General features: G+C 37.6%; 5 protein-coding genes across 18 annotated transcripts; all 5 read left to right on the top strand.

Moving 5' to 3' along the window:
* Positions 1–4,445: 4,445 nt before the first annotated feature.
* On the top strand, positions 4,446–26,058 carry LOC148066050 (vascular endothelial zinc finger 1-like). 2 transcript variants are annotated; one of them, XM_087806748.1, is made up of 6 exons: positions 4,446–4,568; positions 12,908–13,689; positions 20,188–20,257; positions 20,345–20,507; positions 21,831–21,920; positions 23,364–26,058. In XM_087806748.1, the coding sequence occupies exons 1-6, from the start codon at positions 4,536–4,538 to the stop codon at positions 23,729–23,731; spliced, it is 1,506 nt and encodes a 501-aa protein (XP_087662874.1). In that variant the 5' UTR covers positions 4,446–4,535; the 3' UTR covers positions 23,732–26,058. The 2 variants fall into 2 exon arrangements, with proteins under 2 accessions (XP_087662874.1, XP_087662875.1); XM_087806749.1 differs by lacking the exon at positions 21,831–21,920.
* Positions 26,059–32,052: 5,994 nt separating this feature from the next.
* Positions 32,053–71,109, top strand: ksr1a (kinase suppressor of ras 1a). 4 transcript variants are annotated; one of them, XM_087806745.1, is made up of 21 exons: positions 32,053–32,634; positions 53,114–53,254; positions 55,377–55,524; positions 56,950–57,427; positions 59,822–60,012; positions 61,373–61,442; positions 61,504–61,587; positions 61,664–61,725; positions 61,805–61,914; positions 62,883–63,045; positions 63,198–63,239; positions 63,368–63,416; positions 63,485–63,542; positions 63,608–63,904; positions 63,994–64,190; positions 65,484–65,580; positions 66,768–66,901; positions 67,172–67,303; positions 68,786–68,921; positions 68,997–69,130; positions 70,507–71,109. In XM_087806745.1, the coding sequence occupies exons 1-21, from the start codon at positions 32,401–32,403 to the stop codon at positions 70,511–70,513; spliced, it is 2,964 nt and encodes a 987-aa protein (XP_087662871.1). In that variant the 5' UTR covers positions 32,053–32,400; the 3' UTR covers positions 70,514–71,109. The 4 variants fall into 4 exon arrangements, with proteins under 4 accessions (XP_087662871.1, XP_087662870.1, XP_087662873.1 ...); XM_087806744.1 differs by having other exon boundaries at positions 63,485–63,546; positions 63,612–63,904; XM_087806747.1 differs by lacking the exon at positions 63,198–63,239.
* Positions 71,110–72,145: 1,036 nt separating this feature from the next.
* Positions 72,146–74,840, top strand: LOC148066048 (uncharacterized). The gene is made up of 2 exons (XM_087806762.1): positions 72,146–72,243; positions 73,919–74,840. The coding sequence occupies exon 2, from the start codon at positions 73,927–73,929 to the stop codon at positions 74,674–74,676; it is 750 nt and encodes a 249-aa protein (XP_087662888.1). The 5' UTR covers positions 72,146–72,243; positions 73,919–73,926; the 3' UTR covers positions 74,677–74,840.
* Positions 74,841–78,999: 4,159 nt separating this feature from the next.
* LOC148066047 (oligodendrocyte-myelin glycoprotein-like) lies at positions 79,000–81,525 on the top strand. The gene is made up of 2 exons (XM_087808123.1): positions 79,000–79,010; positions 80,265–81,525. Exons 1-2 carry the CDS (start codon positions 79,000–79,002, stop codon positions 81,523–81,525), a joined length of 1,272 nt encoding a protein of 423 aa, XP_087664249.1.
* A 34,183-nt stretch (positions 81,526–115,708) lies between these two features.
* msi2b (musashi RNA-binding protein 2b) lies at positions 115,709–507,721 on the top strand. 10 transcript variants are annotated; one of them, XM_087806757.1, is made up of 15 exons: positions 115,711–115,941; positions 116,265–116,305; positions 116,686–116,767; positions 117,177–117,261; positions 132,912–132,953; positions 234,233–234,325; positions 333,508–333,556; positions 395,825–395,907; positions 417,362–417,476; positions 429,342–429,416; positions 466,879–466,941; positions 490,281–490,460; positions 498,005–498,159; positions 504,260–504,331; positions 506,839–507,721. In XM_087806757.1, exons 1-14 carry the CDS (start codon positions 115,880–115,882, stop codon positions 504,299–504,301), a joined length of 1,167 nt encoding a protein of 388 aa, XP_087662883.1. In that variant the 5' UTR covers positions 115,711–115,879; the 3' UTR covers positions 504,302–504,331; positions 506,839–507,721. The 10 variants fall into 10 exon arrangements, with proteins under 10 accessions (XP_087662881.1, XP_087662877.1, XP_087662886.1 ...); XM_087806753.1 differs by having other exon boundaries at positions 466,879–466,998; positions 506,842–507,721; XM_087806752.1 differs by having other exon boundaries at positions 466,879–466,998.
* Positions 507,722–560,598: the final 52,877 nt, after the last annotated feature.

The raw sequence follows: 560,598 nt of genomic DNA, 5'->3' as shown, positions 1-560,598 counted from the left end.
TATATACTTTAAAAGGTCAAGACAACATAGAGATAAAAACAGCAGCCCCAAGAAAGTCAAGACTATGAATAGATCTGAAAGTAAGAACCAGAATTTTAAAATTTATCCTGAAAGAAACTGGCAGTGAAGAGTTTTAATGATCAGGGAAATGTGAGTTCTTCTACTAGAGCAGCTCAGAATTCTCCCTGCAGAGTTTTGTGTTAACTGCAGGCGAGACAGCTCTCTCTTGTTTAGACAATAAAATAAACTGTTACAATATAATAAAAGAGAAGACACAAAAGCATGGATTAAAAGCTCCAGATTGTGTTGTGGCACCAGTTTAGAGATTTTCCTCAGTTAAGGGAAACAGTTTTTGGTCAGTTTTTCGCAGTGTTGTACAGTTGTTATACAGTATTTATCTTTATTTCAATTATGACTGTTTTTGATATTATTGTTTTAGAATAGGTGTACTGTATGTTACATCTTTTTCAAAACGTTCATCCTGTTGAGACGATTAAAATATCCCAAAATGAGGGAAGAATAAAAAAATATCAATCAACCAACCAATCAAAATATACTTTTATTTGATGTATTATTATAAACAACAAATAACAATAACTCCTTTTTTAATTATTTAGCATTTGGGACCAAGTAAAAAGATAGATTCACCTACTTTTTTTTGTTTAGTGTGTGTTTGTCTAACGCTGTTATAAGTAGAATGATTCTGTAAAACTTATATTCTTCATTGTAGTTACAGTGTATTTCTGAATTAGTTTTATGTGGGAAATAGTTTCTGGGTAATATCAGAAACGCAGCTTGTAAAAACAATTTACCCAAAAAAGATCACGTGGGAAATGTGGGACCAAATCCGACTTTTAAAAGTTTGCTTGTTTCTCAGAATATTAAAAGATCAGTTTTTCTTTAAATACCTGATGAAACTTGCGAACACAGTCGATCAAAACTACTTCTTTAATCTTGTCCAATGTCAGATAAATGTCAAGGTTAAAATTAAATAAATTGACCTACATTTAAAACTTGAAAAAACTATAAACATCTGAATAAGGTTTTCAATTTCTTTAGCATGAAGCTTCTTAGCTGCACATTGCACACTGTAGCTAGCATTGACATAATTTGAGTGTTTAAGTTTAAGTTAAAATTCACAAAGCTAAAAAAAAATGTATCAAATAAATTGTTTTATATCCACTGTTGGGGCTTTTTAATCCAATGTATTGAGTTATTCTAAAATAAAATCACACAAACTACTATCCACTCATGCTAGCACAGTCACCTAAAGCTAACTGACTTCACTCTCCCTCTTAGTTATTTGTTATAACAAATATTTAAATGTATAATGTGTCATTTGTTTTGTTTTTTATATTTGGTAAAAGCTTCTTTGTTTGTTGGCTCCAAAAAAAAATGTGTTCTTAATCCAAGCTTAATCACTTCTTTATTGGGTCAGAAAAGCTGTGGTTTGAGCACAAAAACAACACCCAATCCAAACATTTACTAAATAACAAATATATAAACAAACATTACAGAATGTGTTTCGTATTTAAATAAATGTTTATTTAGCTGATGGTTATTTTCTGTACAGCTTGGTTTGTATTACGACAAGTCCAGGATATAATACCCTCTTTAAGCTGCTTTGCCCTCATTCAAAGACCAGAGGGAATACCGCAGTTAAAATAGAAAAAAAATGTTGTTTTACACAATTCTTGCAAAAAAAGAGAACGAATGAATGACTTACCTGTGGATGACATCATGTTGCGTTACCTGGAGTTTGTAGTATTTTAGTTGCTTGGAGCAGGAGCAGGTGCGGCGGAACGCACTTGGTGGTGCGTTCACGAACTGGCTGTAAGCGCCCGAAAATAAATGCACGCGCTAGAAATGTCAGAAGCGGAATTGAGCTCACATTTAAATAAGACAGAAGAACGTGTAAATAACTATACGAATTGTATACAATAAACATATACACGTGTTATTTCAAAGTTGATACTAAATAACACTTATACTAGCGACTGATGAACCATTTGTTTCATCTGTTTGTCATAATTCCTACAGTCAGTGAAGGCAGCAGGTAGTGAATCAAGTTAACCGCAGAACAGCGACACTCTCTGGAATCTGAGGCATTTGTGGGTGAATCTCCAATGTGGGTGACTAATAAAATGTGTGGTGAAAAACTCTAATGTGGGTGATTAATAAAAGGTGGTTGACTAATAAAGGGTGGGTGGGTGCATGACGACACACACCCCCGCCCCCCCAAATATTGAATATGAATCATAGCCACAAGTTGACTTATATCTATTTAGAAATCTATCAACACTATTACACCCCATGATTGTGATATTTTATTTACTTTTTTTGGTCATTTTTATTATCTACTTAATGTTTTGCATTGTCTGAGAGGACTAACATTTCATCTATGCTGTATGTCTTGCATACATGTATATTTTTGTAGTTGTATTTAATAAAATAACTTGAACTTGAGGAAGATAAAAAATGTGATCATGCGTAATGTCTTATTAATATAATCATGAACTAAATGAGTTTTAGCAAAGTATATATAGTCTAAGTATTGCTATTGTTTTTACTTATTCATTTGGACCTCAAAAGGTGAAAGTAAATATGTTCATAAAGATCACTTATGAAATGAAGTATCACCATAAATCATAGCGAGGATCAAACACAGTTGTTTTCAAACTGTTGGGCTACACTTAGAAATGTTCTAATAAGAATTCATGATTTTTACAAATTGTTGATTTTCTAGCATGTTTTGAATGCAAACACCATTTCTTTTACTCATGTTTAGATGGTTTAAATAGAGGGATGGAAGGATGTTATAATATAGTAAATGGTGATATTCATCATAATCAATAAATCAATAAAGATCAATAAAGTCTTACCTTAACTTACCTTAATCATAATCAAGTAAGCCAATGAGGTTTGATATTTGTATGTGATATTTATCCTCTTCGGGGTCGTACAAACAATAACAACAATAACCATTTTCTTTATATTTTCTGTTACTTGTAAACAAAGCAGAAAAAGAAATATTACTGAGATTACATGGAGTAAGATAAGATGTATATAGGTATATTATTCACTAAATCTGAAATCCCTTAAACATTAAACTGTATTATGTCAATTATTAGTCATACTGAACATAAGAATTTGGGTCACATCTATTAAAAATTGATCAGAAGGAAAACATCATTATTATTCTACTTTACAAAGCCTGTAAATGTACTATATTATGAGGACTTCGTGAATTATGGGCTCATAAATTGCTTTGGGTTGTTTTGCTCACAAAATGAAACTGAATATGTAAATCCTTATCCATTAAAATTGTGGTACCCACATAATTCATAGCCAGGATTATACCCAGCACCTTTTTTGGGGGGAGGTTGTTATTGCAGATTCATTGGTCTTGATTGAAGTTAGAATTGTTTAATAATTACTCATGTAGATTTAAAGATTGTTTTTTTTATTATTTGTAGCTTCCGTTTATTACAAAGTACCATTTTTGTAATTCAGGTTTTGCTGGTTAAATCAGAGGGATGAAAGGACGTTATAATAAGGTAAACATAGATATTAAGTAAGACAATGATGTTTGATATTTGGGTCTTTTTCTTCTGCTTTACCCGGATAAATAATAACATTTTATTGAGATTTTTTTTTTGTAACTTGTAAATAAGGTGAAACGTACATTATAATTAAATGAAAATATAGTGTTACTCAATTTCTAAATCTGTATTACGTCAATTATTAGTCACGATAAATGACGTCATCGATTTGAATCATTTTTATGATCTGAAAAGACTGCTTACAAAAAAGGGATATATATTCCACATACGTACTGCGACTAAATCTATATATAACTGATCGGGGAATTATTTTCTTTATTACTATTGTTTTTATTTATCAAATCCAGACCGAACGAAAATCCATTATACGTCTGATCCACTAGAGGCGATATATGTGCTTTACAGTCTTTCCTTCTCCATTCATCTCCTTCCTATGAATGAAATTGAACTGCTGTGTACGCGGGTTTGTTCCCGCTAAAAAAAAAAAAAAAACTCCCCCCTGGAGTACATCGGAGACCCGGGTGAGAGAAACATCCCCTGCATGGTGACACAACACCCAGTGGAAAAAAAATATTGTAAAAGGAAACGTGTGATTAATATTCGAAATGAAACGCTATCTATAAAACAACCACATGCCTCGACAACAAGAAATGCGCTCGCAGAATGAGGGACGGAACCAACTGTCTGAGGGGGGGAGGTTATCGGATCCATGCATTTTCTGAAATACTTGTTTTAAAGCCAATCAATTCGCATTTAAAGTTGGATTAATAAGAAATATATTTATTGAATTTTAGTAAAGTAAATAAAGTTATTTGAGGGTTTTAAAAAAAAATGTACACGACAATTGTGGCGCCACCTCCCCCCTACATTTCGGCCTCGTTTGGTACGTCCCGGTGAGGTTATCGGAAGTTGTTTGAGCTGCCATGTTTGGTTGCTTTGTTGTAGGCTTCTACAGAATTAGTAAGTGTGGAAATGGAGCCGAGCTGGAGTACGTTTCTCTTTCAAGTAAGTTTGCCCTTTTATTTTTAATTTAAAAAAACACATAAAAAATCCCCGCGTAGACTCGTCACCAATGGGTAGCGAAAAAAAAACCACTCGTCGTAGATTATTTCTCGTTTTCCGGGACGGGGTTGAGAAAACAATGATGTATGAATGCAGACGTCCAGCTGTGAGACTGGAGAATGACGCCAGAACAAAAAAAAAAAATCACTACTGGTTTAAAAAAAAAAAAAACCTTGTTTATTCTGCTATGCACGTTTTTGTGTGGTTTAAATCGACGCTTCTTTTACGTTTTGCTTAAAGTTACTTCGGTAACTCGGGGAAAAAAAACATGCAGGACCGTTAGAATCGATGGTCCTTTTTTTCTTCTTCTTCGCCACTGGACTGAAGGAGGTTTGATCGGACCCCCTTGTAACCATGATGATGATGATGGGATGTATCGCTGTTTTTTTTTTTACATCTGCGATCGGTTGTTTTTTTTATTAAGAAGGAAAAGTTAAAAAAAAAATATGTGGTCAACTTTCCCCCCTCACCATGCACATGTTTATGCTATCTATCCCGACCACACTTGCTTTTAATCCACAGATTTTGGGGGTTTTTTTTCGTGCAAAAGTAAAAAAAAAAGCCGTGGTGTGTTTTTTAGTAACGAACCTTCTTCGGCTTTTATTTTTATTTTTATTTTGCAAGCCAAGGAACGCAAAGTATGCAACACAACATTTTGGCTAACACTTAGCATTACAAGTAGCAGGTTTTGGAATTAGCATCGACGATCTATTTGGCGACACTGAGAGAGAATCCTGTCGTTTGTGTGACTGACTCCTGCATGGATTTTTTCAAAATGGAGCTGTGTTGTTTTTTTTGTTGTTTTTTTTTTTTAATGGATAGCTTGCCCGCTTTGGCCTAACGAAGGCTACAACTCTGTGTTGCTGGTAAACAAAAATAACTAGCCACGATTTTTTTTAGCGTCGTAGCTAAGAGTGCAAATGCTCGACCACTCAAAGCACATATACAGGAGTTTGAAAACACGTATTTTCCCCCGTATAAATGCCATTTGTATAACTATATATTGCTCTATAACTGCTCCTTAATATTGCCCTTTTGTTGTGTTTCATCACTTCTATTTATAAGTCACTGGCTTCATTTTAAGTAGTTTCTTAAATCAGATCTTACCTGTCATGTCCTTTCCTTAAATCTCACAAAGCAAATCATTATTCGACTATGTGATAAGTTTAAAAATAAGACGACACTTTTAAATGATTTGAGTTTAAATAAAAAATGATAGGAACTTCTTTTAATGGAATTTAGCAGCTAAATGCATCCTTGTTGTTTTTGTCACTCGCATCCATTTAAATAAAGTTTTTTCTAAATGTAAGAGGTTGCATATCTCGACCTTTTAAAGTATATATTTTATTGAGTATTGTTTCTATTGTTTAAGTGCTTTGTGACCCTGGTCTGGAAAAGCGCTATATAAATACAAATTACTTACTTACTGGTTATATTTTGTAATTCAGTTTTCTGCTGTATCATCTGTAGTGACATATTTAACTTTCCATAACCACAAACCACTACAACATCTCCTCTTTTTATCGCATGCTTCCTCTTACTTTAAGAAAATAAAAACATTTTGTGGATATTACTACATTTTCTTGACTTAAAAACACTATTATATAGGACTTATTTCTGGGAATATGGTTTAAAAAAAATGGCCAGATGTGAGGGAGCTGATATTAATGTTGTTTCCAAGTAATGATCGTTGAATTAAGAATAACTTTTGCAGGACAAATACAATAGTAAAAAGTTTACATCAATCTACTTTTTAGGATTTGAAGTTGGTCTGTCATTGTCGTAAAAACACACTTACTTGTGCTGCCTAATCCCATGTGCCACATTATTTACTTAAATATGTTAATAAAGTAATTAGACATTTTGATGTATTGCATTTTGCAGCACCTGTGCCCATTAGAGGTGTCATGTACTGGGAATTTGTAAAGGTAAGACGGCTCCTTAATCAAAAAATATATTGTTTTTCCTTTTATTAGTTTGTTTTAAATCACTGACAAAACTGAACAAAGGACCAAATACAGCCATTCACTTGCTTTTAGATACAGGTATGACTGTTCAATTATGAATCACAAATCTAAACCATGTAAACGTTAAATGTACATACATTTTTTTAAAGTATCCAAATGTCATCCGCGGCCTTGTTTACCAGTACACAAAGTACTGATTTAACCGAAAACATTCGATCACATCTGTCGTCATCCATCGCGGGGTTGATGGTGCGTCTTTTCATTTCCCTCAGCTGTTAAACGGCTCGACTCTTTCTTGCATCACTATTCTTTCCTTGATGGAAACAGGCAGATGGACGGTGTGATTTGTTGTCGCGGTATCTGGCATTCGGCCAAAAAAACCCTGCATGTATTATGTACTTCACACAGTCTTATGTAAATCTGTGTGCAGTTATATTTAAAGCCCCTGCGTAAAGATGAGCAACCGCCAGCGTCAAAACCGTTTCACTTGTATGTCACTGTTTATTTCTGCCATGTTGGATTGGTCTTATTATCTTACACTTATTTCCTCCCCAGTTAAGATGTTAAGAAGCAGGAAAAAGTTGTTAATTATTACATTCGTACACACATTGCTTTTAAGATGCGCCCCGTTCCAAATACTACAAAAAATACAACATTTACAGGTCGTTTCTATGTATCTTACAGTTGTCGTATATTTAGTTCTGCATTTACCTGTCAAATAAATGTTTTCTCAGACTTTAACAAGATGTATTACATCAGGAGTACAGTAATACTTGGTAAGTAAGTAATAATTATTTGTAAGGCGCCTTTCTAGATCAGGGTCACAAAGCGCTTTAAATATCAAAAACTATACACAGTTAAAATAAATACTTCAAAAGGGCCAAGACGCATAAGATAAACACTATAAATATATTGAATATCAATCACAGATTTGTGTATTTCCTTCAGTAACCCAACGTGTTTAACTTTTTGTATACAAGTTAATCCAGGTATCAAAAGTGTATCCACTATATCATGAGGTATTAGTGTATGTTTATCGGTGCAATTCCCATTTACATGCAGAAACTAGTTGAGTACCACCTTATCAATATCCTCAAAGTTTTTTTTAGAGTGAAATAAATTTAATTGACTGGCAGTATATTATATTCTCATACATAGTTAGTGACCGTGAGACCAAAGGGAAATATTGTCTAAACGTGTTAATTCTCCACAAACCAAAAAACGAAAGATATAAAGTTCATATTGCTTGTATGCTTGATTCAAGGATATATAGTTTCTATCATCTATACTCCTGTGGCGTATTTGTGTTGCGTAACAGGCGCTGTCGTGTATTGTTGCATTTTCGAGAGACGTTGTCAACAGCTGGGAGCATGTTGGACTGAAAGGTGACTGAAAAGCCACAGATATGCTTTTAAAAACCGCGTCCACACATTCAAACTGAAAATACTCTCCATAAATAAGCGGTGAAAAAAAGAACGATGCAGAGATTTGTACTCTCCTCAAACTAAATTATGTTTTACAAGAAAAGGAAATCATCTCAATTCATGTCTTACAAATAAAAATGACTTGCTTACAAATGTCCACTCTAGGATCGAGTGATTCATCAATCTACAGGGGAATATCAGTAGTCTGGCCATCTGGCGAGGGTATTTCTTCGTGTAGAGATGCTTGTTTTGGTCATTCTGACCTTTTCTATAATGACCCCGGGTCATCTCCCTTCAGACATGTACGGGTAGTAGTAGACCACAATTTCTATTATAGCAACTTCATTAATTTCAAATAATTGCTCCTCTTTTGTTGATTTCACATGATTTTATTTGACCATTTTTAGTCAAAGATGCCTGTTATTAACACATAAGTAAGTTATTTATATTTATAGAGAGCTTTTTTCAGACCAGGGTCACAAAGCGCTTAAACCATCAAAACAATGCCCTATAAAATATATACTTAAAAAGATGAGAACGTCTTGGAATAGTCATCTAAATTCAGGTCTATTGAAAATTAGATCAGATGTTGCATAACTTAAGACGTTTTTATTCATGCAGGCTTTTCCTTGATTCTCTGGATCTCCTGTGTTGTTCTCAGTGTTATCTTGACCTTTAAAGTATATATTTTATTGAATATTGTTTTGATTGTTTAAGCGCTTTGACCCTGGTCTGGAAAAGCGCCATATAAATACAAATTACTTACTTACCTTTATACTCATTTTTAAACTAGGATAGTGGCAGGATTAGTACATTTGAGATTAGCCCAAAAATAGTAGTTTTCGGCCCCTGATCCATTTTTGAACACGCGCTACATAACGACTAATCTCGTGAAGCATCATTTGATTTCATAGCTTCTAATAAATCCATATTAACCCATTATTGATTTCATGTTTAGCTTGAATGTTATACTAGTTATAGTAAGACACTATGAAACAAACAGAGCTATCTTGAAACAAAGAGTGACTAGAACCATTAAATGACCACAATTCATGTGTTAAACTAATGCATTATTACGGTAATTAACGGCATGTGTATTGACAGGATTTAGTCGTCTTTGTTTCGTGTTGTTTTCCTCTTGGCATGAGAACAATTTTTTTTTTTACTACTACTATTCCCAATTCACTTTCTGAGCCTTTTTTTTTTTTTTAGCTGGTCTCACAACATTTCCCCGCAAGGCATCTACTCCACTTCAGTCTGTTGAAACTTTGCGGTGGTTTTTGGCATCAAAGCGCGGCTGAATTACCGCACGGAAGTTGCGCCCGACCACAATATAACGCTCTGTAAAAAAAAGTAATTGGGTTAAAGGGTCAAAGGTGACGCGCATGGGGAGACGTGCAGCGATGGATCATGATCTTGCATGTTTTCTTTCACTTTCAGCCAGTAAAGTTGGCTCCAAAAATACGACCAGAAAACGAGTTGTTTTTTTTTGTATGTCCCCCCCATTTGACTGCATCCCAAAGATATATATATATATTTTTTTAAACCTGCTAGAGGACAATGGTTTCACCGGTTGTGTCTCCACTCCCACAATCGGTTTCTTCTTGTTACCAATTATAGTTTTTGCATTGTGTACGGCGGGATTACAGCGGGCAGCTGCAGAGTGTGACACAAAAGATTGAGGAAAGACAGTGCATAATCTGACTCAGAGCGTGAGCCCTACAGTGGCCCGTGGAGCCACCGGGACACTCCCCTCCATTTTGATGTTATTTATGAGCAAGCAGCCTCAGTTGTCGGAGCGCATTTGTGTCAAAGTGGTCAGAGCTGCATGAAGGCACAGCAGCTTACCAGGCCCTAGCACCTCTGTATCGGGGCCGGGCTGTCTGCGGCGGGCCCTGTCTGCCCGTTCACAAGACTCACAAAGAACCCACCAACCCCCCCGCCTTCTTCGACCAAACATAAAGCCCCCCCTCGCTCCTCACCCCTGGTGTGCCAGCGGACGAGCTAGCGTTGGCATGATGATGATGACGACGGCGGCGACGAAGGCCCTAATCCTGGAAAGGTGGCGAGTGCGAGCAGGTGTTTAGACAAATGGGATCGGTCGGGTGGCATTCACTGCCGGGTTTTCCCAGGTCCGACCGCGTCGGGCGGAATGGCGGCTAGTTTAGCGGCGGCGCGGTGTGTGGATAAACAATGTCCCTGTCTCATGAATAGATGAACCAAATCAATGAAGATGAGCATACAAAGCACCCCTGCTGAGGCCCTAGTGCATCACTGCTCAGATTTGTGTTTTCACAATAGACTGGATGGCATAAGGAGCACATTGTGTGGCTCATTTTTCTTTTTCTTTTTTTTTTTTTTGTCCCCTGCCTCCTCTCTTGCAACTTCTTTTTTTCTTGGCTGGCCTTCTTGGATGGATGATTGAACCTCAAAGGGAAAGGTCAAGCATTTCACCGTGGCCTTTCTTGCTGGTGGCTGACAACACGGCTTAGTTTGTGAACGTCTGATCACTGCAAAAATAAATTGTTTACATCTTACTAGAGAATCCCCTTTTTCCGGATGTCTGCGGAAGGAGGCGCTAGAGTTTCTCACCTCGGGTTCGACCGCATTCCGGAGGAATTTCAGTTTTGAGTATTACGCGAGTAATCCTTTCTCTGAATATTTCGCCTAATGAGTATTTGGGGAATCGGTTGCTTCTGCTCTGATGAAAGTAAAAATATACACCATGTACATGCATGAACATCTTTAGAAGAGTAGAGTAGACACTATTTGTTATAGTTATTATGAGTTATTTTTATTTACAGTCAACATAGAAATATTACAGCGTTCATTTTTGTTGCAATGTTTGTCTTGCGTCTTGGCCTTTTTAACGTTTTTTAATTTGTAGGTATTTTGTGTATTGCCTTTGATTTTTCAAGGGCCTTGTGACCCTGGTCTAGAAAGGTGTTTATAAATAAATATTACTTACTAGTGGATGTTTATTTGAAAGTCTCGTTTACATGCTGAAAGCAGTTGAGTACTGCCTTATCTATACCATCAAAGTTGCTTAAAGTGTGGTTAAATTAATTGACTGGCAATATATTATCTTGAAATCCTAGAGAGGACTGAGGACGAGAGGATACAGTCGTCTCCAGCCACTTTCATAGGGGATGTTTGGACATATATTAAAACAATTTAAAGAAGTTACGACTGCGACTTCACCAAGAGTCAAGTACTTGTGCAATACTACAGTACACATAAATCGTTGTGCCTTCAATATCGCAATATATTGATTTCCCCGCCTTGTTTGCTAGATTTAAGCCATGAAATGGTCCTTAAATAAACTTGAGCAGAGTATTTGAGCAGTGAAACTACACAAGGCTCTACTTGAAATGGTATTGGACTTCAGTGAAGTTGCTTTAAAGAAATTTAACTTAAATCTATACTTGCTTAACTTGCTTAAATTCCCAGATATTAGTTTTGATTAGTCAGAGATGGAACCCTTGTGTTATGTAGAATAAGACTATCTATTTAACTAATAAAATAAAGTCTGTATTCTATACATTTTCATGAGCAACCACTTGCATCAATGCTTTTAATATTGTGTGATTTTTGCATTAAAAAAAAAACCTTTACAAGTGGATAAAAACGTAAAGTATCACCATTGCGAATCAGATATACTGTAAAAAAAAAAAAACTGGTTGAATGATTTCATTAAACAATTTCAATCAAACAAACAGGATAAACAATTTCTATCTATTTAACTAATAAAATAGTTGAGATGGTATTTCTCTGATAGAAGTAGGGGATGGTATGTGGTTAAAAACCAGGGAATTTACATTAATGCAATACTAAAAGTGTGGATGCAGCTCTGGTGATAATTGTACAGCTTGGTCTAATATGATATCAACAGCCTTATCATTCAATGAAATAAAACGTTTTAACAACTTAAAGAGCTACTCCAAGTTTGTACTTTCTAACATGTCACTTCATGTATCAAGGAAACATATTAATTGATGTACAGAAATGGGCGTCATTAATATCGTATTATTAAATGGCAAATATGCCAGATAAGATCTTCTTTTTTTTCCCCCGCTTTTAGAAGAACACTCGAAACATCTCAAGCTGTTTTTCAGGGCTTGGTAAGCCCTAAAGGTCGTGCCGGGTCAGGTCAGGTTGGGGAACACGTTCTATAGTCGAGTCATGTCGCATTTTACTTTGGGTCGTCAAGGTCCGTGAGTTCTGACCCTCTTTACAAGTTTCAGTGTGTGGTATAATTTAGAGACTCGACTAAACTGCATGCAGTAATAAATGAACTTCCTGAAGGGCTATGTTCTAGTTTGGTTCGTAGAAACTCGGACGCTCCAAACTTTTGCCTCATTTTATCATTAAATAACCCAAAAGTACCCTGCACGGTTGTTGCTGCTCTAAATTGCCGCCTGTCACGTCCCCTCACCCGTGTTGTGGCAGCAGTCGTAATCAATTTGCATCTGCCGTCTCAAGACTATAGTGTGGGTTGAGGCCAAATACCCAGGAGGTTGCTGTGTCACTTGAATCCTTGTTGTTTTGTCTTCTTTTGCTGACCCATATTCTTGTCTTTTGGAGCGACCCTACCATCGACCGAACTCCTGATTGGCACTTCACAAAAGAGTGATACAATTGGTTTAGACATCTGGATTATGTTGATAATCTGTAAACGTATGTGTGAAACCCGTTGACAAGTCTTTACCAAATTGTAATAGTAACTTGTTTTTCCCTTTGTACGATACAGATGTTTAGCATGATAAGGGTTACTTATGGTGGTTAAAACAACTTTGTTGACCAGGTTTATTTTCCGGGGGGGAATAGGGTATGGTATCCCTTTGGTATGCTTTGCCTCCATCGCTCATATGTTCTTGTTTGACTCCCCCAGCAGGCCAATGAAGCCCTCCACCACCAACACCAGGTGGCCCAGAACAGCCTGCTGCCTCTACTCAACGCAGGGAACGATCAGATCGACCAGAAGCCTATCTTGCCCATCCAAATAGACCAAAAGCCGCTTTTGCCCATCCAAATAGACCAGAAGAATCCTTCCAGCGCCGCCGAACTCCTCAAAGACAATGTGGCGAGCGGCGGGGGCTCCAGGCAGCCGGTGCCCGTCATTAAGAAGGAACACAAGGGCAAAACGCCGTTCGTTTGCGGTTATTGTAACAAGGCCTTCCGGGACAGCTACCACCTAAGACGCCATGAGTCCAGCCACACCGGCATCAAAATGGTGTCACGGCCAAAGAAGACCGCCCAGACCGCCCCCACTATGGTGCCCATGATCTCCACCATGCCACGCGAGAACAATGGCCAGCAGTCTTATATCTCCACGGTAGCTGGTATCCTCTCCACGGCGACGACTTCGGTCTCCTCAGGGACAAGTATCATGACGTCGTCCGCCATGGGGAACATGCAGCAGCAAAACATCCCCAAAAAGCCCCCCAAGCCCGTGAAGAAGAACCACGGGTGCGAGATGTGCGGGAAGGCCTTCCGGGACGTCTACCACCTGAACCGCCACAAGCTCTCCCATTCGGACGAAAAGCCGTTCGAGTGCCCGATCTGTCAGCAGCGCTTTAAAAGGAAGGACAGGATGACCTACCACGTTCGCTCTCATGACGGCGGCGTTCACAAGCCCTACGTATGTTCTGTTTGTGGGAAAGGCTTCTCCAGGTAAGACATTTTTAAGTGGATGTTTGCCCCAAGTAGTTGCTTAGAATAGTTGATAAAATGATAATGTTTATTACTTGTTTAAACCTTTTAAGGGAGAATTCAAACTCGATCACAGAAGTGGCCAAAATCTTAAAGACATCATATCGTTCTGACAACTCCGTTCACTCCCATGGTAACAGTGTTCAAATGATGTTCAAGGCTTCAAGCAGCAGCGTGTAAGACTGGTGTTGTGAGCAGACAAATGTTGAGTGCAAAGCAGAGAAGTTGAGCGCATGTATGACGGCTAGAGCGTATGACCTGTTGAACACGCATATATGACTGGTTGGGAGCGCAGCAGAGTGATTTTGAGTGTACAACAACCAAGACAGACTCGCTCAAACTGGTGGCAGTAATATTACTCCATAGACGTCCGCCATGATGTGATGTGCGTCGTTAATCCCACACCCGTGATGACGCAATGACGTTTTCCACGAGTCAAGAAACTGTTTGTAAACAAGTCACACACCAGGTAATGTTCATACAGTATATAAGGTGCTCCGGATTATAAGGCGTGGTGGTTTTTTGAGAAATTTAAAGGCTTTTAACTGCGCCTTATGATGCAGAAAGTACGGTACTTATTTTATCTTCAACATTAGCGTCTTTATAGGACACGATATCAACATCAACCTTGATCTACTTTGACATGAGCTAACCACCTGGCGGGCCACATTAATTGACTCGGAGGGCCATATTTGGCCCCCGGTACTTGAGTTTGAATCACGAGATTCAAGCGAGATGATCACACAAACTAGTAAAACATTTATAATGTGTTTTCAGACGAGGATACATGCCTAAAACTTTGCTTCAGTGACTGTAAATTTACAGAAATTAAACTTGTGTTGAACCTTATAAACATCAACTAAACATATTCTTAAGATTTGGGGAAATGCTTTATGTATCAAGGTTCTGTTGTTGTTATTACCGAAGTGCTTGTTCACTGTTGGCCCCGGATTTCAGGAGCAGATACTGTTACTGTATCGAATATCTTTGTAGATTCCTTGTATAGTTCAGGCGTGGGTGGAGTCAGCGTGAGGTTCTGCTAAACATGCATTTGCACACGGTGTTATTAGGATAATGGTCGTTCCTGTTGATTATGTAATGATTCTGATGTGAAACTATCCAGCCCGGCATGAGAACCCTGCCAGCAGACATCATCGACGTCGTGGGCGTGAGCGTGGTGCTGGTATTCTCAGCCTCGGTCAATACGAGCAACACTTTCTTCACATGCCTTCGGTCAACATCAAACAAGCTATTGTAAACAGGAAGTGTGCCACTGGGAACCACGTTTGACATGTCGGGAGCGGAGACCGAATCTCATTTTTACATTCCGCCGCCAGCATTCCAGGGTCAAAGTGACTAAATCACGGCTAAAAATAGCCCGAAGAGGCCAACAAACCTTTTTTTAATTTGACACTCTGGTCAAATGGTCGTGATGTAACCACTTGTATTCCTTGTTTACAGTTTGAAACCCAGCAAAAAACACTTTAATACTTGTGCCATTTTTAAAATACAGTTTCCTCTTGTAAGTAAGTAAGTAATATTTATTTATATAGCGCTTTTCGAGACCAGGGTCACAAAGCGCTTAAACAATCAAAACCATACTCAAAAAAGTACATACTTTAAAGATCAAGATAATACTGAGAACAACACAGGAGTTCGAGAAATTCAAGGAAAAGCCTGAACAAATAGAAACGTCTGAAGATGTTTCTTAAAGGAGTCAGTAGATCCATCAAGCGCAAAGAGAGAGGAAGATCGTTCCAAAGCTTAAGAGCAACAGCCTGAAAAGATTTCTCTCCTCTGGTCCTGAGCCGTGTGCGTGGAACCATAAGTAGATTCTGATCCACAGACCTCAGAGCCCGAGCTGGGGTGTAAGGCTTGATCAGATCAGTGATGTAAGGAGGAGCCTGACCATGAATAGATCTGAAAGTAAGAACCAGAATTTTAAAGTTGATCCTGAAAGAAACTGGAAGCCAGTGAAGAGTTTTAAGGACCGGAGAAATGTGAGTTCTTCTACTAGAGCGGGTCAGAATTCTCGCCGCAGAGTTGTCATACTAGATGTCATGGTGTTTGTAGTATGGTATTATTTTAACCCTATTGACAGCGTATTCCCTAAATATTTACACAATTTCATCTTCTTAGAGATTTGAGCTTCTTTTTGAAGTAGGCCTTAACATTTCCTTGTAAATTTTACATGAAAAATAACAACTCATAATGAGAACATAGTTTCCGCTTTTCTAACTAGATGCCACAGTATTTATTTTGTTGTATTATTTTTGCCCAAATAACGGGATTACTTAAATATTTAATCTCCTAATAATTATTAGATTTATATGTTTTTTTATACTTTTTGAAGTAGACCTGAACTGCACAACATTTTCTTTGAAATGTTATGTTCAAAATTACACCAGTTAATAAATACATTGGCAAATTATTATACTTGTGCCAATTAAGAATATAGTTACCGCTTTTCTAACTAGAATCCATGGTTTTGTTGTATTATTTTTACCCAAATAAGTGCGTCTTTCATCTCCTAATAATTATTCCATTTTTTTTGCTTGTTTTAAAACTTTTTGAAGTAGGCCTGAACTGCACAACATTTTTTATTTCTTTGAGATTTAACATTAAAAATTACACCAGTTTATAAATACTTTGGCAAAAACACCTTATTATACTCTATACTATACTTAATATAGTGTCCGCTTTACGAACTAGAATCCATCCATGGTTTTGTTGAATTACTTTTACCTAAATAACTTTAATATCGTGTCTGTAATACTTACACCAATTTATCCCCTCATTCATCATTAGATTTGAGTTTTTTCTTTTTTTAAACGGGCCTAAAATACACATTTTCTTTGAAAATATTTTTAAACTAGTGTAATTATTATTGTCCAAAAATAATCTGTTAATTTGTCATGACAATCTTTTCATTTTAATGTGGACATTTGAAATGGTTGCTCGCTTCTAAGCGCCCCATACTTTAAATTCAACATTTAAAAAAAAATATATATCTTATTTTTTTGAGCAATTAATTTAAACTTTGACATGCAACAAACACTAACTAGAATATTCTATGTTAAAATCGACTTTATATCGATTCGCAATTGCAATTTTTACGTTGCAACTTCCTTTCTCAATCGTTTCAATTTGAATCCTGAGGTCTGCGTACGCCGAGGGTCCAAACATAAATTACAGGTCGCTCTCAACCCTTTGACGGCTCGGGCCGACGGTGTCGCCATCAATCTCTTCCCCTATAAGAAATAATCCTCTATTCAGCAGCCCTTGCAACCGAGTGGTTTACATGCAATCGAACCCCCCCCCCCGCACCCCGTCACCCGCACACACGCCATCCCAAGCACATGTTAAAACAGTCACACATGGGGGAGCACCAGTGGCCGTGCACTATCAAAGAAGGGGGGGAGGGGTCACTTGTCACTTTGCGCTTCCCGCCACCTTGTCATGGCGTCCCCTCTCCCCTGGGAATCCACCCGACCATGCGGCCCACGCTCGGGTCACGTCGTCTACGACCCGGCCCGGTCGAGTGTTTTTTGAAAAAAAGATTTTTTAAAAGGTTGCATGAATCAGCATCGAGGGAGGGTTTCACACCAGCGGCAGGAAAAACATTAGCGCGCGATGAACGCTTGCCAAGCGGTAACATTATCCGTGTGCTGTGCAGGGCAGTTTTCGGGCGTTCCTCCAAAACGCGGTGACGCCGGGATGCATCAGCAATACCGGAAAGTGAGAACGGGGACTGAATAAGCGAGTCACCGCCACTGTCTGGAGTCTGCACTCCTTCCCTCCCCCCTTCTTTTCAGGATTAGAAAGAAGAAGAAGGAGGAGGAAGAAAAAAAAAAAAAAGATTCCGGGTCACGGCACCTCTGAGAAAAATCTCCTGGATTCCTCTCATTAGTATGTAAGCAGCTAAAAAAAAAAAGGCGATCCAGCAGCATGAGTCTTTCCTGTTAGGAGCAGCTGCCACTGACTCACTTGTAGCATGATTCAGCTTCTCTGGCGGAGGAGGATCGGAGCCAAAGTTTGACAGGAAGTTTGGTCGTGAACACAAGAGTTGTACCAAAAAAAACTAGCTTTAATTTTCATTAAACATGATTAAAAGACCCTTTTTTTAATTGACTGTATAAAGAAAACAATGGGTTTTTTTGGGGGTACTGAGTACAGAAAAATCTACATGATTTAAAAAAAGAAAATAAATTACTTATTAAATGACCCTACTGAGAATCTTGACCTTTTAAGTATAGATTTTATTGAGTATTGTTTTGATTGTTTAAGCGCTTTGTGACCCTGATCTGGAAAAACGCTCTATAAATATAAATTACTTACTTAACATACCGCCTTAAAACCTGTTAAAATGCTTATAATTTTAACTCCTTTGACTTTAATAATTATCGTATATTGTCCTTTAGTCTATGCAACACTAATAGACTCAGGGACTCATTCCTCGTGATATAAGGCTGTTTAATTCTGAGTTTTGGGGGCAGGATCCCTTATATTTGCACTTTGTCACGCCTTGCACTTTGTTCTTTTGTTTGCTCTTGGTTCTTGTTCTTGTTATAAAACTTGCTGTACCGAACTGAAAACCCAATTTTCCCTGAAATCTCCTATCCATCTATACCAAATTCCATTCCGTCAACGTTAGTTTTGACTCGTATCTTATACTGTATTCACTGGTTTCCTTCAATATATATATATCAATATAACCATTAATCTACTATGAGTCACATTACTTGATTCCATTATTGACGTGAATTTATTTAAACAACTAACTTGTAGCAAATATCAACAACTAGACTGAGAGTAGTTCTACTTTCTAAACATTACTTGCTTGAATGAATTCCAAATACATTTCAAATACTCCTACATAAGTCTTAGTATTTGACGAAAAAAGCAAGTTTGCGGCACTCAAACGGATAAAACAGACTTTACTTTGGAAATATAACATCTGTTAACTTTTTTGACATTTAACATGTTAAAAAAATGATTTATTATTATTAGATATAATAATGTTATATCTCCTGTTTGGAAAAATCTCTATTTGCTACATTACCACTGGAAATGGTAAAAAATAAGTAGAAAAAAAGGGTAAAAATGACGTGTTTATTTTATTTTCATGGGGGGGGGGGCGATGGCAATGGTTGATCAGAAAACAAGTGATTAAACACAATCTTCCCCCTCTCAGTGTGGTGCTTTTGAAAGTAGGCCAGAGCAAATCACGCACCATTGATCATGGAGAATTAACCGCCATTGGCTGAAATTTTAGCCGTGCGTGCGCGTCCGTGTGCGTTTGCAACCCTCATTATCAAAGCAAATGGACCACATCAGTATGTGTCCAGACGCCGCAGTCGTAGTTGAGCAATACACTGGGTTTTTTTTTCTCGAGGAGACGGAACCGTCTGGAAAGATGTTTTTTGAAATGAATACTTGAAGGCGACTCTGTTGCTAATCTTTTTTGTGTACAAGTTTTTTAATGGTTTCTATTTGACAATATTTTGCATGTAGCTCTATATTATCCCATGTTAAAAAAGCTTTTTTATTTTATAAGTTTTTATTTTGTTCTCTCACGTTTGTGACCCTGGTCTGGAAAAGCGCTATACAAATAAAAATGACTTACTTATGTTAAGGGTAACATTAAGGAGGTTTTATTAAATACTTTTGATGGATTTGTTTTGATAAACCCTCAAATTGTAGCTGTTTCAGCAGTACATTTATATATTATTACATGCAATACACATATTAAAAACAATTTAAACAATAATAACGAAATAAGTTTTGATAATAACAAACTAAATATTAATAAATTAAACATCATAAATAATTCTCAATATATCAACAGCAACAAACATTTATAAGAAAACCACTAGTACTATAGTTATGTTTTTAATGTATTTTAGAAGTACAGGAAACAGGAGAAACTTTGTGTACTATTTAATTTTACCTTTTAATTGAGTTTAGTGTGAACATTTGAAACCTTTTTTTATATGACATAGTATTATTTATGTAGTCTTTTGATTTTAAATACTAAAATGGCTTACAATTGTACATCATATTGACTTTTCATTGATTTATTTTTTATATATACATTTAACATGTACATTATTGCATTAGTTTAATCTTATATATTAGTTTATTTTTTTAATAGTTTTTTCTTCTGTGTTTTTTGTGGCCGGCTGTTAACCTTTTAGTAAATAGGTTGGATATACTAAAGTATAAGATTATGTAAGAAAAATAGAAACATGTTGTTTTATCTCTGGGTCAAGGTGACCTAGAGACCTGAAAACTAATGTGTTTGTGCTATCCCTTGGGTAGTCTCTGGGTCAAGGTAAAATGCTGTGGGGGAGGTCGTTCATCTTGACCCCGGAGACGACACGAGTGATACAAAATAATAAATATGTACATAAATATATCCAGTATATAATTGATCTCATGTTTGTTTCCGTCCCACAGACCGGACCACTTGAGCTGCCACGTCAAACACGTACATTCGTCAGAGAGACCTTTTAAATGTCAAGTAACGGTAAGAGTCATTATCTCGTTATAACGAATTCATTATTGTCGTCGGACAAAACCGCTCTGACCTCTGACCCCCCCGACGCGTCCCCAGGCCTGCACCTCTGCCTTTGCCACCAAAGACAGACTCCGCTCCCACATGATCCGACACGAGGGCAAGGTGACCTGCAGCATCTGTGGGAAGATGCTGAGCGCCGCCTACATCACCAGCCACCTAAAGACCCACGGACAGACCAACTTTAACGCCTGTAACAAAGGTACGACAAATACACGACTCGCTACACAATCAACCGCTACACAAGTAGTATTTAATCCATTCAACAAAACTTTAAACTGATTCAATATTTGGTGGTTAAATTAACTCTTATTATAAAGGATGTTTTTCTGTTCTTTAATCAATAATAATGCTGCATTACCATAAATCAACAGCAGATGGCGCCATTTATTTTTCAATAAATGCCGTTTGTGTCGGCGTAGATCTCCAAAGTCGGTTCTATACAGATGTAGGTTTAAATATTTATAAGTTAAAAGTATTTTAATTCATTAGTATTAGTTAGAATAAATATGAAAAGTGCTCACAGAAACTTGATTTAAGAGAAGTGGACTCGAAGTACAACACATTAAATGTAATGGGTGCAAAAGTATTCACTTTTTACAACTAGTTGCTACAAATGTGTAAATATAAAATACATTTAAACGTTACTAAATAAAACTGTATTATATGTTGGCGAAATTCTTCTTTTTTGTGGAGTTTTATGATGCAAAAATGTGCTTTAGGGCATACGGATTTTTATGGTCGAACTTATTCTGCCTTTAGTGAAGAAATATTTTACTTTAAAGAGAAAAGCGTGTAAAAATATCTTAGTAAAAACCTCTCGAAAGTCAGACTTGAAATGAGAACTTATTCTAAACGCGTTATAATGTATTTTGTTACCTGTTGATATCTAGTTCCAAGTCGTTCTAAGTGCTCTTCAAATAAGTTGTATACATTAATGTTAATTTTTTTCCACTCGTTATTGCTTTATCTTGGCAGTTTGTGTTTTTAGTACAAAATTTCATGAAGAACGAGAGTGTAAAATATTAGAGTATATACATATATATACTGTATATATAAATTTAAAGATTATTGGCTCAATGAATGGGTACTTTTATATTGTTTTTTTTATATATTTTGAGACAATACTTTCTGACATCTTAATGCATTAACCAAGTTGGAAAAATAAATTCTAAATATAGAGTAAACAAGTTGATAAGTCAACTTATTTACTCTTCCTTAAAATATTCATACTCGTTTCAACATCAATCGTCTTTTATATACATTCCATTATCACCCTTTTGTTTTTTTTTCCGCTCAATCTTTACACACTGGCTCACATCATGTGCACAAACACACACACAAACACAAACAAACCCCTCCTCTAGTTTGTTGTCGTAGATCCTTCACTGTTTGCACATTTCTGTTGATAGAATGAACGTCTAGTAGTGAGTAGGACCCCCCGACCCCCCCCCCCCCCCCCCCCCCCCATCAATTGTGTGTGCAGTCTAACAATTTGCGTGTTTGATTATCGCACTCTCTGCAGGTAGAAAGACTAGTTCCGTAAATGACAACATGAACAGCAGATTGGACACGTCAGGTTTAAGTTACCACTATGGAGGGTTTGGTGGACGAGGTAAATGAAACGTATTCCAGATGCTAACTAAATGAAATGACTATTAAAGAAAAATGCGTCGAATTTAAAAAAGGGCACTAAAGCAACAATATGTATAGTTTCAACATTATTTATATTGTTTTATGTAATGATTGGCTTAGACATGACCGTTAAAAATAAAAGTTTAGAAGTGTCCATGTGACAGTGGGTCAGAGACGGTGCTGAAGTACTTTTAGAAAAAAAAAAGCTGAAAACTAATGTTTACTAGTTGTGTGTATTAGCAAGAATCTGGTGATACGATGGTTATAGAGATACAGGGGCAACGATACAATATATGGTGAAAATGTTAGTAAGTTATATTGGTAAAGTGCTTTTCTATTCGGAAAAAGAATATATTTGTAGTATTGACCGAGTACTTGGTTTTAGAATTTACAGACCACATGACTTTTGACCAAGTTGTTACTGCTTTCATTTGTTTAAAATATGTCCAAACGTCAGCTTTAAAAGCTGCTGGAGTCGACTGTATCCTCTCGTCCTCAGTCGTCACTGGGGTATTGCGGGATTTTCTTTAAGCTGTGAAAGTAGTATCTACTGCGGATGTTTAATTTCGACAAAGAAATTAACAAATGTAATAATGTTTGCTTGTTAATTTATTTATTTATTTAAACTTGATAATAAACCATAAAAATAAAATATAAATATCAATAAGGTGCTTTTAAATATCTTTACCGTATCGGGTAAAAAAAAAAAAAAGGGAGAACAGTGAAATAAAACCTAAAATTCTGCAATTGCAGTTATTCTGCACTGAAACTAGAGGGAGCCAGAAACGCTAGTTTTAAAACTGCGGATAGGCCCTTTAACCCCTGTGGTATCTCCGGTCCTCCCAAAGGCCACCCCCGAAAAAACAAATGTGTTTGAGGTATCCCTTGTGTCGTCCCTGGGTCCATGTGATCATAAGCAACAGTGGAAGTCGTGACCCAGAGACGACACACGGGATACCACAAACATATTTATTTTTCCAGGGCCTTTCGGGTCACCTTGACCCCGTGATAACACGAGGGTTAATGATGAGACTGCACACTCGAATTGTACAAGCCAAGAGAAAAACCTCATCAGTGCCCTGGTCTCAGAATAGAATTTTGACTTAATAAATTTGCCCCAAAAACTGTGGTTATGAGACCCCGACTGTTCCAGATCCAGTTCTAATGATGGATGTGATTAAAATAACTACCGAGTAAATGTGTCCCAATATTTAGACGCACATTGACAAGGTCTATATAAGGTGGCATTTCCATTGCAGCGTCTTTTGTTAGTTTTCATTTAAAACAACTTTTATTTACACCCATTGTCACAGTTGTTTTTCCCGGTAAGCTGATTATTTTCGGTGAATTTTTTATTTTTTTCAAACGAATTCAAGCTTCTTTTTTTTTCCTCTCGTGCCCCCCCTTCCCACCCCTTTTCCAGACGGCAACGACGTGTGCAACTCCGCCTCCATCACGCCGGTGACCATCTCGGCGCCCATCACCACGGCGATGAACCGCATCAACATGAACAACAACAACGCCGTGACCATCGCGGCGCAGATGAACATTAGCACCAACACGGTCAACATCACGTCCCCGGTGAGCCTGCAGCACCCGGTCACCATCACGGGGCCCGTCAACATCGCCTCCGTCAACATCCCCTCCTCCGGCTCCATGAATATCGCCCACCCCGTCGCCATCACCAGCCCCATGCCAATGAATATCGCCGGTCCACTCAACATCGCCATGCGCTCCGTGGACAGCATGCCTTTTCTGTCCCAAGTCTTGCCTTCCTCTCCGCCCTGGTAATAGCGAGAGAAAAAACGGTAACCCGAAAAAAAAACCCAGAGAAGAAAAGAAAAGCAGGTCCAGCTCCTCGCTTTCTTTCCTTCGGACTTTTGTTTTACCGGAAAAAAAAACCTTGGAAGATACTGTATTTTCTCGCCGCCGCCGCCGCCACTACGGGGCTCCCCCTCCCCCCCCCCCCCAGCTATTGTCGAGTGACTGCCGGACACTTGAGTAGATTTATCCAAGTAGGACTTTTATCTTGAAAATCAGGAACAGAACCTAGCGTAGTCGTTAGAATATTGAAACTGTGATTTGTACCTTTTTTGACAACGGAGGCGACGCCAGGTTGGGGGGTGTTTGGAGGGGGGGGGGGGAAGACCAGAGACGGACTAAAGCAATAACTTGCTCTTTTTTTTTTGGTGATATTTTTTTATCGAGTTCTCTCCCAAAGCCTCTGGGTGTTGCTTTTTTGTTTTGTTTTGTTTTTTTAAAAACCATAGCCTGCTAATCACTATTTAATATTCTAGGATATGAGTATAGGAAAAGGGACAAAAGCAGCTTCCATTTGCATGGAAGAATATTTTTTCACCAATAGTTTTTTTTTTTTTTTTCTCTCTCTCTTCTCAAAATAGTAGATTTTTTTGCTCTGGAGGTACAGTAACTAACTTGTACAGTTGACATAGTAATGTATTTTCATGTTTTTAATCTTTTCTGTTGTGTCTCAAGCGGAAACCTCAAAAGTGTCCTCTTGTTTTTCGGAAAACTTTTCACTTTTTTTTCTTTTTTTTTTTTTAAGTAGTCATGTATTTTCTCATGAAGTCAGAATAAGTTTTGCACTGAAAGCGTGTCCACCATACAGCTGAGCAGCAGTATTATCAAAGATCAAAAACTTTTTTTTTCTTTTTTTTTTTTTGGTTTATTCTTTTTCTTTTTTTTTCTGACGGCGCTTTAGTGCCCGCAACTGGAAAGACAAGGGCCAGCTGTCGCCGCAGTGGCTTTTACTTTTTGTTTATCTGTATTTGTTTATTTTTTTATATAACATTGATTGTGAATAACGACCCTAAGATAACACTATGAACCTTCACTCAGGAACAAAATGCCTAGTTTGTCATTGGGTTCCTACCGTAGTCGGTTCCTTTTGCAGAAGCTGGACATGCACTGTGTCGTTTGGGAGAGACTCGGAGTAGAACCGCGTTTTTTTTTTTTAGGACCCAGGATAATACGTCGGAGAGACTCTCCCGCTTTACCTGGGAACACCTCAGAATTCTCCCAGAAGTCCCTTGGGGGAGGTGCGGGGGATGACGGGGGTAACAACTCTGGGCTTCTTTGCTTTGGCTGCTGCCCCTGCGACCCCCTTCATCTTCGATTGAAAATGGAATGGATGAACTAAAAAAAAAAAAAAAACAGTGTACGTCCAGCTTCGTCGAGTTCTCGCTATTTTATTCAATCGTTACTGAAACTTTAAGGATCGTGGTGCTCGAAGATTCGGCGACATATCGATAAAAAGGGACGTGACGTCCTGACGTTTTTAAAAGAAGAAAAAAAGCCGTCCAACTAACTCGAAAAACGACTGTACGATTGCATCAATACTGTATCTTCTCGATTTTTTTAAAAATCCAGTTCCAACTGGAAGGAGCGCGACAGGAATAAAAAAAGGTTGACGTTGTTACCACGGGGATCGAACGTGCATGACACTGTAGCCGGTGAGCAAAGAGCTATTTTTTTAAATCGAATGCCATGTTTCTCTCAACAGTGTTGCAGCTCTTTGCTGTTTCCTTTCAGTCGACGCTGGAAAGAAAACGCAATTATGCATGTTCCGTCTTTTTTTGCTCCCTGATTATTTTTTTTTGTTTTTTTAAAAAAAAGAAACTGTTAGTGTAGCTTTTATTTCGTCGTTCTTATGCATTTACGTAGATACACTATGCTAGCCTGTTTGCCAAATTGGATGAAAAATGTGATAAAACTGAAACATTTGTTGTGGAATTTAACATCTCTTTTTTTTTATTTTTACGGACAAAAAAAAAAAATTGGGTTTCAGTTGGATTCCAGGACCCTTGTGAAAGCAGTTGAATGTATATCTTTGTATAAACTATTTTAGTTGCAAGAATACGGTAGTTACGATAGATGTGAAAGGTAAAAAAAATAACCTTTTTTTTATAAATCTTTTGTATTAGAACATTAACAACGGTAATTTTGTATATACGAGAAGCTAGGCTTTCTGGGTAGCGGAAAGGTCAAACATTCCTACATTTTTTTTAAATGTATGTTTGTCAAAATTATTACATAAACATGCGCAATGTTATGTGCCTTTTATTTGGGTTGTCTAAATAAAAGAAAACTTATCAGAATGTGTTTATTGTTGTTGGGGGTTTTTTTTGTGTGTTCTTGCGAGAATGGAAAGCAGGAAATCGTCCGTACTTCTGATTTAACCATTCATTTATATGTTTAAATCGTTATGATCTGAAGCAATAATTATGACCTACATTGAAAAAGAAGAAAGAATTAATGTAAAGGTGACACATTTACACAAGGAAAATGTGTTGGAATACAAAAAAGCAGTTGTTTTTATACAATTATTTAACTTTTAAGTGTTTCTTTATGTCCCAAAAAAATATAGGTTAAGGGTATCCTTGTCTTTTTTGAAAAAAACAATTCTGTTAAACTAAAATACAAAAGTATTATCAGATTTTAATCAAATAATATTGTGCTACACTTCATTTTTAACTTAATTTTAGTCCAACAATTGTATGTGTGTGTATATTATTACTTAACAGTCTTGTATGACAAGCTTTGTGTTATCTTCCCCTCCATTTACCAAAGTGAAGTTCATTATTTGTACATGTATTTACCGTTTTTTGTCAAACAACTTGAAAGGTCAACATGAATATATTGACTCTTTAAAATGCACGTGGGTTGAGGTTGCGTTCAGTACAGAAGGTAATATCATTTTTCTTGTGTTTATTAAAAATAACTTGCACTGGAATGTTGCTTAAAAATCAAATACTTGACCACTTTAGCTTGCATTACATAATATGTCCAGCAGATAGCGGTGTCTGAGTACTTATCACAAAAAACATCCACTAAGAGAAGTGTTTTTCAACACTAAACTTTTTTATAAGTTCTTTCAGGTCTTTAAATAACGTTTTATCCGTTATTTTTAGGTCATTGGTTAAAATCTTAGACCTCATTAGTCAAATTTGTGTAATATATTCTATTTATTAATTATAGTAAACGTGCTGCGATCTGTTTAAAAAAACAAGCATTTGTGACGCGATTGTTTAGCTAACGTTAAGCTAATCTTACTAGCTACAAACGGTTATTGAGGCTAACAAGAGTTAACGGATTGTTTATTTAGGGCTTAAAAGAAACTTTGTGTAGAAATAAGTATAACATTATTGTATATTATTCCCGTAGTATTTGACAAACAAATGTCGACTTATTTAAGTCCATGACTAGCCGGGAAATCTTTAAAATGCTAATGTTAGCATGACGCTAACACCTAGCTCGTCCAGTATTTCACTGAATTTTCTTTCATCCTTCAAAAAAAAATGTGGATTTCCAGAATATTTTTTGGTTATGGTAAGATCTTTAAAGAGTTTTAAAAATCTTTGTCAATCTATTTCTATCGGACGATAAGATGTTTTGATGTCTTTGAATTTTTTTTTATTTTTTAAGATAACTATTTATTTGAATCTTAAAATTAGCTGCCGGGCTATATTTCACCCCAGTTCTTCTGGTTCCCCCCCATTGGGCCACAATTTATTTCAAAAATATCGAAACCAATTTCTTTCGGGAGGCCAACAGGCTACGTCTTAGGTCCATTTTTTTTTTTCATTATTTTTTCTCTATCTCGCACACTTAGGGTAAAAAACGACTCCCCCCCCCCCTTCAAATCCTCACCTCCACCCCTCCCCAATAAGCTTCCGAACCAGATTGTGGAATTTAATCTGTAGCCGTTAGCTTGATGCTAAGTGCCCGTCCACCGGCGTGAGCGTTTAAACGGCTTAAGGCAGCGTCGGGGCCGGCGGAGGATCACGTTATCCTCGGCTCAGCGAGTCGTGTCAGCGAAGCTGCCAAGTGCCAATTTGAACGTTTGCCGCTGATTTGCACAAGGGATTCTCCCGAGTTTGTTTGTTGACCGTGCGATGTTGACAGTGTGTCACTGAGCAAACGCCCTTGGAAGAAACTTTTGAAACAGGAAGTGAAGACGGAACGGAGGGTTTTCGGGAGAAAAGGTAAGACGTGGAACGAGATCTTTGCTGCTTTGTTGTAATTATTTATGACGTACAGTTCAATGTAAACAACATTGTACTGTAAGCGTTACGTTTTTTTGGGGGGGGGCCTGTGGTGGTGCTCGCCCTCGGGGGGGCCCTGACTGATTCACAGTAAGATTATGTAAGATATTTCTGGCTGCTATCCAGTAAAATAAAACTAAAAATTTGAACAGTTCATGGTCAAAACCCAATCATCAGAATGTATATATAATTATATAGTATTAAGATGTTTAATTTAGTTTAGGTGACCTGAAGCATTTTTGCACATTTTTGTTAGCATTGACTGACCTTTTGATTAAAAACTAAATAATATAGATTTTGACAAATTTTCACTAGTGTAAAGGTATTTTTTTTGGACTAAACTTGACCGAAACGAGTCACATGCTAATGCTAATGCTAATGCTAATACCTTCTTTTAATACAGTAGTAAGTGAAGGCTTGATGAGGCCTCATGAAACATCTGTGTAGTATCATGATACTTCACTTTGAATGGCCACTAGATGGCACTCTCTCTGCTTTATAATATTTGGCTCTCAATCTAATAGTTCCATGAATCATGGCATCATTTTTCATTAGAGCGCCAACTAGTGGCCTGACACTGTTTTAATGATCTGTCGTCCCATTAACCCATCACTGGTAAGAATCAATAGAACAGTCTTTCTTCGAGGCCCTAAAAAAATGCCTCAAGGACCAGTACTGGTCCATATACCAGGGGTTGGGAAACATTTGGATAGTTAAATTTACCTTGAAAAAGAAAAATGTGTTTAATTAAAATGTACTATGGTAAGCTTTTGCAAATATTTGCTCTAGGTTAAATGAGTGTCCAAATAATTATCAAATTATATCAATATTAATTTGATTAAACTCAGCTGAACTAATATCATTATTTGCAAGTACTTACCATTTTATTTTTAATTGTCTTAAATTGTGCTAGGACCTCAATTATACTCATAACTATGTTTCTTTTTGCACAAAACTCAAACTTTAATAAAGATATTTACATTAGAAAATACGCTTAAGCCCCGCCTACTTTAAATGCTCCGTTTCAGCTGAGCCCAAGCAACCACGCCCACTATGCTCTGATTGGTCACAAAAACACGAGTTGCATTCAAGGACTCACGTTAATTTCAAACTCACCCCTGAAACTCCCGTTTTGTAGATTAAATACGAATAATAAAAATAAGGTTTGTAGCTTAATGTACTATATGTATAAATACACCTATAGGCAGAAGTAACTCTCACAATGTTTGCATAAATATTTATTTTGTTTCACGATTAAAATGTAGGATCTTAAACGATTTAGGGCTTCTAGGGAAGGAGACCTCCACCAGTGTGATGTCAGAATGTATAATTTAAACCTTAATCTCGTTTGGCAAGATTTCAGACAGGAAAGAACTTTATTAAGTAATAACTTAAAAACAGAGCAAAGTACTGATGAATGAATTACTGAATTTTGAAGACATAAGTCAGGAGAGTTGGGTTTTCACATTAAATAATCAATAAATAGATACGATAAAAAGAAGCAGATCAATGTTAGAATGTGTCTTTTTTTTCCCGCAGAATCTGTCCATCTTTTTTTTAATCAAATATAAAAACATGAATCTAACCTTTTCATGACCCTTATTTCACTTCATACCTATTATGACTATTTATCTAAATGGAAAAGTGGTTTTCTGCATCGACAGATATCTGTTACATCTGACTTTTTTTTTTTTTTTTAGTTTTGGTTTAATTTCTTAAGAACAAACAAACAGTGTCCACTGTCCCCGATTTTTGTCGAGGTTCACACTTCATGGAGTGGATTCGTCTTCGGTTCTGGAGCGGGAATCGTCACGCTGAGCCGCTCAATCTGTGCTGATAACAAACCCGAAATCATCACATTTTTTTAACTCGCATGTCCTTTATCTCTTACCCGCATTGATCAATATAAATGAAAATATCCTTTTGTTCGTGAATGAACGACTAAAGTCCAGTTTTTGTCAAAGTGACCTTTTGGCAGTGTTTAAAAATCCCCCATCAGTGGGTTCAAAAGCCACAGAGATAAATATTAACTAGGATTGTAGGATTGTTTTTAAAAAAAAGTGGTTCCATTATTATGACTGACCTTAATCTTCCACCAGGGTTGTGTTTTCGGGCCCCAGAATTTATTCTTTCTCAGAGTCGTCGCTCGGTACTTGACACGTCGTTTTCCAGACATGAGCGAGAGACAGTCGAAGGCAGATGGCGAGGAGGGACGCAGTTTTTTTTTCTTCTATTGTATAATATATTCAAGCGAGGAACATCACACCCTCGTTGCAGGATTGCGACCATGTGTACTGTTGCTTCATGTTTGGGAAAAACCTGCTCCGAGCCTCTGAGTGTGAAACGACGACAATTTTGTGTAAAATATCTATTTATCTCGACACAATCTCAAGCAAATTACCTTTTATTTATCATTTTAAATCATTAATAACATGTGAAAAACATAGTTTATTGTTGATAATATACAAATAACAGTGTTTATCTTTTTATGTATTTCTAGCACTCCCATTAGGCGAACTAAAAATGCTGGAAAATGATCCTTAATTTTGTTTTATTATTTATTGATGAATTTGGCATGTTGCTTAATAACTTCCAGAGTAGGAAAACACATAGCAAAACTTGATAAAATATAAAAATTATCAGTGAATATTATACTACAAACGATTATATGTGATCAAAAATATAGGTCAGATTTTCGATGGCATGGTTACCCAAAAAAATCTTATATCTAAATATTGAATAATTGTATTTATTGTTGATGAAACATGTGCTCTAAATATTACTGGCCTTTATATGGATTTCAAGAATACATTTACTTCATAAAGTATTTAATATTTATTTGTTTAATCTTCTCCTTTTCACCAGTTCACTATATTTATTTATATTTTACAATCATACACGTTTTCTATTATACATCATATGTATTTCGTATACATCACATATACAGTTGTAGAATTTTCAACAACAACTAAACATTTTCAAATGCAATTTTTATCTGTAAAAATTATTCAACCCATTGTTAACTGTATGCAAAATAAATAATCTGTTCTTAAAACATTTTTAGCTGTAATTGTACAACGTAAATATATTTAAAAAAATGTTTCGCTGTAATCAAACATTTTTCATCAGTATTCAAACAATTTTGACTGCAATCAAACAATGTATGACTTGAATGAAACAATATTAAATTGTAATAAAACAATTAAATCCAAATTAAATGAAACATTTTTCAGCTTAAATGTAAATTTCAAACAATTTTTAACTAAAATCCAACAATATTCAACAGTAATCAAACAAATGTCAACTTAAATCTTACAATATTCAACTGTTATCAAAGATTTTCCAACTTAAATAAAATAAATAAACTTAAATCAAACAATTTTCAACTTAAATCAAACATTTTTTAATTGTATCCAAACTATTTTTTAAAACTTTAATCAAACAATTTTCAACTTTAATCAAACAATTTTTAATTGTATTCAAACAATTTTTTAAACTATAATCAAACATTTTTTAATTGTATTCAAACACTTTTTTAACTATAATCAAACAATTTCTAACTTAAATCAAAAAATATTTAACTAAAATCAAACAATATTGAAATATAATCAAACAATTTCTAACTTAAATCATACAATTTTCAACTGTACCAAACAAACTTTATACATTTATTTATAAATCGATATATATTTAATATTCATCTATAATCGTTGTTATTTGTACACAGTAAATGTTTGTTTGTTTGTTTGTTTTTTAACTGTACCACGATTTATATAGTTTAGGTTAGGTATAACTTTATTGATTAAATTGTTTTATTTTTATTTTTTATTATTATATATTTTTTTATATATATATTTTTTTCCAATTAGCCACAGCAATACAATATTTAGCGTAAATTCCGATTTACATATAGATATACACAACTGTAATCTAGTTTTTATTTCATTGTTTTTAAAAGCCTAGACGAAGGCGTGTAGTCCCCCCCCCTCCCCTCCTGCGTGTAAGACTTCCCTTCCCATGATGCACCGCGCTCCATGATGTTCCCAACAGCTGACAGACGGTGAAAGCCTCCACCAGAGCTGTCGGTGGAAGCGTCTCTTCTTCTTCTTCTTCTTCTTCTTCTTCTTCTTCTCCTCCTGCAACCGACATTCTCACCCACTCTCCTCTGCGCCCCTGAAGCCTCCAACTTTGATATTTTTATTTTATTTTTAACCTCCTTTTTTTTTTAAATTTATTTTAAAAGAATATTATTATTGTTATAACATCAGCGGCAGCGTCAGGACACTACACTTCCCATAATACGCTGCTTTTTTTTGGTCGCGTATGTTTTGAATTCGCACCGAAGCTTTTTTTTTTTTTTTTGTTTAACCTTTTGACGAGCACCGATGCCGAGGAATGGATAGAAGAGGGGCTTCCAAGGGTGGCGGGAGGAGGATGGTGGTGGAGGGCGAGCCGGAGAGAGGAGGCTCCAGCGTCGGTAGTGGCGTCGGTGGCGCAGCGATGGCCGCACTACACCAGTGCGAACTGATCCAGAACATGATAGATATCTCCATCTCCAGCTTACAGGGACTACGGACCAAGTGCGCGGCGTCCAACGACCTCACGCAGCAGGAGATCCGCACGTTAGAGGTAAAAACGTTTTTGTTTATTTTAGTGTAAATTGCGGAGTCATGGGTTTTTAAGCACATTCTGTGCATTCTGTTGTGCATTCTGTTTTTTTGGAGGGGGGGGGGGGTCGGTGTGAGTGGAGAATAACACAAAAATAAATAAAGCTGAGCTGAGCTATAAATACATGCATCTCTGTAAATAGATCACCTTTAAAAAAAATGGATCAGAAATACGACAATTCTATCATATTTTTTTTTTTTTTAGTGTGTGTTTATTCTAAGGCCTGCAACAAAAAAATCTAAATAAAAAACACTGTGTTCATCAGGTCGTAGAGAATGACTTGCTATATTCTCAAGAGGCCTCCCGGCTTTTGACTCTAGTCAACAATATTCTCTGCTTGCATATGCAAAGATATATTCAAAATGTTTCCCGAGTGTTAACAAAGGGGTTTAGTTTGAACACTGACCACCTTTTTTTTAGATGCTCCGATGTAGGGTTTGTTGTTTTGTGGTTCTGACAGAAATACTTTCTCCAGTACCCGAGTTTTGAAACATGCTTTATGTTGTGGTAACACAGTGGGATCAATACTTGATAGTTTTAGGAAGAAAGACGGTTACTTGATTGGTATAGAAATAAAAATACCGTTAATGAAACGTTATCAGTACAGGTGTCGATACGATGTCCAGCCCTAGTATCTTTGGGTTTTTTGTGGCACTGACTAAAAACCTTTCAGTAGTACCCAGTACTGAAACATACTGCATTTTTTGGTACTTGCGCATCCGTAGAAAAACATAGAAGTGATTGCTATAGAAATAAAAAATACCATTACAAAAACGTTATCAGTACAGGTATCGATACGATGTCCAGCCCTAGTATCTTTGGTTCTGTTGTGGCACTGACTGAATACCTTTAGTAGTACCCAGTACCGAAACATACTTCGTTACTTGCGCATCAACTGAACATTTGTGGATTTTTCTGAAGAAATACATATAGGTGATTGGTATAGGAATACAAATACCATTAATTAAACGTTATCAGTACAGATATCGATACAATGTCCAGCCCTTGTATCTTCGGTTCTTTTGTCGCACTCTTTTAAATCCTTCAGTAGTACCCAATACAGAACATACTTCAGTATACTTCATACTTTGGTACTCGCGCATCAACTGAAAACATGTGGATTATTCTGAAAAAAAAACATATTGGTATTGGAATAAAAATACTGTTAAAGAAACGTTATCAGTACAGGTGTCGATACCATGCCCAGCCCTAGTATCTTCAGTTCTTTTGTGGCACTGACTAAAATTCTTCAGTACTACCCAGTACTGAAACATACTTCATACTTTGGTGGCAAAATATTGGTACCTATGCATCAACTGAAAATGTGTTGAGTTTTCTGAAGAAAAAACAAATTTGTCATTTGTTAGCAGGTCTTGTTTTGCACTGTATTATTTTCCGAAAGCAAATGGCTTGCAGTGTAAATTTACCAAAGCTGAAAACTTGTATACATTTATAGGCATTTTCGTTTTGTTTCTATTGATTTTGTAAAAAATTGGTATAAAACCAAAAAAAAAGGTAATTTAGGAACCGGTATCAAAGTGAAGGTATCAGTACAGGTATTAAACATTACCGATCGACACCCACTGGCCTAATATCGTTGGTTCCTTTGCGACACCAACTGAGTCGCTTCGGTTTATACCGAGTGTCGAAACATGCGCCATCATTTCATGCCAAGTATTGGTACCAACATGTGATCGCAACTTGTTAACGTGTGGATTTTTCTGAAGAAAAACTGATAAGTAATTGGTAAAGAAATAAAAATACCTTTAATGAAACGTTATCAGTAAAGATATCGATAGGATGTCATTGTATCTTTGGTTCTTTTGTGGCACTGACTAAAATCCTTCAGTAGTACCCAGTACTGAAAAACACTTTATACTTTGGTGCCAAATTTTGGTACCAACATGTGATCACAACTTGATAATGTGTGGATTTTTCTGAAGAAAAACTGATAAGTGATTGGTAAAGAAATACAATCATCAATGGAACGTTATTGTTATCAGTAAAGATATCGATATGATGTCCTGCCCTTGTATCTTCGGTTCTTTTGTGGCACTGACTAAAATCCTTCAGTAGTACCCAGTACCGAAACATACTTCATACTTTGGTACCAAATTTTGGTACCAACATGTGATCACAACTTGGTAATGTGTGGATTTTTCTAAAGAAAAACTGATTGGTAAAGAAATAAAAATATCATTAATGAAACTGTATTGTTATCAGTACAAATATCGATACGATGTCCAGCCCTAGTGTCTTCGGGTCTTTTGTGGCTAAAACCCTTCAGTAGTACCCAGTATTGATTAGTGCGCAGTTTTTTGTACCAACATGTGATCACAACTTGATAATGTGTAGATTTATCTGAAGAAAAACCCAATAAGTGACAAAGGCAGTGAACTTGTGAACCGTCTTTTGCACTGAAATTTATATATTTTTTTGTTTTTCTTCAACAGCTTGAAGTGAAAAATTGACCAAAGCTGAAAAATGTAGCTCAAGAATTGTTTTATGTGCAACGTCATCTTTTTTGGGTTAGAATCGATCTCGTATGGAAAAAAAAGTCCGGTTCAGGAATGGGTATCGAAGCGAAGGTATCAGTAACAGAACCAAGAAAATGTTCCGTCGATACTCGGCCCTGCTGCACATGTGCTCTGGTGATATTCTGAAGTGGAACATGTCATGGAAACTTGGGAACAATGACACAAGTGGACAAAAGGCCTGCTTGTGCTGATGGTTTTTTCTCTTTAAAGAAACACAGCACTCTTATTTTAAAACATTTTTTTTTTCCTGCTCCATGCATGTTTAATTATAGCACTATTAAAAGGCCCGGAGCGCCCGGGGGTTTGCTTAACTCACAAAAACATCTTTGTTTCCACATCAACTGTTGTTAAGATAATCCCCATTTTTAGCCTTTATCTCGCGGCGACACACGAGAGGATTCTTGCCTTTTTATCGACTGTGGTTCATCACAAATTCATTCATCAGATCCACTATTGTTTGAGGCGTGAAGGTTTATAGAACCAATGTTACACTTCGCCACGAGAAAAATCTTGTTTTGTTTTTACTGGCAATAAACATGATTCTGATTCTGATACGACCTAATGATACAAACCTCATAATTGTGTTGTGTCAACATGCCTTAAATCTTAAATATTATAACCAAATTAAAGTAATTGTAGAGTTTTTTTTAATGTATTTGATCAATATATCTTTCTGTAATCTTTTTCTTGAGATGGTGAATTGAAATACTTTTTTGTTTTAACTGTGATCGACAAACTAAACGATCAAAAAATATAAAAAATTATTAACACAGACGGAGTCCCAGTCTAGCACAACTAAAAACCACTAAATATAATTTGAGTTTTATTGATTTATTTCTGTGTTTTTACTTAAAGAAAATCCAGATATTTTCCAAAGTAACATTGACTCTTGTCAAGATGCTTATTTTTGAGTCACGTTCACTCAAATATAAAAGCCTCTAAACCAGTAAAAAAAAGTATCTTTGGGACTTTAGTGGCACTGACTTAAATCCTTCAGTGTAGTACCCAGTACCGAAACATACTTCATACTTTTGGTACCCACGCATCAACTGAAAAAGTGTGGATTTTTCTTAAGGAAAAACATATAAGTGATTGGTATAGAAATAAAAATGCCATTAATGAAACGTTATCAGTACAGGTATCGAATCCATGCCCATTCCTATTATCTTCGGTTTGTTTGTGGCACTGACTAAAATCCTTTAGTAGTACTCAGTACAGAAACATACTTCATACTTTCATGCAAAGTTTTTGTACCTATGCATCAACAGAAAATGTGTTTATTTTTCAAACCGGTCCAGGGTATTCAAAAAAGTTCTGGAATGTTGGCCTAAAGCAATTGTTTGGTTATGGGTAACTGCTGACTCTGTATGTTGTGCATCAATATGCATTGAAGGTCATCAATATTGTCTTGGGCTTTAACATTGTATTGGATTTTTTTTCAAAATATACATCTCATTTCGGGCCACTTAAAATGACTTAATTCGCCGGATTATTGCTCATCGAGACTTGAGTTAGGGTTAGGATTACACCTATGGTAGAGCATAAAAAAAGTTCAACCAATATCACAAATAATTGATGAAAATTGAAAAAAAAGACTTGTATAGAGACCTCCTTAAAGCCCTGTCATATCAAAACAATGTCTTTTTCCCGCTAATGTTCAGCCAGCCGTTAAGCTAGGTGGTATGGGTTTTCCATCTTATACTTTATTTAGGTCGTATACCTTGTATAAAAGGAATACGCTGTCTTGATTGGCTGGAGGCCATCAATTATAAATGTCTTGTTTTATTTCCGAATAAGTGAGCACTCAACGAACAATCACGCTCTCGAAAAACTAATCTTCCAGAAAGCTGCGAGGGTTTACTTTACAGACGCAGAATAGAACTTGTTTTTTTTTTGTTTTTTTTCAAAGTCAAGAATAACTCGTTGAAGGAGAAGTCTTTTACGAGTGCTTTTATTCAGTCGTCGCAGTGCAATTGGATCTCATTCATAAACGTCGATGTAGGTGAGAGACCGTCATCATAATATCAAGTGTTTTTTCAATGAAAGCATTCACAAGCCATCAAGGTCCGGCTTCTTTATCTAGTCGAGAGAAAAATACATGTCTTTGGAAGCTGCCGGCGGGCTGGCGGTTCTTCGGCGAGGTTGAAAAGACGGCTGGTTTTTGATATGTTTTAAGTGGATTTTACTTTAAAATGTTGATGGATTCTGACTATGGTGCGTATTTGTTGGTTTTGTGATGAAAGGTTTACCAACCATATGATGGAATTTAATCAGATTTAAGGTTGGAATCATGTATTCAGTCTGTCAGTTATATTAAGGGCTGTCACTAGTAATGGTCTGATGAGGCTTCATGAAGCAGTGTCATTATTGTCAGAGTCCACTAGATGGCGGGCTCTTGACTATTTTCCTTTGTTTTTAATGAAACATAACATTACATAACATTTTTAAACTGATGGCGCCACCTACCAACCTCTAAACAACATGACACTGTTTCATGAAGCTCATCACTAGCCGTCACAATGCTCAAACTTTCTATGCGATACAGATACTCGGAAAAATATCAAAGAAATATTTTCACTAACAAGTTAAAATGTAACAATTAGTATAACTACACTTTTAATATATATAATATAAAGAAAAATGGGAAAGAAACTGCTACTATGATAACACATTTAAGGACTATGGTAATGCAAAAAAAAAGTGTTATTTATGCTTTTGAAAATGAGTATCTTAACCAGATACAACATTTTAGTAATTATACTTTTGATTATTTTGACAACCCTAGCTATAGTTGATATTACAGAATTGACAAAATGACTGGGTTTGTGTGCGTATTTAACACTACAGTACAGTAACAAAATGGAAATATTTAGTTTTTAAAGAGATTCCAAGATATAGAAACATGTGGACTAGATATAATGTTTTGAGTTTAGCATGACGATACAGTCTTAATTCCTTTTGTGTCCTATGATGTCAGTGAGTATCTCAGACTCTGTGGTTTCAAAATTTGATCGGCTACAAGTAGTTGGAATAACCTTTATTAATATAGCTATTAGCATGTTAAGATTGGACCAGAGGTTTTAGTGTAAAATATCTGGACAGTACATAAGTTGTAAGGTTCCTGCTAACTCAAGGAACTCAAGAACAAATGTATTAATCGTAGAAAAGTCGTTCTTTAGCCTTGTGTTTCGCAACTATCGTCCTTGGGCTCAGTACCAGTATCTAATATCTGTTCTACTGATTATTACTGCACGAAAGGCGATTTATTTAGAAAAAAGTCTGCATTTTCTGCAATAGCCTTATTAGCTTATGACTCCTGACGTCTAAAGACACTTGATTCGGTCAAGTTTACTAAAAGAATAAGCCTGTTAACCAGCTAATAACCTCCGCCTGTTCCAGATTAACTAGTCTAGGGTTTCTGCTGATTCAGCATTATGGGTGTATATTTCATCCACTGTAGATTTGTCTTTGTTGCCAGTCATGTTATTATAATTTATTTTTAGATATTCCTTATATTGGTCATAAAAAGTAATAAATAATGAGCAATTGTCAGAGTCTTCTGAGAATGGAAAAGAACCCAAATCTACTGGACATCGATAAGTGGCCCCCGAGGTGAAGAGCGAGGACCGTGAGTCAAAGACTTTGGCTCTACAAGCCGATCCATCGTAAACACATGCTGAGGTTAACCTGCGCTGTTGTCCTGAGAACGCCTGGATGTTGCCCTTAGAAGAGCTGGAGGAGTTTTCTTGGAAGAGAGAAGGACTTCTTTGCTTAGTCTGCCGCCCACTCGTCCAGACCTTTGATAAAAAGTAGAGTAGACAGCTAAGATATACAGCAAGGTTTATCTTGTTGTTTTTTTCTGGTTTAAGGGAAGATATAGACGTTTGTTCACGAAGACTTAATAAACCATTGGGTTTTAAGATTGAATTGCACAACCAAAAAACTCATATAATACATCAAGTAAATAATAATTATTATTATCATTTTTACAACTATGTAGGAGGGTATTGGAGGTCATACATTTCTCATATAGTAGTTTTTCTTATCATATACTGGTACTGGTACTAAAAAACATATGTGTATATACTTTATATATACATGCTGCTTAAAAACAATGTGTTTTAAAGTAGAAAAAACAGGAATTAACTATTTTCCATGAGTATATCGACACATAGACATAGGATAACACAAAAAACAAATTATAAGAACTATATTTGTATACAAAATATTATTATACATTTTAAATATTGCATTTTTGTTGTTGCGAAGGTTACCTTATTGATTGATTGATTGATACAAATATGTATAAACCATAATAAAACATTTTATATACATCAATGTACCTTTTTTTTGTGTGTGTAGGTAATTTCAGAAGATTTCGAAACATTTTTAAGTCGCATGCTTCCTGAAGGATGACAAAAAAAATAAAAATAAACTGGATGGAAACAAGACAAGACAACATTCAATTTCTTAATCTATCCAAAAACTTCTTGAATGGCTTAAGGTTTGGTCCACGATTTGCAGAGTGCAAGATTTAAAAATTCTAAGTCAGAATATAAATGATTTTCCTACTTAATGCTTTATGTTCTTCTAAGTGTTTGCAGTTCAGTTGAAGCGATTGCTAGATGCCCCCCCCCCTCACTCAAACCATCTTCTGCACTTTGTGGTACAGGATGTAGTTGAGTACTTGCTGGGCTTCATGTGGTTGGAAAGCCACGCTGCACAGTCATTGTTTGCAATTACTTGAGAGGCTCTCGAGACTCTGCGAAGATAAAGTGAAGGTATGTTTCTGAAAATAAAAGGATTTCATCGCATTATTACAACCATTTATCGGTAGTTTGCATCGCATGAAAAAACATTTTTAAATTTTCGGTATTAGCATCGTCATTTTGAAACCTCACTTTTTTTATTTATTTACTTGTTTCTTTGGTTATACAAGTCATATGTTGTTATACTGTACCTCCTTTAATCAGTTTCGATACCCAGCGAGGCACAGGCCCGTTAATTCTTTGGTAGTACCGAGTATTGTAACATGCTTCGTGTTTCGGAGCCCGTTTCGGTGCCCACGCAAGATCAAAACTTTATCATAATTTGTTGTTTTTTCTGAAGAAAAACTAGCAAATGACAAAGGTATAGACCTTCCGATTTATCTCTTGTTAGCAAGTGTTGTACTTGGATATAAAAGCATGTAACATTAAAGTAAATAAAGATATTTAACAATAATACACTTTTAATTTCAACCTTTAGCCAATTTAACTGAGAATTTGTTATTTATGTTGGAGTCGAAATCTACAAAAGCTGAACAATTTGTAGATAATTTTTACCATTAGTAATGTTATTTTCTTATAAATCTTCCTGTAAAGTCAGTATCTTTAAAAAAAGATATCGTATAGGAACCGGTAACAAAAATGAGGCTATGGGTACCAATACTATTATAGAAAAATAGTGAATATTACTAACATAAAACTTTAGAAGTTATGTTTTTAACGGGTTCACAAATGTACATTAAGACCTTTCTGAGAATACTGTTGAGTTAAGTCATAGGATTGTTATTTAATTTCGATGAAACGTCGAAGTCAAAACCTTTCCCCTGTTTTTTCGGTCGAATTCACAGAAGTTCTGTTATCGGGCACAGCTTGGTTCATTCTTCGTCAGCACTTGTACTTCCTCTTCCCCTTACAGGCAGTCACTTATGAAATCAACGGACAGATGTCTTTTTGATCGAGTCCGTTTTGAAAGAAGTTTGTTGTTCATTTCACAAGGTTTGCAATGAATTCAAAGGATAGAACGGAGTGACTTCAACGCTACTTTTTGTTGTCTTAAGTGGTTTTAAAGTTGTGTACTTGTATAATTAGACTTTTTTTCCAAGCGTTGATTTGGTATATTTTTGGTATTTGTTTTTCCTGTGTTTTTAAAATATATTTAATTTAATTTAGACCATGTCCAAAGTGACGTCCAGCCCTTAAGTGAACTGAACCACAGCCTCCATTTAAAAAAAACAACAAAAAACATATTATTAAAAAAGGGGACGTAAAAGACACAAAAGAAAAATATAAAAACTCACAACCTTTTTTTAGAAGATTAGTCAAAAGAAGTGTTGTTGCAAATTCATTAAGACTGCGACAGTTTTCCTCTCCGTCTTTTATGAGGTTTAAAATTTTGAATTTTTCCATTGATGGTAGAATCATGAGCTTTTATTTTGAATTCTAAATAAGAACGTGTTAATGTTATAAGTGTAAATGGTTACCTATCAACAGTTATATTCTTAAATTTAGTCAGTTTCTATGTGTTCATTTGGTGTGATTTAACTTTTTCGCCTACTATGTGTATCACAGGCATTACAAATTGAGGTTTGTGGGCCATCTGCAACACAAATACACACAATTTGTGTCAAAGTGTCAGACCAGCTTTTTTAATGGCCAAAATCAGAGTTAAAATTGTACTGAAAAATGTTTTGTGTTGTGCTTATAAGATAACTCTTGTTAAGTTAGTATCAACACTGATATACTTATATTATAAGATAACTCTTGTTAAGTTAGTATCAAAACTGATATACTTATATTATAAGATAACCCTTGTTAAGTTATTATCAACACTGATATACTTATATTATAAGATAACTCTTGTTAAGTTATTATCAACACTGATATACTTATATTATAAGATAACTCTTGTTAAGTTATTATCAACACTGATATACTTATATTAAAAGATAACTCTTGTTAAGTTATTATCAACACTGATATACTTATATTATAAGATAACTCTTGTTAAGTTATTATCAACACTGATATACTTATATTATAAGATAACTCTTAAGTTATTATCAACACTGATATACTTATATTATAAGATAACTCTTGTTAAGTTATTATCAACACTGATATACTTATATTATAAGATAACTCATAAGTTATTATCAACACTGATATACTTATATTATAAGATAACCCTTGTTAAGTTATTATCAACACTGATATACTTATATTATAAGATAACCCTTGTTAAGTTATTATCAACACTGATATACTTATATTATAAGATAACTCTTAAGTTATTATCAACACTGATATACTTATATTATAAGATAACCCTTGTTAAGTTATTATCAACACTGATATACTTATATTATAAGATAACTCTTGTTAAGTAATTATCAACACTGATATACTTATATTATAAGATAACCCTTGTAAAGTTATTATCAACACTGATATACTTATATTATAAGATAACCCTTGTTAAGTTATTATCAACACTGATATACTTATATTATAAGATAACCCTTGTTATGTTATTATCAACACTGATATACTTATATTATAAGATAACCCTTGTTAAGTTATTATCAACACTGATATACTTATATTATAAGATAACCCTTGTAAAGTTATTATCAACACTGATATACTTATATTATAAGATAACTCTTGTTATGTTATTATCAACACTGATATACTTATATTATAAGATAACCCTTGTTATGTTATTATCAACACTGATATACTTATATTATAAGATAACCCTTGTTAAGTTATTATCAACACTGATATACTTATATTATAAGATAACTCTTAAGTTATTATCAACACTGATATACTTATATTATAAGATAACCCTTGTTAAGTTATTATCAACACTGATATACTTATATTATAAGATAACTCTTAAGTTATTATCAACACTGATATACTTATATTATAAGATAACCCTTGTTAAGTTATTATCAACACTGATATACTTATATTATAAGATAACCCTTGTTATGTTATTATCAACACTGATATACTTATATTATAAGATAACTCTTAAGTTATTATCAACACTGATATACTTATATTATAAGATAACTCTTGTTAAGTTATTATCAACACTGATATACTTATATTATAAGATAACTCTTGTTAAGTTATTATCAACACTGATATACTTATATTATAAGATAACCCTTGTAAAGTTATTATCAACACTGATATACTTATATTATAAGATAACCCTTTTTAAGTTATTATCAACACTGATATACTTATATTATAAGATAACTCTTGTTAAGTTATTATCAACACTGATATACTTATATTATAAGATAACCCTTGTTAAGTTATTATCAACACTGATATACTTATATTATAAGATAACCCTTGTTAAGTTATTATCAACACTGATATACTTATATTATAAGATAACTCTTGTTAAGTTGTTATCAACACTGATATACTTATATTTATTTTGTTACAATGTAATTCTTAGGCAACTATATCATAGATATAGTTTGGGGGCCATTTTCCACTTCATGTGGCCAATGGTCTCCATTGTAATTTGTTTTATCCCCAAAATAAACCGTAAAATACACAACTTTACCGTCAACGAAAAGATCCTATTGGCGAAATAAAGTTTCGATTATAATTTTGAAATACTAAAAACAATTTATCGTTGACGATGGGTGCTTTTATTTTGAAATTCCAAATGAAATAAACGGGATGTTTCAATGAGACAAAAGAGTTTTTCTTCATGTTCAAATCTGTAAAAAAAAAAACAACAACAACCTGACCTGATGTGCTAGAGGTGCAACGGCCTTGAACTCCTGCCACGGTTTCAGAAACTCGACCTTCCCGCTCACGTATCAGTGTCCTGGTGATCCCGTGTAAACTATTCCGCGTTACAAGTAACTAGACATGATAGATGTCATTACTGCCGAAAAGCTTCCGAGGCCCCTCTTTTTTTTTTGTTGCTCTGGCGGTCAAAGTAGTCGATGCTTCTCCTGGTTCTTTTGGAGTGCGATCAAGAGAGGCTCCAGCTCACTCCACGTCCTCGTGGAGAGAGCTTTATTATTCCACTTGAACTGTGTGTTTTCCTGCATGTGCCCACAGAGAGGATAATGATGGCGCCCTCTTAGCCCGAGTGCTAACTGCTACTTCATTTTTCACATGTTAATCCCACTCAACCTGCTCTCGGTTCCACCTTTCCTCGACTCTTACGTGTTCGGCGTTAGATTTAGACGCCGTCGTGGCTCGTGTTGTAGTTGTGAGGGAACATGAAAATGCAGCAAAAGCATGTTTGTTGTTATAATAAAACACTATTTTGATCATAAAACAACAATTAATGAAGGAATACATTTTTGTAATTTAATTAAATATTGACTGAAAAGCTAATAAATGTAGCTTAAATGTTGGACACTTACATAATATATAATATAAATATAATATATATATATTTTTTGATGCAATAGCTTTTGTATCAAAAGTAACAGTTTTCCTTTTAAAAATGGAGGTTCCTTTTCAGATTTATTTTTGGGGAAATCTCATTTAATAATCAATTCTTTTTTAAATGATTTCTATTTTTTTTGTCATTTGAACTATTTTTTATTTTTATTTTTATAGTTGATAATCAAAGTATCTCAGCAGCTGTGGTCGTTTTTTAGTTTAATATCATACAAAATAAAAATGCAGTAAATTAAATGATAAGGAAGTAATATATATGATCATAGATATGTGTTGTGTTTATTTATTAAGTCATGTGGATGATATTGTCTTATATTTATAATTATATAAGATGCATTGAGTTAAGTTCTGGTTATGTTTTTGAAACTGTAACTTTATTTTAAAGTTAAACATTTTAAAGAACGTGTTTTTAATCATCATTTTTATAGCCCCATTTTTTCTAAATGATGTATTTAAATATATATATATATATATTTATTTATTTAGGTATCAAAATTACATGTGATGAATGATCCACAGTTAGTTTAAAAATGACTGAAATATTTTTAACTTTCTTAAGCTTTTCTTTTTTTTGTCACAATGTATTTATTTATACACATCACCATAAATAAAACATGTTTTTAAGTAATTTAACTCACTTCAATTCACTTAAATACTAAACATGGGAAAGCTGTCCTGCACATTGCTATTTATTTTTGATTAAATAACCATATTAAATACTTATCTATTCTCCTTAATCATTTTCCTTGTCAAACATGTTTCACATTCTCAGACACTAAGATGATAAAAGTGTATTATTATCGTTAAATCTCTTTAACTACTTTAATATAACATGATTTAAATAGAATTTAAGGTTTACGTTAATGGCTTTTTTTTTATTTTGTTTTACCTTTTTATTTAGCTGATGTTATTATATATATATATATATATATATTGTTACTTGATTTTCTGGAACTCCTGTTGTGTTATCAGTTTTATCTTGACCTTTAAAGTATTTACTTTATTGAATATTGTTTTGATTGTTTAAGCGCTTTGTGACCCTGGTCTGGAAAAGCACTATACAAATACAAATGACTTACTTACTTACTTTAATTTTGTCTATACTGTTCAAAACAATCATGACTAGAGATTTAATGTATTTTTAATACACATCTGTACGAAAATCAATGCAGTGGTGACTGTATTTGAACATATATCTGAGGTTTTTAGCAGCAGAAAACACCTTCACCTTCCTTACCATAAAGATCACTAACAGAGTAAAGATAAATGTCAATTTGAGGTTTTTAGTGATATGTTCATGTTTTACAAGCTTAATTTCGTGTTAAAATGTCCATTTTCAAACCTCTCTTTCTACGGCGGTGTGTGTGTGACGATGACGACGATGATCGGCTTCACACTGTTGTGTCTGCTGCTGATGTCGGAGAGTTTGCAGTGTGCTTTTGCGGCGCGAGCTGTTGTGGCTGCGGCTATATTTAGACTTTCTTTCTTCCTACGCATTTTTCAGCGTTGCTTGTTAAATAAGAAAATCAAATGACGCGCAAAGAAGCCCGAGTGTGAGAGTGGAGCAGGGGAGGGTGAAAGGGGGAGGAGAGAATCAAAAGCCAATGGGCTGGACGGCTCCTCATGACATGACCGCTGGTGTGTGTGTGTGTGTGTTCATGTGTGTGTGTGTGTGAAGACAATAGAGGATGTCGCTCTCATGCAAGTGCAGAGGAAGCACGACTCGAGTGATTGCAGCAACAGTGACCCCCGTCGCAGTTTCCGTTTTGCTCTTGCAGGGCTGCTGGTGAAAAGCAATGAGAGCGATGTGGAAACCAAGTGTGGGCCGGCCTTGATCTATTCTTAAACACCGTCAGGATGAGTTGCATTACATCCTGTAATTTTAAGGTCTACTGTCCTCTTTTTTCTGAAAATGAGCTCTTCCTCTCTCTTTCTCTGCACCAAACAGAAGAAAGAGGAAACTGTTCTCGTCTTTGCTAGAGAGAGGTGTCGTTATTAGTATTGTTTATATCTAAAATACTCCATGAAATGTGACCTCACATCCAGAACATCCGACTCATACAGAACCACTTAAAAAACCCACAAACTTTAAGGAAATAACAACAAAAAATTACAAGATGTATCCCCCCTTAGAATCATTAGACTTAACTTACGAAACTAAACAGATACGTAATATATATATATATATTAAATAATAATTTAAGCAGGCAAATAGGGGGTGAAGCTAATACTTCTTTATTTTTTACTTATACAGGTTTATTTTTGGAGGTTTTTTTTAACCTCAATGGGCCACTTGACGTGTTAACAGTCAAAGGATAATGTTACTTTAGAGAAAATACCATCTTAATATATTTAATATTATAAGTAAGTAAGTAAGTAATTTTTATTTGTATAGCACTTTTCCAGACCAGGGTCACAAAGTGCTTAAACAATCAAAACAATATTCAATAAAGTATATACTTTAAAGGTCAAGATAAAACTGATAACACAACAGGAGTTCCAGAAAATCAAGGAAAAGCCTGAACAAATAAAAACGTCTTAAGATGTTTCTTAAAGGAGTCAGTAGACTTATATTAATTCTTAACAGGAACTAGAACAGTCATTTTTTTTCAGCCTTTTTTTCTTAGTTTTCAGACTAAGCTCATTGAAAGATGGCAAAGGTATTATTTTATACACATTTTACTATATTTTTTAAAATACCCTTCAAGTAATTTACAGCTATGACAGAGAAGTAAAACACTGTTAAGTTAAAAGTAAAGTTTGATACCTGTCATGATACAGGGGGGAACGATGCAATATATTGTGATACTGTAGGAACAAGGATATATTTGTAGTATTGTTGATACTTGACTCTGGTGTTCCAGAATTTACAGACCACTTTAAAAGCTGCTGGAGTCGACTGTATCCTCTTGTCCTCAGTCATCACTGTGATCTCTCTCTCAGGATTTCACAGACTGGGAGTTTAGTTGCTCGGAAAATAAAAAGGAGGAGTGGACATTTCCATGTTAATTGTAAAGAAATAATCAGATTTTTTATTTATTTCATACACATCTTTATTGTAAAATAAAAGGACTATGATAAAAAATGTAATATAATCTGAAGGCCCAAACAAAAAGGTTTTAATCGATACAACAATAAGGGATTTGAATTGGAAAGAATCTGACGATACAATGCGTATCACGGTAAAGGTGCGACAATATGATACATTGCAATACTGTAGGAACAAGGATGTATTTGTAGTATTGTCGAGTACTTGACTCTGGTGTTGCAGAATTTACAGACCACATGACTCTTGACGAAGTTGTAACTGCTTTCATTTGTTTTGAAACCAAAATATGTCCAAATATCAGCTTTAAAAGCTGCTGGAGTCCAATGTATCCTCTTGTCCTCAGTCATCTCCAGGCTCTTGCAGTATTGTATTGTTGCTTCAGCTGCATTGGACATAGTGACTGCCGGACTCCATCTAGAGCCCTGAAGTTTAATTGCAAGGTTAAAATGAAAAAGCTCTGTGAATATTTCTACTTACTTGTGAATAAAAAATCTGATTATTTCATTATTTTACCAGATTTAGAATCTGATTTTATGATCTAAATAAGAAAAAATTTACTGTATCCCCTCGTCCTTAGTCATCGCTAGTGATACAGTGTCATGTTGTTTCGAGGTCATTAGGTGCCGCCATCAGTTTAAAGATGATGTGATGTTTTCATAAGAACAGTTGTTCAAAACAAACAAAAATAGTGCAGAGACTGCCATCTAGTGGACTCTGAAAATAATGACACTGCTTCATGAAGCTTCATCAGACCATCAATGGGACTTCATTGTTACTACTGCAGTGGCCAGAAGATAAAAAGTATTGCAGTATAAAAGTACAAATATGATTTGAATATGATTTTATAGTTGATAATCCAGTATCTCAGACGATGTTGTCGTTTTTTAGTTTAGTATAATACAAAATAAAAATACAGTAAATTAAATTATAAGGAAATAACCATATATGATCATAGATGTGTTTTTTTATTTTTATTTATTTAGACACATGGATGATATTGTCTCATATTTATAGTTGTATATAATAAGATAAAATATAAATTGAGTTAAATTCAGGTATGTTTTTGAAACTTTATTGTAAAGATACACATTTTAAACAATGTGTTTATAATCTTGTATAACATTTTGAAAGCCAAAATAACAACAACATTACATTAAATATTAACACGGTATTATGAAAGAAAATATCGCAATATTTAAGCGCATAATTTGCGTACACCCTTACAACTGAGCATATGCTACAACCAGTTTATCTCATGTAAACAAAACAAAACAGTTCAATTACATACACAATCCTGTACAAAGTATTTCTGTCCTTTTTTTTTTTAATCCAGCCTGAACCAAAACCAGTCCCTCCTCATCCTCCCCCCTCTTTGTTGCTCTGGGGGGTCAATTTGCAGCGAAGCTAACGATGGAGGAGGGGCTGCAGGCCATTGTTCCGGGACTCGTAACCCTTTGTTTTCTAAGAAAAAAAACACAGTTTTTAAAAAAAAAAAAGATTCTATCGTCTCGTAATGAATCTGTGCGTCTCACCGACCCAGAGGCGTTTTTAAAAAAAAAAATTTTAGCCGATGGCGTTTAGTTTTTGCTCCGAAAGAGCGTCTCCTCGGCAGGTGCATGCGATGTTCCTGCGTCAGCAGGAGTCGGAATGGTAGCTCTGGGATCTGCTCCCGGAGTCTGCTGTGTCAGGCGGTGTGTTCTTGCCGGGCCTCCTCTCTCTCTCGCTCTCTCGCTCTCTCTCTCTCTCTCTCTCTCTCTTTCTGTTCTGGCCGACACCCCTGGCTGTCACTCATCCCCTCCTCCTCCTCCCTCTCCTCCTCCTCCTCCCCCCTTTTTTCGCAGCATTAGGGCGGTTGCCATGGTGTTGTTTAGCCGGGGCTGACAGGTGGGCTCTGACGCCATCCCTCCCCTGTTCCCCCCTCCTTCCGAAGCCAACGCGTCAATGGCTGTTTTTGCTGCACTCTTGCACCAAAAATAATTCACACGGGGGCATCATCATCATCATCATCATCATCATCATCATCATCATCTTCGTCGGATCTCGACACGTTCGTCCGACCGCCGATCTCGAATCTCGTCTGATTTGAAGATTTAGTAAAAGATCGTTGGTATCGCGTCACGGTTTATATTCCGGTGAAACTGTGCCGACGACGACTTCAGGAGAAGGGGTTGCTAGGCAACCTGACGTCACGGGGGGGGTTAAACTAGTGTATGAGCAAAGTGGAGCTAGAGGCTAACTCATTAGCCACCTTCCTCGTCTCGAAGGGACTCGTTCGTGTCTCGTCTCGTGGTTTTTTTTTCTTATTTATGGTGAATGTGAGTTGAGAGATTCCACCGTGTTTATGAGATAAGTCAGGAGGGAGGGAGCTTCCTGTCCCTCCGACACCGTCTGACCTCGGACGTCACCGGCGTGAGTCAAAACAAAAGTCCAAACTTCACCTAAATAACTCTACATCGCTCCACGTAAACACGTCTGAGTGATTTTTTTGTCTCGAAATGGATGTTTGAGTTTTTACTATTGCCCTCAATCTCTGAGAAATAACTCAGATTTCGGTTTCATCTTGTCTTTATATCGTATTGTTTTATAAATTTGTGGACTTTGAATAATAAGGAATATTTGTTTTTGCTTTCAGTCTCAAATACAATCAGACGATTTCAAGTCTAATCAACAAAATATCAGCTGTAATTGTACACATTTAACCTCTAATCAAATTATTTTCAGCTAAAGTCAATCCATTTCAACTGAAATCAATACATTTTACACTGAAATCAAAACATTTTCATCTTGAATCAAACTATTTTTTACTGTAATCAAACCATTTTCTACTATAAGCTACCAATGTTCATCTGTATTCAAAAACATTTTTACTGTATTAAAATACATTTCCAGCTGAAATAAAAACATTTTAAACTTGAATGAAAGAATTTATAACGGGAATCAAACACATTTTCTATTGTAATCAAACAATTTTCATCCGGAATCAAACAATTTTCTACTATAATATAACAATTTTCATCTGTAATCAAACAATTTTCAACTGAAATAAAACCATTTTCAACCGGAATGAAACAATTTTCTACTGTATTCAAACAATCTTCTTCTTAAACCAACAATTTTAAAATGTACTCAAACAATTTTCACCTGTTATGAAACTATTTTCAGGTGATAAACCAATTTTTTATTTTGAATGATAATTCGTTCTTTTATTGCTTGTTACATAATGCTGTCTTTGTCTCTGTCCTTCTGAACATTTATGTACGTTTTCTTTTTTTATTTAAACAAATCTGTGGATGCATATTGACCATTTATGTATATTTATTTTCTTATGTCTTTGCAGACCTTTAGGTTTTTTATTTCAGTAGAGCAGGTGAGCATCCGCCTCATAGTAGTTTGTATTATTTCCAGGATCTGACACACATTTTCAAAGTTATTGAATATTTTTTATTAATTCCAGCACTTCCTTAATCATCACCAGTTTCTCGAACTGACGTTTGAAACCGACGACGACTCGACAACAATGACCGTCAGTTCGACCGCATTTTCGGTCTCGACGCTTAACCCAGAAAACCACAAAACACAAGTGCGCTCCTCTCCGGGGAAACCCGATCCAAACGTCTTCTCCAAAAAAAGCCACAAGGCCGTGGACTGTATCAGGAGAACGAGGTCACGACCGAAAATGAAGTTAACAAAGCGCCGCGATAAAAAATCTGATGATTAAATAAAATCCCTGGTTTTGAAAAAGAAATCTATTCATTCGCCTCAGCGGTGAAGATGAAAAGATTCTCTACTAGCAGACCCTTTTTTACAGCCCAAGGCCGAAGTTTTTTTTCCGACGTTGAAGTAGCCGAGTGCGTGCGAAAGAATAGTCGGAGGAAAAAAAAGACGAACGCTCTTCATTGTCGCCCGGGCGCCGGAGTGGCAGGCGGCGGGTCGAGAGGTAGCTGGTGTCGAGCTGCTCATCTGAAGGTGCCACCTGCTGTAATGGACTTGTCACTGATAGACGGCCAGATAACAGGGGGACACACTATACGGAGTCGCGACCCAAAAGGGCCGACGCAAAACCCAATACCGCCGAGTTCATTGTAATACTTGGTCACTGGACCACTACGCTTTACAGCGTCTTGGGTAGCACCAGGGGGGTAGAGTCTCTCGTCGTGGCTTCTTATCGGATCGCTTTTTATGGCTGGTTTTGGATCAGATTGGTGATCAATTATTTAGTCTATTGTGTGTAACTGTCTTGTGTTTATAATTGAAATGAGAGTGCGACTTGGAAGCCTTTTTTTTTCCATGGTTTTATGGGTGGATCTTCGCAGCTATAGAGAGGTTCTGTTCAGGTATGGTCTCGGTAAATGTGTCGCAGAAAGAAAATAATAATCCTAAAACTAGCCTCGCTCTAAAGGCTGTACATCCACCTTCAAATCTTAGGGTCCAAAACATCTAAAAGGTCGATTTCGTTGAGATTTTTGGGTTGTTTTAAGTGACTCTTGCTCTATGGTTGTAGTCATAAAGTTGGTACCAGCGACCATGACACATTTAAAGTCACTTAAATCCCAGTTCTGTTGCTCAATTTGTGCATTAGCAAGAGACAAATTTAGGTCTTTGTATTAGCAAAAAATCTGGCAATATTATACGTATCACGATACAGGTGCAACAACAATGTATTGTGATACTGTAGGATTGAGGATATATTCGTAGTATTGTCGAGTAACTATGACAAACATTAACATATGAACTGAAGGCCCAAACAAAAAAAGGTTTTAATCGATACAGTGCTGTTGGATTTTAATACTGGGGGTTTGGATTGGAAATAATCTGATAATCACGATAAAGGTGCAACGATATGATATAATTGCAAAACTGTAGTAACAAGGATATATTTTGTAGTTTTATCGAGTACTTGACTCTGGTGTTGTAGACTTTACAGACCACATGACTCTTGACGAATCGTTACTGATTTCATGTGTTTTGGAATCAAAATATGTCAAAACATCATCTTTACAAGCTGCTGGGGTCGACTGTATCCTCTCATTCTCAGTCACTGGGGTCTAGCAGGATTTTATTGTTCCTTTAGCTGCAGAGAACGAAATGACAGTTGCCTTTAAGAGGCTCCAAGTTTAGTTTAAGAAATGCTTTTAATACTTGCATGTCAATTCTAAATAAATAAAAAAAAACGTTTTATTATTTATTTTTTTCATCCATACAGTGCTGTTGAATATTTAAATGTATAGATTTATTTTCAACCCGATAAAAATGACCAGGAAATACTTACTTTGTATTTTTTTTGTTGGTCCTTTTCTATCCTGTTTCTACCAGAAAGATTGATGCTGTGCCTGCTAATGCACCTCAAGAGGTATTTTTAGCAACAAAAAAAATATTGACGTCACCTCTCCTAGTGATGCACGCGCTTCAGTTTTCAAGACGAGGTCAACGTCAGAACGAAAGGTTGACAAATTGGGGTCAATTTCTTCCCCGTTTTTTTTTGTGTGAAGCTTTCTATACTTGTGCTACTACTTACAGAGGGATGTTTGTTTGTCTAAATGTTTTGAATAAATCAAGCCGTTTATCAGTCGCGTCGGGACAACAACAACAACAACAACAACAACATAACGGGTGTTCTCTGTTGCTCCCTGCAGGTGAAGCTGATGAAATACATCTGTAAACAGCTGCAGTGCAAGCAGAAAGTGCCAGAGACGGAGCGGCCCGAGGCGCTAGACAGCTACCCACGCTTACGAGACTGGCTGCGCACCATCAACCTTCGACAGGAGCTCATCGAGGTAGGTGCTGTTTGTTTCCTCTGATGGGAAAATCTCTTTGTGTGGGGTTTTTTTTACTGATCGAAACGTGTCTTTTTAAAAAGTCGAAATATGAAAAAACATTTGGAGAAAGTGACCGGCCAGTTGTTGCTACTTCTGTCTTTTTCCACGTTACTGAGAGATTTTTATTTGTATGAGGAATTTCTCCGTGATATGTGTGCCCCCCCCCCCCCCCCCCGACCCTCCTCCACTGTACCCAAAAATGTTCCCTTCTTTGGAATCTTGGAATATTCACAGCAGAATTGTAGGCCCTTTAGAATTAGCTTCTGCCCTACTTTAGGATCTGATGACTTCATCTACATTTTAAATGTATGTTTTTTTAATTCAATTTTAATTTTGCATGCAAGTGTGAGTAACTATCATGTTTTGAGAACCTGGAGAACAAATTCAACTAGTGCCGCAACTGGTTAACACTTCCGTCTAATTCCCTTTTATTACTGTTTTTTTTGGGGGTTTGGCGACCCTGGATCTCTTTACTTCAGAAGTGATGAACTTCTCTGGAAAAGTATGCCTTTTTTTAGGGGGTTTCTTATCAAGGAATTTCCCTGTACTTTAAGTAGAGTACAGATTTATAAGGTGACCTATGAAGATGTTTAAGATGAGCTAAAGAACGGGTATTATTGATGTGAGTCGTAGTATGTTAACGTCTACAGACTGAATAAAGAAGACGTGAAGACGACCATCGAGACGGTTGTGCAAAGAATTAAAACATGGTTTCAAAATTCACTGTTTGAGGAAATTTGGTTTGGCCCAAAAAAAAACCCCGGTAATTTAGATTGTGGCCCCCTGAATCCTTGGGTTATCTCAGAGACCCGAACACAAATGCGTTTGTGGTATCCCTTGCGTTCTTCTGGGTCAAGGTGAACGACCTCCACCACGGTATATGTATTTCTGGAAGCCTGGGAGGTCATCAAAAAAGGGTTAAACACCCAAATGTTATAATTTCATAGCGATATAAACATGTATTCACGCGTGAATTGTTGAAGAAGGTGGTTCTTCTTGGACTACCTGGTGTAAGATAAGGGATTAAAAACTGTCTTAAAGTCCGGGTTAGTGGTAAACACAACTTTTGATGTAATTCAAAAATTGTTAAAGTATTTTCAATATGTCTTCAGTCTTTTGAACACGGATGCTGAAAAAAGCACTCTTGTTTGATAGTGGTGTGTATAAAATAACGTATGAAAATCAAACATGATTTTAAATTTTAAAGAATTTTAAGAATGTTTTATTATTATTTCTATACAGTACTGTTGAATATTTAAATGTACTACTTATTGTATCTACTTTTCTTGTCTTATTTAAAATCCTGTTTCTACCAGAAAGATTGATGCTGTGCCTGCTAATGCACCTCAAGAGGTATTTTTAGCAAAAAAAAATCTTGACGTCACCTCTCCTAGTGATGCACGCGCTTCAGTTTTCAAGACGAAGACAACATCAGAAAGAAAGGGCGACAAATTACTGTTAGTGTATAGACAAGAATCTATGCAATGCGATATGTATCACGATACAGGTGCAACGATACCATATATTAAGATACTGTAAGAACGAGTATGTATGCTGTATTGCGAGTACTCTGGTGTTGAAGTATTCACAGACCACATGACTCTGGACAAAGTCGTAACTGCTTTAAACCATTAAAAAATGATGTTTTTTTTATTATCCTTACAGTACTGTTGTATATCAATACTTCATCTTCGTAAAATAATGATATTTAAGTGAATCGATATTGTCTCAAACCCCTAGTGATTGACATCGATCAGTCAAAAGTGTGACTTTACAAAAGTTACATAATACGGCTTTAATGTGGAAGACATCCTGGAATGTCGAAATGTTTTTTTTGCTCACCGTGTACATAAGCGTTTGAGGCCGCCCTAGTTTTTCACGTCAGTGTTTGCCCTCTCGGAGCAACAGTTTAACTGGACTGATAAGCCATTTGCGCACTTCCCTCCGTCCAAAAAAAACAACACATCCTAACCTCCACTCACTATCTCCCGTTTCCTTGTGCGATGTGTAAATATGTGATCCTTGGCTGCTGGTCCGAAGGCTGTAGCTTCTGTCTCACCGACTCTCTCTCTCTCTGCAGGCGGTGGAGGCGAAACTATCCCTTGATGTGTTGCAGCAGATGACAGGCACTCAGGTGAGAGATACGATGAGAAGACTCGGGTTCGCCTCGGAGGAATGTTCCAGACTAAGTGCTGCCCTCTCCTGTCTGAAGAGCGCCACCGAGTCGGGTACGTCAACATCGCCGCTTGAAATGTGTACTAGATGAATTACACGGGTATTGAAAATACATTTAAAAAGTCCTGAATTTCTAAAATGTATCTTATGTATTATTTAATTCATATAGTTGAAATTTCATTGAGATTTAATGTATGTGTATTTTCATGGGGGTCTTCAGGCCCCCCATTGACACCCATACAATTATCAGAAGGAGCCACAATTTAATATAAATAATTTGACTCATTCGAATATTTATTTGAGTTCTGGGGGGGACACTTACACATAAAGACAATTTATATACTGTATATATATATTTATACAATTCTTAGGAATAAACATTATTATAAAAAGTAATACAAATTTTATAAATATATATATATTATATTCTATTGTAAATTAATATAAAAATCCTTCATGTTCTGATAGATCTCTGTGCGCTTTGTTCCTCTTCTACAGTATGCACTAAATTTAAAAAAAAATGTTTTCCAAATGGATCAATTAAGTTATCGCTAATCTCTCTATCTTATCAATCATTTAGCATTTATTGCTATCTTGTATCACTCTAAAAACATTCATATTTAAGTAGTTTGAAGTACAACAATGTATTATAAAACATCCCCCTTAAGAAAATCAGAATCAGCTGGCAGCACTAAAAAAACAACACAACCTAAGATGTATAATATTAATAATAAACTAATGTGAAAAAACATGAGGTTTTTGCAGTTGGTTTATAGCGTTGGCCTTTAAAAATAAAAGCAACAAAATTACAATAAATATGTTTCATGTATTCAACATTTATGTGTCCTTTTCAAAAACACACCAGGTATCCAAGATACATTGCCACATATCGCAATACTGTAGGGACAAGGATATATTTGTAGTATTGTCGAGTAGAATTTACAGACCACATGACTCTTGACGAAGTCGTAACTGCTTTCATTTGTATTGAAACCAAAATATGTCCAAGCATCAGCTTTAAAAGATGCTGGAGTCGAGTGTATCCTCTCGTACTCGGTCATCACGTGGATCTTGCTTGGATTTCCTTGTTCTTTGGAGGACGTAATAGCTACTGCCATCTAGCGACCGGGAGTTTAATTGCAACACAAAAATGGAGAAAAACGCCTTGAATATTTATTAATTGTAAATTTAAAAATTATTTTATTGAAAATAAAGTTAAAAGTAAAAACGGTATTAAATTATAAACTATAAAAATTGTTATTTGAAAGCCAAAAAAAACTTGTACAGTGCTGTCAAAGTATAAAGTATCTTGGGGAAAAAATAATCGGGGTATATTGATATTTTCTCACAATAATAAAATGTTTTTTTGTATAAACCATCCCATACATTTTGTGACTCTAGTTTCAAGCAATTTTTCATCATATTAGGTTTTAGTTTTCCCTTGCTGACCTCATCTGTGTTTGCTTCGTGTCGACCAGGCGGTGACCCCACAGAAGACGGGGGTCCCTGGCTCTCTGAATCCAGCAGAAGAGACAGCGGCTCCCTCCTGACCGCCGACCAGCTGACCTGCTTCGGCACGCCTCTGCGCTCCCACAGCCCGTCGCCTCTCAGCCGTCCCTCCGCCATCCACTCCACGCCCTCCACCCCGTGCGCCACCTTCCCTCACCCGAGGTCCGGTTCCGTGTCCGCGGTTCCGACGCCGGACGCTCACACGTCGTACGCCTACTGCGAGGATCCTTTCCCCATGTCGGCGGCCCGGTTGGCCCGGCTCCACGGACGCACCTCCACCCCGCCCATCACGCCCCCGTCCAAGAGGCGGCATCGGCTGAAGCCGCCCTGTACCCCCCCGCCGCCGTCCCGGAAGGTTCAGCATCTGCTCCCCAACATCACGCTCACTCGCAGCAAGAGTCACGAGTCCCAGCTGGGGAACCGCATCGATGACCCGCCTGCCAGCAAGTAAGTGTTTTTTTTTCTTTAAAAAAGTGCTCAAAATTTGGTGTTTTTGGGAATACCAGGCATACGGCATTACCTTCTATGAAATGTTTTTAGAAAATCCAGTACATATGTTTTGAAACTTATTTAGTTTTTATACATTTTCCCTCCAGCATTTCAATGCATGACTATTAATGACATATGAAGCCCTTCATGTTTAAGTCGTACGTATGTATCCTATTGATGAACATAATGTGCGTCCTGTGAACATTATGTGTGATATGTGAACATGATGTGTGTCATGTGATCATTTATTTATGTCATGTGGACGTTATGTGTGTCATGTGATCATTTATTTATGTCATGTGAACATGATGTGTGTCATGTGATAATTTATTTATGTCATATGGACATTGTCTCATGTGATCATTTATTTATGTCATGTGATCATTTATTTATGTCATGTTAATGTTATGTGTCATTTGATCATTTATTAATCTCATGTGAACATGTGTCATGTTATCATTCATGTCATGTGAATGTTATGTGTGTCATGGATCATGTATTCATAATAGTGAACATTGTGTCATGTGATCATTTGTTCATGTCATGTGAACATGTGTTTCATGTGATCATTTATTTATGTCATGTTAATGTTTTGTGTCATGTGATCATTCATGTCATGTGAACATTATGTTTGTCATGTGATCATTTATTCATCTCATGTGAACATGTGTCATTCATGTCATGTGAACATTATGTGTGTCATGGATCATTTATGTATATATTGTGAACATTGCGTCTCATGTGATCATTTATTTGTCTTTGAGCATTGTGTGTGTCGTGATCATTTATTTATGTCAGGTGAACATGATGTGTGTCATGTGATCTTTTATTCATGTCATGCGAACATTGTGCTATAGGATCATTTATTTATATAATGTGAACGTTATGTGTGTCATGTGATCATTTATTTATATCATGTGGACGTTATGTGCATCATGTGATAATTTATTTGTCATGTGAACATTATGTGCGTCATGTGATAATGTATTTATCTCATGTGAACATTGTGTCATGTGATCATTTATTTATGTCATGTTAATTCTAATGTTATGTGTCATGTGATCATTCATGTCATGTGATCATGTATTCATCTCATGTGAACATGTCATGTGATCATTCATGTCATATAAACATGGTGTCTCATGTGATCATTTATTTATGTCATGTGAACATTGAGTCTCATGTGATCATTTATTTATGTAACGTGGAAATTGTGCCATAGGATATTTATTTATATAATGTGAATGTTGTGTGTCATGTGATCATTTACTTATGTAACGTGGAAATTGTGCCATAGGATAATTTATTTATATAATGTGAACGTTATGTGTCATGTGATCATTTATTTGTCATGTGATCATTTATGTATTTCATGTGGCCATTGTGCCATAGGATCATTCATGTCATATGTGCCTTGGATCATTGCGTCTCATGTGATCATTTATTTATCATTTGAATATTATGTGCGTCATGTGATCACTTACTTATGTCACATGAACATTTTAGTATATATATATATATTTTTTCATTTTGCTGATGTCATGCTAGTATTTTCTTCTCTCTCTGCATCATACAAATGTTATATTTAAAGCCAACATACAAGTGTGTAGGACACGCAGACATTCAATCCAACCCACAAAGAGAATCCGTCCAGTTCGCCGACAGCTGGGCAGCCGTGCAGACGTCTGACGGCACCAAGGTCACTGTTACGGTCCTTCAAAAAATATCATCGTCCACAAATGTTAAGTCAGCGTTTCCTTCAATCCTATCTCCCTCACGGGCCGGAGCTAATCCGCGCAGATTCCCGCAGATTATGAGTCATGTCATAACAGGAAGTATTTCCTACGACTAATGCTTCGACGTGGCAAGACACACACACACTTTCTGCACATCTTCTATTGTGATGCAAACACACACAAAAAAAATAACCAGCCAGATGTTTATCCATAACATCCTGTCTGCGCATGAGAAGCTTTGGAAAGGAAAAAAAAAAAGTGTCCACTTGAGAAGTAAACAGGACTGACACAGATGCAGGATGATCTTGCTAGTTTGTGTCATCGCCGTGGCAGTCTGGGATTCTTCAAAGTAGGTCACGGGGTTTTAATATCTGGACAGAAAAACATCTAAAATAGACGCTGAAACACGGTCGCATGTATCGGCGAAAAAAAACAAAAAAACAAAACGCCTGCAGGGCTGCTCCTGACCCATGTGACTTTTGTCTGGGAGCCAGCAGTGTCACCCTGAGCCTCCCGTGCCAACGCTATTTAGCCGTCCTAATGCACCTCCTTACGTAACCCACAGTGTGTGTGTGTGTGTGAGTGACGGAGCTGCTGTTCTGTCTCCTGCCACTAGGTGCGTGAAGAAGTACAAGCTGCCGCTCAACACGCAGGTCAACGGGAACGGCTGCGAGGACTCGCCGTCCCGTTACCCCGTCATCCCCGCCCGGGCTTCCGCCGCCGCCGCCGCCACGCCGGTCGCGACCTCGGCGCCGTACAACCTCCCCGGCACGCCCACGCTCATGGAGGAGCACAGCGGCATCAAGAGTGAGTGGCGACCTACGTGTTGATTTATTTTTATTTAATTGTTTATTTATACCACAGTTATTTTTAATAAATAAACCATATTTATTTCATGCCCAAAATAAAACAATTCGATTTTTAATTAACATTCAAAAATTCACAGCGTTTGTTCATTTTTTTGTGAGGCAATTAAACTACCGGCCACTAGATGGCAGCAGTCGTTACGTCCTCTGCCGCTTAAGAAACCTGCGAGATCCCATGGATGACTGAGGACAAGATGATGCTTTTAAAGCTGATGTTTGGACACATTTAACAACAAATTAATTAGTTACGCTTTTGTCAAAAGTCACGTGGTCTGTAAATTCTACAACACCAGAGTCAAGTACTCGATAATACTACAGATATATTTTTCCTACAGTATCGCAATATATTGTGTTTTATCGTAGGTCTTTTATAGTTAATTTTTTGGTAAAGTGTGTATCAAATAAATATTTTCATTTTTCATATAAATACTATTATTTAATTTTTACAATTTAAATCCGAATATTCACAATATTCCGCAATCTGAGGACGAGAGGATACAGCAGCTTTAAAAGTGGATGATTAAAATATAGTTTGCTTTCAAAACAAATGAAAGCAAAGTCATGTGGTCTGTAAATTCTGCAACACCAGAGTCAAGTACTCTACAATACTACAAATATATCCTTGTTACTAAAGTATTGCAATGTATCACGTTGTTGCCCCTGTATCATGATATATATCGTATCGCCACATTTTTGCAAATAAACACTCATTATCATGATACATTGTTTCATTTTGAAAGGCCTCTAGATGATATATCATTTAAATCTGGCGCCATCTAGTGGCCAAAAATCATGATGTTTTATGATACTGTGTCTTCACTATGTTTCATGAGGCCTTTTCAACCCATTACTAATGTTTATTACCTTTTTTTTTATTCTTATTTTGATCAAATTTAAATGTTTTCATTAGCGCAAAGTTCAGAGTACAAAAAAACCCCAAAACAATCATAGACATAAAAAGAAAATCTTGCATGAATTTCTTTCTTATGAAAAGATGAAAGTAGTATTTCAAAATATAGATAAAATAAATAATCACTATATGTATTTAAATAAGAGATTAAGTTTTTTTCTTTACAGGTTTTCTTACTTGCCCTTATTTGACACATTATTATTATTATTGTAATTATTATAATATATATATATATATATTATATTATGGCTCTTAGATTTCGTGCTGAAACTCATTGTTATTCTTTTTCATTGCAGTAAATACACGTACAAAAGGATTAAACAGTAGCGAAGCTGTTAGCTCACATGTATCGAATGTAAGAGTTTAAAAAGATAATTTAATCTCCCCTCAGATAACGTATCCGTGCACCGCAGCTCTCCGCAGGCGGTCAGGAGGGACATCGGTCTGGCCGTGACGCACAGGTAGAAAAAAAAACTGATGATTCAGACGTGTGAACATGTTAATGAAGCCATGCTGTAACAGGTTTTCTACCAAGTCCTGGCTGTCGCAGACGTGTCAGGTCTGCCAGAAGAACATGATGTTTGGGGTCAAATGCAAACATTGCCGGTGAGTCATGAAGCTTAACCTGGTTTTTAAAACCTTCTCGTTGTTTTTTTTTACTGAGAAATGATGTCGTCTTCAGATTAAAGTGCCATAACAAGTGCACGAAAGAAGCTCCTTCCTGCAGGATCTCCTTTCTACCCAGTGAGTTCAAGATAATATATATATATATATATATTAAATCAGCCGCTTCGTGTACTTTAACCTGTTCTTTTTCGTCCAGTCGCCAAAATCAGGAGAACGGAGTCGGTTCCGTCTGATATCAACAACCCTGTGGACCGACCAGCAGAAGCTCCACAGTTTGGGACGTTACCAAAGGCAATAACCAAAAAGGTAGAAATCATCATCTTTAATGAATGAATTGTTTTTTTTCTTATCAGTTTCAGTTCATCAGTTATTTTTATATACATTCCAATCATACAGGATTTTTTTAGTTTTTAAATGGAATTAAACTATTTTCTGCTATAATCTACCAATTTTTAACTATAATCAAACAAAATTGTACTATAATAAAACGATTATCAACTGAAATTAAATAATTTTCACCTAAATTCAAACAATTTTCAACTGTAAACTTATAATTTTCAACTGTGATCTTATAATTTTCAACTGTGATCAAAAAATGTTAGATTATAATCAAACTATTTTCAACTATAATCAAACAAAATTGAACTATAATTAAACTATTATCAACTGAAATTAAATCATTTTCACCTAAATTCAAACTATTTTCAACTGTAATCAAACAGTTTTCAACTATAATCAAACAGTTTTCAACTGTAATCTTATAACTTTCAACTGTAATCTTATAACTTTCAACTGTGATCAAACTATTTTCTACTGTAATCTTAACAATTTTCAATTATAATCTAACAATTTTCAACTATAATTTTACAATTTTCAACTGTAATCTAACAATTTTCAATTATAATCTAACAATTTTCAACTATAATTTTACAATTTTCAACTGTAATCTAACAATTTTCAATTGTAATCTAACAATTTTCAACTATATTCTAACAATTTTCAACTATATTCTACAAATTGAAAACAATTAAAAAACTGTAAACTGTAATTTCCACTGAAATTAAACAATTTCGAACTAAAATTTAACAATTTTCAACTATAATTAAAACAGTTTCAACTTTAATCAAACAAATTTTCACCGGTTCAAAATATATTTGTTTGACTATTGAAAAGGAGCAGATTTAAGAAAGAATAAACATTTCTCTCCGTCATTATATAAACACATGAACATGTACATAAGTAACTCACTAACTATTAAAATATGACACCACCAGGACCACCCGCCGGTCCTGAACCAGCTGGACTCCAGCAGCAACCCCTCGTCCACCACCTCGTCCACGCCTTCCTCCCCGGCCCCCTTTCAGCAGAGCAACCCCCCCAGTGCCACCCCGCCGCCCAACCCGTCCCCGAAGGGCCACATGCGCTTCAACTTCCCAGGTACGTCTCTAAAAACACTCAAAAGTATTTTTTTTTTTTACTTTAAATAACTCCTAAATTCTCGCCTAATAACAAGCTTCACTAACCAAAAATAACTGTCTGTCGTGCTTCTTCTCTACCTCTGTGTCGTCTTAACACCCAAACAAAAAAAGCCGCCTGTTACTTTCAACACAGACAACAGTTTATCTTCCCAGGTGAGTTGAGAGTGTGTTGCTGTGTCATCCACTGACCCCTGCACTCTTTCTTAAATTGCACTCTGACGCCATCTGCCGGTTAAAGAGTGGAACTGCCTTTAAAACTGCCTTTTTATTTTCCCCAACAGACGTCTCGAGTTCGTCTTCGTTGCACTCCGACGTCCTTCAAGACACTGTGTAAGATCCTCCTCGATTATTTTTAAAATATTTCTAGTGTTTTTTAAAGTATATTTCCATCGTCGCAGCAGCGAGATAGAGCAGCTGGCGGACAACGTTCACGCCGAGCTCGATGAAGACGACGAGGCAAGTCCAGCTTTTTCATGATGATCTCGTCCAAGAAAGTTGATTAATTTGTGTTTTTTTTCCAGGAAGTGGACGAGGAAATCGTGGTGGAAGACGACGAGGTGGACGACGTGAACGACGAAGAGGAGGAGGAGGAAGAGGAGGACGAGGAGGACGAGGACGAGGACGAGGACGGAGACGACATGAGGATGCGCATGGGTTCCGACGGCGAGTGCGAAGGCGACGAGCTGGACGACCTGCCGAGCTCCCGAGGGAACCAGTGGAAGGGCCCCATCTCCCGCAAGGGCAGCCAGACCAGCGTCTACCTGCAGGAGTGGGACATCCCGTTCGAGCAGCTGGACCTGGGGGAGCTCATCGGGAAGGTGAGGATCACCGAGATCGTTTATTATTAAACCCCCTTCCCCGCCCCTGGACCCCTTTCCCTGACGTTGAAGGTCTTTCTTTTGTCCAGGGCCGCTGGGGGAAGGTGCACCGGGGCCGCTGGCACGGCGAGGTGGCGATCCGGCTCCTGGAGATCGACGGCAACAACCAGGACCACCTGAAGCTCTTCAAGAAGGAGGTGATGAACTACAGGCAGACCAGGCACGAGAACGTGGTCCTCTTCATGGGCGCCTGCATGGCCCCGCCGCATCTCGCCATCATCACCAGGTCAGAGGTCGACCAGAATCATACAAGGCTGTCAGTGTTTATTTTTTAATTCATGTAGTCGAGGCTTGTTACTGAACTGTAACTGGTTACACGCAGTTGCACTAGATGACCACTAGAGGGTTCTGTTTCAATTCAACCGCCTCCTAATTCCATTACAGCAAAGCCCTCCAGTAGTTATCAGACAAAAATAATATTCTTGTAAAACTATTTCAAATAGAAAAAGAAAGTCACCATAGTGTTACTCCACGACTCTCCTAGTGTTACTCCATGGTTCACCTTAGTATTACTATGCGATTCTCGGAGAGGTATTACTCTGCGAAACTCCGTAGTATTGCCCTGCGAAGATTCGTAGGTTTACTCCGCAAAGCTCCATAGTATAACTCCACAATTATTGTAGTATTTCTCCTCAAAGCTTTGTATTTTCACTCCGCAAAGCTCAATAATATTACTCCACAATAATTGTAGTATTACTCTGCGAAGCTCCTTAGTATTACTCCACAATAATTGTAGTATTACTCCTCGAAGCTCCATAGTATTACTCCACACGGCTCCATAGTATCGCTCTGCAGGACTCTAGTATTACTTTGCAGGGCCCCTTTACTATTACTCCTCAGGGTTATGTAGTATTACTCCTCAGGGCTCTGTAGTAGTACTCCACAGGGCTCTGTAGTATTACTCCGCAGGGCACAGTAGTATTAGTCTGCAAGGCTCTGTTGTATCACTTTCCCAGGGGTACGTAGTATTACTTCACAACTCCATAGAATAACTCTGCAAGGGTCCTTAGTATTACTCCGCAGTTCTCTGTAGTAATACTCCACAAGGGTAAAAGTATTTGCCGCGATTCTCGTAGTATCACTCCATGAGTCACTATAGTATTACTCAATATTGCCACGCAAAGCTCTGTGGTATTACTCCGCGAAGATCTATAGTAATATTACTTGGGGAGTAATACTACAAAGCCGTAATATATTAACTTTGCAATTTTGAACCCTTTATTATCCATAATTAAATGGTTGTACTCGTCGTATCTTTTAACAATCGTTCCTAAAAGATTTGTTAGTAGTGGCTGTCAAATTCAATAAACTTTATTGACATCACAGTCTCCCGTCACATGACGAAAACACACCCTCCTCATTGGTCGACAGCAGTTCTCTGTCACTTGCATGTATTAGTTGTTGAGAAATGAACAAGGAGAGAAAAGATGCATATTTTGGTTTGATATCCGTTTAACTGTTTACACAACATGCCGAACATAATCCAGTGAGGAATGTAAACGTCTTGCTTCTTCTGTAGCTTCTGTAAAGGGAGGACGCTTTACTCTGTGGTCAGAGACACCAAAAATGCTCTGGACATCAACAAGACCAGACAAATCGCTCAGGAGATCGTCAAGGTGAGTGGAAGATAGTTTTTCTTTCTGGTTTAATTTTTTAAAGATTTATCATAGATTTAACAAACATAAATCACCTGCTTTTTCTCTTAAACCTTCTTCACGTTGCTAATGTTAGAATGCTAACTTTTGTACGTGCATTTCTTTATCTATTAACACATTTATTTAGGGAATTCTTTCTTTTTTTTTAACACTTGCTTTAAGTTTATTTGTGTTTCCGATTGTAAGTATTTATTTTTCGTTATTTAAAAAAAAAAGGTAAATTAAAGAAAAAAACAAAAAAAACAAGCCTAAACATTGTCCTTCTAAAATAAACTGAACTAAAAAATAAAAATGTTTTTTTTTCATTATTAAAATCGTAGTTTATTTACCTTTATAACATGTCACAGCACAATGACATTTTCATTATTTTTTTCCTCATTTTGGGGGGTTTTAATTCCCGATATGTTTCTCTCTGCATCTTTTCATCATGAAGTTTGTAGATTAATCTTCTTCTTCTACAAACTTCTTCTCTGATGCATTAAAAGCGAATCTAACACTATAAAATCTTGTGTTATTATCATAAAGCATGTTTCAATTGCTCTTGTTTTCTATGAAGGACGATAAATGACTTATGTATAAAAGTATAAATAAATTCTTCTAATTGAATATTTGTCAAAGAATGGAGCTGTTTTACATATAAATACACATTTAGACATTTTGTCTTCTATTTATTTAGGTATTTATACATTTTGACATTTTTTCATTTTGACATTTTGTTGTCCGTATGTTAATTTAGGCGAACATCAGTCTAAGGCAGTGATTGGTTACAGCCTTGGATCAACTACCGCTGCCTTGAGAGCATCACATGTTCAGAATACATTTTGTTACGTATAAATACATTTATTTATTTATTTATACATTTATTTATACATGTCATTTATCATCCTTCATAATTTTCAACTTAATCGCGGAACGAAATGACTTTGCAACCTGCAGTAGCAATATCGAACCACTAGATGGCTGACTCGTCAAGTCCTTCTGAATATACTATTTATTGTCTTTATTTGGGCTAAAAAGGTGTGATTTCGTTCAAGTCAAAACGTTTTGTTTCTTTTAAAATGTACTGGGAAAAGTATGGAACATTTTTATCAATCAATTTCTTAATTTGTGTTGTTAATAAATGAATTAAACATTTCCTATCTGCTCAGGGCATGGGATACCTCCACGCGAAAGGCATCGTCCACAAGGACCTGAAGTCCAAGAACGTGTTCCACGACACCAATAAAGTGGTGATCACCGACTTCGGCTTGTTCGGGATCTCCGGGGTGGTCCAGGAGGGGAGGTGAGAGTGAGAGAGAGAGAAAAAAACCAAAAAAAAAAACCCGGGCTCAGCTGAAGTGCCGCTCGGCTGCTACAAGGTTGACTCCAGTGATTTGTAATAATTGCTGAGCTCCACAGCGACTGCAGTCGCACTCGCATCCATCTCCTCTGTCAGCCACCTCTTTTATTCCCTCCCCCGAACCCCCCAAGGACTCAGTCTGTTGTAAACTCTTGAGTATAACCCCCCCGGAAACATTTGAATCAGCTCAAAAGACTCCTTGTTTCCTTCCAGGCGGGAGAACAAGCTGAAGCTTCCTCACGGCTGGATCTGTTATCTGGCGCCGGAGATCGTGCGACGCATGAGTCCAGGTAACAACGAGGACCGACTCCCCTTCTCCACGGCCGCAGATGTTTACGCCTTCGGGTGAGTTTGTCGCTCTCGTCTTCCTCTCGCACGTGTGCGTGACGGTGACATTGTCGAGTGTTCTTTGTGTGTGTGTGTGTGTGCGACACTTTTCTGCAGGTACTTTAGTAACAAACTCAAAGACCTTTTTTTACCCAAACCCTAGTTTGTTAGTCGACTCTGGGTCAGTCGTGATGAATAAATGAATACAATTAATTTAAATAAAAACAAAAATTTAGTTAAACGTGGCTACACACTTGAATTTTTCACACAACATTTATTTAAAAAGCTTTATTTGATCTTGTAAACTCAACATTGCATATAAGGGGACATCCCTCTTGAAAAAACCTTCTCGGTGATGGTGACCTGAATGGCCACCATGATGCTTTGCCGCCCAGCCCGCCAACCAATCACAGCTTTCGATTGCTTTTGACACAGCAGCGCAGAAATAGAATTTAGATGCAGTATCGAAGCGGCCAATCAGCCGTCGGTGTGTAGAAAGGCATCATGGGAGTTCGCTGATTTGTCGGCACCGTAAGGAAGGTAAAATGCGGTTTAAATAAGTCGTTGATTTGTAACGGAGTGAACAATTTGCTTAAACGTGTAATTTGTGCAAAAAATTGAATTAATAAATACAAATTTATAAACGTACAGAAAGCAAGACTTGTTCGAAACGACCACTGTATTTCTTTAATATTAATCATTGTTATATAAATTATTAAAAGACTATAATTAAAGAAAGATAATTTATGTCGACTTTAATTTGACAATAAATAAACCAACACCAGGAAAAATGAATGCTAACACTGTTAAAGATTTTATCCGATTTTTTTCAAAATAGAAAACGTCAACAATAACGAAATCCACAATAAGGTCAAAGGTCCGCACATGCATTTTTCTTCAATTATTTGTTTTAGTTTTTTTCTTCCTGGAACCTTTAAAAAAAAAAGTCCTCAGTACTTTTTAGCCTTGATGGAAATAAGAGCAATCACCGTCTCAGCTCGGTTCTCCCGGGCAAAGTTGTAAAGGGCCACAAATAAAAATAATAACGGATATATTTCATATGTAAACATTTAATTGTATTTATGTATTTGTCTTTTGTTTGTCTGTGTAGTTCTTCTGTATTTATTACTGTTATTATAACTATAATCGCATGTAGGTTCGTGGGAACCAAAAAAACATTAATGAAATATATTTAATTAATACATTTAGTGAGCGACGAAACAAAATGATTCAAATTTTAACAGAATGAGTCGTCAATTCAATTAGCGACGGCTAACGTTAGCATAACTAGCGAAAATAAAAAAAAACTACTGTTGGTAACTATTTAAGTTTTAACCAATTTAAAGTTAAGTTTTTGAGGGAAATTACAGATTAGTTAACGACATTTATACCTGATTCAAAAAGGGGTCAAAGGGTGACAAAATTTTAACTCACTTCGGGAAACATTTTGGGGGGAAACTTGTGTCGTTGATTTAGTGGGTTCTGTTGGTTCTGTCTCAGCACCATTTGGTACGAGCTGCAGGCCCGGGACTGGCCCATCACCAACCAGCACGTGGAGGCCACCATCTGGCAGGTGGGCAGCGGCGAGGGCATCAAGAAGGTCCTGGCAGAGATCAGCCTGGGCAAGGAGGTCACCGTGAGTGAAAAAAAAACAACAACAAAAAAAAACGTCAGGGGCCCGGTGTGACCCCGAAACTCTTGCCCTCCTCAGGAGATCCTCTCGGCCTGCTGGTCCTACGACCTGCGCGACCGACCCACGTTCACGCAGCTCGCCGACATGCTGGAGAAGCTGCCCAAGCTCAACCGGCGCCTCTCGCACCCGGGTCACTTCTGGAAGTCTGCAGAGTAGGTATCCTCCGTGGAGAGGGGTCAAAGGTCACGGACACACAGCCAGATTCGGACGATTCTTCCTCGAGTCGTCGAGCACGAATAGAGGGAATTATTTATGGCGTAGTCATTAGCGCGACGGTGGAGTGAATATCTGTTTATGAGGTGATTTAAAATATAATGATAATAAAAATTAATCGCAAAATGAAAATAATGGTTAAAATATTTAGATGCAATAAAAAATGTGTAAATTAGAAAAAAAAAGAAGTTTTTATACATTTTATTTTTTACTGAAAATGAAAAATATATTTAACGTTTATTTTTTTATACCTGATTTTTCTGCTGCTGTGAAAAAAATAAAAAGCTCTTTTGTTTACGTGCGACGAACGGATGTTTTTCATACGTCGTTTAAAAAAAGTGAAAGAACTTGATTTGAAAAAAATCGTCGTTTGGTTTTAACAACATCTGCAACATTAACATGATTCATACTGTGAGTGTGTGTGAGAAAAAGTGTGTGTGTGTGTGTGTGTGTACGTTAGAAAAAATGTTTGTGCTTGTGTGTGAGAGAATGTGTGCGAGTGAGAAAATACATGCATGTGAGAGTGAGTTTTTGTGCGCGTGTGTGAGAGAAATTGTGTGTGTGTGTGTGTGTGTGCGCATTTGTCAGAGATAATTGTGTGTGTATGAAAGAGAAATTGTGTTTTTCTGTGCGTGTGTGTGTGAGAGAGATTGTGTTTGTAAGTGTGTGTGTGAGAGAAATTGTCTGTGTACATTTTTGTGTGTGTGAGAGAGAAATTGTCTGTGTACATTTGTGTGTGTGTGTGTGAGAGAAATCGTGAAAGTGTGAGAGAAATCGTGTGTGTGTTTTAAGAGAGAAATTGAGTGTGTGTGTATAATAGTGTGTGAGAAACTGTTTGTGTGTGTGAGAGAGAAACTGTTTGTGTGCGTGTGTGTGTGTGTGTGAGAGAATCGTTTGTGTGTGTTTGTGTGAGAGCAACTGTTTGTGTGTGTGTGTGAGAGAGAAACTGTTTGTGTGTGTGTGTAAGTTTGTGTGTGGACATGTCATTGAGAAAAAGTGTGTGTTAAAGAAAGTGTGTCTAGGAGCGCGAGAGACATAAGAGTGTGTTTGTGTGCGTCCTCCAGAGAAAGTGTGCTTGTGTATGAATCCTTCTGATCTCACGACTGATTCTTCATCGTCATCGACCCGAGTTCCACCGAAGCTTCGCTCGCTTCATAACATCTTCATAACACCTTCATAACATCTTCATAACACCTTCATAACACCTTCACGTTCTCGTGCGTCCGTTTCCTCCTGAACCTCCTGATTCTTAACACAAAACATTTGACAAAAAACTCCTTCACTAACAACTTTTCTTCTTTGCTGTTTAATCCAGGTTGTAGCCGCTGAAGCAACTCACCGCCTGCGTCTGCCTTGCATGACCCCTTGACCCTCTCACACACACACACATGCACACACACACACATGCACACACACACTCTCCTCTCTTAACCCTCCTCTTCCTGCCTCTCAATCCTCCTGCATCTGCACTCGTCCTCCAGACTCCTCGTGGATCTCCAGCAGCTCCTCGTTGCACCGCGGACGCCCACGACCTCCGTCGGGACGCGTTTGACCTTCACAGTGTCCTGGATTCTCTTTGTCTAAAGTGCACCTTAAGAGCGTGTGTGTGTGTGTGCGTTTGTGTGTCTCCTCGTGTGTCGAACAAACACTTTATTTAAGGTAAATCTAATATTTGTACAAACCTTTTTCTATTTTTTACACCTCCAGCTGTTACAGATGTGTATATATATATATATTTATATTTTTTTTCCATGTGTAAAAGACTGTATAAAGCTGTACATTTTTTTAAACGAACGGGCCAACACATGTTTTTTTATGTTGTAAAAATTCATATTTTTGTATTGCATGTGACGAACATTCTGTACACACTGTTCTGTTTTCATCCATGAAGAGAATTAAATGAGGCTTGTTGACATTACGGGAGTGTTTTTGTTGCTTTTTTCACTACAAACCTTAAAATATATATATTTTTTTACCTATAGGTGGCGCCATCTCGTAGAAGCAGATCGAGCGTTTTAATCATTACCGTTATTGGAGAAAATGTTTTTAAAAATGTAGCATCTTTATTATCTTTTGACCTCTTGAACATGTTTTTACTTTATTGAACTTAAACCATTTAAGACATATTTATCTTTATTAATGCACAGATATTGATTATATTATATACTTTTATAACGTTCTGCATAATATATTTCAATATATATATACATATCAGCTGTGTCATTTAAAAAAGACATTTTAAAGATGTATTTTAACGTATTTTATAACGCACGTATTTTTCAAATTCTAAAAATGTTGAAACATATTTAAAATAAAGACTTTAAGATTTTTATGTCATACCTTTTTAAAATGTATATCTTTTTTATCAGTGGATTTTCTTAACTTTTAGAAATACATTTTCCTTTATGGCTGTGTTTTTAAAAAAAAAGTATACATATATGTTTTTATGTTCTTTATGTTTTTAACTTTTTTAAACGTATTTTTATAACATCTCTCCTTTTTTTACTTTTAAATTATTATTTTTTTAATATATTAAAACATTATAGATGTTTTTAACTTGTTTGACAAACATTTATTTGCCTAAATTAAAAAAACAAAAACTTTTTTCCACACTATAATCGGGGGATTTTGACCATTTATGATATTTTGATACTGCAAAACATTCTGGGAAATGCAGTATGGAATTTTCTTATACATTTTACACATACAAATTTAAAATACATAAAATAATTATCCAAATAATTATTTATATTATTAATTGATCATAAAAATAACATAAAATGTTTTTTTTTCTCCATAAATACTTCTGTAACTGTTTATAATATTCCTTTTTTTTGTTTTAAACATCTGCTAAACTCTCTGGTGTTAATCAAGCGACGTGTCACGTGGCACAGATGCGTGTGTTTTTAAATAGAATTCAACGACACACTTCCTTTTTTTGTGTGTTGCGGTGAGTTCTGGGAGGTTAGAAGCGCGAGGCGTGTCCGTGAGTCCATGGTCTTGAACGCATGTAGATTTCAACTCCTGTCCACGACCCATTCCTGACGATAAAGTAAGTAACGCCACTTTATACTTTCTTAAACTTTTAATCTTGATTTATTTTCAGCAAAAAAACTAGAAAAAAAGTGTCTCAGAGAATTTCATCATGTACAGGATTTCCCTTTCGAGAACCTCAAACATCGATAGATACCGAAGACTTCGGTGTCGATGAATAAGTGAGTCCGATCTGGACGGATCTGGAGATTATTTCCTTTGGTAACAGCGTTAGCTATAGCTTGTCTAGTCCTGCCGCTGTTCCTCGATCCCCTGCTGGGATCGAAGGACAGTTGCCTCCACATCCTGAGTCTCCTTCAGCTCCTCTCCTGCGCCCCTTATAGGCCACGGACCAGATCCAGCTAACAGATCCATGTCTGGCAGTAAAGGCCCCCAAATTCTCCCTCCAAAGAGGTATCAACTACCCCCGTTTTTCGGGGTAGGGTTCGGTCTGGCGTGAGAGAAGGAGGCTAGAGCCCAAAAGGTCATAAACCCTCTAGTAATACCTGAACCATTACTTGTACTTGGGATTCTTGGATCGCATGAATTGGGAAGATATAGCTACAGGGGCAAAATATTCATGGGGCGACAAGAGGGTGGCAGGAACTTTTAAGGGGTGGCAATGTGCAAAGCAAATTGGGGTGGCAGCAGTGCTTTCTTTTAGGGTAGAATTTCCCACCCTATGCCACATCCATATGTCTTGCCAAACCTTGGGACATAGACAGGGTTCTTCTAATTATTTTGGGATGATCTTATCCCCAACTTCCACTTGTAATTCTCAGGCTAAGACGCGCCACTTTTGGAAGGACCAATAGGACACGAATTCATAGCTTCTTTGGTTAAAGAAAAAAACATTCAGACACTGACAGAGGGAACCAAATTCTAACAAACTCTCCTAATGCTAGGAATATTTGAGAGTATGTAGGGTGACCTGGGAGTTGGAGTTCGAAATTTTGAGGGTCGGGTCGACTGTTTATTTTGCTTTGTTAACCTAGTTGAATGCATGTTCTGCGTTGTGTACAATACACTTAATCAGGCCTCTTGGTGTTGACAGTCCGGTTTAAAGAAGATGCATGTTCACCCTGACTATAGGTAATGGAAGAGATCCATGTGTAGCCCCCAAGGATGCCCAGTGGAACCCCCAGAATTAACCAACTATACATCATATTAAGAGGCTAAAAAGTCATTCCTGGACCTTTGCTATGACTTGGGCTCCTGGGAACTAATAATAATGGTGGGTTAGGTTTGCATTGAACCAGGAAAAGTCTGCTCTAGTTGTCTTTCATCTGGGGACAAAGATTTTTCCTAATGGAAATGTGCATTAGATGTTCTTTGGGTGCTGACTGAACAAGGCAGGCAAGTGTTTGGTTAGGGTTAGGGTACGGTTGTGAAGATGCTTCATAGAGGATGGTGCTAACCTCTACTTCCACATGTTATTCTCAGGTGACTTAGGCCCCACTTTGAAGGGACCAGTAGAATACGACAGATTACTGTTTCTTTGGTCAATGGCCAATTAAAAAACAACATTTAGACCCTTATATCTACATAGACCCTGACAGAAGGAACCAAATTCTAAGAAAGTCGCCCAATGCTAGGAACTTACAGTACATCCTAGGTTTATCTTACTAAAAGAAAATGGAAATGTTTTTAAATATCTGTATATCTCACATCCTTCAAATGTCCTTTGTTCACAGCTGGTACCATGAAGGTTCTTGACCTCTACCGTCTGCTGTGGGTCACCACATGTCTGCTCCTATGTGACGCCCAGAACACCACCCTCGATCCACCAACTCCCTTCAACCAGACGACTCCAGAAAACAAGTCCACTTCCGGCTACGCTAACACCGTATCTGAGGCGTCGTCCGGCGTTACCCGTGAGCCCCTCCTGGCCACCTCGACCGCCAAGGTCAGCGCGTCGCCGACCGTTTATCCGAAAGTCACATCGGCGAAGCCCGCCTCGACCCGCACCACCAACAGCGTACCCGGCGGCGTTGTTTACAAGCATGAGTGCCTCCCGCTCCTGCTGATCAGCGGAGGGCTGATCCTCGTCGCCGTCGTCCTGCTCATGACCACCCTGGTGCTGTCGTGGAAGGTCTGCCGGCTCAGCAGTCGTGTCAAGACCCTGAGCATCGACGCCGACCTGATCAGCAACTGCGACTACTGGATGGGATCCGCCCAGAGGCCGAAAAACAGGGCGTCAGCCGCCAAAGCCGATAAGCACGTTCTGTTACTGGAACACATCAGACTGACGCAGGGGGAAGCGAGCAATGACGTCAGCGAGGAAGAACCCGCCACGGGGAAAAAAGAGGATACAGGAGATAAACGGAAGGAGAGCGAGGGAGCGACGGCGGCCACGGAGGAGAAGAAAAATATGGTAGCCCAGACTGAAAACACGGAGGTCGTAGCTGCTGATACCTCGTCTACTTCTGAGGCGGCAAAAGATGTCGTGTAGTTGCGAGCGTTCGTGCGTGTGTTTGCCCTTCGCTGGAGTTTCACAACCTCTTTTTTTTTATACTTTCCATCCAGCGATGACTTCGATTCTGCTCATGTGGGCGACAGATCAGTCCTGCGGGTGTAAATCATTGTTAACAATAAATGCAGCTTCTTTATGCTTTATTTTAAGTCAGTATTTGTACATTTGACGTTTCTTCTTTGACGCCTATTACCCTATGAGGGCTACAGGGGGGATCGGAGCCTATCCCAGTGTTTTCGGGCAACAGAAAGGGGACACCCTGGACAGGACGCCAGTCTGTTGCAAGGCACACAAAGACATACAACCATTCACACACACACTCATACCTATGGAAAATTTCCCCAAGTTCCCCAATCCAACCTCTATGTTTTTGGGCTGTGGGAGGAAACCGGAGTGCCCGCAGTAAACCCATGTAACACGGGGAGAACATACAAACTCCACACATAAAGGTCACAAGATAGTTATATGTTATATATTGTTGAGCTTTATAAGATCATTTTTTTTAACATACATATACGTACATATCCCACTTTTTTTCTCACACCTGATCAACTTTACACAACAATAATTGTATTTTTCCTTATTATATTTATAAAATTAAATGTTCAATAACAATCAATAAAATGTTATTTGTAAAGAAGAATTAAGGGAATTTAACAGGGGGGAAAATTAATAGTAAAGTAAAAGTAAAGTTCTTAAATATTAAGTAAACCATTTATCGTTTAAAGAAATTATTACGTTGTTTTTTTTCCGGATTAGGGAATAGCTCAGAGAAATTTCAATACTTCGGTACAACAAAGCATTTAGTACTGTATTTTCTTAAGAATTTAAACTTAAAATACGTTAAATATTTTTCATATCAATTGATAAAACTGTATTTGTTTTAGGTTGGAGGAGACAATGGGAAAATAAAAAATATATATATTTTTGAGATATGGAAAAAAAACACAGTACACAAGTTAAATATTATTACTAAAAACTAATCTAACAAGAGAACACTAAACACAAGTATTATTAGTAATAAATATTCTTTATTTTGACGTCTTTATTAAAGTCAGTATGAAGGGTTGAGTATTCTCAAGTGAGGCCCAGTGTTTGTATGCAGTGGAGCGAGTCCCTCTGACCAAACGTCACAAACCAACGTCTACATTTCCGCCGCTGCTTTCAAACCAGACAAAAAGCCCTTTTCGGTAAAACCCACATGAGGCCACTTCAGTTGTGTTTGTGAGGTAACGTCAGAGACAGAAAACTACACTAAAAAAAGAAGTTCCAAAGAAGCCAAAAAAGGACACACTTTTAATATTCGTGACATGATTCTACACAACACGTCATTAGAAAGAGAGAAAGAAATAAGTATTTTATTATTAAATGAATAAAATAAACTATTCTAAATTAAATGGTTATTTGGAGAAATAAAACATTTAATGTAGATAATTTACAGAGAATCAGGTAGAAGAAAATAAACATACAACTACAATATAAATAATATAATATATCAATAAATATAATGCAAATAAATGTGATACAGACATGAATAACCAATAAAACTATATATATATATATATATATATATATATATATATATATATATATATATATATATATATATATAAAAAAAAGTCTAAATATGTTGTTAATAATGTTAATAATATAATTATTTATTCAACTGTAGGATACATTTTAAATATTCTACATTTATTTCTGAATTATTGGCTGATGGTGATTAAATAACATAATTAAATTATGATCCTGTATTTACCTATTTAAAAAATATTAACCAGGTATGAATGTTTTTCTCAAAATAAACCGAACACAATTTTCTAATTAAATCCTCGTTAAATGGGCCAAACATCGTCGCCGTTTTGTGACGTCACACGCCAGTCAAGTGGCGACAGTTCGATGATATCAGTGACTTTTATCACACGTTTTTACTGTTTATTTTAAGAAAAAGAGAACAAAAGATCAATGCAGAAGCACTCAACGGTAAATGATGAATCTTAGCTGTAAAATATACATTATTATGTGATTTACATGTACGTTTAATATATATAAATGTTAAAATATATTGGTTTGTTTCGTGTTTTCAGCTCGTGAATAAAACGCTCCACAGTTGTTTTCGCACTGAGGTTTGGGAATCGAGCCATTTAATAAACGAGAGACAAACAAGATCCTCCACAGATCTCAGGAGGACGAGGTGAGTAATAACTTTATTAGCTGCTGGTTTCTGGAGGATCCGCTGGAGCTTATTTCTTACTAAAAACACACAAAAACACGATTTATTATATCAATATTGGATCAATATATGGATTTACTGGGCGGTCAGTATATCAGAGCGGCCTTAGAAGTTAAAACAAAAACTATTAATTATACATACAGTATATATATAATCTGAAAAATTAAATTATCACGTTATTTTCATACATATTTACCGTATTTTATGCAGTTGAGGTTAAGTTAAATTTAGTTATAAATGAAATATGGGATTATAATCATGGGTTACATTGTTCTCAGTACATTTATTGTAAAATTCAAGTTTTATTTTATTGTTCTTTATAAAAAGTGTGTGTAGTGGAAAGAATCTGGCAATACTTTACATATCACATATCAAGGGCGTCGATGCAATAAAGTGTGATATATTGTGATACTGTAGTAACGAGGATATATTTGTAGTATTGTCGAGTACTTGACTCTGGTGTTGCAGAAATTACAGACCACATGACTCTTGACAAAAAGTTGCTTTTTAATTTGTTTTGAAACCAAAATATGTCCAAACATCAGCTTTAAAAGCTGCTGGATTTGACTGTATCCTCTCGTCCTCAGTCATTGCTGGAATCTTGCGAGATTTCTTTATATAGCTGCAGAGGACGTAATCACTGGTGTCATCTAGTGACAGGAAGTTGAATTGCAAGAGGTTGTATATTTGCATGTTGACTGTCGCCGGGATCAAGCATGATTTAACTTTTATTTTGCCTGCGGAGTACGTAATGATTGCTTCCATCTTGTGGCTAGAAGTTTAAATGCAACACAGAAATGAACAAACGCTGCGATATTTATTTAAGTATGAATATTTTTCCCCTAACCCTACGAAGAGGTTTTTATTAACACAGAAAAAATAATACAGTGTTGCTGTAAGAACAAGATTTTTTTTCATTTCCTGTTTAGGTGTGATTGGCTGAATATATCTAGCGAACAGGAAGTAGAAACGATCTTATCTTTCTTAAGTTTATTTAAAAAAAATCTTGAATCGACTTTTTCTTATTTACTACTTTAATTCCAAGAACGAATATGTTTTTGACTAACACAGAAAATGAATACCCTATAGCCGTAAATACGATATTTTTGCCACTTCCTGAATAAGCGACGGTGCGGCGTGATTGGTTGAAAATAGCAAATGAACAGAAAGTTTAAAAAATCTTTATCTTTTATGGATACAATATTCAAACATTTTCTTTCATTTCCACTTTAACTCCAAGAACGAAGATGTTTTTAATGAATACCCTGTAGCTGTAAATACGATTTTTTTTAAACTTCCTGTATAAGCGACGGTGCGGCGTGATTGGTTGAAAATATCAAATTAACCGGAAGTATAAAAAATCGTATCTTTTATGGATACAATTGTCAAACATTTTCTTTCATTTCCACTTTAACACAAGAACGAAGATTTTTTTTTTTTTAATGAATACCCTGTAGCTGTAAGTTCAATATTTTTGCCACTTCCTGTTTAGGCGACGGTGCATCGTGATTGGTTGAAAATATCAAGTGAACAGGAAGTAGAAAAATCAATGTTTTATGGATACATTTTAATTTTTAATAACTTAAATTTAATGTTATAAATAAAAAAAAACTTCAAGTTTAATAATGATAAAAACCCTTTTAGGAAAAAAATCTTTCATTTTTACTTTTACTGCGTAAAAAAAAGAAAGAAAGTGTTTTCACACTTTGAATTGAAGAGTAGAATCGAGGAGCGTGACGCAGCAACTCACTTCCTCAGGAGGTGCTTGTGGAGCTCCGTCGTACGCAGGGATGCCTCTATTATACTCCACATATCTCCCTCCACCCTCCCCTTCGCTCCTCCACCCTCCTCGCTCCTCCCGAGTAAATCCAGGGGCTGCAGTGCCGTGGCAACAACAAAAAAAAGAAAGATCCATATAAGAGGCAATATCAGCTCAATGCTCCTTCAGAGAAGCAGACGAGCAAAACAGCTTTAAAAGTCGGCGGCGGATAAGTGAGCAAAAGGTCACGTTCCGGCGAAAGAGGAGGAAGAGGAGGACGGACTGATAGAAGCAGAGAAAAGTAACTGGGATGTTAAGAAGGTGAGTTTAAGTCTTTGGAATGACTCCGTTAAAAAAAAAAAAGAAAACCTCCAATAGAATGTATTTATTAAGTAGAACTCGTGAGCCTGGAGGCTCATTGGACACAGATGCAGGAAGTGTAATGGAACTCCATCTGTAATTTAAACATGTACCTGCGAGCGACGCAGATGTGTGTGTGTGAGGGAGTGTGTGTGTGGAATTAAGAGGCTCTGGCACGAGACACAGCAGCAGCAGCAGCAGCAGCATCTCTGCTGCAGATGGTTTCTCCTGCAGGAACCAGTGTATTCTGCAGCCGTCGCTCTCGCGCGCCCTCTGCAGGCCGAGGGTGGAATCTACACAACACACTCTTTGGAGCTGTAGCAACACTGCATCAAGAATAGATGAATGTTAAAGTGAGCTTCAGCAGAGGCTTTAGAAAATATACAAAGATGGTTCTGTGGAAAAGAAGAGTTAAAAAAGTGAACGCATGAAGTGAAAGAATCCTACTTATCTACTTACTCTGTTTCATTCTTTATTTTTATTTACATTTTGAGTCATTGTTTAGGTGAGAAAAGGTGCTTATTTTAACACAAAATACATTTAAACTTCTTGTAAATCCAGTCGTTTAGTGAGATGACACAATTCTACACACACGACATAACTTGAAAGGCACTTAGGGAGCGCAGACCTCTGTCAAGCATCTTATCTCTACATTTAAACGTAGTTTTGGCATTTTAATAGATGTCAATGACGGTTACTAGTGATGGGTTTACGAGGCCTCATGAAACATCTGTGTATCATGATACAGTGCCCTAGATTTTAATTTTTTTTTTTTTTTGTATAGTACTATAGACCCATTATATTTGGGACCTCTGGTTTGATATCAATGTAAACAGGTTATATTGTAGTATTGTATTTTATCGAGTACTTGACTATGGTGTTGCATAATTTACAGACAGCATGACTCTTGACGAAGTCATTAATACTTTCATTTGTTTTGAAACCAAAACGCGTCCAAACGTCAGCTTCAAAAGCTGCTGGAGTCGACTGTATCCTCTCGTCCTCAGTCACTGCTGGGATCTTGCGGGATTCCTTTGTTCCTTTAGCAGCAGATGACGTGATCACTGGCGTCATCTAGTGACAGGAAGTTGAATTGCAACAAAAAAATGCCTGTATATTTGCATGTTAATTGTGAATAAAGATTTAAAATATATAATGTATTGTTTTTCTTTCTCAAACTCTATCTCAGAGTGGCTCACAAGGTTTATTTTTCAGGAGTTTACAAAGACCTCCACCCCATCATGAGGTCCTCCTGGAACTCCTGCTGGTCTTGTTACTGGGCTCCGGCGTCGCAGCCGTGTGTCCGACCCTGTGCTCGTGCAGCCGCGGCCACAGGGAGGTGGACTGCGCCTGGAGGGGCCTCCGAGTCCTCCCCTCCGACCTCCAGCACAACCTGCGCTCCCTGAACCTGTCCCACAACCGCTTCCACCACCTGGACCACCAGCTGACCCCGTACACCCACCTGCGCGTCCTGGACCTGTCCCACAACCGGCTCGCCCGCCTGCCCGCCGGCCTGCCCCGCTCCCTCTGGCACCTCCGCGCCGCCTCCAACCGGATCCGGGCGCTGGCCAAGAACGACACCGCCTACCAGTGGAACCTGCGCACCCTGGACGTGTCCGACAACCGCCTGGAGCGGGCCACGTTCATCAACAACACCCTGATCAACCTGAGCGCGCTCAACATGAGCCACAATCACTTCTGGACGCTACCCACCAACATGCCGGCGCACCTGGAGACCGTGGATCTGTCCAACAATCTGCTGGTGCAGGTCCTGCCCGGATCGCTGGACCGGCTCCACAAGCTGACCCACTTCTACCTGCACGCCAACCGCTTCTCGGCGTTGCCCGCGGGCGTGTTGGACCGGCTCGCGTCTCTACGCGTGATCACTCTGGGCGACAACCCGTGGACCTGCCACGGGGCCGAGGATAAGACTTACCTGGTCAAGTGGACTCGGGAGACCCGTGCCCGCGTCCTGGGCTGCCCGTGCCACTCCCACCCGGTCTGCGGCGGGGCGCGCGCCGCCTGGCACTTCGCATCCCACGACCTCCCCCCCGTCGACGCGACCGGGTGGTGGCATTTGTCCGGACCCCCCGCCACCACGCCCTCCGACCTCCCGCCCGGATCGCCCGTCCCTCGCCAAACCATTAATCACTTTTCCGCTCCGGCGGTCGCAGCTGCCGCGGATAACGCACGCCACGCTGATTCCATCTCCGAGCCGGGTTCGCCCGGCACCGCCCTCACCGCCCTCACCGCCCTCGCCGCCGAGACGTCCTCAATTATCGACGCCGGCTTCATTATCGAGACGCCCGTTGGAGTCACAGACCAGTCGTTCACAACACAGACCACCAAGAAGAAGACCACGACGACTCTGAGGACCAGGAGCGTGAGGAGGAAGAATCCCGGCAGCTTCAGCAGCGGTCTGTCTCTCAGCACCTGTCTCACTCTCAACCTGCTGTCTCTCATCCTGGTCCTTTGAAACTAATATCCACTCTTTGGCGTACTGTGTGTCCCCGGGAATTGGACCGGCAACCTGTTGAGGAGGGGGTTGCATCGCCTCTCGAAAGCATGCAGAGACCCCTCTTGAGTTGAACCTAAACCCACTTCATGCATGCACGTGTCACATGGACGACCATGAGGCAAGATACGGTTTAAAAAAAAAAAAGTTTCATGTTGTAACGCCAACAAAAGTCGCCATTTTGACTGCATTAGCATCAAACCTAAAGCCTAACTAATTTTTTATAATGATAATTTCCAAAACCTCTTAACTTACGGAGATCAGTGTTGAAGTTTTGCCATTAAGAGCTCTTGAAATACTTTAATTTTAAACGTATCTGTTGCATTAAAAGTTAAAGGTGGACCAGTTATTCCTAAAAATACTTTAGTTTTAGGGATAATAAAATATAAGTTTTATTGGTGACGAGCACAAACTGTTGATATTAATCTAAATAGAAGTAATGAAATAATGAGTAGGTGATTCCAAAGATAGAAAATATACATGTGATTATAAAATTAGTTTTGTTTAAAATGACATTTACATTTAAAAGCATATTATATATACACGTACGTAAGAGGTTAAATTAATGTTTCAGAAGAAAATATTTGTGTATTATGAGGCTATAAAATCTGCGTAAACATAAATATTTAGGCAAAAAGGTCAATTATTGTAACATAAATGTGTTGCTAGATTATATATGTGTACATTGCAGTTTAACAATATATAATATGTTATTAAAACTTGCATGGGGAAAACACTACACATATTTTAATTCATAGTTTAATTAAAATAATAGAAATAAAGAGACCGGTTAAGATAGAAAAGAAAGTTTTAATGAGAAAATATAAACATAGTTACATCAATTTAGAATTTAAATAGGTCTAATATAGGTATTTATAAATATTGCGATAAATTATGCAATTAAATAGAAAAAGGCAGCTTCGATAAAACACAGGAATATTTAATTGTATATACTTTTGTATTTAAATACAAACATGAAGTTAAAATAATACAAAACAAACTGACACCATTTAACAAAAACATTAAGAGTTATAGTAATAAATGGTGCTAAAAAAAGTAAGACGTATTTACATTAAGATCTTCAAAACTATATGAATCATAATGTATATTTAATAGTACTAAGCATTAGATACTCGGTTGTTTTGTCAAGCATTTTTCTAGAAAAGTATTTGAAAAAACACGTTGACACTAAAAGCTGCAGTGACCACGAATCGACACAAGATGGCACTCTTCATTCAAATATGCAAACGAGACGCATGACATTTGTTGAAAATGTTTATTTTCTCATTTAAATCAAACTCTCGCCTTGATTCGTTCCACGATGGATCCAGAGTCTGGGTTGTTTCTCTGTGTATATATATTTCTCATCACACATTTGAGTAAACGAGTGAGAGAGGGAAGAAAAAAAAAAAGAAGAATATACAACAAGCGCTTGTACATTTCGATCACATCCTTCACTTAAGTGTCCTTCATGATTCAGTGGCTCATAAAAAATCATCTGCACCATGATCCGACGTCCCACGAATGCAAATGTTGTCGACGTTTTTTTTTAGTCAAATGTTCGAGATATTTCAGACCAGGATCGTTGTCTAGTGTGAACGCAAAGACTTGAGTTGTGTACTTGTGCGAACGGTTTATAGTGCATGTGGCCTTGTGTTAAAGGTTGTTTCAGTCTTGACTTGAATAAATGAAGAAGTTAATTTCAAAAGTGTGTTTGAACCTCATCTTGTGTGTATTTTTTTTTTAGTTTATCCCGTCTCTATAGTTTTTATCTGTCGATATATTTATCTGTAAAAGTAACTTGTTGCATTAAAATCAACAAAAGCGAAGAGAGCCCTCTAGTGGCCTTTTAAAATGATGATGCTGTTTCGTGAAACCTCGTCATTTCCATCACTAGTTATTCAACTATTAATACTAGCATTTTAACCACTAATACTCGTGTCACTCGTGTGAAAAACACAATCTTTAGATAATGGTTCAACACCTAGTACTACTATGATGAATACTACAGTAAATACTCCTGACGATTAATTCTCAGGCAACATCGTAGGGGCTGTCAAACCAAATGAAGGAAGGGAAATCATTCTACATGTTAGGAAAATGCTACATGACAAAATAAAATAAAATGAAATATTGTAGTATAATGAATTATTGTTTTTTTTTAAATACATTTTTTATTAATAATTAATCAAAATATGGTATACATTTTTTTTATATCCAAACATTTATTTGATACTTGCTACTTTGCTACATGAAGGGAGAACAAATGCTGTAAAAAATAAAAAATGAAAAGAAAACGAAAAATCCTAAAAAAATAAAGAACTAAGTCATGTTATAATTAAAACATAAGTACTACTACAGTTAGTACCTTTTTCTAGTTGGTTGGGCGAATCATTTTCCTAAGGGGCACATCTTAGGGGCCGTCAAACCAAAGAAAGAAGGTAGTAATTGTCTTTGTGTGAAGTATAATTGAATATTAAATACATTATATCAAATTAAAAATGGACAAAAACGGTTTTAAAAGATGATATAAAAGCATTTTTAAATCAAAACATGTTTTTATACTTTGAAATCAAGGGAGAATAAATTCTGTAAAAATGAAAACAGAACTCTGACAAGTTATAATTACAATAGCTAGTATTACAACAATGAATACTTTGGCTAACACATCTCAGGGGCTGTCAAACCAAACAAAAGGTGGGAGATAATCATCTCTATGGGTTGGGAAAAAGTTACAGGAAGAAAACACTTTTGTACTATAATGTATTATGATTTAAATAAAAATAGAAATTGGACCCCAAAAAAAAAAAATTGTTGTAAAATATGGTATGATTGAATTTTAAATACATGTCATTTAAAGTTTGTAACTCTAAATTGATACATAAAGCTTCTTTTTTTTTAATATATATATACAGTATAAAGTTTTATAATTGGGGAGAACAAATGCTATATAAAATGAAAAGAGAAACTGAAAGGCCCTAAAATGAAGTTAAAATTAAAACATTAAAACAAACAAGTAAAGGGCCACATCTTGGGGGCCGTCAAACCAGATGAGAAAAAAAAGTTAAATAATAATTATCTATGTATTTGGGAAAAAAAAAAAAAAAAAAAAGTAAATATGATTGTATTTTTAATATAAATAATTAAATTACAATTCAGATGTTATAAAATCAACAAGAAAAAAATCAAATATGATATAAATGACACCATTTTTATGTTAAAAACGCTTTTTCTACCTTTATATTGGGGTAATACTGTAATAAATAAATAAAGGTCCAAATAAACAACTAGTAGTTAATAATAAACTGAAAATACAACTTTGTAGTTTTAGTCCGACCTCACGAGGGGCCGTCAAAATGTGGCCCCTACCGGGGAAAATATCAACATATTGCCATTTTTAAACGCATAAACGAATCGCCGTGGCTTAATTTGTCGGAAAAATCAAATGAACGATACAGCGATCCGGTGTCCTGCGGCACCGTTGACAGATGACCTCCAAGGTCGAAGCGTAGATGCTATAGCTCCTCGTCCTGCTGCGAGCCAATTATATTCTCCCTCCAACACAACACAAGTCATGTCAGATTTGTCTCCTGGCTCCTCCTAATAACTGACAAGGTGTAGAGAGGCCGCTATCATTTGCCGTCTCCTCATCTCTCTCTTGCCCGGACTTGTTTGGAGTGATCTGCCTTCAGCCACAACACACCTCCAGGAAACAAAAAAAAAAAAAAAACCCTCGGACCACCGGCAAGACGACCGAGATAATTGCCTTCTCCTCGTTCTTTAATTCAGGACGAGTCGGGCGACGGGGATTCGTCACAGGTTTTTGAAAAGGTTGTTTATTACAGAGTCTATATGGTTATGTAGCAAAGAGAGAGAGAGAGAATCACACCTTCATCCCCACGAGAGGCATGTGTAGGTGTCGGACCTGATGAGCTATTTCAGACTCTGCAGCAGCAGCTCAACGTCATTTGGTCCAAAAATCCTCCTGAAACACAACAGCAGCAGCAGCAGCAGCTCCTCTGATTACAGCGGCACTTACGGCTCAGGGGTTGATGATGACCCGGCGCCAGAACATGTGTCCAGAAATAACACCAGGAAAAAAAAAAAAGAACAACAACAACAACACTGAAAGTCTCGTGCTGGTGGAGGAACGTGTCAAACACAAAGATGATCCTCAAGATTATTGTGTTTTGTAAATGTAACCTCCGACCTAAATGGGACGGCAGGTGGCAGTAGAGTTCCAGCCGATGCTCCCACGACAAAAGGAGAACGGTGGCCAGAAATGTGTGGCCTACAAGCCATTTGAGGACCTCAGGATTACATTCTGCGGCCCCTCATTTTGATGAATAAGATTAGTGTGAGATCATCAGAATATGAAATGTGAAGATTTTGTAGCTTTAGTTTCCGAGGGTCCAAGGGAATTGTAGTGCACCATAATGGCCAGAAATTTGTGGCCCGTGGGCCATTTGAGGACCTCAGGAATACATTCTGAGACCCTATATTCGATGTATGAGATCATCAGAATATGAAATGTGAACATTTTGTAACTTTAGTTTCCGAGGGTCCAAGGGAATTGTAGTGCACCATAATGGCCAGAAATGTGTGGCCCGTGGGCCATTTGAGGACCTCAGGAATACATTCTGAGACCCTATATTCGATGTATGAGATCATCAGAATATGAAATGTGAAGATTTTGTAGCTTTAGTTTCCGAGGGTCCAGGGGAATTGTAGAGCACCATAATGGCCAGAAATGTGTGGCCCGTGGCCCATTTGAGGACCTCAGGAATACATTCTGAGACCCTATATTCGATGTATGAGATCATCAGAATATGAAATGTGAAGATTTTGTAGCTTTAGTTTCCGAGGGTCCAGGGGAATTGTAGAGCACCATAATGGCCAGAAATGTGTGGCCCGTGGGCCATTTGAGGACCTCAGGAATACATTCTGAGACCCTATATTCGATGTATGAGATCATCGGAATATGAAATGTGAAGATTTTGTAGCTTTAGTTTCCGAGGGTCCAGGGAATCGTGGCTCACCATAATGGCCAGAAACTTGTGGCCCGCGGGCCATTTAAAGACCACGGTATTACATTCTGCAACCCTTTATTCAATATGTGACTTTAGTGTGAGATCATCAGCATATCAAATGTTCATATTTTGCAACTTTTTTTGGTTTTCTTGGGTCTATGGAATCGTGGCGCACCATATTGGCCGGAAACTTGCGGCGCGCGGGCCATTTGCGGGCCGTGGGACGACGTTCTCCGGTCATTTGTACAGTGTCTAGTTAAGCATGAGATCATGTTCATGCCATATTTTCTAATTTTATGACTACAGTTTTTGAGGGTTCCAGGAATCGCTCCAAAACTAAGGAGAACAGTGGCCAGAAACATGCGGACCGCAGGCCACTTGTGGACCTTAGAATTCAATTCTTAGACCCTTTATTCGATGTATAAGATTAGTATGAGATCATCAGAAAATGAAATGTTAACATTTTATAACTTCAGTTTTCGAGAGTTCAACAGTGGCCAGAAACGTGTGGACAGTGGAAATCCATGCTGAGGCTATTTATTCGGGGTCTAATTTTAGTGTAAAATCATCACTCATCAGATTTTCTCCGTGCATAACTTCAGTTTCTAATGGTTCTTGGTATCTAACATGAAAAAAATGCAGTTGCAATTGCTGCCAATGGGATTGATTTACGCGGCTTTCGGTGTCTAATTTTAGTAAGAGATCATCAGCATATCAAATGTTTTTGAAGGTTTAATTTAGTAATTAAATTAGAATTTAATATAATTTCTAAATATCTATTAATTAAAAGTGATGCAACACGAAAACAATACACCATAAAATATTAATTTATTAAATTCAGATTTGTTGAAAGAACTTTTTTTCCAAACCAGTAGCCTTTGCAAGATCTAAACGCAACAATGTGAGGTTTTATACCATAAAGGACAAACTTAAACTGTGACTGAAATATTCTCGTACGCAACTTTTGCTTCGCATTTATCGACCACTTAAGGCTGAGGTTGCTCTGGAATCCAGGCTGAATAAACGAACAGGTTATTTGATAATTTGAGCTTGAAAGGTTAGTCGCCTGCGAAGCTCGTGTGTTTCCGTAAGGATCGGCTTTAGAGGAGTGAGGATGAGGGAAGAAGATCAACCAGGAGGTTCAGGCAATGTTGCTGAAAATGACCTTGAACCTCATCGCTTCCTCCTTTGACCTCGTACCTCCCTTTCTTTTTAATTACTCAGCGTCACGAATAAAAGTTTAGTAATGACGAAGAAATAAATAATGAGACTCTTCTAATGTTAATGTGATATTTTAGATAAAATAGTTTACTTTTATTCTCTTTAAACACTTTTTTTCACTACAAAAAGCGATATGTAGTCGAAATTCTCTCGAAAACTCGAAAATCTCTGCCTGTTTCTGACCATTTTCTTGAAAAGCTCATTTGGCCAGGGAGAAAAAAAATATAAAGACAAAATGGGAGCGAAATTTTCTCAAGTACGACCCTAAAATATAACAAGGAAAATTACATTTTTGTGCATCATTTCAGGGACACATTTTTGAACATATTTTTGTGTATTGGTCGTATCGTAATTGTTCAGAAAAAGTTTGCTACAAAATAATTCTGCCAGACATGATGACAAAAAATAGCCATGAAATAATACCGACAAGAATGAAGAAACACCGAAAATATCAGAGATATCAGAAAGATGTAGTTTTCGTCCACAGTTTCGTAAACCCTAGTCAAGATCTATGACTCGCAATAGCAGGAAAAACATTTCCCACCTTTTGGGATCTATTTCCACGTCTGAAAAAACTCCTTATGCAACGTGTTTTATTTTGCATACCTAGCGGAGGAGTGTTTGGCTTTTTGTGTACTTGTCATTTATAAATACGAAGCTGTTACCTGAGTCCAGGTGAGTCATCTTTTTAAGACTTAATGGGTTTGCTCACCCATAATTCAAATGTCACTCATTTTCTACTCAACCTCATGTCGACTAAGGGTTGGGATTGGAATTATTAATAGTAATCTATTTGATTTTTAGATTCATAAGCAAAAATGTTTGTTCATTTTAATGTAGCGACTGGAGCTCAGATGTCTTCATCTTCGTCCAAAAAGACCCTTGAAAACATCCAAATACCTCCGTACTGCTCGTCTGTAACGTCCATGTTGGATTGAAGCCTCTACGTGAGGAATTGTTGAGAAAAAAATTGAGCAAATATGTATTTATTATGCTTTTATTAAGTAGAAAATCCAAAGCTCTCTGGTGCGAAGTTTATCCTCCATTGAAACACATTTCAAGAGTCAAGATTTACGCTGATAGCCTTTGATTCTTTGCCAAAAACAACACTTTTGGGGTTTTTTTCCAGAACAATTTCTCATGTCGAGACTTCAATACAAGCTGGACGTTATTTGGATGGTATTTGGATGGTTATAAACGTGTCTTTTTGGATGAAGATGAACGCGGGTTAGCATCAGTAGCTACATTAGCATGGACGTACACCTATTACTCTAAAAAGTAAAGTATTACTACGAAAATAATCCCAACCCTTAGTCGAGGGTGAGTAATTATGGTTGAACTATCACTTTAACTCATTTGGAATTCACCAAAAAGGATAAGTTTTTCCATCAATACATGTCATGTGGAGAAAAAAAATATACACCAATGCAAGAAACAACTGTGCGCTTTACGAAAAATCGCCGCCGCCGACGACGACTCCCAATTATCCCGCCACCTTGAACGTCCTTCGCTGTCACTTCCACGATAACGGAATAATGAGATGCAGAGAAAAGTAAAAGAGAGGAGGAAAAAAAAAAAAAAAAACAACATTCCTGACACAAGACAAGACCATTACCCGAGATAACCAGCAGCCCCTGGACACCGTGAAAGACACAAGCTCCGCGTTATGAAAGCGAAAAAAAAAAGCCCTCTCCTTTTTTCCAGCCGCCGTATCAATTGTAAACCAGATTTCGGGTCTCCGACCGAGGGGACGCTCAAATGTTGCAGATAAAAATTAATCTGATAAAACCTAATCTGTATTGACAGCTTGGTCCCCCCCACCCCAACCCCAAAAAAAACAAAACCTCCTCTCCTCCAGCCAAGAGCAATGTTTGCCCGTCTGAGCAGTGAGAAGAGCAGCCGTAAAGCAAATGTGTAGAATTCTGGAAGAAATAACAAGGCGTACCCTTTTCGCCGGCGGAAGACTGATGAGACAGGCAAAATTCAAGCCTTGCAGTGTAGTTGTGTGGTGGTGGTGGTGGGGGGGTGGCTGTATCTCGCTCTCATCTCACAGGCTCAGACAAGGCAAGGTCAGTGTTAAGGTCTCCGGTTGCAGAAGTGGACGGTGACTGAGAGAGAATAGCGCGGTGGCAGTAAGTTAAGGGGAGGAAAGAAAAAAAAAAATGGTGGAAAAAAAAAACGGAAAGAGAGGCTGTCGAAAAAACATCGAACCAAGCCAGAGGATAGAAAGCACCACTTAACTTGTGTTGCCCAGAGAGCCGTGGCGGCTTATTTTAGCCTCTGGAAGATTTTCTGAGTGTCTGAGGGATCGTGTGCACTCACATAAACAAAGTCGGAGGAAGCAGAGAAAATTGGCTATAATAGCTCTTCTGGCCAAGAATCCATATGCATTTCTTTTTTTTTTTTTCTTACGGCTTGGTTCACATAAAGAGCAAAAAGAATATGACATGCATGAGTATGCGATGACTTTCTTCTCTTTTGTTCCCATCGATCACTGTAAATACTTCTGGTCCGTGTGTTGCCGTGGTACTTGTAAAAGGGGCTTATATCGGAGTTAAACGACATAGCTTGAGTCGGGCTGTCAAACTGAGGGATGCAAAATAAACAGCCCCGAAAAATACGGATAAATAATCCCTAAGAATAATACGAGTTGTCCGAACCTTTAAACTAGAAAATGCGTTACCTAAATGTCTCCTGGTGTTGACATTAAACTCGCAATGAATACTATTTTTTTCTACTATTAGAAGCACTTAAAATCTTGGTTCTCAAAAATCTGTCAAAATGTTTTATTACGACTTGGTAAACGGAGAAGAAGAACTGCAGGACCACTTTATTATTACTCTGCAAGACTTTGCAGTATTACTCAGTCTGGCTCTATGGTATTACTTTGCTAGAGTGGTATTAATCAGCTAAGCTTTGTAGTATTACCCTGTGAGGCCCGTTGTATTACTTCAAAAGGTTTCACAGTATTACTTAATGAGGATCTGCATTATTACTCCACAAAGCTTTGCAGTATTACTCAGCAAGGCTTTTTAGTATTACTCTGTGAGGTTACGTTGTATTACTTCAAAAGGCTTTGCGGTATTACTTAATCAGGGTCTCTAGTATTACTCCACAAAGCTTTGCAGTATTACTCGGCAAGGCTTTTTAGTATTACTCTGTGAGGTTACGTTGCATTACTTCAAAAGGCTTTGCGGTATTACTTAATCAGGGTCTCTAGTATTACTCCACAAAGCTTTGCAGTATTACTCGGCAAGGCTTTTTAGTATTACTCTGTGAGGTTACGTTGTATTACTTCAAAAGGCTTTGCGGTATTACTTAATCAGGGTCTCTAGTATTACTCCACAAAGCTTTGCAGTATTACTCGGCAAGGCTTTTTAGTATTACTCTGTGAGGTTACGTTGTATTACTTCAAAAGGCTTTGCGGTATTACTTAATCAGGGTCTCTAGTATTACTCCACAAAGCGTTGCAGTATTACTCAGCAAGGCTCTGTAGTATTACTCTGCGAGGCTCTATGGTATTACTCTGCAAAGCTCTGCTGTATTACTCTGCTAGGCTCTGTGGTATTATTCTGCAAGACTCCATATTATATACTGTATATTATTCGACAAACTCGATCGTATTATTTTGTGAGGCTGTGTGGTATTACTTCTTGTGGCTCTGTGATAGTACTCTGTGGTATTACTCTGCAAGGCTCTATGGTATTACTCTGCAAAGCTCTGCTGTATTACTCTGCTAGGCTCTGTGGTATTATTCTGCAAGACTCCATATTATATACTGTATATTATTCGGCAAACTCCATAGTATTATTCTGTGAGGCTGTGTGGTATTACTTCTTGTGGCTCTGTGATAGTACTCTGTGGTATTACTCCGCGAAGCTTCGCAGTATTACTAAGCAAGGCTCAATGATATTTACCTACACGTCTGTGTGGTATTACTTCTTGTGTCTCTGTGGTATTACTCAGCAAGGCTTTGAGTATTACTCTGTGAGGCTCCATGGTACATTTAAAAAAGACTTAATTTATTGATGGAGATATTTGAGTTTTTCTTGCTACTAAATACAGTACAATAGATATTTTTATGGAATGTATATCTTCTTTTTTACTCACACCGTTTCATTCATCCTGTTTATTCTTATGTATTTTTTGATGTTAAACTCTGAAAAAAACTGCGACCTACATTTTTGTTTTGCCTTCTTCACACTTTAAGTTTGACACTGAAGGGAAAGAAAGAAACATTCAACGCCTAAGAACATCCAGTCACGAAGATAATTATGATCTATTCAACAGTACTTCCATTATATCCATTGATAACAAACTCCACAGTAAACCCAACCATCTACCTGATTTCAGTGTTTTTTTCCTTCAAAATGCGCTTCCAGATTTCACCAGTGATTCGAACTCTTGTTACAAAATGACGGGTGATTCATCACGGTCGTTGAAACGACAGGGTGATTGACGCTATGATTAATGATACAACGGCTACAATGATGAGAGAATTACGGCACCGTAGTTGTGCAGTAAATTGTATGACTTGAGAAAAGTCTTACACAATCTGACGTGTGTCGACCTGGAGAACATATACTGCTGGATACGAGTAGAAAATGTTTCATGGCCACGTTATGTTCCTTTTTTTTCAGACGTGTTTACGAGTGAATGCTGTACTTAGTTCTGCTATACAAATGGTAATGACTTGTTTTTATAACTAGAGTTATTGAAGTTTGGACTATCACTGAGCTTTATATTTTTTAAATATTATAATATATTAATTCTGTCAATCCATGTCAATGCAGTATTACTCAGTCTGGCTCTATTGTGTTACTTTGCTAGGCTCTGTGGTATTATTCATTATTCATAAAGCTTTGTAGTATTACCTCGTGAGGCTCCGTTGTATTACTTCAAGAGGCTTCGCAGTATTACTCAGCAAGGCTCTATGGTATTACTCTGCTATATTCATGTGGTATTACTCAACAAGGCTCCTTAGTACTACTCTGTGAGGCTACATTGTATCACTTCAAAAGGCTGTGCAGTATAATTATTACTATAAATATTATATATTAATGCTGTCAATCCATGTCAATGCAGTATTACTCAGTCTGGCTCTATGGTATTACTTTGCTAGGCTCTGTGGTATTTTTCAACAAAGCTTTGTAGTATTACCCCATGAGGCTCCGTTGTATTACTTCAAGAGGCTTTGCAGTATTACTTGATGAGGATCTGCAGTATTACTGTACAAAGCGTTGCAGTATTACTCAGCAAGGCTCTATGGTTTTACTCTGCTAGCTTCTGTGGTATTGCTTAACAAGGCTCTGTAGTATTACTCCGTGAGGCTACATTGTATTACTTCAAAAGGCTTTGCGGTATTATTATTACTATAAATATTATAATATATTAATGCTGTAAGTCTCTGTCAATGCAGCAGTACTCAGTCTGGCTCTATGGTATTACTTTGCTAGGGTCTGTGGTATTTTTCAGCGAAGCTTTTTGGTATTACCCTGTGAGGCTCTGTTGTATTACTTCAAGAGGCTTCGCAGTATTACTTAATGAGGATCCGCAGTATTACTCCACAAAGCGTTGCAGTATTGCTCAGCAAGGCTCTATGGTATTACTCTGCTAGCTTCTGTGGTATTGCTTAACAAGGCTCTGTAGTATTACTCCGTGAGGCTACATTGTATTACTTCAAAAGGCTTTGCGGTATTATTATTACTATAAATATTATAATATATTAATGCTGTCAGTCTCTGTCAATGCAGTAGTATTCAGTCTGGCTCTATGGTATTACTTTGCTAGGGTCTGTGGTATTTTTCAGCGAAGCTTTGTAGTATTACCCTGTGAGGCTCTGTTGTATTACTTCAAGAGGCTTCGCAGTATTACTTAATGAGGATCTGCAGTATTACTCCACAAAGCGTTGCAGTATTGCTCAGCAAGGCTCTATGGTATTACTCTGATAGCTTCTGTGGTATTGCTTAACAAGGCTCTGTAGTATTACTCCGTGAGGCTACATTGTATTACTTCAAAAGGCTTTGCGGTATTATTATTACTATAAATATTATAATATATTAATGCTGTCAGTCTCTGTCAATGCAGTAGTACTCAGTCTGGCTCTATGGTATTACTTTGCTAGGGTCTGTGGTATTTTTCAGCGAAGCTTTGTAGTATTACCCTGTGAGGCTCTGTTGTATTACTTCAAGAGGCTTTGCAGTATTACTTAATGAGGATCTGCAGTATTACTCCACAAAGCGTTGCAGTATTGCTCAGCAAGGCTCTATGGTATTACTCTGCTAGCTTCTGTGGTATTAATCAACAAGGCTCCGTAGGGTAGTATTACTCTGTGAGGCTACATTGTATTACTTCAAAAGGCTTTGCAATATTATTACTTTAAATATCTTATATTAATAGTGTCAATCCATGTCAGTGCAGTATTACTCAGTCTGGCTCTATGGTAATACTTTGCTAGGCTCTGTGGTATTTTTCAGCGAAGCTATATAGTATTACCCTGTGAAGCTTCGTTGTATTACTTCAGGAGGCTTCGCAGTATTACTTAATGAGGATCTGCAGTACTACTCCACAAAGCGTTTCAGTATTACTCAGCAAGGGTCTTTAGTATTACTCTACAAGGCTCTATGGTATTACTCTGCTAGCTTCTGTGGTATTAATCAACAAGGCTCCGTAGTATTACTCTGTGAGGCTACATTGTATTACTTCAAAAGGGTTTACAGTATTATTATTACTATAAATATTATAATATATTAATGCTGTCAATCCATTTAAAGAATAATATTAAAGTCATGTTCTGTGATTAATTTGCGATTAATCACAGATTTAAAAGAGATTTACTTGTGAACGACCAGCATTGAGATTGACGTGAGATCATAATGTCTAGATATCAGCTCTGAAACTTAAATCTTACGAGATATATATCTTGCTATTGCTATATTTGTCCGAGCAAATGTGACTTTAATACAGTAATCATTGAGAAAAAAGAAGAAAATAAAGAATCGTTTTCTGAAATGATGACAAGGTTTAATGCATCAAGATGTCCTTTTATCAAGAATCCATAGCTGCGTATGCACTCGCGACCGGCTGAGAATGACCTCCCGACTCTTAGCAAATGAGTCTGGGATTTGGCTCCTTCCACGTGCAACCCTGGGGAACTGGGAATGAGGAGGAGGGAAAATTGATCGACGGATGGAAACGGCGGCTAAGTCGTCGTCTTCCTGATGAATCAGTGGCATTGAGATTCATTCGTTTGAGCTTCAATATTAATTTATATAGTCCAGGTTGATTGATAATAATAAGTCAGGGGTCCCAAACTCAATTTGCATGGAGGGCCAATTGCTATTGAGACTGCGCCTCAGGCTTGGGTGGTCTTTAAGCTTTTTCTTTTTTCAGTCTTTGGACCAATTTTGATTTGTGATTTTATTTTTTAGAAGGTTTGCTTTTTTCTCTAGAAATATCTTCCATCTAATCTATATACATGTTATTTCCTTTGAACTATGTTCTTTATATTTGCACTTTTTCATCCCTTGCACTTTGTTCTTTTGTTTGCACTTTGTTCTCATTTTGATGAAACTATCGCCTGCTGTGAACTGAAAACCCAATTTTCCGCAAGAGATCTCCAAAGGGATGAATAATAATCTAGGCAAAAAACAAAAAAAGATGTGGGAAAGTATAAAATCAACTAAAACAATCAAGCTAAATATGCTGAAATATTTCGTTATTGTATTTTATATACATTTTAATCTTGTCACAACACCATCTGAAGCTTGTAATCCATGCGTTTAGACTATTGTAACAGTTTATTTTTGAGTCTTAACAAGAAGGATCTGTCTCGCCTGCAGTTAATACAAAAAACTCTCCAGCAACAATTCTGAGCTGCTCTAGTAGAAGAACTCACATTTCTCCGATCCTTAAATCTCTTCACTGGCTGCCAGTTTCTTTCAGGATCAACTTTAAAATTCTGGTTCTTACTTTCAGATCTATTCATGGTCAGACTTCCATCAGTGATCATTACTTACTTCCTTACTATATAAAATCCACTTTTATTCCCCAAATGTAATTTCAAATTAAATCTTTTTGAGGGCCAATGATTCACAAAATTAACAAATACGAAAGACAAAAATTCTAAAACAATAAACCTATAGTCAAATCAAAGACTAGTTATGAATAAAAGTTAATAATGTTTATTTCTAGAGCGCCTTTCTAGACCAGGGTCCCTAAAGAAACAAATACAACATTATTAGTTTCTACATTTAGCATTTTAGTTTCATTTAACCAAATGGGGGCCACAAAAACACTGTCAAAAGTCCCCCGGGGGCCCAACAGACCTCACCCCAGGTCTTATTCAAACTTTGAATAAAAAGTAACATTTGCTCTGATGATGTTTATTCCGTAAACATCTAACACTGTAAAAATATTCTTCCTCGGCCCCGCAGATCTTCAATGGAGCAACCACAAGTTCAAGACCCTTATTTTAAAGAGACGGGATTAAAAAAAACAATGTTTTCACAATAGTATGAAAACATCCTAATTCAGTTTGCTTGTCTTCTAAACTGGTGTAAAAACTTACTTTATTAAAACAGTTAATTTCTGTAGATTAGTTTAAAAAAAATTGATAATTTGATAGAACAATAGATCGACGATTGTTTACGACACGACCAGTTCTTCCCTCTCGCCCCCCGCGGCCTCCATCTTAATAGAGCACTCGAGGTTGAAAAAAAAAAGAAAGAAGGGACGACACTTGTATCTACGATCCCTTCGCCGCCTGCGCAGGTGATAGGACGGCTCCTCGCGGTGCTTTTAATGCCGTTCTTCATCATCTGAAACATGCTGCTCTCTCCCGAGTGCCGGGAACAGCAGCCGGAACATTCCGGGGGAGCAGCGGGGGCACGAGCTTATCTCCCAGCCCAGTGGAGCAGGTAAATGATGGCGTCATCATCCACCAGTGATGGAGGCCTAAAGAGCCCCCCCCCCCCCCTCACCCACCCTCTGGTGGAGGGGTCAGGAACAGATATAGACATCATCATCATCAGCATCGTAAAAAAAAAAACGAGGTTCTCGATTCTGGAAGTACAAAAAAGATTTTTTGATATCCCCGGAGTTAATATAACTGTTTCATTTCTTAATAACGAGAGTCTCACGTCTACCTGGGACGGCGCCGCCTAGCCTCTGGCTCGGTTTAATTAACTCATCTACGTAGTTAGAGAGGACATAATGGAGGCGAGGAAAAAAAGAAAAAAAAATCATTTATCACCAGAGCATTCCTTTTTTTTTGGTACTGATCCGACTTCAAACGTGTTCGCCCGTGTAGCTACAACTCGGATGGATTGAACAAAGCCACCCGTGGGAAAACATTCAAATCAATGATGAACATTTGGTTCATTTTATGTTGTTTTTTTCAGGGTGAAAGAGATTTTTTTTTAAAAGCGAGATGAAAAAAAAGGTTGCGAGTCGGCAGTTTGGTGGGTGGCTAATTCCTGAAATAGTCCCTGTCAATTATGCATGTTACTAGCCTCAGCTTTCCTTTCCCCCGCAGCCTTGACAGTTGCTCAGCAAAGTAGAAGCTGAGTCGAGAGGACACTAGAGGGAGACAATTTGTTCACATCTTCGCCGCCGCTTTTCATTCCTCTTTAATAAGCTCTCCGGAGAGAGAGCCCCCCCTCTACCCCCCCATTACTTAACGCACGCCCGTGATCAATACGAAAATAATTCACGAAAAAACTCGACATTAATAATATCCGCCGGATATTCGGGCGACGGGGAAGGAAATTCGTATTGAGCTCTTTATTTAGTTTAGGATTAATAAACGTTGATGATTTCACGCGGGGAAACGCCGGTGTTGTGATAGTTGTTATTTCCCTTTAGAGCTTACGCTTTAAACCACAATGTACAAGTGCTTGAGTAGTATTTAGTTTTCTCCTCTTTCACTTTCTTGCTCAGTTCATTTTTGTCCCCTGAACATCTCTAAAAACTCTTTTAATGGACCTGTTAAAAAATGGTCATTTAGATGCTATATTATAACAAAAGTAACTTTTCTCGAACAGCTGCGATGTAGACGCCAATAAAAAGAGATGGATTGAGATTATAGGCTTCGATTAATCACGATTAATCGCAAAATAAAATGGTGATTACCTTGTAAACGTGCAGTTTTGAGATGAAAACAATCATGGAAGGAACAACAAGACTATCATTGCTTCAACTCCTGGGTGTCATGGGAAATCGCGAGAGTGGTCTGTGCGCTTTGCCGTGTGAGGAAAAAACTATAAAAGCTACAATGGAGTCGAATCACACGTCGGTTATTTGGACTTTTATCTACATTTTAAAGTTTGAACGGTGTTTCTACGTGAACAAATGCCAGAGCAGGAGATGTTTAAATAACGTTGCAAATTTGACCTCGTGCCATTCATTCCTTAAGGGAAATGGAAGTAAGTAAGTCATTTTTATTTGTATAGCGCTTTTCCAGACCAGGGTCACAAAGCACTTAAACAATCAAAACAATATTCAATAAAGTATATATTTTAAAGGTCAAGATAAAACTGATAACACAACAGGAGTTCCAGAAAATCAAGGAAAAGCCTGAACAAATAAAACGTCTTAAGATAAATGTATCAGTATTTAACAGTCAGATGTATAAAGTGGCCCCTGACAACAGTCACATGTATCATGTGGCCCCTAACAATAAATGTATTCGGGGAAGATGGACGAACACAAAAGATAATTTGAGCCTCAAAGATTAAAAATGGTTTACAATTGTATATAAATATATATTTATCACCCTGTGATGACACTTTTTTGTTCTGTCATGCCAAATATCAATTTTTTAGACACGAGAAAAACTTGTTGAATTCCTAACACTCAAAGTATCCATGTTCATTTAATGTACGCTTACAGTTATGTTACATATTTTGTGTTGTTTTCTTTCATTTCATTTTGACTTAAATTGAACTTTAATGGTTAAAAATTGAAATGAATCCTTTGTCATTAAAAGCTCTGTTTCTCACATTTGAGTATATAGCCAACAGTTTTTCACTAAATACAAATAATACACAGGAAATACTCCTTTTTGCAATAGGTATGACTTCGTACTGACAAGAACCTGTGCTTTTAGGTATTTCATGTTTTATTTTCTAGCAGTTAGTCACATGACACACACATGTGTTGAAGCAATGATGGTCTTGTCATATTTTACATGATTGTATTAATCTCAAAATTGCATGTTCACAAGGAAATCAGTGTTTTAGTTTGCGATTAATCGCGATTAATCACAGCCCATAACTGTAAAGTAACTTTATGTTCCGTTGAATAATGATTGAAACTTTTCATTACAAGCTTTAATACATAAATATATAACTATTTATCTTACATGAAGACGAAACATGAAATCCAAGCTTCTTTTTCCGTCCGTTAGTCACATGATACACAGGAGTTGAGACAAAGAAAATCTTGCTAGTTTTTGAGTAATTTATCTGAAAAGCTGCACGTCTACAAGTAACTATCGGTATTTAAAATGTTCGATTAAATAATCACAGCTCATGACTGTGAAGTAACTTGATTATTCCTTTAAATTCTTCTATCACTTTGAATACTATTTATCTTGTAACTCAGTCATAGTCTAGAACACCTCGTCAACACATAATTCAATTTAAATTAGTGCAGACCGGTGTCTATATTACATTTATTAAAAGAGACGATCAGTGGCTTATTTGAAACGTCTTAAAAGGGAGTCTAAGAAGAATAAACTTGTAAATAATTAACTTAAAGCACTGAGTATTGATGACTTGAAGATGGTCTGAGCTTCATATTAAAATTGTGACTCAACACAAGAGTAATTCTTGTTACATTTATGACTTAAAAGCTTTTTGTTTACAAATCACAAATGAACAAATCATGTGATGGTGTATTTATACAAGTGTTTTTCAAGGAAATCCCTCGGATCACGTGATCACATGAGGGAATCCGGCTTCAGATGTTTTCATTCTTCAGCTTCACTTTGATCAATCTGACGTGATGTTGTTCCACAGGAACGTCTGTGACTCTCGTAGAGAAGAATTTTTTCTGAAATAGCGGATTAAAATAATTATAATTCAGATCATCTAGTGAATGAGAACATATTTATAATTTTTGTAATAATTTAATATCCACTCCTGTCACTACAAAAACTTGTGATCGGAAGTCTGACCTTTTTAACATTGATGCATATGAACTTTGAATAAGTGGATAAGTACGTCCGCGCGTTTTTTGTGCGTACGATACCTTAGTACATGAGACCCTGAGCTGTGTCTTAAGTACTTGCGTACTTAAACTTAGTATTTTTAGTGCATAAGTGCGTCTCAATTCTTCGTATGCGAAATGTATTGCTCCATGAACACTAAATTGGCGTACTAGAACCAAGTTACGTCATATATATAGATATATATGACGTATATATATATTTATATATACATATATATATATATACATATTTACATATATATGTATATATATATATGCAAGACAGGTGCATTTTCAGCCAGCAGTAGGAGGATGACACGTCTTCGATGATGATACCGGCGTAAATATCTCGCAAATTCGTTTCTCATATTTATTGTTTCAAAAAGTGCTTCCAGCAGGTGGTGATAGTGTTCCTACAACTGTTTGAAATCATCGTTAAATATTAGTAGAAGAAGAAGCTGTCGCGTCATTTCCTGTTAGTGCGTAGCGACAGTGTTTGTTTTGAGACGTACTATCTGTCGAGATTTTGCGTACTAGTTAGTACGTACACTATCCTGATGCATACTAACCTCCAGTGCACTTAGAGAAGTATGCGATCTGAGACACAGCACAGGTGTTTATTGCTAAAGTGGTGAAACAAAATGCCAGGAAATAATAGTTGTTTGATCCGCGTCGAAACCTTTTAAAGCCCGAACATCCTTAACTGATCTGCATTCTGGAGGGAGAACAAACGGCATGTCGCTCTCTTCAAAATGCTCAAAAAACAAGGTTATTTCTGACCCTGGTAGAAAGAACTTGAGGGAGGTCAAGTGAATACTCTTTGCAACAGAATCTCTGTGACAGGAAACAGGATGCTTCGCCTCCGAACAGCATCTCATAACACACTCAGTGCCTCTCTGACTTTCTTTCCCCTTCCTCACTTCTTTCACACACTATCAATTTTACTTCTCGCTCAATCTCCAAAATCCTCCAGTTTTCATGCAAAGGCTCGATTAGTTACAAGCGTTTTTTCGCCCGCTGAGTTCCTGCTTCTTTTGAGAAGGAGGTTCATCTCACAGCTCGGCGTAGAGGAAGAAGTCGTTCCTCCGCCTTTCAACCGTCCTCGCAACCTGCAGGAAGCGCGTACGCGACTCCAATTATACGTTGTGTATTCCCGCAGAGCGTTTGACATCTGACAATGTACACTCGAGAATGGCTGAAAGTATATTTGAAAAATGAATATTTGAGACATCTTTATTTTGGAATTACTAATAAGTTAATTTAAATATTGGAGTACTGTTTAATTTCTCTGACAAACACGAAATGATACCTTTAACGACATGAAATACATTTTATGATAGTTTTTTAAGTTTATATTAATGGGGGTCATGTGCCCTCTTTCCCTTGACCTGATCCGGTTTCCTTCCACCCTAAAACCTTCACTGAGAGCTCAGTGGTTTAGTAATTTTCAAGTCATTTTGTCGAGTCTATAAGGTTTTGAACACATCTGTGGGAATTTTAGGTTGGCTGTTATGGATCAAAAAGTGATTTAAATATTCATAAATTGCCTTCTTGAAGAATATTCTTTCTATGACATCACGTGGTATAGTTGGACAACATTTTGCTATGATACTACGAGGCCTGCTTACTAGTCCAGAGGACCTCTTTTCTGGATCCTGGAATGTCAACATTGTTTTAGATGCCCTCACAGCCAATCGCAGTCCACTGTATCGCCACCTGGATACAGGGCGGATACTATACATACTGTAGTAACTAGAATATTTTTAGTATTGTCCGAGTACTTGACTCTGGTGTTGCAGAATTTACAGACCATATGACTCTTGGCGAAGTCGTAACTGCTTTCATTTGTTTCTAAACCAAAATATTTCCAAACATCAGCTTTAAAAGCTGCTGGAATCGACTGTATCCTCTCGTCCTCAGTCGTCACCTGGACCTCGCAGGATTGTATTGTTCCTTTAAGCTAATGATTGCTAAAGTTTGATTGCAATATACAGACTTACAAACCGTGTGTACATTTACATATTAATTGTGAATAATAAAATGGATTATTTTACTTTACACACACTTTATTGAAAGATAAAATAACTTGAATAAAAATTAAATATAATAAAAGCTAAAAAATTGTTTATATTGGATATAGATACAGTATTGTGAAAAACATATTGTGATATATCAGTGTATTGATAGTTTCTCACAGTCCTAGGATAGCAGTTGTGCAAGAGTCAACACTACAACTCCCATAATGCACTGCAATGGTTGCAGCAGACTTATTTGTTTTCTTTATTTCACAATTATTATAGATTTATATAATGTCTACAAATTATTATTTTTTATAAGTAAATAAAAAACGAACTTATTTTGTGAAGTACACGATGAGATTGAATTAAACATAAATAATATACTGTATATATATTTTTTAAAAAGCTTTTTCCTTTCCAATTTTCAATATTAAAGAACATGACATTTGCTGAAGCAAGTACAAGAGTTCCGTGGTATTTATAGCAGAAACATGATCCGAAAACAAAGCTCAAAAAGAACAGAACCAGCAAATATCTCTCTCTCTCTCTCTCTCTCTCTCTCTCTCTCTCTGATTGCTTGGGTTGATATCATTATCACAGTATCTTCAAAATGAATTCCTCTTTTCCCCCCTCATTCATTCCTGGCCATCCAGCGGCTTCTGAAGCTGTCAGGGCATCTAAACCCGCTAAAAGCAGGATAAACAATTTAGGCACTTTCATCAGGCCGTGGTGGCTGCTCAGATTAAAGGAGAGCACCGCTCAATTTAAAAGGCTCTCCATGTTTCTCTCTCAATCAGTGTAAACAAAAGAAAAGAAGCATCAAACGACACAAACTTTGAACTGCTTTTTTTTTAACATCTCCGTTGCTAAAGTATGATTATGCTAATTAACCGTGTTTCTTTCTCTTTTTTTTGTTCTTCTTTGGAGTATTTCCAAAAATCAAATATTGCGAAGATGTCACACTTACCGGAGCATCGCCGTCATGTTTTTTTTTTCTTCCCCTCCTCCGTTTCTTCTTCAGTGAATTTGAAATGCCACGATAACAAAAGCAGGAAAAAAACAACAAAAACACGACAGAATAATTCGCAAACCCGCAGCGTGAAACCTGGGACTCCAGTGTTTTTATTTGAGCATGACACCAAAGATATACACCTCGTGCGATAAATCCACAGTGACTCTTGCATACCTCGTGACGGATTTTAAAGACTGCTGCTTCTCAGCGCGCAAATTCTCTATCACTTTTCCATCCCTTTTTCTCCGCTGCGACACAAATGGAAAACAGTTTTAACTTTGTTTAAGATGCGTGTCTGTCTCGGCACACGCCTGATGGAATACTGAAAATACTACTGCGTTCTAATGCAGTACCATTACCAGTATTATAGAATGTGGAAATGGATTGAATATCGGGGTCACTGGGTGACTGGAGCATGTCCCAGCTACTTCGGGTAAAAGGCGAAGGGACACCCTGAACAGAATTTCACAAACATAAATTGGTGTTTTACCATCACCCACATGTTTATTTACCAAGATAGTTTCTAATAAACCAACTGAAAAACCCATCAGTGCCCGTATTATTCAGGTAAAATGTTTGCTTTAGTAAGGGTTTTGAAGAAAAGTAAATAAATAAACCTAAACATTAATTCAAATGATTAAAGAGAAAAAAACAATGATTTAATAAAAACCAAGTACCCCAAAGAAAACTCACAAAGAGAGTAAGTTTAGGTGTTTTATAGGTGCAACAAGTGCGGAAAGGAGCTGAACTTAACCATCCTTATTTGATATGTATTAACTATGGAATAGATCTCATTGAAATTGGACCTATTTGAATTTTCATGAGGGGCCTTCCTGCCCCCCTTGCCGCCCCCTAACAATTTCCCAAAAGGAGCTACAATTCTGGGAAACTCTCTTATTTAAGTTTGTAATGCATATGGTTTGAAATGGCATCAACATTTTACATATTCAAATTGTCACGGGGGTCTTCTGCCCCCCTTGTGCCCCCTAACAATTTCCTACAAGGAGCTGCAATTCTGGGAATCTCTCTTATTTAGTTTGAATATGTTAAATGTTGATGGCATTTCAAACCATATGTATTACAAACTGTCATGGGGGTATTCTGCCCCCCTTGTGCCCCCTAACAATTTCCTACAAGGAGCTGCAATTCTGGGAATCACTCTTATTTAAGTTTGTAATACATATGGTTTGAAATGCCATCAACATTTTACATATTCAAACTGTCATGGGGGTCTTCCGCCCCCCTTGTGCCCCCTTTCCTTTGACCTGATCGAGTTGCCGCCCCCCTAAAACTTTCACAAGACTTTACTAGTCCACGTTTTAAAAATTGCCAGCGGTTCCGGAGTCAAAAGGACATAGATCTTAACAGATATGCTGTTTGTTATACGGTACTAGCTACAGTTTTTTTTTATTGGATACAAAACCACGAAAATTTGACATTTTGAATGGTCATGTTTTGTAGTTTGAAATATCGTATTGTCTATGGAACAAGATCACTTACAATTAAAAAGGGTGCTAGTGTCCCGTCTCTGTTTCAGGGGCTTTTATTTTGTATCGTTGTTCCCGCTCTCTCTCTCTCCATCTTGACAGTCGGCGAGGGCAGTGCTCTGCGAGAACCACAGCTTCCGACGATGAGCGATCTAAACCGTGAATTCTCTCTGACTCGGCGTCAGCACGTTGCCCTCGATACCCCCGTAAATCTCGCTACTGCCTCATTCTTGTCAATCCTTTTTGTTCTCTTTGGCGAGTTTGATTCAATTTTTGTTTCTCACTCTTAAGTAAGATGTAAGCTAGAGTTTAAAGTGCATGTATCCAACAATACAAGCAGCAAAGTCGCTCTCAGAATACTGTGAACACTGACATTGACGTTTAAAGTGTTTTTTTGGGTCATATTTCCTGTTAAGGAGGAACGTTGACAGACGTCCAAGCGAAAGAGACAGAACCTGCTTGAACACGACGAAATAATCAACTTCAACAAGAAGCGCACGACCGTAAGGTGGTTAAGTAGTGAAAGGAAGTCTTCGGAGGAAGACGAGCGTCTAAATAAAACATTCTCGTATTGACTCAGCTTATACATGTTGACTTTACAGATAAGAGGGGGGAGGACCCCCATTCCTGTACACCTGCCATGACCAGTGAGTCATAACTGACTTCCTTTTCTGTTGCTGTGATAGAGACAGTGATCACAAGGTTGGAGGGTGTGATTGTTGCCAGTCATATTTTAGGATACTTTTTAACCATTAATTTACACTTAATGTGTTGATTTGAGTGTGTTTTAAATAGATCTTTGATCTCTAGTGTACTCATCAGTATGTGTCAGTTTGTACAAAACTCTTTTTATTTAAGTATTTACATTAGACAATTATCTTAAGCCCCGCCCACTGAAAAACGCTTTTTTTCTAAAGATGAAATTCTTTACCATAACCACACCCACTCTGCTGTGATTGGTCAAACATCGAGGTTTGTCACCACTCGTCATGAATCCTGGAAGTCTCCACCTTCAAGGGACTCATTGTTTAAACAAAGCGGGCGTGATTACAACCAGCTACAGGAGACGTGAATCAATTATTATGTCATAATGGAATCCCCTCTCGTAACCTCTTGTTTGCCCAGATTTCAGACTGGGGTGAACTTTATAAAGTAATAACTTTGGTCATGATGAGGGACTCACTGCGTCTTGAAGCGGAAAACTTCAACATTTGAAACATGTGAGTGAGTCGGGAGAGTTGAGAGTTTGACATCCGTTGCCCTTTAAGTCAACACCTGCTGCTACTTAACTGACTTGAATTCCTAAAAAAAAACAGACGAGCCATGAAGTGGAGAGACGTCTTTGAAAAAGAACAAAGGCCATAGACGTATTTTCCTGCTAAAAAATACAAATAATATAAGTATAAGTAGAATCTCAGGGTAAGAATCTAGCAATTGTCCGGTATATTGGTGTAGCTTTGAGTTAAAAACCAGGAAATCAAAGATATGTCTTGGCGACACACATTTATTAGGATAAACGGGTATATAAATCTGTTTAAGTTGCGTTTAAATTAAGCTCATGAATACAATAAATGTTGCAGGATTTATTTTTAAATATTCCCTGTAGACCAGGGCTCCCAAAGTTTTCTTTACGGCGGACCAGTTAAATCTCTGGATTGTATATATGGGCTGACATTCAGATAGAAAACGGTAAAAAATATAGCATCACCTTCGAAAATAATACAATTAACTGCATGAAAATACATCTCACCAAGAGCTCTGGACTGATAACAACAAGATGTTTGTATTTCCATCTACAGTACGTACGTTTGATTGTATGCCGTCGATGGTGTCTTGTATGTGCCTCTTAGCTTTTAGAGACTTCTGCTCAATGTGTGAGCATGTTTTAGTTTAATAATTATTGATATGGAATGAGGACTCTGACACAAAAGTTTTTGTTTCTAGAGTTGGTGTTTTACTCATTTTCAAGAGTCACACGCTCTTGTTATTACAAGGGAAATCTGTTTTCTTTTTTCTAAAAGAAACACCTTTTTAGGCAGTAATGATAGTTTTTTTTCATTCTTTGCGGAATTTGTATTAAAAAGGGGTGTGGTTAACCTATTACCATTTAAGATAAATGGGAGTGGCCTATCTCAATTCATATTGAAAAAACTCCACCCCTTGACCAGCTAAAATCGGCCTTAACTTTAAGCCTGCATTTTCAAGTTGGCGGCCACCATGGATTGGCTTCAAAACCATAGTCCAGTGACGTCATAGATGCTGCCTCCGTATTATGCGCCATCTACAGATCATACCCATGTACGGGAACTTGCATAACGTCCTTCCTATAAGTCAAGTATGACTCACATCAGCACTGAGTCATCGGCATATAACAACAATTATTGTAATGGTTTGCATGGTGGCCTCACAACAAGAAGATCAAATGTATCCTTTCTGTTCGAAAGTTTGTATCTTCTTATGTCAAAATGTGTATCTAATTTCCTCCCACATTCTTAAAAAAACAAAACCATACCAGAATTAATTAGCAATGTTTTATTGATCATTATTTACACTTTTTTTTATTTTATTTCGAATGAAAGAGAATAGGAATTGGTGTCCCACCGATGATGGATTTCATTTGGATAGAGTTCTCACTAGTTTACCTACTTAAAGAAACATCACGGATGCTAACGGCTAAATTGATTTTTACCCATCGAGCTCGTAATGAAGAAGGATTGTCCCTTCAGATTGACTGTCCAGGCCTCGCAATAAAGAGTGGAAATAGGTATTTTAGATTGATGTCTTTTCGCAGGTGGACGTGGGAATAACAAAAATATTTTTTTTTTGGGGGGGGGGGGGGGGGGGGTTTTGTTTTTTTTTATCTTGCACAGTGGAGTGACTTTGTGTATTTTGGTAGAACTATCTTGGGGGATGCCAGCAGGAGAGCAGGTGAGAAGTGACACGTGGGTGGCCACTGCGAGTTTTGAGCAACTGACAATTCATCTGTTGTGGCGCCCCCTAGAGGCAGAAGTCGATGGCTGAAGAAGCTATCAAAATTCCCCCCCCCCCCCCACCCCACCCCTACTACTCCAAAAAAAAAATGTGTCATTTGGGTTTTTTATCTTGGTTATTGTTGCAAAACATGCTGCCTGGCAAGATAAGGAATTCCCCGTGGTCCTCTGAAGAAACAGCACGAACCGCCTATTCAAACAAACCTCACTGAACGTCTTTAATAACATTTTATGCAGATGCTCGGGAATCTGTGCTCATTATTTCACTCTTGAAAAAAAAAAAAAAAAAACCCGGGCGAAGTGAAATGCAGAAGAGCGATTATAGTTCATACCCTAGAGTTTAGACCTTAGAATGTGCAGTTTCATAAAGTCGGCGGAGGATGGATGGCAGATTATATTACGCTGTGTATTAGTCACTTCCCTTTCTTTTTTTTTCTGAGGGTTGTTTCATGTTCCCTGAGGGGTCAGACTGTGCAGTTGTTGAGGTCATGTAAGGTCAATCAATAATATCAATAAGCTAAGCTCATTGGCGTCGTTGACTAACGCTGATTTTTTTAAATAAATAATAATAATAATGCAGCGTCAGTCGACGGTCTCTCCAGCACTATAAATGTCTCTTTTTCTTACATTATCGTATCATAAACAAATCGATTAGTTGTCCGCAGAAGCCCATAATGGAGCATTAACTAATGCAAAATCGAATCATCTGCGAAATTGTAGCAAGTCAGCTTAAAAAAAGAAGAAGTCTTGGCAACTATATACGGCGCACTAAAAGCCAGCCGTGTAAAAATACATTCAAGGGTGTGTTTTTTTTCACCCGCTTCTATTGGGATAATAGGATACAAACTAATATATGAATGTCTTATTTTTTGGGGGTAATAAAGCTGCTGGGAAATTATAAATAGAATTATTTTTTCAACTCTGATTTTGTATTTCTATTTTTGGAGAACATCCTCTGTGTTTGAGAGTAATGTGTTTGGGTGATATTTGTGTTTCCTTAATTTTGTACAAGATCCTTTGAAGTTATTATGCCTTTGCAATTACTGCCACGGTACTACTAAAAACGGTAAAAGATCAATCGTGTGGAGTTTGTGTTTTACTCATTTTCATTATTTTATATTTTTAAACTTGACTCAAATTATAGTTTTGACGTGTCATGAGTCACACGCTAATGTTACTTTAGTAAAAAAAATACATCATTATTCAAAACACCTTTACGAAAATAATAATTAGGGGTGTAAGAAAATATTAAAAACACTAAAGTAGCAATATTTTTTATGACACTATATCGAACTTCAACAACTTTTAGCTTTGGCTTTAAAATACCAGTTGCCTTGTATTAAGTTTTTTTGTTTTGTTTTTCAATAAAGTGTGTATAAAATAAATCGTTTTTTATTTTATTTACATATTACATGAAAATATTCAAATCTTTTCTTTATTTTCGTTTGGAACTAAACTTCCAGCCAATAGATGGCAGCAGTCCTTCACAGTCAAAATAAACTCTACTATCCGGCAACGACTGAGGTTGAGAGGATACAGTCGACTCCTTTTAAAGCTAATGTTTGGACATAGTTTGGTTTTAAAATCAAATAAATGCAAGAGTCATGTGGTCTGTAAATTCTGCAACAGGGGAGTCGAGTACTTGTGCTATACTTTAAATACATACTTGTTCTTGCAGAATTGCAATATATCATATTGTTGCACCTGTATCATAATACATATTGTATCGCCAGAATCTTGCCTAATCACTCCCTAATAATAATCAATAGAACAAACTATTAATATTTACTTTAAAATATTTGCATCGTTTGTTGTTTTTGTGTTGCAATTACACTTTTGGCCGCTAGATGGCAGCAGTCTATACGTTAAACTATAATAATAATAATAATAATCTCTATTTATATAGCGCCTTTCTAGACCAGGGTCACAAAGCGCTTTGACAGCCATTCACACATACTGATGGGAGTAGGAACGAAATCCCATAGCAATGACTGAGGACGAGAGGATACAGTCGACTCCAGCAGCTTTTGGAGCTGATGTTTGCACATATATTGGTTTCAAAACAAATGAAAGGAATTATGACTTTGAGAGTCATGATTATTGTTTTATTATCATTGGTTTACATGTTAATTTTGGGAGTTAAACCTGACAGATATAAATAAATAAACAGTCACAACAAACGTATGTTACTTCAAATGTGTCCTTTATTCAAAACAAAACACCTTGTAAACAATTGGGGTGTAAGAAAATATCCATTCACTAAAAAAAATCCCAATGTTACTATTTTTTTTACAATACTGTACACCAAGATAACTATTTAACTGCACCTCTTGTTATTTATGTAAATATGATTGTGTATATATTATATAGCGCAGATTTATCTTTTATTCCATTTAGATTTTCTTTCTCGTTTTTATTTCTGGGTGTTTTTATTTCTCTTGCTGCTGTTAAACCGAATTTCCCCTCGCGGGACTAATAAAGGTTTTCTGATTTTCTGATATTTAACAGAACTCTAATGTTTTTTTATTATTTGTCTTTTAAAGCACATCATACTTATTTTATCATTTAGATTTCAATAAAGTGTCTAAATATAAATTATTTTTTTATATTTCTATCTATCTACTTTGCCATATTCAGGTTTGTGTTGTTATTCAATTCTAGGTGGCAGCAGTTTAAAGTCCTGCACAGTGGAAGGAGCAATGAAATCCCGGAAGATGACTGAGGACGAGAAGATACAGTCGACTCCAGCGGCTTTTAAAGCTGATGTTTGGACACATTTCGTTTTCAAAGCAAATGGAAACAGGTACGTCTTCATCAAGAGTCATATGGTCTGTAAATTCTGCAACACCAGAGTCAAGTACTCGACAATACTACAAATATATCCTTGTTATTGCAGTATCACAATACATTGTATTGTTGCATAACTTTTAAGCATATATTTTATTGGGTATTGTTTTGATTGTTTAATCGCTTTGTGACCCTGGTCTAGAAAAGAGCTCTACAAATATTACTTACTTACTATTATTATGATGGGTAATGTACCGCCAGATATTTGCCAATGCACACCCTTATTAAAAAATTCATTTAAAAAACGTTCACTATTTACTTGAAAATAATTGCAGTTGCATTGCAATTAAACATCCGGCCACTAGATGGCATCAGTCATTACAAAATCCGCAGCTAAAGCAACAATGAAATCCTGCGAGATCCTTGCCTTGACTGAGGACAAGAGGATACAGTCGACTCCAGCAGCTTTTAAAACTGATGTTTGGACATTGGTTTCAAAACAAATGAAAGCAGTTACGACTTTGTAAAGAGTCATGTGGTCTGTAAATTCTGCACCACCAGAGTCAATTACTCGACAATACTACAGATATATACTTCCTGCAGTATCACAATACATTGTATTGTTGCACTTTTATTAGGGATCAATAAAGTGCTATCTATCTATCTATTGATAGGTAACGTATCGCCAAATCCTTGCCAATGCAAACCCTATTAATAATACATTTACAAAACTTTCACTATTTACTTGAAAATAACTTTGTGTTTTGCAATTAAACGTCTCACCACTAGATGGCAACAGTCATCACATCATCCGCATCTAAAGTAACAATGAAATCCTGTGAGAGCCTTGACTGTGGACGAGAGGATACAGTCGACTCCAGCAACTTTTACCACTGATTTTTGGAGATATTTTGGTTCCAAAACAAATGAAAGCCGTTACGACTTCATCAAGAGTCATGTGGTCTGTAAATTCTGCAACACCATCATCAAGTACTCCACAATAATACAAATATATACTTGTTCCTGCAGTATCATAATACATTGTGTTGTTGCATTTGTATTGTGATGGGTAACGTATCGCCAGATCCTTGCCAATGCACACCGTTATTATTAATCAATTAAAAAACGATCACTGTTTACTTGAAAATATTTTCAGCATTTGTGTTGCAATTAAACTTCCGGCCACTAGATGGCAGCAGTCATTACATCATCTTAAAGCAACAATGAAATCCTGCGAGATCCCAGTGATGACTGAGGACGTGAGTATACAGTCGACTCCAGCAGCTTTTAAAACTGATGTTTGGAAATATTTTTGGTTTCAAAACAAATGAAAGCAGTTACGACTGAGGACGAGAGGATATAGCGAGTCCCGCAGCTTTTAAACTGATGTTTGGAAATATTTTGGTTTCAAAACAAATGAAAGCAGTTACGACTGAGGACAAGAGGATTCAGTCGACTCCAGCAGCTTTTAAAGAGGATGTTTGGAAATATTTTTGGTTTCAAAACAAATGAAAGCAGTTACGACTGAGGACGAGAGGATATAGCGTGTCCAGCAGGTTTTAAAACTGATGTTTGGAAATATTTTTTGATTCAAAACAAATGAAAGCAGTTACGACTGAGGACGAGAGGATACCGTCGACTCCAGCAGCCTTTAAAGAGTATGTTTGGAAATATTTTTGGTTTCAAAACAAATGAAAGCAGTTACGACTGAGGACGAGAGGATACAGTCGAGTCCAGCAGCTTTTAAAGAGGATGTTTAGACATATTCTGGTTTCAAAACAAATTAAAGCAGTTACGAGGTTTCTGCCTTCTAAAACGAAGTTTTTCCTTGCCATAGCTCACTGTACAATGTTTCGCTTCTTGCTCTTTGTTGAATTGCTGGGATCTATTTTTCCTTAATCAACTATAGTCTTATTTCAACTGTATAGTGTCTTGAGATAACTTTGTTATGATAAGACACTTTAAATTAAATCTAATTGAATTGAATTACGACTGAGGACGAGAGGATACAGTGAGTCCAGCAGCTTTTAAAGCTGATGTTTGGAAATATTTTTGGTTTCAAAACAAATTATTTATTCTAATTATTTAGCCGAATAATGTGGTCTGTAAATTCTGCAACACCAGAGTCGAGTACTCGAACAATACTACAAATGTATCCTTGATCCTGCAGTACCGCAATATATCTTATTGTGACACTTGATTTTCTGGAACTCCTGTGTTGTTCTCAGTATTATCTTGACCTTTAAAGTATATACTTTATTGAGTATTGTTTTGATTGTTTAAGCGCTTTGTGACCCTGGTCTGGAAAAGCGCTATATAAATATAAATTACTTACTTACTTACGTATCAGATTCTTGCCAATACGGAATCATTGTAATATATATATAATATATGCTATAGAACATAAATTATATGTCAGTGAGTCCAGCAGCTTTTAAAGCTGATGTTTGGACATATTCTGGTTTCAAAACAAATGAAAGCAGTTACGACTGAGGACGAGAGGATACATTGAGTCCAGCAGCTTTTAAAGCTGATGTTTGGAAATATTTTTGGTTTCAAAACAAATGAAAGCAGTAACGACTGAGGACGAGAGGATACAGTGCGTCCAGCAGCTTTTAAAGCTGATTTTTTGACATATTTGTGGTTTCAAAACAAATTATTTATTATAATTATTTAGCAGAATTATGTGGTCTCTAAAATCTGCAACGACATAGTCGTTTACTCGAACAATACTACAAATATATCGTTGTCCCTGCAGGACCGCAATATATCTTATTGTGACACGTATCAGATTCTTGCCAATACAGAATCATTGTAATATATATAATATAATCTATGGAACATAAATGATATGACAGTGAGTCCAGCAGCTTTTAAAGCTGATGTTTGGACATATTCTGGTTTCAAAACAAATGAAAGCAGTTACGACTGAGGACGAGAGGGTACAGTGAGTCCAGCAACTTTTGAACTGAAGTTCGGAAATATTTTTGGTTTCAAAACAAATGATTTATTATAATTATTTAGCAATGAAATCCTGCGAGATCCCAGTGATGACTGAGGATGAGAGGATACAGTCGATTCTAGCAGCATTTAACGCTGAATATAGACGTATAACATATTTTGTCTAGTCTCCTGAGGGATCAATAAAGTTCTACCTAACCTAACCTATCAGATTCTTGCCAATACAGAATCATTGTAATATATATATAATATATAATGTATAGAACATAAATTAAATGATTTCTATTTGTTTTCCCTGTATCAAATTCCTCTTTTACTGTATGTATTTAATCACAACTTAATTTGTCATAAATTAATAAATCAAACATGTAAAAAAAACAACAACAAAAAAACTTCACAACCCCGAGGTTTTGTAAACATAACATGTTTGTTTGTTTGTTATTTTGACCTCCTGAGGATCAATAAAGTTCTACCTAACCTAACCTATCAGATTCTTGCCAATACGGAATCATTGTAATAAATATATAATATAATCTCTATAGAACATAAATGATATAATTTCTGTTTGTTTTCCTGTATCAAATTCCTCTTTTACTGTATGTACATGTATTTAATCCCAACTTTATTTGTCATAAATTCATAAATGAAAACGTTTAAAAAAACAAAAAACAAACCAAAACAAAAAAACACTCATGACTTCATTACCCCGAGGTATTGTAAACATAAAAAAGCAACATTTTTTCCATCACTTTTTTTATTGAAAACAAATGAAAGCGGTTACGACTGAGGACGAGAGGATACAGTTGACTCCAGCAGCTTTGAAAGCTGACATTTGGACATATTTTTGGTTTCAAAACAAATGATTAATTATAATTAATTATGTGGTCTGTAAATTCTGCAACACCAGAGTCAAGTACTCGAACAATACTACAAACATATCCTTGTTCCTGCAGTATCGCAATATATCTTATTGTGACACGTATCAGCTTCTTTCCAATATGGAATCATTGTAATATATATATATATATATATATATATATATATATATATAATCTATAGAACATATATGATATAATTTCTGTTTGTTTTCCTGTATCAAATTCCTCTTTTTTTTACTGTATGTTTATGTATTTAATCCCAACTTAATTTGTCATAAATTAATAAATCAAACACAAAAAAAAACACTCATGACTTCATAACCCCGAGGTATTATAAACATAAAAAAGCAACATATTTCCCCATCTCTTTTTTTATTATTTCATTTGATTCAAATGCAATAAGCAGCCGCGGTCTAGTCTCCTGAGGATCAATAAAGTTCTACCTAACCTAACAGATTCTTGCCAATACGGAATCATTGTAATAAATATATAATGTAATCTCTATAGAACATAAATGATATAATTTCTGTTTGTTTTCCTGTATCAAGTTCCTCTTTTACTGTATGTACATGTATTTAATCCCAACTTCATTTGTCATAAATTCATAAATGAAAACAGGAAAAAAAAAAACACTCATGACTTCATTACCCCGAGGTATTGTAAACATAAAAAAGCAACATTTTTTCCATCACTTTTTTTATTGAAAACAAATGAAAGCGGTTACGACTGAGGACGAGAGGATACAGTTGACTCCAGCAGCTTTGAAAGCTGACATTTGGACATATTTTTGGTTTCAAAACAAATGATTAATTATAATTAATTATGTGGTCTGTAAATTCTGCAACACCAGAGTCAAGTACTCGAACAATACTACAAACATATCCTTGTTCCTGCAGTATCGCAATATATCTTATTGTGACACGTAAGTAAGTAAGTAAGTCATATTTATTTATATAGCGCTTTTCGAGACCAGGGTCACAAAGCGCTTATATATATATATATATATTACAATGATTCCATATTGGAAATATATATATATATATATATATATTACAATGATTCCATATTGGAAAGAAAATTATATCATATATATATATATATATATATATATATATGATATAATTTCTGTTTGTTTTCCTGTATCAAATTCCTCTTTTTTTTTACTGTATGTTTATGTATTTAATCACAACTTAATTTGTCATAAATTAATAAATCAAACGCACAAAAAAACACTCATAGCTTCATAACCCCGAGGTATTATAAACATAGAAAAAAAGCAACATATTTCCCCATCTCTTTTTTTTTTTTTTTATTTCATTTTAATTCAAACGCAATAAGCAGCCGCTCTTAAGCCACCGTCACCTCTCTAGCCTTCGCCTGCTTTAATTAAAGGACAAATGTTCGGCCTACTTTCAAAGCGTCGCCTCGCTCTGACGTCAATCGGATTGGTTTAGGTGACAGCCACAGGCCCCGCCCCCCTCCGGGACAAGGTAGCGGCGGAAAAGGGGGAGGAGAGAGAGGGAGAGAGAGAGAGAGAGAGGAGGAGAGGGGAGGGGTAGGGGGGAGAGAGCAAAGGGGGCTGAGCCGATCCCACGTGTGACGCTTTCATTCCCGGCTCAGGAATATTCTCAGCGCGCGAGGGGTCTTTGCATATCTGCTGTATCTGTCCGTCACTCGCACTGTAAGTCCCGCACGATTAGTTTTTTTCTGGATAATAGAACATGGACGGAGACGGGAGTCAAGCCACCTCCGGAAGCCTAAGCGACTCACAACATGACCCGGGGTAAGACAGGTTCTTTTTTTTATTCTAAATTTAAACCTTGAGGTGTTTCTTCTTCTTCTTCTTCCTCCGAGAGAGAGAGGGGAGCGAGAGGAGACTTTGGATCCGTGTTCGCCTCCGAGTCACTCGTTTTTTTTCCTTCCGATTTTTTCTCCTCTCTCCTCTGGCGATTTAATTCTCATTTAATGTGACATAGAAGTCACATTATTTTTTTTTTTTCCCCTTTTAAGGTCGCTTTTATTTTATTTTTTAAAAGAAAAGTAGTTAGTCGTCAAAATGGCCGAACTGACATCTGGACTCACTTCTGTTCTGTTTCCTTCTTACAGTAAAATGTTTATCGGTGGCCTCAGCTGGCAAACATCACCAGGTGAGACTCCTTCTTCTTCTTCTTCTTTTTTTTTTTTTTTTTTTAACCGCCTCCCCCTCCTTTTTTCATTTCTTCCTGTCTTTTCTTTTTAAAAATAAAAAAAACAAATGTTCGGTTCCGTCGCCGTGGCGGAGCAGCAGCAGCAGCAGCAGCTCTCGTTTCTGTGTACCGAGCGGCACCGTCACTGAGTGGGATGTCTCACTCGTGTAGCCTTATATATCCGTCAAGTCCTCTATTCGACCCCTATGCGCATCACATCTTTTTCCAAACCTATACACTGACATTCCGCGGCGTTTTCTTCTTCTTCTTCTTCTTTTATTTCCCCATCGCACTAACATAAAAAAAATAAACCTCCATCCCTCTCTTCTCTCCCTCCACAGACAGCCTTAGAGACTATTTTAGTAAATTCGGAGAAATACGAGAATGTATGGTGATGCGGGACCCCACGACGAAACGCTCAAGGTAAATAAACCACTTTTTTTCTCCTCCTCTCCTCCTCTCTCTCTTTCTCTATCCCTCTCTCTATCTCTATCCCACCTTATCGTCCACGTTACGTGTGTGCGATTCTACCTCCAGCTTGTTTTCCGATGGTTGTGTGCGGTGGCGTGCGTGCGCGTGCACGCGGCTCCACAGATAAGCCCCCCCTAAACGCTGCTGCGACCCCCAGTGCAAAAAAAAAAAAAAAAAAATTGACATTGACTTTAGTGACTGCACCAGCAATGTTGGTGTCAGTGTTGGAGCCAAATAAAGATCAGCTGCTTCACTTTCACTTTCACTAATGTGTGAGATGAAGATTCTTCTCACCTGTGCAAAGTCACCTTTTTTTTGGTTCATGTCTAACCCTTTTTTTTTGTGTTTTTTTTTCTTGCAGAGGATTTGGGTTTGTTACGTTTACAGACGCCGCCAGCGTAGATAAAGTCTTAGCTCAACAACACCACGAGTTAGACTCAAAGACGGTGAGTGCTGCTTCTTTATTTATTTATTTATTTTTTGTCGCATCTCGAATTAGCAACAACAAGGTCGTGGGTAAAAAAGTGCTATATATATATATATTTATAAAAACTCAGCTCCGGGGTAAATATGATGTGTTGACTTTCACTTCTCAGGCTGAATGGGTCAGTCACGCCCCCTTTTTTCTCTCTTCTTCTTCTTCTCTCTCCCTCCCTCTCTCTTTATCTTTCTCCCTTGCTACTGTTTGACCTGGCAGATGCCACAGTGTCGTGTCACACCTGACGCTGGAAAAAAACTTTCCTACGTCCAAAATTGCGATCACTTTTGTGTGTTGAGATGGATTAGCCCGAGAGGTTCTCGCTGAGAATCTCTCCGCAAGGTTGGATGGTTGGATTCCTGACATGTAGTTTTTAAGGAATATAATGGGGAAAAGTACCTGCTACTAGGGCTAACGGCGACTGGTTTTTCTGAAGGAAATATAGCAAATCTATCCCTCACAACAATGTGCTGTAGGTGGCGTTGTACGGTCGTGAGATCCTCATGTTCACGTTACTCTCTGTAGGACGTGGTCTTCAGTCTTCATACTTTCTTTTTTAAAATCCATCTTGACTGCTTCAAATCTGTCAAACGGTTTCACCGAATAGCTCGGCAATTGAATCTGAGGGATTTTTTTATTTACATTTTTGACAATAACAAAATGTCAATATCTCACCGTATTCTTCGATGATAATAACCTGCTTTCTTTAAATACAATGTATGATTTAATATGAACAATTTTACAGTGAAGGATTCAAAGCTGGCGATTGATTTGATTTGAAGAAATATTCTCGTGCTGCAACATATGTGCCGACAATTGCTAAAGTTCTCATCTTTGTTCAGTTTTCCACGGATATTCCTTCATTTTTTAATTTAAACCACTTTTATTTGTTATTTCAGACCCAAATTAAGCCATGTTTGTACCAAATACACATAAGTAAACAATATATAATATACATTTTTTTATACAGTTTAAGTGTAGTGTTATTGACTATAATTTTATGATTTTATTATTTATTAAAATGTATTTTTTCAACATTAATATTAGGATTTCAAATGAAGCATTCATACTATCTTTTATGTCTGTCCTTTTATCCTTTTATCATTAGTATAAAATGTTAAATTTTTTACATTTTTAATTATTATTTTAAAATTACAAAATATTGTTGAGTCTCTTTATTTGAAAGTAAATTCAATACTAGGCTTTTAATGTGTATAATGAATATCATCATGCGATTATGGACCACGACATATGTAAATACAAGTAATTAGTTTAAGATTATAGTATAGAATTATTTGTATTATCTACATCTGGTTTACTGGTTGTTTATCTATCAGTTTAAAAATATATATAATTTTCATTTGCATGGTTAATAAACTTAAAAGCTTTATTTCAATATACTTTAGATAAAAATCAAATACAAATATTATTTCTGTGTGAGGCAACTTCCCTTTTTTATAGTTTAATTTGCCTTATACATCACCATCTACAGTATACAATTAGTAAATATGTCATTAATAAAAACAAAAAACAGTAAATAAAATCAATAATGTTTATCACCTTATTTATAAAGCAGTATGATTAACATCAATGTAAACGATAAATATCCATGAAGGGTTTTGTTTAAAAGCGACCAGATGATCCTCAATATCTCACTTTTTTAAGCCCAATAATCTTTTTTTTTATGTGCTCACGATTCACATCTGTTCATGTCTAAACAGCAAATAACTTGAGGCTATTTGTTTTATTTTTTTAAATGTTAAAAACACTTCAATGTTTATCTGCCACATACTTATTTTATGATCTTGATTTTTTTTATACTAAGAACCGACAGATATTTCAGACACGTCTCGCTTCGGCACGAGAGCGTCATCAGGAAATGAGAAAGAGGGAAGAAGAAGAAGCGCAGCTGGAACCTGGATATAGGGACATATTTTTCTAACTGGTTTACAAAAGCATCATCCTCCAGTAAAACAGGCATTTTAATCGTGGACTATATGAAGTGATGACTCGATAATTAGACTCGAGACTGTTGATTGTAATTATTCGCTTTGTCTTCTCAGCCCGTCTTCTTCTTTCACGTACGGTAAAGATGCCTGATTAGGACGCCTGTTTTTCGCCATAATGAGATGACTCACGCTTTGATATTTTAGCGCCGAGCGTTCCAATCGCAGCCGATATACCACCAGCGCCGCCACCGCCGCCGCCATTAGTCACATCGCCTTCTATATCTGACGCTTCCACCCCATCGTGCTGCTTACAGAGTTCATCAGGGGGGAAATTAAATACTCGTGAATGCAGATGTTTTCGGTTTTGATTCCCCCCCACCCCGACTTGAAAGGACCCCTCAAACCCGGGGCCGCTTTGTCGTCCCCCATAACCTTGGGAAAAGGTGTGTCGGTGAGTGGCCGCAGGTGCTGCCACCGTGCACCAGGGTTGAGTCATGTCGAGACTATTTGTAGGGAAGTGGAAATCATACCTCATTTACATTTTTCTTGTTCGGCCTTTCTCATTTTGTCTTACTGATATAATTGGGTCCACGGATTAATTCGCCGCGTAAAAAAAAGAAGGCATTTCTCACTCTGATTGCGTTCTCACTGCAGAAAAGGGGTTTCACTTTGGATTATCATTGGAAATACTTCAGTCACCCAAAATAGGAGACTGGTTGAATATATAGCGCCACTTCGATTTCCTCCCCTCGTCTTATTTTTTCTTGTTCTTTATGGCTGGTTATGAAAACGCGAAGATGAATGTGTGCGAGACATATGGAGCGGCACAGCCTGGGCTTCAAAAAACACACATGCTGGTAATTCAGACCATATTTACCGTTTTCCACTATGCTTTGTTATTAAAATGAAACTCATAACGGTTGTTACTGAAGATGCTTTGGAAGCCAGGTGGTGGTGGCGGAGGGGAGGAAATGGAGATCGTAGAGCTGAAAGTAATATGCGGGAGCTTACCAGTCTGTTCATTCATTCAATTTCCACTGCTGTGTCTGTAATGGATTCATCAGGAAATACCAGGATGCTCTTTGCCTGGCTTCTTCTCCAGCATGTCCCGACTGAGGAATGGCAAGATTTCTCTTCCTAGGTAGTCGCTTCAGCCCTATAGTTTCTTCTAGGGTGTGCATCGGCAAGAATCTGGCGATAGGATACATTACACGATAGAGGGGAAAACGATAGGATGTATTGCGATACTGTAGGACCTAAGATGTATTTGTAGTATCGCCTGAATACTTTCCTCTGGTGTTGCAGAATTTACCGACTCTCGATGAAGTCGTAACTGCTTTGATTTGTTTTTAAAACCAAAATATGTCAAAACACCAGCTTTAAAAGCTATTTTGGTTCAACTGTATCCTCTTGTCCTCAGTCACCGCTGCCAAAAAATGAACACGGTGTGAATATTCGCATTAAAGAACACTTATTAACATATGATTTGCATGCCATAAATACATTTTTTTTACAGTACTGTCGAATATTGATACTGTATTGTGGAAAAGAATATTGTAAATAAGTAAGTAAGTAATATTTGTGGAGCGCTTTTCAGCCATACCGATATTTCTTAACCTCCCTTGCTCTAGACCACTACACTTGGTTCTGAATACTATACAGAAAGGAAGTTGTACTTTTTGATAGTTGCTTGTTATGTTAATTATTATAATACATTTTTTCATTTTGATGTGATTCAAAGTTCTGCACTTTGAATTTTAAGCTATTCACATTTTGCATTTATACACTTTCCCCCCCAAAAGCTCACAATACACACTGATAGGAGTAGGCTGCGACGCGGCGCGCCAGATCAACATCAGGGTTAATGTCTTGCTCAAGGACACAACGACACCATCTAATCCCTGGCTGTGATTGAACCACAAGACAACCACTTTATCTACTGAGCTGTGTCACATTATGTTAAAATATTTTTGTTGTTTTAGCATAAAAATACAGATTTCTTTACCTAATAATACTCACGATTACAGCATCAATGAAGAAGAATCCTGATGCTAATCACACAGCCCTGATTATATTATTACACATACTATGCATATTTTAGCATCAGAATGTTGCATGAATTAAAAAAAACAATGTACAGCCCTATTCATAAATCTTGAGTTCATGAAAGTTTCATGCATCAGGGAAGTGCAGATTTACATGTCTATATTTAGCTGTAAATAATGATTTCACTATGGGAATTTTCTCAACTGATCTGTTGTTTTTTCTCAAGTCGTGAACTTGTTTGCACTTTTAAAGGAAACACATTTTTTCACATGGAAGGATTAAATATCTGTGTTTTTGTTGTCTCGGATTGATCAATACGGGCTTTAATTGTCGTAAAAATGCTAACATCCGCGCGATAATATCCTACGTCATGATGCTTTAGTTTCTTTTTTTTTTTTGTGTGTGCATTTGGGGAAACGACTCGTAACGAAGAGCAAAAAGCATCCGCGGCAGCGAATAAATCGGGGAACCGTCTTCATCAGATTAAATTGGGAGGGAAAAAAAAAGAAAAGTCAAACGAACAAGCTAAACTCCCGACTTGGTGTTGCATCGAGCAGGTGCTCCGTCTTGTGCAGTTAATCATGGCTGAAGGCGTTATTAGCTCGCGCCGCTTCCGTTCCCCCGTCGCTACACGCGGAACATCGTTTCTCCCGGCAGTAATGTAATATCTGCAGGAATACTACTGAATCTAGATCACACCGGCATTGATGTCCCATAATTCTTGGAGAGCCAAAAAAGAAGGGGAGCAGCTCATTTGTTTGAGTCTGACATCGCCAACGTTTTCTCATTATTGATTTGAGGAGCATAACAAACTGCCTTTTTGATGTGTTATTCCTCTGGGAGTGAGTGACGGAATGGATACAAGTCGTTCATGTGTTATTTTTTTTATTTATTTTTTTGTTGCCTCGGCGGCTCCATCGCTGTCAGACACCTGTGGACTAGGCTGAGGGGATATATATATATATATATATTTTTCAAGGGGATGCAAGTTTAACCTACAGCCACGTTAATACATGAAAACCCCCCCTTATGTCGGATATGAACTGCAGATATATGCTCTTGCTCTCCCACAGTCGGAGATCCCTATGGTAAAAGCCAGGAAAGATAAAAGATGATAGGGGGTGGGGTGTTTTTTCTTCTCTTCATCTTCCTCCTCTTCTCATTTACAATAATGTAACATAATCGTAGCTCTAGTGATGATCTGAAGGTGCCCACTTTTTGTTCTTCGTCCCGACCTCCCGCTAGTTAAAATAATGGTTCACCTCAAATATCACACATTTTTTTACTCACCCTCATGTCGACTGAGAGTTGAGATTATTTTAAGGTTAATATTTGCCTTTTTGGAGTTATAGACGTACATTTTAATCCAAATTAGGGCGGCACGATATTGGAAATATGTGCGAAATTTATATTAATGCGATATCATTTTCACCTTAAAAAACGTTGTTTCTTGCACGCGGAGGTCTGGGGGTTTGGAGAAGGAAAACGAAGCGATATTTCCCTTTTGTTTATTTCCGTGTTTCGGTGCCGACATGATGAAGTTTTTGCGGGACTTGCAACGGTTTCCCGCGAAACTGAGCGACATCAGAGAGGAGCCGCCGGCGGGTCGCAATATCACCAAATCAATAAAAAATCCCAACCTCCTTGTACACGCACACATAACAGTTTATAATCAATAAAAACCTGACGCTAACAACTTAGCTTATGTGCAAACGCCAAAGACAGGTTTACAATTGTTTGGAATTTCCACAATCTTTTAAAAGAATACAACTGAGACGAAATAAATAAAGTACTTACAATATGTTGCTTTAGCAAAGGAGGTTGAAAGAAAAGAGTGACAGGATCACTAGCATTTGAGTAGCGCTCATAAGTTAGTCTTACTTCCCTGTATATACTGAGACGCGTCGCCATAGCAACCGAGCCTAGCAAGTTGCGCCGCACAGCTCACAGACAGACGTAAACGACAACGAGACATAGAAGTACAAATTGATAACTTTACAGAACGTGACACTGATTGGTCAAAGTGCGCATTTAAGAAATGCTTGTTTATACAATTAAAAAATATATAAATTATCACACATGTTTTTGATATGCATATCGCACGTGCCGATATCGCGATATCGATATTTTTCCGATATATCTTGCAGCCTTAATCCAAATAGCTCCATGTTGCTCGTCTGTAATGTCCCTTCTTCTATTGAAGCCTTGACATTGGGATTTGTCCAGAAAACGATTAAACAAGTCTATATACTTTTTTTGTTGGTGAAGATGCTCTTGTACTTAACCCCCCCAAAATGTAAGTAAGTAAGTCATTTATATTTGTAAAGCCCTTTTCCACATTAGGGTCACAAAACGCTTAAACAATCAAAACAATACCCAATAAAATATATACTTTAAAGGTCAAGATAATACTGAGACAAACACAGGAGTCTCAGAGAATAAAGGAAAAGCCTGCATGAATAAAAATGTCTTAAGATGTTTCTTGAGGAAGTCAGTAGATCCATCAAGCGCAGAGGGAGAGGAAGATCGTTCCAAAGCTATGGAGCAACAGTCTGGAAGGATTTCTCTCCTCTGGTCCGGAAGTGTGTTCAGAAACCATCAGCAGATTCTGATCCACAGACCTCAGAGCCCGAGCTGGGGTGTAAGGCTTGATCAGATCACTGATGTAAGGAGGAGCCTGACCATGAATAGATCTGAAAGTAAGAACCAGAATTTAAAAATTAATCCTGAAAGAAACTGGCAGCCAGTGAAGAGATTTAAGGATCGGAGAAATGTGAGTTCTTCTACTGGAGCAGGTCAGAATTCTGGCTGCAGAGTTCTGTGTCAACTGCAGGCGAGACATTTCCTTCTTGTTAAAATGTGACGCAGTAACAATGGTAGCCAAAACATAACTGTTCTTGAGGCACAATTTCCATGTGCTAATGTTGGATTACATCCAAGTGTAGATAGAAAAGTATAGAGCAAAAACACTAGGCTCAGGGGCCAAATCTGGCCAGCGGAGTCATTTTATGTGGGCTGCAGTATAGTTGGATCAAACAGATGGATGTTCATGGTAAAAGTCTGACCTATAAAGAGGCTTATGTACTAGATAAGGAACAGATATGACCAATTATACCAGGTCTGCCGATAAGGGTAAAACTCAAAGGATGGGGTTTTGATTGTAACGTTTAATGAAGATAATTAAGCTCGATTGAGTCTTAAAAAAAGAACAGATAATATTCCAATCAGATTCATACATGTAGTAAAAGATAGTTTGGTAAATCCCTTTTTTTTTTTTTTGGGTCCATGACTTAGACATAAAGTGTTTTCATATTTTTTCGTTTCTAGTTTGCTTTCTGTGTCGAGTTGTATTGTGTTTATATAAACCCAGAAAAAAGTTTTCAGGGTTACAACACTTTTATGTCATCATTTCTAAACTTGTTGCGACTGAAAATCTGAAAATATAATCATTTTGTGAGACAGTCTGCTGTGAAATTGGCTTTTATTTTTGATGAATGGCGAGCATAGCATCCTTTTTTCTATTTTTTCAAATAAAAAAAAAAGTTCTATGGATCAATTCTTTTTTTTTTTCAAATCTAAGCTGATAGTTTTATCATCAGTTTTTGGTTTAGTAACCAGAGCCACGCTTGCACGTGATGTTTGACCGTGAATAGATATATTATGAAATGGCTTTTTTAGCAGATGCTAGACGTAGATCAAGTTTTTTCTTTTCGCTACATGTGGAATCGAGCCTGCGGTCAGAACATCTGGCACCGATGATTTCCAACTTGTAAAAACACAAATGCTTCTTGGAGTTGCTTTGAAAGAAAATGGATTTCGCTAAAAATTTAGATCCAGGAGAAGGTGTCTGACTCGGAAAGATAAAACGTACCGTTGTGAAAACTGAAAGTGTTTTTTTCTTCTTTTTTCGTACGACGCTAATTCCCTCCATAGCACAGTGCTTTTTTTTTCTTCTTTTTTTCCAACAGAAGCTGCAATATCGGTTATTCTCGGCCACACTTGGGGCTGAGGATTTCCTCACAAAAAGAAAAATTCCCCCGTCGGCTGAAGTTACACATAAATATAGTAGAATCCCAGTCAAGTTTATTTCAACAGACCCTTATTGAAATTTACCGAGCGGGTGACCTTCACGCGTCCACGGTAGGAAAACAATTAACAAACGGTAAATGCCAGGTGTTAAGCTGCTTAATAGTGCTGCTTCCCCTCATTTCAGCAGCTAATCTGGCGGCCAATAAAACATAATGCCGAAAAGGTGCAGCGCATTCAAATTCCGAGCAGGGCTTTCATTGTGGCTCCAAGTCAGGTTTTTTTTTGTAAATATCCCTGTGCTGTTTAGTCTTAACGTGCTGCTTGAGATTTGTCCACGATAAGTGCATTTCCTGGAGGAAGATTAATAAAGCACTTTTTACTGCTTCGGGATGATAACCTAGCGATAGAGCTACAGCTGGATGAGGGGGTCCACCGTCCCACTTAACTGCTGTGGTATCTCAATTTGTCATATTTAATGTTTTCGGCAGAATCATGTAGGCTATTGATTTAAGATATTTTTACAGAATGGGTACATGTTTACGACCACCCCCCCCCCCTTTTTTGTTTTGTCAATTTATTAAACATTTGGTACTTTTAGTACCAATCAAAAATAAAAACTAAAAATCTAATTAAATTACATATTGGTCAGCAATTTGTTGTGGTGGTGTTTCCAATGTACATTTTGAAAACTATGGGTGATGTAGAGAAGATGGTTGGTGGTGGACGGTGCCTTAAATTGCTTTTTTATTTTTGTATCCTAATCCAAAAAGAAATGGCTTACAACCCAAAAATACATATTTTAAAATTATATTATTGGCGTACACTATAGATCAGTGGCTAAAATCCTTTTAATGTCCGGTTAGGGTTAGGGTTAGGGACTGACAAATTTACCAGGAAGTCTGATTGTGATATTGATTTTTCATTTTTAATAGTTTTGTATATCTTAATTATCTTAAAGTTTCTCAATCTTCACAAAAACAAGTTATATTTCCTTCAACATCCTTTTAGGGGACTAAGTGTTGACGTTCATAATCTATATTTTTTGAGCTGAACTTACATTCGAAGGTAACAGGATGAATTTTGCACATTTATCTAGATTGATTTGAGCCAAACCATCTAGTGGACCACGTAAAATGACTTGGCGTCCCAGATTTGGCCCCTAGGCCATGAGTTTGAGTGATGCTTTATTTGTTTATTTAGATGAATTTCATTTGTTACGGTTTGTTTTATATCAATTTTATTCCTCCTCATCTGTTAAGCTAAGCATTAACATTCCCACGTTATTGAAAGCACCTTTTGATGTGTTATTAAACTAAATTAAACTATTTCTCATCTGATTTTAGTCGATGTAAATGGTTTAAGCATTCATTTTATTTAGTAAACCACGTGAAGTCTGATTTTTATTCAAGATTTCCTCGCACCAATAAGGCTTTTCGACGCAAATATTCCACCGTAATTTTCGTTAAGTATGATTAATGTATGGGAAACACAGTGAGTGACGCGGTTGAACTCTTTCATTTGTTGTTAAGAAAGGAGCCGTTTAATCATGGAGTAGTTTTGCCGAAAACATACCGGTTTCAAATCCTCAGGATTAATACGTTTTATGAATAGTTGTGCATGAAAATCTGCTTCAACTTTCATCCACTGCAGACAGACACTTTTCTTCCTAAGGATAAATTAGCTTGCGCTTTGATAATCTGCTAAATCTGTCAGCCTATCATCATCATGCCTGCTTTAGCGAGCGTGCCACGAGAAGACGCCGCCTTTTCACGAGACAATATAATTCCATTATTCACTGGTTACGGGCGTATTTTTCATTTTTTCAATGATCTTGTTTTAGGGAAAAAAACGTTCCAATGTTTGATGCAGAAGCAGCAGCTTGTTTGGAGTTTTTACAATGTTGTAAAAATGTTGAAAAACCTTATGGGAGGAAGGATGAGTCTTGCTGTTTATTCAGACACCGAAGCTCAAACAAGGGATGAACATTTTTTTTTTGTCCTGTAACCATAAAGTTAGTCAACATCGAGTTCTCACGTCGTGGACCAGCGTCGCCTCCGCGTTAAATCATATTTTAACGCGACATTTATCCAGCTTCAGTTCAGGATGGGCTACTTTTGTAATGGTTTACAAGGTTATGATGCATTTTTAATTGTCTTTTAACAGCTTTATAATACAGTCCAACAGCTCGGGCCATTATTCTGTAGTTTGTTTCATGATAATGCATTAAGAAAAATCTCTTCTGGACAGGGAAAGTACTGGCAGTGTCCGTACAGATTGTTACGAAGCTCGAGTGCTTGACGACCGACCTCACTGATACGTTATTCCATATCATCATGTATCTTAAGTGTTAGTTTTAGACCAGAAGTATCGAGTGAATCCGTGGCCGCCTGTGCGGCATTCCAGCGCAGAAAGTGGGGGGGGAATGCAAATTTTTCATCTCTTTTGCCGCGAGGACAAAAGCACCTTTTTGAACTGCAGTTAAAAATCAGAGTACCTGCGAAAATACCTCAACAGAAAAGGGGAACAATTGCCACCTCTTCCCTGCCCTTGATTCGGGAATTTCTCAAAGGAGTCATTCATCATAAGTTGTGACCTAAAAAGGTGCCGCTACTGCATTTCTCTGAAGGATTGGTTTGTAAGTCCTCGTTGCCTAATTTGGATGCCTGGCACTGACATTACTGCATTAGCATATGCTTCTTTTAAATATATATATATAGAGAGATATTTCTCTGTTGAATTCCTTCTCCTGCCCGATGAATCCAAATAAAAGACCGATAATTTGTTCATAAGTAGACTGTCTTTCCAAATCACTAGTCGCCCATACAGTAGGAAAATAACCTTTGCAAAAAATGCTGACTTGTATAACCACTTAATGTGTTTAATAAATCACTCTATAGTTGGAGTAATTGTATGAGATGGTGACTAGTAGATGCCCTAAACTAGTTGAATGTAAACAGTATTTTTAGTTGCCCTCCTTATTCTCATATACATCTTTTCCTCGCTTTCCCTACCTTTTTACACGTTGAATACTTTCACCGTTTGCAATGGTGAACATCTAAGGCTTGGAATAAATATACTATTTTAGGCAAAAACAATTAAAAAAGCACTCAAATGTTATTAATGTAGTCGTCCTATTGAGATGGTCAAAGTATTCATTTCTGATATTGTCTATATTGTGAGATAATATGTTTTTTTTATTGGAGGTGGCATATACAGTATATATATCTTTGATATATATCTAAGTAGGAAGCAACAATACACTTGAGGACTTGTTTACCTTGGTGGTGAATCAGAGTTGAACCCAGAGAAAATACCTTCTGTTGTAAAAAGGTTGCACAATTGCAGCCGAAATTTTTAACAGAAAAGTGTTTCAGACACTTGTTATGTCTGGTAGGATTATTAAAATACGTTTGCTTTACTTCGCTTATATTTTATCTTATATTTTTTCAAGTTTAAAATAATGTTGTCAAGATTCTAACATTGTCTACTCGATACAGACACGCCGGGAAAATATACTTGATACTTGATGACATATTTCATACCACAAGGATATAAAAAGTAGCCCCCATATTTAAAATAAACATTTTTTCTGTTAAAATGTTATTTTTTTTCCATAACCACGACTTAAATATTTTGAATGAAAAGAAAACGGTTAAAACCTCAACTCTGTCTGAGGTATTGCTAAATATAGTTTGTGTTTTCGGTACTTTTTGAGTATTGTATCTGTACAATACATTTTAGTATCAATACTTTATTGAGTTTAGACACTTTTGACAAACCTAGTTTAAAGAAATATTTGATTTTCTGAATGTAAAGTATTGAAAAAGTATTTTTTGGAAAAAACTTCGGTCACACTAGCAAACATGGAAATTTGGAAAGGCATGTGAGATATATATATATATATATATATATACATATATATATATATATATATATATAATCTATCTCAAATTGAAATGTTGACTGATATTGGTTCATCGGTACAATGTGCTCGACAATAATAGATTTAGTTTTCCCAAGCATAACGTGTCGTCTTTGCTCAAGCCAGCCCATGGAATAATTGAGTTTAAATTGGCTATGCCTCCAGCTAAGTGCTAAAACAAATCTTTAAATGAAATTCATTACAAGCAAGAGGTTGCCACAGCCAGGTGTTATTGAATTCATTTCTCATTCTGACCCGATTTGGAACGATAATGGTAATAAGTGAGACTGACGGAGACGACTCGATGACACGGCGCATCATGGTTTCCCTTTTCAAGCGCATTAAAACACAGTTGCTCTCATTGGCTTAATTGATCTGTGCAGATGGTGTCTTTTCTCCATTTGTGTTCCCATGTTTCCCCTCTTTCCCTTTTCATTGTTCTCTCCTCAGCAGGACGGCATGCATTTTGCTCTTGTACATGCATCTGTTCTGAATCAGTTATTTTTACAACCGCACAAGAGGAATCCAATAATGCAAATCTCCGGCAACTTCTCATGAAATATGCCCCAGAAAGATGCGTTTAAGTTATCAGCGGGAAAATCCATCTGTACTTCCTTTATCTACAGTGTTTTCTACCTCGTGTTATTGCTTATTATGATTTAACCACTGAGGGAGGTGTCGCTATATTTATGACAAGTATAGTGAGAAGGAACTTCCAGTGTAACCAGACTCTCGTAAATACATCAGAAATCTAAATAAAAAAGAAAATATACAACTTGCATGAAACCACATTATTCTTTCTGTAACTTTGTTGATGAATAACTTGGTTACAATACATAAAGAATACAAGGAAATACTAATATTCCCAAATAATTATCTATTTAATCTGTATTTTAAATACCAATGAGTCAATTTTTTATTTTCTTAGGCATACTTTTCTACATACTACCATTTTCAAAACTGTTACCATACTCTTGTGTATTTTATTTTAAAAACCTACTATTGAAATCCATATTTGTTTAGTTTTTTTAAACACCTAAGGTGATCGTTTTGTGATGGCTGTTATTTAAATGGAATTTATTTCAAGTAAAACTCGTTTCAACAAGACAAATATGAATACAATTATGAAGAAAGTTTATTTCCTAATAGAACACCCCATTTATATGCTAGTATTTCACAATAAAGAAATACTAAAAAGACATTTTCCACTATGATGGTAAATGATTTCGTCATTCAGAAACTCACTTCAAATAATGGATATTAAAATAATAAATAAGATAAAATCTATACTATCCTGGAATCCATTTCCATTAGACGGTGTGTGTCACAGTATTACTTGTCCTACATGAGCCGGTCAAAAATATTCCTTCACTAGATATTACATCAACAAGCCTGAACCTCTGGAACTGTGGACTCTAATGAGGTTTTTATTACAGATTTAGTTTTCCTCCGCTTCTTGATATTGATGAACTCTCTGTTTTCCAGGGAGGAAAATTCAATGAGCCCTCGCCTCATAATTATTCAAATTAAAATCGTTATTAAAATGTGCTTTTTTGCCTGTTGACGATATTGCGATCAAATCATGACCTTTTTTTTTTTAACTTCCAATTCATTTTTTGACAGTACCTGAAATATGGTCTGGAATTTGTGTACAATCAACTCTGAATGGAATATGTAGGCCATGAATAATCTTGTTCATGCCTTTGTTGCAATAGTCCAGACGAGAAGACAGTTTGTTTTCATGTCATAACAAGAAGGATCTGTCTCGCCTGCAGTTGATACAAAAGTCTGCAGCGAGAATTCTGACCCGCTCTAGTAGAAGAACTTACATTTCCCCCGATCCTTAAATCTCTTTACTGGCTGCCAGTTTCTTTCAGGATCAACTTTAAAATTCTGGTTCTTACTTTCAGATCTATTCATGGTCAGACTCCTCCTTACATCAGTGATCTGATCCAGACTTACACCCCAGCTCGGGCTCTGAGGTCTGTGGATCAGAATCTACTGATGGTTCCTAGTACACGGTTCAGGACCAGAGGAGAGAAATCCTTCTAGGTTGTTTCCCCCTAAGCTTTGGAAAGATCTTCTTCTCCCTCTGTGTTTGATGGATCTACTGACTCCTTCAAGAAACATCTCAAGACATTTGTATTTGTGTTTTTCTCTGTGTTATCTTGACCTTTTAAGTATATATTTTAGTGAGTTTTGTTTTGATTGTTCAAGCCCTTTGTGACCCTGGTCTGGAAAAGCGCTCTACAAATATACTTTTCTTACTTACTTTCTTACTAAAATAGTCCAGTATAGCAGGATATGACTAACATATAGTTAATTTAATAATATTTGAGGTAATTTTCCTCTGTTTTTCCTGAAAATATGCATGACCCATCCGTCCCCACATCCCACTTCGATCATAACGTCCGTTTGTAACGATCCCGACCACAACCTACCCTGGACCGAACCAGGGAAAAAAAAACGTAGCTAATGACTTAACAAGCCAAAGATGGAGATTCGGGGCCGATCGGATGCATCCTTCTCGCTATTTGCTAATATCTGGAGGCGTCACGAGCCTCAGACTCTCATTTTCTCCCTGTCATATTCAATCAGCGATCACAGCCTAAACCAGAAGCGATGACTATGACCAGCAGAGCGATGGTGTGGCTGGCCTTCACAAAGTTATTTAATTATTCCCTTTTTTTCTCTCTCTTTCTCTCTCTCTGTCTCTCTCTCTCTCTCCCCCCTTTTTCCCACCACGGATCCTGGCAGAGCAGTCAAATCATTTGGCAGCATCTATATTTTTTTGGAATCTTCCTCAGCGATCCTCATCAAACTGTACTGTACGTTGTTTTGTAAAGTCCTTTTGGCGAGTCGGGCGGGTTTAGTGCCTAGAAAGTGTCACAAAGCGTCGTCAATTGAATGTCGCCACCCACAAAAAAAAGAGAAAAAAAAAGTAATGAGGTCGGTAAGATTTTTGGCCAACTTCTTCGAAAAGCATCATAATAAAACATTCTTTGCAGGCGTTAGTCAGAGCTGGGACTGTAAAAAAAAAAAAAAAAATCCTCGAGTGAATCCTTCATTGCGACCGCCATGATACACTCACTCGGCAGAAAATAAAACCGTATATTAAGTCGACTTTAATGCTTTTATCATTGGTTTGCCTGGGCCTTTTGACTGTATTTATGCGGTCGTTGTAATGTCAAAGTATGATCATGTATAAATGGTTCTGATGCATTATCAAATGTATTTTGTATTTATTATTCATTTACATTTTCACACTTATTTACTTTTTCCCTCCTTTTTTGTGTCATTTCTCAAGTTTATATTAATCCCTCAAAACATTTTTTTTTTAAGTTAGTTGAAGAAATGCTTTGAAAAAAACTTGTATATACAAGAATAAAATCGCAGCTTATAAATGTCACTGCCTAATGACGAATGTCCTTTTTTTTGGAGGGATTTTCTGGTCTTTCTTTTTGCTTGACGGCCCCTAACAACATTCACAGAATTGAATGTGGCCCCTTGAAGAATTATAATTGCCATTGACCTTCATATGTGCGGTTGAAAGTCTGTAGAAATTGATGGTCAGCTTAATGTTTTCTGAACCTTTTTTATTGTCAATTGAATATCCAAACACAAACTTTTATTCCTTCTATTAACTGTTGTTTTTTTTCTCCTCTTCAACAGATTGATCCTAAGGTTGCCTTTCCTCGTCGCGCCCAGCCTAAGGTAAGAATAAATTGGTCACCAACTCTGCTCAAAAGAAAATGATTGTGTCACATGTCGGTACCTTTTGCTAATTTTCTGCGCTGGCACAGCGGAGGAGAAGGAAGCGGCGGCTGATGTCTGTTTGTAATGCGTTTTTCCTTTTCTTTTTTTTTTTTTTTTTATAATAGAGAAATACAGTCTATTGTTCGCACCTTGTCTTTGCTGTTTCACCGAGCAATTAAAGCTGGATATATTAGACTTCAACGGAATTTTCAGTCTGAATGAGATTATTTTGTTTTTTCCTCCCAATCCTTTTTCTTTTTTTCTTTTATATATTTGTCACTGTTCACTGCTTTTTATTGGGTTATACTCATATTTGCATTCGGTCCCTCGTCATCCAGAAAATGTGCCTCAGATAAACCCACTGCAGCATTCACCAGTTGCTTTTTTTTTTTTTTGTTCTTTTGTTGGATGAGCTGATGACATTCCTTTTTTTTTCGAAATGTATTTGATTTCTTTGGCTGAATGGCGTTTCTTCCTGTACCCGACGGCTGTTGAATCGCGTTTGGAACGGCATTCATGAAATATCTATGGGCTGCATTGAATGTGAGACTTGTCACAATTAGCCATGAAACAACGGCTGATTAACGCCAGCGACTCTTCTTCGGAGAGCATTATCTTTTGCTCTGAGAGGCCCGTGATTACTAGTCTTGAGAAATTCTATCGGTAATTATATTATTCAACATGTGCAGATGGTACTGTGTGGCATATTCCAGGGCTTTTGTCAAACGTGCCCTCGTTGAGACAAAAAAGACGTACTTGCACGTGAAAGGCTGAAGAGATGTCGTGGTTATAAGGTTTAGTTTTTGATTTATCAGCCGGAACTGGACCTTGGAAATACAGAACTTAAAAAAACGTATATTAACCATTGACATACTTGATTTAATCTCTCACTTCTGTCATAACTGTACTGTTTAATTGCATTTAAGTGCGAGAAAATCATAAGGAAATGTATATATTGTTTCAAGGTTTCATTGAGTGTGTTGAGAGTTCTCTTATATACTCACAATTTCTTAAAAATAAATTGCATTTCTGAATCTAAATTGAAATGAATAGGCAATTAAAATGTCTTGAATCTAATTTTAAGTAAAAATAAATGCATAATAAGGAGCTTTTTTGTTGGTTATAAATCTCAAAAATGTTTGATAACATTAATGTATTTATTCACAATAGCAGAACTATCAAACAGCAGTTTTACTTTAGTGTGATTTATGAAATAAGTTTCCAAAAAGGTGTTTGCTTTGGGTAACGTGGGTAAATTCAGTCACGATTTTCTTCATGACTGAAAGCTGTACTACGCAACATGTACGAAGCAACGGTGTATTTTGTGCTCTTTTAGAAATCAAGCTTGCATCAATAATTGTTGGGGTGATTTGAAAATATACAGTATATTTTTCAATTTTCCTTGATTGTCGAGTTGGTATTGAATTTTTATTTCATATGGTATTTAAAAAAGTATAGAGTTGTACTTTCCTTGAAGCTGTAGGAACCCTGGTGTTAAGTAGGGGTGTATAAAAAAATATCAATATAACGATATATTGCAACATTTTTCCCCCCCAGATACTGTAATGTATCACAATATATCGTATCGCTACACATGTATCGTATCGCCAGATTCTTGCCAATACACATCCCTAGTGTTAAGACCTTATATCTTGGATATTTATAAATACATTATAGTAATAAGTATGAATGGTTGTTCGAGTCTATTGATTACAAGTGAGGCCTTTAACACATTATCGCCTAAAACAAGATGGTGAAATACACCTAGTTTAACTTTAGAAAACAAACAGTGAAAAGTGAGAATATTTGGGTTTGAGTAGGACAAAAGTTTCATTTATGGTAAAGCCTTCCTCAGCAATCGTAGTACCTGACATCATATCCGACACATCACCTGTGGTACCCCTTACTTTCAATTTGAGGGTTGAGAACGACGTATCGGGTGACAAGCGATCGTACAGGAAGCGTCTTCAGTTGTAGAAGCAACATCCTGTTCTTTCCATTTTTAACCTACACACTCTAGCAATCTGAAGTGAGTGTTCACTATTCTTTACTGCAAGATTGTGCCATAAAAAAACACAGAGAACAGAAAGATGGACAGAAAAGTGTCCTTTTTTTTGTTGCAAGTCCAGTTCACTTGAAGAAGCTTTCTTTGGTTTTGTGTTGCACATTTTTTCCGTTTGATAAATGAGATCTCGGTGTACCCAGTTCCCGTGTAAGTCTATCCGTGGACGATATATATACATATATAGTAGAAGCTTGTTGGAGAAGAAACATGGTGGCATTAAGAGTGAAAATACAAGTATTTTAGGAGCGACATTCTTAAGCCTGATGGGGGTACAAATGCATGCAATGTTAATCTGTTTGATTTAAGACCTTTTGAAAATGTCCCCCTTCTCCCTCTCTCTCTCTCTCCTACTCTTGTTTAGCAATCCCTCTCTTATGTCCTGGTTTCCTCTCCACACTCTGCTGCTTATGCAGCTGTTAAATATGCTGTGCTCTTGTCAAAAAAAAAAAAAAGGGGGCCGGGCTTGGCAGGTGCCCCCTCAACGTGATCGGTGTTAATGTTCTCATGACTAATGGCGACCTCCTGGGTGACCTCCTCATAGTGACCCATCACAACACTCCCCCCCCCCCCGACCACAGATTCAGGGTTAAGAAAGAAAGTGAAGGTGAAAGACGGAGGACGTTTCGTTGAATCAAGCGATGGATGTTTCCACCAAGATATCAGGCGGATAATGAGTCAAGCGAGAGCTTATCGGTTGTATATTGAATGTATCAAAGTCGGCAAAAAAATGTCATGAAGAAATATAATTGGGGAAAGAAAGTATTATATTTAGACCTATGAATAAATAATAAATGCATTTATTTACATGAGATTTTAATACAACAATGTATTAGAAAAATACCCATTTATTATTTTCTGAGTCTCACAATCATAATAAAGAGTATTTTAATTCATTTAAAATGTGAAAAAACAGGTTAGTAGTAGGAGTAGCCCATGTGCCTTTAAAAAACAAAACAAAAAAACATTAGTTTATTGGAGGAATATCATTTATCATTCATAATTGTATATATTAAGTTCTTTCAGTGGTGTGTTACCAACTGATGGTAGCCCTTCTGGCCTCTAGGTACCTTTGGAGTAGCTTACAGTTACAAAAAGGTTTGTGACCCCGAGCTAGAGTGACACATTTTACGAGGACCTACGGGTGGTTTGCTGAAAATCCAAGTAGACTTTTATATTCATAGTGATATATACGTGTAATATATACTAGCAAAACATAGGTTATGGATGTCAGGAATTATACAGTGGCTTCCAATAATGGTAAAACTAAGGTTGAAGAAAAAGGACTATTAGAGACTGTTTGGTAGTGCTTAAAGATTTTGACCCTTTCTATGATTGAGTTTGAAACACCTGTTATAATCTTCACTTTGACGGTATTACTAGTACATTAAACAATGTAGATATCAAGATTTCAAAAGTAACATTTTGTTATGTTGAAACAAAAAACGACTTTACTAGATTAAAAAAATGACAAATTAAAAATTCAATAGGATAAGTACTTTTGAGATATTGATACTTCCAGTTATAGTTATATATATATATATATATTATACAGTTAAACCCATATGAGAGTAATTTATATTTGTAGAGCCTTTTTTCCATACCAGGGTCACAAAGCTGACCATGAATAGTTCTAAATGTAAGAAGCAAAATGTTAAAGTTGATCCTGAAAGAAACTGGAAGCCAATAAAGAGATTTACAGATCGGGGGAAATGTGAGTTCTTCTACTAGAGCAGGCTAGTGAGTTTTGTATTAACTGCAGGTGAGACAGCTCCTTCTTGTTAAGACATGAAAACAAACAAGACATAAGACACAAACGCATGGATTATAAACTCAAATTAAAGCTGTGACAACATTTATTTATTCATTTATTTGTAGCTTTAGATGTCAACGATGACACGTCTTGTACACAGGAATACAAAAGTCATTTTTTAAAGGACCTGATGTCTGGCTCTGGGGCCCATCTGTGTCAGACTATATTAGCTTAAAGGTCAAAAAGGTTCAGTTGAGCACAGACTCCGTCGATCAAAGAAAACCATGCTAACGAAATGCAACCCAGACGTTGTTTATTCAGATAAACACGACGGAAGGTCGACCGCGAAAAAACCTCCAGATTCCGCAGCGTAAGACGGACGTCGGGGTCAAAAGGTATCGACGCAGACGAGCTTCGCAAACGTTCGGGGATTAAGTTATGATTGACGGGAAGCGCGAGGAAGGATTAAACAACGACGTGACGCGACGCAAAAAAAGTGTTCACACATTCATTTATGCCTTGTCATTGAGCGCCCGGGCTGGGGCGAGAGCCACTGCTTTTTTTTTATTCGATAGGCTGGCGAAGAGTAGCTCAAGAATGGCTTCTGAGATCAATGTTTTGCAGCAGCAGTCGCTCTCCATCCATGACACAGAATCACACGGCTTTTCAATCCATTGATTCGGACACGGCGGTTCGAGGGGGAAAAAAGTGACGGGGAGACTTTTTCGGTCACTCCCCTCCCTTGCAATTACAGCCAAATGTGTGCGTATAATTTTCAGAATGTATTCATTTTTTTTTTTTTGCTCTTTTGTATTATTAGATGACATGTCCTGGGAAATTGGATGGAAGATTAATAAATCACCTGCTGAGATGAATCACGCGGGTTCCGATGTACCTCGATGTTAAGGCATAATTCAGGGCTCTCTCTCCTCCTCCTCTCGTGTGCACGAGGAAGAAATGATGAGTAATATTGAGTAAATCCGTACGGAGATATGAACTTTTGATTTAATTTGTGCAAATCTGATGAAAGTTCAGAAATTCCTGTTTGATTTCGATGGTAATCGAAGAACCTGGAACGCTCGTAAACCACATCAAAGTCCAGGTTAAACCGCTAAAATTAACAAGAACGTTTGATCGTTTGAAGACGACCAAATTCGGAAGATGATACAAATAAATAATTCGGAGATCAAATTATGGATCTAAGTAGACGATGAATTTAAAAAAATGATTTAAAACCGTGTTAAAGACATGTATTACGGCTGAACAATGTGGACAACATTTCATATCTTGATATTTCTATGAGATATCGCGATTATGGATATGGTATGACTTGCATTAAGTAAGAATTTTAAAAAAAATGAAAACGTATTGCATGAGGATTTAGAAAGTGCTGAAAAAGCGAATACAAATTGACAATTTGTGACTTTTCAGTTTACATGGATGAGCGATATAGTTGTTTTTTTTACAATGTTATCTCGAGTTTTTAATGAATTTTTAATCAATGACTAATAATTATTGCACAACATGGAATTTTTTTTGGTTGGTGTCTGTACAGAATATCTTGATGGAGATACGGTATATTGTTAAGCTCTAACATATATTTTATATTATATTTACTAAACATGTCACAGGATGTACGAATCCATTGTGACATTGTCTTTTCGTTTGGAGGCTTGATTTATCTCTGTAGCAAAAATTCACATTATATTCCTTTTGTCCTTTGCTGTCATAGATGATCTATTTTCTACATTTTTTATCTTTAACACTGATATCATCATAGGTCAAAATAAACATTTTTCTACTTGGATCTCAAGCTCAACCATCCGACTGGGTCCAGATTTGAGCCTCCGGGTTTCAACAGAGCAACGTGAAAATGTTGAGAATGAGTAACCGTCGCTCAACTATAACTAACCTTTAAGCGTAAAGAAAAACATTTTTCTCTCACCGTTCTCTCTGCAGTTCAGTGACAGCGACATCACATCAATCTTTTTCCAGAGTGAGTACTTTAGGTGGTAAATCAGTCATAATGATGCGTTTATTATAATTTGCAGCACAATTTAACATAATGAGCAGCAAACAAAACGCCAAACAATCCATATAATCATCAGATTTATACCAAATAAAAAAGGGAAACTTTCCTAAACTTACAAGGTCAACGTTAGATAATGTAATACTAATTGACCCTCTGTGGCTGTAAAGTAGCTTGATGTGTATTCAGCAGTCGAGCGGCATCAAGGACACCGAGCCCAGTGTGGTGTTTATATCAAGACGTCTGATATTGAAAATCACAACAAAGAACGTTTGACTAATCCTCCTCCTCCTCTTTGGGGAAACAAAAACTGCTTTTTTGTTTAGAAGTGATACTTTAGCAAGTTCAGTTCTCTATTGTCGTGTTGTATCAACTCTGGGCCCTTTTTGTATTTCATATACTAAGACTTTTTTTCTATACTGTTTGTACTGTATGTTTCAAGAAACATTTTAAGATGTTTTTATTTGTTCAGGCTTTTCCTTGATTTTCTGGAACTCCTGTTGTGTTATCAGTTTTATCTTGACCTTTAAAGTATATACTTTATTGAATATTGTTTTGATTGTTTAAGCCCTTTGTGACCCTGTACTGGAAAAGCGCTTTATAATTAAAAATGACTTACTTACTTATTAGCAAGTTCAGGAAATGGTGGCTATCATATAGTTAACTGGACTCCCATCAAAGTTAAGTCTGTGAATCCATGTAGATTTAAAACTTTATTGACACAAGATGCTCACGGAAGCGATGTTACTGAAGGTCCAGTGGATTGGACGGAACTTCTACCAGTTAGAAACCATTGGCCGCTTCCTTGGTGATAAATCCCGCCCATTAAGTTTAAATTGTCATTGATTCAATCAGCTGTCAATTAAAACAGCTGACTTGGAGTTCCAAAAAATGGCTGGATTAACCTTTTTTTCATGAAATTTCGAGAATAAATGAAACTACATCGTCGGCACCGAAGGATTTGTTTGCGCCGTTTATGAAGTAATATTTTGAATTGAAATCAATTTGACATGTATTTTATTTTGTAAATTCCACAGAACTACTTTAGTTATTTCCGATGAAAACATGATGCGGATAAATTGGAAAAGAAACCGATTTTAGTCTGTTTTTATTATCCAGGTCCCAACATTTATTTGAATGTTTGTGGCTCGTAGCTTCAGTTTTCTTATTGCTATTGAAATTCTAATGTTTTAAAAACCGCTTTACTTTACCAACCATTTCACTTAAAGTAATTAGAGAAAATGACGGGGGTTTAATCCACTGAAGTCAATAACAAAAAGGGACACAAAACTTTTTCTAGTCGAGGTTGCCGGCTGAAAAACATGTACTTTTAGCAAACTGTGAATATCTTTTTAAGATCTAGAAGATTCAATCAATGTATCTGTGATTGTCCTAATACCTCAAATTCCCTTCCGATTTTATTTAAAGTTTCTTGTATTAAAAACTGGCTTTTGTGAGGAAAAAAGTCAACAATAATCGCTTGATTTGACATGTGGTAGAGCTGCACGATATATCGCAAAAAATATCAACATCGCGATATTGGCACGAAATGCATATCAAAAACATGTGCGATAAATTATAATTTTTCATCGATAAATCAATCTGTCAATCAAGCATTTCTTGAATCCGCACTTTGACCAATCGGTGTCAGGTTCTGTAAAGTTGTTTATACTTCTATGTCTCGTTGTCGTTCACGTCTCTGTGCGTCGGCTCGGTTGCTATGGCGACGCGTATATCGCAACCTTTTTTCCTTATTCAAACCATCGCAATTCAAGACACGAATATCGCACATATTACCAATATCGTGGTCTATTCATTATTACTAAACTTGCCACAAAACATGTTCCTTTAATGCAGTTTTTCACTGCAGTATTTGCTGATGGTACCACAGTCTGTTCCTGGCTTTAATAACATCAGGGATTATTCAAGGAAGTTAGTAGATTATGCAGTTGAGACACTGTGTCGTGTGATTTTGTCAAACCAATACAAGATTCTCTCCCCACACAAGCTTTAATAAGCCTGATATTATAATTCACCGAACTGCCACTTGTGCTTTTGAGCACGGAATCCTTATTTTGTAAAACGCCCACCTTCCGTGTCTCGTCTGCTTATAGAAAAATGGTTAAGCTGTCAGAGATGCTCTTTCTCGCTGTCTCCGAGCTTGATATTCTCCACTCGGGTTCAGAGGGAAACATGTAAACGAGGGAGAAATCAAAGCGATGGTTTCCACCGAGGATGCCGGAGATTTACCTCTCGACTGCAGGCGTCATTACCGCCGCCGCCGCTGCTTTTGTTTTCTCGCAGCGGAGTTAGACACAGCCGTGGCATGTCCCAGCATGCTTTTAATTGCCACTGGGACTGCGGCCACTTCAGTGGGAAATGAGTTCTGATGGCTTGTTATTGAAATTAAAGGATGAAGCAGCATCCACTCGCAGAGCGGCGGGCATCATGTTTTTTGTAGTTTTTTTTTCATCCCCTAGCACCTTTTAAAATGGATCTGTCTTCTGAGAATGTGTTCGCAGCCTTTACTTCTTTAAAAGAATCGGAATAACGAAGCTCATTTTTGCGTATGGAAGAGAAAATACTCACTATATTTCATGTTTTTTTTTAATCGTTGATCATCAATTCAAATAAACCTGGCGATTACATGTTCGTTTAGATAATGTATGATTTTATTTAGATAGATATAGACTTTATTGATCCCTCTGGAGATCTCTTTTGCAAAATTGTTTTTCCAGCGCACAGCAACATAGACGATAGATTCATAAAACATTCATGTGTCACCTTGCACTTATTTTTAATTCCACTATCCTAATCTAAAGATCAAAGAAAAATAACAAGATTAACAGGGAATAGAATCATCTTTTCGCTCCACTCCTGCCCCCAAACGAAGAGTTTTAAAGTCTAATAGAATGAGGAATGATTGAGTCCCTGAGTCTATTAGTGTTGCATCATGGGAGGAGAATTCGTGCTCTCCATCTTCTTTTCTGTTCACTGATAACCGTGTTCATTTATAAAGCACTCATGATGTCAGAGTAGGGCTGACCAATGTTTTTATTTTTATTATTGTAATTAAACTTACTTGAGTGAGGGTGAAGTGAATTTTCTTTTATCATTTATTCATTCAAAAGAATACATCTATAACTGAATTTTAGTTATTTTTTTTAGATCTCTTTTTCAGTTGCCCCCTCCAGTCTAACTGAAAATGTGCGTGGCTACATATGATGTCATCGGGTAAAGTTTCAACAGGGCATAAACAAAGCAAAAATCAGCGTTTTATAATTTGTTTTTCTCAAGATTGAGGTTGATTTCAATTATACAGGAAAATAAGAAGCACCAAACAAAACAATTTATGTTTGTTTGTTTCTTTTAGTGAATATCTCTTGCTTCTTAAAATGACGGAATAGTTACATATTATTTTTTCGTACTTTTATTTATCTTTTCATTATATTTTGGGTTGACGGCCCCTTTACAACAGTATATAATGTGGCTCTTAGGAAATGTATTGTTGACATATTTAACATGATTCAATATTGTCAACTCGAAACTAAACACAAATGATAAAATATCCCAATCTCGGACCTGAAACGTATCCAAAAACTCGCAAACCATTAACAGGATTTTTACGAGAAACGTTCACGGTGGATGAGTCTTCAGCGGACAGGACGTGGGATCCCCTACAAGAGCGAGGGTACAGTGTCTGACAGCTGTGTTTATTGTGGGTGCCACACATTCGCGAGGGTCCCTAAAAAGGAAAAAAAAAACCAAAGCCGAGTCCCCTCATCTTCCGCCCGCCGGTGACAGCTGTGACTACGACTTCCTTTCCAGTGTGGCCGACTGTCAGCTGGAGTTTTCTCTTTCTCTCTCTCTCTCTTTTTCTCTGCCTCCCTAATTGTCTCACTCTCCGTCCCCGCATGCCACTCTCCCTTCATCCCCTCTTTTGTTTCGCCTCCCTCCATCTCTTAAACACACCTCTTGTAGAGGTGACCAACAATTGGGGGACTGTTCGCAGGGGCTCTCAGGTGTATTGTGGTCGGAGTTTTTTTGTTTTTTTTCCAAGCGTTTTAATGGATTCTAATAACCACAAGTGACGGTAATGCATCCCTCGTGCTTTTCGGCGTCGTTTCACATACATGTCGCCGCTCGTGTCGCATGATAGCTTTAAACAACGCTTCAAAAAACAAACATGTCCTCGCTTGTTTGTACTTTCTCTTTTGTCTCCGGACTCTCCATCCTCACTAAAGCCATTTCCTCTTTTGTGTTTTTTTTTTTTCCCGTCTTTCTTTCAGGATTACAAGGCTGTGTCGGTGCCGTCTTGGTACACCCCGCACGGTTATTTGATCTAGATTTAGTGTTATGATATTCCCCTTCTCCAAAAAAAAAAGAAAAAAGAAAAAGATTCTTGTTTTAAATGACACAGCTCACTGCTGGGAAAATGAAACCTCCGTCGCTGCCAGCCCCCTTTGAATGTCCCTCCGAGTTTATTAAAAGCGCCATCCTTCCCCACTCGCCGGCACCGATCTGCTTCGGCGACACACAAGCCGGGGAAGAATATTCAAGGACAAAAATCTTTAATGTGGAACAGAGCGCTTTATCAAAATCTTTGTTCTGTTTCCACAGTGAACGCTCGGCAATATTTATCATGTGGAAGAAGAGGGTTTTTCATTAAAAATCAATAGTTGGAGAAACCTTTTTTTTTTTTGTCGCCACTTTTAACGGTTTAAAGGTCTGCATATCAGAGTCGGGGTGTTTGGCTCGTGATCACGGTGTTCTCGGAGGGTTGCTAAATTAATTGCGTTGAATAATCTACAATGAATATTTTGACTAGTGTTTGTGTTTATTTTTTTGTGGCAAAGACCAAAGAGTATTGAAACATGCTTTTGGTCTTTAAATGTTTCCCCACACTTGACCAGAACTATATAATGTGTGGATGTTTTGAAAAGAAAGGCAGATATTTGACAAAAGCGGTGAACATCAGATTGATTTGTTCCTTGTAAGAAAGTGTTGTTTTCAACTGAAAATGATGTGTTACTTTTATTACGTAAGAAAAACAGCTGGGAGTGGGAATTTACCAAAGCTAAAAAAAAAACTAAAAAAAACATCAAACTGAAGATTTGTACTATTATTAATGTCCTTTTCTTTTTGCTAGAATTGATCTTATGAAATTTGTATCCATTCAGGAACTGGTATCGAAGTGAAGAATCAGTATATAGAGTATTTTCAATCGATTTCTAGCCCTGGTTTTGACCAGAAAACAAAACAATCGAGCATACATAGTTCAAGATGTTCTGGATCGCTTCAATGAAAGAGAAGATTATTTAAACTATAGTATGTGTACTAGGAGGCTGTTTTCTCTGTAGACCGATATTTATTAATAGTATATTAATAGTAATAGTTGTTTATTTATTATTTTGCTTGCATTTTGTATTGTTATGCTACGATATTGGAACATCTATTAGTAGAATTAGTGTTGTACCTTTTTTTTTTTACAAAACAAAATACTGTTGCCTAGTTTAAAGTAGTTTCACTATCTCTTTTTTTGCAATTATTAAAATTATATATAGATATTTTTAATCACTCATGTTGTCCTGCATTGTGAATTTTTTTTGGTTAGTTTGCATGGCATTAAGTTTTAAATGGGTTGTGATTAAGTCTAGTAAGAATTGGGCGACACTTCCATCTGGATTCATGGAAGGTTTGAAGGGTTAACCGTGACCTGTATGGTTCCAATTGTCTGTGGGCTTTAGAAGTTTTCTAAACTTCCCAACCTTTTTTTTGCACCGCAAGCCGATTTAATGTGGTCATTATGTTCATGGACCTTCAGATAAAAACAGGATTAAAAAAAAATCATATTGAATCTGTTTCTCTCATTTTAAGTAGTTTACTTTTATGTTGTTAAATTGAAGGAGATAAGTCAAGAGGCACTTCAGAGAATCTTTTGGTACATTTTTACAAGTTATTATTTTCTATCTGTGCGGCCTGGACAGGGGTTTTGGGTCCACAGGTATAGAGGTCATACCTTGGTGTGGAAGCCTGTTTTTAGTTCATTTATTCAAATGTTTATTAACCAAGAGAGCAGCATAGATACATAAATATTACGAGTACCTTGTGAAAAGTGCATTATTTAAAGCGGAGATCACATTTGGGTCTAAATTGGCCGATATTTCCCCGAATGTTTGGACTAGAAACGACATCAAAGTGTGACAAGCAAGTTGATTTCAATTCTTCACTGTCAGCCTCCTCCCAGCCCTGGAATTAAGTTTGAAAAAAAAAGGAAAAAGGGAGAATGAAAAAAAGCCAGAATGAATGAACCCTCCTTCAGTCGAAGGCTGAGAAAAAAATGAGTTGTTTTCCCCCCCGGTGGTAATAGTGGCCACGTCAAAGCTGGAGATGGGTTTTAATCCCTGACCCGTGTGCTCCTCTTCGCTTTTCAGTGGCCTCAGTGGAACTGCTCCAGATGAAAATGGGGCCAGAGCGGCAACATATGAATGACTGTTTGTTCGGTGGTCCAACACAATCACCAACTGACTGACCCAGTTACCGGCTAGTCCGTCGGATTCATGCATGCTCCCATCTTTAACATGTCTTAAACGAAGTCTGCTAATTTATGTAACGAAGGGTTGTTAACTGTTGTAACAGTCATGAATAAAATATCTACTAATCACATCTAAATCTGGCATTTTCCACTCAGTACAGATGATTTATTATAAGTACCATGACTCTCAAAATCTTATGTACTGTACAAGTATGTAGATGCTTAAAATTGCTTTATTTATAGAGCCTTTTTCTGCCGGATAAATGTCAAGGTGGTTATGTTTCTATGGTTTATGAAATGACGTCAAGTTCGTGGAAAAAAAAAAAAAGCTTTGAAAAATGTCAGGAAATTTGGATTTTAAAGAATAGATTAGTGCATTTTTAAGTCATTTTTCCTGGGTTACTATCTGAAGTCAGGGATATTTTCAAAGGAATTCTATCAAGAGAGGTCCTACGTTTCAGGACAATTTCTATTTAAAATAAAAACGACCTGTGTAAAAACCTGTTTCAATGCAGTTTATAATAAAGTAAATAAAGCAGGTACTACACGGCTTTAATGCCTAAATGTTTATCCCTCATTGTTTGTTTTGCTTAAGATGACTGATACTATGGATTTCGGACAATAATGAGGGTTAACTCTAGGATGATAATCTTGGTTTAAAAAAAAAAAAACCCATACAAAAAAAACCCCTACCAAACATATTTTGGAGAGAATATTTTTCTTTCCAGTTTCTAAATGATGCCAAATTGAACCTTAATTGGCAACACGGTCTCAATGCTATATGTGTAGCATAGCATTAGCTTATGTATATCAGGGGCCGCCTACCTTTTTTTTGCACCAAGGACCGGTTTAATGTCGGACAAGATTTTGCGGACCGTTGCAAGTACCATTTCAGTCCGGGCACTTCCTACATGATGACAAAACCACGTCCCAAACGCTAAAGTCGCTTCAAAAGCTTTTCTATGGTCGCTATGGTAACGTGTAAACAGACCTTCAAAATAAAACAATACAGGTATAATACCGATTCACCATTAAACGACTATAACGTTTTTTTTTTTCACCATAACACCGCTAACATATCACGTGACCCAGATGCGCGAGAAAATAATCCGGTAACTTTTCAAAATAAAACATTGTGACTCGAATAATTTAAAAAAGCTATTTTTTTTATACTTTCTCTGCTGCCCGGTACCTAATGACCTATGGACCGGTGGTTGGGGTGTGTGACCCCTGGTGTATATCATATTCGTGTTTCATAATGTATCTACAAAAATCCAAGAATTTGAAACCCTTTTACATCACCAGCTTGTATCGTCTCTCCTAATAAATGTGCTCATTTATGTTTTCACTTCATAATCTTAAGGGTGAATTAAGTGTGAATCATCTTTCCGTGGCATTCGTCCTTTTATTTCCTGCTCCAATCTCCTTGGAAGAAATGGTAGAGTAATTATGTTTTTTCGAGAGGATCGCGGAGCTCTTCAAAAAAAAAAATGCTTACCAATGCTAGCAGGCGGGCAAGTGAATGCTGGCAGGGCAGTGAGGACAGAGGGCTGTGCAGGAGCCTGGCACCGCTAAACCTGATGCTGACTGACAGTAATGAGGACGGCCCTGCTAGCCAGGATAGAGAAGGAGAGCAGAGGAGGGCAGGGTCTCCTCCCATACCTCTCAGGACCTCTTATCAAAGCCGGCTCGGATTCTCCACGTCCGCGGCAACAACAAAAAAAAACGACCGATTGTGTTGGACGCGATCCCAATTTTTAACGGCAACATATTCTGTACATAAAAAAAATATCAATGGCGGCTTGACGATCGATATCTGTTTTTTGTTTTTTTTGTGTTTGTTTTTTTTTCCGGTGGTCCCTCATCGTCGGCGTCAGAGAATCGACTCTAAGTGGCTTTGTCAGCACAATCCACCGGCGACTGTCTGACCTTGAGCCCTCGGCTGCTGCAGCGATACTGATTTTCGGCGCTCCAGGCCTGGACGGCTGGATTAGCTACTCATCTTATTTGTTTTGTGATCAATAGATCCATCAAATTGTTTTTCTTGATTTCAGGTAGAAAAGCAAAGATCATGTAAGGTTTTTAGTCGAAGGATCATGAGTGCTAGGGGTGTGTATTTCCCACCATGAATCTGGCGATGAGGTGCGATATATTTGGATATTTGAAAGAATATATTTGTAGTATTGTCGAGTACTTGACTCTGGTGTTGCAGAATTTACACAACATGACTCTTGACAAAGTATTAACTGCTTTCATTTGTTTTGAAACCGAAATGTGTCCAAACATCAGTTTCGGAAGCAGGTGAAGTCGACTGTATCCTCTCGTCCTCAGTCATTGCCGGGATCTCGATGGGGTTTTGTTCTTGCCTTTTTCTGCGTTCCTTTGGTAGACAATGACTGGTTTAATTGCAACACAAAAATGAACACATTCTGGGAATATGTACGTGATATTTGTACATAAAAAAATAAATATATATATATATACATATATAACTGATATTTAAAACGTAATTAATAAAAGAAAATTGATAAGATACAAAACATTATGTGAAAGCAATACATATCAATCCAATTCTGTTGAATATCTATACAGTATGGTGGAAGTAAAATAACATATATAAGTTTATTTATATTTCATCACACCCCATATGTATTTACTCAAAACTTTGTAACTAATTTGTCATAACTTAATTTTAATTTTAAATCTTTTTGCTGGTCACGGGGTCGTCAGCAGGTGCAAAGTGTCCTCTCCCTGCCGAAGTCGACTGTATCCTCTTGTCCTCAGTCATCCAAGAAATCAATTGTTTGTTTAGCTGTACGTAAGCGGACGTGATGACTGCTGCCATCTAGCAGTTGGAGGTTTAATTGCGACTCAAATGAATAAATGCTCTGAATATTTGCATGTTAATTGTAAAAAAAAAAAACATATATATATATATTAATATTAATTGAAAACACTTTAATGAAATATAAACCATAAAAAGAACTTCAATAAAAAATATGATTTGAATGCCAGAAAAAATAAATTCATACAGTGCAGTTGAATATTAATACTGTATTGTGTTAGTTTAATCCAAGTCCATTATTACTGGGTTTCTAAAGTGTATTATAACACTGTTTTTTTTTTTTGTGGTAATAATTAGAGTTAAGGTGACATTCTGAGAAGTCAGCATGACAAGTTCTACCCTGTTATCTACCTGGAGCGCATTGAAAACATTTTGACACACAGAAAAAAAAAAAAAAAAGCCTGATGTGTCCTTCCTAATTTCCTTCTTTCTTCGGTGGTGCAGCTTAAGCAAAGTAAACAGTCAGATGATATCAGCCATCTGGAGTGCTTTTGTTTCCTCCGCGGGGTGGTGAGTCGGCTGCTGTGTCAGCAGATTTACTTTTGCGTGATAAGACAGCTGCTTTGTATGTTTTTTATCCGAGTTGATGCTGTAGCTTCCAATATATATCTCCCCGGAGATACAGCCGCGGCCAATTGAATAACCTGTAGCGAGTCGGGCTCGTGATCCGATACCATGTCATGGCTTCAGGTTCGGTCGTTGATTATTCAGCGAAAAATAAAGAACGTAAACTAGAACATTAAAAAAATTTAAAATCCATCCCCACTTTCTGATGCATGCGAATTTAAAAAAAGGAAAATACTGATAAGTCTTTCTTTTTTGTTGACATGATACAAAAAAACTTGAACAAACACAGTCAGACATGAGTCATGTATACAAGGTCAAAAGCAAATGATTGACAGAAGCAGGTCCTTTTTTTTTTTTAGATTTTGAAAAACCTCAAATAAAAAGAATGCACACTGGAAAATAATTAGAAAAAAATGCTTGTATATAATTATATAGACCTAAAATCATATAAAGAAAAGTAAAAAGTTTAAGAGTTTATTTCTTTTCAGTTTCCTTCCCTAGTCCAGAAGCATACAGAGGTATTTTAAAAACTAAATTAAGTGCAAGTATATATCAAAGGTTCTGTGTCTTTGTGTCCCCTGCCTCTCGCCCAAGGTAGCTGGGATAGGCCCTGGCATTCCTGTTGGGAAATCAGTGTCATAGATTTTATTTTTTTGATCCTCTTATCGTTTAACGGGAAAAATGTGACTCAAATAAACCTTCATGAAATTTGTTTGAAACTTGCTTTGATTTCTGTAATACATTTTTGGTTTAAAATATATATTTGAACTGGATGCATGACTTAAAACTACCATCATTTTTACAACCGAAGACGCCATCTACAACGTATTCGTGACCTCGGATCAATATGTCTAGCGACGTGACATTTAATTATGGAAAATGTATTGCAGAAAAACATTTGTTGCCCACGTTACAAGCGCCGACCTCTAAGAAAAAAAGGTTGTTTCCTAAAAGTAAAAAAAGTCCCAGAGGTAAATGTAGCGGTAGTTGAGTCATTGTTGTTGATGGGATTAGAAGTGATGCTTAAAAAGCTTGTTTTGTTTTATCTCTTTTACAAAAAAAGTGTTTAGCAAAGACTCGCCCCCCAGTCGACCGTGGCAAACGCCTATTGGTTATTTGACCCCGTTTGGTAAAACTTTCACGTGATTGTTTAATTATATATTGACATTTTTTAGGGGCAGGCGATGCTTTCGTTTTCCCAAACAATTGTGATGACTCATCAACACATGCTGAGGGAAGTGCTGGATTTGTTTGATGTGGCTGATATGTTGTATATACAGATCAGGAGCTGAGACAGAAGGGCTTCACTCATTTCTGGGTCATTAGCTTGCAGACACACAGCTTTCCCCTTCTGCCGCTCTGACATTTTGCAGATTAAGTCGGTTTTTATTTGCGTGACGTCTGATGTTTTTTCATAAAAAACCCTCACGAAAAGGTCACCGAGGAGTCGGATGAAAACGTATTGATACTTAAGTGTATGAGCTTGTTAGGATTAAAGTTGCCGTTTCATATTGCAATGTTTTGTTGTCGGTTGCGATAATTTCCGGGTTTGCAACGGAATATTACGTTGACCCTACATCATGGTATCTCTTTGTGTACCATGTGGCTTGTATTGAATAGGTATAGGTAGAACTTTCCATTTCCAATAACCATTTCTCCTTCGGGAAATTGTTTTTTTTTCAAATTAGCCACAGCAAATACAGCAATTTTTCATAAAAAATAAATAAAATTAAAATAAGAACAGAAGAAGTGGAGATGCGTGATTGGAACGTATTACTGTAAATAAATTAACACTACATCAAATAAATTCACAAAAAAACGACTTCAGTAATTTAATCAATTATTAGGTTTTGTTTTAAATTTTCGGGTTTATTTAGCTCGTAGTAGAGTTGAGCATATTCGCAACAGTGATAATAGAAAATACTAATAAATGTTAAAAACCTTTTAAAAATCCAGATGGAATAACGGAACACAACACCAAACCCAATTAATCTGTTCTTCGTCTTATTATCAACTAGCTCTGAGCCAAAATATGTATGTCAAAGTACAGATTGGAATCCTACTTGTACAGATTGGAATTCCAACGCTTGCTAAGGTCTATGACCTGGTCCAGACGGCTGTCCCCATGGTTACAATGTGTATTGACGGAAGTGTTATCTAAAATATGAAGTAATTCACCTAGAATAGTAACGGTGAATGTAGGTTTACCTACGCTGAAACTTTAGGTGTAAAATTATTCAGTCTAATTTTCCAAAACATTTAAATTTATCCTATTAGAATTAGAGATTGTCCTGGTAGAATTCCCATTTGTCCTAGGACGGATTGGAATTCCAATACTCAGATCCCAATACAGTAGTAGTATTCAAATCTCTACTAGTAGAGATCGGAATTCACTAGTAGAATCTAGAATCTTCCTAGGACAGACTGGAATTCCAATATTCAGATTCAAATTCAGTAGTAGAAATTCAAAGTAGTTCAAATTTGTACTATTACAGATCGGAATTCCAATCTGTACTAGTAGGATCTCCTACTAGTACAGATTGGAATTCCAATCTTTTATCTGTACTATTAGGATCTGGAATCCTACTGGATTCCAATCAGTACTATAACGTATGTATTCTATAATGTATGACGATACTTTGTCCTATATTATTGATACATATTCGATAATTCAATATTTAAACGAGAATAAAACGGTCTTAAAAAAGATTTTAATTTAATTCCGACTTTCAGTAGAGTCACTACTTCAATCAGTTTCATATCTTAAGTGACAGATATCGTTTCATATCGTGGATGAAATGTCCAGGAAATATATTGAGAATCGCTGTATCGTGATAAATATTTTGCTAGTATCATATCCCCGAGACGACTTGTTGTACCAAACCTTTTATCATAAACATGTGTACTCCTCCTTTGACTGGTACACGATTGTAGATTTAATTCAGGAAAAAGCCACCTGAACATCTCCAGATTGAGGCTCTGTCTTCTTAAACACGATGCCAGTTATTTTCTGAAAAACCCCCAATCATCTTCAGATGTATAGTTTGTTGTCACAGCGGCGGCGCAAGATAATGAAAGTGTTTGAAAATCACCGAGCATTTTTGTTTCACTTCATCTAATGAGTGCTGATTAAAGATTACCATTTGAGTTTGACTGGATATGTAAGTATTTCAACATCATCAAGCGAAAATAACTACAAACACAACACTCGGTGTTGCTTTTGATTATAATTGTGCGCTTGGCATTTGTGTGTGTCAGCTCTTTCTTTTCTACCCGGCGTGTCTTGATATTTCCACCTGGCGTGTTAAGCCACTTAAAGGCGACAGTAACAGTCGTGCTCTGCAATCCCTAATAGCTTCCAAGCGGTCCCACCGGTGGAGGAACAGTGCATTGTATTGTGGGTAATAAAGAAAAATACGAAGTGGAAGTGGAGCTGCAGTAATAACACAAGTTTGGGGGGGGGAAAAAAAGAAGGAAAAAGACCCTCATTGAATGAATGAATGTGAAAACCCCCTTAAAACACGAACAAAACCAAAAACTAAATAGGTGATAATGAATTTTTATTTTATTGGATTCACTAAAAAATGGAATGAAAACTTGTTCATTAGACGCGGTGACGACCACGATATCACGGCTCAATTAAAAGTCTAAAACATAAAAGTAAAAAAATGAACATGTTTTTACTCTTTAACTCTCTTGTTAAAGACAGTGATTATTGTTTAAACCTTTTCTTGCTGACTATTCCTTTTGTTTGCAGTTTAAGATTTTCAACAGAAAAAGAACTTTGACTATACAATTGCCTTTATACCACAAGCTACAATTAGTTTATGAATAAAGTAATATTTTTTAAAAACGTTTTCTTTTGATATTCAAACCATTACATACATAAGATTTTTTTTTTTACCAAAGTTTATTATGGTTTACAATTCAATATTGTGTGTTTATAATATATTTTTTTTATATACAATCAACTGCATATACTCACTTGTCCGCCACAGCTAACATGAAATCCTGCTAGATCCCTGCAAAGGACTGAGGACAAGAGGATACAGTTTACACAGCAGCTTTTTAAGTTGTCGTTTGGAAATATTTTAGTTTAAAAACAAATGAAAGCGTTTACGACTTCGTCAAGAGTCGTGTGGTCTGTAAATTCTCCAACACCAAAGTCAAGTTCTAAACAATACTACAATATATATCCTTGTTCCAACAATATCGCAATACTGTATATCATATTGATGCCCCTGTATCGTGATACGTATCGTATCGCCAGATACCAATACACACCCCTACAAATAATACATATATCAATAGGAAATAAGCAGAGGATGAATACATTTTTTTTTTTAAATAACAAAAAGTTCTTACAAGCATATTTATCCAAAGAAAACTGTGTAAAATACTAAAAGATTGGGGAGTAATATAGAGTTTTAAACAAGTCATTTTAATGAAACTTCATGAAACATTGTTCTCAATTTTTTATAAACCATTTGTTGAAACTGATGTATAGTCTATGCCCTTTGAGCAAATATTTTTTTAGGCCAACAGCGCCACCTACTGAGTCTGGAAGATAAGGGACAATGCTTCCTGAAGCTTCAATACTTTCATGAAATTCGACCATTATTTAATGACTTAAAATAAATCAAATGTATTATACTGCCTACTATCTGCCATCAACTCTCGCTATAAATGATACGTGGAGATCGTACAGAACGGTATCTGACTTCACCGTCTTGTATATCTTGATATTCCTGACGACACGTGCAATAAAAGTGAGTTATGAATCACTGTAGAATGCATTACTGTCGGAGGAGAGAAGGGCCCACTGTCTTTGCCAAGCAAAAAAAAATAAAACCCTAATAATTCAAAAATGATGACTATGGAAAAACAATTTTAGTACTCGAAATGTACATTTTACAGGAAGTCAACTTCCATTATCGGTTTAAATGCGAAAATGCAGTAAAATGCAATTTTCGTCTACCCTAAACGGTTTTGTCATCCCCGCCACAATTGTTAGCCGTGTGTCACGGAGGAGACAAATCTGCCCGAATGCATATGTGATGGACACGGAAGTCTTCCATACTGATTTAGTGGCCCTCAGTCGGGGAGCCGAGGAGCTTTAGCGGTTCCTCTACATAACGCCTCGGTCCTCAGCTGTGACCTTTTCCCTCTCGCACACATCATTCACCATTACACCGCTGACATGTTGGCTCATGCCAATAATTTTTCATTGGAGCCAATGTCAGCCGCGTCATATTTTATCATCTGTATAAATTTGTGTCATGTTTTTCATGTTGGCCCCCCTACGCCGTAATTTGTATTTGTCTGTGTTTATGTGGCTGTCCGGCCGGATGCGGTTTCGCATTTAATTCAACTCGGGCTGGGGAAAATAATTCAGACGTCGACACAATCTGGCAGCGGCACGAATACTCACTTCACCAGTGGCCGCGGCCCGATGACTGATGTGCTCGGAGAGTAAAAGATGAGATGTCGAGGGGGGGGGGGGGGCGCGTGATAACACACCATGCTCTGGGTGGGTTTGGTGGATTTAAAAATGAAGGGAATATTCTGATGTAATGAAGCCGTTAGTTGGCACCGAACCATTCTCACTTATTATAGTTTATATAGGGGCTTGTTTGAAGTCTTTTTTTTTCGTAAGTGTACGCTCTGGGAACTTACTTTGGTCTTTAACCATTTTAAGTTTTTTTCTGTTTAACTTCAGCCATTAAATGAAATTGACACGTTAACAAATAAAACTTTAAGTTAATGATACATTTTTTTAAGTTCCTTCTCTTCTATAATCTATTTGTTTAAAATCTTTCCATGGCGACACCATTTCTTGAATTGCACACTGTGAGGTAAAGGGGGGGTAGGTGTCCCTCATGTTAACACCGATACATTTGAACTATATACAAAAATAATACTCAAAGAAACATTTCCAGAATTTCAGCTTCTTTTGTTAATTTAAAGGGGGTGGATATAGGGGCAAAAGAGCCCCGTGAAAATTCAAATAGTTCCAACTATGAAATATTCCAAAGATTTATAAAAGTAAACCATAAAAAATATTTCCAAAATGTCACTTTCTTTTGTTAATTGTAAGGGGATGGATATGGGGGCAAAATACCCCCCTTAAAATTCAAATACGTCCAACTTCTGGTCTGGAAAAGCGCTCTACAAATATAAATTACTTATTTACTTAACTACAATACATTTTCTCTCTCTATACAAACTTAACACGTACATATAATTCAGCTCCCATTGTTAATTGTAAGGGGGCGTATAGGGGGGCAAAAGCCCGGCATGAAATTTGAATATAACTACGGTAGATTTAAACCGTATATAAAGAAAATACATAACATATTTCCAGAATTTTCAACTCTTTTCAATGTAAGGGGGCGGATTGGTGGGCAGAGGAACCCTATGAAAATACAAATATGTCCAATTTACTTCCAACTTAAACCATATGTATTAAATACTAAGTAAAAGATATTTCCAGAATTTCAGCTCCTTTTTTTCCAATCGTAAGGGGGGGACAAAGGGGGGAAAGACGACCTTTCCCCTTGATAAGTCAGATTTCAATGAATTCAACACCTTATTTTGAAGATTTTTGTAATCTCTACCTTAAATTGAATCTCTTCTCCCCCCAAAGCTTTACCCAGAGTTTATTTTTGTCAGATTTCCTTTTTCTAAATCCATGTTTTATCCAGAGTACAACAGCTAGTACTAGACACATCATCTATGTACGCTCTTCAAAAAAAAAAAAAAAAAAAAAGAAAGTCGACTTCCAGCCGGAGAGAAAGCTTGTCATATGTGTGTGTTTTTTGCTACGAAGCAACAAAATGGACCAAGTCATTCATGTGGCTTTTTTTGATTTTTATTTTAAGAGCCGTCCAGCAGATGTACTTTGTGCAGGTAAAAGGAGCGCACCAGGCACGCACCGAGCGCTTAATAATACAACAGCAGCATTTGTAATGGACGGACAACGTCTCTCTTTTTTCTGAACAAAAGAAGTCAAACCCTGGGTTTCAGACGCAAATCGCTGACGGCGGTAATTACCTCCACTGAATACAAAAACCAAGAGTGTAGTCGCTGACCTCCATACAGGTTTTCAAGTCAGTTGTCTTGGACGAAAAAAAGAAAAGAAAATGGCCAACTATTTAATTAAAGTCAACTCATAACAGCAGTTATTACGGCACATTAGCCGTTCTCGCGATGATCTGGACTTGATTTGTTGAGCCAAAGATTTCAATATTTCCACCGAATTTGACTTTAAATCGGATATCATACGTTTGGCGTCTCGGCGACTGTTTTCTTGCGTCCCGAGGATTTTCCTCGGGTTTTGGACGCTCATTCATAACAAAACTGTCTTGGCCGGTGCGCAGACAAAACTGGGTGCGTTTTTCCCCCCCCAAAAAAAGAAAAAGCGAGAGGATCTAATTGAATTGACTGTGATTGACACCAACCTCTTGCACATATTCTGGTAATTTATTCCTTCTAATCCAGCCACTTCTTCTATACTTGAGGTGCAGCAGCTGCTTCATGTTTACACCAAATCAACACATTCGTTACGGCGTTTACGGTCTCGGCTGAAAGATTAGGAACAACTTTTTACTTTTTTACAACTTTTTTTTCTTCCAATGTCGTGATCAAACTAGTATCTCTTGTCTTTTACAGTAGCTGCTGGTTATCCTTTGATCATTTGGATTTATTTAGTTTAACAGAATGTTTTTTTTTTTTTATAATTGTTTCAAATAATGTTGAAAAACCTACTACTACCGTATTTTCCGGACTATAAGTCGCTCCGGAGTATAAGTCGCACCAGCCATAAAATGCATAATAAAGAAGGAAAAAACATATATAAGTCGCACTGGAGTATAAGTCGCATTTTTGGGGGAAATTTATTTGATAAAATCCAACACCAAGAACAGACATGTCATCTTGAAAGGCAATTTAAAATAAAAATAGAATAGAGGCGACAACAGGCTGAATAATTGTAGGGTATGTTACGTTACATGACACAACTGAGAACATGCCTGGTATGTTAACATAACATATTAAGAGTTATTCAGATAACTATAGCATAAATAACATGCTAAGAAGTTTACCAAACCATGCGCAACTCCAAATACTTAAATAAAATCCAATGATATCTTCATCATCGTTATCACTTTTAAACAACTCCGCTAACTCTGGAGGTAGAAGATGCGGCGCTTCCTCTTCTACGTCGAAATTATCAACACAGGCCTAGAGCGCCCTCTTGCGGTTTAGTGTGAAAATAACATGTGAAATGATATACCGGTAATAATGTGTTAATAATTTCACACATGAATCGCTCCAGAGTATAAGTCGCACCCCCGGCCAAACTATGAAAAAAACTGAGATTTATAATCTGGAAAATACGGTACTACTACTACTACTACTTTGCATATTTATAAAATAACCTGTCAAACATCACTAAATATGTAATGGCCTCATTTGGCTTTTATTTTCAGCCATTATCCATCCAATTTATAAATAATATGTCGTGTCAATCACTCATATTGTTCACCTAAGAGGGGATTTTTTCAAGGCTCAACGACTGCAGGAAAAGGTGAACTATTACCAGTTTCTGCAATCTTTTCCCCAGACTCCATGTGGTGCCTTTTCAACCTTTTAACCAACAAATCATATGAGCTTAAGTACCCTTCAATTCTATAAGATAAAAAGCAGCTGAAAATATTCTGGATGTAAAACACAAACGTCCTGTCATTTAGTTTTAAATATATCCCATTGTCCCTTATTAAAAGGGAGATGGCGTCATGTTTTTTGGCCCATTCCGAAAATGACACTTGAACCTGCAAAGGGCTAATAGACAAAATGAAGGACTTAGGAATTTTAAAAGGCAATAACTTTAATAAATATTTGAGCTACAGAGCAATCACGTTTTCAAGTGTTTAAAAACCAATTAAAGACAGCTGCAGGATACCTTTTGTGAAAAATGAGCCTAAAAATAAGAAGGTAGTAGTTGGAGAGAGAAAGTTTTCGGCCTTATTCGTGCGAAAAGGCCAAACGAAAAATGAGACTTGGTCCAGACAGAGCAGTTCATGGTCGTCATTTTGAGACCAGATCTGTAGAGAGGCTAACCAAGCATTAAATATACAGTTTTATGGATTAGAACCATCCAAATATCTTGCAAATGTAAGTCGAGTATTTATGTTTGATTTAGTCAAGGCAGAAGTTTAGTGCATCTTAAGTAGTAAGAATAAATAATTTGAATTTATATTCAGAAAATTGTATTGCCGGTGTTGTAAACACAACTTAGAACTTTTTGTGTTAAATGATCAAATAATTAAATTAAATAAAACACAAAATCAAAATCAGTAGAAAAACAGAACTTACTTAATACTTTATCTCAAATTTTTCTCTCATTCTTTTGACAATCCCAGTTATTTTCCTAATGGTTAATAAACACGCCGGTCCACCCGAGTCACCCGATATATGTTAGTGCCCACCGGGGTCAGGTCTGGCATGTAGCAGCTATTTCCCCCGACATACCCGTCCCCCCCCCACCACCACCACCCACCACCGCCATATAATAATGAGGAATGTTGACAGATTTATTCACCTGCTGCCGGAGCCAAGAACCATTTTGAGATGTTTCTAATTGATAGTTACACGAAGCCCTTTTAATAGCACAATGCGATTTAATATCTCCTTTTAATTAGTCCGGCTCTGACCTTATGTCCCCTTTTGCATTTATATCGGTCCACATTATTTCCCACTTCTTTCCTGATTAACTTGAACTAAGACGGACATCACAACAGGTTTTTAGCGAAGGTGTAATGAATCCATCTTGAGATCTTTTTTTAATTTTTTTATTCTAATCCTACAGGTTCTAAAGTCAAACCCAGGGATCTATACACAAATCAAAGTGTGGAAAACAGCCCGGAATGAGGGGGTAACAGACACTTAGTTGACTAATTGAGTAAAAGGCGACGCTCCTACATACGTCATTAGGGAATACAGGTGCATGAAGCCTGTTCCTCGATAAACCCTTCGCTCGGAACTAGTTAATCTCCCATGTAATGTTGAGCAGATGTGCATTTTTTTTGGTAATGGATCAACCTGCGGTTTGATGAAAAAGGTCTAGGTTTTTTAATTTAGTTTTCTTCCCTGGAACGATTAAAAGATTTGTGCGATTATCATTTTTTATTTTTTTGCTGTGTTTTTGATAGTCTCGGGAAAATCAACCGTAATCCTTTTAAAATGATGATTTACCAAAACAACGTCTCGTTTAGTGGGAGAAAAAAAGATGTTGGATTCTCCCAGTAATGTCTCGCAAATCAAATGTCACGTCACGATAGAGTCGGAACCTAAAGAGTCTTTTCGAACGGCTTTTGCTAAATACCTTCGTACAGCTTTTTCCTTTTTTTTATACGCTCAAATGTTAATCTCTTGATTATTACTATTGTTTTCTTTGCTGTTACCACATCAACAGAACCATGTTTCTGTACTTGTCAATGTTCCTGGTTCAAGTGTTTAAACTGAGGTTTGTTTACACTATAAAATTGCTATTTTTTGAAATTGGGAATAAATCATTGTTTTACTGAGGCAATAGTCTGCAATAATCATAATTACATTACCAATAATAATTCTACTTCTACCCTTGAAAACGGTAATGATTATAATTACATTACCAATAATAATACTACTTCTACCCTTGAAAACAGTAATAATTATAATTACATAACCAATAATAAAACTACTTCTACCCTTGAAAACAATAATATTTATAATTACATTACCAATAATAATAATACTTCTTCTACCCTTGAAAACAGTAATAATTATAATTACATTACCAGTAATAAAACTACTTCTACCCTTGAAAACAATAATACTTATAATTACATTACCAATAATACTACTTCTACCATTGAAAACAGTAATGCTTATAATTACATTACCAATAATAATAATACTACTTCTACCCTTGAAAACAGTAATAATTATAATTACAATAACCAATAATAAAACTTATTTCTACCCTTGAAAACAGTAATAATTATACATACATTACCAATAATAATAATACTACTTCTACCCTTAAACACTCATAATTATAATTACATTACCAATACTACTTCTACCCTTGAAAACAGTAATAATTATAATTACATTACCAATAATAATAATAATACTTCTACCCTTAAAAACAGTAATAATCATAATTACATTACCAATAATAAAACTACTTCTACCCTTGAAAACACTAATAATTATAATATCCATTAAGTAGTCATAAAATAAATAAAAAAATGTATAGGAAATAAAGTCAACTTGAACCCAAACTAAATGGGTTATAAAAGTACAATAACTTAAGGTTGTTAAAAATGCATGTTGAAGTATTTCTAATCGATATACAGGTTATAGTGAGCAGTCATTTCCGTCTATGTATTACATACAAGCATCCAAAAAAGTTGATGTAATTTCTCTCCAGTCGCAGGATAAGACTTTGATAGCCGGCGAAAACCGCCAGAACAAACAAAGATAATCTCGCAGAAGCACCAGTTAAGAGGCCAGAGCTAATGGATTGAGGAACGCAGGAGTTTTTTAACAACCACAAATATAAAAAAAAAGATTGATGGAAATGCCTGCGCGTACGAGCCGACAATAAGAAGCAGGTTTTTCAGAGAGTATTTTAATACTGTTTTTTGAGTGTTTAGAAACCAATTAAAGACAGCTGCACCAGTTAATTTGCTTGTCTGTTTAAATTTGCCACAGTCGACAGAAGAGGCAGGCGTATAGATTTGTCAGAGTAATGAGACAAACTCCACATATGGGTGTTTGTCTAATCAACTTTCTTATTATTCCCTACGAAAACAGAGATGATGAAACGTACAGGAAGTGCTTATATTAATCCCCGATCAGTATACAAATGACTCCCATATGAACAAATAAAGAGAGGGGGAAATAAAAATTAAGTTTTTCAGACGTCCCAGTCTTGACTGTAAATACATTTCTTCTTTGAAGAGAGAAATTGCCATCCCTTCTTAGCGTCTCTTACCAGTGGCAACTCCTCACGGGTTCCTTAACCTTAAAGATCACTTCCGGGGTCAAAGGGTAAAGGCGTTCGGCGGCCATCCTGCAAAACCAAACCAAACGTGTCGACCGGAGGCTATTTATTTGATTTATTACTAATATTTGACCGTATTTATGCATTAAGAAATGTATTTTGTATTTATTATTCATTTACATTTTCACATAACACTTGCCTTCTTTTTTGTGTGTAATTTTTTGGTGTTTATATTAATACCTCAAAACATTTTTTTTTTAAAGTTAATTAAAGAAATGTTTGGAAAAAAACTCATCTATACAAGAATAAAATGGAAGCTTAGCTTAATAAATGTCACGGCCTAATGAAGCATGTCCTTTTTTTTGGGGGGGGGGGGGATTTTTTCCTCTTTCCTTTATGCTTGACGGCCCCTAACAACATTCACCCTCATGGCCCTTGACTCATTTAGTGGTTCCAACCCCAGGACCTGTTTGCAATGAGTCCTCCTACTAGAGCCATCACCTAGTCTCCAGCATATCCCTACCACATTTTTTGGGGTGTACCTTATAATCTCAAGAGCCATGTCTCTGAGCTGGCCTGGGAATAGTTGTCAGGGTGACTGGGACGGCGTCAAACTGGTCCAGAAAAGGGCCGAGAGACGGTGCAGGTTTTGGATCCAGCCAGTCGAGCACATATAGTTGAACCAATCAGGCGTCTGAAGACAGTAAGCAGTTGTTTAAGCTGACACCTGATTCGTTGACTTATTTGTGCTTGACTGGTTGGAACAAAAACATGCACCGGCTCGGCCCTTTTCTGGATTAGTTTGACGCCTGTGATTACTAGACAATGAAGCTTTGGATGGGAAAATCTATACAAAACCAAATTATAGCAATATTGTGGTTGTATTATCTTTAAATGTGTCTGTACCAGCAACCAATAATCCACCCAATATTTCCTGACGACCTGACAAAAAGTCCCCGGTTTCTGTCCTGAACTACTCCGCTTGAAATATGCTGTCAATGCCTTGATTTTTTGAGTCTTTCCTGTCAGCTTTTCTGCAATGTCCGAAGTCTGGACGTAAGCCTGTCCTTCACCGCTTGCATGAGGTCCACTGTCACATACCTTCTTCTTCTTCTTCTTCTTCTTCTTCTTCGGAGGCGAAACACATCTTCATACGGTGAAGTCGGAGAGAGAATCCAGACAGCGAAGCATTTATAATCAGAGACAATAACTCCGTCACAGTGACCATGGCTCCGAAAACTGCTTCATCATCTGACTGTAATAAAAACAGAGCTTGAAAAATCACCCCTGTCAAGCTCCGACGGTAACAAAATGTCTCAAGACGTTTTTTGTTGCGGGAAAAATATTACTCATCTTTTTCGCTCAGGGTTGTTCTGCACTCGAAGCTCCTGGATTACGACTGCGTGCGTCATTTCTATAGAGATTTTCCCTGAATGCGTCGCAGTCGGAGACTTCTCTGTCCGACGGCGTTTTTTTTTTTTGTTGTTGTTGTTGTCAAGACGTATCCAAAGTGTTTTAGGTCATTTTATTTTAAGACTGAATTGCTGTGGCACTTCCTGGTCGCCCTTCGACGTACGCTTGAGGACGTTATGGACGATGGATTGGTTTCCTAATCATGGCGAGATGATAATCCTCAGTAGCTCTTCGCTTGACTATAAAAATAATAACTGATAGAACATGGGTGGTATCGGACGGTAGAACCAGCCTGATCCGCGTGACCTTGTTTGCTATCAGCCGGTTTATTCACTTGAGAATATTTATGCATTCATTCCTCCTCTCGCCCTTTTATAACTAGATCACTAGTTTAATTTCCTTTACTTCTTAATTGAAATTCACATCTCTTTCGCTTTTCTTGCCGCCATGTGTGTCTCTTTTTTTTTTTTTCTCCGAGAGACGGATATTAGTAGAGATGTATTTTCATTCTGACAGTGGCAGGTGATGGACAGGGTCTTTTCAGACAAAGCCCCGTCCCTCCTTCTTTCAGCACCGCCAATCTTTTTGTCCGTCTCCACCACCACCTGTCTTCGAGATACCTTTCAACCCCTCCGACTCCTTTTCTTTTACCTTATTCCCCAAGTCCGGCTCTCGACCAATCGCCTCGGCCCCCCCGATGAATCTCGAGGCTAAATTTAGAGACATGTTTCTCCCGATGACCGGAGCGAGAGAGCCGAGAGAGAGAGAGAGAGAGACTGAAGACCAGACAGAATGGCCTCTATAATCCATGTTTATGATCTTTTATTTATCTCTGTGAAAACCGTGAGGTCATCTCTGAAATTCCCTTTTTCCCTCCTGTCTTTTTTTTTCTCTTCTTCCTGGCAAATCTGCTCTCAGTTCTATTATCAATTAAATGTCAGCGTCTAAAAGGACTTTCTTTAAAGTCACCTCATGCCCATTGAAAGCAGTTTGGCTAGAAGTTGAGCAAAGGTGTAAAATAATATGGTCTTGGAACTCTCATTTATTATCTTTGAAATTTGATCAGCAGATGGGCTGTGAAACTTTATGTAGGTTTGATGTCACCATGCAGTATCTTCTAGATAGGGGTCATTCAATTAAGTAGGTTCGGTCAATGTTATCCTATTTATGAGCAGCTGAGAAGTTCAAATATTAACACATCTTATAATAAAAAAGAATATTAGCTAATATTTTGGCCAAGTTTCTTTGATTTCAATATAGCACATGAATACACTGGATTTTTGTGTGATTGCAAGTTTTTGCGTCTTACACATGTCATTTGTGCGTTCTTGCGTGCATTATTGTGTGTGTTTTTGCGTACATCATTGCATTAGTCTTGCAATGTTCTTGCATGTTTTTTATGCGTGCGTTCTTGCATGCATTATTGCTTAAGTTTTTGCATATGTTCTTGTTGGCATTTTTTCATACGTTCCTGCAAGCTTTATCTTGCATGCTCTTTTGCATACATTCTTAGGTCCATTCTTGCGATGGTTTTTACTTACCTTCCTACCTTTTTTTTTCACTTGCATTATTGCGTACATTATTGTGTTGGTCTTGCAATGTTCTTGCATGTGTTTTTGTGTACGTTCCTGCGTGTGTTCTCACATGCATTATTGCGTATATTTTTTCCGTATTTCTTGTTGGCATTTTTGCACACATTCCTACCAGCTTTATCGTGCATGCTCTTTTGCATACATTCTTAGGTCCATTCTTGCAATGGGTTTTAAATACCTTCTTACCCGTGTTTTCTTACTTGCATTATTGCGTACATTATTGCGCTGGTCTTGCAATGTTCTTGCGTGTGTTTTTCTGTACCTTATTGCGTACGTTTTTGCTTACGTTCTTGTTGGCATTTTTGCACACGTTCCTGCATGCTTATCGTGCATGCTCTTTTGCATACTTTCTTCGGTCTATTTTTGCGATGGTTTTAACATTCCTTCTTACCTGCTTTTTTAACTTGCATTATTGCGTACATTATTGGGTTGGCGTTGTAATGATCTTGCGTGTGTTTTTATGTACGTTCCTGCGTGTGTTCTTGCATGCATTATTGTGTACATTTTCTTCGTATTTCTTGTTGGCATTTTTCATACGTTCCTGCCAGCTTTATCCTGCATGCTCTTTTGCATACATTCTTCGGTCCATTCTTGCGATGGTGTTACCTTCTTACCTGCTTTTTTAACTTGCATTATTGCGTACATTATTGCGTTGGTGTTGCAATGATCTTGTGTTTTTGTGTACGTTCCTGCGTGAGTTCTTGCATGCATTATTGCGTACATTTTTGCGTATGTTGTTGTTAGCATTTTTCCATATGTTCCTGCAAGCTTTATCTTATGCATTTTTGTATACATTCTTTGGTCCATTCTTGGCTTTGGATTTTGACATGCCTTCTTACATGCATTTTTAGGTATGTTTTTGCATGCATTATTGCATCAATCTTGCATATGTTTATATGCACGTTCTTTCACGCGTTTACACATACATTCTTACGTGTTCTTGCATGCGTACTACATAGTATACGATTTTCTGATGCTAATAGTGGTTGCCAGTTCAAGAATATGCTGTTTTCTATAGGCATCTAGGATGGTTTTTGGGTTAATGCGTCCCTGAGCAAGACACTTGCAACGTGTAGTTGTGCCCCTGTCTAGCTACTTTTATGTATAGGAGGGTTAACTAAAGGTATCTGTCCAACGTCTAAGAGTTGAATAGCCAAAATCCACGTCAAATTCACCGTTTTTAACTTGTTGATTCGCTGAAACTCTGCGGCTGATTAATCAAAAGGTGAATTTGAGCTGCCGTGAAACTCATTGGTTAAGACATAAAAAATCAGGTGCTTGTTGCATGAAATAAACGAATTAAAGCAATAAAGCACCGACTCGCACTCGCAAACACAAACACCAAAAAAAAAAAAAACACCCCTCCATTAGAGTGTGAGACATATTTATTTATTTGCTCACAAGTGCCCGAGCATATTGAGCCTCCCAGATGGTCTGTAGCTGAAGAGCACCAGGGCCAGAGAGAAAAAAAAAATGGATGCACTTGTTATTAAAATATATTACTGTAGTGTTGTTGAGAACATATTTTGCAGTTTAAATACTCTTATTTGTACGTTTAAATGAAGGAAATGTATAAAATAAAAAATAAATGACATGTATGTATGTTGGAACACCTTTATTTTGAAATCAAAATTAAATAAATATGAATTTATATGCATATTCACATATATAGTCAAGAAATAAAGGAAAAATATTTAAAAAAAGTAATGTTTAAAGTCCTCCTCATATATTTAAGTTAAAATTATATTAAATAAATATAAATGTATATGAAGTAAAAAAGGTAAAATACCTTTATCTAAAAATAACAACTACTATCTATTCATGTACTTTAAACAAGTTGTCGTGAATTGAATCCTTAGAGAAAAGAAACCAAAATTAGTATCGTTATGCCAATAATACTCATGAATACCTGAGTCAAATACTTGCACAAATATAATAAATGCAACATTTTTCCATCCATTTACTTCAACATGTATATTTTCTTTTTTTATATTGCACTAATGACTACATTAAACATATATTAAAAGGAGTGGTGCGGGTTGAACTGATGAAGGAATAAAGGGCAAAATTTCAGTGGAATCCTAAAGTATCAGGGGGGACGGGGGGGCTGGGTGTGTGGGGGGGGGCGGTGAACCGAAGAACAAGCGATGTCTTTGCGGCTCATTTATTCTTAATAGTGCAATTACAATAGCGAAAAGATAGACGAGGTGTGTTTATCAGCTATTAGGTGCTCCGTGCTCGTGTCAAAATCTTTTTGTAAAAAGTCACTAAAATAGTTTGGTAATTGAAGTGCCGTTTCTGCCGTTTGACAGATCGACTCGCGGAACAATACACACATTCTCCATTGTAGCGTCTCCTGCAGAATAACCGGCTCCTCCATGTGCGCCCCCCCTCCACACCCCACAACCTCCATTCTCTTTCGGCCCGTCTTCCCCCCGCTCCGGCTTGCTTTTATAGCTTCCTTATCTGCCCGTTGCCATTAATACGTCTCTTTTATACTCTTCTCTATATCCTGTCTTTGCCTCTTGTTTATATTCAATATGAAGGGTGGAATATTTCCTCGCCGGAGCGGCGAAGTGGCGTTCTGTGCCTGGCTCTCCATTGTTACTGTACATTTTCTCAGACAAGGAAAGAGTAATTAGTTTGCCTCTTTTTTTTTTTTTCCCCGGGATTTGCAATGCAATTATCTCTTGAATTGTGGACTGTTGCAGGTGCTTGGGCGAGTCCCCGAGTGCGACGCCGGGGCTGCCGTTTCACTTCCTGAAGCCTCTTTTGTGGACGCCGTGAACAAGCATATTTGCTTTCAAGTGTTGTGGATTTAAAAAAATAAATAACGCTCCATCACCGGCATGGAAACAGGAAAAAAAAAGCAATTTATGTGGATCTTCACTAGTTAAGAACGGGGTTCAGTTTTTCTTTTTTTAAGTCCCCCGTCGAAAAAAACCCTGGGATTGAATACGGTCACGGATCGCAACACAAGCCGCTCATAGGTGATTGTAGTCCTTTGTGTATTTCATTTAATTGTGTTGTGTTTACAGGTCGCCGCAGGCGGCGAATTAAAAAAAGTGTCATTATAACAGAATTAAATGGAATGTATGAGTTATTCAAAGGAGGCTCTTTAAAGGAAGACGCAATTTAGTTTTTCTTAAACGTTACATGCTCCGCTGTCGACGGAAATGTTGACGCAGAACATCGGACGAAGTCGTTTGATCTTATCAGTGTTGTTTCGCAACTACTTTCTGCGGGATTTTGTCCTTGTCGCTTTAAGTATTTGATAGATGTTTATGACAGGACTAGTGTTTGAAGTACCCACAAGTAAGACCTTTTTTGAATTTTCAGGTACTAGAAATTGTATTTTTCTTTGGAGGTTCGAGCTATCGTCTGTAACGGTTGAGATATTTGGTATTTGGGAATTTAAGATTCCGAAGGTATAATTATAGATATAGGATACAAATTCTACGACAAATACAGTCAATTAAATCTTTTATCAAATCACATTTTAGCGCATACTGATTTTCTCTGATGGCAAAATGTGTTTTTATTCCTTTGCTTGCTTTGCTAAGTACTACTACTATATGTTTATCACATGTCTTGCAACTTTACATGATCTAACTTCTAGAAACTTGATCAAGTCAGGGGAACGGAAGGTAAATGGGGGCATAAGACCCCCATGAAAATAAAAATAAATCCAATTTCTAAGAACTCTTATTGCCAAATGTAAGGGGGTGCAAAGTGAGGTAGAATACCCCGACCCCCAACCCTTTTGATAATTCACATAGATCCAATTTCTATCAAATATAGAGTATGATCTGCCTGAATTAACTCTCTTCTCTCCCTCTGCTCTCTTCAGTTGTATTGGGTTATTTGGTTTTGAAATGTATTATTATTTTATCGCCCTTTATTCATTTATATATTTGTTATTTATATTTAAGTAATATCTGTTTTTGGTTGTTATTAGTTGATGCTAGTGGCTAGGGCTGCACGATATATCGAAAAAAATCAGTGTCACGTTGTGTAAAGTTGTCAATTTGTACTTCTATGTCTCGTTGTTGTTTACGTCTCCGCAGCTTGCTGGACTCGGTTGCCATGGCGACGCTTCTTGGCGGCGCGCTGGCTTAGCTCGGCTCAGTATGTACACGGAAGTAAGACTAACTTATGACTCATCTCTTTCAATCCCGTTTGCTAAAGCAACATATCGTAAATACTTTTCATCTCGCCTCAGTTGTTTTCACCGTTTTATAAGATCGAGGAACTTACAAACAAGCGTAAACAAGTCCGTCTTCGCCGTATGCTAATGAGCTAAGTTGTTAGCGTCAGGTCATTTATAAACTGTTATGTGTGCGTGTACAAGGAGGTTGGATTTAGTATTGATTCAGTGATGTCGCGACACGCCGGCGGCTCCTCTCTGATCTCCTCTCCGACACCGAAGCACGGAAATAAACTAATGGAAAATATTGTTGTATTCCTCATCTAAACCTCGGGGGTTCAGATGAGGAATACCCTACAGTATTCAGGCGCAGCTACATTTTTAGGTGAAAGGAAAAAAAATACCGCATTAATATCGATATCGCAATTGAAGATTACCAATTTGGAATATCACACTTATTTCTAATATCGTGCAGCCCTACTAGTGGTAAATCGGGTGCTTTATGAAGGGACCTAACACGATACATATTCATAATTCAAACTGCTTTTTAATGCATTTAAAGATTTGTCGTATTCAAACGGAGGCTTTTTCATTCCAAAACCAAACATATAATTTTTGAGCTCAGAGCGAAGCTTGTGAAACGTATGCGAGGGAAAAACCGAGAATCCATGATCAAAGACGCCATCAAACTTGGAACGCCACTCTCAGCATGCGAAACAAGACGAGTAATCAAAAGGATTTACTGGGAAACGTTCCAGAAAAGCGTCGTCGGCGATGCCTTGTTAAATGTTTATCATGGCACTAATATCACACTAGTTGCAGGAAGATACTAATAAAAAATGTGGAATACCGTTATTAAAAAATGGCTGGAAGACAAATTTGCTGTCATGACGCATTAAGTCACTTGTTTCCGGGGAGAGACGCGCTCGCAGGTTTTCCTCCTGCGACGCCACGGCATTAGCAGACATGAAGGCTGCGACGTAAAACTCCAGCCTTGGACTTGATGTGTGACATTTCCTGCTCTTTGATCGATGAGCCGGCGCTTTGTGCTCCGAGCGAGTCCACTTCTCTCGCACTGCCACTAGGAAGTCCACATGAGAAGGTTTACTCGCGTCTTCTTTGATTGTAGACTCGCTCTTTTCACTCGACCTAACCATCGATGTTTTTTTTCATTTCCAATCAAGAAGATTCACATTTTAAACATTAAAATGAACATTTATTAAAGATGGATGAGAGAAAAAAAATGCTATTATAAAGAATAAAGAAAGATAACTTTTCATTTTTGGCTATTAGTTAATATTATTTTCTTTTGTTAATAGTGTATCAACATATATACAAGTATAAAAGTATCTAAAACATGTATAACATTTTTAAAAGCAATTTTTCGATTTAGTTTCAAGAAAGGAAAAACGAGCAATTACGGATGAAAACAGGTACCAATAAGGAAAAAGTGGCATTATTTAATAGGAAAGAATGTAATTAAAATGTATAAATTGGAAAATATAAAAAGAATATAGTTACTTTTCTTTTAGTCATGACAATATATATAGCAAAATTGTTTAATTATTATGTATATGTAAATAAATCATACACATAAGTATATTAAAACACAGTTTTTCGATTTAGTCTCAAGGAAATTAGTAAATAAAGGTGCAAAAAAAGATAAAAGATAAATTGAAAAGTATAAAAATGTATTTTAATATGAAGCAAGATTTTTTTTTCCATTATTTATTGTTATTAAGTTTTGTAAATAAAGCGTTCTTTATATATTATAAAAGGAGATAAATACTAGCATTTATGGACAGAAACAAGGAAATACGGGTGGAAAAAAGGGCATCGTGTAACTTAAGTAAGATGGATAAACTGGAAAAATATAAGGTATTGCAAAGTTGAATGTTGTCCTGACATTATGAAGTAAGATATAATTGTAATTACATTCTGTATCATTTAAGGTTAAATACATTTTTAAACGTATTATAAAAGTTTATTTTCTTCAAATGTAGGTTGAATGAAAAATGGAGGGAAAAAAAATAAAATAATAATTCTAGAAGATGCAGTTGAACCACTAATAAAAAACATCCCTTAATTTTTTTTATTAGTTTTATAGTTGTTTAATGCATCCATTGGCCGAAACCTGATCCACATTTTGTCTACATCTTCCTCTACTGAAATAATACACCTGAAAACCTCCTTAAACCTTGTGTTATCTCAGGGTAAAGGTGACCCGGAGTCCCGGAAACAAATGTCATTGTTTTATCCCTTGTGTTGCTTTTGGGTCAAGATGAACAACCTCCTCTGCTGCATTTGTATTTATGGAAGCAAGGGAAGTAATACAAGGGATAAAACACTTATTTTCAGGCCTTCAGGTCACCCTGACCCTGAGATAACACAAGGGTTACGCGGGCTAATAAATGTGATCGGTCATAGCCCCTCACGTCCTTATTAATGGGTTAAGGAGTATAAATAAAACAGAAAATTGAGTAAAATTCAAGTTCTAAAAGTTTTTGTTTAAACTCATTACCATCAGGAAATGGTGGAAAATGCAAAAAGAAGAGAAAACTATTTTGACATTTTTAGGTATTTTTAAATGTGTATTACTTTTGATATCACCTTGTGACCCTGGTCTAGAAAGGTGCTTTACAAATAACTATTACTTACTTACTTACTACCTTGTAATAACTGAAATATATAAAAACACATAAAAGAGAGGAAAACATGGATTCATTATTAAAGGAAGTTTAACATAAATTTGGATTTAAAAGATATATTAATGAGAGGTTAAAATGTAGTATCTTAAGAGAACACAAGAAGTAAATATAGATATTCTTTAGTTATGAGTATAATGTATCAGGGCTTATTTATAGACCTATGGATAACATTTAAAAATAAAAAGTAGATACCGAATCGTACTCCATACCAGTAGATGGCGGTAAATCATCTTGTTTACCAACCACCATAAAAGAAGGAGACAATATCAACCTGCTTATCGTTACCTTCTAGAAGCTTCAATTCCCGAAAGACATTTTCCACAGCGACCCTTTGACTTCTCCATTAAGCTTCAAAACCTTCCAAAACGTACAGAAGAAGAACAATTCCGAAATAACTACCGTCATTTCGACAAGTGATCCGTTTCCATTGTGGTCGCTCATCCCGTTAAACTCCGCACAATACGGCGCGAGCGTGTTTCCTGAGACGATAAGCGAAAAGTGTACACAAAAGACCATCAATCACCGTGATCCGTGTTTATTTCCACCTTATTTGCGTCGGATCCACGGAGTTAAACTGTGTTTTGTTCGTCGGCAGCTGCACGAGGACGCGCACCATTATCTGGCATCACAAGTGTCTTTGTGTCAAACTCCCAGCTTTTGTTTTAAGCATTCTAAGGAGTCAATGAGCTGTGGAAAATAATTATAATTTACACACTCTGTCATTCAGAAAAAATATCATTAGCGTTATTCTCAGATCCGAAAGGCCTTGTGTTCGGGCTCAGCGGCTCAAACAAAAAAGTCTTGATATATAGAGCATTCATGTGCAAAAATGTTCTTTTTTTGGGGGGGGGTTTTGTTTCCTCGATAATAAGATAAAATCATCATCGTGCGACAAACAATTCCCCGCCAACAAAGTAGTCATTTCTGCTGTAATTGTGTAACCATAACTCCCCACAGCTTTAGTCAGAATGTGACCTATTTAAAACCCTGGCGGAAATCTTGCCCGCGTGCTGTGAAGCAACAAGCAGCTGGTCCAAGAGGCAGACGAAAAAGAAAAAAAAACCGACACAAAGCGCTTTTCGGCAAAAAAAAATAAGCTCTTATGTAAATGCGGGCGAAATAATACACGGCATATGGAACAATGGCAAAAAAAAATCATCTCCACCAAGAAATTGTATTTTCTCTCTACTGTACTTTTGTCTTTTAACCAGGCATTTATTGTTTTCGGGGGTTGAAAATGCATTTTCGTGGGTTAATCTTCGCATCAAGACTGGAAGTGTTGTTTGAAGCCGGAGCCCGTGCGGCGTTCGCAATAACACTCTTTGGAGTGGACAATGCACAAAAGAGACGGGAAGTTCTCTCTCTTAAATGTTATTTATTTATTTTTGTGTAGGGGGGGGGGGGTTGGGGGAAAAAGACCTGACGGATAAAGGGGCTGTTGGTGGGAAGTAAATGCCAGAACCCCCTGCTGTGCAAAAAAAAAAGGCACACAAGCCCTTTGGCTCCCCGGTTGCCATGTTACTGGCCTTCGGTGGCAGGTATATATCCGCTTCCCTCGGGGCACAAAGAAGCACCGCTTGCGATTCCAAGAAGGAAGTTTCGGGGTTCCAACTGTCCATAGGCAACAGATGTTGGTTAATTCGTAAGGGGGGGTTGTGGGGGGGCGACGTCCTACCTGTGTCTGCAGCTGCTGCCCCCGAGGCGGTAACAAGATTGAAGCCGTCGACGCCGCATGCGGGCGACGTTTACCGCGTCAGGTTTCACATCTATCAGTGTCACATTTTTCCGATTAGCGGCAATTCGGTAATTTTGGGGGCCCGAGATCGCCTCGCTTCGGTGGCTCTTCGTCGGCGGTGACGCACTCCTGGAAACTATCGGTCCGAAACGACCGTCTTACATCTGGAAGTGGTGGACGGGAGGAGGTATTCATGGTGAAATTCCTGACCTGATACAGAAGCAAAAAAAGTAAACATAAGGTTGTTTATAATTCGAAAATATTCGATACCGCTACTGATACCGATAATGAACCGAATCCCGAACAAGACGACGCCTGCTTCAATACTACTATTATTTTGATTTATTTTTTATGAAAAATTGCTGTATTTTTCTGTGGCTACTGGAAAAAAACCATCAATAAAGTTTTACCTTACCTTACCTTTTTACCTTAGTTCAGTACCGAAAATCTACCGAAAATCCTGAGTGGTGGATCGGGCCATAGATGACTATAGTTGCTATAATAACTGTAGAATCTACAACAATATTATACATCAGTGTAAGACAGCGGGATGACAAGGACTCACGGAGAAGGTGAGAGATGAAGATGATTAATGTGTTTATTCACAAGGTACTATTAGGGTACTTTACCTATTTATAGCTGGATTTTTGTAAACAATATTGTTCGGTGGAATAACTAGGGCTGTGTATTGGCAAGAATCGATATGATATGTATCACGATACATGGGCAACGGTACTATATATTGCGATACTGTAGAAACAAAGAAAATATTTGCAGTATCGTCAAGTACTTGACTCTGGTGTTGGAAGATTAAAAGCCCACATGACTCTTGACAAATTCCTAACTGCTTTCTTTGTTTTTTTTAAACCAAATATGTCCAAACATGATACTGGGAGTAAGATCCAAAATGTATTTTCTTTCGATGATACTTTCCTTACTTTTCATTCATTGATATCTTCCCCCGGTACCTCTGATGTGATACAGTCGCATGAATGTGTTTCAAAAAACTTCCCCGAAGGTCACTTCTCTATTGTCAAATCTGTTGCCATCAGTCTGTCAAACTCACCCCCAAAAAAAGGCACTTTACTCAAGTCTTATCAGACGTTGGCTAAGAAACTTAAGACGCATCCGGATATTTGTTCGTCAATCAAACTGAACACAGATAAGTGCTGATAGTGAATTTAAAGGGAAGTGAATAGTTCAAGGGTTTCCTGAAATCTCTGGTTAACTCATGGAAATTTTACATTTAATCCTGAATTCTTTGACCCGTAGTCCCGAAAACTGGAGACTGGATCACAAAGCTACCAATTGGTGTTTTTGACTTATACCAGAAAAAAAGATGTGAGCAGATTGCGATTAACTTTTTCAGAAAATATTGATAATGGGATGGATAATTAGATTTTCATGGCATTCTAGATCACGGGAAAACATTGGGAGGATTCTTCACACAGCAAACTAAGGGGGAGGAAAGTGAGGCTGCAGCTATAAATATTGAGTAATTGGATAACACATGCTTTAAGACTATACATACGAGTAATACAATGTGATATTTAACTTTATAATCAACTGGTTTCCTTAAAAAAACCCACATTTTTTTTATGTAAAAAATAGAAAAAACTCAAAAATAAATGGTTGTTTTTTCTGCTGACAAACTTAATTATGTTTAAAGGTTATTTGTTGTGTCGTCAGAATTAAAAGTGTAATAAAAATAGTAAATATTGTTCCAGAAAAAATACTAAATACCTACCCTACCTTTAATAAGTTAACTTTGAAAACCAAATTAAAAACGGATATAAACAGTTTTATTCAGTAATATATGGAAAAACCTATAACAAATAAATTACTAAAACTCAATCATGTTTAAAGGTTTGTGTTTCGTGTAATAAGAAATGTTAAAAATTATATAATAAAAATACAAAATACCTATCCTACCTTAATGAGCTAAAAGCATATATAAACAGTTTTATAAAATAATATATGGAAAAACATAAACTAAATAAATGACTAAATGGCTGTCAAACTTAACCTTCAACTCAATCATGTTTTAAGGTTTGTATTTTGTGTCATAACATTTAAATACAGGAGATAAAAATGGTAAAAAATGGATAAAAAATTCCTATTGTTATCCAACGATAACTAAGAGCAGTAAATAATTATTCAGCCACTAGAAGAGGAACAACAAGCGTGTGGTCTTTGTGATCCATAGGTAGGTAGATGGTACTCCATTAATCCCATGTGGAAGGTTCCTCTGGGGAAATTAGAATTCCAAACGCCGCACGGAAGAAAAAAAAAGAAGAGCACACTATATACCGCACTTGAGTTCATCACGCTTGCATCGTTGGAAATAAATCACAGCACAGATCTAAAAAATAAATAAATAAATAAATGCCTCTTTTTTTTCTTAGAAATATTGAACTGCCACGTCACCAAATGTCAAGCAGCGTGGGAGCAGTTGCCATGTTGGAAAATGTTTAAGCTGTTTAACGCCCGTTATTCATCACCCCCGGACCCGGGCGGAAGCAGCCTGTGAACAAATGTTATAACTGAATATTAATGCCGCCAGTGTAAATACGTTATTTACCCTCGCAACCCCAGAAAAAAAAAGAAAAAAGATGTGCACTCTCTTCCCTGAAATATAGATTTCGGGGCCCCCGAGAGTCGAGGTCTGGCATTTACCGATCGGAAGAAACCTCCTCGTTTTTTTTTTTTTTTACACGGCCCGAGTTGGCCAGTCAGTGGAGTCAAAGAACAAAATATCTGTTTTTTTATTTTTTATTTTTACCTGACCAATGAAGAAAGTGTAGCCCCTCGAGGGTACACATCTGACTTCAATTCCCCTCCTGTCAGGCAGACATGAGGCTGAGGGGCACACACACACACACACACACACACACACATACACACACACACACACACACACACACACACAGCAGCTGCACCAAAGAACAATATAAGGAAAAAGTTGAAATGTATTGTTTTTCATCCCCCGGGGGGCGTGACCTGGTCCTGGTTGTCTCACGCCGTCTTAAGAGCGCACCCTCGGCGTATAACACTCGAAAATGAGCGCTCGGATCAATAGCTTAATTAACGTTATAAAATACGCTTAACATCGGGGCGGTAAAAAACCTTCAGTTTTTTTTTTGTTACTTTTTTTTTTTTTTCAGTCGATTCAATACGTCAGCACGTCAGCGCTCTAACAGCCAGATGTCCTTTTGCACTATTACTCTGGATGAATGTGTTTATAAATGACCCGGGATTGAGCAAAGCAGATGTATTAAAGCCCCAATCAGTCCCTTTTATAGTGATGACCGTGTTTTAAAGAATTCACTTGGAATAGTGCGGCGTTTGGAAGCTTCTGGCTGCTCCACCACTTCACATGATCTTTTTTTTTTTTTCAAAGTCATGTTATTATTAGTTTTTTTGTGGTTGAAAAAGGAAATAAAGGGTTATTAATGGATAGAATGCTTGTTTCTGCTGACTCACTTTAATGTGGAGGTCATTTGCGGGAGGAAAAAATCCATTTAAAATGTGCCTTTTTGGGGTAATATAAGAAAATCTTCTTTTTTTTTAATTCTCTATAGAAAGTTTTTGATTACAACATGTTCCTCTAAGAGGGATTGGTCAACATTTATGGAAGCAAAATCTTGAGTTCTGTGTTGAATAAAACAAAAAATATATCAATATTCTCTTGCTTCTACAGTTAGGATTGATAATAACTATCATTTCTCATCTCTTGTCATTGTGCTCCGACCTCTTCGCTATAAAACTTGTTCTAAAATCACATAAAATGGCAATTACTAGGCGTCCCTTGGCCACTAATTGGTGGGTATTTCGCCGTGTATTTGATCCATTTTTAATCTATAGTTCGTTGTGTAATATTTGGTATATTTTTGTGTGGTTTCACCGTGTATTTGGGCCATTTTCTTTACAATTATTGTGTTTTAAAAAAAAAAAAAATGGGTTCCATCTTAATTCTATAATCAAAGCTATAAAAATGTTTAATTTTAGTTTTTTGAGAATTACTTTACCATCTTAAAACATTAAAGACAAATGTATGATGTTGAGATATACATGTATATATAGATGGATAGATGGATACAAAGATGACAGTATTTAAAATAAGGAACAGAAGATTATGGAAGTCAAAAATTATACACCAATAAGGAGAAAACTATTTGCTTGCCGAGTGTTTGACGAAGGATTAAAATTTAAGTAAGTTATTTGTATTTATAGAGCGCTTTTCCAGCCCAGGGTCACAAAGCGCTTAAACAAACAAAACAAAATTCAATAAAATATATACTTTAAAGGTCAAGATAATACTGAGAACAACAATATATAATTTAAATATAAGATAAGTCCAGCCTCCAATAATGAAAAGAAAATATATCACAATCAAACTTCTGTACTTCCTGTTACGGACGGTTTGCCAATCACGTTCTTGTGCGATTGAGTTCGACACTTCCTGGTTCAAAGTGTGATGTTGTTAGCATGTAAAGATATATCAGCTAAACACACACTTTTGGCCATTTGCAAACTTCATAAATATTAAATACTAGCAGCACATGATAACTCTTGCAGACCGATGACACGGCAGCTCTAACTCCAACCACACGTGCAACAATCCAACTGCAGGTGTAGGAAAAGAAAGAAGACCTTCTTTGCTCTTTTTTTTTTTCTTCTCCTTCTCTCTCTCCGACAAATCTTTTAGTTTTCCAGCTGCAACCTTGACTGAGTGTCCAAGTCCTTCACTTTCACTCCGTCCCCCCATCCCCACCCCGGTGCTGCAAAATATGGCGCACGAGTGTAAATTCCGCTTACGCGTGAATATGAAAAAGGGGGGAAGATAATACAAATTCCACGGCCAGCCGAGGTTATGGAGTCATCCCTTCTCAAGTCTATTTGAGAGAATGAGCGTCGACTGCTGAGCGGCCGGGCTTTGATCCGTAACCTATTGTGAGTGTAAAATCAGAGGTGCCAGCCATTTCCCTTTTGATAATGCCGCGGTAAATACATTCCACATCTCACTTGCTTATCATATTACATGTAAGATGGATCTGAAGGTGCTGGCTAAGTGCGAGCGACTTTTCAACGCCACGGGGCCGAAATATTTCACAGCAGATTATTGTAATGTTGCTTCACTTCACATTGTGCAGGGTTTTTTTTCTTCTTTTTTGCACCTCACACTTTATTCTTTAAAGAAGATTATACACGGGGTTCCTGGCGATTTCTTCAACGATCTGTTATTGCTTTTGATCGACCTCCGTCATTATAAAAAGGCTGTTGAAGTTGAAGTTAAATGACCCGGGATCCATCGGCGCTCGGGTGTTTTTTTTACCTTATATTATCCGTGGGACCGCGGCGTCCGTGTGCCGGGACTATTAAGCTCAAGAGTGGAAAAGGAAGATGAGAAAAGAAAAATGGAGTCGGAGCCTTTCACTGACCCTATGACTGCTCTTAGCGTCGTTTTAAATAATGCAGCAAATCAGAAATTCCGTACAAACTACGCTTGAGTCAATGTTGTATGTTGACTATTAGATGCAGTATTTTTGTTTAAAAACCACTGTCGGCAAACAATAATAGTGCATGATAATGAAAAAAAGTAAATGAATAAATACATAAGAACTGATGGATAAATAAAGAAATATAATAATAATTGAAATTAATTACAACCAATACAACAATACTTATGGAATCAGTTCCATTATTATCATTTTTATTATCAGTTCCTGACTTTGTTTCCCAGTTTGGGTGGTAATGAGCTCAGTTTGAATCTCAACTAAAAACTCTTACATTTTCTCCACATTTTATGGCAATTTTTGACTTTTCCTTGCTGCTTTTTATGTCCTAATGTGTTTTATATTGTGTTTTAAATGTATCTATACAGTGACCTTGAGTGCCTAGAAAAGTCCCTTTTAATTAAATGTATTATTATTATAATAACCTTTTAATTTGAATGTAAATTAAATAAATGGCAACTTAAGTTTTCTACTCAACCTCAGGTCCACTGTTTTCTTAGAAATCCATCTTTTTTGGGGGTAAAAAATGTACGTCCATTTGAGACGCGAACACATGTTCTTCGTCCAAAAAGACACTTAAAAAACATCCAAATCCCTCCCAACTGCTCGTCTGTAACGTCCCTCTTGTTTTGAAGCCTCGACCCTTAGTAATTTACGATATTTTAATTTGTTTGTTTGTAGCAGAAGCTAAAATGCTAACAAGCTACACGGACAGGAAACGGCTTTAACTTCAAGTAGCACAAGCTATAGCTAGTGCAACAACAACCAAAATAATGTCATTATAAATGAGAATCTGAATGACTTGAATTTTAAGGGGGGTCTCCTGCCTCCCTTTTTCGCCCCCTTTACAAATGGCAAACATCTTAGTTACTCTGTAATAAATATGGTTTAAATTTAATTAAAATCGGATATATTAGACATTTCATGGGGGTCTTCTGTCCCCCTTTTACCCCCTTTATAAATGGCAAACATCTCACTCACTCAGTTTGTAATAAATATGGTTTAAATTGAATTAAATTCAGATATTAGACATTTCATGGGGGTCTTCTGTCCCCCTTTTGCCGCCTTTTACATGGACCTTATCGACCCTAGTTTGTTCACTGACAAGTCAATAGTCTACATTCAAGTTGTCAAGCAAAAGTGTCTGTGTTGTGAGTCCCTACAAGCAAAAATATTTTTGTGTGTACATCAAAGCCGAAGCGTGAGGACAAACGTTATTTTATCCTTTGAAAACCGTGCGAGACGCAGACGACTAATTTAATTGCGTAGCATTTATATATCGTCGTATATCTGTCACCACCTCACCACCCAATAGCATACGAGTTTTTCACCCGTTTTCCTAAACCAAAATATATTTTTTATGACATTATCAGACGTGTGGCACAGTTTAAGTGCTTCGCCAGAACATTACGCCACAGAGGACGTTCTCATCGAAGACCCATTATTCCTGCGACACAACGGCGTTACGTGGCTAATGCATCGTGACAAGAAACTCTTAAAAGGGTGTTTTTTTTTTTTTTTATGAGACGAAATCTTCTTTAACTAGTCCTGCCTCGGTTACCATCAGAGATCCGAGGCTTAAACAAACGGAGGTGATGCAAGAGGCACTCCAACAAACTCACTCTTAAAAAAATCTGTGACGGGGGAAAAAAAGGAGAGACGAGTTCAGAAAAATAATAGGGGTTGCATGAGCAGTTGGGGGGGAAAAAAAGAGTTCAAATCTGTCAGTTTTACATGTTATTTGCTTTAACGGTTAGCAAAAATATATACATCACTTCTTTTCCATTTGTCTCTCGCCTCCACTTAAAATATCTTGTTTTTACTCTAATGCTAGCAGTCGCTCACTTCTGCTGAATGTGTGTGTGTATGTGTGTGTGTGTGTGTGTGTGTGTGTCACTTGAATCAGAAGTCGAGTGGCGGCTAAGTGAAGGGGTACATGGCGTGTCTGCTCCAGACAGGCCTGAGTGCTGCTGCGCTGCTTTAGCTGCCTCTCCACACAGTTCTGATCCGGCCAATGCTGATTTGGGGAGGAGGGCTGGGGGGATGTGGGGTGGTGGGGGGTATTTGGACCTCCTACGAAATGTTCACATGATGAGCAAGTGTCCATGTTTTAGGCCAAACTTCTTTTTTTTCTGTATATATAATTGCCCGTTTTGAAACATAGAAACAAGTTGAAAAGTCTGTGTTTTAATTGGCTTGTTAGCTCTGTTGATGGGCTTTGGTTGACTCAATTTTACTTCATATTAGGGCTGCACGATATTGGAAATAATATTTCGATATTCGTGTCTTGAATTGCGATATCGATATTTATGCGATATTTTTTTTTTCTTTCACCTAAACATGTAGCCGCGTGCACGCCCAGCCACGAGCACTTTAGGGGAGGTTTTGATCAGAAAAATGATGCGATATTTCCTTTTCGTTTATTTCAAACGGCAAGACACGTCGCCATAGCAACCGGGCCTAGCAAGTTGCGCCGCACAGCTCACAGACGGACGGAGACATTGACGACAAAGAGACATAGAAGTACAAACTGACAACTTCACGTAACGTGACACTAATTAGTCAAAGTGCGCATTTAATGCTTGATTTATATATATAAATTATCGCACGTGTTTTCGATATGCATATCGCATGTGCCAATATGGCGAAATATCGATATTTTTTCGATATACTGTATATCGTGCAGACCTACTTCATATACGTTTTCACAATCGTGCAGGGGGTCAGTTGCTGTTTTTGAGAGCCAACATCCAGATTTTAACTTCATTCTTTGGCACTTCTTTATTATTTACACAATTGATTGTTTTGGCAAGAATCTTGGGATGTGATATGTATCACGGTACGGGAGTAACGATTCTATATATTGCAATACTATCGAGACAAAGATATATTTGTAGCATTGGTTGTAAGTTGGTTCCTCATTAAGTAGTGATTGATCTCACTTGTTTTTGGAACCAAAATATGCCCTAAAAATCATCAGTCTTAAAAGCCGCTGGAGTCGACTGTGTATCCTCTCATCCTCAGTTTTTCACTGACAATCAGCTGGAAGTTTTATTTCAACACAAAAATGAACAAAAGCTGTGTATATATTTGAAAATTTGTAAATCATTTTTAAAATCTTCGATTATTTTATACTTACTTTATTGATCTATAACACATCAATGAACTATGATAAAAAATAAAATCCATTCCGTGCTGTTGAATTATGATACAGTTATTATTAAAGCTAATAATAAATGTATCAAGATCTTCAGCTAATTCATTATTAAGGTCGACATCATGAACTTTAACATTCATTTATGTTGGGTTTTCATGTTATTAATAAGTACATATGGTGTAAGAGGGAGAGAAGTAAAAAACACAGGGTACAAGATCATCTTTAAGCTGGAAATACAAGAAGATACATTTCCATTTTGTTACGAAAAGATCCCGGCTGGTGAGGAAACCAATAGTTAACTTCTCTTTGATGATTACAAAAGTACAAGGATTCAGAAAGATCAATATCATATCTGGAGGGATTCTGTACAAAACTTAAAAGATTAAGTTTCCTCTCCAGCAAATCCTCATGCACTGGAAAGTAAAAAAAAAAAAGAAAATCGATACAAGAGCATCGTATGAATTTAACTTAAAGTGCAAGTGAAGGTATTTCTATTTCAACCTCCTTTTTGTTTCATTTATTGTTAAGTTGTGGTGAGTTTTTCATGTCCCCTCAGGTCTGACAGAAAAATTATGTTTACTGTGGAATCTCAAATACTTCTATAGTGAATATAAGTAAAAAATAAAGTCAAATAAGTTCTGAGCAGGTTTTTAAGTCGATGATAAAACAAAATGTCTGACGATGTGCAGCAAAACTACTTTGAATGTGAATATTGACGGACTGGCAGGATATATTTATGGTGTATAATGTTTTGAATCAAATATTTTTTCTTCAGTTTTGGATGCAAAACAAATCAATTTTGTCATATTGAACATTTCCTTAGCTTAAAAAAAAGTATCTTTCTGACAAACTTTCGAAAAAACACACTGTGGGTGTATTTTAAAGCTGCTATGCAAGTATTGATAGATGACCAATGATGTGTTCACACAATTTTAAAAGCCCTCAAGATTTATGAGCGTCTAAAATCATCTCAAATATTTATATAACTGTATAACTGTGTATTTATTATACGGACCAAGTTCACCGCCGTGAAGGCAACAATGCAATCTTTAATGTAGAGAGTTTAAAACTCACTTTAATAAACAGATAAATAGTTAAAGGTTAAGTGTAAATTCAACATGAGAGATAATTTTCAAGTCATTGATTAAGACCAAAACAAATCGATAGTGCCCGAGTAGTTGTATAAAGCTGCATTAAATTTAATTTAAACTTAGTATATTAACAAAGAATAAACTTCACTTACGAGGTAGAGACATAGTTTAGTCAGAATCTTTCCTATTGGTCTTCTTCATCTTGACCTCATTGTTATTAAATAACAATCAATTCAGCGAAATCTACCACAAATGCGATTAAAATATGTTGAATATTTCAATATCTAGATCCTGTTTTTTACTTTTATTACCTTTTTTTGTGCTTACGTTTCCCCTTAGAATACTAGGTATCTCTCAATGAAACTTGTATACAATGAAATTACATATAATAAAACACTATTTGTATTGGTTTTCTTAGATAGATATATGAATGGATGGATGGATGGATAGATAATGGCATTATTATACTTGTATAACAATATTTGTATTTATTGTATAACCTTTTTTAGATGTATATTATTACAGTATTTTTTTGATGTATCCTCTTGATGTGTGAGACTTTCATGTCTCACTGGTGACCAAACTTTTTCTAAAGAGCTTCAAAATAAAGACTCTTAAAAACCTTTTTTTTTTAACTCCGGTAAACGGGAGAAATGTTTTCAATATTTAGGAACCGCCTTTTTTTGTTTTTACACATTTTATTTTATTATTCTTAAGTTTCTTCTGTAAACAGGTTATATGTTTTCAGTTTTAAGGAATTGGCTTAATAAATGTCGCTTTGTTGTGTTTTTATCTTCTTCTAAACTTGCTAATTAAATATTTTTTTGGTGATTTCTGTATGAACAATACTAAATCCTAAAACTTGTTATTTTTACACGTTATATTAAATACTTTTTATAAGTTTCTTAGTGTGTAATCCGGACACAAAAACCTGGATACTGTGCAGAGGTAAAGTATTGACTGAGGTTAAATGGAAATACTGATGTTGTGCTTATGATGACACTTTAATTTCTACAATCTTCGAGGCTTTATTCATCCAGTTTCCTTCACACACAGTGTTTACAAACATGACCAGAGATGATAGTGTTCAGCCACAGTCGTGCGCGACACACCAGACCTACACACACCGAAAATACATTCTAAAGCTCCATGCAGGAGACGGTGTCAGGCTCAGCCCTTCAATTATCCTCATTATTATAGCATGTCCTCATTTCCTCATTTTTTTTTTTCCACACTCGCAGTGATGCATCTTAAGACACACCAGTGCCTTCTTCTTCCACCAACATTACTCACTCAGCCATGAGCTGAAGAAACGACAACTCTAGTTGAGAAGGAAATCCAGGTAGAATTTAGAGGGAAATCATCAACCATCTACTCCCCTCTTAACACATCCGAAGCCCTCTCAGCGGAGGGCGAGTTTTTATTTTTTTTTTTCGCGCAGGTATATGAGGTATAATGATACGTCGGCCGAGACCCGCTCGGACGAAGAGGAGCGGCTAGTGTAGTCGAGCAGAGAAAGGGCTGATTTATGGGCTGGATAAATGATGCGGTGGGTGTCTGCCTGTGTAATAGCACTATACTGTGCACAGTGCACTTTCACTCAGCTGCAGTTTATAGTGTGATGTGTGATGGGGATAAATGTCAGCTTGGCTTACCTTTCCGCGGATCGTTGGACCCTCTCTTCAAAGAGGCCCCCCCTTTGGTATTTCTGCAATGACAAAAAGCACATTAATTGCTGAGGAACGTCATCGACAAGTGATGGCGACCTTAAGCTGCGTGACTTTTCCAGGCAGGTACTTTTTTTTTGTTTTTTTTCTTCTTTTTTTTTTTTTGGTCATATTTTTAAGTCGCAAAGCAAGGAGAGCTTGTTGCCGTTTCTGATTTACGACCCTGTCACGGGAATCAGTGTCGTGAATGTAGATTAAGCCTTTTTCGAGGCTCTCGCTGATGACCGGGTTTAACCTTTGACGCCGTAAACTCAAACTCTCCCTTCTTAGACGTAGGAAAACTCTCTTTACTCCTGGGAAACTACATAAAAATGTTGATGGATTATTTAGCCAACATTCTGTTATCTGGAATACCTGATGCAGAAACAACAAAAAAGATTGATAATGTCAAAGATTTATCGTGTTGTGGATGTTGCGGTTTGATTATGTTGCACTAGTGCTGTAGCGATACCATATATTCGGCTCACAATACTACATTTTCGATTTTAGGCGACATTAGAGTGTTTATTTCACTCTATTTTGGTCGAATTTATAGAACTTAAAGCTCAAATATGACCAAACATCAGCTTTAAAAACTCCTGGAGTCGACCGTATCCTCTTGTCCTCAGTCATCGGTGGGGTCTTGCGGGATTTAGTTGTCACCTTTACTAAAGAGGACATGGTGCCATCTAGCGGTCGTAACACAAAAATGAACAAACGTTTTGAGTATTTTGATGAAAATCTTATCTTATAAACGGTTTATTAAAATATAAACCGTACAAGATGATGATGCATTTAAAACAAGAAGATACAAATTCAAAAGAAGAAGATATGATGCTGTACAAATGTAGATATATATCTGTGTATTAACTTTGACTAATACCCCTAAATATGACAATAAATACCTCTAATTACAAGATGATTTTGCATCTGAAATTAAGGTCATATAAGACTTTTCCAGACCTAGATCCCAAATAGAGACCAAAAAAAAGTTCACACATAGACGGTTGTAACTTTATTGATCCCTCGGGAGAATTAGAAGTAGAACAAAGGGCAAACAAAGTTCAATCAAAGGGCAAAGAACAAGAACAAAGTGCATACAGACGTAAACATAGATTTGGGTCGTCTTTCCCATCTCCCACCCTCTTATCATGACCCTAAATGTAGAGGTAGCACAAAGAATACACACAATATAATACACAACATTAGCGTCATAATGGAGACCAAGACCATAGAATATCGATACCAAGATGATACCAATAACTAAGAAGCAATCTCAAGTACCCGGTCAATAATAACTACAAATATTAAGTAGATTTCAAACAAATATTAGTCTTCTCTTCTGTTTTTTATGTAGAATAATTCACCACCATGTCTTTTACAAGAAGTGACCATTTACCGATGAAGATAAACGATGTTTTAAATGACATTATTGGTCATTAATCTAACATCGATGTATTATGTTTCAGGATTATTCTGTGCACTAGTCGAGGCTCGTTCAGCGTCTTGATCGTTTAATGCAAATACATGTACGATTGGTGTGTGTGTAGAAGGAGGCGAGTGTGTATTAGTGCTGCGTTAAGTGAAAATGGACCGTCGGGCCGAAAGCGAGTGGATGAGAGGGCAGGTCGGAGGGGAAGTCGCTAATCTCTCCACAACAAACCGGTTCAACGTGGAAGCCTCTCAAGTGTCACTAAAAAAAAAAAAATCGCTCGAAAGGGAAACATGCAAATGAAACCACCGTAATTGCAAAAAACGGTTGTTACAGATCTGGTATTTGGAACTGATCTAGTGTCAGCACCGTTTGTGGGTTTCCCTCAGGGAGGGGGGGAGGGTTGTGGTTCCATCGTTTCTCTTTTAAAGTACTTGTTTAGATTTACCAAAAAAAAAAAAAACAGGGGCCTGTCGTGTGCACACATTGTCTTTTGCAGGGGGAGGACGTACTCATGTATTTTGTGTAATCCACTCCTCCCTCGTTGTTTGTACGCCGGCATTGAAATTAAAACCATTGGCTGCCAAACACGGCAGATGACCTGGTTGGTTTGCTTTCCTTGCAGTTTTTGTTTTTTTTTCGCCGGCTAATTTCTGTGCCCGTGCCTCGCTCACGCGTCTTGGTAATGAGAAAATGTGCCGTTGTCTTTGTTTACCGAGCCAGTCTGTCTGGCTGCGGCTCTTCACATTGTTTGCATATAAACAGAAGCAAAAAAAATATTAGCTCACTTGGAGTGTTTCTGCTAAGTTGCATTAGCGAACAGCGTTTTTTTGTTTTGTTTTTTAGCCGCTCACAATATACGTTGATCACACACTCTTGAGGGTGTAATCATTGGGGAATGTATACACATGTTGATTGCTGCAATTACACTAAACAAAACAAATCATGTGGTGAAACACAAATCAATTTTATTTAGGAACCAAAGATTCCTAATGTCAACTTTCACAAGTGACTTTAATCAGGTTTGTTGTAATCTTAGTTTCATCACAAACATTCCATTTGAATCATAAACCCTTCCTTGTAAAATAAAAATAAAAAATCATGTCCTTAATCCAACAAAAAAAAAACCTCACATCGAAGAAATCACCCGGAAATATTCATAGGAAAAAAAAAAAGCCTTCTGGCTACATAATGTTTAATAAAAAGCCTCGCGAATTCCCCCTCGGGGGAGACAGGAAATCTGGCACGTCACATGGGCGCCGAAGAACGCTTCATTTTCCAGGCTTATTAAAACTAATAGACTAATAAATAATAAATAAATAAAACTGCAATTTCCTGGGAAAGCAGCTGTGGGGGTAAAATATTAGTAGAAAGCAGATAACATCTTGACAGGCAAATTTCCTCTCCAATGAGTCGAGTTTATTCCAAACGAGGCACGCGGAAAAAGAAAAAAAAAAAAACAAAGTTTCCATGGCGACGGTTTTACATATAGCCAAAATGTACAATGGATTTCGGAATGTTTAGTCACCCACTGCGTGGCACGGAGTTGAAGGGGCTGTCAATCAAAACAGACAAAGTGGATGTATTGAGGTTCTCGTTAAGAGATTGATTTTGATTTTCGGAGATTTTTTTTAATGAAAAATGGCGTATTGGAATCAAAATTTGTTCCAAAATCAACCACACAAGAGCAGAAAATCTTACATTTAGTTTTTTATTTGAGGGCTAGCTCTATCACCGTTCCATTATTTTTCCATTTAAGTACATGTTACCGTTATTGGAAGTCTCTATGTAATTGTTGACTTAAATAATCTTATGTTCCTTAACTTAACTTGAACAAAGGCATCTTTATAGGTCATCAATAAACTTATTTTTGACAGATCTTGCAAATCTTTCGGCGGACCCCTGTGTATTTATATATAAAAAGGAAAAAAACATTTTATTTTATTCCAAAAAGCATCTTACATTGGATAAAAACGTAGTTTTATGTATTTTTTTGGTAAATACTTATTGATCTAGAACACATAAAGGTTTTCCCATCCCCCCTGCTTTTAAAATAAATAAATAAACATGCGTTTTGAATACTTTCTCTTGCAACTCACTGCACTCCATATTGGAAATGGATCCTCATCATCATAATTTTATAGCTCGACATTAATCTTTCACGGACAGTTCTACACACACACACACACACACACACACACACACACACACACGTCCATTAACACTTGCGAAGCTCGGAGGATGAATCGCGCGCCGTCGAGAAATAATGCCGGGGTTAAAGTGAGAAAATCCATCTCACAGCAGCGATAGATAGAACAGATATTGATGAAATGTGTAAGAGTATCATAAGCTTGGACAAAGGGAGGCATTAGAAACAAAAACAAAAATCCATATTGTGTTGCGTTACGACTCTTCTTAAAGCTGTAACGTGAGAGCGGAACGAAGCAGAGTCGCCCCGGTAGTACTTAAAGAAGCCATCGCAGTCATTTTCAATGGCTATTTAAATCAGATTTCCCGAGGACGGAGACGGTATCCTGGGACTAACTCTGCAGTCATTAACTGTCATTTAAAAAACTTGAATCAGGAAGTGTCCATTTTTTTTTTTACCCCCGGCACAATAAAAGAATATCCTCGGCTTCCTGTGCAGCCATAACTTCTCCAGACAGGCCTGCAGCTATTACACCTCTTTATGGGAGTTATGAAAACATCCTTCATGTGCTGGAGCTGGTTTGCTGAGATCTTTTATTTTAGGATAATTACCAGGAGCTTCCTGCGAAAGAGAAATATTCAAACTCTTGCTTTCCCCATGTTTGACAAATCGTACGCTGCTGTTTTCATCCAGTAAAAAGTCACTTTTCTGGAAAACTAGTTAAAATACCAGGTGTCTCCCGGGGTGGTTTGATCGTCTCTGGGATCGGCTGCTTCTGTCTGACCCAGTGGTGCCTAGAGTTCGAGTTTCTGTCCAATAGGACGCATAGGGTTGAGCAGTAGTGCTGGGTATTGATGGAAAATGTCCGATACTGGTATTAATACCAATAACTTCACTTGAAACGCTTTTTTAACACCAATTTTTAAAGATCTATTCTAAAAGAAAGAAAATAAAGATACACTTGATACGATAAGTCTTGAGTTCAATTTTTCAGCCTTGTTAAATTTCCACTCCGATCTCTTTTCTTGCTGAAAATAACAAAAATAAATGTCCAGTGCAAAAGAACACTTGCTAACAAATGACCAATTAATCAGATGTTTCCTGCCTTTGTGGATTTTTCTGAAGAAAACGTGACACATTATAAAGTTTTGAAACTAAAACCAAAAGACGAGGCATGTTCAAATACTCTGTACTAGCGTACTCTATTAGTTGGTGCCACATAAGAACCGTAGTTCGATACCAACCCAGTTGTTTAGCTTGATCGTTCATACTGTATAATATATTCCATTCCATTTGAATGATGTAGTTACGATAGATTTCTACTTTTCTCTGGTTTCATGATCATATCAAGTTGTTTCTCCGGACTTTTGCGCACTTGACTAAACAAGCCTGTGCTTCTCAAAGTTCGTCCCCGTGTCCTTTTTTACCACTAAGACGTTGGGGAGGGTTCGGTTCAGCAGAAAAAACTGAACAGTATCTAGGTTTGCTTTAATACATACGGTTCAAACTTCAATAAATTGCAAATATGATCGATATTTGTATATCTTGTATCTATAAAGGGCACTTGGTGCTACAAGGTTCCTACAGAACTTTTCTTGGGCTCAAAATAACCGCCATGAACTGTGTCTGGACTAAGCTTGACGTTCAGTTTTTGGCTTCAAAAAGGCCAAAAAAGACAAAGACGGCGGTAGCAAACAATAGCGTGAATTGGCTTTTTCTTTGTCTAATTTCAAGGAAGGTTTTGAAGTAAATTCAAGTTCTTTTGCTCAAACATTAAGCAAGCTACAGCCTTTAAAAAGTTGTAAATACGCCAATGTTTTTGGACTTCCTTTAGCCCTCACTAGCTTCCGTGTAATTTTTCGGAATCCGAAGGGATCGGCCAAAAAACGTCTAAAGCACCCTTTATTTAGCATGTTTGCATGGACTTAAAGTATGTGATTTTTTCATATATTTACATTTTCATTTTGAATTATTTTTGTATCTTATAAAAATCCTTGGCTAACGCTGGGTACTTCAGCTGGTACATATATATATTAAAGAAAATATGTCCGTCTCCGATTGACTGCTCTGTTGTCGACCTTCCCATTCTCGCTAATTGCTCTCCATCCTGTTCCCCCTGAACCAACTTTGACCTCCACTTGCCCTTTAGCTCCACTCAAGACGACTTGACCGTCGACTCTCTTGTTCAAGCTTCACATGCAACATAACCCCTAACTTTCCCCCACACACCGCCATTTTGACTTCCCGGCCCAATTATTTGGGGGTTACAGTCCAACCAAGTCCAACCCTTTGCTCCCGGGCCTACGCTCGCCCTCCATTAGACCTCCCGCCCATAAACTACCCTCTTTTTTTAACCTTAGCAAGTTTCTTTCGGACGACGTACACTTCATTTCCGGGCGGTTGCCAACCCTCTATAGTCGCCCACTAGCAGACCCGGAGAAAGTGTGGCAACTTAAACGACGGTGAAACCATCACGGAGTTGTGCAATAACTCAAGTGTGCGTTAAGACCTCATCTTCGCTGACATTATCAACCTTTACCTAATATATTTCATAATCTTTTTTTTCCTTCTGCGTGTATAGCAAGCGTAATTGAAGATGGTGTGCTCGTCCGTAATGCATGTGTGCCGGGGGGCGTCGCTGTGATGAGTGTCAGGGTGACATTTGAGTTTGACTGAGGGTGAATGTAAATTGCTTTTTTTTTTTTTTATTGTATAATCTGCATCGTCCTGTTTCTCGCACAAGTCCCCTCAAGTGCTAAAGTTTTTATTTTTTATGACGCATATGTTCGGAGGGGAATCTATTAAAGGTTTTTTAGGGTAAGAGTTTAGTTCCTAATAAATGCCCTAAAGTGAGTCTTTTAGATGATTTTTTTTTTTTTACAGTATTTATAAATCTGGATTGTGACGTTACTCGGATTCCATTTTGTTGCCGTTGTGCGACTAGAAACCAACGACACCTCCTTTAATTCCGTTTAACAAATTGGTTTCCTTGTATGACACGTGTTAACTTACACGGGGATTCCTATATTGCATGTTTGGTCGCGACTTTAAATGCAAGTTTGTCGCATAATTGCCGTCTCGGGTTTAGTTAATTATATCCGTTGTGTCGTCGAGTCCCTGGAACTCATGCTAGTGTGTCCACCTCCAGAGGAAGTGTTTTAAAAAAGGATTTTCAAACCTTAAAAAAACCTGCACATGCGTTCTTTGGCTTTCGACCTTCTGGGAAGAGGCTGCGGAGTATTCATTTTTTTAAATTTAATTGTTAATTCCTGCAGGCGGTTTAATAGATAATAATATCTCAGTGTAAGTGCTGTTGATCATGTAAAAAGATAAATATTTAGTGATTCTATGAAGCATTTTAATTTTAAAACATGTTGAAAATGATAATAAATCAAATAAAGTGTTGCAGTTTGTTCACAAAAAATATATAGCAAATTAATATTATTTCTAAATATCACTTACCAACCAATAAACACGTCTATATTCGTCGAGTAGATATTTGAAGGTGAAGCCAGAACCAAATGCTATAATTATATCATGTTTACCTGACGCATACGAGCGATTTAATAACAGGGCCACAGATTCAAAACACGTTGCCTTTAAATCAGGGCCTTTGTTTAAAAAAAACCCAACATTTTCTGCTCCTCTCTCTGTGTGTGGTCAGTGGATTCATTCATATGACAGATGCCCTCATGCATGTGCAGCCGAGCCTCAGGCTTCTCTGCAGCTGAAACACCACCTGCGGTGTAATTTTGTTATTTGAACCCTGCGGTCTCCAGTTGCCTCGCTTGCCCTTCTCGTGAACACACAGCGCTGACCCCGTCCAGCGCCGTTCCTCGAGCCTGGACCGGTTTATTAATACAGAGTTTTACCCAATACTTTTGAACGACCGATTAAACAGATGTGTATTTGTTTATTATTTATTTACCTTGATGTTGTCACTTCCAATCCTGCTTCTTGAAGCCGCTTTTAAAGTTAAAGATTACGATTTTAAAGACTTTCAAGAAGCAATTCTTATCAAGCCAGGATGTTTTTTTTAACCTGTAAACTATTTTAAATGTATTCATAATATTCTGCATAGTTCAAATTCCAATTTAAGCAACAATTAAGTTTGTGGATTATCTGGTAATCTAAGTAAGTAAGTAAGTAATTTGTATTTATAAAGCGTTTTTCCAGACCAGGGTCACAAAGCGCTTAAACAGTCAAAACAATACTCAATAAAATATATACTTTAAAGGTCAAGATAATACTGAGAACAACACAGGAGTTTCCAGAAAATCAAGGAAAAGCCTGCATGAATAAAAATGTCTTGAGATGTTAAGGTTATATTCATTAAAGTATTTTGGTTTAAGTATTTTTTCTTGATATTATATTTGATACCAATATACAGTAAAATATTTGACATTCTCTACCATTTTTTTTGGTATGACAAGGAACCACCAAATTTAATAATATATATTCTTATTAACAAGAAAAATGCAAAAAATAACCTAGATTTTAACATGTAACAAATAACTGCACATTTAAATGATCAATTTTCTTTAATAAAAAAAAATCATAACAAGTTTCAGGCCTTTTGAAGTGCAAGAAATGAATAATCAATACTTTTGAAAATCAGTTTTGTTCCTGAAAAAAAATCATCTTTGTAGCTTAATACCAAATTTTGCACTTTTTATTGGAAACTTTTTTCCATCACACTTCTTTTAATATCTACTGAGGACTATATGACGACTAGAAGTATTTTATTTCAATAAATCATTCACTCATGTATGTAAAATGAGGCCGTTGTCAGAGGTATGTGCTCTATCGGTGCCTTTCTAGTTTATTATCAATTGATCTTTAGTGTTTTTATCGTGACTATCCACCCACAAATTGAATGTACACTAGATTAATTCACCGTGTGCTGCTGCTAATCTCTAGTATATACGATTAAACCGGGCTGACCTTTTTTTCTACATAAAGAAGCTTCAGGGCTAAAGGGTCCGATCGGGTTTGTTTTCAACGTATAGCGTCGGGTCGAAGCCGATCACGGGATCATAAGTTATGATATCGTTGATGCTCTAATCTCATTGTGCTGGTGTATAAATACAACCATTTCTTGAAATATTGTGGAGATGGAAAGAGAAATATCACGAATGTAAATGATCTAAATAATGTTTTTGAATGAATGCAAAGACTGTTTTGTTTTAACTCGAGCCTTTGATAAAAAGGTCGACATGAAAGAGACGATACAGATAAGATGCTGCAGCCGTTAGATTGTACTAAATATGCACATAAATGTGACTTCTTTTTTTTTTATCAAAGTGATGTATAATCAGCAACGGGGACTGGAGTGTTTTTTACTCTCATCACAATTCGCACTTTGTCATGTAGAGCCACCATCGTTACCATAGTAACATGCAAAAATCCGGCGTGAACGAGGGGGAAAAAAAACAAAACGCTTTGTTTACTTGCTTACACGCTGAAAAATCCATGTGACTTGTGCAACACAAACAAGTCCAGTCCTGACCCCCGTCACTGCTCACGTCTCATATCTGTTAGTCTTTCATTTCTTCATTTGTTTTTGCAATCCCCCTGACCTCTGACCCCGGCGGAGGGAGAGCGTTGCGTCAGTTTTTGTGCTGACGAGATTAACGGTATTTGTCCACTCCGATTACGTAACTGCGTGCGGCAGCGGCAGCAGGGGTGACGTATTCGGGGCGCTTGTAGAATTAGGATTACGATGCACCACTTCCAAGTGTAGTAATCCGAGCCCCCTCCAGGCTTTTTTCTGATGCTCACTAATAGCGAAACACGTCCATTATTTCCGTGGTTCGGAGGGACCTTGGTCACCCGGCCAGAAATACAGGGACAGACCTTGTGTTGTTTTGTTTTTTTTCTTCTTTTTAGGCAGCCATGTTTGACCCTGTTTTGTCACAGAGTGGAAACGGATGAGTCAGCGTTCCTTTTTTAAAAGGGCCAGACACCAAAAAAAAAAGAAAGAACATGTTCTTTTGCCACTTTTTTATGTCACATTCATTGCAGAGTTTCTTGCTAAGTGGTGATTTTTTTTTTCTTCTCCTGATTCTAACCTCCAAACATCCTCGTGTAGAAGTAAAAAAAAAGTTTAATTATATAGTCTGGATATAAAGGAAGTCGGTGGTGTGAGGGTGTTTGAATTGTCCCCGGGATGCGAAAAGACATGCGAGCCACTATGTAAATACTGGTTAAAAAACAACAAAAGTGATGGCTACTTTTCTCCAGGGTGTCGATGTAGCTTTTGCCCACGACATGTTCTTCCGGAAAAAAAAAGCGAGTGCAGAATCGGGTATACACTTTGTACCTCACCACCGGTGAAACACTGGGGCCCCCCTTGGGTCTACTCCATCGCCCCCCCCCTCCTCCCATGAAGCTCAGCCTTCCAAGTCTTTTATTGTCCTTCGCCACACACCGGCTCAAAGTCACTTATTTTCATGAGTCATCCCTCCCTGCCTCCTTGATGGAATTCCTCTTCTGTTATCTTTTCCCTTATTCCTCTGCTTTTTTTTTCTTCCGCTGTTTATTTACACACAACTGGAGCTGCTGTTTTTCTGAAGTGCTCCCGATGATAATGACTGCAGCAAGATAAGAGTTATTTTTAGGAAAATGTGTTTGCATTTTCCAGAGGACCGGGGAAAAAAAAAAAAAAAAAAGCTCTCGGAGCGTGTAGTCACTTTATTCTTAAAAAGACTACCATTCAGTCTGCCTGGACCGAAAATACCTGCACGCTGAAGAGTCAAAAGGGAATTCATATATATATATGAAGGTTGTTTATGATGCCTGCAGGGTGAGGGGGAAAGACCAGGTAGGCTACGGGGACACCAGAATCACAGGTCTCTCGGTGTGCACCGATATCTTAAAAAACACTTCAGGAAACATAAACCCTTAAGACACACGGCATTGGAATCTCTGCGCTTTTGACAGACTCAAAAGTAAATCAAAAGTGACTTATTACACTGTGTGACGCTGCATAGTTTCTGCGGCTACGACGTCTTCATGCGAGAACCAGTCCTGACTGTCTATGCCGTAGGTTTCCTGGATGTTTACGCGTAGCCATGAGCGATGGAATGCAGGTCTGAGGAGGGAGTGTTTGGAGAGACACTGGGGTATTAACACAGAATCACAAAGTTTATTTTGTAAATAGGAAAAGTTCATTTGAAGTGTCCGGTGTCAAGGATGTTCCTGCTTTTTAACCTTTAGATCCATTAAAGTGAAGTGTAAGTGGCTCATTTGCGCCCCCTGTTGGCCAGGTACAACAAGGATCCGCACTGTATTGCAGACGATTGTTTGAATCCGAATGTAATTGTTTGGTAAAGCACATTTTTCTGGTCGTATTTATGATCTGTTAAAAGAAAGGTTTCATGGTTTGTCTGTTATTTTTATTGAAAACATACCATTATTCAAAGCTTCCCTCGTCTTCTAGTCAAAAATCTGATGTATTATTTTTGAATAACCTACATTTCTATCCTTCCGATAAACAATGTTAATGAACCGCCATCTTGAAAAGGGAGCGAGAATCGTGTCAAGAGGACTAAAAATCAACAGTAGCACCAACAAATCTCTCCACGAGAGCCGCTCTTATCTCCTGCTGTCAGTCTTTTTCTTTAGTTTTTTTTTTTTGTTCCCCTTTTTGCAAAACGGATGCTTTAAATGGTCCCGTGAAAAGAGCAGACAGTAATTACATCTCGCTTAGAAAAACTTGAAAGACGCACGATTTATAGGTGGTCCCTAAAGCTCGACAGCCAATCAGAGCCCATGCGACGGGGAATAGCTTGCGAGGGGAGGCCGACGTGATGCAGTCGTCGCCAACTCTCGGCTTAATTGTTCCAATTCAACCGGGCTATTCCGGAACACAATAGAGGGGAAAGTGCAAAAGTGGGTTGTGTTAATTGAGAGTGTGGGCAGGATGATTTTTTAAATGGCCCCGTTAATTGTTCTTTAAGGAGTGGGTCCCCGAATGGTGCAGTCGGCTGTGGCTTGTTGTGCCTCCCAGGGCACGGCTGGCAGCGGTTATTAAGAGGGCCGGGAGAGCGGCACGCACATAAGTGTCATCATTAAGGTTCTCTACTTAGGTCTTTCGGATTAAATCAGATTGGCCGGCGCCTTTCCGGAGAGAGAGGGGGGTGGTGGGGGTACGCCGAAGAAATGCATGGCTGCGTCTTGAAAGACCAACACTCGAAATGATTAGTCGGGCATCCCTCAGGCGACCGGAAATAAATTGTCTTACACATATCTACTGGCGAGAGAAAGTGTTCTCGGAGTAGCATCCACGTTTCATGAGTTGTTTGGACACGTCTTTAACCGTATAATCCTGGATGCTTTTGGTTATTTTTCTACGCCGCTTAAGGGTGCAAACCTTGCCCTTTTTACGGTCAATCTTCTAGAAACCATGAGCCTCATGAACACGATTATCTGACTCTGCTCAGGGTCTGGAGGATACCATTCCTAGACCCCTAGCCTACAAGTCGGACTCGTGGCCCTGTTGGCTAAACGTGTAGTTTAAGGTATAATAATGATATGGCGACCTATAAAGATGATGGTGTTTAAGATAAGATAGGGGTCGGGATAATGGATGTACAAAAATACATGTTTAAATAGAAATTGTATGGTGAAGATGAGCGAATACAAAAGTAATCAAGATAGATGAATGCTATTTAAAGATAATATCAAAAAGTCTCCCACGTCCTGTTCGCTAAAAATACGTTTTGACTTGCTGAAAGATTTTAGCCCTTTTATTGTGATTGAGTTTGACACTAGAAATAGTATTTTCTGAAACGGACCTCAATCTACAGACTGTATTAAATATCCATGTAGGGTCTTTGACATCCCTTCTGTTACCGAACCGTGGTGTTGAAGGCAATCTACTATAATGATATGGCGGCCATTAAGTCAAAGCGGCTTTAGGGCAAGTAAACCACGCCCCTTTTTTATGCAAATTAACAATGATAAACGGGAATATACTCAAAAGAGTAAAGACATTGGTCAGTGAAATCGGTGTTTACGCCATAAAAGCCAGCCTCAAGTGGACACTTGATGAACTGCTTCCGCTTTATCTTTCCCTTTTTAAAACTATACCCTTTAGTTAAGTTGTAAACTAGCTAAAGGTCACCCAAAAAAAAACCCATAATGTATTTAGCATAATATGCAACATCACACAAATGTCAACGATGTAGCTAACAATAGCTAAAGTCATGGGACTCGCCATCCTAACACAAGTAATAATAATAAATTGTTTGGACTTTTTTTTTAATAACCAGGAAGATTGTTGCTCCAGTAAGTAATAATACCAGGAAAAAAAAAAGCACAATATTATTTCCTTTATATTGAGTTTCAGCGGCAGAGCAACTGGGAAGAGTTAAAATGTAATTACAAATAATTTCTCTCTTGAATCACATCCCGCCTTTATGAGTACACACACACACACACACACACACACACACACACACACACACACACACACACACACACTTGTTCTCGCTCAGACACTAGCGCTAGAAAACTGCGCTTTATCAGATGGTCAGAAAATAACAGGGACTCCAAATGAAGGCTGCGTAATTGCCGGATGTTTAAGTAGGCAATTATTTTCCATTCAGCCTAATGAACTCAATTGTTGAATATAATTCAGTCTTTTTGTTTAACTAATGGTCAAAAAATGTCCTCATTGAGTCTTCATTTCGTACCCAATCCAAATTATTGAATGGGGGAGAGAGGGGGGGGGGGGGGGGGGCGTGTTGACCGTCGTGTTTGCTTTTAGTCGCGCCGGGGCGTCACAAGTGGAAAGCTCTTCGGGCAAGTACCCTTGTGAACTCTGGCCCACAAATGGCCTCGCCATGGAAAAAAACGAGTTATATATAGAACGTGTGGGTGATGCTGGTGGCCCTGGTTGCCAGCGAGAGAGCTGCCTTTTATTTCTTCCAGCCACCTCCTAACAATGTTTAACTCCCACAGACCCAGAGCACCACCTTCGAAAAGAAGGAAAAAAAAAACAAACACCGAATAGTGGTTGTAAACAATGCTATTGCAGCTTCATCGCTCCATTTGTTTCTTAAGCTAACTGCTGCAGGGCACATCGGGGAAGATTCTTTTAGTCATAAAGGTGCTCAGAACAACTACCTAGCCAGAGCTCGGTGTGTCAGGAGGCCTAATTACACCGACCAAGACTCATCATCTTAGATTAATGAATCTATCCGGCCCAGCCAATGCGCTCTATGTTGCCAGGGAGTTCATAGTTTTCCTTTTGACCCTTTTTCTCTGTAGTTACAGGCTAATGGAGCTTTACTATCCTCGCTTAAAGTGTTGCCGGCGTTAGCACACCATTCATCACGGAACCAAGACCCAGGCGAAAAAAAAAATCCTTAACCACCTTTAAAGTCTAGTGGGCCCCTTGTGGGGAATCTTTACACTTTAGGAACTCTATTGTTGGGCACTTAGTCTACTTTGAGCAGGATGTTCTGTGAAAAGAGGCGGCGCAGACTTGACAGAGTCCGTTTTTTTTTTTTCGACGCTAGCCCAGACCAGCGGCTTCCACTTTAGGTGTAAATGACCCGTTCTCATCCTTCTTCCTACTTTGGACAACAGTTATCTGGCTATAAATAACCTGGCTCTAGTCAAGAGGGTTTGACCGGTGTCTTTTGCGGTGAAAGAAATAGCTCTATATAAGGGTGAAGGGGTGGTAGTGGGGGGGTGGGGGGGGGATTGTGTAAAGACTGAGATTGTCTTTTACCCTTTAAAGTGCCACCGCTGGGTTTGTGCTGCTGACGTCTCGCTGTAATAGTTCAGGCTGTTACTCTGTCATCGCCGCCCTGAAGTACAATTGGAGTCCCTTGACGTCAACACCATCCGAGTGAATCCAACGTAGGAATAGAGACACAAACAATTAATTCACTTCATCACACGATCTTACGGATGCGGGTCGGACTAGACGACGGGGTCAGTACGAGGGTGGACGTGGTAATATGCCGTGGCGGACAAAATAGACGGATTAAAAGGATAAATAATAGGGCTGTGTTTTGGAAAGAAACTGGTGGTATGATGCGTATCACGATGAAGGGCTAATGAAAATATATATTGCTATTTATTGTGATACTGTAGGAACAATCGATTGGGTTTCTTGAACTGCAGGAAAACAGTCGTATCATAGTAAACACACGATGGCATCTGAATTCAAACAGATGTATCTATATTTGTATTTCTTTCTGTATTCATTTAAGGAATGAAAGTGAAATCAAGTGGATATTTAAATGTTTATTTAAAAAAAAAATGTAAACAGTAATGTTGAATATCTGAATATAACATCGCAATATTTTAAGTGTATCTCTATTCTCTTTAAACCCCTACTAAATAAGCCTTCATAATGATAAGGGGAAACTGATATTTTCCACCTTATAATATCCATTATATGAATATATATATACACTTTATTTTATATAAATTTATTCAGAAATTCTTCATATTTATCTTAAAAACACAATCATTTACTAGGAAAGTGGTGAAGGACCAAATAACTATATATACTGCATATTCCTTTGAACCAAATCCAAACAAATATTTTTGAAACTATACAGAAAGTAAATTATATATATTCATATTTGACTGAGATTTACCAAGTTAAAAGGAAGGCAAATTCTATTCTAAATTCAGATTCTACTAAGAACATTTTTATTATAAAACCTACAATTTGTATTAATTCCACGAAAATAAAATACCTTTTGGTCGACTAATGCTCTTTTATATGGTGTCATTTTTGGGGTAAATATTTGTCACAGATTTTTTATTTATTATAATGTTCATTTAAAAACATGACATTATACTTCCTATTTAAGTTTATTACTGCTGAAACTCCAACTCAAAGTACAATAATTATAAAGTATCGCCATTATACATCATAGTATATACTAATGCTGAACACATTTGCTCACTATGACTGAGGAATGTCTCGTCCTTTGTCATTTTTTACAAGTTTGCATGCGCCAGTGCGATCAAGCGTTACCCGCCGCCGAAAACACCAGAGACAGACTAGACAATATTAAATTAAGGGGGTTTGTGTGTCTTGTGCTCCGTCTCCTCGCCTTCACCGGATAGATCTGATTAGTTTTAACAGTTATGAGAAATAGCGTCCAAACACTGTTTCTTAATTACTTAACAGGAGATCGTTTTGTTGTGCTTCCAATTTGTCAGGACGGCTCTGCTCTGCTACACAGAACGGCCAATAAAAGCCGCTGCACCTGAGGCCTTCAAACACAATAACACTCACCAACAGACAATTACCACATGTGGATTGTCCCAAAAGCCGCTTTGGAAAAAAAAAACGTAGCGAGAGCGACGCTTAAAATACATTTGGTGGTGTTTGTTTCAGAGTTGATCCCAAAACCAAGGGTTGGAATTGTAGAATGTGGCTCTTTTGTTGTTTTTTTTCCCGATCGGTTTTGTTTGGATGTAAAGTCGTAATCCCTCGCGATGAATAATGTGCCTCAGATTAGGAAATATTTAAGTGCATCTTCTGGTTTTTGGTGCCATTAAGGTTTTTTTTTTCCCTCTCAAATATTGTTCAATATTTGTTTGTTTACAGACCTTTCCATCTGTCTCATGAGGTGATGGAAAGAGTGGCATTTAAATGTGATTCTGTATAAACTTACTGAAGGGATTCACTTTTCTTACGCTTCAATGATCGCCATCTATAGTCGTATATGTGGTCACGTTGTCGAGCCAGCATTTAGGTTTTTTTTAGGTTAAAGTGAGCTTGTGGAGTAGAACTTCTTCTGAAATTCTGCTGTTTTTTCTGCTATTTTTTAACATTGTGGTATTTTTTTGTCTTGTTTTAATGCCTTTAATGCCATTAGTTTTTACTCCATAGTACTTTAATTTGGAGGCGAATGTTAAATGCAAGTACAATTAAAATCTATTATTGTTATTAGTTCAATATCCTAGTATGTACCTAACGGGTTCAAATACATTATATTATTTACAATTTAATTCATATATTTTCAGTTTACAAATACATTTGATTTAAATGGAATTATGTACATTTTAAGAGATTATTCCTGCCGCTGTTTAATTCCCTGTACTAAAAATTTTCTGTTGTTGTTTCTGTTTTTGTTTATTTGGTCATCAACCCTTTTGTCGTTTTTGTTGTCCTGTTGAAGTGGTTTTGTTAAGCCAGAGGTGTAGACCTAAATCACCAAAGGGGCCAAAATTAGTCGTCAAAGTGAAGAAAATGCACATTTAACAGGAAGTCTGATTGCGATTTCACTTTTTATTCTCGTCCTCAATCTATTTGCATTATCTCTGTATTTTTCCTCCTATTTATTCAACATACTTTTTACTGTTATCGTCCTATTTTAAATGGTTGGTTATTATGTTATACTCTAAGTTTATAGGTTAAGAATATGGTCTGTTAGCATTATTTATTACGATAATCTGCTTTGATTTGGACCCACTATCCTGAAGGGCGACACCAAATAAATTGGCGGGCCATATTTGGCCCATTGGCCATGAGTTTGACTTGGCTATTCTAGCCTATTTTCTAGGCAATTTTTTTTTTTAGTTTATTGTTATTATCTGTCATTTTGATTTGTTATTATTATTTATTTCAGTCACGTCTTGTCAGTTTAATATCATTATTCAGGATTTTCCATATTGACAATTTTGCTTTCATTCAAACTTTTCTACTGATGAAAATATTGAATTATAGTTAATTGATGATGTTGATTATTATATAGTGAGTTTTTGTTATTGTTTTGCTTTGTGCAGTTGTTCATGATGTCGTCCATGTTGTCATCATTATAGTTTCAGATTTCATTAAAATATTGAAGTAGATTCTTGAGCAAAGTGACCAGTTACTGGATTTCAAACCAATAAAAAGCCCTAAATCTCAAGACAGTAGCTAAGGGAAAAGTTAAAATGAAAAAGAATAACAAAAAAAAACCTCAGGAGTCTCCAAATCATCTCATTAAGGCTGCCACTAGATGGTGCCAGGAGCAATTACAGCCTTTGTGTCTTGCTCAAGGACACTTTGACAGTTTAAGATCCCCTTGAATTAATATTTGGCCGATTGCAAAAAAGAATGCTTTTATATTTAGCACAGCTAAGGTCTGCCCTCCCGAGGGATCGTCTGAACCCTCAACAGAAGAACGGCACCCTGGATCTCCACGATTCCTTCTTTCTTTTTTTTTTTTTTTACGGTTTCTCTTAATGCTTGGTAAAATACTGCAAAAGAAAAACTGATAAAAGAAAGAAAGGTGGGGGGGGGAGGTGGACGCCACAGGGATGAAGCTGAAAACACTCCAGTACCGTGATGATATTTATTAAGAGTTATTTATGCTTCACTGAAGAGGTGATGGATAACAGGGGAATTGCCAAGGCTTTTTTTTTTCTTTTGTTTGCTGCATGAGTGTGTGTTTATCAAAGCTCACTGGTCAGAGGGAAAAAAGGAAAAAAAAAAGAGTACACACACCATGTAAAAACCAGGAACCGGTTGTTCCCCACTCTTCTCTCGCCACCCTGTCATCCGCGGTACAGTCCTTTTCCTTCTGATATGCATGTTTGCGCTAAGCCCGACTGTCAATATCTCCGGGGACGAAAACTGAAAGTTTGACCTCAATACATATTTTGGCATATTAGCCGTGAGTGAGCGAGTCGCAGAAGAAACGTGACGCGTCCTGCTTTCCTGCTTCGTTTGGTATCCGTTACCAGTCGGCGCTCGAGGAAAACGGCGTGGAGTCGATGTAGGGGCGCAAACGGGCGAGAGTCGGGCGTACGTTCGGGTGCGTGTGACGCTGAAGCGTTTGTTATGCAGGAGCTCGAGTTCAGAAAAATGAAGGTTTGCGTCAATTAACGGGGTCTTAGCCAATCACAACCTCGAATCTACGGTAATATTTGAAATCAAGGATAAAACCTATTTTGCGGTTGCTAGTTTCCGATGACCCCAAAATAATGTCTTTCTACCAGGACAGAAGGATAATGATAAAAAAAGGCTAGTAATGGGGTTCATGGTTAGCTTTGACAATCTTTTTTTTTGTTCATGGTCTATTAGCTTTTACGTTAGCTATCAGAATTAGCATTTTTGTGTAAAACCCCTATGAGTACAATACTTACGACTCACGATAAAGTGGCATGTTTTTGTAGGGCTATATTCATATTGTGTTATTTTTTTCACATTCAACAGCACAAATTTACTATTACCGTTCAAAATTGTTCATTTTTCTTCTGGCCACTAGATGGCAGCAGTCATTGTGTCCTCCGTGGCCCCAAAAAAAAGTGATAACCTGGCGATGACAGAGGACGAGAGGATACAGTTGTTGGATATATTTTGTTTTTTTTAAAACAAATGAAAGTAGTTACGACTTCGTCAAGAGTCATGTGGTTGTAAATTCCGCGATCCAGTCCGGCAGTTTGCACGATACTACAAATATGTATCCTTGTTACCACAGTATCCGACATAACGTATCAGGGCGCCTGTATGGCAACGCCAGATTCTTGCCAAAACGCAGCCACTGTGTTTTCGTCATAAGCCCTAGAATGAGCTGTGTGTTCATATGCAATGTGTTCGTGGAAAACAACTGAGTTACATGTACTAGTACATTAGTATGTTATATCACGTGTGAGAAACAGGAAGTTTATCAGGGTTTGGTGTAGTAGGGTCTCAGCTTGAACGTGTTTCTGTACAGAGTAAACTAAATCTGAGCCTAGATTTTGGTTCAAATAAGAGGTAAAGTCTTCTACAAAATCGATTTTTCATGTTAAAATGGTCAAATTTTCCTCTCTTAGCCAGCAAAGTTTAAATAGCATGTAAGTTGTACCTAGATCTACAGTTTACTGACTATCCAGTGACCATACATATCAACAAGAGACTATCTCGAACTTCTTTTCCCTTTGTCTGAAACGAAAGGGGGCTGTCATCCCTCGTTTCCCCTCGCCCCTCCTCGCCGTGTTGTTAAGGACCAGGTGTGTTCCGTTGCGAGTCAGAAATTGGATATGAAGGCGTCTGCCAGCTCCAAGTATGACCTCATTAATTACATCTGTCAGCGGTTTCCCCACAGATCTGTCTCTTGCTCTTCACATGCTGCCAGTCAGCCGACCGACCAGTCAACCAGTCACTCAGGAAATTTTTCCTCTACTCCAGGTTAGACAACCTGCCCGGGTTTTCTCCTCAGAACTGTGGCAGGTGGAAGTGAAGGGTAGAAAAGGAGGGGGTGGTATTTACAGGTTCTAAACTACGCTGGATCGCATGGCTAGACATCCGCTTCTGCCGTACAAACCCCCCCCGAAGATTCTGATCTTTATTTAAATCCTTAAATTACAGCTGATTAAAAATGCATGCGGAGCCGTTTATTTTGAAAGCCAAGGGTGCTGCGCCGGCCGCCCTGTGATGTCTAATTGGTCTGAAGGTTGCCAACCCTTTGAACGAGTCGGGACGCCGAGTTCGTTCCTGCCGTGTGCTCGGAATGCGGATGCGAGTGTTTACCACCACCCACCAACACCCAGTCGTCTACCTTCCCCTTCCTTCCCCACCCCGTGAGTGTCCTGCTCCGGGTTGACTATCTAATGCTTGGCAAAGTTATCAGGGAAGACCAGAGCGACGTATGAAAACGCCGTATCCATCGTGTACTTTTTCCCAACAGAACTTTTTGCTTCACTCTCGGCGCCGCGGAGTGCTCGGTTTACCCCGGGCGGCAACGCTTCAAACGTTGTGGAAAATGATCTCGACCCCTGCTTATGGCAGAAGTCTCCCAGGTGTAGGGGACTGTCCTTGGCCCTCTATAGTTACCAAGCTTATTCGGCTTAGCCCGCCTTGATTCCGCTTCCTTATTGCCCGATGCGCCCCTACTTCATACATGTGCGGCGGGCGGGGGGGGCGTCCACATGCCAATGCCAGCGCCAGCCTTCCCGCTGCCCCAATGCATAGAATCCCACGTTTGTTTGTTTACGCCTCGTTTTCCTTTTCCCCTGAACTCTATTAACATTTATATTGCAGCTGAAGGTGTTGGAAGTCCCTCCTGCAGTAGGGGGGTGCGGGGGGGGGGGATTGGCAGAGATGAGAATGAGCTTCAGTCGAGGCTTCCCAAGCCCAACGACTTGTGTGTTTATACCGACATTATCGAGCTATTCCCCAACTGCCTCTTCCAGACTTTTTTTTCCAGTTCATATCGCCCACTTTTTTTTTTTTTTTCTCCCAACGCGTCTCTTATGTGACTCTTTAAGCGTTTATCTCTCTCCAAGGTAAATTGATTGCTTGGGAATGAAAATAGGTTTGGAAATACTTTTTTTTTTTGGATGGACTGATTGAGCATTAGCATATGAATGGATGACAGACTCGTCAGAGGACGACGTGCTACGGTAGAGACGTCTGTGTTTTCTCTCAATGATTTTTAACACTTTTTCTCCTGCTTGGTCTTGCGAGGGTTATATTCCGAGACGTTTTTTCCATCAATAAACGCACACAAAATAACACTTCAATTCCATGAACACTGTTTTTGCTTGATCAGGTTGTTTTTTTTTACTCGCCACTTGTTGCAATTATAGACCCTCGACGCTGAAAGTTATGGATCCGAGTCCGTATGGATCCGTCCCCTGGACTAGCGGCCGGGGCTCGCAACAGGGCGCCCGATCCTTTGATCGATAACTTCCTGTCAAACCCATTATTTAAGGTCAAACGGAAAGGCTGATGAAAACCTAAACAGACCATGCTGTCGAGACCTGTCAGCCTATCTATCTGTCTGTCCATCCATCCATCTATCTCTCTATCCTTCCCTGTTTATCAGAGGTATGGTCACACACGAAGTAGCCCAGACTTTCCTCTTCTGTAAAAACCTCTTCCAGAAGTAGAACTATGGCGTTCCCTGGCCTAGTGAGAGCCCTACGTAAATACGTCTCAAATTCAAAAAAAAAATCAATTTTATTTAAAGTGTCTTATCATAACAAAGTTATCCAGTTGAAGTAAGACTATAGTGGGGAAAGGAAAAACAGATCAGAGCAACTCGTGGAAGGCAGAAACCTCGAGCAGAACAAGACTTATTGTTGCCAGCCTCCTGCTGTGACTGTCTGGGGGGGGAAGGATGGGAATAACGGAGACACCCTAAAGAGGGTGTTTGTCCTAGGTCTTCTTCTTTTTTAGTTAGAAAAAAAAGTTAGTCATTTTAGAGAACACCATTTTCACGGGCGGTACCGTCACGACACGATGTTCTCCGACCTACTCCCAATTAGCCGTCTCTTTTCGGTGCCGAAAGACGTCGTCTGGAGTGGATCGGTCACTATGGATCTTTTTGACGAAGGTAACTTGTGTTAATGATGAGGGCCAACGAGAAGAATGAAACCCGCCCTCAAGTGGACTTGAGATGAGGGGTGATGCCCCAATTGACTGGAGGCCGGTGAGCGTGGATTGGAGCTGGTGTTGTCTGAAAGGGTTTATGGTAATTTACAACTATATCCAAGATAGTATAGCTTCCGTTTGGACGACAAGGGTGAGGGGTGTATTCTCCTCAAAAAAGTATGAGGTCACAGTTTAAAGTTCTTGAGTCTGGTACCGTCTCCCCGCGGCAGTCCCTATCCTCAAAGTTCATTTTGGGTTTGGGTCCTATGCTGTGAGGCAACTTCTAGTTGGTTCTGCTCTTTCGTTCCGTTGGGTTTTCAGCACACACACACACACACTCTCTCAGAGGGGAAGCAGGCTCATGCACCCCTGCACACACCACCACATACCGAGAGCCCTTTTGTGCATGTCTTGACTGCAGCGTGCGCCGCTGCAACATTTCACTGTTTACTCCCCGCAGCCAGCAGCAAAGTGTCACTTTCCTTTGGTTCGGCTAATTTGCATGAGTTCCCTTTTCCCAGCGTGATCCCCGGCATCGGTGCCCACGAGCTTGAATGTCAGCGCCTCATCCCGGAATACAAATATCTACTCCCCCGACGTGGGATGTCATGTGCACTTCTGGACATCTTTAACATTTGATAATGCCCTTGATATTTCCCTGTCAACTTTTTCTGCCGACGTATCCTTCTGTTAAATATCACATATCGCGGGGAAAGAGTTTCCTTTGACTTATTTTGACATGTTTCAGGTTATTATTATGAATCTGGTTCACAAATTCTTCGGAGCATATTGTGCTTTTAAGACCCGTTTCCTGTCATGGATATATATATATATATATAAATATATATATATTTTTTCATTCAACTGTCAAAAAGTTTGACACTGCTTTTTGATGGAGTTGCAGCTGGATTAGGAAGGTGTTAATGTTTTCATCAATAACTTGTATGATTGGTTACAACAATGTTCTGTTCGGATCAATCAAAAATAATAGTAAAAAAAACTTTATTTAAACTAAGCGAACGTTGCTTTTACAGGGTGAAATAATGCGTTTTTTTTATTCAAAATTGTTAATATATATTTCTTGATTTGCGACTTTGGAATTCAGTCGCGTTAATATCACTTGTGGCAAAATGGTAAAGATTTTTTTGTCAGTTGTCGGTAAATATCGTAAAACATGGATTTATTTGTATTGATTTGATGGCATAATTTTATTACAGCAAGAAGGTTGCTGGTTCGATTCCAGGCCGAGGCAACCTTTCTGTATGGAGTTTTTCGTATGTTCTCTCCGAGTTGCGTTGGTTTACTCCGGGCACTCCGGTTTCCTCCCACAGTCCAAAAACATACAGAGGTTAATTTGAAATTGTCCATAGGGTATGAGTGTGTGTGTGAATGGTTGTCTGTCTGGCTTCCTGTCCAGGGTGTCCCCTGCCTCTCGCCCTATGACTCTGGGACAGGCTCCAGTCTCCCGCGACCCCTGACCCCGGGATAAAGCGGTTATCAATGAATGAATGAATCTATAATATCAAATAATCAGCTTAGCTGAAAGTACATTATTTCTTTTAACTACCTAATTTTGGAGAACATGAAAAACATTGAGCTTGAGACAGTTTTTGCTCAAAGGTTTGAATTCATCAAAACAATGTATTCAGTAGGTAGCTAGCTAACTGGTTAGCATCAATGAGTTGTTGGTTTGAATCCGATACAAAAAAAGCTCTCTTGGGAAAACGTCATGTTCTTAAAGAGTTTCCTACAAATCCGTATCTTTTTAACCAAATAAAAACTTAAAGGAACTGATACTACCTCAAGAAAAAAAAAACCCTCCTGCGATCAGGCGAAATATCTTCAATAACACCGTCGGATCAGGTGTCCCACAAAATTCTCTGTTCTCCGGGATTTCGAAAAAAAAGCAGCGAAAAGACGGAGGTGATCTGCCGTGGCCTCATCTAATCTGATTTGCATGCCAGGGAGAATTATGTAATTGGCATTTATGCAGAACAAAGAAGGATCAGCTCATGGAAAAGAAGGGGTTTTTCATGTACAACTGTGTGTCTAAGCCTGTTTTCTGCAGCTTGGCGCTGCCTACGGTTGCGCTGAGTGACAGCGCAATGACTGTTGTGTGGGACTGTTTGCATTCAGTGTTTGTGGCGGTTCGGTGACACCATGGGTTGTATATTCACGCGACGATGATGATCTGGCGTCTGTCCAGTTCGTCTCCCTCGAAACTGAATGAATTCTCCAACCTTGGAGTTATTCTCCCGTCGCGCCGATTCACGAGACACTACATTTGTACTCGTTAGAATCTTTAGATACTTGCATGTTAATGATGGGATGTAAATTCAAAAATATCTCTCAGCGAAAAACTACTGAAGAGTTTAATCGCCATTTTGGCATCTGTGATTTTATAACAATACCACCTTAATATTAGAGGAATTCAAAATCTAATAATTTAATATTGAAGGTTATAACAATATTTATATACATTTTATTATCATTTATTAATGAATGATTTTTTCTTTCTTTCTATTATGCTATAAATGAAGATGTCAAATTTGTTCAACTTGTTACTTAAATTGTTTGTACCTTTTAGATGATTTAGTCTTTGGCTAAAGAAAATGGGTATCAAGTATAAATATAAATCCTAACTTGCATATAGGAATAGATTAGATTAGATAGTAGTATATGAATCCCTCCTTTTGGTAAATTGGTTTTCCACTTCACAGCAGATGATAGTTTCATGAGAATAAGAACAAAGAGCAAATAAAAGAACAAAGACCAATGGACGGCAAAGTGCAAATATATAGAATATACTGTAGATCAGAAGAAATAACACAAAGTATAGTATGAATAAATAATAGTTTGTACACAAAAATGTAGATATTGTAATTTATTTTGGAAGTGAATGATTTTAGCATTAATTCTAGTAAAAACATCAGAAAATTAAATCGTTTTTTTTATTGAAATGCATTTGATCTCAATTTAAAACGTGTTACTTTTAATACTGATCGTTAAAAACCAGTGAAGAAATAGTTAATTAAACGTTAATTGTCACACACTTCCTTCTTTCAATTTTTTACTACAATACTCGATTCACCAAATGATGTCACACGCAAACAGTTCTGTTGATCTTCCGTTCATCAATAATGTGACTCGGGGGGTCCAGGAAGTACATTTGTACCACACACATGTTTTTTTGTTTTTTTTCTTTCTCCTCCACACTTACCTCGGTCGCTAATGTAATAATCCATGATGAATTTCCCATTTGTGATCACATTCCGTATGCAGGAGAAAATTAAATGTATTAAATGGACCCATTCATCAATGAAGTCAGCAGCTTGACCCAGTTAGAAGACGGAACAGGTATTAACTTCTACAATAGTTTTGGTTGGGAATTCAGATACAATTCATATGTTAGTAAGTAAGTAATTTTTATTTGTATAGCGCTTTACAGACCAGGGTCAAAAAGCGCTTAAACAATCAAAACAATATTCAATAAAGTATATGCTTTAAAGATCAAGATAAAACTGAGAACACAACAGGAGTTCCAGAAAATCAAGGAAAAGCCTGAACAAATAAAAACGTCTTAAGATGTTTCGTAGTTGTTCTCAGCTTGTGAAAATGGATCTAATGATTATTAATGATAAAAAGATTAGTTTGCCTGTGCTGGAATATATATATATATATATATATATATATATATATATATATATATACTGTATATGTTTAAATATATATGTATATATATGACCAAGCCTTGATTACTTATATTTTTTGCATCAAATTCTAGGTGTATATTCCAAAATATTATGTTTCTAACCCTGAAACTCAGAGGTTTTAAACTCCAAATGGTTCAAAAACTCGGCCCAGATCTTGTTCAGGCAAAATTGAATACATATTTAACCGCCTAAAACACTTGAAAAACTTCAAACAGAATGTTTTTGTCAGTCTCTATGCTTATTATTAGAGGCTTATTTAGCTTCTCATAAATAGGAAATTCATCCCAAAAATTGTCTTCTATTAGCGGCGTTAAAAATTGTACTGTACAATAAGACACACTTTAAACCGTTAATTCTATTTATTCTGTTTCAAGCTCCTAATGGACACATAAAGGTGTAACTTGAGGTGTAACTAGTACTATAGATTAACCAATAATCGATGATACTAGTGAGTACTAACCATTTTCTACGGACTGCCACTTATAGGTTTCACTTTCACTTCTGGATATCAAACGATTGAGGGGGAAACTGGAACCCAGACTTTTTTTTTTTTTTTAGTCCAACACCTGGACCTTCCCCGAAAAAGTGGCACGAGTCCAGACCCCCCGCCGTGAAAACAAGACTCCTGCATTGAACCCTTAATCTGACACACTTCCACTATTTCTCATGCTCCAAATTGTTGGGGATGTTGTGGTGTGGGGGGGGGGGGGGCGAAGCATTGTCAGAAGCCCACCGGACTGTTATTAGTTTCCCCGGGTCCTTCACTTTGCAAGCGTTCTGTTCAGCCTCCAGCGTTTATGCAAATGAGGCTCGCCCGGGGGGGCGCCGAGACAGCTCCAATGAAGAGAAAGTAACAAAAGAAACGGCATATTCATAAATAAGAAGAGCTGATACTTGGGCGAGAATTTGCGGTCGCAATGGCTCCATTTTGTAAAGGTCAAAATATTTGCAGGACAAAAGGGCTAATTTTACACGCCGGAGTCGGTGCGAGAGGAAAAAGGTAGGAAAGAGCGAAAGATCAGAAGAGACGCGACGCTAAAGCTCTAATAAGCTTTCATAACCCTGGAAAATTGGACTTCATTCTCATTTGTTTTAATATCGGTGGATGTTGGCTCGCTCTCTGTCGCCGCTGACGTTTTAATGACTCCACTTTTAGCTTAACTTCATCAATTTAGATGCTCATTTCATACATGTATATATTCTGTTGATGTGATCACGTGTGGTGAGGAGGTTTCATGGAAGCATGTCTTTGTACTGAGTGTCGTGATGAGGTTTCATTAAAGCGTGTCTGATGCCATTATCTTCACAGCTGAGTAGGTGTTGCTGTCAAGAGGTGGATGTGAGGTTTCCTTGGAGGTTCAGAGCCAAAGATTAGAGAGAAGCGAGTGATGACTGGTAGCTTGAGATGATGAGGTTGATGAGGTTTCATGAAACAGTGCCTTTATATTCAGTTTCATGATGAGGTCTCATGAAACAGTGTCTTTGTATTCAGTTTCATAAAAATAGTGTCTTCGTATTCAGTTTGATGATGAGTTTTCATGAAAAAGTGTCTTCGTAATTTAGATGTACTTATTTTCAGTATCATGAAACAGTGTACTTTCAGTATCATAAAATGGCGTCCTTACTTTCCGTATCATGAAACAATGTACTTACTTTCACTATCTTGAAACGGTGTACTTACCTTCATTGTCATGAAACAGCGTACTTACTTACAGTATCATGAAACAGTGTACTTACTTTCAGTATCATGAAACAGTTTACTTACTTTCAGTATCATGAAACGATTTACTTACTTTCCGTATCATAAAACAGTGTACTCACTTTCAGTATCATCAAACAGTTTACCTACTTTCAGTATCATGAAACGATGTACTCACTTTCAGTATCATCAAACAGTGTACTCACTTTCAGTATCATCAAACAGTGTACTTACTTTCAGTATCATCAAACAGTGTACTTACTATCAGTATCATCAAACAGTGTACTCACTTTTAATATCATGAAACAGTGTACTTACTTTCGGTATCATGAAACGATGTACTCACTTTCAGTATCATCAAACAGTGTACTCACTTTCAATATTATCAAACAGTGTACTTACTTTCAGTATCATCAAACAGTGTACTTACTATCAGTATTATCAAACAGTGTACTTACTTTCAGTATCATAAAACAATTTACTTACTTTCAGTATCATAAAACAATTTATTTGCTTTCAGTATTATGAAAAGATTTACTTACTTTCAGTATTATGAAACGATTTACTTGCTTTCAGTATCATGAAACGGTGTACTTGCTTTCAGTATCATCAAACACTGTACATACTTTCAGTGTCATGAAACAATGTACTCACTTTTAATATCATGAAACAGTGTACTTACTTTCAGTATCATGAAACGATGTACTCACTTTCAATATCAAGAAACAATGTACTCACTTTCAATATCATGAAACGATGTACTCACTTTCAGTATCATGAAACGATGTACTCACTTTCAATATCATGAAACGATGTACTCACTTTCAGTATCATGAAACGATGTACTCACTTTCAATATCAAGAAACAATGTACTCACTTTCAATATCATGAAACGATGTACTCACTTTCAGTATCATGAAACGATGTACTCACTTTCAATATCAAGAAACAATGTACTCACTTTCAATATCATGAAACGATGTACTCACTTTCAATATCATGAAACGATGTACTCACTTTCAGTATCATGAAACGATGTACTCACTTTCAATATCAAGAAACAATGTACTCACTTTCAATATCATGAAACGATGTACTCACTTTCAGTATCATGAAACGATGTACTCACTTTCAATATCAAGAAACAATATACTCACTTTCAATATCATGAAACGATGTACTCACTTTCAATATCATGAAACGATGTACTCACTTTCAGTATCATGAAACGATGTACTCACTTTCAATATCAAGAAACAATGTACTCACTTTCAATATCATGAAACGATGTACTCACTTTCAGTATCATGAAACAATGTACTCACTTTCAATATCAAGAAACAATGTACTCACTTTCAATATCAAGAAACAATGTACTCACTTTCAATATCATGAAACGATGTACTCACTTTCAATATCAAGAAACAATGTACTCACTTTCAATATCATGAAACGATGTACTCACTTTCAGTATCATGAAACAATGTACTCACTTTCAATATCAAGAAACAATGTACTCACTTTCAATATCAAGAAACAATGTACTCACTTTCAATATCATGAAACGATGTACTCACTTTCAGTATCATGAAACAATGTACTCACTTTCAATATCAAGAAACAATGTACTCACTTTCAATATCAAGAAACAATGTACTCACTTTCAATATCATGAAACGATGTACTCACTTTCAGTATCATGAAACAGTGTGGTCGAACTCGGGTTATCCTGAGCCTGTGGTTCTAGTTGTCCATATACATGGGTTCGAGTTGAAATGAACTTGTGTAACGATCAATAACTGTCACTCAAAAAACGAAATCATCTGATATTAGCAGGATTATCAGTTCCTTTTTAAACTGCCAAACGCCTTTTAGTTCTTTTAATGAAATATTTATTTGATTAAATCTCATTTATTCAGATTTTTTTCCCCCTCAAGTCCTTTCATGGTGTCACATGGAGGGTGTGTCGCCTCATCAGAGATAATGGTCCGGTCAGTGTGACATCCCACTCTCAAGTCAGTAACAGGAGGAGGCGTCTGAGCCGAGAGCGCGAAGGATTTTTTCTTTTTTTTTGTGTTTGTTTCATCCTGCGCTCGCAGGCAGAAATGAGAGATTTGGAAAGAGATTGTTTGGGAGCAAAGCAGTTCAGGCCTATTCTCACCGCAGCTGAGGCCTCCATTAGCCACAAGCAGTTTATATAATTTTCGGAGAGGAGAGCACAAAATAGCTTCTACGCGACGTAAGATTTCATCGGCTGCCACTCGGTGCTTTTTTTTTCGCTTTACTTAAATCCTCGGCGCTGGGCTCTCCCGAGGTGCATCAAGGACGGGCGGCGTCGACGCACAAAGACGTCGTAAACAACTTCTTTTTTTTTTTTTACGCGACACGTCTTCAGCGGCTTTTGATGCATCGCCTGCTCTTTAAACGTTTGACGTTCAGGTCGCTGGCTGGAGCCACGAAGAGAGGCTTCTTGAGCGGGCTGAGCTGAACTTAGTGAAGATCTTGCAAGACCTCTTACTTTTTAGACTCCTATGGATCATCAGGTGGAAACAAATTTAACTGAAGAGCTTCATGGTCTTTCATTGAATCTCTAGAGAGACTCGATTGAATTCATTAATTAATGATTAATTAAGACGCAAAAAGACTATGAATTTTGTTGTTGTTGTGCCATCGATTAAATCAGGGATGTCAAACTCCTCACGTGTCAAATTCCCAACAACTTCAGTTTTACTTTAGTTTGGTTTTGATATCCATAAACTCTTAATCATACTTAAATATTACTCGTAAAATATTTCACGTTTTACGGGTTTTTCTCTGAAGAATTTTTTTGAACTCTGAATTTTTCATGTCGTAAAACAAGATTGTGATATTTCATCTTTATTTTTTACTTTATCTTACCTTTAAAATAGCATTATACTTTTTGTGAAACTTATCTTTATCCCTTTATTGTATTTGTTTGTTTTCTTTATTTGTGCTCAAATATGGTCAAATTTTACTTTTGAGAAATTGTTGACGTTTTTCTTTCTTGATAGATTTTCATGTAATTTGCGGTTGAAGTATCTTTTCATCTGAGTTTGATAGTTGATTAGCAGAAGAGCTAAAAAACAAAACAGAAAAAAATTGTTCAACATGTTTAAATGAAAATTTTTGGGAAATTTTGATTCCAAGAAAGAAATTGTATTTTAGTTTGTTTCAGTTTAACTTAATTTTTTTTTTAGTTGTGCGACCGAGTCCCACGACCACTTGCTAATTGATGTTATGGGCAATTTTTCAAAGGCTAAACTTAAGTTAAATACGGATAGACACAATTAATATAAGGTAATAAAATTAGGGACAAATTGCAGTCTGGTTGGGAATGAGCTGCTTGGCAGAGGTCTTTTTCTCGATTATTCTTTACTTCTAAAGACAGACAACAACAATGTTAAATCAAGGTTTTTAAGTACACAAAAACTACTAAAATATATTTTTTAAAAAGCTGATATTGGAAAATTACTATGGTTACCCTAGTGTGACAAATAGAGTGTATGAAAGGTTGATTCTGAACAAATGTGAAGTAGCGACGTAGATCAAACTGGGCTAAAGATCAGACGGAGCTCGAACGTGAACATTCATAAAAAGCGACAGATTCATCACAACTAGTGCCGAGTGTTTTTTTTGCTTCCAAGAGCTAAAAGACTCCAGACGTCTGAGATTCTGGTCACGCAGGTGAACAATAGAAGGCTGAACTGTAAAACACCCGAGACGCCACCGAAGGCAACTTAAATTCCCGTTAGCGTGGATCCTGAATGCTTGATGACCTTGGTTGCCGGGCATAATGATGCGCATTTACAGTTTATTTTTGGAACACAACCATCCGCATAATTAAGTTTGGAGTTCACAAAATAGTGTTTCCATCATCCTGACAGTTGCCTGGAGTTGGTTTTGCTGATTAATGATTAACAAGGTTGAATTTGGTTAGTCGGCGCCGGCGATGTACACTTAAGAGCTATGCGGTGCCAGAGAGCAGGGGTTTGTGCCGCTTTAACCACGTTATTCTACGCTTTTTTAAACTGACTTCACGCGGTTTACTGAGTAAAAGTTATTATTCTTTAACCCATGTTTGATCTTCAGAAGCTTCAGACTTTTTTTTATGTATAAACTACACAAATATTGAAGCGAAAAATAAAAGAAAACACATATCATGAAACATTTTACACACTTTCAATATCATGAAACGGTGTCTTCATATTCAGTTTCATGAAACAATATACTTACTTTCAGTTTCATGAAGCAATGTACTTACTTTTAGTATCATGAAGCAATGTACTTACTTTTAAAATCATGAAGCAATGTACTTACTTTTGGTATCATGAAGCAATGTACTCACTTTTAGTATCATGAAGCAATGTACTTACTTTTAAAATCATGAAGCAATGTACTTACTTTTAGTATTATGAAACAATGTACTTACTCTCAGTATCGTGAAACAGTGTACATACTTTCAGTATCATGAAACAATGTACTTACTTTCAGTATCATGAAACAATATAGTTACTTTCAGTATCATGAAACAATGTACACTCTTTCAGTATCAGTAAACGGTGTACATACTTTCAGTATCATGAAATGGTGGACATACTTTCAGGATCATGAAACAGTGTACATACTGTCAGTATCATGAGACAATGTTCAGTATCATAAAACAATGTACCTACTTTCAGTATCATGAACAGTGTACATACCTTCAGTATCGTGAAACAATGTACTTACTTTCAGTATCATTAAAAGGTGTACTCGTATTTTTTATGAAACGGTGTCTTCATATTCAGTTTCTTGATGTCAAATTTTAAACTTGTATTTAATCTTATGATTTATTATTATTAATTTTTTTTTAGTTAAACTTGAAATAAAAGTTTTCGGACCTTTTCCTCTTTTACTTATTTACTTTTACAAGGTGTTTGTAGTCCATGAACATCATTTAACAAGACTTTTGAAAAAGTAATCCATTGAAAAACAAAAAAATTAACATAAATAAGATGAAATAAAATAAATTGTAAAATGTAAATATACAAAAATAGAAATGAATCATTTATAATAAACCTATAACAAGCTCTGTAACATATTTTTGTAAATTAATGAAAAAAAAAACTATGCTATTGTTCATATTTTTCTATTTTATTTTTTGTTTTGGACCAATTATGACATTTCTTTTAGTATTGTTGACCCGATAAAGAGCATGTTGATGTAAAGTCTTAAATGGCTCCTTTTTAGAATCCTGTGATATTTGTGTTGTATTTGAAGGATCGCGTGAATAAGAGAAAGACCACTCGGCTGCTCCTCTCAGCACATATTCCTCTTTCTTATCTTTCATGTAGGAAAAAAAAAAAAAAACTTGTTAATTCTCTTGTTTTCTGTACAACATCGGTATCATGACGAAGAGCAGCTTTGTGCTTATTTTCATGTTTGTGCGGCTGTAGGTGCATTGTTGGAGGACCTGTCACAAAAATCCATTACTGTAATTGGAAGTTAAAATCCCATTTGTTTTCCCCTCCAGTGCTCACTGTCTGTACAGAGACAGTATGAAAAATTAACATTTGTTATCAACACAAGGGGTGTAGAAGGGGTTTTCATCCCAGTTGAAACGCTGCAGAAATAGGCAGGCGGGATTATTTTCTGCTGGAAAAAAAACTTTTTTAATAGTAATCTGTATTTATATCTGTATTTATATATATATATATATATATACATCTTGTTTATTGATGGAATGTCACATTTGCAAGTAAGTGTCAAACAATAATATCTTAAATAATGTCTTAAATAAGTCATCATCCATGATTTCATTAGTGTGCACCTATGCTCCTCCCATGATGCAACACTAATAGACTCAGGGACTAATGCATTCCTCTTGCTATTAGACTTTATAACTCTGAGTTTGTGGACAGGACGAGAGCGAAGGGATGATATATTTTATTCTTTGTTAACCTTTGTATCCTTTTAAGATTTTTGTGTTTTGCCCTTTGTTATCTTTTTTCACTTTGTTCTTTTTATTTGTACCTTCTATCGTCTGCTGTGAACTAAAAAACTTTTTTTTTTTCAAAGTAGATCTCCAGAGGGATTAATAAAGTCAATCTAAAATTCAACGTAATAATACTTTATACATTGAAAGTTTGAATCCCTATTTTTTTTTTAAATGATTTAATTAAAAATGTCCTATATTTATTCTTACACGTAGAGTTACAGATATTGTAATTCTTAAAAACAATTTTGAATTTATTTCAAAAATGCATAGCCTTTTTAATTGTATATAAAAATATTGGTAGAATGTTGCCACCAGAAGTTTTATTTACTCTACGTGTTAATCATTTAAATTTATTTTGAATCTTTTTGTTTAGTTATGACTAAAAGACTAATTCAACATTTCAATATATAGAAATGATTGAGTACAGTTATTTAAAAGAAATGCTTAAAAATATACATTTATTGTCTCTTTTTTCTAAGTTAATAGCAACACGTTATAAAATGTTATTCCATGTGTATCTCATGATGCTAGCGAACTAAAAATCTATAAAATAAATATGATTTTTAGATTCATAAAAGAAGGTAAATCCTCCCGCTGGACCCTGTAAGAGCCTGCGAGGTTTAAAAGTTCACAAGGATTAAGTCACGGAGGCCAACATGCTTGAGTCTGTGGCATTACATCCATGATAAAATGGATTTATGGACTGAAATAGACGGCTAGTCACCGCTGGATTCTTTCCAAGCTATTTTAGGGATGAAGAGGAGATATGGCGGAAGAAGAAGGAAAAAGAAAAGTGTCGAGCTAAGCAGGTTAATGCCTCTCTTGTTTCCAAGCAGATGGTTCGGCAGATGCAGACAATGTTGATGTCAATGTACAGTAGATTTACATATATATAAATATAGATGGATGGATGGATGGATGGATACTTTATCTCCGTAGAGAAACTCTTTGATTAAAACAATGAAGGAGAATTTCGTCTGACTTCAAAGTCTTATAGACTCCCAAGCCGTTCGACATCTTTTCTTGAAATGTAGCACGCTAGGTCAACTCTATCAGGTCAAGGAAAAGTAAGGGGGGGCAGAAGAACCCCCATGAAAATTTCAAATATTTCCAATTTAGATTCATATTTAATCCATATTTCTTTCATACTATGTAAGGTAGATTTCCAGAATTCCAGCTATATCAGTTAATTCTAAGGGGGGCAAAAAGACCCCTATGACATTTTAAACATCTTCAATTTTGATTTAATTTACTTTAGATTTCCATAATAATGGCTCATTTTTGTTAATTGTAAGGGGGCTCGAAAAGGGATTGAAGACCCCCCATGAAAATTGAAATATGTACAAATATTTGTGAAATTTAAACCACACGTATTAGATACTAAGTAAGGACAATTTCCAGAATTTAGACTCCTTTCGCACATCCTTAGGGGGCCAAAGCGGGACAAAAAACCCCCATGAAATTTCCAATATTTACGAATTTTAAAGAAATTTAAACCATGTGTTTTATATAATATATATGCACAGTACATGAAGGGAATTTCCAGAATTTCAGCTCCTTTTTGTTATTTGTTAGGGAGCTCAAAGGGGGACAGGAGGACCCCCATGACGATTCAAATAAGTCTTTATTTTTCATTCGATAAATAAGTAAGTAAGTAAGTAATTTTCATTTATATAGCGCTTTTCCAGGCCAGGGTCACAAAGTGCTTAAACAATCAAAACAATATTCAATAAAGTATATACTTTAAAGGTCAATTTCAGCTACTTGTCCCCTTCTCTCTTCAGTCTATTTTTGGATCATTTTGTCGTTCATTTTTGTTTAATTTGAACCTATTCTCTTGCACTTTTTTTCTGACCCTCAACACATTGCATTCCAGTGAAGTTTATAATTTCAATGATTTTTTTGATGATTTTAATGATTTCAAACATGGAATACACTTCATTATTGAAACATTTTCTTTCATTTATTTATTAAACTTTTGACCTCCTGCTAGTCCATCTTCTGGATAAAACATCTTGGTCGTTCCAGATGCGTCCACCAGCTAGCATCACATTAGCATCATATTTATATTTCTTCACTCCTGGTCAAAATCTCTCTCTTTCTCCTTGGTCTAATCTCGCCGTGAGGTTTTTTTTTTTTTTTTTTTTCCCGCTCCGGTGCCAGGGCCCGTGCCAAGGCGTTTTCAAAGCATTCTTCACTTGATGAGAATGTACTGTTTGGGTCCAGGGTCCCCCCTTTTTGCCTCTCTGGGGCCCAATAAGCTGCTTCCAATCAATCTTCATAACCGTGCCGGTGGTTGTGCTGAGAAGCTAATCAGCCCTAAGTGGCGCCGTGTTCCGCACGTGCGGCGCCGCTAACGCCGGGACGTACGCAAACAACGTTTTTTTCCGAAAACACTCCTGCTCGACCCTCTGCCGCCGGTGGGGACCCCGGGTCGCTTCCCGGGAGGGACCCATGACTTTCATGGAGCTACGAATGATGCATCGTTTCAGCCTGATGGCAAATAAAAAAAATGTTTGACGATGATGATGACAGTTTTATCCTTCTCACATTTGGAAAATGTCAACATAAATATTGAACATAAACACACACTATATTAAGACAGTAAGCATCTTCATTTTTGTTATTATTTAGTTAAAAACAATAACAATAATTCTAAAGGAACAGCATATTGATCATGTCAAAAATGAGCGGTAAAACCCCATTAAAAACTCCCATATGTACCTTTTTTTTGTGGGGAATCTAAACCATATTTCATCCAAGTGTCAACGCCGAGTCTGGTTCTGTTCGAGGTTTCTGCCTTTCTTAAAGGAAGATTTCCTTGCCACTGTGAGATGTTTTTTTTCCCTCCAGTAATAGTCTTACTTGTTAATTTTAACTACTTACTTTAACTTAACTAGAAGGATCTGTCTCGTCTGCAGTTGATACAGAACTCTGCAGCGAGAATTCTGAGCCGCTCTAGTAGAAGAACTCACATTTCAATGATCCTTAAATCTTTTCACTGGCTGCCAGTTTCTTTCAGGATCAACTTTAAAATTCTGGTTCTTACTTTCAGAGCTATTTACCAGTGATCTAATCTAGCCAAAACTTCAGCCTTTTTTTTTTTTTCTACAATTTTTTTCAATATTCAATTTTATGTCATATTATTACAGAGTTTCAGTTACTTTTGTTAATTGTAAGGGGACTCTAAGAGGGTCAGGGGACCCCGATGAAAATGAAAGGAAGTTACATTTCTATCATATTTAATACTTTTAATAAGGATGATTTCTGTCATTTCAGTTTATTTCTGCAATTGTAAGACACATAATCCTGAAATCAATGTATCCTCTCGTCCCCTTTCACTCTTGAGATCTTTTATCTTTACGTCAATAATTCGTCACAATGATAATAAAAACAATAGTAAAAGAAATACAATAATAATAAACGAAAAGCAACTTGATCGGATGAAGCAAAAGGGGGAACAAAACCCCCATAAATATCTACTTTTTTTTAGTGAAACAATAACAATAATAAGTAAGAATAGCAACAATAAAACACTAATAAAATAAATATAAAATATAATCATGTTTAAATAAGACATCATGAAGCAGTATCTTCATGTCGATAATCAATGTAAAATAATACATAATATGACAGTGAGCTGCTTGGTGGAGGTCTGCGCTCTCTGTTTACTTTTCTAGTCTGTGACTCACAAACCTCTCATGAAAACTGCTTGAAAATGATCAAGTAGACTTCTGACCTCTTGAGTGAAGGTTTGAGGGGAGAGGCGACTCCAAAGTAAAGGGGGCACTAAGGGGGGCAGAAGACCCTCCCCCCATGTGATTTAAAACTTGTTCAAATTTTGATGGAATTTAAACTATTTGTAATACAAACTTAAGAATTTCAGTCCTATGCAATAATATTGGAGGGGAAGTCACAATGTGAGCTGTTAGGGGGAGGTCTGCGCTCTCTCCGAGAACTTCTCTATTCACCGCTGGATGGAGTGAAGTGTTGTTGGTTCTGATCCTGTGGGTCACGGTCACGTTTATTATAGAACGGTCGCCATGACGGGGAAGTACGTCCTCGAAAACGGAATCAAAGACGTCCCCGACACGTGTCGCCGGGTCTCAGAGCCGGTTGGCCTCCGACTCGACCCATGAGCATCTGTTGAGTGGGTTAATTCCGGAAGTGCAGTGGTGTCGGGGCGGACCCCCGCCCTCTCGGATCGGGAGCTTCAAAGTCGTCTGCGACGGTCTTGTCATTAGCTTCTGCCCCGTGCTCCGCGGACGCCTTCCGACCCCCTGTCGTCTCCCGGAATTTCAGCCTTAATCCAGGTCCGGTGGACGCCTGTCACTCCACATTTTGCTCAAAGCATCTTCCGCTTTTCCCTCGTCTCCTTTGACCTTATTGTATCGTAATAAGCAATTACGGGTTTTGTTCCTGCATCCCGGAGCTGTGGAGGGGGATGCAGGAGGAAGGTTTGTTAGGTAAGGGGACCAGGACCATCGTCTCGTGGACCAGGAAACCCCGACGTCGCTTAATCACTCATCGATACGATGATCTGATCCCGCTTCGGTTTTTTCTCTCTCTGGAGCTGAAGTGATTTCGCTGTTGTTTCTTGTTTATTGCCTTCTTTTTTTTTTTATTTCTCTTTGTGAGTCAGCTCCAGTGATGCAAATGAGCAACGGCAGTGTTTACCTGGACCGTCCTCGTGTGTGTTTTAGTGTGTGTGTGTCCCAGCCTTTGATCATGCTACATTACATCGACAGATGCTCTCTGGTTGCTCCTGAATGAGGTTGTCGACGGAATCCCACTGCCAGTATTTATCTATTCCCTTGATTCACGGATCACAACAAAAAAAATATATTTCCTTTTCAATCCCATCCTGTGTTTTCTCCACCATTATTTTCCCCGGGAACAAGGGGAAGGACGGAACAGGCCAATCCTTTCGGTCTTCTCGACCCGGTGTGTGTGTTTATGTGTGTGTGTGTGTGTGTGTGTGAGGTGAGGTTCGTGGTTAAAGCTCACAGCTTGTAATCATGGCGGGATGTGCGGTGTCAGGTCGTGACGGAAAAGATCCACAAACCACATTCTCGCCGAGAGTTAATCATGGACAAAATAAAAAGGAAGCGCCGACATGAGAAAATACAGTGGGAGGTCAAAAATAAAAGACTTCTTCATCGTGTGTATCCAGTGGTGAAGGAAATACATGGAGTTTTTTATTACAAGAGAAGAATACTAGAGAGAGAGAGAGAGAGAAATAACCTCAGAGTGTTGCTGCCGTTTCACTTCTTATTATTGTTATTATTATTATTATTATTATTATTGTGTGAGTGCTGAAAGCTGCTTTCACATTTACAAAGTGATCAAAACCACATAATGTCTTTATTATGGTGATGCATAACTGTAATAATTGTCTATATATTTAAAAAATATATTTTTGATTGATATATATATCGATTTACTTTACTTTATTATGGAAAATTCTCAAGTCTCTTTTAGTTTATTGTTAACTTTGATGTTTTTGGGTGTAGGGAAGTATTAATGCAATTAAATATTGCAATATAAGGAGCTGTCTCAACTGCAGTTGATACAGAACTCTGCAGCGAGAATTCTGAGCTGCTCTAGTAGAAGAACTCACATTTCCTCTGATCCTTAAAACTCTTCACTGGCTGCCAGTTTTCTTTTGGGATCAACTATAAAATTCTGGTTCTTACTCATGGTCAGGCTTCTCCTTACATCAGTGATCTGATCCAGACTTACACCCCAGCTCGGGCTCTGAGGTCTGTGGATCAGAATCTACTGATGGTTCCTCGCACACGGTTCTGGACCAGAGGAGAGAAATCCTTTCAGAATGTTGCTTCTAAGATTTAAATTATCTTTTTTATCCACATGCAGACTTTTTCTTGATTTTCTGAGACTCTTGTGTGTGTGTCTGTGTTGTCTTGACCTTCTAAGTATATATTTTATTGGGTATTTTTTGCGCTTTGTGACCCTGGTCTTGAAAATCTCTCTATAAATACCATTTACTTACTGTACTTTACTCTTCTTTTACTAGCTTTCCATTCATTTTTACTGATCTACTACTGATCCAGAAGATACATTTCCTACTGTTAGACCATCAGATGTTACACAAAAAAGCATTTTCAAGAGTACATATATGAAGTTAAGAAGATTCTTTTTCATTTGTGATAAGAGCCTTGAACAGTATAATGAGTTTCTCATAAGAAATCTGTTCCTCGAAAAAAAAAAGTTTCCACCTTCTTCTAACACGACAGCTTCTCTAGAAGATAATTAGATTAAGGATAAAAGAAGAAAGTTAGCAGTTATTTGTAGCCCTTCGTTGAGTTGCTACAAAACTTTATAAATCTGGAGGGGAATAACGTCGATATAATACATTCATTAATATGACATGAGCACTTCAAATTAAGAGCCATACGTGTCACAATAAAAGCACCTATAAATAGTTCAGATGAGAACCCCAAAATAAAGTTTATTATTTATTCAAACTATGGACAATTGAGAGTTTTTCAACACCCATAGTAAACCTACGAGCCCAGGGAGAAAGTACAAACTCCACACAAATAAAATAAAAATAATAATAACAATTGAGTTTATTTTTGTTTTATTTTAAAGGAGAACAAAAAAATACCTAATGTCTGGAACTGTTAAGTGAGGGTCATAGGTCAGGGGTCTATCGTACCAGCTGTTGTGACTGGATCACATCTTTAGGGGTCTATAACCTGCAAATTGTTGAGGTTTGAAAATGTGTTTGAACTTTTTTCTTGATATTTCAAGCTCTAACATGATATACTAACTAAGTCATGCACATGGAGACAAATACGTTTTTGATAAGAGACACAATTTATCTCCCTGGTTTAGATCCTGTCGGGACTGTTGAGGTTTAAAAATATATTTAACAAAGCAAAACTATTGTAATTGTGACACAATCAATAGCTTCTTGTCAGTCTAGTGTGTACATTTGTTTCTAAATCAGTCAAAAACATTTATTTATTTTTAGCTCCTCAACATTTCCACGAAAACATCTAAAGACCTCAGTCCCCTACAACTTCGACATCACAATTCCGGGGGTCGACGACGTCCCCCTCATCAATCAAACGTCTACATGCAAATCCACATTTATTCCTCACAAAAACCTCTGAATGATTCTAAACATTTAATATTTACGCTCATGAGGCTCTATAGTCGTGACCTTTATGGGGATGTGTTACCACCTGGGGAATGATTTCAAATGTCACAGTATATATTAATGCGGCGTTCGCTCTCACGTTACCGCGGCACGTACCATCCAAGGATTCCGCTCCCCCCTTTCATAAGCACTAAATTTAATAAAGGACTACACCAAGGTTTTGTGGGGAAAATGGCGGATTAGCGCCGCGCGGAACATTGTGTGTTTAGTCTCATGCATTTTAAAGGGTACGGGAGGAGAAAATGGAAATGTATATAAATAGCCACTGTACCTGATTCATCTCTGCTGACTGACCATTGTGCCAGAGGAAATTGCATCTGAAAAAAAAAGAGAAAAAAAGAAGCGGCGTCTGGATGAAGCAGGTGTAAAATCCGTTTCATCAGCCGGGATGATGGAAGGAGCATGAATTAAAAGTTGCTCCTACAGAAGTTGTCAGACTCTAAAGGAACATGTTGGCCATTTAAAAAGAAAAGAAAATTAAAGACAAATTTGTCTTAAGATTTAAGATTTGTACCGAGGCAATCTTGGGTTATTAAGCACTAAATATCCTTTGGTTGATCTTGGTTTTTTTTACATACCGTTTTAATGATTGGTTTTGAGGTTGCACTATATTGTAAATATGTGCGATATTCGATATAGGTGTCTTGATGTGTCGATATTAATGCAATATTTTATTTCTTTCACCTAAAAATGTAGCCGCGTGAACGCACAGCTCACAGACAGACAGAGACGTAAACGACAACGAGACATAGAAGTACAAATTGACAACTTGACAGAACGTGACACTGATTGTATTTAAGAAATGCTTGATTTATACAATAAAAAATGAGAAATCATCGCATGTTTTCGATATCAATCGTGCCAATACTTTAAATTCTGACCCGCTCTAGTAGAAGAACTCACATTTCTCCCATCCTTAAATCTATGAAATCTCCAGTTACTTTCTGGATCAACTTTAAAATGATGTTTCTTACTTTCAGAGCTATTCATGGTCAGACTTTATCAGTAGTTTAATAATCTTGGTGAGAACGTTTACGAAGCTGTTTTTGTTAATCCAAAATACAGCCAAATTCAAGCAAATAAGGGGCAGATTTAGCTCAAATGTATGCTAGCATGCTATATATTTTAGCTGTTTCTTCATCCTTAACAGTTGTCAATAGTTGTGACTCTTTGTATATGCATTGCAATGGGCTGTCAAGCTGTCCAGGGTGTCCCATTCCCCCCCAATAACACTTAAAGTATTAAAAGAACTGACATTTTAATCAGTATATCTTTTAAGTAAGATAAACTGACACGTTTAATCCAGTCCAACACACACTATTTTGAAGGTGAAGGTGTATTTCAATCCTTGGAATTTGCTTCCAAAAACCAGTGGGGGGAAAAAAAAGTCCTTTTCGCCTCTTTTTTTTTCTTCAATAGTCAAGTAGCTTGTAGCTGTGAGTGGCGTGCTAATTCCAGGTTTGAGTGGAAGGTGTGGGCACAATCAGTCTTCCCTCCTTTCACCATAACTGACGGCGTGCTTATAGCTCTGCCACTAAAAACTCCTAAATATGTTCCTCAGCCATCTGTCCGTCACCGCGAGTCGCGTTTCCGAACTGCAGTGCGAAAAGGCCGACTTCTCCTCGGCGCTAACATCCGAATTAGCATACATATGTTCCACACTTTTTTCTTCTGTTTTTTTTTCCCGACCCTGCTTTTCGTGTTTGATATTGTTTCTAAAACACATTCATTCCATCTCTTCTTCACAACAATCCTCAGTGTCTGATGTGCGGAAAAAAAAAGCTAATAGCTTTATTTTGTAGGTGTGACACAGACACGTTGGATTTAGTTTGGAAAAGGCAAGAGTGGAGATGCTAAATTCTTCTTTTTTTTGTGTTCCCCCTCCACAAATAGTAATAATATTGTATGTTGCAATATCAGCTTCAGGCTTATCATTTTCATCTGGCTCGGCGCTCGCAGCAGCCCCCGCTGTTCTAGAACATTCCCCGCAACCGCCGGCTCAATATTCCGACGGATCTGTCGTTCACGATTTTGTGCGCTTCGCAAAAATCTAGCTTTTTATGTTGACGTTAAACTTGTGCAACGTCTAACAATCGGAATCAAGCAAATACTTTTTTTTTAAGTTTATCCGTGTCGGTGAAAACATACTCGTCAAATATAAGTCAGATGGCAGCGAGATATCGGTGTTTAAACAGTCCAGCAGGAAGCTTTAAAGCTTTGGCGCGTCCGAGACGTTTTGTTGGAGCCGAGTTAGCACTACTACGAAGATGAAAATGTAGCTTTCTTCTTTTCTACTGATCTTTTATCGGCTTCACTCGCACTTTAAACCACGATACTGTGTTTACCGCGGGGGTTCCAGGACCACCCGGGGATAGGTAGAAATCCACGAAGTCGCTATTAAATTTAAATGATTCACAAGCGGAAGCGTCAGTTATGTGATCAATCCGTCCGTTAGCCAATAGCATACATGGTATATTCCGCAATCCAAAAAATAGGTCATATTTGAAGACGTTCACAGCAAATAAACAAGGCAGAAAAGTGGTGAAGCAGCAAAATATGAACTGCAATATAGTGAGGAACATTTAATTGTTGAGGAACTTCATGGTCCTTGGAGACTCGTTCCTTACCTGGTCTTTAAGGGAGGAGAAAAAACAAGAGCGTGAAGCTTAAAGTTTGATTTGTAATTGTAGGTTGATTGATAATATTTAGGAACTTTTATTAGAAGATTTTTTCCCAATTTCAATTGGTTTTTGTGATACTTATTACAATGCAGGGGGAACAATATAATATCTTGCAATATATTAGTAAGTAAGTAAGTAATTTGTATTTATATAGCGCTTTTCCAGACTACTGTAGTAGGATAGTAGGATATATATATGTAGTATTGTTGAGTACTTGACTCTGGTTTTGCAGAATTTACAGAACACACGACTCTTGACGAAGTCTTAAGTGATTTATTTTATTTTGAAACCAACATATGTACTAATCAGCTTTGAAATCTGCTGGAATCGACTATATCCTCTCGTCCTCAGTCATTGCTGGGATCTCGTGGGATTTCATCGTGCCTCTCAATGACAGCTGCCGTCTAGAGGCCAGAAGTTTAATTGCATCAGAAAAATGCAAACAAACAGCGTGAATATTCATTATTTTGGAAATAAGCAAAATTGACACAGGGCTGTAGAAAACGGATGAAACAAAAATCGCGATATTTAGGCGTATCAATCTTTTCTTACAGCCCTATAAGTAGCTGTCTAGCTAAAGCAGCAGTGTGTGTTTCTTCTACTTCAAATGACACATGAAAACTCCTGATGAAGATATTAAATCTCACCTTCCGTCTCTGGCAGAGTCGCAGTGAAGTTATCTGACCCTTAATGATCCATAATTTGCTTCACAAAAACTCATGGAGTCCCGCACTTAAAAAAAAAAAAAAGAAGTTGCCGGTTTCTAACTTGAAGGGGCTAAATGCCAGTGAGCAGGTTTAAATTGAGGTTAACACCTGAGGTCTCGCATCTTAGTTTGTTGACCTTAAAATAATCAGCGTGGAAAGTTCTCGGGCTGTATTTTGAATATGCCAGCGAGTAAGAAAGTATGAATCATCCGTCTTCGCCGATGCGTTGATGATCCGAGCCGGTGATTGTGAGACGTTATTTATGTCGGATGTCAGCCGCCAGCTTTTGTTGGTCAGGTCGTCAAGGCCGTCGGAACTATGACATAAATAATTATGACGCTAGTGATGCGACTTTTACGGCAGGTTTTTTTTATAGTCTGGAGCGCGTTTAAGTCTTGTAAACGACAAAGCAGACTTTTATTTTTTCCTTCTCCTTTACTTGCCCTATGATTGTAGACTTTGTACAAAGACCAGTGTTTTTATTGATCACACGTAGACGTGTGTAAGTCCTTTACGACGGAAGGAAAAGGCTGCGTTTTCTTACTTGTTGGATTTCTTTTGTGATTTATTCCAACTACAGTATATTCACAATCAAATGCTTTAGACATATGTAGGGAATTAAATCAGGTGTGAGCCGTGGCCGTATTGCGAAGATTTAGCACATAGAAATAAGTACACTACATAGTACCATAAGAATTTGCCAAAAGTTAAATCCTTAATGGTAGTCGTCTACTTGGGTTAAGGGTTTCCTGTTTTGGTGTGTTAACCTCCTGTTTTGGAAATTGTGTAAAAATCGAGGTTGTGTCAATGTAATTTAGATATAAGCACATAGAAATAGGTACACTACATAGTACCTTAAGAATTTGTCAAAAAGTTATTTCTTAATGGTAGTGGTATACTTGGGTTTAGGGTTTCCTGTATCGGCGTGTTCACTTCCTGTGTTGGAAATTGTGTTAAAATTGAGGTTATGTCAATTGTCACCTAGATATAAGCACATATAAGTAAGTACACTACATAGTACCTTTATAATTTGCCAAAAAGTTAATTCTTAATGGTAGTCGCTAATGTGGTTAAGGGTTTCCTGTATCGGCGTGTTCACTTCCTGTGTGGGAAATTGTGTTAAAATTTAGGTTTTGTCAATGTCACCTAGATATAAGCACATAGAAATAAGTACACTACATAGTACCTTAAGAATTTGCCAGAAGTTAAAACTAAATGGTAGTTGTCTACTTGGGTTAAGGGTTTCCTGTATAGGCGTGTTCACTTCCTGTGTTGGAAATTGTGTTAAAATTTAGGTTTTGTCGATTTCAATTAGATATAAGCACATAGAAATAATTAAACTTAATAGTACCTTAAGAATTTGCCAAAAAGTTATTTCTTAATGGTAGTCGCCTACTTGGGTTTAGGGTTTCCTTTATCGGCGTGTTCACTTCCTGTTTTCGAAATTGTGTTAAAATTCAAGTTTTGTCAATTTCAACTAGAAATAGGCACATAGAAATAAGTACACTACGTCGTACCTTAAGAATTTGCCAGAAGTTAAAACTTAATGGTAGTCGTCTACTTGGGTTAAGGGTTTCCTGTTTTGGCGTGTTAACCTCCTGTTTTGGAAATTGTGTTAAAATCGAGGTTGTGTCAATGTAATTTAGATATAAGCACATAGAAATAGGTACACTACATAGTACCTTAAGAATTTGTCAAAAAGTTATTTCTTAATGGTAGTGGTATACTTGGGTTTAGGGTTTCCTGTATCGGCGTGTTCACTTCCTGTGTTGGAAATTGTGTTAAAATTGAGGTTATGTCAATTGTCACCTAGATATAAGCACATATAAGTAAGTACACTACATAGTACCTTTATAATTTGCCAAAAAGTTAATTCTTAATGGTAGTCGCTAATGTGATTAAGGGTTTCCTGTATCGGCGTGTTCACTTCCTGTGTGGGAAATTGTGTTAAAATTTAGGTTTTGTCAATGTCACCTAGATATAAGCACATATAAATAAGTACACTACATAGTACCTTAAGAATTTGCCAGAAGTTAAAACTTAATGGTAGTTGTCTACTTGGGTTAAGGGTTTCCTGTATTGTCGTGTTCACTTCCTGTTTTGGACTCTAGGTTGAGTTTGAGTCAAAATTGTTTGTTGAAATTGGAGTCAATTTCACTGCAATACAAGCACATAGTAATAAGGATAGTATGTAGTACCTTAAGAAGTTAATCCTCAACCCTTATGCTATCTCAGGGTCAAGGTGACCAAGAGGCCCTAGAACAAATATGTTTGTGGTATCCCTTGTGTTGTGTCTGGGTCAAGGTAATGTGTATTTCTGGAAACCAAGGAGGTCGTATAGATCAACAAAAAACATAACAAAATAAATATATGACTTAATTCTTCCATTTTTGGTAAATAAAAAACTTTTTTGACTAATGATAGATTGATATGGAAATTTGGATAATCTTGATAAGAGCAAACTTCCAAGTCCTGACAAGTATGAATATATTTCACGTTCCTGAGCACTTTTTTTTTTTCCCACATCATTTCCTTTGCTTGAAGGCAGGTTGTGTGATCTTGACAAGGCAACTTCATTTAAGGCTGATTTAGAATTGAAGGAAGAGCATTTGCTTTTCAATTTCGGAGTCTAAACCTGACACACTGGTAACAATTTTGAGTTCTTAAAAAGAAGAGGACGTTGTCAATCCAAGATGAGGGCATTTTGTTACCTCATAAAAACCTGATTAATACAATTAAATATGGAGGATCTTTAAGTTATTAATAGACACTTAGGAATGATTCAGGATTTGCGGGTTCAAAGGTTGCAATTATAAAAGTTTGCACTAAAATAGCAACGATTTAACTAGATTTTCCCATCAGGCTGTTCTTTCTATAATGCACTCGTATGTCAAAACCACACGTCAGTCTCTTAACCGTCCCCTTGAGGACGAGCAAAAAATTGGGTTAAAGGGAAAAACTGGGTTGAACGACTGGTTCTGTTTCTCAACTTCTATTTTAATAATATCCAACTACTTGTCCTTTAACTTGACACATGTCCCAGAACAAATAAGGGCATTTATTTAGACGAAAACATGGAATCCGAGGCACCCCTGAAGGGGGGGAAAGAAAAAAAAAACCTGGATGTTCGCGATGCTAAAAAAGATAGTTGTTTATATTTTCACCGAGATGAACAATGATAAGGGTTGAGCGATGTTGATAAATGCTTGCGCCACCGGTTTATCAGCAGCTGTCTGGCCCGGGGTTGCCGGCGGCGTCCAAAAAGCTGATAACCCTTAGGGGCCCCGAGGAGCGATGCTAGAGAGGCGAGCGCTGGCTGTCGGCCAGTCTATAACCTTTAAACCAGCCGGTCGCTTTTTCCCGCCGCCACCGTGTCAAACATGGAGAAATCAAAGGGAAAAGGGAATCCTCGATGATTCTAGAGCCAAAAACAATCTACTGGAGAAAAAAAAACCTCCACATCGTATATTTAACAACTCGACAATTATTCACTTCCTTGTTAGCATGTCGGCGTTGACACGCTGACATGCATTAGCCATTCCTAGCATGGCGGCTTGTTATTATTAGCGCTGGGCTATTTATTTTGTAGGAATGCCCCGCAGGTGGTAACACGGTGTTAAAGCAACGCTGAATGTGAGGGAATTTATTAAAATGTTATTCTTAGCTTTAAAGCTAAGACGCAGCAACTGTTAATGAATTTGTTTTGGAAATGCCACTTACAGTCAGTAGTTGTGCGTGAGAATTTGTGGTTTGTTTGGTTTACACGTGGGTTGAAATATCTCTTGTTAGAACTGGGATTATTTTTGCCAAGTATTTTTCACAATATCTTTCAGGAAATGAATGATGACACAAAATTGACAACAAACCATTGAAACAAATCGTTGTAGGTGCAATTGTACGATAGTCTTTTTTACACTTCTGAACGTTTTGGCCTGAATCTGTGGTAAAAAAAAAGATTCTTTGTTCGTTGGAGATGATCTGTTTATCAAGAAAACTCTTTTTAAGTTTTCATGTTTCTGTTTAAATCAAGTGTTTTGATATGGCAAACTGTGGCCAGGTCTCAAAATGGTTTTGGGTCAAACTAAATAAGTAAGTTTATGGTGTACTAAATCTAAAATTATTCTTAGAATTAAGAAACTTTTTTTTGCTACTGTTGTAAATGCAACAAGGGATTTTTTTTTAGTTGTGGCTGCACAGAATAAAACATTGATTGTTGGATTCTAGTCTCTCAATTGGAGTAAAACTACAATCAATAGTTGTTGAATTCGCTTGTGGGCCACATAAAATAACTTTGGCGTTCCGGATTTTTGGCCCACAGGCCTCAGTCCAAGACATGTTCTAGAGCCATCTTTTGCGACTAAATACAACCTCAAACTAGAGTCCATCTAACACAGGTTCCGAAAACAGGAAGTGAACACGCCAATACAGGAAACCCTGAACCCAAGTAGACGACTACAATTAAGGATTAACTTTTTGGCAAATTCTTAAGGTACTATGTAATGTACTTATTTCTATGTGCTTATATCTAGGTGACATTGACACAACCTCAATCTAACACAAGTTCCGAAACAGGAAGTGAAAACGCCGATACAGGAAACCCTTAACCCAAGTAGACGACTACCATTAAAGATTAACTTTTTGGCAAATTCTTAAGGTACTATGTAGTGTACTTATTTCTATGTGCTTATATCTAGGTAACATTGACACAACCTCAATCTAACACAAGTTCCGAAACAGGAAGTGAAAACGCCGATACAGGAAACCCTTAACCCAAGTAGACGACTACCATTAAAGATTAACTTTTCGGCAAATTCTTAAGGTACTATGTAGTCTGGATCTGTTCGATCCAAACTTCCTGAATAGAAAATGGGCTACTTTTTAATAACTGTAATAATAGTAATTTTACAATGTGTACTTGTGTTTTAAACTCCAAAATTTGAAAGTCAAGGATCGTACCTTCTATATATGTAGAGTAAATTATCCTGTTTTATTATTTTTTCTCATTAAAAACACATGTTTTAAGACAGAGCTCAATTGTAACCATTGCCACTAGAAAATACTGTGGTCTTTTCATTGGTTTTATGTGAACGATTTGAGACCGAATCTTTTCAAAACAGAGTGAACCATTGGCGAGTGAGACTGTATTTTGGTTTGATCCAAACTTAAAAAGTAGGAACTCGAGAACCCGTTGGGTGTTACAGCAAAGAACCTCCTAGGGTTAGCATGAATTGTCTAGTACGACGAATGCATCAATCTCGTGTCGGGAAGGACGAGTATTTTTAAAAGACCACTCCGTCAGAAGTTAAAGCAGACAAGCATAACTACTTCGACCCCAAAAAAAAAAGAATGCATCTCCAGAAAATTTACCATTTATCATCTTTTCACTTTGTGACGTTGAACGGGAAAAGCTCCGCCTGGTGTGCGAGTCCGTCCGCATGTGTGCGACTGTGTCGAGGCGTGCGTTGTGTGCACCTGGAAAGCTCTTGACAGATGGTTTCTTCAGCTCCAGCTGAATCTTGCATCTTTTTTTTTTCTTCCTCCTTTCCTCCCCCTCAGCATTAAGCCTCTTTCATAAAGTGTTTTGGTCAGCAGTTTGATCAAGGTACACACTCTCTCCAGCCCTCTCGTGATTGTTCACCGCTCGCCTCCAGAGTATGTTTATCATGCTCCAATCCAATTTATTATTTTTAGTACGACGGGCTAAGCAAGATCACAGCTGCCTCTTGTTTGTTTTTTTTTGGTTACACCTTGTTCGCCTGGAGGAGCAACATTTCTAAAAAACTTTAAAAGAGTTTGAAATGACAGTGAAAAACCCTGTTTTTTCAACTGATTATTCGAAAAAAAAAGTTGGATTATTCAAGTTTTTCCTCGGTGTAGCTCTCAAGGCTAAGAGGTTCTCGGGGAGAGTCGGACCTTGAAAGAAAATTCGACGCCTGTGAACTTTGGCTAAAACCGTTGTTTTCCCCTTCTCGATAAAAATCAAAAAGATCGGAGAGATGAAGGCCGAAATACTTGGAGTTCCCTGAAAAGACGGTCTCTAAATTAAGCGTCTTCTCCCTGCAGCAGATGTTAGTGGTCCTTTTTTTTTTTTTTTTGTTCACGCTGTGGGTAATAATCCTTAATATTGTCACTGTTCCAGACTAAATGAGGCTTTGATGCTCTCTGATTCCATCTCCCAGCTTTCATTAATTTATCTTTTCTTTTTTCATGAAAATCCAAAATGAATGATCGTGCCTGTCACAAGTTTTTTTTTTTTCTTTCTTTCTTTCAAAAAAAGAGAGAAACTTGAATCAAATAATAATAATAAAAGCTGTTCATTTTCAGAAATCTGGTTTGTTAATGATACGGTTTCGTAGTTTGGTGTAATTTATTGAATGTATTATTTCAGCTGCTAATCTCTTTTTTCTATTCCCTCTTTTTTTCCTCTCGTTTCAGATGGTCACAAGAACAAAGAAAATATTTGTCGGCGGTTTATCTGCCAATACAGTAGTTGAAGATGTCAAGCAGTATTTTGAACAGTTTGGGAAGGTAAGACTGCTTTTTTTGTTTGTTTTATGAAATGCTGGTTTAGAAGATTTGATGTCGTTTGGAGACGTTTTGGCTTCTGGAGATGAAATGTTGTCATGAAGAACTTTTCTTTCACAAACTTTTGTGTGAGAAGACAATGCTGTGGATGAAATTGTGAGATATAAAGGATTTTCTATTGATGAATTTATAGGAATTATTCTGGGATTAACTTTGAATATTGAGTTCAGATCTCTTTGGACTAGAGATATCTTTGTTGGTTATTATGGTTCAGGTATTTGTTCTTTCTGACAGGTTGTTTGAGTTTGAGTGTCGTTTTTGCGTCAATTTCAGTCCCATACATATATGTTTCTTAAGTCCAAGTTTCTCTTGACTATAAGTCTAAACATTTAAGTCTCATTTTTGTCAATGAAACTTGTATGTTAGTGTCTTTTTAACACAAGTAACCAAGCTTTTCTTTCTGATAAACCCATTTGACAAATCCAAAAATAAATCGATAAAAACAGAGAAGTACTGTCGATCCATTCCAGATATAAAAAGATGTTTACTTTACAGATGATGTCATTTCAAATGTACACATTATACGTGATTTAAGTAAGTATTTTTAGGTAATTTTCATAAACGTAATGGTGGAATTCCATAAGATGTCAATTAACATAAACAATTATATAATAATGACAAGTGTTATTTCGTTGTACGAGGTAACTGATAAATGTAAGGCAAGGTTTTTAAAATAACTTATTTTTGATACTTGATATATAAGTATATATATAAGTATACTTGATACTTTTTTGTAAATGAGTTGAACATTTTAGCGTCATTACTTTCTGGAACATTAATTTGAGTGTCAGTAAACATTTTTATTTTAGTTTAAATGTATTAGTCCCACATTTATGAATGCACCACAGATTAATCCTACGCCACTGAACGCACCTTACTGGCTGTTTTGCCAGAAATGTGGTGTATTTAAAAAAAAAAACACAATAACGATGTAAATAAAGAGGGATTTATTATAGTTTTGATTAATCATTAATTTGGATTATAAAGTGAATCAACGTCCTTGTCAACTGGGGCTGCATGAAAAATCGAAAAAAATATCGATATCGCGATATTGGCACGTGCGATATGCATACCGAAAACAATGTGCGATAATTTATAATCGTTTATTGTATAAATCAAGCATTTCCTTGACCAATCAGGCTCGACCTTAAACGCGCACTTCGACCAGTCAGTGTCACGTTCTGTTGTCAATTTATACTTCTTTGTCTCGTTGTCGTTAATGTCTCCGTCTGTCTGTGCGGCGCAGCTTGCTAGGCTCGGTTGCTATGGCGAGACGTCTTGCCAACGCGCTGGCTACCATGTAAAAGGAAGTTGGATTTATTATTGATTTGGTGATGTCGTGACGGGCCGGCGGCTCCTCTCTGATGTCGCTCAATTTCGCTAGAAACTGATGCAAGTCCCACGAAACCGAGTGTTATAAGTGATTAATAAACAAAAACGGGAAATTGCATCATTTTCCTTCTCTAGACCCCTGGAACCACCCCTAAAGTACTCACACCTGCGCGATATCTCATTAATACAGAGGCTGGCTCTGTGGTTGGAATGAAGCTGGACTCACTGGTGACAGTTGCTGAGAGGAGATCATTGATCAAACTACTGTCCATCATTGATGATGACAGTCATCCTCTGAACACTGTCATCAGTGAGCAGAGAAGCAGAATGAGTGCATGAATGCTCCTACCCAGGTGCAAAACAAATAGACTCAGGGACTCATTCATTCCTCGGGCTATTAAATTGTACAATTCTGAGTTCGGGGGCAGGAGTGGAGTGAGAGTATCTGGATGTTCTGTTCTATGTTAGTCTTTGTATCCTTTGTCTTTGTTGTTTTTCTTCGATCTATGTTTTTTATCCTTATCTTTAGACTTAGATTGTGTCATCTTTTTCTTCTCTTTATGTTCTTCTTCTTATTTTATTTTTTATGTATTATTTTTTATTGTTTATGAAAAATTGCTGGCTAGTGGTAAAAAAACTATTTAGTCAATAAAGTTTTACCTTACCTTACCATACCTTACCTTAATATTCATATTTATTTGACAAAAGCAGTGTCAAGTGATTGTGGTGATGCTCTTATTTTGAAACAATCTTTTTTCTATAAACACAATAATGAATCCGAGGAAAGTACAGGTACCTCAAAAACTGTACTTAGGTACACATATCTGTACCCAGACCACCATGTATTATACCCTATAAACCAGTAAAAAAAATCCCGTCAATGACAAACAGGTAGACGACGTCCAGCTGCCGCGAACCGCTGACGTTTTGACATCATCGAGCAAATTCCTGGTTCTGATGCGAGGACCGGCCTCAGTTCATTAGCCACAGACTTACATTCAGCCGTTTGTTGTTGTTGCTGCAGCACTTTCTGCTGCTCTCACGGCCAATACCCCCAGCTGAGCGAGGCATATTCGTGGACCTTTTTTTTTTTTTTTTTAAACACAAGGACGTACGGACCACACACACACACACACACACACACACACGTGCACGTGCACAAACAGGCTTTGATACAGTGGCAGCATTTCACAGATAATTTCCTCCCACTGAGTGGAGATCCATTTCCCTCATGTCATATTCCACATCAGTCAAGGTCACCTTGGAGGAGCTGATACAGTCGCCGTAACGCCGGAGCGCTTGACCTTGAGTTTAAACAATTTCGCGGCGGATGGATTTTTTTTTTTTTTTTTTTCACGGCCGCCCCGTTAATGCGGCGCCTCCTGAAGGAGACAAAAGAGCTGTCCTAAAATAATAGAAACAGTTATTTTAAGCTCAGACGGTATGCATCACCCACCACCAACACTTCATAAATGCCACTTAATTTTTTATTTTTTTCCTCGACCGCCGGCGAGCAAGGTGAAGCGCTTTGTTTGGTGCTTTCTCGTTTTTTTTTTGTTTTGTTTTGCATCCAAGATGTCGCTCCCAAAATGTCTTTTTTCTTATTTGCAAAATAACAAATGTTCGCCACAACTTTCGCAATCACCGCATCAGAGAAAAGGGCTCTAAATGATTTTTTTTGACGTGATTGAATGACATAATTGACTTGATTATACAACCCTCCCCTCCGACCCCCCCATCCACTCTCCCACCTCTACCTCCCCCCCCCCACGCCCGACTCCATCTCCTTCCCCTCCTCTTCGAGGAATCCTCGACCGCTTAGGAGGAAACAAACAAATCAGGACTGATTGAGGCAAAAATCTTGTGCGTTTTCATAGCCCACTCGTGTCACTCGGATGTGTTCGCGGTCTTGCCATTAAGTGTGTTTATGTGGGTGCGTGATTAGTGGCGTGGGGTGGGTGGGTGGGGGGGGGGGTCTGAGTGGAAAAGGAAGTGGGATGTAGTGGGCTGTGGCAGACGAGATAGAAGGGGGAAAGGAGCAGTAAAAAAAAAAGCATCATTTTCCGTTGTCTTTCTGCCGCACACGTCCAGGATTTATTAAATAACCTGCCTGTCAGTGCATCCTGCCATAATCGCTACATATATACCAGTGCTCTTCCACAAAACCAATTAATTCAGCATCCCGACTCCCCCCCCGCCACCACCCCCTCGCCCGCCCGCCACCCTTCTTCTTCCCGCGGAATATCAGTCGGCGTCGCTCGTGTCAATCACCGAGGCCGGGCGGCGCTGGAGAGGCGGCTTGTCATTTATATTTCTGGCAAGTGTGTTTTGAAGCACTTATCAATCATCACACAACTGCAGCTTAAGGCACAAGCAAATGTTCCTCCTCAGTGGGAACAAGCCAGTTCACTGATATTACTCTGTGTGTGTGTGTGTGTGTGTGTGTGGCGGTGGGTTTTTGTTGCGAGCGAAGCCCAATTAGCGGTATGCGGTCTACAGAGAATGACGGTGGTCGGGAGGCAGTGGAGGGGAAACAGCTGGTGTGGCCACAATTGGGTCACGGGTCCCCTTAACCCTCCCCACTCCCCTTCACCCCCTTTCCTTTTCTATCTCCGTTCTGTCGGGAGGAGAGAGGTGGCATTTGTTATGGCGTAAGGGTGACGGCTCTCGTGCACATCAGTCCCGTCGTTGGTTTTAAAACAAATGAAAGCAGTTATGACTTTGTCAAGAGTCACATGGTCTGTAAATTGTGCAACACCAGAGTCAAGTACTTGACAATACTACAAATATATCCTTGTTACTATATTATCCAGATGTATTGTATTGTTGCTCCGGTATCTTGTTACGTATCGTATCGCCAAATTCTTGCCAATAAACAGATACAAATATCGATATCAGGATATTTGCGCATGTGATATGTATATCGAAAACATGTGCGATAATTTATAATTTTTATTGTATAAATCAAACATTTCTTCAATGCACACTTCGACCAATCAGTGTCACGTTCTGTAAAGTTGTCAATTTGTACTTCTATGTCTCGTTTTTGTTTGCGTCTCGGTCCGTCTGTTGCTATGGTTGACGCATCTTGCTGGCACGGTGACTTAGCTCAGCTCAGTTTATACACAGAAGTAATACTAACTTATGATCTACTAAAACACAAGTGATCCACTCACTCATCTCTTTCAACCTCCTTTGCTAAAGCAACATATTGTAAATACTTTTCATCTCGTCTCAGTTGTATTCTTATAATATCGCGGAACTTCCAAACAAGTGTAAACCTGTCTTCGACGTATGCTATTGAGCTAAGTTGTTAGCGTCAGGTCATTTATAAACTGTTACGTGTGCGTGTACAAGGAGGTGGGATTTAATTTTGATTTGGTGAAATCGCGACGCGGCGGCGGCTCCTCTCTGATGCTGCTCAGTTTCGTGGCAAACCGATGCAAGTCCCGCGAAAACTGAGCGTTGTAAGTGATATATTTCTTCACAGAAGCGTGGAAATAAACAAAAGGGAAATATCGCACAGTACAACCAACACAATAGTTCTCAAGTCAACAGTTGTCCACTATTACCTACCTAATCCACCTCTCGCCCTCCTTATTCCTGAGCTTTAACCTCCTCGAGCCAGATGAGACAATCTTATCGGAATTGCCTCGCTTTCATTTTTTTTTTCTTCTATTGAAGGACTCTTAAATGGAGGCCGCTGCTATTTCAGTCGTGGCAATAAAGTCATATTAATCATGTTTGCGTCGCTGCGTGCAACACGGCGGAAGTGTAGCAAAAAGACAGTATTAATCGCCTCCAAATTTAGCATTAGGTCTCGACCCTGCTGGTGAACAGTTGGTCATTACAAATTGAAGGTTTTTTTTTTTTTAATGCCAGTCGTGCGGATGAGGGTTGTAAAATACTTTATGATCCGGGGACGCTGTCTGGGCCCTGAAATTAAAAAAAAACGCAAATGAAATTTTTGTTTTGGGTTTGTAATGAAGCTAGAACCTGTTGAAGTCCTCTGAGATTTAGAGCTGTCCTTGCATGTTTGATGAAGTCTCCAGAAACATCATGAAGGCTCTTTGTGATTTTCTTTTTTTTTTTCGGGGGTGGTGGTGTCTGTCTGTGTGAAATGATAAATCAAACACCTGTCGGCTAAACACTCGACAAGTCTCCAGTGAAGCTCACGCTTGATTAAAGGAGGAAGTTGGTGTGATGACACCTTATAAATCTGGAATAATCCAGAGCGCCCGTAGATCCTTCGCCCGGACAGGCCCTTGTTAAAAGCAGTATATTAGCTCCGGGGTAATGCGTCCTGATTGGTTTAATGTAATCTACTGGTGGCTAACTTATGGAGCTGAGCCTGAACCCGGTCACTGCTCCTGCTTCTTGACGCCCAACCTCTTATTCAACCGAACCCCCCCAAACCCCCATGTACGTCTATGCTCTCACGCTTCACTGGTCCGCGGCCAGATGCTGGAGGTGGAGCTGAATGAAAGGAGGTAGGGCTTAACCAGCGGACCCGCCATCAGGCTCAGGGAGGATAAAAGTAGAAGCGAAGAGGTCACCGCTCGGTCAGTGGGCCACGAATGACCGAGTCTCCGGTCTTAAGCAGGAGACAAGTGTACTTACAGCGTCGGGCGCATGTTGGTTGAGCTTCGGTCTTTTTTAGAAATCTCGAATGATGTGCAGTAGAATTGTACTTTCAAACCCTGGTTATCATATTGAAACAGTAGTCTTTGTCAGACAGGATGGACTATGTTACGTCCATTTGCACTTTCAGTGACTATAGAAAGTAGTTTTTTCTAAAAACAACATGTGCCGTTAAGACCTCTTTGTGAAAAGGCCTCCAGTTGCTTGGTTTTGCATTGTCCTCACCTAGAATACGACTCCTTTGTCATTAGAGTTTGTTCTCAAAGACAAACGATATCAAAATATACGGTATATTGGATGCGCGGTAGCGTCCAGTTTCCTAGAAAAATGCCTCTTTTTTTTGTCGCTGACCACTTTGCGACCTTGTGAAATGTCTTTGTCTTCATGGAATTGTCATTGTCCAGCTCTTCTCGAGGAACCCCCAGGCGTTCCATGTGACATGCCCTGGAGATCTCACCAACTGACTCCTCTTAACCAGGAGGAGCAGTGGTTCCCATGATCTTCTTCGATAGCCAACGCTTGTGACCATAGTCATGTTCATGAGACGAATTGGATCCAGTTAGTGTCAAAGTGATGACCAGCAACGTGATATAAACGATGACATTTGACAAAGACATGTCTCTTGTTCAAAACTGCAGAAAACTGACCAGAAACTGTTTGCTTCAACTGAGAAAAATCTTTAAACTTAGGAAAATGTTGTCACAACATGATCTGGAGCTTGTAATCCATGCATTTGTTTCTTCTCGCCTGGACTATTGCAACAGTTTGTTTTCGTGTTTAAACAAGAAGGATCTGTCTCGCCTGCAGTAGATACAAAAATCTGCGGCGAGAATTCTGAGCCCTAGTTCTCTGAGCTCTAGTAGAAGAACTCGCATTTTTTTCGATCCTTAAAACTCTTCACTGGCTTCCAGTTTCTTTCAGGATCAACTTTTAAATTCTGGTTCTAACTTTCATATCTATTCATGGTCAGACCTTCCATCAGTGATCTGATCCAGCCTTACACCCCAGCTCGGGGTCTGAGGTCTGTGGATCAGAATCTGCTGATGGTTTCTCGCACCCGGTTCAGGACCAGAGGAGAGAAATCCTTCCAGGCTGTTTCTCCTAAGCTTTGAAACGATCTTCCTCTCTCTCTGTGTTTGATGATCTACTGACTCCTTTAAGAAACATCTTAAGACTTTCTTATTCGTGCTGGCTTTCCCTGATTTTCTGGGACACCTGTGTTTTTCTCTGTGTTATCTTGATCTTTTTAGTATATATATATATTTTCTTTGATTGTTTAAGCGCTTTGTGACCCTGGTGTAGAAAAGCTCTCTATAAATATAAATGACTTACTTACATAAATAAGGAAAAGTTAGTAAGACATCCATGAAAGACATGGAACTTACCTTTCACATAACCATATGTTTATTGTCCCTTATATTTGGTGTTTCAAATATGGCCTTCATCACCTCGCCATCTGGTACAGCAATGACGCGCAACCCAGCAGCTACAGTACAGTCTTTGATTCCTTGGATTTCTTCTGCACGTGTAGCCTCGAAAAAAGGCGAAGCACACTCGGCAAAAGGAACGTTCCTTCATCTTCGTAAATGATTAATTCCCCTCATGAAAGGTGCAGCGCTGAGAAACAGTCAAGAAGCTAGATCAAAATGAGATTATGGGAGAGAACTATGCTATTTTTTTTTTTTTCTCAAGCTCTTTTCAGCGTCTACATTTTTCACCCGGGCAAGTTGGATGAGAGGAAGTATTGATGTTGTGAAAGCAGCAGAGGGAAGAGTCCCAGGCCGGAGCCAGAAATGTGTTCCCGGGGCTTTTGGTAATCCAACACCACAGCTGACATTTAGTTGCCCTTACGGTTTGTAAATGGCAGGAAAGAAAAAAAAAAAGAAAAAAAAGACAACCATGCGTCCGTCCGCGAGGAATGTCTGACTCACAGGTTCTTATCGACATCCCAGATTCTCAGGTATGAAAAGTAGCTTCTCGTGTGAAGACATTAACCCAATAGTTTTCTTAGGAAAAAAGATTTTTCTCACGTGTAAGAGGTTCTTTTTTTTTTTTTTCCTGGCCTTTCCTTGATGCATTTACGTGAAATGGTTAGTCAGGAATACTTGAGATTTTCCTCATGAATATTAGACGGATGCTCACGTGTGAAGGAGGTGTATTCATGTCTGGGAAGAGAGAGTTTGACAGGCACGTGTGAGAGGTTGTTTTTTTTTGCATCCTTGCAAGAGGTTTTTTTCTAATGAGTGAACCTTCCACTTTTCTTTTTTTCATCCTTAAATTAAAGGGCACTTTATGTGAAAACCCAACTCTCCTGTAGGTCGCTCCGTTTTGAAGTTATTACTTAATAAAGTTCTCTCCTGTTTAAAACTGCCAAACGAGATTACGGTTTAAATTATACATTCTGACATCACACTGGTGGAGGTCTCCTCCCCTAGAAGCCTTAAATCGTTTAAGTACCTACATGTTAATCGAAGTAAACATGGTGAAAGTTACTTCTGCCTTTAGTTTTGTACAAAATGGGAGTTTCTGAGGTGAGTTTGAAATTTACGTGAGTCCTTGAATGCAACTTTGTATTTGTGACCAATCAGAGCAGAGTGGGCGTGGTTGCTCGGACGAGACTTCTTCTCAGACGAAACGGCGCATTTTAAGTGGGCGGGGCTTCTTTTCTAATGTAAATATCTTCATTAAATGAGAGTTGTGTGCAAAAAGAAGCATACTGTGAGTGTAGTAGAGGTCATAGAACAATTTAAGAGACACTTAAATCAGAACATTAAAGTAGTCCGTAAACATCTTTCTTTCTTTTACGCTGGAAACATTTAATTTCTCTGATGGTTTGTCAAAAGTTTGAATTAAATCTGAATATTATTGGATATAAATTCCATTTCTGTCGATGCATATACAAAGGCAAGGCTCGACCGCTGGATATTAATGGAAAACTAATGACAGACTGTACGTTTTATTTCTTCTAAACAGGCTTTTCATCGTAAGATCTGCCTGTGTAGCTACAAAGCTTTCGCTTCGTCTTTTGTCAGACATTTAATTTGACACATAAATATCTGCATCACACGGTTAGCGGGAGAAACAAAAAAAAAAAAAAAGAACTGAAGAAACATATTCCAGGCTTTTTAAAAGCGGTACAATAGCGACACGTTTATACGCAAAATGCCGTCGGCTGCAACAACAAAAGTGTGCGATTAATGCAGGGGTGAAAAAAAAAAAAGCTCTTTGTGTGTGTGTGGGGGGGGGGGGGAAGGGAACCTAATCAAAAAGGCCACAGTCCTTCAAACCCTCCTTTCGCCTGCAGATGCAGGTGCACATTTGCATGATGCCCATTTACATGGCGGCGGGCAGTGGACGCCACTCCTCGGACGTGTCCATCACGGACTGACGTTCTCTGATTGTTTCCCCCCTCCCTGTTCCGTGGTGGTCCGGGGGCCAATCAGTGCAGGATATTGTGTGGTTCCAGTGATTAGAAGGAGTGATCAGGGCGCCGATGAAGGAAGCGTGAGGCTTTCGCCCGTACGGATTTTTTTTTTTTTTCCGCCACAGGCTTCAATCTCGTTGCAGTCACTTGTAGTTAGTGAGTGATACTGGCGGAGAGAGAAGGCCACGGCCATATAAATGAATTGGCTATGAATGAGGATACGGCCCCGTCATGCTGCAAGGGACTGACCACGGACAAAAGGGCCGCTTAGACAAACTATTTCATATCCTGCTTGACCTTTATCTGCCCACTGGCCCCAAGAACACTTTCCTCCAGATTGGCTTTTAAATGCCGACTGAAGAATGGACTTGAGTTTTTGCCGAGGACCATCGTTTTCTTTAGCTTTTTTTTCTTTTTTTTTTTCTCCTGGTGGCCTATGATGCAGAAGATTCCTCTTTGTGAGAAGATCTCTTAGAAAACTAACTAATGATTAAAAGGTTTGTTCACCCAAAATTAAGATTTCACTCATTTTCTACTCAACCTCATGTCGACTAAAGGTTGGGATTATTTCTTAGAGTAATCTGTTCCTTTTTGGAGTTATAAGCAAAAATGTTTGTTCATTTTAATGTAGCGACCGGAGCTCAGTTTTCGTCGTCTTTGTCTTCGTCCAAAAAGACAAACTTAAAAACATCAAAATACCTCCATACTACTCGCCTGTGACATCCATCTTGTATTTAGGCCTCGGCATTTGAAATGATTCCGTAAAAAGATTGAACAAGTCTATATTTTAAGAATTTTTAAACCTTTTTTAGCGGAAGTTGCTAAGCAGTCAGTGTACATCTTGCTCACTGACACTTAAAGACTTATTTAACTTTTTTTTTCGGAACAATTCCCAATTTCGAGACTTCAGGACAGCCTAGTGCCGAGTACAATAGCGTTGACATACAGTTTTGCCTATAACTCTAAAAAAATGACAGATTACTCCAAAAATAATCCCAAACTTTAGTCGATCTTAGGGTGAGTAGAAAATGAGTGAAGTTTACATTTTGAGTGAACTATTACTTTGAGTGTGTGAAGACCTTCATCCAGATAATATCTAGAGTTTATCAGGCAAGTCCTAAGTAAGCAAAAACTCCTTAGAAGTAGGAAGCCATTGTTTAAGATAAGATAAAGTACATAGATTAGCAATTTTGTTCTCCAGTTTTCCAGACTTTCAATAAGAGATAAACTGATGTTGAAGAAAAGGAATTTGAGGTATTTGATGTTAGCCGAAAACTGAGACGACATCGCGTTATATACTTTTGTACTGCCCTTTATCTGCTTAAATATATTGTTTTTTTTGTTCCTTATGGGTTTTCCATCAATCCTTGTGAAGTGCGCCTAATATTGGTTAAAAAACAAGTTATTCTACACCTTAAAAACTTTTTCAAATATCCTTAAAAAAAAAAAGTTGCAATGCCTACATGATTAGATTTCATATTGAAATATATATCCAACAAAATTTTCTTCAATTACACATGGCCACCATCTCTTGACGAACATAAACCTACAGACCAAAGGGTACAAAAAAAAAACTCATTATGAATTTCTGTGCAAAAAAGGTAACAAATACTGGATAGTTTTTATATATTTTTATTATCATTAGTATTTCTTCAATTGGCCTGTAATCCCACAAAGTCTGTTATTCATAGTAGTATTGAGTATTAATTTATATTTAATTTTTATAGTATTTTGTAGATTTTTCTTTACAACACACAATAAGAACAGTAATTCCTCTTTATATATTCTACATTCTATAATCTAATTTCATAGATTAATAATCAGAGTTTGTACCTTTTTTTTTTATAAATTCAAACCATATAACAACATCTCTTTGACTAAAACAAAAGTTAAAAAAAAAAAATGGATCCGTGTCAATCACCTCCGTCTCGCTCGAGCCAGACAGCGAAGCCGACTCTCGGCCCAAACCTGTAGAACAGAGGAGATTGACACTTTCTCTATAGCGCCCCCCCTCCCGCCCCCCAGCCTCCCCGGTCTCATCTCCCAGCTGTCCCTCCTGAAATGGCTCCCTCGGGGGGGGGAACCAGCCTGGATTGGCTTGATTGTGTTATCGGCGACTGATCGGGTCATTGAATGATGGAATTTTGAGCCCCCTGTTCTGCTTAAAGAAGGAAATGTTTAAAGAAGATTGACTGTGATTGGATGGGATCCAGCAGCTGCTCAAGGGGGGGCGGTGATGGGGGGGTCGATCAGGTGACGGCGGGCGGCGATGGCGAGCGAAGGCGGCGATCTCTGTGGCGGTGTTTGTCACACCGAGGAGGGTTGGTCGCCGGTGGGAGGTGTCGGTCGCTGGTGCTGGAGACGCCATTCAGCTGGAAAGTGGTTGAAAAATGTCATCAGAGGAAGTGTCATGAGTAATTTGCAGCAGTCTCACATCAGACGAGTGTGAAGGTGGAAGCTTCCACCTCCGCATCCTCAACTTCAACTGTGCAAACTGCAATCTGCTCCGCCGGGAGGTCCACGTCGAGGAGGAAGACTTTGATAGGGATCCTGTCAACTAGTTCTTCTTAAGGCTTATTTTTTATTTTTTTTAAAAACTTTAAGAGTGACACCAGGTATATTTATCACTCGCCTTTAAAAGCTCACTCATCCTGTTTTCCTCTTTATCGTCCATACTTGGCGTGGAGTGTTGTGCAGTTTGTGTGTGTTTTCTCGACAAGGATGCTTGAAAAAATGGCATTTTTATCAAATTTAAATGATATATTTTACATTCTGAGAATGGGAGATCCTAATTTCCGTCTTTTGTTAAGTGTAAGGGGTGAAAAGGGGGAGTTAAGACCCCCAAGAAAGATAAAATGTTCAAATTTATAAATGGGATAATACATAAGAAATAGTTAAATAACTTCAGTTCCTTTAGTAAATTGTAAAGGGGGGCAGAAGACCCCCATGACTACGTAACATTTTTAATTGTGATGACATTAAAACCGTACAAATAAATAGCACAATAATTTACAAAATGTCCACAATTTCAGTTTCTTTTGTTAATTGTAAGGGGGCGGAAGTGGGGGCAGAAGACCCCATGACAATGTATTGTTTTTATTTGTGATGAAATTAAAACCATATGAATAAATAGCATAATGCATAACAAAATGTTCAAAATTTCAGTTTCTTTTGTTAATTGTAAGGGGGCGGAAGGAGGGCAAAAGACCCCCATGACAATTTTTATGACATTTAAACCATATGAATACGTTTCTTGAATTTCATTTCCTTTTTTCTTATTTTGGGGGGGCAGAAATGGGTTCAGAGGACGATGAAATTTAAACGATACTGTAAGTATAAATAGCAGAATATATAAGAAATATTTTTAGAGTTTGAATTCCTTTGGTTAATGGTAAGAGGGCGGAAAGGGGGGCAAGGGACCCCCATGCAAATTAAAACATGTCAAATTTTGATTGAATTTAAACCAATTGTTTATTACATAATACGTAAGAAATATTTAGATAATTTCAGTTACTTTTCTCAATTGTAAGGGGGTGTAAAAGGGGCAGTAGACCCCCATGAAAACAAAAATGTATTCATTTAAAAGGTGCCATATTTTGTTTAAATCAAACCATATTTATATTAAATAATACATAGGAAATATTTGAAAAATTTCAGTTTTTTTTTGTAATGTAAGACGGCGAAAAAGAGGCAGAAAAATCCTGTGAAAATTGAATATATCTTTTAATATTTAATATTTAATATTTTCTTGTTAGACGTAAAGGGATGGAAAGGGGGATAGAAATCCATTTAAAAAGTACATGATATTTATTCCATATTTAGCATATATTGAAATAATAATGATTTCCTTAATTTCAGCTTCTTTCATCAGTTGCACAACCAATGAATCCACCTTAACTTACCCACTTTTCTCCCAATTTCTTTGGTTTCTTTGGTTTCAAGTTTCCTAAACATTGTTACATTTAAGCTAGTTTTATGTACATTTTAGTTTCGCCCTGTAAAGAAGAGCCTAATGTCTTTGTATAACAAAAACACATTCAAGTGTCAATCATAGTTGCAAAATATACCTCATTTTAAGATTTTGTATCAACACTTCAATAGGAAAAACTCTTTAGGTCGCAGCGAATCGATTCCCCACGTGAGCGTATACGCCGACGACACACTGCAAAAATCCTGACTTTGCACATCTGAGCCAATCGTGAGGTATTTGAGTCAACATCATGCTGGATTTACCTCTAAATGCCATGACAGCAGGGTGATGACAAAATAATAGTGAGATGAGGCAAACAGGGGGGGGAAGAGAAAAAAAAAAGAAGAAAGAGTCAATATTTGCTGCTCAATAGACGGAATAATGTTCTTTGCAAAACTGGAGCTGCACAAGGTGAGTAATAAAAGCGGTGAAAAAACAATCTAGCTGTCAGATCACAGTCTGGAGCAACACGTGGAAACTGTTTAACGTGCTGTCATGGATCCCTACTGAGAACCAGATATCACAGCTTTCAAAAATAGTTCTGCGAAAGTGTAGCAGTAGAGGTTGTGTACTGGTTACTCACCGTGTGCAATTATCTGTATTCAAACACAAACGAAACGACGGGAATGTAAGGGTAGAAACGACAAGAAATACTTATGCCGTCAATGCAACAATACATGCTTTTTTTCTTCATCTATTTTCCTTCGTTGTTTTTTCTGAAGTGAGTGGAAACAAGATTGAACAAGGCAGGACCAATTTGTAAAGCACAGTGAAATTCCTTTTGTGGTGGAATCAAAGTCGTGGAGGACGTCACTTAAAAAAGTTAAATCTGAGGGTTTTTTTTTTAAAGAACTTTCATTTCACATCCCATCACATTCTTGGGAGAGGAGAAGAGTCCAAACTTTTGAGTTCAGCTCCTCCTCCATCCCAGAATAAAAGTTTGCTTCCATCAGACTTGTCAAGCGAAGTGAGTTTGGCATCGTGAGCACGCGTGGAGTCCGAAGACGCGTCTGTCAAGAGGGCTAGAGATCACTTCTGACAGGCCTGTCCAAGGCCGGCTTCGACCAATGAGATGCTCGTGTGGATCCCGAACACAGGAAACTCCACGTATAAGAGAAGTTTGGATCTTAGATTTGAAGAACTAATAACTTTTATGTTTTAAAAAAAAAAAAATCCTATTTATGGTACCGGATTCCTTTGAATGGATTGGTTCAAATATTTTTTTGAATAATTATTTTCACTTTTACTGTTATATTTTTGTATTATTATATATATATTTTTTAAATTAAGTAGATTTATACTTTAATTTCTCAGGGTTGTGACCTAGTTTTAATCTTTTTACACACGTTTTTTTACACTTACTTAATAATAAATATAATAATAATTAACAAAGAGTAACATTTATTATTTATTTTATTTAATTTCATACATTTTCTTTAACGTTAACTATCAGGTTTTTTGTAACATTTTTTGCGTCTCAATACTTTTTGTGGAATCATAGACCAAAGTGTCTCTTTGGTTACAAGCATTAGCGTCTTTAGCTTTGTTAGCGTTAGCGATGCTACTTTTGTTAGCTTCAGGGACCAAGATCAACGTTTATTTAAACATATATATATTTCAAAGTATAGAAAAGTTCCTTTTAACATATAAGAGAAGTTTGTATCTTATATTTGATTAAACAATATTAACATTTATGTTTTGGTTTTTTTTATCCTACTTATAGTACCAGATTCCTTCAAATGGATTGGTTCACATTTGAACAATTATTTTGACTTTGACTGTTATATTTTTGTATATATATGTATATATGTTATATTATTATTTTTTAAATTAAGTACACTTATACTTTCAATTCTCAGGGTTGTGACCTGACCTAGTTTTTCCCATTTTGCACATCCTTTTATTTTGCTTTTTAAAGGAATGTTTTACTTAACAATAAATATAATAAAAATTAAACATTTATTTTAATTTTAATTTTTTATTTTCATTCATTTCATACATTTTCTTTAACTTTAACTATCAGTTGTTTTTTTTGTAAGGGGTTGTCTCAATTATTTTTGTGGAATCATAGACCAAGGTGCCTCTTTGGTTACAAGCATTAGCTTCTTTAGCTTTGTTAGCATTAGCGCTGCTACTTTTGTTACTTTTGTTGTTTGTAAACACGTCTATTTTTCAAACTATAGCAAAAGTTCCTTATTTCTTTCAAAATGGTTTTAAAAAGACCTGAATTGTATTTTTTCGCCTCATTTTTAAGGCGAAATTTGTCTTTTTTTGGGAAAAATAAAATGACAAAGGCAGTTTTTTTTTTACTAACAACCTGTTCCCTATGTTTTTGTTTGACCGTCACCGACCAAACATTAATTTCTGCATTGAAAAGTATTTTTGTTCCACATAAACAATACGATTACGACATTCATTTATCGTTTTCCTGTTCGTGAGTGACTTCATCGTAGCTTTAAAAAAAAAACGTGGGTTGTTGAAGTGTCCACCTAATAAGAGCGCCCTCTACAGCCACATGTTTGGCAGCCTCCACAGGGAGACGAGATAAGCCAAGAGACATTTTTTTTTTCTGGGAAACATTTCTCCTCGCGTCTAGACTGCAGCAGCAGCAGCAGCAGCAGATGGTTACATCATGAGTGTGATTGACTGGTATCCCACGTCGCTGTAAGTACAACCAGATCTCTGGTAAGTGCAGAGGAATGACTTGAAGTAGCCCTTCTCCTGCCACCTACTGCATTGTGACCGAGTTCACATGCGGCTTCGACTCTCACCACAAGTGCCTCCCACACATCTTTCTTTCTCTTTTCTCTCTCCGGAAAATCACCGGCTGAATGTTCCCGCATGGAAATGTACACAATGTGCCGAGGTGTGACGTGAAGGGCTAATGATCCTCCAAAAGGTTTCACTCGTCTCGAAACACTTAAGAGCACTGCGTCGTCCCCTTCGTCCACCTGAGGAGCCTCCGTCCGCCGCGAGCCGTCGTCCGAAAATTGCTTTTTATTTTCGAGTGCGACTTCAACTAGCAGGCCCCCTTTTTTATTTATTTATTTTTCTCTACATCCAGCGATAAAAATGGGGGCAAAGAATGCGATGATTGGGATGAAGAACGATGTAGATGTTTATCCCGCCCTCGCTCCAAACGACTCACTGCCTCATCAATCCTCATGGTGGCGCTTGTCGCAATAGGGAGAGTTAGCAAACAAAATACACATCATTATCGTGTGCTGTAGATGCTAACCTATATTAGCACACTGTTGGGGGGGAAAAGAACCTACTTCTGTGACCTGTACACAAGTTATACCCAAAAATCATCCTCATGTTTGTTGATTTTATATTAAAAATAAAAGGTAAAAAAGTAAAAAAAACTTGATAAAATGAATTCCAAATCCAAACTGTTTTTAAAATCCTACTTAAGATACATATTTTAACCGTTTATTCAACCATTATTTCAATACTTGCTTACTTACTATTTGTAGCTCTGGGTCATGACCTGATCTTGTTTTTCCATTTTCCCCTTTTTAAAAAAAAATAAATTTTAAAACAACTATTATAGAGCAACACTTTTTAATAAAAGCTTCTTATTTTTCAGGCTGATGTTTTATTTAATAATTCTTTTTTACGAAAAAGCACCAGGAAGTAAACATGCGACAGCTTCAGACATGTTGGTCTATAAAGTCACCAAACTTGTTTCAATCCAAGAATTAAAGGAATAAGACAAGCATCACATTTTTGTTTGATATTTATATATTAATGATTTATTAGTGTGTATTTTAATTTTGTGCATCTACATTTGACCATTTTTTTTCTCCTCTTTTTACAATTTTTATTATATACTAACATTTTAACGAAGGCTGCTTAATAACTTCTCACCAGTTTATTTTTAATTTTATTATTTTTCTAAAATATATGTGGAGTAGCAATTTTTGTCTAAAATATTTTTGCAATAAAAAGCTTCAAGAATACCATTTTTTTTTTTATTCTTAAACAGACAATATGATTTAAATTAATTTATAAATCTAATGTTAAGGAATTCTCAACATTTTAATGATTCATTTACATGTTTGTTTTTTTCAAAGATTACATTTCTGCTTAGGATATTTATTTTAATGAATACATTTTTTAAGCTTTGCATTATGTTTCTATTCTTTTCCTTTATTGCCTTTTTTTCTTCCATTATTATTAAAAACTATCGTGAAGAAAAATACGTCCGTACGTACAGTAGCGTTAAAACGACCTTTACCCTAAACTCGCATCAATTCCAACAAACCACGTGACGAACATTGATCTCTCTCACGATCAGGAGTTTCTTCATCACGATCCTGGCGCCTGTCGGGTTCCAAAAAGAGAGAAGGTTGAGAACCATAAATATTAATCAAACGTCTCCAACGCTTTGCTCGCGGGACAGACTCCGCGATACCATCGTCGCCGCTGAGTTATAAAGTGTCACATTCCAGGGTTATTTACATGAGCGTCGCGGTTGTTCTGCCGAGACCAGATGTTGCGAGAAATGTGTGCCGGGGACGGAATTGTCGGTGACACATTTATTACATCTCGTGAAAGTAGGCCAAACAAACCCCGGGCAATTAAAATGAAGAATTAAGTCCCGGCGTAAGATGTAGATGCTCCGACTGTGTTTTTTATATTTTTTTATTATCTCCCCCCCACTCCTATATATAGTCGTGTTCATAAACTTTAGCGCTATATTCCCCGGCGCTTCCCAGAAGTGATGGCAGGACCGCGAGGATGTTTTTCGGGGCATGGAAGTGCTGCGCTTTCTAAACATGCTAACGCGCTGTCGCCCTCAACTTGCTGATGTAGACAAACTGATTTATAAAGGGGGAAAAAAAAAAAGGTGATTTACATATTAAAGCTTGGGAGACATTTCGGACCCCGAAAAAAAAGTGCCAACCATCTGGTGGCTCTACAGTAAAAGTCAGCTGCCGCGGGAATTCTCCATGTCTGTGCAAAGTTTGGACGATCCATCGCGTCGATGTCGGGTATTTTTTTTTCGTGCTGAATAATGGAACTTGTGACCTTTTCGTGGCAACGGATACAAGAGCGGGCGATCATAAAAGTCTTTAGTTGTGCGGAGGAGAGATTTTCGGAAGCCAAAAGTGGTGGTTGGTCCTGCTTGACATATGGGTTGTGATGCTACGCCAAGATCTGGTTGGCGACGGCTGCTAATACGGTCCAGAGTCTGACTTGGAAGAAAAAAAAAAAGGTCTATAAACTCGGGAATGTTCGGTATGTTGAGCACTTTGCTTGGGTTTTATGAGTCCGTTGAAGCTCCATTAGTTATTTACAAGAAAATAAAGTGACATTAAAGCCACTTGTTGAGCATTAAAACGTGTTATTGAGACTCGTTAGCTTCTTAAGTTGCTACGTGGCTATCGCTAGGTCGTTTAGCTATCATTCCTAGATTTAGTTGTTTAGCGTTTTTACACACAACGAAAGTTACTGAATCACATCTAAATCTATGTGTGTGTGTAACAGCCTCTGGACAAAGTTGCTTCAAATTAGCGACTACTGACTTATCAGTGAAGATCGTAGGTGTAGGAAAGAGGGGGCGCAAGGGGGGCAGAAGAAAATAAAATCAAGTCCCATTCTTATTACAGTGTACCCCATGTATTATATACTAAGAAAGTGTTTTTTTTTCAGGATTTAAGCTCCTTCCATTATTTTTTAAGGGGGGTGAAAGGGGGGCGGAGGACCCCCTGAAATTTTCCAATTTCAATAAGATGTAAACATATGTTTAACGTAAAATCGTTTTTTGTTAGGTAAAGAAAACTCAAATACATTAATTTTGGTGAAATTTAAACCATAATAATAACATATTACACAAGAATAGTAGCTCCCTTAGTTAATTGCATAGGGGCGGAAAGGGGGCCCAAGACCTAGCTGGGAATTCAAGTAGGTCCATTTTTTATTACATTTATATTACATTTAAAATAAGGTTGATTCCAATCACTTCAATAGTTTCCATTTCCAATTAATTTTTTTTTGTAAGGGGCTGAAAAGGGGGGCAGAAGACCCCCATGAAAATACAAACATGTTCAATCCTGATGAAATTTAAAGCACATGTATGGTATAATAACAAATACATATTTATTTCAGAATTCCAGCTTATTAATGGTATAAAGGGAGTCAGAATAAAAAAAATATGTATGTCCAAAATGAATGTCCAAAATGTATACTAATATTTAATACATGTTAAATAGGGTTAGGGGGGCGGATGGTAAGTTTGTAGAAAGGACCCTTGAAAATTCAAATATGTCCAATTTCAATAAACTATACGATGTGTATTAAATAATAAATAGGTATTATTTACAATAATTGTCACCTTCACTTAAGCAAAACCCGGCGTACACGACCTCACCCCCACCGGGGGGTTGGGGGGGCGGAGCCGCTATCATTAAACGAGTCTCTTTTTTTTCCTTCATCCGTGGATCGGTGAACAGATCAAGCGCCTGATAAACGCCATCAAAAAGGGTGAAATTGAGAATCATAGTCAATTTTTGATGGTCGCAACCCGACTTCATTTCAATTAATTACGGCCTGTTTTTTGGTGGTCAAAGTGGCACATTTTCGAGGGCGGTTAATGAATTTAATTATCTGACGGGCCGGGGTCGGCGTTTTTCAAAGGTAATTTCACCTGTTGAGAAAGCTTTTAGAGCCGAAAAGAGAGGGAGAGAGAGACCGTTGGATTTGCAACAAGATACACACACTCATATATATATATATATATATATATATATATATATATATTTATAAATAGAAATTATGGAGCGTTTCTTCCAAACTAATTCGTCATTCGTGTAAAAATGAGTGAAAGGGTGTTTTCTCCGACTCCAGTCCAAATGTGTGTGTTTATCTCTGACATGGTGTATGATTTCCAAAGACAGGGACGACTCTGCTGCATGCTGATAGACTGAGAATCTAACAAAGTGAAAAGAGATTGTTTTTTTGTTGTATTTTCTCCCCCCAAACAAAGCAGAAGTCGGTGATTTAAAAAAGAAAAGAAAATGATCAGGAGTGATGCCTGACAAACTTCTCCTTAAAACCATAAGAATAAATGATAGGATGAAGGTTGAGGAAAGTGAGGCATGTATTATTTGTTTTATTAAAAAAAAACACATTTAAACTTGCATTTCGGATGTTTGCGCTCCGTCTTTTTGTTGTGATGAAACCCCTGAGCTGTGAGATTCATAAAGGATTTACTTATCTTATCTTTTTTATTATTTGATTCAATTCCTATTCTAATAGGAAAGAAAAACATAAAAAAAATCCATCACCGCTCTCGCTCCCTGTTTTGTTGTTGCCACTTTTAGACTGCTGTCAATCAACTGTGACACAAACCCACACACCGATACGCACACAGTGCAACACAATTAAAAAGTAACACAAAGACCTTGAACGTGGACACGTCGCAATTAAGTCGTTTTGAAAGCCGTTATTGAAATAATATCCATGTGTCATGATGACGGCAACAATGAACAGAAATGTATATTTCGAGATGTTTTTGTTGTTTGTAAAAGGAATAAAACACCATGAAAATTTAAAAAAATGAAATAATTTCATTAAAAACTTATAACGTAATACATATTGAATAATGATTATTTCTATTATATTGAGGATGTTTTGTAGTTTGTAAGGGGGCGAAAAGTGGGACAGAAGACCCCCATAAAAACTGAAATATGTCCAATCTAGTTTAAATTTAAACCATAGATATATTTAACATAGTAAACAATAAATATTTACAGAGTTTCAGCTCCATTTGTTAGTCGTAAGGGGGCAGAAAGACCCCCTTGCAGATTCAACCAAGTCCAATTTCAATACAGTCTAAGCCATATATGTTTTTTAGGGGGTGAAAAGGGGGTCAGAAGTCCATCTTGGAAATTAAAATGCATCGAATTTTAATAAAATTAAAAAATGTTGAACTAGAAAGTATTTTTTAGAATCTCAGCTCCCGTTGTTAATTGTAAGTAAGTAAGTAAGTAATATTTATTTATATAGCGCTTTTCGAGACCAGGGTCACAAAGCGCTTAGACAATCAAAACAATACTCAAAAAAGTACATACTTTAAAGATCAAGATAATACTGAGAACAACACAGGAGTTCGAGAAATTCAAGGAAAAGCCTGAACAAATAGAAACGTCTTAAAGGGGTTGACAGGAGGATAAAGACCCCCCTGAAATTTCAAACACGTCAAATTTCAATAACATTTATGAAACATGTTTTGACTCTCGCTATATTTAGATTTAAATCAACCTTTGCTGTTTGTAAGGGGGCGGAACGTGGGACAGAAGACCCCCATAAAAACTTAAATATGTCTAATCTTAATTAATTTTAAACCATATATATATCATAGTAAAAAAAATAATATTTACAGAGTTTCATCTCCATTTGTTGGTTGTAAGGGGGCAGAAAGACCCCCTTGAAAATTAAACCATTTCAATACAATCTCGATACAAATTAAGCCATATAAAATAGTGTTGTTTTTTTTAGGTGGTTAATCAAATTCAAACCGTATATATATATATAACATGTTACACTAAAAATGTGTTTTAGAATTTCAGTAAACTGTAAAGGGTGATTAAGACCCCCCTGATATTTTCAAACGCGTCAAATTTCAATAACATTTATTAAACATGTTTTAAATCTCAAGTAAGGTAGATTTTTCTAAATTAAATAAATCTTTTTTGTTCGTAAGGGGGCGGAACGGGGGGCAGATGACCCCCATGGAAATGTTTAAAAGTCAAATTTAAATGAAAATCTGCTCATATCATGAGCTAGAGAGATAAGAATATTTAAGATAAGGAACTGAGATTATTGATGTCAATGGTTAAACAAAGACTTGCTATTCAAGTTAAAATGACACTTTTATGTGATTGTATTGTGAAAAGGTTGGTAGTAATACTTGAGGGCATCTGTAAATACATGTTATTGTTATTTATTTTTTGTCTCCCCTATGAACAGAATAGATGAAAACAAAAGTATAGAAAAAAAAGAGGAAGTGAAGGTGCTCTCTATAAATAAAAAAGAAGAAGCATTAATGTGAAAAAAAAGAAACCCTGCCAAATGAAGAGAGCGAACACAACAACAGCACTTACCAGACTCTTTAATGCACTGAGGTGAATCAGTAATTACTCAAGACCGTTATTGCCGAAAACAATTTTGTGGCATAATGTGTTAAATGGAGGGTTGATGTTGTGTTTATAGCGATGCATCTTGTTCTTGTTTGGGCTCGTTTTTATGATCATTCGTCAACCGCTGGCAGGTAGATCCGCTCGCCTACATGGCAGCTCCTTTTTTTTTTTTTTTAGTGCCACCGGGAGTTCCTGCTATCTTGCGCTTATTTTACAGAATCGTTGGGATTTTTTAAAGCTGCATTAAGTTGATAAAAGTAGCGGCGTCAAGCGAGGAACCGACGCATCTGTCCTGCCTTAATCTTTCCGTCACGGATGCATTGACCGGGGCTCGCCCGGCGTCCATATTTAAAACCAAAGCCCCCTCTCAAGCCACTTCCTGAGACGAAAACTTTGAACCCAACATGTGGCCCATAAGTCCTATCCACAGGTAATTAGGTTTGATGGTTAGTTGAGCGGAAGCATGGATTTTCTCCCTCTGCCTGACTCACCACCTGGAGAGTAGCCTCAGCTTGTTTTTTTTTGTTGTTTTTTTGAAGCTCTGTCTCTTTCAGCTGAACACACATGGCTAAAGCCTCCAGAAGAACCTTTTTTAAAGATGAATTATCCGCTGTCGTGAAATAATGCAGGCCCAGTAGGCGTCTGGCAGCAGAGAAGAGGGGTTTAAATTTAGCGTCGAGATGAACAATTAACCTTCGCCGTGCGTTTGTTGGTTCAACTCTTGTTGCCCTTTTGCCTTTTGTTCTCTCCACCTGACATCCTGCTCTATTACATGTTTATTATCTAGTTTGAATTCACAAGTTGATGACACTGATGGCTTAAGATGGATAAACAATAGTTAAAGATGGATAAATGGTAGTAAAGGTGGATAAACAATAGTTAAAGATGGATAAACCATAGTAAAGATGGATAAACAATAGTTAAAGATGGATAAACAATAGTAAAAGATGGATAAATGATAGTAAAAGATGGATAAACAATAGTTAAAGATAGATAAATGGTAGTAAAGATGGATAAACGATAGTAACAGATGGATAAACGATAGTAAAAAATGGATAAATGGTAGTAAAGATGGATAAACGATAGTAAAAGATGGATAAATGATAGTAAAAGATGGATAAACAATAGTTAAAGATAGATAAATGGTAGTAAAGATGGATAAACGATAGTAAAAGATAGATAAACAATAGTTAAAGATGGATACTCGATAGCAAAGATGGATAAACGATAGTAAAGATAGATACACGATAGTAAAGATAGATAATCGATAGTAAAGATTGATAAACGATAGTAAAGATAGATACACGATAGTAAAGATGGATAATCGATGGTCAAAGATGGACAAACGATAGTAAAGATGGACAAATGATAGTAAAGATGGATAATCGATAGTCAAAGATGGACAAACCATAGTAAAGATGGACAAATGATAGTCAAAGATGGATAAACGATAGTCCAAGATGGATAAACCATAGTCCAAGATGGATAACCATCGTAAAGATGGACAAACGATAGTAAAGATGGATAATCGATAGTCCAAGATGGATAACCATAGTAAAGATGGATAAACGATAGTCAAAGATGGATAAACCATAGTCCAAGATGGATAACCATCGTAAAGATGGATAAACCATAGTCCAAGATGGATAACCATCGTAAAGATGGATAAACCATAGTCCAAGATGGATAACCATCGTAAAGATGGATAAACCATAGTCCAAGATGGATAACCATCGTAAAGATGGACAAACGATAGTAAAGATGGATACTCGATAGTCAAAGATGGATAACCATAGTCCAAGATGGATAAACGATAGTTAAGATGGGTAGATGATAGTTAAAGATGGACAAACGATAGTAAAGATGGATAAATGATAGTTAAAGATGTATATACAATAGTTAAAGATGGATAAACGTTAGTTAAATATGGATAACAGTTTGTTGATTCAAATCTATTGTTTATCCATCTTCAACTATCATTTTTTATTTTAAAAATCTATATATATAATCATTTATTAATACAATTATTTTCTATTCGAGCAATTATTTGTCTGTTAAATGATTTTATTTGATTTAAATAAATAACAATTTCATTAAAATAATCAGCATCTATTATTCACATTGTTAACATTATTCAACACTTATTTCTAAATATTTGTTTTCACTGGTTTTCTGTTTGTTTCCTCTCAAGAGGCGACTCAAGTACCAAACAGTGATGAAACCATAATTGGACTTAATCTGAAAGTGTTAAAATTTCACTTTTAGGGTTAAAAAAAAGAAGAGAGGAAGACCCTAAAAATTCTATTGAAAAATTGTGACATAAAAACGACCCTAGATCGGTTCCTCATCCAAAAACGAGGACACTCCAAAACATTTTTCTCCTTCGATTTGACTTTAATTGCGTCACTTTTTCACTAATTCAGACGTACGATCAAACATAACCGTCATCCCAACGACCGAATCGATCCTTAATCGCGCGAACATTGGGAGGTGATTTGGTCTGGATGAGCTCGTCGCTGTGTTCACAACACAGCATCGGCGCGAGCAGCCATTTCCATCCAACGTTGGGGCAGTTATATCTCAATTATGTCCCTATTTTCGCCGGAATGTTTTGCCTTTTTCCGAATTAAAAATCCGAGGGAAAAAAAGATTTTCTTTATTGCTCGTTTTCAACCGGTGGTGTTCCTCTTTTAATTAGGAATCATTTAACGGAATTGCCACATTGCCATCTGGTTTGAGGATAAAACACATGCAAAAGAGATGCAATTTTCCATTTATGCAAAGGAGGTGAACTTGGCAGCTCAATAGAGTTTTTTTTTTCTCTCCACGTTATCGTCGCGACGCGGAGCAAAAGTTCGGAAATAAAGTGCGGCAGATCGCCTTTTTTTTCTTTTCTTTTTTTCCCTCCCTTGCATCGACTGTTGCGTTTCTAATACGACTCAAATACACATTTGGGGAATTGGGAACGCCGAGACAGATCTGGTGTTAATTGGTTCACACAGTCTCACTGACAGATCCCACCCCCCCGCCAGGACCACCACCACCACCATAATACCCACCCCCGCCTCCCTGGCCGCCCGCCCGGTCATTGGCAGCTTGCACATGTGGCCGAACTGTAAATCAGATTCAGAGTTTCCATTGAAGTGGCCGACTCGGGGGACCGCGCTGGCCTTTAGTTTGACCTTGTGGACCTTTTTATAGTCTCCGAAAAGAGCAACAGACGGGAGGGAGCCTCATAGTTCACGCAGATATGAAGAGGCGAGTGTCTCTTTGCGTTTGATTAAAACGTCAATGTGTGGCATTTTGGGTAATTTTTTTTTTTTTTTTTAAAAGCTCAGAGCTGCACTGAAGTGATGAACGTGGTTACACCCAAGAAACAACCATATATATATACTTGGTCAAGTAAAAAACTTTGATTATTATTCTATACTGTAGGTATAAATCTTTACCACCCCGTGACAGAAAATATTGACCACATTTGAGGCATAATACATGGATTTTCTTTCTCTTTTAAATACATATTTGACAGCCCAAGACATTCAGGGTTAAGTAATACTAACAGTGAAATACATATATGTATTTGCCCACCGTAGGAATACTTCTTGACCACCCAATAACAAAAAAATATTCACTTTCTTTGTGACAAATGACATTCTGTTTTTATAATAAAACCTTTTTTATTAAATTTTATAAACACAAGAGATTAATATAATGTCATTACACATAACGCAAATATTTGTAGGCACCCCGTAACGAAAGCTGACCCACTCTTTTAGTGACATAATTAACTATTTACAAATCTCGTCGAACGAAAGGTTACGAGAGCGGAGTCCATTAATACGTCATAATGGCTTCACTCATTCCTGTAATCACGCCTAGCTTTGTTTATACAACGAGTCCCTCGGAGGTGGAGTTTTCCCGGGGTTGATGACCAACCTTGATGTTTGACCAATCACAGCAGAGAGGTTGTGGTTATAGTAAACAAGATTTCATCCCCAGAAAAATCGTTTTTTTTTTTAGTGGGCGGGGCTTTAGATCATGTAAATATTTCAATAAAAAGAAAGATTTGTACAAACAGATACACACTGATCAGTACAATAGAGTCCAAGATCTATTTAAGACACACTTAAATCAACACATATATTTGCAAAATCACAATCCAATATATTTACATTATGTATTATAAAAAACAGCTCTTTTTTGTGAAGGTAATAGTCTTGCTTTTTCCACACAAAAAGAAAATCCTGTTTAGTTCTTACATCACTGGCATTATTACTGCTTCTGATTCTGACATAATGATAATATATATATAATATATATATATATAAATCAATGGACTTGATTTTTAATGGACATTACATATTGTGTGAGATCGTGGGGCTGAGATTCCGGTCTCGGCGCTCGACACAGCTGATGCTCGGAAAGAGACTCTGTCAGGCCTCAAGCTGTTCCGTCCCGACCGCCGCCTCCCCCCTCTACCACCCCCCCGCCCCCCCCTCCATCACACCTGATTGCATTTGACAAATGGGACTATTGGCTTCATATCATCAGGTGTCGCCGAGGCCGCCTAAGTCTATATCACTCTACCCAGATAGCACATCTGCGCAACATTTTTTGGATGGATGGCACCGCGGCCAAGAGAGCTTCATCTCCACTGGCAGAAGCCGAGTCCTCACCCCCGCGGTGGGGTTTTTGGACGAGGGTTCCCTTTTCTGTCGGCGTCGATCATGAGGAAGGAAGCGAAAGGACTGGCATGAGGTAGTCCGGGGCTGTAATTACAGCAAAAGTAGCTGCAATCAACATTCTGGGAGTGTTGAGGATCCGCATTTAGACCCATTTTCATGTGTCATCGGCTTCTTGTCTGGCGAGTCCCCGTGAGCGCTCGTCGACTGCAGAGAACTGTTCAATGATCCGATTTTAAAATCAATAGCTGTCCAACCGGAGCCATGTGTTTTTAAAATAATTTTCCCCTCATTATCAACTCCTTTGATTCGTTCTCTCCGATGTGTCATGTTGATGGTCATAATCATTTCCACACCTAAGCGACGTCCTATCGATTGGCGTCTCTTCTTATTTGACCGCTGTGTGTGTGTGTGTTTTTTTTCCACGAGGCGACAGCATCTACATCAGCCCCTGTCGGCGCACAGACTCGTCCCCGGAGCTCATTACTAAATCTGGCCTTTGAAAGTGACTTTGAGGGGATTTGGAAGGAAAAAAGTGAAAGAACACCAGCGAAGCAACCTACCAGGGAGAAGCACTGAAGGACTGTCACGAGCACAGCGTCTCATCAGCGGGATCGCTCGGAGGGTCGGCATGGCAGTTACCGTGTAGCGTGGCAAGGTTAGGGCGCCTCATGCTGACGCCCCGACCAAGCGCCATAGGTGGATGCAGTCCGAGGAATCCGGGAGAAGGGAAGATGTGGGGGAAATGCAGAATGGGAGTCGGTGCGCAGTATGTGAAGTTCCCCTTGAGTGTGTCGTGAGCTTGCAAGTGGAGCAGACTCTGCACTGCTGGGCGGTAATTGGAGCGATTCTTGGTGGAGGTGTCCACAGTACCAGTTTGCCTCTGGGTCATCCCTAGTGTGCTCTAATTGGCACATCCTCCTCACCCCTCGTATGCACATACTCAAGGGCCGTGATTGATCAGCTGGTTATCGCACATCTGTTTCATAAAGTTTTTACCTCAATAACTTGACTTTATTTAAGATTTTTCATTTACCCTATTTTCCGCACTATTAGGCGCAACAGATTGTAAGGCGCACCTTCAACGAATCGCCTATTTTTTAACTGTTTCCATAAATAGGACGCACCGGATTATAAGGAGCATAGAATAAAAGATACAGTGAAATGTTTGACTGCGGTTGCGTTATGCGTCCACTAGATAAAGCTGTGCTAAAGGGAATGTCAACAAAACGGTCAGATAAAGTCAAACTTTATCAAGCGGTCTGACAACTCCGTTCACTTTCATGGTAACATTGTTCAAATGATTTTTAAAAGGCTTCAAGAAGCAGCGTGTGAGACTGGAATTGTGAGCAGACAGTGAAGTTGAGTGCGGAGCAGAGAAGTTGAGCGCGTGTATGACGGCTAGAGTGCGCGTGTATGACATATTGAACGCGTGTGTATGACTGGTTAAGGGAGCAGCAGAGTGATTTTGGGTGTACAACAACCAAGACCCACTCGCTCAAAACAGTGGCAGTAATATTACTTCATAGACATCCGCCATGATGTGGCGTGCGTCGTAAATCCCACCCTGTGATGACGCAACAACGTAATCCCGCCCGCGTTGTGTCGGCTCAGAGTCATGAAAGTTTTTGTAAACAAGTTACCCACCAGGTAATGTTCATATATAAATTGCTCCGGTTGATAAGGCGCACTGTTGTTTTTTGAGAAAAAAAAAAGGTTTTAAGTGCGCCTTATAGTGCGGAAAATACGGTAATTCCCCATTTTTCAACAAGTCATAGGTCGATACGAGTGCTCGGCAAAATGGCGGGGGGTTTATTTGACCATATGGTTCGCCCTTGACAGTGACAGACTGGCACATTAGTCACTGATGATAAAGTGGTTGAAGATTCAACCTATATATACTTTGTGTGTTTTCTCAGCCTGTAACATGCTCTTTATAGCCATGTCTGAACAGGGCCCAAAACCAAAGACATATTTACTCTTCGACTGTTGTTCCTAGAAACAGCTTGCCTGCACAAAACAACTAAACGAAAGCAGTGTTCATATCCACCGAGACCTGAAAACTCTGCCTGCATTTTTCTTAATATTTCTGGTTGCCGACCTTTGGACAGTGGGTGTGCAGCCCCAGGCCGGTAACAGCAGGACCAGTTGTCTCCGGAGACTGCTAGCTCTCACTGAGGTTATTATTCCCACATAGCATTTCTTTTTTCCCCGCTCACTCCTTCTGTTTCCTTTTCTCTCGGGCCATTTTTTGACTACAGTTTTATTTGAGAAATTACCGGAATGGTGCAAGACATATCCAAGTAGGGCAAGACTGCTGAAAACAGAATTCTGGGTTGATTTTTTTTATTTGGCCCCTTGCTGACACCTAAGTAAAGGGACGTGGTACACACATTGGCTAATATTGATGATTTAAAAACATTGAGACTATGAACCTAGAAACAAGATGGTTGTCCCCCCCCCCCGTTGAGACACTGGTCTGCCGAATCCCTTACTTCCTGTGCCCCCTATTGGGAAAATGTTCAGGACAGTGATCGTCTCAGCTGGTTGTTCAGGGTCAGCCAGACCCAGCAATTGAGCTGAATAGGCAGAAATGGTTTGCGCGGTGTGAAGTGGCTCTAGGTCCTCTGGTATTGCACGTAACATGGCCAGTACCGACCCGTACCGCTGGAACCCATTTTCCACCGACCAAAAGAATATTGTCGCATTGTAGATATGTACTATCTCTAACTTATTAGGCAATCTGTTCCGATATATGGCAGCGCCTTGAACAGTCCGGGGTATCTTGGGTACACCTAGGATATGGCAGGCAGTTTGCAAGGTCAACGAAGAAACTTCGAAAGGCAGTGAACAACCTCAACACCACATTTGGCCTATAAAGCCTATTCGGATTAGCTCCAGGTTTCACCTACACAAACTTACTCCGGTTGGGTAACTTTGCTGCCAACTAGGGTCACATTGCAAGCTAAATTCCACGATATTGAAAAGTGTTAAAATGTTTAAAAGTTCTGGCAAAGTCCTGAAAATAATGCGTCACAAAAAAAAGGGACCTTATATTTTCCTTTGCTTTATTTATTTAAGGAAGACGATGGTACTTAAGAGCTCGGCGTTGGTAGCTTTAACCTTCAGAGGCTATTTTTCCTGCCTCTGGTTCGCCTCAACAGCACTCAACGACTCTCACATCCTGTTTAAAATGTGTCATCCGTCCTGACCACCATGTTGCCAAACAAACCCTTTGAAGTGACGCCTGGTCCTTACCTGTAAAGGTCATGGTAGGAGTGGGTTAAACGTCCCCTAGAGAGAGAAGGGGGAATGATGGAGGAGCCCCGGACGGTTAGTGATTTGTGTGAGTTTGACTCCGGCTGAAGAGGCTTCCCCCCACCCACCACCCCTCCTGAAAAGACCTTGACCAATTCCCTCTCTAAATTGTAAGTCGCTCTCCAGAGCAGCGCCGGGCTCCAGTGTGTCAGATGTGCCACAAGTCATTAGTCGCGGCTTGATTGAGGATCTGAAAAAAAAACAAAAAAAAAACGAACTGCTTGTCATTAGAGGTCAAGGCATCACAGCAGCAGCGACGCAAACTCATCCTCTGTTTTTCTTTAATCCAATTAGACATCCACTGAAGCTTCTCTTGTTTGCAGGCAAGCCTGATTAGCTTTGTTGTGAGTATATGAGCTTGTTGCTGCTATTTTGTGTTGGCTTGGGAAATTTATCAGCTTTTATTACCTTCTTTTTTCTTTTTTTTTTTGCTTTTATGGTTGTTTTTGAACTTGAGACTACCTTAAATCTGGTAAAACAAACTATAAAAAAAGTAGTGTCCTAGAAAGTCGATAAAGGGATTTTCTTCGGCATGGAAATGTCAAGTGACTTTATGGTGATTTTCAAGGTCACTTTTCTGTTTTTCAGCCAATAATTATGATATAATTTGTGTTTGTTGATAGAGTTTGTACCTCAAGTCTGAAGTCTAGTGTCACACTTGTGATGTAAACAAAATAAAATGAAAAATATGGTTTGTTTTCGTATTTTAAAAAAACTGAAAAAAATAAGCCTTAACAACAACATTAAACCAGTTTCCTTGACAATTTAAATACAACATGTATTTGTTTTGTATTTTCTTTTACTCAAAATGCAATAAAAAATTGTGTCAAATAAGTTTTGACCAGAAAAATCCTTACACTTACACTACACATCATATACTACTTATTAAATTGTGGATATTTTAGAAAACATGTTATACACTTGAAGTAGAATAATAACCGTGTTGATATTTTGACCTTAAAAAATAATATTAGTATTTAAAATAATAAAAGGAATCTATCACAGACTGATATTGAGAGTTAAATTGATGTCGAAATGAATATGATGATAATTTTTGGTAGAGATGATCACAGTTGAGTAAATACACATCTTTTTTGTCCGTGTCCTCAAATACTAAAATATTTTGGCCCTTTGTTCTTTTTTTGAATCAAAACATATTTTTAATTTAACTATTTCAATAGTATTGTGATTTAAAAAGCCTTTTAAATGTACTTTATCACTCCCTCATTGTCATGAAATATTTTGTTGTTATGGTTCGTGTAAGTGGAAGAAAAAAAAAAACAAGAGGAAAAAGGAAAAAATCTGTTGTTTGTTTCAGATCATGTGTTTTGTTCTGTGCTCTCTCTTGACGGCTTCAACCTGATGCGTTGTCACATTTGCTCTGGATAATCCACAGTGCATGCCATGGAAAAAAAAAAAAAAAAAAGTTCCCCCAGAGGAATCTACGCTCAACATATTCAAGACATTACTCTCTTATTTAAAATCAACTAAAGATTCATCCGTCAACCTGAAAAGGCAGTTAAACTCCGGAGCGCCGGGGTCACGGTGTCCCTGAACGAACCCCAGTGTTTATTTAGATGATTTACCTCCAGATAGAGATCGCCGCCGCCCGATATGAGAGCCAGCCCCGTTAAAATGAAAATGCATGAAGTTTACTAAATTGCCCGAGCATGAATCCATGATGAAAATCTGTACAGTAGAAAATCTTGCAGCCTCGAAATCGAATTGCATTCTGCCAAAAATAACCTGTTCATTTTCACTTCAGTATTCTCGGCTTCCCACCGGGGGCCGATGTGTGGAACGGTCGTCTCCCGCCGCAACGCTTCTTTGTGTCGGCATAAAGAAGATGATGATGTGATGGCCGTGATTTACTTTTCCTCGTCGTGCCCACGTTGGAGAAGCGAGGTCGTCAATACGGTGATTTAACGGCGTACGGTCAAGAGTGACGCTCGGAAATTAAGCGAGGAAGTAATAGTCATTTGTAAAGCGGCTTTCTAGACCAGGGTCACAAAGCACTTTAACAATCAAAAACAATACACAGTTAAAATATATACTTTAAAAGGCCGAGACCAATAAGACAAACACAGGAGTCTCAGAAAATCAGGGAAAAACATAAATAATGTCTTGAGATGTTTCTTGAGAGAGTTAGTAGATCATCAAACACAGAAAGAGAAGAAGATCGTTCCAAAGCTTAGGAGCAACAGTCTGGAAGGATTTCTCTCCTCTGGTCCTGAACCGTGTTCAGGAACCATCAGTAGATTCTGATCCAAAGACCTCAGAGCCCGAGCTGGGGTGTAAAGGCTGGATCAGATCACTGATGGAAGGAGGAGCCTGACCATGAATAGATCTGAAAGTAAGAACCAGTATTTTAAAATGAATCCTGAAAGAAACTGGTAGCCAGTGAAGAGTTTTAAGGATCGTGGAAATGTAAGTTCTTCTACTAGAGCAGGTCAGAATTCTGGCTGCAGAGTTTTGTATCAACTGCAGGTGAGACAACTCTCTCTTGTTTAGACACAAAAATAAACTTTTACAATAGTCTAAACGAGACAAACGCATGGATTAAAAGCTTCAGATCGTGTTGTGACATAATTTCCCTTATTTTAGAGATATTTCTCAGTTAAAGGAAACGGTTTCTTGTCAGTTTTTGTAGGCGTTGGACGTACTTGACGATCTTTATTTTCACTTTCCATTGTAAAAGTTTCACCCATTAAAAAAAAAAAAATAGCTACTTCAGTTCAATGTTGAACATTTGCAAAAGTTGGTTGGTAAAGGTCAAAAGAAAAGTACAAAAAATGGAAATGACACAACTATCATTGACAAAGGATGATAACTAAAAGACGTTTGAAAACGGATCACTAAGGAATAAGTTCAGGTGGAATATGAGCCTTACAATTCCCCGAAAGTAGCTGAAATGTGTTCAATAATTCTTATTAAATATGTATTAAATATGGTATAAATATATTCAGAATTCAATTTTCATTGGGGGTCCTCTGCGCTCCTTGTGCCCACCCTTCACCTTGACCTAAATAACGCCTGACAAGATAAACACATGAATCATCTTGATATTCTTTTGTCGGTGGAAGAGATTCTTTGAAGGACGATACGCCATCAGACACGAGTTGCTAGTTACTCTGGTTGTTTTTTTTTCTTTCCTCACGGCTTCCCTGTTTAGAATTCAGGAGCCGAGGCATGTATGCAGATTGTGGAAAAGGCTTTGATTAAAGCTCTAACAAGCACTTGATGGTTGGGGATATCACATTTCCTTTTGTTTTAATGCACTCGGTTAGGCTCACTCACAGTTAATAAGTCACAATCAATCTACCTGCTGTATGCACCGAGGCTTTGTGAGGGGCTTAACAGGACCCCCGAGAAATGGAATAATCTCACTGGTGAAACACACCGACTTTAGCGAAACCGCTGTTGTGTCTGTCGGCGAGTGCAACCGTTTCCATTGTGTATTTATGTGACGGCGTATGCAGTTGTGAGAGGGAAATAGGGGTAGGAGGGTGGGGGGGGGGGGGGTGACAGTGCTAGACGGGGAGACTGCCTCGGTTTGTTGTCTCCTCTCCGTCTTCTCTTGAAAGCGTCGGTTGAAGTCGCCCGGAGCTAACGCGTATCATATTTGATGACCTCAGAGGCGGCTCTCCCCGAATACCTGACTGACGCTTTCTAGTGGCCGAGTCATCCATCGAGCAGATGGAAATATCTAATCCCCCCCCCACAGCTGTTTTGGGAACAGAGCACATAACATAAAGTCGTGGCACAGGAATCCAGCCAAAGGTCGGACGCACAAGTTCGCCTTCAAGGTTTTGAACGTTGGCCTAGAAATGACGACGACCAATCAGGTTAGCTAATGGAAATGATTGGAGAAGACTAGAGCTGTGTCTCAAATCGCATACCTAGTATTTTTAGTGGATGAGTGCGTCTCAATTCTTAGTATGTGAAATGTAGTGTGCCATGCACACTTAATTGGCGTACTTAAACACCCACAAAACTGAGTATGGATCGATGGACACTTTCTACTCTAAACGGCCGCCATCTTAGTAACGTTGACATTGTAATCGGAAGTTACATCATATATATATAATATATATATATATTTTACAGGTACATTTTCAGCAAGCAGTAGTAGTAGCATGTGTCGCCGATAGTGTTCCTACAGCTGGTTGAAATCATCGTTAAATAGTAGTAGAAGAAGAAGTTGTTGTGTCATTTCCGGTCAGTGCGTAGCGGCAGTGTTTGATTTGAGACATACTATCTGTCGAATATTTGCGTACTAGTTAGTATGTACACTATCCTGATGCATACTAACCTCCAGTGCACTAAGAGAAGTATGGGATTTGAGACACAGCATAGTTGACAATGGAAATGTAAAGCCTTGACAATTTCACCTTCTGTTCTCGATATATAAAGATTCTCAACAGAACAGTCGAGTACCGTATTTTTTGGACTAGGTATTGCACCAGATTATTAGTCGTAAGATACGATCAATTAAACAAGTATTTTCATACATTAAGACACCAGTTTATAATGCGAATGGTTGTATTAATCAGTATGGGGTCAATAAGTACAACTAGAATCAATACACAAGAAGGTGCACCAGTTTTATTCAAGGACAATTAAAAGATTTGAAGTGCGCATTATACTTCAGTTAACGTAGCCTTTCATAAGACTCCCACACGAAACTACAACTGTATCTATAGTCAACATTGTCTGGCTTTTGAATCTCTGGGTCAGTTTTTGACGCGACAACTTCTTCTTCTTCTACTTCTTTTTAACGCTGATTGCGGCAACCAGCCGTTGTAACACTATCGCCAACACTTGACAGTGCTTTCCACCAATGGAAACAAGTTATTAAGTTGTGTTTCATTGTGTTATTATTGTTGCTGTGTTGTTTTGTGGTAAAATTATATTATTTACAAGATATTTACTCCGGTATCTGATTGTAAGATGCAACGTCAGTGATGTAGCTTCCGTTTAGCGCCATCTACCTCACTAAAATGGCGGCAGTTAAGCTTGGAAAGTGTCCATCGATCCACGATCAATTTTTCGGCCAATTAAGGGCGCAAATTTGAGACACACCCAAGAATTTAAACAGCTGTTATTGCTTATAAAGCATGCTGTGCTTTGACTTTCATGAGATACAAAAGGACAGATTTTTTAGCTTAAACTTGATGGAAACTTTAAAGACAAATTCATGTCTAATGGCCTTTATTTTATGTTGTATATTATAATCTAAAGTCTTAGGTAAGATGTTGCCGCGTGGTTTGTTCGGACCGAAAGTCCTTGTTGGTATTTAAAAGAGCCTGTTTTAGTAAATTATGCCTAGAGGACATCCGTCATCTGGGAACATTCTATAGATCCCCATAGTGGGGCGGCGACAAAGTTTCCCCCGAACAAGTTGTTTCAAAGACAAAATCCCCGCGAGGCTGAATACTCAGCGAGCTAAAGAGCCAGCTGGACTTCTGAGGAAGGGCCAAGGCCACCCTTCCCAACACACAAAGGTCACATGTGCCGTGTAGTTAGCCCTTGTACCGGAGCGAAGCGTTACGCTAGGGATGAACTATTTTTAACCTTTAAGGAGACCTCTGAAGGTCCATTAGGACGGAGCGGGTCGCAGAGCCCCCTCACCCATGTCATTGCTAGTCAACATGAATTACGGCTCAAAGACGTGACCGGTCGTCTCGTGTGATGCACAAGTCTCTGTTCGCTGCTGATGAGCAGGAACTTCAACTTGTTCCTGGTCCAGTGGGTGAAGGACTACATGATCCAGACCCTTCTTTGCTGGTCCCACTGAGAGGTACAAGCGTCTGGAGCAAAGATGACGTCAACCATGTATTTCATAACTTAATAATTTAATTATTTTTACTATTGTAAACTGTTTTTTATTAAATAGTTTCTTCAGAAATTTAGAATCTAAAGGGAGATTTTCAGAATAAAACCAGACCTGAATAACCACACGATCATCTTCTGGACCATAATGACTTTTCTTTTCTTTTAGACACTGATAGATTGATCTGTGTCATTCTTTAACCTTTATTTTCCAATTTACTATTTATTTTTTAAATCTTGATTCACATTTTGTAGTGTCAGTTTATTCTATAGAACCACTATTTTTAACTATAATCTAACAATTTTTAGCTGTAATGTAAAACTTTTCAACTATAATCAAACAATGTTCCATCTAACAACTTTCACTTGTAAACAAACAATTGTCAACTCTAATGTAACAATTTTCGACTATAATCTTACAATTTTCAACTATAATCTAACAATTTTCAACTATAATCTTACAATTTTCAACTATAACCTAAAAAATTTTAACCGAAATCAAACAATTTTCAACTGTAAACAAACCATTTTCACCTGTAAACGAACAATTTTCAACTCTAATGTAACAATTTTAGACTATAATCTTACAATTTTCAACTATAATCTTACAATTTTCAACTAACACCTAACAATTTTTAACCGAAATCAAACAATTTTCAACTGTAAACAAACCATTTTCAACTGTAATGTAACAATTTTCACCTGTAAACGAAAAATGTTCAACTCTAATGTAACAATTTTCGACTATAATCTTACAATTTTCAACTATAATCTTACAATTCTCAACTTTAATCATACAATTTTCAACTGTAATCAAACAATTCTCAACTTTAATCTTACAATTTTCAACTATAATCTTACAATTTTCAACTATAATCTTACAATTCTCAACTTTAATCATACAATTTTCAACTATAATCTTACAATTCTGAACTTTAATCATACAATTTTCAACTATAATCTTACAATTTTCAACTATAATCTTACAATTCTCAACTATAATCTTACAATTTTCGACTATAATCTTACAATTTTCAACTATAATCTTACAATTCTCAACTATAACCTTACAATTTTCGACTATAATCTTAAATTTTCAACTATAATCTTACAATTCTCAACTCTAATGTAACAATTTTCGACTATAATCTTACAATTTTCAACTATAATCTTACAATTCTCAACTATAATCTTACAATTCTCAACTTTAATCATATAATTCTCAACTATAATCTTACAATTTTCAACTATAATCTTACAATTCTCAACTATAATCTTACAATTCTCAACTTTAATCATACAATTTTCAACTATAATCTTACAATTCTCAACTTTAATCATACAATTTTCAACTATAATCTTACAATTTTCAACTATAATCTTACAATTCTCAACTATAATCTTACAATTTTCGACTATAATCTTACAATTTTCAACTATAATCTTACAATTCTCAACTATAATCTTACAATTTTCAACTATAATCTTAAATTTTCAACTATAATCTTACAATTCTCAACTCTAATGTAACAATTTTTGACTATAATCTTACAATTTTCAACTATAATCTTACAATTCTCAACTATAATCTTACAATTCTCAACTTTAATCATATAATTCTCAACTATAATCTTACAATTTTCAACTATAATCTTACAATTCTCAACTATAATCTTACAATTCTCAACTTTAATCATATAATTCTCAACTATAATTTTACAATTTTCAACTATAATCTTACAATTCTCAACTATAATCTTACAATTCTCAACTATAATCTTACAATTTTCAACTATAATCAAACAATTCTCAACTATAATCTTACAATTCTCAACTTTAATCATATAATTCTCAACTATAATCTTACAATTTTCAACTATAATCTTACAATTCTCAACTATAATCTTACAATTCTCAACTTTAATCATATAATTCTCAACTAAGCGCTATATAAATATATATTACTTACTTACTATTACTTACAATTTTCAACTATAATCTTACAATTCTCAACTATAATCTTACAATTCTCAACTTTAATCATACAATTTTCAACTATAATCTTACAATTCTCAACTTTAATCATACAATTTTCAACTATAATCTTACAATTTTCAACTATAATCTTACAATTCTCAACTATAATCTTACAATTTTCGACTATAATCTTACAATTTTCAACTATAATCTTACAATTCTCAACTATAATCTTACAATTTTCGACTATAATCTTAAATTTTCAACTATAATCTTACAATTCTCAACTCTAATGTAACAATTTTCGACTATAATCTTACAATTTTCAACTATAATCTTACAATTCTCAACTATAATCTTACAATTCTCAACTTTAATCATTTAATTCTCAACTATAATCTTACAATTTTCAACTATAATCTTACAATTCTCAACTATAATCTTACAATTCTCAACTTTAATCATATAATTCTCAACTATAATTTTACAATTTTCAACTATAATCTTACAATTCTCAACTATAATCTTACAATTCTCAACTATAATCTTACAATTTTCAACTATAATCATACAATTTTCAACTGTAATCAAACAATTTTCAACTTTAGTCAAACTATGTGTCATTTTTACCAGGGATGAGGGAACAATTCCCACAAATCTTGAGAACCTCACGTGGAATTATCTCCCAACATTTGAAATAAACATTAAAAATGTTTAAACTAATTTCTCTTTATAGCAAAATTACGCACATCACACTGCTGTGTATGCTATTAATTCTTCTGATATAATTTTTGTATGTATAAATGACAAAGACAAATAGGTCTGTACTGTAACTAGCATTTCTAAGATATACAAAATATATACTGTTAATTTAAATGACATAACAGATGCATATTAAATTACTCAAACCCTTTCAGGAGCCGAGGTCTCAAGCAGTTAAAGTCCAAAAAAAAGAGCAATTGCTAGCTTGATGAAGACACCAGCATATGTCAAGTTGTAAACTGTAATCCGGATGGAGAATATCTCAAATTCCGTGCTGCAGCTCATGAACATCAACATTTTTTTTGTGAATGAAGTACATCGTTGAGTAAGAAAACCCTAGAATTGTCTCCCGCAGCCAAAGGTTCTGGTCCTCCAGCGACCGAGACACGAAACAGGCTGTTCTTGGATTTGTTCATCACACGTCGTGGAACAGTCGACTGCACTTCGTGACAGCCAGTCACAAGAATCCAGTCTCACACGTTCGCCTCACACCTATTAATAACTTTCTATCTGCAGACCCAACTGGGTATTATCACTGGAGGCACCTTCGCTTCACAGGCAGTTGGAAAGAAAATGGGTTTTTATGGCTTTTTTTTTTTTCTTTTCACAACCCATCTTGAAATTGAACTGTTTTTTAGAAAACATCTTTACTACACAAGACAAGATGAGACCCTCAGATGATGAAGGGAAATAAATAGTATTATAGTAAATATGTAGTGAAGTATTAGACAGAAAAAATAAAAAATATTGTGTTTATCTTAAATAAATAAACCACATAAAGATTGTTATTTGTAAAAAAAAAATTCTCAATTTGTCATGAAAATATTGACTTAAGAACTTCGATTGAATGACGTATAAAAAGTGGAACATGAACTTCTGCTAGTGCTTTTACTGCTACTAGTAATCGTCTTGAGTACAACAAAGGAGAGATACTTGTGAAAAAGAATGATCAGAGGCAAAAGACAATATAAATTAAAATATATATATTTTTAATTTGTATTGGGAGTCGAACTAGTAACGAAATACAATGCTAAGAATCCAATTATTAGTTAGCTATGTACAAATATTACTACATGCTCAGCCTTTAATTACTAGCTAAAGTATACATACATTGGGTTTAATTTAAGTATTTTAGCGTAATGTGTTTGTAAAATAAATTACATACTATAACAATACAGTTACAATTCTCTGAATTTGTAGTAAAATTGGAAATATTAAGGATTAAATACGACTTCTGCTACTTAAACTACTAAAAAAAATACCTTTGAGTTATAGAGGAGGGAGACATTTTTATTTGTTCAGGCTTTTCCTTGATTTTCTGGAACTCCTGTTGTGTTATCAGTATTATCTTGACCTTTAAAGTATATACTTTATTGAATATTGTTTTGATTGTTTAAGTGCTTTGTGACCCTGGTCTGGAAAAGCGCTATATAAATAAACATTACTTACTTACTTACATTCAGAGAACAAAGATCAAAGGTAAAAGGAAAATATATATATATATATTTATATTTTTACAATGTATATTGGGAGTCAAACTAGTAACAAAATACAATATAAAAAAATCAAATTCTTAGTTAGCTATTTAAAAATATTACTACACGCTCAGCCTTTTATTACTAGCTAAAATATACTTATATAGGATTTAATTTAAGTACTTTAAGATAAATATTGTGTGTTTGTATAATAAATTAAAGACATATATTATAACAGATGTAATACATATACATACTGTAACAATACAGTTAAAATTCTCTGAATTTGTAATAACATTGAAAATATTAAAGATCAAAAACTACTTCTGCTTCTTAAACAACTAAAAATAATACCTTTGAGTAATAAAAGCAGGGATACGTTCAGAGAAAAAAGATCAAAGGCAAAAAACAAAATAAACAAATAACTTTAAAAGATTAAATTGGGAGTTGAAGGAAGAAGCTTATTTAAAAATAATTTGTAATTAAATCCTTACAAAAACTATTGTTAACTCACAGACAATCGGAGGCTAAACCACAGAAAACTATGAATTATCTTCGTTTAATTAAACCTTGTCTGTTAAAGTCATTGTTAAAATCCAATCCATGCTCAGTGAGAGAATCTCCCGGTCCGGGGTCGACCCAAAGGTTTTGTATCCTACGCCTGGATCTGGGATCGAAGCCCATCGATCCCAGGAAAACCCTCGGATCCCTCCGACACCGTCGGTTAAGAGAAGTGCAGCCGACTGTATTCCGGAGCTCCAGAGATTCCCATATATCCGACTTTTTTTCCCTCCTTCTTTGAAGACGAGATGCGTCTGTTGTTCACAGCCAGACAAAGAGCGAGTGGATGTCAGAGCCACAGTGTGGAAGCTTTCTTTGATTCTCACCGAGGTTCGATGACAATTTGACAGCGGCTGAAAGGACACGGAAGCAAATCCTTTGATACCGACTGTCAACAAAAGGCTGCTGCCACATACAAATAGCTATTTATCCTCTCCTCCTCCGCTCCATTCTCCTCTTCCTTCTCACCGCCGCACTACCTTTTCTGGGCTTCCTTCTATTTACCTCCTCGCTCCCATTCTCCTCTTCCATCACCTCCTCCATTCTTCCCCGGCTGCTCCTTTTCTCCTCAGCTTAATTCCCTCCGACCCTCTTCCCTCTTCTCTGGACTAAATATTTGGTCAGTGTTCATGGGTTCTCGCTGACCGGTGTTGTTAAACTTCACTTGATGGATGAAGGCTCAGAGCTCAGTCCAAACAACACGTACAAATACCACGTCGTCCTGATCTTTTTTTGTAAGGGACAGTTTTTTATTTGCACAAACCTTGAACTTCTCATGTATATTTTTAGTTTTTATTGACTTATATAGTCGGAACCAATGGGTCTCAAAGTCACCTTTTTTCTCACAAAATTTTATGTATATATTGTTGTGTAATACTTGTGGATATTCATATTTGATCACAGTGAATAAAAGGTTTTTTTTCCCCAATAGTTTTCTTTTTGTCAATCCATCTTAATTTATTTTATATTTAATAATACATGTTTTTTAAACTAAATACTATCTAAGCTTAAATAAAAAAATGATGTGACTCTGACATGTTACAAAAATGAACTATGGTATATACACGTGAAATAAAAAATAAATTAAAAAAGAAAATACATCTCAAGATAATACATATGCATAAGATAATTATACAGCTCAAATTTCTCTGAATTTGTAGTAAAAATAAAAGATTTTGTGAATTGGAAGTATTAAAGATTAAAAACTACTTCTGCTACTACTAAAAATGGCAGAAGGCAATAGACAAGAAAAGCTAAATATAATTTGGTATATTAACTAAATACTATATTGGCTTCAAAAAAAATCGATGTTACGTGATGTGGTTTGAAAATGTACCATGGAAAAAAAGAAATTAAAATAAATAAAAAAAAGAATACTGTTTTATTTAATTTATTGCAAAAATATTAACTTGTGTGAATTGGAAATACTAAAGAAAGACAAACAATGAGTAGAACTTGAACTACTCATAATGATAATTAACTTTATTAAAAAGCCAGAGATAATTGAAAGTTAAATTAAAAGATAAAAGGCAAAAGACAAATTAAGTTAAATTTCCCCAAAAAAACGAAGGTATATTGCGATTATATTTAATAACATTTTTTTTTTTCTTAACTAAATGCCATCTTAGCTTAAAAAAACAATCATTGATGTAAACTCACATGGTACAAAAATGTACTATGGGAAAATACACGTGAAATAAAAAATTAAAAAACCTAAACTAAAACAATACATCTCAAATATTACTGAAGTCATCGCAAAAATATGAACTTTTGTAAATTGGAAATACTAAAGATAGACAAACAATTAGTAGAACTTGAACTACTTGTACTAATAATGATAATGAACTTAATCCAGAGATAATAGAATTTTTTTTAATATGGAAAATAGAAGAGAATTAGTTGAATTTTAATTTAATAATGAATATTAACTTTAGTAAAAAGCCATAGATAATAGAAAATGTAATTAAAAGATAAAAGGCAAAATACAAAATAAAGTGAGAGTCAAACTAGTCACGGATAGTACATAATAAGTATTTTGCTTTTAAAACTATCCAAACTATTACTTTGCCTTTAATGCATATTGTTTCTACATTTTTTCAAACTCATTTTCCTTTTAATAATGAAGCAAATATCCTTCACTCTTTAACAAAAAAAAAAAAAAACCTTGGACCACCTCCACCTTTTTCTTCAGGTCACATGACGTATTTTTTAATAAATGTTATGGCTGAGTAGAGCCAATCAGGGAGTGAACTTTGTGCTGTGTCAGCGTTGTCAAGAGTTTTTAATACTGAGAGTGAAGGACACAAAACTTTTAATTGGCCTTGATATTGTTATTCATTATAGATAAAATGTGAGGGAAAGACTTTTTTCTTTTTTTTTTGTGTAATGAAAAGTCTCTCCATGCATGTAAATCTCTTGTTTCTTCATATCTTACACAATATATCACACTTAAATTTCAACTCGCCGGTGCTGATGTCAGCAGTATTGATCGCGAGTGGAAGTTCCTGTGTAGCCCCTTCATCACAGACCTCCGGCTGCACATGTTTATTTATGCAACCTTTTTTTTTTTCCCTCACACCGGGTCCGGGAAACGAGTCGAGTCACGTCTTGATGCATGAGCTCTTGACTCGACTCTCTTCAGGCTGAATTTATTTTCAACGGGAGACATTTGTTAAAATGACTTTGCAATAGCCAACTCATATATTTTCCCACCTGGATTATACACCGGGGGGATTAGCTGCACCCCTTGAGTCGGAAGAGACCCTGAAAAGAGCGTGCTGGGAATTGGATTTTTCCCAAGAGCCCATTAGAGGAGCCCGGGATTCTTGTTGTGACGCTTGTTACCAGGACTAATTGATTTATTTATTTTTTTTAATAATAAAAGATGTAGTGATGAAGTAGGTCAGCGATGGAGGACGTTTAATACCTGGTAGTTTTGAAGTTCTCAAGACCGGTCTTGGTTCTCAAGACCTCTTATTTGTCTTTTCTGTTTCGTCAGAATCACTGCCAGTTGTGTAAAAAACTAAAGGAATTCATTCATGTTGAAGTGAAAAAAAGGGAGTCAATCATCTCATTTCAGTCTAGCCTTCTGTCTGTTTTGAGACGTTTTGAGTCGTTTTTTAAACCAAAATTGACGCTGCTTATTTTCCCACTGCTTTAATGATATGCATGACACAAATGTTAGAAGTGCTTTTTTTGTGGTCCTGGTCTCGATCTGTTAAAAGTCTTGTTGGCTGTGGTTTTCTTGGACTAGTTCTAGGACTTGTTCCTGGGTTTGTTCCGGAACTAAGTCTTGGACTTGGTCTTGGACTTGATCTTGGACTTGATCTTGGACTCATCATGTTCTCAGACCCGGTCTTGGACTGTTTTTTACACTTGGTCTTGGTCTTGGTCTTGGACTTGTTCTTGGACTCGTTCTTGGACTCTTCATGTTCTTAGACTTGGTCTTGGACTTGTTTTTAAACTTGGTCTTGGACTCTTAATGTTGTTAGACTTGGTCTTGGACTTTTTTTTAAACTTGGTCTTGGACTCTTAATGTTGTTAGACTTGGTCTTGGACTTTTTTTTAAACTTGGTCTTGTTCTTGGACTCTTCATGTTCTTAGACTTGTACTTGTACTTGTTTTTGGACTTTTCTTGGACCTGTGCTTTCTTGGACTTTGTTTTTGACTTGATCTTGAACTTGTTCATGATCTTAGGCTTGGTCTTGGTATTGGACTTCTTCTTGGACTTGTTCTTAGACTTGTTTATGGTCTTAGGCTTGATCTTAGACTTGGTCTTGATCATATCTTTGGCTCATCCTTGATTTTTGGACTTTTGTGTCCTCAGCATATCAACCCCTTTACGACTAAATACTGCTACTTCAACTGTAACAATTTATTTTTAAACCTAATGTTTTTTTATCAACATGGGCAAAACAAAAATAACCAATAGACGATGATTGAACTGAACCTGTAATCTCACAAACATTCGTAAAACGAACGAGTACACATACAGTACACATAAAGTAGTTTTGCACAAATTATACATTTATGCTATAGAAAAGTATATGATAAAACATGGGGCGACTTTTCTCCGGGCACTCCGGTTTCCTCACAAAGTCCAACTACATACAGTAATCGATTGGGAACTCGTCTGCACTTGTTCCCAAATAGGGAACAAGTGTCAGAAAATGAAGTAAAATGAAAAAGTAGTTTTCATACTTGACTTTCATTTCTTCTTTCTTTTGACTTGACGGCGCGTCTCCGTAGTCGCTGTAGTCGACGTGGCCCCTGAGGGAACGTCATTGATGTGATGCAGACGAGCGACTGGGGACAGGACGATCAAGCTAAGCTAAGCTAAGATAAGGTAGAGAAAGGGAGGGTGACTCTAAAAGACGGGAAGATGAAGAAAGAAAAAAGGTGGCCGTCACGTTCTCCCCATCGATGATATCATGACATCCTGTCGTCATGTTTTATTTGCGTACACAATGCAATGAAATCCACACTTTGAGTGGGGAAAAGACAGAATGGGTAATTGAACGAGATTACAGGACGTACGTCTCGGGGTTTTGGACAATTAGACGCGGGAATGAGATTAGCGCGAGTATCCTTTCCTTGGCTCCAAGACCTTCTCCGGTCTAAAGAATCCTCTCAGCTCCACAAATGCAGGGGCCCGGATTGCAGTCTGATCACTTTGGGCCACGCAGAGACGGCTGAATTGGAATCTTATCTTCCTCCATCTTTCCCATTACAGGCAGATTGAAAGCCCTGCAGCGTCGCTCTGGCCGCGTCCCCAGTCAAGACGGCTTTTTAGTCTGTAATTTGACAGCTCTGAGAAGAAGAGGGGGGAGAAGAAAAAAAAAAAATGTCACAATTTGTTGTTAAGATACACTGCCAAGCGTTTGAGGCGAACGTGGAGTTGTGAAGCTTCGCTGATCTTCCTCTCACTCCTGGGCAGCAGCCCTGGCACTTCCTGTCTCCTGGTGTCTGGGTGACGTCGGGGAACTCGTGGCGACAGGCGGACTGGGACGCAGGAAAAAACGCAGGCGATGCCATCCAACCACGTTTACCCGAGTGTCTGCTTAATTTGGATGTTATTTTAATCTTCTTGTGTTTGTTGCAAAGATGCTGACGAACGGATGGTTTTTGCTCCTGTTTTCTTAGCAAATTTCACAATCCGGCTCTTTAAAAACAATATTTTACATTCTTAAAACGACAGATGCAGAGATTGATGTAAATATAACTTTATTTTGAAAATTATAGATGTATAAGGGGGGGTAGGGAGTTAGCAAAGACGTGCTAACACCACCAAAGATGTTTTTCTTCTGCCATTGCTACCTTATAGATCACATTTGTCAAACTTCATTTGACAAATAATTTTTAAATTTATGTACCGGATGGTTGGATTGAAATGAAAGTAGACAGATGTTCATGTTGATATGGTGACCTATAAGTAAGTAAAAAAACAAACAAACAAACAAATTAAACAATTTATAATCAATAAAGTTTTACCTTACCTTACCTTACCTTACCTTAGTAAGTAAGTAAGTAATTGTTATTTGTATAGCGCTTTTCCAGACCAGGGTCACAAAGCGCTTAAACAATCAAAACAATATGAGTACTCCCATGTTTAAACTAGAAGTTTTAGAAACAATTATACACAGACTACGATTACAGTAAAACTGAGGTTGAAGGAAAATAAACTTATACTTAGTGTTTTTAGTGCATAAGTTCGTCTCCACTAAATTGGCTACAAAACTGAGTAAGGATCGATGGACACTTTCTACCCTAAACGACCGCAATCTTAGTATATATAGATAGATATATATATACAGTATTTATATATATCTATATATATATATCTATATATATATAGATATATATATATCGTCGTTAAATAGTAGTAGAAGAAGAAGCTGTCGTGTCATTTCTGGTTAGTATGTAGCAGCAGTGTTTGATTTGAGACATACTATCTAGTACTAGTTAGTATGTACACTATCCTGATGCATACTAACCACCAGTGCACTAAGAGACGATTTGAGACACAGCACAAGACTTCTTAAAGATTTTTAGCTCCTTGTCTGATCGAGTTTTTTTAAATTGGTTTATTTAACTGATTGTAGTTTAACTGTTGTTTTCTCTGTCACTTTTGCAAGTTGCATGGGTGTGTCCAAAGTTGCACAATTGTGCACTTACACTTAGTATTTTGAGTGCGTCCCAATTAGCAGTGTGCGAAAATGTATTGCGCAATGAGTGCACTCTATAACTTATAATGTTTATAATGTTTTTTTTATTTGAAGCTATTGAATCTTTCCTACATTAGCACCATTTTTATTTCTTAAAATCTCGTTTATTCGCCAGAACCGTCTTCTCCGTTGTGTTTCGTCTTGTTTTTGCTACAATATATCTTCGTTATTTTCATTAACATACTGCTTAAACTTAAACCACGTGTCAAACTCCTAAAAGTTTATTTGTCGTGGCCCAAAAGGCCAAAAATTCCAAAATATTTATATTATCTGTGATTTATAAAGACGCCAGTTTAAATATGAGATACGTGACATATATTATCAAATAATAATCAGAATAAAAAATGTAAATAAATAAACAAAATGATGTTGAAATAAAGGAATTTGGTGATTAAGTCAATATCGCAATCAACCAACGTATACTTCCTGTTACAGTTTGTTGTTTATACATTTTGGTCGACCCAGGAATTCGACTGTTAAAATGCTTTTCGGCCCCTCGTGTGATCCAGTTTCGACCTCCAACGGTGGTCCGCCCATGACCTCATCAACCATTGATCCCACAAATAGTTATCTTTCCACTCCCGCCATCGCTCGCCCTCTCTCGGTCAACACCGGTCAAAAACCAGGACCAAAAAAAAAAACCCCCGCATCCCCCGGAACACACTCTCTCTCTCTCTCTCTGGGGTTGGCACTTCTTTGGCAATAAGGAACGTGGAAAGATGGTGAGCGGGTCGAAACCCCCCGCCGTCTACCATCTGGACCAATGGCACTTCTTTCCGCTGGCATGGTGGCCAGCTGAAGGAAGAGGGCACGGGGGGCACAGCAGCAGGGCTGAGAAGACAGACAGAGGGGGGCACGGGGGGGAGACATGGGTCATTCTCCGCCAGTGGAAAAAAAAAAAGAAGCCCTCGGTAACACCTGTGCTCCCCACAACCTCCCTCTCCTCTGACCCACTTTAAGACGCTTCTGTCAGAAAAAAAAACGCCGTGCTCAGCAGAACCGCGAGGGTCCAAACTAAATCCTCGGCGGAGCGCGTGCAGGTGAATAACAATAACCGGCGTCTGTGAGTTATTCATGTATTCATATGTGTGCTCATATTTAGCCTTTGCAGTCAGGGTGATGAACAACTTTGGCGGGGGGGGGGAGTGTGTACGGCGCCGACCATGTTGGGGGGAGAATCGTATCCCGATTGAAAAACCCGAGTTTTTTAAGGGCGAGGACGGTGACGGGTCGGTTCGGAGCGTCGCCTCTGATCACGGGGTTGCATATGTTCACAATAACACGGGTTATCGTTGGGTTTGACAAACGTTTCCGCCTCCAGAAGTGGTTTCGACGAAGTCTTGGCGTTCGACGAAGGTCACGGTAAGAGATCCCGACGTCACGTGATAAATAAATCCGTTGAAATGAACCCGATCTGTGACATTGAGCGTCAGTTATAACCACCATTGCTTTACCCTTGAAGCACCTTCAGGTATTATTATGACCCATAATATGGTGTTTTATTAAATAAAACTTACCTTAAAGAGGTTTGACCTCAGGCTATTTATTTAGTTGGAAATGAATATCTGGATATTTTAGTAAAGTTGTTTAATTCATGAGTAAAATCCTGTAAATATGAGAATAATTACATATAAATAAATAAAGTAAGGGGGAAAAAATCAATCAATGTCACAAAATATGATAAGAAATAAATAACCAATGGATATATTATAAAAAAAAAAAAGGTTAGTAACAGTATTTATATAAAATACATTAAATAGATGCACTTTTCTACAATGATTATTGTGTAACTAGTTATTTAATTATATCAGCATTCTTAATATTATATTATTATTATTATTATTATTATTATATTAAGAAAATATCAATAGATTATAAAAGCATGATCTGTAGACGCAGTTCAGTTCAACTTGAATTATGAATATCTAGGTCAAGAATTTTTTTCAAAAGAAAATTGATGACATTGTATCAAAAACCCTAAATAAGAAGTTGTTTGTATCTTTAACAGATTTAAAACAAAATTGAAAAAAATCCAAACAGTAAAAAAGGAAAAATATATTTTTTGTTGTTGTTGGTGTTACAGTGTTTTAAGTGTCTTTTTGGACGAAGATGAAGACAAATACAACTGAGCTCCAATCGCTACATTAAAATGAACAAACTCTTTTGCCCATGACTCTAAAAAGTTGGTAAAATAAACCCAACGTTGAGTTGACATAAGGGCCGAGTAAAAAATGAGGGAAAGTTTAAAAATCTCAGCTGAACTATCGCTTTAAGAAAAAAAAAAGTTTTACGACCTATTTTTTTAAGTTTCATTATTACAATTCCGAAAACATTTCCCCGGTTGAATAATAATACGATTTCAACGAGCCAGAGGACGCGTGGAAGCCTAGTTGGCGATGCCAAAAGTGGCCCTCGGGCCGAAGCTAAAAAGCAGGGAGAAGAGAATTGAGTCAAATTGTTGAAAATAGTTGTCGATCGAGTTACGGCATGTGGCAAGAATGAAGTATATATATTTATTTATTACTTCCTCATCGGAGCGATTGATCACTAAGTGAATATTCCGCCCTCCCCTGCTCACCTCTGGTCCCCGGGGAGCCTTCCCTTCCACAGCCCCCCCGTCTTCAGCAACGCATTACATGAACATGTCCGACGTGATGCCGAAAATCTCTGCCCTGGGCTTCTGGTCTCAGTGCAGCCAATCCTTTCATCCTCCTATCTCTCAATCCAGGTAAAGCAGGGGCTCTGCTGAGAAAAGAGGAGGAGGAGAAGGAGGAGAAGGAGGAGGAGAGGCCTTCAGCAGTGCCATCGATTCCTGTTAACCAGGATCTACAGTAAATGTGAGCGTGTCTGCTGGAAATGTAAATAGAGTCCAGAAAAAAGAAGGGGTTCTTGTGTGTGGCTCGCGGTGCATGTAAGCAGGAGATAGCATTTAGCCCTGGTTTTAACGGCTCACACTCGCCCTCGCTCTAATTCCCTGTGAGTGGATGGTGTGAAAGTGAAGCACCGTTATCAGCCCCCCGCCATTAAACCCACCCTCTCACTGCCCCCCCGTCCCCCGCCCCCCTGCCATGGATCATTCCCTCCGCACTGAAAAGGAAGCTGTAAATTAGGATTATATAGTTACTGTTGGTGATTGCAGCACCTGTGGCCCTCAGCGTCTCTCTGTGATGTGTTTACAATATTTACTTCTTCTTCTGTCGCCGCCTCACTTTTACACCCAAGAGTTATTGCCGCTGCCAAGGAGGTTCAGGAACCCACGATTGTTTCTTTGTTTGTTGTTCGATGCGACGTTGAGGTGACGGTTTTGAGGAGGTTTTGTGTAGTTCCAGCTGGATCTCGGATGGTTTTGAAATAGTCCTTTTTAAAGAAAGTAAATATTAAAATATAAATGAATTCAAAGTGACTAAATCATGGTTGTTTTAGTAACTAACTGGATCTACAAGTGGGTATGTCCTTGATTGACGTCCTGTTAAAGTATGGATCTATTATTTTGGTAGTAGCTTTAGAGTTCCATGTGTCAGGGGTTGACGTCTTCATCTTGACTTATACACGTATAAATCACTATTAGGGACAAAGACAGGACCAACACAAGACCACGACAAGACTGAGACAAAGCCAAGACAAGACTGAGACAAAACCAAGACGAAGCCAAGGCCAGATAAGACCAAGAAGGACCAAGATAAGACAAGGCAAAGACAAGATCAGAAAAGGTCACAACAAGACCATGACATGACCATGACAAGACCAAAACAAGACCAACACAAGACCAACATAAGGCCACGAAAAGACCACGAAAAGACCACGACAAGACCAACACAAGACCAACACAAGGCCACGAAAAGACCACGACAAGACCACGACAAGACCACGACAAGACCACGACAAGACCACGACAAGACCAACACAAGACCAACACAAGGCCTCGAAAAGACCACGACAAGACCAACACAAGATCAACACAAGGCCACGAAAAGACCACGACAAGACCACGACAAGACCAACACAAAGCCACAAAAAGACTACGAAAAGACTACGAAAAGACCACGAAAAGACCATGACAAGACCATGACAAGACCAACACAAGACCAACACAAGACCAACACAAGACCAACACAAGACCAACACAAGACCAACATAAGGCCACGAAAAGACCACGAAAAGACCACGAAAAGACCACGAAAAGACCACGAAAAGACCACGACAAGACCAACACAACACCAAGACAGGACCAACAACGAGACAAGACCCCGACAAGACAACGACAACGACAAGGCCACGACCATGACAACACAAAACAAAACCAAGACAAAGACAGGACCACAACAAGACCATGACAAGGCCAAGACAAGACCAAGAAAAACCAGGTTAATAACATTAAGACCACGCTTAGACCAAGACGGGGCCAAAAAAAGACCAACACTTTTCAAAAATGTCAGGTTTTTGTACCTTTTGCTTTTGCTAGTGACATTGCAGTATTGAGACCAAGACAAGACAATAGCAAGACAAGATTATAAGAAAACTTAGAGACTAAGAGCTCGCATTTATGACAACACTAGTCAGTGATTATCGATTCATATTCCCTCTTCACCTCCAGATGTTTTTTATCGTATAATCTTGACCTCGTTGACGTACAAACGATATGTCGTGTTCACTGTATTCTTCGTGTCGATCTTCTTGAATAGGAACGAACGACAAACTTCTCACTAAACCAGGACTCTTTAACTCACCGGCGTCTCTTCCTCCTCGAACGAGTCTTGATCTCGTCTCCTCGCCACAGAGTCGTGACTCTACTTTGTTCTGCTCCATTAGAAGCTCTTGCTCTTGGTCGAGGTGATCTTGACGACTACACCAGCTGTACTTTTTTCTTTTTTTTTTTGATTTGGGATTCATCCCGGTGTGTCTGCTCCCGCCACGAAGACACACCACGGAGGTCGTGTCCTGGTAGATCTCCGCCGACAGCGGGGTTTTTCTTTTTCTTTTTTCTTCCTCCTCTCTCCTCCTTTATTTAAAGAGTCGCCTTCAAATGCAAATCCGGTCTCGGGGTTTTTGCAGCTGTTTAGAGCGAGTTTGAACTGTATTGACAAGCTGTTAAAGTGCACGAGGAGAAAAAAAAAAAAGGCTTATTTTCTCCTTTGTGGAATTTGACAATGATAAAAGTGGATCGCGGCAATAATGGCTGTCATGGATCAACACCTAGAAACATTTTACTCTGCTGATGTGGACATGAATGGGATCCAAAGTCATGTCTCCCTCTGGCTGACTGCCAGGACCTTCACAGGAGCTTTAATAAATGGTTTGTACCGGCAGACGGTCCTTGGCCTGTGTGCGAGTGTGTGTGTGTGCGAGTGTGTGTGCAGGTGTCGCCATGTGTGTGTTTATGTGCCGTGGGGATTTTAATAAGGACTAAGTGCAGGGGGTTGGTGGAGGAAGACCAATAACCTACAGTAGTGCATTGTACTATTAAAAGGGGTTGAAGAAACAGTGAAGGGGAAGAAGCTGAGGAGGGGGCGGCCATTTTTTTTTTCTTCACACCAACCAGAGGGGGGGGGGGGGTCATGAATAATTCAATGTGACATTCATTCATAATTAAGTTTTTTTAATAGACAAACAAATAGAGGGGAAAATATCGTGGTACAGATATTTGACATCGTGACTTGACGTAGGTTTTTTTTTATTTTTTTAATGAGGGTGAAGGGGGGACCCCGGTGGAGGTGGAATGAGTTCAGAAGGGGGGTCCTGCCTCGGGCACCGTGAGCAAGTCACTTGAAGGTGGTCGCGACTCCCGTTTAGTTTTCGGATCCGTACACTTGCTGACGCGGCGTTTGTTGGTGTTTTTGAATCGGATCCGTCGACCGTTCTTCGGTTTGTGTGTGTTGTGCCAGCGAGTTCCATAGAGCAATTTTCACCTGCTGCCCCATTATTGCCCTTATTCCCTATGAATAATGTCTGAAATGCACAGAATTATGTATGTAAATTTAAAAAAACTCAATTAAAATAGATGATTAGATCAGCATTCTTTCATCAATAACTGGTTATCAATCAGTTAGTTACGTGACTAGCTAAGAAAACTTGAAGGAATTCCTAAAAGTACTTTCTGGGTAAGTACAATGTCATAGCTATTGCTGTCAAAACTTAACTGGTTATTATCAGGAAAACAATGAAAATGTCAAAAATATCAACTCTTAAGAAACACTTCTATACGGTATTTATGTTTGTATATTTATATAAGTTTAAATAAATGTACTCTACCTTTTACCAGAAGTTAAAATCCACATGAAATTGAAGAAAATAAGTTTAAATGATATTTTCCAGAACCGTAGGGCAAAAATTATGTTTAAAAAAAAAATGAAATTATTGGTGAAAATCATTGACCCTTTTTATTTCAAGGTTTACCATTTCAATGTCAGCACATTATTACACAGTAAAAGAAAAATAAAAATCTATATATATATGCGAAAATAAGATTGTATTTAATGTGACAGTTAATAGAAAAATCTGCAGCGAGAATTCTGACCTGCTCTAGTAGGAGAACTCACATTTTCCCCGATCATTACTTCCTCTCCCTTTGCATTTGATGGATCTACTGACTCCTTAAAGAAACATCTTAAGACCTTTTTATTTGTGCAAATTTTTTTTCAATGTTCTTGGTGCTGCTGTGTTTGTCTTTACCTTTTTAAAGTACCTATTCTAACTGTGTATTATTTCGATTGTTCAAGCGCTTTGTGACCCCGGTCCCGAGAACGGCGTTTCACAAATAATGACATACTTACTTACGTCGTTTTTGTTTGAGATCTGTGAACAAATACACAAATCGTTATTCTTGCATTGTGTGTTTTATCTTTTAGGTTAAAAAAAAAGAAGAAGAAGGACTTAATTGATGTGTTTCTGAAGATGTAAAGATGTGAATACGTGTCTTCGGGGAGTACTTTGTTTGGTTCTGAATCCATGCCTGGCTCAAAATAACAGGATCAATAAAAAAAAAAATGAGTAGAAAATATAGACACGCGCCTGCATGTGTGTACAGTGGGACTGGAGTGTATAGTTCCATCTGTTGGATGATATCTTTTTATCATCTCATGCCTGACAGCGCATGTTATTCTTCATTTTCATCACTGTCATCTTGATTCATCGCGCACATCTCTGAAGCTGTCACCAGTTGCCAGTGCTTTCATTGTTTTTCATTACATCCCGTGGAACACCATTTGGGGGATTCGCTCGTTTCAACTGGATTTTCATTCACTGCAACGTTTACAACAAGAGTTAAATAATCCCGGGGTCAGGGATGCGAAAGGTGCTCCAGAAGCGATCGGCCTGCGACGGCGTGCAACAAAACGCTCGCCTCTTTAAAAGCTTTTTGAATATAATTAAAGCTTCTGTTGTTTTTTTTTGTTCTCGGCAATCCGAGTGGATCACACCATTTTTTCGCTGTGGGTTGAATCTCAAATTTGTCTCCCTGAATACTATTAACACTATTTAACTTGAGGGCATTCATTTAATTTGGTTTAATTGCTTTGGATCCCTTTTCTCTGCCCCGCAACAGTTTTCCTTTCTATTTCAGGATGTTTGGCTTTTCATGCACCGGGCGGGAGAAATATCTGCACTTTTATTGTTTTGAATGATAAAAAGACTGTCTGATGCTGAGATGGGTTGTTGTTGGACTCCTTTTTCTCGTTATATGAAGGTTGTTGGGTCCATATTATTCTGCAATATTTGAAGAATAAAGGTTTTTTTTAATAGTATTTTTGTCTTGGGAAGCTATGAGATGCACCATCGGGGGAAAAAATGAAATGTGTTGTAAAGAATTTACAAAAAAAAACAGGTTTTCAATAGAATTATGCAATTTATTTATTTCTGTTCTAGTCAAAATATGTACGTATATTACGTGTATGTATATGTTAAATGGTACAATCTTACAGAAAAAAGTAAAACATGAAATCAATTTAAAAAAAATTAAAAAATTAATAAACGATTCAATGGAATTATTATTATTTTTGTGGTGAGTCAAAAATATTGTTGGTTAAATAGGTTAAATAAAGAATGACATCAAGTCCACGTAAAATAATTATTCATATTTTTAAATATGAAAACAAACAACAACAAAAATTGACATTTTTCTGTTACCAACAAGATTCAATGGAATTATTATTTTTTTGGGTTATTCAGAAAAAGTGATATCCATGTAAATACAAGATAAACAATGTTTCTAATGTTTTGAAAAGAATATGATAATATATATATTTTTTAGATACGTTGAACTTTTCAGATCAAGCTAAAAAATATCCCAAAATATTCCATTTATTACTGAAGTCACTGTCCTAAAATAAAAATAAAATATATTAAAATAAATATATAAATAATATTTTGCTGCAGTTAATTCACCTCTTTATTCTTTTTTTTAATTTTACTATGGGAGGAAATCAGAGTTCTAAAATCTAACCCAAGAACATGAACAAATAGAAACTGTTTTATTCAACTGGATTTCTATCTTGTGTAATTCCAAGTCAAGTATTTTAAAATGTTTTATGTACAAATTTTCCCATTCATCTACTTATTCCAGCCATAGGTCATTTCTGTATACTTTAATATACAAGTTTTAACATTGTTAATAACTAAATGACCTTAGAACTAGTATGTGATTCCCAACCGAAGAAGACTGAAGTCCACCTGCTGCATCAGAAACACAATCATTTCACTTGATTCGTCAACAAGAAAAACATCCTTCGACTTCCTGTACAAGAGTTTTCTCTCGCCGACTAAGCAGCAGTCATGTGCCTATCAGAGAAAAAAACATTTACCGTGTTTGGTTCATGAGCGCTGAGGGGGTGGGGGGGGGGGGTTCTGGGTGGGTGTCGAGGCTCCTTTGGGAGCTGGAGGTCACATTACCATACAAAAGCCAGTCTGCTGGGTAACCTTTTCCATGAGCTTCTTCCCCCCCTGCCAGGGGGGCGGGGGGGCCCACAGCAGACAACACTGGCACTGCTGCCACAAGTGTCTTCCAGCGTGTTCGCGGCGACACAGAAAAAGTTGTATCGTGACATGAATTATTTTCACCGGAGGAACATAAATCACAGGGGACAGCTCTGAAGCAAAACAAATACTATGATGTGGTCCATTGCCTTCATAATGCTCACTAAAGGGAAAAAGGCGTTCAAGTGGACTTGGATCTAAAGCCCAACATTTTATCTCCGCCAGCAGTCTTTCACACAAATCACCCCCCCAACACCCCACCACACTCACCTCCCTTCCAAAGAATGGCTGTTGTCATTTAAGCTCCACTCTATTTACAACTCTTGATACGCCTCAGACGTGTGCGAGACAAGTGGGAAGAAGGGAGGTGTGCAGTGGGAAACAAGAGATAGACATTGACTTTGCCTCGGAGCATGTGGCGCCGCCGCCGGTGGAGAGGAAGTCGAGAGAGAGAGGGGGTGACAAGGGGGGGGGATGGGGGTGTAACTCGTTGTGGAGTCGGCGTCGATAAAAAGGTGGCAGATAGTCCGGGGGAAAAGGTGGTCCTATTGACGGACGGGAGCGTCGATACGGACTGAGGTGGCTAATAAGACGACGCCGCCGTTACTCGCTGGTGACGCATCGACTGTTCGCGCTTCGTACGAGTAACACCTTGATATATATCTGAGATATTATATACGATTTTAAATGTTGAAGTCTTTTCTCTCCAAGATGCAGTAAGTCCCTCATCATGACCGTGTTTTCAATGTATCACTTGATAAGGTTCTCCCACGTCTGAAATCACAGCGAACGAGAGGTTACGAGAGCGGATTGTAACATGACGTAATAATGGCTTCACTGCTCCTCCAGCCAGCTGTAATCACGCCCCGCTTTGTTAATACAACGAGTCCCTTGAAGGTGAAGAATTCCAGGATTAATGACGAAACTCGATGCTTGACCAAATCGCAGCAGAGTGGGCGTCGGTTATGGTAAACAAGATTTAATCTCCAAAAGTGTTTTCAGTGGGCGGGGCTTAAGCACATTTTCATATGTAAATATTTAAATGAAAACAGACACACACTGATAAATAGAGGTCCTATATATATTTAAGACACACTTAAATAAACACATTAGTTTACCTTTAAACTACTTACATTTTCTTAAAAATCAACATCTTTATCAAGTCGCCTAATGTATTTATTCAAAGTTCTACTTAATGACCTCGGATATATTTTAATGGTACGTGGCACGAAAAAAAATGTCAACATTTTGATAAACTACGAGACTGTATAGTATTTATACTCCATAGTTATACTAAGAATCTGCACCTCGGTTAATGCGCCTTAAAGTTCAGAAAATATGCAAACTTTTAATCAGAGCTATTTAAATAGTAGGAGTGTGAGAAAAAATGGATAAAGTAAATATTGTGAAGTTTTTAATCACGTATTCAGAAGCACTGTAGCGGGGCTTACAAATCTGATTTTACTTTAATCATAGTTACTTTATGTTTTTATATTTAAATAATTGCATTTTATTTTTTTTATTTACCATTAACATGAAAATAATTATAATGTTTTTTCCGGCAGCTAGATGGCAGCAGTCTTGACGTCCTCCGCAGGTTAACCAACAACGAAATCCCAACGATAACTGAGGACGAGAGGATACATTCGACTAGCTGACTTAATTTAATTCTTATCACAGTATTTTATAGTTCATATTAGATTAGTATTATTAGTAACCATATATAGTTTAAAATATTCACAGCGATTGTTTTATTTTGTGTCTTAAGTGTTGCAATGTAACTCCCGGTCACTAGATGGCAGTAGCCGGCTAAAGTAACAATGAAATCCCACGAGTTTCGGTTATAACTGAGGACAAGAGGATACAGTTGACTCCAGCAGTTTTTAAGGCTGATGTTTGGACATATTTCGGTTTCAAAACACATGAAATCAGTTACGACTTCTTCAAGAGTCAAGTACTCGACAATACTACACACATGTCGTTCTAATACATGCTCTAATTCATGACTGTATGATGGAAAAACGTGGCCAGACTTTATGTTTGTTTTTGTTTATCCGTCTGGGGGGAGGGGGGAGAATCCCAGATAGCATGCCTCGTAGAGTATTCTCCACCCAGTTTGATTTTGATTGACAGGCGGCGAAGATGGAAAATGTGTGCTCTATTTCATTCCTGCATGTGTGTGTGTGCATGTGTGCGTGTGTGTGTGCATGTGTGTGTGTGTATGTGTGTACTCCCCACAGGTAACACATGCGCACCATGTAATTATACTCATTACACGGCGGGCTGTGGATCTGCATGATCTGATCACAGACACTAGAAAAATATCTGGATTGTTGACAGCGTAGTGGCACAGTAGCTGTGACAGTCAACTACATTGTTTATGCTGCAATTACCTCGACTGAATTCAATCAGTCAGGCCAATACACTTTTTTATTGCAATTATGCAAAAGACCTTACAGCGCACTGTGTGGCGGGACGTGACGCGACGCTCGCGAGCTTATATTTACGACTTTATTCGTAATACCACGCATTCGAGGAGCTCGCTGTCACTCGGCTCTCCCGGCGTCACCGCGACGAAAATAAATAAATAAATAAGCATTCATATAATTCACTGGCGACAATAAGGTATAACATCTAATCACGTTAAGTAGTCATTGCCGAGCTGTAATTAAACGGTTTGAGACGAGTGATTACCAGCCGTGATGGAGGACGTTCGGAAAGGGGCTGTTATGAAAACACTAAAGCTCCGAAGAGCCGACGCCGCCAAATTCTTTGAGCTAATATTGATCGTCTTGTATCTACGGCGGCGGCGGCGTCGCGTTGACCACGAGGAGGGAGAGAGAGAGATAGGGAGGGAGAGGCATACAAATATTGCGAGATGAAGTCTTCCTTCACTTTGTTATGCTCCGCTACACATTGTAATGTTAACAGCGGGGCCCTGCAGTCTGACGGGGCTAATGGTGTGCCATCCCATCAGGCCATGCGGCCAACCAGAACATGCAGAGAGATTGTTCACATCAAGGCAGTTTGCAAATTAGCCAACACACATTAAGTTGTGTGCTAAAGCTGTCTAACTGGGACTGTATGCTTAGTGACCGGTGAATGATTTCTGTCCTCCATCTTTGTTTTTTTTGTTTTTTTTTTAACTTATTGGGATGTTGATCCGAGACAGCGGCGTAAAGAGTATTTTGGTGGTAGATCTTCATCATAGCCATTACGATGCTGTACAAACCGGCGAGTGCCGAGCAGGGATTTCTTGACAAAAAGCTGCCTTTGTTTAAAAATGTACACATAACCCTTGTGTTATGTCAGGGTCGAGGTGACCCAAAGGCCCGTTACGTATTAATGGAAGCCAGGGAGGCCGTTCACCTTGACCCAGAGACAACACAAGGGATACCGCAAACACATTGGTTCTCAGGCCTTTGGGTCACCTTGACCCTAAAACTTGCAAAAAAACAAAAAACTGGCATAGGACGCAGTTTAGCTAGCAGCGTCTTCATATGTAGCCATTACACATTCTTTTGAGGTGAAATTTACTTTCCATTTTTAAATAAAATGTACAGTATATAAATGTTTTATGTGTGGTCCTGTGCCCTGCAATCGTTCAGTTGAAGTTTCCTACGCTGAAAAAAACGCATTGGTCGTGTCTGCGGCGTGTGACGTCATCACGTAGCCCGTATCAAGACAGTAGGGCGGAAATAGTACTTAAACCAGCCATTTTCAGCATTGGCAGCTAGTGCCCATCATTGCAATCAATGGGACGCAACAGGGGGCGATGTTTCAGAACAGTAAGATATAGGGGTGATTTTTACGACTGCAAGCTACTCAAAGAGCAACATGTGACCTGTAGAGCTATCCTCAGTTTTGTAAACACTTTTGAAATAACAAACAAAATATTCTTCCAATACAGTAATCACATAAATGATTCTTCAACAATTATCTATGTGCAAACAAAAAGGAAACACAAAATAAGTTTCAATGTACGAAAAATATATATTTTTTACAGGCCTAGAGGGCAACTCCTTGGCTACCACCTATGTGACCCCTGGTATAATAAACAATTTCCCAAAGGAGACCTCCTGAGGGATCAATAAAGTTTTACCTTACCTTACCTTACCTTATATACCATAACCTACTCTTAGGCGCAATATTAATGAAATCGACCCCCGTAAAGGATTAAGCGGAATAGAAAATGAATGAATGAATGAATTATGGCAGTGAAAAGTAGACGAACATGGTCTCATCCATGTATGGGAAGCATCAGATATTACCTGAACTTTATTGGACCTTCATTCAGGTGACATCATGAGGTGGACTTTATCGGTCTGTTGCCATCAGATATCGTTTTCCAGTTGTTCTACCTCATATTGGTTCTTTAAACAATGTTGAAGGTGTCGTCGACGGACCTGGTATGACCCCCGGTACCGTTGAGTCTCTGAGTCTGAAATGATTCCACATGTCCTCTTAGTCACTCCGGTGTGGAGAATATATCAGAGCGGTGACAGTTGCGCTATCTTGGGTAGCATTAGGAGCAATAAAAAATCTAGTTTCCGTTTCATGCTTCTCTGAAAAGCAAAAAAAATGTGCGTCAGAAATTCAGTCAAGCTCTTGAGTGGGCTTAGCTCTTCAACTTTATAATATATGACCCGAGTGTTCCCACAGCTAATTCGCATAACTGAGCTTATGGATATCACTTTCTCTCTTTTATGAAGAGCATTAAGTGCTCTTCATAAAAGTAGCGAGGCCATTAGACAAGGGGGAAGCGTTTGTATCTTGTGGTCTGCAGCTGCTTTTGTTGCACTGGGCATTGAAGGAGTTTCAATTGTTTCCGCCGCCGCGGAAGCGAAATGTCAGAAAACAAAAAGCGACACAAATGACTCCAGGTGATAGTTTGTGAAGTATGTGACACATCTGGAAGTAATATTCATTCTTCTCGACGCCGTAACTTCCAGGCAATATCCACGGGAACTGCTCGCAGCTGCAAAGGCATCAACGAGACCCCACGCGGAGAACAAATGCCAAGGAATCTCAGTTGGGCGCCGGTTTCTAAACTCTAAAACTACAGCTCTGACACGGGGATTTCATTCTCCGTCTCGTTCTTCTTTGAAGTAGTTCTGCTGAGTATCACATACTGTCTCTCATGTAGTTATTGTTGTAATTGTTGGTCGGGGAGAGTTGAGTTTGCTCAATACAGAGATGGTCGAAAGAAAATAAACGTTTTCCTCCAAAACCCTTTTACATTAATTGCTTACATCAATGTACATTGAAAGAATCAAGATATCTAACTTTTAAAGAAAAAATAGCAAGTGAAAAAGTCAATATTCTAGTGCAATATACAGATGAATGTAATGTCAAACAACAATAATGTTTGTTTTTTAAGATTTATAATGATGTTTTAAGGTATTTTCTTACTTTCAAATGAGCCATGAAAGAAACTAATTCAATCGTGTCTGGTTTTCAAGGGGTTTTTCCAATATTACACAGCTCTTTTACCAGGTTTGAACCTCTAAAAACCAATATATTGATTAAATAAATGTTGGGCCTACATCTCTTTAAAATTGTAAATCAAGATATTATTATTTTTTTTAGCCGTAAAGTACTGCTCATGAGTAATAAAAAAGGTTATCTGACAACATTCTTTGTATTACGGACATAAGTCGAACTATTGTTACATTGACTTTTGTCTACAAATGTCTAATTATATTAATTAATACTTATTTAATTATCAGCAGCTTGTAGATCTGTAGTTATACTTTTCTTCTCAAAAGACAAATCGCTATTCACGTCTTATAGCGATAGCCACTGGATCAAAGACTCTTTATCCTGTGTATTAGCCTGAACATCATGATAAAATACGATCCAAATATCGCGATCTTCTACATAGTGAATAAAGTCAAATCGGATAATATTGTGTAACCGAAGGGCTTCCAAACATGGGGAATTCTGTTGAATATGTTTGTGCCCTTTAGCAACGCAACATACAGTGGAGTACCACCTTAGCGGAGGTGTGGAAGACGTAGAATCAGGTTTCTCTATTTATTTATCAAGAATAGAAAAAAAAAATGTTGAAAAATGAAACATCAATAATAGATTATCAGAGGTCAAAGTACTGCGATATATTGCTGTATCTACAACCTCTATGAAGTAAAGTCGTAAATAATTGACAGCAGAACAATGTTGAATAGCTTAATCTAGCAAAAAAAACATATTTTTTTACGATATTGTCTCATATGAAAACACAAAAGAACCTTGACTATGAAACGAATAGATACATAATAAATGTCCCTGGTCACATATATGTATCTTGAAACCAAATAGTATGTTTTCATTTGAATTGAATAGGGACAAAAACAGCTTTTTTTAAAGTATTATTGTGGAGAAAACAACAGTAAACCTTCAAGATGAGGTTCATCTGGAGGTCCAGAGGCTCATCTAATGAAGCGCTGCTGGTTCCTCTCCGAGGTCTGCTTGTCAGCTTTTGTTGTAGAACCAGGTTTGTGGTGGAAAAGCAGATCAAAGCTCCTCTCCTGACATAACATAATTTACACATCTTTGAAATCCACTATCACAGCGAAGACCGCCAAAGTCCGCCCGGCATTTGTTTATGTAAAACTCCGACCAGAGACAAAAGGGTGGGTTGGAGGACGGCGTTCGCCACCGAGCGTTCACCTCTACTCATTAATTCCATTTCTTCTTTGAGTATTGGTTATTTTTTTCTTTCTATTCACTCGCCCGAGCTCTCAATTCATTAGCTGATCCAGTATGAATGCATTATTCAATGCTAGATTGGCAATAGCGAGCGCGGCGTGTTTACCGTCGCTCATGAAATATGTATCTATTGAATAGGTTTAAACAGCTGCCTGATACGCTCGTGATCAGGGAGGAGGCTGACCAGCGACCAAGGACAAAAGCCTGGAAGGTGTTGTGGTGATTGTGTCGAAAATGAATCCCTGGTGCAGCCGGGGAAGAAAAAAAAAAACAAACGGCTCACCTCCGGGCTCCGTTCTTTATCTACGATTACCAAAAATTGAGTTTTCACTGGACGGAAAAGTGAAAGCGAGCGCGTCTTCTGTGAGGGTTTTGATGGAGGGATCTGGAAGTCAGACTGATGGATTCCAGGAAGTGGAGACATGTCGGTACCTGTTTGGTTTTTTTGAGGGGTCACGACCTGAAACCGTATTTGTTTAAGTGGAAATTAAACAGCTTTTCGCTCATAACGTCACGCTTCTTAACAAGAAGGATGTGTCTCGTCTGCAGTTGATTCAGAACTCTGCAGCGAGAATTCTGACCCGCTCAAGTAGAAGAACTCACATCTCTCCGGTCCTTAAAACCCTTCACTGGCTTCCAGTTTCTTTCAGGATCAACTTTAAAATTCTGGTTCTTACTTTCAGAGCTATTCATGGTCAGGCTCCTCCTTACATCACTGATCTGATCCAGCCTTACACCCCAGCTCGGGCTCTGAGGTCTGTGGATCAGAATCTACTTATGGTTCCACGCACACGGCTCAGGACCAGAGGAGAGAAATCTTTTCAGGCTGTTGCTCCTAAGCTTTGGAACGATCTTCCTCTCTCTTTGCGCTTGATGGAGTCTACTGACTCCTTTAAGAAACATCTTAAGACGTTTCTATTTGTTCAGGCTTTTCCTTGAATTTCTCGAACTCCTGTGTTGTTCTCAGTATTATCTTGATCTTTAAAGTATATACTTTTTTGAGTATTGTTTTGATTGTTTAAGTGCCTTGTGACCCTGGTCTCGAAAAGCGCTATATAAATAAATATTACTTACTTACTGACTTACTTACCTTCTATCTTCGGGATTGTTCGGCAAGCGACTCTGGAGTTATATCTATTGCTACCAAAGCTTGTGTGCGTTTGGGTAATCTTGAGAGTTGCTAGTAGGAAAGTGAACTCAATTATAGATTAAAAAATGACGACAAATTAATGTTTAAGCATCAAAACTTTAATGACAAATCAACCATGTATTAAAACAACATCGTCCCTTATTATTTTTAAATTATACTGACAAAATGTGCATTAGAAATTATTTAAAATTTAACGTAAAATCTAATAACTATATCAAAGTATTTTTCAGGGACCACTGAATGGGTCAAAGGGGTACGTTTGTAGAACCACCACCGAAAAAAAAAAAAATGTAGCTGTTTAATCAACATGAGTTTGGCTATCATAGATATCAAGGGAAATATTAAAAAAAAAATATAGACCAACAGTTTTTTAAAGCTTTTTTTATTGGAACATGACGTCTAAATCTTCCACCAGTTTAAAACAAAATTAAGACGTTCATAGACGACATTTTTTTATTCAATATTTAGGAATTACCATCTGGAGAACTGTAATGATGCTACAGTTGCGCGAGTCAGGAAAACAAGATGGCAACATCAACAAAAGTTTTTTCTTGAAATTGTCGACCCAAACAAGTTATATTTAGTTTGCGATACAAATGTGGATGAAGAGGAAACACAACCGTACAAACCATACTCTATTGTATTGGTATAGTTGTTTGATAAATGTACTATAATAGTCCAATTATATATACGTAATTTCCTCATTTTATGTCCTAAAACGATTTGTGTCTACGAAGCTTTCCGAAAAAATTGGGGTTATTTATTAAAGTTATCTTGTATTGTCGAATCGGGGCTCGTAACAATTACTGACCACTGAGCTCAGTATTTTGGACCGAACCCGGTTCACCTGAAACACAACATTAGCAGCTTCATAATCTGGTGTTTGAACTCATGACCTTCTCTTAAAAAAAGCTAGAGAGACGCTATTAAAGTTGAAAAAATGTTGCACGTTATACATTTCCTGGTTGACTGTTGGCCACAGTTTATCTTCTCAAGTCTAGTGAAGAAAAAGCAGCTCTGCAGACAAAAAAAAAAAAAAGTCTGATACGCTCTTTCATACAAATAGTTATTTGTCAAGCGCAGTAATTATACCAGAGGTGGCTCAGCCTCTATTGACTGGCCTAATGGTATCTGTTGGGGGGAAAAAAAAGAGCAGAAGTGGCGGCTCCTTCTTTTCATTTTTGCCGGGATGAAGTGGCTTGACACGAAGATGAATGATTGCTTTCTCGGCGAACTCCCGCACTCTTGGCTTGATTTAATTGAGTTGAATTAAACCTAAGCCAGGTAGAAATGGAGACGGAGAGAAAATCTATGACGTCGATCTATAAAAGCCTTTAGAGCTTCGATTAGGATTAGCCAGATTATTTTCCTACCTGGTCACAGTCGCACTTTGATTCCTTATCCCCTGAAGTTTGTTTTCTCCTGCTCCACAGATGTTTGTTTAGATGATGACTTTGATTACCATCGTGGAGCGTTTCTGATAATCCGGCGACAGGTGGCGTCGTTTTTTTGGATCGTCGGAGCGTTCTTGCGGCTGAGATGTACGATCTAGAAAATTTTTTTCTATTATTTGTTTCAAAGATTATTGACTCGAGATTAACCCAGGCATCCAGGAAGTTGGTCTACTGACCCAGCATGCATTGCAACATGGTCAATCCATTCTAACCTATTCTGACTAGACGCTTCCATCATAACAAAAACTCAAGTTAAATAATTACGATTTTTTAAAGATTTCCTGAACTTGTTTCAACTCTCTATAGCTGTTTGCATGGAAACAATTTGACTTTCATTTTTAGGAGGTTTTGACAAAAAGACGTGTCCTTATCTTACCTCGAAGCCATTCCAGGGCGTTGTCATCGTCGAAGTGCTGTAGGAATTGTTTATAGCCATGTTAAGTGATCAAGACTCAATCGCCGAAAGCCTTTTTCTCCTCAATATGAAGGATGAACAGTGACACTGTAATACTAAAACATGAATCGTATCTTTTATTGTTTTTACTCCTCAGTGCGTTTAGAAACCCAACTTGGATACAACGGTCAAACAAAGTAATTTAATTTAACGATTGTTATGTTAACTTGAATTTATTTCCTCACATTTCCCCTTTTTATTTAGTTTTTTCCTTTAAAACACAAATATATATTATAGCTGTATACATTTTGGTTTTTTTTTTACCAACATGTTTGAAGGTCCTTTATCAGTGCATATAAGTATGTAAGTAATTTCTATTTTTAGAGCGGTTTTTCCAGACCAGGGTCACAAAGCGCTTAAACAATCAATACTCAATAAAATATATACTTAAAAAGTCAAGACAACACCGAGACAAACACAAAAGTCTCAGAAGGAAAAGGTGTCTTAAGATGTTTTTTGAAGTTGATCCTGAAAGAAACTGGCAGCCATTGAAGAGATTGAAAGATCGGGGAAATGTAAGTTCTTCTACTAGATCGGGTCAGAATTCTCGCTGCAGAGTTTTGTATCAACTGTAAGCGAGACAGCTTCTTGTTAAGACATGAAAACAAACTGTTGCAACAAGAAACATCTTCTCCATTTCTACATTGAATCCCATCACTTATGTATGTAAACATACTGTATGTATACATCTTGGAAGGTGGCAAACTCCATCCCATTTGGGAAAAAAATTTCCAAAAGTTGAGGTTTTAGGACAAACAATGTATATTTACATAACTTTCTGTATCGTAAAGTATGAGTCTGGTTGTGTTATTGTCTGTCTCACATCAACTTCATGAATTTAACAAAACATTTGATTCTTTTTGGAAGTCCTTGTGTAATTGTTGATATTTATAATCCTCTCTAAGATAAACAATCTTAACTTAAACAGTGGGATCTTTATAACATGGAAAAGTCATCTGCGTTGATTCTCTTTCAAACAACCCAAAGGCCACGTGGAAAATGACATCGTGGGCCTCGTTTGGTTTCGGATTCATCTCTTTAATCATCAGTTTATGTCCTCGAGCTCAAAATCCGCGAAGAGCGAGTGCCTTCCCAAAAGTTGAGGAATGAAGAACAAGTGTAAGGGTTGTAGCTGCCTCGGTTTTAAGATTCTTTCAGGGACCTCACTTGGCAGTAAGTGGTATCTCAGAATTCCTTGCACATCAAGACCTGAGCCGTGTCTCAAATCGCATACTTGCGTACTTAGACTTAGTATTTTTAGTGCATAAGTGCGTGTAAGTATGTGAAATGTAGTGCGCCATGCACAATAAATTGTCACTAAAACACCCACAAAACTGAGTAATTATCGATGGACACTTTCTACCCTAAATGGCCGCCATCTTAGTGACGTTGACGTTGTAAATGGAAGTTAAGTCACTACCATTCAATGGGGGGTGGCAAGAAAAAATGTTGAGAGCGACAGCATCTCGGTTAATATTTCATCTTAATACCGATGTCAGTTTTTTAAGTCATATTTTTTTGTTTCTCATACTTCTTGATCCAAACTTTCAAAACGTGCTGCCAGCAGGTGGCGATAGTTTTCCTACAACTGGTTGAAACATCGTTAAATAGTAGTAGAAGAAGAAGCTGTCGCGTCATTTCCTGTTAGTGTGTAGCGGCAGTGTTTGATTTGAGACGTACTATCTGTTGAGAATTTGCGTACTAGTTAGTACGCACACTATCCTGATGCATACTAACTGCCAGTGCACGGGAAGTATATGATTTGAGATACAGCTCGAGATAAAAAAAACAGTTAAAGCCGAGCTACTAATGTAAGTTGTTTTTTTTTGTTAATATAAATGTAAAAATAACAGAAAACACACAGTTGTCTTAGTTTGATGTCATTTTATGGATCACATACTTGTATGTTAGGTATGTTACAATCGTAAGCTGGTCAAGACCTTTAAGGTGGGATTTTTCTAGATAGTAGGTAGGTAGGTAGAACTTTGTTTTTTTTTCCATTTAGCCACAGCAAATGCAGCAATTTTTTCATAAAAAATAAATAAAATAAAATAAGAACATAGAGAAATAAAGACAAAGAACAAGATGATACAATCTAAGTCTAAAGAACATAGATCAAAGAAAAATAACAAAGAAAAAGGATACAAAGACTAACATAGAACAGAACATCATGATACTTTTACTCCACTCCTGCCCCCGAACTCAGAATTGTACTATTATATTGTATTGTACTTATTGTAGTATTGTTTTACCAAGAAACAACCGACATCCAAAACATTTAAGTTACGGCTAATATTTCGCTTTGACGTTAGCTAGCAAATATGTCCAAAGTTGTGGTATTTTTTACAGGTTATTTGGTTGAATATCTACTTATAATAAACTCAAGTAACAGTTTGAGCCTTCAGTTGGAAACACATGCTCTATTAACTCCGGTAAAAGTCATCACTTGTTAGCTTCTCATGTGTATTTTTTTTGTTTTTCCCGACAATATAATTGTTCTCTCATCCATTACTGATGAACTCGCTCTTGCTGTGTGTTCACCCCAGAACTGCGGGTTACAAAAAAAAAAAATGGAGGTACAGTAATTCAGCAAACACTGAGGGATATATATCAGCGGCTGCCAACAGACGTGCGGCCGTCGCTGCCAAATTACTCTTAAAACGAGGCCTGAGCAAAGGAGGCTTATCTCAATGTGTTGGTCTTTCCCTTCGCTCCGTATGTACACAGAGGCCGGGGCGCGATCTCATACGTCTTTCTTTGTATTTGTCTTGCCGTCTTCATCCCTCTCTCCCTCCGTTTCATCCCCCATTTTCCATCATAACAGATCTGTCATCCGCGGAATCACCTCTTGTTCCCCGACTGTTTGAAAATGTCCCGTTAGAACGCCGTGATTAGCCGACATTGTTTGAGCAAAGATGCTCGGGGAGGGGGGGGGGGTCCTCGGAGATAAAAAAAAAAAAAAAACCCTCGATGGATACTTATCTGCCGTGTTTCCATACTTGTGTTTTTTCGGTGACGGAAGATGAGACGAGGGGGACGAGGAGTTCATGGGTTCCCTTATCGTATTATAGACATTTTTTTGACGTTAAACCTTTGGCTCCGTTTGAGGGGGGATACGGAGGTGCTCGGGGGAGCCCAGGCTTTAGACGCTATCGTCCCGGCCTCTCTTGATCAAATATTTCACTGGGGCTTCGTGTGAGTGTCGAGGTTATTCTTTGCCTTTGTTGCAGAAGCACGAGCCCCCGGTGTGTAATTTAATCACGGAGCATGACATCAACTGGACTGAGCGGCTCTCGGAATAATCCTCGTTTGTGCTGGTTCTCGATGTCGAGTCGGACTCTTGTTTGCCAAGTTGACCCCCTGGATGTTCTTGTGTGTGGATAATTAAAGGTGATTTATGTGTTTAATATTACATATAAATCAGTGTTTAATAGATGTTTACCTTTATGTACTTTTTACCAGCTGAGATAATGGGTGTTGTTCTGGACGGTAGGTTTGCTTTTAGTACGGGTCTGAAGAAAAGAAAAGAAGTAAAACAAATATTTAAAGGTCAACTTATGTGTGATTTAAGTGTGTCTTAAATAGATGTTGGACTCTATTGTATCATCAGTATGTGTCTGTTGTACAAAACTGTCTTTTCTTTGAAATATTAAAAAATGATCTTAAGCCTCGCTCAATGAAAACAAAAGCTTAAATCTTGTTTACCCTAAGGACGCCCGCTCTGCTGTGATTGGTCAAACATCTAGGTTTGTCACTGCGCGTCATCAATCCCGGGAGTCTCCACCTCCAATGGACTCGTTATATAAACAAAGCGGGGCATTATTACAGCTGGCTGGAGGAGGAGCCTTGCCATTATTACGCCATAATGGACACCGCTTTTCGTAACCTCTCGTTCGCTGATATTTCAGACGTGATAGAACTTTATAAAGTAATAACTTACTTTTTTTTAATAACTTACTGCATTCGTGGCACCTGTGACCCCCGGATAATACATTTGTGGGGTTTGTCTCCTTTATACCAACCACATAATTGCTGTTGAGATCTACAAATATGTTATGAAGAAGCAGATGAGAAGAAGAAAGAAGAAAATAAAGTACATTTTTGTATACTGCCGGAGCTTAAGGGGCATTTTTTAAATAACGATTAGCACCGGATGGTTTCCTCAAAATTAAATTAGATTAATGTTTATGTTGATATATTGACCTATGAAGATGCCAGTGATTAAGCTAAGATAAGGAGCAGAGATTATAGAACAAAAATATATATATATATACGTAGAGACTTCAGATAACAGTACGTCGGAGGTTGAAGAAAAGGAATTTGTTTCTCTCTGTTAAAGACAATTTTGACAATTTTCACGCGACCATTAATGCTAACATATTGTGGCCCCTTGTGTGATTGTCTTGTTGATCCACACATGCTTAATAAACATATGCATCATATCCACGCTCGCCGTCTTCACGACGTTTCAATCGTATCTTCCAAAAAAAAAAAAAAAGCTCCGCCCGGCACATCCACAAATCTTCATTAGGACTCCAGACCCCACCAAAAAAAAAAGAAAAAAAGTGCTCATGACATTCCTGCTCGGCTTGTCCCACTGATGGATAGGAAGGAACGGAAAGCGCCCGAAGTTAGTCGGATGAATATCGGAGAATTGATGTCGGGATGAAAATAAAGCAAACAGCCCGAGCCGTCCCGAAGTCTTTCCTGGTTTATGAATCTCTGATGCCGACTCTGCACTTTTTTTTTCACCTTTTTTGTCAGTTTTTTTTTTATTCCATGGTCCCTTTTTGATGACGCTTTAAAAAAAAAAAATTCAAGTGAGAGTGTGCCTTGACAGATAAGTGCAGACCCCCGAAAAAAATCTACCCCGAAAATCTGTGCCGAGGAAAGCAGACGACGGAATAGATTCACCGAATCAAAGTTTGAAGCAGATCTAAGCGATACCCGCTCGTGACAGACTTAAACGGGGATGCGTCTTTGTAAATGCATGAACTCCTTTGACTGCCGTCGCGACTATTTAAGTGTCTTTAGTTTACATGCACACGCCCCGGCGTGTTTTTATTTGTGTGTGTGTGTGTGTGTGTGTGTGTGTGTGTGCGTCTCCCAGAGGGGAAGACAGGCTGTGTGGGGTGTTATCTGCTGCTGCAGAGGGTGACAGCTAATCACCAACCCTGACAAACACAGGGAGAGGAAGGGGAGGGCGAGAGAGAGAGAGAGAGAGAGAGAGAACGGGGGGATGACAAACGAGGGAGAGAGAGAGAAGAGATGGCGCCCGGGCAGAGGGATTGACATTTGAATTCCGCTGTGTAACCACAGAAGAGCAGCCTCCTATCCTGTCATCGGGCGCCTGCTATATAAGTTCTGACCCGGAGACGGTTTTTTGGCGACCGTCCGATGCCTCTCGCCCGTAAAAAACAAACAAACAAAAAGACGGAAATATCTCCGCAACTATTGATGAGGAGAATAAAAGGTTTGCCGGCTTTGATCCGATACCTGCTGCTGGCGAATTCCCCGACTCCTCCGGCGTTGTGCGGAGGAAAGTTCAGCAGCTGTCTCGGTGCGAAGAAAAGGCTTCTTTCAAAGGGGAACCTTCGCCACCTTCGGACAGGGATAGGCTTGAATCCCCGCCAGTTCAAACGGGCTTAACTGAAGATAGGTGTGCTTGACCTTCCCTGTTAAAATAATGGTGGAACAAAATACTGAAACCTTTAGGGGGAAAAAAAAAAAGGCTACAGCTGGAGATTTTGTCGTAGATAGATGGATGGATGGATGGATGGATGGGTGGATGAAAAGATGGATGGATAGTTTTATAGATGTATGGATAGATAAACGGATAGATGGATGTATAGATGGATAAATAGATAGACCGAAGGAGAGATGGATAAATAAATAGAGCGATGAATACGGGGATGGATGGATGGATGAAAAGATGGATAGATAGTTGTATAGATGGATGGATAGATAAACAGATAGATGGATGTATAGATGGATAAATAGATAGACCGAAGGAGAGATGGATAAATAAATAGAGCGATGAATACGGGGATGGATGGATGGATGAAAAGATGGATAGATAGTTGTATAGATGTATGGATAGATATATAGATGGATTGATAGATGGATAAATGGATAGACCGAAGGAGAGATGGATAAATAAATAGACCGATGAATACGGGGATGGATGGATAGATGTTAAGATGGATAGATAGTTGTATACATGAATAGATGGATAAACGGGTAGATAGATACATAGATGGATGGATGGATGATATTTAAACACAACATTACATTTAAACATAAACAAAAATATCCATGCAGATGTTTAACTGTGATGTATGGATGGATGGATGGATGGATATATAAATGGATGGATGGATGGATGATATATAGTATTTAAACACAAGATTACATTACAACATAAACAAAAAGATCCACACAGATGTTTAACTGGGATGTATATATGGATAGATATATAGATGAATAGATAGATGGATGGATACATTAATAGTTAGATGGATAGATGGATAGATAGATTTCATGCAAACTTGAGAAAGATAAACATATATTATCTCAGTATAAGAATTTTTCTAAATAATAGTATAATAATAGTAAATAAAGACAGCCACTTCCTTGTAAACGCAAATAAATAATAATAATAATAATCAAACTGAAATCAATTTGCTTGACGTTTTGTTAATTTTAAATTTTAAATCACTTTCCTTTTTAATCTGCTCTTTTTTTTCTATTTTGGAAATTCTTTCTTCGTAACATTTTGAAGTTTTATACTTAAAATAATAACAGTTATTTTCTCCATCTGATGGGATTCAATCTCACAAACAGTTTGATACTAAGCCCACCACTAGAAATAAAACGAATAAACACAACCAATTATTTGTAAAAGAACCAAAAAAAACCTTGATTTTATCGTCACAATCAATCACAACAAGAAGCTCAGAGGCTTTGACTTTTGATGGTACTTCCCATTGGGCGATCAGTTTAGGTCACATGACCAACAGCTCTATCTGCTCGCTTGAATCCACGCGTTCAGTTCATTAGTAAATCCCGGAAAGATCTCATCAGTTTTTCTCAGGATCTGCATAAAAAAAACGAAAAAAAAAAACGTGTGTTCTCGACAGCAGGTTGTTTTCAGCGGAGAAGACGCTCGAGCGTCTCGCGGGGGCTCCCACAGCTACAAATGACAACAGCTAAGGGGGGGTTGGGGGGGGGGGGATGCATCAACCCCTAAAAAATTGTTCTTTGAAAACCAAAGTGGAGCCTCGTCTTGTCTCATCTCCCTTCCTCTCTGGCGGCGCCTTCCTGCCGCCATCTCGCGACAGCATCTCCCCCATTTCTCACAGCCCTCTCTGATCTCTGTGTCAACAGGCGACACCAGCAGCTCACACTAACTCAGCATGCATAAGCCCGTCTGTGGAGCAAATCCTGCTCTGATGCGTTCTGCATAGACTTTGGTGCAGGTTTTTTTTTCCGATTCTCTATGAGGACTGTAATCTTATTTTGCCATAAAAGCGGCCGCGGTCGCCAGGTTATGGTGCGATTCCTCCGTCTTCGACGGGTCAAAACGACCCCCTCGAAAAAGTGTGTTTGTGTGACGGACCCTCGTCCACCGGTGCCTCCTCCTCCCTCTTCGCTCTCTCGCTGACCCCGTCGCTATTTGGCAAGAGTGTGAAGGACGGAGGAAGTGGGTGGTTTTCTTCTTTTTTCTAAGATCCCGGGATAGCCGGAATCCTCTTAGCGGAGAAAGAATCGGAAAGAGCTGCTTTGACTAGGTCCGGTGCATGCAAATGACACGATCAGTGACGGGAGTCAAAGGTCGAATTGGAGGTTGTCGTTCACGTCCGAGGAAGTAATTGCTGGCGGTCTGGTTAACACTTCTTGACGTCCGACGCGGAAGGCACTTCCCAGCTCGACAAGTCTTACTATGAATCATTAGAGTATGTTTTTGGACTCCAAAAAATAAATGTTTTTAACCCTTCAAACTACAAATCCGGCCATTGTATGTGGTCCAGCGGATTGTTGGTTAAATCAAAGTATACTAATGTAAAGATGCTAGTGATCATCAAAAGATAAGGTACGTGTTAATAGTCAAACGTTATCGTCCAATAACGGTGAATCTCGCAGTGAATACCATAGCTAGCTTGAAACGTACATATACGTACAGGACTTACAAGTTAGCATTAGCATCTCCTTTACAGAAAACAAATATGAAAGAATAGTTCACAAGAATACATCACAACATTGTAAAAGCAATATTCCAAACAGAAAGGAAACCATTCACAACATTAGCATTGCTATCTTAAATCATAGGTAAGTTAGCGAGTTGTTGAACCGCAGAAATTACAAGCAAATACATTGATTTATTGAGCCCAAATATAAATATACTCACTGGAATTTTAGGATAGCATTAGCGTCTCCTAAGATATATAATTAATTAGTTATATAAAATAATGGCATCTAAGCTACATACAGTAGTTACACACGTTGTCAAAAAAGGTCTAATCCAAATGGACGAAGAAAATTAGCATTAGAACGGCTAGTTTTAAACATACTGAAAATATACTTACAGAACTTTAGTTAGCATTAGCGTCGCCTCCATAAAAAAAACATGTATACATATACAATAAAATTCATCCAGACAGATTAAGAAAAGTAAAACTACATGCAACATCACTGAAACTAGCTTAAAAATGGAATACAAATACATAATTATTTAACGAAAATGTCTTTGAACGCATCAAATTAGAACGTAATGGGTTATGGCAAAACATACATGTATAAACAGGACTTTAAGTAAGCATTAGCCCTTCCGCAACAAAAATATGTGTCAAATGGATAATTTAGCTGATTCATTTAAGTGGAATGCTAGCGTCTTAGCTACATGGATGCTCACAAATAAAAAACAATCCAAAAAGAAAATGATTCCCAACATTAGCAAGGCAAGTTTAAAACATACATATACTTACAGGACCTTAAGTTAGCATTAGCCTCTACTCAATAAATAAAAATAAAACATGTAACAAAAGAAAAGCTTATTTGTTTAAATACAATGTTAGAATTTTAACTACATGGATGCTAACATAAAAAAAGCAACACAAATAAAATAACAAAATACAAACGGATGAAAAGATAATGAAAATAATTGTCAACATTACCAAAGCTAGCTTAAAATATAAATATACAAACATGACTCTAAGTTAGCATTAGCGTCTCCTGCATAAAAAAATATTCAGCTGATTTGTTTAAATATAATGTGAGCATTTTAGCTACATGGATGCTCACGTTGTAAAATCTAATCTAAAGTACTGATATTTATTTAAGATTTACAAAATTGCAATGGCTATCTTAAAACATACATATACATAAATTACTTAAAGTTAGCATTAGCATCTTGTCAACAAAGAATATATGAAAGAATAACTCTTGATATATTTAAATAGAAGATCACATTACAACATAAACATACATTGATTTATTGACGCAAAACATACACAAACAAGACATTCAAATAAAAACGCAAACATATGGCGTTCGGATAAAACGTAATCATCCTGAGTTATACTTGTTTAAAGCAGTTTTTTACAAACATTTCCTCGCCTCAAACCTTCATCTCTTCGCACGCGTGTCCTTGATCAACAGGCGTAAAAACATCAAAAGTAAAAAAAATGTAAAGCGGCGTCTCAGACGGTGCTTGCATTTGTTGTTGTTGGATCTAATTACAAGTGTCAATCTTCCTCTCGCCATATCAGTCGTCGCTATCATAGCAGTGTGTGTTGTTGTCGTCGTTTTGTGTGTGTTTTTTTTTTTTTGCCAGGGCCGTCTGGTGGAGGTGACATGGCTTGCGTCTGCTACTGTGTTCGCGTCTGCATCTGTGTCCCTGCGTCACTCGCTAATGACAGTTGGCATTTGGCCGCTATCGGTGGATCGTTAATTAGTATTGAGAGGTTTGGGAGAGGACGACAGATTCTCCTCTTTTCCCTCCGACAGATGTGTGTCTGATCCGCTAACCCAGCCACAAACTCTCACCAAAAACAAACATCTCTTTTCCAAAAAAGGTTTTTTGACGGTGACATCTACGGGAAACTTAAAAAAAAAATGAACATCCCGGTAATGCGTGTTGCGAAGCTGCCAAATACTTGTCAGCGTCGTGAAACAAAAATGAAACGGCAGAGCAGAATAAACAAGAGTGCGTTATTAAAACTCCAGAATCATACATCCGACTGATTTAGTAGTATTTATATTAAATTTGACACGTAAATATTCCTTCTACAGACTCTTGTTTTCATCATTTTCTTTCATACAAACACAAGTAATAACGTGGACTAATATAAAAAGCGAAGCTATTTACCGCCGTGCGATGCATCCGTCGCTTTCACGTCCGGAGTGTCGGAGTAATATTCGAATCCCGACTGTTTTGATTCTCGTCAAAAAGTTTGACTTGATCTTGTTCCATATGCCGTCTAGTTATTCACACTTTTGGTCACGCGTACATGTCTACAAATCTGGAGCTGGGATTGAACCGACAACCTTTAAATCGAATCAACGCTACTGTTGTATGAAGGACGATAAATTACTTATGTATAAATAAATGTATACATATGTAACAAAATGTATAAATAAATGTTTGGATAAATATGAATATTTGAAAATAAATAAGTTACTTCTGATTTCATTGTTGTCAAAGAATGGAGCTATTTACGTTTAAATTCACATTTTTACATTTATTTATTTTTTTACAATTTGTCTTATATTTATTTAGGTTTTTAAACATTTTGACATTTTGTCATTTTGACATTTTGTTTTCCGTATGTAAATTAAGTGGGCGGGTCAAACATCAGTCTAAGGCATTGATTGGTTACAGCCTTGGATCAACTACCACCGCCTTAAAATGTATAAATACCTACATAAATACAAGACAAAAAGTATAAATGTATAAATAATGTAGCCTTTCTTTTTCACTGATTGCTTTCATTTCGCTGGTTTTGTTGTTACTTTGGCACAGAGGAAATGGCATATGTTGCCAACTAGTGGCCGGAGGTGTAATTGCACCACATGAATGAATAAACACAATGAATATTTGAGTGTTAATTGTACAATAAAACATGAAATGATTGTCGTTTTTTAGACAAACTATTAAAATATATACCATTAAATAACTTTGAATTAATATAAAATGTGCTATTAAATCGGAAATAAGAAAATATCACTTCATTTGTTGGCATGATATAGCTCCAGTTTTTTTAAGAATATGATGTCATAGAAAATCCCTTTAATGATGAGCTCTAGAATCATTTGTACGACTATTGTTGGCGTCGCTCAATCCGTAGAACCGTCTACGTTTTCCATATTCAGTGACCAGTGTTTAGAAAGCAGCAGAAAAAGGCAATTAAACAACAAAACAAAAAAACATCCTCTGAATGGCAACAAATCTCTACAAACTCCGAGGCCTAAAATATTATTGCGCTCTAATGTCGGCCGCTTTGTCTGTTCAGTTAATTGTAGCATCGTTGTCCTGATGGAATTGCTCGGTGACCTTTCGTATTTTATTTTATTTTTTTATTTCTCCAGCCTCTATATTGGCTAAGTGATGGTATCCGGGGCTGATTAGCGTCACACACACACACACACACACACACACACACACACACACACACACACACACACACACACACACACCATCACAATGTATTCACTCCCCCAGAAAAGCCTGCGCCATTGTTCTGCTTTATAACAGTGGGGAAAGGAGCATCCGTCAAGAATATTAGCCGGATCCTATTACTGTCACTAGATTGCCTCTGTGAGCCATCTTAAAGAGCCCCCAGACAAAACTTCCTGTCATGTTAATCCAAGCTTTAATAAATAGCGTGATGTGTAACCATATTCAAATCGGGGGGCTCCCATATTTACGCTGACAAAGAGAGACGGCCTATCACCGAATAACAGATGAAAGTCTTTTGCATGAAAAGGAGAAAGGGAGAATGATTTAAAAAAAAAAAAAAAAGTTTTCCCAGTGATCGCTTGTTTTATTCTCCGCCATTCTGGCGGGAAATGTCAAATTATTGAAATGCCCTTTGATAGAAGGAAAAAAAAAAGGGCTTAAGCCGTAATCTAAGTGAAACACTGCAGGTATTAGCGACCGTCGGCCATTGTGGCGGAGAATAAATGCTAATCAGCTCAAGGTAGCGCCTCCTTTTTTTTTGTTGAGTTCATCTTGTTCCTCCATTGATATCCAAGTGCGGGATGAGAAGCAGATTCATGTTCAGTGGACCCGAGAACATCGGAGGACAAAGCCGGGATTCACATCGTTCTCCGGCACAAAAGGAGCCGTCGTCGAAGAGCAAGAGCTTTAATTCACTTCACTCCACTTTTTCGGCGTGATCCGAGAAACAATTGGAGAACAAAATAGTCATTTACGTTAAGACTTTTAACACTGGGATGGATTAGTGGCTCAGTACTTCAGTACTCCTGTGTTGTTTGTCAACGTTATCTTGACCTTTTTAAGTATTGTGAGTGTTGTTTTGATTAAGCGCTTTGTGACCCTGGTCTGGTAAAGCGCTACATAAATATAAATTTCTTACTTACTTACTTACTCCTGGGACGGCTGAGTTAGAACGAGAGGTAAGACTCTGGCGATATGATGCATATTTAGCAATACAGGGTTAACCATGATACTGTAGAAGCAAGGATATATTTGTAGTATTGTCTGAATATTTGACTCAGAATTTTGCAGACCATGTGACTCTTGACGAAGTCGTAACTGCTTTTATTCATTTAAAACTATAATATAGTGAAACGTAAGCTTTAAAAGCTGCTGGAGTCGACTGTATCCTCTCGTCCTCAGTCGTCACTGGGATTTCATTGTTCCTTTAGCTGCGGAGGGCATATGATTGCTGCCATCTAGTGGCCTCTAGTTTAAATGCAACACAAAAATGAAATGAAAAGGTGAATAAATCAATCAAATTATTGTATTTCATAATTAAATTAAATAAAATAAAAACCTTAAAAGAACTATGATACAAATACAATTTAAAACCAACTGTTTCATCTTTTTTGTTTTAAATACAGTGTTGTTGAATTTTTGATATGGTATCATGACAATAAATAGTGTAATATTAAAGTGTATTAATATTTGTTCCTAAAAATACGCTTCCTAAAATAACTTGGATTCGAACACACGTTACAGATTTATCAGTATTCTTTACGAATAGTTTACCAAAGGTCCCTTGTCCCCCAAAAAAGTTAAGTTGGGAGGCATTTGTACTTTTTAGTTTTTCAAATAATTTTTATCTTCTCAATAACTACATATAAATGTATTTTCCCAACATTTCCAAATAAACATAATCTTTAAAAAATATATTGTTTATTTTTTTATTATTATTTTTTTTTTAGTGTAGTATGGTTTTCTTATGCAGCACTAACATTTTTTTTTCTTCATACTTTTGTTTAATATATATCAGCGGAGAGTCCAGGACATTGAAGTTCCACTTTTCTGTCACAGGGGGAAAATGAGAATCATTGTTTTTCAAATTTTTCTCAGTAAAGTTGCTTGTTTAACTATTGATCCGTGAGACATTTGTTACCACACGGCACAGAAACCCAAAATAATTAAGTTTTATTTATTATTTGTACTAAGAAAGGTGTTTCATATAGAAAAATAAAACATATTTTCTCCGTAATTACACAAACGTGTGACTCTTGACTAGTGAAAATGAGTAAAACACAAACTCTCTAAACAAAACTTCCATTCCAAAGTCATCACTCCATATAAATAACGCTTAAACACAAACTCACACATCAGTCTCTTGAAGCTAGGAGACACACACATTCATCACACCATCGTCGGCATACAATCAAACATACAGATGCAAGTACACAAAAAACATCTTGTTGTAACCAGTCCAGAGCTCTTGTTAATACAGCGTTATGTTGAGATGTTCCTTTTTCATGTACTTAATTGTAGTTTTTTTGCAGGTCATGCTATTTTATTTTTACTTTTTTCTACCTGAACGTCAGCCCATGAATATAATCCTGACAAAAAACCGATCTGTGGTACAAAAAAAAGTAGCTAAACCCCCAAAATTCCTTATAAATAAATAATGATTTAAGTGAATATTTAAGTTGTATTTCAATATTATCTTGTTGTTTCCGTTATATTTTGAGCTAATTCTGGTTCCAGTGTTTGTCGGTTGCGATAAATAGTGCGGCAAAAGTAATTCCGATTGTGTTGTTTACTCGGACACACACTCACGCACACACACACCTTGAACCTGTCTCGACTTCACCTGGAGCTTTTGGGAAGAAAAAAAAAAAAAAATGCAAATGAGCGAAACCAGCTGAGGCGGATATTAAACAGACTTCACCCTGACAGCCGCTAATACAAAGGGCAACGGCAGACAATGTTCCGGGGTTGCATCAACAGAGGTTTTGAAGCGGCTGTCGAAAGATTTAAAATTCCATTGAGCCGCATATTTCCCAAATATTCCATCCCTCTCTTTGATGAGTCTTAGGGAAAAAAAAACAAGTAATCCTTTAAAAGTGATATTGACATCCGGAAGCATGTTCCGGGGAATCCTTGCCTTTTCTTTTTCTTTATCGAAAACACAAACATCATCTTCTGACCTTTTTTCCCCGCCCTCCAGCCTTCGCCTCTCCCGGCAATATTTACCTTAACAATGTCGACAGAAGAACAAGGCAGATGTGTTTCATCCCTCTCTCTTTCTCTTTCTCTCTCTGTGTGTGTGTGTAGAAGAATGGAGGGAAAATCTGATTTGCTTTCCAGGAAAAGGAGGACATCATTTTAAATAAGTCCTTAATGTTAAACTGTTTGCTCTAGGGCTCAGGGATTGCTCACCTCTCCAAATACTATTTTAGCTTGAAAGCACAATATTTCCCAGCCGGAGCTTTTTCAGCGGCGGGGAGGGTGGAGGGAGAGCGAGGGAGCGAGGGAGGGCCCGGTGCTTTGGTTTTCATGGAGGTGGCTCGCAGGCATACTCCATTCTGACAGAATGAGGAGGCACTCTGCGAGAGTGTGGCGAAGAGGAAAGGGGGCCTATTAATAAAATGACTCTATAATGGGTACTTCCCTGCAGCTTGGCAAAAGACTACAGAGAGATTGATGGACGGACCCACCTCTTCTCAGCGACGGCGACTTCCGTAGCGTAGTTTTCAGAAGCTTCGGGAACCCGCGTTCATTTCTCGCTCTTTTAAACACTTGCAGATTTTTTTTTTTTTTCTCCAGAAGCGGTAAATAAGTCGGGCATCAAACCTTCAACACCCCGGGTTTGGTGCGTAGTCATAGTTTAGTGAGTCTTTTGTGCCTTTTCAACTGTTTTGTGTTACAATTGTGTGTCTTAACTAGATCTAGGACCTCTAGTTTACTCATCAGTGTGAGTCTGTTTGTACAAAACTCTCTTTTCATTGAAATATTTACATTAGAAAATGTGAAACACTTTGTCTTTCTGGAGATTAAATCTTGTTTACCATAACCGCACCCACTCTTCTGTGATTGGTCAAGCATCAGGGTTTGTCACCGCATCTCCAAGGGACTCGTTGTATAAACAAAGTGGGGCGTGATTACATCTGGCTGGAGGAGGAATGAAGCCATTGTTACAACATAATGGACTACACTCTTGAAACCTTTTGTTTGCTGAGATTCCAGGACTGGAGAGAACTTTATAAAGTTCAAAACATGGTCATGATGAGGGACTTACTACATCTCGGAGAGGAAGACTTCAACATTTGAAATATTAGAGGCCCTTAAACGCGTGAAATTGTTGTATATGGTTGTCGTCATTTTACACACTAACTATTACTCCCTCTTCATGCTGGGAAGAAGCTGCGGAGCATCCAGGGCAGAACCATCAAACTTAAAGTGGTCCTTAATGGTAGAAAAATCATGTACTACTAGTCTTATTTCTCATATTTGAATTGTTGTTTATGATTATAACACTTTGTTTTTCCCTAAAATTGTTGTCTTCGGACCTTAGAAACTAATCTATTTCCATTCCTACAGAACTCTTCTTGGGCTCAAAGTTACCTGTTTGCTAACAATCCGTTATTATCAGTGCAACAATAGTATTCATAGTTCTTTTCTCGACATTAACAAGGTTCTCCTCTCGCTGTGAAACGTGGTTTGTAGACACTTGATGAGGTTCTCACACCTTTGTGGTCGTTGCTTTCTAACTGCAAAACATCTTGGTCAGTCTCCTTGAGACAGGGTCTAAAGTTAGAGGAAAGTCAGAAGATGAAGAGTTGTAACTTTATCCGTTATAGAATTATTTAAAAAAGTCAGGAAATAATTAAATAAAATGGTAGCCGCTGACGCTAAATGCTAGATATGACCCGTGATATTCACTCACGTTGCTTCAATCTGGAATATTTTCTCGACGACAGGATAAATTTTTATTAAGGATAAATTAAACTGTTTGTGAAAATGGAAAATTAGCTTATTATTAGCATTATGGCTAACAAATTGCGCTTTGATAAAACCTTCAAATATAAATGTTTAAATATTGTTTTTTTGATCATTTAAAAAAACAAAACCTGTTGATTATTCATCTTATTAATTGCTAGTAACACATGCGTAATAACAGACGCCTGGACTAACAAGACACTTCTAGTTTGTGCGATGGAACCAGTTGTGTTTGGTCTACAACGCCGCTCTTCAGGACGATTCATCGGTTCCTTCTGAACGTGCTAATAAAACATTGACTTGCCACAACAATGCCGTGGTCTTCCCTAACAATGCGACGTCCCGAAGGCATCGCTCCATCATCCTTTCATTACATTTCTTTCGCGGCGGCAACATTGATTGGAGCGACCTCGGCATGACTGCCGTTTTAATTGTGTATTTGCCCATCCATGGGCCACACAACCGCCGACGAAACCATTCCCCGACAATGCTCCGAGGCTTTTTTTTTTTTTTTCTCCCCGACGCAAAGTTGGCTGTTGCAATAAACACCAGTATGGTGTGTCACCATGGCGACCTCCTTGGATGCTGAGCAGGGGACCTCATAAATATGTAATCTTGACACATTTGAGGAATCGTCCTCCTCAAGTGTTTTCTCTCAAGCCCCGTTTTCGTTAATGTCAACATGAGGGAAAGTCGGTGGAATAAGTGTTGACATTAAGCCGGTAGTGTATATCATTAATAATTACGCACTAATTAGCCATTAAAAATGAATGACAAATGTTGGCTGCGGCTGTCAAAGATCACTCCTGCTATAGTTGAGGGACGGTGTTTAAGACGGTGTGAAATGTCCTTTTGTCCCGTTGTTTGAGGGATGGAACTGTACTCTTGTGATGTTTTAACGCTTTATTCAAGTGTTTATTGAGACCCCTCAGGTGTTGACCTGCTATACAACCCACCTTTACTCAGGCTCCTCACGAAAACTGGCCCCTGAACATCAAGAAAATACATGAACTTCAGCTCAACATTCTTAATTGTTCACAGCGTTGAATGTGTCTGACGATAGTCGCGATTTATATCAGGAAAAATAGTCTTGCTAAAGGAAGGTTTTTGATCTCTGGATTGAGGAAGGAAAGTTATCTTGACAAAGTACAAAGTCAGTGCAAATGTATAGATTAAAAGTATAATTTCATCTCTTTTAAAATCAGTTGCAACTTCAAATTTAGCATCTTTATGCTTCCAAACGCAAACTTCATTTTTTGATATTTTTTCATATAGTTTCATATATATATATATATATATATATAGACTTTATTAATCCCTGTGGAGATCTCCCTTTGGGAAATTGGGTTTCTAGTTCACAGCAGACGATAGAACGTCCAGAAAGTTTTAAAAAAACAAAAACAAGTGCAAGTATAAAGAACATAGATCAAAGAAAATAACACAACGAAAAGAACACCAAGATTAGCATAGAATAGATTGATAGATATAACTTTATTATAAAAAAATATAAATTGAATAGAATAACATCAGAACATTCAGAATTAAGTCTAATAGCACAAGGAATGATTCAGCCCCTGAGTCTATTAGTGTTGCATCTGGGGAGGAAGATTCGTGCGCTTCAACTATTTTGAACAAATATTGACTCTTCTTTTAATGTAAATGGTTGAACTTGTGTCCCTCCCTACAAGATTGATTATCTTGTTTACATATATAGAGTTGCATTGAGTACAAAAGTATTATACCCAAGTTACGCAAAAATACTTCTTAAAGTCTTAAAGTCTACTTGAGTAAACATTTTTACTCGAAAGGAAATTGATAGAACGCTTTGTTTTTTTTTGTTATAGGCAAAAACTTCAAAATAATTTGTGTTAATACTGATCAACCACCAAGATATTTGGGATGTACGGTGAATTTTGTACATCTATTTTTTTATTTATTTAAAACATTTTACATATCGTACTTAAGTCAAAGGTGTATTAAGTCAAATGTGTATCAGAACATTCAGAATTAAGTCTAATAGCACAAGGAATGATTCAGTCCCTGAGTCTATTAGTGTTGCATCTGGGGAGGAAGATTTGTGCGCTTCAACTATTTTGAACAAATATTGACTCTTCTTTTAATGTAAATGGTTGAACTTGTGTCCCTCCCTACAAGATTGATTATCTTGTTTACATATATAGAGTTGCATTGAGTACAAAAGTATTATACCCAAGTTACGCAAAAATACTTCTAAAGTCTACTTGAGTAAACATTTTTACTCAAAAGGAAATTGATAGAACGCTTTGTTTTTTTTTGTTATAGACAAAAACTTCAAAATAATTTGTGTTAATACTGATCAACCACCAAGATATTTGGGATGTACGGTGAATTTTGTACATCTATTTTTTATTTATTTAAAACATTTTACATATCGTATTTAAGTCAAAGGTGTATTAAGTCAAATGTGTATCAGAACATTCAGAATTAAGTCTAATAGCACAAGGAATGATTCAGTCCCTGAGTCTATTAGTGTTGCATCTGGGGAGGAAGATTCGTGCGCTTCAACTATTTTGAACAAATATTGACTCTTCTTTTAATGTAAATGGTTGAACTTGTGTCCCTCCCTACAAGATTGATTATCTTGTTTACATATATAGAGTTGCATTGAGTACAAAAGTATTATACCCAAGTTACGCAAAATTACTTCTTAAAGTCTAAAAGTCTACTTGAGTAAACATTTTTACTCGAAAGGAAATTGATAGAACGCTTTGTTTTTTTTTGTTATAGACAAAAACTTCAAAATAATTTGTGTTAATACTGATCAACCACCAAGATATTTGGGATGTACGGTGAATTTTGTACATCTATTTTTTTATTTTTTTAAAACATTTTACATATCGTACTTAAGTCAAAGGTGTATTAAGTCAAATGTGTATCAGAACATTCAGAATTAAGTCTAATAGCACAAGGAATGATTCAGTCCCTGAGTCTATTAGTGTTGCATCTGGGGAGGAAGATTTGTGCGCTTCAACTATTTTGAACAAATATTGACTCTTCTTTTAATGTAAATGGTTGAACTTGTGTCCCTCCCTACAGGATTGATTATCTTGTTTACATATATAGAGTTGCATTGAGTACAAAAGTATTATACCCAAGTTACGCAAAAATACTTCTAAAGTCTACTTGAGTAAACATTTTTACTCAAAAGGAAATTGATAGAACGCTTTGTTTTTTTTGTTATAGACAAAAACTTCAAAATAATTTGTGTTAATACTGATCAACCACCAAGATATTTGGGATGTACGGTGAATTTTGTTCATATATTTTTTATTTATTTAAAAATTTTTACATATCGTACTTAAGTCAAAGGTGTATTAGAAATATTTATTTGTCGATTAGTTGACTTTTAAAATGTATTCTTGTTACACCATTAGTTGGAAAGCATACCTGAACTTAAATCTTGTATAGTTCCTCAACCCTTTGTCAATAATCATAACTTTAACTATTTGCTCTGATTTCGGTGTTTTTCATTAACATTTCTAAGCATATAAACAGTGTTACGTCTGCCATCGTTGGTTCCTCAAAATAACAGCTAAAGAAAGTCATTAATTAATAAAATGCTCAAATGTAGCGCGAACATTAGTCAGACATTAGCGCCGCTGAAGAAGACGAGTCGGTGTCGGGTTTTGAGGCTTTTCGGTCGCAATCGTCTGCGAGTCATTACAAAGTCAAGTCTGGCTAAACTGACATGATTGCCTGTGACATTAGCTTAAGGAGTGCTATTTCAAATTGGAGAGCATGATTGTCCTCCCTCAATTTCAAGTAAGGCATGGAGCAAAGTTAATAAGATGGGAAGAGAATAAGAAAATCCATAATTCTCTTCTTTTTGTCTTTTTTTTCGGAGTCACATTTCATGATCGGACTCGCGATGTAGCTCACTCGGTCACAGTTGGAAAAACAAGGCGTCAAATTATCCAGCGTTTTTCACCGTTTGGAATCGAATCCCAGGGAAGGCGACGCTAATGGAGTCGCTGGCCGTCTACATGGAGGTGCGTCACCACCAGTCATTAATATGAATTATCCTGTGTTAGAATACTTCAGAAACACTCGGTGTTTGTGTTTTATCTTCGTGCTCAGGGTAGCTTTTGTTGTCATGTTTCAACTTCTCTTTTTGATTTTAAAATGTTGTATTTTGTGGTGAAAAATATTTTGTCATTTACCTATTTATTTGTGTTTCAAATCCCATATTTACTCAAAGTCAAACTCAATTATGCACATTTGCAAAAATGTCAAACTCAATCCAATCCGTGAGGAATATTTAAGAAAATGCGTAACAAAAACTGTTTTTTCTTAGTGTACAAAAAAATCCATTCATTGCTGTACACTTTCATTTTCGCAAAAAACTTTTATTTTAAGTCCCTTTAATTTTTAAGTACCTCAACAATAAGTTTATGTTGCTCTTTTAATTAAAAATTGTTTAAATATTTCCTACAGATTTTAATTATTCTTTTTTGGTGGCATTTTTAAATTATAATTTGATTAAGAGTATGATGTGCAAAAAAAGATTCCAATTGTAAAAGTTTTTAAAAGCAAGAAAATCAAATGCTGTACATTTCTGTCCGAAAAAACAATTTAACAGACAAGTAGATGAATAAATAAAAAACATTAAGAAAAAAAAGTACATTTCGATAATAATATTTTTTTGTCGTACTCTGAAACTTATACTAATTTCTCTTGTTGTGTATTTATATTCCCTTCTACAAATAAATTAATTTAAAAAAAAAAAGAAGTAGGTTTTGTTTAGCCTCATTTTTTTGAAAGTACATTGGAATCGTTATACTTTATACTATAATACTACATTTGTAGTACTCCGAAGGTTGTCTATTTTCTGCGCCACTTTACTTTACACTACTTCATTTTTTAATTTTTTTTTAATCCCTTCTACTAATAATTGAATGAAGATATTAAGTAGGTATTCTGTCTTAGTTTTTTGAAAAGTACATTTGGATAGTAATACTTTCTTGTAGTACTCTGAAGCCTGTTGATCATGTGCTCCTTGTACAGTACTTTCTTTTCTCGTTGTTTATTTCAACGTTGTTTTAATCCATTCTGCAATTTAAAAAAATCAAATATTTTCTAGATATACTTATTTTAAAAGTATATTTGGATAGTAAAAGTTGTTTGTAGTACTCTGAAGCCTTGAACCTTTTTAACTTTTTAAATAACAATATTTTGTCCTTTTTTTGCCGTCAGACCAGCAGATTTTCGACAGGAATGATAATCTATAGCAACAAATGTTACTGTTAACGTTTAATCTTCAATATAAAAGTCAATAAAGGACCTTTTTTTTTGTGTAATCCTTGTTTGTTAAGTGAAGGATTAACGATCTTTAAATTAACGAGGTCCATCAAAAACTCCCTCAAACACATCACCGTCCACCCCAGGTGTTCATCATCCTATTATTCCAAAGGAATCACTCCTCCGGGTCCAATTCTTGATGTGTTACATCAGTACCAAAACTGGAGTCCATCAGACGGCTCGGTCCGATAGTTGCCAGGAAGCCAAAAAAAAAAGAAAAAAGAAGTGGTTCCCTCGTTCCTCGTTAACCAGAGCTTAAGTGCTGAAGCATGGACGCCGAACATCGCAGGTCAGCGTTCTTAGACGGACGTGAAACGATTGTCATTGAGTCGCCGCGAACTGCCATCCCATAATATGTGGCTACTCCAGAGAGAGAGAGAGAGAGGCGATGTCGGCGATCAAGCTCTTTAAAGTACCGTTAAAAAAGTTCTAATAATACTAATATCTCACTTCAACCTCCTCATTTTTGTTCTTTATTATTTTATTTTCAACCTTCTTATCGTCGCTCCACAGCCTCGGCTCCGGTGCCGGTCCGAAGGCTCAGATCACTGCCCCGGGAGACCGGCGTCTTGGCTCCAAGACTCTTAAAGAAAATTGATGCTTGCTAACAAGGGGGCTTCAAAAAAAAAAAAAAAAAGAAACCCAGACCCCCTTCACTTCGACTCTAGTCCGTCTGGAATATACAATTTTGCTGTTGAGCTGCTGAAGTGCTTCGTTTTTTTTTTTGATCTCCGTCGTGACACGGAGGTGAAGGTCCTCCATTAGCTTAATAAATATGTGCCGCATGTCAAAGTGGGGCGAGGGAATTAGTCCTGGGGCGAGAGGGGGGTCCAGAAGGTCGAGTGTACCTGGGTGGTCAGGTGACCGGTTGAAGGGTTCTGGGAAAGAAGTGGCATCGAAACCTCGAGTCTACTCCGGGTACTCGGGATAAGTCTTTTGAAAAGAAGACATTTGTATACATAAAAGTAGAAAATTAGCAACAGGTCGCTATCGTAGATTTGTTGTTAACTTGAAATATAGCAAAAATACCTTCATATTCTTAAAGTCAGATGATTAAAAACAATAATTTCATATAATAACGATAGCACATGTGGCTAACAATCGTCAACCTCACACTCACGGTGAAGGTTTGATTTATAGTGTGTCTGATCAATGTGTAGCTGTGTTGAGGCTTGTATTGCAGTTTTTTTTTTTTTATATTTTATTGACACCTACTTCTGCCTTAGGGTCCCGTGACATTTACAGTACTTGGTTTTTGTAATCCTTGACCCTTTTTCGTAAAACTTACGTCAGAGAGAAAAGTACCTTAAAGCAGCCATTGTGAGCATCTTTTGCAAAGTAAACACATGAGTAAAAATAAATAAGAAAATAAATAAAAAGTGTAGAACAAGTAGATGCAAAAATATGAATTTAAATACAAACTTGCAAGTAGGGATAAAAGAAAAAAAAAATCAATACATCGATATATAAATCAATATGCTATGGAAAAGTATCAAATGATTACTGTATTTATTGGTTTTATTCTTACATTTTTTGGGGGGGATGCTTCAAAATGTTTATCATATTATCATTTTTGTTTATTTATATTTAATTAAGTGTGTATAAAAACAAAATAACTTAATTTATTACAATTAACATGCAATTATTCCCTCGTTATTTTTTTTTTTAACTAGATGGTAGCACTCATTATGTTCTTCACGTCTAAAGGAACAATTAAATCCCTTATGATGGCTGAGGACGAGAGGATACAGCTACCTGAAGCTGTTTTTGAAGCTGATGAATTGGGCATATTTGGTTTTAACTTCTATGAATTCAACACAAAAAATGGAACAATTGCAAGATGTCACTAAAATTCAGTGTCACTTCGTCGTCGTTCCGAAATTAAAGCAAGGGTATCGAAATATATCTCAACGAATCGTACCGCAATTTTAGCGTATCGCTACTGACCTACTTCCAAATTTGAGTACGGACGAAACTTATCGAGATTCAATGATATATCAGTGGAACAAAACCAATATAAATATATAATATTAATACATAAAATAAATATATAACATCCTCGTCCCAAAATGTTGTTCTTTTATTTTGCTATCTATGCTAACTTTACTGATGCTATAGTCAAAAATCTGTGATTCTATTGATGACTTATCTTATTACATTTATTTGCTATAATCACTTTCTTTAATGATTAGTATCCAGCTTTATGTGTTGGTCACCGACCGCCTCTAGGAGTTGTGTATTTTTGTTTTTTTTGTGGTCCGAAGATACTGTACATCCTGGAACAAGTCTAGTCGCTGGCCCTGATCCAAGTTCTCTTTCCCTTCAATAACGTTGTTGACCGGCACAGTTTGTCCTCAGCGTGAGCAGCACAACAGCAACGATGCCCTCTGGCTCGCTCGCCGAAGGAAGGTAACCGTGGCGCAGGAACAGAATCAAAGAGTGCACAGAATGTGGTTAAGGGAATGGATGTGGTGGGCGGTCGAGGGGCTAAAGACCGGGTTATTGCTTCCAAGTAGGAGCTGTTTATGTAAAAGATAACCTCTCGTGATTGATAACAGGGAAGTTTCTTCGGAAACAAAGTTGGAAATTAGCTTTTTTTTTTCTAATGAACTGTCCTTAGGGATCAATAAAGTTTTACCTTACCTTACCTTACCTCAACCTGTTCCTGTATTTGCAGTGAAAACATGTGTAAACCTTACCTTTGGAGAACGTTGACAAAATGAGCTCCTTTGATCCCAATAGAGTCTATAATTATCTCACAGATGACAGTACTTGACCGGATCAAAGGAAAATATACTCAATTGTACTTGCTTTAATATGATTATTTATAAAATTGATGACCAGGTTAACGTTATAGTTGCAAAACAAGGTTTGATAAATATGCTGACTCATCATTTTTTACTTCAATATAAGAAAAGTCAAATTATTTTATCTATTTATTTGATCCAAAACCAAATTAACAGTTGTTGGACAAAGTCAAAGACATTGCTTTGTGACCCTGGTCTGGAAAAGCGCTATATAAATAAATATTACTTACTTACTTACTTACATATTTATCCCTTGATCTCAATAGAGAGTCAAGCAAATATCTGGACCGGATCAAAGGAAATTATGCTCTGAGATAAATTATACTTGTTTAAATATGATTATTCATTAAAATTGATGACTAGATTAACGTTAAAGTCACAAAACAAGGTTTGATAAACATGCTGAGTCATCATTTTTTACTTAAATATGGGGAAAATCTGATTATTTTATCCATTTATTTCCTTCCAAAACCAAATTAACAGTTGTTCAGACATATTTATTCCTTGATCTCAATAGAGAGTCAAGCAAATATCTGGACCGGATTAAAGGAAAGTTTGCTTCGAGATCAATTTTACTTGTTTAAATATGACTATTAATACAATTGATGACTAGATTAACAATAAAGTTACAAAACAAGGTTTGATAAACATGCTGACTCATCATTTTTTACTTTAATATGAGAAAAATCAGATCAGTAAATCAATTTCTTTAATTCCAAAACTGAATTAACAGTCGTTGGACAAATTCAAAGACATCTTCATCCCTCGATCTCAATAGAGAGTCAAGCATAATTCCGGACCGGATCAAAGGAAACTATGCTCTGAGATCAATTATACTTGTTTAAATGATTATTATAAATATGCTGACTCATCGTGTTTTACTTCAATATGAGAAAAATCTGATTATTTTATCCATTTATTTCCTTCCAAAACTAAATTAACAGTCGTTTTCACAAATTCAAAGACATATTTATCCCTTGATCTCAATTGAGAGTAAAGCAAATATCTCGATCGGATCAAAGGAAAATATACTCGAAGATCAATTTAACTTGTTTAAATATGATTATTAATTAAAATTGATGACTAGGTTAATGTTCTAGTTACAAAACAAGGTTTGATAAATATGCTGACTCATCATTTTTTATTACAAACTAACAGTTGTTGGACACATTCTTTAAATATCTTAATTTTTGGTAACTTTTCTCCCCTCCTGGGACCAAAGCAAAAGAGTTTTCTCCGGTCTTCAGGAAGTGTCACGATCGTTGGTACGCTCCCGTCAAACAACCAGACGGAACACATCCGTGGTGTGTCGCTTTAGCGGACCTTTCATTTTCATTTCTGTGATGAAATCTCAGTTATCTCTGCCCCCTTCACCCCGAAAACGTTGGAAGATATCCTCCGCCGAGTGTCCGCCGTGAGCCGAATCCAAATGTGTGTTTGACACGTATCTAAATCGCTGTCATAATTCATTTCCAGAGCTCTTAAATCTCCCGCCGTCACCTGGCACCTCCACTGTTTTCCTGTCCAAAAACAGAACACATTAGCCTTTATTGATGCCCTTGTCCTTTGATGCATAATTCATCACTCCGGCTTCCCGTCTTGTGACTTATCATGTACTATTTTCGAGGCTACATATGGATTTGATGGCGACTCCGGAGTCGAACAAGTGCTTGAACCGCTCTCGGGTAAAAGTTTTTCACTGGCCGAACAAAGAGAAGCTGAACATATTTATTAGGGAGGACACATCCTTTTGAGTTCATTCTCAAAGGTTATGATATGGAATAAAGTTTTGAAGTTAAAAAGATTTTATTTTAGACTTTTTTTTAAACCAACCATGTACAACTTTCTTACATTTTGACTTAAACTGACTTTTTATATGCATTTTTGTGCTTTTTTTTTTTAAAAAAAATCAAAAATAAAGAACTCATAAATATATAGTTTTAAATGCAATTTATTTTAAGTGAAATACTAGAATATTTACAATTAAAGTTGATTTTGCATTTGATATTTTTTCCTATTTTTCCCTCATTATTAAGGGCTCTTTGTTTCTTTTTTTTGGATTGTTTTGATTGTTAAGGCGCTTTGTGTCTGGAAAAGCACTATATTAATACAAATTACTTACTTACTTACTTGTTCCTCACATCATTCTGAGAATAAAAATTCCTTCTTGTGGAAATTTTATTTCCCACTTCTATATCATACTTTACATAAATGTTTTATTATTGTTTACTGTATTAAGTCGACTGTTTATCTAGGTCTGAAATCAGCATTTTGTTACTACAACTATTTCCTTTTTAAGGTCAATTTCTTATGTAAAATGTATTTAAATATGTCAAAATTGAATTAAATACGTCCGACCAGCCTCACAACCACAGACCACATGTAACCACACACATCCAGCCACTCAAAGAGCTGCTGCAACAACCGGTTTACGAAAAAATAAAATCAATATTACTTCAACAGGGATTTGATCCTGAGCTTGAAATAAATTTCTTATTTTTTATTAGATTTAAACGTCTTTGACAACGTGGCTGCCTTAAAAAATGGATAGTCTATGGCAGCTACCTGTGGGCCCCTGGTGGGCCGCGAAGGTATTGCAAGTGGGCCTCAAAATCGCGGGAGGGTGATTTGTAATTATATTTAAATAAATAACAAATTACAAATGCTGTGTTTGTGACTGTGGAGCTTCCAATATGTTTCTCCTTTATTGATTTCCGTCCTTTTTGTTCAATGGGCCACAAAGGTTTTTTGAGACTTAAAAGTTGGCCCTTGAGTTGATAAAGGTTGGGATGGATTCTTTTGAACTACAAATTGGGGGAAAATAACTGTGATTTAAGGATCTTCCCTGAGCCGGGTCACCCGTAAGAGACCCGGATCGTAGTATCAGTCAAATGGTTCTAAATGTTTTTTTTCAACCCTCTACGAGAACCCCAACCGTCACCATCCGCTCGCTCACCTTCCCCTCCAGGATTTGAACCGACGTGGTCCAGTACTGTCCCCCCCACCGCCCCCCGAAACGACCGCCCTCCAGCCAAGCCTCTTTTTTTTGTTGTAAGTGGTCATGGACTGTTCCAGTGCATATACCACGGGCGGAAAAAATAGACTTGCTCTTTTCTTCATTGTCACAAAAGGCCAGGCACTTCGCCGGAGTTCCCATTCCCCCTTTTACATAGTGATAAGACGGCCATTATCCTTTGAACCCATCCTTTTCAACCCGGAGCCCGGAGAAAAAAAAGGAAGAGTGAAAGAGGAGGAGGAGGACGGAAAAAAAAAAAAAAAAAAGATTTCTTCCCCTCGAGGTGAGCCTGGTCTCACCTCTGTGTGGCGGGTTTTTTCTTTTTTTTTTTTTTTGGCGAGCGGTGGAGAGGTCCTTAACCTTCTATCAGATGGAGGCACACAGTTGTGTTCTGCCTGAATAACTACATTGAAAAGCCCTGAAGCATCGGGAGATGGTTCTATATAGAGAGTGCTTGTGCCGCCCGAGAGAGAGACTGAGAGAGACTGAGAGTGACGAAGAGCAGCGAGAGGCTGCCATTGTGCGAGCCGCCCGACTGTGACCCTCGCATGATGTGCACATTCTTCGTTTTCGAGTGTTTCCAGTGTCGTACCCGGTCTACCCCCGTCCTCGCCCGCCGACCCATCAAGAACAGGTTTATATTACACACACCACGCCGACCAATCCAGGCTCAGTGTCTCCCCCTTTTTCTTTTTTTTCCCAGAAATCGACTTGAAACGTCTCGGTACTTGACTATGTTGTTTTTTTTTTTTAAACTCAAATGATAGGAACAATATATACTTCATGCTGCTTTAAGCAAACTCTTGTTTTTTTCTTTCGAGGTGTTAGAAACACCGTTTGAGATCATCGTTTTCCAGGTGTTGTAAAAAAACAGGAAGAAATAAGGTGGTATGTGTCACGATCAATAGGGTGCGACCCCCCCCCCCCCCGGGTCGCGATGTGTTTCCGCCGAGCTGTCGGGTTCGGTTCCGTTCGGCTCGGTACACATTTATTAAAGGATGGCGGATCCAAACGTCTTCGTTCATATCCATGTTTCTGCCTCGACTTGTCGACTTTTTTTTTTTTTTCTGTGAGTTCACACACTTGAAGGATCCGGACGGACAGAGAAAAGGAACATGGAATGACTTAAAGTACAGAGAGTTGATATGATATGGTAATACCTTGTTTTTCCCACATTCGGGACATTTTTAAAAGAGTTTTATCAAGACATTGCCATATGTATATTATACTATATATTACAATACTGTAGTAACAAGTATACATTTGTAGTATTGTCCAGTACTGACTCTGGTGTTGTAGAATTTTACAGACCACATGACTCTTGACTCTTTGTTCGTTTTGAAACCAAAATATCAGCTTTAAATAACTGCTGAAGTCGACCGTATCCTCTCGTCCTCAGTTGCACTAGGATTTAATTGTTCCTTTAGCTGCGGACGAGGTAATGACAGCTGCCGTCTCGCGGCTGGAAGTTTGATTTTATTTTTTTTTAAATGGAATTTTGTGAATATTTTTTATTTGTTAACAAAAATAAAATTATCTAAAGTAAAGTAATGTGTTGAGATGTTACTAATGGATAAGAATCTTTCTACAAGACTATGGGTGTGAGAAAATATTGATACACTTAAATATGTTAGAACAATGTTTTTTTCACAACACCGTACAACAGCACTGTATTCCAATCATATTTGATCTTTTTCCTATTTATTTTATGGTTTATATTGCAAGAAATTTGCGTAAAATGAATAATATTAAAATAATTATTTTACTTTTCATTTACAGTTAACTTGAAAATATTTGATGTTTGTTATTGTTAGTGTTGCAATTCAACTTCCTGCCACCAGATGGAAGCAAGAATTACGTCCTCCGCAGCAAATATAACAATAAAAAATCCCTAGCGATGACTGGGGACGAGAGGATACAGTCGACTTCAGCAGCTTTTAAAGCTGATGTTTTGGACATATTGTAGTTTTAAAACAAATGCAATCGGTAACTACTTCATCATGTGGTCTGTAAATTCATCAAAGTCAAGTACTCGAAAAATATATTGTTTTGTACCTAAACATCGTCAACAGTGTACAAATATACCCTTTTAATCTTGAGTAGGTTTAGAGTTTACTTCAAATACTGACCAAGATTCAATTACAAGCTAGTCAGGGAGTGTCTGGGCTCTGCTGTTAGGAAAATATATATATATTTTTTTTTATAAATTATGTTTCCAATAATACGTAGAAATCTTTGCACCAGGCCATATAGCGAAAATTTGCCGATTCTTCTTTATTTGCTCTGACACTCTATACGACGCTAGCGTACGGACGCTTCGCACAAACTACCGACAAAACCGACAATTAAGTCTCAATCTTCTGCACAACAAATCCCAGTTATCCCACTTCCTCTCACTTTGATGGGATTTTCATTAGATCATCGGCTCCGGACATAGAGGACGATTATAACTGCTCTTTATCAAACTGAGGCTTTTGTTGCTCAGCACTTCCAGGTCTATATCGCAGATTAATGTCCTTGGAAATACATGTCTTGTCAACACAGAGGACGGTTTACAGAGGTTTACGTGTTGCTCTGTTATAGTCAGTTACAGTTAATTATGCTAAGTACTTAAGAAGTATTTAAGAGACACACAAATAACCCATTAGCACAATAATCATGTGTTTGCAAATACTACTTATTTATTCTTTCTTAAAAATTCAACTACAGAATATCTCAACCTTTGCTTTTTGGCCAGCACTTTAGAAGTCTTTCGCTGACACTCCTGAAAGCTGGTTGTCACTGGAATAGACGTAGATATTTGTGATGTCACGACGAGATGGGGCTGGTGGAGGCAACATGTTATTTCGTCTCGGTATCGTCAAATATTATTGTGGGGAAAAAAAAACATGTTATTTCTTCAGTATGCGGTGGAGTTAAAGTGTGTTTTATTGCCAATTAATATCAATAATCTATCTATATGTCGAAATCCCATGTGTTTTGGGACACACAAATAAAATAGTATTTCCATGTTTAATTTACTACTTAATTTAATTTAATTTAGTTTATTTCTGAAAGTTCAGTTATATCATTTTAACTTTGATTTCGGGAGCTGCTTTAGAAGTCTTTCGCTGACGTTCCTAACTGCTTGTCTTACTGAAATGAATGTAATTATCTCATACGATGTCTCAGATGGTTTCATTTGTGGACAAAAACATGTCATTTATTGCCCTTTAAAGACCTTTTGTTGAAGGAAATATTCATTTAATTCAGTACCTGGCAGCTTTAAAGTATGCTTAATAACCACTTAAAATCAATAATACATCTAAATTTAGAAACATTTGTCGACAGCTAAAATTATCACTACTTTAACTTTGTCAACAGTTGGGATATGATGTCTCCAATTTTCATTTGGTAGCCACTTTAGAAGTCTTTTGCTTACATTCCTTGCACCTTGTTTTCGCTGAAATAAGTGTTGTGATAACAAAAAATGTTATTCTCTCATATGATGTCTGAGATGGTTTTTATTTTTGAACAAAAACATGTAATTTCTGTCCACTTTTTTTTTAGAAAGAAGTCCCTTAATTCAATACATCTAAAGTTGGCCGATTGTAAGAGTTTTAGGGACGGATTAAAATTACGATCTTCGTTATTCATTTTGAATAAAGACCATTCATGTTGGCAGTTAACGTTTTTTCCTACTTTTTCTCTGTCAAACTTTCTTGTTGATTCTTGTAAGTTAGATGATAATATCTTAACTTTTCATTTGGTAGCCGCTTTAGAAGTCTTTCGCTGACATTCCTTACACTTTGTTTTCACTCAAATGAGTGTTGTGAGAGGGAAAATGTTATTCTCTCATATGATGTCTCAGATGGTTTTTAATTGTGAACAAAAACATGTAATTTCTGTCCATTTTGTTTTAGAAAGTAGTCCCTTAATTCAATACATCTAAATGTGTTAAATTGGAAGAGTTTTAGGGACGAATTGACATTACGATCTTCGTTATTCATTTTGAAAAAAGACCTTTCACTGTTAATGTTTGTATTGCTACTTTTCCTGTGTCAATCATTCTTTTTGTTTCTTGTAAGTTAGGTGATAATATCTTAACTTTTCATTTGGTAGCTGCTTTAGAAGTCTTTCGCCGACGTTCCTGACGCCTTGTTTTCCACTGAAATGAGTTTTGTGATAGCGAAATTATAATTCTCTCATATGATGTCTCGGATGGTGTTTAATTGTAAACAAAAACATGAAATTTCTCTCACTTTTGTTTTAGAAAGTAGTCCCTTAATTCAATACATCTAAATGTGGCAAATTGGAAGAGTTTTAGGGACGAATTGACATTACGATCTTCGTTAAGACCTTTCACTGTTAATGTTTGTATTGCTACTTTTCCTGTGTCAATCATTCTTCTTGTTTCTAGAAGTAAGTTAGGTGATAAAATCTTAACTTTTCATTTGGTAGCTGCTTTAGAAGTCTTTCGTCGACGTTCCTGACACCTTGTTTTCCACTGAAAAGATTGTCGTGATATCACAAATGACTCCGATGCTTTTATTCGTGGACAAAACATGTCGTGTCTTGCCCTTAAAAAGGCCATTTTGTCGAAGGGAAGTCGTCGTTTCACTCAGCACTTGGTGGAGCAAAAAAAGAGCGTTTAATTACCGCTTAAAATCAATAATACATCTAAATTTGGCAAATTGGAAGTGTTGTAGGGACGTGCAAATAAAGTGCCTGAGAGCCGGTGTGGCCTTGTGCGACGGGGGTTGCCAACGTCTTGCCTGCCAAATGGGTGGCAAGAGGACGGTTTTCGGGGAGCGCTGTGCCAGTGCTAGTCTGCCCGGCTGCCAGACTCCACAGTTTCCGTCCAATCACACAGTTCGGCGTGAGCGAGACCCTATTCTTGTCTCATCCCCCCCCCCCACCCCCGAAATCTTCGTCACCCTGCAGTGACACACAGACTCACCCATCCATCCATCCCTCCTTCCTCGTAAGGTTCACCAGCTTCTGGTGATGACCGTCATATTCTTGAAAGCAAAAATCATCCTTTTTTTTTTTTTTGGATCGTGAAAACATCCCATTCGTTTCTCGCCGGGTGTCGTCTACCTGGCGCCGGACATTGGCGTTCATCAAAAAACAAACATATTTTCCCTTCATTTCCCCTTCAGGGGCTTTACATTATAGTTAATTTCCAGCAGCCCCGACACTTCTATTTTAACTCGTCTATCTTTCGCCCCCGAAAAACACCTCCATCATCAAATTTCTGTCAGAAAAAAAAAAGGGGGAAATGGCCCTGACGGTAATCCTCGTGACCGCCGAATGATTACGGAAGAAGAGCTCGTGCTTAGAGAGAATTAACTATAAAAGAGTGATAATACATATTCTTAGAGTAATTACAGAGGGAGGGAATGAGATGGGATTGGACACATTGTGAAGAGATTAAGCTTCCAGCTAACATCCGCTCTCCTCTCTCTCTCTTTTCGCAGGTTGACGACGCCATGCTTATGTTTGATAAGACGACTAACAGACATAGAGGTGAGTACACATTTTGGATTCATCTACCGCTTGTGTGGTTTGAAAAAAAAACGTGATGTGTCCTCCACGAGCCGACGCAGAAACAGTTTCCATTTCACATGATATTAGCCGCCGCGCCCGAGCAACAATGGGAGCGTGTCAAAGTAATCAATAAAGCTGGTCGGGTGTTTAGAATGTCTGCCGCGCATCTTGCAGGCCGTTCGCCCGACGGTGTGAGTGTTTCAGAGAAGGTGCTTAAAGGGTGTAAAGATTGCAAGATGGTGGGTGCTGTGCAGTCAGATAACAGCATCAGATAAGGCACCAGGAGAGGCTCCCGACTTTATCTGGCGCTCTCATCGGCCCCCTTTATCTTAGTTGAGGGGACATTTCTCTCTCAGGCAGAGGACTTTCCAAAGACAGACCTGCAGCATCTCTGCAGCACAATGCGGCGCTTTTCTATTTGTTATAAAAAAAAAAAAACGTCCGGATCGAATTAGGGAATTTGATTGGCGATCGGGTTATAACCGCGGGGCCACGAATTTTGACGTTCCAAAGCGATTCCGTTGCTATCTTTTCCAGCTGATATGGGAAAAAAAACAAGGATTTATAGTCACATTTATCAGCTAAACATGAAGTCCTTATATCTTCATCACACTTGTAAACAAATGTTTACTTTAACTTATGGGCTTTTTTTGCACTTCAAACCAGTTTAAAGTCGGTATTAAAAAACCAGACCAGCCTACAGATAAAATGACACAATAAAATAGCAAAAAACTGTTATTAAATGCCAACAAATTGTATCACCATAACGCTGAATCAGCAGGAGCGCTTGACTGGTTTCTCTTCAACAAGATGATCCCATATAGAAGTTTGTCATTTACTCTTTTTTGCAATTCAATTTTATTTCAAGTGTCATATCGTAACAACGTTATCTCAAAAAACTTCACAGTTTAGGTGAGACAATATAGGAGAAAAGAAAAAAACGATCCTAGTGAATCAACAACGAGTGAAACACAGTGTTACAGTAGCAACTTTTCCTTTTAGAACGCAGAAACCTCAAGCAGAACCAGACTCAGGTACTTGTCTATTGAGAAAACTTGATCAAAGCGCAACTTGACATCCTTTTTTTTTCCAAATTAAAATGGATTTCAGTAATAATGAATCACAAAAGAAAATAAACATTTATTTCCGGTATCAAATACCTTGATGACTGATACTAACAAACTATCTGAAATAGTCTGATTCTCAGGTATGTATTTGAACAATTAAAAATTTTCTTTGTAGGATTAAGTTAATATATCTGAGCCGTACAAGATCTTGAAATTAGCTGCAAAATTAAATGTAATTATTGCTGTAAAAAATCTGATATATGACCCAAACAAGATGATTTAAACATGGTTTTACTTATCAATGTATTCAAGATGAATACGAAAGTATGTAGTATACTTATAGGAAAATCCAGTATAAGAAAATACTGTCTAATGTAAACTTTGATTCGATATTTTGACTAGAATTGGGAAAAATATACTTGGTTGGAGTTTGCGTTTTTCCATTGAAAGCGGGGAAAAAAACACAAACTCTACCACTTTTAAGAAATAAAATGCATATGTAGACAGGTGCGTTACATGTACACCTGATACATTTTTTAGGTGGTTAGAAAAAATAATTTTGTGTCCCCTTTAATCTCTTTTGTCACACAGTTTAAGTAACTAAGAAAAGGTGCAAGTAAATAAAACTTTAATTTTGTGTTGACAGAATAGCTGCCAATGCATCTGACATTTTTATAACAAATAAGCCATGAAGTTAAAAAAGGTATTAATGAGAACTGATTCCTCGCAGCATGTTCTTAAGTGTAGCAAGTAGGCGATGAACGAAAATGAAAATAAATTTGGCAAAGCCGAGGAATTGCCAAAATTGAACTGCTGCTCTGAGCTGATGTTAAATGAGTTTGTCTCTTGCCTTGTAAAAGCCACATTACCCAGATCTGAGACATTATCGTCCACTGAGTAAAACACTTTTTTGTTGGTTGTTATTTATCTTCATAATGAGGTAACACCAGTTAATTTTAATCCGCGTACTGTGCCGTCAGTGAGTTTCTAGAACATAATAATAATAATAATCCTTCGGCTGAACTCTTGGAACACCCCGCTGGTCATTTGACCTATAAAGATGCCAGTGATAAAGCTAAGCTAACAAAACAAAAGTTAAGGATGTCAAGAATGAAAGGGAGACTTGCAGTATCAGTTTAACTTGAAGGGTTAAAAGAAAGGAATTTGATTGTCCTGGTTAGAGAAAGTTTGGTCAATTTGAAATTAGTTGCTAAAGATTTTGGCCCCTTGTGTGACAAAGACTTTATTTTATATTACAGTTTATTTGATATTTTTACTCATTTGCGTTCTGAAATGAAGCCTACTGACATTAATCCTGAAGATTGAAGAAGGCCGAAGATTCTGATTGGATCTGATCCATGATAAAGTCAAAACTCTGTATTATTACTTTGTTAACGGGCCAACAACAATAAAGCCTGGAGCCTACCATTGTCTTCTAAGCAGAGTGATTAGAGGGGGAGATTTAAATGCCAGAAAACATATAGAACTTGATGGAAAACCTACTTTAAAATTGAATTAAAAGAAAACGTAGTTCCAGAAAAAGGTCATTATTGGCGCCATCCATGGCTGAAGGCGACTTAGTTGATGTTGAGTAGTTTTTTTTTGCATAGACAGATGTTTTTGGCGACAGAAGCGAAAAAAACTCATCTGTGGGCGCTTTAACGCTGACAACATCCGACATACTTCTCTCGCCGTCATGAAAACAAGTGTACCGTCGCTCCGCTTTAGAATCCGCCACTTTGAGCCAAATGACTTCCTCTGCGTCTGCATAGTTCAATATTCCCGCGTTTGATACTCCAGTCTTTTGAGTTCAACAAACAGTCTCTCGGTGTGAACTCTAGTGAAAGTGATCCGCGGCTTTAAGGGGATTCTGATGTGTCGTGACAGCACCCAGTGTGAGGTCTGCTTTGAGACGAAAGCTTCTTCTCTCCCTCCAGTTTTGCCTTTTCTCTCCCGCTCTGTTCTGTCTAGTGCACTGCCAGCTCTGTGTAAAAGAGCATGGACATTCCTCTCCGGGAATGTGTGAACTGTTTGCCTTTGGATGGTGAAAAATGCCCTTCAAATGGAGATGGAGAAGAAAAAAATAGATTTTTTTTTCTGCTGACAATGGACATATTTACATCCAGTGTGACACAGAGCAGAGAAGCAACACAAGGCTATTTGCGGCGCTTTAATCGCAGCGTTTCCTTTCGTGTGAAGTGAGAATCAGTGGAGCCATGAGTAAATTTGAATAATTCATCCAAAACTATTGGGGAGCCTGTGTAATATTAATGGCCTCGGCAGCCTCTCGCGAGCAGGGCAGGGGAAAAAGGACATTAAACATGTCATCGGTGAAGCCCGGTTGCCGACGGTGGCTACAGATCCGATGTCGAGCATCTGGCCGGCCGCGGTCCAAATCAATTCCCCCACCTGTGTTGATTTTTATCTCACAGATTGATTCATGAAAAAATAATTCCGGCTTCAGCCGCCGGAACTGAAAGAGAAAACGTTTCCCGAAAGCCATCGCATTCTTTCAACTTCTCCGTCTTATCAGTTACAGCTACCAAGACTTTCCTTTTCTGTCCAACCGCCGCAGCCGTCGATGTATAGATTCCTCAGACATTCCCAAGCTGGAGTATATATGTGGTCTCTTAACCCAGCTTGAGAGACGGCAGGAGGTTGTTTGGTTGCAAAGAACCAGCGACCATTCAGGAGTAGGGATCAGTACAGAGCTATCTCTGCTTGTTTAGACTAAGTCAGACATTCAGTGATGGGAGTAGGCTGCGACGCAGCGCAACCTCAAGAGCAGTCGGCTAAAAGAAATGTTTTGCTCAGGGACTACACAATTGGATCTGTAGATAGTTTTGCAACTTCTTAGCCAACTTAGACTCTAGTTTGTGAGATAAGTTGTGCTTACATCAGTTTTGATACTAAAATTTTGCACAGATTTCGGTGGCGTATTTGGGTTTTAGCCATCTCAACCATACATAATTAAACTCCAAAATAATACAGACAGAACTTAAACTGTATTGTTATGGAAACATGTTCAAGATGTACTCTTTGAAAAATGAAGAAATGTCATTTTTGTTTAAGTTTTTGGACAATTTTGGCTTTTTTTTTTCTTTTAGTACCATCATATTTTGGCACCTGTATCGTATAAAACCTAAACGATTCCCATCCCCACTCAAGAACTCAGATGTCTGTAAAAAAGTTTATGATGTTTATTAAGTACTATGTGTGATCTCATTCATTCATTCATTCATTCATTTTCAACCGCTTTATCCCTTACCGGGGTCGCCGGGGGAGACTGGAGCCTATCCCAGTATCATAGGGCGAGAGGCAGGGGGACACCCTGGACAGGACCCCAGTCTGTCGCAGGGCACACAAAGACCGAAAACCATTCACACACACACTCATACCTACGGATAATTTTCCCTAAAGTTCTCAATCAACCTCTGTTTGTTTTTGGACTGCGGGAGGAAACCGGAGTGCCCGGAGTAAACCCGCGCAACATACAAACTCCACACAGAAACATACCATCATGTTCTTACTCGAAAATCATTGCTTTTCTCTGTGTCTCAGACGCCTTTTTCTTCCAAATATAGACTCTGAGTCTGTTTCAATGTATGTCAACTCAGGTTATCATAACATAATCCCTTCACACGGTTGACTCCATTTCCCCCCCTCAAAAAAACAACAACTTTCTAATGTGTTTGACTTCTTCTTCTTCTTCTCTGCGAGGAAGTGTTGATTGTGTGGCCGATCCCCCGATCGGCACTTGATAATAAATGTGTTTTCTCCGGGTCTGAGGTGAATTGGACGGAGGACGAACGTCACACTCCACTAGCAGCATATTGTCCTTCAGACGGAACGACAGCCAGAGGAGACGTTCTCTGCCCTTCTTGTTTTCTCTGTTCCCTTCTATTCCAACGCCTTATCTCCGAGTGTGATTTAGTCTTTCTTTTCATTCCGCACAATCGGGACCGTTTCTGCCTCGGACCGCTACGCCTGTTTTTTTTGCCATTTCTTCCACTTCCTCCCGTCTTTTTTCTGTGTCTTCTTCTTCTTCTAGAGGACACTCGCTGTAAAGCAGAAAGCCCCTCACAATGGCCGCCCCGCACACCATCTGCCTGGCATTTAAAAAGTCTAGAATATCGCCAATTGTGTTGGAAATTGAACTCTCCAAAGCCTCCCCATCCCGCTGCAGCGGTGCATTGTGGGCCAAGCGGAGTCTCTCTAGTGAGCCGCTTCGGGCCGTCCAGAGGTTGATGCCAGAGGGCGCCCATTGTTCGGCGCTCTACCGCAGTTCCTCCTCTTCACGCTCCTTTTTCTTTCTCCCGTTTTTTGAAAGAAAAAAAAAAAGGACGGAATTAGTCGGTGATTACTTTTGATTCCATGATGACGTAATGAGGTTCTAAGACTGTGGTGACGCTAGAAAACCATTATTTGTATTATTACGTCATTTAATATTATTATTTTACCATAACCTGATAAGAAAAATATCTTAAGACGCACAATATAACACGAATAATGTTGAGGCCCTGACGATGTTTAAATGGGGTCAAAGGTTATTCTAAAAATGATTAAAAAAAACACTATGAGGAGTCAAGGTCCTCAGCAAGCAAATTCTCTATTAATAAGATATGATTAACAACAATACAAAGCTGAAAAACAATGCTACAAAAAAAACATTTTAACCCGAAATGTCGGGAACCACTGTATTGTCTCTTTGTCGTTGTCAACACTTATATATGTATTTTTTTCCAGATTTGTTTCAGATTGTGAAATTTTTGAGGTAAAAAAACATATTAAAAAATACATCAGATCAGAGCAGCAGTTCAATGATATATATTTTTTTATTTAACCTGAATTTTAGAGGGAATAACAAACCCATAATTTTTAATACCAAAATTAAATTGAGATACTTTAATACGTTATAAATTCAGTCCTCTATGTTTGGTGTGAGGTGATAAAAATGAACGATTTTAAATGTAATAATATTAAAAAAGAATTCTAAGTCACAGTAAAATAATAATAATAATAGTGATTTAAAGAAAAAGAAAAAATAAGTAAAAATGGTTTTATAAAATGACATTATTAAGTTGTTTTTCAGGGGTAGTTTCTTACCTAGTGACACAAATGTCAAGCTCAGTAAATTAACTTAAAACAAATTGAAATAAAGATCAATATGTTATCACACACTATGATAATATCATTATTGTTTATTTCAATGAAAACAAAAAAATATATATTACTTGGGGTTTTTTTAACTGTAGAAAGTATTTAATTGTATAAAAAATACATATTTATTGATGTATTTCATAATATATGTTGCACTGTAAAAAAATGTTTACTCTATATATTGAAGGCTAAGACGTGTTGCTAGGCTAAAAACATTCTGATCCTATAAAGCGTTGAGGAAAGCAAGGTATAAAAAAATGTCTTTAATGTAATGGATTCATTCTCTATATCTTCAACAACATCAGCATCTTAAAGGTTGCGCGCCTCAGACACTATACCTCATCAAAAGCGTTGATTCCACGTGAGATCTGCTCGAGTGGAAACACAACCAAAGATAAACACTGACTTAGAAACGTCCTCTCAGTGTAATCCAAATACTGACACAGTCACATAAAACTCTTAACGTATTCATTTACATTTTTATGCAAAGCTTTTCTACCGGATAGAGAAGTATGTTTGCACTTTAATCTTTGCTTTTTTTTTGTTTGACTTTTCACAAATTATAGAGTCGTAGCTACTTTTCTTTCGAAGGACATGTTCGTTTTATGAGCTTTTACTATGATCCCTGAATATCATAAAAGTTTATTTTACTAAACTACTCACCAATTCCCCAGAATACAATCTTTTTCAGTTGTCTGTCCACATGCTCTGTGGCGAGTTTTACTTTAGATTTTAGAGGTTGTACTTCTTTAGTGTGTCCCCAAGACAGGGGCCACATGATGTGACTGTAATTACATAGAATAATAATAATAGAAAGTAAAAGAAAAGGATGAACAAAAGCTTTTTTTTAATTTCTAAGTTGTTATTGTGCCTTTTATTACAAGGCTAAACAACCAATACAAAAATGTAAGTTGTATTATGATAGTACTCATGTTGTCTTCTTAACATTTTATTCATTTGATTTCAAAATGATTTTGAGGAAATACAAATACTCACAAAATAAGCACTAATAAATTAGAGGGAAAAAAGGTCTAAAAAACAAACAAAAGACATATTATGGTGTTGTTATATGGTGAAATTAATCATAAAAATAAACCCAAACTCAAATTGTTAGTAATCTATCAAAATAAATTCAACATGATCATGAGGGCCACAAATACATATTTATATATATATATAAGTATATATATTACAGTCAAAGGGGCCACATGTTGTCCGCCGTACTGCTATATAGTTTTAGTTTTATTGTACGCGCTATTTTGAACTACATATTGCACTAGTTGGCATATAAGCTAAAATAACGTAATGTAAGCTACTGAAAAGCTGATTTACCAGGAAACAAAAAGACAAAAGTATGTCAAATTCATCAGGAAAAAACACAAAACAAGATAATTTCCTCTTTCTATACCTACATTTGGGGTCTAAAAACTGTAGTAAATCAGTAACCACATTCTAGGATTGGGTTCTTAATGCCTAATGTGCCATAAATTGAAGCTAAAGTTGATATATTGCAACTGTGAGCTACTTCAAGGGCCACTTTATTCACTTTCTCCAATAATTATTATTAAGACAACAACATAATAAGATGGTTTTTGTATGAAAACAATTTTTGTACAAGCCCATGGGCTACTGGTTTGGTGACGCCTATTCTAGATTGTCCCTTAGTATGTGGTTAGTAAGGGGGGTCTTCATCTATATGGGATATTTAGCACGTCCTCCCCCGAGTAGCTAGGATTCTTTCATATGTTAACGCTGTGTCCACGATCTCTGTCTGGAGATGTTAAAAGCTCATTCTGGTTTTCTTAACCATTGTGTTACCTCAGGGTCAAGGAGAACCAATGGCCCATAAAAACAAATGTGTTTTTGGTATCCCTTGTGTCGTATCTGGGTCAAGATGAACGACCACCTCCCTTGCTCCCAGAAATACATATACAGTGGTGGAGGTCGTTCGTATGGACCCATAGACAACACAAGGGATACCACAAACACATTTGTTTTTTTTGGGGCCTCCGGGTCATCTTGACCCTGAGACGACACAAGGCTGACCATTTTGATTTCCTTAGACAGTCACTAGCAATAGTTACTAGGTCAGTGTCCTCTGAAAAAACGTGTTGGTGAATATTTTACAGAACAAAAAAACTCGCAGCCACGACCTGGATGACTGATTCCAAAGATGGAAACTAAAATGTCTATTTGTTCTCATTAAACATGCATATTCTCCTTGACCCGCATAAATATCTTATTAGAGAATCTGATGAAATCCCGGTGCAACTCCCGCCTTCACCTGTTTTGTTTTTGGCGGCAGACACTCGGTGGCCATGTTGCTTCCTTCACACGTCGGTGACAAAACACAAAGTTTTTCCTCGATCATTTTTCAAAAGATTGTGTTTAAAGTGTGTAGAGTCTCCGGGCAGGAACGCCTGAACGTCGTCACTTTTTACCGCAGCGAGCTTAAAGAGCTGGTTTTCTCCTTGGCAGAGGAACAGAACGGGGCATTGTTGTGTCGCTGTAATCTCTTTACCTGGATTGGCAGCACAGCCGGCAAGTGCAGCTCCCGGTGCAGAATCTGGCACCAAAGGAGTCAATGTCACGCGGACGCAGTCGCCCTCCAAACATCCAGTGTCTTTGTGATAGCAGGTTCACTATTTTGGAACGTGGTATCATTTTTTTTTTTTTTTTTCTCAAGCCACTAAGTCAAGGTCATAGAAGCGTGTAGGGAAATTAAATAAATCGACCTTCGTACTTGTATACTTTGACTGTTTTTGGAGAATCTTTGAAGTTTCGTTGAAGTTCTCGAACATGGAGTTTTTCACACTTGGCAACAGATGTTTTTAAAAAAAGGGGAATTTGATGCAGAGGTTTAAAAAGCTGCAGTTCATCAAGTGTCCACTAAAATCCAGACAAACCTCATCCTTTTGCGAAATTTGAAAAAAGTATTTGTTGGATTATTAAATAATCCGTTTTTAGATAATAAGGAACGTGGTTGACTTGACCGACTTTTATCGCCTAATCGTGATTATTCAGCATTTCCAAGATGGCCGCCACCACAGATTGGCTTTGAACCTGTGGCTCAACAACAGACAATATCAAGATTTTTTTTTTTTCCAAAATACCTGTTTTGCCCAAACTTTCACACCTGATTAATTCATTTATGTTGTGGTGCTACTGCTCGTTTCATTGTTTGTAGCAACAAATGTATTCTGCAGAATATTCTTTGCAATACTAATTCCTGAAAAGTGTCATTTAAATATAAAAATACACTTAATAATATTATAAACGACCATTTTATCATACTAGTTTATGGTCGTTTATAATAGTTTTACACCCAAAAGGATCACTTCTATTGTCTTCATGAAATATACAATTTATTTTTTACGATTTTTCGTAAGTTTGTTAAATGTATGAAGTGTTTAGAATCAGGAAACTTTAGGGTAAAACAAAACTCAAACTAAAAATTTGCACAACCATTGGGCATGGACCTAAGATGTAAAACATCTCTGATCATTAACTGAATCAGAATGATCGATAAACTCCATGAACCTTTCGGTAAAACTGGATTGAATAAAATCCGATCTAAGATCTCTCTTCTAGTCTTACAATTCGTAGAAATACTAGGGTCGTACATTATTTCTAATAAAGTACTGCTGTCAATTATATGAACTAATGTCTAAAGAAAACTAAAAAAAAACGGAATTAGCCTATACTTTAAGGTTTAGTTATTCCTCAGAATATTGTCTCTTATTGTACTTATACTTACATATACCAAATATCCCAAAATATATAAAATATATGGATCGTATAGCCATGAGGGGTGAACTTTCATTGATAACTGTGTGATGTTCCTTTAATAAGAAACTAAAAAGTAAAAACTAGTATCAACCTAATTGACTTTGGTTAACGGTGAGACATTATTTGACATAAACGTTCTTCTCTTGCCTGACCGGGCGCACAATTCCGTCTCATTATCGTTCATCTTTTCTTTTTTTTTGGGCTTATTATTACGTTCATTATTTTTCGACAAAGCGATGCCCGTGTGAAGCCGGCGACCGGGCCCCTCTCGGCCGTCGCACCCCTGGCTTCTTTTTTTTTTTTGACGTCACCACAATGCCTCATCAGCCACCGGTGTTAGGGATTGAACACGGCCGAGCGAGCGGAGGTCGTCCGTCTGTAAAGTGATTGCTGGCTCATTGACTTAGCGAGCGGAGGGAAAATGGTGCGGAGGGGAAGGAAGGCGGCGAGGCTGGAGAAGAAGTAGAACGAAGCGGTGATAAGGGAGGAAAATAAAGAGAGAGAAGAGTGGCTCAGTGGGAAGCCTCCCCCTCGCCGGCTCCTCTGGCTGGAAAACTGCTGCCCGTGGCTTCAAAAGAGCGCCAGGCAGTCTCGGCCTCTGCTTCTAGCAATTAGAGATCACTCCGGCGGATGCCTCCTGGCCAGCCTGCAAATCCCTCAGAAATACCCTCTGATTACTACTGTAGGACTCGGGCTGTTTACCAAATGGATGGAGCTCCGGTGCCGGGGCGGCGGCTCGATGGGGTCGGCTTTTTTGTTCGGGGGGCGAGAGAGAGGAACCCGGGCCAGGTCGTTTGGGGGGGTTTTTTTCGAAAAAAAAAAAAAAATATGGCCCAACTTTTTAAAGATGAAGTTTCTCGCTAAACTTGCGGAGAATCCGTGGAGTTTTCGCATTCGAGGAGATGATGCTTTTAAAGGGATGGATAATGGTCAGAGTGATCCGTCCATTTTTCGGAGTTATAGGCAAAAATGTATCTTCATTTTGAACCATGCATATGGTAGACGGACCAAAAATAAATTCCCATTTCTTTTGTCCTTATCTCAGTTTTCATATTCTATGATAATTTTTTGGGGTTAAAATACAGACATTCATCTTGAATTTATATTGTAGCCTTGTCAGTAATTCACACACAACAGGAACTCTCACTCTAAATCTCTCTTCAATGAATCGGCCAATCAAATTACACAAATATTTTAAAAAATGTAACACATTAACATGGCGATCAAATTTTAAAACTTTTAGTTATTACTAGTTATTACTGTTAACTTTCTCTTCACCGGTTCAAATGGTGCATTCAATGATGGCGCTGTCGCTATGGTGCGTTAAAGAGTGTAGGACATTTTAAAGCTAAATGTAAAGCACTCTTTAGGTGAAGGAAAATTCCTTCAATTCACAAATAAACACATATAAAAAAGCTGTATTATTTTAGTGATAAATGAAGTTTACTTTGTGGATTTGATCAGTTCACTGTCTTCTGCACTTAACTATTTCAGTTTTATGTTATTTTGTTTATTCTCACACGTTTTTTTTTTTTATTGTTTCTTCATTTATTTTCCTAAAATGTTATGTTTTTATAGAGTGTTCTTCTGCTTTTTAGTTGACATTTAATAGGTTTGTGTGGAAACATGACTTCTTAAAATAACTACATTTTCTTAAAAGGCAACTAATGTGTTGGTTTAAGTGTATCTTGGACTCTATTGTATCATCAGTGTGTGTCTGTTTGTACCTAAACTCTCTTTTCATTGAAATATTTACATTAGAATCAGAAATCCTTTATTTGTCCCGCGAGGGGAAATTCGGTTTAAACAACAGCAAGAGCAATATACCACAAATAAAACACCCAGAAATAAAATAATAAAATGAAAAAATCTAAATAGTTATTAAGAAAATGTTATTAAGCCCCGCCCACTGAAAACACTTGGTTTTTTGGATTTTTTCTCAATCTTGTTTACCATAACCACACCCACTATGCTGTGATTGGTCAAACAGCAAGGTTTGTCCTCTGGCGTCATCAATCGTCTCCACCTCCTAGGGACTTGTTGTATAAACAAACTGTGGCTTGATTACGGCTGGCTGGAGGAGGAGTGAAGCCATTATTACGTCATAATGGACTCCGCTCTCGTAACCTCTCTTTCGCTCAGATTTCAGACAAAATTTTATAAAAGGGGGACTTACTGCATCTTGGAGAGGAAGACTTCAACGTCTGACACATGGGAAAGTTGGGTTTTCACATCGTCCTTTGAATGTAGAATCTTGGACTGAGTTCAAGGATGCTTTGGTGTGACTTGTGTGTCCAGTCCAGCTCTTTGATGAGGCCGATCCCCTTTTAAACAACTAAATCCCTCCTGGCTCCAGGGGAGTTGTACTGTGTACAGATCCCTGCTCCTCTGTGAGTCTTGTATGGCTTCATTGATGCAGAGTTAAACAATCAAGTGCTGCGTCCGACTGATGCGCGTAGAATCCACATCAAGTGGAATCTGATATCGAGGCACCGCCCTAATACTAGCCAAATCGTTGTGTATCATGTTCTCTCCTTGACAGACCTGGTATTAGCGATTATCATTTTATTTTAACATCTGCTTCCACCCGATGGCGCCGACCTCTCCTCCAGGAATTTCAATATGTAGGTCAATATGTCTCAGTTATGTGTACAGCATTTACATTTATTTTTAAAAGTGTTATCTATATTTATGTTTTTATAACATTTGTTGTTGAGGGTTGTAACCGCCATGTAACCAATTAAACGTAGTTGCGCTATATAACCACTAGAGCGTTCCGTCTCCATTCAAACATCTATTAATCCCATTGCAGCGAGGCCTTTCCAGTAGTTATCAGAGAAAAAAAAAGTATTGTAGAATCACTATAGCCCACATGACAGATTACGTTTTACTGGAATCCACACTTAAAATCTTTACATTTTCGCAAACATCTAAGTATTACTTACTGACCTCAAACCTATATCATTTGATGCACTGCTCTCCAAAAAATCGGTGAAAATGTTGGTCAGACAAATCTACGAAGCCACAACACAAGTGACTGTAGTATTACTCCACGATTCTCGTACTATTGCCCTGCAAGTCAACATAGTATTTCTCTGTGAGCCTCCAAAGTACTATGTCTTGTGGAGTTGTACAACAAAACATCAATATATGAATTCAGTCATTAATGAACATTTAATAATGTTGTATGAAAACAAAGAAACTTGTATGGATAAAATGGTTGTACATATCCTTTAACAATTGTTCAAATATAACGTTATTTGACACATGTATTTGTGAGAGGAAATCAGAGTTCCCTTAGAAAAACCCAAGCACACAAACTCCACACAGAAAATGCCACAGGTTGCCTCCATCTGGATGCTAACCCTCAACCTTCTTGCTGTGAGGCAACCACCCTTGAATAACTTCATTAAAACCAACTAGTATTCACTTAATTTACAAGGCATGATATATTGCTAGAGGAAAGTATTGTATTATGGTACGTATAAGTATTATGAAGGTTTCCTCGATCACTTGTATGGCCTCTACGCAGTGCTACACACGCAGTCATCAATAAAAAACGTTAAAAAAAATTGACCTTAGGAAAAATAACTTACAGTTGCAACACCAAAATAAAACAAAATGCACTGTAGTTTCTCAGAGCAGGAGTCATTGATGCATGTTTTATTGATATTATTTCTCGGTTCTTGGCAGAGGTATGCACTGTCTCAGTTCTATTCTAGCCTGATAGCCGTCCCTATCGTCGAGTCTGGTTCAGGCTTTAACTTTATTCAGTCCTGAATGTAAATCCCTGCTGTTGTTGTACCCACCGACGTGGTCGCCGTCGCTTTGGTGGATTTCCTTCACTCACAGGGCGGGGGGGGGGGGGGGATCTCATGAGCCCCACTGACTGGCCGCATTTGGTTTTGAATTAGATTCTGCTGTTCCGGCCCGGCATGACCACTGCAAGGAAAGTAGGATGAAGGCAGGAGATTGTGGAAGAAAGCCTGGGGTTTTAATCTCTTCCCCATGTTTATCTCGCCACCAGGAGACGAACCATGTGCCATTAAAAACGTCCCACTGTTTGGTGGCACAGTCGCACCTCTGAAGGCGTTTGAAGGACGAAATGAAAAGGACAAATGCAAAGAAATGCATGAAATCCTTTTTTTTTTTTTTTTTCTTACTGTGTGTTTGTGTGTCGATTTAATTTGTTTCAGGGAGGTTTTGTATCGGAAAGCAATACTGATCGGGATTCCTCTCCTCCGAGTGTGATTGTCGGACCACATTTCCAGTTATCGTCCTGTCTTAAAAAAAAAACAGAGGAGGTTTTCATGAACACAAATATTTTGGCCGGGGCTTTTTCGGCGGGGAATCAGTCTCTGCGAGGAAATGAAAATGCCAGCTTAGAATTGTCATCATATTGAGTGTTAGCCGACCTTTGACCCGTTAATACCCCCACAGCTCCTCTATTTGTGACCCGGTGGATGCACTTAGAAAGTGAAACCATCAGGGAGGATCTACTGCTCACATCATCATTCTCAGAACACCTAATAGTGGATTTGCCAAGGTTAAACCTCCGGTGAGATTGCAACCGCCGTGACCCGGAGTTTACAACCGCCCGCACACGAATGCACACACGAAGATGACACGGTTCGAGTGAGTGGCTTTGGATACGCATGCTTCCCGAACTGATTTAGAACTTTAATACGCTGCTTAAGATGATTAACTGAGGCGTATATGCCTACCTAGGCTCACATAGTGACAGAAAGATATCGGGTACGAGCGGCCAAATCGACACTCACTAGGCCTTACCACCCTTATGCCCTAATGGGTATCTACAACCCATTGATCCCAACACCCCCCAATTATTCTCGCCCTTGCCCCTTGCAAAATATATCCCGGCTTCTCAGACCTTGGAACTCAAGAAGCCTCTTTATTGAGATGTGAAATATCTTCTCTTAGTACAGTGTCCTTGCATTGGAACCCTTCGGACAACCATGAGCTGGATGAATAAGAACCTACCAGTCGGCCAAAAAGATATTTATTTCACCCACAAATTAGGGGAGAAGAGAAGCCATCCGGAAGAACCCCAAAGTAAAGCTAATGCTGGGTAATATGAGGTGGCTTGGTAATATGAATAGGGTGTGACCTGGATGCCTTGTAGGTGAGGTGTTATGGGCATTTCCTTTCGAGAGACCATTGGGGGGAAGCCCAGGACGGACTGGAAAGAGTATGTCTTCCAACTGTCCTAGGAATACCTCGAGGTCCCCCTGGGAAGAACTGGACGTTGTTGTATGAAATTTTGGTGCCTGGGAATGGAGGGTCTTGGCCTACTTTGCTTGAAGGTTCTGCTCTTGCGATCTAACACCGGACAAGAATGAATACAACAATAATTATGTAAAAGAAAATTGGTTTGACATGATCTCTGTGATAAACCAGTGTTTAGGAACATTAGTACCGTATTTTCCGGAGTACAAGTCGCACCAGCCATAAAATGCATAATAAAGAAGGAAAACACATATATAAGTCGCACTGGAGTATAAGTCGCATTTTTGGGGGGAATTTATTTGATAAAATCCAACACCAAGAACAGACATGTCATCTTGAAAGGCAATTTAAAATAAAAATAGAATAGAGGCAACAACAGGCTGAATAATTGTACGGTATGTTACGTTACATGACACAACTGAGAACGTTCCTGGTATGTTAACATAACATATTAAGAGTTATTCAGATAACTAGAGCATAAATAACATGCTAAGAAGTTTACCAAACCATCCGTGTAACTCCAAATAACTAAAATCCAATGATATCTTCATCCTCGGTGTCACTTTTAAACTACTCCGCTAACTCCGGAGGTAGAAGATGCGGCGCTTCCTCTTCTACGTCGAAATTATCAACACAGGCCTAGAGCGCCCTCTTGCGGTTTATCTTACGGTAACAATTTTTGGAATGCCTTTTGTTGGTAGGTGTTTCGAGGACGTTCCACTACGTAGAAATCTCTGGCTAGACCTAAGACACACTGGGAATACTGTGTATCCCAGAATAGGTTTTCCAAGGAGAAGAGAGTTGGGCCCTCTTGGCCCCCAGACTTGACCTTGGATGAAGAAAAATGAATCGAGTAAAACCACTTTCCAAGTTTTAAATGTACATATTTGTATTTTACATAATGTCAAAGGTAAACTCTTGGTTGTTTCATGTAGACTCAAGACTTTCCATTTTCAGACGCCGAACTTCCCCCGTATGCAATCAGGTTTCCGGGAAAAAAGGGTGAGCACGGGTCACAATTCTTTGAAGTGAGACTTCCTCGCCGTCTCTTTTAAGTGTTGGTCAGATTCCTGCAGCTCTCACGCGGGGAAAACCTTCAGTCGAAGCCTCGGCAATCACTTCTCAGAGGAAGATTGCTGAGTTGAATTAGATTACATGGCCCCCCGTCCACGCGTCTAATCTGAGATTAAAGTGGAAAGAACAATCTCTGATTTATTTTATTCATTTTTTTTCTCGTATTTCACCGAAGGTCACGCCGAGGTTTGTTATCGAGTAGAAAATGTTGCTCCGGTCAGGGAGAGTTAATTTAGCCTTTTTGTTTTAATATGTGGAGAAGTAATAAGTGTTTGTTTGTTCTCAGTACAGTTTTTTTTGTTTGTTTTTTAAGTTAAAATAAGAGTGACAGGTAAACACAATGAATTCTGAGTCCCACACACCTGAGTGAGTCCTTAGGACGTTGTTGCCAACACACTACTTAAATACTTCATGGATGATGGCACCAAAAAAACATAAAACAATAAGCAAAAGAGCAGAAAAAACTAAATTTATTGACACAATGCAACTCTTCCCTGTGTTGTTGAATTGATTCAAATCAGCTTGCATTTGAGTTTGTAGTTTGGGTTTGGGTTGGGGAATTCCATTTCCTCAGGGGCCACAATTTACTGTATAATGTCTGTTGTAAGGGGCCATCAAGACAAAAAGAAAGAAGGGATCAATAAAATACCTTTAATAGTATGAGAAAACTTAATGGAAATTATAAAATTTCAATTAAAATTAAAAGATGTAATTTCATTGTATATTATGTATTATATATTTTACTTAAAGATCCTTGAGGAGATAAAGTTGTTTTAGTTTTATATTTAATATTTCATATTTATATTTATATTTATATTTATATTTATATTAATTAATATTTAAAACAACAAATATCTAATACAAAAAATAAGTGTAGTTATGCAATGAAATCGTGAAATAAATAAATAAGTTGGTATTTTATTGTGAAATACTTAACTTAAAATACATCTCATTTAGAAATTTGATATAAAACATGTTATTTTAGAAGAAAAAGGACACGAAAAAGAGGAAAAAAAGTTCCAGAGAGACTTGGATGAGTTTAATAATAAAATAGCTAGTGATCAGAAACATATATACATGGTCGATGACCTCATGAGGGCCACACATAAATACAGTCGGAGGGCCCCATGCGAGGTGGTCTTGACTACAAATCTAGGTCACAGATCTACCTCTAAAAAGGTGATGGATATAATCAAAGATCTCTCGTAGTGATGGTCATAACGCTGATGATATTCCAGTGAGTTCCTGCTCGTCTTATTTGAAGCCGTTCAAACCTCCAGCTATGTTTGCTGTGATAAATGCATTCGCCTCCACTTTTTTTGGGCCTAATGCAAAGAGATTTTTCCCCGACATCTTTGTTGTCCAACATCAACACCGGCGGACGCCTCTGATGTTTGCCGGATGGAGTCTGGCGCGATGCCACCGTGGGCCGCTGATTGGCCTCCCACCGTCTCGCAAGGTTTGGCCCTCAGAACAGTCGTAGGAGGCCCTTTTTGAAGCTGAAGGGCATTTCGTACAGGAGCAGGTTAACAATCACGGCGCGGCAGGAGGAATCCCAGCACAGACTGGAATCCTTGCCAAACACTGTGCTTCCTAAAAATAACTGGTTAAGAGTTTGTTTTTCTTTCGTCTCCACCATCAACAAGTTCCTGAAAGAGGAAGATAACTTCTGATGTGGATTCTGAGTCTGAATCTGTGGATTCAGATGAGTTTGTTATTTTGAATTTTAAAATTTGTCAATGTCACACGTGGGAAGTCGTTAAAGATGGTTGGGGGAGGTAGGTGAACTAGTGCAGATGATGGTTGGGGGGAGGTATGTGAACTAGTGCAGATGATGGTTGGGGGGAGGTAGGTGAACTAGTGAAGATGATGGTTGGGGGGGAGGTAGGTGAACCAGTGCAGATGATGGTCGAGGGGGAGGTAGGTGAACTAGTGCAGATGACGGTTGGGAGGAGGTAGGTGAACTAGTGCAGATGATGGTTGGGGGGGAGGTAGGTGAACTAGTGCAGATGATGGTTGGGGTGAGGTAGGTGAACTAGTGCAGATGATGGTTGGGGGGAGGTAGGAGAACAAGTGCAGATGATGGTTTGGGGGGGGGTAGCTGAACTAATGCAGATGATGGTTAGGGGGAGGTAGGTGAACTAATGCAGACGATGGTTGGGGGGAGGTAGGTGAACTAATGCAGATGATGGTTGGGGGGAGGTAGGTGAACTAGTGCAGATGATGGTTGGGGGGGATGTAGGTGAACTAATGCAGATGATGGTTAGGGGGAGGTAGGTGAACTAGTGCAGATGATGGTTGGGGGGGGAGGTAGGTGAACTAGTGCAGATGATGGTTGGGGGGGGAGGTAGGTGAACTAGTGCTAATGATAGTTCGGGGTATGTAGGTGAAATGGATGATAGGAGTCAAACTTTGTTTTTTTTCCACCAGTGCAGCAACAGGCTTCTCTCCACGCACTGCAGAACTGTTTAAGACATCCTTTGTATCTTTGTATCTTCTGCCATTAGATGCTACAATAGATCTTTCCCTCATGATTGACATGCACTTTCTTAAGGTAAGGTAAAACTTTATTGATACCTCAGGAGGTCTTGGCAACCTTATAATTATTTACTCATGTTTTTTTTATGTATTTATTTGATAGTATTTATTTATTTATTTGTTTGTTTTGACATCTTTGTATGGATATTGGTATTAATCTTTCCCACAAGTGCCGCATGTGGCCCCCAGGCCACAAACTTTGTTTGCTTTATAGGAGCTGGTTAATATGACTCTTTACAATTTGACTTTTTATTCAAAGCTAAACAAAAACTAATGGACAACATTTGAATTAAATAGTAATATACGCTAAAAAGATAAAGACAAATTACAGAAAAACATCATTATGGCGTGTCCAACTTTTTCAATCTTGCCATTACTGGTCATTTTTGCTTGAAACTTTACAAGTACAGTGTGACTTAAAAATCTAAAACTTTTCTAAGTCAACTCCTCATTGGTTCTCTGTTCTTCACTTCGTCGCCGCTTCCTTCTTAACACCGCCTTAAAGACACCTCATTAAATCCTCGAGCTGCGAAGCTACATCCTGACTCCCGCTGTTGTCGAGGGGACGGCTGTCTCGTTTTTTTTGGGTCGGAAACACCATTAGGCGGACGGTTCAGGGACGACCACGGCGGGGCCGTCATCTTCTGGCGAAAGTGTAGTCGTCAACGGTTCCAGTCCGCGCGGAAAGTTAAAGAAAAATTAATTCGGAAGTTGGTCAAATGGAAATGAACTTTTTTTTGACGCTTGTGAAGTGGTGGGTCACTGTTAGGGATCACATTATATATATATTTATATATATATGTGTCAAAGTACAGATTAGAATCCTACTAGTACCGATAGGAATCCTACTACTGTATTGGATTCTGAATATTGGAATTCCAATCTGTACTAGGACAAATGGGAATTCTACGTTTCTGTACTAGTACAGATTGTAATTCCAATATTCAGATCCCAATACAGTAGTAGGATTCCTATCGGTACTAGTAGGATTCCAGATCCTACTGGATTCAAATATGTACTGTGACATATATATGTTGATATATAATAATATATATTTTTGAACTTTACAATTAAGATCCAAATATTATCGTTATTTGTTCATTTTTGTGTTGCAATTAAACTTCCGGGCCGCTAGATGGCATCAGTCATTACGTCCTCCAAAGCTACTGGAAAAAAGGAATCCTGCAGCTGAGGACGAGCGGATACAGTCGACTTCAGCTGCTTTTAAAGCCGATGTTTGGGCATAGTTTGACTTCTTAGTTCTATTACTAAAGTGTTAAAATTTAGGGTCACGCAAAATTGTAAAAAAAAAAGAGGGTGAGAATAGTGTATGACTACAGCGTTGTCACCGGGACAGGACGATATATCTTCACCCAAAAATAATTTAAAACATGAATTCAAGGTGAAAGTTCAAGGGTGGTCTCTTGTCCAATAAGATTATTTTAAGACGGTTCAAACGCAAGGCGCGGGGTGACAAATCTGGCCCGCCAACTCTTTTTCTGTGGCCCCGTCGGATGGTTAGCTAAAATCTAAAAGTAAATTTGAAAAAGGAAGTTTGATGGGAAGTGTAGAACAAAATCTGAGATAACACACAATTTGTTCGGACCGTGACCTTGACGGCTAGAACACTTTCGCCCTCTTGTCGTGGATTTAGTTTGAAACCCCTTGATTTCCAAGAGAAAATTCTCTACGATCCAAAAATTGTCGTTTTCATGTCCCCGACTTCACAAAAGCTTGTGTGATGGCCCTGTCTGGTTTGTGTGTTTGTGTGTGTGTGTGTGTGTGTCGAGTGTGTGTGAGTAAGTACGCCTCTGCGCCGTAATAAGGGTTGCCTACCCAAGCGTAAGTGTCAGGGTGGAGATGCCTGGCTCATTAGGTTCCATGGCAGGATAATGTATGAACAGAATTCACAAATGCTCACACAGGTAGTAAGAGAGAGTGAGCGAGCGTGAAAGAAGACGGAGCAGCAGCCATTGTTCCCCTTTTCCCTTCCTCTTCTTCCTTCCCTCACTCGCTTCTTTGTGGCGCCGCCGGGGGGACGTCGACGCTCCCCCGTCACGTCGTCGCGATGCATAGTTTGTTGTTGTTTTTTTTTTTTAAAACAATTTACCCGTGAATTAATGGATTTATTAAATTGAATTCATTTATTTATTTATTTTCTTGCACGATGCTAGTTTGGCGCCGGGATTGACAGGATGCCAGTCATGCTAAGATTCCGCGTCCCATTGGCGTCACGCGGTAACACGTCGCTAATTGAGTTGAATACGTATCTCGTCTCTTCTCAGTGATTCCATCTGTCGCCGTCTTGTCATCAGTTTGTTTGTGCCTGACAGGTTCCAAGTGGGTCTTTCTGTGTATGTGTGTGTGTGTGTGTGTGTTATTTATTCAACACCATCATATGAAATCGCCGCCTGCTTTGCCCCCCCAATCCCCCCGCCCGGTAATTTGTAAAGCACCGTCTTCCCGGCGACGATGTCCACTACACACCCGCATACACAAACAATCCCACAATCCTCTGTGTGCGAGGCTTCGTGCGCTCGGCTGCTGTGCATAATGATCCGCAACTAATCTGAATTTGTGAAATTACAGGGTTCGGGGAGGACATCTATCATTTTTCGACTTTTTTAATTTGCCTAATGTGGATTTCTCATGCAAAAAAAAACTTTGGTAGCGCCACACCAATGTCACGATAATGGAGCGCAAACACAAACAGGGTCATCTGCATATTTGTCTCCGGAACAGTCTTTAGTGTTTCTCCAAGCGGAAGAGAAAGTTTTCAACAAGTGCCAGTTTTGGGGAGCGACTGTCGGCGCTGTGTTAGCGAAAACTACCTTCATGCTAGTAGCAGCCATAGTAGCCCAGAAAGGAACCATCGATCAAATTATATATAGTGAGGCCATGGTGTATGTGAACGTTTTTGTTTTTTTTGTTCATTTATGTTATGCTGCGTTTTCACAAGTGAAATGAGGCCCTTGGCAGAGGTGTGCCTCATATCGGTGCAATTTCGGTTGTTTTTGCAAAAAACTATTGATGAAGTTAGAATTTTGTACTAGTAAAACTATAGTTTGTAGTTTTCATTCCTACATTCAAGAATAGTTTTCAACTTGTTTTTATTTGTTTTGCATTAAGATACTTATAAGGGTAGTCGTGTATTTCAACTTTCAACTAGGCTTATGAAGTACTGTAAGAGTAACAAGTAGAATTATTAACACTAATATAGTATTTACATTTGAAGATATATTCATCTTGTAAATCAATCAAATACAGTTCATGTAAAAACTTGAACGTAGTAGTACAGAGTCATGTGCCACTTTTGTTTATTTTTCAAACGCAGTTGTTATTTTTTCATCTTGAATTTTGATTCACTAATTTAACCACTTTTAATACTTTATAAACTTCTAATAAGTTGACAGAAGAAAATAAAAACCCAGGAAAATGTAGTTGTCTCTAAAGATTCTGTGTAAATTTAAGGGTTTTTCAACAATAATTGTCAAAAATTATGTCATTTTTGGGGGGGAAACCCTGTATATTAAAATGAAATACTGTGGTTAAAATGATAAGAAAAACCTTGTTCATCCACAACAAGTAACTCCTGTGTGTATCATGTGACTAACAGGCAGTAAAAAAAACATGGAATACCCTAAAACTCTGTTTTTGTCTGTGCAATGTCATAGTTATTATAAAAAATGTCTATATCAGCTGTTATATTGAACTATTATGAGTTCCTATGCTTCTTATGTCATATTTCTCCAAACAAATGTATCTTTAGTTGGTGTATTTAACAAGAAATTGAAGAAAATTGGACTTTAGACAAGCTTTTTTGAAGTGGATCGTGAGTTTTATTCAAATGTTTTGTCTTTCAAGTTGTATTTAATGAATTAAGAGTATTTTAACGACCGATATAAAGCGATACCCGAATCGTCTGCAGCCACAATATCTCAATTAAAACTCAAGCAACACTCAAGTGTGAGTAAAAAGGTCAGCGACTGGATTCCATTGTTCCTCGGTTGAAAACCAGGAGCCGCTATCTTGTCCAGATAAGCCTCTAAGATACCGAAAAACTTGAAAAGTGTGCGTTGTTGACGCTCGCAAATTGATAGCAGCACCGTTGGCGTCGCACCTTCATCGGCGGCTTTGATCGCCGCTCGTCCACTCCTGCTGAAGCGGCTTCACACACACACACACACACACACACACACACACACACACACACACACACACGAGTGCAGCCTTGCTTTGATTCTGTGTTTTGTAAGACCGGGGCGTAAGTAAAGCGGGAGTTTTACTACGACTCTTCGGTGGAAAAACTCTGTGGAAGTCTTTCTGGAACCCTTTTCGAAAAAGGCAGGATTCCTTGCGCGTCTGTGCGACTCCCTACAAATGAGCCTCCTTATCATCAATCCCGTCTTCCACGCGTATTTGAACTTTATAAAAACAGCGACACACACACACACACACACACACACACAAACGTGCACCTCCTTCCAAAAGCCGCCACGAGTGAGGAGGCTTTGTATCAAAAGCAGCTGTCGCTCATCTCACTTTATCTCAGTCATCTTTTCCTCGCTCAGTCTTCCTTGCCTCTGTCACTTTACTCCTTTTTTTTTTCCGTACGCATTCCCTCGTGCGTTTCCTTTTCTTCTACTTTCTCTCGCTCACCTTTTCACGGCTTCACCTGCCAGACAGTCTCTCCTTAAAGTGACGGTTCCAGTCATATTTCACTCATTTTCTACTCGCCCTCGTGTCGACCAAAGGTTTGGGATTATTTTCAGAGTAATCTGTTGCTTTTTGGAGTTATAGACAAAAATGTTTGTTCATTTTAATGTAGCGACTGGAGCTCAGTTGTCTTCGTCTTCATCCAAAAAGACATTTAAAAACATCCAAATACCTCCATACTGCTCGTCTGTAACGTCCTTCTTGGATTAAAGCCTCCACATAAAAAATTGTACCAAATAAAATTACCTAAATATATTTCTTAGGTTTGTTAGTAGCGGCAGATCCCAGTCAAGTTTTTTTCTGAAGTTTTTACAGAGGCTTCAGCACAAGAGGGATGTTACAGCAGACCCTTATTCGACATGAGGGTGAGTAAAAATGAGTGAAATTTGACTTTTGGTTGAACTAAAGTGTAAACCATTGGCAAGAATCTGGCGAGTATTACAATACAGGGGCAACAATACGATATATTGTGATCTCTCTCTACTCTAATGACAAGTGTATATTTGTGGTAATTTTTGTACTTGACTCTAATGTTGTAGAATTTACAGACTGCATCCCCCCGTCCTCAGTCATCTCCGGTATCTTAGGGGATTTCATTGTGTCTTTTGACGTACAGGACGTAATGATTTATCACAGATTATTTGAATATAAACTTTAAAAAAAAATGTTGTTCCCGTTATGGTATAGTGACAAAAATATCCCATAATTTAAGTGTATACAATATATTGTGATGCTGTAATAAGATATATAATATAATATATAATATAATATATATAATATAATATAATAATATGCTGAAGTGTATATTTGTAGTGTATTTCCAGAGCTTGAATCTGGTGTTGCAGAATTTACCGACTGTATCCCCTCGTCCTCAGTCATCTCTGATATCTTAGGGGATTACATTGTGTCTGTAGCTGTAGAGGACATACTGATTCATTGTAAATGGAGAAATGAATACACAATTTTTTTGAATATAAACTATAAAAGAACAATGATTAAAAAAAGAATTTCTTCGTTATGGTATAGAGACAAAAATATCCAATTATTTAAGTGTTTACAATATATTTTGATACTGTAATGACAAGTGTATATTTGTAGTATATTTCTCTGGTGTTGCAGAATTTACCGACTGTATCCCCTCATCCTCAGTCATCTCTGATATTTTAGGGGATGCCATTGTATCTTTAGCTGTGGAGTACGCAATAATTTAGGCAAGAAATGTAATTGCAACACATAAATATTCATTGTAAATTGAGAAATTAATACACAAATGATGTAAATAAAAAACATAAAATAACAATGATAAAAAAAACAACATTTGTTCATTATGGTATAGAAACAAAAATATCCCATTATTTAAGTGTTTACAATATATTTTGATACTGTAATGACAAGTGTATATTTGTAGTATATTTCTCTGGTGTTGCAGAATTTACCGACTGTATCCCCTCGTCCTCAGTCATCTCTGATATCTTAGGGGATGCCATTGTATCTTTAGCTGTGGAGTACGCAATAATTTCGGCAAGAAATGTAATTGCAACACATAAATATTCATTGTAAATTGAGAAATTAATACACAAATGATGTAAATAAAAAACATAAAATAACAATGATAAAAAAACAACATTTGTTCGTTATGGTATAGAGACAAAAATATCCCATTATTTAAGTGTTTACAATATATTTTGATACTCTAATGACAAATGTATATTTGTAGTATATTTCTCTGGTGTTGCAGAATTTACCGACTGTATCCCCTCGTCCTCAGTCATCTCTGATATCTTAGGGGATGCCATTGTATCTTTAGCTGTGGAGTACGCAATAATTTCAGCAAGAAATGTAATTGCAACACATAAATATTCATTGTAAATTGAGAAATTAATACACAAATGATGTAAATAAAAACCATAGAATAACTATGATAAAAAAACAAACATTTGTTCGTTATGGTAAAGTGACAAAATTAGCCCATTATGTAAGTGTATGGATTTTTAAGCCACTACTAATTGCTAGGGTTGTGTATTGACAAGGATCTGGAGCTACGATATCTCGATGAAGGTGCAATAACATGACATAGGACTGATTGCAACATGTTTTTCTTCTGCTTTAGATCCATTTTTCCATGTCTAGAGTTCACTAATTCATCTCCTGCCTCAACATCACACGTTCATCACTGTCCACCTGCTCACAGGCAGCACGACCACCCAATCCCTTAGCGCTGACCCGGCTCTCATTTCTTTTAAATCAGTCCTACCTCTCACACGCTCTCTCCTTTTTTGTTTCTCACTCATTCCATTTTTTTCACCCGTGCCCTCTCTCTCTCTCTCTCTCCCGCCCTCCCTCTCTCTCTCCCTGGCCCTCCTCACATTTCATTTTTCTTCCCCCCAAATGCCATACGGCAGTCCCTTAAGAAATGTCATTTCTGTCTTCTCCTTCTCTTCTGTAATTTCTCCGTGTCCGTCCTCCTCTGGTGGGATTCCATTTATCGTGTTCGTACGTCCCCCGGATCCGTGATCCTTGGGCCTGTCTCCATTTCATGAGCTCGCTGACGTGCCACCATTGAACACCAGGGGGTTTTGATGCTTTTAAATTGACGCGTCAACAACAAAATACGTTTTATATTCGACAAATAAGAGTTTTTCACACCCACGTAAATGTGAAATACTGGATTGTCTTGTTTTTATTTGTGCTTTTAATCTCTTCCCATCTTGTGTTTTTATATTTTGCAATACCTTGAATAAATAAAGATACTATATATGCGAAGTACATGCACAGTTTGGCAACTTTGTCGTTTGTACTTTAATTACGGTTCTCCACTGACAAGATATTTTCACAAAAAACAGTTCACTCTAATGTCGTCAAATGTATTTCAAGTATTTTAACGAACAGTTTTGGAAACGGCTGAAAAGATTTGATTTCTAGTTTATTTTCATGATAGCTATTAAATACACAACTTCCTTTAATTTAAAAAAAAAGCCTAGTTTCAGGAAGCATTGGATACATCGGAAGAATGAAAGTAAATCATATAATTTCCATTTTTCCACCGGCTTCGTTTTACTCAACTTGACCAGGTTAGTGTTGTGTTTCCACCATCATTGTACTTCTTTTTAGTACCTGTACCTATTGACAGATAGTATGTCTCAAATCAAACACTGCCGCCACAAACTTACCGGAAAATGACTCGACAGCTTCTTCTTCTACTACTTTTGAACGCTGATTGCAACCGACCGTTGGAACTCTATTGCTAAGTTATTAAGTTGTGTTGCATTTTGTTTTTATTGTTGTGTTGTGTTGTGGTAAAAATTAGTATTTTCTCAAGACATTTACGCCGGTATCCGGAGTGTGAACGCACTTGTGTACTCACAAATATTAAGTGGAAGTGCTGAAGTGTGTGATTTGGGCGACGCCGTTGTTTGGATTTTTTTAACCCTTGTGTTATCTCACGGTTAAAGTGCCCCGAAGACCCGTTCACCTTGATCCGGAGGAAACACAAGGGATACCACATACACATTCGTTTTTTCCGGGGACTTCGGGTCACCTTGACCCTGAGATTACACAAGGGTTAAATAAGAGTCCACACCTTTTTGTGTCTCGTGAGTGGATCTTTCTACTCTCTTCGGAACCCAAAAGGCTTTACACTCAGTTATGCCCACCGATGGGAGTAGGCTGCGACGCAGCATACCGTTTCCTTCAAGTTTCTATGCTATGCTATTATGACCTTCTCTACTTTAGGTAGCATGGCTGGTGAAAAGACAACACAACTTTGTGTCAAGTCCAGTCAAGTCGCGCTGGAATTGTGTAGTAGAAAAGCATCATATGCTAACGGTAGCTGTGTTTATTTATTAGCTACTTGGTTTGCGACAATTTCCCAAATCCCCTAAAACGATAGGGATCAGTCGTTGTGTTTTCTCGTAGAAGGCGCTCGAAACGAACCCTCCTGACGTATCCGTTTCCTTCAGAAAAAAAAAAAAAATCACTTTTCTCACGCCACATACCCTCGTTGTCGAGGCCCAATCCAAACCAACATGGAGGCTGTTTTCACATGCATGGAAAAACAAAAAAGACATTTGAATTTAATCGTGATCTCACTCTCTCGCGATTGTTAAAAGAGATGAACCCTGTCACCGACAGAAAGAGAAAACCCGGCTTTTCTGCTCGGAGAGAAAATTGCTCCGATGTCTCATATAAATACAAACCTCAAACTGGATTTTGAGTCTCCGGTGCTGAGTAAACCATCACTGGCTGCTCCCAAGTGGCCATAGAACCAATTTGTTAGGCCAGCGGACGAGAGAGCGGCCGGTTATTCCCGAACACAGGTTCCCACTCTTGATGTTAAACACTGTTGTCAGATTCTTAGCCACCGAATGTATTGTGAGTCATTGTGTTCTCGACTCGAGGTTTGGCCGAAGCCTGGTTTCACGACACGGACGGAGAAACAGATAAAGTCAACAGTGACCGTGACCCTGGTTGAGGTCAAGGGTTTGAATCATGTGATGAGTGACCAGAGTGGCTTAATGACCTCATTCTGGGGGTTTCATTTTAGCCAGAGTCACAGTATTCACTTTTACAAAATACTTTTTTAGCTGCATATAAATTTGGACCCATAATACCATGATTATGAATGTACCTGGAACAAATAATAAGCTTTTTATGCCAAGGATGTTATTTAAAAGTGAAAATCATATTAAGAATTTATTTATTTTAAATAGTAAAATAGTATTAAGAAGTTTAAAAAGATTAAAAAAATTGTAATTGTAAAATACTATTTAGAATTAAAATGGAAACTAAAATACTATTTAGAATTAAAATAAAAAGTAAAATACTATTTAGAATTAAAGTTAAAAAGTGAAAAAGTATTGAGATTTTCAGTTAAATGGTATTTAAAATTATTTAAAAAGGATGGATTAAGAGATAAAATAAAAATAATAAAGTATTTAAGTAAAATTTTATTAAGAGTTTTCCTTTCATTTTTAAGTTTAATGGTTTTTAGAATTATTAAAAAAAAAATAGTATTTAAAATAAAATAAAAAGATAAATAGCATTTAGATTTGTTTTAAATAAAATACAGATTAATAATGGAAATAGCTTAAATATGTTGTACAGAATGGCACGAACGTGCATAAACAAATTCACCTTGACGAAGGTCTTCACCTGACTATCTACGTTTGACCTTCTCTGTCAAGACTGTCACTCAAAGAAATAATAAACATGATGGTCGGGTAGAAAGATTTTATTTTTAATTAATTTAATAAAAATTAAGATCGGTGGAAACGACGTTATATACTATACTATAATATTACGGATTTAAAGTAGTTCAAAGTTGTTTTATTTTTAAAGCGACTAATAAAATCAGCAAAAACATTTATAAAATAAGTAACATTAACAGGAAATTAGATCATGAAACGTAAAATAAATTCAATATAAGTGCGTGAATTAGCAAATACATCTTCTAATATAATATAATCCATGCGTTTGTGTCTTCGCGTCATATTGCAACCGTTTATTTTGGTGCAGTTGATACAAAACTCTGCAGCGAGAATTCTGACCCGCTCTAGTAGAAGAACTCACATTTCTCCGATCCTTAAAACTCTACTGAATCTACTGACTCAAACATCAACTTCTTAAGACACTTTTATTCATGCAGGCTTTTCCTTGTTTTTCTCAGACTCCTGTGTTTGTCTCAGTGTCATCTTGACCTTTTAAGTTTATATTTTATTGAGTATTGTTTTGATTGTTTAAGCGCTTTGTGACCCTGGTCTGGAAAAGCGCTATATAAATAAAAATGACTTACTTACTAACAAACCGGGCATACGTGAGACCCTCTATATACATAAAGACTCTTGACTTGTACAAACATTTCAACCACCTGTGCAAAAACCTCGAACCCTCTGAAGAAGTTCCTCAGGAGAGCGGATCTCTGGCGCGCCGGGCGTGCGGTCGCTTGTGTTCCATCAAAATGCTAATAATATCAGCGGCAATATCCACGGTGATATTATCGCGTCGCTAATTGGCGAAAAAAAAAAAAAATTGTTGACGGGAGCATCTGCCCACCCCACTCCTCAATTATTTTTAATTACAATGGCTGTAATAAAAGGGAACAAATTGCGTGATGATCAATGCGTCTACCGCGAGGTGACAGTCGGCGGTGCAGGGGGGTGGGCTGGCGTTTGCTCTGGCGCCGGCTCCGTCAGGTGGCGAGGAAAGACCGATAAGTGGCGAGGGGTGTTTTTTTTTTTCGTGGATGGACGAGACGCACAAAATATAGGGCGAAGGAGAAAGGATGAAGTGCGAGGAAATCCCCTTCAATTGAAACAATCCCCGTCCTCCACGTTTTTCAAATTAACTTTTTGAGCGGCGGTGGCGAGCGAGAAGGGGGTAATTAATCATCTCTTTTGGGGAGATTTATCCTCTTCCGTGACACTTTTTTTCTGGCTGCCTTCAAAGCGATAATACTCGCCGGCTGTTGCCCCCGGGGACTGCTCCATCTTATTAACTTGTCTTGGGGAAAACGGCCTGCTTCGCCCGCCCAAAAAGGGGGGAGGCAGTGAGGGAGCGGGGACCACCACCGAGTCCTCGCCTGACTCCCGGCGTCCCGAAAAAACTCCCTTCGGAAGGACGTGCGGCGGGAAAAAAAAATCTTATATCCAGCGACAAACGGGAGGAAAAAAAAAAGGAGCCGTTGGAACAGAGATGATGATTAAATGTAATCACCTTGTCAGTGGCGCTGATCATGATGTACGGTCACAGGCGGCGGGCTGAAGGTTGTCGGGGGGCCGGTCGGAGAATGAGGTTGTGGGTCCTGGCTCTGGACTTCTCGCCGCGACCAAAAAAAAAGAATCCAGCCGCCATTAAATGATCATTCGTCATGAGAACCAAAAGAGCCGTGAATGTATGTCCTCAAACACAACATCACGTCCTCATGTGTTTGTCTTTTATAAATAATAAAGTTCCGGTTGTTTCGGCTTCAGTGGATCTACATGTTTAAAAAAAGTACTTTTGTCAATATGGCATACACTACCATAGGTGTCATGATACAGGGGCAACAATACGATACATTGTGACATTGTAGTAACAAGTATATTTGTGTAGTATTGTCGAGTACTTGACTCTGGAGAATTTACAGACCACATGACTCTTGACTAGTAACTACTTTAATTTGTTTTTAATCCAAAATATGTCCAAACATCAGCTTTAAAACCTGCTGGAGTCGACTGTATCCTCTCGTCCTCAGTCATCGCCCTTGATCCTTAAGGAGGATGATTAATCGCAAAACAAAAATAAAAATTGGATGTTAATTGTATATTTCAAAGAGACTGAATTATTAAATTTTTTCATTATCATAATTATAAACTTTTATTCTCAGTGTTGTTAACACAACGTACACATGTTTTGTGGTGTCGGTACAGAATCAAATAATTAAATATTACAACACACTAAAAAAGCAATAGAAAAAAAACACTTTATTGAAATATAAACCGTAAATTAACTTGGATAAAAAGTAAAATGTAATTTAAAAAAAAAATGATACAGTGCTTTTGAATATCAATACAGTATCGTGAAAATGAATATTTCCACATTTAAGTATAATCAACATTTTCTTTCACACCTACTGTCTGTGTGTGTCCATCCATCTGATCCAAATGTATTATAGCAAGAGTGTAACACTTAAACTCCACATTAAGCAAACAACTTCTCTTTTCAAATAACCAAAAGTCAGGGGCTTAAAAACCGATAAAATAGGCACCAAAAATAAACATTTCAACACTTTCTCAGGTTTAAACATTTGAGGAACAACATGGTCTTGACATAAATTGTCGTTGGTCTATTTTAGAGGGCGACATATTTCCTTTGCGTTATTCCCTTTGATCTATGTTCTTTATATTTGCACTTTGTCATCCCTTGCACTTGGTTCTTTTTTATTTGCACTTTGTTCTTGGTTTTATGAAACTGTCGTCTGCTTTGAACTGAAAACCCAATTTCCCAAAGGAGATCTCCAGAGGGATAACAAAGTCTATCTAATCTAATCTAATAAAATAACATGGCAGGCTGGAATTTGGCCCCCAAGCCAGGGGACAAAAAGGGTAAAAAAGTTTAACATTATAAAGGTAAACTGTATGGTCATAAATGGACAATAACAATAACAATGAGTTGTATAGTAGAGTTTTAAAAACCTAGAATTTTGATAGTTATTGCTCAGATAAAAAGACTTGTACTTTAACGTCGTCATCTACCTGGCATAAGCTAACAAGTGCAGAGATGTTTGAACACAGCCCGACTGTTTCAATCCATACCTAGAGATACTCACACGCCACGTGTTGACAAGGCTACTCGGGGCTCATTGAATTGTTGCGGCGGCTGTAAACATTGAAACGTGGCCAAGCGTTTTTTGTTTTTTTTTTTCTCGCTAAGCAGTCGAACACACACAGAAGGTTTATCGTGGACAAATGTTGATGATCAACACATCAGCGTCACACCTGTCAGACCGTCACAGCAGATGTTAAAACATTGATTGCGGGAGTAGAATCTAAAAAAATACAAAAACGGGTTCCAAGATTCCCGGACAAAAACAAAACATTGTGGCCGCTGTAGGTACAAATTCTGTCCCCCCACTTCCTACGTGATATTTTTTATGGGTTAAAGAAACGTCAACAGAAGGTTTACATGATGACTTTTTACCACATAAAACATTTATATTGACAAAAAGACGATGTTCTGAAGCTGTTTTACTAATAACGCACAACTCAACACAACAACTCAACACATAATAATTCGCTTATGTACATTTAATAATTGATTTAAATCGGGAAGAAAAAAATCGAAATGAAAACTAAATAATTACTGAGGTGTTTATGATCCGAACTACAGGCGTTATTGAGCTGCTGTGTGTTATTATTAGTAAACAGCTTCAGCCAATCAGCGGCTTCGTCACATTTAGCGCGGACACTTCCGTTGGTCTCAAAGTCACGTGTGTCGTCAGACCAGGAAATGAAAGAAAGTGATTATGTTGACAAACATCTCTTCTTTTTGTCAATATAAATGTTTTATGTGGTAAAAAAGTATCATGTAAACCTTCTGTTGACGTTTCTTTAACCCATAAAAAAATATTTTAAAGAGACGTTCGCATATGCCGCGTGTGACGTCATCACGTAGGAAGTGGGGGGACAGAATTTGTAGGGGGGATAGAATTTGTACCTACACCGGATCCGTCCCGAGCGCCCGTGGACTCGTCTGAGTGTCGGACATTACGTGTTGTTTTGCTCTCCATCACTCTCTCGGTGGATTCGTGCTGCAGGTGTCGTTACCACCGCGGGGCCCGGAGAGTGTTTTGATTTGTTCCGGGGTGAGAAGAGTCTCCGGACAGAGGTGCCGCTCGTGTCTTCGCTCGGAGGGAAGGCAGCTGTCAGAAAAGACGTCCGAGGGCCACCGTCGCTCGCAAAGTGCATGTGAAATTAAACGACTTAGCCTTAGAAGCTGTGATGCGCCTCGAATAAACACCGCCGTGGTTCTTACGCCGGAGACGACCAAGAGGTGCTGACTCAGGATCAGCTCTGGACCGAACACTTGATAATCATAATTAAAGAAGTTATTGGCTACTCTGGGTCCTCCATCAATCCACATGGTGGCACTGACAGTCAGTATTTTTTAAGCTTTTTTCTGGCTAATTATAACTTTGCCAAAAAAAAGCTACTGTACATGTATTAAGGCATTGAGTATGTTCTAGTAGGAGAACTCACATTTGTGACACTGGTCTGAGAAAGGAGCTTTACAGATCATTACTTACTTACTTCCTTAATTACTAATGATATCATCACGACTTTAGTCAGGAGTTATTGTGACCAACAAAATGTGGGACCTCACAATACATCGCAACAAACAACTTTTTCTATTATATAATTTGGTACGACAGATTAGTCTGACAAATGATTTATGTTTCGGACCATAAGGCACACTTAAAATCCTTTAATGTTCTCAAAGATCAACAGTGTGCCTTATAATCTGTTAAATATTATATATAAATATATAAATTATTACACACTCTTTTCCGTCGCAATCCTTACCAATATGATCGCTAATAACAGTGCATGTAATGTTGGCCAACACAAACTATTCCTGGGTTAACACAGTGCATGGTACTATGAAGCCGTGCTGGGTTAAATGTGCCTAATAATCTGTAGCGCCTTATGGTCCGAAAAATACCATATGGTGTTGCTTTCATCATATAGTATGGCATTTTTAATCTTTATCGAACTTCTGTAAACAAAATAATTATATAATGCAACCCTAATTTGAGCTAGTATAGCCCTTTGGTTTTACTGCTAGTGTGTTACATCTCGGTCCAGATCTTTCCCTGTTTGTATTTCATTCTAGAATGAATCTAAACAATCAGGTCATAATTGGCAGTACAACATATTTTTAAAAGTCTTAAATATGTAAATGCATGATAAGTAGGACATTATGTTTGTTCCTACTTGGTATTATTTATATATCCATTTTTTTTACAACGCAGTTTATTATAAATTAAATGAGAATTGTATAAATATAAATACATACCTTAACAACATTATTCAAAATTATCCATCCAACCAACATTTTTTTTGTAGCAATATGTACAAGGCACTGTGTATTTTGCGCAGAAATAAACATTTTATTTATGTTCAACAACATAAAAATATGGGTAAAATTGTACCTAAATGCAATTAAAGTGTTTTTTAATCCTTTTTTTCCAATTTTGACTGAGGTCCAGTTGTTTCAAAATTCAATTTCATTAAAACATTTTGAATTGAACTTGCCTTAAGCCAAATTGTAGAACAAAATCCAGGTTGTGTGCAAAAAACAAAATGTAATAGTACTCAAAACAGGTTCATATCTCTGTTAATTGGAGGCTAAATAAACAAAAGAGTCAATTATATTTTCAAGTTTTCCACAAATTGCTTTCGGATTTTTTTTTTAATAGTCCTTGATGGGGAAAGTTAATTGTAGTTGATTTAGTTTTTTAATTTGATTAAGTATTTATTGAATTAAAGCCGTCTCGGGCGACGTAATTGTATTAAATATGTTCATGATTAACCAATCTTTATAATTCGGCTCTTAGATCAAAACTTCTGAGGTTAAAGAGATGGGACCTAAGTTTAATTCAAGTTTTTCCTATTAAATTCAATATTATAAAAACATTAAAATGGGATGTTATAGAGTTTTATGTATAGATAGACATTCTAATGTAGCGTACACTTTAAAAAGTTACAACAAATGAAAGGATTCATCTTCTGGTTAATTAGCTCATGTTAGCATAGCAGAGTTGTTACCCGGGTGCCACTTTTGACAAACTGCGAATTCCTCTAGTACTCAGCTGAAAGTAGAGTCCTCGTAAACAGGAGGGAGGGTGGAAAAAAAAAGAAAAAAGCAGGTGTCTGCGACGCCGGCTCGTAAAAAGAAAGAAGACGGCAGCCGGAGTGAATTCAAAGTAGCAATAACGTAAGAAGGGAACTGCTGTTTACATAACGCTGAGCCCGGTTTGTATCTTGCCGAGGAAAATCAATCTCGCAAAGATTTGTTAAATGTAGATGAATTATCCGGCGTAAATACGCTCGTGCATATTCATTACGCCTCGGCGGAGTCCTCGCCGCCGCCGCTCGCCGCCGCGTCTTCATCGTTTAACCATCATAACCGCGATCATGTGTTTTAACTTGAAGTCTCTGGCGAGCCGATATCTCACTGTCAGCACCAGTGATGCCGCTCCAAGTACAAAACTGTGGATGGTTAATATTTAATGGACAAATACTGGAAAATTCTCTTTTGTTGTTTCGCTCCCCCACGGCTAAGTGATATTGTCCCGTCTTTCAGAATCGTGTTACGGACCCGCCGTTTGTAATTGGAGGGCAGGTTAGACGAGAGGATGATTAAAATAGTATGCGTTGGATTCCATCTATTTCCTGTCCCTCGTCCGCTCGCGTGCCCTCCGTCGTCCTCCAAGCTAATGCTGTTGTTGCGGCACTTACTCGAGGACGCGGCGACACACCATAACGCACAATAAGGGCATTTTCCACGCGGTTCGAACGGACGTTACGTGCGACGGTCGCTAGCAGGACGGACAGCGTGATGCTTTGAGGTGGTTACGTTTTATCGTTTAAGCAAAACATTTGATAGTATTTTTTTAGATTCAAGTCTTTTCTTGTACACGTTCATGCTTATCTTCGTATCTTATCTCATCATAAGATCAATCTTGGGGTTGGTCTACCAGTCTCGAGAGCATAAGGTAAGGTAAGGTAAAGGTCTGGTCTGGTCCTGGTCTTGTCTTATTGTCTATTTGTTTATGGTCTAAGTTTATGGACTTGATGGTCTTGGTCTCCGACTTGTCTTGGTTTCTATGTCGTATGATCTTAGTCTAGTTCTTGATGGTCTATGACAGGGGTCTGGTCCTTAAAGGCCGAAGTGGGCTCAGTATTTAGTTTGATCCGATCAAGCGTGCAGTTTAACCAATGAGGAACCGATAACACTCCTACGATGAAAAGGTGTCTTGTTTGAAACTAAAACCTGCACCCACTGCAGCCCTTTGTGGAACACTTTGCCCACCCCTAGCTTACGGGATTGGTCTTGTCTTTGTCTCTACGATCTATGGTCCAATGGACTGTAGTCTTGATGCAATCTCTATAGTCCAAGATCTTGGACTAGGTTTTCTATGGTCTTGGTTTTAAAGATCTACGATATTGGTCTCTTCGGCCTATGATCTTGGTCACGATGGTCTATGGTTTTGGTTTTGTGTCGATACTATGCTCTGTGGACACAATATCCTATGGTTTATGATATTGGTCTTGTTGGTCTGTGGATTTTGGTCCATAAGATCTACAGTCTTGGACCAGACGTTCAATCGTCTTGGTATTCTCTCGGTCACTAACAGTCTATGTTCTTGGTCCCAATAGTCTATGGTCTTGGTTTTAAATGTCTATGATATTTGTCTCTACGGCCTTTGATCTTGGTCACAATGGTCTATGGTTTTTGTCTTGTCTTGGTCCCTATGCTCTATAGTCTTGGCCACAATGGTTTATGGTCTTGTTGGTCTGTCGATTTGGTCCCTAAGGTATACGATCTTGGACCAGACGTTCAATGATGTTGATATTCTCTTGGTCACTACAGTCTATGGTCTTGGTCACAATGGTTTATGGTTTTGGTCTTGTCTTAGACCCTATGCTCTAAAGCCTTGGCTATGATGGTTTATGATATTGGTCTTGTTTGTCTGTCGATTTGGTCTATGGTTTTGGTCACAATAGTCTATGGTCTTGTATTTTTTTTTTGATAGTCTATGATCTTTTTCATTATAGTATATGATCTTGGTCACAATGGTCTGTGTACTATAGAAATCAATGTATTTCATTTTGATCTTTTCTTGGTGTCTATGCTCTATAGTCTTGGCCACGACGGTCTATGGTTTTAGTCTTGATTTGGTCTCGATGGTCTATGATCTTGGACCAGCCGTTCTATGGTCTTGGTATTCTCTTGGTCTTCCTTATGACGGCCATGGTCTTTTCTTGGTCCTAAAAGTGTTGGTCTTGCTTACATCTTGTTCTCTACAGTTTATGGTCTTGTCCTAGTCTCCGATTATCTCTATATATCTCCCCCAATATGATACAACATGTTCTTGAACTCACTATTGTTACTCCGTTGTTTATTTTTGTTGGTTTTTAGCCTCGAAAACCATCTTGTTTTAATTCACCTCACATGATGAAGGTTGTTGCAACCAAATTGCATCATGTTTCCCCATCGAACAAAAGCAGCACTTTTTGCACTTCATAGAGCACCTTAATTCTCCCGAAACGTTATACTAAGGAGTAAATGACGCTTTGATGTGTCTCCGGCTGCTTTGAAACTCGGCTCTGGGACCTTTTAATAATCACAGTCGAGACATTAGCCGAGTGTTCTTCGCTATCTCCTCTTCCAGCTGGACGGACACCACGGGTCAGAGCCGGGGGGGGGGGGGGGGAGTAGATGTATTTTGTTGCACCGCTCGCTAACCCATATCTGGACAAGAGGAGTGTCGAGTTCAACGCTCCCCTGCTGAAACCGTCGCACCAGATAAGTGTCTGAGGAACACCGGCAGCCACCATGTTTAGCGATATTGTTTATGAGTAATGTTCGGAAAGGATACGGGGGCCCCGGACCGTTAGCGTATAGTTGTGTGAATGCCAGCAGCCACCGAAAGGATTAGTCTTTCCTTGGACACGCTCGCAGCGGCGGCGGCTAGATAATGTTAGCGCTCAGACAAAAGGACAATATTGCACGAGCTGACAGGTTCCGTTCCCAGCTGGCACCGTGGCAGACAATACCAAGGATCGCAGTCTCGCCTCCAGCAACATGGGAGAAAAAAAAAAAAATTGGAAATGACTGAGGCAAAGTCATGGATACGAGGAGCGACGCTTGCGAACGAGGAGGCATGTTTGTGTTTGTTTGCCGCGAGTCTGGAGGCCAATTCTCATTATAGAAGCTGGTAAAAAAAAACAAAAAAACACCGCGGCTCTGATGACACTGTCTAAGTGAATTGTCCCGAACGGCTTTGACAGCTTTTGGAAAGGCTGGACTAGATTATGATGGATGACGACGACACGGGCGGCGCATGAGCGGCCGTCAGGTTTCTCTCTGCGAACAAAAAAAAAAAGGTTCCTGAGATTGGGATGCAAAGACAAATGAATGGCTGTCGGGAGGTTTTTTTTATACGAAAAAAAAAAAAAACTAACATCATTTAAATGAAGAAAAAAGAGAGTTAATCAAGACTTTTCTTTTTTTTTCTTGTTATTCAAATCCACTACATGAGTGAAAACTTGTTCTCACTAGTCAAACAATAATTGCGCCCATTGATTAAAAATGAAAAGTTGCCGGCAGGCTTTTTCAAAAACGCTCTTGTTTTTCGGAAATAAAAACCTGATAAAACAAACAAGTTTTCCTTCAGAATAAACGCTGAGACATGACTGCTGGGCTTTTTCCATTACAGACAAAGAGGTTGAAGTGAGAGCGGCGGCTGTAATGAACACGTTCAGAGTCGCAAAGACTCGCATGTTCACAGTTTAGTCGGCAGGACAAAAAAATCAACGGCTGAGTCACAATAAATAAACGTTTTCTTGAAACAATTTTTGTATCAGTAGTATTTCGAAAAATATTTTATTAAAAAAGAATGAATTACCAAACTGTATTTCTTATGAATTCATTTTAATATATTGTAAGATACAGTAAATAATGATTTTTACGTCTTTTATTTTTTTGAAGTTCAAATATTTAGGGCAAAGATGACCATTACAGTGTCAAGTATACTTGTATTAAACATTACTGAATGAGTAGAATGATTGAAAAGTGCAGTTTGAACAAAAATCAGAGAGAGAAAAGAAACTGAAAATGTCGTTTTATTTAATACTTTTGCCAAAATGTATTGTTTACTTAGTAGTTCGAAATACTGACTATAATGCGGGGACAAAAGACAACAAATGACTGAAAAAAACAAAGGTATTAAGGACGTAAAGTAAAATCCTCTTTTTAAAAATGTATTAAACTATTTTTTCCATCATTGATGACATGATGATAAATAAGTAAATGGAAAAAAAAAATCTTAAAATACTTGAATTCAAAAGAAAACCAACAGATATACTGTAAAGCTACAATGTAAATAAATAAACCAGATTTCTCATTTAAAATTAATTGAAGAAATGGAAATAAAAAGGCGAAGTTAGATAGAAATTGTGTTCAGAATTAAAAATAGCAGTAAATTCATTAAGTCGTCAAAAATATTTGTCTAATATCGTGAGAGACAATGATCTCAAAAAGAAGCTAAGAAACACATGTAAAAGTAAATAGTGTTGTTTTTGGTAATTTGTGTTGCGTGGGTTTACTCCGGGCACACAAGGTTTTCTCCAAAAGTCCGAAAACATACAGAGTTTGATTGGAAACTTGGGGAAATTCTCCTTATGTATGCGTTTGTGAATAGTTGTGTGTCTTTGTGTACGTTGCGACAGACTGGTGTCCTGTGAGTGTGTAATAATTATTATATTTAAATATATTTATATATATATTTATTTATTTAACGGATTATAAGGCACACTGTTGATCTTTAAGAACATTAAAAAAGTGCGTATTGTAAAGCGAATTTCTCAGATTAGGGTCAATAATGTAAGTTCTCCTACTAGAGCATACTCAATTCCTTATACATGTGCAGTAGATGTTGTTAGCAAAGTTATCATTAGCCAGAAAAAAGCTAAAAAAAATACTGACTGTGGATTAATGGAGGACCAAGAGTAGCCTCAGAACTGTAGCCACTACTCCAGCCCCCCCCTGCGACCCCCGTAAGGGATTAAGCGGCATAGAATATATATATATATAAATATATATATATATATATATTTAACAGATTATAAGACACACTGTTGATCTTTAAGAACATTAAAAAAGTGCGTATTGTAAAGCGAATTTCTCAGATTAGGGTCAATAATGTAAGTTCTCCTACTAGAGCATACTCAATTCCTTATACATGTACAGTAGATGTTGTTAGCAAAGTTAGCCTTAGCCAGAAAAAAAGCTGTCAGTGCCACCATGTGGATTGCTGGAGGACCCAGAGTAGCCTCAGAATTGTAGCCACCACTCCACTAACCCCCCCTGCGACCCCCGTGAGGGATTAAGCGGCATCGAAAACACATTTTGGGGTTGATGTTAGCGCCTTCATGAATAAAGACCAAAACCCTTTTTTTCCCTTCTTCTCTGAACAAGCCTCCGAGTCAGACTTAACACCTTCAAAGAATAACCAAAATCCAGGGAGTCGTACTCTGCACTCGCTCTCACCTCCCGGAGCAGATGGCGCCGGCGAGCACTTCATCCTTCGGGTTCACGGGTCCTTTGGCTTCTCGCAGCGTGACCGATCCATCTCCCACCGTCCACCCTGGGTTCCTTCCCATTATTCTCCCCCCCCCTTGTGTCCGGTCGCCAAACGCCGCCTAATTCCCCTCTTCCCTCCTTTTTTTTTTTTTTTCTCGCTCTTGTCGTCCTCCCAAAATGTTGGCCACGGGGGAGGTGTGTGGCACCGGGAGCAAAGGCATCATCGACTGAGCATCTGTTTTCTATAGAAGACGTAAAACGTCATATTACATATCTTGGGTTCTTGACACCAAACCGCGGGTTTTCGTGGCAGTCGCTGTAGCTTCCGTTTTGCTTGGAAACGTGGAACGCCGGGGCGGCTTCAAAAACAAACACGTCTTCAATAATTCATGTACAGTGTGTGCGAGGAGTTGTCTACTGTGACAGCGGCAACAGATATCAGGTTGTTTTTCTGTTTTTTTTGTGGTTTTTTTTGGTGGTGGTGAAGACAGACGTGCATGTATTGGCAGCGTGACTTTGGTGGAGACGGCAGACAGACAGAGAATCCAAATAATCACCGCACATCTCTTCGAGGATGGCCTGACTTGTCAGAGCTCATCCGACTCCCTGCCAATAGATTTCCATCCCTGGCAGCTGATAAAACGGGAGGATTTTTTTTTTTTTTTTCCTGCTATTTTTCCCGCCAAGTGCTGCACTTTAATGTTGCAACACTGGGATGTTTATGTCGATGTAAATGTATTTTTCTCACGAAGGAACACCAGACACAGTTTCGACACTTCTTCCCACTCATGTGTTTGACTTCAGTTTTTTACTTTCTCACTCTGCTTTGAATCAGCTCCCATGATCCCTGGTTTGCTGGGACTCCTTCCTTACCATGAATCATTTATTAGTTTTTACTTTGATAAAATGAGGTAGACATTTTTTTAAACTTAACTGATCCTAGATCTGTCTGTTGTCTTTGACCTTCCTTATCCTCACTCAGTAACATTTTTTTCTGCAACATTTTAAACCCGTTTAACTCTGACTCTTCGAACTCTATTGTGCTTCATTGTTCAGAGAGAGAGAGAAAGAATTAAGATAATATACATTTTTCCCAATATATATTGTTTATATAATTGTTATGAATACTGACTATAATAAGGAGAAAAAAGACAACAACAAAAATAAATATATATATATGTATATATACAGTAAATATTTATAATTTGAAAGAAAACAAGGTATTAAGGGGCTTTAAAGTAATAATAATTGATGCCATGAGTAAACAACATATTTTTTTTTGTATTAAAATGAATCAAAACAGATTAAGTGTGAACTTTTAATTTAAATAAACAAGATTTTCTTATAAAAATAAAGAAATAAAAAAAATGCAAGGTTGGATGAAATTGTGGTTAGATTTTAAAATAGCAGTGAAATAATTGTGAATAATAATTTTACAATATTGTTAAAGAAAGTAATTATAAAAAAAAAGATCTAAGAAATACCTTAAATAAATGAATAAAATAGGCATTTCCAAAAATGTTCTACCTGAGCACTTTAACAATAAAGTAACGTAAAATCAGCATTTTTAACTTTTACTCTTCTAACTCTTTTTTTTGTTGTCTTTTTTTCCTTACTGTTTATTTCTTTCTACATATTCCATCCTTCCACCCTGTCTGCACTCTCCTCTGATCCCATTGTGTACTTTAGAAATCACTGTAATTTTATTTTAATTTTTTGGTAGAATAGTTTATAGTTTCAACTTAACTTTGTATTTTTTCAAGTACTTCAATAAGTAACAGTCGATGAAATTAGTATATCTTCATCTCTGATGTAATGAAGATACGTTTATACTCTTAAAGTAATACAACAATTGTACGTTGAACTACAAAGAAAAAAAAATAATGATTGTGTTTCATCCCTAAATATTAATTGTTAAATTAAAATAAAGTCAAATACAATCAACTAAACCAACCAAAAAATATTGTTTTACACTGAATATCTTTCTTTAGTTATTTATTGTGCGTGCAAGAAGACGCCATTTTGATAGTGACATCACATGCAGTTATAATAGGATTAAAAAAATATTATTTGTTTTTTCCTTCCTTTGTTTTTAAAGGAAGTTGATGATTTTTGCTTCAGGAAGTTAAAAAAAACACATTTAAACACATTTTATTACAATACTAATTATTGGGAGGGAATTTAAAGCTAATAATATGTGATCCTCTTCTTTAGTTTTATCCCTTTTTTACCCTTTTTTTCTCCTCTGATCCCATTGTGTACTTTAGAAATCACTGTAATTTTATTTTAATTTTTTGGTAGAATAGTTTATAGTTTCAACTTAACTTTGTATTTTTTCAAGTACTTCAATAAGTAACAGTCGATGAGATTAGTATATCTTCATCTCTGATGTAATGACGATACGTTTATACTCTTAAAGTAATAGAACAATTGTACGTTGAACTACAAAGAAAAAAAAATAATGATTGTGTTTCATCCCTAAATATTAATTGTTAAATTAAAATAAAGTCAAATACAATCAACTAAACCAACCAAAAACTATTGTTTTACACTGAATATCTTTTTTTAGTTATTTATTGTGCATGCAAGAAGACGCCATTTTGAAAGTGACATCACATTCAGCAGTTATAATAGGATTAAAAAAATATTATTTGTTTTTTCCTTCCTTTGTTTTTAAAGGAAGTTGATGATTTTTGCTTCAGCAAGTTAAAAAAAAACACATTTAAACACATTTTATTACAATACTAATTATATTGGGAGGGAATTTAAAGCTAATAATATGTGATCCTCTTCTGTAGTTTTATCCCTTTTTTACCCTTTTTTTTCTAGACTTATCAATAGTAACAGGCCGGACCTGGTGATATCTCAAAGTAAAACACCTTTTGTTATTAATATTATGTCAAATTAAAAAAAAATCAAACACCTACCCAGACTTTAGATGATATTTGATCCAAGACAACTCTGTTTGAAAAAAATAAACATTGCCCACCTGGGATATTTATTTGCCAACATTGTTTGTCAAAAAGAGTTTAGATTTTTTACTATTAAAACCAGAAAATAACATCATATACACACGTTACTGAAGCTTAAACCTACGATGGAAACATTGCGTCTTCTTTTCTCGGTCGTCTGCTGGAGCCTCCAGAACGGCGACAACACAACTCCGTGGATGAAGAGGATAACTGGATCGCAGCACACCTGATGTCTTCCACTCCGGCGCCGACATCAGCTGCTCTGCGATCAAATGATCAAATTGAAAATCCTTCATTCAAAGCCGAAACATAACCACTGAAAAGGTGCAGGTGCGAGTCGAGTAATTACACTTCCCTCCTCGCCGCCTCTTTTGACTTTATAAACGTGTCGCCTTGAATAAGTCCTAACAGTCGCACGGCAACACTTTTTTTTTTTCTTCTGTGTAGCCGTCTACACAACTCCTCTGATTTATTTTTATTTTTTATTCAATTTCCCTTTCAATAAAAAATAGTTTTTCACCAATAACGATTGTGTGCGATTTGAATCAGTCGTTTTAATTTAATTTTATGCTCCGGCTGTTGCTAATGGTTACGGCGTGCGGACAAACCCGAGCGAATATTACAACGTTTCAATAAAAATAAAAAGTCTTTTTTTTTTGCGATAGGCGTGCGGAGCTGTTGTCCTGCTATCCTTTAATTTACGATCGTAAATGTTCAATTAGACTTGGATTCAGCACAAGTGCGAGGGAGGAAAGAAGCTTATTAGATTAGAGGAGTCGGGCATTATTTGTAATTTCCTCTGCTCCGCTGTTACTTCACAAATGTTTGAAGGGAAAAAAAAGAACACTTGGTTGATTTTTATTTCTTGTTTTAATTTAACTCCACACTACATGAATCCAATCACCGCGTTATGATTATTTGGTGCCTTTGCGGCTCAGTGGCGCCTTTTTTTTTGTGTGGAATTATGGGAAGTTTTAATGGCGGCGAGGGAAACTATAAAGCAATTTTAGAATTTCCACCTTTTGTGATGATATCATCGTAATTTACACAGGATGTGATGTGAATGAAGTTAAAATGAAAAAACAAACAGACAAATCAGATGGTTGTGATCAGTTGATAAATAAAAAACATTATTAAACAATGTATTTATTGTATTAGTCGACTTCTTATTCTGTCGTTAATCATGGGTCCCTCACTATACAGTATACAAGAGACATTAGATAATAATTACAAAAATAAAATTAACCTTAAAAGCAAAGAAAAACATTGTCTTAAAAAATAAAACTAACCTGAATTAGTGTTTTTTTTGTTAAACTTATCACAAAAAAAGAATCTCAGTACTTTACGAGTCACAGGCTAAGCAGATGATATTTTACAGTTATAATCGATATTATGAAAAATGAAAATAAACTGATGATCACCTACCCTACCTTTAAAGCTCTACCTTTTACCTACGAAACTGTTAAGATGGACTTTAAGTCTGACTTGGTTAGAAAAACACTTTTCAGACAGTTATAATCAATATTATGAAAAAGAGAAAAAGACAAGAAGATCACCTACCCTACCTTCAAGTGATATTTACTTAGTTTGCTGAGGCAAAATTATTAAAAAATTAAAAAGCTTTACCTTTTACTTGTGAAACAAAATTAGATGGTAAAGATCAGACCTGGGCAGAATGAGGTCGAAGTATGATCTTGTATACATTCTAATAGCTTAATAACAAACACATTTAAAAGCTACTGGAGTCGACTGTATCCTCTTGTCCTCAGTCCGGACAGAAAAATGAACAAACATAGTGAATATTTGCATCTTAATTGTTAATTTAAAAAATGTTTCTTATGAGACTACATAGCTAGAAAAAAAAAGGTCCACATGGTATTTAACGTTTTTTTCTGGCTCCCTCCACTGTTAGAACACTGAAATTGCAATGTCGTGAAAACTCAAGACCCGCTCCATTAGTTTGCAAGTGTCTTTGTCTAAATAACAAGACAAATACTTGTTTTTCTTTGTTTTTTTAATTTAGGAGCGTCAAAAAATACCTTTAGCACCTCAGCCGTGATAGAAATGAATGCAACTGTCGTCTCTGTCGGTAAAGCAGTGTGGTGTTCCCCTGGACACTCAAACATACAGTTTAAATAACAAAAGTAATGGGCAAAAAAAGAGAGAAAGTGTTTGCTAAACCAAAGTTTTCTGTAACTTACTAAGGCAGCACGACACTCTCTCTCCGTCAGTTGGTCAACTTCCCTCGCTCACTGCGAACGGAACCAGAAGTTCTTGCGAGACATCAAGGGATTATTCAAAATAGCATCTTATTCCCAGCAGTATTACAGTAATCTTGTTACAACCTCTTTAAGGATTCCGGCGCGTCGCAAGAAACGATGGAATTGCTCAGATTCCCGTTTAGCTTCCCCCAAACTTTTACACGGACAATGTGTCCCCAAGTGACGGGTTTGGTACAGAACCCCCACGATGATGCGTCCCACCCGCCACCCAGAGTTTACGGTTCGGGGACACAACGGTCTTAGGTGCCATTTGTTGTGTCTGACCTTTAAGATGATGAAGCGCAGAGAGAGTGACCCCTTGGCAGGATTTCTTCAAAGAGCAGGCTCTTGGGTAATGGGGGTCCGGAGCCTGGCTGCATGCTGTGGGATTGATCAGCTCCATACTCAAAAAGGCCAAATCCAGGAAGCCTGGCCAGCAGTGAAGGCCATGAGCTTCTGTCCTTTTGAAGCTTCGTCCAAGACCTCAGCTGCGTCCACACTGGAATAAATGCAACACACAAGTGCTTCTTTTTTTTTTTTACCTCTTGCTCTTTTTACGACTTTTATATCCATTGTTACAGCAAGGATATCATTAAAAAACGTTTTTTTGAATTGTTGGCTTTTAATTAATAGAAGAAAATATAGTTTTTCTGTCCCCGATTCTTTTCATACATTTTTTGGACATAATTTATAGACGTCACCAGCGCATTAGGGGGGTCCAGTTTTGGGATAAGATCACTGCTCTTTGCTGATGATGTGTTGCTGTTGGATACATATCACGATACAAGGGCAATGATACTATATATCACGATAAATCGCGATACTGTAGTAAAAAGGATATCGTTGTAGTATTGTCGAGTACTTGACTCTGGTGTTGCAGAATTTACAGACCATATGACTATTGATGACATTGTAACTGCTTTAATTTTTTTTAAGACCAAAATTTGTCCAAACATCAGCTATGAAAGAGTCGACTGTATCCTCTCGTCCTTAGTCTTCAGCAGGATCTCACAGGATTTCAATGTTGCCTGCTGCCATCTAGCGGCCCTGAAGTTTAATTGCAAAACAAAAATGAACAAAAAGGGTTAATATTTGCGTGTACATTTTAAATAATATATATATCTATATATATCTATATATATATAGATATATATATTGAAATACATAGATTTGTACACAGATTATTGAACTATGAATAACAAAAACTATGGTTACAAATAAAAAATGATTTGCAAACCAAAAATTAAAAAAAAGAAAGAAAATGATTTATTAACATACACATATTTTTTAAATAATCAATACAGTGCTGTTGAATATCGATACAGTATCATGGAAAATAATATTGCGATATATCACCCCTAGTGGGGGAGCCTTCTCCAGTTTGTGGGTGACATCCTGCCCCAAGTGGAGGATGTTCAAGTATCTCAAGGTCTTGTTCACGAGTGAGGGAAGAAGGGCTAAGTGTTAGCATTAGCAGTAGCTTGTTCAAGCAAAGGAAGTGTGTTGTATTCTGTGGAAGTTTCACCAGATGTTTCGCGCCCCTCCAGGAAAAGAAAGCAATGGTACAATTAATTCAGTGTATATGTATTTTTTATTAATAATTGAGTTTAAGTGCAAGTCTGTCCGTCCGTCCGTCCGTCGCCTCCTTCCTTGCCTTGTGTTGCAGGATTAAACTCTCTCACTTAGAGCTCGTGCCGCCGCCACAGATGTCACCTTTGAGATTGAAATGAGTCGCCCTTCTGCAGTTTAAAAAAAGGACATTTTTCGGAGCCGAGTTCCTTTTCTCGGAGTCGAGCCCAGACTGTGACCAGTGTGGGAATATTCAAGAGTGCAGCCGCCATTGATGTTGCTCTTCATTTGATCAGCACTTTTTTTTTTTACGTCCCTGCTATTTTAGCGTCGGCAGGCGGAACGTTTGATGCAAACGGACGCTGATGCGAGGCGACGTCGCTGGTTGTCTTCGGCCTCTCGAGCGTTTCTTTCCATCCTTATTAATAAAGTTATGAGGCTCCGAGAAGGAATATTTGTTTTTATGTTTTCACATCAGCGACGATCTGTGTCACTTCCTGGAGTCGGCCGTGAGCTATTCCTTCAATTTCATTTGATTCACGAGTGCGTATTACTCTTGTTTTTCACAATCACCAGCCATCAGTCCAGAGTTATTCGTATTTATCTCCTATGGATTTTCCTCTTCTGTGAGTTTATGGTCACATCCATCCTTTTTTTTACACATGGAGCTTTAAATCTCCAAAATATATGTACTTTAACTGTTTGAGTCTGTATTGGTCTGTTAAAATTAGTATTTACGTTTCAGTTCACTGGAATGACGACAACAAAAAGAAAAGCATGATAAATATATGTTAAAGATTAATTTAAATTAATCACAATTGAATAGCCTTCATTTTAATCTGTTTTAATCTCATTTAACTATGAAAAAAAAAAAAAAGAGCAAATATATTTTTCTAGTTAATGTATTTACTAAATATCAGTTTATGGTAATAAAACATTTAAAATAAAATAAAAAAAGATAGCCTTTTTTAATCACGAGTCCAATGTTCTATACTATTGGGTGAACATATGATATTTTTAAAAGGTTTAATGTTTATAACATTTTTAAACAAAATAAAGTTCAATAGATAAAATGTTTGTATTACTTCGAAGTCACAATACATGTTCATATATATATGAGAGTTACTAAAGCAAAACTGCAAAATGACAATAAAAAATGTAGTTACTGAAAAAATAATAACAAAACATAACAAAATTAAGTCAGTGTTTGCTTTGGAAACATAAAAGTACTTAAAAATAATGAAGAAATAAAAGAAAACAAAATACATCTAAAGTTCAAAATTGACAAAAAAAAGTAATGACTTTGAAGTCACAATACATGTGTATATATATATTTAGGAATTAACTAAAGAACAACCGCAAAATAAAAATAAAAAATGTGGTCATTAAAATTAAAAACAAATACAATGAAGTCTGTGTTTAACACACTGGAATTTGTTGCTGTGGCAACATAAAAGTACGTATAAATAATGAAAAACATATGAATACAAATTATAAAATAAAACAAAATGCATTCAATTTAATTAAACAATATTCATTATAAATATTCATGAACAATATCTACGTACTGAGGAACCTAGAGACCAAAAATAGTAAATCCATGCAAAAAAAACAATCTGCAACATAAACGTATTTTGTCTGGATTTCCATTTGTTTTTTTTAACTCCTGATTTTGGTCTACGGTTCCATCTTTTACTGGATGCTTTTTAGTTTTCCCTTCAGGGCCACCATAGATCTGTCAACAATTAAACTGAAGCAACATTCTCTGTGTGACTGTAATTGGACAAAAAAACGGAATCTTCTAAAGAAAAAAAACAGGGGAAAAAACAACAAAAAACTGCACTTTGGGATAAAATCATCATCGTTTTTCTTTTGCCGCCTTGGAATTACAGTCTCTTTCTCCTAAATTAGGAGTCTTATCATGAGACTCATTTACGCTCCGTAAACATGATTGGCTTAATTTACATTCATCACATTTACACCAATTTAAAATCATGATCTGTACCATTCCTTCCGGGATCTCTGAGTAAATACTCCATCGCTAATCAAATGATGATGAATGAAGAGCCGGGCTTTTCTTATCTGCTCTAATTGCGTCTTTAAGTCACTGATAAAAGGATATTCTGATCTCATAAAGACGCCGCCGAGATCGTCTTGATATATATTCCTACGTATATGGATCAGAGATTCGGCGTTCAGATGAACTAAAGCGCCGTATATCATGCCCTCCGGCTCCGGCTCTGCTCCCTGGTGTGTGATTGTGAGCTGCCGAGAGGTTTTTCTTTTCCGCGCCGCTTGATTACAAGGGGTCGGCGGTGTCGCCATGACATCATCGGGAAGAGATGCTCGATGTCATACGAGCCTCGGCGTCCGTGTGTTCAATCGGGGGGTTTTTACCGTATATTTATTCCACATCACACACTAACTGCACAGTGAACACAAGTAGCAATTTCAACCCCCGAACACTCAATAAAAGCAATCTCTGCTAAATGGTAATGGCAACAAAATGGCATCATTGGCGTTCTTCATTTCAGATGAACGGGCTGTTTGAAATACCTCGTACTTTACACGCCACGGAGAGTGAATTGTGTCTCCGCCGCTGCGTGCCTGAAGACTATAATAACATTTGGGGCAAAAAACATGTTCACATGAGACCATTTTGTTTGCCGCTGGAACCTTTGTGTGCTCGGGTACGTTTCTTCAAAAGTGAAGTCAAACTTATGAACCCACATCTGAAAGTAGTGTTAAAAAAATATGTTCATTCTTCGATTAAAATGGCTATTTTATTACCCAAAAAGCAGATTTATTGGATTTTACGGGATCGGGGAAAGCAGTATTAAAAAATTTAAGTCAAACTCATCGTGGCCCCGGGGCCAAATCTGGCCGCCGGGTCATTTTATGTGGCCCACAAGATTGTTGGCTACAAATAAAAGTGGATTAATGTCTTTGTTGAGATGGTGATCTATTCAGATGCCATTGTTTAAGACAAGATAAGGAACAGACATGATGGATAACAATAATATGAGTAAAACTGGATTTTATTTGTTGTGGAGTAAAAATACTGAGATAATAAAGTCAAATTTAGCCTCAAATAATGAGCTAAATATACATTTTGTTAAGGCCACGACTTGGACCATTAAACTATTTTGTCCCCTTGTGTGATTAAGTTGCATGAATTTAACAAAAATAAAGCAACATAGTTATGCACTTAATATCATTAAAATTTCATGGTACCCCAAACAATATATATTTTGAACATTTACATTAATTACGTTGCTGTTTTTCAACCAACTGCTATAATAAAGTAACTTGTTGACATTTTCCCTGAAACCTATTGCTTCTACCAAGATCAAGAGACTTGGGAAAAAAGTTATTTTTGATGTTTTTTTAATTTTAAAAATCGACTTATGGAGCATTAAAAGTCACTTTTGTTTTATTTATTGAATTTCTTTGTATATTTTGTATCAAATACAATAATAATAATAAAAATAAATACTTTAATACAATTTTAGATCAAAACTTATTCCGTTATTTAAACGTGTCGCAGGAACCTGAACACAACTCGTGTCGATAGATTGACGCTCCCTTTGTTTTCAAGTGACAACATATTGAAAACCATCCATATTTTTCACATCGACTCCATAGAAGAGACAGAAATTCTAATTGAACGGGAAATTACGTTTCATGTGAAAAGGTGGAACCAAATTGCAGATGTTTCATTCATCCCTGTGTTGCCTCGTATCACAAAAGAAATTCATCAGAGCTTCTTCAAAGCTTGGAAACACTTCTCCTCCTCCTCCTCCTCTTTTTCTTCTTCCTGTTCTTCTTCTTCTTCTTCTCTGCCCGGCTCTTACTGTATGTGATAGAAATTGAGATATCTATTAAGCTCGGCGCTATTGCTCGGCAACAAAAGACCTGACAGTTTTCAATGAAGGATCCCCTCGTGGTTTTTCGAACCTTTTCGATCTCATTACGCCGAAATTCCATTTGTACTAAAGAAATTCTATCATTGCCAGCAATTAAAGTCCGACCCCTCCCTCCCTCCCCCCCCCGCCTCACCCCCACAACTTTATAACTCATATTCCTGCCACTCGCTGGCCGACTGCCCTTCGGCGATATTTACGAACTCTTGTGTTTCCCAGCAGCTCCATCTTAAGCCGCGGTGTGTATTCAGCATATTAGATGTGTCGTCTGTTGTCCCGGGTCACACAAGAACAATATATCTTCAGGCCGGTCGCCATGGCCGGAGAAAAGAAAAGAAAAAACCAGAGCGAGGAAGGGATAACAATAGCGTTCTGTCACTCTCGCGGTGGACGTCTGCTTTTATCGCTCGCTCACCGTCTGTCATGGGGCGACGACTTTTATCGCTTTCCTTTTTTCCTCGCTGTGTCAAAAGTAACTTTGCGTCGTAACATTTTACCGACGTCTTTATGAAAAAAATGTCAACGATGGGTCGTGGTTTTTTATCCCTTTAAACTCCAGAAGCTAGCTGGTTAGCTGAGACAAATTGGAGCTGTTTCTTAAACACCAGCTTTACTTTGTATTCTTACTCCCTGTGGATTGCGCGACACTATTGGATTCCACTCTGGAACAGAAAAGATTCTCAGATTCTTTGCTCCTTTTTATTCAGGCGTTCATTTTCCGGCTTCTCTGCAAAGATTTTATCTCTGTATTCTAAACCTTACATTGTTATCGAATTCTTCTCTTTAAGCGTTTTGATAATATTTGAGTGTACTTCTGTCTTATTTATATTTATTTATCTGTCATGCCTTTCATTGTTTTTGTCGCTTGTCGGCCAGACGTTCCTCTTTGGGCTGGAGAATCTGAGGTGTTCCTTGGCCAGGTGAGAGACATAGTCTCCCAACCGGGTACCGGCTCACCCCACTGTCTCCCACATTTAGGGAACACCCTAAAAAAAACCTAAGCTAGGAGGCATCCAGGTGGCTTCCTTATGTTAATGTAGTTCACGAATGCTCCTCCCCAAGAGCAACACTAATAGACTCAGGGACTAAGTGTGAACAGTGGCTCTACTCCAAATATCTTCTAGATGGCCACGGTTCTCACCCTCATCTCGAAGGCAGGGCAACCCTGTGGAGAAAATCTTTGGCCAATCATACCCTCTTCATATTCTCTCCGGCAATATCCACCGAACGTGAACAAACGAGAAGCTATAGTAGAAGTAGAAGTATTATATATTATTATATATTTTATTATATATTATTATTATTATTATTATATGTATAGAAGTATTATGGAAGTATAAACAATTTACAGAAGGAGACCTCCTGAGGGATCAATAAAGTTCTAAGTAGATTTTACGATACATATTGGCAGCTCTGCCTTTTGGCTTCACTCTTTTTTCAACCACCAGAAATCATTGCAGGATCCACGTAATGCTAATGACTGTCCAAATCCTGATTCAAGACCCAAAAATACTTGAAATCCTCAACTACAGTCAGGATCTAATCCCCTACCAAAAGACGACACCCCCCATTATTCTAGCTGAGAACCATGGACTCAGATTCATAATTCATGGATGGTCCGTCCCACGGATCAATCTTTATGATCAAACCATTTAGCAGAGCATGTTCAGAATGACTGTAGTGACGCACGTATCTCAGGGTATGATTTGATCTGATATATTCAGCTCACGATATACTTTGATAGACTTGCATCATTTCCTCAGCAATTTTAGGCTACACTGAGTTTTAGTGATGGTTCCACTTTCTTTTGGTTGAATTTATAGAGAATACTGAAAGACAAAATCTGTCCAAACATTGGATGTATACTATCCTCTCATCCTCAGTCATCGCGGGAATTTCATTGTTCCTTTAAACTTTGGAAGACGTAGCTACTGCTGCCATCTAGTGGCAGGAATCAAATAAATGATATAGTGGTGTTGAGTATTGATACAGAAATGTGGTGAAAAACATGTATACATATGTGTATATTGATTTCTATCTTATAGCCCTAACATTTAGGACGACTATCTATTTGAAACCATCTAGTTTGGCTTCTTTTAAACCCCTTTTTTTCGTGTCAAATCATTTTTTGGGGTCGTCTGGGACATTGTGCCCTTCAGAAGGGACGGACGCCACCTATAGAAACCAGCAGCATATATGACCCCGGGGCCTCACCTTGTCTGACTCGAAACGGGGCTCCTTACCGCTCGGGGGTTGACCCCGGTACAGTGGGTGACCACGAAGTTTAAAGTCACTCAGGGCCATAGTTCCGCCTCAAAAGAAAATGTGACTCCTCATGAGTTTCTTTCTTTGGAAAAGAGCAGGTGAAGAACCTCCTTGTGTTTAGCTTCCTTTGGTATCACCTTACCTTACCTTACCTTACCTTACCTTATCATCAAAAATTGCTTCCCCTCAAGGCAACCGATGACTTTTTATTCCTGTGCACTCATCTATTATCCTAACACTCAAACATTATTACACTTGAATTGGAAATGACTATCCTTTTTTATACAGAAATTATAACCCACTTCTTTTTCCCCTTCCTTTCACACCCGTCATCAGGTGCTCTTTTTTTAGCCTTTATAATGGCTACCTGCTTTTAGCCCGGCTGTCGGGGGCCCCTTGTAAGTAAAGGGGGGGGAGTCACCTTCTTCCGCCGGTAATTACTTCCATTCAGTTGTTGCCGGAGCCGCTTTCTTCATGATACGAAGGCGAGAGACGTCCACACGTATGGCCTTCGTTGTTTGGCACTAATGAGATCTTTCTTGGGGTTTGAAAATGGTTGAAAAATACGTCGAAAAAAAAAAGGGGGGGGGGGGAATGAGCGTCACTTTCATCCAATCAGGCGTTTTCTATTGTCGCCGGCGATCAGGAGCAGAACTTATTATTATTTCCTGTAGAGATCGAATCAAAGCCCAGTCAAACGGTTCTGTGATAAACATGTAAGTGGTGCTGGTGGTGGTGTTGGGGGGGCGTGGTGGTCCCTTTAAGTAGGACAGTAGAAATGGATGGCCAACTCTGAAAGATGACCTACATAGAGGCACAGACAAACTAGTTCCCTTCGCCCTGCATGCTGAGCCAAGTTGTGCAACAGCTCCTGCAAATATATTATATATAACCACGCGAGGGCACATGCTTCGTCTACTGTACGACGCAAAGACGTCGAGTCATTTTTCTTTCACTGCAATTTGCTTTTTGGGGTTTTGCTGAGTTTCTGAGTGTCCCTAAAGATCTCAAATATTTATTTTTAAAATGTATTTGCCTTTTTGGCCAAGTGTAATAATTTATATAAGGACAATTTTGCACCTACCATTTCGAATTTCTGAAAGAAAACAGGGGAAAAATTGGTAAAATTCTACTTCGAGGGACTGGTTTCCTACCTTAAAAAACTCAAAATTTTCCATAGGTGTGAGTTTGAACACTTGTTGGCTCTGTTTGTCGTGCTCCAGCCATCGTGAACGGTTCAGGGTGTCCCCTGCCTCTCGCCCTAGGTAGCTGGGTGAACATAAAGACCACCCCCTCAAACCCCAACACATGCACGAACCCAATAAGATAATCAGAAACTTAATAACTTTATACTCACTTACTGTCTACTACTGTGGTCCCCGATGGGTTTTTTTTTGTCCCACAAACCTTTTAAAGTAGACATTATTTTCTGGGACTGAACAACAACTAAAAAACCAAAAACATAATGTTGAATTCGCAGGAAAAGCTTGGCTTTTCTGCAACAAGATGGTCCCATTTTTACAAATGTTTGATAGTTTACACATATTTTCTTCTTTACTAAAAATTGATCAAAGCAACATCCCGATCAGATGAGTATGAATCAAAACAACAGAAATTTTATTTTATTATTTAAATGTATTTATTTCTGTGTGGCCCCTTATCAAAGGATTATTATATCAGTTTATTTGAATATAAATATTTTATCATTTTCCTTACATGTCAGACTTTCATCCTATTTACAGGAAGCTCAAAAGTGTCCACGTTCAGACGTAGAATCATTAGAATCCCGCTTTTTTATTTATTTTTTTTCCCTCCTGCTCTGCTGTCGGAGGTTCACGGCCGTTAACGGTTTAAAGCAGGAGATTAACGCCCCGGGCTGTGGATCTGCAGTAATAGCAGAAGGAAATAATGATCAAAGATCTCAAACTGTGCTGTGGGTGTTCGGACCGGTCTGCCTTTCGCTTCTCGGCATTACCGACAAGATCCCACTTGATGCCGGGGTGGGAAGGAAAAAAAAAAAAACACACACCACCAGGATCTCCTCAGTCACGTGACACACACACACACACACACTGGAAAAGAGAGCGACGTCAACATGTTTCTTGCGTCAGGCGAACTCAGGCTATTAATACCTCTCGCTTCACTTAGCGGGGATCAATCCTGCTGATTGGTTTAAATCAGTGAAGCCATTTGGATTCCTGACGATACTTCCTTGTTCGGGAGTGTTTGTGAATTGACGTGACCAGTCGAGCCGCTCGACGCTAGTTCCATCCGATCGACGCCTCAGATGTAAAGTCCGTTATTCTCCAATAAGAGATGAAAAAATTGCATTTTTTATGTATGTTTTTTTGTGCAGATTTTCAGATTCGAGAGATTAAAAGAAAGTGGATAAAAAAAATTCAATTCAAGTTAAACCACCGACATCAATAACCTGCTAGAGTCCAGGAGTTTTAGATGCTTTGAAGGAAATTGTGTCTATTGCTAAACATCCGAAGAATTGAATGAAAAACTTAATGCAATAAGTGAGTGACTGATTAAAAAAAAAAACTTTTATTTTCACATTTTCATTTAATTTTGGTTATTTTGATCCCATCCGTCAATTTTCCCAGATGAAATAAATGTGTTTTTATCACCCCCGTAACGCACCAGAGGCACCAGCATTTGAGATATAAAGCAAAAAAATAAATGTTTTGATTGGTTGTAAATTATAATTTTGTTGTTTAAAATAGAAATAGAAAATAGAAAATGTTTGTTCATTAATTGTAGATTCACTTCAAATATATACTAATAGTGAAAAAAAAAAGAAGTTTTGTTAACAGTGTTATGTTGCAATACACACCCTTAAGTTAACTTGCCAGGATAGAATCGAACATCCGACCCTCCCCCACTCCCTCTCAGCATGTTTCCTCCTGTGGTGAGACAATGATCACAACCTTTACATAACAAAATTAGAGTCCACAGGTGACTTCCAGCCGATCCGCTGCCATTTGGGTTTTATAGTTGAAAAGTGGCTGCTCTCCGGGACTTCTAGTTTTAAACTTCTGCTACAAACGAGCTCAACATGTATATTTTTATTTAAGTTTTTCCTGAAAAATTCCTCATGTCGAGGCTTTCAATTCAAGATGGACGTTACAGATGGAGGCTTTTGAATGTTTTTAAGTGTCTTTTCGGACGAAGACAACTGAGCTCCGGGCGCTATGTTGCAATACATTTCACATCAGTAACTGAAGCTAGCACCGTTTGCTAAGCTAGCATGTATTACGCTCACTTTGGTAAGTAAAAAAAAAAAAAAAAGAATGTTTTGATTGGTTGTAAATTACAAGTTTGTCGTTTAATTGTAGATTCACTTAAAATGTATACTAATAGTGGAAAAAAAGGTTTTGTTATACAAATTGTTATACATTTTGTTATGTTGCAATACATTTCACATCAGTAACTGAAGCTAGCACTGTTAGCTAAGCTAGCATGTATTACGCTCACTTTAGTAAGTAAAAAATAAATACTTAAATAACAGTATCCTTTTCCATCAATGGTTCTGAGGTAGTACAATGAAGTTTAATTCTACATTACTGCCAAAAGGGAACCATGTCATGTCAAATCATTTCAGATTATGTACTTAAGACCTTGACTCCTCTGAGGTATTAAGGAATGTATGTGATGTCACTTAAATAAACAGTGTCTTTGTGTTGGGTTTCTCAAACCTTGGGACTTAAATCTTGAATTTTCTATCAGTAATGCTAAAAAGAAAAGAGGATAATATTAAAAATGAAAGATAAACTATAGGATTAATAGGAATAAAATAAGCTTTTTTCAAGACAAAAGCAGGCTCAGGTTTGAAGACACAGACTCCCTGAAATATCAGTTGCACTGGGACGAGGCTCGATGCCATTTGAGCGACAACAACAATTATCTTTCTTTTCCTATCCGACATTCCTGTCTTTCTATTCACAAGCCTTTTGTTTGGCTCTTCACTGTGAGGGAGATAACGCCTCTCGCTGTCCAGTCCGTCTGCTGTAGGTCAGACTGCTGCCCCGTGTGGCCTCTTAGAGAAGTGGTGTCCAGAAGATGTGGTTTTGAAAGATGGCGATGGTTCAGCCAAAATTCAAACTTCACTCTTTTTCTATTCGCCCTCGTGTCGACTAGGTTTTGGGATTATTCTCAGAGCAATCTGTTCCTATTCAGAGTTAATTTGTTCATTTTAATGTAGTGACTGGAGCTCAGTTGTCTTTATCTTTGTCCAAAAAGACATCTTGTATTGAAGCTTCTACATGAGGAATTCTTCCGGGAAAAACTTAAACAAGTCCATTTTAAGCTCTTTTGTGGCAGAAGTTTAAAGAGTAACAAGCAATACAGACAGGAAGTGCTTAGGGTGTCTAAACTGGAAGCGCTCGAGAAGCAACTTGAGCTCGTTCGTCTTCATCTTCGTCCAAAGAAGACACGTTTAAAAACATCCAAATACCTTCATACTTCTTGTCTCCAAGGTACCTGTTGTATTGAAGCCTCGACATAAAGAATTGGTCCGAAAAACGAGAACAAGTCTATATTTTAAGCTTGTCACTTCCAGTAAATATCGCATAGCGCTTCCAGTTTAGATACTCAAAGTACTTCCTGTCCCTATCTCTTGTTATTCTAACTAATGAATCAGCTTATCTATGTTCCCATCCAAACACTTACCCTTACCAGACATTCCTTAGTCTGCACTTGTTCCATACCCCCCTCCCACCCCTAAGTTAAACTGCCAGGATAGAATCGAACATCCGACCCTCCCCCACTCCCTCTCAGCATGTTTCCTCCTGTGGTGAGACAATGATCCCTACGTTTACATAACAAAATGAGAGTCCACAGGTGACTTCCAGCCGATCCACTGCCCTTTGGGTTTTATGGGTTGAAAAGTCTGCTCTCCGGGACTTCTAGTGTTAAACTTCTGCTACAAACGAGCTCAACATGTATATTTTTATTTAAGTATTTCCTTCAATTCAAGATGGACGTTACAGACAGAGGCATTTGAATGTTTTTAAGTGTCTTTTCGGACGAAGACAACTGAGCTCCGGACACTACATTAAAATAAACAAGCATGTTTGCCTATAGTTTTTAAAAATTAACTAAGTTTAATTCTAGATTACGACCAGAAGGAACCGATAAATCAAGTCAGATTATGTACTTGAGACCTTGGCTCCTCCGAGGTATTGAGGAAATGAATGTGATGAATGTCACTTAAATAAATAAACAGTGTCTTTGTATTGGCTTTCTCAAACCCTGGAACGGACTTAAATCTTGAATTTCCTATCAGTAATGCTAAAAAGAAAAGAGGATAATATTAAAAATGAAAGATAAACTATAGGATTTATCGGAAAATGTACTCGGGAAATAATCCAGACCCTTAGTCGACACGAGGGGTGAGTAAAAACAAGTGAAATTTGGGTGAACTATCCCTTTAAGTATATATAATATATAGAATATTCCTTTTTTTTTACTCATTTAAACTGCAAATGGCTCCAAAGAAAATTTTGCTTGAGTTTATTAGTTTGTATTTATCGGATTCTTGATGGATGGAGTTGAAAACCAGGTGCAAAGGTGCGTTTGTTTCTGGACTCACTCCTCTCGGCTGATTGCAGGTGTGGTTTACACTGCAGCGAGATGTCCTTTTGTTCGTCTAAAAGAGATCCAGTCGCAGGAGGTGTGGAAAAAAAAAAGGGGGGCCCCTGCTGGTGGCATCAGCGGTGACACGGCATCGGCCCTGACCCCGCTGGATATAATGGGGCGCTGGAAAATGTTGCTGTCAGTTGATGGAGGAGCCACTCGTAGGAGGGAGGAAGGAGTGCCGGGCGACAGGGGCCACGTCCACTAACCTCTCTCCTTGTCACTTTTTTTTCTCCCCCCCCCCCCATCTCTCTCGCTTTCATTTCCACCTTCCCCGTCCCGTTCACCCTCATTCCCTCCAGACTCCCCCCCAACACACACCCCCCCGCTGTGACAAATTACTCCTGGCGGTTGATTTGTTGGTTGTCAAAAGTGCTCGTCGCGCCGGCGCGAAAAAGGTGGGGCCCGAGCGACTGGCAGCCAACTTGGGGCCCCCCCCCCCTTCAATCGTCCCCGCCTCACTCACGCCCCCTCCTGCCCTCGCCGCGCACTTGCGGCGGTTCCTGGTGTAGCTTTAGCTCGGTGGGGAATTGATGTTCTGTCTCATAAGATCTCATTAGATAAGATGTTGTCGGTGTTTAATCTGCTCGCGCATCAAGATTTTTTTTTCGTAAAAAAAAAAAAGAAAAAGTGTTTTGGACGTGGTCGCATGTGACAGAAGCGGGGGAGGGGAGAAGGATCATGACAATGATTCAGTTCTGGTAAAATGACTTTTGCTATTATTAGACGAGGCTCATTACTTTTCAGACAGGTTATAGCTCAGTGGGGTTTTTTTTTTTTGGCCTAAATATTTTAAGGCTTGTGTGAGACGTGTTTCAACGACCGTGAGGTTCCGGAACCTTCAGAGACGCACCGGACATCTGTGACGTCAACACATTATTTTAACTTGTATTTGTGTGTGTTTTTTATCATACTTAAGTGAAATGTATCTGTAAAAACTTTTTTTTTTTTGGTTGTTAATGTAATAAATAGTGTTATTTAAATTATTTAATGATCCTTTTGAAATGAAAAAAAAATAAATGTAAATTTTAAGAATTTCATGTTATTTGTTCATTAAAATAATTTCTATATTAAAAGGTTGAATTTGTTTTTTTTAAATAATGGATTGAAAAACGTCGAAATTTCATAAGAATTTTATTGTTTGTTTACACATAGTGTAAAAATGACTTTTATATTTTAATTCGAATAATTCAAACTTTTTTTTTTATTAAATATTTATTTAAAATAATTCATGTTAGCAGTAATAATAACAACATATTTAAATTAAGTTTAAAAGTCTATAAATTTAGATAATTTCAATTAAAATATAAACATTTATAAATAAAATTAAAAACAACTTAATATTCAAATGGCTCTGATATAATTGAATAAAAAACAATAAAAAATATTTCTTTAAAGAATTAATAATTATTTTGCCGTCTCTTAAAGTCAATTGAATGATTATTATTTGCCAATGTTTTATAGTCAATTAAAAATGCTACAAATAAAAAACAAAAACACTGAATTAAGAATATTTCAAGTGTAATTTAAAAAAAAATAATCATCAACATTTGAAATGTAAAAAGGAATAATACAATATTCTGATTGCACTAATATAAGTCTGTATACATAAAAAAAAATCTTTTAAATCAACTTTTCTTTTCCTCTTAAAATAAATGTTAATTTTAATTAATGTTATTCTTTGTCCACACTTTTAAAAAGTGTTAAATTACCTTTAGATATTTTCGATTTTAATAAAATATTTCTTATTATTTCAAGTGTTTAATTTAACCATTGAATATTCTAAAGACACTGATTTACATTCATAAAAAAAAGTCTTTTTTTTTTTTTAAATAATCATAATTATTTTGCTGCAACGTAAAATGAAATGTTATTATTATTATTATTATTATTTGCCTACAGCTTTGATCATATAATTGTTTTACTCACTTACTATATAAACATTTGTGTGATGATGTGTTTCTGACTGATTTTTTTACTTTGAAATTTCTTTTTTTTTAAACTTTTTAACCATTAACCATTTTTAATAATGTATTAATAACTTTGCATATGAATTGAAGACAGTTTTTTTTAACTCTTAAAAAAACGCCTCACTCTCTTCACACAGAAATACTTTTCATCAACACTTTAAAAATAAATAAAAAATAAAAATAACGCCAAAGCTCGCACTTCTTTGTCACACTCTTTTGTTGGGTTTATTTAAAGCTACAAACTTTTGCGTTGATTCATAAAAAAACATTATCTCGCGCCCATATTTGTATCGTGAAACATGTGAAAATGTCGCCGCTATTGTGACGACTATCTTCGGACGTCGTCTTTTCCACGCCGAGACGACTGCGCCTCCTTCCACGAGGTGTCTAATGACTTTTAGTGGCTTCCTCAGGATTGATCCGCCACCAAAACGAAGAAGAGAATAAAACGACAACACTTACTTTTATCCATCTCTATAAACAACTACCCCCGGCCCTCTTTATTGTTGACTAAATCTGCGCCCCCCCCCCCTCCTCCACGGCTGTTCTCGCTCTCTCGTCCTGACACACCGCCGTAATAAATTGCTCCTGCATGTGTCAGATGGCGAGCTGTTTGCGGTGTCGCCCTCTTAAAGCTCAATCTGAGGTGGTTTCATATCATCATCTGGTGTTTGCGGCTTTTGAAAAGAAACTCATCTCCTCCTCTTTTTTTTTTTTTTTCTTTCTGGTTGCCACTCGTTGCTTTTATTCTCTAAATGTTTTCCTTGTGTGCCGCTTCCCTCTTCTTCAATGGTAATAGAGGATCAGTTTCCTTACAAAAAAACCCTTGGCTTTTTTTTCGCCGGATCGCTTTGTACGTGGCAATCAAAACACAGGAGGGTACGATCCAAGCTCTTTCAGAATCGTCCTCTCGGGTCGGGACAAAAAAGGGGGTTAAGCTTTTATCCGATAAATACAGTGCGAAATATCGGACGGACCCGCGTTAACGTAAATGAAATTGCTTGTTGTTACGCCGAGATTTCAATAGGAAATAAAAAGTGTGTTTAATGAAATACTGATGAATCTTTGCCGTCCTCCATTCAATGCGTTTCGTCGACCGGTTCGAACAATGTCCGTCTTTTCTTCCTCCAGACAATCCATCCCCGGTTCTTGATGACGATCCACGAAACTCATCATGTCTTTCTCTTTCTCCCCCCTTTTCTCTCTTTCAGGATTTGGTTTCATAACTTTTGAGAGTGAAGACATCGTAGAGAAAGTCTGTGAAATTCATTTCCATGAAATCAATAATAAAATGGTAAGTCCTCTCTTTTTTTTTTTCAATCCCAAGGTTGGGGCGTTGAAGGATTAATATTTGATTTCTTCTTTTCCACGAGTATTAATGGCAGATTGTGTGTGTGTGTGTGTGTGTTTGTTGGTATGCCCGGGCAAACACACACACACACGTGTTGCTCTCAGGGATGGGAAGGCGCTGGTGTGCACTGCCCACAAACCGTGAAATTGTGTGACTGAGTCGTGGCTGTCAGGCTGAGGGACAGGAGAGTGAAGCCTGTAAAACCCTCCTCTTTTTTCTTTTTTTTTTATCCTTCCCCCCCCAATCCCAAACACACACAAGAGCGAGGGGGTGTGTAGTCCAGGGAGGCAGCAGCTACTGGTGGAGTTCATTAGTTAAGGATTAACACCTTCCACTGACTCCCTGTGACCGGTTTATTTACACCGGTAACGCTGAAGCGATCGGATGTAACTACCAGACCTCACGTGTCCGGATGTTGTTCCTCGTATTGACCGAGTTAGAAGACGGTTCTGGATATTCTTGGGAAGAACACCAACTTCCTTGAGGTGGTTTCATGATACGGTTTCATGATACTGCTTATGAGGTTTCATGAAACGGCTTTGTGGTACAGCAAATTGAGTTTAGGAGAAAGTTCTTAAGGTTTCATGAAACATTATAATGTTACGTGAAATACCTCATGGGGCTTTGTGATACAGCAAATAAGGTTTCATGAAACAGCTGATTATGTTTAATGAAATAGCTAATGTTGCTTCATTAACAATAAATAGGTTTATTTGAAACAGCTGATTATATTTAATGAAATGGCTAATGATGTTTCATGAAACCGCAAATAAGGTTTCATGAAACAGCTGATTTTATTTAATGAAATAGCTAATGACGCTTCATGAAACGGCAAATAAGGTTTCATGAAACAGCTGATTATATTTAATTAAATGGCTTATAAGGCTTCATGATAACGCAGATAAGGTTTCAAGAAACAATTGATTATATTTAATGGATTAGCTAATGGCGCTTCATGAAAAAACAAATAAGGTTTCATGAAACAGCCGATTATATTTAATGAAACAGCAAATAAGGTTTCATGAAACAGCTGATTGTATTTAATGAAATAGCTGATGAAGCTCCATGAAACAGAAAGTGAGTTTTTTTTAAATGGCTCATAAGGTTTTATGAAACGACTAATGAGGTTTCATTAAACAGCTGATTATATTTCATGAAATAGCTGTTGGGGCTTCATGAAACAGAAAGTAAGGTTTTATGAAAAGGCTTATAAGGTTTCATGATACAGCTTATCAGCTTTCATTAGGAACTGATGATATTTCACGAAACGGCTGATTTGGTTTCATGAAACGGCAAAAGAGATTCCATGAAACAGCTGATAGTTCATGAAATTGCTTATGAGGCTTTGTGATACAGCTTTTTGGGTTTCATAAAAAGCTTACAATGTTTAATGAATGGACTGATGAGGTTTATGAAACAGCTCATGATATTTCATGAAACAGCTGATGCGGTTAAACAAAACAGTACATTATTTTTTTTAATAAAATGCCTTTAATATATCATGAAAATATGGTTAAGGTTTCATGAAACAGCTGAGGAAGTGTCATAAACCAGTACTAGATCATGATGTATAATCTTTGGCTCTGAACCACTATTTTAATCAAACCTCATGTAGCTGTTAACAGAGAGCGCCACCTACTGAGCTTTAAAATCATGAACCCGTTTCATGAAACCTCTTGTTTAATTTTGAAGTGATTTAATCTATTTTTACTTTTCTAATACTCAAGTTCAAATGTGCTCAATGGGACATTATATGTTGGAACTTCGTCGCACAAAATACCCAGTAAGCAGTTGTGGAGCAGTTTTCTTGAAAGAGAGAGATTTAAAAAAATCCTTTAGAATAGTATTGGGTCCGGACGGTAATTCAAAACATCTCTCAAATCTAATAATCCTCTTCTTGCCTCAATATAAAAACTATTTTTTCAAATTGACTCATAATTTGGTAACTAAGTCTTATAATCTTGTTGACGCGGAAAATAAAAACCTTGTACTCATGAAGAGCTACTGTAGTACAATATAGTCTGTATGTATTTGTCCTTCGATGGCCAGATATCCTGCCGAGAGTTTCCCCTGCACTTGCCCAAAGTCAGCTGGGATTGGAGCCAATGCCCTGCGACACTGGCATGAATAAACATGGTTAAGTCAGTCTGACAACCTTCAGAAGTGGTTTCAAACATCCACTTTCAAGTGCATTTCAAGTTCCAGGTAGTTTCCGAAAAGCTCAGAGAAAATGTAGCGACAGGTGTAGAGGGGGTTGTTTGACAGGAAGTGACCTCAGAGGGCGACACCAGGGTTCCCCCTTCCCATCCATTTCCACACCACAGCACTCCAGAGGGTTGTGTCTCGGACCGTGATTGACCGGAGACTTCTTGTCTTCTCCCTCGTCGCCCCGGAAACTCCTTCCAATGGCGGCACGTCTTCGCCCGGCGAGCCCGCCGACCATGTGACTGACGGGTCCAGTGTAGTAGAACCGTGTTCACCAGGGAGCAGCTCGGGTCACACATGACCCTGGTTCACTTCCCTCTGTGATTCTGTATCGCATCGCTGTGCACAGGCCCAGACAGTCCAGACGTCGTCTTGTCCGACTGGCACATTCACAGCCTGACACACACACACACACACACACACACACACACACACACACACACACACACACACACACACACACGCACCCATGGATGGTTCGAGTGCTCTTGAGCAACACACACCTCTGGGGAAACGCTGGCACCCATCGGGGAGTATTTCTTTGACCTAATAATCAATAATCACCAAACTGAGATGATTTGATTGATTTAGGAAGAAGATCGTTCAACACAATAATTTACTGTGATTTAAGCAAAAATAAAGTTTCATCCATTTGAACGAATGTGAGATTAAAGTTATTACAATGTTATGACTTCAAGTGAATCTATTTGTTGACACAAGACGTGTTGAGTTCAATCAAAGTAACATTTGATGGATGGATAAAAAATGGGATGCATTGATGATTTGAGGGAGGGATGGATAAAGGGAGGGATGGATAGGGGAATGAAGGACTGGACGGATGGATGGATGGAGAGATAAAGGGATGGATGAATGATAAAGGGGGGAGAGATGGATTGATTACTTCATGAATAAATGGAGGGGTGGATGTATGAATGAAGAAAGAAAGGAGTGGATGGGTGAAGGAATGAATGGAGGGATGGATGGGTGAGAGGAGGGATGGGTAGATGGAATGATTAAGGGATTGATAAAGGGAGTGTTGTATTGATGAATAGCGGGAGGAATGGATAAATGATAAAGGGAGGGAGAGATTGAGGGATTGATTACTTGATGAATAAATGGATGGATGAAGGGGTGGATGAAATGAGGAATGGTTGGATGGATAAAGGGAGTGATGGATGGATAGATGAAGGGAGGGGTGGACTGATTGATGAAGGGAGGGATGGATGGGTGAATGAAGGGAGGGATGGATGGGTGAGAGTAGGGATGGGTAGATGGAATGATGAAGGGAGTGTTGTATTGATGGATAGATGGAGGGATGGATGAATGATAAAGGGAGGGAGAGATGGATTGATTAATTGATGAATAAATGGATGGATGAAGGGGTGGATGAAATGAGGAATGGTTGGATGGATAAAGGGAGTGATAGATAGGTGAATGAAGGACAGGATGGATGGGTAGATGGAATGATGAAGGGATTGATAAAGGGAGTGTTGTATTGAAGGATAGAGGGAGGAATGGATGAATGATAAAGGGAGGAAGAGATGGATTGATTACTTGATGAATAAATGGATGGATGGAGGGGTGGATGAAATGAGGAATGGTTGGATGGATAAAGGGAGTGATGGATGGATAGATGAAGGGAGGGGTGGATTGATTGATGAAGGGAGGGATGGATGGGTGAGGGGAGGGATGGATAGATGGAATGAGGGAGGAATGGATGAATGATAAAGGGAGGGAGAGATGGATTGATTACTTGATGAATAGATGGAGGGGTGGATGTATGAATGAAGAAAGGAAGGGGTGGATGGGTGAAGGAATGAATGGAGGGATGGCTGGATGGATGAAGGGTGGGATGAATGGATGGATGACATGAGGAATGGTTGGATGGATATAGGGAGTGATGGATTGATTGATGAACGTAGGGATGAATGGGTGAATGAAGGGAGGGAGGATGGTGAGGGGAGGGATGGATGGATGTAATGATGAAGGGATTGATGAAGGGAGTGTTGACTTGATGGATAGACAAAGGGATGGAAGAATGATAAAGGGGGAGAGATGGATTGATTAATTGATGAGTAAATGGAGTGGTGGATGTATGAATGAATAAAGGAAGGGGTGTATGGGTAAGGGAAGAAATGGAGGGATGGGTGGATGGATGAAAGGTGGGATGAATGGATTGATTTATGGTTGAAAGGAGGGATATATGAATGATGAATGGAGGGATGAATGGATTGAGGACTGGATGGATAAAGAGAAGGATGGATGATGGATGGAGGGTGGGATGAATGGTTTGATGGTTGAACAGGTAAATGAAGGATGGAGAAAGGCAGGAATAGTTTTCTGACTAGACGGATGGATGGATGGATGGATGGATGGATGGATGGATGGATGGATGGATGGATGGATGGATGGATGGATGGATGGATGGATGGATGGATGGATGGATGGATGGATGGATGGATGGATGGATGGATGGATGGATGGATAGAAGAGATGGACGGATGAAGGAAGAAAGCGATGGCTAGATGATGGATTGGTGACTGGCTGAACGAAGAGAGAGAGGATGGACTGGTGGTTAAATGGGTGGATGGATAAAATCCTGAATGGATGGATTGATAAATGGATAAATAGATGGTGGAATGATGGATGGATGAAAGTTTTAGTTTTTAATCACGGTTATATTTCCTTTAATTTGGTTGTTTTTCCCCCTTTAACTTGTGTGTTGCTGTGAAAATGAGGAGCGAGGCCACAATAACTTATTTATAATTGGTAATACTTGCACTTAAATGTGTGAATAAAAGAATAAAATGTTGATTTAAAGCTTCTATATGTTTGAATCCATGCATTAGCGTCTCTTCAGCAGCAGCTCGGCCTCCTCTGGCGCTCGTTCCATCAGTTCATGCGAACATACATTAGTGCCGTTGCTCAATAACCAGAGCCTTTGCTGGATTTATGAGCTTTAATAGCTTCGCTCTGTATAATGTATAAATCCTTCGACTCCTACATGCTTTAGTTTTAATGTGTCCTGATGTTGCAGCGAGAGGCTGTTTTTTAATTCATCTTATCACCTTCTGATGATGTGTAAGTTAAAGATGTCGAGCCACAGAGAAAACATAATTATTATTATTATTATTAACACATTTATTTTATGTTTACGCAGCTAGACCTAATGGATTTAATCTTTTACTTTGAAAGGAGCAGGAAGAAAAGAAAGTAAATATAATTACTGATGTAAAAGACAGTATAGTAGGGACAGGCTCTCATTTTTTTATTTATATTGATTTTATTTTAAGGATTTATAACTAGTTACCTATTTATTACTCTATTACTACTACTTCGAAATATACATTCTTAGAGTTTTTTTGGTTTTAGGATTTTTTCTTCTTGTCACACACACTTACACATACAAACGCACACACTTACACATATACAAGCACAAACACCCCCACATATACACTTGCACACACCCACATGTCCTAACACACAAACGCACACACACTTGCAGATACACACACATACTCACAGTATACTTACACACTCATACACACACTTACATGCACCCACATAGACACACTTACAAAACACTTACACCTCCTGAGGGATCAATAAAGTTTTACCTTACCTTACACGCACACACACACAAACTTAAACACACACTCATACACACACTTACATGCACTCACATAGACACACTTACACGCACACACACACTCATGCACATACATACACTTACAGGCAAACAAACACAGCATTTTATTTTATTTTTCTTATCCCCCAAAATTATTGGAATAATATATATCCTGCAGCACTTCTACTTATATTTGCTTATTTAAGGACAATTTTCCATGTTTTTTAATTGGAGGAGTTGTTTTTCGAAAATTAAAAAAAAATGTAGGAAAATTAAAAAATATATATACAAAATATTGGGGTAATTATGGTGCAAAAGTTTTCATGAAATAACCAAAAACATATATTTAGTTTGGAAGTACATCATAAAAATAACTAATTTTATTTTATTCATTCAATTCTGACCACAGTAATACAGTCAAACGGTTGGATGTGGCCCCAGAGCCGCACTTTTTCTCGGTCGACTTAATAATAACCAAAATTTTGACAGTGATTTTTCTGTTTTTTAACTATGGGAGGAAACATATGTTTACACGTGATAATACTCCTACTTTTTAACCACCGATGTGCCTCGTCGACGAATGAGCAGTGACCTCAAAAGGTCACGCGCTCTACTCTCCGTCTCTCGCACTTGAGGCACTTTTGCGACATGGTGATCCTCTCGGGAACCAAAAAAAACAGAATCTCAACCAGAGCTGCTAAAATATTCCTGAAAAGTCTGTGTTTGTCTACTGAGGTTGACTAACACTGACAAAAATCTTCAGGGAGTTTTTGTTTTTTTTATCGAGTAAAAAAAAAAAAATGGTATTGTGTAAAAAACAAGCCTTTTTGTCACCGTTGTCGTGGCGCGTCTGAGCAACACCTAAGATAAATGTCCCAGTGAGCAGGAAATAAGCATGTCCCTCTGATCTACAAAGTGCTGACATCTGGGAATCGTGGCCGAGAGAGAGGGATGTAGAGTGTTAAGAGCATTTTTCAGACACTTCAACTTTTTTTTTTTCCTTCCTCCTCCTCCACCGGTACAGTGGAGAGAAGGTCTGTCGCCGTCTGAAGCTCAAAGATAAAAAATGCCTCCTGTCTCAGTTGTTATGAAGTACCGTACAGAAATAGAGCTCATCCATCCTGGCCGCGAGTGTTATCTTAGATGGACGCTGAATAATTGATGCCGACAGAAACTCCAGCCCACACGGGGGAGACGGGTTGGAGGTTCAGGGGCGGACCCTCCTCCTCCTCTCTCTCCCCGGGCGTGCACGTGTAGTAGTGGGTCAGTGCCCGCTCAGATGTGAGCGACCGGGGGCCAGGTCGGTGTCGTGGACTATCAGCCGGTCTTCATGTGTGGCGGGCGTGGAGGGGGGTCGGGGGGGGGGGGTCTCTCAGGGTCCTCCTCGCCTCATGTAGCATTGGAGTCAGGGAGGATCTCAGGGAGGATCTCAGGGAGGATCTCAGGGAGGATCTCAGGGAGGATCTCAGGGAGGATCTCAGGGAGGATCTCGGGGAGGATCTCAAGGAGGATCTGAGGGAGGATCTGGTCTGGACTCACCTCGGTCCAGAGGTTCTTGAGTCGCGTCTTCAACTGGAAACGTTTTTCAAGAGAATCTGTTTCATGTGATGAAACTAAAACTTCACTGTGACATCGTTTTGTATCCAACACATGAACACACACTCATGCACCCACTTATACACACTTATACGCACGCACACTTCACTTACAAACACACACATACACATTTGCACCCACCTATATAGACTAACACGCACACATACACACAGTATACACACGCACATACACACACACTAATCACGCACTTACATGTACCCACATAGACACACTTACACACAAACACTTACAAACACTCACCCACAGATACACACTTGCCCCCACCCACATAGACACATTTACACACACACATACACCCATGCATACACTCTTGCACACACTAACATATACACATGCACACACACACACAAACACTTTTACACACACACAAGCTTAAACACACTCTGATACACATTCACAAAAAAACATAAACCAAGTATTTTATTTTTAACACACACAAACATAAACATACACACTCACACAAACACACACTCACAAACAAATGCTAACACACATGTACACATACAGAGACCAAAATAACACGCACACAAGTGCTGATACACACTTATACAGACACGAATATACTCACAGACTCGCACACAAATGCACACTCGCACACAAAAACAAACACACGCATAAGCTCTTACACACAAAACATACACACATGCACTCGCACATCAATGCATGCACACAAACGCACACATATCCCCGGACTTATTAGTACACACACAAACATACATATGAACACACACACACAGTTACATGCAGATAAACATGATCACACAAACACACAATCACACACACATGCCTGCACTTATGCTTGTATCATCCTTTCACCTGTAGACACACAAACATTTCTATCACTCACACACTTGACTTCTACACACAGTTGTGTCACTGAAGGTAATAATGAACTTTCATCGTCAGCTTCTGATCACAGTTGAACACAAACATCATCATCAGCCTCGTCCTGGTTTTTATTTCCACGCCGTGGTTTCTTTAGAATAAACGAAACAAACCGTTTCTCCGCGAACGTAACGAAGAACCGTCAGCGAACCGCGCCGTCAATCCGACCCGATCCTATAACTGTAATTGTTTCTCCGGCTGTAAGATTAAGTCGTAATAATGGCAATAAAATAAGCGGCGGCGGCGCCGACTGGATCCCGCTGCCAGGTTTGTTTAATTTATGGAAGCCATTGGACGAGCGCCAGCGACGATCAAACCCACATCCGAGGCCACGTTGGCGGCAGAATCATCAGAGTCAACATCGATCTACACACACGTTCTCGTCGTCGAGGGTTTAATGCTCGACTCCAGACGTTCCTGTGAAGTAGATCAATTCAAGTCGATGATAGGAACGTGTTTTAATTGAATTCATTTTCGCTTCAAATCTCTTTCCATGTCATTTGTTTGTATTTATTGTCATGGCTCGTTTCTATCCCAGCTACTTAGGGCAGGAGGCAGTGGGACACCCTGGACATGAAGTCATAGACAAACAACCACACACACACACACACACAGACACCTGGGGACAAATTTAGATTTCTCAGTCAAGATGTGTGTGTTGTTTTTTTGGGGTACCTGGAGTAAACCCATGTACGCATCAGGCAAACACACACATGCACGTACATACACATGAATGCACAAACAAACACACACATGCACAAACATACACACATGAAAAAAGAATAACACATAAACAAGAATGCATGAACAGAAACGCACAAGTAAACAAACGCATGCCCAAACATAAACGTGCAAACACACATGCACAAAAATACAGATGAACAAACATAAACATAAACAAACACAAATGCAAGAACATACATACAAACACATGCACCATCAAAACGCACACAAACATACACACATGCGCAAGAATAAATGTGCAAACACATATGCACGAACATACGTACACATGAACAAACATAAACATACAAACATAAACAAACACAAATGCAAGAACATACATAAACACACATGCACTAACATAAACGCACACAAAAATACACATATGCACAAACATACACACATGAAAAAACAAAAACACATAAACAAGAATGCATAAACAGAAACACACAATCACACACGTAAACAAACACATGCACCATCAAAACGCACACAAACATACACACATGCACAAAAATACAGATGGACAAACATAAACATAAACAAACACAAATGCAAGAACATACATACAAACACATGCAACATCAAAACGCACACAAACATACACACATGCACAAGAATAAATGTGCAAACACATATGCATGAACATACACATGAACAAACGTAAACATACAAACATAAACAAACACAAATGCAAGAACATACATACACACACATGCAACATCAAAACGCACACAAACATACACACATGCACAAGAATAAATGTGCAAACACATATGCACGAACATACACATGAACAAACATAAACATTCAAACATAAACAAACACAAATGCAAGAACATACATACACACACATGCACTAACATAAACGCACACAAACATAAACATGCAAACACACATGCACGAACATACACATGAACAAACGTAAACATAAAAACCTAAACAAACACAAATGCTGGAACATACATAAGCACACATGTACAAACATACACGCACACAAACACACACACATGCGCAACATAAACGGACAAACACGCACATAAACATACACACATGCACAATCTTGAATGCACAATGAAACGCACAAACAAACACATGCACAGATATACTGTACATACATACGCAAACACACACATAAACAAACATTCTAGAACAAGTACACACACAAACACATGCACATTAAACACACACAAAATCACACAAACACACACTCTTGCACAAACTATAACACAAACATACAAATACGCATTCTGACACTAACAAGCAAAAGCACACATATACACAAATAGATGTACACACGCGAATACATGCACACAAACACACACTAATACACACACACCCAAGCATCCAGAAAAAACTCTACACACAGAAAGGACGCCTCGAACTGGAAACAAACCTTCTGTACAAATACTATTGTTTTTATTAGTACTATTAATTTAAAGTTCAGAATACACAAATATGAAATATATTCGAGTACGTTTTTCCTCCCTTGAAAAAGCTGAAGTTGTTCCTCATCACGAGGATCTTCGAAGGATGAAAAACACACGATGATGAACGAACGACCGACTCCGACATCAAGCTCATGATGGCGGCGTCACGAGTGTCTCAGTGTGTCTCAGTGTGTCAGTGTGTCTCAGTGTGTCTCAGTGTGTCAGTGTGTCTCAGTGTGTCTCAGTGTGTGTCAGTGTGTCTCAGTGTGTCTCAGTGTGTCTCAGTGTGTCTCAGTGTGTCTCAGTGTGTGTCAGTGTGTCTCAGTGTGTCTCAGTGTGTCTCAGTGTGTCTCAGTGTGTCTCAGTGTGTCTCAGTGTGTCTCAGTGTGTCTCAGTGTCTCAGTGTGTCTCAGTGTGTCTCAGTGTGTCTCAGTGTGTCTCAGTGTGTCTCAGTGTGTCTCAGTGTGTCTCAGTGTGTCTCAGTGTGTCTCAGTGTGTGTCAGTGTGTCTCAGTGTGTCTCAGTGTGTCTCAGTGTGTCTCAGTGTGTCTCAGTGTGTCTCAGTGTGTGTCAGTGTGTGTCAGTGTGTCTCAGTGTGTCTCAGTGTGTCTCAGTGTGTGTCAGTGTGTCTCAGTGTGTCTCAGTGTGTCTCAGTGTGTCTCAGTGTGTCTCAGTGTGTCTCAGTGTGTGTCAGTGTGTGTCAGTGTGTGTCAGTGTGTCTCAGTGTGTCTCAGTGTGTGTCAGTGTGTGTCAGTGTGTCTCAGTGTGTGTCAGTGTGTCTCAGTGTGTGTCAGTGTGTGTCAGTGTGTGTCAGTGTGTCTCAGTGTGTCTCAGTGTGTGTCAGTGTGTGTCAGTGTGTGTCAGTGTGTCTCAGTGTGTCTCAGTGTGTTGCAGTGTGTCTCAGTGTGTGTCTCAGTGTGTGTCAGTGTGTCTCAGTGTGTCTCAGTGTGTGTCAGTGTGTCTCAGTGTGTCTCAGTGTGTGTCAGTGTGTCTCAGTGTGTGTCAGTGTGTGTCAGTGTGTGTCAGTGTGTGTCAGTGTGTCTCAGTGTGTCTCAGTGTGTGTCAGTGTGTGTCAGTGTGTCTCAGTGTGTCTCAGTGTGTCTCAGTGTGTCGCAGTGTGTCTCAGTGTGTGTCTCAGTGTGTGTCTCAGTGTGTGTCAGTGTGTCTCAGTGTGTCTCAGTGTGTGTCAGTGTGTCTCAGTGTGTCTCAGTGTGTCTCAGTGTGTGTCAGTGTGTCTCAGTGTGTGTCAGTGTGTGTCAGTGTGTCTCAGTGTGTCGCAGTGTGTCTCAGTGTGTTGCAGTGTGTCTCAGTGTGTCTCAGTGTGTCTCAGTGTATCTCAGTGTGTCTCAGTGTGTGTCAGTGTGTGTCAGTGTGTGTCAGTGTGTGTCAGTGTGTCTCAGTGTGTCTCAGTGTGTGTCAGTGTGTGTCAATGTGTTGCAGTGTGTCTCAGTGTGTCTCAGTGTGTTGCAGTGTGTCTCAGTGTGTCTCAGTGTGTCTCAGTGTGTCTCAGTGTGTGTCAGTGTGTGTCAGTGTGTCTCAGTGTGTGTCAGTGTGTCTCAGTGTGTCTCAGTGTGTCTCAGTGTGTCTCAGTGTGTCGCAGTGTGTCTCAGTGTGTCTCAGTGTGTCTCAGTGTGTGTCAGTGTGTCTCAGTGTGTCTCAGTGTGTCGCTGTGTGTGTCAGTGTGTGTCAGTGTGTGTCAGTGTGTCGCAGTGTGTCGCAGTGTGTCTCAGTGTGTCTCGGTGTGTCTCGGTGTGTGTCGGTGTGTGTCGGTGTGTGTCGGTGTGTGTCGGTGTGTCTCGGTGTGTGTCGGTGTGTGTCGGTGTGTGTCGGTGTGTGTCGGTGTGTCTCGGTGTGTCTCGGTGTGTGTCGGTGTGTGTCGGTGTGTCTCGGTGTGTCTCGGTGTGTCTCGGTGTGTCTCGGTGTGTCTCGGTGTGTCTCAGTGTGTGTCAGTGTGTGTCAGTGTGTGTCAGTTTGTCTCAGTGTGTCGCGGCACATTTTCATCTGGCGAATATGGAGGCGTGATCAGGAAGAGCGGCGGCGTCTCGGCGGGGCAGCGAGCGCTTTCTTAAATTGACCTGCTTCTCTTCAGCCGCTGCAGAACAAACACTCATCAGAGCCTAATAGCTGGCAGCAGATGACCTGCCGTCCAACGCTTCATTTTCACCCAAATGGTCTGATTCCACCTCATGGCCGTGTTTTTATTGACCACGGATGCATGATCGGCACAAAGAGAAAGTGACTTTTGCTTCACAAAAGATCTCTTTAGATTAAATGGTCCATGAGTGAAGTATTGAACATCCTTCGATTTTTCCCGCATTTTTTAAAAAGAGAACGAAATCATCGAGAGTCCATCGTCTTTCGAGTTCCGTCCACGTCAATGAAAGTTTCTTCTGACTCTTATAGATAATATAAACATAACGCTTATATTGATATAATTATCCATTTAATATGTTGTCAATGAGTGAAATTATTCCAGTTATATCTTTGCTTTTGTTTCTCTGGCATCGTTTACTCATGTCTTGAGGTTATAACTGCAGCTTTTCTCATGGAGGGAAATGTATTTTAAGTTAATTAAAAGTAAAGTAAGTAATATTAATAAACAGACGTATATGAATGAACGCACACATACATGCACGAAGGTACACACATGAACAAACATGAATGCACAACCAAACGCTAATGCTCAAAACAAAAACGCACAAGCACACACGTAAACAAAGATGCACAAAAAAAAATGCATAAACACACACTTAAACTCATGTGCACGGACATACACACATGGACAAACATAAACGCACAATCATAAACAAACACAAATGCTTGAACATAAATGGACAAAGTGCGTAAACAAACACAAATGCTTGAACATAAATGCACAAACACACACTTAAACAAACATAAATGCAAACACACACAAGTAAACTAACACATGAACAAACAGAAATGCACAAACACACATTTAAACAAACACACATGTACGAAAATACACACATGAACAAATATAAATGCACAAGCATAAACAAACACAATTGCTCAAACATAAACGCACAAACACACATGTAAACAAACACACGCACACATGTAAATGCAAAAACACACATGCAAACAAACACATGCACAAACATAAATGCACAAACACACACTTAAACAAACATAAATGCAAAAACACACAAGTAAACTAACACACATGAACAAACAGAAATGCACAAACACACATTTAAACAAACACACATGTACGAACATACACACATGAACAAATATAAATGCACAAGCATAAACAAACACAATTGCTCAAACATAAACGCACAAACACACATGTAAACAAACACACGCACACATGTAAATGCAAAAACACACATGCAAACAAACACATGCACAAACATAAATGCACAAACACACAAGTAAACTAACATAAATGCAAAAACACACAAGTAAACTAACACATGAACAAACAGAAATGCACAAACACACATTTAAACAAACACACATGTACGAACATACACACATGAACAAATATAAATGCACAAGCATAAACAAACACAATTGCTCAAACATAAACGCACAAACACACATGTAAACAAACACGCACAAATTTAAATGCAAAAACACACATGTAAACAAACACACGCACAAATTTAAATGCAAAAACACACATGCAAACAAACACATGCACAAACATAAATGCACGAACACACATTCAAACAAACACATGTACGAACATACACACATGAACAAATATAAATGCACAAGCATAAAAAAACACACATGCTCAAACATAAACGCACACACACCCATGTAAACAAACGCATTCACAAACATAAATGCAAAAACACACATGTAAACAAACGTTAAACCAAAAACACACATAAGAAAACACACATGCACAAACATGAATGCACAAACATAAATGCACAAACACACATGTAAACAAACGTAAAACCAAAAACACACATAAGAAAACACACATGCACAAACATGAATGCACAAACATAAATGCACAAACACACATGTAAAAAAACACACATGCAAAAACATAAACACACATGCACAAACATAAACTCACGAACATAAACAAACACACATGCAAGGAACATACACACATGAACAAATATAAACGCACGAACATAAACGATCACAAATGCAAGAACATGCACACGTGCACAAACATAAACTCACAAACATAAACAAACACACATGCAAGGAACATACACACATGAACAAATATAAACTCACGAACATAAACAATAATCGATTAATTCTGTCAATAAGTCAAATTATTCCAGATAGATCTTGTTCTTAACGAAATCATCTCGGATCGAGCTCGCGTAAAGGTTTAATCATGCACACGGTCCATCAATTGACATCCCTATTTTAGGCTATTTTATCAAGTGTTAACTAGGTGTTCGCCCCCTAGTGGTAGGCTGACCACTGGTTCAACTAATGTTTGATTCAATTGTTTTATAATCGCATACGATCAGTGTTGTTTAAGCCCAATTTAATTTAATTTTTTAAAAGTTAAATAAATTGCATTTTTTACTCGGATTCTCACTTTCTGTAGACTAAAACCTTTATTATTTATATTAATAGATACTTTTTTATACATTTTAAGCCTTGACGTGAAATGTTTCATGATTTCAACCTGTTGAAATGGAGAAAAACAAATTAAAATACACACAAATAATGTCAAATAATATAATGAAATGTATGTTTAAAAGACAAAAATCACAAGATGCAGTAGCGATTGTGTAAAAAAAACAAAAAAAAACCACACACTTGTGCTTAACTGTTATTTAAAACAGTTACTCAAGCAGGTCGATTGTCTATTTATTTTTATTTTATTATTTCGCCTACAATGAAACATCAGCACCCACTCAAAGTGAATTTTCGCAAATGCCACAAGCACAAACATGAGTAAATTAATCACATGGTTTCTGCCACTGATAGAGTCCATTCACACACACACACTCACACACACACAACCACACACTGCTCCCTGAAGGACAGTCATTGTCAGTCCATCCCTCCCACACCTTCCTGTTCTACCTACAAGGTTAATATGTATGAGAGATGTATTGAAAAGGTCATCACCGGAGCTGGAGCTCGCTCGCTCTGACATCAGGTGCGTAAGAGAAGCTTGTTTGTTCCATTCATGATCTGGAGTGTTTGAAATATACAAGGTTCTCCTGAAGGTATTTAAATAAAAAAGTCTTGCAAAAAAATACCTACTTGGGGACAACTCGGGTGAAATGGTGACGATAAAAACGACCGATCTTTACTTTAAAGGCAATAACTTGCTTTATAAGATACGATAATATAATACTGAGTCGGGATAATAATGGTTATTTGTCCATATCCTCATTTAGGAAATTCATGGACACTAGAAAATGATCTTAATAGACAAGCAAATGTATTACTTTTAATTAATGATTTGATACATTTTCGCAGTGTGAGTCAATCTGCTTTTAAAATAACTTTTTTTTGTTCAATCTTCACAGTTATTTTCAGGCTAAGTTGCATTTTTTGCTTCGTTGTGCTCTGTCATCTCAGAATGGATAGATAGATAGATAGATAGATAGATAGATAGATAGATAGATAGATAGATAGATAGATAGATAGATAGATAGATAGATAGATAGATAGATAGATAGATAGATAGATAGATGGATGGATGGATGCATGCATGCATGGATGGATGCATGCATGCATGGATGGATGGATGCATGGATGGATGGATACATGGATGGATGGATGGATGGATGGATGATACATGGATATATGCATTGATACATGGATGGATACATGGATGCATGGATGGATGGATACATGGATGGATGGATGGATGATACATGGATATATGCATTGATACATGGATGGATACATGGATGCATGGATGGATGGATACATGGATGGATGGATGGATGATACATGGATATATGCATTGATAGATAGATGGATACATGGATGGATGGATGCATGGATGGATGGATGGATACATGGATGGATGCATGGATGGATGGATGCATGCATGGATGGATGGATGGATGGATGGATACATGGATGGATGGATGGATGGATGGATGCATGGATGGATGGATGCATGGATGAAAAACAAACATGTTTGTGATATCCCTGGTGTTGCCTCTGGGTCAAGGTGAACGACCTCTACGACTGCATATGTATTTCTGAAAGCCATGTTCATCTTGACCCAGAGACTACACAATGGATACCTCAAAGTCATTTGTTTTTTTGGGGCACCAAAGGATAACACAAGGTCTGGTAAGTACACCATTGTCTCAAGGATTTGGAGTCCTATGTTAAGAAGCCACGCCGATGGAGAGTATGTTTGAAGGCCAGTGGAAACCCAACACAACCGAGTAAAGTCGACTCGAGTATCGTTGAAAAGAGCTGGAACTGTGTAGTAAAAAAGTCCCTCAAGATTTACCTGGAAAAGCCAAAAATTGCCCTTTGACACGACCCTAGAATCCATAAAGACTGTACGCATCAGCAGTCATTGGTGTCTAGACACGAAAACTCGTGTGACCCGAGAAGAAGTGGCGATTATTATTGATCACTGTTGTCCCAGCTGGAGGTTATTAACACAACTTTTTTTCAAAATTAATTTTGTCAAGCGTACAAATATATTCCCCATGATGTCCTGGGTTCTTTTTTTCTCGCCGTACCACGTCCCGACTGCTCCTTTTGACAGCTTTGTGCGTTTTGACGCAGGTGAACACCCACACACTCGCTGCCGGGCTCAGGGTTTTTAAAAAAAAAAGACCTGTGACAAGGAGTCCACCCCGTGAATATCAAAAAAAAACTCGCGTCCCGAGAACCACGTCGGCGTGACTCACAGCCGGACCTGTCGAAAAAAAGTCCCAGCGGGGGCGACTCGCCCCCGGATGTTGGCAGAGGGCACCGGCCCGGCGTTTGTGGGCAGAACCGGCGCTTTATTGTCCAGATCTGAGAATCCCAGCAGTTGTAGCGCTAAGATTTTCTAACAGACTCATTTGTCCCGACCCCAAGTTCCCCTGCTGCTGGGGGGTCGTCGTTCCCCGACGATGAGGAGCGTCTGGTCTCTCTTCAGCACAATGTCAAACCACGCCGGCGGAACAAGCCGAGCAGGAGCGGCGCTGACAGCTACAAAGTGGCTGAGGGAACTGTGTGCTTTAGTCGTCCGGGTCTCCAATGAAAGAGCTGCTAACGGCAACAAATCACGGCTCCTGCAACGCGGCAGCTTTCGCCTTTGCAGACCGATGCATATTTATTTTCGGGGAGAATCATGACACAGGTCGCAGGAGGGGGCGGGGGGGGGGGGGGGGTGCACTGGACGGACGAAAAGCATTCTCATTTGCACTTTGACGGCTTTACCAGCAAGTAGTGTAGTCACCTGCTTTTCAAAGTCCCTTTTTTTTGTGGAAAAGGGAAACTATTTGCAACGTTTTATAAGTAAGTAAGTAATTTTAATTTTTATAGCGCTTTTCCAGACCAGGGTCACAAAGCACTTTAACAATCAAAACAATACTCAAAAAAGTACATACTTTAAAGATCAAGATAATACTGAGAACAACACAGGAGTTCCAGAAAATCAAGGAAAAGCCTGAACAAAAAGAAACGTCTTAAGATGTTTCTTAAAGGAGTCAGTAGATCCATCAAGCGCAAAGAGAGACGAAGATCGTTCCAAAGCTTAGAAGCAACAGCCTGAAAAGATTTCTCTCCTCTGGTCCTGAACCGTGTGCGAGGAACCATCAGTAGATTCTGATCCACAGACCTCAGAGCCCGAGCTGGGGTGTAAGGCTGGATCAGATCACTGATGTAAGGAGGAGCCTGACCATGAATAGATCTGAAAGTAAGAACCAGAATAACATGGTAGCATTCATATACATCTTGGACTATTCTGGTTCTGAAGTATTATTAAAAAATAAAATTAAACCAAAAATAAAGAAGTTTTTTGGGGATTTTTTTTTCAATGTTTTTGCTAGTACTCTGAACCAATAACTAATCCATACATAAGAAAAATGTCCACGAAACACATCTAGTATAATCAGAACTAAAAAAAAAAACGATTAAAAAACTCAAAGTATTGTTTAAAAAAAAAAGTTTTAATTTGGATTAAGTGCAATCTTAACCATTATGTTATCACTGGGTCAAGGTGACCCAAAGGCCCGAAAACGCATGTGTTTGAGGTATCCCTTGTGTTGCCCTTTGGGTCAACATGAACGACCTCTACCAGTGCAAATGTATTAATATATTCGAGGGAGGTCGTTCATTTTGACCCAGAGCCAACACCAGGGATACCTCAAACACATTTGTTCTAAAGCCTTTGGCTCACATTTACAATGGTTGATTAAAAACATAATCTGTGTTGATTAAACTTGCAACATTTCTTGATGTTTGTATTTTCATAATTACCAAAAAGCAAGATCAAAATTTGACCTTTTTCTGCACGGATATTAGACATCAAGTCAACATTTTACCTTGTCAACTATCATACGATCATGACCCGTCCGTCCGTCTGAGTCGACAGAAGTCGATACGTTTCCAATGTGTTCCGGCTTTTCTTTTTCTCAAAAAATCCCCAAAGGTGCCGCGAAGTGTTGGGTCTTCGTGAAAGCACCTTCTGGCACGAGACATAAATCAGCGCCTACAGATACGAAAACCTGGCAACCGTCGGCGGCACATTGTCTACCACGGGGGACGGTTTGTGTGCACGTGTGAATAAAAGTTTGCGTGCGAATGGTAATGTGCTCCGATGGGGGGCTGTCAAGAGGGCCGGGGCGAGAGCCCATCGGTATGGACGCCAGGCTGAGGTGTGCACACTACTGCGGCGGCGGCGGCGCTGCTCTGGCCTGTCTCTCGCAGCGTAGTCCGGGCTGACATGTGAATCGCAGACGCCGAAAGGAAGCCTGGTGTAAACGGGAGGCGGTCGGGAAGACGCCAGGAGGCAAACAGACAAACAGATGGACAGGCCGATGCCAAGCGGGCAGTGGAGCAGGAAGATTGTGCGAGCATGGCGAAGTAGACCGCGGCCTTTACCGGAGAAACGACCGACGGACATATAAGAACCGTCGCCACCGGCCGCTCACGCCACTCCATAATTCATGGAGATGCGGACGGATACTCGGTAAAAACGTGATCTTCCTCATCTGCTCGTGTCACATCCCTCATTTGGTGTGAGTCGTGGAGGAGGAGATGTCAGTCTCATAAGATGGGGAAATGAACAAAAGCTGTATGTGTGCGAGGAAACAAATGTGGTGAGCGATGAGCGCTGCAGGTGGAATTGGACCGGGGGGGGGGTCCGCTGGGGGACGGGCCTCGCCTGCCAGACACCCTCAAATACACAATTCACATTCCATAAAAAGAGGCATCAATAAAAAGCACTTCTCTTTTTAACGGCACTTTTTTTTTTTTTTTCTGTCTTTCAACCTCGGTCATTTATTTTAAAAATAGGGGGGTCAGGAACTCGATGACTCAAGGGGCCGAAATATTTGAACAGTTTGAGTAACGGGCCGAGAAAATAGTATATTGACCGACCCGGCTGTGACGGGGGGCTTGATTGCGATATTCTCAATCTTGGAAGGTTAATATCTTTTCTTTTTTTTTTCATTCCTTCCGACGTCAGTGTCACTCTTATTTGGAGCCTCCTTAAAAATCTTGACTTGATAACTGGCATCTTTATAGGTCAATTTATAAACATGAACACAAATATTTGATAATATTAGCTAAACCTTCCAGTGGTCAACATGAAAACAAAAAAATACTGAATCAATATATGACAGCACTGTATCAAATAATTATATTTTACCTATACTTATTTAATAGTTTAATGCTAATTAAATTGTGTTTAAATAAAAATAAGTTAAATGAATTATAGGTTTGTCAATTTTTGTGTTGCAATAAAACTTCTGACCACTAGATGCAATCATTACGTAATCCGTAGCTAAAGCAACAGTGAAATCCTGCGAGATCCTTGCCTTGACTGAGGACGAGAGGATACAGTGCCTTCAGCAGCTTTTAAAGCCATATTTTGGTTTTAAAAACAAATGAAAGCAGTTACGACTTTGTCAAGGGTCATGTGGTCTGTAAATACAGGCAATACTCTTTATATTTTTGCTCCTACAATATTGTAATATATCGCAATACATTCTATCCTTGTCCCTGTATCGTGATAATAAATATATCCTAATACATTGTATATTTTTCTCTGCATAATGATACTAGATTCTTGCCAACATATACGCCCCAGAGAAGTAAGTCAGTCAGTAATATTTGTAGAGCGCTTTTTCTAGACCAGGGTCACAAAGCACTTAAACCATCAAAACAATACCCAATAAAATATATACTTAAAAAGGTAAAGATAACACCGTAAACAACACAGGAAACACCACAATAACAATAACTTGTAATAAACACAAGTAATAGTAACTCCTAACCATCACTATCATCATTTAATTTTTGGTCGGATTTCCTTTAGATTCTCAGTTTTTTGTTGATTGAAAAGCTCCGAAACCTATCGCACAACGACGACACAACGGTTGGCGTTCAAGAACCATCACCCCCTCACCTGCCCTGTCGCCCGCGACACTCCCGGAAAGTCTTTAGCTTGTATTTCCCTCGGGGGCGTTGGGCACATGCTCACTGGAGCAATAACCTTTGCTTTAATGCTGCAGGAGCATTATTCTAAGTTTTCCTCCGAGGCGCTCCTCGAAAAAAGGAAGAAAAAAAAAAGTGAGGTGCTCAGATTGACTCTGTCTTGTTTTCTCTCCATGGGAAACAACCAGTGCTGTGCAAGTCAAATAGAAAAGCCCAGTAAAGCGCTGAGACAAGGCCTGTCAGATCTGTCTGCTCGTGTAGCTACACAGTCTAATGCTTTGCTTCTCCCCGTGTCTGTTTGTTTGTGTCTGTCTACATAGGTAGAATGTAAGAAAGCCCAGCCCAAGGAGGTGATGTTCCCGCCGGGTACACGGGGGCGAGCCAGGGGTCTGCCCTACACCATGGATGCCTTCATGTTGGGGATGGGCATGCTGAGTGAGTTCTTTTTTTGCTTGATCCGTTCACCTGCATGCAAAAATAAATGTTGACACTACAGCTCAAATACATGTTGACAGTCTCTACTGTTTGAATACATATCAACGAATTACATTTATACCTTGTTGTTGATTTTATACCTACAAAAAAAGGGGGGTCCGGGTAGAGTTTGTTACTCACTGTCTGTAGGCTTTTTTGAATTTGTTTCCTTGTGTTCTTATGAATCATTTTCATTAATGGGTTCATTGATTCGTGTTCATCAATAGTTTTTACTCCAGGTTTAGCTTCATGGTTTTCTATTTGTAGCGCAAAGGTCAGCCATTAATACTGTATGGTGTTGTGCTTTGGCAAGATCATTAGATAGAATGATAGATAGATAGATAGATAGATAGATAGATAGATAGATAGATAGATAGATAGATAGATACTTTATTCATCTCACAGAGAAATTCACAGCTCAGCAGCTCCAGAAAATGTTACAAGATAGAAACATAAGAGGCATGCAACTCTATGTACAATCTAAATATAAACTGAAACATATGTATAAAAAGGAAAAAATAAAAAATATAAAGACGTTAAAAAGAATGAGATAAAACATTGCATGGATTACTGCATTTTAGCTTGTGTTTTCTTTTTGCTCAAAGGGCAAGAGTAGAATTTGTTTTATTTTATTTTATTGCCAGTAAAACGATCATAAGACCTGTCCCGGGTCTTATACTTCGCTTCGTGGAGAAAGATGAACAATCAAGAATGTGTCACCGGTCGTTTATTCGCCGCTCCAAGTCGAACAAAATACAAGCTTTACGGTCGCGACCGGACACACTTTGTCCTGGCGACTGTACAGGTCAATAGTCCCGGGAGAAAAGGTCCCGATCTGTAGAAACATCTCTATATTAAAGGCAAATTTCCAGTCCGGGAGGACGTCTCTTTCCGGCCAAATGGTCCTTTCAAGTTCCCTGTGTCCCGATCCCCCATATAATAATTGTAATCTAACACCAGTGAAGTAAGAACAAAACAGGATTTTCTTTTTCGTTGTAAAGTGGAAAAACCGAGACAGCCATTTACGGCGCCAAACTTATCTTGCATTAAATAAAATAAGAGGTTTGTCAAGGGTTTGCATTTTGTTCTCTAGGGAAGTGTTTTGAGAGTTAGCATCTTTTTTTTTTCCCTACGATCTGCTGTTTTCATTTGCATATTTTGGACTCCAGAAAGGCTTAAATTCTGGCAGCCTTTGTTAAAATTTCAGACGAAAAGTGGTTTGGGAACCTATAAAAGCAATTTAGGTTAAAAAGACCTTTATTTAAAATTGGACCTACTTCCACTGATATTCTAGTAAAGTCAATTTTAAGGTTTGCTAATAATGACTGAAGTCCAACTTGCATTTTTGATATGTCCAAATTCTAGGGAGGCAGTTGATAAAGTGAGAGTTGAAGGTTTAGGATTTAGTGCAATAGAAGTTTGAAACCCAGTCCTTCTGCGGTGTTATGAGCACAATAACAATAGGTGTCACATTAAAAAAGAGGATCTTAAGCGACATTGTCATCTCACCCAATCCACCACCTCGGCATGATGCCGTAATGAGACCTGAGACACCCAGTAAACCTGATTTTTTATTTGTGGCATTTGTGCCTTGTTTTAGTTTTTCTCTTTTTTCGATTTCTACCTCTCGAGTCTGCCAGGGATTTGTCATTCCTCCCAAAGGGATTGTCTTTTTCTGCTCGATGCGTTTTTACTGTGGGTGCCGCTTCTTTAAATCGTCTTGTATCCTGGGCTCGATATTTTTTGTGACAAAATGTTATTTTCTTTGGCGTTTACAGATCAGAAATCACGAGCCTAACTTGTTGAATTCATTCACAATAAAGGCATTTATTGATAAAATACATGCTCGCACTCGACGGGTAAAAAAAAACACGTGGCCCTTTGACTGTATTCATGCGGCCCTCAAGATGTAGTAGAACATAGACATTATTTCCGACAGCTTACAATTTAATATTGTGTTTATTATTGTATTAACTCTAAAAATATATATATATTTTTTACTTTTATGGATATTTCTTGCCCATCGAAATTATTGGCCTCATATTTAAAGAAATAATGTATTATCCCATCAGTTTCTTTTACATTAAAAGGTTTATAGAAGTATTTTGACATCGCCAGGTTAATTTTATGCTGATATTTTCAAAGTTTTTCTGTCAAATTTTTTATCTCTTCACTCGTCTCCTTTGGATTGACGGCCCCTCACAACTGTCACAGTATATAACGTGGCCCCGGAGGGAAAATTTAATTGGCCCCACCCTGCACTAAATCGTAGAAACAACACATAGAATAGCAAGAAATAAAAACTACTACTTCTACTTTGAGTGTTAAAGACTTAAGAATAAAACTACAGTAATTTCTGTTATCGCCACTGCTAACTGTAAAAGTCATTGTAGCGTAATTTTTATTTTCTCAGCTGTAAAATGTATAAACTCGTTCACAAATTCCTGATGGAATATATATTTTACACCAATTTCTGGTTAGTATAAAGAGGTTTTTATATCTTTAAGTAAACCCACTATTAGTCTTTTTTAGGACACGTACCACTTGTATTATTCCCCCAAAAAAAGGTGTCAATATATGCAGATTGTTTTGGGGGTGATTTCGACCTTTCGTTAATGTCCGAAAAAACATCCTGCCTTTCCATCTTCCCTTCTTAAATAATCTAATTCCGTCTAGTCTCGTTGGAGATCGCCCCATTAGGTGGGCACTGCCCCCTAATTAGGGCCACTTCAAGGTGTGCCACCAGTGGCCCCGCCGTGGTGGTTTCTATTTCTGGTCTGAGTCTGGCAACCGGCAGCCTCTGGGCATATAGGAGCAGACCAGCACATTAGCAGGCTAAATGAAGAGGAAAATTGGTGTAATGTCATATTAAGGATTCATCACTGTGGCCCCCCTACACCCCCTCTAATGGGTAATGAAGGGGACACACATGTCAGGCAGAGATCTCATCTACAGGGACCTCAGCTGCCGGCCCACCCCTCTTCATTACCGTCCAAACCCATGCCTGTGGCCTTTTTTATTTAACACTATTGCACTCTCTCTCTCTCTCTCTCACTGTCTGTCCATCCTTCTACCCCTCCATTTTTTCTTCCCTCTCTCTCTCGGCCGGTCACATTTCCCATGCATATAATTTGTATGTGCGACCCGACCAAATGGATTTGCCCTCGCATAAAAGATTTATTTTTTTTCTCCTCCCTTCATAAGCAAAAAAGAAACATGCGGCTTGATTGTAAAGGAGAACGTTTATTTTTTTTCACGGTGAAGAGGTGCTTCTTTTTTCTTACCGCCTCCGTCCAACGCCGGTAGCAGCAGGTGCAGGCGCCGCTCATGAATTTTGATCCGTGGCGGCGGCTGACATGATGTTTTTTCGGGGGCGCTCTCGACAGCTGATTGCAATCAATCTGGCGCATTTAGCGTTTATATATAAATATATAAATATATATATATATATGGGATCTTATATCCATACATCAGCCTCCATTCATCTTCTCTCGCATCAGCAGAAACACACAGGTGACCTTTTATTTATTTATTTTTTATTCCCTCTCAGATGAGTATCAGGGTTGTTTGTGGCACAGATAACGCTGACCAACGGCCTCGGCTCTTTTGAAATCGAGCTCATCCGTCGAAAAAAAAACACTTCACTGGTTCAGGAAAGTTCTAAAGGTAGACCGACCCTCCCCCCCCCCCGACCCCTCCCCATCCACTGGGGAAGAGGAGAGGCAAGGGATGTACTCATGTGCGAATATTAACCGCCAGCGTGTTTTGAGACACTCTTATCTAAATGAAATTGGAAAACAAGGGCAAGCGAAACATTCCTTGATATCATTTGCATTCTTAAAAAAAAATGCGACCCTAGGCTCATTATTTAAGAAAGTGTAAGCTTCTTTGGTGCCAGATCTCATTAAAGGCATCCCTGACTCCTTTGTTTACAGCCGCTAATCGAGGCATTTATCTTTATTGTGTCGAGCCCGATGTATGTTTGCTGAAATTAATACACATTTGAGCCTGGCGAGGTACGGCTGTACCAGATGGATAATTGATTTTAAAGTGAAACGGAACTATCGAGCCATAAAATAGGTGCATAAGCATGCATATTAATAAGAGCAGGAAGAGGCAGCTGCCGGAGACGGCGGCGGCGGCTCGGTTTATGTGAGTCAGAGCGAAGACAACAGTTTCTAATTCTTCTCTTTCCCGTATCATCGGCCGTAACAATATGACCAACAGCTCAGTGTATTGATACATTTTCCTGAATCTAGTAATAATTTTAAAAGTCCTTTAAAATGTACTTTAAATGTGGCAGATATTCAGCTTTGTTGTTAGTACAATACACTTGTGAAGAAGCAACTTAAGGAAAGTTTCCTCGTAAACAAACAGTAGTTTCTGCGGGTTATTTATCCTCCCAAAACACCAAACCAAAATGATAACATTCCAGGGTATTGACTCACCTGTTTTGTTAGATGTTTTTACTCAACAACAAGGGAAAACAAAATTCCATGTTTTCTACTTTTACTGTCAAAACCCAGAGAAAGAAGGGGTGAAAAATCATATTATGACAGAAACACTATTGTATAATTAAATCATTTTAAGTTATTTTTTTAAAACGTATTACTAAGCACTATTAGAATAAGCACACATATATTCAAACTCTAAAGTCAAATACAATCAATCCAAATTTAATCAATTGATTAAATTCATTAAAAAAAATTAAACATATACTTCACCTTAAACTCAACTTTAAATCCAAACCCAAGATATCAAATCAAACTATTTTATGAAATCTATTTAGAGTAAAATTCAACTTAAATATTAAATCCACACACAATGGAGTTTGGAGTTAAATTTTACTCTAAATAGATTTCGTTAAATAGTATATGTGTGCTTATTCCAATGACACGTATATTGAATTTTATTTAGAATAGATGGAAGATGCAATAATTTGCACAAAAAGTTGAAAAACAGACAAAAAAGATCATCAAAAGGTTTTATTTAGATTTGAACTACTAAAGGGAAACTTACATGTTGATTTAAGTGTCTCTTAAATTGATCTTGAACTCTATTGTATCATCAGTATGTGTCTGTTTGTACAAAACTCTCTTTTCATTAAAATATTTACATTAGAAAATGATCTTAAGCCCCGCCCACTGAAAAAAACACTTTGTTTTTCAACACCCACTCTGCTGTGATTGTTCAAACATGGAGGTTCGTCACCACGCATCATCAATCCCGGAAGTCTCCACCTCCAAAGGACTTGTTGTATGAACAAAGCAGGGCGTATTTACAGCTGGTTGGAGGAGGAGTCAAGCCTTTATAACATAATAACTCTCTCGTAACCTTTCATTTGCTAAGATTTAAGACACTTTATAAAGTGCTAAATGTGGTCATCAGTTGCACTTTAAACAATGTGACAAAATTAATTTCTTAATAATATTTCCTATGGGATGTCACAAACATTTCAACTTAGGGCACCATATATCATCAATAGGCCTCTTGTGGCCCCCAGGCCTGGTTTATAAACATGTTCCAACTTTCACACATTTATCTTATCTGTATCTGAATCTTATCTTATCTGAATTATTATTATTATCTGACATTCATTTTTACTTCGACATAAAACATATTTATTAACAACATCCATTAGCTTTGATTCCTCCACGAGAGGCAAAAGTTAATGGAATGTTTTCGTATTCATGACGGTTCTTTGTCATCGATGAAAGAATGGCAAGAATAGACACCGAAATGACAAAATAAAAACACACACACGGTTTCTGCATTTGGAGCTGTAAATATTCAGAGAGCAGCAAAAAAAATGTTTTTTGCAAGGAACCAAAGATGTAATAACTTTTTTTTCGCCGCTCCTTCCATTTCTCGATCAATTTCACATCACGTCACACATCGTGTCTTTTGAAATAACTTAAAAATAAAAAGATGCTCGATATGAAGCATCGGAATATAAGTCATTGTCTGAGGCTCCGCTGGCTTTTCGGATCTGGTCACACCAGTAAGAGGGAATCAAGAGACATAATATCCAATACCCGGTGGTCCGTGCTGGCTGACCGTTGGTTCACAACATTGTTTTCTTTTCCCCTCAACTAAACAAACAATGAAGAGGTTTTGTGAAAGCCATCCATCTGTGGCTTCCCGGTGATGACTTCTCATCAGTCGCTGATGAAGACTTTCTTATCTCCGATGTCGCCTCCATCCCGTTTTCATCCGTATCAGGTTAAGGTTCCCCCACCGCTTCTCGGAGTTGCATTTCTTTTGTCCGTGCTGGGAAGCGAGGGGCCACAAAATGCATTTTCCCATCGGGTCAGGAATAAATTGAACTTTTTCATGGACCGCAAACACTGATTAGATATTTATGACCAAGGTCAACCTTTTTCTGATTCCAGCCAGCAGCAGCTCTGAAGCATACAGAGCGTCTCTTTCACATGTTGCCGTACGTAGATTTGAAATTACTTGTCGGGAAAATCGCTGTAACTACACACACACACACACACACACGCATAATTTACACTGCAAGGTGATACAATAATTTGATTTTCTCTAATGGTTGCCATAGAAATGCAGCTCAAGTGAGTATTTTCCATGAAGATAAGCCAATGAGGACATTTGAAGAGTCTTCTCGGTGTCTTTTTTTTTTTTTGCTTTGTTCACAATGATATTGAATATCAAAAAAACAAACATTTTTCAAATATTTTTTCTTCACATGGAGGGTCAAATAAGGGAGCTGATGAAAATTTTGAAGTGATGAATTAAAATGCCAAGTCCAGCATGGCAGGGATGGTGGTTCAAGATCGAGACAACGGTAGCTCGACATTTATCACGAAATGTAAGCAGAAAATGAAAATGAAATTAATAACAAAAGTTTATAAAGTTGTTGACGACAAAGGTTAGTCCACCTTATCTGGCAGTACTGGGCCGCTGGAGCCTATCCCAGTTTCTTCTGGTGAGAGGCAAGGGACACCCTGGACAGACCACACAAAGACAGACAACCATCCACACTCATACCGACGGACAATTTTCCCCAAAGTTCTCAATCGACCTCTGTATGTTCTTGGAGTGTGGGAGGAAACTGGAGTGTCCACACAGAAAGGTCACAAGTTGGCTTCCTCCCGACCTGGAAGCGAACCGGCAACCTTCTTGTAAGGCAATTGCGCCAACTGTGCGCCTTGACACTGGAACATTTTGAAAGGTTACTAGATGACATTATATCTAATATTTGAAATCTAATAATATAAAAAAACGGACATGTTTTTTTTAAAACTTAAAGTGCCATCTAGTGGCCTTTCACAATTAGACAATGTATCATGATACAGTGATTTTAGAACTGTTCCACGAGGCCTCATCTAACCATCCCTTCTATCTGGTTTGAGGATAGATAGAAGGGATGGATAGATAGATAGATAGATGGATATATGGATGGATGGATTGATAGATATATAGATAGATGGATAGTTGGATAGATAGATGGATAGATGGATGGATAGATGGACGGATATATGAATGGATGGATGGATGGATGGATAGATGGATGGATATATGGATGGATGGATAGATATATAGATAGATGGATAGTTGAATAGATAGATGGATAGAAAATGTATAGATAGATGGATGGATAGATAGATGGATGGATAGATATATGGATATATGGATGGATGGATTGATAGATATATAGATAGATGGATAGTTGGATAGATATATGGATGGATGGATGGATAGATGATATATGGATGGATGGATGGATGGATAGATGATATATGGATGGATGGATTGATAGATAGATATATAGATAGATGGATAGTTGGATAGATAGATGGATAGATATATGGATAGATGGATGGATAGATGGACGGATATATGGATGGATGGATGGATAGATGGATGGATATATGGATGGATGGATAGGTGGATGGATGGATAGATATATAGATAGATGGATAGTTGAATAGATAGATGGATAGAAAATGTATAGATAGATGGATAGATATATGGATGGATGGATAGATGGATGTATGGATAGATGGATAGATGGATAGATGGATAGATGGATGGATGGATGGATAGATGGATGTATGGATAGATGGATGGATATATGGATAGATGGCTGGGTAGGTGGATAGATGGATAGATATATAAATATATGGATAGATGGATAGAAAGATAGATATATGGATGGATAGATAGATGGATGGATGGACAGCCTTTTAAAAGTTGCAAATCCTTTGGCTTTTTTTTTTAGTAGCTTCTGTATTATTTTTCTAACTCTTTCCCTATCTCCCGAAAAGTAACGCTGGCTCTTTTTTTTAAGTCCAATGCAAGATATCACATCAAATATTCAAAATCAAATTACATGGCCCTTTAATTTTTAATTAAAATTATTTTTCGTGGCTTTTGTATCTTACAAAACCCCCCCAGCAACGCCGGCTACTTGATATTTCTCGCCAACTGAACCCCCTCCTGTAGGCCCTGTTGCTTCGGAATCAAACGACCGTCTGATTTTTAACGATCATCTCAAGGAATTAAACCGAAAGTTCCTCTTAGCGGCTAATTTTCCGACAGATCTTTGTGTGAAGGTGGCAGCCGTCGGAAAACACAGGGAATGGAGACGTTTGCCATAATTACAGGGTTAATTATATTTATAATACCTCTGCGCTCTCACCCGCTCGCCCACCCACTTATCTCAGAAGTCTTGTTTTGTGTGTGTGTGTGTGTGTGTGTGTGTGTGTGTGTGTGTGTGTGTGTGTGTGTGTGTGTGTGTGCCCACACACCCGTTTCTCAATATGTCGCCCACAGCTGCTTCTGTCTGAAAAGTGTCCAGCTAATTAACTGGCGGGTCCGCGGTCGTAACAAGAATCATGACGGCAGATGAACGATACATCTGCCTCTCTTAAATTCGTCTAATGACGCCCCGCCATCCTCCGAGGGGCTAAGTGTGATGCTCTCGCCCACCCCGGGACACATCTGTACTCGCCGAAAAAAAAAAAAAAAAAATCACTGACATTGACCGTGAACGCTTCGATAATTACCGTGTGCTGGTGTCACTCACTCACTCGCTAGTTTTCTACTGTCTGGACTTGCTCACTTCAGGGGTATTAAAGATGACCGATCGTGGCTCCCGTTGGGGCCCCTGTTGAAGCATTGTTTAAAAAAATAGATTTAGACAAAAAATAGATCTGTGAATGATCTTAATATCTCATAGACTCCCAAACCACTTGAGTGACGGTTTTATGGTGGAGGGGACACTGAAGCAGGTCAAGGGAAAGAGGGCACTAGGAAGGTTAAAATAATTGTGTTCTAATTGATACCATATTTATTACATTCTAAATAAAGGAGATTCCCAGAATGTTTGCCCCATTTGTTCATCATTAAGGGGCCCAATTTCAATTCAATTCGTATCAAATTGAATGCATAATAAATAACGACTATTTCCATGATTTTATATCCTTTCGGCAATTGCAAGACCCCCTTAAACTACTCTCTTTTAAACCCCCCTCTCTCACTTTCTGGGTTATTTGGTTTTCAACTTATATAAAAACCCAACTCTCCTGACTCACTCAAATGTTTCAAATTTTAAAGTCTTCTCCAAGATGCACAAAGTCCCTCATCATGACCATCTTTTGAATTTATTACTTTATAAAGTTCTCACCCGTCTGAAATTTTGGCGAACAAGAGGTTACGAGAGCCATTAGGACCTAATAATGGCTTTACTCCTCCTCCAGTCAATTGTAATAATGCCCGCTTTGTTTATACAATGAGTCCCTTAAAAGTGGAGTCTTCCTGGATTGACGACACAAGGTGACCAACCTTGATGTTTGACCAATTACAAGAGAGTGGGTGTGGTTATGGTAAACAAGACTTAATCTCCAGAAGTGGGCGGGGCTTAAGCACATTTTCTAATGTACATATTTCAATGAAAAGAGAGTTTTATACAAACACACACATACTGATGATACAATAAAGGTCCAGGATCAATTTAAGACGCACTTAAATCAGAAAATTAGTCATTTAAGTAATTTCTAGTATTATCCTTTTTTTTCAGCCACTTTCGCCGGCAACATCGGGTTTTCGAGACTGTTCTCTTAAAATCTCAAATCATTTATTTACAAAGCAGCTCATTCCACCTTAGAGTGCTTATTGTGACGCTTGCAAATGAAATGGACTGTTATTGTTATTGTAACCAATAAACCAGCGGATGAACTTAAGTCTGACGCGCAGCAGATTAACACCAGGAAGCGTCAATTCAAGGTGCCTAACTGGCATCTTAAAGGGCCATAAATGTTACGAGGCCCAGTCGTAAAGATGCCAGGGTACTTTTAGTGAAATGAATTAAATGAATGAGACTGTTAAGATGCTGCCACGGCTCTGTTTATCCAAAACACTTTATTGATGGAACTTTGGCTCTCAGTCTTGCAGGTTTTCGTGTATGAGGTTCACTGTTGGATTTTCACTCTTAGTCAAATTCATATTCAGTTTTTTTTACTTGGAATTTATGTACGGTATATTGTGGTATCTTGGACGTTTTAGACTTTAACTTTACCCACTATATTCTATATATGTGAACGGAGTAACTGCAACTCAAAAGAAATTTCCTCTTGGGTATTTATATCGTATTTCTGATTCCAAAACTGTTAATGTGGAGGTCCATAGTTTTAAAAAGAGTATTGTTTTCTCTGTAATACAACCACGTTTTTTCTTCACATGTATTATTTGTAAGCCTGGAACAGTAAACAATTTTTTGTACACAGCTGTCGTAAAACAACGTATACATTTAGAAACAATGGGATAAAAAGATGCAGAGATGTATTTTTTTGCAACATACTAAATGTGGGATGGGTTGATAAGGCTTCATGAAACAGTGTTAGGACACTAGTGATGGGTTGATAAGGCTTCATGAAACAGTGTTAGGACACTAGTGATGGGTTGATAAGGCTTCATGAAACAGTGTTAGGACACTAGTGATGAGTTGATGAGGCTTCATGAAACAGTGTTAGGACACTAGTGATGAGTTGATGAGGCTTCATGAAACAGCGTTAGGACACTAGTGATGAGTTGATGAGGCTTCATGAAACAGTGTTAGGACACTAGTGATGAATTGATGAGGCTTCATGAAACAGTGTTAGGACACTAGTGATGACTTGATGAGGCTTCATGAAAAAATGTTAGGACACTAGTGATGCGTTTATGAGGCTTCATGAAACAGTGTTAGGACACTAGTGATGAGTTGATGAGGCTTCATGAAACAGTGTTAGGACACCAGTGATGGGTTGATGAGGCTTCATGAAACAGTGTTATGACACTAGTGATGCGTTGATGAGGCTTCATGAAACAGTGTTATGACACCAGTGATGAGCTGATGAAGCCTCATGAAACAGTGTTAGGACTCTAGTGATGAGTTGATGAGGCTTCATGAAACAGTCTTAGGACACTAGTCTTGAGTTGGCATCAAGAAACGACTTTATAGTGAAGACACTGTATCATGATACATTGCATTAGTGGACTTTAATTTGCCACTAGATGGCACTCCAAGTTCCGACATGATTATATAGCAAAGTGCCATCTGTACCAGGATACCGTGTTTTCACAACACAGCTGTTTCATGAAGCCTCATAAAACCATCACTAAATTACACTCTGTATTTTACAACCACTTAAACATACACGCCTCAACTAAGAGCACCACTTACCCTACTCTAAAATTGCAAAAACTGTTTCATCAAACCTCATCAACCTATCACAATTCCGGAGGAACCAAAACATTATGACCACCTGTATCAACCCGGAGTACTTGTCTGTTAACACAACTTTTTTTTTTTTCCCCCAGGTTACCCTAATATTGTGGCAACGTACGGCCGTGGATACACTGGATTTGCACCCAGCTACAGCTACCAGTTCCCCGGTGAGTTCCAAGATGCTTTAAATACCAGAGTTGCAGCTGATTTCTGTTTGGCTCTCAATCACAGTCGCGCGGCTCCGCATACACAAGTGCTCATCTATATACATGTCAGTCACCGAATAATCTGCAGGGTTATATGAAGTAACGTGTCTGGATTTCTTAACTTGCTTTCTGAAAGTGGATAGATATTGAAGTCGGTTGCCGGCTCCTTTTTTTTTTTTTTTTTGTTATCTCACGCTTGAACACAACCATGACCAAATGACAAAATGAAGGGTTAGCTTCCCATCATTCACTGCTCAGTCTATGCTAATTTGTTTGCTGTGGAGAAGGAAACTAAGCCGTGCTTTATTTATTTTTTTACGCTTGGTTAAAATGTGTTTTTTTTTTTTTTTAAATTGGGAAATTTAGTCATAAAAGTGTTTGCCGGAGACTTTAATGGAAGTGTGAATTAGAGGTGTGTCGTGCCGAGGTGAGCAGCTGCAGACGTCGGACGCCTCTGGCTGCACGCTGGCCGGCAGACATCCCTTCAATTTCATGCTTTATTTAAGGACGTTACACATACTTTGTTTGCTTTGCCAGACATCATTCCCGGCCGCTGATAAGACGGAATGGGAAATATCTGACAGCAGCTTAGATGTGTGTAATATCTTTGTGAAATGGAATCATGGAATGGGCGACAGCGGTGGTCCAGCTGAGACCACCTGCAGATCAGACATGTGTGAGATTTACACTCGGCTGCAGCTTTTGTTTGACGGGAGTTGTCGGCTGCTCGTCCAATGTTGGCCGGTCATGAGAGAGGAATGACATTTGAGGACGAAAGCACACAAGTCATCAGTTGATGCTTAGTTATTAAATGGTTAAAAAGGCTCAGGATTAAGTTTGGGTCGAGATAAGATTCAGATTCAGTTGTTTTTTTGAAAAGTTCCTGCATTTTGGGTCGAGTTCAACCAGCATTTGAGACACTTCTTTTTGTCTCTTGGCTAAAATTTTGAATTTTTGACATCTTTAAGTGTTGATTTAATTGTATCTAGAATAGATGTTGGACTCTATCGTACTCATCAGTATTTGTTTGTTCAAAACTCTCTTTTCATTGAAATATTTACATTAGAAAATGTGCTTAAGCCCCACCCACTGAAATCACTGTTTTTCTGGAGAGGAAATATTTAGTTTACCATAACCACTCTGATGTGATTCATCAAACTTCAAGGTTTGTCACCATGTGTCATCAATCCTGGAATTATCCACCTCCAAGGGACTCTTGGTAAACAAAGCAGGGTGTGATTATAGCTTGTAGCATTACTTTTTTTTTGCAGAATTCCCAAAATGTAGGAATTCCTATCCATATTTGACAACATACAAGATTATACAATCAACATAAAAATAATATAATAATACAAATTATAGTTATATTTATCATAGTTATACAACAAACAGAGTCTGATTGTGTACTTTGAGTTTTTAGTAGCTGTTAATATTTGTGTAAGGTCTCCTAGTTTCTAGTCTTTCCCAAAATCTTAACCCCCACGATCTTAATAAGTGGTATAAAATTAATAGATAAATAAAGTATTTTTTACCTGTGATGCATTTGAGAAAACATCCTACTAAAGTGTAGCTAGGTAGGTCCGTCAGGAGGTCTCCTTTGGGAAATTGTTTTTTTTCCAATTAGCCACAGCAAATGCACCAATTTTTCATAAAAAATAAATAAAAATAAAAATAAGAACAAGAACTATTAAGAGAAATAAAGAGAAAGAACAAGATGACACAATCTAAAGATTAAGAAAAATAACAAAGAAAAAAGTGTCCATGAAGGTTCTCATTCATCCAGGTCATGGTTATCCAAGAGGTTCAGAAGGGATTCAGTGTAGAGTTCTAGGAAGTAGAGGTTTTCCTACTAAAGTTTTCTTTCCATCACGATAATTCCAACATTATTATTCACTTCCTAAAAACTCCTCTCCACAACATGGGCGCTCCAGGAAGTGCAAACGTCCTATATCTCCAGTGCAGAAACATTCCTGTTTATTCTCACAATAATTCTTGTTGAACATGGATTTTTCCCATGTTTACTGGTTAGTACAAATTAAGGGATATCACCTTCCCTGAGGCAGAATGTATTATCCGGCGCATGTTCAACTCAATTTAAAGAGTTTGATAAAGCCGTATGATTAAAACAGCATCCTCTGGGCTCGCTCAACTCTTGACGGGGTAATTGGATTTTTTATTTATTTATTTATTTTTCGTATGTATGAGTCAAACACCTTATCCAAATTAAATAACCTCAGGCCAAATATTGACTAGTGTCCTCTCTCTGCAAAGATGTGCTCTTCTTGGATGAAACTATTTTCTCTTTTTTACAACAAGACGTTGTGAAACTGATGCATAAACAAAAAGACAGAATGCGTCCATGAGACGCAGTATTTCAAATCTCTGTTACAACCACAGGGGGCTGTTATTAGCGGCACAAACCTGATGACTATTGTTTGATTGTCAAATGTTTGGTCGCTGATGAAACTCAACGAAATAAACCCGCGGTTGGTGAGTGACTCGTAGATAAAAGCTTTTAAAGTGGTTTTCAATGAAGGACTAAAACAAAATGTGTCGCTACATTTATCCTGAGGGGACGTGACAAGCTACAAGAACGAGTGGACAACAACATCAAAAGGCTGTTTTCTTGAAGTTTACGAGAGACCTTGAGAACTTGTGTCGAACTAAAATAAAAAGTTATCTTTGAAACAGAATGTTGGCTCAAAGCTCAATACTAGTTCACTGTTTACTAGAATCACGCATGTACGTTTCACACAGAATTTTGGATTAAGATTATGATGAAATAAGTCATTTAGTCACAGTCTGTTTTGTCTCTTTTTAGAAGAGGGCCACGAAAATACTGGTCAACAAATACACATATATTGTTGTATCTGTGACCAAGATTATGGTAAATATGTTGGCCTTTTCGGACTTGAAAATGGAACTACCAGAGGCGATGTATTACTCTGTGAGGCTTTACTTGGCAAGGGGCCATTGTATTACTCAGTGAGGGTCTTAGTATTACTCAACGAGGTAGCAACGTATTACTCTGCTATCCAAAATAGTGCTACTCTGTGAGGTGTAGTTGTATTACTCCACGAGGGGCCGTAGTAATAATCCGCGAGGCTCCAAAGTATTTCTCCACTAGGGGCCGTAGGATTACCCCGTGAGGGGGCCAAAGTATTACTTTACGAGGGGCTGTAGTATTACCCTGTGAGGCTCCATTGTATTTCTTTGCGAGGGGCTGTAGTATTACTTGGCAAGGCAACTTAGTACTACTCCGTGAGGGGCCGTAGTATTATTTCAATACACACCTTTGTATTATTCCCCAAGGTGCTGTAGTATTACTCTGTGAAGTGCCATAGTACACACTGCGAGGGGGGTATTACTGAGCGAGGCGTCACAGTATCACTCCATTAGGCGCCATGTGAGTTGTCGTTTTATTACTCCCTGAGGGGCCATAGTATTAATCCGCAGGGTACCAAAGTATTACTCCACGAGTGGCCGTAGTGTTACTCTGCGAGCGGTCGTAGTATTAATCCTCGAGGCACCAAAGTATTTCTCCACTAAGGCCTCTAGTATTTACCTGTTAGGCGCCAAAGTATTACTCCACGAGGGGCCACAGTATTTCCCAGTGAGGCACAATTGTATTACTCCCAAGGGGCCATAGTATTATTTGAATACATGTCATTGTATTACTCCCCGAGGCACCATAGTATTACTCTATGAGGCGCCACAGTATACTCTGCGAGGGGGGTATCAGTGAACGAGGCGCTGTAGTATTAATCGACTAGGCACAGTAGTAATACTCCATGAGGCTCTGTAGTATAACTCGATGCACCATTCTATTACTCTGCTATGTGTGTTTGATAGATAACAGGAGTAAAGTATGATTAGAAAACTGCTGTAACGAGAAAAATATAGTTTTTAAGTAGTTTAAAGATGATTGAAATGTTCGCGAAAGGCAAACACAGGATGTTGAAAAAGTAAATTTTGTGAAGGATTTAGCAGGAAGAATAAAAAGCACATAAAAGGAAATGAGAAAGTGAACATTAGTGAAGAGAAAAGAGGAAAAAAAAAAGCTTTTATCTTTTAGTTTTTTAAATATCTGTTTTGAACTTGTTTAATTAATGAGCGGAGCGAGAGAGAAAGTAGTTACAAAGGAAAGAAGGAGAAGAAAGAGTAGATCAAATGAAGATAAAGCAGATAATCATATACAGTGTGTGGATGGAGTTAGCGGGTGTAAGTCCACGCCTGCTTTTCGTGATAAAAATTATACACAAACTGTGTTTGAAACTCAGTCGGGCTGTTCTTTCAAGATGCAACACTGCGATAATTCCGAGTTAACGGAGGAGAAATGACAAAACGACGAGATTGATTCTCATACTGGTGGAAATCTCGGGTGCTTAAGATGCCGATTTTTACCACGTAATTGAGATTCATCTCACTAATGCAAGTCAACAACAACTGAATGAAAACGGCATAAGAGAAACGAACGCCTGCGTGTCCGACTGATGTATTTGTTTAAAATGTATCGTCGTGCCTTGTGAGGTTCCCTTTTATTAGAGTTTTTATTGCACTCGAACATCCTGCCAGGGTTCAGGATACACTCGGAGAGACACAACTTTGATTTAATATCATATTCTTCAATAATTTCCTTTACGAGAAACTCTCGACAATAACGTTAAGTAGCTTTTGTTTTATTAGATGAAGACGAGTGTGTTTGTTCTTCAGTTAAACTTCAATGACGACTAATAATTTATTGGGTTTTTACAATAAAATAAACCATTTATAAACAAGTCACTGTCGCCCTGGTTTACAGTCGTGTCGTCGCACATGTAGACACTTATAAACACAACTGAAGACACACACCTAAACAAACACACTCACCTACATATGCACACACCCAAAAACACCGACATAAATACACACACAACCACAGAGACACAAAGAGAAACACACATACGGAAACAAATAGACACAAGCCTACAAACTCACACACCTATGCACGCATACACATACACACAGGGACGCATACATAAACACACATAAACACACACATACAAACACATATTAACTCACACACACCTACAAAAAACATGTATTACTCTGTGAGGCTTTACTTGGCAAGGGGCCATTGTATTACTCAGTGAGGGTCGTAGTATTACTCCACGAGGTAGCAACGTATTACTCTGCTATCCAAAATAGTGCTACTCTGTGAGGTGTAGTTGTATTACTCCGCGAGGGGCCGTAGTAATAATCCGCGAGGCTCCAAAGTATTTCTCCACTAGGGGCCGTAGGATTACCCAGTGAGGGGGCCAAAGTATTACTTTACGAGGGGCTGTAGTATTACCCTGTGAGGCGCCATTGTATTTCTTTGTGAGGGGCTGCAGTATTACTTCAATACACACCATTGTATTATTCCCCAAGGTGCTGTAGTATTACTCTGTGAAGTGCCATAGTACACTCTGCGAGGGGGGTATTACTGAGCGAGGCGTCATAGTATCACTCCATTAGGCGCCATGTGAGTTGTCGTTTTATTACTCCCTGAGGGGCCATAGTATTAATCCGCAGGGTACCAAAGTATTACTCCACGAGTGGCCGTAGTGTTACTCTGCGAGCGGTCGTAGTATTAATCACACCTACAAAAAACACAAATGCACACACATACAGCTATACACATTAACAGAAACGCACATAGAGCAACATACTTATACACATTAACAGACACACACACAAACACACAAACTCAATTACACACACATGCAACCACACACACACCTTTACAGAAACACACACTTACACATATGTAGACAAAACACACAGACACACACCTTCACGTGCACTCACCCAAACACAGAGACACATACACAAAAACATACACACACACATAAAAAAAAAACATTGACACAAACAGACACACACACATACAAATACATCGAAATGTGCACACTTGAACACAAATACATATACCTTTGTGTTTCAGACTATATTTAGACTCTCACACACACACAACTGAAGACACACACAACTAAACAAACACACACACCTACATATGCACACACCCAAAAACACAGACATAAATACACACACAACCACAGAGACACAAACAGAAACACAAATACGGAAACAAATAGACACAAGCCTACAAACGCACACACCTATGCACGCATACACATACACACAGGGACGCATACATAAACACACATAAACACACACATACAAACACATATTAACTCACACTCACCTACAAAAAACACAAATGCACACACGTACAGCTATACACATTAACAGAAACGCACATAGAGCAACATACTTATACACATTAACAGACACACACACAAACTCAATTACACACACATGCAACCACACACACACCTTTACAGAAACACACACTTACACAAATGTAGACAAAACACGCATACAAACGCATCTAAATGTGCACACTTGAACTATATTTAGACTCACACACACACACACCTACACAGAGACACACAAACAAACACACACTTTAACGGATACACTCACCTACACGCTGAGAAGGCGCACACACACACACACACCTAAGCCCTTAAACACACAGAGAGATACCTACACAGACGCACAAACACACTTAAACACACACAGATAGACACAGAAACACAGAGAGAGACTCACATTTACACAAGCTAACATTTTCCTCGGCATTATTTTGCAAAGAGTGACTCGTGACACGAAGACACTCTATAACTGATGACACTCGGCTCCGTCTGAACCCATTGTGACCAAATAAAATGTCACAATATTTCCTCAGATTGTGTTGATGCGCGTGCAGGAAGGAAAGTGGCGGCGGCAACGTTGTTGAATGGAAGCAGAGGTGACTCTAATGTATTCATGCGAGTGTGTGTTTGTGATGCCGGATCGTCGCCGCGAACGTTCCCGCTGTTCCCTGGATCTCTTGTTCCAGAAGACATGGAAGTTCAGATGCTTCGTCTGATGTGTTTGTACAGGTTAGGACTTGAAAAGGTAGAATATTCTTGTGAAATCAGCTTTGTTTGTTGGGCTATTGGAATAAATTCACAATACAAGGATAACGATACAATATATTGTGGTACTGTATATATTTGTAGAATGGTCGAGTACTTGACTCTGGTGTGAATTTTCAGACCACATGACTCTTGACGAAGTAGTAACTGTTTTCATTTGTTTTGAAACCAAAATATGTCCAAACATCGGCTTTAAAAGCTGCTAGAGTCCACTGTATCCTCTCGTCCTCAGACACGTGGTATTTCTATGTTCCTTTAGCTGTGGATGAAGTAATGACTGCTGCCATCTAGTGGCCGGAAGTTAAATTGCAACACAAAAATGAACTTAGGTAAATATTTGAATTTGAATGATTGTAAAATTTTATTATTTTATGTTACACACACTTTATTGAACTTTAAACCATTACAATAAAATATTTACCCAAACACATTTTTTTTTACACACATTTTATTGAAATATATAAGCGCCATGATGACAGTAAAATAGGATTAAAAAAAAAAAAAATTGGTACAGTGGTGTCGAATTATAGAGTGATATCTTAAGTGTATCAATCACAGCTTTATTTATTTTGGATTTTAAATTTCACACTGTAATTTAAAAAAAAAAAATGCTGTTTAATACCGAGGCCGTCAACCAACCAATGACCCTCTCTTCAAGCTAACTCTGCTAGCTTAGCATATTTTTTTTCCACTGTTTTTGTTTGAAAGTTAAACTATGCAGTAATCCATATGTAAGTGACTTCAATCTTTGCTTTTAATTATTTACACAAATACTTCCAAACATATCCATGTGAATCTACTAAATCAGTTTGTTCTTTGAGCAGCAAACAAACTAAACCCACGAACTTCCAACTCAACGTGTTAGCAGGTTAGCTAGCTCGCTAAATAATCCATAACGCCTGTTATTTTAGATCCACACTTTTAGATCATGTGATGCAAGTTTTTTAAGGTCTCGAAACACTATAAGGGAGAGTAATCATTCCAAACCGAACACTGAAATATTCTTTTGAAGCGAGTGCCGTCTGCGAGTATTAACTGTAGCACCTGGGGAGCGCCGGGATCTTTTAATGTCCAAAACACTGAGAGTCAGGTCACTTTGTAGCTCATTTGAATTCCGGCACCTTTCATTTTCGATAGCTCTTTGTAGCTGCGAGTCTGATAATTTAGGTCAGTATCTCTGATGTGCGTTTAATTTCCACCTCTTTGATTCTCGCCGCCGACCAGACGGCGCCGCACTGTTCAGAGAGTTATTCTTCTGTCGCACGCGCTTACGTTTCCTCTTTTTTTTCCACAAAAAAAACGTTCTACTTCGATTTCTGAGAAGACGACACAAAGAATTGAACTGAAATTGTCGAAATTGATCTCAAGAGTTGCAGTTTTGAATCCACCGGGATTATTTATTAATGATTATTAATTGACTGCCGACCTTTCCAGGGTGTCCACAATTGCTCTCTCCCAGACGACCGTTCTTCTTTCCTTATTATTGTAGAATCCTTTTATTTATATAAATAAATAGTCGTGATGGGGATTCGCCTCATTAAGCCCTGAAATTATACTGACAGAAACTAACTCAGTCCATTAAAATTTAGCAAAATATTCTCCTGAATAATGCTGGCAGAATATGACCCAGACTGTATTTTTACCGAAACACGTTTTGAGTCATATTTGTTATTATATATAAATCTGTTTTATATTTTTTACTTCATCCATCGCACCTGTATCAGATAAAACCTTCACACATACTGAACCCTATCTAATTATTGTATCCGTTTTTTGAGTCACAAACCATTTTTTTAATACAAATGTGACCCCAAGATTCAGATTTAAATCCGGGTAAACCTAAAGATTAACATCTCCCTGAAAATGGATTGATTTAAAAGTCATATAAAAGCAATATTGTGTTCATTAAAGCTCAACTTATTCAACTAATATGTATTCGTCAAGATGGATGGATGGATGGATGTAAAGATGGATTGATGGATGGATGTAAAGATGGATTGATGGATGGATGGATGGATGGATGGATGGATGGATGGATGGATGGATGGATGGATGGATGGATGGATGGATGGATGGATGGATGGATGGATGGATGGATGGATGGATGGATGGATGGATGGATGGATTGATGGACAGACAGATGTAAAGATGGATGGATGGATGGATGGATGGATGGATTGGATGGATGTAAAGATGGATGTAAAGATGGATGTAAAGATGGATTGATGGATGGATGGATGGATGGATGGACGGACAGATGTAAAGATGGATGGATGATTGGATGATTGGATGGATGGATTGATGGACAGACAGATGTAAAGATGGATGGATGGATAGATTGATGATTGGATGGATGGACGGATGGATGGATGGACGGATGGACGGACGGATGGACGGATTGATGGATGGATGGATGGATGGACGGACGGATGGATGGATGGATGGATGGATGGATGGATGGATGGATGGACGGACGGATGGATGGATGGATGGACGGACGGACGGACGGACGGATGGATGGATGGATGGACGGATGGATGGATGGATGGATGGATGGATGGACGGACGGACGGACGGATGGATGGATGGATGGAGTTCATAGCAGACGATAGTTTCATGAAAACAGGAACAAAGGTCAAATAAAGAAGAAAGTGCAAGGGATGACAAAGTGCAAATGTAAGGAACATAGATCAAAGGAACTAACAAAAATAAAGGATACAAAGATTAACATAGAATAGAAAAATGTTTCAAATGTGTTCATTAATAAAAACAATTATACATTTGGCCATTTTTGTTTTGTAATTGTCAGTCTGTGTTTAGGATTTTAAAAAGTATTGTTAAAGCGATTAACTATGACATTTAAATTAAACTTTTATGAGATATTTTTTCCTTTTATCTTAATATTTGTTCAAACAAACACAAACCCTTCGAAGCACTTTCATGGACTCTATGGTTGACTTTTAAATTCAAAATCTATTTTTTTTTTTTCAAATAGTATCCTAAATGATGGAGTAACAACGTCAGTACATGTATTTTTATTTACTAAAAACTGCCTCAATTGTTCCCCAGAATAGCTTCATGAAGAAACACTAAATAAAACATGATTTAAGAAAAAAACACACATTAGTCAAACAACAAAGGGAAAAAAAGGCAGAAGTTACAAATGAATGTATTTCCAAAAAGCATCATCTGAAAACGAAGCCTGTGGGGGGAAGTCATTCCATTTCCAAATTGCATGTGAGGTTTTTATTTCTTCTCTTTATATTTGCACATTTTAAAATATTCCTCTCCTGGCAACCCTGTTTAATATTTCCTCCCCTTCCTTCTATCTTGTGTTGCTAATTTTAACACAAAAGTTCCAGTGATGGCTTCGGGGCAACTTCAATTTCTAATAATTTATTAGTGTTTAATGTGAACTCAACGGTATTTTCCTTTTATTTTTCGGCAGTTTTAATGGACATTCGCGGTATTGTTGTGTTACAGTCGTTCTCGGGTTTTTTTCAAACTAAAAGACGTGTATTGAAATGCAAATGTCATTCTACGCTTATGTACATTGTCGCCGACGCCGCTGGAGTGAACATAAAGACGTGTCGCTATTGTGCGCTTAATGTACACACACACCGTTGTGCGTCTTTGTCCGCCCGTGGAAATATAATTAGAAAAAAAAAAAAGGGGGGAAACGGAATCACGGGTTAAACACATGAGAAGAGTCTATTTATGCAGTTATTGTATTATCCGTCGACGAGTATTTTCCTGTCGTGATTGCACACGTGCGTCAGATTGACATTCACGCCGAGCCGTGAAGAATGAAAAAGTGAGTTCCCTCCTTCCTTTTTTTTTTTTTGTTACCCCCGTGCGACTCCCTGCCTGGAGCCTCCCCCGACACAAATGACCGTTATGGCTCCATTAGGGGGCAGCGACTACTAGCATGTCATTATGCTACGCTGGGAAAAAGAGAGGGAAAAAAAAAAAAGAAAGGGATGAAGACGTTCCCATCAGGGGGAGAGACGCAGATTGAACGAGGGAAAGACATAACACTCCGTCATTCCCGGCGACTTCAGATGTCATGGCAGACAAACAGTGGTACGAGTCCCTCGACTCACCCTCTTAGGAGAATGAAGGTAAAGATGATGAAGTGCACGTTTAGCCGCGACCGTTAGCATATACTCTTGATTCATTTTAGTAGCTGCCGTCACCATATATACTCGGCGACCGCTGCTCAAACGGTACCTACGTTTTTTTATTCCCATCCACTTCCTGCCGGCACAGAATATAAACTCACCTGATTTCAACTGAATGTACTGCATTCATGTGGAATACTTGATGTGTACAGTCGTGAAGAAAATATTCAACCAGGCTTGTTTTGCTCGTAAACAACAGAGAAAAACATGGAATTCATTGTACAGTACATTGTCGTAGCTATTGGTGTAAGAACGTAAATTGTTATTATTATAAAAAACATGTAATATATTCATCAGCTCTTAAATAACTCTTATTTTAATCTTCATATTTCACCAAACAAATGTTGTACTATTGTTTTCCTCTTAAAACTGTAGAGTAGATATGGAGAAAGTGTGGGGGCCACTTGGGGGCCTTGACTGTATTTATGTGGTCCGCATGATGTCAGAGTAGAAATGTGACGGCAAACCATTTTATTTTATATTTATTATTATATTAGCTCTAAATATGACTTGCTTACGATCTTTGTCGTTTTTTTCCTTTGTGGAATATTTCTTTGAGAACATATTATGATAAAATTAGGAATGTATATAATATATATAAATATTTTATTTATTTTATGAGTTTTTTTAACCTAGTTTATTTGTGCTTATTTCTCGTTTTTTCATGTTTTTTGTAATGTTTTTTTTTTTTTTTACAAATCTTTTAATTCTAATGTTCTCTTATTCTGCCTTTTTTTCAATTAGTTTTTCTGCTTGTTTTTGTGTTATTTTATCTTTGTAATGCGTTTTTTTAACCAATTTTCTTTGCTTTTTTATTTTCTTTTATGTTTTTACAGCTTTTATTTAACTAGTTTTTCTGTTATGTGATTTTATGTTTTAAGAATCCTTTTTTACTATTTTTTAGTGTTTTTTTTAAAATATATTTTATGTTTTTTAATGTTTTTTTTTTACATTTATCTGTCTTTTTTAACCAGTATTTCTGTTATTGTTATTAAATATCATTTTATTTTTTTTAAATGCTTTTTTACAAGTTTTTTTTATCTTGTTTTTAATGTCATTTTATGGTTTTTATCTCTTTTTTAACTTGTTTTTGTGCTTGATTTTTCCAGTTTATCCATCATATTGGGGCTCCTCACTTTTGGCTTGACTTCTCCTCACGACAGTCACAATGTATAATGAAGCTCCTGAATGTATTTATATACCCAGCCTTGGTGTAGACCAAAGATTTTCCATCTACTGGCTTCATGAAACATCTTCAGCGCATCAGTAAAAAAAATGGTCTCTGTTCCGAGCAACTATTTTTCTACCTGATGAATCTGATCTTGTTTTGTTTTAACGGTTTCAAAAGAGGTTCTTGACCATCGTTTCCTCCTCCTGTAAAAAGGGTGTAAAGGTTGGGGGAGCATCTGTCTCCTCGGCTGGTGGCACCTCGGTAAGCAGGGCACTGACCTGTGCTTTTGGTCCGGCGACCGCCTCCGAGGTCCTTCGACGCCCTTTAATCTGGGTCACAACTACAGAAGCATCGGAGCATATGATGAATGCACAAGAGGTCGCAGAAGGTCATCAGATGGAAGGACCAGTTAGCCTCCCAGGGTTTGGCACCTGTCGGCTGCTGGGAGACGGAACCGGCGCTGACGTGGACCATATAGAAGCTTTCAACTGTCAGAGTGAGAAGGAACCTTCTGCTGGGTCAGGAGTTCAGGACGGGTTCATGTGCGAGGAGTTGTTGACGGAGTGTCAAAAATCTTGGCTTATGGGAGGAAAAAAAAATTTCAGGAGAAAGAAACTTAAAGATGAGGCCCCTGAAGCACACTTTTGGTGCGACAGTGAACACTTTAGCCACGAACGGATTCCAATTATAGCTTTTTATTTTATGGATTAAAATGTTTTATTTTATATCCAAATATTGATATCTAACATTTTTTTTATAAGCAAATTGGTAAATCGGGTTGTAACAAGTTTTTTTTAAGTCACCTTGACCCTGATGTTACCCAAGGGTTAAGAAATATTCAACACAATCGTCATATTTTGATGTCAGAGTAGAACATGTGGCGGCTAACAATTTTACTTAGTATTTATCATGATATTAACTCTAAATAGAACTTAAAATATTTGTTGAATATTATGATAACATTAAGAATGTATATATATATATATATATATTTATTTTTTTAGGACATATTTATAAACATGTTATTGGTATAGTTTATTTTATTTTATGTTTTTTTTTTACCTAGTTTATTTGTGCTTATCTAATTTGTTCATGTTTTTTGTAATGCTTTTATTTTTTTAAACTAACTTTTGTATACTAATGCTCTGTTATTCTGTGTTTTTTTATTAATGTTTTTTTTATTTTCTTTTATGTTTTATAAATACTTTTTTATATTTTATAAATATGTATTTTAATCGTTTTGTTGTAGATTTTTGTGCTTGTTTTTTTTATTTATGTGTTTATTGTTTTTTTTTCCTCTTTTTTTTTAAACCAGTATTTCTGTTCTTGTTATTTAATATAATTTTATTTTTGAAAGCTTTTTTTTATCTTGTTTTTAATGTTCTTTTATGCTTTTTATCTCTATTTTAACTTTAAATACTTTTTTTATTTTATTTTTTTTTTACAATTTTTTGTACTTTTTATATGTTATGTTCTTTAATCGTTTTGTTGTAGTTTTTGTGCTTGTTTTTTTTTAATTTATGAGTTTATTGCTTTTTTTTTAACAGTATTTCTGTTCTTGTTATTTAATATCATTTTTATTTAGTTAAATGCTTTTTACTATTTTTTTTTATTAGCAAATTGATAAATCCAATTGTAAACAAGTTTTTTAAAGTCACCTTGACTCTTATATAACCCTAGGGTTAAGAAATATTAACCCATAATCGTCATATTTTGGGGTGCACGGTGGTATAGTGGTTAGTCTACTGGCTCCCGGCGGGAAGGTTGTGGGTTCTCTTCCAGCTCAAGGCACGAAACATATAAATATCTATTGGGAACGAATCATCCTATTTGTGGTAGATCTTAGCTCCAGTTAAGCCCATCAAGTGTTTTGGTCGTGGCTACAGGAACAGGTGGGGGGGCGGGGGAGGGCGGGGGAGTCACCGGTCTAAAGCCGATGAGGTCACCCGGGTGTGTCATCGCGTCCCCGCTCGCCCCGAAAGACCGATCCAGCATTCTCTCCGGAGACGAGTCCAGCAGTGCGTTTCCTGTCGAGCAGGTTCTTTGTGCTCCAGTTCCACGGCGGATCCCGTGACCATCTCGCTCGCAGGAACCGGGTGAGCTGTGACCCCGGCAAGTGGTCCCACAGCCACGGAGAGCGAGAAGCTACAGGGCTTGGAAGCAGATGGCCCTCCTGATGCCGCGGTGACTCACAGACCGGGTGCTTTAATTGCCGAAGCCCGATCATTAGCCCGATGGGCCTTCAGAGGCCACGGCACTCGATGAGTCTCGGGCCTTAAAATAGGCCCCGACGATGAGTCGTGTGATCTCATGCACTCCACTGATCATGTCTCCTTCCTGCTTCACAACACTCTCCAAGGCGACTCAAAAGAGTCAAATGGCTTCTTTTTTTTTTTAAACCAGAACGATGATGTCATCGTCGCCCTCTGACATCACTGCACAGACCCGGATGTCACACCCGGTGTTTTCATCATGACACTGTGATTTCAACCAGTCGGTCAAAAACTAATTTAAACTAGTTTATCGTTTGTCATACTTCCCTGAAAGTACTTCCTGTTTCTACCTTGAGTTGGAACAAAATTTGAACTTTAACCCGTAGAATGTTTAAAATATGGACATGTTTCGTGTGATACTTTTGAAGAATTTTGAAGCCAATACACAGTAGCGGCCATCTTGAAAATGCAGTATTCCGGTTTTCTGCTAGTTTATGATTTGGGGATTGAACCATATCCTTCTTACCAGAGGCTACAGTTGCTAATATGTTCTCTATGTGTCTGTAAATATGTTTGTTTACGTCGTAAACGTCTGTTTTGTCGGTCTGAACATGACTAAGACATTTTTATTTGTTCAGGCTTGTCCTTAATTTTCTGGAACTCCTGTTGTTCAGTTTTATCTTGATCTTTAAACTATATACTTTATTGAGTATTGTTTTGATTGTTTAAGCGCTTTGTGACCCTGGTCTGGAAAAGCGCTATACAAATAAAAATTACTTACTTACTTACCTTTCGGAGCCAGCCTCAAGTGGACACTTGAAGAACTGCAGCTTTATTTTGTACTTGACCCTAATGTCTAAAAACATCTTTAAAAATGGTATTTTATTACTCCATGGAGAAATGCTTTGGTGGCTTATTTCTTTATAAAATGGACCTTAAAATTGTATATATCTTAAACAAACTCAAAATATATACTGATCTAATTTGTTGACAGTTTATAAAAGCAAGCTACTATTTCCTTACAAGCTTATTTGAATTGTTGTACTGCGATACTATATACTTTTTTTAGAAATACAGCTTAAAAATCGGTTGAAACAGCAGTTTAGTGAATAAACTGTCATCAGGATACAGTGTCCTAATTTATAAAGGCCACTAGATGGTGCTCTATGTTTAAAAACGATGCCAGGTTTTATTGAATTAGTAGATTGGAGCCAATGATTATAAAGCAGAGAGTGACATCTAGTGGCCCTTTCATATGACGACACTGCCTCACAACCCATAGTACTAGCAAGCTATGTTCATGAGCTACAGTAAATGTTAACTAAGGTGTTTTTTGTATATAAAAAAAAGCATGTTTACAATCAAATATCCTTTTCTTTTAATTAATATTTTATGTGACATAATTATAAATCCCTTGCTTAAGTTTCACATAACAATTACTTGCTTGTGTTATTACGAAGACACTGTTTCTTTAATCGAGACCTGAGTGTCTTTAAACTTAATAGTACACTGACTAGCTTAGCTCGTAACTAGCATTCTGTGATGGAATTAAACTCCCTGTAACACTTCATTTTGAAGGGAATTTAAATGTTAAAATGTATAACCCTAGTATTGACCTATGTTGATATTTCGAATTAAGGGATAATTATGACAATAAAACTTTGATAATTCTCAAATAAATTAATAATTTGTGTCAAAATGGGGTGATGTGTTCGTCAAGGATTGATAAGATGAGGGTTTTTTTCAGTTTAACTGTGTCTTACATACCATAAAACCCTTAAAACAAACTTTTTCTTGGATAATTTTTAATGGCGCCGGTTTTTCGTAGAATCAGCTCGACCGCCTCTGCGTGTTTCCCACCTCGTATCTTTTCACCCGCACGAAGAACCTGCCTCAGCAGAACTTCCCTCTCTCTCTCTGAACACTCGGCTCAAACTAAAAGCTCGTCTGGTACCTGAGAGCGAAAAGAGAAGGCTTACCTCATTTACCCAGGTCTTAACTCACTCTAGGACACTGAGGCGGGCGAACAGTCGGCCGCACAGACTGACAGTCCAGGCTCCCGCGGCGGGAAAGATGAGCTGCAGTAAGAGGCAAGAGTGGCGACGCTAAAGCTCATTATGCCTCAACAGCCGAGCTGCTGGTCCAGAAATGAATCTCCGGCTGCCCGGGTTCTCACACGTCGCCGCTACCTTTGGACGCTGCTGGGCAGCAGCAGGGGAAGGTAAAGGAGGCAGAGATAGGGAGGTGGAAGGGAAGATATGTGTGTCCGGCGAAAAAAAAAAGCCTGCTCTGCGTCGGCCGCCCGTTGTTTAGATGCCTCCTACTGTTCCGGAGCTCTGAATCGACAGAGATGGAAACCAGCCATTCCTTGCAATCTCTCTCTTCCCCACTGACTCAGCTAAAAGCTTCTCAATGCTCTCCGACACGTCGCGTTTGAATTTATTAGCTTTTTACATTTACATGGATGTTATTATTGTTGACTCACTTGCAGCATGGATTCTGAAGGCTGGCCTGAAAAATGTGATGTTTATTCAGTCAATTTAGGTTAGTTGTTGCTTTTAATCATTTGAACAATATTCATTCTCAATTGTTTATCTTCTTTTTTTTCTAAAAAAAAACTAATATTTTATCATTGTTTATCTAATATTGGAAAAGGAATCTTATATTCCTGTTATATTTGTCTTAAAGCTGCATCACATAAAATGTAACATTTTTGTATTTAAGCTGCATCACTTAAAATTTAACATTGTTGTCTTAAAGCTTAATCATGTAAAATTTAACATTTTTGTATTAAAGCGGCATCATGTAAAATTTAACATTTTTGAATTTAAGCTGCATCATGTAAAATTTAACATTGTTGTCTTAAAGCTTAATCATGTAAAATTTAACATTTTTTGTCTTAAAGCTTAATCACGTAAAATTTAATATTTTTGTGTTAAAGCTGCATCATGTAAAATGTTTGTGTTAAAGCTGCATCATGTAAAATTTAACATTTTTGTGTTAAAGCTTAATCACGTAAAATTTAACATTTTTGTGTTAAAGCTGCATCATGTAAAATTTAACATTTTTTTGTTAAAGCTGCATCAAGTAAAGTTTTACATTTTTGTCTTATAGCTTAATCACGTACATTTTTTGTATAAAAGCTGCATCATGTAAAATTTAACATTTTTGTGTTAAAACTGCATCATGTAAAATTTAACATTTTTGTCTTAAAGCTGCATCACGTAATATTGGAAATAAATGTTTTAAAGCTGCATCACGTAAGATTGAACATATTTATCTTAAAGCGGTATCACGTCTTTCTAGTTAAATATATAAACATATTATTGACCTTGTTGTAATTTAAAATAAAAGGATTAATATGATGATAACAGTTTGAATGTTTAGGAATAAATGTATAGATTATCTCAAAATGGGGGAATCTTATGTTACGGTACGTTACGGGGTGATAAAGATAAAGCCTACCAGAGCCTTAAAGTGATAGTTCACACATAATTCCAATTTCACTCAATTTCTACTCACCCTCATGTCGACTAAGGGTTGGGATTATTTTCAAAGTAATCTGTTCCTTTTTACAGTTATAGTCAAAAAATGTTGTTCTTATGACTCTCACCTGGAATTTTCCTCTTGTATTGAAGCCCCGACATGAAAAATAATTTAGAAAAAATTTGATAAATATATCGTTCAAGCTTGTTTGTAGCAGAAGCTAAAAGGCTAACATGCTACGTGTAGACCAAAAACTAGCTTTCTTACTTTGCATTTCGTATCAAAAAGATGCTTTTCAAAAAGTAATATATGTTATGAATGAAAAGAGAAAAAATTGGAATTTTTTTGGAAGTTATTTTCTGCTTTGAGCCTCAGGCAGTAAAGGTTTTTATATTTATTTGAGTCCAAAATAGCCTTTGGATGGCTATTTTTGGTCTCTTTTGTAATTTCGAAACACTCTTGACTCACTGCCATACAAAATAAATGTTGTAGGGGTCGCCTGGACAAAGACCACTTTTGTTAAAATATTAGCTACATAGACCTGCACGACTTTTAAAAAAAAAGGTATTATATCAGAAGTTGATGCTATAAGAAGATTAAAAAAAAAATGTAACTGCAACCTGACATCATTGCGCTCATGCATACATGTTTAAAGATGTCATGAATGATTCATTTTATTTTTGTGAAGCTGGTTCTACATCAATTTTGAGTCAAGCTGAGTCACAACCCTCATGACACGATCACTCTTTTTTCTTTTTTTTTTTTGTCCCCGTCTCTGCTGATCATGTGGACATCCCGGGTGTCGCTGCTATTTTGGGTCGTGCCACACTTTACCCTGCTCGCCCTTGGTTATCTGGAGCGGCGCATGGTTGTGTAACTGCAGCGCTTCCAGCAAATATCATTACGTGGCGACGAATATCCAGCTCAGGAGATTTTATTTTCTTTCGCAACAATGCTTTTCCCACCTTTTTTATTAATAATAACAGAGACATATATTTACACGGCCATGATCATGGAACACTTTTCTTTTGAGCAAACATCATTCATCTATCTATCTATCCCCCCCCCTTCCGCCGGCCCACTCACAAGCAAAAGGAGATGGGTATTAAAATGCATACGAAATTAAGCCTGTTTACTCGGACACTAATGAGAGGAGGCTTAAGTAGTCTGCTTTAATTACTTTGATTGGCTCCTCTGGGACCACCCGGGCCGGACCATAACAACTGATGCACTCGTAGCTCCGGCGAAGCATTTCATACTCTCCGAAGTGTCAGAAGTGATGCCGGGGGGAGATTGGACCGCGGAAACAAGTTGCCTTGCTGATCCCCTTCGGTTGGAAGAAGAAGAAGGAAAAAAAAAAAAAAAAAAAAAAAGGAGCACTGCAGTTAAATGCACTGAAGCAGACCATTACATAAGCACCACTGCAAGGTCGGGCATCTGTGTCCTTCCTGACTCGTTCTCTCTGTTTAATGGCGACCTCCTCCTACACTTTCTAGCTTCCCCGAGTCATGGGGAAAAAGTCTGCAAAGTATGTGGGAAAATACAAGTTATGGTCGAGCGAGTTGTTAAAGCTATTAAAACAGATGTAAGTATTTAATTTTTAGTAATTATAATGCCTCTTTTTATCAGACTTGATGATTATCTCTGTCACAATCGAGTTCAAATGTCTAATCCTGAATGATTCTGATGTTTTTTTGTTTAGTTAAAATTGAGAATTTTGGTTTCTGGCTCCCCCTGTGTCAAAACGGTGTAATTGCACGTGGGCCACAATTCAAATTTTAAGTAAGTAAGTAATATTTATTTATATAGTGCTTTTCGAGACCAGGGTCACAAAGCGCTTAAACAATCAAAACAATACTCAAAAAAGTACATACTTTAAAGATCAAGATAATACTGCATAATATCCGGACAAGTAGTCGTTAAAACGACTGTTTTTGGCAATTATTGCAGGAGCTTACGTTCAAGCAGCCGATCAAAGGCTCACCGGAAGCGGAAGTCCCATCATGAACACTTTATATATTTAATTAATGTTATTATTTATATGCTCACTTGAGTTAACTCATTTTCTACTCACCCTCACTAAGGGTTGGGTTTATTTTCTGAGTAATGTGTTCTTTTCTTGAGTAATAGACAAAAATGTATGTTCATTTTTAATGTAGCCACTGATGCTCAGTTTTCTTCGTCTTCATCTTCGTCCAAAAATACAAACTTAAAAACATACAAATTATTCCGTACTGCTCGTCTGTAACGTCCCTCTTGTATTGAAGCCTCGACATTAAAAATTGTTCATTAAAAAACTTAAATAAATCTGTTTATTTTAAGCATAATTGTAGCTTGTTCAATTCAGGTTAAAAAAAAAAAGCCCACTAATACTATGCCCTTCAATAGTATTACTCGTGATTATATTCAATCAAGAAAAATGTACAAAATGTGTTATAAATGTCAACATTTTGGCAAATGTAATTGGAGGAATTTTGTAGAAAGTGAACTAAATAAGATTAACACAATAGAAATGTGTGTTCATTTGAGTCTGAATTAGCCTATTTTTAAAATTGTATTCACAGCTTGGTTTAAATTATATTTTGCTGCCTTTTTTAGAATTAAAAAATACTTTTCTCTCACCCACTGGCGTGAAAGTTTTTTGTGGTCATATGGGTCGCCGTGGATCACCTGGTATAAGATATAAAATATCCTTTTGAATGGATGATTTATCTTGATTATTTTTTTTGTTAGCTTGTTGAAAAATTCCCTTAGATTTAATAATTTTTTATTTAAAAGGATTTTTTAATGAAAAAATACAAATGGCGAATGGTCACAAATATGGAAATTAAAAAAAAATATTGATGATAATCAGTGTTGTGTACCGGATACAATACAACTTTTCACAATTTCCCAAACAATTTTAACCTTAAACCTTTTTTATTATAGTTAGTTGCAGTTTCTTTTCTTAAAACTGTTTTTAATAAAAAATATTTCACGTTATGTTTTGTTAATTGTTACACGACAAAAGTCATTTATTTCATTTTTCTTCTTTATCAAAACATTTTTTTTTTTTTTGTCCTTGTGGTATCAAAACTAGTTTCAAGTATCCAATATATTAGTAGCGTGACAACCCTAATCACAAGTTACAAAACCAAAGTATCAACCACTAACAGACTACTTTGAAATCCTTGGTTGATGGATGAATCACATTTTTGAAAAAGTCGGTCACTTATTTATTTTGGTTTTGTTTTAGCATTTATAGAATTAGTGGTTATTAGAAAGTAAGATTTGAACTAGAATGCATTTAATCTCAACCCACACCATTGTTCTGACCACAGTTGTTCGACATCTGGAGAGATTCTGTCTTTTTCAAAACCATATAAGTCACTTTCTATGGAGGGAAAAGTTGAAAAGGTCTGTCTCTCCTCATCTTCTCTCTGTAGATTTCCTTTCATTGCCTTGTGCGAGTGAGTTTTGTGGACTTGTTTGGACGAGTTCTTCGGTGTAGGAGCTTCCTTTCAGCGGAGCGAGGGTGGTACGGGTTCAAAAAGACGAGGTCGAAAAGAGCCCCCCTACTCCAATAAAGAGGCGCGTTTGTTCCCTTTGATGCTACAGCGCCTGGCACTCGAGCTTCACAGACACTCTCGTCGCTCACAGGTGAAGTAAAAGACACTACGTCTCGCCTGAACTCGCTATGACGCTCTCACACTGTTCGCCTTTTGATACAAGTTTCTAGTTTTATGGTTTTACACGCTGCGGAGTAGGGTTCTTAAAAAGAAAAGGGGGTATAGTTTGATGTACTCTTGATCGGCACTTCGGTGACTTTATGGTTCCACCTTTTGCCAGTAGAAATAACAAATGACAAGATTGTAAAACAATCGCAAGGATGCAAAGTAGCTCGAAACATTAACCCCTTCTGCAGATCCGTGTTACCCTTGGATGCACCCAAACAGTCTGGAATCAAAACAAACACCGGCCTAAGGCTTCATTGTCCTGATCCGAACTGCCGTGCAAAACCCAAAGACTAATTGGGTCGACCTTCACTGCGCAAAAAAAACCTGCTTTACCGACAAATATTCCTGATGATGGGGGACATTTAAAAGGACACAGTCCGTCCCGTCCTTAACACGATGCATTATTCGGGTACTTTTGTCTTTATGGCGAGTCTTGGGTAGTCATGTCCCCTTTTCTTTGCACTTTTGTTGGGGGAACAAAAGAAAGAATTTCATGGTACGCAAGTACATATGACAATAAACGCTTTGAGTCTTGAATCTTTGGTCTTGTGTCCTTAGGTTAGGTTAGGTAGAACTTTATTGATCCCTCAGGAGGTCTCCTTCAAGAAATGGTTATTTTTCCAGTTAGACATAGCAATACAGCAATTATTCATAAAAATAAAATAAGCATAAGAACAAAGAGAAATGAAGAGAAAGAACAAGATCATACAATCTAAGTCTAAAGGATACAATCTAAGTCTAAAGTCTTACAGAGTGTAGTACATTTTTGGCCAAGTGAAAAAAGTTGATATAGTGAGTTGTCAGGTTAATTCTCTGTTTTTAAAATCCAGTTTGGCTAAGTTAAGGGTTGAGGGTTGGCTTTTATTACAATGGGTGAAGTTAGGGTTGGGTCAAGTGCAAGATAAGTTTTCGGTCAGGTTACTGCTGCCATCGCAACTGGCAACAATTTGTGGGCCCCTTTGGGACCCCTATAAAAGGGAAACCAAGAAAATGACTATGTTGGCTACTTTTGGCAGTGGGTACTAGTTCTCGTCCTTACAAACAAGTCGACCAACAGTCCCGAAGAGTTAATAAATATACCGAAAGCCTTCATTAGAAGTGCAGAAGAACTCTTCTTGTTTTCTGTTAAGTGCTCTTGGCAAATCATTCATTCCCTCTTCCTCTCCATCCAGCTTGCCCTCTCCTCACCTCTGAACTCGCCGTGACACGACTCAGCTGTGAATTCCCTCCTCAAATCCCTAGAAGGCACATCATGTGTTTTCATAATCTACTCCGGTTGCTTTCACCGGAGAGAGCGGCGAGAGAAGAATATTTGTGTGTGTGGATCCGGAATACTGAGTAGGCTCTTCATGGTGCGATGACTCCACCGGAGGATAATTCCGCCTGTTGTGTCTGAGCTAATTCCAGCATGTGGTTATGTCATGTCGATGGAGCCCTTTAGGTGTAGCTGCGTTTGATTTTTTTTTTTTTAATCAAATATAAATCTGGTGTATTGGCTGAAAACCTTGGGGATTATTTTAAGAAAATAATCCCATAAATAATGGCAGCATCGGGTTCATTTTTCAAAACTAAGAAAATAAAGAACCAAGATAATGAATTATATTAAACATGACAAACATGAATTATTATTTTTTTGATGAACTGGAATAAAGAGTAAAAAAATGTGGTTTAAAACATCCACCTGCAGGTCGTTGTTAGACATGTTGTGCTGCTTTAATATTTGACTTCTTCTTTCCTCCCGAGGTGTTTTCTTCATTTCAACAAAAGTAAAAAAAAAAGGCTTCAAAGAGAACTACTTGTTTACGTCTGGCTTTTTTTTTAACAAAGCTGTGAGCAGTCGAGTGAGGGGTGGATCAGCAAGTTGATGTAAAGATTCACTGTAACATACGTTCACTTCTTAAAGTACATGTTTATTATTACTACTAGTTTATGGTGCGTCGATGACGCTGTTCTTTGGTCGATAAAATGCTCCTGTAAGACATTTATGAATTAAAAGAAGATGGAATAAGTATTGGTGCCGACACAGAGATATATCTGATTGATTGTTCTTTTAAAAATAAGGGGTGGTTGAAGAAGAGGGAGGCATCCATTAATATGGCTAATGGCTACAGTTGAAAGATGTTGTTGTCTCTTATAAGACATAATGTCTTACAAATGTTTAGTCTGTACAATTTTCAACTCTTATCAGACAATTTCCAACGTTAATCAAACAATTCTTAACTATAATGGAACAAATTTCAACTCTTATCAAATCATTTTCAGCTGTAATCCAACAATTTTCAACTGGAATCAAACAATTTTCAACTGCTGTCAAACAATATTCAACTGAAATCTAACAATTTTCAACTGTTATCAAACAATTTTCATTCTGGTTGTATTAATTACCAACAACCCATCAAAGTTATTATTTTTTATTAAACTTTTCTCATTCAACATCAAAATAGAACCAAAGAAATGCATTTTATGTAATTAATATTACTTTTATTTTTTTACCAACACTGTTTCGACACCATTTAAATGATTTAAGGAGGATATTTTAGAGATGTTCAACTACATGAGTGAGAAATTAGGACTTCATATTTCAAATTAGATGTTGAAATATAAAGTGTCAAATAATCTGCGTTCGTAAACTGTTATTTCTGCCTGAATACGATCCTAAACGTCACGCTCACTGTAAATCAGTTCAGTTTTCATTTTGACTCTGTTTCATGGCTGACATTTATCAACCTGTTCTCCATCTGACCTTTAAACCGGAGGTGGTGGGTGGTGGGGGGGGAGGATGCAAACACATGGCAAGATTAATTTGAGTGATTGACAAGCGGGCTAACTTTCTTAATCAATTGAACGCCGACTCTGGTCGAGGCTCTAATATGCGCACGGTAACCCGGTTAAGGTGTTTACAGCGGTTGCAATAAAATCTCTTCTGGAAATGGTCGGGATTTAATTGAATCAAGGGCTGGTGCGTGAGAACGTTCCGCCACAGACTGGTGTGAGGAGAATCACAGTGAAGGTCTGCGCTGATCACGGTGAAGGTGAGGCTCGAGCGAGGGTGCAGCGGTTCATGCTGAAGCCACCTGGCTCCCCCGTCTGCTCCGTGATTTATGCTTTTGATAACGACAACAAAGTCGAGCCGAAGAACGACAACAATGGGACACTTGTCAGTCTGGAGATGAAAGGATTGTGATGAGTGACTTCACGCTCGCTTTGATTTACTGTATTCCTCTCTTTGTTTTCGACATTTGTCTCTTTTTTTTTTCCTGTACATCTTTACCGAGGTGTGTGGACATGTGACGGCTCGGTATTTGTTTTGAAGCTCCCGCTGTGAGCAGACGGGGGTTTTTCTCACTCTCGGCTCTGACTTCACTACCTCTCTTTTATTGTTTAAAGCTCTTTTAAGAGGGAGGCGAAGAGGAGAGTGCAGACGGGATGCCATTGTTTGGGCGAGTCTCAGTGCTGGAGCTTGTAATCCATGCGTTTGTGTCTTCTCGCCTGGACTATTGCAACAGTTTGTTTTCATGTCTAAACAAGAAGGATCTGTCTCACCTGCAGTTGATACAGAACTCTGCAGCGAGAATTCTGACCCGCTCTAGTAGAAGAACTCACATTTCCCCCGATCCTTAAAACTCTTCACTGGCTGCCAGTTTCTTTCAGGATCAACTTTAAAATTCTGGTTCTTACTTTCAGATCTATTCATGGTCAGACTCCTCCTTCTATCAGTGATCTGATCCAGCCTTACACCCCAGCTCGGGCTCTGAGGTCTGTGGATCAGAATCTACTTATGGTTCCACGCACACGGTTCAGGACCAGAGGAGAGAAATCCTTCCAGGCTGTTGCTCCCAAGCTTTGGAACGATCTTCCTCTCTCTCTGTGTTTGATGATCTACTTCAAGAAACATCTTAAGACGTTTTTATTCGTGCAGGATTTCCTTGATTTTATGGAACTCCTGTGTTGTTCTCAGTGTTATCTTGACCTTTAAAGTATATATTTTATTGAGCATTGTTTGATTGTTTAAGCGCTTCGTGACCCTGGTCTGGAAAAGCGCTATACAAATAAAAATTACTTACTTACTTACTTACTTACTTACTGTTCTGTGACACAAGACTAGAATTTGAGTCAGAAGAGTCAGAGCTAAAGAGGACAGATTGTTTGGACAAATAGTGTTTACCATAAAAACAACCAATGGACTTCCAGGATGTGTTAAATATAGATTAAGGGGATAGGTTTGACTAAGGGGGGGTCGAGATTTGCTGTAGCGACCCCTACTGAGAAATTACCAAAGATGGAAAAAAAGAGGTTAAATGCTGAATGGAACTGGATATTTAAGAGTTGTCTTTGCTGACACTATTGACACTTTTGAATCAATCATGTCCTTTGGATTTATGATTGAATTTGTAGCAAGGAAATGTAGTCCAAATATCTCTCTCGCCAAAAACCAGCTCTTCTCAGAGAATACCAAGGTGTTCCCAGGTCAACCAGATGATAAAGTTTCCCCAAAATGTCCTAGTTATAGACAAAGGTCTCTTCCCAGTAGGAAATGCCTGGAAGACCTCCTGGAGGGGGGCGTCCAGAAGGCACACTAAAAACTAATTTTACTTTGAATCTCATCCGAATGATTGTGCTACCCACCTTGGAGAGTTCAGGCACTAACTTACTTACTCACGCCTACCAACCATCTTGGGCGTAGAACATGAACAAGGGCTCTCCAACTTATTTTGCGATCCCCAAGTATGCTATTCCTTGGGGTGCCCCTCTTGCTTTTCTCTTATGGGTTCCGAAAAAGAGAGCATTACTTACATTGCTGGATGCAGGTTAGCGAAGTGTATAGCCAACCCATTTCCAGGGTCTTTGGAGGATCTGTTTTTCAACAGGCTTTTCGCTAACACAGCTCCATTTTACTTATGGCGAACCCTTAGTCCAGACACACTGCGGTGAAAACTAATTTCAGCCTCTTGTATCCCCGTCTTGTTCTTTGGGTAACAAAGTTGGTGAATACAAATGAAAGTAGAAACAAAACAATCGACCAGTAATTTGAGAGCTCACCTCTTGGCTCAGCTCTTTCTTCACCACCACCACAGACCGACACCGATACAAGTGTTAAAGCACAGTGTAAATTATTAAGCACCAATAGGTCTTCCTTGAAGAAGAAAGCGTTCGGAACCCCCTGATCTCCAAGTAAATAGCACAACATCGTCTTCATTTCAGTCTCAATTAATCACACTTTCTTCTTTTGCCTTTTGTTTTTTAATGAATGGACCGCTGTCCCCCCTCTGATCATCCGTCTCACTCCTCCAGGCTCTTTATCGGCAATCTGTCTCCCTCCTTTTACCGGCCCAGAAAATTGACTGTAGTTGCCGGTCCGAGGGCTTGTTTCATCGTTCACCAGTCGGGTGTACTCTGCTCGTAATAATTCTGACTGATGTTAGATTGGGGAAAAAAAACGCTCTCTGGGAACAAGTTTGATTTTTGGACATAATTCCTTAAATCCAGAAGTATCTTTTTTATATATATATATATATATATATTTTTAGATGGATTCGGTCGTGTGGACATCGACGACTTGATCCTTAAGGCCTCCATCAAAATATCCGCCGTCCCCAGGCTCAGGCTGTGCATTAGATAGTTGACAGTCGTGGAGCAGGAATGAGAGAAGTGCTGTGTGACTGATGGAGCTGCTTTGTCAATGACGGCTGAGCTGCTGCTGGCAGTTTTAGGCCAAAGAACAGTGCAGATTACATTAACATCAGTCAAGCTGTTGTCAGGCTGCTGGGACATAAATAGGACCTTACTGATGCATAATGCAGCAACTTTTCATTGTGAAGTTTTTTTTCCGAGGATCAAAAAAAAAAAGCTACTGTGGATGTTGAAAATGTGTATCGGGGAAAAAAAGTGCATCACTAGAAAGCCCCGAAAGCTTTATTTAAATGTCGGCCTTTTGAAAGCAATACTGCGGAGAAAGAAATGTGTTCATCGGTTTAAAATTCACCTCAAGCAGTACTTTATGTTATTTATCAACAACACAAAAGGATAGACCGTGAACATGAAACCTCAGCTTTGATCGGGGTACACCTTTTGCTTTGGCTACTACTAAGGCTTCCTTCCATTCAGTGTTTGCATGTGAGCAATTCGTAAAGCATGGGTGTCAAACTCATACACACAAGGAGCCACAATCCTTTAAAAGTCAAGGTTGGGGGTCGAAACAACAATATAAATCGCAAACTGTCTGGAGTGTAATTCAATTCATGATATTGGCCAGTTTTCCCAGATTGGTTAAGAAGCTCTTAAGTGCTACAATCCTCACTTAAGAACGCTGTTAAATAAGGTTGTGTTTCCCAGAGTCACTTCTAGCTTAAGAAGATCTTTTAAGAAGGGAATGTAAGATGGCCCGTTTTTTTTTGTTTTTTTTTACATTGTTTGCTCCACAAAAATTTGGCACGCAAATATAAAACTATACACAGGTTTACCAACAATATATTGGCCATTGGCCACAGATTATTTATAAACTATTTGTTAAATAAAACTATTTATAAGACCCGGGAATCTTTACTGGTGTCAAGTTCGTAACTGGCATGACAGGATAAAATATTTGATCAAAATAGGTCTTTTGTATTTCATTTCTATGAGGTTTGATGGTTCATCCAGCCTCGAACCAGGCCTCCTCCTATGTCCTGCGATTGGTCAAAGTCGCCTCAGGAAAGAAAAGAAAACTAAAAGTGTGCTATGATGTAGAACATACTTGATAAACATTTGCTGATACAAGAGAGACAACAGTATTCATGTGATACAATGTTGCTTATCTTTGATGCATAAGGAAAAAAACGTACCTCAATGATTGTCCTGCCAAGATTCAAAACCTTCAGCGTGTGTCAAAATACACTATCCATGTCTTGACGTATAACAGAACCTACCTGTGCACACGTGGCACCATGTGCGACCTTTAACTACACACAATACACACCTCATTAGTGTCACAGTATGACGCACATGTTCGCCACAACAAGGCATGAACTTTTATCAACGTCCAACAACACAAGTGGATTTGTCGAATCGAGAAGTCGTAGTGTCAAATGTTTAAGAGGTTAGGGTGTATTTTCTGCCTTGACTAGTTGAATAATAAACTATTTGTGAAACAAGATCTCTGGGGTCAACTGAAAGAAAAGTTTCCTCTTGAATCGCATCCTTTCGTCTGCAGCGCAGTCAAGTTCACAGAAAAAAAAAAGTAGATGCAGGATGAAGCGGTTTGACCGCTATAAAATCACCATAAAGCCTAAGTATCGGCTCAGCACTGTAATTAAAATAGAGCTTTATGTGCACAACTTGATCTGCTTAAGGACACAACCGACAATGTCTCGGGGCAACCTTCGTAGACTCCTCTGCGAAATAAATCTGCAAATCATTTCCTCAAGGAAGAGCAATGGATGTATAAACGAGACACATTGATTTCTGCATGTTGATCAGTCGTGGTAAACAGCGGCGCCAAGTAAAAGTTAAGTGTTCGGGAGCACGAACCGTGTGGGTATACGAAGGGCAGTGTGGGTTCATGTATGCGTGAGCACAGTGGAATATAGATCAGAGGCTGTGCAGAATAATATTTACACGATTAGTGAGTCACGTCCGCGGCCTCGTAGCACTGGAACGTCTGCACTAGACGCTACGATGGTTCCCTCAGGATTTATTTTCATCTTAAGGTGCAGGAGAGTATGGAGGTGAAGTTTGTTTCGTATTCAAATGTAGACAATGATGTTGTGGGAACGTTGTGTTTTTTCTGTTTGTATATTCAAGTCAGTCCTTCGTCGGGGTTCTGGCTCCCAGCGCCGGGCGTCCTCGTGTCAAGAGTCTTCTTTGTCTTTAGGCACTTCCCATCCGTGGTTCCCACTGAAAGTCAACCTCCTTTTTTCTTTGAGAATCTGAGTGTCTGACCCTCAATGAAACCATCTTCAACTCTGACCCTTTTCACTCTTGAGCTTTTGAGTCTGTCAACCATACCAACCATCAACTGTTGTCCTTGGAATCTTTCCTTTTTTTAATTTTTGGGTGACCGACCCTACATCCTTACACTTATCTTCAAAACATGGAAAAGAATAAAGAAAACCTTGATCTTATTTTTTTCTCATCTTAGTTGATTTTTTTCTTTAAATCAGCATTTTTTCCAACAAACTAATAACAACAGAAAAAAAGAACGTAAAGAGAACTAAAAAACTCTCCCCTCTTGTATATTATGTAAATTAAATTAACCTTGGTACAAATCCTAGTGAAGTTTTAGTTTAATTTATAGCCAGATAGATATGAGAATTTGTCTATGATCCTGTATGTTGCCACAAACAGAACAGTGGTTCAGAGATGAATATGAGAATATCGTCTGCATACAACCTTATTTTCCTAACTTTGGGGTTCCATAAATAAATCACGTGCATATGTTTTAACGCACAACAATACAATCTTGTATATTGTTTAAGTTAATCTTGATTAATCGTGATTAAGTGGATTGAATTTACAAGTTTATTTAGAGCTTGTAGTGAACAGTAACTCGTGGTTTAGATCTCAGTGAGCTTGGACAGAATGCCCCGGGGGCCCCAGAACCCAATATTGTGCTTTATTTTAGAACATTTTATTGCTATTGTTTTCCACTGAAAGTTTGGCAAGAGATATTTTTGACGCTTCTATTGGTTCGTGTCATTTTCAAGATTCTGATTCTTAATAGTATCCATTCATCCAAAGAGTGTATTCTTATAATGGCTGTTTGAGAATAATGAATATACTCTAGGAACTGTGTACAGCTATTTTTCCGAACTTCTAAAATGTGACTTTATGATTGACAGGTCAGGAAAGTGATTTAGAACTAAAACTGGAAGATGATCAGATATCAGAATTGGTATAAAGTCACAAAAATGTTACTTGTACAAGGAGAGATTAATACAGAATTTTCTCACAGAATGTCCGATATCATTTTGAAGCAAAAACTGTTTTGGTTGACTCTTTTATACTTCATTGTAAAGTATTTATTATCTAAAAGACGAAGTTAACATCCAGAGAAAAACAGACTAGAGAAAAGTACAGCTGTTCTTAAATGAAGCAAACAAAGCTTAGTGTTCTTCCTGATGACTTATCTGAGTAAACCTGATATATGTCCTTCCATAAACATTCCCACGCATTCCATTCCCAACCTCAAATAATGACATGCTTTAAAACACAAGCAATGATTAAAATGTTAATACATGTGGCTGAGCAAATTTGATAACACTCCAAACACTTTAGCTCAGTAATTTCCCCAACAACGATATAACTCACTGCCTCCAGCAAACTGTGTTATAAATATTATCGGATTTCATTATTCTTTTAAGTTTTGATTAGCGAACAACAATGATCCTAATCGCTCTTCCTTGTCTGTCTGCGCTCCTGAAATAATCACTCACCGTGTCTGCTTTCGGCTCGTGGAGAAAGAAGTCTGAGGACGGTCCCCCCAGAGTCCGGACACCAAGGCCCCCGGGGGCCTCCACAGCTCATAAACAGATGTGTCCTTGTCCCTAGCAGAGCGCAGCCACTCAAGTGGCAAAGCAGGGGCCCAATAATTGTGAAGAATTGAAAGCTAAATATTGGCTTTATCTCCTCAGTAATAAAAGGGCCATGAAATTGATTTAATGCCGCGGCGCTTCTCTTGGGTGGCTTCTTACTGCGTGAGCACAAAACAATGAGCAGCAGCCATCTATTAATTAACCCACCTAATCCTGCAAAGTTAATCTCTCACCACAACTTTGCCCGCAACTAACTTCCAAGCCAAGCGGGTCTTCTGGGGGTGTCATGACAAAGGAAGCGAGGGGAAGATAGATTCAGCACTTAGCGCGGGTGAGGATGTGTGGCGGGCTAAAGGAAGCACTTTGAACAACAGCCAAGCGAGTCGGAGTGCTCGGCTGCGTTGGTCGTCATTAGCCGCGGTTTTTAGCAAGAAAAGCCTTTTGGGTTTGAAGTGTTTTATTGTTTTCTGCTGCTCAGGAGGTGTTATTAAAATAACTATAGGGTCTCCCCAAACCATGTCACTTAAATGAAACTTTTTATATACCTAATAGATCTAAAACCCAGCTCTATCCTCCCTCCATGTCGACTTGAAGATCTAAGGAGCAAAATAAATTGATAAATAAAACTACAAATGATGTTATTGCCCTACATTTATTTTATCCAAGCGAATAGATTTTTTTTTTTTTAAAGGGACATCCATAAATATAAAAAATTTGTTCCAGGCGACCCCATGAGGTAGATAAGTGTAACTTCAACTCCATCGATAGTCCGATGCACCATTTCCAAGTACAGTATTGCTAGTGAAAGGAGTTTTGTTGTGTAGATTTTGTTTCATTTTCTCCTGCTTAAGACTTCTACGTGAGACATGATTGGTCCAAATTGAATCAATAATTTCAGAAAATATTTAAAATAAAGTTTAAAAGTTGCTTTAATGATTTGAAAGTGTCGCGAACTTTCATCTCAGACTGACTGATTGTTATTAATAGCCAAGCTAGCAAATATAACATTTACAATTTACTTTTAACTGTTGTCACAGAGTAGCACAATTATGCTAAACTCCCGCTAGTTAGCTACAACGAAAAATCTCTGTGTTCCGCTGCCATTTTGGCTGTTTACCTTCTTCTTTTAGCATGCATACTTTATATTTTTCAAATACTGCATACAGGAAAGGCAAAGCTATTTGTCTTTATCCACACTATTATAAACTGTTCAATTTAAGTCTACTGTATATTGCTATGTAGAAAGTGATCGACAGCTGAGATTATTTGACTGGGCGGCAAAGCATTTAGGGATTTGTTGCCGAGAGTGATGGCACTACATATGCGATGATGAGTTAAAATAAATGTTAATTGAAACAAATTAAAATTCAAGTGGTAACTTCTTTGCATATTTTATTTAACATTGTGGGCTTCTGAACATAACCCCTGTGGTAAATAAGGGACCACTTTAAATCCTATTCAATTGTGTACTTGTGTATTAATCCATATGAATGCACAACAGGGCACCGATATCTTCACTTCGATATCTGTTCCTGAACGATACTTTTTTGGATACCAATTTTACAAGATCAATTCTAACAACAACAAAAAAATTACATCACACATTTTACAAACCTTTAGTTTTAGTTTTTAAATCAAATTTCCAGTACATTTTGAACTCCAAGCTTACTGAAGAAACATTTTCTAGTTCCAAAATAACATGTGCAAATCAGTAACAACACAATTAAATTATTTACTACTTTTAAGTTAGTAGTTTTTAAGTTAGTGGAAACAGTAGCTCTGAATAATTACCTTGTTCTATATATGACGAAGCGCACAGTTTTATCCAGCTTGAAATCATAAGACAGACATACGTGAAGTAGATCTATGTATCATGGCGATGGTGCGCAGACGGCCATCTTGTTAACTCACTGTGATGCTGCCGTCGCTTTTGATGAATAAATCTGTGCAAGTGAACCCTTCTGTTAACGTTAACCTCCTCGTACCGAGCCATTGAAAGACGGTAATACAGACGCACTTTGGACCAGTGCCTCCAAGGAACTGAAGTCCGAAACACGGTCCAATGTTTAACATCTGACTTTCCACTCTCATCCCACAATGGCTCAGTCAAGTTCAAAGTTTTTTATTTGCCATTTGTGCATAAACATAGACACATTGAAAAAAATGTTGTGCTCGACGAGTCAGTTTTAAGGAGATAAAAAAACAACAACAAACTTGACCATAAATATAAATATAGTGCTTGATCGATACAGTGCATTAAAGAATTAAAATATGTTAAAATACACAAATGTACAGCATATACATGAAAGAGATGGAGAGAGAGAAAGTATTGCACTAGAGGTTAAAAATGATTGTTCAGCAGAATAGTTTTGATTCGCCAACATTCTTACAGTTGCTGGGAAAAAACTGTTAAAGAAGCGGCTTCTGTTTGTTGTAATACTGTCCGGTCTGCTGCGCCTCAGGTCGTACTTGAAGCGTTTGATTTTGAGCAGAGAGTGAGCCGAAAAGGACCGAGTCCATCTGAAATCCATCTGCTCTTTGCTTACATGTACATAGACTCCACTGTAGGAAGTTTAGACCCCAATGATCGGTTGGTTCGTGACTCATGGGTTAACATATGGTTTCGGGTCTGCTGGAGAAGGAATTGCATCCCCGAGCTTGTGTACAAAACCAATAGAAACCCTCTGCTCTTGTGAATTTCAGTTTTTCCTTTTTTTTTTTTTTTATGTTGCTCTCCAAGCCCGGGAGTGCATTATTCTCCTCCCCGAGTTTGTTGGTGAGAAAAAAAGTGTCATTTCTTTGTGCTGTTTGCTCAGCCAGCGCTCTCAGCGTGGTGGCATCTTCTTCGCAGCCCGAACCCACACACACTCACCGCCTCATATTGTGTCGGCAGACTTGTGAATTACCCGTCTCTCAGGCCGTCTAATGAAAAGCTATGTGTTTCTCTCCGTCGGCCGAGGCCTGACCCTTGCCCTCTCACCCCCCCCCTCAACCCCGCCTCCGCCCTCCTCCGTCTTCATCAGTCCTTTTGTGTGCCACCTTTCTTCCTGCACTACAAGGCAACAACAACAAAAAAAATAGGTCACTCGCTGGTGTTCCTCTCACCTGCACTGCATTCCAAAAATAATCCTCTCAGGTGTCCGGTTCTATTCTCTCATGTTTTAAAAACCACAGCCTTCACGCTGTTAGAAATCAAGTTAAATGTCGTTTTTTTTTTTCTTCTCCCCGTTGCATGAGTGAGGGAGTATTTCCTGTGGAGATAATTTTCGGCGGCTGATTAGGCAGAGACGGTGTTGAGCCCAGAGTAAGGAATCTCATCACTGGCTGCTAATGACATGCCATTCCTGCGCCGATTCGCGTAGCCATGAGCCCGAGCGTTGGACTCGCCTCTCGTCACCCACCTCCAGCTCGCGTGTTCATTAAGGCCAACAATGTAATTACAATTCACAGATACGGCTCCGGATTAATTACAGCTTGATTAGCTGATATTTGTGGCAGTAATTACAAGTGAAACAAACGCATTTATATTTGCATGGTATTACGGCTTTACTTTATTGGTTTATTAACTTGAATGGACGTTCGCGTGGCTTTTATTGCCCACCTTCGTAGGAAGATTTAAATCCCTCTTGTCGTGGTAGTTTAACGTCATGATTGTGTGAATATATGAATGTTTGCGGACAAAGTCGGCGGTGAAGTAGACTGTACCATGAATAAAACCCTCAAATATGTTTAAGTCTTTTCTGGAATTGCAACAAAGAATAGCGATAAATAAATACTCTTTGATTTCATGTTGATTTTATCAACTATAGGTTAGTTTAATTTCGGGAAAGTAGAGAGTAGAGTTTAATTTAAGAGCTTATCCCTACAGATATACCAAGTTTTTTTGATAATAACCATTTTTACAATCAATAGCTATGACATTGTACTGAGTGTTTTTAGGCATTCTATGTTTTCCAAGTCAGTCACATGATACACACAGACTGTACTACTTTCGGCCATGAGTAGTGTCTCAATAGATAAAGTATCACAAGTATTATATTACAAGTATTATAAGGCTTACCTTTTTCAATTGAATACAATATTTTTATATTCATGTTTTTAAATGTACTTGTATATAAAACCTTAAAAACAGAAAGTTTATTCTAATAACTGTGTAAATGGATGGATACAGTAAAAGGGAAACAACACTCAGGTTAAGTTATGTGTCTTTAAGCCATTAAATATCATGTCATTTGGGAGTTTTAAAAAAAAAAAAAAAAAATTTAAATAAGATAACATGTAGGAAGGAAGCTCTACTTTTTACTTTCTACTTATTTTTAAAAAATGGGAAAACAAATATTGAGTTGTTTTTTGTTTTTTTTCCCATCATCAATTAAAAACATATGTTTATATTGTCTAACTACACTATTAATATTGCATGTTATTTATTTATGTCAATTGTGATTGACAGCTATGATTGGTTGACTGGGCGGCAAAGCATTTAGGGATCTGTTCAGGTCACTGTTACTAAGATGGGCCCTAATATAAATAATATACAGTTTATAAATATATATATATATTTGCATACCATTTTTTTGCTACTATATGTCACTTTCATATTTTCGAATAATGTTTTATATTATAGTTAAAACTTAACATATTTTTATTGTGTTTTATTAAACACCGATTTCTGATCGGTGCATAGTTTTTTTTCCAAAATCTTAAAAAAAAAAAGAAGCTCATTTTGTGTTATCACTTTCAAATTGGGCCCCTCTGGTAAAAATGAATGGCCCACAAGGACCCGTTTGATTGTCACATGAGAATCATCTCGGTGGAATTTTTTCAAGGAAGCGACTGCCGACACCGCGCTGAGCTTGTGGGCTTAGTATTCCTCTGAATATCAAGAGCTCATAATCCGACACAAACATCCCCTCAGCAAAATTATTTCACTAATCTAATAAGGGATTTGCACATTTCAAACCCACCCAAAGTCAATTTATTCCGCAATTTAAAGATGATTAACTTAACTTAAGTTAATGTCATGGATTTTTTTTTTTCCCCCCCACTTATACTCGCGAGCACATATTTGCCAGGATTATCATAGCGCCGGTACTTGGTACTGATTAAACCGGTGGATATTGTGCTGGTACTTGTTCATCAGGTTGATGCACTTTTGTACCGTATTTTCCGGACTATAAGTCGCTCCGGAGTACAAGTCTCACCAGCCATAAAATGCATAATAAAGAAGGAAAAAAACATATATAAGTCGCACTGGAGTATAAGTCGCATTTTTGGGGGAAATTTATTTGATAAAATCCAACACCAAGAACAGACCTGTCATCTTGAAAGGCAATTTAAAATAAAAATAGAATCGAGGCAACAACAGGCTGAATAATTGTACGGTATGTTACGTTAAATGACACAACTGAGAACCTGGTATGTTAACATAACATATTAAGAGTTATTCAGATAACTATAGCATAAATAACATGCTAAGAAGTTTACCAAACCATCCGTGTGACTCCAAATAACTAAAATCCAATGATATCTTCACCCTAGTTGTCACGATTAAACAACTCTGCTAACTCCAGAGGTAGAAGATGCGGCGCTTCCTCTTCTACGTCGAAATAATCAACACAGGCCAAGAGCGCCCTCTTGCGGTTTAGTGTGAAAATAACATGTGAAATGATATACCGGTAATAATGTGTTAATAATTTCACACATAAGTCGCTCCAGAGTATAAGTCGCACCCCCGGCCAAACTACTGCGACTTATAGTCCGGAAAATACGGTAACAATTTTTGGAATGCCTTCTTTTGGCAGGTGTTTCGAGGATGTTCCACTAGGTAGAAATCTCAGGCTAGACCTAAGACACACTGGGAATACTGTGTATTAGAACCAGAATACGTTTTCCAAGGAGGCCAAACTATGAATAAAAACTGCGACTTATAGTCCGGAAAATCCGGTCGTTTTCGAACCAGATCGCTGGACTAGCTTGAGTCGTCTTTGAACAACCTTCTATCTCAGTGTGTTTCGTGGGGGGGGGGGCGACTGCTGGTAGTTTGTCGCCCCAACAAGACTTCCCGCCTCTACGTCCCGCAGCTCCGTGTCCGTCAACATGTCCCAGGACCATGACTTGACGTTGTGTGTTTTGTTGCCCGGCAGGCTTCCCAGCGACGGCGTACGGACCGGTGGCGGCGGCGGCGGTAGCGGCGGCACGTGGCTCAGGTAGGGGGGCCCGTGGAAGAGGCGGCTACTTGGCGTACCCACAGAGCGCAGGGCCAGGTAAACGCTCTGTCGATGTTCTGTGTGGCTGCTGCTCTCTTCAACTTCCTATGCTCTGCTTCTCCCCATAGACTCAGTTTCCCCCCCGAGCTTCCCACACACACACACACTTTTTCGCCAACACACTCCTGGTCCCTACAGGCCTTAAGTACACAGTCACCACCAAGACTCTCTCTATATATATATACACACAATCTCACTTCCCGTAGAACCTGAAGCAGTAACATTTACTCGCTAATCCTCAGAGAGATTTTGGGGATTCTTCAAAGCCCCACGAGCTAAAAACTGAGGCATAGGATCGTCTAATTATCGTCGACATATATTTGATACTCTAAAGATCCAGGTCTGTGTTGACACGTCGCTGCCTTTAAAATTGTAAATATTTACTTCTAATCGTAACTTTAGCTAAAACCTCGTTGGGAATTTGGGTCATAGCGTGTTAGCGCAATCTTAGCATCATTTGGCTAATAAATACATTGGTTTCTTATTTAAAATAAGTATAAAATGTTGATTGGGAACTTGGGGAAAGTGTCTATAGGTATGATATGAGTGTGTGTGTGAATGGTTGTTTGTGTGCGACAGACTGGCGTCCTGTCCAGGGTGTCCCCCGCCTCATGCCCGAAGAAACTGAGATAGGCTCCAGCCCCCCGAGCGACCCCCGTAAGGGATTAAGTGGCGTAGAAATAGGACGATGAGAAAATGATAAAAAAAAGTTTTTACTCTGTGCTATCAAAGTGTAGCTGGATTCGTTTGTTAACCTCTTGTAAGTAGGTGAGTGTGTCCCTCGGATTGTCCCCTTGCCTGTCCGGCACCAGGGATTCACCCCAGCAACACAGACTTTTTTGAAGGACGGAATGAATGCTGGTCTGTTGTTCTGAGAACCTGCTTATGTCAGCGATGTTCTCTGCTAGCAGGAGTTTAAATACAACAAATCTGAGCCTCTTGTTCTGGACACTGTCGTGTTATGCTTATGGGTGAAAAGCGAAACTTCTTCGATTCGTCTCTTCAGTGCCGTGTCTGAATTAGTGCACTTCTCCAAAAGCACTGCTTTACAATACGCGGTAAGACAGTGCACTTAAGTGTGCAGTGTGCATATTTCAACGGGGTAGTACTGTCTCAAATCAAACAATGTCGCTACACACTTACTGGAAATGACAACTTCTTTTTCTTCTACCGTTAAGGGTGGAAAGTCCATCGATCCAAACTCAATTTTCTTGCTGCATTTTCGCACAATGCTCAGTGTGAACACACTTTTCTACTCTAAGTGTAAGTGTAGAAATGCATGATTTTGGACATACTCCAGATCCAAAGTACTAGGCTAGAAATATCAGTCCGGTATCGGATAAAAAAGACACCCGTTACTCATCCTTACCTTTCGTCGAACAAACTTAAACGTCTTTCGATGGGATTGTTGAGGACTTTCCCACCACTAGATGTTGTGCCAGTATAGGTCCTAACATTTTAACCTAGTCCAAGCCTCGACTTTAAACATCGGGTTGTTTTTTTTCCCCTCTATGTGTGACGAAAGATCTTTGTAAGGTATAATAACTCTAGTATTTTGCTAAGATTTCTGCTGTTGTGTTCTTACAGAGATGGGCGTATTGTTGCGATAAATTAAATGTATCACAAGTACTGTCCCCTGGATGTGTCCCTAGTAAAACGTATTACGGTGCTGAAAATCTAAGGTCCGAAGTAATGCTGGTAGTATTTTGTTAGTCGTCAACATTTAACTTCCTACTCGCTTCTTTTGTGTCTTCGGGGGAAGCTAATAGTAGTCAGGTGTCGGATTTTATTTAAAGAGCCAGAAAATATCAACATAATTAAACTGTTGATAGATTGAGGCAAATAAATAGACTCACAAAAGGGGAATTAGTTGAATTAAAATAGATACACTTTAGTTCAATTAAAAGAGATAAACTATGCCTCTCAACTGGTGTGTGTGTTTTTTCCTTTAACACCAAAGTTAGTTTTCAACACACTTTCGTCCGATTCCATCCCTACTGATAAATTCCACTGAGGCATCCTACCTCTGACACCTTATGGTGACCCCTTGTTGTCCTTTTTCTACTCCATGAGTACAGTCCATGCTACATACAAAGATGATTGGAAAAAAAACACTTGAAACATTAAACATTAATGAAAACATTAAAACAAAACCTCTTATAAAAACTTGGTTTAATAACACTCTTAAACACACTTGTGCAGTCGTTCGAAGAGCTTGAAATTGTTGTGTGTTTCACACTAAAGTAAAATAAATATGTTGTCTTTTTTTCGTAATACTTGTTATATCAGGGGTCTGAAAATGTCGGGCCCTGGGCCATTTGGGGCCAGTGATATGATAATCCTCGGCCCTCCATTCGATGTTGAGGTATATTCTTGGATTATGTTTACAGTTTAAAAAAAACACACAATAAAGACAAAATAATAATATCTGATAAATTCGGTGAAGAAATTCTCCAGAAACCAAAACTAATGATGACATTTGGGAATTTCTTTTTTTTGTGTTTCTATAGCTCTTTTAGATAAATATAAAAAAAACACATTAAATATAGGTTAGGTTAGGTAAGTTAGGTAGAACTTTATGGATCCCTCAGGAGGTCTTCTTTGGGAAATTGTTTTTTTCCAATTAGACACAGCAATTATTCATAAAAATAAAAATAAAATATGAACAAGAACAAAGATAAATAAAGAGAAAGAACAAGATGATACAATCTAAGTCTAAAGATAAAAACATTAATCAAACAACAAAGGATACAAAGACTAACATAGAACAGAACATCAAGATACTTTTACTCCACTCCTGCCCCCGAACTCAGAATTGTACAATCTAATAGCTCGAGGAATAAATGAGTCCCTGAGTCTATTTGTTTTGCATCTTGTACAAATTTGAAGCCACACAAGAATCCACAAAACATTAAGAAAAATAATATAAATACATTATGGAGATGTAAAGCAAAAATAGCTGAAAGCCTGCGGCCCATTCTCAACAAGAACGGACCTCTGCCGGCCCGCCGGCCAGTCAAGTTTTAAAACCCCCCGCTCGATATCCACTTACTTTCTTCACCTCATTATTAAACGTCTGCCGCACAAATCTTGAGGATCTCGAGCTTCAAGTCGACGCACATGTTGCAAATGTCAACTGTACAGATTAGCCCTCACCTCCGTGTCGGCGTGTTCGACGCCCGCAGACATTAGGTTATAAAACACTCCGAGTGTAATTACAGTTCACATACGAGTGGATATCTGCCAAGAGATTTGTTCCCCGACGCCACGGAAGCAAGTTTTCTTTTCCGCCTTTAACGCCCGCATTGATCCACTTGTCGGCTTCATTTAGACATCTTGTTTTTTTTTTTTCTTCCCAACGCGTGCAACTGTAGATCGTTCAATAGCTGTCAATAAAAGCTCCCCCGACTGAACGCCGAGCCGCGGGGGCTTCAGCCGAAGAACATCTTTCCTAATCAGAACCTTGTTGGAGTAGATCCGGATTAATTGTATCGGGGATGTTGTCGGGCTTCGCTCGCCGTAATGTTAATGAAGTCGACAGTCGCGGCGTAATGTGATTCTGGTGGACGAGCTCGCGGCGGCGCCAACGCTGTGAACACACATCCCGACACCTGTCCTTGTTTGAACTTCATTCAAGTCAACAGAGGGAACGCCGAGAGCCAATCACACGGGCTTTCTCCCACATTTGGGGGGAGGGGGGGGTGATTTTTTTTTTTTTTTCGCCAAACAAACAATTTGCCCGACAATTGCAAAAACGCGCGACGCTAAGAAGCCGAGATGTTGATTTGGGGTTAGCAGCAGCCAGGAAGCAGGAGACGTGATGGCAGCCATTATGTGCGCTTTAATTCTGACAGCTGCAAATGGGAGACAAGTAAATGATTATGAGTGGAGGGGTGAGGGAAGAAGGGGGGAAGAGGGGGTGAGGGAGAGGTAAACAGTGACATCATGGCATCCTCGTCGAGGCACTTAAACCGGCGCCGGCGGCATTATTTTCCAGTCAAATAGAAAAACCACAGAGACGAGCGGGAACGTCAGTCGCAGCACTTAATATATCAGTCTTTAACCCTTGGGTTAGCTCTGGGTCAAGGTGACCCGAACGCCCCTTGACCCAGAGACAACACGAGGGACACTACAAACACATGTGGGTCACCTTGACCCTGAGATAACACAAAAGGATTAAAATATATTCAAAAATAAGAAAAGAGCAAATATTGTAAAATATATTTATGATCAACAGAATGATATAAGATAAAACAAGTATTTTTTTTTAAGACAAACCAATATTAAAAGTTGTCATGTGACGAGATAAAAGTCATAGTTTAAAAAGAGTATAATACATAGTGTTGCAAGTTTAATAGTAAGTAATATTACAAGATTTAAACCAATAAAATTAGAGATAAAAAGTCGGAATGTTAAGAAATTTAAAGTAGTATTATTGCAAGTTTTAAAGTGATAAATATTCAAGATTAAAAGATATAACAGCATAACATTACGAGAATAATAGTAGAGATTTTACCAGATTAACGGTTTTAATGATGGAGATTAAAAGTAGTGAAGGCAGTGAATGTTTCGAAATTGAAACTATTATGAGATTTTAAATTACACTGTTATGACATTAAAAGCAGTAATATTATGAGGTTTGAAGTATTGATGTCAATTGATTTTAAATGGTGAGGTTAAGAGATCAAAATCAAAATTTTTAAAGGTTAAAGGTATGAATAGATTTAAAGTGGTAACTTTATGAGATTAATGGCCATAATGTTATGAGATTAAAAGTAGTAATATTACGAAATTTAAAATGACAAATCTAAAGTAATATTACCAGAATTTAAATCGTAAGATTACAAGATTTGAAGTAGTAATATTACAATTTAAAGTTATAACGCTACAAACTCAAAAGTAGAAAAATTACAAGATTTTAATCATAAAATTACAAGATTAAAAATTGTAAAATAACGAGATTAAAAGTAGTAAATAACAAGATTAACATGATAATATTAGTGGTATGAGTTTAGAAATCATAAATTTACAAGATTAACATTTGTTTTATTACGAGATTAAATGTAGTAATGTAACATAATTTAAGGTAATTACGTAATAAAATTAAAAATGGTAATATTACCAATTTTAAAATCGGAACTATCAGTGTAAAATCAGTTGTAATGTTATGATACTAAATGTCAATGTTACAAGATTAAATATTATACATTTTAATTTTAAAATATTAGTGCTTTTAACCTCGTAACGTTACGACTTTTGTCGTGTAAATTGGTCGTTATCTATAATGACATTAAATGTCCGACTTTATTTGTGTCATCACATATATATATATTTTCTACGTGTGGTTCTATTATCGTTAAATATACTGTTAGTATTCAGAAAAGAAAAACACTGAGTGCAGCTCCGAGGGGCCTGACAAGGTGAGTCAGAGGTCACATGTGGCTCAGGGGCAGCACAATGCCTGAAGAAAAAAAAAAACTTTCACTCCTCCACTGTCATCTGCATAAAATCATTGGTAGGCTGAAGTAATATGATGGGCATTAACGCCTCAGGTTACTCTGTTGTATGAAGACAAGCCCGAGCTTTAAGATATCATTGTGTGCTTCTAAAATCTCTGACATATAATCAATCAGCAATTTATTCTTTGTTACACACTAATAAAATCCCGCATTGATTAACAGATGCAGCGTTCTCCTCTGACTGAGCAGCTGAAATTGTTTGGGCTTGACCTTCTCTCAGTGTGCTGTCTGCGTTTGAGACAATTCTCTGATTAAATCTGTAACACGCAGCAAAAAAAAAAAGAAGCCAAAAACCCTTCAGGGAGAACAATCCAGTGGATTTATTTTTTTTGCCAAATCTACTGCTTTACATTTTTATGTTTTTATTCTTTTTTGAGTTGTATTATCGCACAGGGCAAAACCGGGATACGGTTTTAGCCTAAATCAATCAAAGGGAGGTGAAAAATGTACGTTTGGTGAAAGGAAGTCAGCATTATTGTGAGAATATAAATTGAAAAGGAAGATGAATTACTTACAGTCTATTGAAAAAGTGTCATAGCAACTTGTTTTCCTCGATTTCTTGTTGATTTTTACAACTACATGTACATTTGATGCAATAAGAAGAAGAACGGCTCGTAAGAGTTTGATTTAAAAGCTGATGTCAAGACATTCTCCATTGTTTTCTGAATAATAATCCTTTTTACATCTATAGTTATGACAATGTAATGACAAAAATAGAGCTAATGTTTTCTTAGTTAGCTTCATAATACACACTTGATTCTTTAAACAAGGCTGGTTTTAATCATTTGTACATTCCTCTATCATAAAAGCAAAGCAAAAGGAATAATATACATGGTCTTAAAACAAACCAAAAAAAAAAGATCAAAGTTGAGGCTAAAAATCTCCTGATTGTCTGTCCTTAAGTTGTATTATTATTTTAAAGAAATACGGTTTGTTACCTTTTTTCTAGTATTTCAGCTAAAATAGTGTGAACCATACATGTTATTCTAAGGTAAGTTATGTTTTTATGTTGTAAAATAAGAAGATCAAACATGTTTTAGTACTAGGTCACGAGCTGTTACAAAAATACTTTTACTTATTAATTTTAAAACACCCTAATTGTTGCTAGTTTTTGACAGTTTTGCTGAGTAAGCTATTAGCATGCTAATGTTGTTAGCCATTTATCTTTAAATAATTTACAGAGATTAACTTTTATATAGTTTATTAGTAAATAAGTCTGATTAAATCATCGTTGACTTGAAAATTTTAGGTTATTTTTTTTCGTTGTTAGCTTTAACATTGGTCTTATTTTAGCTGATATTGTTACGTAGTAGCCTTATTACTTGCGTATGTTGGGTTTTGTCACTGTAATATTTTTATTTATTTTGACCATTACAGTCTTATTTAAGCGTATGTTATCTGAGCTATTTAAGAACTTGGTTTCGTAACCCCCTTTAAAACTTTGTTTTTATAATGTATTGGCCAAATTGTAGCTAAAGTTTTGTTCCAAACATGTTTTGTTAAATTTCAACTCTTACATCAGGTACCTTAGACTTCTCTCAAGTTCTCCCGTTTTTTTTTTTGTCATTTACAAAGAAGTTGAAGGAAGAGTCATACAAAAAAAGAAAAAAAAAAGAGTGATGGATCCTTGTGGCGCCGAAGCCTTTGAGCAAAGTTTGCAGCAGCAATGTTCTAAAGCCTCTGGCTCCAGGCGGAGAGTAGATCACAGAGATGTGGCCCGTGCACAGAATGTACCGTTTGCCTGGAGGGAGTGAGGTTCTGGTCCACTCTCTGTGCTGCTGGACACTTCCACACTCATGTGAACATTAGTGTGAAAAAGGGCAGGAGCCTGTTCAAATTAAAGTTGCAGAAGAGGAAATTGCTCACGCAGAGATTATTAATGCGTCAATGCTGGAGCTCTGCTGCATTCTGAATATCCATGGCTTATTATGATGAGGGATGGCTACCGTACCATGGCACTGGTTCTGACATAAAAGCTAGTAACCAGACCGAAAAGCAACATTGATTTTCGGTGCCTTATTTTCTTGCCTCATTTTGGCTTTGGTGTCATTTTCCCTGGTAAAATGTTCTTTCTAAAATACGTGTCGTGACCCTGGTTTGTGGCATCAGAACTCACCTGGCAAAAACCCCTGATGCATGCCTGTCACATGCACTCAATGTAATCCTTAAAATAATACTGATATAATAATATTCAAAGTTTAAACCTATTTAAAATATTTAAAAAGATCAGTTTTATTATTATTTAAATGTATGGAAAACATTTTAAGGAGCCATTTTGGCCACCGTTTTTGGCATCGTTTTAGATACTGTTGTAGGCAACGTTTCGGACACTGTTTTAGACACTGATCTAGGCACCATCTAAATGAGTGTCTAAAACACTGTTTTGGACACTGTTTAAGGCACCATTTCGAGATTGTTTTAGGCACTGATTAAGGCACGGTTTTAGACCGTTTGGTACTTCTTTGGACACTGAATTAGGCACCATGTAAATCAGTATCTAAAACACTGTTTTGGACACTGGTTTAGGCACCATTTGAGTCACTGTTGTAGGCACCTTTTTGGACACTATTTTAGGCAACGTTTAGACATTGTTTTAGGCAACATTTTGGGAATTAATTTAAGCACGGTTTCAGACACTGTTTTTTGTACTTCTAAAACACTGTTTTAGGCAATGTTTAGACATTGTTTTAGTAAGTAAGTATTTCGGGCACTGATCTAGGCACCATTAAAGTCACTGTTGTAGGCACAATTTTGGAAACGGATTAAGGCATAGTTTTAGCACTACCACCAATTCAAAAGTACTGGTACCCTGTTTTCGGGCTACGCTTTTTGCCCCTTTTGAGCACATTGTTGAGCACTGATTCATGCACCGTTTTGGACACTGTTTAAGACACTTTTTTCGCACGGGCATCCATTCAAAAGTACTGGTTTGGCACACCATACTTAGTTACTCTTTCATTTTTTTCCTTCTGTGCTCATGTTTTCAATGATATCTATTCGATTTGAAAAGTGTAATATCATCTGAAAATCGCTGAGCTGTATTTACAAGTGGTTCCAGGGTCACTACAAGTATTCGAGGCGACATAAATTGTGTCGCACATTAATACTCAATTACATCTTGAAACATTTTGTTGATTTCTCAGTTTGTAGCCTTGAAATATTGCCAAAAAAAAGTGTCAAAATCCGGTCTTTTTATGCTCCAAATAAACCCACATTTCTGGTCCTCGCGTGCAGATGGAATATATCTGCTTGGAATAAAATAATCACACCCGCTGTAATCAACCCACAAATGTTGGTTTTTCCTGGGACAGGCTTTTTAGCTGATGGGAAAATTGCGGCGCAAATCACATCAGATTTTATGAACTAGAGGTGAAGAAAAACCAATTGCTCATTGCAAAAAAATGTATCCAAACCCAATATTGAATCGTTTCCTACTGTGCCCTAAACGGCAAGGTTAATAAAACAGGTGCTAAGTGACGGGAAGGCAAAAACAACAAGCAGCTGCACAGTCGTCGTCGACGGCGACGAAATCCAATCACTGGCTAAATCATTAGATTAGAAGTAAAACCCGATCCTGTCATCTGCTGATTCTTGTTCAACCGCGGCTTTTATCGTCCGCATCATGATCCCGAGAGCTGATTTTTCTCCTCGACAGACGGCGAACATGACAGCGAGTGTTTACTTCCCGAGTTAAGCCTCTCGTGAAATACTCGGTAACCTGTTAGCATGTTAGCGGCGCTAAATGATAGCTACCTCACAGTTATTTGAAGAAAAATAACTGATTGAACAAAGACACTTAGGACAACGATTACCTTTAAATATAGAGAGCCGTAGCGACTGACAGTTGGAAGGAATGCGAGTAAAAACGATGTTTCCATGCCATTAGCACTGATTTCTGTACCACCCGCCTCCTGAACTCTTTTCCTCCCATCACGAGGTGATTTGATCTCTGTGGGAAAACAAATTTTCATTAAAAAAAAATAGTCCAAACACCGCGGCAAACGGAGTCTGTTGACTCCTGCGGCCTATTTAAATATTAAAAACAAGGTCATTAAATAAATATATATGTACATTTCTGCCCCATAGTCCAGGGCTAACATATTCATTCATGACCTAGTTTTTGGGTGATTCTTTTTGGATAATAGTGCATCAGTACACAACACACTGCTAGTTGAGATTTGGGTTTTAGTAACGGACATAAGTGATTGAGAATATGTTATTTTTTTATCTCCAAATTATAATCTGAAAGTTTTTGTTGAGTATTGTGATCAGAAATTATGTTGTTTTTAATTTTATACACAATATAAAAGTAGAGTCGCAGTTTTTATTCATAGTTTGGCCGGGGGTGCGGCTTATACTCTGGAGCGACTTATGTGTGCAATTATTAACTCATTATTACCAGTATATCATTTCACATGTTATTTTCACACTAAACCACAAGAGGGCGCTCTAGGCCTGTGTTGATAATTTCGACGTAGAAGAGGAAGCGCCGCATCTTCTATCACTGGAGTTAGCGGAGTTGTTTAAAAGTGAGACCGAGGATAAAGATTTCATTGGATTTTAGTTATTTGGAGTTACACGGATGGCTTGGTAAACTCCTTAGCATGTTATTTATGCTATAGTTATCTGAAAACTCTTAATATGTTAACATACCAGGCACGTTCTCAGTTGTGTCATGTAACGTAACATACCGTACAATTATTCAGCCTGTTGTTGCCTCTATTCTATTTTTATTTTAAATTGCCTTTCAAGATGACATGTCTGTTCTTGGTGTTGGATTTTATCAAATACATTTCCCCCAAAAATGCGACTTATACTCCAGTGCGATAGTTTTCCTTCTTTACTATATATTTTATGGCTGGTGCGACTTGTACTCTGGAGCGACTTATAGTCCGGAAAATACGGTAGTTCAGAAAATGAAATGGATAGATACTCACTTTAAAATTAAATAAATAAAATATTTTCTTTCCCATTAGGGGTCTCGAACTTATGATGATTATCTGCGGGCCAACCAAGGGACTCCATTTTTGTACAATGTCAGATAGTACCACTACACCCTGTTGATTTTAAGACCTCTGATTAGTACCTAGTATTTGAGGCGTCTTGGTACCACTTTTTCATGCCCAGTGTCGATGCCACAACCTTAAGTTTGGGCCGATACTGATGCCAAAATGATTATGTATCCATAATAGATCCACTGTTTCCGTTGCCGATCCTTTACTACTTGCAATTTTCCGATACATGGTAAAAAAAAACGTGAAGTGCAAGAAAAATACATCCTACAATAAGGCTGAATCAGCAGTAGCTCCAGATTCTCTAAATTTCGATAGTTAACAGGTTTATTCTTAGAGTAAGTAAGTAAGTAATTTTTATTTGTATAGCACTTTTCCAGACCAGGGTCACGAAGCGCTTAAACAATCAATACAATATTCAATAAAGTATATACTTTATTGTGTGTGTGCGTGGAACCATCAGTAGATTCTGATCCACAGACCTCAGAGCCCGAGCTGGGGTGTAAGTCTGGATCAGATCAGTGATGTAAGGAGGAGCCTGACCATGAATAGATCTGAAAGTAAGAACCAGAATTTTAAAGTTGATCCTGAAAGAAACTGGAAGCCAGTGAAGAGTTTTAAGGATCGGAGAAATGTGAGTTCTTCTACTTGAGCGGTAAACTAGATTGACCGAGCATTGAATGTCACTTCAGAAAGATCCTGGTCTTTATTCAAAATAAAATTCTTGTCACACAGTTTAAATCTGTACAATAGAAATCCCGAAATGTTATTTTCTGTTCGGCCTTGTTAATAATCTGCAACAGTCGGTACCAAGACCCCCCCCTGGTGGTTAGGGACCACTGTCATATTGGACCCAATACCGATCCGGAACAAAGGGAATCAGACCATCCCTAGCCGCGATCTTTTCTTTGTCATCCTCACACAAGACATCCCCCTTTGAAAACAATGTGCAACATCAGTGCGAAGTAATGTCTAGAGAGAGGCTTCTCAAAGTCTCTGGCAGGTTTCTGTGAATCTCTCTGAGCTCCTGGTAAGCTCTGATATCAGTCTGAGATTTGCTTTTTCCACCAGGAGAAAACATTATTCCGTGGCTTCTACAAGTGTGTGTTCCCTTTGTCTGATAAGACCGGAATGAAGCGATACAGACTTGAAGTGTAAACAGTGAAGGAGCTGGATATTTTCCTTTTCCACTTTTATCTTTAACGGAGGAAAACGGGAACAGTCAGTGACAGGCACTTCCAAATTCAGGTCATTATCTGTTCCTGTCCGACTGGCTTTTGTGATCTTGAGCGGCGCCCGCGAGCAAACCAAGACTGTCAGCCCGCACTGGACTTAATTAATCCTGGTGATCTCAGGTTCATTTGTCTCCGATGATAATCCTCGGGTGCCACTTTACATGGATTCCTACTAAATAACCGGAGCGTGCACGCCAAGGCAAGACGACCGAAGTCGTGACACCGAGGCGGAGAAAATGTCCCCTTCTGCTGTTTAGCCTCATAATGGCGTCTGTCACAGCTGTGAGGTTACAGTCTTGAGGGACCCTCTGCCCTCTGGGGGGGGGGGCTTACATAAGTCCAAAGAACACTTGCTGAAGGCGAAATCTGAGTCAACAGCTCGTCAATTGAAAATGTCATCCACTTATAGTTTCTCCATTTTGTTTCATTGTCCAATGCTGTGTCTCAAATCGCATACTTGCGTACTCAAAGTCAGTATTTTTAGTGCGTCTCAATTCTTAGTATGCGAAATTTAGTGCGCCATGCACACTACATTGGCGTACTAAAACGCCCACGAAACTGAGTATGGTTCGATGGACACTAACCACCCTAAACGGCCGCCATCTTAATGACGTTTTAAACGGAAGTCACAAAGTTATAAATATCTTAAATATCTCGCTTAAATATCTCGCAAATATTTAGATTCTCATATTTTTTCTTTATTTCTTTTTCCAAACTTGCAAAACGTGCTGCCAGCAGGTGTCGATAGCGTTCTAACAGCTGGTTGAAACCATCATTAAATAGTAGTAGAAGAAGAAGCTGTCACCTCAATTCCGGTTACTTGTACTTAGGAGCCCTCTAGTGGCAATGTTTGATTGAGAATTTGCGTACTAGTTAGTATTTACACTATCCTGATGTATACTAACTTCTAGTATACTTAGAGAAGTATGCAATTTGAGACACAGCACAAGTGAAGGTGTTTAAAAAATACCGGCGAGTCGTTCTACGATGCCTGGAAGCAAGAGCCACTAATGTTTGGCCACTACCTATACAGTTGCGGTCTGTAGCGTTTTGTCGAAGGCACATAGAGGGTATCCGTCGAGCTCTGCTAGAAGCCCCGCCCATATAACTTAAATCTCGTTTTTATCTCTGCCGGTTTTTCGCTAGTTTCCATTTTATTTTCTGCCCCCGTTGTCATGCCACTTGTAACATGACCACCATAGTCCTTTAAACTTTTGACCGTATAGACTCTGGATTTGGGGCATAAATGTACATTACCTAGTGTGAGTAGACTCATTTGGACAAGACATAAGGCAATCGTAAGTTCAACCGAAAGTGCAAGTAGTAAGAATAACCCAAAATTAAATTCTATACTCTTCCAGGACAGCTGTCTTGTGTGATCACCAATGTTAGAATCAAACCTACGTCCCAGCCCAGAAGTTACTACAGGTTAATTCTATCACTTTACTTTTATGTATCACTCAGAATGTTTTTCATCCCGTTGTATTTCTCAAGATTTCGTCCACCAATTAGCCGTTATAATGCTAAGTGGTAATAAGTTTGTTTTGCCATGATAAGGTGCAGAGGGTTGAATAAATGTTGTCCACTTACACATTTAAGGCAGGTTAGCTATTATTGTTATTTGCTATAAAAAGTATTGTTACGTTTTTTGTTTGCTTTTTTATCATGTAGCCATTAGCTCTGCTGTTTGCTTTTCTACATACTTACTCCAAATTTGTAAACAGATGGCCATTAACGTATCTGTGTATGAGCAAACATATTTATTTACGAGAAACCGTACAAACGGCATCAAATATTGACCTGAATTCACCTTTAAAAAAACACTCTTAGATAGATAGAGGTAATATCACGTTAGCTTGGCAATCATGCTAATAAATGGTGAATTATATTCATGTATTCATTAATAATGACAATGGCATTTCAACATTGATGAACCAAACTGACTCAATTTGTGCACAACGGTGCTTGGCGCATGAGTCAGGGGTTGTTTTTTGTTTTTTTTTCTGTACTTAGGAGCCCTCTAGTGGACAAGTGATTTAAAGCAAATGACTGACTTTGTGTCTTCCTTTATTGTGATATGTATTATTCTAACTGGAATCTCTACAGCCATGTCAGCACAATTACGCATCAATATACTGCTAAATAGGAAGGAATTTCTACTTGTTCTCAGAGTTTATAGATCTGATTGCCCGTATATACATTTATATTTTTTCCCTTTGTTAAACTAAATGTGTTTGTTTTGTCAAATCCATCCACTCTCTTGTCCAAATCCTTGAAACTCTCCCTTTTCTTCAGCAAAAAATCTGACTGTTTTAGCACATTTACGATTTTCAAATATTGACATTAAATGTATTTCTGCTTTGAAGAAATACATAAAAAGATCCATATAAAGGGTCTGTGGCTATTTGAGCTGATCAAACGGTTTAAATAGAGCTGAGAATTTCCTTTTTACATTTAAAATGTGTTATTGTGGCAGATTAAGAAAAATATTTATATATAACAGAAACTAAAACAAATTTTATTTTGAAAAAAAACCAGTAAAACACGTCAAGTAAATGCACCAAAAACCCAATTTTATACTAAATATTATTCGTACTAATGTCGACTTCAGGCTGTGACTGACTCAAAAAAAGCAACTTAAGATTAATCAGAATTAATCACATGTTTTGACACAAATTTGATGGCAAATCTTTGCTGCTACAACATCTCTAATAAAACGCTAGCGGACATTGCGTGTTAAATCGACTTCTAAAAGCGTCTTAAATAACATTTTGGCTTGAATATACCTGTCGACGCTTGCTTGGAGAATTAGTTATTGACATTTGTGAATCAATTGGATCCACGCCACGGTCAGGAATTGGGTTTCAATCCCTCACCTTTTTTCGCTGGCGTGCGGTTCAACCTCTTTTATTCCTTGAACCACCAGGTCACGTTAAAAATCTTTCCATGTAAACCTCCACACACACACACACACACACTCTACGATAAATGTAAATATGAATCAGTCGATCTGCGTGGTGAGGCGTTACAGGAGGGAAAGCAGGTATAAAAAAAAAAGAAGAAGGAAATAAGAAAAAACAAGAGCCTGAGTTGAGTGAGTAAATGCTAGAAGAAATCATCTGTTAAAATTCATTAGCCAAGCTTCTCTGAACACCAAATGACAAGACATTAAATATGTATTATTTATGAAATGTCTGTGCTCTCGGAAAAAGGGTGTCTAGTGCTGTTAATTACTCAGCCATTCATTCAGAAAAGATTATTTCAAATGGAAAGTGAAAGCAAGGCTCGACAGAAAAAGAGCTGTTAGTTTCTTTCACGCTTCTCTTTTTTCCCCCTAAATGACATTGGTGAAAATGGAAAAGCTAATTATGGTAGCTCTAAAATTCAATGCTAATTTGAGAAGCGGCATGTCGGGTTTATTGACATCTTCTGTAGAGTGATGTGGTTTGATGGCCGCCGAGGAATCTCGCCGGGGAAAAGGGAGGAGCGACGGCGTGAGGAATAATTCCTCACAGAAATGAAAATAACTTTGGATAATAGATTTTTGCTGAATTCCCAAACGGCACCCTTTCGTTCGCTCGCTGGAGAAATGACACGTTCCACGGAATCATTAAAATATCGCAAATATTTTGTCTATTGTTTTTTCCGTGCGGTTAAAGAGAGGTGTCAATCAAAACAAAAGAAGTCAGTGGGGATGTTTATTTGTAAGACACGTGAAACTTTTGTAATAAAACACTCCTGCAGTACCTGGAATACCATTTGTATTAAAAGCTTAATATTATTATAACATTTTTTAATCCGAATTTCAAGACAATATATGATTTATTTTAGAGTTACTAGAAAAGCACCAAAATCAGGCACACTTCCTCCAAAGGTTTTTATTTCACAATATGTAAAAATAATGAGAAAAATTAATAAAAAAAGTTGATTAATTTAAGTAAATGTGTTTTAAGGCTTTTCCCCTTCAGGGCCACCGTGGTTAATACTAGCATCAGCCCATAGATTCCAAGTAAAACTTCTAAACATCTATTCAAATAAAATTATTCTCATTTTAATGAAAAATATATTGAATTGTAAAAAAAAAAGGATATTTTCTATTATGCTAACAGACAATAAAGATGGATTAATACTCGTAGAGATATTACCTCCTTGGCAGAGGTAAAGAAAGAAACTGTAATTCAGGTATTTTAAGGAATGTGAAAATGTAGGAATTTAAGATTATTTATTGTTTTCGCTTCTTAAATCCATCTCAGCTACAGGCAGGGGACAAGCTTGCTTGTCCATTAAAGAAGAAATCCTCTCAAACACCATTTGAAATGGAGGCAAAAAGTCTACTTTTAGTGTTTTTTTTATTGTTTAATTTAAAGTAAACTAGATTTCTAGTAGTAGGAACACATACAAATGAGCAGCTTTCATTGTCCAAAGTCAACCAAAGTGTTGATTTATGCGTGTCTTAAATAGATCTTGGACCTCTATTGTATTTATCAGTACGTGTCTGTTTGTACAAAACTCTCTTTTCATTGAAATATTTACATTAGAAAATGTACTTAAGCCCCGCCCACTGAAAACACTTTGTTTTCTGTAGACAAAGTCTCGTTTACGAGATTTGGTCGAGCATCTCAGCTTGTCATCGCACGTCATCAATCCTTGATGTATCCACCTCAAGGGGACTCGTCGTATAAACAAAGTGAGGCGTGATTACAGCTGACCGGAGGAGGAGTCAAGCCATTATTACGTCATAATGGACTTTACTCTTGTAACCTCTCGTTCGCCCAGATTTCAGACGGGGCGAGAACTTTATAAAGTAATACGTTCATAACATGGTCATGATGAGGGACTTACTGTATCTTTGAAAGGAAACTTTCAACATTTGAAACAATTTAAAATCTACAAATACTGTTTTTTTTTGTAAATTCACCAGAATCACTTTACTTTTATAACTCGTTTCCTCCCTGAGCTATCCTAGCAACATTGGCTTGTACCTTGCAGTGGCCCTTCTCTTCGTGTGAGCGGATTTATATTAGTTATATTTTCCTCCGCCGCGCCTTGCTTTTTTAAGTGTGTACATTTGTTCCTGTATATTATCATCATCATCATCATCATCGGCGTGATTAGTTTTAATTTCCCGAGCCCGAGTGAAAAAGTGCGGCCGGGGCCTTCAAGGTCCGCGATTCCTCCTTAAAGGCAGTCACCTGGCAAAGTGGGAAGGAGAGCGGGGCGTTTATCCATTTAGAGATCCAAGCCGATGATGTCAGTAACAGATGACCACAGGACACTCCCTCTCTTCGTTCCTGTCATCTCGCCGTGGTCACCGAGGCCAGAAGGGAGAGCGAGGGAAGGGGGGGGGGGTTGGTGTTGCGATAATTATCAGTATAAATGAAGCCCCGCGAATGAATCGCACCGTTGGGTCCCATGATCTTGTCTCCAAGGCAACCTCAGCACGCTCATTTGTTTTGTAGATGAGTAATTACATCCAATTAGTGCCCAGTGGAAAAAAAACAGAGTCTGGAGAAAGGCCCATTGTTCTGGATAGATTGTGTGAATATTAATAGCGGGACGGTCGGAAGGCACGGCGATATGATGGGTGATACTGATGCAGCTGTGGGGCTCTGCCGTCGCCCCGCATAACGGATCAGATGGGCACTGATTAAAATATATGGCTTTGAGGTGCAGCAGCTCAACACGCTTGCTGTAGCGACGCCCCTCGCCGTCCACCTGCAGACGCCGCAGTCGCCCCCAAAAAACGATCATTTCAACGTGTGGTCTGAGGGTTCAAGTTGCGTAGTGAATAGAGGTGTGTATTGGCAAGAATCTGGCAATACGATATATTTCGATACTGTAGTAACAAGGATGTATTTGTTGTTTTGACTTGACTCTGGTGTTGTAGAATTTACAGACCACATGACTCTTGACGAAGTCGTAACTGATTTCATTTGTTTTGAAACCAAAATATGACTAAACATCAGCTTTAAAAGCTGCTGGAGTCCACTGTATCCTCTAGTCCTCAGTCCTCCCAGCATAGTTTCTTCATCAGCGGAGGAAGTGATAACAGCTGCCACTTAGCGGTCGGAGGGTTAATTGCAATACAAAGAATGATCAAACCCATTTTATTTTGAACATAATAGAAATATGAACCTTAATAGAACTATAGTAAAAATTAAATTCGAAAGTTATCATTTTTTTTTTGTTTTACTTGTTTTTTTTTAAATACTACTAATCTTTTTTTTTTTCTCACGCCCCTACTACGTACAGTAAAATAATTTGAAGAAAAAAATTAACAAACACTGTGAATTGTTCATTTTTAAATTGTTTTATTTTATAAAAACTTTTTTTAAATATAAACAATAAAATAACAATGACAATAAATAGAAAGATGACTTTTTCATGATCAATACAGTACCGTTGAATAATCGATACGGTACAGTGAAATAAGATATATTTATTAAAGCGTAATAGTTTATACTTATAATCCTGAGTGTGTCATCATAATTTTGAAAGGCCACTAGAAGGCGCTCGTAATTTGATAAATATTCCAGGTTAAATTAAATGAAAAGATTAATACAGACAAATAATATAACTGAGAGTGACATCTAGTGGCCTTTTCAAAATAAAGCACAATGTAGTTCAATTTTAGATTCTTTAAAACAGTTTAATCTGAAAGCTAATGCCTAAACTATAAATTAAAAAAAGAAAAAAAAAATGCCATTTCAGTTACGAACTGAATTTGAACTACATAAGCGTGCAGTAAGTTTTAAACTCTGCCAATAAACTAATTGTACCTGGCTTCTGGGTCACTTTGACCCTGAGATAACACATAGGGTTAAAAGGTTCCACCATTATTTTCCATCGCAAAAATAATTTTCAAAAAGTTCCCTGACAGGAATTAAATGCCGTTTTTTTGGTTTTTAATCACACTATTTTCAGAATTTAAAAAATCCCTTACAAAAAAAAAAACATTTTCTAAATTGCAACATAATCAAGCAACACAGTTTCAATCAAGTTGTAAAAACATCTAAATAAATCCTGAATATTTTTTTTATTTTTTTTTAAGGTTTAATTATTATCCTTCAAATTACTCCGAATCGCAGTAGTAAATAAAGCAAATTGGATGATGTAACGGTTCTTTTTAGTAAAGATTTGCAGCTTTATTTGTATTTCAAGTGCTGTAGCTATGACTAGAAGGTTGTTTTCAAGTGCGTTTCCTGAAGTCTGACTCATTCCGGAGTCCTGACGTGGCCCCTGCCGGTGTGTCCTCAAGCACTTTTTCCCCTTGTGCTTTCGCCAATAAAAGGGCACAAAGACATGTGAGAATAAAGCGTCAACAAAGGAATGAAAACAGCTTCACTATTTGCTTCAGACTTCTGACCAGCACTGATCGCTTCCCGTCACGCTCCATCTTGCTGACTGTGGTTTACCCCAAAATCGCATTTTAACTTAAAGTGCAGTAAAAACTATCCATGTACACTTTATAAACTTATGGTTCCTGTTTGGTTTATATTGAGTAGTTATAAAAAACAAAACAAAAATCTAAATGAATCTGAAAATTTTGGCGATAAGGATGAATGAAGGGTATTTAATTGAGGAAAATGTTTGTATTTTGAAACACATATTTTAAATAAAGGGAAGTAAATCTCTTGAGAATTTGTTTTTTCTATCGACAAGTTTGTGTAAAACCTTTCTCTACGCAATTGTTACGCAATTCAGTTGTACTTCCTGTTTGTATCATGAGACCTACTAAGAAAACATGGAATATATTTATCTTCTTACTGTTATATTTGTCCAAATAAATGTACCTTAAGTTGTAAATAAATGTACCTTAAGTCTCACTGTAATATTAGCGAGAATTCTGACCCGCTCTAGTAGAAGAACTCACATTTCTCCGATCCTTAAAACTCTTCACTGGCTTCCAGTTTCTTTCAGGATCAACTTTAAAATTCTGGTTCTTACTTTCATCTATTCATGGTCAGGCTCCTCCTTACATCACTGATCTGATCCAGCCTTACACCCCAGCTCTGGCTCTGAGGTCTGTGGATCAGAATCTACTTATGGTTCCACGCACACGGCTCAGGACCAGAGGAGAGAAATCTTTTCAGGCTGTTGATCCTAAACTTTTGAACGATCTTCATCTCTCTTTGCGCTTGATGGCGTCTACTGACTCCTTTAAGAAACATCTTAAGACGTTTCTATTTGTTCAGGCTTTTACTTGATTTTCTGGAACTCCTGTGTTGTTCTCAGTATTATCTTGATCTTTAAAGTATGTACTTTTTTGAGTATTGTTTTGATTGTTTAAGCGCTTTGTGACCCTGGTCTCGAAAAGCGCTATATAAATAAATATTACTTACTTACTTACTTACTTACCTTAAGTCCCACTGTAATATTTGGCCAAATAAATGTACCTTAAGTTGTAAATAAATGTACCTTAAGTCTCACTGTTATATTTGTCCAAATAAATGTACCTTAAGTTGTAAATAAATGTACCTTAAGTCTCACTGTTATATTTGTCCAAATAAATGTACCTTAAGTTGTAAATAAATGTACCTTAAGTCTCACTGTAATATTTGTCCAAATAAATGTACCTTAAGTTGTACCCAAAATTAAAATTAAGAAGAAATGAGAGACTTTAAGACTAGCCCATGGATTGAAACTTGAGTTTTGATTTGGTGTTTTCAATCTAAAAATAAAATGATGGGAACTTATTGTAGAAACCAGGGCCTACGTACGGACGTACTTTTCCAAGTCAAAGTTTATATCGGTAATGAAAAGGGCGTTAAAGAGTTCGGACTTTCCGACAAGTTTGAAGGTGGAACAAAGGTAAAGTGGCTTTTGTTCCGACATGACGGATGTAAAGAACTTTTTCTACAAAACTCGACTGGGTTTTGCGCAATTGTCAAATGTTATAATTATTCTATTGATTCCGTTTTGCTCATTAGCAACAGCCCCAATCAATGTCTGTCCCTGACATTTGTCTAAGTGAACCAAATGGAATGATTGGTTCTTGAGCTTTGTTCAATGTGTCAGGCGTTATGTGACGTACGTGGGAAGCCGAGCTGCATTTGGATCCTATAATTTGATGAGTGGGCAGACGGCTCACGAGTGCCGGGATCAGAGTGCTAAAAAGCATCGGCGCCGCCGCCGGCTCGCATTCCATTTGGCACAAGTGGACGGTCTCACTCTTGAAATAGTCGGAGGTGAAGTGACTTTGAATGGCTGTTCGCGCCGTGACCCAAATAACAGACAGCGAATAGAGGGTGGTGGGGGGGGGGGTATAGTCGTCACCGATCACAAGATTCCGAAAAAAAAAGTTTCTTTTAATTGAACTCCTTCTATCGGCTGCTTGTCCAGATTAAGAGGACAAGCAATAAACGTCAGCGGGACGTTTTGTCGAATGACATTTTTTTTTCTTTCTAAACTGTTGCTAATCCTCCAGTCGTTGGCAGGGGCCAATAAACGCGGCACTCGGGGGGGGCCCCTTTGGAATGTCCGTCATCGATGACCATGAATGGATCGGTATCTCGTTCACTCTTATCATCTCTCGCTTGTTGGTCCAAAGAGAAAGAGGCTCTAAATTAATTATCGATCAACGGCGCTTTGTGTTCGCTCTCTTTCAGACTTCCATTGCCGCGCGTGGAGGTGTTGGTTTTTGAAGTGAGCGTTTATTGATCGGGCGTTTAATGAACTTTTTTTATCAGGCTCATTGATGACGGGGCTAAAAACGGCCAATGACAAACTTGGAGATTATGTGAAGGCGAATCATCGGGTCAATGTCAGGAGCACGTCAAACTGGAATGTCGACGAAAAAAACCTTAACGTCACTTGTAAATATCAACAAAGACTACCTAAAGGCCCTGTCCGTTGTTTTTACAATAGAGTTTCCCCCCTAGTGTCTCAGGCATGTAACTGCAACCTGGTATAATTAACATAAACTTAATAGGTTATTTTTTCATTATTTGTTTATAAAAAAATAAAAAAAGCTATAATTTGTGTCGGTTCCACTGCTGGTATATTTTCTAAAGATTTCATGATCGTTTAAATTAAACTAATAATAACAAAGAATTATAACGTCAAAATTGTAGATTTTTGCTTTAGTTGATGAGAAAATAACAATAATAACAATGCATTGACATTTTAAAGCTGAATTTTTTTTTTTTTACATTTTCTTTACATATAAATGATTACTATTATAGATTGTATTATTATTATCATTATTGTTGTTATTGTTTAATTGTTGTTATTATTTTGTTGTTGTTGTTGTCGTTATAATATTATTATTATCATTATTGTTGTGTTGTTGTTGTTTATTTTTATTTTATAAAATATATATATAACTATGTACCAAACATTTAAACATCATTTTGGTTAAGTTTTTTATTAATTAATTTTGATGGGAAAGGAGAGAAATTTATGTCTGTCAATAAAGTTGCTTTAATTAACGAGAAAAATAACATATGATTCTATAATAATGCCATGACATTTTGAAGCTGAAATAGTTTTCTATAATTGTTCCATTTTTTTTTAAAACATTTTCTTTATATATAAATTATTACTATTACTATTATCATTTTTGCTGTTATTGTTGTTATTATGAGTATTAACATTATTGCGGTTATTGTTTTATTTTAGTTGTTATTATTATTATTTTATTATTATTGATGTTGTTGTTGTTGTCATTACTATTATTATTATTATACATAACTATGAACGAAACATTTAAACATCACTTGATGGGAAAAGAGAGAAATTTGAGTCTGTGAACAAAGAACTATAGTTAATAAATTATGAATGATTTAAATGAGCACTAGATAAATGTTGCCTATAAGAAACATTAATACTTCTCTGTACGTCCTCTGCTATGACTACTAGCTAGTTCTGTCAAGTATTACATATAGTAGTACATATCTGTGGCCAGTGTTGACGGTAGAAGTCAGAAGAGTCAGAGTTGAAGATGCTCAGGTTCATTATGTGAGCCAACTTGAAATCTGAGGTTGAATTATGCCGTTTATTATATTTCAAGGACCAATAATGGCCCCAAAGGATGCATTTTCGAAGAGTAACTTATCTTAAAAATCTACATTTTCAATTGTTTCACCAAGTTGTGGAACAATACTTTCGATTAATTATAAATTCCCATCGTCCCCTCACATGTCCCCTCCGCATATCCACCTTATTAGAAATTGAATATGAATCGAAATACGTTTTGCTTTGAGGTCACACTGATACCATGAGGAAAAACGCCACCTAGTGTCCAAAAAAAAAACACCACACAAGTGTATGGGGAGCATGTGGAATTGTTGTCAATTTCAAATGTTGTGATTCTCTTGATCTGGCAGCGGGGAGGGGGAGGGGGCTCAGTCACATGACAGCAGCAGACGCCGAAGGGCCAATGAACGACCGTTTCCACACCAGTAGCATGCAAAACGTTATTATTATTTATTTTGACGATGAAAACAAGTTGATTTCCACAATGATGGAATCCCCCCATCTTCCCCCCCCCCCCCACCCCACTCTACTCCCAGGCCTCCCCGATTATGGGTTTTACTCTACGCCCAGTGACCAGAGGGGGGGGCCCTGCTCCTTTGCGGACTATGGCTCCCTGGGGCCCCAAGCGGCTCAGATGCTGCACAGTGAGCATGCCACCTCCGCCTGCAACTCCCCCCTCCAGCACCTACACAGCCCGGATCAATTTAAGAACCCAGGTTTGTATGAGCGATTTATCTTCCGGTGTTTTTTGTTGTTGATAGATAGACGCCCCCCGTACCCCCCCCCCCCCCCGTCCCCCCCTTCTTAAAAGACAACCCTAGTGCATGTTCTGCCTTCCTTTTTCTTATTTATGCACTTGTTTCCTTGACAAGTTGTGTTGCTGTGGCCCCCTTTTGCCTGCATATTCGGAGGGGGGCCTCGGAGAATGTGATCCTTCGTTTGCATGCGAGCAAAACAAGTGGCGGCGAATGTCAGCGAGCGCCGCCGCCACCGCCGCCGCCGCCTTCATCTGAATTTATGATAAACAAAGAAATGAGCGTGAGAGCGAATGTCATTTTTATTCCAGCCCTTGAAGTGTTTTTAAGTGTATGAATAATTACTCTCCTATTAAAGTGTGAAAGTCTAACTAGCAAATCAGCGCCAGTGCAACGTTGAATGCTAAACAGACTTCCTCCGTCTCCACGTGTCGCACTAGGACGGCCCTGGAATAGCATGAATTAGTGCGGAACTGAGTCAGAAAAAAAAAAAAAAAACGTTGGACGATGTGATTGTGTTAATTATGGCAGAGACTGGAACATTTCACAACATAATGGGGCATCATCTTTAACCGACACATATAACCCTGCTTCTGTATTTATGTCACGACCCGTTCGTTTTCTCCGCTAAATCAAGTGATGTCCATTAGTGGAATAATGGTGGCCGGTTTATCATCGGGGGGATCAAGTGCGGACTCGTGCGTCGTGGCACTTAAGACGCGTTAGCTCATGAGCGCGTTACGCCGAGCTATGCTGCAGCCCTTTTTACATCATCTTCACACGCTCTCGGTGTAGTCGGGCGTTCACGTCGCCACTTCCTGTCCAAGTCAGAACCTGCGTTACGTGAGGCTCGTCAGATGCAATTCTTACAGATCGTTGCTTTTTCTGCAGCAACGCACGGCCGTCTTCATGAAAAATAAAACAACGTCGGCAGCAGATTATATTTTTAATCTGCACTTATATCCACATGTTCGTGATGTACATCTGATTCTTGAACGTAGCCATTAGCTTAACAATGCTAATACGTCTGAGGAAATGTTAGTTATTGCTTACCTACCTAGTAGGACGGTGATGGTACGCATGCGGAATCCAAAAAGTTACACTTCGCCCCAGATCAGTTTTTTTAAACAGGAATGTTATATAACTGACTAGAATATGCAAACAAAAGGGTGACTCATGCTAACTTGAGCATTAATGTTAGCCTGCTTTAACAATTTTAACTTTAGCTGACTGTAAGAAATGTTACGGTTATGTTAGCTGAATGTAAATAATGTTATAGTTAGCTCTGTTTAACAAATGTTAATGTTAGCTCACTGTAACACATTTTATTGTTAGCTGTAACACATTTTATTGTAAGCTAACTTTTAAAAATATTAATGTTAGCCGACTTTAACAATTTTAACTTTAGCTGACTGTAAGAAATGTTACAGTTATGTTAGCTGAATGTAAATAATGTTATAGTTAGCTCTGTTTAACAAATGTTAATGTTAGCTCACTGTAACACATTTTATTGTAAGCTAACTTTTAAAAATGTTAATGTTAGCCCACTTTAACAATGTAAACTTTAGCTGACTGTAAGAAATGTTACGGTTATGTTAGCTGAATGTAAATAATGTTATAGTTAGCTCTGTTTAACAAATGTTAATGTTAGCTCACTGTAACACATTTTATTGTTAGCTGTAACACATTTTATTGTAAGCTAACTTTTAAAAATGTTAATGTTAGCCGACTTTAACAATGTAAACTTTAGCTGACTGTAAGAAATGTTACGGTTATGTTAGCTGAATGTAAATAATGTTATAGTTAGCTCTGTTTAACAAATATTAATGTTAGCTCACTGTAACACATTTTATTGTAAGCTAACTTTTAAAAATGTTAATGTTAGTCGACTTTAACAATGTAAACTTTAGCTGACTGTAAGAAATGTTACGGTTATGTTAGCTGAATGTAAATAATGTTATAGTTAGCTCTGTTTAACAAATGTTAATGTTAGCTCACTGTAACACATTTTATTGTAAGCTAACTTTTAAAAATGTTAATGTTAGCCCACTTTAACAATGTAAACTTTAGCTGACTGTAAGAAATGTTACGGTTATGTTAGCTGAATGTAAATAATGTTATAGTTAGCTCTGTTTAACAAATGTTAATGTTAGCTCACTGTAACACATTTAATTGTTAGCTGTAACACATTTTATTGTAAGCTAACTTTTAAAAATGTTAATGTTAGCCGACTTTAACAATGTAAACTTTAGCTGACTGTAAGAAATGTTACGGTTATGTTAGCTGATTGTAAATTATGTTATAGTTAGCTCTGTTTAACAAATGTTAATGTTAGCTCACTCTAACACATTTTATTGTAAGCTAACTTTTAAAAATGTTAATGTTAGCCCACTTTAACAATGTAAACTTTAGCTAACTGTAAGAAATGTTACGGTTATGTTAGCTGATTGTAAATGATGTTATAGTTAGCTCTGTTTAACAAATGTTATTGTTAGCTCACTGTAACACATTTTATTGTTAGCTGTAACACATTTTATTGTAAGCTAACTTTTAAAAATATTAATGTTAGCCGACTTTAACAATGTAAACTTTAGCTGACTGTAAGAAATGTTACGGTTATGTTAGCTGAATGTAAATGATGTTATAGTTAGCTCTGTTTAACAAATGTTAATGTTAGCTCACTGTAACACATTTTATTGTAAGCTAACTTTTAAAAATGTTAATGTTAGCCGACTTTAACAATGTAAACTTTAGCTGACTGTAAGAAATGTTACGGTTATGTTAGCTGATTGTAAATGATGTTATAGTTAGCTCTGTTTAACAAATGTTAATGTTAGCTCACTGTAACACATTTTATTGTTAGCTAACTTTTACAAATGTTAATGTTAGCCGGCTTTAGCAATGTTAACTTTAGCTGACTGTAAGAACTGTTACGATAATGTCAGCTGATTGTAACAATGTCATTGTTGGCTAACTTTAGCTAACTTTAACGAACAATAATGTTAGCTGACTGTAAAAAATGTTGTAGTTAGCTCGCTTTAACAAATGTTAATGTTAGCTAACTGTAACACATTTTATTGTTAGCTAGGTCAATAAACTTACTGTTACTGACTTAGCTAACTATGACAAACATTGAGGTTACCTGACTGTTACAAATGTTACAGTTAGCTAACTATGAACCAACATACAAAAAAACTTTTGCTTAAAAGACTGAAACATAGTGAACCTCATTACTGAATGCTTGTTCCTAACATTTAAAAAACAATGTTGCCAATAACATTAAAGTCCATAAAAAAGGAATCGGTTTATTTATTCTTTAGATTAGCTAAATAGCACGGTTAATAGTAATATTATATAATGTGGCTAAGATTCATTTATGAAACATTATAGTTAGCCAAGTTTTAAAAAGGCTAATGTTAGCTGACTTTACGTAACATTATAGTGAGATAACTTTTACAAACGTGAATGCTAGCATGAACCAACACAAACTAAGTAAGTAAGTAAGTAATTTTTATTTGTATAGCACTTTTCCAGACCAGGGTCACAAAGCGCTTAAACAATCAAAACAATATTCAATAAAGTATATACTTTAAAGGTCAAGATAAAACTGATAACACAACAGGAGTTCCAGAAAATCAAGGAAAAGCCTGAACAAATAAAAAACGTCTAATAAAAAATAAATATTTTATATATTAATATATATATTTATTTATTATATTATATAAATATATCTAATAAAAAAGTGAACCAAATGACTAAATGCATGTTTCTAAATTAAGAAAAAACAATGTTGCCAATAACATCACAGTAAAAAAAAGGAATCTTTATTTCTTCTGTTTATTAGCTAACGAAATAGCAATGCTAATAGCAATGGGGAGCGACTATGTATCGTTATTGCAAAGGTTTTTACCTAGTAACAACAAGACTGAAAATCCCACAAAATTGACAGAAAAGAGTATATTAAAAAAAAAAACATCATCAATCGACGCACACATTTAACCGGGACTCACACATGGCATGTCACAGACAAAATTTAGCCTCAAAATATGTCTCAAACATGTTTTAAAAATGAATTATCTGCGGTGATCCTCCTGGTCATTTCCATAGGAACTCCCCACTGCAGATAGAACACCTCAAGTTACCTAACAGGAATCACGAGCACCATCAGACGGCGTCTGAACTTCAGGCCACATCAGGGTCTGACATATCTTGCGTCATCGCCGTCTGAGTCGCGTCACGATGAACACGCCACACTGCGCCGAAACTCACGTCAGCGATGAGTGTGCGATGGACCCGGCAGCCCGTCCGGATGGTCCGAGTGTTGCTCGGCTGCACCGGGCAGATGTTGGCCTTTTTCTAAAGACTTGTCTGAGCAACAAAAAAAACTGCAACAAACAGCAGAAAAAAAACACACCAACAGAGACACAGATGGCATGTGAACGGTGTTTTTTTTTTTTTTGGGAAGCCTGTTGTTTTATATTGGTGTATAAGTGTGACACCCCCCCCCCCCCCGCCCCCCTAGGCATTCTCCCACAATCCCCCTCTAGATCTATTAAACAGTTGTTTCATAGACACCGACATGGCAGCAGTGAGATTACTCACTTCTCAACATCATTGGATGCATAAATCAGCACAGTTGTCTCAAGATTTGATGATTGTAGCGCGAAAAAAGCCGCTGACAAGGCAGGAACGGTCTTTGTGTTGCTTCCTCGGAGGGAAGCTCACCTTCATGTTTTCCAAGCAGCGAAAAATTTCTCGTGAATTTATGAGGCTTTGAAACGCCGGCTTGTCAAAACACTCTTAATTCAAGCAATGCCGGTTGAAGAATAGAGGTTTTTAAATGTAGTATTTTTCATCAGTCAGTGATGCAGATATTGGATGTTTGCACATGGTAAGTGCGGCAAGAGTGAAAGTGCAGGAAAGATACTATTTCTATTATTTTATTGATACAAACCTATGTTTCCATAACTACTGACAGAACATACACCAAGTTTTTTACACCGGGAAAAATGAGACCCAAAATAATACAGACCGAAAATAACACAAATTATTTCATAATGGAAAAACTTAAGACCCGAAATAATACTGACAGAAATTAATTTAAAAAAAAAAAAGACATTTTAATGGTAAAAAAAAAAAAAAGTAGAGCCAGATAATATTGACATTTCACAACATTACAATAACAATATTATTGAATTTAATTTCATTCAAGTCTAATAAAGGCTAATGCCTGCTGACTCTAACTAACATGATTGTTAGCTCAGTTTAAAAAAAGCTAATGTTGGCTGACTTTAACAAACACTATTGTTAGCTAAGTTTAAATAAGGCTAACGTTAGCTGACTTTACACAACATTGTAGTGAGCCATGTTTAAAACACTCATCTTAGCTGACTTAGCGAAAAGTTATAGTGAGCTTAGTTTAACAAATACTAATGTTAGCTGAGTTTAAATAAGGCTAACGTTAGCTGACTTTACACAACATTATAGTTAGCCATGTTTAAATCGCTAATGTTAGCTGACTTAACGAAACGTTATCGTGAGCTTAGTTAAACAAAGACTACTGTTTTCTGACTTTAACAAACGTTATTGTTAGCTAAGTTTAATATAGGCTAAGGTTAGCTGACTTTACACAACATTTTAGTTAGCCATGTTTAAATCGCTAATGTAAGCTGACTTAATGAAACGTTATAGTGAGCTTAGTTTAAAAAATACTAATGTTAGCTGGCTTAAACAAACATTATTGTTAGATAACGTTCAAAAAAGGCTAATGTTAGCTGACTTAACAAAACATTATAGTGAGCTTAGTTTTACAAACGCTAATGTTAGCTGGCTTAAACAAACATTATTGTTAGATAACTTTCAAAGAAGGCCAATGTTAGCTGACTTTACAAAACATTATAGTTAGCCAAGTTTAAAAATAGCTAATGTTAGCTGACTTAAGAAAACATTATAGTGAGCTTAGTTTAACAAACGCTGATGTTGACTGACTTTAACAAATGTTATAGGTAACAAAGTCTAACAAATACTGATGTTTTCTGACGTAAACAAACAGTATTGTCAGCTAAGCTTAACAAACGCTAATGTTTGCTGACTTTAAGCAAAGTTTAACAGACATTAATGTTAGCTAACTTAAAAATTGTTATACCTCACTGTAATATTGAAGAAGTGGAGTTCAGATGTCAACTTTAGTCCTTAAAAAAAGGTTTAATTTTCTGTTGGCAAGGCACAGTTTACCTTTTGATCAGGGTCTATATTAAGTTTCTGTCCTGACAGTTTATTTGAGCATAAAATCTATCTTTACAACGAGAGCCCAACGGTGTTCATTTTCTGTTCCTCGTTTTCTCCTGCCGCTGAGGTATATCCTTGAGCCTCCTCTCCACTTGTTTAGTTACTCTAAATCAAATCTGTCTTTTCGCACAATTCCCCGACCATGAATCAGTGCCGGCTGCCATGTTTTTCTAAAAGAGAAATCACTAAATGAACGGCCGCGAAGTAGTCAGTGATATAATGGAAAACAAACACAGGGCCCTTTATTTTCCGCCAGAAAAAATGGCTGGTAAAAAAAAAGGTTTTGCCACTTTTACACAAGAATTGGCCCCTTATTATAAAAGTCTGTAATTATATAATAAGGGAGTCTGTGAGGTGGAGATAAGAGAAGGAGCTGCCGGCTGTTCCAGTCAAAGCAGCGAAGTCCAGTAGTTTTTGGACTTATTTTGTCGTTGTATTTTCAGGGATGTTTTCTCAGATACCTTGCGCTGATAGAGGCGTCACGGCCCTTCGGATGTGAGCATTAGCGGATGTAATCTACACAACGTTTCCCTCTCGGGGGCGTCATGAGCTCATACCCACACACAAGATCAAGCATTTCACCGGCGCCGCTTTGTCTTCCTAATGCAGCCGTACAGGTTATATTCCTGCACCATCTGTCTCGGCGAGGGTGAGCGCGAGGGTTACGCTTGGGCTGACAGCAGACGAGATTGCTGCTCAGATATTCACATTTTTCTTCCTCCCCTGACTGTTTTTTTTTTTTTTCCCATCTCTGATGCCGGCGTTATTGGCCTTTAGTAGGTATCTGTATTTGTTAAGACATTTTATTAGTCTGGGTTGCTCACAGGGGCGAAAGGTGGTAAGCCGTGTTTTATTTTATCCTCCCGAGCTCCAACCTGCTCAAGACCTCGGGTCAAGGTTTTTTTTTTTTTTTATATCTTCACTTTATGCCTCTTTTTCTTGTCTCACAGCTATTTTCTTTTAGAGATATAGTTAGGATCTAACAAAAGCAAAGGCTCTCTTTCTTCTGCATGGCTTGTGTTTGTTGGCATGTAGCGACAAAGTGTTTGTTTTTCGTCTCGTGCACGATCGTCACGCATGACTTCCACGAGAGGACGTCATACTGGATTCGCTAAAACACTTTAAAATAAATGATAAATAGTTCGAATCCAGTCCATGCGTCCGTCTTGGGTCGCCCCGGTTCTGAGCGTCCTCTGCTCTGTGTTTTTCTGCAACAGGCACCAACCCCTCAAGGCCCGGCGGGTTCCCCGGGGCCAACAGTCCCGGACCCGTGGCGGATCTGTACGGACCCAGCAGCCAGGACTCGGCCGTGGGCAACTACATCAGCGCTGCTAGCCCTCAGCCCGGATCCGGTTTCGGACCCAGCATCACTGTGAGTGCTCCCGTCTGATCGGGGACTTCTGTCGGTTACTAACGTGGGGTCGCTAAAAGCGTTTAGCTCGAATGACCCACTTCAAATGTTGACTTGATTCAAGAGAAGCTTTGGACTAATCATTACGCTTCTTTTTATTTTTGCTTAACTAAAAAGACAACGTGGTCGCACACATTTCTGTATTAAAATCTTATCTTTAAAACTTTTTAAAAATTATGAAAGTCACTACAAACATACATTTAAGAAAGTAGTTAGCTTCAGCTAATATTTCACATTTCAGATTTAATTTTATCTAAATGTTGTTGATTTCAAGCTTTGAATTTATTTATTTTTAATAATAGAGGTTAAATTGTTTTTATCTAATCATTTAATTCAATAGTTTCTCAATTCTAAGTCTTGAATTCTTATATATTTTTTTATAATTAAATTGAATAATTTACACATTTAAGGGTTTAATTTTTATTTTACCCAAATAATATACAAAACTCAAATAGATTCTATAATGAAGCTAGAGTTCGACATTCTTTTTTCTTTTTTTTTCTAAATTCAATATTATTTTTAATTTCTTACCTTTTTAATTCAATATAAAAAATGTAGGTAGAATAGTGCCACCAGACAATACCACACTTTAAAGACGGATTTAAAAATATTTAATTAAAAAATGTACTTTTTAATTATTGGAATAAGAACTATGTATAAAAAAATGAGTTTTTATTACAGTTAGTAAACATTCTGATGGCACTGATATACTTCCATCGAGGAGAGGATGAAAGATCGGAAAATAGTTGAAGAAAGAATAAAAAAAACAATCCACTCTGTTAAGCTAAACAAGGCGAAGGGGAAGAATTCCAAACGTTTGGCACTCGTACCTCAAAACACTGAATCGTCTGATGGTCGATGAGATTTTATCCATCTTCGTGGGGCGTCTGGAACATGAGTGAAGAATTGTAGCTCTGGATATCAAAGATTTACGGCTCCTGGTGTGGTCTCAATAAAAATATGTTTTACTTATCACGTTTATAAAAAACATGTGCTGGAAATGTATTGGTTTGTTATAAAATATATATGTATTTCAGCGGAGATATCGTAGTGGAAAACGGGGAAAAAAATACTTGAGCGAAACATCTGGGCTCATTATCGAGTCTTTTAACCTGTTAAAGTCTGATGCTCGCTCTTATTATTCTAAATCATCAGCTACAAAATATGTTTTTTTAAACAACCAGGCTGCTCTGTATGACTTGTTTTTCCATTGTTCTCCATTGAATTCTTCTTGAAACCTGAGGGTCAAGGTGACCCGTAGGCCTGAAAACAAATGTGTTTGTCGTATCCCTTGCGTTGTCTCTGGGTCAAGGTGAACGACCTCCATGGCTTCCAGAAATACATATACAAGAGGGCAACCCGGAGACAACACAAGGGATACCACAAACTCATTTGTTCGGGTCACCTTGACCCTGAGATGACACAAGGGTTAATGAGTCTCTCAAGATAGTTTAGTAATAATATAGTACAAAATTGCTTATGCAACACAAAATTTGTCGAGAATTTAAAAAAAAATCTATGAAAAAAATAGAAATCGGGGGAGGTTCGGGGCTTTTTTGGGGATAAACTCCTCCGACAACATAAGCCTTGTTAAGAACGGGATTCCGTGACTCCCGGCGGCGCGTGAGCTCACCGCGTTATTTCACATGATTCGAGTGATTGACGTGTTTGTAGGTTAAGAAAAATAACAACTGCTGACTGACTGATAGTGAAGAGCCTGTTAGAACCATGAAGACGCTTCCAACTACCATCGCTCGCTAGCGAGAGAAAAACGGAAATGTTTCAAACTAAATCTGCCCCTGAACACGCGGATGATCTGCGTGCGGAAAAAAAAAAAAGCCCGAAGCTTAATATCACCCTTAAAGTAATGTGCTGCCCAATTAAAATTAACACTTGGCTCATTTAGCACATTTAGCCATAATAGCGGCGTGTTGCAAATTATACGTGGAGCAGAAAATGTGAATCACAGTTTAAGTAGCATAAGCTAAGTAGCCGTGGTTGACGTGGATGTTGCCAAAGTGAAAAAAAAACGTACCGCAGCCCTGTAACGTGTTCTGTAATGCATATTTTAATTATATTTTAATGAGTCGTACAATCGTGCTCGCTCACAATTCATTTTTGAGTATGTATTGTTTTTGTTTTGTTTTAATCAGGGATTAGCGAGAAATGTAAAATGTGCAATAAGGGTTCACAATCAAGTTAAGTTAAAGTAGGATTTTGGAACATTGTTTCTGGCTCCCTCCACTGTTAGAGCAGTGTAATTGCAAGAGTCGAGAAAACTGAAGTGTCTTCGACAATTAAAGAAATAAATGCAACCACCGTCTCCGCAGTTTGAACAGCATTAAAATAATAACTATACACACTGTTTGAATACAATTTGTGAAATAAGAACAAAAGTTCAGTCCTTAAAACATTTCTAATTTTAACGATTCATCCAACTGTGTTCGCTAACAATATTTCTTCAGGACATTTTTGAGCAAATTTTTAGTTTTTTTAGGGTTTAGAGAAAAATGTTTTTTTTTAAATGTCATATTTTTCAACAAAAAAAGGCATGGTGTGGTTTAAAGTTAACACTCAAAAAAATCAAGTAGCACTACGGAAGTTTCCGACTCCCCCTGCTGTTATAATAGTGTTTTTGCAAAAGTCTAAAACTGTCTTGAAAACCGAAGTGTCTCAAATGCGGCTGCCACAAACTCTGGAGATGAGGAAAAAGGGTCTTTTGTTGGGTTAGTTTTCTCTTCCTGGAAGTTTGAAAAAGTCCTCAACTTTAAGAAAAAACGAACGCAACCACCGTCTCCACAACTCTCCAGAACTTGGAACAACATTGAAATAGTAACTAGAGAGACTTTTCAAAAGTAAAAATCATCATAGAAAAGATGAAATTAAAAGCAGCATCAAAATGTAAGTCCTTACTTATATATTTACTTAACATCTTTTATATCCGGTATTTCAATTTAATTTTAATGAGTTGTAGAACAGCATTTGCTCACTGCAAACATTGTAAAACGCAGTTTGAACAGAACTAAATGAACAACTTGAAAGACTGTTCCAGAAACATACGTTGAATACAAACGCCGTAAAATGTTACGTAGTGCTGCTTTAAAGCAACGGGTCAAAGGCAGCTTAAGTACTGACAGACTTTTTTAAGATACCAGAAGGATCAAATGAGAAACTGAGGGCCTTTAGTCCATGTGATATGTGACAACTGCGCAACAGAGGCGTAACTACATTGCAGTTACACTGTTCTGACACAATATTTATGGACTTTAAGCCACATGCAGCTTTAAAGAAACAAACACTGAGCTGAATACAAGAGAAGAAGAAGCGTTTATGGCCCGAACCGATTAGATCTTCACAGCTTATATGCAAAGTCACTCTCGGCATTAATTCGATGTTTTTGCAGGATCCGAATCTGATTGATTTATAGTCTTCAATCTGGAGTGGAAAAAAGGCATTTGTGCCGTTTCGCTCGCTCACAAAGCTTCTCTCATTAATTGTTGTGGAGTCGCTGGCCGTCGGCCATTAATCTGCTCAAAGCAAATATTTAGTGCGAACGACCCCGACTGGCTCCGTTTCAAAGCAGATTCACCGACAGATACAATTTGTCGCCGCCTCGTCGCGGCGTCTACATGTGTTTTCTTTTTTTAATTCGGTCGGAAGCTCATTTTACGAGCCGCACGGATCCGTTTTTTTTTACCTGATATCGTCGAGAGTCCTAGCGATTCTCCGGCGGAATGTCAAACGGCGCCAGTGGTACTGAACTAAATTGCCTCTTCAGAATCACCCGCTGAATCAAACGGCGCGCTGTAAAGCGGCGAGGTGATGGGCCCTCTGACACCGCTCTCGGCGAGATGATCTCTCTGTTCACTACATTAAAATAGCAAATGAATCAGAACTAAAAACGCGCTTTATAATTCACCTCGTACGAGAGGAAAGCCGAGCGCATGTCGGGGCGGCGGCGTGTCGCGACTTCAGATCGACTGCTTTTTTTTTTGTCTCTCGCACGACTGCTCGTGTTAATCCCGAAATCAAAAACAGACGCCGTAAAGAAGGCGTCCGACGTTTTCACATGACAGTCAATTACGGAGCAATTAGTCGATGGAAGTGATAAAAGGACAGATCATCGCCGGTCAAAGTGCTTTTGTTCACTGTTTTTCTTTTTGAGTTCAAAAGCCGCCGTCAAGCTCCCACGATTATTGAGCAACACACCAGGAAGTGTGAATCTTAAAGTCTTGGTCTTTATCGTGAGCGTTTTAGCTCTTAAAATAGCTTCACTAACTGTTTTTAAAAAACTGGTCCCAAATTCATTGACAAACATGCTAATGCTAGTCATGCTAACGTACGTTCAGATCAAGTCGTGGAAAAATTAAACTTTATTTGTAACTTTTTATTCCCATTCCGGTTTAGAAATGTGTTTCTTTTATCAGTAATCCATCGTATGTGTTTGGATTAATACAAAACAATCTGCTCTGATCTGTAGCAAATATAAACGGCTAATGATGATCGAAATAAAGAAACCAAAACGTAATCTCTATCCGAGTTAAGTTGGATAATCATCATATATATAAATATATTTATTCCACAGTCTTCACTTGACAGTTTCGTCAGCAAAAAGTATAAAGATTTATCGTGAAAACACTAGTCATGCTAATGCTATTGACATGACTTTTATTGACAATATGACGCAAAATCAATGATAGTAAAATCTAGACTAAACGTGTCTTTATTTACGTTGATCAAACCTTTACAAGTTGTTCCGTTTAAAAGTAAACTTTAACCGCGTTTTACTGACCATCGTGTGTTCAGTAGCTTAGGGCAGGCTATGATTAATAGTTTAGTGTAGGACAAATAAATTAAATTAAATTAATCTAAAGTAACAAATTAACCACAGATACACAGTGAAAACATGTTAGAAAACATTTTAAAAAAAAACTTTCCATGATAAACAAATGTTACTTCCCAGTCATAGTCAGAGTGGGGCCCTTATCTGGCCCTAATGAGGTCAGAGTAGAACATGTAGGACATTTTTTGACACATAAAACATGTATATAGTATTAATTATTGTATTAAGTCTAAATGTAAAACCAGTTTTTATTTTTTTTTAAATGTTCTCATTTGTTTCTGATTTTTAACCCTCATTCAATATTGTATATTTATCTCCATTGATCCTTAAAATCTAAAAAAAAAGTAAAGAAAAACATTATTTATTTAAAAATGTTACTTTCTTACCTGTTAACAATATATATTCATTACATATAGAGATTGTATTAGGAAAAAATAAATGTTTTTTTATCTGTCCCTTTTTTACAATAAGTTAATAAATATTTAATTGGCATATTTATTATTTTATGTTTATCTTTCTTCTCTTACTTGCCTTGTTTATTTTTACATTAAATGACATTTTTGACAGTCATTTGGCCCCTGAGGAAATTGCCCACCAGTGTCATAGACTATTAGTTCAACATGGTTAAAATCACAACATCTATAATAATATGATTTTTTTTGTTATCGTGATGTTAGTTTTGCTGAAAAAAAAGGTTGGTTTCTTGTGTTGAAAACACTCAAATTCTTAGTTTCTTCGACTCAACTTAGAGTAAAATATTCAGACTTTTAATCAAATTAAATGAGTGATTAAAATGAATAAAAAACACTTGTTGTGTCTCATGATATTAATCTTAAGACGATGTAACGGCGCGCACGATTTGACGACGATAACCAAAAAATCCAATCAAAACGATGATCCGACAAGAATCTCCAGATGTACTCGTGGAATCCCGGACGACAAAAACGCTGAGCGTGCACTTCCTGACGAAAAAGGATTGCATTGTTTGACCTTTTTGTGAATCTGTAGAAACAACAAAAGCTGCATAATTAATACTAAATTGTTTTCCGGCGATAATGGCGAGCTCAATAAATCATGTGTGCGACAAGCATCTGCTCCGCCGCTACTGATCCAGACTGATTTGCCAAGCGTTGATTCTAGTTGACGAGGGTTGATGTGATACTCGCTTTTTATGTCCTTGAATTGCTACTGACAAACGCACTAACTCTACACTTTTAGGGCCCGTTGATTGCGACAGCTTTTACAAATGGATACCATTGAACAGGTGGCCGGTTTGCCATCTCATCAGAGGTATTGCATTTTATTTACTGTGCTTCACTCTCTCGTCTAATCTGTGTGTTCCCTGCCGCATGATTTGTCGTCGTGCGACGACGGAGCAGGCGGTGAAAGTGTGAGCGCCAACACAAAGACGAACACATCCGTCAAGTGTGATTTTTATTATTTCGGAGGGGAAAAACTCTCACACTTTACTGCCTGTTCGGTCATGTTTTCATTATTGACATCTTCTCACTCTCGTTGTTTAGATGTTCGTCGTTGTGTGACAGGCTGGTGTGACTGTGTTGTGCGTCTGTTGGAGATGTATCTGAGAAGATCAATTCATGAGAAGATTTTTCTTTAAAAAACGAGCCGTTAGCCATGTTTGTTTGTGCATTTTAGAGTATTTGAGGATTATAAAAAGTTTCAGGTTGAAATTTACCGCCCCCTTACATTTTTTATATTTCAAATAAAATATTCTAAACTCTTTTAATTTACAATTAAATAAAAAAACATTTAATTTCTGATATTAAAGGAGTTTTAATTACAGTGAAAATTTGATTTTTTTTTTAACATACGTTTAATTCCCAAATTGACCGTATATTTTTACATATATATGATTTTTTGGGTTTTCTTAAGATGACCCAGTTGAACACTTACTCACTTATTTTTCAAATCCTGAGAAAAACCCTTTCAAGACAATCCTTTATTTGTCCAGAATTAGGGACATTTTCATTGGCAACATTTTTTTAAAAATGACATGGAAAAAAAAATGTAAATCATTTTTTAAAGTTATTTTAAGGTCACATTACTCGGCCTATTTCAATCCACTGCCAAAAATAATGTATTATTATAGACTATAAATATGTCTTTAATGTGTAAATATAAAATGATCATAAAGTATTGATATAGTTAAGTGATTTAATAAACTATATTCAACCTCAAAAATGTTAAATATTGATCATTAAATAATATAAAACATATGTAATATAGGGTTAATTGAGGGGGGAAATGTTTCAGGAAAATGGAGAGAGTACAAAGAAAACGAATAATGATTTTCTTGGAATACATGAGCTTCTGAATCAAGAATATAAATCAGTTATCAGGATGAATAATTGATATTTGTGTCATCGTGTTGCCTTCAGGGTTTGGGTCACTCACGAATAATTCATTTAACAACATTAATGTCATATTGTGGGACGGCAAACACAAACATGCATGTTCTTTTTTCTTTCTTTTTTTTGTCTGTGTCAAAAAAACTGTGTTCTAAGGCTGAATCCCAAATGAAACACCTGGTCACCGGGAGAGCCCTGAGACCCGGACAACGAAAAATGGTTCATCATCTTCAAATGATGAAGATTGAAAAGTCGAAAAAATAGTCATGTGTACTGACAGGATACACTGGGGGTGTAATACGTATCATTATACAAGGCCGTTACGATATATAGTGATAATGTAGTAACAAGGTAAAATCTGTAGTATTGTCGAGTACTTGACTCTGATTTTGCTGAATTTACAGACCAAATGACTCTTGACGAAGTCGTAACTGCTTTAATTTGTTTTGAAACCAAAATAGGTCTAAACATCAGCTTTAAAAGCTGCTGGACTCGACCGTATCCTCTCGTCCTCAGTCACCTGGATTCCGTTGTTTCTTTAGCTGCGGAGGACGTAATAACTCCGGCTAGAAAGTTTAATTTCCACACAAAGATTAACAACTGCCTTGAATATTTGCATGGAAATTGTAAATAAAAGTAAGTAAGTCATTTTTATTTGTATATCGCTTTTCCAGACCAGGGTCACAAAGCGCTTAAACAATCAAAACAATATTCAATAAAGTATATACTTTAAAGGCCAAGATAATACTGAGAACACAACAAGAGAAAATCAAGGAAAAACCTGAACAAATAAAAACGTCTTAAGATATATATATAATTTAATAAATAATTTAATATATAAGATGTATATATAATTTGAAAGCGGAAATATTTAATTGGCATATTTAGGTTAATTATTTTCTTGCCTTGTTTTTCTGTTCTGTGTATATTTATTTTATACAAACTTTATTGAATTATAAAACAAAACCAAAAAAACTTTTTATAGAAATAAAACATGGTTTGAGAGCAAAAACTCAAAATAAACGTTTTGGAAAAAAAGAAAACTGATACATTGCTGTTGAATATTCAGTATTGTGAAAATAAATATCGCCAAATTTAAATGTATTGGTATTTTCTCACACCCCTGATATACATATATATATTTTTTTAATAGTATAAATATAAAGAAGATATGTAAAGTGAACAGGAAGACTTTTTCAATCTCGTTGTTTTACTTAGAAACTATTCCTTTCATTCCCTTCATTCGGGAACAATCATAAAAGACTCAGCCGAGAACCTCTCGATCCCCCGAGGGGTTCACATTCAAACACCCCTGAACCCTGCAGGGTCCTTCCAGAGTCCTCAAGTGAACCATTTGGGAATCCAGCCTCTGTTTCTTCCATGATTCCTGAGCTAACGTTTCCTTCCTCCTTCTTGTTTGTCCCCCAGCAGAGTCTGTCTGGCGGTCCGGGGAAGTCGGGGCGGAGTTTCTAATTGGCTTTGTGTGCAGGTGACGCTTTCCAACCTTCAAGCACTACAGCGTCGCCGAGGCAAAAAATAAAATAAAAAAATCGAGGGACGGTCTGGAAAAAAAACGGCCGACGGAGAAAAGAACACGTTAAGTCATCTCAGAAAAAGAACTGCTGTACTATATTCCAAACCTCCTATTACTCCCTTGGTTTGGTTCATCACGACTCTTTCCTCTTTTTTTTTTTGTTAATGATTTGAATTCTTTTCTCCGATGATATTGTGGGTTTTTTCCGGAGAAAAAACCTCCGCTCAGATGAAGTTTTAAAAAAAAAAAAGTCCCGCGTTGGGACGATTTGGAGAAAAAAAGAGTCAAAATTTGAAGGTATCGAAGTAATAAATCTTTAGTAGCTGTTTTTATTTCTTGTGACGTCTCATTGTTAACCATAATGACCTATTTTTGGGGCAATACAAAGAGGACTTCAATATTTTTACGGTCCTTTTTTATAAGTGTCGTTTATTTGTTGTTTAGAAGTATATATAAATATATATAAATATATGCTATAACAAAAATTTCATATTATCGTGAATTGAAACTTGAGAAAATGAAATGTAGCTGTACATATTATTCCAAGTCACTGCATATAACCCACTCAGTGAGAGAATAGCATATTTTTGTGGTGGTGTGTCAAAGAAACTAGCGTGTGAATAGAAGAAGAAGAAGAAAAAAAAAGAAGCTGTAAACACTTATTATTCTACCTTTTTCCTGCTGGAAAACATTGAACACACGCTCTGTAAATACTCCAGCTGAATAATTTTTCAAGTGTCATACCAGCAAATTTGCAGTCAACACTGTTTTAAGAAATATATATTACGAAGGAGAAAAAAAAAAGCAAATTGGTATCTTTTTGTCTAACTGTACAAGTATCGCTATCATTTCAAAGCAAGAGATTTAAAAAGAAAAAATGAATCCAAAGCACACTGTACTTAGATGTAAAAGCAGTTTTTTCCGGTGCATCCCGACACTTTTCTACTCCAGACGATCTTGTTTTTTTTTTTGTTTTTTTTTTATGGTTTGTTTCATCCTGCTTGTTCCCGAAATCCTTTTCGGATATTCTTGATGTACTGCTCGATGACGGAAAGTTTTTGATATCATACCTCGAGCCGCCAGATTGTCGGAATCGACGGCAGGTTTTAATTTATTCAACAAGGATTTAAAAAAAAAAAAAAAAAGAGAGAAAAAAAAAAAAAAGAAAAACACTGAACGGTGACGCAGCGATTTATCATTGCACTGTGAGTAGTCGAGTACAGGCCACTTCCTATTTGCACATGTACATGTCGGCTTTTGTAAGAAAACGGCCCTGTGCTTTGGGATAGTATGAAGTTTTTTTTTCTGTTTTTTTTTTTTCTTGGAACATAAATGATGAAGAGAGTATTTATGGAACTTTGGCTACGTTCACTTGATTCTTTGGCTTCAGATTTGTATTCACGAAAAAAGCTGCCCAGCGATTTATCGGCGTAAATATCGTGCTCTGATTGTTGATGTTTATTGTTTTTTTTTCTACATATAAAGCAAATTTATTTCCTTTGTTGTACGGAAATATTTAGATCAAGCTTTTTTTATTTTTAACCTAGTTTGTGCACATTTACGATAATTAGATACTTTGAGGTCTTAAAGATTTCCTGACTTTCGTTTAAATGACGAGCAAAAATGAGTTGTTTTGTAAAACTTTATTTATTGTCCAGCGTTTCATCCTGACAGGGTCGATAAATGTACGCGTGTAACGCTAACTAGCTTGTTGCTAACATTTTATAAAAAGGCTCACACAGAAATGTTATTTTTTCATCTTTATTTCTAAATGTAATTCTGTTTGTTTTTGTTGTTTTTATTTGTTGATTGAATCGCAACCCAAATTCAAAATGGAGGTGGATTGTGAACGTAGCCTCTTTTTCGCGTTTGAGTAAAACACACAACTGAAAAATGGAATAATGGTAACACAACTTTTTTCTTTTTTTTTTCTACGAAAGAAAAGTCACTGATTGCGCGAATGTTGTGTATTCTGGAGGGAAAAAAAACACACACAAAAAAAAAACACTGTTGTTTCATTTTTATTATTTTTTTGTGAACCATTTCTGAAACGACCAGGTAAAGAAATATGCTGGATTATATGAAAAGTGTGTTGAAGTAATAACTTTGAAAAAAGAAAAAAAAAAGGACAAAAAAATCCTTGTCATGTTCAAAAATGTTGAAGAAAATGTCAAAAAAAGAAAAAAAAATACAAAAAAACACAAAGATGCTTCTTTGCTGATATCAAGTCTAATCCAAAATTTTATTGATACTTTGTGGTTTCTATATGAATAATTGTAATATAGTATTAAACTGTACTGTGCATCCATTGCTTTCTCTCTCCATCCCCGTCTTCTGTTCATCATCCCGTGTTCCATCCGTGTGTGAAGAACTCACAGTTACCTTGTAAACAGAGTGCTGTCTTTGATACCAGTGTAGTGCTCTTTGTTGTCCCCCCCCCACGACCTCCCGCCCCCCCACGACACCCACCCTCATATTAAGCCCCGCCCCCTCCCGCGCTCTTTTTCTATCTCCTGTACTTAGATGTTCTATAGGACTCATCGATATGATACTTGTAGTGACTTAGTGGGTTTTTTAGGATCAGTCAAGATTTAGACGTTCTTCTCACCGAGGATTTTTTTTGTTTTGTTTGTGATTTAACCTTTGACCCTACCAACCCCCCCCACCCCCCTAAACCCCATGTGTGTTTTCCGTTGCTCACAATGGTGTCAGCGAACCAAAGCTCTCGTTTAGGAAAACAGTGGCTGTCAGATGGGATTGTTGGTACACAAGGATCAGACCCCCCCCCCCCCTGCCCCCCCAAACACACACACACCCTTGAATGTTTTTTAAAAAATACCGGGGTGCGCCATACTACCTTAAACGCTAACGCTTGATATGCAAAAAAAAGAAATCATTAGCCGTTCTGATAGTTCAAGTGCTCTTTAAATTCATCTTTTATTCAAAATATACTTTTAACATTTCAAACCACTGATTGTCAGGATTTTTTTTTTAAGTTTTTTTTAAGAGTCCACCTGCTACTTCCAAATCAGAGCGAGGCTGATTACGAGATACTTAAATTCGTGCCTCGACGTCGGAGCGGCACCCTAACGCCACGAGTGCTGGGACCGAATCAGAGCAGGAGAGTTTTAGGTTGTTTTTTTTTTTGTTCACCCGGATCTCGGGGATGATTGAAGTGCAGCAGGTTTACGGTTCGAGGCCTCTCGTGTTGACAGAAGACGCACCAAGACAAAACCTGTTGGCGTCGCGGCGAGACGTTTAATTTACGTCGCGGCGTGCGGTCGTCGGTAAATCGTTCTTTAAAAAAAGTCGTGATGTCGACTTCCGTGATGTCGGCTTCTTTTTTTTGCTGATGAATGTAATTACACCCTTATTACGTAACGATCTGTGTCGTTTTGTTAGAATAACTTGGAGAAATATGTCGTGAACATATTCTTTTTACACTTAAAAACACACTGTTAGTACATTTGAAATAGATAAACTGATTTTACTAACAAAATGAAACAGAAAAGTACGTAAAACAAGCTGTAACGCGATAGTTTTCTTTATATGTAGACAAACCGATCACTAGGGAATCAACAAGAACGTGAAAATGCTCTCGAGTGAGGGGAAAATCGTACACGTTTATGTAAGCTTCAGAGTCCACCAATCAGCCATAATATTACGACCACTGCAAGGCAAGTGACTATCGTTGGTATCCTGAGATTTTTGCATTTTTAACGGCTTTTTAGATCTTCAAAGCTATTTTTTTAGTCGTCCAATCCAGTCCTTGCTTTTTCAAAGTGTATCTTTAGTGTATCTAACTTTCCTGAAGGGCCAATATACACTGGCTGTGTTGTAGGAGAAATACATGGAATGACATAATAAGTAAGTAAATAAGTTGCAAACTCTGCAGCGAGAATTCTGACTCGCTCTAGTAGAAGAACTCACATTTCTCCGATCCTTAAATCTCTTCACTGGCTTCCAGTTTCTTTCAGGATCAACTTTAAAATTCTGGTTCTTACTTTCAGATCTATTCATGGTCAGACTCCTCCTTACATCAGTGATAATGAAAATAATTTAAAAAATATATACCTACCTAAGAGGGGGAGGAGTCAAATAATCTAAATAAGGAAGTTATAATGTTAACAATGGCATTAAGATTGTGTTTAACTGTTCGAAACATATGATTGAAGCAAGTATTTCGTCGGATGAACTGCGGAAAAAAAACCAAAACATTTACATATTTCTCCTCACTTCTGAATTTCAATAACTTAATAATGAATAAAGATTTAGTCAAACAGTCCAACCGCTTCTTAATCGACACTATGTAGAATTGAACATATTTGCATAGGCTCCCCCAAGTGTAAGAAAAGTGTAATTGCAACTATCACATTCTTCTTTTGTTTACAAAACAAGAGCTTTACTATTTTTTTTATTCATTTTGTAAAACTTCAAAAAAATCCTCAGTATTTGGGCCGTTATGGAAATTAATTCAACCGCCGTTTCCAACCCACTGCAGGAAATAATTTTAGTAAAGTGGTTGTGTAGTGAAGAGCATTTAAAAAATATTTATGTCTATTCAAGCGATAAGATAATAGTCGGGGGAAGAAGAAAAAAAATGACGGGGGGGAAAAGGGGAGGGTTAAAATAATTTGAACAATTTCAAGACTAAAATGGCCGAATGTTTACCCACTTCTGTCTTAAGCGTTAAATTAAGTCAAGTTGCACCATTGAAACACAGAGTTTGTGAGCAAGTCTCGAGGAGTCGATACTGTCTAGCGTCTGTATTTTCTGGCTGTTTGGTGAACGATGAGCTGCCGGCATGCTAACTGTTAGCGGCGACGCTAAAACGCTCAAAATGGATTTCAACGAATTCCAGATCATTCCGTGTTGGTCGAAAACATTTTTTTTTTCAATTTGTCTCATATCTTTTAATGTTTAAATTCTCGTGACAAATCTGGTGCAGAAGTATTCTTGAAAAAAACAAAAACACGAAGAAAACTTTAATCAGCGTAGACTTTAAGGTAGCATGGCTCTGTTGCTGTCCCTTTTGTTTTCCCTTTTCCACGCTGACAGCAGTTTACAGCTGATGAATGTTACACATTTTCGTAGACTAGCCGATCCATTCGGGGAGAGGGCAAAAGGGGTCTTTTGGTTTCAGAAAAACAACAACAACAACACGGTATAATAACGACGAAAGAGAAAAACAAAACAAAAAAGAAAACATAGCGGTCAACCTGGACGGGGTTGATGTTTGTAGTGCTACCGTATCCATTTAAACTTGAATCTTGAGGCAAGTGTTAGGCAATGGCCGGAATCTGTATCCACCCCCCTACCCCCGCACCCCCCAACCCTCCCTCCTGACTTATTCATACCCCTTTGTAAGTTACTCGCGATGAAAGAGGAGGGGCCAAAAGTGTCTTTTTTTTCCCCCCCACTCTTGTGTTGAGGGGTGAAATCCATCACCACCTTCATTCGTCAGACTTTCACGTAATTGCAATATATCTTCATGTGTGTGTGTGTGTGTGTGCGTGTGTGTGTCCTGTGCGTGATAAATATATAATTCCTCATTTAAACGTGACTATTGTTGGACTGGAGACCTCAGCTGTATATCCTTCACAAACCACAGGATCACGAGTCAAGTCGCCACGATAAGAGCCCGTCGAGGCCCGAGGGGCGAGAGAGCCGGGAGCCCCGAGAGCTCCGGCCATTCCTAACACTTGCCCTCTTTTTCTTTTTTTCTTTCTTTTACTTTCTTATGTTGACCTAGTTTTTATGGCGAGAGACAAGACGGACTTGACTGACATCTGAAAGCATCTTTCAGGTTATCATATGGCTTGCTCAAGCCCTGTTGTAAAATATACTTAAAAATAATAATAATAATAATTATAACAATAATGGATGGGGGTCTCTCACATATCAAAAATGTGGAAAGTCTAATTTTATATTTGTATTTTCAAATAATAATATTGACAAAAAAAAAAAAGTGTCTGTGAAAGGTTTCCATCCTCTACTGTGGTCCAGAAAAATTGATGTGTCTGTCTGGAAAAATAAAGAAAATAAAAACTGACTTGTTATACGACGTCTTCCCGCCCGTTTGCATTATTTCCTCCTGCGACGCGTGATTAGAACAAACGCCTTTTAATACTTGTGTTCATTACGTGCCGGAGACATTCATTGTTCAATATCTGCTGACGTCCCGTAAACGGACGCCTGAGAGGGCCCCGGTGTGTACTTTGCGTTTAATGGAAATAAACAGCACATTTTCACTCGACCACACACGGCGATCCTTCGAGGTCGCTCGTCTGTCAGCAGGATTAATGGGGTCCTCGTGCAAAAGATGAATTCTGGGGTGAACTCTGGCGTGTTCTTCTGCTGCCCCTCAGTGGTCACCGCTCAAATCTGCTGGGCAGGAAGTGAAGGAAGATCTCAGGTAAACAGTCATGGATGATGTTCTCTAAGGGGATTTTTTTGGTTTTATAGCCCCAGAAGACACATTTAATACATCATATTTTTCTTTCAAATAAACACTTCTTACCAAAACATGGCTTTTTGGCATAACATGTTCTCTTTTCCGTCTGTGTTTCATGTGATGAACACCAGAGTTGTGACCTGATTGAAAATTTGGATTATTTGTAGTTTAGATTTTTTGATTAAACACAGTGTAAATTTAATCGTATGGTTTTAGACAACAATTTTGTGATCCAGATGATGGAATAATGTATGAATAATCTGAGATTAAATAATGCCACGTCAGAGTCACACTTTCCACCGTCTGATTTTGAATGTTGGTTTTTCAACATTATTTCTCATTTCCAGAGATGTTGATTTGTGGTCATAATGTCAACTTTTGTGGTGAAATTGGTTCAAATTTCCTTGAGACTTCAGGAAACAACAAACTTTCAACAATTGGGCAACCTTTATTTGCATTAACATGCTGCGCAATATAATAAACTCCGGTTTTAAGACATTATTTCGCAATTTCCGAGATGTGGATTTTTGGCCGTTTATAGAAGTTTTGTTAGCAAGTATACGCAGAATTTTCCCGGGTTTTTTTTAGACTTCAGAAAGAAATATTTTACACATTTGGGCAACATTTATTTGCGTTTACATGGTCAATCGAATATCATACTTTAGTTTTCAGAAATTATTTCCCATTTTTTAGAGACATTGATTTTTGGTTTCTACAAGTTTTTGTGGTAAATATAGCTCAATTCTTATCGATATTTGAGACTTCAAAAAACAACATTTTACACATTTGGGCAACAATTTTTTGCGCTCACATGGTGCATCTGATATCATACTTAAGTATTAGCACATTTTTTTCCATTTTCGGAAACGTCGATTTTGGGCCATTTTTTAAAGTTTGAGTAATTAAAATCGGTCGAAATATACCTTTTTTCGAGCCTTCAAAAAACAACATTTCACATATTTGGGATACATTTTTTGCGCTCACATGGTGCCTTTTGAGCCTTCAAAAAACGACATTTTAGGCATTTTCGTAACAATCTTTTGCGCTCACATGGTGCGTCTGATAAACTTAAGTATGCCAACCTTTTTTTCCATTTTGGGACACGTCGATCTCGGGCCATTTTTTAAAGTTTGAGTAAAAAAAATTCGGTCGAATTAGACCTTTTTTGGAGCCTTCAAAAAACGACATTTTAGGCATTTTCGTAACAATCTTTTGCGCTCACATGGTGCGTCTGATATACTTAAGTATGCCGACCTTTTTTTCCATTTTTGGACACGTCGATTTCGGGCCATTTTTTAAAGTTTGAGTAAAAAAAATTCGGTCGAATTAGACCTTTTTTCGAGCCTTCAAAAAACGACATTTTAGGCATTTTCGTAACAATCTTTTGCGCTCACATGGTGCGTCTGATATCATACTTAAGTATGCCGACCTTTTTTTCCATTTTCGGACACGTCGATTTCGGGCCATTTTTTAAAGTTTGAGTAAAAAAAATTAGGTCGAATTAGACCTTTTTTCGAGCCTTCAAAAAACGACATTTTAGGCATTTTCGTAACAATCTTTTGCGCTCACATGGTGTGTCTGATATCATACTTAAGTATGCCGACCTTTTTTTCCATTTTGGGACACGTCGATTTCGGGCCATTTTTTAAAGTTTGAGTAAAAAAAAACGGTCGAATTAGACCTTTTTTCGAGCCTTGAAAAAACGACATTTTACGCATTTTCGTAACAATCTTTTGCGCTCACATGGTGCGTCTGATATCATACTTAAGTATGCCGACCTTTTTTTCCATTTTGGGACACGTCGATTTCGGGCCATTTTTTAAAGTTTGAGTAAAAAAAATCGGTCGAATTGGACCTTTTTTCGAGCCTTCAAAAAACGGCATTTTAGGCATTTTCGTCACAATCTTTTGCGCTCACATGGTGCGTCTGATATCATACTTAAGTATCCCGACCTTTTTTTCCATTTTGGGACACGTCGATTTCGGGCCATTTTTTAAAGTTTGAGTAAAAAAATCGGTCGAATTAGACCTTTTTTCGAGCCTTCAAAAAACGGCATTTTAGGCATTTTTGAACAATCTTTTGCGCTCACATGGTGCGTCTGATATCATACTTAAGTATGCCGACCTTTTTTTCCATTTTGGGACACGTCGATTTCGGGCCATTTTTGAAAGTTTGAGTAAAAAAATCGGTCGAATTAGACCTTTTTTCGAGCCTTCAAAAAACGGCATTTTAGGCATTTTTGAACAATCTTTTGCGCTCACATGGATCGTCTGATATCATACTTAAGTATGCCGACCTTTTTTTCCATTTTGGGACACGTCGATTTCGGGCCATTTTTTAAAGTTTGAGTAAAAAAATCGGTCGAATTAGACCTTTTTTCGAGCCTTCAAAAAACGGCATTTTAGGCATTTTTGAACAATCTTTTGCGCTCACATGGTGCGTCTGATATCATACTTAAGTATGCCGACCTTTTTTTCCATTTTGGGACACGTCGATTTCGGGCCATTTTTTAAAGTTTGAGTAAAAAAAATCGGTCGAATTAGACCTTTTTTCGAGCCTTCAAAAAACGGCATTTTAGGCATTTTCGTAACAATCTTTTGCGCTCACATGGTGCGTCTGATATCATACTTAAGTATGCCGACCTTTTTTTCCATTTTGGGACACGTCGATTTCGGGCCATTTTTTAAAGTTTGATTAAAAAAAATCGGTCGAATTAGACTTTTTTCGAGCCTTCAAAAAACGACATTTTAGGCATTTTCGTAACAATCTTTTGCGCTCACATGGTGCGTCTGATATCATACTTAAGTATGCCGACCTTTTTTTCCATTTTCGGACACGTCGATTTCGGGCCATTTTTTAAAGTTTGAGTAAAAAAAATCGGTCGAATTAGACCTTTTTTCGAGCCTTCAAAAAACGACATTTTAGGCATTTTCGTAACAATCTTTTGCGCTCACATGGTGCGTCTGATATCATACTTAAGTATGCCGACCTTTTTTTCCATTTTGGGACACGTCGATTTCGGGCCATTTTTTAAAGTTTGAGTAAAAAAAATCGGTCGAATTAGACTTTTTTCGAGCCTTCAAAAAACGACATTTTCGTAACAATCTTTTGCGCTCACATGGTGCGTCTGATATCATACTTAAGTATGCCGACCTTTTTTTCCATTTTGGGACACGTCGATTTCGGGCCATTTTTTAAAGTTTGAGTAAAAAAAATCGGTCGAATTAGACCTTTTTCGAGCCTTCAAAAAACGACATTTTAGGCATTTTTGAACAATCTTTTGCGCTCACATGGTGCGTCTGATATCATACTTAAGTATGCCGACCTTTTTTTCCATTTTGGGACACGTCGATTTCGGGCCATTTTTTAAAGTTTGAGTAAAAAAAATCGGTCGAATTAGACCTTTTTTCGAGCCTTCAAAAAACGACATTTTAGGCATTTTTGAACAATCTTTTGCGCTCACATGGTGCGTCTGATATCATACTTAAGTATGCCGAACTTTTTTTCCATTTTCGGACACGTCGATTTCGGGCCATTTTTTAAAGTTTGAGTAAAAAAAATCGGTCGAATTAGCCCTTTTTTCGAGCCTTCAAAAAACGACATTTTAGGCATTTTTGAACAATCTTTTGCGCTCACATGGTGCGTCTGATATCATACTTAAGTATGCCGACCTTTTTTTTCCATTTTGGGACACGTCGTTTTCGGGCAATTTTTTAAAGTTTGAGTAAAAAAAATCGGTCGAATTAGACCTTTTTTCGAGCCTTCAAAAAACGACATTTTAGGCATTTTTGAACAATCTTTTGCGCTCACATGGTGCGTCTGATATCATACTTAAGTATGCCGACCTTTTTTTCCATTTTGGGACACGTCGATTTCGGGCCATTTTTTAAAGTTTGAGTAAAAAAAATCGGTCGAATTAGACCTTTTTTCGAGCCTTCAAAAAACGACATTTTAGGCATTTTTGAACAATCTTTTGCGCTCACATGGTGCGTCTGATATCATACTTAAGTATGCCGAACTTTTTTTCCATTTTCGGACACGTCGATTTCGGGCCATTTTTTAAAGTTTGAGTAAAAAAAATCGGTCGAATTAGACCTTTTTTCGAGCCTTCAAAAAACGACATTTTAGGCATTTTTGAACAATCTTTTGCGCTCACATGGTGCGTCTGATATCATACTTAAGTATGCCGACCTTTTTTTTCCATTTTGGGACACGTCGTTTTCGGGCCATTTTTTAAAGTTTGATTAAAAAAAATCGGTCGAATTAGACTTTTTTCGAGCCTTCAAAAAACGACATTTTCGGCATTTTCGTAACAATCTTTTGCGCTCACATGGTGCGTCTGATATCATACTTAAGTATGCCGACCTTTTTTTACATTTTCGGACACGTCGATTTCGGGCCATTTTTTAAAGTTTGAGTAAAAAAATCGGTCGAATTAGACCTTTTTTCGAGCCTTCAAAAAACGAAATTTTAGGCATTTTCGTCACAATCTTTTGCGCTCACATGGTGCGTCTGATATCATACTTAAGTATGCCGACCTTTTTTTCCATTTTGGGACACGTCGATTTCGGGCCATTTTTTAAAGTTTGATTAAAAAAAATCGGTCGAATTAGACCTTTTTTCGAGCCTTCAAAAAACGACATTTTAGGCATTTTTGAACAATCTTTTGCGCTCACATGGTGCGTCTGATATCATACTTAAGTATGCCGACCTTTTTTTCCATTTTGGGACACGTCGATTTCGGGCAAATTTTTTTAAGTTTGAGTAAAAAAAATCGGTCGAATTAAGACTTTTTTCGAGCCTTCAAAAAACGACATTTTAGGCATTTTTGAACAATCTTTTGCGCTCACATGGTGCGTCTGATATCATACTTAAGTATGCCGACCTTTTTTTCCATTTTGGGACACGTCGATTTCGGGCCATTTTTTAAAGTTTGAGTAAAAAAAATCGGTCGAATTAGACTTTTTTCGAGCCTTCAAAAAACGACATTTTAGGCATTTTCGTAACAATCTTTTGCGCTCACATGGTGCGTCTGATATACTTAAGTATGCCGACCTTTTTTTCCCATTTTCGGACACGTCGATTTCGGGCCATTTTTTAAAGTTTGAGTAAAAAAAATCGGTCGAATTAGACCTTTTTTCGAGCCTTCAAAAAACGACATTTTAGGCATTTTTGAACAATCTTTTGCGCTCACATGGTGCGTCTGATATCATACTTAAGTATGCCGACCTTTTTTTCCATTTTCGGACACGTCGATTTCGGGCCATTTTTTAAAGTTTGAGTAAAAAAAATCAGTCGAATTAGACCTTTTTTCGAGCCTTCAAAAAACGACATTTTAGGCATTTTTGAACAATCTTTTGCGCTCACATTGTGCGTCTGATATCATACTTAAGTATGCCGACCTTTTTTTACATTTTCGGACACGTCGATTTCGGGCCATTTTTTAAAGTTTGATTAAAAAAAATCGGTCGAATTAGACTTTTTTCGAGCCTTCAAAAAACGACATTTTAGGCATTTTTGAACAATCTTTTGCGCTCACATGGTGCGTCTGATATCATACTTAAGTATGCCGACCTTTTTTTCCCATTTTCGGACACGTCGATTTCGGGCCATTTTTTAAAGTTTGAGTAAAAAAAATCGGTCGAATTAGACCTTTTTTCGAGCCTTCAAAAAACGACATTTTAGGCATTTTCGTCACAATCTTTTGCGCTCACATGGTGCGTCTGATATCATACTTAAGTATGCCGACCTTTTTTTCCCATTTTCGGACACGTCGATTTCGGGCCATTTTTTAAAGTTTGAGTAAAAAAAATCGGTCGAATTAGACCTTTTTTCGAGCCTTCAAAAAACGACATTTTAGGCACTTTTGAACAATCTTTTGCGCTCACATGGTGCGTCTGATATCATACTTAAGTATGCCGACCTTTTTTTCCATTTTGGGACACGTCGATTTCGGGCCATTTTTTAAAGTTTGAGTAAAAAAAATAGGTCGAATTAGACCTTTTTTCGAGCCTTCAAAAAACGACATTTTAGGCATTTTTGAACAATCTTTTGCGCTCAAATGGTGCGTCTGATATCATACTTAAGTATGCCGACCTTTTTTTACATTTTGGGACACGTCGATTTCGGGCCATTTTTTAAAGTTTGAGTAAAAAAAATCGGTCGAATTAGACCTTTTTTCGAGCCTTCAAAAAACTACATTTTAGGCATTTTTGAACAATCTTTTGCGCTCACATGGTGCGTCTGATATCATACTTAAGTATGCCGACCTTTTTTTCCATTTTGGGACACGTCGATTTCGGGCAAATTTTTTTAAGTTTGAGTAAAAAAAATCGGTCGAATTAGACTTTTTTCGAGCCTTCAAAAAACGACATTTTAGGCATTTTTGAACAATCTTTTGCGCTCACATGGTGCGTCTGATATCATACTTAATTATGCCGACCTTTTTTTCCATTTTGGGACACGTCGATTTCGGGCCATTTTTTAAAGTTTGAGTAAAAAAAATCGGTCGAATTAGACTTTTTTCGAGCCTTCAAAAAACGACATTTTAGGCATTTTCGTAACAATCTTTTGCGCTCACATGGTGCGTCTGATATACTTAAGTATGCCGACCTTTTTTTCCCATTTTCGGACACGTCGATTTCGGGCCATTTTTTAAAGTTTGAGTAAAAAAAATCGGTCGAATTAGACCTTTTTTCGAGCCTTCAAAAAACGACATTTTAGGCATTTTTGAACAATCTTTTGCGCTCACATGGTGCGTCTGATATCATACTTAAGTATGCCGACCTTTTTTTCCATTTTCGGACACGTCGATTTCGGGCCATTTTTTACAGTTTGAGTAAAAAAAATCAGTCGAATTAGACCTTTTTTCGAGCCTTCAAAAAACGACATTTTAGGCATTTTTGAACAATCTTTTGCGCTCACATTGTGCGTCTGATATCATACTTAAGTATGCCGACCTTTTTTTACATTTTCGGACACGTCGATTTCGGGCCATTTTTTAAAGTTTGATTAAAAAAAATCGGTCGAATTAGACTTTTTTCGAGCCTTCAAAAAACGACATTTTAGGCATTTTTGAACAATCTTTTGCGCTCACATGGTGCGTCTGATATCATACTTAAGTATGCCGACCTTTTTTTCCCATTTTCGGACACGTCGATTTCGGGCCATTTTTCAAAGTTTGAGTAAAAAAAATCGGTCGAATTAGACCTTTTTTCGAGCCTTCAAAAAACGACATTTTAGGCATTTTCGTCACAATCTTTTGCGCTCACATGGTGCGTCTGATATCATACTTAAGTATGCCGACCTTTTTTTCCCATTTTCGGACACGTCGATTTCGGGCCATTTTTTAAAGTTTGAGTAAAAAAAATCGGTCGAATTAGACCTTTTTTCGAGCCTTCAAAAAACGACATTTTAGGCACTTTTGAACAATCTTTTGCGCTCACATGGTGCGTCTGATATCATACTTAAGTATGCCGACCTTTTTTTCCATTTTGGGACACGTCGATTTCGGGCCATTTTTTAAAGTTTGAGTAAAAAAAATAGGTCGAATTAGACCTTTTTTCGAGCCTTCAAAAAACGACATTTTAGGCATTTTTGAACAATCTTTTGCGCTCAAATGGTGCGTCTGATATCATACTTAAGTATGCCGACCTTTTTTTCCATTTTGGGACACGTCGATTTCGGGCCATTTTTTAAAGTTTGAGTAAAAAAAATCGGTCGAATTAGACCTTTTTTCGAGCCTTCAAAAAACTACATTTTAGGCATTTTTGAACAATCTTTTGCGCTCACATGGTGCGTCTGATATCATACTTAAGTATGCCGACCTTTTTTTCCATTTTGGGACGCGTCGATTTCGGGCCATTTTTTAAAGTTTGAGTAAAAAAAAATAGGTCGAATTAGACCTTTTTTCGAGCCTTCAAAAAACGACATTTTAGGCATTTTTGAACAATCTTTTGCGCTCACATGGTGCGTCTGATATCATACTTAAGTATGCCGACCATTTTTTCCATTTTGGGACACGTCGATTTCGGGCCATTTTTTAAAGTTTGAGTAAAAAAAATCGGTCGTATTAGACCTTTTTTCGAGCCTTCAAAAAACGACATTTTAGGCATTTTTGAACAATCTTTTGCGCTCACATGGTGCGTCTGATATCATACTTAAGTATGCCGACCTTTTTTTCCATTTTCGGACACGTCGATTTCGGGCCATTTTTTAAAGTTTGAGTAAAAAAAATCGGTCGAATTAGACCTTTTTTCGAGCCTTCAAAAAACGACATTTTAGGCATTTTTGAACAATCTTTTGCGCTCACATGGTGCGTCTGATATCATACTTAAGTATGCCAACCTTTTTTTACATTTTCGGACACGTCGATTTCGGGCCATTTTTTAAAGTTTGAGTAAAAAAAATCGGTCGTATTAGACCTTTTTTCGAGCCTTCAAAAAACGACATTTTAGGCATTTTTGAACAATCTTTTGCGCTCACATGGTGCGTCTGATATCATACTTAAGTATACCGACCTTTTTTTACATTTTGGGACACGTCGATTTCGGGCCATTTTTTAAAGTTTGAGTAAAAAAAATCGGTCGAATTAGACCTTTTTTCGAGCCTTCAAAAAACGAAATTTTAGGCATTTTCGTCACAATCTTTTGCGCTCACATGGTGCGTCTGATATCATACTTAAGTATGCCGACCTTTTTTTCCATTTTGGGACACGTCGATTTCGGGCCATTTTTTAAAGTTTGAGTAAAAAAAATCGGTCGTATTAGACCTTTTTTCGAGCCTTCAAAAAACGACATTTTAGGCATTTTTGAACAATCTTTTGCGCTCACATGGTGCGTCTGATATCATACTTAAGTATACCGACCTTTTTTTACATTTTCGGACACGTCGATTTCGGGCCATTTTTTAAAGTTTGAGTAAAAAAAATCGGTCGAATTAGACCTTTTTTCGAGCCTTCAAAAAACTACATTTTAGGCATTTTTGAACAATCTTTTGCGCTCACATGGTGCGTCTGATATCATACTTAAGTATGCCGACCTTTTTTTCCATTTTCGGACACGTCGATTTCGGGCCATTTTTCAAAGTTTGAGTAAAAAAAATAGGTCGAATTAGACCTTTTTTCGAGCCTTCAAAAAACGACATTTTAGGCATTTTTGAACAATCTTTTGCGCTCACGTGGTGCGTCTGATATCATACTTAAGTATGCCGACCTTTTTTTACATTTTCGGACACGTCGATTTCGGGCCATTTTTTAAAGTTTGAGTAAAAAAAATCGGTCGTATTAGACCTTTTTTCAAGCCTTCAAAAAACGACATTTTAGGCATTTTTGAACAATCTTTTGCGCTCACATGGTGCGTCTGATATCATACTTAAGTATGCCGACCTTTTTTTCCATTTTGGGACACGTCGATTTCGGGCCATTTTTTAAAGTTTGAGTAAAAAAAATCGGTCGTATTAGACCTTTTTTCGAGCCTTCAAAAAACGACATTTTAGGCATTTTTGAACAATCTTTTGCGCTCACATGGTGCGTCTGATATCATACTTAAGTATGCCGACCTTTTTTTCCATTTTCGGACACGTCGATTTCGGGCCATTTTTTAAAGTTTGAGTAAAAAAAATAGGTTGAATAAGACCTTTTTTCAAGCCTTCAAACAACGACATTTTAGGCATTTTCGTCACAATCTTTTGCGCTCACATGGTGCGTCTGATATCATACTTAAGTATGCCGACCTTTTTTTCCCATTTTCGGACACGTCGATTTCGGGCCATTTTTTAGAGTTTGAGTAAAAAAAATCGGTCGAATTAGACCTTTTTTCGAGCCTTCAAAAAACGCCATTTTAGGCATTTTTGAACAATCTTTTGCGCTCACATGGTGCGTCTGATATCATACTTAAGTATGCCGACCTTTTTTTCCCATTTTCGGACACGTCGATTTCGGGCCATTTTTTAAAGTTTGAGTAAAAAAAATCGGTCGAATTAGACCTTTTTTCGAGCCTTCAAAAAACGCCATTTTAGGCATTTTTGAACAATCTTTTGCGCTCACATGGTGCGTCTGATATCATACTTAAGTATACCGACCTTTTTTTACATTTTGGGACACGTCGATTTCGGGCCATTTTTTAAAGTTTGAGTAAAAAAAATCGGTCGAATTAGACCTTTTTTCGAGCCTTCAAAAAACGAAATTTTAGGCATTTTCGTCACAATCTTTTGCGCTCACATGGTGCGTCTGATATCATACTTAAGTATGCCGACCTTTTTTTCCATTTTGGGACACGTCGATTTCGGGCCATTTTTTAAAGTTTGAGTAAAAAAAATCGGTCGTATTAGACCTTTTTTCGAGCCTTCAAAAAACGACATTTTAGGCATTTTTGAACAATCTTTTGCGCTCACATGGTGCGTCTGATATCATACTTAAGTATACCGACCTTTTTTTACATTTTCGGACACGTCGATTTCGGGCCATTTTTTAAAGTTTGAGTAAAAAAAATCGGTCGAATTAGACCTTTTTTCGAGCCTTCAAAAAACTACATTTTAGGCATTTTTGAACAATCTTTTGCGCTCACATGGTGCGTCTGATATCATACTTAAGTATGCCGACCTTTTTTTCCATTTTCGGACACGTCGATTTCGGGCCATTTTTCAAAGTTTGAGTAAAAAAAATAGGTCGAATTAGACCTTTTTTCGAGCCTTCAAAAAACGACATTTTAGGCATTTTTGAACAATCTTTTGCGCTCACGTGGTGCGTCTGATATCATACTTAAGTATGCCGACCTTTTTTTACATTTTCGGACACGTCGATTTCGGGCCATTTTTTAAAGTTTGAGTAAAAAAAATCGGTCGTATTAGACCTTTTTTCAAGCCTTCAAAAAACGACATTTTAGGCATTTTTGAACAATCTTTTGCGCTCACATGGTGCGTCTGATATCATACTTAAGTATGCCGACCTTTTTTTCCATTTTGGGACACGTCGATTTCGGGCCATTTTTTAAAGTTTGAGTAAAAAAAATCGGTCGTATTAGACCTTTTTTCGAGCCTTCAAAAAACGACATTTTAGGCATTTTTGAACAATCTTTTGCGCTCACATGGTGCGTCTGATATCATACTTAAGTATGCCGACCTTTTTTTCCATTTTCGGACACGTCGATTTCGGGCCATTTTTTAAAGTTTGAGTAAAAAAAATAGGTTGAATAAGACCTTTTTTCAAGCCTTCAAACAACGACATTTTAGGCATTTTCGTCACAATCTTTTGCGCTCACATGGTGCGTCTGATATCATACTTAAGTATGCCGACCTTTTTTTCCCATTTTCGGACACGTCGATTTCGGGCCATTTTTTAGAGTTTGAGTAAAAAAAATCGGTCGAATTAGACCTTTTTTCGAGCCTTCAAAAAACGCCATTTTAGGCATTTTTGAACAATCTTTTGCGCTCACATGGTGCGTCTGATATCATACTTAAGTATGCCGACCTTTTTTTCCCATTTTCGGACACGTCGATTTCGGGCCATTTTTTAAAGTTTGAGTAAAAAAAATCGGTCGAATTAGACCTTTTTTCGAGCCTTCAAAAAACGCCATTTTAGGCATTTTTGAACAATCTTTTGCGCTCACATGGTGCGTCTGATATCATACTTAAGTATACCGACCTTTTTTTACATTTTCGGACACGTCGATTTCGGGCCATTTTTTAAAGTTTGAGTAAAAAAAATCGGTCGAATTAGACCTTTTTTCGAGCCTTCAAAAAACTTCATTTTAGGTATTTTTGAACAATCTTTTGCGCTCACATGGTGCGTCTGATATCATACTTAAGTATGCCGACCTTTTTTTCCATTTTCGGACACGTCGATTTCGGGCCATTTTTCAAAGTTTGAGTAAAAAAAATAGGTCGAATTAGACCTTTTTTCGAGCCTTCAAAAAACGACATTTTAGGCATTTTTGAACAATCTTTTGCGCTCACGTGGTGCGTCTGATATCATACTTAAGTATGCCGACCTTTTTTTACATTTTCGGACACGTCGATTTCGGGCCATTTTTTAAAGTTTGAGTAAAAAAAATCGGTCGTATTAGACCTTTTTTCAAGCCTTCAAAAAACGACATTTTAGGCATTTTTGAACAATCTTTTGCGCTCACATGGTGCGTCTGATATCATACTTAAGTATGCCGACCTTTTTTTCCATTTTGGGACACGTCGATTTCGGGCCATTTTTTAAAGTTTGAGTAAAAAAAATCGGTCGTATTAGACCTTTTTTCGAGCCTTCAAAAAACGACATTTTAGGCATTTTTGAACAATCTTTTGCGCTCACATGGTGCGTCTGATATCATACTTAAGTATGCCGACCTTTTTTTCCATTTTCGGACACGTCGATTTCGGGCCATTTTTTAAAGTTTGAGTAAAAAAAATAGGTTGAATAAGACCTTTTTTCAAGCCTTCAAACAACGACATTTTAGGCATTTTCGTCACAATCTTTTGCGCTCACATGGTGCGTCTGATATCATACTTAAGTATGCCGACCTTTTTTTCCCATTTTCGGACACGTCGATTTCGGGCCATTTTTTAGAGTTTGAGTAAAAAAAATCGGTCGAATTAGACCTTTTTTCGAGCCTTCAAAAAACGCCATTTTAGGCATTTTTGAACAATCTTTTGCGCTCACATGGTGCGTCTGATATCATACTTAAGTATGCCGACCTTTTTTTCCCATTTTCGGACACGTCGATTTCGGGCCATTTTTTAAAGTTTGAGTAAAAAAAATCGGTCGAATTAGACCTTTTTTCGAGCCTTCAAAAAACGCCATTTTAGGCATTTTTGAACAATCTTTTGCGCTCACATGGTGCGTCTGATATCATACTTAAGTATGCCGACCTTTTTTTCCCATTTTCGGACACGTCGATTTCGGGCCATTTTTTAAAGTTTGAGTAAAAAAAATCGGTCAAATTAGACCTTTTTTCGAGCCTTCAAAAAACGAAATTTTAGGCATTTTCGTCACAATCTTTTGCGCTCACATGGTGCGTCTGATATCATACTTAAGTATGCCGACCTTTTTTTCCATTTTGGGACACGTCGATTTCGGGCCATTTTTTAAAGTTTGAGTAAAAAAAATCGGTCGAATTAGACCTTTTTTCGAGCCTTCAAAAAACGAAATTTTAGGCATTTTCGTCACAATCTTTTGCGCTCACATGGTGCGTCTGATATCATACTTAAGTATGCCGACTTTTTTTCCATTTTCGGACACGTCGATTTCGGGCCATTTTTTAAAGTTTGAGTAAAAAAAATCGGTCGTATTAGACCTTTTTTCGAGCCTTCAAAAAACGACATTTTAGGCATTTTTGAACAATCTTTTGCGCTCACATGGTGCGTCTGATATCATACTTAAGTATGCCGACCTTTTTTTCCATTTTCGGACACGTCGATTTCGGGCCATTTTTTAAAGTTTGAGTAAAAAAATTAGGTTGAATTAGACCTTTTTTCGAGCCTTCAAAAAACGACATTTTAGGCATTTTCGTCACAATCTTTTGCGCTCACATGGTGCGTCTGATATCATACTTAAGTATGCCAACCTTTTTTCCCATTTTCGGACACGTCGATTTCGGGCCATTTTTTAAAGTTTGAGTAAAAAAAATCGGTCGAATTAGACCTTTTTTCGAGCCTTCAAAAAACGACATTTTAGGCATTTTTGAACAATCTTTTGCGCTCACATGGTGCGTCTGATATCATACTTAAGTATGCCGACCTTTTTTTCCATTTTGGGACACGTCGATTTCGGGCCATTTTTTAAAGTTTGAGTAAAAAAAATCGGTCGTATTAGACCTTTTTTCGAGCCTTCAAAAAACGACATTTTAGGCATTTTTGAACAATCTTTTGCGCTCACATGGTGCGTCTGATATCATACTTAAGTATGCCGACCTTTTTTTCCATTTTAGGACACGTCGATTTCGGGCCATTTTTTAAAGTTTGATAAAAAAAAATCGGTCGAATTAGACTTTTTTCGAGCCTTCAAAAAACGACATTTTAGGCATTTTCGTAACAATCTTTTGCGCTCACATGGTGCGTCTGATATCATACTTAAGTATGCCGACCTTTTTTTCCATTTTCGGACACGTCGATTTCGGGCCATTTTTTAAAGTTTGATTAAAAAAAATCGGTCGAATTAGACCTTTTTTCGAGCCTTCAAAAAACGACATTTTCGGCATTTTCGTAACAATCTTTTGCGCTCACATGGTGCGTCTGATATCATACTTAAGTATGCCGACCTTTTTTTACATTTTCGGACACGTCGATTTCGGGCCATTTTTTAAAGTTTGAGTAAAAAAATCGGTCGAATTAGACCTTTTTTCGAGCCTTCAAAAAACGACATTTTAGGCATTTTTGAACAATCTTTTGCGCTCACATGGTGCGTCTGATATCATACTTAAGTATGCCGACCTTTTTTTCCATTTTGGGACACGTCGATTTCGGGCAAATTTTTTTAAGTTTGAGTAAAAAAAATCGGTCGAATTAGACTTTTTTCGAGCCTTCAAAAAACGACATTTTAGGCATTTTTGAACAATCTTTTGCGCTCACATGGTGCGTCTGATATCATACTTAAGTATGCCGACCTTTTTTTCCCATTTTCGGACACGTCGATTTCGGGCCATTTTTTAAAGTTTGAGTAAAAAAAATCGGTCGAATTAGACCTTTTTTCGAGCCTTCAAAAAACGAAATTTTAGGCATTTTCGTCACAATCTTTTGCGCTCACATGGTGCGTCTGATATCATACTTAAGTATGCCGACCTTTTTTTCCATTTTGGGACACGTCGATTTCGGGCCATTTTTTAAAGTTTGAGTAAAAAAAATCGGTCGAATTAGACCTTTTTTCGAGCCTTCAAAAAACGAAATTTTAGGCATTTTCGTCACAATCTTTTGCGCTCACATGGTGCGTCTGATATCATACTTAAGTATGCCGACTTTTTTTCCATTTTCGGACACGTCGATTTCGGGCCATTTTTTAAAGTTTGAGTAAAAAAAATCGGTCGTATTAGACCTTTTTTCGAGCCTTCAAAAAACGACATTTTAGGCATTTTTGAACAATCTTTTGCGCTCACATGGTGCGTCTGATATCATACTTAAGTATGCCGACCTTTTTTTCCATTTTCGGACACGTCGATTTCGGGCCATTTTTTAAAGTTTGAGTAAAAAAATTAGGTTGAATTAGACCTTTTTTCGAGCCTTCAAAAAACGACATTTTAGGCATTTTCGTCACAATCTTTTGCGCTCACATGGTGCGTCTGATATCATACTTAAGTATGCCAACCTTTTTTCCCATTTTCGGACACGTCGATTTCGGGCCATTTTTTAAAGTTTGAGTAAAAAAAATCGGTCGAATTAGACCTTTTTTCGAGCCTTCAAAAAACGACATTTTAGGCATTTTCGTCACAATCTTTTGCGCTCACATGGTGCGTCTGATATCATACTTAAGTATGCCAACCTTTTTTCCCATTTTCGGACACGTCGATTTCGGGCCATTTTTTAAAGTTTGAGTAAAAAAAATCGGTCGAATTAGACCTTTTTTCGAGCCTTCAAAAAACGACATTTTAGGCATTTTTGAACAATCTTTTGCGCTCACATGGTGCGTCTGATATCATACTTAAGTATGCCGACCTTTTTTTCCATTTTGGGACACGTCGATTTCGGGCCATTTTTTAAAGTTTGAGTAAAAAAAATCGGTCGTATTAGACCTTTTTTCGAGCCTTCAAAAAACGACATTTTAGGCATTTTTGAACAATCTTTTGCGCTCACATGGTGCGTCTGATATCATACTTAAGTATGCCGACCTTTTTTTCCATTTTAGGACACGTCGATTTCGGGCCATTTTTTAAAGTTTGATAAAAAAAAATCGGTCGAATTAGACTTTTTTCGAGCCTTCAAAAAACGACATTTTAGGCATTTTCGTAACAATCTTTTGCGCTCACATGGTGCGTCTGATATCATACTTAAGTATGCCGACCTTTTTTTACATTTTCGGACACGTCGATTTCGGGCCATTTTTTAAAGTTTGAGTAAAAAAATCGGTCGAATTAGACCTTTTTTCGAGCCTTCAAAAAACGACATTTTAGGCATTTTTGAACAATCTTTTGCGCTCACATGGTGCGTCTGATATCATACTTAAGTATGCCGACCTTTTTTTCCATTTTGGGACACGTCGATTTCGGGCAAATTTTTTTAAGTTTGAGTAAAAAAAATCGGTCGAATTAGACTTTTTTCGAGCCTTCAAAAAACGACATTTTAGGCATTTTTGAACAATCTTTTGCGCTCACATGGTGCGTCTGATATCATACTTAAGTATGCCGACCTTTTTTTCCATTTTGGGACACGTCGATTTCGGGCCATTTTTTAAAGTTTGAGTAAAAAAAATCGGTCGAATTAGACCTTTTTTCGAGCCTTCAAAAAACGACATTTTAGGCATTTTTGAACAATCTTTTGCGCTCACATGGTGCGTCTGATATCATACTTAAGTATGCCGACCTTTTTTTCCATTTTCGGACACGTCGATTTCGGGCCATTTTTTAAAGTTTGAGTAAAAAAAATCGGTCGAATTAGACTTTTTTCGAGCCTTCAAAAAACGACATTTTAGGCATTTTTGAACAATCTTTTGCGCTCACATGGTGCGTCTGATATCATACTTAAGTATGCCGACCTTTTTTTCCCATTTTCGGACACGTCGATTTCGGGCCATTTTTTAAAGTTTGAGTAAAAAAAATCGGTCGAATTAGACCTTTTTTCGAGCCTTCAAAAAACGACATTTTAGGCATTTTCGTCACAATCTTTTGCGCTCACATGGTGCGTCTGATATCATACTTAAGTATGCCGACCTTTTTTTCCATTTTGGGACACGTCGATTTCGGGCCATTTTTTAAAGTTTGAGTAAAAAAAATAGGTCGAATTAGACCTTTTTTCGAGCCTTCAAAAAACTACATTTTAGGCATTTTTGAACAATCTTTTGCGCTCACATGGTGCGTCTGATATCATACTTAAGTATGCCGACCTTTTTTTCCATTTTGGGACGCGTCGATTTCGGGCCATTTTTTAAAGTTTGAGTAAAATAAAATAGGTCGAATTAGACCTTTTTTCGAGCCTTCAAAAAACGACATTTTAGGCATTTTTGAACAATCTTTTGCGCTCACATGGTGCGTCTGATATCATACTTAAGTATGCCGACCATTTTTTCCATTTTGGGACACGTCGATTTCGGGCCATTTTTTAAAGTTTGAGTAAAAAAAATCGGTCGTATTAGACCTTTTTTCGAGCCTTCAAAAAACGACATTTTAGGCATTTTTGAACAATCTTTTGCGCTCACATGGTGCGTCTGATATCATACTTAAGTATGCCGACCTTTTTTTCCATTTTCGGACACGTCGATTTCGGGCCATTTTTTAAAGTTTGAGTAAAAAAAATCGGTCGAATTAGACCTTTTTTCGAGCCTTCAAAAAACGACATTTTAGGCATTTTTGAACAATCTTTTGCGCTCACATGGTGCGTCTGATATCATACTTAAGTATGCCGACCTTTTTTTACATTTTCGGACACGTCGATTTCGGGCCATTTTTTAAAGTTTGAGTAAAAAAAATCGGTCGAATTAGACCTTTTTTCGAGCCTTCAAAAAACGACATTTTAGGCATTTTCGTCACAATCTTTTGCGCTCACATGGTGCGTCTGATATCATACTTAAGTATGCCGACCTTTTTTTACATTTTGGGACACGTAGATTTCGGGCCATTTTTTAAAGTTTGAGTAAAAAAAATCGGTCGAATTAGACCTTTTTTCGAGCCTTCAAAAAACGAAATTTTAGGCATTTTCGTCACAATCTTTTGCGCTCACATGGTGCGTCTGATATCATTCTTAAGTATGCCGACCTTTTTTTCCATTTTGGGACACGTCGATTTCGGGCCATTTTCTAAAGTTTGAGTAAAAAAAATCGGTCGTATTAGACCTTTTTTCGAGCCTTCAAAAAACGACATTTTAGGCATTTTTGAACAATCTTTTGCGCTCACATGGTGCGTCTGATATCATACTTAAGTATGCCGACCTTTTTTTACATTTTGGGACACGTAGATTTCGGGCCATTTTTTAAAGTTTGAGTAAAAAAAATCGGTCGAATTAGACCTTTTTTCGAGCCTTCAAAAAACGAAATTTTAGGCATTTTCGTCACAATCTTTTGCGCTCACATGGTGCGTCTGATATCATTCTTAAGTATGCCGACCTTTTTTTCCATTTTGGGACACGTCGATTTCGGGCCATTTTTTAAAGTTTGAGTAAAAAAAATCGGTCGTATTAGACCTTTTTTCGAGCCTTCAAAAAACGACATTTTAGGCATTTTTGAACAATCTTTTGCGCTCACATGGTGCGTCTGATATCATACTTAAGTATGCCGACCTTTTTTTCCATTTTGGGACACGTCGATTTCGGGCCATTTTTTAAAGTTTGAGTAAAAAAAATCGGTCGAATTAGACCTTTTTTCGAGCCTTCAAAAAACGACATTTTAGGCATTTTCGTCACAATCTTTTGCGCTCACATGGTGCGTCTGATATCATACTTAAGTATGCCGACTTTTTTTCCATTTTCGGACACGTCGATTTCGGGCCATTTTTTAAAGTTTGAGTAAAAAAAATCGGTCGTATTAGACCTTTTTTCGAGCCTTCAAAAAACGAAATTTTAGGCATTTTCGTCACAATCTTTTGCGCTCACATGGTGCGTCTGATATCATACTTAAGTATGCCGACTTTTTTTCCATTTTCGGACACGTCGATTTCGGGCCATTTTTTAAAGTTTGAGTAAAAAAAATCGGTCGTATTAGACCTTTTTTCGAGCCTTCAAAAAACGACATTTTAGGCATTTTTGAACAATCTTTTGCGCTCACATGGTGCGTCTGATATCATACTTAAGTATGCCGACCTTTTTTTCCATTTTCGGACACGTCGATTTCGGGCCATTTTTTAAAGTTTGAGTAAAAAAATTAGGTTGAATTAGACCTTTTTTCGAGCCTTCAAAAAACGACATTTTAGGCATTTTCGTCACAATCTTTTGCGCTCACATGGTGCGTCTGATATCATACTTAAGTATGCCAACCTTTTTTCCCATTTTCGGACACGTCGATTTCGGGCCATTTTTTAAAGTTTGAGTAAAAAAAATCGGTCGAATTAGACCTTTTTTCGAGCCTTCAAAAAACGACATTTTAGGCATTTTCGTCACAATCTTTTGCGCTCACATGGTGCGTCTGATATCATACTTAAGTATGCCAACCTTTTTTCCCATTTTCGGACACGTCGATTTCGGGCCATTTTTTAAAGTTTGAGTAAAAAAAATCGGTCGAATTAGACCTTTTTTCGAGCCTTCAAAAAACGACATTTTAGGCATTTTTGAACAATCTTTTGCGCTCACATGGTGCGTCTGATATCATACTTAAGTATGCCGACCTTTTTTTCCATTTTGGGACACGTCGATTTCGGGCCATTTTTTAAAGTTTGAGTAAAAAAAATCGGTCGAATTAGACCTTCTTCGAGCCTTCAAAAAACGACATTTTCGGCATTTTCGTAACAATCTTTTGCGCTCACATGGTGCGTCTGATATCATACTTAAGTATGCCGACCTTTTTTTACATTTTCGGACACGTCGATTTCGGGCCATTTTTTAAAGTTTGAGTAAAAAAATCGGTCGAATTAGACCTTTTTTCGAGCCTTCAAAAAACGACATTTTAGGCATTTTTGAACAATCTTTTGCGCTCACATGGTGCGTCTGATATCATACTTAAGTATGCCAACCTTTTTTCCCATTTTCGGACACGTCGATTTCGGGCCATTTTTTAAAGTTTGAGTAAAAAAAATCGGTCGAATTAGACCTTTTTTCGAGCCTTCAAAAAACGACATTTTAGGCATTTTCGTAACAATCTTTTGCGCTCACATGGTGCGTCTGATATCATACTTAAGTATGCCGACCTTTTTTTACATTTTCGGACACGTCGATTTCGGGCCATTTTTTAAAGTTTGAGTAAAAAAATCGGTCGAATTAGACCTTTTTTCGAGCCTTCAAAAAACGACATTTTAGGCATTTTTGAACAATCTTTTGCGCTCACATGGTGCGTCTGATATCATACTTAAGTATGCCGACCTTTTTTTCCATTTTGGGACACGTCGATTTCGGGCAAATTTTTTTAAGTTTGAGTAAAAAAAATCGGTCGAATTAGACTTTTTTCGAGCCTTCAAAAAACAACATTTTAGGCATTTTTGAACAATCTTTTGCGCTCACATGGTGCGTCTGATATCATACTTAAGTATGCCGACCTTTTTTTCCATTTTGGGACACGTCGATTTCGGGCCATTTTTTAAAGTTTGAGTAAAAAAAATCGGTCGAATTAGACCTTTTTTCGAGCCTTCAAAAAACGACATTTTAGGCATTTTTGAACAATCTTTTGCGCTCACATGGTGCGTCTGATATCATACTTAAGTATGCCGACCTTTTTTTCCCATTTTCGGACACGTCGATTTCGGGCCATTTTTTAAAGTTTGAGTAAAAAAAATCGGTCGAATTAGACCTTTTTTCGAGCCTTCAAAAAACGACATTTTAGGAATTTTCGTCACAATCTTTTGCGCTCACATGGTGCGTCTGATATCATACTTAAGTATGCCAACCTTTTTTTCCATTTTGGGACACGTCGATTTCGGGCCATTTTTTAAAGTTTGAGTAAAAAAAATAGGTCGAATTAGACCTTTTTTCGAGCCTTCAAAAAACTACATTTTAGGCATTTTTGAACAATCTTTTGCGCTCACATGGTGCGTCTGATATCATACTTAAGTATGCCGACCTTTTTTTCCATTTTGGGACGCGTCGATTTCGGGCCATTTTTTAAAGTTTGAGTAAAAAAAATCGGTCGAATTAGACCTTTTTTCGAGCCTTCAAAAAATGACATTTTAGGCATTTTTGAACAATCTTTTGCGCTCACATGGTGCGTCTGATATCATACTTAAGTATGCCGACCTTTTTTTCCATTTTGGGACGCGTCGATTTCGGGCCATTTTTTAAAGTTTGAGTAAAATAAAATAGGTCGAATTAGACCTTTTTTCGAGCCTTCAAAAAACGACATTTTAGGCATTTTTGAACAATCTTTTGCGCTCACATGGTGCGTCTGATATCATACTTAAGTATGCCGACCATTTTTTCCATTTTGGGACACGTCGATTTCGGGCCATTTTTTAAAGTTTGAGTAAAAAAAATCGGTCGTATTAGACCTTTTTTCGAGCCTTCAAAAAACGACATTTTAGGCATTTTTGAACAATCTTTTGCGCTCACATGGTGCGTCTGATATCATACTTAAGTATGCCGACCTTTTTTTCCATTTTCGGACACGTCGATTTCGGGCCATTTTTTAAAGTTTGAGTAAAAAAAATCAGTCGAATTAGACCTTTTTTCGAGCCTTCAAAAAACGACATTTTAGGCATTTTTGAACAATCTTTTGCGCTCACATGGTGCGTCTGATATCATACTTAAGTATGCCGACCTTTTTTTACATTTTCGGACACGTCGATTTCGGGCCATTTTTTAAAGTTTGAGTAAAAAAAATCGGTCGAATTAGACCTTTTTTCGAGCCTTCAAAAAACGACATTTTAGGCATTTTCGTCACAATCTTTTGCGCTCACATGGTGCGTCTGATATCATACTTAAGTATGCCGACCTTTTTTTACATTTTCGGACACGTAGATTTCGGGCCATTTTTTAAAGTTTGAGTAAAAAAAATCGGTCGAATTAGACCTTTTTTCGAGCCTTCAAAAAACGAAATTTTAGGCATTTTCGTCACAATCTTTTGCGCTCACATGGTGCGTCTGATATCATTCTTAAGTATGCCGACCTTTTTTTCCATTTTGGGACACGTCGATTTCGGGCCATTTTTTAAAGTTTGAGTAAAAAAAATCGGTCGTATTAGACCTTTTTTCGAGCCTTCAAAAAACGACATTTTAGGCATTTTTGAACAATCTTTTGCGCTCACATGGTGCGTCTGATATCATACTTAAGTATGCCGACCTTTTTTTACATTTTGGGACACGTCGATTTCGGGCCATTTTTTAAAGTTTGAGTAAAAAAAATCGGTCGAATTAGACCTTTTTTCGAGCCTTCAAAAAACGAAATTTTAGGCATTTTCGTCACAATCTTTTGCGCTCACATGGTGCGTCTGATATCATACTTAAGTATGCCGACCTTTTTTTCCATTTTGGGACACGTCGATTTCGGGCCATTTTTTAAAGTTTGAGTAAAAAAAATCGGTCGTATTAGACCTTTTTTCGAGCCTTCAAAAAACGACATTTTAGGCATTTTTGATAAATCTTTTGCGCTCACATGGTGCATCTGATATCATACTTAAGTATACCGACCTTTTTTTACATTTTCGGACACGTCGATTTCGGGCCATTTTTTAAAGTTTGAGTAAAAAAAATCGGTCGAATTAGACCTTTTTTCGAGCTTTCAAAAAACGACATTTTAGGCATTTTTGAACAATCTTTTGCGCTCACATGGTGCGTCTGATATCATACTTAAGTATGCCGACCTTTTTTTCCATTTTCGGACACGTCGATTTCGGGCCATTTTTTAAAGTTTGAGTAAAAAAAATAGGTCGAATTAGACCTTTTTTCGAGCCTTCAAAAAACGACATTTTAGGCATTTTTGAACAATCTTTTGCGCTCACGTGGTGCGTCTGATATCATACTTAAGTATGCCGACCTTTTTTTACATTTTCGGACACGTCGATTTCGGGCCATTTTTTAAAGTTTGAGTAAAAAAAATCGGTCGAATTAGACCTTTTTTCGAGCCTTCAAAAAACGAAATTTTAGGCATTTTCGTCACAATCTTTTGCGCTCACGTGGTGCGTCTGATATCATACTTAAGTATGCCGACCTTTTTTTACATTTTGGGACACGTCGATTTCGGGCCATTTTTTAAAGTTTGAGTAAAAAAAATCGGTCGTATTAGACCTTTTTTCGAGCCTTCAAAAAACGACATTTTAGGCATTTTTGAACAATCTTTTGCGCTCACATGGTGCGTCTGATATCATACTTAAGTATGCCGACCTTTTTTTCCATTTTGGGACACGTCGATTTCGGGCCATTTTTTAAAGTTTGAGTAAAAAAAATCGGTCGTATTAGACCTTTTTTCGAGCCTTCAAAAAACTACATTTTAGGCATTTTCGTCACAATCTTTTGCGCTCACATGGTGCGTCTGATATCATACTTAAGTATGCCGACCTTTTTTTACATTTTCGGACACGTCGATTTCGGGCCATTTTTTTAAAGTTTGAGTAAAAAAAATCGGTCGAATTAGACCTTTTTTCGAGCCTTCAAAAAACGAAATTTTAGGCATTTTCGTCACAATCTTTTGCGCTCACATGGTGCGTCTGATATCATACTTAAGTATGCCGACCTTTTTTTTCCATTTTGGGACACGTCGTTTTCGGGCAATTTTTTAAAGTTTGAGTAAAAAAAATCGGTCGAATTAGACCTTTTTTCGAGCCTTCAAAAAACGACATTTTAGGCATTTTTGAACAATCTTTTGCGCTCACATGGTGCGTCTGATATCATACTTAAGTATGCCGACCTTTTTTTCCATTTTGGGACACGTCGATTTCGGGCCATTTTTTAAAGTTTGAGTAAAAAAAATCGGTCGAATTAGACCTTTTTTCGAGCCTTCAAAAAACGACATTTTAGGCATTTTTGAACAATCTTTTGCGCTCACATGGTGCGTCTGATATCATACTTAAGTATGCCGAACTTTTTTTCCATTTTCGGACACGTCGATTTCGGGCCATTTTTTAAAGTTTGAGTAAAAAAAATCGGTCGAATTAGACCTTTTTTCGAGCCTTCAAAAAACGACATTTTAGGCATTTTTGAACAATCTTTTGCGCTCACATGGTGCGTCTGATATCATACTTAAGTATGCCGACCTTTTTTTTCCATTTTGGGACACGTCGTTTTCGGGCCATTTTTTAAAGTTTGATTAAAAAAAATCGGTCGAATTAGACTTTTTTCGAGCCTTCAAAAAACGACATTTTCGGCATTTTCGTAACAATCTTTTGCGCTCACATGGTGCGTCTGATATCATACTTAAGTATGCCGACCTTTTTTTACATTTTCGGACACGTCGATTTCGGGCCATTTTTTAAAGTTTGAGTAAAAAAATCGGTCGAATTAGACCTTTTTTCGAGCCTTCAAAAAACGAAATTTTAGGCATTTTCGTCACAATCTTTTGCGCTCACATGGTGCGTCTGATATCATACTTAAGTATGCCGACCTTTTTTTCCATTTTGGGACACGTCGATTTCGGGCCATTTTTTAAAGTTTGAGTAAAAAAAATCGGTCGTATTAGACCTTTTTTCGAGCCTTCAAAAAACTACATTTTAGGCATTTTCGTCACAATCTTTTGCGCTCACATGGTGCGTCTGATATCATACTTAAGTATGCCGACCTTTTTTTACATTTTCGGACACGTCGATTTCGGGCCATTTTTTTAAAGTTTGAGTAAAAAAAATCGGTCGAATTAGACCTTTTTTCGAGCCTTCAAAAAACGAAATTTTAGGCATTTTCGTCACAATCTTTTGCGCTCACATGGTGCGTCTGATATCATACTTAAGTATGCCGACCTTTTTTTTCCATTTTGGGACACGTCGTTTTCGGGCAATTTTTTAAAGTTTGAGTAAAAAAAATCGGTCGAATTAGACCTTTTTTCGAGCCTTCAAAAAACGACATTTTAGGCATTTTTGAACAATCTTTTGCGCTCACATGGTGCGTCTGATATCATACTTAAGTATGCCGACCTTTTTTTCCATTTTGGGACACGTCGATTTCGGGCCATTTTTTAAAGTTTGAGTAAAAAAAATCGGTCGAATTAGACCTTTTTTCGAGCCTTCAAAAAACGACATTTTAGGCATTTTTGAACAATCTTTTGCGCTCACATGGTGCGTCTGATATCATACTTAAGTATGCCGAACTTTTTTTCCATTTTCGGACACGTCGATTTCGGGCCATTTTTTAAAGTTTGAGTAAAAAAAATCGGTCGAATTAGACCTTTTTTCGAGCCTTCAAAAAACGACATTTTAGGCATTTTTGAACAATCTTTTGCGCTCACATGGTGCGTCTGATATCATACTTAAGTATGCCGACCTTTTTTTTCCATTTTGGGACACGTCGTTTTCGGGCCATTTTTTAAAGTTTGATTAAAAAAAATCGGTCGAATTAGACTTTTTTCGAGCCTTCAAAAAACGACATTTTCGGCATTTTCGTAACAATCTTTTGCGCTCACATGGTGCGTCTGATATCATACTTAAGTATGCCGACCTTTTTTTACATTTTCGGACACGTCGATTTCGGGCCATTTTTTAAAGTTTGAGTAAAAAAATCGGTCGAATTAGACCTTTTTTCGAGCCTTCAAAAAACGAAATTTTAGGCATTTTCGTCACAATCTTTTGCGCTCACATGGTGCGTCTGATATCATACTTAAGTATGCCGACCTTTTTTTCCATTTTGGGACACGTCGATTTCGGGCCATTTTTTAAAGTTTGATTAAAAAAAATCGGTCGAATTAGACCTTTTTTCGAGCCTTCAAAAAACGACATTTTAGGCATTTTTGAACAATCTTTTGCGCTCACATGGTGCGTCTGATATCATACTTAAGTATGCCGACCTTTTTTTCCATTTTGGGACACGTCGATTTCGGGCAAATTTTTTTAAGTTTGAGTAAAAAAAATCGGTCGAATTAGACTTTTTTCGAGCCTTCAAAAAACGACATTTTAGGCATTTTTGAACAATCTTTTGCGCTCACATGGTGCGTCTGATATCATACTTAAGTATGCCGACCTTTTTTTCCATTTTGGGACACGTCGATTTCGGGCCATTTTTTAAAGTTTGAGTAAAAAAAATCGGTCGAATTAGACTTTTTTCGAGCCTTCAAAAAACGACATTTTAGGCATTTTCGTAACAATCTTTTGCGCTCACATGGTGCGTCTGATATACTTAAGTATGCCGACCTTTTTTTCCCATTTTCGGACACGTCGATTTCGGGCCATTTTTTAAAGTTTGAGTAAAAAAAATCGGTCGAATTAGACCTTTTTTCGAGCCTTCAAAAAACGACATTTTAGGCATTTTTGAACAATCTTTTGCGCTCACATGGTGCGTCTGATATCATACTTAAGTATGCCGACCTTTTTTTCCATTTTCGGACACGTCGATTTCGGGCCATTTTTTAAAGTTTGAGTAAAAAAAATCAGTCGAATTAGACCTTTTTTCGAGCCTTCAAAAAACGACATTTTAGGCATTTTTGAACAATCTTTTGCGCTCACATTGTGCGTCTGATATCATACTTAAGTATGCCGACCTTTTTTTCCATTTTCGGACACGTCGATTTCGGGCCATTTTTTAAAGTTTGATTAAAAAAAATCGGTCGAATTAGACTTTTTTCGAGCCTTCAAAAAACGACATTTTAGGCATTTTTGAACAATCTTTTGCGCTCACATGGTGCGTCTGATATCATACTTAAGTATGCCGACCTTTTTTTCCCATTTTCGGACACGTCGATTTCGGGCCATTTTTTAAAGTTTGAGTAAAAAAAATCGGTCGAATTAGACCTTTTTTCGAGCCTTCAAAAAACGACATTTTAGGCATTTTCGTCACAATCTTTTGCGCTCACATGGTGCGTCTGATATCATACTTAAGTATGCCGACCTTTTTTTCCCATTTTCGGACACGTCGATTTCGGGCCATTTTTTTAAAGTTTGAGTAAAAAAAATCGGTCGAATTAGACCTTTTTTCGAGCCTTCAAAAAACGAAATTTTAGGCATTTTCGTCACAATCTTTTGCGCTCACATGGTGCGTCTGATATCATACTTAAGTATGCCGACCTTTTTTTTCCATTTTGGGACACGTCGTTTTCGGGCAATTTTTTAAAGTTTGAGTAAAAAAAATCGGTCGAATTAGACCTTTTTTCGAGCCTTCAAAAAACGACATTTTAGGCATTTTTGAACAATCTTTTGCGCTCACATGGTGCGTCTGATATCATACTTAAGTATGCCGACCTTTTTTTCCATTTTGGGACACGTCGATTTCGGGCCATTTTTTAAAGTTTGAGTAAAAAAAATCGGTCGAATTAGACCTTTTTTCGAGCCTTCAAAAAACGACATTTTAGGCATTTTTGAACAATCTTTTGCGCTCACATGGTGCGTCTGATATCATACTTAAGTATGCCGAACTTTTTTTCCATTTTCGGACACGTCGATTTCGGGCCATTTTTTAAAGTTTGAGTAAAAAAAATCGGTCGAATTAGACCTTTTTTCGAGCTTTCAAAAAACGACATTTTAGGCATTTTTGAACAATCTTTTGCGCTCACATGGTGCGTCTGATATCATACTTAAGTATGCCGACCTTTTTTTTCCATTTTGGGACACGTCGTTTTCGGGCCATTTTTTAAAGTTTGATTAAAAAAAATCGGTCGAATTAGACTTTTTTCGAGCCTTCAAAAAACGACATTTTCGGCATTTTCGTAACAATCTTTTGCGCTCACATGGTGCGTCTGATATCATACTTAAGTATGCCGACCTTTTTTTACATTTTCGGACACGTCGATTTCGGGCCATTTTTTAAAGTTTGAGTAAAAAAATCGGTCGAATTAGACCTTTTTTCGAGCCTTCAAAAAACGAAATTTTAGGCATTTTCGTCACAATCTTTTGCGCTCACATGGTGCGTCTGATATCATACTTAAGTATGCCGACCTTTTTTTCCATTTTGGGACACGTCGATTTCGGGCCATTTTTTAAAGTTTGATTAAAAAAAATCGGTCGAATTAGACCTTTTTTCGAGCCTTCAAAAAACGACATTTTAGGCATTTTTGAACAATCTTTTGCGCTCACATGGTGCGTCTGATATCATACTTAAGTATGCCGACCTTTTTTTCCATTTTGGGACACGTCGATTTCGGGCAAATTTTTTTAAGTTTGAGTAAAAAAAATCGGTCGAATTAGACTTTTTTCGAGCCTTCAAAAAACGACATTTTAGGCATTTTTGAACAATCTTTTGCGCTCACATGGTGCGTCTGATATCATACTTAAGTATGCCGACCTTTTTTTCCATTTTGGGACACGTCGATTTCGGGCCATTTTTTAAAGTTTGAGTAAAAAAAATCGGTCGAATTAGACTTTTTTCGAGCCTTCAAAAAACGACATTTTAGGCATTTTCGTAACAATCTTTTGCGCTCACATGGTGCGTCTGATATACTTAAGTATGCCGACCTTTTTTTCCCATTTTCGGACACGTCGATTTCGGGCCATTTTTTAAAGTTTGAGTAAAAAAAATCGGTCGAATTAGACCTTTTTTCGAGCCTTCAAAAAACGACATTTTAGGCATTTTTGAACAATCTTTTGCGCTCACATGGTGCGTCTGATATCATACTTAAGTATGCCGACCTTTTTTTCCATTTTCGGACACGTCGATTTCGGGCCATTTTTTAAAGTTTGAGTAAAAAAAATCAGTCGAATTAGACCTTTTTTCGAGCCTTCAAAAAACGACATTTTAGGCATTTTTGAACAATCTTTTGCGCTCACATTGTGCGTCTGATATCATACTTAAGTATGCCGACCTTTTTTTACATTTTCGGACACGTCGATTTCGGGCCATTTTTTAAAGTTTGATTAAAAAAAATCGGTCGAATTAGACTTTTTTCGAGCCTTCAAAAAACGACATTTTAGGCATTTTTGAACAATCTTTTGCGCTCACATGGTGCGTCTGATATCATACTTAAGTATGCCGACCTTTTTTTCCCATTTTCGGACACGTCGATTTCGGGCCATTTTTTAAAGTTTGAGTAAAAAAAATCGGTCGAATTAGACCTTTTTTCGAGCCTTCAAAAAACGACATTTTAGGCATTTTCGTCACAATCTTTTGCGCTCACATGGTGCGTCTGATATCATACTTAAGTATGCCGACCTTTTTTTCCCATTTTCGGACACGTCGATTTCGGGCCATTTTTTAAAGTTTGAGTAAAAAAAATCGGTCGAATTAGACCTTTTTTCGAGCCTTCAAAAAACGACATTTTAGGCACTTTTGAACAATCTTTTGCGCTCACATGGTGCGTCTGATATCATACTTAAGTATGCCGACCTTTTTTTCCATTTTGGGACACGTCGATTTCGGGCCATTTTTTAAAGTTTGAGTAAAAAAAATAGGTCGAATTAGACCTTTTTTCGAGCCTTCAAAAAACGACATTTTAGGCATTTTTGAACAATCTTTTGCGCTCAAATGGTGCGTCTGATATCATACTTAAGTATGCCGACCTTTTTTTACATTTTGGGACACGTCGATTTCGGGCCATTTTTTAAAGTTTGAGTAAAAAAAATCGGTCGAATTAGACCTTTTTTCGAGCCTTCAAAAAACTACATTTTAGGCATTTTTGAACAATCTTTTGCGCTCACATGGTGCGTCTGATATCATACTTAAGTATGCCGACCTTTTTTTCCATTTTGGGACACGTCGATTTCGGGCAAATTTTTTTAAGTTTGAGTAAAAAAAATCGGTCGAATTAGACTTTTTTCGAGCCTTCAAAAAACGACATTTTAGGCATTTTTGAACAATCTTTTGCGCTCACATGGTGCGTCTGATATCATACTTAAGTATGCCGACCTTTTTTTCCATTTTGGGACACGTCGATTTCGGGCCATTTTTTAAAGTTTGAGTAAAAAAAATCGGTCGAATTAGACTTTTTTCGAGCCTTCAAAAAACGACATTTTAGGCATTTTCGTAACAATCTTTTGCGCTCACATGGTGCGTCTGATATACTTAAGTATGCCGACCTTTTTTTCCCATTTTCGGACACGTCGATTTCGGGCCATTTTTTAAAGTTTGAGTAAAAAAAATCGGTCGAATTAGACCTTTTTTCGAGCCTTCAAAAAACGACATTTTAGGCATTTTTGAACAATCTTTTGCGCTCACATGGTGCGTCTGATATCATACTTAAGTATGCCGACCTTTTTTTCCATTTTCGGACACGTCGATTTCGGGCCATTTTTTACAGTTTGAGTAAAAAAAATCAGTCGAATTAGACCTTTTTTCGAGCCTTCAAAAAACGACATTTTAGGCATTTTTGAACAATCTTTTGCGCTCACATTGTGCGTCTGATATCATACTTAAGTATGCCGACCTTTTTTTACATTTTCGGACACGTCGATTTCGGGCCATTTTTTAAAGTTTGATTAAAAAAAATCGGTCGAATTAGACTTTTTTCGAGCCTTCAAAAAACGACATTTTAGGCATTTTTGAACAATCTTTTGCGCTCACATGGTGCGTCTGATATCATACTTAAGTATGCCGACCTTTTTTTCCCATTTTCGGACACGTCGATTTCGGGCCATTTTTTAAAGTTTGAGTAAAAAAAATCGGTCGAATTAGACCTTTTTTCGAGCCTTCAAAAAACGACATTTTAGGCACTTTTGAACAATCTTTTGCGCTCACATGGTGCGTCTGATATCATACTTAAGTATGCCGACCTTTTTTTCCATTTTGGGACACGTCGATTTCGGGCCATTTTTTAAAGTTTGAGTAAAAAAAATAGGTCGAATTAGACCTTTTTTCGAGCCTTCAAAAAACGACATTTTAGGCATTTTTGAACAATCTTTTGCGCTCAAATGGTGCGTCTGATATCATACTTAAGTATGCCGACCTTTTTTTCCATTTTGGGACACGTCGATTTCGGGCCATTTTTTAAAGTTTGAGTAAAAAAAATCGGTCGAATTAGACCTTTTTTCGAGCCTTCAAAAAACTACATTTTAGGCATTTTTGAACAATCTTTTGCGCTCACATGGTGCGTCTGATATCATACTTAAGTATGCCGACCTTTTTTTCCATTTTGGGACGCGTCGATTTCGGGCCATTTTTTAAAGTTTGAGTAAAAAAAAATAGGTCGAATTAGACCTTTTTTCGAGCCTTCAAAAAACGACATTTTAGGCATTTTTGAACAATCTTTTGCGCTCACATGGTGCGTCTGATATCATACTTAAGTATGCCGACCATTTTTTCCATTTTGGGACACGTCGATTTCGGGCCATTTTTTAAAGTTTGAGTAAAAAAAATCGGTCGTATTAGACCTTTTTTCGAGCCTTCAAAAAACGACATTTTAGGCATTTTTGAACAATCTTTTGCGCTCACATGGTGCGTCTGATATCATACTTAAGTATGCCGACCTTTTTTTCCATTTTCGGACACGTCGATTTCGGGCCATTTTTTAAAGTTTGAGTAAAAAAAATCGGTCGAATTAGACCTTTTTTCGAGCCTTCAAAAAACGACATTTTAGGCATTTTTGAACAATCTTTTGCGCTCACATGGTGCGTCTGATATCATACTTAAGTATGCCAACCTTTTTTTACATTTTCGGACACGTCGATTTCGGGCCATTTTTTAAAGTTTGAGTAAAAAAAATCGGTCGTATTAGACCTTTTTTCGAGCCTTCAAAAAACGACATTTTAGGCATTTTTGAACAATCTTTTGCGCTCACATGGTGCGTCTGATATCATACTTAAGTATACCGACCTTTTTTTACATTTTGGGACACGTCGATTTCGGGCCATTTTTTAAAGTTTGAGTAAAAAAAATCGGTCGAATTAGACCTTTTTTCGAGCCTTCAAAAAACGAAATTTTAGGCATTTTCGTCACAATCTTTTGCGCTCACATGGTGCGTCTGATATCATACTTAAGTATGCCGACCTTTTTTTCCATTTTGGGACACGTCGATTTCGGGCCATTTTTTAAAGTTTGAGTAAAAAAAATCGGTCGTATTAGACCTTTTTTCGAGCCTTCAAAAAACGACATTTTAGGCATTTTTGAACAATCTTTTGCGCTCACATGGTGCGTCTGATATCATACTTAAGTATACCGACCTTTTTTTACATTTTCGGACACGTCGATTTCGGGCCATTTTTTAAAGTTTGAGTAAAAAAAATCGGTCGAATTAGACCTTTTTTCGAGCCTTCAAAAAACGACATTTTAGGCATTTTTGAACAATCTTTTGCGCTCACATGGTGCGTCTGATATCATACTTAAGTATGCCGACCTTTTTTTCCATTTTCGGACACGTCGATTTCGGGCCATTTTTCAAAGTTTGAGTAAAAAAAATAGGTCGAATTAGACCTTTTTTCGAGCCTTCAAAAAACGACATTTTAGGCATTTTTGAACAATCTTTTGCGCTCACGTGGTGCGTCTGATATCATACTTAAGTATGCCGACCTTTTTTTACATTTTCGGACACGTCGATTTCGGGCCATTTTTTAAAGTTTGAGTAAAAAAAATCGGTCGTATTAGACCTTTTTTCAAGCCTTCAAAAAACGACATTTTAGGCATTTTTGAACAATCTTTTGCGCTCACATGGTGCGTCTGATATCATACTTAAGTATGCCGACCTTTTTTTCCATTTTGGGACACGTCGATTTCGGGCCATTTTTTAAAGTTTGAGTAAAAAAAATCGGTCGTATTAGACCTTTTTTCGAGCCTTCAAAAAACGACATTTTAGGCATTTTTGAACAATCTTTTGCGCTCACATGGTGCGTCTGATATCATACTTAAGTATGCCGACCTTTTTTTCCATTTTCGGACACGTCGATTTCGGGCCATTTTTTAAAGTTTGAGTAAAAAAAATAGGTTGAATAAGACCTTTTTTCAAGCCTTCAAACAACGACATTTTAGGCATTTTCGTCACAATCTTTTGCGCTCACATGGTGCGTCTGATATCATACTTAAGTATGCCGACCTTTTTTTCCCATTTTCGGACACGTCGATTTCGGGCCATTTTATAGAGTTTGAGTAAAAAAAATCGGTCGAATTAGACCTTTTTTCGAGCCTTCAAAAAACGCCATTTTAGGCATTTTTGAACAATCTTTTGCGCTCACATGGTGCGTCTGATATCATACTTAAGTATGCCGACCTTTTTTTCCCATTTTCGGACACGTCGATTTCGGGCCATTTTTTAAAGTTTGAGTAAAAAAAATCGGTCGAATTAGACCTTTTTTCGAGCCTTCAAAAAACGCCATTTTAGGCATTTTTGAACAATCTTTTGCGCTCACATGGTGCGTCTGATATCATACTTAAGTATGCCGACCTTTTTTTCCCATTTTCGGACACGTCGATTTCGGGCCATTTTTTAAAGTTTGAGTAAAAAAAATCGGTCAAATTAGACCTTTTTTCGAGCCTTCAAAAAACGAAATTTTAGGCATTTTCGTCACAATCTTTTGCGCTCACATGGTGCGTCTGATATCATACTTAAGTATGCCGACCTTTTTTTCCATTTTGGGACACGTCGATTTCGGGCCATTTTTTAAAGTTTGAGTAAAAAAAATCGGTCGAATTAGACCTTTTTTCGAGCCTTCAAAAAACGAAATTTTAGGCATTTTCGTCACAATCTTTTGCGCTCACATGGTGCGTCTGATATCATACTTAAGTATGCCGACTTTTTTTCCATTTTCGGACACGTCGATTTCGGGCCATTTTTTAAAGTTTGAGTAAAAAAAATCGGTCGTATTAGACCTTTTTTCGAGCCTTCAAAAAACGACATTTTAGGCATTTTTGAACAATCTTTTGCGCTCACATGGTGCGTCTGATATCATACTTAAGTATGCCGACCTTTTTTTCCATTTTCGGACACGTCGATTTCGGGCCATTTTTTAAAGTTTGAGTAAAAAAATTAGGTTGAATTAGACCTTTTTTCGAGCCTTCAAAAAACGACATTTTAGGCATTTTCGTCACAATCTTTTGCGCTCACATGGTGCGTCTGATATCATACTTAAGTATGCCAACCTTTTTTCCCATTTTCGGACACGTCGATTTCGGGCCATTTTTTAAAGTTTGAGTAAAAAAAATCGGTCGAATTAGACCTTTTTTCGAGCCTTCAAAAAACGACATTTTAGGCATTTTCGTCACAATCTTTTGCGCTCACATGGTGCGTCTGATATCATACTTAAGTATGCCAACCTTTTTTCCCATTTTCGGACACGTCGATTTCGGGCCATTTTTTAAAGTTTGAGTAAAAAAAATCGGTCGAATTAGACCTTTTTTCGAGCCTTCAAAAAACGACATTTTAGGCATTTTTGAACAATCTTTTGCGCTCACATGGTGCGTCTGATATCATACTTAAGTATGCCGACCTTTTTTTCCATTTTGGGACACGTCGATTTCGGGCCATTTTTTAAAGTTTGAGTAAAAAAAATCGGTCGTATTAGACCTTTTTTCGAGCCTTCAAAAAACGACATTTTAGGCATTTTTGAACAATCTTTTGCGCTCACATGGTGCGTCTGATATCATACTTAAGTATGCCGACCTTTTTTTCCATTTTAGGACACGTCGATTTCGGGCCATTTTTTAAAGTTTGATAAAAAAAAATCGGTCGAATTAGACTTTTTTCGAGCCTTCAAAAAACGACATTTTAGGCATTTTCGTAACAATCTTTTGCGCTCACATGGTGCGTCTGATATCATACTTAAGTATGCCGACCTTTTTTTCCATTTTCGGACACGTCGATTTCGGGCCATTTTTTAAAGTTTGATTAAAAAAAATCGGTCGAATTAGACCTTTTTTCGAGCCTTCAAAAAACGACATTTTCGGCATTTTCGTAACAATCTTTTGCGCTCACATGGTGCGTCTGATATCATACTTAAGTATGCCGACCTTTTTTTACATTTTCGGACACGTCGATTTCGGGCCATTTTTTAAAGTTTGAGTAAAAAAATCGGTCGAATTAGACCTTTTTTCGAGCCTTCAAAAAACGACATTTTAGGCATTTTTGAACAATCTTTTGCGCTCACATGGTGCGTCTGATATCATACTTAAGTATGCCGACCTTTTTTTCCATTTTGGGACACGTCGATTTCGGGCAAATTTTTTTAAGTTTGAGTAAAAAAAATCGGTCGAATTAGACTTTTTTCGAGCCTTCAAAAAACGACATTTTAGGCATTTTTGAACAATCTTTTGCGCTCACATGGTGCGTCTGATATCATACTTAAGTATGCCGACCTTTTTTTCCCATTTTCGGACACGTCGATTTCGGGCCATTTTTTAAAGTTTGAGTAAAAAAAATCGGTCGAATTAGACCTTTTTTCGAGCCTTCAAAAAACGAAATTTTAGGCATTTTCGTCACAATCTTTTGCGCTCACATGGTGCGTCTGATATCATACTTAAGTATGCCGACCTTTTTTTCCATTTTGGGACACGTCGATTTCGGGCCATTTTTTAAAGTTTGAGTAAAAAAAATCGGTCGAATTAGACCTTTTTTCGAGCCTTCAAAAAACGAAATTTTAGGCATTTTCGTCACAATCTTTTGCGCTCACATGGTGCGTCTGATATCATACTTAAGTATGCCGACTTTTTTTCCATTTTCGGACACGTCGATTTCGGGCCATTTTTTAAAGTTTGAGTAAAAAAAATCGGTCGTATTAGACCTTTTTTCGAGCCTTCAAAAAACGACATTTTAGGCATTTTTGAACAATCTTTTGCGCTCACATGGTGCGTCTGATATCATACTTAAGTATGCCGACCTTTTTTTCCATTTTCGGACACGTCGATTTCGGGCCATTTTTTAAAGTTTGAGTAAAAAAATTAGGTTGAATTAGACCTTTTTTCGAGCCTTCAAAAAACGACATTTTAGGCATTTTCGTCACAATCTTTTGCGCTCACATGGTGCGTCTGATATCATACTTAAGTATGCCAACCTTTTTTCCCATTTTCGGACACGTCGATTTCGGGCCATTTTTTAAAGTTTGAGTAAAAAAAATCGGTCGAATTAGACCTTTTTTCGAGCCTTCAAAAAACGACATTTTAGGCATTTTCGTCACAATCTTTTGCGCTCACATGGTGCGTCTGATATCATACTTAAGTATGCCAACCTTTTTTCCCATTTTCGGACACGTCGATTTCGGGCCATTTTTTAAAGTTTGAGTAAAAAAAATCGGTCGAATTAGACCTTTTTTCGAGCCTTCAAAAAACGACATTTTAGGCATTTTTGAACAATCTTTTGCGCTCACATGGTGCGTCTGATATCATACTTAAGTATGCCGACCTTTTTTTCCATTTTGGGACACGTCGATTTCGGGCCATTTTTTAAAGTTTGAGTAAAAAAAATCGGTCGTATTAGACCTTTTTTCGAGCCTTCAAAAAACGACATTTTAGGCATTTTTGAACAATCTTTTGCGCTCACATGGTGCGTCTGATATCATACTTAAGTATGCCGACCTTTTTTTCCATTTTAGGACACGTCGATTTCGGGCCATTTTTTAAAGTTTGATAAAAAAAAATCGGTCGAATTAGACTTTTTTCGAGCCTTCAAAAAACGACATTTTAGGCATTTTCGTAACAATCTTTTGCGCTCACATGGTGCGTCTGATATCATTCTTAAGTATGCCGACCTTTTTTTCCATTTTCGGACACGTCGATTTCGGGCCATTTTTTAAAGTTTGATTAAAAAAAATCGGTCGAATTAGACCTTTTTTCGAGCCTTCAAAAAACGACATTTTCGGCATTTTCGTAACAATCTTTTGCGCTCACATGGTGCGTCTGATATCATACTTAAGTATGCCGACCTTTTTTTACATTTTCGGACACGTCGATTTCGGGCCATTTTTTAAAGTTTGAGTAAAAAAATCGGTCGAATTAGACCTTTTTTCGAGCCTTCAAAAAACGACATTTTAGGCATTTTTGAACAATCTTTTGCGCTCACATGGTGCGTCTGATATCATACTTAAGTATGCCGACCTTTTTTTCCATTTTGGGACACGTCGATTTCGGGCAAATTTTTTTAAGTTTGAGTAAAAAAAATCGGTCGAATTAGACTTTTTTCGAGCCTTCAAAAAACGACATTTTAGGCATTTTTGAACAATCTTTTGCGCTCACATGGTGCGTCTGATATCATACTTAAGTATGCCGACCTTTTTTTCCATTTTGGGACACGTCGATTTCGGGCCATTTTTTAAAGTTTGAGTAAAAAAAATCGGTCGAATTAGACCTTTTTTCGAGCCTTCAAAAAACGACATTTTAGGCATTTTTGAACAATCTTTTGCGCTCACATGGTGCGTCTGATATCATACTTAAGTATGCCGACCTTTTTTTCCATTTTCGGACACGTCGATTTCGGGCCATTTTTTAAAGTTTGAGTAAAAAAAATCGGTCGAATTAGACTTTTTTCGAGCCTTCAAAAAACGACATTTTAGGCATTTTTGAACAATCTTTTGCGCTCACATGGTGCGTCTGATATCATACTTAAGTATGCCGACCTTTTTTTCCCATTTTCGGACACGTCGATTTCGGGCCATTTTTTAAAGTTTGAGTAAAAAAAATCGGTCGAATTAGACCTTTTTTCGAGCCTTCAAAAAACGACATTTTAGGCATTTTCGTCACAATCTTTTGCGCTCACATGGTGCGTCTGATATCATACTTAAGTATGCCGACCTTTTTTTCCATTTTGGGACACGTCGATTTCGGGCCATTTTTTAAAGTTTGAGTAAAAAAAATAGGTCGAATTAGACCTTTTTTCGAGCCTTCAAAAAACTACATTTTAGGCATTTTTGAACAATCTTTTGCGCTCACATGGTGCGTCTGATATCATACTTAAGTATGCCGACCTTTTTTTCCATTTTGGGACGCGTCGATTTCGGGCCATTTTTTAAAGTTTGAGTAAAATAAAATAGGTCGAATTAGACCTTTTTTCGAGCCTTCAAAAAACGACATTTTAGGCATTTTTGAACAATCTTTTGCGCTCACATGGTGCGTCTGATATCATACTTAAGTATGCCGACCATTTTTTCCATTTTGGGACACGTCGATTTCGGGCCATTTTTTAAAGTTTGAGTAAAAAAAATCGGTCGTATTAGACCTTTTTTCGAGCCTTCAAAAAACGACATTTTAGGCATTTTTGAACAATCTTTTGCGCTCACATGGTGCGTCTGATATCATACTTAAGTATGCCGACCTTTTTTTCCATTTTCGGACACGTCGATTTCGGGCCATTTTTTAAAGTTTGAGTAAAAAAAATCGGTCGAATTAGACCTTTTTTCGAGCCTTCAAAAAACGACATTTTAGGCATTTTTGAACAATCTTTTGCGCTCACATGGTGCGTCTGATATCATACTTAAGTATGCCGACCTTTTTTTACATTTTCGGACACGTCGATTTCGGGCCATTTTTTAAAGTTTGAGTAAAAAAAATCGGTCGAATTAGACCTTTTTTCGAGCCTTCAAAAAACGACATTTTAGGCATTTTCGTCACAATCTTTTGCGCTCACATGGTGCGTCTGATATCATACTTAAGTATGCCGACCTTTTTTTACATTTTGGGACACGTAGATTTCGGGCCATTTTTTAAAGTTTGAGTAAAAAAAATCGGTCGAATTAGACCTTTTTTCGAGCCTTCAAAAAACGAAATTTTAGGCATTTTCGTCACAATCTTTTGCGCTCACATGGTGCGTCTGATATCATTCTTAAGTATGCCGACCTTTTTTTCCATTTTGGGACACGTCGATTTCGGGCCATTTTCTAAAGTTTGAGTAAAAAAAATCGGTCGTATTAGACCTTTTTTCGAGCCTTCAAAAAACGACATTTTAGGCATTTTTGAACAATCTTTTGCGCTCACATGGTGCGTCTGATATCATACTTAAGTATGCCGACCTTTTTTTACATTTTGGGACACGTAGATTTCGGGCCATTTTTTAAAGTTTGAGTAAAAAAAATCGGTCGAATTAGACCTTTTTTCGAGCCTTCAAAAAACGAAATTTTAGGCATTTTCGTCACAATCTTTTGCGCTCACATGGTGCGTCTGATATCATTCTTAAGTATGCCGACCTTTTTTTCCATTTTGGGACACGTCGATTTCGGGCCATTTTTTAAAGTTTGAGTAAAAAAAATCGGTCGTATTAGACCTTTTTTCGAGCCTTCAAAAAACGACATTTTAGGCATTTTTGAACAATCTTTTGCGCTCACATGGTGCGTCTGATATCATACTTAAGTATGCCGACCTTTTTTTCCATTTTGGGACACGTCGATTTCGGGCCATTTTTTAAAGTTTGAGTAAAAAAAATCGGTCGAATTAGACCTTTTTTCGAGCCTTCAAAAAACGAAATTTTAGGCATTTTCGTCACAATCTTTTGCGCTCACATGGTGCGTCTGATATCATACTTAAGTATGCCGACTTTTTTTCCATTTTCGGACACGTCGATTTCGGGCCATTTTTTAAAGTTTGAGTAAAAAAAATCGGTCGTATTAGACCTTTTTTCGAGCCTTCAAAAAACGAAATTTTAGGCATTTTCGTCACAATCTTTTGCGCTCACATGGTGCGTCTGATATCATACTTAAGTATGCCGACTTTTTTTCCATTTTCGGACACGTCGATTTCGGGCCATTTTTTAAAGTTTGAGTAAAAAAAATCGGTCGTATTAGACCTTTTTTCGAGCCTTCAAAAAACGACATTTTAGGCATTTTTGAACAATCTTTTGCGCTCACATGGTGCGTCTGATATCATACTTAAGTATGCCGACCTTTTTTTCCATTTTCGGACACGTCGATTTCGGGCCATTTTTTAAAGTTTGAGTAAAAAAATTAGGTTGAATTAGACCTTTTTTCGAGCCTTCAAAAAACGACATTTTAGGCATTTTCGTCACAATCTTTTGCGCTCACATGGTGCGTCTGATATCATACTTAAGTATGCCAACCTTTTTTCCCATTTTCGGACACGTCGATTTCGGGCCATTTTTTAAAGTTTGAGTAAAAAAAATCGGTCGAATTAGACCTTTTTTCGAGCCTTCAAAAAACGACATTTTAGGCATTTTCGTCACAATCTTTTGCGCTCACATGGTGCGTCTGATATCATACTTAAGTATGCCAACCTTTTTTCCCATTTTCGGACACGTCGATTTCGGGCCATTTTTTAAAGTTTGAGTAAAAAAAATCGGTCGAATTAGACCTTTTTTCGAGCCTTCAAAAAACGACATTTTAGGCATTTTTGAACAATCTTTTGCGCTCACATGGTGCGTCTGATATCATACTTAAGTATGCCGACCTTTTTTTCCATTTTGGGACACGTCGATTTCGGGCCATTTTTTAAAGTTTGAGTAAAAAAAATCGGTCGAATTAGACCTTCTTCGAGCCTTCAAAAAACGACATTTTCGGCATTTTCGTAACAATCTTTTGCGCTCACATGGTGCGTCTGATATCATACTTAAGTATGCCGACCTTTTTTTACATTTTCGGACACGTCGATTTCGGGCCATTTTTTAAAGTTTGAGTAAAAAAATCGGTCGAATTAGACCTTTTTTCGAGCCTTCAAAAAACGACATTTTAGGCATTTTTGAACAATCTTTTGCGCTCACATGGTGCGTCTGATATCATACTTAAGTATGCCAACCTTTTTTCCCATTTTCGGACACGTCGATTTCGGGCCATTTTTTAAAGTTTGAGTAAAAAAAATCGGTCGAATTAGACCTTTTTTCGAGCCTTCAAAAAACGACATTTTAGGCATTTTCGTAACAATCTTTTGCGCTCACATGGTGCGTCTGATATCATACTTAAGTATGCCGACCTTTTTTTACATTTTCGGACACGTCGATTTCGGGCCATTTTTTAAAGTTTGAGTAAAAAAATCGGTCGAATTAGACCTTTTTTCGAGCCTTCAAAAAACGACATTTTAGGCATTTTTGAACAATCTTTTGCGCTCACATGGTGCGTCTGATATCATACTTAAGTATGCCGACCTTTTTTTCCATTTTGGGACACGTCGATTTCGGGCAAATTTTTTTAAGTTTGAGTAAAAAAAATCGGTCGAATTAGACTTTTTTCGAGCCTTCAAAAAACAACATTTTAGGCATTTTTGAACAATCTTTTGCGCTCACATGGTGCGTCTGATATCATACTTAAGTATGCCGACCTTTTTTTCCATTTTGGGACACGTCGATTTCGGGCCATTTTTTAAAGTTTGAGTAAAAAAAATCGGTCGAATTAGACCTTTTTTCGAGCCTTCAAAAAACGACATTTTAGGCATTTTTGAACAATCTTTTGCGCTCACATGGTGCGTCTGATATCATACTTAAGTATGCCGACCTTTTTTTCCCATTTTCGGACACGTCGATTTCGGGCCATTTTTTAAAGTTTGAGTAAAAAAAATCGGTCGAATTAGACCTTTTTTCGAGCCTTCAAAAAACGACATTTTAGGAATTTTCGTCACAATCTTTTGCGCTCACATGGTGCGTCTGATATCATACTTAAGTATGCCGACCTTTTTTTCCATTTTGGGACACGTCGATTTCGGGCCATTTTTTAAAGTTTGAGTAAAAAAAATAGGTCGAATTAGACCTTTTTTCGAGCCTTCAAAAAACTACATTTTAGGCATTTTTGAACAATCTTTTGCGCTCACATGGTGCGTCTGATATCATACTTAAGTATGCCGACCTTTTTTTCCATTTTGGGACGCGTCGATTTCGGGCCATTTTTTAAAGTTTGAGTAAAAAAAATCGGTCGAATTAGACCTTTTTTCGAGCCTTCAAAAAATGACATTTTAGGCATTTTTGAACAATCTTTTGCGCTCACATGGTGCGTCTGATATCATACTTAAGTATGCCGACCTTTTTTTCCATTTTGGGACGCGTCGATTTCGGGCCATTTTTTAAAGTTTGAGTAAAATAAAATAGGTCGAATTAGACCTTTTTTCGAGCCTTCAAAAAACGACATTTTAGGCATTTTTGAACAATCTTTTGCGCTCACATGGTGCGTCTGATATCATACTTAAGTATGCCGACCATTTTTTCCATTTTGGGACACGTCGATTTCGGGCCATTTTTTAAAGTTTGAGTAAAAAAAATCGGTCGTATTAGACCTTTTTTCGAGCCTTCAAAAAACGACATTTTAGGCATTTTTGAACAATCTTTTGCGCTCACATGGTGCGTCTGATATCATACTTAAGTATGCCGACCTTTTTTTCCATTTTCGGACACGTCGATTTCGGGCCATTTTTTAAAGTTTGAGTAAAAAAAATCAGTCGAATTAGACCTTTTTTCGAGCCTTCAAAAAACGACATTTTAGGCATTTTTGAACAATCTTTTGCGCTCACATGGTGCGTCTGATATCATACTTAAGTATGCCGACCTTTTTTTACATTTTCGGACACGTCGATTTCGGGCCATTTTTTAAAGTTTGAGTAAAAAAAATCGGTCGAATTAGACCTTTTTTCGAGCCTTCAAAAAACGACATTTTAGGCATTTTCGTCACAATCTTTTGCGCTCACATGGTGCGTCTGATATCATACTTAAGTATGCCGACCTTTTTTTACATTTTCGGACACGTAGATTTCGGGCCATTTTTTAAAGTTTGAGTAAAAAAAATCGGTCGAATTAGACCTTTTTTCGAGCCTTCAAAAAACGAAATTTTAGGCATTTTCGTCACAATCTTTTGCGCTCACATGGTGCGTCTGATATCATTCTTAAGTATGCCGACCTTTTTTTCCATTTTGGGACACGTCGATTTCGGGCCATTTTTTAAAGTTTGAGTAAAAAAAATCGGTCGTATTAGACCTTTTTTCGAGCCTTCAAAAAACGACATTTTAGGCATTTTTGAACAATCTTTTGCGCTCACATGGTGCGTCTGATATCATACTTAAGTATGCCGACCTTTTTTTACATTTTGGGACACGTCGATTTCGGGCCATTTTTTAAAGTTTGAGTAAAAAAAATCGGTCGAATTAGACCTTTTTTCGAGCCTTCAAAAAACGAAATTTTAGGCATTTTCGTCACAATCTTTTGCGCTCACATGGTGCGTCTGATATCATACTTAAGTATGCCGACCTTTTTTTCCATTTTGGGACACGTCGATTTCGGGCCATTTTTTAAAGTTTGAGTAAAAAAAATCGGTCGTATTAGACCTTTTTTCGAGCCTTCAAAAAACGACATTTTAGGCATTTTTGATAAATCTTTTGCGCTCACATGGTGCATCTGATATCATACTTAAGTATACCGACCTTTTTTTACATTTTCGGACACGTCGATTTCGGGCCATTTTTTAAAGTTTGAGTAAAAAAAATCGGTCGAATTAGACCTTTTTTCGAGCTTTCAAAAAACGACATTTTAGGCATTTTTGAACAATCTTTTGCGCTCACATGGTGCGTCTGATATCATACTTAAGTATGCCGACCTTTTTTTCCATTTTCGGACACGTCGATTTCGGGCCATTTTTTAAAGTTTGAGTAAAAAAAATAGGTCGAATTAGACCTTTTTTCGAGCCTTCAAAAAACGACATTTTAGGCATTTTTGAACAATCTTTTGCGCTCACGTGGTGCGTCTGATATCATACTTAAGTATGCCGACCTTTTTTTACATTTTCGGACACGTCGATTTCGGGCCATTTTTTAAAGTTTGAGTAAAAAAAATCGGTCGAATTAGACCTTTTTTCGAGCCTTCAAAAAACGAAATTTTAGGCATTTTCGTCACAATCTTTTGCGCTCACGTGGTGCGTCTGATATCATACTTAAGTATGCCGACCTTTTTTTACATTTTGGGACACGTCGATTTCGGGCCATTTTTTAAAGTTTGAGTAAAAAAAATCGGTCGTATTAGACCTTTTTTCGAGCCTTCAAAAAACGACATTTTAGGCATTTTTGAACAATCTTTTGCGCTCACATGGTGCGTCTGATATCATACTTAAGTATGCCGACCTTTTTTTCCATTTTGGGACACGTCGATTTCGGGCCATTTTTTAAAGTTTGAGTAAAAAAAATCGGTCGTATTAGACCTTTTTTCGAGCCTTCAAAAAACTACATTTTAGGCATTTTCGTCACAATCTTTTGCGCTCACATGGTGCGTCTGATATCATACTTAAGTATGCCGACCTTTTTTTACATTTTCGGACACGTCGATTTCGGGCCATTTTTTTAAAGTTTGAGTAAAAAAAATCGGTCGAATTAGACCTTTTTTCGAGCCTTCAAAAAACGAAATTTTAGGCATTTTCGTCACAATCTTTTGCGCTCACATGGTGCGTCTGATATCATACTTAAGTATGCCGACCTTTTTTTCCATTTTGGGACACGTCGATTTCGGGCCATTATTTAAAGTTTGAGTAAAAAAAATCGGTCGTATTAGACCTTTTTTCGAGCCTTCAAAAAACGACATTTTAGGCATTTTCGAACAATCTTTTGCGCTCACATGGTGCGTCTGATATCATACTTAAGTATGCCGACCTTTTTTTCCATTTTCGGACACGTCGATTTCGGGCCATTTTTTAAAGTTTGAGTAAAAAAAATAGGTTGAATTAGACCTTTTTTCAAGCCTTCAAAAAACGACATTTTAGGCATTTTCGTCACAATCTTTTGCGCTCACATGGTGCGTCTGATATCATACTTAAGTATGCCGACCTTTTTTTCCCATTTTCGGACACGTCGATTTCGGGCCATTTTTTAAAGTTTGAGTAAAAAAAATAGGTCGAATTAGACCTTTTTTCGAGCCTTCAAAAAACGCCATTTTAGGCATTTTTGAACAATCTTTTGCGCTCACATGGTGCGTCTGATATCATACTTAAGTATGCCGACCTTTTTTTCCCATTTTCGGACACGTCGATTTCGGGCCATTTTTTAAAGTTTGAGTAAAAAAAATCGGTCGAATTAGACCTTTTTTCGAGCCTTCAAAAAACGCCATTTTAGGCATTTTTGAACAATCTTTTGCGCTCACATGGTGCGTCTGATATCATACTTAAGTATGCCGACCTTTTTTTCCCATTTTCGGACACGTCGATTTCGGGCCATTTTTTAAAGTTTGAGTAAAAAAAATCGGTCAAATTAGACCTTTTTTCGAGCCTTCAAAAAACGACATTTTAGGCATTTTCGTCACAATCTTTTGCGCTCACATGGTGCGTCTGATATCATACTTAAGTATGCCGACCTTTTTTTCCCATTTTCGGACACGTCGATTTCGGGCCATTTTTTAAAGTTTGAGTAAAAAAAATCGGTCGAATTAGACCTTTTTTCGAGCCTTCAAAAAACGCCATTTTAGGCATTTTTGAACAATCTTTTGCGCTCACATGGTGCATCTGATATCATACTTAAGTATGCCGACCTTTTTTTCCCATTTTCGGACACGTCGATTTCGGGCCATTTTTTAAAGTTTGAGTAAAAAAAATCGGTCGAATTAGACCTTTTTTCGAGCCTTCAAAAAACAAAATTTTAGGCATTTTCGAACAATCTTTTGCGCTCACATGGTGTGTCTCATATCATACTTAAGTATGCCGACCTTTTTTTACATTTTCGGACACGTCGATTTCGGGCCATTTTTTAAAGTTTGAGTAAAAAAAATCGGTCGTATTAGACCTTTTTTCGAGCCTTCAAAAAACGCCATTTTAGGCATTTTTGAACAATCTTTTGCGCTCACATGGTGCGTCTGATATCATACTTAAGTATGCCGACCTTTTTTTCCCATTTTCGGACACGTCGATTTCGGGCCATTTTTTAAAGTTTGAGTAAAAAAAATCGGTCGAATTAGACCTTTTTTCGAGCCTTCAAAAAACGCCATTTTAGGCATTTTTGAACAATCTTTTGCGCTCACATGGTGCGTCTGATATCATACTTAAGTATGCCGACCTTTTTTTACATTTTGGGACACGTCGATTTCGGGCCATTTTTTAAAGTTTGAGTAAAAAAAATCGGTCGTATTAGACCTTTTTTCGAGCCTTCAAAAAACGCCATTTTAGGCATTTTCGTCACAATCTTTTGCGCTCACATGGTGCGTCTCATATCATACTTAAGTATGCCGACCTTTTTTTACATTTTCGGACACGTCGATTTCGGGCCATTTTTTAAAGTTTGAGTAAAAAAAATCGGTCGTATTAGACCTTTTTTCGAGCCTTCAAAAAACGCCATTTTAGGCATTTTTGAACAATCTTTTGCGCTCACATGGTGCGTCTGATATCATACTTAAGTATGCCGACCTTTTTTTCCCATTTTCGGACACGTCGATTTCGGGCCATTTTTTAAAGTTTGAGTAAAAAAAATCGGTCGAATTAGACCTTTTTTCGAGCCTTCAAAAAACGCCATTTTAGGCATTTTTGAACAATCTTTTGCGCTCACATGGTGCGTCTGATATCATACTTAAGTATGCCGACCTTTTTTTACATTTTGGGACACGTCGATTTCGGGCCATTTTTTAAAGTTTGAGTAAAAAAAATAGGTTGAATTAGACCTTTTTTCGAGCCTTCAAAAAACGACATTTTAGGCATTTTCGTCACAATCTTTTGCGCTCACATGGTGCGTCTGATATCATACTTAAGTATGCCAACCTTTTTTCCCATTTTCGGACACGTCGATTTCGGGCCATTTTTTAAAGTTTGAGTAAAAAAAATCGGTCGAATTAGACCTTTTTTCGAGCCTTCAAAAAACGCCATTTTAGGCATTTTCGTCACAATCTTTTGCGCTCACATGGTGCGTCTGATATCATACTTAAGTATGCCGACCTTTTTTTCCTATTTTCGGACACGTCGATTTCGGGCCATTTTTTAAAGTTTGAGTAAAAAAAATAGGTTGAATTAGACCTTTTTTCAAGCCTTCAAAAAACGACATTTTAGGCATTTTCGTCACAATCTTTTGCGCTCACGTGGTGCGTCTGATATCATACTTAAGTATGCCGACCTTTTTTTCCATTTTGGGACACGTCGATTTCGGGCCATTTTTTAAAGTTTGAGTAAAAAAAATCGGTCGTATTAGACCTTTTTTCGAGCCTTCAAAAAACGCCATTTTAGGCATTTTCGTCACAATCTTTTGCGCTCACATGGTGCGTCTGATATCATACTTAAGTATGCCGACCTTTTTTTCCATTTTCGGACACGTCGATTTCGGGCCATTTTTTAAAGTTTGAGTAAAAAAAATAGGTTGAATTAGACCTTTTTTCGAGCCTTCAAAAAACGACATTTTAGGCATTTTCGTCACAATCTTTTGGGCTCACATGGTGCGTCTGATATCATACTTAAGTATGCCAACCTTTTTTCCCATTTTCGGACACGTCGATTTCGGGCCATTTTTTAAAGTTTGAGTAAAAAAAATCGGTCGAATTAGACCTTTTTTCGAGCCTTCAAAAAACGCCATTTTAGGCATTTTTTAACAATCTTTTGCGCTCACATGGTGCGTCTGATATCATACTTAAGTATGCCGACCTTTTTTTCCATTTT

This window comes from Callionymus lyra, chromosome 14 (assembly GCF_982586985.1).
Source record: "Callionymus lyra chromosome 14, fCalLyr1.hap1.1, whole genome shotgun sequence".
Lineage (NCBI taxonomy): Eukaryota > Metazoa > Chordata > Actinopteri > Syngnathiformes > Callionymidae > Callionymus > Callionymus lyra.
Note: the sequence above shows the minus strand (reverse complement) of the source record. Positions and strands in the feature narration are given on the sequence as shown.

Excerpts from the sequence above, each read along its gene's own strand:
- ksr1a (XM_087806745.1), top strand. The coding sequence starts at position 32,401 with ATGGATAGAAGAGGGGCTTCCAAGGGTGGCGGGAGGAGGATGGTGGTG. Across the intron at positions 57,428-59,821 it reads GATGACCCGCCTGCCAGCAA|GTGCGTGAAGAAGTACAAGC; the intron begins GTAAGTGTTTTT and ends TCCTGCCACTAG. Across the intron at positions 61,915-62,882 it reads CAAAGGCAATAACCAAAAAG|GACCACCCGCCGGTCCTGAA; the intron begins GTAGAAATCATC and ends TGACACCACCAG.
- msi2b (XM_087806751.1), top strand. The coding sequence starts at position 115,880 with ATGGACGGAGACGGGAGTCAAGCCACCTCCGGAAGCCTAAGCGACTCA. Across the intron at positions 132,954-234,232 it reads CTCGTCGCGCCCAGCCTAAG|ATGGTCACAAGAACAAAGAA; the intron begins GTAAGAATAAAT and ends CTCTCGTTTCAG. Across the intron at positions 490,461-498,004 it reads GGATCAATTTAAGAACCCAG|GCACCAACCCCTCAAGGCCC; the intron begins GTTTGTATGAGC and ends TTTCTGCAACAG.
- LOC148066050 (XM_087806748.1), top strand. The coding sequence starts at position 4,536 with ATGGAGCCGAGCTGGAGTACGTTTCTCTTTCAA. Across the intron at positions 4,569-12,907 it reads GGAGTACGTTTCTCTTTCAA|CAGGCCAATGAAGCCCTCCA; the intron begins GTAAGTTTGCCC and ends TGACTCCCCCAG. Across the intron at positions 21,921-23,363 it reads TGGAGGGTTTGGTGGACGAG|ACGGCAACGACGTGTGCAAC; the intron begins GTAAATGAAACG and ends CCCCTTTTCCAG.
- LOC148066048 (XM_087806762.1), top strand. The coding sequence starts at position 73,927 with ATGAAGGTTCTTGACCTCTACCGTCTGCTGTGGGTCACCACATGTCTG.